This window comes from Homo sapiens, chromosome 19 (genome assembly GCF_000001405.40).
Source record: "Homo sapiens chromosome 19, GRCh38.p14 Primary Assembly".
Lineage (NCBI taxonomy): Eukaryota > Metazoa > Chordata > Mammalia > Primates > Hominidae > Homo > Homo sapiens.
In genome coordinates, this window is record NC_000019.10 from 55,070,929 (window position 1) to 55,572,591 (window position 501,663).

General features: G+C 55.0%; 28 protein-coding genes, 3 long non-coding RNA genes and 7 other non-coding genes across 156 annotated transcripts, besides 120 other annotated features; 13 read left to right on the forward strand and 25 right to left on the reverse strand.

Moving 5' to 3' along the window:
• Positions 4,941 to 16,995, forward strand: EPS8L1 (EPS8 signaling adaptor L1). 8 transcript variants are annotated; one of them, NM_133180.3, is made up of 20 exons: positions 4,941 to 4,991; positions 5,480 to 5,533; positions 7,160 to 7,200; positions 8,071 to 8,129; positions 8,762 to 8,923; positions 9,201 to 9,350; positions 9,844 to 9,926; positions 10,303 to 10,564; positions 10,845 to 10,971; positions 11,164 to 11,252; positions 11,347 to 11,421; positions 11,526 to 11,674; positions 12,450 to 12,591; positions 12,688 to 12,716; positions 14,913 to 15,045; positions 15,133 to 15,264; positions 15,464 to 15,590; positions 15,786 to 15,960; positions 16,375 to 16,507; positions 16,600 to 16,995. In NM_133180.3, exons 2-20 carry the CDS (start codon positions 5,517 to 5,519, stop codon positions 16,684 to 16,686), a joined length of 2,172 nt encoding a protein of 723 aa, NP_573441.2. In that variant the 5' UTR covers positions 4,941 to 4,991; positions 5,480 to 5,516; the 3' UTR covers positions 16,687 to 16,995. The 8 variants fall into 8 exon arrangements, with proteins under 8 accessions (NP_573441.2, XP_047294978.1, XP_005259077.1 ...); XM_047439022.1 differs by having other exon boundaries at positions 4,941 to 5,533; XM_005259020.3 differs by having other exon boundaries at positions 12,450 to 12,716.
• Positions 5,395 to 6,120: an enhancer, noted in NCBI's record as "H3K4me1 hESC enhancer chr19:55587691-55588416 (GRCh37/hg19 assembly coordinates)". NCBI's record gives its function as "activates a minimal SCP1, AML or CMV promoter by ChIP-STARR-seq in primed H9 embryonic stem cells {active_cell/tissue: H9 hESC(primed)}" and the evidence as "EXISTENCE:reporter gene assay evidence [ECO:0000049][PMID:30033119]".
• Positions 9,369 to 10,326: an enhancer, noted in NCBI's record as "H3K27ac-H3K4me1 hESC enhancer chr19:55591665-55592622 (GRCh37/hg19 assembly coordinates)". NCBI's record gives its function as "activates a minimal SCP1, AML or CMV promoter by ChIP-STARR-seq in naive H9 embryonic stem cells {active_cell/tissue: H9 hESC(naive)}" and the evidence as "EXISTENCE:reporter gene assay evidence [ECO:0000049][PMID:30033119]".
• Positions 17,673 to 17,967: an enhancer, noted in NCBI's record as "tiled region #11471; K562 Activating DNase unmatched - State 8:EnhW". NCBI's record gives its function as "activates a minimal TATA promoter and a strong SV40 promoter by Sharpr-MPRA in K562 cells {active_cell/tissue: K562}" and the evidence as "EXISTENCE:reporter gene assay evidence [ECO:0000049][PMID:27701403]".
• PPP1R12C (protein phosphatase 1 regulatory subunit 12C) lies at positions 19,990 to 46,709 on the reverse strand. Of its 5 annotated transcripts, none has more exons than NM_001271618.2 (22): positions 46,295 to 46,709; positions 41,737 to 41,867; positions 41,539 to 41,657; positions 32,481 to 32,640; positions 28,023 to 28,167; positions 27,856 to 27,930; positions 25,334 to 25,407; positions 25,123 to 25,250; positions 24,939 to 25,012; positions 24,517 to 24,672; positions 24,363 to 24,430; positions 23,733 to 23,870; positions 23,417 to 23,507; positions 22,225 to 22,305; positions 22,088 to 22,148; positions 21,855 to 21,937; positions 21,694 to 21,734; positions 21,514 to 21,616; positions 21,294 to 21,398; positions 20,931 to 20,981; positions 20,722 to 20,772; positions 19,990 to 20,630 (listed from the first exon to the last, which is right to left on the reverse strand). In NM_001271618.2, exons 1-22 carry the CDS (start codon positions 46,613 to 46,615, stop codon positions 20,544 to 20,546), a joined length of 2,343 nt encoding a protein of 780 aa, NP_001258547.1. In that variant the 5' UTR covers positions 46,616 to 46,709; the 3' UTR covers positions 19,990 to 20,543. The 5 variants fall into 5 exon arrangements, 4 of the variants coding, with proteins under 4 accessions (NP_001258547.1, XP_011525347.1, XP_005259070.1 ...); XM_011527045.3 differs by having other exon boundaries at positions 21,855 to 21,940; XM_005259013.5 differs by having other exon boundaries at positions 24,517 to 24,675.
• Positions 42,259 to 42,388: an enhancer, noted in NCBI's record as "active region_15072". NCBI's record gives its function as "activates an Ori minimal core promoter by ATAC-STARR-seq in GM12878 lymphoblastoid cells {active_cell/tissue: GM12878}" and the evidence as "EXISTENCE:reporter gene assay evidence [ECO:0000049][PMID:35858748]".
• Positions 42,259 to 42,926: a biological region, named in NCBI's record as "H3K27ac-H3K4me1 hESC enhancer GRCh37_chr19:55624596-55625222".
• Positions 42,300 to 42,926: an enhancer, noted in NCBI's record as "H3K27ac-H3K4me1 hESC enhancer chr19:55624596-55625222 (GRCh37/hg19 assembly coordinates)". NCBI's record gives its function as "activates a minimal SCP1, AML or CMV promoter by ChIP-STARR-seq in naive H9 embryonic stem cells {active_cell/tissue: H9 hESC(naive)}" and the evidence as "EXISTENCE:reporter gene assay evidence [ECO:0000049][PMID:30033119]".
• Positions 42,927 to 43,553: an enhancer, noted in NCBI's record as "H3K27ac-H3K4me1 hESC enhancer chr19:55625223-55625849 (GRCh37/hg19 assembly coordinates)". NCBI's record gives its function as "activates a minimal SCP1, AML or CMV promoter by ChIP-STARR-seq in naive H9 embryonic stem cells {active_cell/tissue: H9 hESC(naive)}" and the evidence as "EXISTENCE:reporter gene assay evidence [ECO:0000049][PMID:30033119]".
• Positions 45,105 to 45,940: an enhancer, noted in NCBI's record as "H3K4me1 hESC enhancer chr19:55627401-55628236 (GRCh37/hg19 assembly coordinates)". NCBI's record gives its function as "activates a minimal SCP1, AML or CMV promoter by ChIP-STARR-seq in naive H9 embryonic stem cells {active_cell/tissue: H9 hESC(naive)}" and the evidence as "EXISTENCE:reporter gene assay evidence [ECO:0000049][PMID:30033119]".
• Positions 45,295 to 45,344: an enhancer, noted in NCBI's record as "active region_15073". NCBI's record gives its function as "activates an Ori minimal core promoter by ATAC-STARR-seq in GM12878 lymphoblastoid cells {active_cell/tissue: GM12878}" and the evidence as "EXISTENCE:reporter gene assay evidence [ECO:0000049][PMID:35858748]".
• Positions 45,745 to 45,824: an enhancer, noted in NCBI's record as "active region_15074". NCBI's record gives its function as "activates an Ori minimal core promoter by ATAC-STARR-seq in GM12878 lymphoblastoid cells {active_cell/tissue: GM12878}" and the evidence as "EXISTENCE:reporter gene assay evidence [ECO:0000049][PMID:35858748]".
• Positions 46,255 to 46,354: a silencer, noted in NCBI's record as "silent region_11013". NCBI's record gives its function as "represses an Ori minimal core promoter by ATAC-STARR-seq in GM12878 lymphoblastoid cells {active_cell/tissue: GM12878}" and the evidence as "EXISTENCE:reporter gene assay evidence [ECO:0000049][PMID:35858748]".
• Positions 46,375 to 46,454: a silencer, noted in NCBI's record as "silent region_11014". NCBI's record gives its function as "represses an Ori minimal core promoter by ATAC-STARR-seq in GM12878 lymphoblastoid cells {active_cell/tissue: GM12878}" and the evidence as "EXISTENCE:reporter gene assay evidence [ECO:0000049][PMID:35858748]".
• Positions 46,645 to 46,724: a silencer, noted in NCBI's record as "silent region_11015". NCBI's record gives its function as "represses an Ori minimal core promoter by ATAC-STARR-seq in GM12878 lymphoblastoid cells {active_cell/tissue: GM12878}" and the evidence as "EXISTENCE:reporter gene assay evidence [ECO:0000049][PMID:35858748]".
• Positions 46,785 to 47,064: an enhancer, noted in NCBI's record as "active region_15075". NCBI's record gives its function as "activates an Ori minimal core promoter by ATAC-STARR-seq in GM12878 lymphoblastoid cells {active_cell/tissue: GM12878}" and the evidence as "EXISTENCE:reporter gene assay evidence [ECO:0000049][PMID:35858748]".
• Positions 50,003 to 50,092: an enhancer, noted in NCBI's record as "active region_15076". NCBI's record gives its function as "activates an Ori minimal core promoter by ATAC-STARR-seq in GM12878 lymphoblastoid cells {active_cell/tissue: GM12878}" and the evidence as "EXISTENCE:reporter gene assay evidence [ECO:0000049][PMID:35858748]".
• MIR7975 (microRNA 7975) lies at positions 52,297 to 52,364 on the reverse strand. The gene has a single exon (NR_107015.1). It is a non-coding gene; the product is annotated as a microRNA 7975 (primary transcript).
• TNNT1 (troponin T1, slow skeletal type) lies at positions 61,770 to 78,278 on the reverse strand. Of its 7 annotated transcripts, XM_017027186.2 has the most exons (15): positions 78,233 to 78,278; positions 77,071 to 77,165; positions 76,198 to 76,240; positions 76,080 to 76,093; positions 75,753 to 75,779; positions 75,506 to 75,538; positions 74,616 to 74,637; positions 70,929 to 70,992; positions 70,258 to 70,374; positions 69,955 to 70,032; positions 67,033 to 67,146; positions 66,175 to 66,284; positions 63,138 to 63,228; positions 62,959 to 62,999; positions 61,770 to 62,032 (listed from the first exon to the last, which is right to left on the reverse strand). In XM_017027186.2, the coding sequence occupies exons 3-15, from the start codon at positions 76,227 to 76,229 to the stop codon at positions 61,987 to 61,989; spliced, it is 789 nt and encodes a 262-aa protein (XP_016882675.1). In that variant the 5' UTR covers positions 76,230 to 76,240; positions 77,071 to 77,165; positions 78,233 to 78,278; the 3' UTR covers positions 61,770 to 61,986. The 7 variants fall into 7 exon arrangements, with proteins under 7 accessions (XP_016882675.1, NP_001119604.1, NP_003274.3 ...); NM_001126132.3 differs by lacking the exon at positions 77,071 to 77,165; NM_003283.6 differs by lacking the exon at positions 77,071 to 77,165 and having other exon boundaries at positions 63,138 to 63,276.
• Positions 70,344 to 70,403: an enhancer, noted in NCBI's record as "active region_15077". NCBI's record gives its function as "activates an Ori minimal core promoter by ATAC-STARR-seq in GM12878 lymphoblastoid cells {active_cell/tissue: GM12878}" and the evidence as "EXISTENCE:reporter gene assay evidence [ECO:0000049][PMID:35858748]".
• Positions 70,533 to 71,037: an enhancer, noted in NCBI's record as "NANOG-H3K4me1 hESC enhancer chr19:55652829-55653333 (GRCh37/hg19 assembly coordinates)". NCBI's record gives its function as "activates a minimal SCP1, AML or CMV promoter by ChIP-STARR-seq in naive H9 embryonic stem cells {active_cell/tissue: H9 hESC(naive)}" and the evidence as "EXISTENCE:reporter gene assay evidence [ECO:0000049][PMID:30033119]".
• Positions 70,621 to 70,846: a silencer, noted in NCBI's record as "fragment chr19:55652917-55653142 (GRCh37/hg19 assembly coordinates)". NCBI's record gives its function as "represses an EF-1alpha promoter that drives an FKBP-Casp9 reporter gene in an ReSE screen in K562 erythroleukemia cells {active_cell/tissue: K562}" and the evidence as "EXISTENCE:reporter gene assay evidence [ECO:0000049][PMID:32094911]".
• On the reverse strand, positions 80,839 to 86,804 carry TNNI3 (troponin I3, cardiac type). Its single transcript, NM_000363.5, has 8 exons — positions 86,651 to 86,804; positions 86,368 to 86,380; positions 86,122 to 86,205; positions 85,675 to 85,716; positions 85,273 to 85,404; positions 83,813 to 83,902; positions 83,102 to 83,278; positions 80,839 to 80,989 (listed from the first exon to the last, which is right to left on the reverse strand). Exons 1-8 carry the CDS (start codon positions 86,659 to 86,661, stop codon positions 80,906 to 80,908), a joined length of 633 nt encoding a protein of 210 aa, NP_000354.4. The 5' UTR covers positions 86,662 to 86,804; the 3' UTR covers positions 80,839 to 80,905.
• Positions 85,995 to 86,582: an enhancer, noted in NCBI's record as "H3K4me1 hESC enhancer chr19:55668291-55668878 (GRCh37/hg19 assembly coordinates)". NCBI's record gives its function as "activates a minimal SCP1, AML or CMV promoter by ChIP-STARR-seq in naive H9 embryonic stem cells {active_cell/tissue: H9 hESC(naive)}" and the evidence as "EXISTENCE:reporter gene assay evidence [ECO:0000049][PMID:30033119]".
• DNAAF3 (dynein axonemal assembly factor 3) lies at positions 87,733 to 95,794 on the reverse strand. Of its 4 annotated transcripts, none has more exons than NM_178837.4 (12): positions 95,584 to 95,794; positions 95,401 to 95,489; positions 94,930 to 95,072; positions 94,442 to 94,535; positions 91,205 to 91,362; positions 90,715 to 90,897; positions 90,365 to 90,490; positions 90,137 to 90,259; positions 89,712 to 89,847; positions 88,971 to 89,085; positions 88,605 to 88,679; positions 87,733 to 88,521 (listed from the first exon to the last, which is right to left on the reverse strand). In NM_178837.4, the coding sequence occupies exons 1-12, from the start codon at positions 95,718 to 95,720 to the stop codon at positions 88,134 to 88,136; spliced, it is 1,767 nt and encodes a 588-aa protein (NP_849159.2). In that variant the 5' UTR covers positions 95,721 to 95,794; the 3' UTR covers positions 87,733 to 88,133. The 4 variants fall into 4 exon arrangements, with proteins under 4 accessions (NP_849159.2, NP_001243643.1, NP_001243644.1 ...); NM_001256714.1 differs by having other exon boundaries at positions 88,971 to 89,082; positions 94,930 to 95,135; NM_001256715.2 differs by having other exon boundaries at positions 87,737 to 88,521; positions 95,595 to 95,685.
• DNAAF3-AS1 (DNAAF3 antisense RNA 1) lies at positions 88,381 to 95,976 on the forward strand. Of its 6 annotated transcripts, XR_007067343.1 has the most exons (5): positions 88,381 to 88,517; positions 90,118 to 90,286; positions 91,824 to 91,873; positions 93,159 to 93,243; positions 93,316 to 93,580. It is a non-coding gene; the product is annotated as a DNAAF3 antisense RNA 1 (long non-coding RNA). The 6 variants fall into 6 exon arrangements; XR_007067344.1 differs by lacking the exons at positions 93,159 to 93,243; positions 93,316 to 93,580 and adding an exon at positions 94,891 to 95,976; XR_007067345.1 differs by lacking the exons at positions 91,824 to 91,873; positions 93,159 to 93,243; positions 93,316 to 93,580 and adding exons at positions 93,616 to 93,872; positions 94,891 to 95,976.
• Positions 89,699 to 89,808: a silencer, noted in NCBI's record as "silent region_11016". NCBI's record gives its function as "represses an Ori minimal core promoter by ATAC-STARR-seq in GM12878 lymphoblastoid cells {active_cell/tissue: GM12878}" and the evidence as "EXISTENCE:reporter gene assay evidence [ECO:0000049][PMID:35858748]".
• Positions 89,824 to 90,750: an enhancer, noted in NCBI's record as "H3K27ac-H3K4me1 hESC enhancer chr19:55672120-55673046 (GRCh37/hg19 assembly coordinates)". NCBI's record gives its function as "activates a minimal SCP1, AML or CMV promoter by ChIP-STARR-seq in naive H9 embryonic stem cells {active_cell/tissue: H9 hESC(naive)}" and the evidence as "EXISTENCE:reporter gene assay evidence [ECO:0000049][PMID:30033119]".
• Positions 95,065 to 95,296: a silencer, noted in NCBI's record as "fragment chr19:55677361-55677592 (GRCh37/hg19 assembly coordinates)". NCBI's record gives its function as "represses an EF-1alpha promoter that drives an FKBP-Casp9 reporter gene in an ReSE screen in K562 erythroleukemia cells {active_cell/tissue: K562}" and the evidence as "EXISTENCE:reporter gene assay evidence [ECO:0000049][PMID:32094911]".
• On the forward strand, positions 96,243 to 96,346 carry LOC124904795 (small nucleolar RNA U13). Its single transcript, XR_007067378.1, has one exon. It is a non-coding gene; the product is annotated as a small nucleolar RNA U13 (small nucleolar RNA).
• SYT5 (synaptotagmin 5) lies at positions 100,268 to 109,361 on the reverse strand. Of its 7 annotated transcripts, none has more exons than XM_047439257.1 (9): positions 109,189 to 109,361; positions 108,035 to 108,137; positions 107,268 to 107,440; positions 105,077 to 105,196; positions 104,781 to 104,948; positions 104,244 to 104,411; positions 103,954 to 104,068; positions 103,589 to 103,722; positions 100,268 to 102,756 (listed from the first exon to the last, which is right to left on the reverse strand). In XM_047439257.1, exons 2-9 carry the CDS (start codon positions 108,111 to 108,113, stop codon positions 102,556 to 102,558), a joined length of 1,158 nt encoding a protein of 385 aa, XP_047295213.1. In that variant the 5' UTR covers positions 108,114 to 108,137; positions 109,189 to 109,361; the 3' UTR covers positions 100,268 to 102,555. The 7 variants fall into 7 exon arrangements, with proteins under 7 accessions (XP_047295213.1, XP_016882664.1, NP_003171.2 ...); XM_017027175.2 differs by having other exon boundaries at positions 103,954 to 104,071; NM_003180.3 differs by having other exon boundaries at positions 103,954 to 104,071; positions 108,035 to 108,158.
• Positions 108,827 to 108,906: an enhancer, noted in NCBI's record as "active region_15078". NCBI's record gives its function as "activates an Ori minimal core promoter by ATAC-STARR-seq in GM12878 lymphoblastoid cells {active_cell/tissue: GM12878}" and the evidence as "EXISTENCE:reporter gene assay evidence [ECO:0000049][PMID:35858748]".
• Positions 108,894 to 109,306: a silencer, noted in NCBI's record as "fragment chr19:55691190-55691602 (GRCh37/hg19 assembly coordinates)". NCBI's record gives its function as "represses an EF-1alpha promoter that drives an FKBP-Casp9 reporter gene in an ReSE screen in HepG2 liver carcinoma cells and K562 erythroleukemia cells {active_cell/tissue: HepG2 | K562}" and the evidence as "EXISTENCE:reporter gene assay evidence [ECO:0000049][PMID:32094911]".
• Positions 108,894 to 109,376: a biological region, named in NCBI's record as "ReSE screen-validated silencer GRCh37_chr19:55691190-55691602".
• Positions 109,187 to 109,376: a silencer, noted in NCBI's record as "silent region_11017". NCBI's record gives its function as "represses an Ori minimal core promoter by ATAC-STARR-seq in GM12878 lymphoblastoid cells {active_cell/tissue: GM12878}" and the evidence as "EXISTENCE:reporter gene assay evidence [ECO:0000049][PMID:35858748]".
• PTPRH (protein tyrosine phosphatase receptor type H) lies at positions 110,319 to 138,573 on the reverse strand. Of its 26 annotated transcripts, none has more exons than XM_047439150.1 (20): positions 138,455 to 138,573; positions 136,238 to 136,271; positions 135,761 to 136,027; positions 134,398 to 134,664; positions 132,854 to 133,120; positions 131,128 to 131,394; positions 129,308 to 129,574; positions 127,715 to 127,984; positions 126,201 to 126,488; positions 125,594 to 125,860; positions 120,735 to 120,813; positions 120,573 to 120,620; positions 117,150 to 117,240; positions 116,585 to 116,675; positions 115,536 to 115,612; positions 115,297 to 115,431; positions 114,934 to 115,056; positions 114,574 to 114,734; positions 111,088 to 111,223; positions 110,319 to 110,927 (listed from the first exon to the last, which is right to left on the reverse strand). In XM_047439150.1, exons 1-20 carry the CDS (start codon positions 138,503 to 138,505, stop codon positions 110,826 to 110,828), a joined length of 3,288 nt encoding a protein of 1,095 aa, XP_047295106.1. In that variant the 5' UTR covers positions 138,506 to 138,573; the 3' UTR covers positions 110,319 to 110,825. The 26 variants fall into 26 exon arrangements, 25 of the variants coding, with proteins under 25 accessions (XP_047295106.1, XP_047295104.1, XP_047295105.1 ...); XM_047439148.1 differs by having other exon boundaries at positions 110,319 to 110,975; XM_047439149.1 differs by having other exon boundaries at positions 126,189 to 126,488.
• Positions 118,741 to 119,240: an enhancer, noted in NCBI's record as "H3K4me1 hESC enhancer chr19:55701037-55701536 (GRCh37/hg19 assembly coordinates)". NCBI's record gives its function as "activates a minimal SCP1, AML or CMV promoter by ChIP-STARR-seq in naive H9 embryonic stem cells {active_cell/tissue: H9 hESC(naive)}" and the evidence as "EXISTENCE:reporter gene assay evidence [ECO:0000049][PMID:30033119]".
• Positions 138,574 to 144,660: 6,087 nt separating the features above from the next.
• Positions 144,661 to 146,497, forward strand: LOC124904771 (uncharacterized). Its single transcript, XR_007067346.1, has 2 exons — positions 144,661 to 145,781; positions 146,168 to 146,497. It is a non-coding gene; the product is annotated as an uncharacterized LOC124904771 (long non-coding RNA).
• Positions 147,021 to 147,207: a silencer, noted in NCBI's record as "fragment chr19:55729317-55729503 (GRCh37/hg19 assembly coordinates)". NCBI's record gives its function as "represses an EF-1alpha promoter that drives an FKBP-Casp9 reporter gene in an ReSE screen in K562 erythroleukemia cells {active_cell/tissue: K562}" and the evidence as "EXISTENCE:reporter gene assay evidence [ECO:0000049][PMID:32094911]".
• On the reverse strand, positions 155,710 to 157,835 carry TMEM86B (transmembrane protein 86B). Of its 2 annotated transcripts, NM_173804.5 has the most exons (3): positions 157,763 to 157,835; positions 157,263 to 157,509; positions 155,710 to 156,635 (listed from the first exon to the last, which is right to left on the reverse strand). In NM_173804.5, exons 1-3 carry the CDS (start codon positions 157,811 to 157,813, stop codon positions 156,253 to 156,255), a joined length of 681 nt encoding a protein of 226 aa, NP_776165.3. In that variant the 5' UTR covers positions 157,814 to 157,835; the 3' UTR covers positions 155,710 to 156,252. The 2 variants fall into 2 exon arrangements, with proteins under 2 accessions (NP_776165.3, NP_001358942.1); NM_001372013.1 differs by having other exon boundaries at positions 157,263 to 157,835.
• On the reverse strand, positions 157,290 to 188,089 carry PPP6R1 (protein phosphatase 6 regulatory subunit 1). Of its 14 annotated transcripts, none has more exons than XM_047438425.1 (26): positions 187,507 to 188,089; positions 186,023 to 186,142; positions 181,166 to 181,201; positions 175,949 to 176,181; positions 174,564 to 174,750; positions 174,337 to 174,474; positions 174,192 to 174,257; positions 171,448 to 171,560; positions 171,238 to 171,351; positions 170,549 to 170,711; positions 170,311 to 170,463; positions 170,017 to 170,151; positions 169,308 to 169,372; positions 169,071 to 169,186; positions 168,898 to 168,983; positions 168,666 to 168,755; positions 168,477 to 168,574; positions 165,985 to 166,042; positions 165,715 to 165,893; positions 161,147 to 161,283; positions 160,874 to 161,054; positions 160,670 to 160,740; positions 160,482 to 160,563; positions 159,846 to 159,956; positions 159,685 to 159,756; positions 157,290 to 157,857 (listed from the first exon to the last, which is right to left on the reverse strand). In XM_047438425.1, the coding sequence occupies exons 4-26, from the start codon at positions 176,173 to 176,175 to the stop codon at positions 157,839 to 157,841; spliced, it is 2,661 nt and encodes an 886-aa protein (XP_047294381.1). In that variant the 5' UTR covers positions 176,176 to 176,181; positions 181,166 to 181,201; positions 186,023 to 186,142; positions 187,507 to 188,089; the 3' UTR covers positions 157,290 to 157,838. The 14 variants fall into 14 exon arrangements, with proteins under 14 accessions (XP_047294381.1, XP_047294383.1, XP_047294384.1 ...); XM_047438427.1 differs by lacking the exon at positions 187,507 to 188,089 and adding an exon at positions 186,737 to 186,797; XM_047438428.1 differs by lacking the exon at positions 187,507 to 188,089 and adding an exon at positions 186,685 to 186,797.
• On the reverse strand, positions 159,957 to 160,024 carry MIR6804 (microRNA 6804). The gene has a single exon (NR_106862.1). It is a non-coding gene; the product is annotated as a microRNA 6804 (primary transcript).
• MIR6802 (microRNA 6802) lies at positions 168,984 to 169,048 on the reverse strand. Its single transcript, NR_106860.1, has one exon. It is a non-coding gene; the product is annotated as a microRNA 6802 (primary transcript).
• On the reverse strand, positions 174,258 to 174,322 carry MIR6803 (microRNA 6803). Its single transcript, NR_106861.1, has one exon. It is a non-coding gene; the product is annotated as a microRNA 6803 (primary transcript).
• Positions 180,648 to 180,797: an enhancer, noted in NCBI's record as "active region_15079". NCBI's record gives its function as "activates an Ori minimal core promoter by ATAC-STARR-seq in GM12878 lymphoblastoid cells {active_cell/tissue: GM12878}" and the evidence as "EXISTENCE:reporter gene assay evidence [ECO:0000049][PMID:35858748]".
• Positions 182,690 to 182,769: an enhancer, noted in NCBI's record as "active region_15080". NCBI's record gives its function as "activates an Ori minimal core promoter by ATAC-STARR-seq in GM12878 lymphoblastoid cells {active_cell/tissue: GM12878}" and the evidence as "EXISTENCE:reporter gene assay evidence [ECO:0000049][PMID:35858748]".
• Positions 183,000 to 183,219: an enhancer, noted in NCBI's record as "active region_15081". NCBI's record gives its function as "activates an Ori minimal core promoter by ATAC-STARR-seq in GM12878 lymphoblastoid cells {active_cell/tissue: GM12878}" and the evidence as "EXISTENCE:reporter gene assay evidence [ECO:0000049][PMID:35858748]".
• Positions 183,230 to 183,339: an enhancer, noted in NCBI's record as "active region_15082". NCBI's record gives its function as "activates an Ori minimal core promoter by ATAC-STARR-seq in GM12878 lymphoblastoid cells {active_cell/tissue: GM12878}" and the evidence as "EXISTENCE:reporter gene assay evidence [ECO:0000049][PMID:35858748]".
• Positions 183,740 to 183,879: an enhancer, noted in NCBI's record as "active region_15083". NCBI's record gives its function as "activates an Ori minimal core promoter by ATAC-STARR-seq in GM12878 lymphoblastoid cells {active_cell/tissue: GM12878}" and the evidence as "EXISTENCE:reporter gene assay evidence [ECO:0000049][PMID:35858748]".
• Positions 184,180 to 184,229: an enhancer, noted in NCBI's record as "active region_15084". NCBI's record gives its function as "activates an Ori minimal core promoter by ATAC-STARR-seq in GM12878 lymphoblastoid cells {active_cell/tissue: GM12878}" and the evidence as "EXISTENCE:reporter gene assay evidence [ECO:0000049][PMID:35858748]".
• Positions 186,169 to 186,362: a silencer, noted in NCBI's record as "fragment chr19:55768465-55768658 (GRCh37/hg19 assembly coordinates)". NCBI's record gives its function as "represses an EF-1alpha promoter that drives an FKBP-Casp9 reporter gene in an ReSE screen in phorbol 12-myristate 13-acetate-treated (for megakaryocytic differentiation) K562 erythroleukemia cells {active_cell/tissue: K562(+PMA)}" and the evidence as "EXISTENCE:reporter gene assay evidence [ECO:0000049][PMID:32094911]".
• Positions 187,337 to 188,311: an enhancer, noted in NCBI's record as "H3K27ac-H3K4me1 hESC enhancer chr19:55769633-55770607 (GRCh37/hg19 assembly coordinates)". NCBI's record gives its function as "activates a minimal SCP1, AML or CMV promoter by ChIP-STARR-seq in primed H9 embryonic stem cells {active_cell/tissue: H9 hESC(primed)}" and the evidence as "EXISTENCE:reporter gene assay evidence [ECO:0000049][PMID:30033119]".
• Positions 187,337 to 188,516: a biological region, named in NCBI's record as "Sharpr-MPRA regulatory region 13763".
• Positions 187,547 to 187,606: a silencer, noted in NCBI's record as "silent region_11018". NCBI's record gives its function as "represses an Ori minimal core promoter by ATAC-STARR-seq in GM12878 lymphoblastoid cells {active_cell/tissue: GM12878}" and the evidence as "EXISTENCE:reporter gene assay evidence [ECO:0000049][PMID:35858748]".
• Positions 187,777 to 187,876: a silencer, noted in NCBI's record as "silent region_11019". NCBI's record gives its function as "represses an Ori minimal core promoter by ATAC-STARR-seq in GM12878 lymphoblastoid cells {active_cell/tissue: GM12878}" and the evidence as "EXISTENCE:reporter gene assay evidence [ECO:0000049][PMID:35858748]".
• Positions 188,007 to 188,286: a silencer, noted in NCBI's record as "silent region_11020". NCBI's record gives its function as "represses an Ori minimal core promoter by ATAC-STARR-seq in GM12878 lymphoblastoid cells {active_cell/tissue: GM12878}" and the evidence as "EXISTENCE:reporter gene assay evidence [ECO:0000049][PMID:35858748]".
• Positions 188,193 to 188,487: a silencer, noted in NCBI's record as "tiled region #13763; HepG2 Repressive non-DNase unmatched - State 1:Tss, and K562 Repressive DNase unmatched - State 1:Tss". NCBI's record gives its function as "represses a minimal TATA promoter and a strong SV40 promoter by Sharpr-MPRA in HepG2 and K562 cells {active_cell/tissue: HepG2 | K562}" and the evidence as "EXISTENCE:reporter gene assay evidence [ECO:0000049][PMID:27701403]".
• Positions 188,317 to 188,516: an enhancer, noted in NCBI's record as "active region_15085". NCBI's record gives its function as "activates an Ori minimal core promoter by ATAC-STARR-seq in GM12878 lymphoblastoid cells {active_cell/tissue: GM12878}" and the evidence as "EXISTENCE:reporter gene assay evidence [ECO:0000049][PMID:35858748]".
• Positions 188,547 to 188,596: an enhancer, noted in NCBI's record as "active region_15086". NCBI's record gives its function as "activates an Ori minimal core promoter by ATAC-STARR-seq in GM12878 lymphoblastoid cells {active_cell/tissue: GM12878}" and the evidence as "EXISTENCE:reporter gene assay evidence [ECO:0000049][PMID:35858748]".
• Positions 188,677 to 188,726: an enhancer, noted in NCBI's record as "active region_15087". NCBI's record gives its function as "activates an Ori minimal core promoter by ATAC-STARR-seq in GM12878 lymphoblastoid cells {active_cell/tissue: GM12878}" and the evidence as "EXISTENCE:reporter gene assay evidence [ECO:0000049][PMID:35858748]".
• On the reverse strand, positions 191,295 to 209,455 carry HSPBP1 (HSPA (Hsp70) binding protein 1). 9 transcript variants are annotated; one of them, XM_011526691.2, is made up of 9 exons: positions 209,290 to 209,455; positions 209,107 to 209,180; positions 208,471 to 208,774; positions 206,714 to 206,918; positions 203,470 to 203,694; positions 195,203 to 195,358; positions 194,958 to 195,054; positions 194,350 to 194,439; positions 191,295 to 191,754 (listed from the first exon to the last, which is right to left on the reverse strand). In XM_011526691.2, the coding sequence occupies exons 3-9, from the start codon at positions 208,678 to 208,680 to the stop codon at positions 191,442 to 191,444; spliced, it is 1,296 nt and encodes a 431-aa protein (XP_011524993.1). In that variant the 5' UTR covers positions 208,681 to 208,774; positions 209,107 to 209,180; positions 209,290 to 209,455; the 3' UTR covers positions 191,295 to 191,441. The 9 variants fall into 9 exon arrangements, with proteins under 9 accessions (XP_011524993.1, NP_001123578.1, XP_024307204.1 ...); NM_001130106.2 differs by having other exon boundaries at positions 194,350 to 194,461; XM_024451436.2 differs by having other exon boundaries at positions 208,471 to 208,777.
• Positions 199,485 to 199,984: an enhancer, noted in NCBI's record as "H3K4me1 hESC enhancer chr19:55781781-55782280 (GRCh37/hg19 assembly coordinates)". NCBI's record gives its function as "activates a minimal SCP1, AML or CMV promoter by ChIP-STARR-seq in primed H9 embryonic stem cells {active_cell/tissue: H9 hESC(primed)}" and the evidence as "EXISTENCE:reporter gene assay evidence [ECO:0000049][PMID:30033119]".
• Positions 205,312 to 205,421: an enhancer, noted in NCBI's record as "active region_15088". NCBI's record gives its function as "activates an Ori minimal core promoter by ATAC-STARR-seq in GM12878 lymphoblastoid cells {active_cell/tissue: GM12878}" and the evidence as "EXISTENCE:reporter gene assay evidence [ECO:0000049][PMID:35858748]".
• Positions 206,773 to 207,273: an enhancer, noted in NCBI's record as "H3K4me1 hESC enhancer chr19:55789069-55789569 (GRCh37/hg19 assembly coordinates)". NCBI's record gives its function as "activates a minimal SCP1, AML or CMV promoter by ChIP-STARR-seq in naive H9 embryonic stem cells {active_cell/tissue: H9 hESC(naive)}" and the evidence as "EXISTENCE:reporter gene assay evidence [ECO:0000049][PMID:30033119]".
• Positions 209,055 to 209,194: an enhancer, noted in NCBI's record as "active region_15089". NCBI's record gives its function as "activates an Ori minimal core promoter by ATAC-STARR-seq in GM12878 lymphoblastoid cells {active_cell/tissue: GM12878}" and the evidence as "EXISTENCE:reporter gene assay evidence [ECO:0000049][PMID:35858748]".
• Positions 209,315 to 209,544: a silencer, noted in NCBI's record as "silent region_11021". NCBI's record gives its function as "represses an Ori minimal core promoter by ATAC-STARR-seq in GM12878 lymphoblastoid cells {active_cell/tissue: GM12878}" and the evidence as "EXISTENCE:reporter gene assay evidence [ECO:0000049][PMID:35858748]".
• Positions 213,069 to 241,634, forward strand: BRSK1 (BR serine/threonine kinase 1). The gene is made up of 19 exons (NM_032430.2): positions 213,069 to 213,650; positions 216,079 to 216,173; positions 216,286 to 216,371; positions 218,552 to 218,692; positions 223,089 to 223,205; positions 223,286 to 223,319; positions 223,401 to 223,469; positions 230,584 to 230,730; positions 231,209 to 231,240; positions 231,769 to 231,939; positions 232,383 to 232,480; positions 232,739 to 232,898; positions 233,122 to 233,182; positions 233,623 to 233,992; positions 234,393 to 234,441; positions 234,535 to 234,658; positions 235,324 to 235,522; positions 237,711 to 237,800; positions 240,983 to 241,634. The coding sequence occupies exons 1-19, from the start codon at positions 213,515 to 213,517 to the stop codon at positions 241,138 to 241,140; spliced, it is 2,337 nt and encodes a 778-aa protein (NP_115806.1). The 5' UTR covers positions 213,069 to 213,514; the 3' UTR covers positions 241,141 to 241,634.
• Positions 232,313 to 232,607: a silencer, noted in NCBI's record as "tiled region #11129; HepG2 Repressive DNase matched - State 9:DNaseU, and K562 Repressive non-DNase unmatched - State 14:Gen5'". NCBI's record gives its function as "represses a minimal TATA promoter and a strong SV40 promoter by Sharpr-MPRA in HepG2 and K562 cells {active_cell/tissue: HepG2 | K562}" and the evidence as "EXISTENCE:reporter gene assay evidence [ECO:0000049][PMID:27701403]".
• On the reverse strand, positions 238,516 to 254,413 carry TMEM150B (transmembrane protein 150B). Of its 18 annotated transcripts, none has more exons than XM_047438673.1 (9): positions 254,344 to 254,413; positions 251,720 to 251,815; positions 251,325 to 251,606; positions 250,041 to 250,116; positions 249,630 to 249,689; positions 249,463 to 249,530; positions 249,111 to 249,238; positions 245,858 to 246,038; positions 241,873 to 242,127 (listed from the first exon to the last, which is right to left on the reverse strand). In XM_047438673.1, the coding sequence occupies exons 4-9, from the start codon at positions 250,106 to 250,108 to the stop codon at positions 241,931 to 241,933; spliced, it is 702 nt and encodes a 233-aa protein (XP_047294629.1). In that variant the 5' UTR covers positions 250,109 to 250,116; positions 251,325 to 251,606; positions 251,720 to 251,815; positions 254,344 to 254,413; the 3' UTR covers positions 241,873 to 241,930. The 18 variants fall into 18 exon arrangements, 16 of the variants coding, with proteins under 16 accessions (XP_011525152.1, XP_047294629.1, XP_005258869.1 ...); XM_005258812.5 differs by lacking the exon at positions 251,325 to 251,606 and adding an exon at positions 253,815 to 253,937 and having other exon boundaries at positions 250,041 to 250,165; XM_011526850.4 differs by lacking the exons at positions 241,873 to 242,127; positions 251,325 to 251,606 and adding an exon at positions 238,516 to 239,367 and having other exon boundaries at positions 250,041 to 250,165.
• Positions 242,091 to 242,616: an enhancer, noted in NCBI's record as "H3K27ac-H3K4me1 hESC enhancer chr19:55824387-55824912 (GRCh37/hg19 assembly coordinates)". NCBI's record gives its function as "activates a minimal SCP1, AML or CMV promoter by ChIP-STARR-seq in naive H9 embryonic stem cells {active_cell/tissue: H9 hESC(naive)}" and the evidence as "EXISTENCE:reporter gene assay evidence [ECO:0000049][PMID:30033119]".
• Positions 267,092 to 267,866: an enhancer, noted in NCBI's record as "H3K27ac-H3K4me1 hESC enhancer chr19:55849388-55850162 (GRCh37/hg19 assembly coordinates)". NCBI's record gives its function as "activates a minimal SCP1, AML or CMV promoter by ChIP-STARR-seq in primed H9 embryonic stem cells {active_cell/tissue: H9 hESC(primed)}" and the evidence as "EXISTENCE:reporter gene assay evidence [ECO:0000049][PMID:30033119]".
• Positions 267,867 to 268,640: an enhancer, noted in NCBI's record as "H3K27ac-H3K4me1 hESC enhancer chr19:55850163-55850936 (GRCh37/hg19 assembly coordinates)". NCBI's record gives its function as "activates a minimal SCP1, AML or CMV promoter by ChIP-STARR-seq in primed H9 embryonic stem cells {active_cell/tissue: H9 hESC(primed)}" and the evidence as "EXISTENCE:reporter gene assay evidence [ECO:0000049][PMID:30033119]".
• KMT5C (lysine methyltransferase 5C) lies at positions 268,948 to 277,193 on the forward strand. Of its 5 annotated transcripts, none has more exons than NM_001438948.1 (9): positions 268,948 to 269,786; positions 270,866 to 271,118; positions 271,287 to 271,452; positions 271,814 to 271,923; positions 272,752 to 272,915; positions 273,050 to 273,069; positions 275,285 to 275,421; positions 275,572 to 275,759; positions 276,028 to 277,193. In NM_001438948.1, the coding sequence occupies exons 2-9, from the start codon at positions 271,009 to 271,011 to the stop codon at positions 276,519 to 276,521; spliced, it is 1,389 nt and encodes a 462-aa protein (NP_001425877.1). In that variant the 5' UTR covers positions 268,948 to 269,786; positions 270,866 to 271,008; the 3' UTR covers positions 276,522 to 277,193. The 5 variants fall into 5 exon arrangements, with proteins under 5 accessions (NP_001425877.1, NP_116090.2, NP_001425878.1 ...); NM_032701.4 differs by having other exon boundaries at positions 268,948 to 269,029; NM_001438949.1 differs by lacking the exon at positions 271,287 to 271,452 and having other exon boundaries at positions 268,948 to 269,029.
• Positions 268,950 to 269,019: an enhancer, noted in NCBI's record as "active region_15090". NCBI's record gives its function as "activates an Ori minimal core promoter by ATAC-STARR-seq in GM12878 lymphoblastoid cells {active_cell/tissue: GM12878}" and the evidence as "EXISTENCE:reporter gene assay evidence [ECO:0000049][PMID:35858748]".
• Positions 269,040 to 269,099: a silencer, noted in NCBI's record as "silent region_11022". NCBI's record gives its function as "represses an Ori minimal core promoter by ATAC-STARR-seq in GM12878 lymphoblastoid cells {active_cell/tissue: GM12878}" and the evidence as "EXISTENCE:reporter gene assay evidence [ECO:0000049][PMID:35858748]".
• Positions 270,345 to 270,524: a silencer, noted in NCBI's record as "silent region_11023". NCBI's record gives its function as "represses an Ori minimal core promoter by ATAC-STARR-seq in GM12878 lymphoblastoid cells {active_cell/tissue: GM12878}" and the evidence as "EXISTENCE:reporter gene assay evidence [ECO:0000049][PMID:35858748]".
• Positions 272,908 to 273,712: an enhancer, noted in NCBI's record as "H3K4me1 hESC enhancer chr19:55855204-55856008 (GRCh37/hg19 assembly coordinates)". NCBI's record gives its function as "activates a minimal SCP1, AML or CMV promoter by ChIP-STARR-seq in primed H9 embryonic stem cells {active_cell/tissue: H9 hESC(primed)}" and the evidence as "EXISTENCE:reporter gene assay evidence [ECO:0000049][PMID:30033119]".
• Positions 273,713 to 274,518: an enhancer, noted in NCBI's record as "H3K4me1 hESC enhancer chr19:55856009-55856814 (GRCh37/hg19 assembly coordinates)". NCBI's record gives its function as "activates a minimal SCP1, AML or CMV promoter by ChIP-STARR-seq in naive and primed H9 embryonic stem cells {active_cell/tissue: H9 hESC(naive and primed)}" and the evidence as "EXISTENCE:reporter gene assay evidence [ECO:0000049][PMID:30033119]".
• Positions 275,709 to 276,403: an enhancer, noted in NCBI's record as "H3K27ac-H3K4me1 hESC enhancer chr19:55858005-55858699 (GRCh37/hg19 assembly coordinates)". NCBI's record gives its function as "activates a minimal SCP1, AML or CMV promoter by ChIP-STARR-seq in naive H9 embryonic stem cells {active_cell/tissue: H9 hESC(naive)}" and the evidence as "EXISTENCE:reporter gene assay evidence [ECO:0000049][PMID:30033119]".
• A 1,582-nt stretch (positions 277,194 to 278,775) lies between the features above and the next one.
• Positions 278,776 to 283,791, reverse strand: COX6B2 (cytochrome c oxidase subunit 6B2). Of its 5 annotated transcripts, NM_001369798.1 has the most exons (8): positions 283,722 to 283,791; positions 283,482 to 283,611; positions 282,938 to 283,038; positions 282,679 to 282,846; positions 282,384 to 282,462; positions 281,605 to 281,808; positions 281,153 to 281,398; positions 278,776 to 279,872 (listed from the first exon to the last, which is right to left on the reverse strand). In NM_001369798.1, the coding sequence occupies exons 2-4, from the start codon at positions 283,591 to 283,593 to the stop codon at positions 282,793 to 282,795; spliced, it is 267 nt and encodes an 88-aa protein (NP_001356727.1). In that variant the 5' UTR covers positions 283,594 to 283,611; positions 283,722 to 283,791; the 3' UTR covers positions 278,776 to 279,872; positions 281,153 to 281,398; positions 281,605 to 281,808; positions 282,384 to 282,462; positions 282,679 to 282,792. The 5 variants fall into 5 exon arrangements, with proteins under 5 accessions (NP_001356727.1, NP_001356728.1, NP_001356729.1 ...); NM_001369799.1 differs by lacking the exons at positions 281,605 to 281,808; positions 282,384 to 282,462 and having other exon boundaries at positions 281,308 to 281,398; NM_001369800.1 differs by lacking the exons at positions 281,153 to 281,398; positions 281,605 to 281,808 and having other exon boundaries at positions 282,384 to 282,465.
• Positions 283,106 to 283,215: a silencer, noted in NCBI's record as "silent region_11024". NCBI's record gives its function as "represses an Ori minimal core promoter by ATAC-STARR-seq in GM12878 lymphoblastoid cells {active_cell/tissue: GM12878}" and the evidence as "EXISTENCE:reporter gene assay evidence [ECO:0000049][PMID:35858748]".
• Positions 283,326 to 283,375: a silencer, noted in NCBI's record as "silent region_11025". NCBI's record gives its function as "represses an Ori minimal core promoter by ATAC-STARR-seq in GM12878 lymphoblastoid cells {active_cell/tissue: GM12878}" and the evidence as "EXISTENCE:reporter gene assay evidence [ECO:0000049][PMID:35858748]".
• Positions 283,792 to 283,979: 188 nt separating the features above from the next.
• Positions 283,980 to 292,332, reverse strand: GARIN5B (golgi associated RAB2 interactor family member 5B). The gene is made up of 11 exons (NM_001145402.2): positions 291,989 to 292,332; positions 291,650 to 291,804; positions 291,317 to 291,575; positions 290,482 to 290,506; positions 290,246 to 290,310; positions 290,072 to 290,175; positions 289,925 to 289,977; positions 289,765 to 289,841; positions 287,217 to 289,051; positions 284,332 to 284,417; positions 283,980 to 284,167 (listed from the first exon to the last, which is right to left on the reverse strand). Exons 1-10 carry the CDS (start codon positions 292,136 to 292,138, stop codon positions 284,372 to 284,374), a joined length of 2,769 nt encoding a protein of 922 aa, NP_001138874.1. The 5' UTR covers positions 292,139 to 292,332; the 3' UTR covers positions 283,980 to 284,167; positions 284,332 to 284,371.
• Positions 288,568 to 288,697: an enhancer, noted in NCBI's record as "active region_15091". NCBI's record gives its function as "activates an Ori minimal core promoter by ATAC-STARR-seq in GM12878 lymphoblastoid cells {active_cell/tissue: GM12878}" and the evidence as "EXISTENCE:reporter gene assay evidence [ECO:0000049][PMID:35858748]".
• Positions 288,817 to 289,317: an enhancer, noted in NCBI's record as "H3K4me1 hESC enhancer chr19:55871113-55871613 (GRCh37/hg19 assembly coordinates)". NCBI's record gives its function as "activates a minimal SCP1, AML or CMV promoter by ChIP-STARR-seq in naive H9 embryonic stem cells {active_cell/tissue: H9 hESC(naive)}" and the evidence as "EXISTENCE:reporter gene assay evidence [ECO:0000049][PMID:30033119]".
• Positions 292,139 to 292,743: an enhancer, noted in NCBI's record as "H3K4me1 hESC enhancer chr19:55874435-55875039 (GRCh37/hg19 assembly coordinates)". NCBI's record gives its function as "activates a minimal SCP1, AML or CMV promoter by ChIP-STARR-seq in primed H9 embryonic stem cells {active_cell/tissue: H9 hESC(primed)}" and the evidence as "EXISTENCE:reporter gene assay evidence [ECO:0000049][PMID:30033119]".
• Positions 293,454 to 299,535, reverse strand: IL11 (interleukin 11). Of its 2 annotated transcripts, NM_000641.4 has the most exons (5): positions 299,376 to 299,535; positions 297,841 to 298,013; positions 297,555 to 297,641; positions 297,282 to 297,443; positions 293,454 to 295,249 (listed from the first exon to the last, which is right to left on the reverse strand). In NM_000641.4, the coding sequence occupies exons 1-5, from the start codon at positions 299,380 to 299,382 to the stop codon at positions 295,079 to 295,081; spliced, it is 600 nt and encodes a 199-aa protein (NP_000632.1). In that variant the 5' UTR covers positions 299,383 to 299,535; the 3' UTR covers positions 293,454 to 295,078. The 2 variants fall into 2 exon arrangements, with proteins under 2 accessions (NP_000632.1, NP_001254647.1); NM_001267718.2 differs by lacking the exon at positions 297,841 to 298,013.
• Positions 297,790 to 298,631: an enhancer, noted in NCBI's record as "H3K27ac-H3K4me1 hESC enhancer chr19:55880086-55880927 (GRCh37/hg19 assembly coordinates)". NCBI's record gives its function as "activates a minimal SCP1, AML or CMV promoter by ChIP-STARR-seq in naive H9 embryonic stem cells {active_cell/tissue: H9 hESC(naive)}" and the evidence as "EXISTENCE:reporter gene assay evidence [ECO:0000049][PMID:30033119]".
• Positions 298,298 to 298,477: a silencer, noted in NCBI's record as "silent region_11026". NCBI's record gives its function as "represses an Ori minimal core promoter by ATAC-STARR-seq in GM12878 lymphoblastoid cells {active_cell/tissue: GM12878}" and the evidence as "EXISTENCE:reporter gene assay evidence [ECO:0000049][PMID:35858748]".
• Positions 299,475 to 300,315: an enhancer, noted in NCBI's record as "H3K4me1 hESC enhancer chr19:55881771-55882611 (GRCh37/hg19 assembly coordinates)". NCBI's record gives its function as "activates a minimal SCP1, AML or CMV promoter by ChIP-STARR-seq in primed H9 embryonic stem cells {active_cell/tissue: H9 hESC(primed)}" and the evidence as "EXISTENCE:reporter gene assay evidence [ECO:0000049][PMID:30033119]".
• Positions 301,051 to 301,954: an enhancer, noted in NCBI's record as "H3K4me1 hESC enhancer chr19:55883347-55884250 (GRCh37/hg19 assembly coordinates)". NCBI's record gives its function as "activates a minimal SCP1, AML or CMV promoter by ChIP-STARR-seq in naive H9 embryonic stem cells {active_cell/tissue: H9 hESC(naive)}" and the evidence as "EXISTENCE:reporter gene assay evidence [ECO:0000049][PMID:30033119]".
• Positions 301,051 to 302,228: a biological region, named in NCBI's record as "CRISPRi-validated cis-regulatory element chr19.6204". NCBI's record gives its function as "regulatory_interactions: UBE2S".
• Positions 301,231 to 302,228: a transcriptional cis regulatory region, noted in NCBI's record as "candidate enhancer chr19.6204 targeted for multiplex CRISPR interference". NCBI's record gives its function as "positively regulates UBE2S gene expression in K562 cells {active_cell/tissue: K562}" and the evidence as "EXISTENCE:mutant phenotype evidence [ECO:0000015][PMID:30612741]".
• Positions 303,623 to 303,844: a silencer, noted in NCBI's record as "fragment chr19:55885919-55886140 (GRCh37/hg19 assembly coordinates)". NCBI's record gives its function as "represses an EF-1alpha promoter that drives an FKBP-Casp9 reporter gene in an ReSE screen in K562 erythroleukemia cells {active_cell/tissue: K562}" and the evidence as "EXISTENCE:reporter gene assay evidence [ECO:0000049][PMID:32094911]".
• TMEM190 (transmembrane protein 190) lies at positions 305,898 to 307,318 on the forward strand. Of its 2 annotated transcripts, NM_139172.3 has the most exons (5): positions 305,898 to 305,983; positions 306,063 to 306,098; positions 306,665 to 306,790; positions 306,874 to 306,958; positions 307,047 to 307,318. In NM_139172.3, exons 1-5 carry the CDS (start codon positions 305,926 to 305,928, stop codon positions 307,273 to 307,275), a joined length of 534 nt encoding a protein of 177 aa, NP_631911.1. In that variant the 5' UTR covers positions 305,898 to 305,925; the 3' UTR covers positions 307,276 to 307,318. The 2 variants fall into 2 exon arrangements, with proteins under 2 accessions (NP_631911.1, XP_016881820.1); XM_017026331.2 differs by lacking the exon at positions 306,665 to 306,790.
• Positions 308,316 to 313,364, reverse strand: TMEM238 (transmembrane protein 238). The gene is made up of 2 exons (NM_001190764.2): positions 312,794 to 313,364; positions 308,316 to 308,439 (listed from the first exon to the last, which is right to left on the reverse strand). The coding sequence occupies exon 1, from the start codon at positions 313,329 to 313,331 to the stop codon at positions 312,801 to 312,803; it is 531 nt and encodes a 176-aa protein (NP_001177693.1). The 5' UTR covers positions 313,332 to 313,364; the 3' UTR covers positions 308,316 to 308,439; positions 312,794 to 312,800.
• Positions 308,367 to 308,867: an enhancer, noted in NCBI's record as "H3K4me1 hESC enhancer chr19:55890663-55891163 (GRCh37/hg19 assembly coordinates)". NCBI's record gives its function as "activates a minimal SCP1, AML or CMV promoter by ChIP-STARR-seq in primed H9 embryonic stem cells {active_cell/tissue: H9 hESC(primed)}" and the evidence as "EXISTENCE:reporter gene assay evidence [ECO:0000049][PMID:30033119]".
• Positions 312,870 to 312,959: a silencer, noted in NCBI's record as "silent region_11027". NCBI's record gives its function as "represses an Ori minimal core promoter by ATAC-STARR-seq in GM12878 lymphoblastoid cells {active_cell/tissue: GM12878}" and the evidence as "EXISTENCE:reporter gene assay evidence [ECO:0000049][PMID:35858748]".
• Positions 312,964 to 313,926: an enhancer, noted in NCBI's record as "H3K27ac-H3K4me1 hESC enhancer chr19:55895260-55896222 (GRCh37/hg19 assembly coordinates)". NCBI's record gives its function as "activates a minimal SCP1, AML or CMV promoter by ChIP-STARR-seq in primed H9 embryonic stem cells {active_cell/tissue: H9 hESC(primed)}" and the evidence as "EXISTENCE:reporter gene assay evidence [ECO:0000049][PMID:30033119]".
• Positions 312,964 to 313,949: a biological region, named in NCBI's record as "H3K27ac-H3K4me1 hESC enhancer GRCh37_chr19:55895260-55896222".
• Positions 313,250 to 313,589: a silencer, noted in NCBI's record as "silent region_11028". NCBI's record gives its function as "represses an Ori minimal core promoter by ATAC-STARR-seq in GM12878 lymphoblastoid cells {active_cell/tissue: GM12878}" and the evidence as "EXISTENCE:reporter gene assay evidence [ECO:0000049][PMID:35858748]".
• Positions 313,880 to 313,949: an enhancer, noted in NCBI's record as "active region_15092". NCBI's record gives its function as "activates an Ori minimal core promoter by ATAC-STARR-seq in GM12878 lymphoblastoid cells {active_cell/tissue: GM12878}" and the evidence as "EXISTENCE:reporter gene assay evidence [ECO:0000049][PMID:35858748]".
• Positions 313,980 to 314,049: an enhancer, noted in NCBI's record as "active region_15093". NCBI's record gives its function as "activates an Ori minimal core promoter by ATAC-STARR-seq in GM12878 lymphoblastoid cells {active_cell/tissue: GM12878}" and the evidence as "EXISTENCE:reporter gene assay evidence [ECO:0000049][PMID:35858748]".
• On the forward strand, positions 315,004 to 332,414 carry RPL28 (ribosomal protein L28). Of its 6 annotated transcripts, none has more exons than NM_001363697.1 (5): positions 315,004 to 315,037; positions 315,422 to 315,510; positions 315,642 to 315,765; positions 317,002 to 317,120; positions 332,015 to 332,414. In NM_001363697.1, the coding sequence occupies exons 2-5, from the start codon at positions 315,430 to 315,432 to the stop codon at positions 332,201 to 332,203; spliced, it is 513 nt and encodes a 170-aa protein (NP_001350626.1). In that variant the 5' UTR covers positions 315,004 to 315,037; positions 315,422 to 315,429; the 3' UTR covers positions 332,204 to 332,414. The 6 variants fall into 6 exon arrangements, with proteins under 6 accessions (NP_001350626.1, NP_000982.2, NP_001129607.1 ...); NM_000991.5 differs by lacking the exon at positions 332,015 to 332,414 and adding an exon at positions 317,315 to 321,157; NM_001136135.2 differs by lacking the exon at positions 332,015 to 332,414 and adding an exon at positions 320,626 to 321,157.
• Positions 317,253 to 317,314, forward strand: MIR6805 (microRNA 6805). Its single transcript, NR_106863.1, has one exon. It is a non-coding gene; the product is annotated as a microRNA 6805 (primary transcript).
• Positions 327,445 to 327,544: an enhancer, noted in NCBI's record as "active region_15094". NCBI's record gives its function as "activates an Ori minimal core promoter by ATAC-STARR-seq in GM12878 lymphoblastoid cells {active_cell/tissue: GM12878}" and the evidence as "EXISTENCE:reporter gene assay evidence [ECO:0000049][PMID:35858748]".
• UBE2S (ubiquitin conjugating enzyme E2 S) lies at positions 328,817 to 336,860 on the reverse strand. Of its 2 annotated transcripts, none has more exons than NM_014501.3 (4): positions 336,659 to 336,860; positions 335,887 to 336,034; positions 333,360 to 333,550; positions 328,817 to 330,834 (listed from the first exon to the last, which is right to left on the reverse strand). In NM_014501.3, exons 1-4 carry the CDS (start codon positions 336,659 to 336,661, stop codon positions 330,508 to 330,510), a joined length of 669 nt encoding a protein of 222 aa, NP_055316.2. In that variant the 5' UTR covers positions 336,662 to 336,860; the 3' UTR covers positions 328,817 to 330,507. The 2 variants fall into 2 exon arrangements, with proteins under 2 accessions (NP_055316.2, XP_011525054.1); XM_011526752.3 differs by lacking the exon at positions 328,817 to 330,834 and adding an exon at positions 333,035 to 333,219.
• Positions 331,662 to 331,729, reverse strand: SNORD157 (small nucleolar RNA, C/D box 157). Its single transcript, NR_145781.1, has one exon. It is a non-coding gene; the product is annotated as a small nucleolar RNA, C/D box 157 (small nucleolar RNA).
• Positions 332,894 to 333,394: an enhancer, noted in NCBI's record as "H3K4me1 hESC enhancer chr19:55915190-55915690 (GRCh37/hg19 assembly coordinates)". NCBI's record gives its function as "activates a minimal SCP1, AML or CMV promoter by ChIP-STARR-seq in primed H9 embryonic stem cells {active_cell/tissue: H9 hESC(primed)}" and the evidence as "EXISTENCE:reporter gene assay evidence [ECO:0000049][PMID:30033119]".
• Positions 333,395 to 333,895: an enhancer, noted in NCBI's record as "H3K4me1 hESC enhancer chr19:55915691-55916191 (GRCh37/hg19 assembly coordinates)". NCBI's record gives its function as "activates a minimal SCP1, AML or CMV promoter by ChIP-STARR-seq in primed H9 embryonic stem cells {active_cell/tissue: H9 hESC(primed)}" and the evidence as "EXISTENCE:reporter gene assay evidence [ECO:0000049][PMID:30033119]".
• Positions 336,323 to 336,836: an enhancer, noted in NCBI's record as "H3K27ac hESC enhancer chr19:55918619-55919132 (GRCh37/hg19 assembly coordinates)". NCBI's record gives its function as "activates a minimal SCP1, AML or CMV promoter by ChIP-STARR-seq in primed H9 embryonic stem cells {active_cell/tissue: H9 hESC(primed)}" and the evidence as "EXISTENCE:reporter gene assay evidence [ECO:0000049][PMID:30033119]".
• Positions 336,323 to 336,958: a biological region, named in NCBI's record as "H3K27ac hESC enhancer GRCh37_chr19:55918619-55919132".
• Positions 336,489 to 336,958: a silencer, noted in NCBI's record as "silent region_11029". NCBI's record gives its function as "represses an Ori minimal core promoter by ATAC-STARR-seq in GM12878 lymphoblastoid cells {active_cell/tissue: GM12878}" and the evidence as "EXISTENCE:reporter gene assay evidence [ECO:0000049][PMID:35858748]".
• Positions 336,969 to 337,028: a silencer, noted in NCBI's record as "silent region_11030". NCBI's record gives its function as "represses an Ori minimal core promoter by ATAC-STARR-seq in GM12878 lymphoblastoid cells {active_cell/tissue: GM12878}" and the evidence as "EXISTENCE:reporter gene assay evidence [ECO:0000049][PMID:35858748]".
• Positions 337,039 to 337,088: a silencer, noted in NCBI's record as "silent region_11031". NCBI's record gives its function as "represses an Ori minimal core promoter by ATAC-STARR-seq in GM12878 lymphoblastoid cells {active_cell/tissue: GM12878}" and the evidence as "EXISTENCE:reporter gene assay evidence [ECO:0000049][PMID:35858748]".
• Positions 337,193 to 337,487: an enhancer, noted in NCBI's record as "tiled region #8373; HepG2 Activating non-DNase unmatched - State 1:Tss, and K562 Activating DNase unmatched - State 1:Tss". NCBI's record gives its function as "activates a minimal TATA promoter and a strong SV40 promoter by Sharpr-MPRA in HepG2 and K562 cells {active_cell/tissue: HepG2 | K562}" and the evidence as "EXISTENCE:reporter gene assay evidence [ECO:0000049][PMID:27701403]".
• LOC105372462 (uncharacterized) lies at positions 337,217 to 355,800 on the forward strand. Its single transcript, XR_936075.3, has 3 exons — positions 337,217 to 339,004; positions 339,283 to 339,389; positions 355,524 to 355,800. It is a non-coding gene; the product is annotated as an uncharacterized LOC105372462 (long non-coding RNA).
• Positions 337,509 to 337,618: an enhancer, noted in NCBI's record as "active region_15095". NCBI's record gives its function as "activates an Ori minimal core promoter by ATAC-STARR-seq in GM12878 lymphoblastoid cells {active_cell/tissue: GM12878}" and the evidence as "EXISTENCE:reporter gene assay evidence [ECO:0000049][PMID:35858748]".
• Positions 347,499 to 347,628: an enhancer, noted in NCBI's record as "active region_15096". NCBI's record gives its function as "activates an Ori minimal core promoter by ATAC-STARR-seq in GM12878 lymphoblastoid cells {active_cell/tissue: GM12878}" and the evidence as "EXISTENCE:reporter gene assay evidence [ECO:0000049][PMID:35858748]".
• Positions 348,184 to 348,753: an enhancer, noted in NCBI's record as "H3K4me1 hESC enhancer chr19:55930479-55931048 (GRCh37/hg19 assembly coordinates)". NCBI's record gives its function as "activates a minimal SCP1, AML or CMV promoter by ChIP-STARR-seq in primed H9 embryonic stem cells {active_cell/tissue: H9 hESC(primed)}" and the evidence as "EXISTENCE:reporter gene assay evidence [ECO:0000049][PMID:30033119]".
• Positions 349,090 to 349,290: a silencer, noted in NCBI's record as "peak3567 fragment used in MPRA reporter construct". NCBI's record gives its function as "represses an SCP1 promoter by STARR-seq MPRAs in K562 erythroleukemia cells {active_cell/tissue: K562}" and the evidence as "EXISTENCE:reporter gene assay evidence [ECO:0000049][PMID:32103011]".
• A 2,011-nt stretch (positions 355,801 to 357,811) lies between the features above and the next one.
• Positions 357,812 to 372,372, reverse strand: SHISA7 (shisa family member 7). The gene is made up of 4 exons (NM_001145176.2): positions 371,265 to 372,372; positions 369,683 to 369,837; positions 366,677 to 366,826; positions 357,812 to 362,868 (listed from the first exon to the last, which is right to left on the reverse strand). The coding sequence occupies exons 1-4, from the start codon at positions 371,933 to 371,935 to the stop codon at positions 362,228 to 362,230; spliced, it is 1,617 nt and encodes a 538-aa protein (NP_001138648.1). The 5' UTR covers positions 371,936 to 372,372; the 3' UTR covers positions 357,812 to 362,227.
• Positions 369,552 to 369,621: a silencer, noted in NCBI's record as "silent region_11032". NCBI's record gives its function as "represses an Ori minimal core promoter by ATAC-STARR-seq in GM12878 lymphoblastoid cells {active_cell/tissue: GM12878}" and the evidence as "EXISTENCE:reporter gene assay evidence [ECO:0000049][PMID:35858748]".
• Positions 371,064 to 371,692: an enhancer, noted in NCBI's record as "H3K4me1 hESC enhancer chr19:55953359-55953987 (GRCh37/hg19 assembly coordinates)". NCBI's record gives its function as "activates a minimal SCP1, AML or CMV promoter by ChIP-STARR-seq in primed H9 embryonic stem cells {active_cell/tissue: H9 hESC(primed)}" and the evidence as "EXISTENCE:reporter gene assay evidence [ECO:0000049][PMID:30033119]".
• Positions 371,186 to 371,275: a silencer, noted in NCBI's record as "silent region_11033". NCBI's record gives its function as "represses an Ori minimal core promoter by ATAC-STARR-seq in GM12878 lymphoblastoid cells {active_cell/tissue: GM12878}" and the evidence as "EXISTENCE:reporter gene assay evidence [ECO:0000049][PMID:35858748]".
• Positions 376,114 to 376,408: a silencer, noted in NCBI's record as "tiled region #4976; HepG2 Repressive non-DNase unmatched - State 20:ReprD, and K562 Repressive DNase matched - State 8:EnhW". NCBI's record gives its function as "represses a minimal TATA promoter and a strong SV40 promoter by Sharpr-MPRA in HepG2 and K562 cells {active_cell/tissue: HepG2 | K562}" and the evidence as "EXISTENCE:reporter gene assay evidence [ECO:0000049][PMID:27701403]".
• Positions 382,057 to 390,714, reverse strand: ISOC2 (isochorismatase domain containing 2). Of its 4 annotated transcripts, none has more exons than NM_001136201.2 (6): positions 390,584 to 390,714; positions 385,421 to 385,561; positions 384,708 to 384,917; positions 384,332 to 384,402; positions 384,061 to 384,178; positions 382,057 to 382,460 (listed from the first exon to the last, which is right to left on the reverse strand). In NM_001136201.2, exons 2-6 carry the CDS (start codon positions 385,556 to 385,558, stop codon positions 382,380 to 382,382), a joined length of 618 nt encoding a protein of 205 aa, NP_001129673.1. In that variant the 5' UTR covers positions 385,559 to 385,561; positions 390,584 to 390,714; the 3' UTR covers positions 382,057 to 382,379. The 4 variants fall into 4 exon arrangements, with proteins under 4 accessions (NP_001129673.1, NP_078986.1, NP_001129674.1 ...); NM_024710.3 differs by having other exon boundaries at positions 384,332 to 384,450; NM_001136202.2 differs by lacking the exon at positions 384,708 to 384,917.
• Positions 383,970 to 384,049: a silencer, noted in NCBI's record as "silent region_11034". NCBI's record gives its function as "represses an Ori minimal core promoter by ATAC-STARR-seq in GM12878 lymphoblastoid cells {active_cell/tissue: GM12878}" and the evidence as "EXISTENCE:reporter gene assay evidence [ECO:0000049][PMID:35858748]".
• C19orf85 (chromosome 19 open reading frame 85) lies at positions 392,073 to 393,823 on the reverse strand. The gene is made up of 2 exons (NM_001386794.1): positions 393,454 to 393,823; positions 392,073 to 393,039 (listed from the first exon to the last, which is right to left on the reverse strand). The coding sequence occupies exons 1-2, from the start codon at positions 393,624 to 393,626 to the stop codon at positions 392,544 to 392,546; spliced, it is 669 nt and encodes a 222-aa protein (NP_001373723.1). The 5' UTR covers positions 393,627 to 393,823; the 3' UTR covers positions 392,073 to 392,543.
• Positions 392,099 to 392,821: an enhancer, noted in NCBI's record as "H3K4me1 hESC enhancer chr19:55974394-55975116 (GRCh37/hg19 assembly coordinates)". NCBI's record gives its function as "activates a minimal SCP1, AML or CMV promoter by ChIP-STARR-seq in naive and primed H9 embryonic stem cells {active_cell/tissue: H9 hESC(naive and primed)}" and the evidence as "EXISTENCE:reporter gene assay evidence [ECO:0000049][PMID:30033119]".
• Positions 393,544 to 394,266: an enhancer, noted in NCBI's record as "OCT4-NANOG-H3K27ac-H3K4me1 hESC enhancer chr19:55975839-55976561 (GRCh37/hg19 assembly coordinates)". NCBI's record gives its function as "activates a minimal SCP1, AML or CMV promoter by ChIP-STARR-seq in naive H9 embryonic stem cells {active_cell/tissue: H9 hESC(naive)}" and the evidence as "EXISTENCE:reporter gene assay evidence [ECO:0000049][PMID:30033119]".
• Positions 396,925 to 397,154: a silencer, noted in NCBI's record as "silent region_11035". NCBI's record gives its function as "represses an Ori minimal core promoter by ATAC-STARR-seq in GM12878 lymphoblastoid cells {active_cell/tissue: GM12878}" and the evidence as "EXISTENCE:reporter gene assay evidence [ECO:0000049][PMID:35858748]".
• Positions 397,165 to 397,294: a silencer, noted in NCBI's record as "silent region_11036". NCBI's record gives its function as "represses an Ori minimal core promoter by ATAC-STARR-seq in GM12878 lymphoblastoid cells {active_cell/tissue: GM12878}" and the evidence as "EXISTENCE:reporter gene assay evidence [ECO:0000049][PMID:35858748]".
• ZNF628 (zinc finger protein 628) lies at positions 405,689 to 413,559 on the forward strand. Its single transcript, NM_033113.3, has 3 exons — positions 405,689 to 405,879; positions 408,906 to 408,989; positions 410,273 to 413,559. Exons 2-3 carry the CDS (start codon positions 408,983 to 408,985, stop codon positions 413,443 to 413,445), a joined length of 3,180 nt encoding a protein of 1,059 aa, NP_149104.3. The 5' UTR covers positions 405,689 to 405,879; positions 408,906 to 408,982; the 3' UTR covers positions 413,446 to 413,559.
• Positions 405,755 to 405,954: a silencer, noted in NCBI's record as "silent region_11037". NCBI's record gives its function as "represses an Ori minimal core promoter by ATAC-STARR-seq in GM12878 lymphoblastoid cells {active_cell/tissue: GM12878}" and the evidence as "EXISTENCE:reporter gene assay evidence [ECO:0000049][PMID:35858748]".
• Positions 406,087 to 406,410: a silencer, noted in NCBI's record as "fragment chr19:55988382-55988705 (GRCh37/hg19 assembly coordinates)". NCBI's record gives its function as "represses an EF-1alpha promoter that drives an FKBP-Casp9 reporter gene in an ReSE screen in K562 erythroleukemia cells {active_cell/tissue: K562}" and the evidence as "EXISTENCE:reporter gene assay evidence [ECO:0000049][PMID:32094911]".
• Positions 411,194 to 411,488: a silencer, noted in NCBI's record as "tiled region #3758; K562 Repressive non-DNase unmatched - State 18:Pol2". NCBI's record gives its function as "represses a minimal TATA promoter and a strong SV40 promoter by Sharpr-MPRA in K562 cells {active_cell/tissue: K562}" and the evidence as "EXISTENCE:reporter gene assay evidence [ECO:0000049][PMID:27701403]".
• Positions 411,194 to 412,039: a biological region, named in NCBI's record as "Sharpr-MPRA regulatory region 3758".
• Positions 411,326 to 412,039: an enhancer, noted in NCBI's record as "H3K27ac-H3K4me1 hESC enhancer chr19:55993621-55994334 (GRCh37/hg19 assembly coordinates)". NCBI's record gives its function as "activates a minimal SCP1, AML or CMV promoter by ChIP-STARR-seq in naive H9 embryonic stem cells {active_cell/tissue: H9 hESC(naive)}" and the evidence as "EXISTENCE:reporter gene assay evidence [ECO:0000049][PMID:30033119]".
• Positions 414,050 to 414,469: a silencer, noted in NCBI's record as "silent region_11038". NCBI's record gives its function as "represses an Ori minimal core promoter by ATAC-STARR-seq in GM12878 lymphoblastoid cells {active_cell/tissue: GM12878}" and the evidence as "EXISTENCE:reporter gene assay evidence [ECO:0000049][PMID:35858748]".
• NAT14 (N-acetyltransferase 14 (putative)) lies at positions 414,260 to 416,638 on the forward strand. Its single transcript, NM_020378.4, has 3 exons — positions 414,260 to 414,330; positions 414,733 to 414,852; positions 415,480 to 416,638. The coding sequence occupies exons 2-3, from the start codon at positions 414,781 to 414,783 to the stop codon at positions 416,026 to 416,028; spliced, it is 621 nt and encodes a 206-aa protein (NP_065111.1). The 5' UTR covers positions 414,260 to 414,330; positions 414,733 to 414,780; the 3' UTR covers positions 416,029 to 416,638.
• Positions 414,570 to 414,899: an enhancer, noted in NCBI's record as "active region_15097". NCBI's record gives its function as "activates an Ori minimal core promoter by ATAC-STARR-seq in GM12878 lymphoblastoid cells {active_cell/tissue: GM12878}" and the evidence as "EXISTENCE:reporter gene assay evidence [ECO:0000049][PMID:35858748]".
• SSC5D (scavenger receptor cysteine rich family member with 5 domains) lies at positions 417,508 to 448,171 on the forward strand. Of its 2 annotated transcripts, NM_001144950.2 has the most exons (14): positions 417,508 to 417,686; positions 418,078 to 418,104; positions 418,426 to 418,734; positions 418,954 to 419,067; positions 419,370 to 419,480; positions 419,844 to 420,152; positions 422,667 to 422,984; positions 423,682 to 423,855; positions 426,952 to 427,269; positions 428,888 to 429,484; positions 429,562 to 429,876; positions 430,106 to 430,273; positions 442,083 to 442,244; positions 446,296 to 448,171. In NM_001144950.2, the coding sequence occupies exons 1-14, from the start codon at positions 417,662 to 417,664 to the stop codon at positions 448,068 to 448,070; spliced, it is 4,722 nt and encodes a 1,573-aa protein (NP_001138422.1). In that variant the 5' UTR covers positions 417,508 to 417,661; the 3' UTR covers positions 448,071 to 448,171. The 2 variants fall into 2 exon arrangements, with proteins under 2 accessions (NP_001138422.1, NP_001182196.1); NM_001195267.2 differs by lacking the exons at positions 442,083 to 442,244; positions 446,296 to 448,171 and adding an exon at positions 433,188 to 433,413.
• Positions 432,768 to 432,857: a silencer, noted in NCBI's record as "silent region_11039". NCBI's record gives its function as "represses an Ori minimal core promoter by ATAC-STARR-seq in GM12878 lymphoblastoid cells {active_cell/tissue: GM12878}" and the evidence as "EXISTENCE:reporter gene assay evidence [ECO:0000049][PMID:35858748]".
• Positions 432,908 to 432,957: a silencer, noted in NCBI's record as "silent region_11040". NCBI's record gives its function as "represses an Ori minimal core promoter by ATAC-STARR-seq in GM12878 lymphoblastoid cells {active_cell/tissue: GM12878}" and the evidence as "EXISTENCE:reporter gene assay evidence [ECO:0000049][PMID:35858748]".
• Positions 437,194 to 437,488: a silencer, noted in NCBI's record as "tiled region #5021; HepG2 Repressive non-DNase unmatched - State 22:ReprW, and K562 Repressive DNase matched - State 8:EnhW". NCBI's record gives its function as "represses a minimal TATA promoter and a strong SV40 promoter by Sharpr-MPRA in HepG2 and K562 cells {active_cell/tissue: HepG2 | K562}" and the evidence as "EXISTENCE:reporter gene assay evidence [ECO:0000049][PMID:27701403]".
• Positions 445,978 to 446,479: an enhancer, noted in NCBI's record as "H3K4me1 hESC enhancer chr19:56028273-56028774 (GRCh37/hg19 assembly coordinates)". NCBI's record gives its function as "activates a minimal SCP1, AML or CMV promoter by ChIP-STARR-seq in primed H9 embryonic stem cells {active_cell/tissue: H9 hESC(primed)}" and the evidence as "EXISTENCE:reporter gene assay evidence [ECO:0000049][PMID:30033119]".
• Positions 445,999 to 446,158: a silencer, noted in NCBI's record as "silent region_11041". NCBI's record gives its function as "represses an Ori minimal core promoter by ATAC-STARR-seq in GM12878 lymphoblastoid cells {active_cell/tissue: GM12878}" and the evidence as "EXISTENCE:reporter gene assay evidence [ECO:0000049][PMID:35858748]".
• Positions 446,289 to 446,468: a silencer, noted in NCBI's record as "silent region_11042". NCBI's record gives its function as "represses an Ori minimal core promoter by ATAC-STARR-seq in GM12878 lymphoblastoid cells {active_cell/tissue: GM12878}" and the evidence as "EXISTENCE:reporter gene assay evidence [ECO:0000049][PMID:35858748]".
• Positions 450,538 to 450,688: a silencer, noted in NCBI's record as "fragment chr19:56032833-56032983 (GRCh37/hg19 assembly coordinates)". NCBI's record gives its function as "represses an EF-1alpha promoter that drives an FKBP-Casp9 reporter gene in an ReSE screen in phorbol 12-myristate 13-acetate-treated (for megakaryocytic differentiation) K562 erythroleukemia cells {active_cell/tissue: K562(+PMA)}" and the evidence as "EXISTENCE:reporter gene assay evidence [ECO:0000049][PMID:32094911]".
• Positions 455,229 to 456,103: an enhancer, noted in NCBI's record as "H3K4me1 hESC enhancer chr19:56037524-56038398 (GRCh37/hg19 assembly coordinates)". NCBI's record gives its function as "activates a minimal SCP1, AML or CMV promoter by ChIP-STARR-seq in naive H9 embryonic stem cells {active_cell/tissue: H9 hESC(naive)}" and the evidence as "EXISTENCE:reporter gene assay evidence [ECO:0000049][PMID:30033119]".
• SBK2 (SH3 domain binding kinase family member 2) lies at positions 457,683 to 466,205 on the reverse strand. Of its 2 annotated transcripts, none has more exons than NM_001370096.2 (4): positions 466,126 to 466,205; positions 465,114 to 465,368; positions 460,215 to 460,417; positions 457,683 to 459,395 (listed from the first exon to the last, which is right to left on the reverse strand). In NM_001370096.2, the coding sequence occupies exons 2-4, from the start codon at positions 465,364 to 465,366 to the stop codon at positions 458,805 to 458,807; spliced, it is 1,047 nt and encodes a 348-aa protein (NP_001357025.1). In that variant the 5' UTR covers positions 465,367 to 465,368; positions 466,126 to 466,205; the 3' UTR covers positions 457,683 to 458,804. The 2 variants fall into 2 exon arrangements, with proteins under 2 accessions (NP_001357025.1, XP_011525529.1); XM_011527227.3 differs by having other exon boundaries at positions 457,683 to 459,529; positions 459,866 to 460,417.
• Positions 460,278 to 460,778: an enhancer, noted in NCBI's record as "H3K4me1 hESC enhancer chr19:56042573-56043073 (GRCh37/hg19 assembly coordinates)". NCBI's record gives its function as "activates a minimal SCP1, AML or CMV promoter by ChIP-STARR-seq in naive H9 embryonic stem cells {active_cell/tissue: H9 hESC(naive)}" and the evidence as "EXISTENCE:reporter gene assay evidence [ECO:0000049][PMID:30033119]".
• Positions 466,814 to 467,108: a silencer, noted in NCBI's record as "tiled region #3421; HepG2 Repressive DNase matched - State 10:DNaseD". NCBI's record gives its function as "represses a minimal TATA promoter and a strong SV40 promoter by Sharpr-MPRA in HepG2 cells {active_cell/tissue: HepG2}" and the evidence as "EXISTENCE:reporter gene assay evidence [ECO:0000049][PMID:27701403]".
• Positions 469,728 to 474,615, reverse strand: SBK3 (SH3 domain binding kinase family member 3). 3 transcript variants are annotated; one of them, NM_001199824.2, is made up of 4 exons: positions 474,571 to 474,615; positions 473,871 to 474,021; positions 473,172 to 473,374; positions 469,728 to 470,598 (listed from the first exon to the last, which is right to left on the reverse strand). In NM_001199824.2, the coding sequence occupies exons 1-4, from the start codon at positions 474,613 to 474,615 to the stop codon at positions 469,918 to 469,920; spliced, it is 1,080 nt and encodes a 359-aa protein (NP_001186753.1). In that variant the 3' UTR covers positions 469,728 to 469,917. The 3 variants fall into 3 exon arrangements, with proteins under 3 accessions (NP_001186753.1, XP_011524600.1, XP_047293965.1); XM_011526298.3 differs by lacking the exon at positions 474,571 to 474,615 and adding an exon at positions 474,173 to 474,308; XM_047438009.1 differs by lacking the exon at positions 474,571 to 474,615 and having other exon boundaries at positions 473,172 to 473,430; positions 473,871 to 473,929.
• Positions 474,017 to 474,853: an enhancer, noted in NCBI's record as "H3K4me1 hESC enhancer chr19:56056311-56057147 (GRCh37/hg19 assembly coordinates)". NCBI's record gives its function as "activates a minimal SCP1, AML or CMV promoter by ChIP-STARR-seq in primed H9 embryonic stem cells {active_cell/tissue: H9 hESC(primed)}" and the evidence as "EXISTENCE:reporter gene assay evidence [ECO:0000049][PMID:30033119]".
• Positions 476,375 to 476,669: a silencer, noted in NCBI's record as "tiled region #14522; K562 Repressive DNase unmatched - State 5:Enh". NCBI's record gives its function as "represses a minimal TATA promoter and a strong SV40 promoter by Sharpr-MPRA in K562 cells {active_cell/tissue: K562}" and the evidence as "EXISTENCE:reporter gene assay evidence [ECO:0000049][PMID:27701403]".
• Positions 481,989 to 482,489: an enhancer, noted in NCBI's record as "H3K4me1 hESC enhancer chr19:56064283-56064783 (GRCh37/hg19 assembly coordinates)". NCBI's record gives its function as "activates a minimal SCP1, AML or CMV promoter by ChIP-STARR-seq in primed H9 embryonic stem cells {active_cell/tissue: H9 hESC(primed)}" and the evidence as "EXISTENCE:reporter gene assay evidence [ECO:0000049][PMID:30033119]".

Sequence of the window (501,663 nt, forward strand, 5' to 3'; positions counted from 1 at the left end):
ATCCGGCTGTCATAGGAATTTGTCAGCAAATCCTACAGACTAGAGGATGTGTGTTGGGTGGTGTGGGGGTGGGGATAACGGAGGAGATGGGGGGTGAGCTCTTCAAGCCCCAGGGGAGAATTCTGTTCCGTTCCTGGGACATCCCAGGTGAGAGGGAAGAAAGGCCAGCCCCCCAAGACAGCTATCCCAGACTGGGACAGAGGCAAACCCTGACCACAGAGCCCTGTCACTCACCCAAGAACAGGTGCCAATGACAGAATAGCCAGGCCGAGGGGGGAGAGAGGTGCTTCGGTGATGGATTTCCCTGGTGACTTGCCAAGACAGGGCTTTACTGCCTCCGCCCTGGACTGGCTGAGTCAGACTGTGCAGGGGTGGACACTTTGACTGGTATTTGGGAGGCATTTGCTGTGGGTTACAGAGAGGGAGGGGCCTCCTTTGCGGCCAGAGAAGGAGGAAAGAGGCCCTGGGCCCTGGGACTTGGGACTTGGGTGGAGGCTCGGGTTTCGGTCTCACCTGCTGCTCCAGACCATGGCCTGGAGGGCCGCCTGCGCCACCCCCAAAGCAATGAGATAGCCCCTCCTCCCTCAGACCCAGGAGTCCAGGCCCCCAGCCCCTCCTCCCTCAGACCCAAGAGTCCAGACCCCAGCCCCTCCTCCCTCAGACCCAAAGGCCTCGGACCCATACCAAATGCTTCTATGAGATAGTTTTCTCCCCTTGTTCATGAAGAAATGAGCCCAGGCCCAGTCAGATCTGCATCTGTGTCACAGCCCAGGGCCACTGTAACCTTAGGCTACTGACTTCCCTCTCTGAGCCTCTGTTTTCTCCTGTCAATGGGGCAAGGGGTCTGCTCCTTCCCTCAAACCCCAACTCAGGTACAGTCAAGCACAGAAAATACTTGTGGCATGAATGTGATGAGAACACAGAATTGCAGAAGCCAAAGAAAGAGAAGCGTAAGGGCCCTCCTTCCACCCCTACCTCCCCCACCCGCTGCTACACGCACCAGGACCACCTGCTGGGTAGCCAGGAGCTCACAGTCTAGCCCCGCTGGCCACCCCTGCAGCCCCCATCCTTCACTCAGGCAGTTGCAGGGCCCAGAACACCCCTATCTTCTAGGATTGACACTGGCTGTCAAACTCATCCTTCAAGGTGATTCCTGGCCTGCCCTCCTCCTCCAGGCAGCCTGTCCTCCTCCTCCAGGCAGCCTGTCCTGACCCTCAGCAGCCTCTCCTGGCCTTGGCAGAGCCCCTCGTGTCCTCCCTTGCAGCACGCATGGGAAGAAAGGCCATCGTCCTCGCCATTGCTAACACCAGCCTTGCGTTTCCTCTTTGCCAGGTACTGTATTGACAACTCTCTATAACCTGACTTTATCCTCCCAATAAGCTGGGTGTGGTGGGTGGCTCATGCCTGTCATCCCAGCACTTCGGGAGGATAAGGCAGGAGTATCACATGAGCCCAGGAGTTGGAGACCAGCCTGGGCAACATAAGGAGACTCTACTATATATATGTGTATATATATTTATATATAGTCTGAGATGGGAGGATCACCCCAGTAGGTCGAGACTGCAGTGAGCTGTGATTATGACACTGCATTCTAGCCTGGGCCACAGAACTAGACCTTGTCTCAATTAAGAAAAAAAATGGGGATAATAGGACCCATTCCATAGGATGTGGTGAGGATTATGCATACACACACACACACACACACACACACATTTATGATGTACTGAGAAGATATAAGCACACAATAAGTATCTCCAAAATTATCAAGTGGCAAAGCCAGGATTCAGACCCACACCTGCCCGAGGCTCTCTGCCATCAGACCACACTATATCTCTTTCTCTCTGTTCCTTCATCCCCATCAATCGAAGGCAAAAATGTGCCTTCTCTGATTTCCAGGCTCACTCAGCATAGACCGTGGAGGCAACATATCTTGAATGAAGCAACAAAGCAGTAATGCACATGAATGCACCAAATGCCAAAAGCTCGTTTACTCAACAAGTATCTCTCCAACACTTTCTATGTGCTAGACCCAATTCTGTGTGCTGCAGATTAAGTGGAGGACTGATCACACAAAAATCTTTGCCCTTGTGAAGCTTGCATTTTTTTTTTTTTTTTTTTGAGATGGAGTCTTGCTCTGTCACCCAGGCTGGAGTGCAGTGGAGCAATCTTGGCTCACTGCAATCTCCACCTCCCGGGTTCACGCCATTCTCCTGCCTCAGCCTCCGGAGTAGGTGGGACTACAGGCACCCACCACCAAGCCTGGTTAATTGTTTTGTATTTTTAGTAGAGACGGGGTTTCACCATGTTAGCCAGGATGGTCTCAATCTCCTGACCTCGTGATCCACACGCCTCGGCCTCCCAAAGTGCTGGGATTACAGGCGTGAGCCACCACACCCGGCCGCTTTTTTTTTTTTTAAGATGGAGTCTCGCTCTGTCACCCAGGCTGGAGTGCAGTGGCACGATCATCTCGGTTCACTGCAACCTCCACCTCCCAGGTTCAAGTGACTCTCTTGCCTTGGTCTCCCAAGAAGCTGGGATTACAGGTGTGCACCACCAACTCTGGCTAATTTTTTTTTTTTTAGTAGAAATGGGGTTTTATCATGTTGGTGACATGGTGTGATCTCGGCTGACTGCAACCTCCACCTCCGGGGTTCAAGCAATTTTCTTGTCTCAGCCTCCCAAGAAGCTGGGATTACAGGTGTACACCACCACCCCCGGCTAATTTTCATATTTTCAGTAGAGACGTGCTTTCACCATGTTGGCCAGGTTGGTCTCGAACTCCCAACCTCAAGTGATCAATCCGCCTCAGCCTCCCAAAGTGCTGGGATTACAGGCATGTGCCACCGTGCCCAGCCTGTGAAGCTTGCATTCTAACGGAGGAGACACAGACAAAATGAACCAGGAACACAGTGGGTAAGAAGGTGAAAAGTTCTCCACACAAAAATGAAGTAGGGAGAGAGGAAAGAGACTACAAAGAAGTTGGGTTGCCGGGGGCGGTGGCTCACACCCATAATCCCAGCACTTTGGGAGGCCGAGGCGGGCAGATCACGAGGTCAAGAGATCGAGACCATCCTGGCCAACATGGTGAAATGCTGTCTCTACTAAAAGTACAAAATTAGCCGGGCGTGGTGGCGCGCGCCTGTAGTCCCAGCTACTCAGGAGGCTGAGGCAGGAGAATCACTTGAACCTGGGGGGGCGGAGGTTGCGGTGAGCCAAGATTGCGCCACTGCACTCCAGCCTGGGCAACAAGAGTGAAACTCTGTCTCAAAAAAAACAAAAGAAGTCGAGTAAGGGATGCCGCCATTTGAAACAGGGTGGTCAGCCAGTCCTCTGAGAAGGTGACATTCAGGCAAAGATCAAAGGAGGCAAGAAAGTGAGGCATGAGGGTATCTGGTAGAAGAGCATTCCAGGCAGAGGAAACAGCAAGTGCAAAGGCCCTGAGGCAGGACCGGGTCTGGATGTTCCAAGAGCAGCAAGGAGGCCAGTGTGCTGACACACAGAAGGAAGAGATGAGATCAGAATCACGTCCCTTAAGGCCTTGCAAGATGTCAGCTTTTTTTTTTTCTTCTTTTTTGAGACAGAGTCTCGCTCTGTCGCCCAGGCTGGAGTGCAATGGCGCAATCTCGGCTCACTGCAAGCTCCGCCTTCCAGGTTCACGCCATTCTCCTGCCTCAGCCTCCCGAGTAGCTGGGACTACAGGTGCCCACCACCACGCCCGGCTAATTGTTTGTATTTTTAGTAGAGACGGGGTTTCACCGTGTTAGCCAGGATGGTCTCGATCTCCTGACCTCGTGTTCCACCCGCCTCGGCCTCCCAAAGTGCTGGGATTACAGGTGTGAGCCACTGCGCCCGGCCTGTTTTCTGTTTTTTGAGATGGAGCCTCGCTCTCTTGCCTAGGCTGGAGTGCAGTGGTGCAATTATCGGCTCGCCGCAACCTCTGCCTCCCGGGTTCAAGTGATTTTCCTGCCTCAGCCTCCTGAGTAGCTGGGATTACAGGCACCCGCCACCACACCTGGATAATTTTTGTGTTTTTAGTACAGATGGGGTTTCACCATGTTGGCTGGGCTGGTCTCGAACTCCTGTCCTCAGGTGATCTGCCTGCCTCGGCCTCCCAAAGTGCTGGGATTAGAGATGTGAGCCACTGTACCCATGCAAGTTTCTTAACCCTTCTCTTCCTCATTTTCTCATCTGTGAGACGAAGACAGCCTCCCACCCAGACACACTCCCCTCACGGGGCTCTGGGGAGAAATGATGTGGAAAGCTTTGCTAGTAACCTCTACAGCATGGAGGGAGTTCTGGAAAAGTGATTTCAGAAAGGTGTTTATGCCTGGAAAGCCTGTTCATTTTTGTGATGTCCTTGGAGCTGGGCCAGGCATTATCGAGCTAAATCTTAGCTTTTGTCAGAATAGGGGGGTCATTGAGGGAAATTTCCAAAGGAAGGTGGAACGGGATGGGTGGGGAGGTAAGGGCATGAGCAGAGGCAGTGATCGTGGGCAGGAGGTGTCCATAGAAGACGGGCTGCCACTGGCCCTGGAGACAGAAGGTCAGCCCCGGGTTCAAATCCCTCCTTAACCAAGTGCTGAAATGGACAAGTTGCTCAACCTCTCTGGCCTTCAGCTTCCTCATCTGTCAAGCAGGAATCAAACCTCGAACTTCCTCCCGCTGTTAGAATTTCAAGGGAGTTTTAAAGACAGAGCTTTCAACTCTGACCTGTGAACAAGTGTGACATCAAATGTACTGTTCGTTGCTATTATTCTGTTGCTACAAGGCAGACAGTTAGTTTCCCAGCTCCCCTGCAGTCCCCCCAGCCCCTCCTAGATCTGTCTGCCAGCCCCGCCCCGGGGTCACTCCAGCCAGGCTGTGCCAGGTGAATGCTCAGGTATGCGGAGGCGGAGGCGGAGGCAGGACGGCCCTGGGAGGGAGCAGGAGGAGGGGCCGGCAGCCTGGAAGGGAAAGGACAGCGGAGAGCAGGGCAGAGCCTGAGCAGGCAGGTAAGGAGATCCGGGTCAGGAGAGAAGGGGGCCGGGGCTTGACCAATGGGTCTGAGGGACGGGGGGACTGGGGTCTGGACTCCAGGGTCTCAGGGAGGACGGGCTGGGGGTCTGAACTCCCGGGTCTGAGGGAGGAGGGCCTGGGGTCCTGGACTCCTAGGTCTGAGGGAGGAGGGGCTGAGGGCCTGGACTCCTGGGTCTGAGGGAGGAGGAGATGGGGCCTGGACTCCTGGGTCTGAGGGAGGAGTGGACTGGGGTCTGGACTCCTGGGTCTGAGGGAGGAGGGGACTGGGGTCTGGACTCCTGGGTCTAGGGAAGAGGGACTGGGGCCTGGACTTCTGGGTCTGAGGGAGGAGGGGCTGGGGGCCTGGACTCCTGGGCCTGAGGGAGGAGGGGCTGGGGCCTGGATGCCTGCATTGAGGGAGGAGGCTGGGGTAGGAATTAGAGGCTCCTACTGGCCAGGCCTTCACATGTTTGCTGGCTCCCAGGGCACCTCCAGGTGGGCAGGAGCTACCACTCAGCACCATGAGCACCGCCACAGGGTAAGCGCCCCCGGACCCCAGGTCCCAGCCCCAGCACGCCTCCCGCCTCCCCTCGCCTCCTCACCCACACCCGCTTGCGGCAGCCCAGACTGTTTGCGGCGGCCCAGACTCTGGCCCAAGCCCCGACACTCAGGAGGAAGCCAGAGCCTCTCTCCTCCCTGCCCAGCCTGGGGTTAGGGGCCCCCACTGCAGAGCAGACAGGCCTGAGCTCCAGTTCGGCCCTCACACTCAGTGCTGATGTAACCCTGGTCAGAGGACATCACCTCCTGGAGCCTCAGCCCCTCCTCTGTGACACAGGGACAATGTTGAAAAATTGGAGGGATAGTGCATTACAGGACTTAGCTGACCACCTCACTGACAGCAGGTGCTCAACTCATAGGAGTCGCTATTGCGATTGTTATGTTGTTAGTAAATATTAACCCTTTGCTAGAAAATCAGGGCTGTTTATAATGAAGACTCAAGTCCCCCAGAGTAAGCAGGGAGAAAAACAATGAGAGATGAGTCAAAATACCTGCATGGTAGGTAGTGAGCTCTCTGGCCCAGAGGTAATCAAATTGTGGTGACATCAGACTGGCAGGAGCAGGATGAGGAACAGGAGTTTGGGAAAAAGGGTTTTTCAGTTCCCCTGACGCCACCTGATCGCTGAGCTTCTGTTATGTGCATGCAAGTGGGGATTCAAGAATTCTTAGGAAAGGTAATCTTAGGAAGAAATTGAGGACGGGAGGAGACAGAGAAGGATGTGGTTGGGAAGCACCTGGCCCATGGGAGTGGGAGGGGAAGCAGATAATTCCCTGTCTACTTCAGATACCACTAATGCTATTATAACCATTCCCATTTATTGAGCAACTTCTGTGTGCTAAGCCCTGGCAGCATCTTAAGAATGATAATAACAGTTATTGAGGCTTCAAAATACTTCACCTGCATCATCTGACTGAATTTGCCCAACAGCCCTACCAGATGGTTACTACGTTACAGAAAGAAAAACTGAGGCAGGAGAGATTAAATCCTCTTCTGAAGGTCTTATGGCAAGGAGGCAGTAGACAGAGGGTTTGAATCCCGGACTATGCCATGGTAGAGATCACACTCCCCTACCACCCAGCACCACCGCCTGACCTGACCTGTCTTTTTTTTTTTTTTTTTTTTTTTGAGATGGAGTCTCACTCTGCTGCCAGGCTGGAGTGCAGTGGCACGATCTGGACTCACTGCAACCTCCGCCTCCCAGGTTCAAGTGATTCTCCTGCCTCAGCCTCCCACGTAGCTGGCACTACAGGCGCCCACCACCACACCCAGCTAATTTTTGTATTTTTAGTAGAGACAGGGTTTCACCATGTTGGCCAAGATGGTCTCAATCTCTTGACTTTGTGATCCGCCCACCTCTGCCTCCCAAAGTGCTGGGATTACAGGCGTGAGCCACCGCGCCCAGCCTACCTGTCTTCTTAAAGTCCAGCTCTGGCTCTGAGCTCTCCTGCTCAATAATAATAATAATAATAATAATAATAATAATAATAATAACCCTTCCATCGCTCCCCATTACCTTCGTCATGAAGCCCTTGCTGCCCTGCTTGGCATTTCCACAGGATCTGCCCCCAGTCCCACAGTCTCTCTCATTCCTCTTTTCTTCACCAGCCCAGAAGCTGCCCCAAAGCCAAGCGCCAAGTCTATCTATGGTGAGCGGGGGGCAAGGGAGCCCCAGGCCCATAGAACTGGGTCTAAAGAAACAGGACCTGGCATCCAGGGTCTTGGAGGAGGAGGGGCTGGGGGTCTGGACTCCTGAGTCAGAGGGAAGAGGTGCTGGGGGTCTGGACTCCTGGGTCAGAGGGAAGAGGGGCTGGGGGGCTGGACTCCTAGGTTTGAGGGAGGAGGGGCTGGGGGCCTGGACTCCTGAGTCAGAGGGAAGAGGTGCTGGGGGCCTGGACTCCTGGGTCAGAGGGAAGAGGGGCTGGGGGGCTGGACTCCTGGGTCAGAGGGAAGAGGGGCTGGGGGGCTGGACTCCTGGGTCAGAGGGAAGAGGGGCTGGGGGGCTGGACTCCTGGGTCAGAGGGAAGAGGGGCTGGGGGGCTGGACTCCTGGGTCAGAGGGAAGAGGGGCTGGGGGGCTGGACTCCTGGGTCAGAGGGAAGAGGGGCTGGGGGTCTGGACTCCTGAGTCAGAGGGAAGAGGGGCTGGGGGGCTGGACTCCTGGGTCAGAGGGAAGAGGGGCTGGGGGCCTGGACTCCTGGGTCAGAGGGAAGAGGGGCTGGGGGCCTGGACTCCTGGGTCAGAGGGAAGAGGGGCTGGGGGTCTGGACTCCTGGGTCAGAGGGAGGAGGGGCTGGGGGGCTGGACTCCTGGGTCAGAGGGAAGAGGGGCTGGGGGCCTGGACTCCTGGGTTTGAGGGAGGAGGGGCTGGGGGCCTGGACTCCTGGGTCAGAGGGAAGAGGGGCTGGGGGGCTGGACTCCTAGGTTTGAGGGAGGAGGGGCTGGGGGCCTGGACTCCTGGGTCTGATGGAGGAGGGGCTGGGCCTGGACTCCCAGGCTCATTCTCTTTCTCCCCTGGCAGAGCAGAGGAAGCGTTACTCCACAGTTGTTATGGCTGATGTATCCCAGTACCCAGTCAATGTGAGTCTGGGGTCTGTGTTCCCCCAGGACATCTTCTGGGGCAAAGGTGGCCTCAGGAGATAGGGCTTTTGAAAGCAGCTAGGCCCCCAAGCAGGAAGCATGTGGAAAGTCAGTTTGCCCATCCATAAAATGGACCTCCGTTGCCTCACCTCAGTCATGGATATGAAGCCAGGGGCCTCGGGTCCACTTAATCTGCCAGCCTTTCCTCCAGGCCAGCTGTTGTGCTGGACAGTGGGACCACGGAGGCAAATCAAGACACAGCCCTGCATGAGGAAGGGGTAGACAAGGTCCAGAGGAATCCACAGAGGCGCCTGGTGCTCTAATGGAGGTGGCAGGGGGCATGGCAGGAGACCCGAGGAGGCATTTAGAAGGAGAGAGCTATAATCCAGACTCCTTCCCTGCCCGCAAGGAGCCTCCAGTCTGTGAGAAGCCAGACTCAGGTGCTAGTCACTCTGATGAAAGGGAAACAAAGGGCACTGGGAGGAGGAGCTGATTTGTGGAACAGGTGATCAAGGAAGGCTTCCTGGAGGAGGTGTGGTTAGTCTCAGGCTGAAAGTCTGATTATTCTGGGGGATTCTGAGCCCACCTGGCATCATCTTGGGCCTCACTGCTTTCTCCATGGTCCGTACCAGCACCTGGTGACGTTCTGCCTGGGTGAGGACGATGGCGTGCATACCGTGGAGGATGCCTCCAGGAAGTTGGCCGTCATGGATAGCCAGGGCCGAGTCTGGGCACAGGAGATGCTGCTGCGAGTGTCTCCCGACCATGTCACGCTGCTCGACCCGGCCTCCAAGGTGCCGGGGGGCACGTGGGTGGGAGGAGTGTCTGGGGCAGGGACTTCAGGGGGTCTGGGTGTGAATCTTGGCTCCTGCACGTCCTTCCTCTGGGAACTCTGGCGAGGGACCCCAGCCCCCTTCTTGAGCCTTAATAGCCTCATCTATTAAACAGGGCTGTTATCCCTAACCCCCTAACCGCCTGAGGTTGCCCTGACCTGCTGGCCCACACTCCCGTCGCCATTTAGTAGTACCATCATTTCGGGGCCTCAGTTTACCCCGCCATCCCACCCGGCAGGAGGAGCTGGAGTCGTACCCACTGGGCGCCATCGTGCGCTGTGACGCGGTGATGCCACCCGGCAGGAGCCGCTCGTTGCTGCTGCTCGTGTGCCAGGAACCCGAGCGCGCGCAGCCCGACGTGCACTTCTTCCAGGGCCTGCGCCTCGGGGTGAGCAGATGGGCTGGCTCTGGGGGTGGAGCTGGAACTGGGCGGAGCCTGGAGCCGGGGCGGAAATGGGTGGGGCCTCTAGGTGGGGCGGGGCCTGGGGCTAAGGCGGGATCAGAGCAAGGAAGGGCAGGGGACCTGGGAAGGAAGTTCTGGAAGGCAGTGGGGTTTGAGATTGGACCCAGGGTCAAGATAGAACATGAAGGTGGGATGAGGACATGAACAGAACATGGCCAAGAAGGATCTGGGGGAGCAGCCAGGACGAGGTGGGGGCGAGGAACCACCCGGACTGGGTCTCCATGGGCGGGGTCGTGGCTTAGGGCAGGGACAGGTGTAGGGCGAGGGGTGAGTTCGGGGCGTGGACGTGCGTGGGTTCACAGGTGTGAACGGTAGCCGCACGTGGGCTGGGACTGAGCTGAAAAATCGGCCAGGGGCGAGGCCCGGGTAGGAAGTGGGTGCGGCGTGGGGAGGCGTGGCCTGACGGTGTGATTGGCAGGCGGAGCTGATCCGAGAGGACATCCAGGGGGCTCTGCACAATTACCGCTCGGGCCGCGGGGAGCGCAGGGCGGCGGCGCTCAGGTGAGAGGGAAGAAGTTGGCAGGGTCTCTGGGAAGCCGGTTTCCCCTCCTTGTGCCTCAGTCTACAACACCAGCCTGGAACAGAACAAGAGTTTTGCATGGAGTCAAGCACACCCTAGTCGAGTCTTGTCTGTACCTCCCAGACGAGCTGACCCCTTCTCCAGAACTCTGCTTCTTTTCTCTGTTCCCTGTCCAGGCCCTCAGTTTCACTCTAGAGAGGTGCTATCCCTCCGTATATCGGATTTCTCCCTACCTCGTTGAACTTGTTCACTCCCTTTGAGCCTTTTGAGCCTGTGTGTCTCGTTCTGCGCCCTGGATTTCCCCCTCCCTGGACCCCTCAGTGGACCCAGTCTTGGTGTCCCCGTCGCCCTCCGCAGGGCCACGCAGGAGGAGTTGCAGCGCGACCGCTCGCCCGCCGCTGAGACCCCGCCCCTGCAGCGCCGCCCGTCAGTCCGCGCAGTGATCAGCACCGTAGAGCGGGGCGCGGGCCGCGGACGACCCCAGGCGAAGCCCATTCCCGAGGCAGAGGAGGCGCAGAGGCCTGAGCCGGTGGGGACCTCGAGCAACGCTGACTCGGCCTCCCCGGACCTGGGTCCCCGGGGTCCTGACCTGGCGGTTCTGCAGGCGGAGCGGGAAGTGGTGAGCCGCTAAGGAAGGGGTCTGGGGGCAGGGCCAGGCGACTGGAGGCGGGGCTAGGGCGTGGAAGGGCGGGGCCGGCTGCGGGACGGGCGTTCTCTGGTCAGACTTCTGCGTTATGGAAGAGGGGCTGGGTCGGGGGCGGGGCTTGGTTGTGGGGCGTGGCCAGGTGTTTGGGGCGTGGCCTGATCTGGGGAAGTGTATAGGTGCTCAGGTTCAGGGCTTCGACGGGGATGGTTTTGGAACTCGGGAGCCCTGAGCGTCCCCCTCCTCTGTCCCCTAGGACATCCTGAACCACGTGTTCGACGACGTAGAGAGCTTTGTATCGAGGCTGCAGAAGTCGGCGGAGGCGGCCAGGGTGCTGGAGCACCGGGAACGCGGCCGCAGGAGCCGGCGCCGGGCGGCTGGGGGTAAGGGGCACCCTGGCGTGGGATCTGAACCCCCTCCCGATCTCTTCCAAATGTCCCCGCTCTCCCCAGGCTCTCCCCTCCCGCCACTTGCCAGGGCTGACCTCACCGCCATCTTAACCGGGTGTCCACCTCTCTCTGCCTGCCTGGTGCTGGCCCCGCGTCCCCATCGCCGCGCCCGTCTGCTCCCCTCAGAGGGCTTGCTGACGCTGCGGGCCAAGCCGCCCTCGGAGGCCGAGTACACCGACGTGCTGCAGAAGATCAAGTACGCCTTCAGCCTGCTGGTGAGGACGCGCCCGCCCCTGGGCCGGGGCGCGGGCACGACGAACCTGTCCCGTCCCCGCACCCACGCCAACCACCTCCCTCCCCACGCCCCAGGCCCGGCTGCGCGGCAACATCGCCGACCCCTCCTCTCCGGAGCTGTTGCACTTCCTTTTCGGGCCTCTGCAGATGGTGAGACCCGCCCCAGGCCCTCGGGCCCCCCTGCAGCGGGAGGAATCGGGTTCGACTTGTAGAAGGTGTGGCGGCACAGCCTGCCCCTCCTGCTCCCCTGACAGATTGTGAACACGTCGGGGGGGCCGGAGTTCGCGAGCAGTGTGCGGCGGCCGCATCTGACATCGGATGCCGTGGCGCTGCTGCGGGACAACGTCACTCCACGTGAAAACGAGCTCTGGACCTCGCTGGGGGACTCGTGGACCCGCCCCGGGTGAGGGGCGGGGCTGGGAGGCAGGGGGCATGGTGATTGGAGGAGCATAAGGCGCTGGGAGGTGGGTGGCATGATGATTGGAAAATAGGACTAGGAGAGTAGGGAGGGGTTAGAGGCGTGGCTTAGTTGTGTTGGGGCGGGGCTTAGGACAGATGCCAAGATTCAATTGGAGGAAAGGCCAGGAATTAACGTGAAGGAAAGATTTAAGACCACCAGACCAATCGGATTGAAAGAAAAGGGGGGCTTAAAGGAATAGAGGGGCTAGGGGCTACGGGGCAGGGGCGGGGCTACGCGAAGGGGCGGGGCTTCTGGAAGGTTTGGTCTATAACTTTGGTGATGGGACAGAGTCTGTGCACTGCGGGCTGGCAGTTCCGCAGGGAAAGGGTCAGAACCTGAAACCGACCTTACGGAAAACCTGATTTGGAATCAGGTGAGATTTAGAGGCTGGATAAGGCAATTTTTTTCCAGAGAGAGAGATGGATGGGGTCTCAATATTTTGCCCAGGCTGGTCTGGAACTCCTGGCCTCAAGCGATCCTCCCATCTTGGCCTCCCAAAATGCTGGGATTACAGGCGTGAGCCACCGTGCCCGGTCTAGAAATATAAATTGCTGTTGAGTTGGGCTTAGAGCTACCGGCAGGACTTGGTGAAAAGTGGCGGGGCTAGAATCGTTGGAATACAGCGAGCTTTAGGGGAAAACTTAGTGAAGTTAATGCAGGAACGAAGTTGGGGGCTGTATCAGGATCCCTGAGCTCTTGGCCCTGTCCCTGGCCGCAGGCTGGAGCTGTCCCCGGAGGAGGGACCCCCATACAGACCCGAGTTCTTCAGCGGCTGGGAGCCGCCGGTCACTGACCCGCAGAGCCGCGCCTGGGAGGACCCAGTTGAGAAACAGCTACAGCACGAGCGGAGGCGCCGGCAGGTGACCCAAGCGACACAGCAGGGCCGAGGCTGGGAAGTCCGGGGGCGCGGCCGGTCCGCCTGGCCCCGCCTGACCCGACTGTCTTACTTCCTACAGCAAAGCGCCCCCCAGGTCGCTGTCAATGGGTGAGTGTCCGCCCCAGGGCAGGGCAAGGGGGTCAAGGAGGGGTGCGTCCCGGGGGCTCCCGATGCTGACTCCGCCCCCTTTTTTTCTGTGTTTTTCCTTCTGTCTTCCTGGCTCTTCTCAGGTGGGTGAGATGGTGATGGGGCGGGCCGGGGCTGGGAGAGAGGGAGGAGCAGGGTGGGAGGGGGCGGGACCCAGACTTCTGGGGCTAAGGGAGTTGGGAATGGAGACCCGGATTCCTGGGCCTAAGGGAGGAAGGGGGCTGGGAGTGGGTAAAGTCTGAGAGGTTGGATCCCTGGATCCCCAAAAGGCTGGAAGAAGCCAGTTTGTTTTCCCAGGGCCTGGGAAGCACCATGCCTGGGCTCCCTAGGAGGACAGAGCCCTGGATATTGGAGGGGAGAGGCTGGGGAATTGGACCTTTGGGTTTTGAAGAAGAGCCCAAGTCTGGTGCTTGGGATCCTGGAGACCCAGAGGAGCAGGCTTGGGACTTCAAGGGCTTGGGGGCAAGTTTCTGGGAAAGTTAGGAAGTGGTAGTATCTCTGGGCCCCCGAGAGGGGTAAAGGCTGGACGATTAAACTCTTGGTTTTCCAGAGGCTCTAATGCAATTGTCTAAGTCGCTGCTGGGTGTCGGACTGGGTTAAAAGGTTTGAGGGTTAAAAGGATAAGATTGAAGCTTGAGACCTGGACTCCTAGGTCCCTGGGGGAGGAAAGAACATTCCAAGTCATGGTTCTACCAAGCAGTGGGGGCTCAGACTCTGGGTCCTGGGGGAGGGAAGGAGGTAGATGGACTAGAACTCTAGGGTCCTTGAGCAAATAGAGGGCAGACTGGAGGGAAGCAACGTGGGAGGAGACGAAAACAAAGCAGTGAGGCTGGAGGAGACAAAGGGGGGTCTGGGTGAGGGCCCGAGCAGAGGGTCTCAGCAGGGACAGCGTGCTGGGAGCTGCCGGCCCCACACAGGGGGTGCCGCGGCCCTGAAGACCCCCCCTCTCCCCTGCACAGGTAGGCCTGATCCAGGCTGAGGTCCCTCTTATTGGGGGTCAGAGCTGAAATCCCACCCCTGCCCCCAGCTGCCTGATATCGCAACCCTGGTCCCTGTTCACAGCTTCAAGTCACTTTCTCCGAGCCTCAAGTTCTTTTTTGCAGGGAAACTGGGAATAATGATTATCCGTTCCCGGAACAGTGAGAAGTCTGTGGTGTTGTAGGAACTAGCAGTTAAGGGCTTAAGGCTGTGACCAGGTTCAAGTTCAAGTCCAGCTGCCTGCAAACTAAGGCAGCATTATTCAGACCTGGGCTACCCTGGTCCCGGGCTGGCGATGCCACTCTCTTACTCTGTGACCTTTACATCCCTGTGCCTCAGCTTCCTCCTCTGTGAAAATGGAGGAGATCATAGGGTCTCTGGGGGAGGAAGAAACTGGGGGAGAGAGGGGAGTCCAAATTCATGGTTCTACCAACCGTTGTCATAAAGATCAAATTAACTAATATACGTAACAGAACAGTGCCCAGCACACAGTAAGTGGTACAGAAGTGGTAGCTATTGTTTTTTGAGACAGTCTCACTCTGTCATCAGGCTGGAGTGCAGTGGTGAGATCTCAGCTCACTGCAACTTCTGCCTGCCAGGTTCAAGCAATTCTCCTGCCTCAGCCTCCAGAATAGCTGGGACTACAGGCGCGTGCCACCACGCCCAGCTAATTTGGGTATTTTTTAGTAGAGACAGGGTTTCACCATGTTGGCCAGGATGGTCTTGATCTCTTGACCTCATGATCTGCCCGCCTCAGCCTCCCAAAGCGCTGGGATTACAGGCGTGAGCCACCGCGCCCGGCCTAGCTAGTGTTTTTATTATGCTTATGAGTTATGATATATAAAGCCCAGTGCCTATTAGATGCTCAATAAATGACAGCTGTTTCTAGCTGTGTGATGTGGGCAAGTCATTTTCTCGCTCTGAGCCTCATTCTCCTCTGTAAAATGGAATCGATGGTGGGATAGTACCCACTACATATGCCTACAGCACAATGCCAAGCAACGGAGGGAGCAAATATATTCAGTCTGTTATTCTTGTTTCAAATTTCTATTAACAGTATTAACCCGGCCCCTGCTGTGCCCCCAGCTTGGCTCTAACCCCAGCTCACACCAGCACCCTGCAGCCCAGAGCAATGGGGCTGGCTGCCTCCTTATCTCCAACCCTCCCGCTTCTCCTCAGTCACCGAGACTTGGAGCCAGAATCTGAGCCTCAGCTGGAGTCAGAGACAGCAGGAAAATGGGTCCTGTGTAATTATGACTTCCAGGCCCGCAACAGCAGTGAGCTGTCGGTCAAGCAGCGGGACGTACTGGAGGTTAGAGGAGCGGGAGGCTGAGGGGCAGGAATTAGCCAGCCCTAGCTGCAGACAGGCTCTGAACCCTCTGTTCTTTACCACACCCAGGTCCTGGATGACAGTCGTAAGTGGTGGAAGGTTCGGGACCCAGCGGGGCAGGAGGGATATGTGCCCTACAACATCCTGACACCCTACCCCGGACCCCGGCTGCACCACAGCCAAAGCCCTGCCCGCAGCCTGGTGAGCCAGCGCAGACGCTGGGATCTTGAGGGTGGAGAGGCTGGGACCAGATCCTGGGAACAAGGGGCGTGGGGATCAGCTGTCAAGAGTGCTGGAGCAGGTGGTGACTGGGGGTTCAGAAATGCATCTCCAGAAAGGGGAGAGGCTGGGACTCTGAGTCCTCTCCCTAACCCAGGTACTCTCCTCTCCTTCCTTTCAGAACAGCACTCCTCCTCCACCACCAGCCCCAGCCCCGGCCCCACCTCCAGCTCTGGCTCGGCCCCGCTGGGACAGGCCCCGCTGGGACAGCTGCGATAGCCTCAACGGCTTGGACCCCAGCGAGAAGGGTGAGTGGTGGGGACGCCGGCTGCGGGGAGCGGTCCTTATCCTTGCTTTCCAGGCAGAGAAACGGGGGCTCAGAAAGAGCAAAGGGACTCCCGTCCCATTCTGGGGACGCTGGAGCGCCCCCCCGCCCCGCCCTCTGGCCCCAGGACCCCTCGCCCTGAGCCCGCACTCCCTACCTCCCGGTTTCCCGCCTGCAGAGAAATTCTCCCAGATGCTCATCGTCAACGAGGAACTGCAGGCGCGCCTGGCCCAGGGCCGCTCGGGACCGAGCCGCGCAGTCCCAGGGCCCCGCGCCCCGGAACCGCAGCTCAGCCCGGGCTCGGACGCCTCCGAGGTCCGCGCCTGGCTGCAGGCCAAGGGCTTTAGCTCCGGGTGAGTGGGGCCGGGGCCCTCTCGGCGCGGGTTGATACGGACGCTGGGAGCGGAGCGTTCCGATCGGCCGGGAGTCGGGGGGCGGCAGTCGTGGAGACCACAGGGAGCCGGGATTAGCCCGAAGTGAGGGTCTGTCTGGTAGCAACACCCAATGGCAGGCTGTGATTGCCATGTTTTTTCAGACTCCGACTGGATTCCTTAGGGAAATCCCGTACCCTTTGAAAGCAGGATGCGGCCACGCCCCCCGGGTGGCAACATTGTGATTGGTGGGTGGGGTTCAGGAGGTGTCGGGCCTGCCCCCGCTAGAGCTAGAATGCTGTTCTGATTGGACCATCGCCGGGTGGGCGTGACATGATTGTCCGGGCTGGGGCATCCGCCGACCGGCCTGACCGCGCCCGGGCTGCCCTCGCTCAGGACCGTGGACGCGCTGGGTGTGCTGACCGGGGCGCAGCTTTTCTCGCTGCAGAAGGAGGAGCTGCGGGCGGTGAGCCCCGAGGAGGGGGCACGTGTGTACAGCCAGGTCACCGTGCAGCGCTCGCTGCTGGAGGTGAGCCGGACCGCTGGTCCCTGGGTCTGGGTAGGGTTGGGATGACGAGGGCTCGGACGCCAGGACAAAGCGATTTCCACCCCGCCCTCCAGGACAAAGAGAAAGTGTCAGAGCTGGAGGCAGTGATGGAGAAGCAAAAGAAGAAGGTGGAAGGCGAGGTGGAAATGGAGGTCATTTGACCTGCCAGGCGCCCTTCGCAAAGAGTGACGAGGCCCCGTGGGAGAACGGACTCCTCAGACTCTCCCCAATAGCGGAAGTCGATCTTCTGAAGGATGGCCAATCTGCTCCGGCCCTGGTCTTCCCCCATCCCGGTGGACAGACTTAACGATCCTTGCTGCAGTCCCTCCGGAGAGGATCTGGACTGGCTGGGAGTGGGGAGGGCGTGGAGACAGTCTACGGAAAGCGCTAGCAGACCCCCGAGAGGGTGCAGTGGAGCCCTGAGCATTGTAATATGCGGCCCAGCCTATAAACAGCCTCCGTGCTTAGCAGATGGTGTGCCAACTGCTGTCCTCTACCCGGCTACCAGGGGGCTCAGAAACCTGCCCCTCGACCCAGTCACAGCCTCATGGAACCTGGAAAATGTTCCACCCTCTTTGGTTTCTCTCTGAACCCTCCTTTCCATCCCCAGGGTCCCAAACCAGGCTCCCTCCTGACCTCCTAGCCAGCCTAGTCCAGCTTGCCCCACCTTCACGTTTCCCTGGCTCGCGGCTGCTGGGCATGAGGCTTTGTGTCTCCCTTCCCGCCTCACCAACGTTCTCACTTCATTCCTTCCTGCGTCCTGGCCCTGCCCTTCTCCAAACGCTCCCAAGCGTTCAACCTCTGAGGTTTGCACCTGCTGTCTCTGCTGGCTGAAACGGCCATTCCCTGCCTGGCGAACTCCTGTTCAGCCTCCCTGGCCCAGCTCAAACACTCACTGTGGGGAAGCCTGCCCTCATCCCCGAAGCTAGTTTCCCAGCATCCACTTCTCCATTTTGTCCCCCACCTCCTGCCACGGCCCTACCAGGTAGAACTGGCTGCCTCCCAAGCATGCCACAGCTTTCTGGCCACTCTTTGTTCTGGGAGATGGCAGCCAACTGAAAACTTCCTAATCCCTCAAGAACTAGCTCCTTCTCCCTCTGGCAAGCCCTGTAACTTTCTTTTCCCCATTATCCAGGTGGCTGGTAAGGTCTGCTTTTCTCTGGATCCCACTGTTTTCCAGACTGGATATTCTCTGCCTTTGGGAAGAATGGCCCTTTCTCTTTCTCCCCTGGCTCTGCCTTCCCCAGATTACTGAGGGCCTCTGGGCCTCTGGGCCTCAAGCCTCTCCCGGAGTTGTTCCAACCTGGGCCACCAGATGGCGCCCTCCAAGATGGGAAAGGATCAGAGAGACGCCCCCCCACCCCCACCCCGCCCCCCGCCCTTGGGGCAGGCAGGAGTTCTCAGTCCCCACTTTGCCACCTCCTGCCTGGTTCCTTCTGGTTCCTTCCTTCCTCTTTGGATCTCCAAGAGTCCTTCTCCTATCTGCCCCGTCCCTAGATCCTATTCACATACTTCCCTTGGCTCCCTATGGCTCACCGGATAAAACCAGGCCCCAGCTTGGCAGTCACAGGTTGCCCACTCGGCTCACCAGCTTCTCCGACCACGGGGCTCAGCTTCCCTCCTCCTGCTGCCAAGCTTGGTTCATGTGGTTGCTTCTGCCCAGAATACTCTCAGCCCCTCTACCACTTGCCCGGGGCCCCACCCCTCATTCTTAGTAGGGGAATAGGAAAGGTAGGCAATTCCCCCAAACCTCTTTGCTCCATTCCCGCACCCGCCCCCCGCCCCCCAATAAGCCCCCGTGGCTCTCGCCACCTAGGCTGCAAACTGAAATGCCTGCAGGAACCCGACAAGAGACCCAAGTGAGCCAGCCGGGCCTCAGCCCTACCCCCGTCACAGGCCAGCTTGTTTGAACATCCTGGCAGCTGTATCTTCCAATATTCTCAGAACCTGACCATCTCTCACCATCTTCACTCCCATCACCCCAGCCAGAGCCACCCTCTCTCTTGCTTGGATTTCACCAGTAGACCCTTAGCTGGTCCCCCCAATCCTCACCACCAACCCCCAGCCTGTTCTCCATGCCAGAGGGACCTGTTAAAACCTAAGTCAGGCCATGGCCATGCTCCAAAAGACACCCAGAGCTCCAATCTCACAGCTCAAGCCCTTCCCAGGGCCAAGTCTCCACACAGCCACCGTGACCTCTCTAGCTTCATTCCCTGCTTTCTCCAGCTCCTCAGCTTCCTGCAGCACACCAGGTGCCCTACCCCAGGGCCTCCACACACACAGCTCCCATCATCCCTCAAATACCTACACAGCTCCCTCCCCAGGGTCTCCACACACAGAGCTCCCATCATCCAGAGCACCCTTCCCTCAAATACCTACACAGCTCCCTCTCCACCACCTTCAACCATCTGCCTGCACCAGCTTTTCCCTGAGGCCTGCCTAGACCACTCTATTCAAAACACATGTGCACACACGTGCACCCACCTTCCCAACCCCTTTCTTTTCTCCAGAGCGCCGCCACCTTGAAATACATTTATTTTAACATCGGATGCCCCCCTCCTAAAAGTATTGGATCTTTGTTTTGTTCAGTAATGATCAGTCACACTGTACTCACTCAGTCCTGTTCTTCCTGTTGGTGTTATACTAATTGTTGAATGAATGCCTCATCTCAGAAGATGGCTCCTACTCAGCTCTAGTCAACGGTGGCTATGCAGGACTGAAAAGTTCATATTGTCACAGATTCCTGTTCTTTCAAAAGAAGGCAAAATTCTTTTTGTTTTTTGTTTGTTTGTTTGTTTTTGAGATGGAGTCTCGCTCTGCTGCCCAGGCTGGAGTGCAGTGACTCGATCTTGGCTCACTGCAACCTCTGCCTCCCAGGTTCAAGCGATTCTCCTGCCTCAGCCTCCCAAGTAGAGTAGATGCGATTACAGGCACCTACCACCACGCCTGCTAATTTTTGCATTTTTAGTAAAGAAGGGGTTTCACCATGTTGGCCAGGCTGGTCTCGAACTCCTGACCTCAAATGATCTGCCCGCCTCGGCCTCCCAAAGTGCTGGGATTACAGGCGTGAGCCACCACACCCGGCCAAAATTCCAGATTTTTACACACAAATTTCTCCAAATGTTAAATGTTGGCAATTGACTAAATTTGTTTCAAAGACACTGATGGCAAAACCCAAACTCCCCAGCTCCACATCCTTGGCCCCAGAGGTCTTGCCCGCTGATCCCTCCTGCCCCATCAGCTTCCCCTCAGCCCCCCGCCTGCGATCACGCGGGCTCCGTCTTGGAGCCTTCGCTCCCGCTGGGGGCTCATCCTGAAGCTCCTTCACCACACAGGTGAGTAAGCACCAGCCCATCCCCCGGCACCCACCCAAGTGGCCCAGTGGTTTGGTCATGGACACGCACGGCCCCCCAGCAGGAGCAGGAAACAGTGCCCTCCCTCTGGCTGGGAACACAGAGCTTGAGTGGCAACTTCACGACTTTTATTTGTGGTGCCTGTGCTTTATCTCGAAAATACCTTCTCCCCCTGCCCCAGACAGTGGGCGGGGAGGGGGCAGCAAAAAATAGAAGACGTCCCTCCCTATTGCACATGGACCCTATATACAGGCCCACCTGGCTGAGGCTGGCGGGACTCTTGGCACATTCTTGGATCCCTGCTCAGGAGGGGAGGGGTGACGGGGTGGCATCACACGTGAGATGGGGACCTCCAGGCGGCCACTCTGGTCCTGGCTACTGATCCTTGCACTTCTTGGTCCTCAGTTCCTTCCTGGTCCCGTCTCTGGCCCTGGTCCCCTCTGGCAACGTCCCCCTGCTTGGCTCGGCCTCCCACCTCCATCCTGGCCTCGGGTGGCCCCCTCGGCTCCTGGGGACTCTGCTCCCCTCCCAGTCCGGAGGTCCCAGGGGGGCTATGGCTTCTCTGAGACTTCCCCCGGAGCCCTGTCACTCGTGTTCACACGGGGGAAGGGGTGCGTGTGGCAGAAGCAGCTGTATAAATACGGGTGCGGGAAAGTCCCTCCGGGTCACTTGGAGAGTTTGCTGATGACGCGGATCAACGCTGCATTCTCATCCTTGAGGCGCTGGTTGTCAGCGCGGAGGTCAGACAGGGCCTGGGGGACGGCAAGGGTCAGCTGGGCAGCCCTGGCGGGTTGCACCCCCACCCACCCTCGGCCCTCTGCCCACAGCCCCCACAGCCCCCACCTTCAGCTCCTCCTCCAGCTCTGCGGCCTTGCGTTCCAGGGCCCTGCGCTCCTGGAATGAACAGGGAAAGTGCAGAAACTGAGTGAGGCTGAGGAGGGCAGGGGAAGGCCAGGGGCCAGCTGGGAAGGGCAATGTGGCTCCCTTGGTCCAAACTTAGGGATGTGAGGCTGGGGACGCCTCTGGCCCCCATCCCCACTGCCCCTACTCACGAATCTCTCCAGTTCCAGGAGGGCTGGCCTCTCAGCGAAGCGTTCTTGCCTCTGGTGAGGACACAGAAAGCACAGGGGTCAGCAGAAGAAGCCAGCACTGCTCTGAAGGGTCCTAGGCTCCTGCTGGGCACCCGCCCGCCCACTAGGCAGCCCACAAGCCCTTCCCCCACGGGCCAGGCCCCGCCACCGGCAGGCCCACAGCCCCATCCCCTCGCTCAGACTCCGCCTCCGAGATCTCGGCCCCGCCCCTCAAGTGAAGCCCAGCCCCGCCGGCACCCCCAGGCCAGGCTCTACCTCCCAGCAGTCTAAGCCCCACCCAGGCGGCCCTGCCAGTTCCCGTGACCCTGGCCTCGGCGCCCTTACCTGCGTGGCCCGCTCCAGCTCCACCTTGAGCTGCGCCAGCCGCAGCGTGGTCTCGGTCAGGGCCTCGCGAAGCCGCTCGTTCTCCCTGCGCAGCTCTGCATACAGCTGGGGGTCAGGTAGAGGAGGGTCAGGTGGAGGATGGGGCGATGCTGGGGGGGCGGGGAAGCCAGGAAGCTGGGCACCCAGCAGGCAAAGCCCCGACGGAGGGGTGGGATCGCACCGTCCTAAAGCCTCCGTCTGGCTCTTCCGATTCTGGCTCAGGTTCTGGGTTGAGGTCCCGCTGCCACCGCTGCCTGCGGGCCGAGGGGCCGCCCTCCAGGGTGCTGGGGCAGGGGAGGAGCGCGCGTCAGGGGCCGGCCCGGCCCGCACGCAGACCCCACCTCTCCCACCCCGCCCCTACCTGGACTCCTGGCTGCGGTCAGCCGGCTCCGCCTCCTCCCCCTGTGGGCAGGTAGACGGGGGTTCAATGGGTATGGGAGGGACTTTAGCGGGTATGGGAAGGGCTTTGCCCGCCCCCCGGCCCACCCTCTGCACCAGCTCGGCCCCACCTGAGCCCCTCACCTCCGCAGGCCCCCTCCACTCCTTTCCGACCTTGCGGTGCTCCCTGGCCGCCTGCGGTCCCGGACCCTGCCCGTCGGGCGCCTCTGCTGGGGGAGGGGCAGGAATCAGCCCAGGCACCTCCAGAGCCCCCTCTCGGTGCCTGGGTCCCCGGGTCAAGCCCCCAGGAAAGCAAGAAGACTATGGGAGAAACTGGATGATTCCCTGGGAATGACCTCCCCGAGAGCAGACCTCACCTCTCTGGGCAGGGCTGTCAGAGTTCTCCACTCCAGGGACGCGGGGCCTTCGGGAAGGGTCCTGTCGGGAGGGGGAGGCGAGTCAGGGAAGCAGGACATCCCGCACCACCCCACTCGCCCTCGCTGACCCCTCTCACCAGGCTCTGCGCCGGCTTCTCTGACTCTGGGGCCTTCCCTGCAGCCTTCTCTGCCTCCTTCAGGTCTGTAAGAGTCACACCCTGGCAGGGAAAGGGGACAGTCAGGGGACGCTGGGGTCAGGGCCCAGCCCCTCCTCCCTCAGACCCAGGAGCCCAGGCCCCAGCCCCTCCTCCCTCAGACCCAGGAGCCCAGACCCCAGCCCCTCCTCCCTCAGACCCAGGAGTCCAGACCTCCAGCCCCTCCTCCCTCAGACCCAGGAGTCCAGGCCCCAGCCCCTCCTCCCTCAGACCCAGGAGTCCAGACCTCCAGCCCCTCCTCCCTCAGACCCAGGAGTCCAGGCCCCAGCCCCTCCTCCCTCAGACCCAGGAGTCCAGACCTCCAGCCCCTCCTCCCTCAGACCCAGGAGCCCAGGCCCCAGCCCCTCCTCCCTCAGACCCAGGAGTCCAGACCTCCAGCCCCTCCTCCCTCAGACCCAGGAGCCCAGACCCCAGCCCCTCCTCCCTCAGACCCAGGAGCCCAGGCCCCAGCCCCTCCTCCCTCAGACCCAGGAGCCCAGACCCCAGCCCCTCCTCCCTCAGACCCAGGAGCCCAGGCCCCAGCCCCTCCTCCCTCAGACCCAGGAGCCCAGACCCCAGCCCCTCCTCCCTCAGACCCAGGAGTCCAGGCCCCAGCCCCTCCTCCCTCAGACCCAGGAGTCCAGACCTCCAGCCCCTCCTCCCTCAGACCCAGGAGCCCAGACCCCAGCCCCTCCTCCCTCAGACCCAGGAGTCCAGGCCCCAGCCCCTCCTCCCTCAGACCCAGGAGCCCAGGCCCCAGCCCCTCCTCCCTCAGACCCAGGAGTCCAGGCCCCAGCCCCTCCTCCCTCAGACCCAGGAGTCCAGACCTCCAGCCCCTCCTCCCTCAGACCCAGGAGTCCAGGCCCCAGCCCCTCCTCCCTCAGACCCAGGAGCCCAGGCCCCAGCCCCTCCTCCCTCAGACCCAGGAGTCCAGGCCCCAGCCCCTCCTCCCTCAGACCCAGGAGTCCAGACCTCCAGCCCCTCCTCCCTCAGACCCAGGAGTCCAGGCCCCAGCCCCTCCTCCCTCAGACCCAGGAATCCAGGCCCCCAGCCCCTCCTCCCTCAGACCCAGGAGTCCAGGCCCCAGCCCCTCCTCCCTCAGACCCAGGAGTCCAGACCCCAGCCCACCCCACACCTGTGTGGACCTCCGAGACTGGCGCATGAGACGGGAGCGAGCTTTTCTCTGGGATTCCGACTCCTCATCCCGCACAGGCATCTGGTAGGACCTGAGGGAAGGGTCCCAACCTCAGACAGGGAACCTGGGGACCCTGTCCCATTCCGTGGCTGACACCCTCCGCGGGAAGCAAGTTCTGTGGGAGGGGACTCCAACTCCCAGCAGACCTGAGGCCAGCTCTCCCTCAGGAGCCCACCCAAAGCCCCGGGACTCCTGCTTCACATCGTCTCTCCCTGCTGGGGGCGGGGGCGGCAGCTTCCTGCCCTGGCCTCTTCACCTCCGTCGGTCCCGGGAGTCCGCTGGGGGCGCCGTGGAGGCTGTGGGGACGTTTGGCTTCGCTGGGGATTCAGGCTCCGGAATCCTGGAGGGAGGCGAGGAGTTCTCCAAGCAAGGAGGAGGCTTGGTGACCTCAGACCTGCATCAATTCATTCATTCCACAAACATTACCCAGGTGCATTGTGTGCCGGCACTGGAGATGCAGCCGTGAGTGAAAGAAACAAATTATCTGGGCCACAACAGAGTCAGAGCTGAGCAGAAATACACAAAACCCACAAAAGCCATGAAAAGACCAGCACACTACGCAACCGGTCAGAAGGATAAAGGACTCTGGACAGAAGCAGCAGTGCGAGAACTGAGAGCGGGAGGGTGTGCGTGTGCGGACGGCGCCGTGGTGGCAGCAGGGTGGTCAGTGTGCACCTCGGGGTGGGGGGAAGATAGGGGAGAAGGTGACGTTTCAACACAGACCTGAGGGAGGGAGAGAGCCCCCAAGAGGAACACAGCACAGGCTCTGGAGTGGCGGCAGGAACCAGACCCCAGGGGGTACATGGTCTCACTCAGGATCACACGGACAGGCTTGGAACCCACATCTGCCACCCACCCCTGAGGGGCCCAGGCCCTGGGGACTCACAGGACAGAGGGCTCCGGCAGCTTCGGGGAGGGGGTCGGGGTAATTCTGGCAAGACGGAGCTCCTTGGCCTGTGTGGAGAGGAGAAGGGGAGGAAGGGGCAGTTCCCTCGACTGGGCAGGGGCCTGGGCCTGGACCCGGCCCAACCCTCACTCACCTGAGTGGAGGTCCCTTCCAGCCAGGAGGAGGAAGCCGAGCGCTGCAGCCCAGCCCCAGGGGCTCCCTCCGCTGTCCGCCTTTCAGGGGGACCCAGGGCACCAGAACTCCCTGTCTTCAGGAGGCCAAAGCGCCTGGAGAAGGGGGCCTCTTCAAGCTGCTGGGAGAAGGAGGAGGTCTCAGTTAGAGAGAAAGGATCCCTCTTCTCAGACCTCAAGGGTTAGCCCCCAAAGGACTGCAACAAACTACAATTCCCATCAGCCCCCGGGGCAGGCACAGCCTAAAAAGGAAGCCGGTTGTCCAGGACGACTCTGGGAACTATAGTCTTCCCCCTATCTGCCCCTGCCAGAGGTTCACAGGCTGTATGGAATCCCACCTCCGGGCCCTCCCAGCCTCACAGGACCTCTCAGGGCATCCACTCACCACGGGACTCTTAGGGCTGGGGTGCGGCGGGGAGGAGACGCCATTGAGGGTTCTGGGTTCTGCAGGGGGTGGTTCTGTGATGTGGGAACACCGGGCAGGTCACAGAAGATGCCAGTTGCCTCTAGATTCAGAGAACCCGACCCCTCCTCCCTCGGACCCAGGAGTCCAGATTCAGGCCCCTCACCGGTGGGACCTTCTTCCCCCTCATCCTCGTCCTGGATGGGGGGCCCCCCAGCCCCACCAGGCCGGCGCTCCTTGGACAAGTCCTGGAGGGAAATCTTCTCGCGACTGCTCAGACGACACACAGAGCTCCTGTTGGGGAAGGAGAGGGTGCTGGGGTACAAGCCCGGGGCCTCCAGCCACCCCGCCAGCCCTGGACTCCTCCCTCCCTATACCTTCTGTGTTTGCTGCTAGAGGGCGCTTGGGGCTCCTGGCCCCGGCTCTGGGAAGCTTCTTTTTGGTTCCGAAGCTGCAAGGAGGGAAGGGGGCTGCAGGGGAGGGGTGGAGCACACGTGCCCCACAGCAACACCACCACAAACAGCTGTGCAGGAGCTCACTGCCCAGGCGGGCACCGAGGGCTCGTGGGCTTACTGGTTTTCCTACAGATGGCCACACACCTCAGGGGCAGGAGGTGCCCTGCGTCCAGCAGGCGCCCGCAGCTGCCACGTGCAGGCACTGCCGTCTTGTCCTCACGGCCCCCACCCATGAGAAGCCTCCAGTCTCATCCCCAGAGGGGTCCTTCTAGCTCCCAGGGGAGACCTGCTTAGACCTCACCCCGACCCCTCAGCATACCCAGGGCACTGGTGGGCCCTCAGCTGCCCCGGCTCCTGCAGCCGGCACTCGCCTCCTCCTTCCCCGCGCAGTTCACCACCGTCTTCACACCTTCCCCGCAGTTCACCACCGTCTTCGCCCCTTCCCCGCGCAGTTCACCACCGTCTTCACCCCTTCCCCGCGCAGTTCACCACCGTCTTCGCCCCTTCCCCGCGCAGTTCACCACCGTCTTCGCCCCTTCCCCGCAGTTCACCACCGTCTTCGCCCCTTCCCCGCAGTTCACCACCGTCTTCGCCCCTTCCCTGCAGTTCACCACTGTCTTCGCCCCTTCCCCGCGCAGTTCACCACCGTCTTCGCCCCTTCCCCGCGCAGTTCACCACCGTCTTCGCCCCTTCTCCGCGCAGTTCACCACCGTCTTCACCCCTTCCCCGCAGTTCACCACCGTCTTCACCCCTACCCCGCGCAGTTCGCAGTTCACCACCGTCTTCACCCCTTCCCCACGCAGTTCACCACCGTCTTCACCCCTTCCCTGCAGTTCACCACCGTCTTCACCCCTTCTCCGCGCAGTTCACCACCGTCTTCACACCTTCCCCGCGCAGTTCACCACCGTCTTCACCCCTACCCCGCGCAGTTCGCAGTTCACCACCGTCTTCACCCCTTCCCCACGCAGTTCACCACCGTCTTCACCCCTTCCCTGCAGTTCACCACCGTCTTCGCCCCTTCCCCGCAGTTCACCGTCTTCACCCCTTCCCTGCAGTTCACCACCGTCTTCACCCCTTCCCCGCAGTTCACCACCGTCTTCGCCCCTTCTCCGCGCAGTTCACCACCGTCTTCACACCTTCCCCGCGCAGTTCACCACCGTCTTCACCCCTACCCCGCACAGTTCGCAGTTCACCACCGTCTTCGCCCCTTCCCCACGCAGTTCACCACCGTCTTCACCCCTTCCCCGCGCAGTTCACCACCGTCTTCGCCCCTTCCCCGCGCAGTTCACCACCGTCTTCACCCCTTCCCCGCAGTTCACCACCGTCTTCGCCCCTTCCCCGCGCAGTTCACCACCGTCTTCACACCTTTGTACTGGGAGGGCCCTTCATTCCTGCCCTTCTAGCAAACTCTTAGTGCTGTAGTACTCACGTCTTCCAGAAAGTGTCCCCAGATGCTCCCAGGCTGGTCTCCCCCCATATCTGGGCCCCCTGAGCTGACCCTGCCCCACCTATTAAACCCCTCATGGCCGTATCACCCTCAGGATGGAAGCCACCATGCTCCTCGCCTGGCACTCGTGGCCCTCCCGGGTCTGCCCTGCCTTACGCTCCCCTCCCTGGGCACCTCAGGGCACCCACACTTGCCCCCCAGCCTGTGTGAGATCTTCTCCTACATCCATCAGCCTCCACTTCGCTCCTGCCAACCTTTCAAAAGAGGAAGCTGTCTCCGCTCCCCTGCCCACGCACCAGAAGCCCTAGGCCTGGCCTTGGGAGCTTCCTGTCACCTCACAGAGCTCACTGAACGCTGGCATGGCTCTAGTGCTTTCCAGGGGCACGTACTCCCCCGAGCTCCTGACAGCACAATCCACGTGTCACGCATGACCCCTCATACAGTTGCGCACCATACCATTCCCATTTGACAGATAAGGAAACTGAGGCCCGGAAAGGAAAGTGGCTGGCTGAGACTCACGGCAGATCCATGGCAGAGCCGGGATTCCAACCCAGGCAGTCTGGCCAAGGCTCACGCCCTTCACTCCTTCACTCTAAGTTTTCCCAGCAAGGCTGCCCCGGGGATGGCTGGGGGACACCTTGTGGGTGACCAGCCCAGCCTGAGTCTAGGACAATCCTGCACATGGCTGCTGCCAAGGGCCACCCTGAGGTGATGAGGTGTGCTAAGCAACCTCATCAGGGTGTCAGACAACCCTGTCCAAATCCTTCTGCCGCCCCCACCACCAGGCAGGCAGGAAGCTCTGCAGCCCCATCTCTGTCCTGCCCCGGCTGGGGGTCTCTCCTGAGGCTGGGGCTGGGGCTGGGTCACCAAGAGGGAAATAGCAGGTCGCTGGGGTGGTGGGTGTCAGAAGTCGGGGGGGTTCCCCCTCTGCACCCTCCTCTGAGGAGCTGAGGGGACATGGGGAGTCTGGGGTAAGCCCCTCAGCCCTGACACTCACGTCCTCCTGTTTCCGGGCCAGTTCCTCCAACAGGCTCAGTACTTCCTCATCGGCCAGGTCACAGGGACGCTGCCCCTGGGTCAGGGGAGGAGCAGGATCAGACAATGAAGGAGGTGCTGGGCCCTCCCCACGCCCTGCCCCTCACCAGCCTGGGCACTGGCCCTCACCGCATGGGTCAGTGAGTCCATGCCCCCGCCATGCTCGGCCAGCAGGCGGCAGGCATCCTCCACGCCCCAGTGTGCCGCTGCGTGCAGGGGAGTCCAGCCGTCCCCGTCCCGGAGCTCTGGGTCGTAGCCAGCCTGAAGGAGCAACCTGGGGGCCAGGGAGGCTCAGGGTCAGAGGCCAAGGCGGGGCCCTTGGCCGAGGGCTGATTTCGGCCAGCGGTTTGGTAACGAGGTCCCAGGCCACGAGACTGAAACGTCCCTGGACAGGCTGGTAAAGAGCCACTGCCCAGCATCCGCTGCCACAAGAGGCCCCTCTGCACCAGGCCTTGTCCCTCCCCTTGGACCAGCAGTTACATGTTAAACCCTGACCCTGCAGGTGGCCTCTGGAACCTGCTCCTGGTGCTGGCAGGGGGTCACCCTGGCTGTGGGATTCCAAGGTGGCAGCAGCGGGGTGTAAGGAGGCAGCTCCGGAGGATGCAAGTGCAGGACCCTTGCCAGCCCCCATGCCTGTCAGAAGGATGGGACCCCCAAAGGGCTGTCTCAGGGCAGTAGTGCTCTAGGACCCGGGCTGGCTTAAAGCAGTGACTCCCAACCAGGGCAATGCTGTCCCCCAGGGGAGACCCGGCAGGTCTGCAGACATCTTTGTTGTCATAACTTAGGGCAAGGGTTAGCGGCATCGGCTGGGTGGAGGCCAGGGAGGCTGCTCCACACCCGGCTGCGCTCAGAGCGCTCAGCAGCAGCCCCACAAGGAGAGGGACCTGACCCAACATGCTGCCAGCGCCCAGGCTGAGAAACCCTCACCCGAGACAGTGTTCTGCGAGAAAACAATAACCACCTTAAACCATTCAATCTGAGGGCAAAGGCAGGGTTACAAGTCCAAGGCCACTCTCCAAGCTCAGCTTAACGGTAGGACGTGTCTATTTTTGGAGAACTGGAATGAGTTTCTGTGTCAATGAGAAAGAGCTTCACAAAGTGGGAACAGATGGACAGCCTGGGATATTCTACAAAGAGGCCTTATAAGCACAAGTCCCTCTCTCTGGTCCCGCCCACCTTGCCCTTCACCTTTCCCACGCTTTGCCCGGAGCTCACCCTGCCCCAGCTGTGCTGGGCCCTCGCTATTTCCCCAAGCGTCCGCTCGCCGCTGGCCTCTGCACTTGCTGCTCTCAGCCGGGCAGTGTTCTGTGCCCTGCAGCATCTCACGCTGAGCCCCTTTTTGGCAGTCACCACCCCCTCATCCCCCTGTCTCCTGACCCCAAAGCCCCTCCTCATCACACTTGTCTTCTCCCATAACCCTATTTATATCTTAAGCCAGCAGTTCTCAACTGGGGCAATGCTGCCCCCCAGGGGACATTTGGCCACGTCCAGAGACATTTTTGGTTCTCACAACCAGGGATGCTCCCAACATCCCATAGGTGGAGGCCAGGGAGGCTGCCCCACATCCTGTGATGCATGGGACGGCCCCGCAGCAAGAGCGATCAGCCCAAAATGTCTGTCTCCCCACGAGGCTATGAGCCGCACACAGGCCCAGATCTGTCTTGTTTACCCATTTCCCTGGCACCTAACAGACTGCCTGGCACACAGCAGGGGCTCAAAAATAAGCATCGAATGAGTATCATCAAATAAACATATACCTCTACTCTGCAACAAATGTTTTTTTGTTTTGTTTTGGTTTGGTTTTGTTTTGAGACGGAGTCTCACACTGTCACCCAGGCTGGAGTGCAGTGGCACGATCTCCACTGACTGCAACCTCTGCCTCCTGGATTCAAGCAATTCTCCTGCCTCAGCCTTCCAGGTAGCTGGGATTACAGGCGCCTGCCACCATGCCCAGCTAATTTTTTGTATTTTTAATAGCGACGGGGTTTCACTGTGTTAGCCAGGCTGGTCTTGAACTCCTGACCTCATGATCCGCCTGCCTCGACCTCCCAAAGTGCTGGGATTACAGGCGTGATCCACCACGCCCAGCCTGCAACAGATCTTTGATGAGGAGAATGCTGGTTACATTATTTTAAAAATGCAGTCAGGCTAGGCACAGTGGCTCATGCCTATAATCCAGCACTCTGGGAGGCTGAGGCGGGCAGATCACTTGAGGTCAAGAGTTCGAGACCAGCCTGGCCAACGTGGCAAAACCTGTCTCTACTACAAACACAAAAATTAGCCGGGCATGGTGGAGCACACCTGTAATCACAGCTACTCAGGAGGTTGAGGCAGGAGAATTGCTTGAACCCAGGGGACAGAGGTTGCAGTGAGCTGAGACCGCGCCACTGCACTCCAGCCTGGCAACAGAGCGAGACTCCATCTCAAAAGTAAAAATAAAATAAAAAATGCAGTCAGTAGGTCTGAGTGTAAACATGTCCCCTTACAAAGGAGCAGCAATGACACTATAGTCATGAATATTTCTAAGTCCAAAGTGCTTCACTTCCACGAATATGGATTCCATTTCTCCCTCTACTAACAGTACCCACACAGGCCCCCTGGCCGGACACAGGCCACCCAGCTGAAGACAAATCTCCAACTGTTCCTTGCAGCGAGGAGCGGTCATGTGACTAGCGTCTGGCAAATGGGATGCTGGCGTTAAGTGGTGCCGCTTGCGGACTGCTCTTTTGAAAGGAATGGATGTTTGCTCCTTTGCCCCCTCTCTCTTCCTGCTGGCTGGTATGCAGGTGCAGTGGCAGGAGATGAAGCCGCCCCCAGGACTCAGGGGTGGAAGCCGTGGGAGGAAAAGGACACGGCCTCCAGGCCTGGGCACATCACTAGGCCCAACCATTTAGAGTTTCCAGTCCCCCTTGTCGTAAGGATCAGCTCAGGGATGGGCCCAGTCAGCAACAGAGCTGGGACTTGGCCAGACACTGAGGTCCAGGGGCTCTGCTTCAGCAGGTGCTAAGCAGAAGGGACAGCGGTCTGGAGCTGTTACGGGTGCTAGGCCGAAGGGACAGCGGCCTGGAGCTGTTACAGGTGCTAAGCCGAAGGGACAGCGGCCTGGAGCGGTTAGAGGCATCTTATGTACCTCACCGAGAAAACCTGACTAAAAACTGTCAACATAGAGATGAGCAGAGACAGGGAGGAATTCATGTTAACTTCATTTTTATACTAAATAATAAAGTATATGATCACAAAAGAGAGAAGAGGGAACTGAAAAAAGAATGAGGAGCCTGAGGATGAGAACTGGAACCAACAACTTTAATAGAAAGGGGAAAGGCAGCCAAATAGGAACAAAATCTAAGACTGAGGTGAGGATGACAGAAAGGGAATGTGTACTAGAACAATTTAAACTATATATGCACCTTGGTTGGGTGCAGTGGCTCACGCCTGTAACCCCAGCATTTTGGAAGACTGAGGCAGGGAGATTACCTGAGGTCAGGAGTTCAAGAGCAACCTGGCCAACATGGAGAAACCCCATCTCTGCTAGAAATACGAGTTAGCCAAGTGTGGTGGCACACTCTCATAGTCACAGCTCCTGGGGAGGCTGAGGCAGGAGAATTCCTTGAACCCAGGAGGTGGAGGTTGCAGTGAGCTATGATCACACCACTGCACTCCAGCCTAGGTGACAGAGCGAGACTCCGTCTCAAAAACAAACAAAAATAAACTATATATGCACCAAATAATCTAGTCTTAAAATATATACAAATTGTAACTGACAGAACTATAAGAAGAAACAAAGTCCATAATCACAGCAAGAATTTAAATGCACCTCTCATAGTAACTGACAGAATAAGCAGTGGGTGAAATATCACTAAAGATAAAGAAGCACTACAAATAAAACAGCATGATTACAAGGTTGACCTAATAACCTACAGAGAACACTGTACCTGATGACACCATTCTTTTCCGACTTACATGTACTGGGGTATATAAGGTAAAACGATACATTTCAAAAGCTAGAATCATATGGAACCCATTCTCTGACCACAATGCAATTAAGCCAGGAAAATAGTAACAAAATGATGACTAGAAGTCCTATATATTTTGAAATTAGGCCAAGCACAGTGGCTTACACCTGTAATCCCAGCACTTTGGGAGGCTGAGGTAGGAGGATCACTTGAGCCCAGGAGTTCGAGACAAGCCTGGGCCACATGGTGAAACCCCATCTCTACAAAAATTAGCGGGGCATGGTGGTGTGCGCCTGTAGTCCCCACTATTCAGGAGGCTGAGGTAGGAGGATCACCTGAGCCTGGGGAGTTTGAGGCTGCAGTGAGCCACGACTGTGCCACTGCACTCCAGCCTGGGTGACATAGCAAGACCCTGTCTCAAAATAAATAAATAATAAAAGATTACAAATTGGGAAATATTTTACACTGAATGACAATAAAAAAAAGACTGCACATCAAAACTTGTGGGTACAGCTAAGGCTGTATTTAGAGGGAAATACATAGCCTTCGGTACATACATTTAAAAAGAAAGGGAAAGGACAAGATCCACAGGAAGGTATAAGACAGCAAGATGGAACAGACTGGCCCAACTCACCTCATCACCTCAATGTAGCCCTTGGCAGCAGCCACGTGCAGGGCAGAGGCGCCTGTGCGGGGGTGCCGGGCCTCTGGCATGGCGCCCCCATTCAGCCAGCACCTCGTGTCATGAAGGAGCAATTCCTCTTCTGCCCGCTTGGCTGCTTCCACATCCACACCTAGGAGGATAAGAGGCACGAGGTAGGACTCACACCCCATGACCTGAAATACCCAGGGTCATACACTGGGCTGGCCAGGGTTCAGCCCAGTGACTTGCCCAGAGCTCTTCCCCCTGCTCCCCTCTGAGACTCAGGAGGCCCAGACTAGCCCAGTTGTTTCCCAACTGTACTCCATGCAGTCGTGTGTCCCACTCAGGGTCTCTGAGTCAGCGCTAAGCACTGGGAAAACGGAGATCACAGGCCTTTCCCCATTTCAACCAGAAATTCACCGTATTTTTATTATTTTTAATATAAAACCATGGCCGGGTGCAGTGGCTCATGCCTGCAATCCCAGCAACTTTGAGAGGCCAAGGCAGGTGGATCACGAGCTCAGGACTTCAAGACCAGCCTGGCCAACACAGTGAAACCCCATCTCTACTAAAACTACAAAAAAAAAAAAAAAAATTTAGCCAGGTGTGGTGGCAGGTGGCTGTAGTCCCAGCTACTTGGGAGGCTGAGGCAGGAGAATCGCTTGAACCCGGGAGTTGGAGGTTGCAGTGAGCTGAGATCACGCCACTGCACTCCAGCCTGGGCAACACAGTGAGACTCTGTCTAAAAAAAAAAAAAAAAAAGTATATATATATATATATATACACACACACACACATACAAAAATATAAATATAAAAAATATTTATATATATAATATATATATAACATATATATGCATCTCCTATATATATAACACCTATATATACACATTTCCTATATATATAAAACCTATATATATATCTCTCCTATATATGTAACATATATAGACAGAAGTGGTAATGGTGATAAAATGTATGAAGATGCTGGATTAAGATTATATTGGGGGGTGGCACAACGGCTCATGCCTGTAATCCCAACACTTTGGGAGACCAAGGTGGGCAGATCACCTGAGGTCAAGAGTTCGAGACCAGCCTGCCCAACGTGTTGAAACCGTGTCTCTCCTAAAAATACCAAAATTAGCTCAGCATGGTGACTTATGCCTGTAATCCCAGTTACTTGGGAGGCTGAGGCGGAAGGATCTCTTGAATCTTGGAGGCGGAAGTTGCAGTGAGATTGCACCACTGCACTCCAGCCTGGGTGATAGAGTGAGACTCCGTCTCCAAAAAAAAAAAAAATTATATTGGTAGTGACAGGAAAAGTTAGATGTAATTGAGCACTGGATTTGCTCAGTAAACTTTAGGCCATATATATATATATATGGTCTCGCTCTGTCACCCAGGCTGGAGTGCAGTGGCATGATCTTGGCTCACTGCAACTTCTGCCTCCCAGGTTCAAGCGGTTCTCCTGCCTCAGCTTCTTGAGTAGCTGGGATTACAGGCACACGCCACCACACCCAGCTAACTTTTGTATTTTTAATAGAGATGGGGTTTCATCATGTTGGCCAGGCTGGTCTTGAACTCCTGACCTCATGATCCACCCGCCTCGGCCTCCCAAAGTGCTGAAATTACAGGCAGGAGCCACCGCATCTGACCCTTTTTTTTTTTTTGAGACAGGACCTCACACTGTCACCCAGGCTGGAGTACAGTGGTGCAATTATGGCTCACTGAAGCCTCAAATTCCCAGGCTCAAGGGATCCTCCTGCCTTGGCCTCCCAAAGCCGGCATGAGCCACCACACCTGGCTGTGTCATTTCTTTAAAGGAGTCACCAACTGTTCAATCCTATTATAGCCGAATGGGTCTCAATTCAGGGAGGGGAAGGGAGGGTGACTGGCTTTTTATTCAACCACAGTCAGCGCCCTCTGCATGTCTGCTGCACATCCTTCTGCAATTTGCTTCTTGTGTTCAACATGTTGCTGAGATCTGTCTGTATCTGTAGACAGAGCCCTTGCCCAGGGGTCAGAAAGCTATAGCTTGTGGGTGTTGACCACCTGTTGTGTTTTCTTTATCTTTTGTTGTGGTGGTGGTGGTAAAATAAACAACATAAAATTTACCAACTTCCCTGTTTTAAAGTGCACAATTCAGTGGCATTTAGGATACCTCCAATATTATGCAACCATCACCACTATCTACTTCCTGAGCTTTTTCATGATCCCAAATGGATACTGTATCCAAGAAGAAGTCACTCCCAGCCAGGCACCATGGCTCATGCCTGTAATCCCAGTACTTTGGGAGGCCAAGATGGGAGATCACTTGAGCCCACTAGTTTGAGAACAGCCTGAGCAACATAGGGAGACCTTGTCTCTAGAAAAATAAAATTAGCTGGGCATGGTGGTGCACACCTATGGTCTCAGCTACTTGGGAGGCTGAGATGGAAGGATCACTTGGGCCCACGAGGTCAAGGCTGCAGTGAGCCATTATCACTCCACCGCACTCCAGCCTGGGAGGCAGCGTGAGATCCTGTCTTAAAAAAAAAAAAAAAGTCACTTCTCAGACCTCCCTCTCCGCCAGCCCCTTGCACCCAGCAATCTTTCTGTCCCTGTGGATTTGCCTATTCTGAAAGGCGATTTTTGTCAATAAACGTGGGATGGAACAGTCATTCCCATTCATTCACACACCATCCCTAGCAGTCTCCCGCTCCACAGCACTAGTGGAATAGTGGTGCCAGGCATGGTGTGTCCCGCAACACCTGAAACATTCATTGTCTAGCCCTTTACAGAGAAAGTTTGCTGACCCCTGCTTAGATCACTCATTTAGAGTTTAGTGATTGATCCATCCTCTTTGGTGTGGGCTCCGACCTCTTACTACTGCAAACAATACTATGATGAACATCTGCCCATGGTTGGGAAGGCCTCTCTCGGGCTGCCCAGGAGTGGAACTGCTAGAACAAGGCAAAGCTGGGGCCTTCGGCTATAATCCATGCTGACCAACCACTTCCCAAAGTAGCTGGAATCATCACCTTTCCCACCAGGCAGAAATCAGCTCCCGTGTCCGCCCTTGTCAGCACTTGGAGCTATCCAATGGTCGATTCCGCCTGCCTCCAAGGGTAACTCCCCCTCTTCCAGCTGACTTGGATGCTGGAATTCCAAGTGAGCTGGCTTCAAATGTTTCAAAAACACATCATGTCTTCTTCCTGCCAGTTCCATGCCCCTGTGCAAAGTGGCCAGGGAGGGTCCCTTCTGCACAGGACATGGTGCTGCTGCGTGTCCCTGCAGCACAGCTGCTGCTTGGGCCTACGAAAATCCATTCTCCCTTCCCCTGTGACCTCATCTTGACTTTCCTCACCCACACTTTGCCCCATATGGTTTCAATGTGACCGGGCCCATAGCCTGGCTCCAGGGTGCGCACATCACCAGGCCTTCCTGTCACCTTTGCAACAGTGATGGGCTCAGGAGCTGCCATCTGACCAAGGTGGCCCAGTGAGCATCACGCACAGGGCAAGAGGTGCTGTGTTTTGGCTGTGATATGGGCCTGCAGTAGGACCCATGCTGAGTGCCTCACGGAGAGAACCTGTCTAAGAGTGAAGCCAACAGAGTTCAGCAGAGTGATAGAGAGATGCTCTGGACTTCACTTGTGCCCCTGGATCAAGCTATGCCTAGAGCCCATATGGACTTCAGCTACATAAGGCCATAGACTGCCTTTAAAAAAAAAAAATGTGACCAGGCACGGTGACTCACGCCTGTAATCCCAGCACTTTGGGGGGCCGAGACGGGTGGATCAGCTGAGGTCAGGAGTTCAAAACCAACCTGGCCAACATGGTGAAACCCCATCTCTACTAAAAATACAAAAATTAGCTGGGCATGGTGGCGGGTGCTTGTAATCCCACTTACTTGGAAGGCTGAGGCAGGAGACTTGCTTGAACCCGGGAGGCAGAGGTTGCAGTGAGTCAAGACCATGCCACTGCACTCCAGCCTGGGCAACAAGAGTGAAACTCCATTGCTGCTGTTTTTCACAATAGCAAAGACTTGGAACCAACCCAAATGTCCATCAATGATAGACTGGATTAAGAAAGTGTGGCACATATACACCATGGAATACTATGCAGCCATAAAAAAGGATGAATTCATGTCCTTTGTAGGGACATGGATGAAGCTGGAAACCATCACTCAGCAAACTATCGCAAGGACAGAAAACCAAACACTGCATGTTGTCACTCATAGGTGGGAAATGAACAATGAGAACACTTGGACACAGGAAGGGGAACATCACACACTGGGGCCTGTCGTGGGGTGGGGGGAGGGACAGCATTAGGAGATATACCTAATGTAAATGACGAGTTAATGGGTGCAGCACACCAACATGGCACATGTATACATATGTAACAAACCTGCATGTTGTACACATGTACCATAGAACTTAAAGTATAAATTAAAAAAATAAAAAATAAAAATAAAAATAAAGAAACTCCATCTCAGAGTGAAAAAAATGTGGTAAAATACACACAGTATAAAATTTACCATCTTTTTTTTTTTTTTTTGAGATGCTGAGTCTTGCTCTGTTGCCCAGGCTGGAGTGCAGTGGTGAGATCTCGGCTCACTGCAACCTCCATCTCCTGGGTTCAAGCAATTCTCCTGCCTCAGCCTCCCGAGTAGCTGGGACTATAGGTGTACATCGCTATGCCCGGCTAACTTTTATATTTTCAGCAGAGACGGGGTTTCACCATGTTGGCCAGGCTGGTCTCAAACTCCTGACCTCAGGTGATCTGCCCACCTCGGCCTCCCAAAGTGCTGGATTACAGGCCTGAGCCACCGCGCCCAGCCTAAAATTTACCATTTTAACCCCAATTCAGTGGCATTAAGTAGTCACAATTGGTTGTTGTGCAACCAATCTCCAGAATTTTTTCATCTTGCAAAATTAAAATCGTGTACCCTAGGTCAGGGACAATGGCTCACACCTGCAATCCCAGCACTTTAGGAGGCCAAGGTGGGTGGATCACTTGAGCTCAAGAGTTCCAGACTAGCTTGGGCAACGTGGTGAAACCCCGTCTCCACAAAAAATATAAAAATCATTTTAAAAAATGTGTACCCACTAAACTACTTCCTATTCTCCCCACTCCTCCCAGTCCCTGACTACAGCCATTCTACTGTCTGTCTCCATTATTTTGACTATTCTGGGTACCTCACAGACGTGGAATCAGACAGTAATTGTCCTTCTGTGACTGGCTTATTTTCACTTTTCACTTAGCATAATGTCCTCAAGATACATCTACATTGTGTGTTTTTTGTTTTGTCTTGTTTTGTTTTTTGTTTTGAGACACAGTTTCCTCTTGTTGCTCAGGCTAGAGTGCAGTGGCACGATCTTGGCTCACCACAACCTCCACCTCCCAGGTTCGAGTGATTCTCCCGCCTCAGCCTCCTGAGCAGCTGAGGTTACAGGGATGTGCCACCACCCCTGGCTAATTTTGTATTTTTAGTAGAGACAGAGTTTCTCCATGTTGGTCAGGTTGGCCTCAAACTCCCGACCTCAGGTGATCCGCCCGCCTCGGCCTCCCTAAGTGCTGGGATGAAGACTGAATCATGTCCCACCGCATGGATGGGCCACATGTTGATTTTCCATTCATTCGATGATGGGCACTAGGTTGCTCCTACCTCTGGGCTATTGTGAACGATGCTATGAACACGGGTATATAAATTGCCTTTTTTGTTTTGGTTTATTTGGTTGAGACAGGGTCTTGCCCCCAGGCTGGAGTGACCGTGGTTCACTGCATCTTCCACCTCCCAGGCTCAAGCAATCTTCTCACCTCAGCCTACTGAGTAGCTGGGAGCGTACGTGCATTCCCACGCCTGGCTAATGTGTTTTGTTTTATAGAGATGGGTTCTCACTAGGTTTCCCAGGCTGGTCTCAAACTCCTGGGCTCAAGAGATCCTCCCATCTTGGCCTCCCAAAGTGCTGGGCTTACAGGTCTGAGCCACTGTGCCAGGCCTCAAATGGCCTTTTCCGGCCTGAGCCAGGAGGAACGGGTTTTGGTTCTTGCAAAGAGTCATGCCCGATTCAGCCCCTGAGTCGACTGGGCCAGAGGACTTTGCGGTGTTGGAGGGAGCGGTGGCTCCAGGCCACGAGGTGACTGGCTGAGCAGATCACGTGCTCTCACTGAACCCCAGACCCAGAGAGAGGAAAACAGCAAGTAAGCCAGGGAAAGCGAAGGGGATGGTCGTGCCTGAGGCCGGTCTGTCTTCTCTCCCAGCCCTGCCTGTGAGTGGCTGCCAGGGCCACACTATGGCCAGAGCCAGTCTGGATGCCAGCACCTCGGGGAATTCTGCATCATGTGGGCGTGTCCTGCAGGGGGTGCAAAAGACCCGCCCTCCTTAGAGCTGGGGTGCAGCCTGTGATCCAGGTCCTGCGCACTGCAGCCCCTCTGAGGCTCCTGTGTGGAGCCGGGTGTCACAGGGTGTCACAGGCAGTCGCCTTGTGATTTGGGGCCGCAGAGTCCCACCCCGAGCAGCACGGCTGAGGGTCTTTCCAGTGGCCCCAGTGGTCTTCGTTCCTGGCTGATCCTACAAGCCAATATCCCCCACCAATGTATCCCTCCCAGCCTTCTCCTCACCCCACGGGAGGGAAGAAGCATGGCCCCCTCTGAGAAGCTGATGCAAGTTATGAGCAATTTCTGCAGGAAAATACAACGTCAGAAAGTTCACAGACCCCCTGGAGGCCATTCCCGGCCTCCCTGGGGTCCAAGGGAAAAGGAGGACTGATCCAGACAGAGGGAGCCTAAATCACCCAGATCTGGATCCCTAGCTGGGCCCTGAACCAGAGCGGGAGAGGCTACAAAGAATGTCAAGGAGAAACGCAGGCAACAGTGTAGCATCAAGGTTGGTGCAGTGGGTGAGAGTGTAGCATCAAGGTTGGTGCGGTGGGTGAGAGTGTAGCATCAAGGTTGGTGCGGTGGGTGAGAGTGTAGCATCAAGGTTGGTGCGGTGGGTGAGAGTGTAGCATCAAGGTTGGTGCGGTGGGTGAGAGTGTAGCATCAAGGTTGGTGCGGTGGGTGAGAGTGTAGCATCAAGGTCAACACAGGGGGTAGCGTGTTGCATCCCTACTGTGGTTCTGCAGGAGGTTTTCCTTGTGGCAGGAGATACCTGCTGTGCATCAGGCGAAGATGTACAATGCCTGCAACACAGTCTCAGAATGGCCGGGCTCACGCCTGTAATCCCAACACTTTGCGAGGCCGAGGCCAGCAGATCGCCTGAGGTCAGGAGTTGGAGACCAGCCTGGTCAACATGGTGAAACCCCATCTCTATTAAAAATGCAAAATTAGCTGGGCATGCTGGCTCACGCCTGTAATCTCAGCTACCCAGAAGCTGAGGCAGGAGAATCGCTTGAACCCAGGAGGTGGAGGTTGCAGTGAGCCGAAATCATGCCATTGCACTCCAGCCTGGGCAAAAAGTGAAACTCTGTTTCAAAAAAAAAAAAAAGGCTCAGGAATGGAAAGGCAGGGGTGGGGTGGTAAGAAAGGAAGGGAGAGATGGAGGGAAAAAAACAGGAGGAGAAAGGATAGGAAAAAATGTGTTTATGTCTATACCTGGGAAGAGATCGCAAGGGAGGGACAGAGAGAAGGAACACAAATCTATCAAAAAGTTAAAAGCTGATGATTCTATACTGTATGATTCCCTTTATGTGAAGTGTACAAAACAGCAAATCCACAGACAGAAGGCAGAGAGGGCTTCGTGGGGTGGGGGGGAGGGGGGGGTGCATGGTTGGGGGTGATGGCTAAGCGGTTGCAGGGTTTCGTTGGGGGATGATGAAAATGTTCTACAACCAATGTGGTCATAAATGCCCGACCCCGTGAATAGACTAAAAAGCACTGAAGTGTGCACTTTGGGTGAATTGTAGGGTAGGTGAATTACATCTCAAAAAGCTGTCTAAAAAACAAAAACAAAAAAGAAAAAGCACTGGCGAATCTTAGTGAAAGTCATATGGGTAGTCACATGCTATTGCTTCAACTTTTCTGTAAATCTGAAGCTTTCCCAAAATAAAAAGTTGGAGGAGGAAGGAGACAGAATCCAGGTCCAGGGCTGATTTGACCCACTCCCCATTTCAACCAAAGAGGGGCTCCCGAACCTCAGATCTCCGCCGTCACGTGTCCCACTAGCTAGTCCTCCCGCATGGCTCTCGTGGACCCCTGAACCCACGCGGAATCCTATCCTTTCAGCCTGGCCAGCGGCCCCGTCAGGACAGCCGCGTCAGAAGTCTCGGAGGCTGCCGGTATCTCATTTCCTCGTCAGTCTCCCTTTCCTTCCACACGGTCCCCTGGAGTCTGCCGGGAACCATGCTCACACCCTTCCACTCCAACCCAGCCAGACCCTGACAACCACCCCATGAAGCGGCACCAGTGGTCCTGTTTTAGGAAATCAGGGAAGCAAGCTTCAGGGACGTGCCTGGAGTCACCAGTCACAGGCAGAGCTGGGAGGCAAGCCCAGGACTTTAGAAGACATGCTGGGGACCCAGGGATCCTGTGTGGCCATCACACACCTGCTAGAAGCAACACCCCTTCCCTAGAAAAATGAACCTGGCCAGACACAGTTTCAGGGGCTCCTGGACCCCATATGAAGGCTCCTGGGGTACGATGAGTCTCAGAGGACAGGGAGACCAGTCCCTGGCAACCCCTGCATGCCCCTACTCCCCCCCAAGTAAACGCATCCCCTCCCAGAAAGACCTGCGGCAGGGTTCCAGCAATCCTACCTAACGCACTCCTGGGTGAGTCCCTCCACCCACCCACCCCGCCCCGGCATTCCAATCCCCTCAGTTACTCAGGGGGATTGACAGTCCCAGTTGGTAGGGGTTTGAGTTCTCATCCTGTGCGTGTGCTGGGCTCCAAGCAATCCTGGAGGCAGGCCCCTACACCCCCATTTCACAGGTGAGGAAACTGAGGCACAAAGAAAGACAATCCTAGGAAGCAGGGTCAGCCTCGGTGCCCAGGCCGCCTCTAAAGCTCTCAGCCTGGAGACCACGGGTGAGGAGGTGTCCCCCACCCCACACACAGCACACCAGAGCCCACCTCGGCGGGCGATCTCCGCCTTCAGCAGCCCCTCCATGGCGTCCGACTCGGCCAGGTCCAGGGGCAGGTCCCCGTCACTGTTGACGGCGGCGATGTTGGCCCCGTGGCTCAGGAGGTACCTGGGGGTGGGGGCTGGTCAGGGCTGAGGGTCCAGGCCCCCACCCCGACCAGGTCCTGCCCGGCCCTCCCTTGCCTCACCTGGCGATATCTAGGTAGCCACAGGAGGCGGCCACGTGCAGTGGCGTCCAGCCCTCGTTGTCTGCCTGGTTCACAGTGGCGCCCTGCTCCACCAAGAAGCGCACCACCTCCAGGTTCTCATCAATGCAGGCCTGGGGGTGGGAAACAGCCGTCAGCCGCACCTACCCCAGCCACGGTGTCCCAGCAAGTCGGGACTCCAGAGGGAGCCACGAAAACAGATCCAGGGACACGGTGCTAGGACAGTGGGGAAAATGACCCAACAGCCTCTGGCCACTGGCTGTTTAAGATACGCCTGGTTGCCCAGTGGTCAGGCCGGCCAGGCCTTCAGTGCTCAGTGGAAACCACGAAAGGACTCCTGGCTATCTGCAAACAGGAAGTGAACGGGGAAGGGAGGGGGCTTCTCATCTGGGTGCGGGAACCCCACATGGTACCTGTTAGACACGGCAAAACCCCCGTCACCACCCACAGGTGGCGCTTCCAGTGCTCAGACTAGGGAAGAGGTTCCAGCCCCTCCTCCTTCAGAGCCAGGAGTCCTGGCCCCCAGCCCCTCCTGCCTTAAACCCAGCCAGGTCCTTCCAAGGGTCAAGCTCGGAAACCACCCCAGCAGATACTCTGCAGGAACGAAGCCGTGGGCCCAGGGCTATGCAGGGTGGAGGAAGGCCACCCTGTGCTGGGACAGACTCAGGGGCCTGGGCGGGACTCCCAGAGGGGTGAGACAGCTGCACACCTGTGTGCCTGGGCCCCAGGCTGTCACACTCCAGTTCACTGAGGCCCCCTCTGCACGGGGCCCTGCAGCCAGGGGCTGACACGGGCCACCGTTTCTCATTCTTCCCTTAGGGGTCCAAAACTTGGGGGGACAAAAGCCGAAGTCCAGGGGGTCGGAGGAGGGACTTGCCCCAGGCCTTGTGGACACTGGGTGGGCTCCGGGACCTGAACTGGAGCTGAGGAAGGAGTGAAGCTAAACTCCTAGATCCACGGGATAAATTACCCCCCAAGTCCCTCACCTCTCCAAAGCTGCCCATCTGGAGGAGGCGGGAGGGAGCTACGAGGGCCAAGAGCATGAGGTCATGGAAACTCGGGCTGTGAAGGGGCCGCACGTGCCCTGGGAACGGGATGAACTCGGCTCGTTTATTTCCACCCAGTTGTCATGGCGATAGGGGAGGGGGGCAAGGAGAGCAATGGGCCTTTCCCTTTCAAGGACCTGCCCAGTACAGGCATCCCTGTGAAAGATGCCTGAGGCCTGGGCACCAGGGACTCCAGAGTCCAGGCCCAACCCCTCCCCATTCAACCCAGGAGGCCAGGCCCCAGCCCTTCCGCCCTCAGATGAAGGAGTCCAGGCCCCCAGCCTCTCCCCATTCAGACCCAGGGGTCCAGGCCCAGCCCCGCCTCCCTAAGACCCAGAAGTCCAGGCCCCCAGCCCCTCCTCCCTCAGACCCACGAGTCCAGGCCCCAGCCCCTCCTCCCTCGGACCCAGGAGTCCAGGCCCCCAGTCCCTCCACCCTCAGACCCAGGAGTCCAGGCCCCAGCCCCTCCTCCCTCGGACCCAGGAGTCCAGGCCCCAGCCCCTCCTCTCTCAAACCCAGGAGCCCAGGCCCCCAGCTCTTCTCTGTTCAGCCCTAAGAATCCTGGCTCCAGCCCCTCCTACTCTAGCCCCCAACCCCCTAGCCACTAAGGCAATTGGGGTGCAGGAATGGGGGCAGGGTACCAGCCTCACCAAGTGGTTGATAAACCCACGTGGGGTACCCTAAGAACTTGGGAACAGCCACAGCAGGGGGGCGATGCTTGGGGACCTGCCTGGAGAAGGATGCAGGACGAGAAACACAGCCCCAGGTGGAGAAACTGGCCGGGAATCAAGAGTCACCCAGAGACAGTGACCAACCATCCCTGTTTTCCTAGGACTGAGGGTTTCAGTGCTAAAACTAGGCTGTCCTGGGCAAACAGCATAAGCTGGTCACCCCACACCCAGACCTGACCCAAACCCAGCTCCCCTGCTTCTTGGCCACGTAACCTGAGAAGGGAATCCCTCCTCTCTGAACCCCAGCCCACCCCAATGCTCCAGGCCTCCTGGGATACCCCGAAGAGTGAGTTTGCCAAGCAGTCACCCCACAGTTGGAGGAGAATCCACCCAAAAGGCAGCCTGGTAGACAGGGCTGGGGTGGCCTCTCGTGGGGTCCAGGCCAAGTAGGTGGCCTGGGGCCTCTGGGGGATGCAGGGGAAGGGGGATGCAGGGGAACGGGGATGCAGGGGAACGGGGCTCAGTCTGAAGAGCAGAGCCAGGAACCCCTGTAGGGAAGGGGCAGGAGAGCCAGGGGCATGAGATGGTGGACGAGGAAGGGGGACAGGGAAGCCTGAGCGCCTCTCCTGGGCTTGCCAAGGACTCAAACCCAGAAGCCCAGAGCAGGGCCTTAGGGAAGCGGGACCCTGCTCTGGGCGGAGGAATATGTCCCAGATAGCACTGGGGACTCTTTAAGGAAAGAAGGATGGAGAAAGAGAAAGGGAGTAGAGGCGGCCACGACCTGGTGAACACCTAGGACGCACCATTCTCACAAAGGGAGTTTTCCACACGGACACCCCCCTCCTCACCACAGCCCTGCCAGGACGGGGCTGGCTACTGGCCTTATCTCACAGGTAAAACTGACGCACGGAGGAACAATATAAATTGGGGACTAGAAAGGTGAAGAGCCAAAGTTAGAACTCAGGACCAACTTATTCTGATTTTGTTTTTCCAAACTGCTTCTCCTCTTGGGAAGTGTAAGGAAGCTGCAGCACCAGGATCAGTGAAACGCACCAGACGGCCGCGTCAGAGCAGCTCAGGTTCTGGGAGAGGGTAGCGCAGGGTGGCCACTGAGAACCGGGCAGGTCACGCATCCCCCCCTTCCCTCCCACCCCCTGCCAAGCTCTCCCTCCCAGGATCCTCTCTGGCTCCATCGTAAGCAAACCTTAGAGGTTCTGGCAAGGAGAGAGATGGCTCCAGGAAATGGGGGTGTGTCACCAGATAAGGAATCTGCCTAACAGGAGGTGGGGGTTAGACCCAATATCAGGAGACTAGGAAGGAGGAGGCCTAAGGATGGGGCTTTTCTGTCACCAATCCTGTCCCTAGTGGCCCCACTGTGGGGTGGAGGGGACAGATAAAAGTACCCAGAACCAGAGCCACATTAACCGGCCCTGGGAATATAAGGTGGTCCCAGCTCGGGGACACAGGATCCCTGGAGGCAGCAAACATGCTGTCCTGAAGTGGACATAGGGGCCCGGGTTGGAGGAAGAAGACTAGCTGAGCTCTCGGACCCCTGGAAGATGCCATGACAGGGGGCTGGAAGAGCTAGCACAGACTAGAGAGGTAAGGGGGGTAGGGGAGCTGCCCAAATGAAAGGAGTGAGAGGTGACCCGAATCCACAGGAGAACGGGGTGTCCAGGCAAAGAAAGCAAGAGGATGGAGAGGTGGCTAAAGCCAGGGAGACGGGGTACTTTGGGGTTGTCCAGAAAAACGGTGATGATGCAGGCCTACAAGAAGGGGAGGCGGGACGCAAGGGAGACATCCGTCGGAGAAGGCCATCCTAAGAAACGAGAGATGGCACAGGCCCCAGAAGGAGAAGGAAAAGGGAACCCAGCGAGTGAAGACGGCATGGGGTTGGGTGAGGGAGGAGAGATGCCCGGAGAGGACCCAGACACGGGGAGGATCCGCTCAGAGGACATCACGTGGTGCAGCGCCGAGAAGGAAGTGCTCCGGAAAGAGCATCCTTGGGCAGCAACACAGCAGAGAGCAAGGGGAAGAGGGAGTGGAGGAAGACGGAACCTGAAGGAGGCGGCAGGGAAGGATCTGGGCCAGCCGTAGAGGTGACCCAGGCCACAAGCTGCAGACAGAAAGCGGCACAGGCCCAGGGGAGAGAATGCAGGTCAGAGAAAGCAGGACCTGCCTGGGAAGGGGAAACAGTGGGCCAGAGGCGGCGCAGAAGCCAGTAGAGCTCAAAGTGGTCCGGACTCAGGAGAGAGACGGCAGCGTTAGAGGGCAGAGTTCCGGCGGCACAGCAAGGGCACTCGGGGGCGAGAGGAGGGCAGCGCAAAGTGACAATGGCCAGGGCCAGGCAGATAGACCAGACTGAGCTATGGGAGCTGGCTCAGGTTCAGGAGAGGGCAGGGCAGGGAAGGAGACAAAGTCCAGGACCGGCTGGAGGGGCTCAACATCGGAAGAGGGGAAGTCGAGGGAGGGATGGTAAGGAGGACTGCATGGGTCAGCACAGGCTGCCAAAGCCAGGGCCAGTTAAAGCGACTCCAATGCGGAAGAGAGTAGGTCGAAGGGGAATGGTAAGGAGGCCTGGGGCAGAGTGGTCAGCACAGAGTGGCTAAGCCCAGGGCCAGTTGAAGCGGCTCCAATTCGGAAGTGGGGTGGTCGAAGGGGAATGGTAAGGGGGACTGGGACGGGGTGTCAGCATAGGGTGGCAAAGCCCAGGGCCAGGAACGACGGGGCGGATCGAGACTGGCAACGGGGAAGGAGGATGCCCCAGGTGGCGCAGCAGAGGGTGGACCTGGCCCCGGGAGACGCCGGGCGGGGGGCGCTGACCTGGTGCAGGGCGCTGATACCGTCGGCGTTGGTGGAGTCCAGCACGGCGCGGGCGGGCGGCGGCGCGGCGGGGTCGAGCTCGGCGCCGGGGCCAGGGTCGGCGGCGCGCAGCATCAGACGCGCCTCGTCCAGGTCGCCGCCCGCACAGGCCGCCAGGAACTCGGCGGCGCGCTCGAAGCGGACGGTGCGGGCGCGGCGCTCTCCGGGGCCAGGCTCGGCGCCCGCCCGCGCCCCCCACTGCCGCAGCTGCTCCCGTCGCCGCTCCCGGGCAGCCGCCGCCGCCGCCCCCGGGCCAGCCGCCGGGCCATCCTCTCCGGACATCGCACCGCCCGCCCGCCCAGCGAGCGAGCGAGCGCCGAGCCCCAACCGCCGCCACCACCCGCCCGCCCGCCCGCCCCGGGGGCCGCCGGGAACTGCCGCTGGCCCCCCACCGCCCCAAGGATCTCCCGGTCCCCGCCCGGCGTGCTGACGTCACGGCGCTGCCCCAGGGTGTGCTGGGCAGGTCGCGGGGAGCGCTGGGAAATGGAGTCCATTAGCAGAAGTGGCCCTTGGCCACTTCCAGGAGTCGCTGTGCCCCGATGCACACTGGGAAGTCCGCAGCTCCGAGGCGCCCAGTGGAAATCGCCAGATGAGGGCCTCCTCCGGGGAATGCTGGGAAATGGAGTCTACAGGCCGGAGGGGTGCCCCACGGCATACTAGGAAGTGTGTAGCACCGGGTAAAGGGGATGAATAGCAGACTGCCCCGGGGCAGTTAGGAATTCGACTGGACAGCCGCGTGGGAGGGAGTGCGGGGAGAGGCAGAGTTGTTTTGTTATTGTTGTTTTATTTTGTTTTCTTTGTTTTGAGACGGAGTCTCGCTCTGTCGCCACGCTGGAGTTCAGTGGCGCGATATCGGCTCGCTGCAACCTCCGCTTCCCAGGTTCAAGCAATTCTGGCTCAGTCCCCAGAGTAGCTGGGATAACAGGCGCGCGCCACCCCGCCCTGCTAATTTTTATATTTTTAGTAGAGACGGGATTTCACCATGTTGGCCATGATGGTCTTGATCTCTTGACCTCATGATCCGCCCGCCTCGGCCTGTAATCCTGCTGGGATGACGAGCGTAAGCCACCATGCCCAGCTGGGTTTTATTTATTTTGGTTTTTTTCCTGACCCCTTAACTAGAAATAAGCTCCACGAGAGCGGGATCTTTTGTCTTCTGTGCACTACTTGTCCTCGGTTCTTAGAACAGAACCTGAGAGAACCTGATCGCAAATATTTTTGGAATGAATGAATGAATGGGTTCACCAGGGCACCATGGGAAACTGAGTCCGCAACCTAGAAGCCATGAAAGACAGTCCACTTCCAAGCTTCCCTGGGTGACCTCGCAGGGCATGCTGGGAAATGAAATTTGCGGTGAAAAGGTCAGGACCACGATCCTAGGGCACGCTGGGAAATGTAGCCCACAGGGCCACACCCCTAAAAGCACAGTGGGGTGCAAGGCAGGGCCCCAAGGCATTTAGGGCTCGGGGCAAGAGAAATCCACACTCCACTCCCTAATGGTAATCCCTGAGCCACACCGAGTAAAGGAACCCAAGACACAGTGTCCACAGGGACAGGGCTCTCAGAGCTTTCACTGGCCCGCGCTTCTCCTGCGCCCACCCGGACCTCCTGGGAACCGCCCAGGCCCTCGCGCGCTCTCAAGGCATGCTGGGATTGGTGGTCCCGGGCAAGGAGTTCCAGCAGGTGGGGGGCGAATCACCTTTCAGCGGGCCCAAGCGATGAGCACACCTTGATCTTCACCTTACGGATCCCGCGCCCAACTCAAGATTGGGAAGGTGGCTGGCACTTTGTGACAGGAAGAGTCCCATAAAAATCATACAGAAAAGGGCCAAAATCGGGACAGAGACTACAGACTGTTTCCCAAGCGCTGTGGGAGTTTCCCACCCACTCTGAAGTCCTTGGGTTTGCGCGGAGACGTAAACTGCGCATCCCACGAGGCCTGTTTCTTTCCCTCTCTCTTTCTCTTTTGTTGTTGTTGTTGCTGCTGCTGTTACGAAAATTTTTGTGGTTTTATTGTATCATGAGGCATTGAAACATCCGGCGACTCAATGTCTAGGCGGTGAGGCAGCCGCTTTCTCCTTCACTTTCTTTGGGTTAAGTAGAGCAACTTGTCAGTAGTTTTGTTTTTTTTTGTTGTTGTTGTTGTTTTTGAGACGGAGGCTTGCTCTGTCGCCCAGGCTGGAGTGCAGTGGCGCGATGTCGGCTCACTGCAAGCTCTGCCTCCCGGGTTCAAGCGATTCTCCTGCCTCAGCCTCCTGAGTAGCTGGGACTACAGGCGTGCTCCACCACGCCCGGCTAATTTTTGTTTTTTAGTAGAGACGGGGTTTCACCATGTTGGCCAGGCTGGTCTCGAATTCCTGACCTCGTGATCCGACTGCCTCGGCCTCCCAAAATGCTGGGATTACAGGCGTGAGCCGCCGCGACCGGCCAGATTTTTTTTTTTTTTAAAGGACAACCTTTTGCATTACTTAAGTCTTTCCAAGGCATGCGCTGGTACAACACAAACTTTTCCCATTACATGCAGCTAGTCTAGTGTCCAGACGTCATGCACAACACCTCCGTGGCATCAGCGCACTGCGCCCACTCCCACTGCGACCCTGCTCATTTGTGCATCATATCTGGAGGAGTGGCAATAGTTCTGGAAAGAGGAGGGAAGAGGAGGCAGCGTGAGGGCCCGGTGGAGAGGAGGTCAGCTGAAGTTGTGCAGAGCAAGCCTGCATATCATTGGTGCAAACCCAAGCATCATTGCATCGCTGATGTTTTGTTTTGTTTGGTTTTGTTTTGTTTTTGAGACGGAGTCTCACTGTGTCGCCCAGGCTGGAGTGCAGTGATGTGATCTCGGCTCACTGCAACCTCCGCCTCCCAGGTTCAAGTGATTCTCCTACCTCAGCCTCCCAAGTAGCTGGGATTACAGGCGTGCTCCACGCCTGGCTAATTTTTGTATTTTTAGTAGAGACAAGGTTTCACCATGTTGGCCAGGCTGGTCTCGATCTCCTGACCTCAAGTGATCCACCCGCCTCAGCTTCCCAAAGTGCTGGGATTACAGGCATGAGCCACCACACCCAGCTGATGTTCTTTAGTAGGAATATCTGGTGGAACCCCAAGATGGGGTCTTCATCCGCCACGAAGCCTGTTTCTATAGAAAGGGATAGTTCTGGTGGCTCTTAGGTGTGGTCCCTGAACCCCACACTTTCCACATACTTACACACCAACCTCCTTCCCCCAGGAAAACAAGAAGTCGGTCTTCAGGGTGTTACCGTGTAGCTCTGGTTCTGTATGTATTCTGTGCCTTTATGTATAATTGTGTGTATTTGCAATCATGTCTGTGGCTGGATGTATGTTGTTTATGAGTTTGTGTTTATGGTTTGTTTTTGTTTGTTTGTTTGTTTGTTTTGAGATGGAGTTTCACTCTTGTCATCGCCCAGGCTGGATTGCACTGGCGCAATCAAAAAAGAGTAAAATAACAGAAATCAGAATGGGCTTATAATACTCTTACCCCTCTCCACACAGGACAGAAGAGTCAATTTTATACTTTTGTGGATGTTCTAACTTCACCTGCTTATCTGAACCATCTTTATGGTGCAGACTAATATCTATTTTTCTGCTGTTACAGAAGAAGTGGGAACATTTTCTTCTTATCTTTCTGAGGTTATTTACACCAGTGAGGAGGGCCTGCAGTTCCAAGGTTAAGCACCAACATTCCACTGTTACCATTGAGAGCAAAGAGCAGACCCTAGAAGTGAAAACAAAACCTTTACCACAGGAAGACAAGAGCAAAAGATGATGTTCTTGAGTGGCATATGAAGATGCTCACAGCCAACATCACATGCCTATCAGATATTTTATGTACATCATCTCATCAACTCCAGGAGGCAGAGACTAAGAGACTAGCCCCAGTCACAGAGCTAGAAATTGGCCAAGACAAGGTTCAATCTGAGGACTGTCAAATCCAGAACTGGAATTTCTTTTTTTTTTTTTTTTTTTTGAGATGGAGTCTCGCTCTGTCACCCAGGCTGGAGTGCAGCGGCATGATCTCAGCTCACTGCAACCTCCACCTCTTGGGTTCAAGCGATTCTCTTGGGACTACAGGTGCACGCCACCACGCCTGGCTAATTCTTGTATTTTTAGTAGAGACGGGGTTTCACCATGTTGGCCAGGATAGTCTCAAACTCCTGACCTCATGATCTGCCCGCCTTGGCCTCCCAAAGTGCTGGGATTACAGGCATGAGCCACTGCACCTGGCCTTAGAAGCCTCAGTTCCTGATGGCAGTTGGGATCTGCCTTTCCTTCCCTGGACTGCCTACCTCTTGTCTTTTAGGTTACATATGAGAAAACAAACCTCCAATTCACCAAAACTATTGTTATTTGGGGAGCTGTCTCTTACTATCAGCCAAACATAACTCCTCAATGACACTGTTAGTTTAGCACTGCCATTATAATCAGGAGGGATCTGGGTCCAGCTGCGGGAACATGAAGAGGCACTAGTGGGATGACCACAGCCAGCCCCTGTTGATTCACCAGGAGACTGCAGATGCATGAGCAAGTCCAGCCAAGATCAGCCAGACAAGAACTCCCAGCGGAGCCCAGCCCAATTTGCCAACTCTCAAACTATAATTTTTTTTTTTTTTTTTGAGACGGAGTCTCGCTCTGTCTCCCAGGCTGGAGTGCAGTGGCGCGATCTCCCCTCACTGCAAGTTCCACCTCCTGGGTTCACGCCATTCTCCTGCCTCAGCCTCCCGAGTAGCTGGGACTACAGACGCCTGCCACCACACCTGGCTAATTTTTTTGTATTTTTAGTAGAGATGGGGTTTCACTGTGTTAGCCAGGATGGTCTCAATCTCCTGACCTCATGATCCGCCCGCCTTGGCCTCCCAAAGTGCTGGGATTACAGGCATGAGCCACCGCGCCCAGCCCTCAAACCATAAGTTAAATAGATGACTGTTGACTCAAGCCACTAATATTTGGGGTAACTTTTTTCTTTTTTCTTTGCTTTTTTTTTTTGAGACCAAGTCCCACTCTGTCATCCAGGCTGGAATGCAGTGGCATGACCTCGGCTCACTGCAACCTCCACCTCTGAGGGTCAAGTGATTCTCCTGCCTCAGCCTCCTAAGTAACTGGAATTACAGGCACCAGCCACCATGCCTGGCTACTTTTTGTGTGTTTTCAGTAGAGATGGGGTTTCACTATGCTGACCAGGCTGGTCTTGAACTCCTGGCCTCAAGTGATCCACCCGCCTCAGCCTCCCAAAGTGCTGGGATTACAGGCAGGGGTGAGCCACTGCGCCCACCTGGGGTAACTTTTTATGCCACAAAAGCAAACTGATGCAAGGCATTCCAAGAGGCCTTTGAGCCTCTTGCAAGTCAAGCTGATTGCAAGACACTCTGCCTTTGATAAAATGTAGTGGACAGAGAAGCAGTGGTTTCAGTGGCAGAGATGACAAATTGTTGCCCAATATTCGTTGTCCCCTTCTTTCTCAACAAAATGGAACCTCTGATTATGCTGGGTTTAGCATAGCCATCTAGAATAATGGTTACATATCCCAGTGTCGGGCCTCCGAGCCCAAGCTAAGCCATCATATCCCCTGTGGGCCTGCACATATACATGAAGATGGCCTGAAGCAACTGAAGATCCAAAAAAGAAGCGAAAATAGTCTTACCTGATGACATTCTACCATTGTGATTTGTTCCCGCCCCACCCTAACTGATACGATATATTCTGCCTGGTCCTTAAGAAGGTACTTTGTAATATTCTCCCCCGCCTTTAAGAAGGTACTTTGTAATATTCTCCCTGCCCTTGAGAATGTACTTTGTACGCCCATCCCAAACCTATAAGAACTAATGATAATCCCACCTTTGCTGACTCTGTTTTCGGACTCAGCCCACCTGCACCCAGGTGAAATAAATAGCCTTTTTGCTCACACAAAGCCTGTTTGGTGGTCTCTTCACACGGACGTGCGTGACATTTGGTGCCGTGACTAGGATCAGGGGACCTCCCTTGGGAGATAAATCCCCTGTCCTCCTGCTCTTTGCACCGTGAGAAGGATCCACCTATGACCTCGGGTCCTCAGACCAACCAGTCCAAGGAATATTTCACCAATTTTAAATTGGGTAAGCAGTCTCTTTTTACTCTCTTCTACAACCTCTCTCACTATCCCTCAACCTCTTTCTCCTTTGAATCTTGGCGCCACCCTTCAGTCTCTCCCTTCTCTTAATTTCAGTTCCTTTCCTTTTCTGGTAGAGACAGAGGAGACGTGTTTTATACGTGAACCCAAAACCCCAGCGCTGGTCACGGACTCGGGAAGACAGTCTTCCCTTGGTGTTTAATCACTGCGGGGACGCCTGCTTGATTATTCACCCACGTTTCAGAGGTGTCTGATCACCACGGGGACGCTTGCCTTGATCCTTCACCCTTAGTGGCAAGCACCACTTTCCTGGGGGGCAAGCACCCCCCACCCCTTCTCTCCATGTCTCTACTCTCTCTTTTCTCTGGGCTTGCCTCCTTCACTATAGGCAACCTTCCACCGTCCGACCCTCCTTCTCCCTTAGCCTGTGTTCTCAAGAACTTAAAACCTCTTCAACTCACACCTGACCTAAAACCTAAACACCTTATTTTCTTCTGCAATGCTGCTTAACCCCAATACAAACTCGACAATGGTTCTAAATAGCCAGAAAACGGCAATTTTGATTTTTCCATCCTACAAGATCTAGATAATTCTTGTCGTAAAATGGGCCAAAGGTCTGAGGTACCTGATATCCAGGCATTCTTTTACACATTGGTCCCTCCCTAGTCTCTGTTCCTAATGCGACTTGTCCCAAATCCTCCTTCTTTCCCTCCTGCCTGTCCCCTCAGTCTCAACCCCAAGCGTCACTGAGTCTTTTCAATCTTCCTTTTCTACCGACCCATCTGACCTCTCCCCTCTTCCCCAGGCTGCTCCTCCTCAGGTCGCTCCCCACCAGGCTGAATCAGGCTCCAATTCTTCCTCAGCCTCCTCTCCCCCGCCCTATAATCCTTCCATCACCTCCTCTCCCCACACCCGATCCAGCTTACAGTTTTCTTCTGCAGCTAGCCCTCCCCCACCTGCCCAGCAATTTCCTCTGAAAGAGGTGGCTGGAGCCAAAGGCATAGTCAAGGTTAATGCTCCTTTTCCTTTATCCGACCTCTCCCAGATCAGTTAGTGTTTAGGCTCTTTTTCATCAAATATAAAAACCCCGCCCAGTTCATGGCTCGTTTGGCAGCACCCCTGAGGCCCTTTACAGCCCTAGACCCTGAAGGGTCAGAAGGCCTCTTATTCTCAATATGCATTTTATTACCCAATCTGCTCCTGACATTAAATAAAGCTCCAAAACCCCCACAACAGGACTTAATTAACCTCGCCTTCAAGGTGTACATTAATAGAGTAGAGGCAGCTGCATAGCAACATATTTCTGAGTTGCAATTCCTTGCCTCCATTGTGAGAGAAACCCCAGCCACATCTCCAGCACACAAGAACTTCAAAATGCCTACGCCGCAGTGGTCTAGCATTCCTACAGGACCTCCTCCATCAGGATCTTGCTTCAAGTGCCAGAAATCTGGCCACTGGGCCAAGGAATGCCTGCAGCCCGGGATTCCTCCTAAGCTGTGTCCCATCTGTGCAGGACCCCACTGGAAATTGGACTGTCCAACTTGTCCGGCAGCCACTCCCAAAGCCCCTGGAACTCCGGCCCAAGGCCCTCTGACTGACTCCTTCCCAGATCTTCTTGGCTTAGCGGCTGAAGACTGACACTGCCCCATCACCTCGGAAGCCTCCTGGACCATCACAGATGCTCTGGGCAACTCTTACAGTGGAGGGCAAGTCTGTCCCCTTCTTAATCAATACGGAGGCTACCCACTCCACATTACCTTCTTTTCAAGGGCCTGTTTCCCTTGCCTCCATAACTGTTGTGGGTATTGACGGCCAGGCTTCTAAACCTCTTAAAACCCCCCAACTCTGGTGCCAACTTGGACAACACTCTTTTATGCACTTCTTTTTAGTTATCCCCACCTGCCCAGTTCCCTTATTAGGTCAAGACATTATAACCAAATTATCTGCTTCCCTGATCATTCCTGGGCTACAGCCACACCTCATTGCCACCCTTTTCCCCAGTTCAAAGCCTCCTTCACATCCTCCCCTTGTATCTCCCCACCTTAATCCGCAAGTATGGGATACCTCTACTCCCTCCTTGGTGACCGATCATGCACCCCTTACCATCCCATTAAAACCTAATCACCCTTACCCCACTCAACACCAATATCCCATCCCACAGCACGCTTTAAAAAGGTTAGGCCGGGCGAGGTGGCTCACGCCTGTAATCCCAGCACTTTGGGAGGCCGAGGCGGGCAGATCACGAGGTCAGGAGATCGAGACCATCCTGGCTAACATGGTGAAACCCCGTCTCTACTGAAAATACAAAAAATCAACCGGGTTTGGTGGCGGGCGCCTGTAGCCCCAGCTACTCGGGAGGCTGAGGCAGGAGAATGGCGTGAACCTGGGAGGCAGAGCTTGCAGTGAGCCAAGATCGTGCCACTGCACTCCAGCCTGGGCGACAGAGCAAGACTCCATCTCAAAAAAAAAAAAAAAAAAAAAAGGTTAAAGCCTGTTATCACCCACCTGTTACAACATGGTCTCTTGAAGCCTACAAATTCTCCTTACAACTCCCCTATCCTACCCATCCAAAACCAGACAAGTCTTACAGGTTAGTTCAGGATCTGTGCCTTATCAACCACATTGTCTTGCCTATCCACCCCATGGTGCCAAACCCGTATACTCTCCTATCCTCAATACCTCCCTCCACAACCCATTATTCTGTTCTAGATAAACCTAGCTGACCCCATAAATCCTAAATCCTTTCCCCACTCCCCTTTCCATTCCTTAAAAAACAGCCCTGGCCGGGCACAGTGGTTCACACCTGTAATCCCAGCACTTTGGGAGGCCGAGGCAGGTGGATCACAAGGTCAGGAGATCGAGACCATCCTGGCTAACATGGTGAAACCCCATCTCTACTAAAAATACAAAAAATTAGCCGGGGGTGGTGGCGGGTGCCTGTAGTCCCAGCTACTCAGGAGGCTAAGGCAGGAGAATGACATGAACCTGGGAAGCGGAGCTTGCAGTGAGCCGAGATCGCGCCACTGCACTCCAGCCTGGGCAACAGAGTGAGAGACTCTGTCTCAAAAAAAAACAAAACGAAACAAAAAAACAAAAAAAAACAGCCCTAAAAGCTGCTCCCACACTAGCTGTCCCTAACTCATCCCAACCCTTTTCATCACACGCAGCTGAAGTACAGGGCTGTGCTCTCAGAATTCTTACACAAGAGCCAGGACCGCGCCCTATAGCCTTTCTGTCCAAACAACTTGACCTTACTGTTTTAGCCTAGCCCTCATGCCTGTGTGTGGTGGCTGCCGCTGCTTTAATACTTTTAGAGGCCCTCAAAATCACAAACTATGCTCAACTCACTCTCTACAGTTCTCATAACTTTCAAAATCTATTTTCTTCCTCATACCTGATGCATATACTTTCTGCTCCCCGGCTCCTTCAGCTGTACTCACTCTTTGTTGAGTCTCCCACAATCACCATTGTTCCTGGCCCGGACTTCAATCCGGCCTCCCACATTATTCTGGATACCACACCTGACCCTCATGACTATCTCTCTGATCCACCTGACATTCACCCCATTTCCCCATATTTCCTTCTTTCCTGTTCCTCAGCCTGATCACACTTGGTTTATTGATGGCAGTTCCACCAGGCCTAATCGCCACACACCAGCAAAGGCAGGCTATGCTATAGTATCTTCCACATCTATCATTGAGGATACTGCTTTGCCTCCCTCCACTACCTCTCAGCAAGCTGAACTCATTGCCTTAACTCAGGCCCTCACTCTTGCAAAAGGACTACGCGTCAATATTTATACTGACTCTAAATATGCCTTTCATATTCTGCCCCACCATGCAGTTATATAGGCTGAAGGAGGTTTCCTCACTACGCAGGTGTCCTCCATCTTTAATGCCTCCTTAATAAAAACTCTTCTCAAGGCCACTTCTCTTCCAAAGGAAGCTGGAGTCATTCACTGCAAGGGCCATCAAAAGGCATCAGATCCCATTGCTCAGGACAACGCTTATGCTGATAAGGTAGCTAAAGAAGCAGCTAGCTTTCCAACTTCTGCCCCTCACGGCCAGTTTTTCTCCTTCACATCGGTCACTCCCACCTACTCCCCCACTGAAACTGCCACCTATCAATCTCTTCCCACACAAGGCAAATAGTTTTTAGACCAAGGAAAATATCTCCTTCCAGCCTCACAGGCCCATTCTATTCTGTCGTCACTTCATAGCCTCTTCCATGTAGGTTACAAGCCGCTAGCCCATCTCTTAGAACCTCTCATTTCCTTTCCTTCGTGGACATCTATCCTCAAGGAAACCACTTCTCAGTGTTCCATCTGCTATTCTACTACCCCTCAGGGATTGCTCAGGTCCCCTCCCTTCCCTACACATCAGGCTCGGGGATTTGCCCCCGCCCAGGACTGGCAAATTGACTTCACTCACATGCCCTGAGTCAGGAAACTAAAATACCTCTTGGTCTGGGTAGACACTTTCACTGGATGGGTAGAGGCCTTTCCCACAGGGTCTGAGAAGGTCACCACAGTCATTTCTTCCCTTCTGTCAGACATAATTCCACGGTTTGGCCTTCCCACCTCTATACAGTCTGATAACGGACCAGCCTTTATTAGTCAAATCACCCAAGCAGTCTCTCAGGCTCTCGGTATTTAGTGGCTCCTGGTTTTACCTCAAATCGCCTTAAGTCTCTCTTGAAGTGGATAGATCTTCAGTGGCAAGGTACCCTCCAATACTTTCACCCTGATGAAGTCCTATTCTTTACTTCTATGCTCACTGTTATTCTGGTTCCCATTCTTTTTTTTTTTTTGAGACAGAGTCTTGCTCTGTTGCCCAGGCTGGAGTGCAGTGGCGCGATCTCGGCTCACTGCAAGCTCCGACTCCTGGGTTCACACCATTCTCCTGCCTCAGCCTCCGGAGCAGCTGGGACCACAGGCGCCCGCCACCACACCCAGCTAATTTTTTGTATTTTTAGTAGAGATGGGGTTTCACTGTGTTAGCCAGGATGGTCTCAATCTCCTGACCTCGTGATCCGCCCGCCTCAGCCTCCCAAAGTGCTGGGATTACAGGGGTGAGCCACCACGCCCGGCCTTGGTTCCCATTCTTATGCCATCCTCTACCTCTCCCCAGCTATCTCCACCACACTATCAATCTCACTCTCTCCCAGCCATTTCTAATCCTCCTTTAACAAACAATTACTGGCTTTGCATTTCTCTTTCCTCCAAAATTGCCAAGGCCTCGACTTACTCACTGCTAAAAAAAAAAAGGACTCTGTATATTTTTAAATGAAGAGTGTTGTTTTTACCTAAATCAATCTGGCCTGGTATATGACAACACAAAAAAACTCAAAGATAGAGCCCCAAAACTCACCAGCCAAGCAAGTAATTATGCTGAACCCCCTTGGACACTCTCTAATTGGATGTCCTGGGTCCTCCGAATTCTTAGTCCTTTAATACCTGCTTTTCTCCTTCTCTTATTTGGACCTTGTGTCTTCTGTTTAGTTTCTCAATTTATACAAAACCGCATCCAGGCCATCACCAGTAATTCTAGAAGGACAAATGCTCCTTCTAACAACCCCCAGTATCACCCCTTACCCCAAAATCTTTCTTCAGTTTAATCTCTCCCACTCTAGGTTCCCACGCTGCCCCAATCCCACTCGAAGCAGCCCTGAGAAACATCGTCCGTTATCTCTCCATACCACCCCCAAAAATTTTCACCGCCCGAACACTTCACCACTATTTTGTTTTGTTTTTCTTATTAATATAAGACAGGAATATCAGGCCTCTGAGCCTAAGCTAAGCCATCATATCCCCTGTGACCTGCACGTACACATCCAGATGGCCTGAAGCAACCGAAGATCCACAAAAGAAGTGAAAATAGCCTTAACTGATGACATTCCACCACTGTGATTTGTTCCTGCCCCACTAACTGATACCATATATTCTGCCCCACCCTTAAGAAGGTACTTTGTAATATTCTCCCCGCCCTTGAATGTACTTTGTACGCCCATCTCAAACCTGTAAGAACTAATGATAATCCCACCATCCTTTGCTGACTCCCTTTTCAGACTCAGCCCACCTGCACCCAGGTGAAATAAACAGCCTTGTTGCTCACACAAAGCCTGTTTGGTGGTCTCTTCCCACAGACGCACGGGACACCAGCATCCCTACCAACTGGGTATGATAATGTAATTAACTTCTGTCAATGAGACTGAGTAGGAGTAAACATGTCTCCTTCCATTTTACCCCAGTCTGCGGTCTGAAACAGAGTGGGAACTATCTTACCCTATGGGCAAAGGCAACCCCCTGGGGAAAGGAGCTACACAGTAGGATGAGCTTGGACCCAGGCAATGTTACAAAACAGAGCCATCATCCCAACTCAGACTTTTACATGTGAAAGAAATCAACTATTGTCAGCCAGGCAAAGTGGCTCACACCTGCAATCCCAGCATTTTGAAAGGCTGAAGCGGGAAGACTGCTTGAGCCCAGGAGGTTGAGGCCGCAGTGAGCTGTGATTGCACCACTGCACTCTAGCCTGGGTGACAGAGGGAGACCCTGTCTCAAAAAAAGAAGAAGGCCGGGCACGGTGGCTCACGCCTGTAATCCCAGCACTTTGGGAGGATGAGGTGGGAGGATCACGATATCAGGAGATCAAGACCATCCTGGCCAACATGGTGAAACCCCGTCTCTACTAAAAATACAAAAAAAAAAAAAAATTAGCTGGGTGTGTTGGCACGGGCCTGTAATCCCAGGTACTTGGGAGGCTGAGGCAGGAGAATCGCTTGAACCAGGGAGTGGGAGCTTGCAGTGAGCTGAGATTGCGCCACTGCACTCCAACCTGGTGACAGAGCGAGACTCCATCTCAAAAAAAAAAAAAAAGAAAAAGAAAAAGAAATTAAAACAAAAAAAGAAAGAAAGAAAAAGAAAATCAACTGTTGTGTTGGTCCATTTGGGCTGCTGTAACAGAACACCGTAGACCTGGTCATTTACAAACAATACAAATGTATTGCTCACAGGTCTGTAGGCTGGAAAGACCAGGATCAGGGCGCCAGAAGACTCAGTGTGGAGGGAGGGCCTGCTCTCTGCTTCACAGATGGTGCCTTCTTGCTGTGTCCTCACACAGCCAAAGGGGCAAGGGGCTCTCCCTCAAGCCTCTTTTATAAGGACATTAACCCCATTTGTGAGGGCTCTGCCTTCATGACCTAGTCACCTCCTAAAGTCCCGTGGAATACTATTGCATTCATGATCAGGTTTCAACATGTAAATTTTGAGGGGATACATACATTCAAAGCATAGCAACTGTCTGGTTATTTGGGATTTAGGGCCCAGTGGCCAGACCCACATGGTCACTAATAAGACATCCCAAATGGAAAGTCGGAAAGGCAGAACAGCAAACAATACTTATTGTCACTGAACTGACTCTCCCATACGAAACTTTACGTGTCACTTTTTAAATTTACTTTTGCATTGTGTGTGTGTGTGCGTGTGTGTGTGTGCGTGTGTGTGTGTGTGTGTGTGTGTGTGTGATGGAGTCTCGCTCTGTCGCCCAGGCTGGAGTGCAGTGGTGTGATCTTGGCTCACTGCAACCTCCCCAGTTCAAGGCGATTCTCCTGCCTCAGCCTCCTGAGTAGCTGGGATTACAGCCACCACTATGCCCAGCTAATCTTTTTTTCTTTTTTTTTGTAATTTAGTAGAGATAGGGTTTCCTCGAGTTGGCCAGGCTGGTCACAAACTCCTGACCTCAAGAGATCCTCCTGCCTCCAGCTTGCAGTGAGCCGAGATCACGCCACTGCACTCCAGCCTGGGTGACAGAACGAAACTCTGTCTAAAAGAAAAAAAAAAGAGATCCTCCCGCCTCTGCCTCCCAAAGTTCTGGGATTACAAGCAGGAGTCACCTCGCTTGGCCTGCTTTTGAATTTCTTAATTTGGATATGCTTAACATATCATAAGATGTACCAACTAAAGTACAATTCAGAGTTTTTCAGTATATTCACGTTGTGCAACCATCACCACTATCTAATTCCAGAACATGTTCATCATCGAAAAAGAAACGCCATTCTCTTAGCCGTCATCTCTACCCACCGTCCCCTAGCCCCTCAAAAACACGAACCTCCTTCCTACTTCTGTGGATTTGCCTATTCTAGAAAATTCATATAAGTGGAATCATATGTGACCTTTGATGTCTGGTTCCTTTCGCTTAGTATGTTTTCAAGGTTCGTGCGTGTCACACCACATGTCAGCACTTCATTCCTTTCCGTGGCTAGACAACATTCCACTGTGTGGATGAACCAACGTATGTTTATCCGTTCATCAGTTAATGAGCATTTGAGTTGCTTCTGCCTTTTGGCTATTATGAAAAACTAGCGGTGGGCCAGGCGCGGTGGCTCACGGCTGTAATCCCAGCACTTTGGGAGGCTGAGGCAGGCGGATCACCTGAGGTCAGGAGTTCGAGACCAGCCTGGCCAACATGGTAAAATCCCGTCTCTACTAAAAACACGAAAATTAGCTGGCGTGGTGGCAGGCGCCTGTAGTCCCAGCTACTCGGGAGGCTGAGGCAGAATTGCTTGAACCCGGGAGGTGGAGGTTGCGGTGAGCCGAGATCTTGCCATTGCACTCCAGCCTGGGTGACAGAGTGAGACTCTGTCTCAAAAAAAAAAAAAAAAAAAAAAAAAAGCTGGGCATGGTGGCTCACACCTGTAATCCCACCACTTTGGGAGGCTGAGGCGGGAGGATCAGCTGAGGTCAGGAGTCTGAGACCAGCCTGACCAATATGGTGAAACCCTGTCTCTACTAAAAATACAAAAATTAGCCAGGCATGTTGGTGGGCACCTGTAGTCCCAGCTGCTTGGGAGGCTGAGACAGGAAAATTGCTTGAACCCGGGAGGTGGAGGTTGCGGTGAGCCGAGATCATGCCACTGCACTCCAGGCTGGGTGACAGAGCAAGACTCCATCTCAAAAAAAAAAAAAAAAAAAGATGCTGCGGCCGGTGCAGTGATTCACACCTAAAATCCCAACACTTTCAGAGGCTGTTGTGGGAGGATCACTTGAGCCCAGGAATTCAAGGCTGCAGTGAGCCGTGATCACGCCACTGCACTGCAGCCTGGGCGACAGAGCAAGACCCTGTCTCTAAAAATTAAAAATAAAAATGCTACTATGAACATTCATGTACAAGCTTTTGTGTGGACAAAGGTTCTTGGTTCTCTTGGATATACATCCAGGAGGGGAACTGCTGGGTCCTGCAGAAATGCTTTCACTTGTTGAGGAACCGCCAGGCTGCTTGCAAAGCTGTTGCATTTTCCATTCCCACCAGCAGTGTGTGAAGGTTCAGCCTGCCGTACTTTAATGATTATTGGTGACACTCTTTCAAGTAACTTGTTGGTAATAAGAAGTCAATTAACCAGGAGAGACCAGCTGCATCTCAACCATAATAACATCAGAGAACCCAGCGGGTGTCTGAGGGGAGCGTTTATTTCAAGCTACCGATGGGACAAACACTCCCAGGCTTCCCAGGTGCCACTGTCCGGGGCGGCATCCTCACTTCCAGCGGCCTCCAACGCGGCCCTTCCCTGCCCCCTTCCGGCTGTAGAAGAATGAGGTGGTATCAGGAAAAAGGGGCCCCTCCAGTCTCTGAAATGGGCCCCAGGCCCTCAATTCAGGAAGCCCATTCCCCAAAATATTAGCCCTCCCTGCCCAGAGGAAGCAGTGAGCAAAACAACTGTCACCTCTTTTGGGTTCTATGACTGGGGGGCAGCGGCTGGTGGTCAAAGCCTCGCTGACATGTGGGAGCTGATATTTGGGGGCGAGTGCAGGGTGTTCATGGGGGAGCTGATGAATGTTTATGAGTCAGGGGCCAGGGTGGGGGGAGGAAGGGTTGGATGATCTGGGCATGGGTGGGTAACACGCAGGAAGGGCTGGGGTGAAAGAGACAGGAAATGGGAGAAGAGGAGAAGGGAGAGGGAGAGGAGGGAGGAAGGAAGAGGGAGTGGAGAAACAGAGAGATTCAGGGAAGACCCTCTCGGCTGGGCGCGGTGGCTCACGCCTGTAATCCCAGCACTTTAGGAGGCCAAGGCGGGTGGATCACGAGGTCAGGAGTTCGAGACCAGCCTGACCAACATGGTGAAACCCCGTCTCTACTAAAAATACAAAAATTAGCCACGCTTGGTGGCGCGCACCTGTAATCCCAGCTACTCAGGGGGCTGAGGCAGGAGAATCGCTTGAACCCGGGAGATGGAAGTTGCAGTGAGCTGAGATCACTCCACTGCACTCCAGCCTGGGTGACAGAGCGAGACGCAGTCTCAATAAAAAAAAAAAAAAAGAAAGAAAAAGAAAAAGGAACTGAGACCCAGGATTCCGAGAGCAGAGAGAGGAGGACAGAGAAGGAAGGACAAAGAGAAAGGGGCAGAAACTCAGGCAGTGGGGGATGGAGCCCACAGAGGGAGGGAAAGAGGCCTGAGAGTCAGCGGGAGGGTAGGGACAAGAGCAAGGGCTTGAGACGGTCACACTCACAACTTCTGGGCGTGGCTGATGCGGTTGTACAGCACGTTGATCTGCGGAGGCAGAAGACAGATGCTGGGACAGCCGGTGGGGACGTGGGGACGGGCCACCCACCCCTGCCTGGAGTTTGCTGGTCCCTCCCAGCCCAGCCCTGCCCTCTCTCCCTCCCTCCCTGCGGAGCTGGGTCTCACCTCATATTTCTGCTGTTTCAGCTTCGCCATCAGGTCGAACTTCTCAGACTCCAGCTGGTGGATCCAGTCCGACAGCTCCTGGGCTTTCTCCCTGGCAGGGCAGGAGGGCTGTGATGGAGGCAGCCAGGCAGACCGGGCCCTAGGCCCAGGGACGGAGAGGAACTTGGGCCCAGAGAGGTTGTGGGAACCACCCAAAGCCACACAGCGAGACTGTGAGTTCAGCGTTGTCGGCACCATTTTGTTCATATTTGAGGCCGAGAGTTTTAAAATCTGTGCCCACTTTCTCCACATCCGAGCTGGAGCTCTCGCATTTCCCAAGGGGAGAGAAGGGTGTCATGATTAAGAGACCAGGCTCGGCACCTGTAATCCCAGCACTTTGGGAGGCAGAGGCCAGCAGAACACTTGAGCCCAGGAGTTCAAGACCAGCCTGGGCAACAAAGAGAGACCCCGTCTCTGCTAAAAATAATTAAAAAAATTAGCCAGGCAGGGTGTTTCCGGCTACTTGGGAGGCTGAGGCAGAAGGAACCTGGGAGGTCAAAGCTGCAGTGAGCTGTGATTGCACCACTGTATTCCTGCCTGGCAACAGAGCAAGACAAAAGAAAGGAAAGAAAAGGAGAAAGGAAAGTGGGGAGGGGAGGGGAGAGGAGAAGAGGGGAGGGGAGAGGAGAAGAGGGGAGGGGAGAGGAGAAGAGGGGAGGGGAGAGGAGGGAAGAAGAAGGGGAGGGAGGGAGGGGAGGGGAGACGAGGGGAGGGGAGGGGAGGGGAGACGAGGGGAAGGGAGGGGAGGGGAGAGGGGAAAGAAAAGGAAGAAAGAAAAGACCGAGCCCAGGCTCTGCAGTTAGAAGCCCCTGGTTCAATTCCCAGCCATGCCATTCTCTGGTTTATGAATATGTCACATGACTTCCTTTAGAATCCTGTTTCCTTCTCTAGAAAATATGGAAATAAAACTGTGGAAGAGATGGCTGCTTGCCTACCTGTTAGCCCTTCTCCCTTTCTTCTAGAAATAGCCTCTTGTGCATTAGGCTGAGTTGAAAAACTACTTTGCCCAATCTCCCTTGCAGGTAGGGGTGGCTACTCAGACGAAAGCAGGTCACTGGGTGCGGCTTCCAAAAGAGACTGTGTGGCTCTTCTCTTGCGTCTTCTTTCTGCTGCTTGGATCATCCATGTGAGGCTGGAGCTAGCAGCTATATTGGACTAAGTGATTTTGAGGATGGAAATATTGGGCTAAAAGTAGTGAGTGAAGCAGAAAACATAGGAGTCTGGTCTCTGATTTTGTAGAATTGCCATACCAGCCCTGGACTAAAACCTACCTTTCCTTCCTTCCTTCCTTCCTTCTTTTCTTTCTTTTCTTTTTTTTTTGATAGGGTCTCACTTTGTCACCCAGGCTGGAGTGCAGTGACACCATCACAGCTCACCGCAGTCTCAACCTCTCAGGCTCTAGTGATCCTCTCACCTCAGCCTTTTTTTTTTTTTTTTTTTAAGACAGAGTTTCGCTCATGTCGCCCAGGCTGGAGTGCAGTGGTGCCATCTCGGCTCACCGCAACCTCCGCCTCCTGGGTTCAGTGATTCTCCTGCCTCAGCCTCCAGAGTAGCTGGGATTACAGGCGCCTGCCACCACGCCCGGCTAATTTTTGTATTTTTAGTAGAGATGGGATTTCATCATATTGGTCAGGCTGGTCTCCTGACCTCAGGTGATCTGCCCGCCTCAGCCTCCCAAAGTGCTGGGATTACAGGTGTGAGCCGCCGCGCCCGCCCGGCCAACAATACTTTACATGAACCATGTGCACAGGAAGGAGGGCCCACAGCGCCCCCCAGAGGGCTTCCAGGAGCCTGCTGTGCACATCCTTTCCCGTCTCCACACTCAGTGTCCCCACACGGGTAGTTTGAAAGGAGCAAGGTGGAAGTATTTACGCCCTGGGAATGGGCATGTGCTAAATCTAGACATTTTGCCCCCTGGAGAGCAGCTGTTAAACATTTACCATGAAGCCACTTTACAGCACACTAGCAAAGAGTACGGACTATTGCACCAGACTGCCGGGTTCAAATCCCAGCTCTTCCACTTGCTAGCTGTGCAACCCTGGAAGGGTTACTTAACCTCTCTGTGCCTCAGGTTCCTCACTATTAACACAAGGATAATAATAGTATCTACCTCACAGGGTTGTAAACCCTCCACAGGAAGCTGCTGCTGTAATTATTATTTTTTTAAGGATGGGGTCTCACTACATTGCCCAGGCTGGTCTCCAACTCCTGGCCTCAAGCAATCCTCCCATCTTAGCCTCCCAAAGTGCTGGAATTACAGGCATGAGCCACCGGGCCCAGCCTGTAATTATTATTACTATCTCACTGCCCTTTCACAGCTCTGTGAGGTCAATTTTGTGATTATATCCTTGTTCTGCCAATGAGGAATGGGAGCCCCAGAGAAGTCAGATAACGTGCGCAAGATCACAAAGTAGCCGGCAAAGCTGGCACTGAGCCCTGGGCAGGGGCTTTCGGTGCAAGCGGCAAACCCGATCACGGCGCCACTCTGGGGTGGTTGAAGTTTCTGAGCCACAGCCCAGGCCAGAGAACATGGAGAAACAGGCGGGCTCCTGAAGGCAAGCCCCCACCAGCCTGCCGTCCTGTAGCTTATCATGAGAGGCAGGCTGTCTTGGCTATAGATGCGAGGGACTCAGCTGGAAAATTCTCACCCGCATTCCTGGCTTGAATTTAGGTAAAAGGCACAGCCCATCCTGAGCTCCAAGGCACATCACGGAGTTAACAAAATCTCCTAAACTTGGGGGAGGGAAGTCATCTTGTCTGGCTTCCTTGGTAACACCTGTCAGATGCTACAGGCCACGGCAGCCACGAAAAGTGGGTTCAGTGACATGTTTCACAAAGAAGGCAGCAGAGGCCCAGAGAGGGGAAGCCACTTGCCCAAAGTCACATAGCACTGGAGCTGAGACCCGGAGTATCTGCCCACCCAGATCTGGGTGTGAGCTCCTTTATCCCCCTGTCTCACACCCAGGCCCCTACACCCCGAGCCCCCCACAGCACCTACCGGAGCTGTTCCTCCCCCATGTAGTCAATGTCCAGAGGCTTCTTACGCTCGGAGAGGATGCGCACCTTCATCTCCCGCCCCGTCTGCCGCTTACCACGCTTCTGTTCTGCCTGAGGGTGGGGGAGGCGGAACAGTAAACTGGGGGCCACATCCCACAGAGCACTGCCGTGTCGGGACCCACACGTCGGATCCCACAGACCATTTCCATGTTGGGACCACAGGTCTGCACCCCAGGCCCATCTCCTTCAGACCTAGGAGTCCAGCCCCACTCCCTCCTCCCTCAGATTCAGGAGGAGTCCAGACCCCCAGTCCCTTCTCTTAGACTGAGTCCAAGCCCCAGACCCTCTCGCATTAGGAACCAGAAGTCTGGCCCCCAGCCCCTCCTCCCTCAGCCCAGGAGTCCAGACCCCAGCCCCTCCTCCCTCAGACCCAGGATTGCAGGCCCCGAGCCCCTCCTCCCTCAGACCCAGGAGTGCAGGCCCCCAGCCCCTCCTCCCTCAGACCCAGGAGTCCAGGCCCCCAGCCCCTCCTCTCAGACTGAGTCCAAGCCCCAGACCCTCTCGCATTAGGAACCAGAAGTCTGGCCCCCAGCCCCTCCTCCCTCAGACCCAGGCGTCCAGGCCCTCAGCCCCTCCTCCCTCAGCCCAGGAGTCCAGGACCCCAGCCCCTCCTCCCTCAGACCCAGGCGTCCAGACCCCAGCTCCTCCTCCCTCAGACCCAGGAGTTCAGGGCCCAGCCCCTCCTCCCTCAGACCCAGGAATCCAGGCCTCAGCCCCTCCTCCGTTAGGAACCAGAGGTCTGGCCCCCAGCCCCTGCCCCCTCAGAACTCAGACCTCAGGCTCCTGCAGGCTGACTCACCTTGACCAGGTAGCCGCCAAAATGGGCCCCCATGTTGGACAGCACCTTCTTTTTCTTGGCATCATCCTCTGCCCGCTTCTTGGCCTCTTCCTCTTCCTTCCTCATCTTCTCCTCCTGTGGGAAGTAAGGGGTTAACCTCATGGACTCCCCTGTAGGACTGAGGGAGGAGGGCCCTGGGATGTGGAACTGGGGCACAGGGATCAGCAGACCCAGTGCCGCAGAGGCTGCTGGGACATCAGAACCAGCAGAAACGCAGGGGTACCCACTCCCGGCCCTGCCACGTCTCCCCGTGTGACCACCTACAAGTCCCTTCCCCTCTGTTTTTTTTTTTTTTTGAGACGGACTCTCGCTCTGTTGCTCAGGCTGGAGTGCAGTGGTGCGATCTTGGCTCACTGCAACCTCCGCCTCCCGGGTTTAAGCAATTCTCCAGCCTCAGCCTCCTGAGTAGCTGGGATTACAGGCACCCGCCACCGCGCCCAACTAATTTTTGTATTTTTAGTGGAGACGCGGTTTCACCATGTTGGCCAGGCTGGTCTCAAACTACTGACCTCAAGTGATCCGCCTGCCTCGGCCTCCCGGAGTGCTGGGATTACAGGCGTGAGCCACCGCACCTGGCCCCCTTCTCTGGGTCTTAATATCCTCCCAGAAAAAATCGAAATGAAGGAGAAGAAGAAATGCCTGCTTTTTCTGCATGTCTCCACCCTGAAATAGCCGATAGTGAACTCTGCTGTACGACCTCACTCCAGATGCTCAGCCTGTCTGGGCCACAGTCGCCCTTAGTCTCAGGATATGAGAATGTCTGTTTTGAGGGGGTCAAGGGAAGTAACTGGTGATAAGACCAGGGACTGGGGAGATTAAAGAGGCTGATGGCCTTGAGCCTGAGGAAGGGGTTCTGGAATATTGAGCGAAGGCATTACGACATTCGAGAAACTCTTCATTGAATGTTCCAGAAACAGTGGTTTGTCCAGGCTGAGCCCCGTCTCCTTATGGTGGACATGAGGCTTTTTGTACACCCAGCACTCCGTACCTGAATTAGTTTCCTTTCTGTTTTTGAGATGGAGTCTCGCTCTGTCACTCAGGCTGGAGTGCAGTGGTGCAATCTCTGCTCTGTTCACTGCAACCCCCACCTCCTGGGTTCAAGTGATTCTCCTGCCTCGGCCTCCCAAGTAACTGGGATTACAGACATGTGCCACCATTACCAGCTAATTTTTGTATTTTTAGTACAAACAGGGTTTCACCATGTTGGCCAGGCTGGTCTCAAACTCCTGGCCTCAGGTGATCCACTTGTCTCGGTCTCCCAAAGTGCTGGGATTACAGGCGTCAGCCATCGCGCCTAAACTTAGTTTCCTATCACTGCTGTAATTTGCAAATTTAGTGGCAGAAAAACAATGCAGATTTGTTATCTTACAGCTCTGCAGATCAGACATCTGAAATTGGTCCCCCTGGGCTGGAATCAAGTTGTGAACAGAACCAATTTATTCTGGAGGTTCTAGGGGAGAATTCATTCCCTTCCCTTTTCCAGCTGCTGCCTGCATGTCTGGGCCCATGGACCTTCTTTCATCTTCAGAGGCAGCCATGCAGCATCTTCAAATCTCTCAGTCTGACCCTCTGGCCTTCCTCTTATAAGGACCCTTGTGATGATCTTGCCCTTCCCCACAGGTAATCCAGGACAACCTTCCCATCTCAAGATCTTTAATTTAATCACATCTGCAAAATCCCCTTCACAGCTGGGTGACGGGCAGGTGGCTGTAATCCCAGCTACTCGGGAGGCTGAGGCAGGAGGATCACTTGAGCCCAGGAGTTTGGGAACAACGTGGGCAACATAGAAAGACCCTATCTCAAATAAAAAAAAATAATAATAATAGTAATAATGATGACAATGGCCAGGCATGGTGGCTCATGCCTGTAATCCTAGCACTTTGGGAGGCCAAGGGGGTGAATCACCTGAGGTCAGGAGTTCAAGACCAGCCTGAACCAACATGGAGAAACCCCATTTCTACTAAAAATACAAAAATTAGCCGAGCCTGGTGGCAGGTGCCTGTAATCCCAGCTACTCAGGAGGCTGAGGCAGGGGAATTGCTTGAACCAGGAGGCGGAGGTTGCAGTGAGCTGAGATCGCGTCACTGCACTCCAGCCTGGGTGACAGAGCGAGACTGTCTCAGAAAAAAAAAAAATTAAAATTAAAAAAAAAGGGAAAAGAAGAAAATGGAGAATCCAGGCCGGGCACGATGGCTCATGCCTGTCATCCCAGCACTTTGGGAGGTGAAAGCAGGTGGATTGCTTGAGCTTAGGAGTTGAAGACCAGCCTGGACAACATGGCAAAATGCTGTCTCTACAAAAAATAAAAAAATAAAAAAAACTAGTGGGGCAGAGTGGCGCAGCCTATATAGTTCCAGCGACTCTGGAGGCTGAGGTGGGAAAATCATTTGAGCCCAGGAGGTCCTAGTTATAGTGAGCTAGGATCACACCACTGCACTTCAGCCTGGGTGACAGAGCAAGACCCTATTTCCAAATAAACGAATAAAAAATAATAATAGGCCGGATGCGGTGGCTCACACCTGTAATCCCAGCACTTTGGAAGGCTGAGGTGGGCGGATCATGTGGTCAGAAGATCAAGACCATCCTGGCCAACATGGTGACACCCCATCTCTACTAAAAATACAAAATTTAGCCGGGCGTGGTGGTGCGCACCTGTAGTCCCAGCTACTGGGGAGGCTGAGGCAGAAGATTCGCTTGAACCTGGAAGGCAGAGGTTACAGTGAGCTGAGATCGTGCCACTGCACTCCAGCCTGGGCGACAGAGCTAGACTCCGTTTCAAAGAATAATAATAATAGTAATAATAATAATAATAATAATAATAACAAAATGGGCATCCGGCTGAAGAAGTAACATTTGGGCTCTCAGGGCAGGGGAGGCACCCACCGCCAGCTTAGCCTGACGTTCGCGTTCCTTCTCAGTTCTGAAGCGCTGTTGCTCGGCTCTCTCTGACCGGCGCCGCTCCTGGGAAACGGAGAAGCATAAGGGGGTGCAGGGACGTACCCCCAGTCTTCCTTCCCCAGAGTAGGCTAATAAACAGATTGGAGTGTGGCCACCGACTTGGGTGAATTCGCGAAAGCCTAAGGCTCAGCTCTGTACTAGGAGGAAAACTATTATCTGCATCTCCCAAGATGCAAGGGATCCACATGGAGGGAGGAAGACCGGGGGGAACCCGGACTCTCGGCTCACAATGCGCTCCTTCAAGGCAACCAGCTCCTCTTCCTCCTTCTTCCGCTGCTCGAAATGTACATCGATGAGTGTCTGCAGCTCCAGCAGGTCTTTCTCCATGCGCTTGCGGTGGATGTCCTGCAGGACACACGGGCAGCCCGTCCTAGGAGACCCTGGAGGGGGCAGCAGCCTCCCAGCACCTCCCCCATGCAGGATGGTGAACTGAACCGTTTCCCAGGACGGTATCCAGCAGGTGGCAGCAATGCCTCGTGTTTGACACTAATCAGCTCTTCCAAGGACAGGCTTCCCAAAGACGGGAGTGGGGAGTGGGGACCGGCGCCTTTTTTTTTTTTTTTCCTCCCAGGCTGGAGTGAAATGGCGCGATCTCGGCTCACCGCCACCTCCGCCTCCCAGGTTCAAGCGATTTTCCTGCCTCAGCCTCCCGAGTAGCTGGGATTACAGACACCTGCCACCACGCCCGGCTAATTTTTGTATTTTTAGTAGAGACGGGGTTTCACCATATTAACCAGGCTGGTCTCGAACTCCTGACCTCAGGTGGGTCACCTCAGCCTCCCAAAGTGCTGGGATTACAGGCATGAGGCCCCGCGCCCGGCCGGCGCCTTTTCATGATTGACACAAAGGCCCCTTAAAGACTAGCAACTGCGCCTGCGGAGGGGTCTCTTGTCACTTACATCGAAGTCAACGCGCTCCCCTTCTGGGATCTTTGGCGGGATCAAAGGAGGCACCACGGGGCGGCTGAGTGGACAGAAACACAGAGACCATGAGTGGCCCGACCTCCCTGAGCCACCTCCCACCTCCGGGATGTGCCGTCCAGTGAGGTAGCCGCCAGCCCCGGGAGGCTCCTGAACGTGGAGGGTCCCAGCTGAGGCGGGCTGTCAGTGAAACACACAAAAGAAGGTAAAATACCTCACTACTCATGTTTTTTTGGTTGTTGTTGGTTTTGTTTTGTTTTTTTGACGGAGTCTTGCTCTGTCACCCAGGCTGGAGTGCGGTGGCGCCACCTCGGCTCACTGCAAGCTCCGCCTCCTGGGTTCACGCCATTCTCCTGCCTCAGCCTCCCGAGTAGCTGGGACTACAGGCGCCCACCACCAAGCCTGGCTAATTTTTCTGTATTTTTAGTAGAGACGGGGCTTCACTGTGTTAGCCAGGATGGTCTCGATCTCCTGACCTCGTGATCCGCCCGCCTCGGCCTCCCAAAGTGCTGGGATCACAGGTGTGAGCCACCGCGCCCGGCACTAATCATGTTTTATACTGATTACATGTTGAAATGATAAAACATTATATAACAGATTAAAAAAACTGTGCTATGAAAATTAATTTTTCCTATATTGTTGTACTTTAAAAAATATGCCTAGTAAGAATTTTTTTTTTTTTTTTGAGACAGAGCCTCACTCTGTCACCCAGGCTGGAATGCAGTGGCGCCATCTCTGCTCACCACAACAACCTCCACCTCCCAGATTCAAGCGATTCTCCTGCCTCAGCTTCCCGAGTAGTTGGGATTACAGGCGCCTGCCACCACGCCTGGGTAATTTTTGTATTTTTAGTAGAGACGGGGTTTCACCATGCCGGCCAAGCTGGTCTTGAACTCCCGACCTCAGGCGATCTGCCTGCCTCAGCCTCCCAAAGTGCTGGGATTACAGGCAGGAGCCCCTGCGCCCAGCCATTTTTAAATTTTTTGTAGAGATGGCGTTTCACAGCCTGGGCGCGGTGGCTCACGCCTGTAATCCTAGCACTTTGGGAGGCCAAGGTGGGCGAATCACTTGAGGTCAGGAGTTCAAAACCAGCTTGGGCATCATGGTGAAACCCCATCTCTACTAGAAATTAAAAAAAAAAATTAGCTGGGCATGGTGGTACGTGCCTGTAATCCCTGCTACTCAGGAGGCTGAGGCAGGAGAATCGCTTGAACCCCGGAGGCAGAGATTGCAGTGAGCCGAGATCGTGCCATCGCACTCCAGCCTGGGTGACAGAGGGAGACTCTATCTCAAAAAAAAAAAAAAAGAGATGGCGTTTCACTATGTTGTCCAGGGTGGTCTTGAACTTCTGAGCTCAAGTGATCCTCCCGCCTCAGCCTCCCAGAGTGCTGGGACTATAGGCGTGAGCCACTGCGCCCAGCCTTTAGTAAGAAATTGTAAGTGACGTGTGTGGCTTGCCATCTATTTCTATTGGGTGGTGCCGCTCTGAGGCTCAGCCCTCAGCCTGCTCTGATTTCCTGCCACTTCCTTGGAATTCTCTTTTCTGGGTTTCTGAGACAGTGAAGAGCGATTCCAAGATGAAGCAGACAGGACTTAGGGGATGCTGGGCAAGGGGAGGGAAGAGGTGAGGACAATCCCCAAGGGTCTCTGGGCCAGGGGGCCAAGTGTACAGCAGGGCCGTCATCTCCATCTTGGAAAAGTCGATAAGCTCCATCAGGGCGTCATGTGTGGGAATAAAATATGGCTTACCATATTGTACAGGAATGAATACCGGCTTGCCTCCCACCCCTCTGGCTGTTCCATCCCTATCTCCTGCCCCGACAGCCCCGTGAGCTGCCAGTGAGCTTTCCTTTTCCCTTTTCTCATCATCAATGCCATTCACTCCAATGACTTCAGGTATCATCAACTGCTGAGGACTCGCCAACTGTCTCTGGTCCAGACTCTCTCCTAAGCCCCAGACTCAAGCTAACAGGTATCTCCTGAACTTTTCCCACCTTCCCACACATGACGTCCTGATGGAGCTCACCAACTTCTCTGAGAAGGAGATGGCAGCCCCACTGTCCACTTTGTTCCCCAGCCCAGAGACCCTTCGGGGTTGTCCCCATTGCTTCCCTCCCCTTGCCCAACAATCCCCAAGTCCTGTCCCTTTGCCTTGGAATCCCTCTCAGTCCATTCCCCCACCCCACCCCACCCCCTTTTTTTTTTTTTGAGATGGAGTTTCACTCTTGTTGCCCAGGCTGCCGTGCAATGACACGATCTTGACTCACTGCAACCTCTGCCTCCCGGTTCAAGCGATTCTCCTGCCTCAGCCTCCCAAATAGCTAGGATTACAGGTGCCCACCACAATACCTGGCTAATTCTTTTGTATTTTTAGTAGAGACAGAGTTTCACCATGTTGACCGGGCTGGTCTCAAACTCCTGACCTTAGGTAATCCGCCCCCCTCAGCCTCCCAAAGTGCTGGAATTACAGGCATGAACCACTGCGCCCGGCCCCATTCCCTTATTTTTATTTATGTTTTAGAGACAGGGTCTTGCTCTGTTGCCCAGGCTGGAGTACAGTGGTGTAATCATAGCTCACTGCAGCCTCCAAATCCTGGGTTCGAACAATCCTCCTTCCTCAGCCTCCTGAGTAGCTGGAATCACAGGTGTGTGCCACTGTGCCCGGCTAATTTTTTAAAATTTTTTGTAGAGATGTGGGGGATCTCATTTTGTTACTTAGGCTGATCTTGAACTCCTATCCTCAAGTGATCCTCCCACCTGCCGCTGCGCAGGCAGAGGGCACAGTGTGTGCAAAGGCTCAGGGGTATGAAAGCACAGGCATGGCTAGAGAACCATGAAACGCTGTGTGTCTGTCAGTGGGGAAGGCAGATGCCGGAAAGGTCCGCTGGAGCCAGATGGGGAAGGCTTTGAATGCAGGCTAGTTGCTTTGACTGCGTCTTAAGAGTAGTGGGGAGTTGAGGAAAGATTCTGAGCAGAGGAGGGGCAGGGTTAGCTCTGGTGTTAGAAAAGTCTCTCTCGAGTCATGGAGGAGGATGAGCCACAAGTTGTAGGCAGGGAGGCCAGAGAGGAGGCTGGGGTGATGGTAAAGGCGCGAGGGGAAGAGGGACCACTGGGTGGAAAGAAGGAAACAGACTGGCTGGGCATGGTGGCTTGCGCCTGTAATCCCAGCACTTTGGGAGGCCAAGGTGGGAGAACTGCTTGAGGATAGGAGTTCAAGACCAGCCTAAGCAACATAGCAAGACCTCATCTCTACAAAAAGAAAAAAAAAAAAAAAAACCAGGTGTGGTGGCACATGCCTGTGGTCCCAGCTACTCAGGAGGCTGAGATGGGAGGATTGCTTGAGCCCAAGATGTTGAGGCAGTGGGCCAGGATTGGGTCACTGCACTCTAGCCTGGGTAACAGGGTGGAGACTATGACCACGATGAAGAAGAAGGGGAAGGAGAAGGAGAAGGGGAAGGGGAAGAAGAGGAAGTGGAGGAGGAGGAGGGAGGAGGAGGGAGAGGAGGGAGGAGGGAAAGGGGGAGGGAGGAGGAGGAGGAGGAGAAATGTCGACTGCTGTTTCAATTTCCTCCCTCCATCTCTGCCTTTCTCACACCTTGTCTCTGGGGGTAGAGGGAATATTTAGGAAGATGTATGACTGGGGCCCCCCACCCTGTAGGATCTCACCTTGGTTTGGGGCGTTCCTCTTCTGTTGGTGGTGGGGGATAAAAAGAGATAATTAGCAAGAGTTTAGAGGAGAGGGGCTAGGCCTGACACACCCTGGGGAGGGACCCCCCAAGCCTCGGCCCCCAGGACCCCAGGGAAGGACTCTGGAGTCCAGTTCTGGAGGAGGGGGGATGGGGAGAAGAAAAGAGGGAAGGAAAGTCAGGGTGGCTGTAAAGGAGGAAGAGGGTCACACGCATCAGATATACATTCAGAACTGGTGTGGGGACCCCCCACCCCCACTGTCTGCACACCCAGGAGTGCAAACCCCCAGACCTTTCTCTATTTATATGCCCAGAGCTCCTGCTCTCCTCCATTAGGACCCAGCAGTGCAGGGGGTCCCAACCTCTGTCTTCATTCAGTGACCCCAGCGCTCTCTCCCCAGCTCGCCCCCTGCCCACCGCCCCACCGCCCCCCCGCCCCCGGCCCGACCTTGGAGACCCTGACTCCCAGCGCTCGCCTCCTCTGCAATCCTAAATTCCAAGCCCCAACCTTTGAATGTATATGGGGGAGAAAATAACAGACAAGGTTGGAGGCGAAGATAAGGGGGGATGGGGTGGTGCTTCTCCGCAAACATCCAACCCTTCTGTAAAGATTCCTCCAGACTGGGGAAGAAGGCTTGGGTGTCGGTCCCTTTAAGAAGGAAGGGAAAGGGTTAAAGCCACTGCGGGGCCATTTCCCTTCCCGGCCCCGAGAGGGCGCAGGAGCTCTCAGGGGCTTAAAGGACCGGGCCTGGGGGCGGGTTATGGGGGCGGAGGGAGGGAAGGGTGGTCTTGGAGGTTGGGGCCCGAGGATATCGGGGGTCCCCCCGGGCCCCCGACATCGGTCTCGGGAAGCGAAGCAGCCGCGGTTACCTGGCTCTGCCACCGGCTCCGGCTCTTCGGGGGCTGGGGAGGGGAGGGAGGAGCAGCGAGGGTTTGGGGAGCGAGGGGGGAGCGGCCACGCCCGGGCGCGGGAGGGGAGAGAGGGAAGAGACGTGAGAGGCTGTTAGAGGACCGGGAGCCGAGGCCGTCGGGAGCCCCATCCCGCCCCCTCCTCCCGGGCCCAGCGTCCCCGCCCCCCCACCCCCCAGCTCCAGACCTGCGGAGTCCGGGACCTCACCTTCCTCCTCCTCCTCCGCAGCCTCCTCTGGAGATGGGGGCACAGAAGAGAAGGCGTTAGGAGCTGGGGGAGGGATGGGGGCGGTGGCCAGAGACCAGGGTTCCAGTCTCTGCTGGACGGGGGTCCCTCTGGCCTCGGCTGCGATGGGCACGTTCCCCCTGGCGGTGCAGGGATGGCGCGAGGAGACGCTCCAGACCCGGAGAGGGCGGGCGAGGGCCCGAGGGCTGAGCCGCCCCTTCCCCGCCAAAGTGCCACACTCCTCGCCTCCCCTCCCAAGAGCTCCTGGGCGTGTCCCCATCCCATAGGGCCGGCCCACTCCCTACTCACCTTCCGGCTGCTCCCTGCGGACGGGTGTGGGGAGAGAGGAGGGAGGGGAGAGTTAGACCTGGGGTGGGAGAGCCTCTCCACCACTGCACGCCCCAACCCCTCCCAGTGCAGCACTCACTCCTCATATTCCTGCTCCTCGGTGTCCGACATCCTGGTGCGGCCTAAGGACCAGAGAGAAGAGGCCCAGTGGGGTGGGGCCCCAAGGAGGGGGCGACCTAGACTCCTGGGTGTGAGGGAGGAGGGGCTGGGGGCCTGGACTCCTGGGTCTGGACTCCTGGGTGTGAGAGAGGAGGAGCTGGGGTCTGGACTCCTGGGTGTGAGAGAGGAGGAGCTGGGGCCTGGACTCCTGGGTCTGAGGAAGGAGGGGCTGGGGGCCTGGACTCCTGGGTCTGAGGGAGGAGGGGCTGGGGTCTGGACTCCTGGGTCTGAGGGAGGAGGAGCTGGGGCCTGGACTCCTGGGTCTGAGGAAGGAGGGGCTGGGGCCTGGACTTCTGGGTCTGAGGGAGGAGGGACTGGGGTCCTGAACTCCTGGATCTGAGGGAGGAGGGGCTGGGGGCCGGATTCCTGGGTCTGAGGGAGGAGGGGCTGGGGGGTGTGTGGGAGGGTGGGTGTGGACTCCTGAGACTGAGATGGGTTGTCCTGGACACCTGGGTCTGAGGGAGGAGGGGCTGGGGTCTGGACTCCTGGATCTGAGGGAGGAGGGGCCAGGGGCCTGGACGCCTGGGTCTGAGGGAGGAGGGGCCGCGGGCCTGGACGCCTGGGTCTGAGGGAGGAGGGTCTGGGGGCCTGGCCTCCTGGGTCTGAGGGAGGAGGAGCTGGGGCCTGGACTCCTGGATCTAAGGGAGGAGAGGCTGGGAGTCTAGACTCCTGAGTCTGAGGGAGGAGCGGGCTGGGGGCCTGTACTCCTGCGTCTGAGGGAGGAGGGCTCAGGTCTGGACTCTTGGGTCTGAGGGAGGGGGCCGGCTGTCCTAAAGCATGCATGAGGACAGACCTTGGTAGGTGTGGTCCTGGCACAGCCAGGAGGCTGCAGACCCTGCCCCCTCAGCACAGCTGTCCTCTTTTGTCTTATGACAAGTCCATGGGAACCTGATCCAGTTGGGATTAGGAAGAGGCATTTGAGAAGGGACAGTGGCCTGAAGACAATAGCTGCCCCACCCCCAGGAGCTATTTTGGGGGGATGTCATAGATGGTGAAACCGAGGACATTTCCTAAGAAGGGATTTGAGGAAGGGGGGCTTCTGGGAGAATTAGTCACCCGCATCCCCTCTCCCACTCGCCCCACCCCACTGGCTGGTTTCCTCCCCACCTGTCTCCCCTTTCACCTTCCCATACATCACGTAGGGGGCAGGGGCATAAAGGGCACCTTCTGTCCGTAGACCTCACCCTGACCCCTACATTCTTAGACCTCAAAGTCTTTGAGACACCCTAGGCCACAGGGTGCCTAGCCCCAAATCCCAATACCCACAGATTCTGAGACCCCGATTTATGATGCCCGTGTTTCTGAGGCCAGCAAGTCCTCACAGCTCTGGATTCTGAAATCCCAGTTCTTGATAGTCCAGATATGGGCCGGGACATCCTAAGACCACCCCCAGGTCTTGAGACCTCCTAAAATCTGAAACCTCAAGAATATGAGACCCCCAAAATCTTGATACCCAAACTCGGAGGCCCAGTTCATGATACCCCAGATAATGGCACTCTAAGTTTTCATGCTTTCTATCATAATGTCTCAGATTCCGAGCCCTCCACTACCAAAACCCCAATTTCTTCTGAGACCCCCCCAATTCCTGATACCCTCAGAGTCTGAGGCCCCAAATCCTGACACCCAGATTGTTTGACCTCCAAGTCCAGATATCCCTGACTGCTGAGATTTCCCCCAGATTCCCAGAACCCCAAGATCCTAGGAGGTTTTATTCTGGGACATCCAAGTCCTGGCAGCCCCGGGTTAGGATTTGTGTAACCCACAAATCCTAGTATTTTCCCCTCTATCCTGAGTCCCCCTAAAGTCTGAGCCTCTCAAGTTCCCAGACCTCCAGTTGTATGCCCCACCTACCTCTGCACCATTTCTCCACACCCGACATCTTCCCCACCTGCCTCCTGCCCCCTCCCCCAAGGACATGGTTTTTGAAGACCACAGGGCTCCGCAGAGCCCCTTACCTAGGCTGTGTCTGAGATGCTGTGAATCTTGAGGCTGAGCCTTGCTGAGGGCACTGAAGCTCCGGGGAGTTTATAGCTGGAGGCTCGGGCCCGCCCCGAGGGGAGAGGGAGGGGGAGAGAATTCCTTTGCTCAAACACAAGCCTGGGAGTTCAGAGACAGCCCTGCTGCCCCTGGCTCCACACTCAGAGTCCAGAAGCCTCCGTGGGCCCCTCCCCAACCCCATGCCAACCCCATCTGCATGGCCCAGGAGCCCCGCCCCTGCTCCCACCCCACACCCCAGGCTCCCGTGGTGCTCCAACTACCTCCCTTATAGCTCCCTGTGCTTTGACGTCCCCATGCCCGGCACACAGTAGGTCCTTGGAGGACCTACTAATGACACATGGGCTATAAGGAATGTTTCCTGTTTTCTTCTCTCTGTTCCCTCTTTCTATCTAGGTCTCTTTCTGGACCCCCATTTCTGTTGTCTCTGTGGCTCTCCATCTGTGTGTCTCTGTGTGTCTGTCTCTACTTCTTAGTCTCCTCCTCTGTCTCTGTCCATCTTTTTGTCTCCTCCTCCCACCCCCACCCCTTTGTCTGCCGCCAGGATTCCATCCTGGTGACAACAGGCACTAAAGCCGGGAAGCAGGTGTGGGGAGGGGGAGGGGGAGGGTGGGGTGTCAATTAGGGTGAAACCTACCCTCCCTCCCCACCTCCATCTAACGCTGATCTTTTTTGGTATCCCCCTCCCGCTTCCCAGCCAAGCCATGACCTTGAGTTCTAGGTTCAAGCCAGCCCTGGAGAGCAGGCTTCCTCACCCTCCCCGCCTCTCCGTACCTCTGTCTCTGGTGGTCTCGGTCTTTGTGTTTCTGTGCATTTCTCGGGGCCCCTTGCTGGGTCTGTCTTGGGCTCTCTCTGCATCTGTCGCTTTCTGAGCCCCTCAGTGTGTTTCTCGGCATGTGTCTCCGGGTGGTTTTGTCTCTGCATTTCTGTGGGTGTCTCTGCATGTCTGCCCCTCTCAGCGTTTGTGTCTGTGGGGGCTCACAGTCTCTCTGTGCATTTCTGTCCACCTATGACCCCATTTCTGTCTCTTTTTGGCTCTGGGTCTCTGTGTCTGTGTTCACGTCTCTATCTTTCTAGTTCTCTCCATGTCTCTCTTAGTGCCCGCAGTTCCCCCTCTGTGGCTCTCCATTTCCATCTCTTATAGGGTCTCCATGTCTCTGCACCTTGCTGTGAGTATATCTCTGTCTCTCTTTTCTCCTTTCTTTGCACTTCCTTCTATGCATCTTGTGGTATTTTCTCCCTCTCTCTTTGGGTCTTTGCCTGGCTCCTACTCTCTCTACTCCCAACTCAGTCTCTCTGTTGTCGGTCATGTCTCTCTGCCTGTCTGTTTCTCTGTGTCTCTCTCTCTTTGACCTTTAGTCTTGGCATCTCTGTGCACTCCACATGGGCCAGAGGAGCTGTGACAATAGAGATCAGAAGACTGATGGAATGAACTGTTTGTGGCAATAAGATACCAAATTATAAACAAGACCTAAGGCCATGCCAGGCAAGGGTTAAGCCACGCATCCCTACACTTATATAATCGACTATGTTCCAACTGCCACAAGGCTTTTCCTTTTTCTAGCAGCTAAACAAGCACCGGCCTCAAGATAAGCAATATTACAACCATTGCAGCCATCCATTGCCAGATGCTGACTAGCTGAACCCCCTGTTCCACAAGGCATAACTACAGCATTAGTTGAACAAGAGACTGATTTCAGTAACTTTCTCCTGATAAGATGCCGCAGACCACGGACTGGTTCTGGCTGTTGACAGAGGCTGTGCACTGAGTGTCTTCATATCCCTGCTTCGTGTTTCGATACGAATGCATTCAATGGAATGCACTTAAATGTTAAGCCTCCACCACCAAGTGAAGGTGGGATGCATGTAAAATGTGTTTGCGGCCAGTCGCGGTGGCTCACGCCTGTAATCCCAGCACTTTGGGAGGCCAAGGAGGGCGGATCACGAGGTCAGGAAATCGAGACCAGCCTGGCCAACATGGTGAAACCCCGTCTCTACGAAAAACACAAAAATTAGCTGGGCGTGGTGGTGCATGCCTGTAATCCCAGCTACTGGAGAGGCTGAGGCAGGAGAATGGCTTGAACCCAGGACGCAGAGGTTGCAGTGAGCTGAGATCGTGCCACTGCACTCCAGCCTGGGTGACAGAGCAAGACTCCGTCTCAAAAAAAAAAAAAAATGAGTGTTTGCTTGTCACACATGCGTGTGTCCATGTGTCCACCTGTCCATGAATATTCATAGCTCCTTCTATAACCAGTTGAATACGTGCACTTAGCTAACCCACTCAGCATAAATTCCTGCCTTGCCCTTCCCTCCCTTAAAGTGCCTGCTTTTGTTTTTTGGCAAGAAGCCATGCTTCTGGTCTTCAGGTTGTGATCCGCTTCTTAAGAAACAAAGCTCCGCTCTCCAAATTCATGAACCCCGGGATTCTTTTCAATAACACAGCCAAGAGTGCTTCACATGGGAGACCCATCTGGTCCCCAACCTGCTGTGTGGCTTTGGGGGAGCCCCACCTGCAGTCTTCCCATCTGTCTCCTGCCTAAGCCCTGGGTAATAGACATGGAGTCACTTTCAGCTCAGAGAGAAGCTTTATTCCTCAGGGCCCTCCTCAGGGCAGGGGCAGTAGGCAGGAAGGCTCAGCTCTCAAACTTTTTCTTGCGGCCCTCCATTCCACTCAGTGCATCGATGTTCTTGCGCCAGTCTCCCACCTCCCGGTTTTCCTGGAGGATGGCGATGAGTCAGAGGTTAGGGTCTCTTCTTGGTCTCCAGTCTCTCAAGAATCCCTGTCTTCCCTCCAGCCTGTGGGGCCACTCTACCCTGGATGCCTAAGTATCTAGTTCTGGAGCACTTCCTGTCTTTTCAAGATAATCCCTGCCAATTTTCCCCATGCACTTCCTGTCTCCCTCATGCACTTCCTGTCCCCCTCATGCACTTCCTGTCTTTCCCCAGCACTTCCTGTCTCCCTCATGTACTTTCTGTCTTTCCCCATCCACTTCCTGTCTCCCTCATGCACTTCCTGTCTTTCCCCTCCACTTCCTGTCTCCTTCCTGCACTTCCTATCTTTCCCCTCCACTTCCTGTCTGCCTTATGCCCTTCCTGTCTCCTTCCTTCTCTTCTTATTATAGTAGTCCCTCCTTTTCTGCAATTTTACTTTGTGTGGTTTCAGTTACCTGAGGTAAACCATGGCCCAAAAATATTAAATGGAAAATTCCAGAAATAAACAATTCATAAGTTTGATGGATTCTCAGGTCAATAGTAGCCTAACGCCAGGTCATAATGCCTATGTCATCCACCTCACCTCATCTCAGCACATAGGCACTGTCATTTTACATCACAAGGAAAAGAAGGGTGATTACAGTGCTATAAGATATTTTGAGAAAGAGACCACATTCATGAGTTTTATTACAATCTGTTATAATTGTTCTATTTTATTATTATTATTATTTGAGACAGGGTCTGGCTGCCTCATCCAAGCTGGAGTGCAGTCGTGCAATCTCGGCTCACTGCAGCCTCAACTTCCTGGGCTCAAGCCATCCTCTCACCTCAGACTCCTGAGGAGCTGGGACCACAGGTGTGTGCCACCATGCCCAGCTAACTTTTGTTCTGTTTTGTTTTGTTTTGAGATGGAGTCTCCCAGTGTTGCCTGGGCTGGAGTGCAGTGGTGAGATCTCGGCTCACTGCAACCTCTGCCTCCCGGGTTCAAGCAATTCTCCTGCCTCAGCTTCACAAGTAGCTGGGATTACAGGCACCCACGACCACGCCCAGCAAATGTTTGTATTTTTACTACAGGTGGGGTTTCACTGTGTTGGCCAGGCTGGTCTCAAACTCCTGACCTCATGATCCGCCCGCCTTGGCCTCCCAAAGCGCTGGGATTACAGGCACGAGCCACCACACCCGGTAACTTTGGTATTTTTTATAGAGACATGGTCTCGCCATGTTGCCCAGGCTGGTCTCGAACTCCAGAGCTCAAGCAATCTGCCTGCCTTAGCATCCCAAAGTGTTGAGATTACAGGCATGAGCCACCACGCCCAACCTTCTTTTGTTGTTATTTATTGTTAATCTCTTACTGTGTCTAATTTAGAAATGAAACTTTATCATAGGTATGTATGTGTGTATAGGAAAAAAAATTACATATAGGGTTCAGTACAATCCATGGTTTCAGGCATCCACTCCTATCTTTCCTGTCTTCTTCTTTAAGATAGGGTCTCACTGTATTGCCCAGGCTGGAGTGCAGTGGTGCAGTCATAGCTCACTGCACCCTCGATCTCATGGGCTCAAGCGATTTTCCTGCCTCAGCCTCCTGAGAAGCTGCATGCCACCACCGTGACTGGCTAATTTAAAAAAGAAATTTGTAGAAATTAAAACAACAACATGGTGGTGTGCACCTGTAGTCCCAGCTACTCGGGAGGCTGAGGCATGAGAATCACTTGATCCTGGGAGGCAGAGGTTGCAGTGAGCCGAGATGGTGTCACTGCACTCCAGCAACCGAGATGGTGTCATTGCACTCCAGCCTGGGCAGCAGAGACTCCATCGCAAAAAAAAAAAAAAAAGGAAATTAAAAAAAAATTTTTTTTAAACCTCAAAGATTACAGGCATAAGCCACTGCACCTGGACCTTCATGTACCTCTTTGCTCTTACATGGACTTCCTGTAGCCCTAATGCACTTCCTGTCTTCCCCTTCTACTTCCTGTCTTCCTCTTGCATTTCTGAGGACCCCTTACTAGCTGCTTCTACCTCCAACTCCAAGCACCATCTGCCCTCAGGCCTAGGGTTGTTGGCACCCACAGCCCTTCCCCTCAGCATCCTCTTTCCTGGCCTTAGCCCACACTCACCTTCTCGGTGTCCTCCTTCTTCACCTGCTTGAGGTGGGCCCGCAGGTCCAGGGACTCCTTAGCCCGGGCCCCCAGCAGCGCCTGCATCATGGCATCTGCAGAGATCCTCACTCTCCGCAGGGTGGGCCGCTTAAACTTGCCTCGAAGGTCAAAGATCTTCTGAGTCAGATCTGCAATCTGGGGGCACACGAGGGGGTGGGTACTTCTCCTTCCATTTCCCGCACACCCAACTCCTCCATCCTACACTCCTTTTTTATTCTCCTTATCTCGTCTTCCAGTACCGAGGCCTTACCAGTCTCTTCCCGGCTTAGGCTCCCAGTCTAGGCTTCTAATCCTGGAACTGAATCCCCCTCCTCATATGCTCCAGCCTCACCTCTCAAAACCACTGGCATAACCTGGTCCAGCTACATGCAAATCACAATTCCCTGGCCAGTGCCTGAGCTAATTTACCAACATGTGATGCCCTGAGCATGTTCACTAACTTATTTTCTGTTTCCCAACCCATGGCCTTGCATGTGCTGTTCCCTCTGCCTAGAACAGCTTTCCTTGACTATATTGTACTCATCCTTCTGCCCCAGCCCTGCCAGGCTCACAGTTGTCCTGGGTCTCCTGGGATGTGCAGCCAAAAGCAGCTGCAAGGGGTCAGGCAGAGACCAAGTCCCAGCCATCTCACCCTACCCCGAAGGTACCCGAGCTGCCCATGCGTCCCACCTCCGTGATGTTCTTGGTGACTTTTGCCTCTATGTCGTATCTCTCTTCATCCACCTTGTCCACACGGGCGTGGAGCTGTCGGCACAAGTCCTGGAGGAGGAACGTGGTGTGTGTTGTTGGGGGAACCAAAAACAGGGAGACCTGGACTCCTGGGTCTGAGGGAGAAGGGGCTCGGGGCCTGGACTCCTGGGTCTGAGGGAGGAGAAGGGGCTGGGGGCCTGGACTCCTGGGTCTGAGGGAGGAGTTGGGGGCCTGGACTCCTGGGTTTGAGGGAGGAGAAGGGGCTGGGGGCCTGGACTCCTGGGTCTGAGGGAGGAGGGGCTGAGGGCCTCGATTCCAGGGTCTGAGGGAGGAGGGGCTGGGGACTGGACTCCTGGGTCTGAGGGAGGAGGGGCTGGGGACTGGACTCCTGGGTCTGAGGGAGGAGGGGCTGGGGCCTGGACTTCAGGGTCTGAGGGAGGAGGGGCTGGGGACTGGACTCCTGGGTCTGAGGGAGGAGGGGCTGGGGCCTGGACTCCAGGGTCTGAGGGAGGAGGGGCTGGGGCCTGGACTCCAGGGTCTGAGGGAGGAGGAGCTGGGGCCTGGACTCCAGGGTCTGAGGGAGGAGGGGCTGGGGCCTGGACTCCAGGGTCTGAGGGAGGAGAGGCTGGGGCCTGGACTCCAGGGTCTCAGGGAGGAGAGGCTGGGGCCTGGACTCCAGGGTCTGAGGGAGGAGGGGCTGGGGCCTGGACTCCAGGGTCTGAGGGAGGAGGGGCTGGGGACTGGACTCCTGGGTCTGAGGGAGGAGGGGCTGGGGCCTGGACTTCAGGGTCTGAGGGAGGAGGGGCTGGGGCCTGGACTTCAGGGTCTGAGGGAGGAGGGGCTGGGGCCTGGACTTCAGGGTCTGAGGGAGGAGGGGCTGAGGGCCTCGATTCCAGGGTCTGAGGGAGGAGGGGCTGGGGACTGGACTCCTGGGTCTGAGGGAGGAGGGGCTGGGGCCTGGACTCCAGGGTCTGAGGGAGGAGGGGCTGGGGGCCTGGACTCCAGGGTCTGAGGGAGGAGGGGCTGGGGCCTGGACTCCAGGGTCTGAGGGAGGAGGGGCTGGGGCCTGGACTCCAGGGTCTGAGGGAGGAGGGGCTGGGGCCTGGACTTCAGGGTCTCAGGGAGGAGGGGCTGGGGACTGGACTCCTGGGTCTGAGGGAGGAGGGGCTGGGGCCTGGACTCCAGGGTCTGAGGGAGGAGGGGCTGGGGCTTGGGCTTCTGTCTGGGATAGGAGGGCCACATGGTCCTGAAGGAGTAGGTTGGAGCCAAGACTCCACAGACCTGCACACAAAGGGTGTTAGGGGCCAGGAGTCCCACGAACCATATATAATTGGGTAAGGACAGCCATATTGGACGCCTGGGTCCCGAGCAGAAGAGGGGATAGAGGCTGTACTGCTGAATTCCGGGACTAGAAACCTCGCATCCTTGGGAGCCGGTACCTGCAGCTCCGCGAAGCCCAGCCCGGCCAACTCCAGCGGCTGGCAGCGGGTGCTCAGAGCGCGCCCCTTCTCTCCGCGCCGCTCCTCCGCCTCTCGCTCCAGCTCTTGCTTTGCAATCTGCAGCAGCAGAGTCTGCAGAGGGGTGGGAGGGAAGCGCAGCCCACCCGGGGCTTCAGGATAAAGACCAGGCGTGGGGAACCGCCTCTGCCCTTCTAAACCCTCCAGTTTGGTCTCCACTGTTCCAAGGCCCCGTCCCACCCCGAGCAGTACTCCCCGCTAAAGCCACGCCCCGAGCGGCCAAACCCCGCCCACTTCCGCCCACCTACCCCGAAAGCCCCACCCATTCTCAAGCTCCGCCCCCTGAGCACCTGCCTGCTCTTTCCCAGTCCCGCCCGTCCTCACCTTCAGCTGCAATTTTCTCGAGGCGGAGATCTTAGATTTTTTCTGCCAGGGTGAGATGGAGCAAGGAAGGATCATGGAGGGGGATTCGGAGACGACGGTGGAGGGGACCTCAAGACACCCCCAGCAAACCCAGCCGGTCCAGATTTGGGCCCACGTCCAACTTGAGCCCTGAGTCTACGGGAGGCCACGCCCCTCATTCCCATCCACCAATCTGGGTCTCTTCCTTTGGATAGGCACTTCCCATCTATCCCTAAGCAAGTCCGAGGGCAACGGAGTTCCGCCCGCAGGCTGCTGTCACCAATCCGAGCATGACCCTCTGCAAAACTCCGCCCCTGAAGCCCCTCCGCGTAGTCCCCGCCCCCTTCGCAGCCCTGGCTCCTCCCCCCACTCCCAGGGTCTTGGATCCCTCCGGCGCCTGTACTCTGCCCCCAGGAAGCCCCGTCCCACCTTGGCGTGCGGCTCCGTGGCATAAGCGCGGTAGTTGGAGGAGCGGCGTCTGATTGGGGCTGGTGCAGGGCGAGGTTCCCTAGCCTGGGTTAGGAGGAGTGGGGACCCCATCACCACCAAGACCCCACCCAGCCCTTACCGTACCGCACCCTCTGCTAGGGCTGCAGCCTCCCGCCCCAGACCCCTCACTGCAGCGCCCACCCTGGCCCTGGGGGTCCCAGCCACGCCTTAGCCCGCTGCTCTCACCGCATCGCTGCTCCTGGAAGGAGAGAAACCAAGGAGGGGGGTTAGTGGTGGGCTGTGTCCTGTCTCCTAAGGGACCCCTGGAGTCCCCTCTGAACAAGAGGTCGGGGGACCGCGCTTCCCCTTCCTTGGGTTCCAGGAGTCTGACTCGCAAACCCACTTCCTCTCTTCACCCAAGAGTCCCTACGCCTACCTCGCAGGCCAAGGGTCCAGCCTCTCAGCTGCGACCCCTCTTGGGAACCCGGGAGGTCGCCCCCAACTCCCACTGCCTTGGGGCATCACTCACCCATCCGCCATGCTGAGACTCAGGCCGGGAATGGCAGGAGGCAGGGCGAGGACAGGGGCGTTTGGAGGGTCAGTGAGGGGGCCGCCCGGGTGACCTTCAGGGTCCCAGGGACCGTCAGTCTCCTCCGGGCTGCTTGAGACTCCCCGAGGACACTGAGATAAAGGGCGAGGACACAGACTAAATATACTGTCACCTCCTCCTCCCCCTGCCCACTATGCCAGATAACGGGGGCGCGTGAGGGGCGGGGTGGGCCCTGCTCCAGCTGGATCACCAGCCACCTCCGGGCACAGGAATCCGGACCCTCCTCCCTCTGATCCTGGAGTCCTAGACCCCTCCTCCCTCAGACCCAGAGAATGCCCGACCTCCCAACCTCCTCCTCCCTCAGTCCCAGGACCCTGGGAGACCCTGGCCACTCCCTCACACAAGGAGTCCAGGCCCCCAGCCCCCTTTTCCCTCAGACTCAAGTGTCTGGGCCCCCAGCTCCTCTTCCCTCAGACCCAAGAGTCCAGGCCCCCAGCCCCTCCTCCCTCAGACCCAAGAGTCCAGGCCCCCAGCTCCTCTTCCCTCAGACCCAAGAGTCCAGGCCCCAGCCCCTCCTCCCTCAGACCCAAGAGTCCAGGCCCCAGCCCCTCCTCCCTCAGACCCAGGAGTCCAGGCCCCCAGCCCCTCCTCCCTCAGACCCAGGGGTCCAGGCCCCCAGCCCCTCCCTCAGACAAGGGAGTCCAGGCAGGCCCCCAGCACACTTCCTCTCTCAGACTCAAGAGTCTGCACCCTCAGCTCCTCCTCCCTCAGACCAGGAGTCCAGGACCCCAATCCCTCTCCCCTCAGACCGAGGAGTCCAGGACCCCAATCCCTCTCCCCTCAGACCCAGGAGTCCAGGCCACTCAATAAATGTTGTTGATTAATTTGAGGATGCAGCTGTGCTCGGGGCTAGCTCTCAGTCAATAGCACTGGGAAATCCATCCCTCGTCCACTTGGAAACCCAGGAATCTGGTTTCTGGCTTCCTCTGTCCAGCACTCCTGGGCCTTTCTCTCCCAGCCCTGGAGACGGACATAGGACAGGAAAGACGCTTGGACACACAGAAGGGTGGACACAACTTGCTTTACTTGAACCATCTGGGTGCTGACCAGGCCCTGGTGAGGAGACACCCCAGCCCCTAGTCAGCCACAGGGTGCCTGGGAACAAGGGGGCCAAAGTCAAGGGCCTGAGACTCAGTGTCAGATCCTAGGCTGGGCTTAGAGCCTCAGAAGTGGAATTTGGAATTCTGAGAGAACAATCTAGAATTCTAGGAATAGACCATAGAATCTCAGAAATGGAATTTGAAAGTCTACCAACACTCCCGGGGTGGGGGTGGCGGGTACTGAGTGGGAATGATTAGAATAAAATTGAGGACTCTAGCAGCGGACTTAGAATGGTATCAGCGGGTTCTCATCCTACAACCTGACTTTGGAAGTTGGAGATAAGGGGTGTCTAGGGGTTGGGTCAGACTCCAGTTTTGGAGTCTGACTCACAGTTGGGCGGAGCCAAGGCCCCCTGAGGCTGAGCCAGAACCTCTGAGAGTGAACCTGGAGACTCAGAGGGCAGCTGGCAGGGCTCACAGTGTGGGGTCCCACCCTGCAGAGGCTGGGTCAGGCCCTCAAGGGCTGGGTTGCTGGCTTCAAGAGGCTGGGCCAGGATGTCAAGGGGCGGAGTTCCGGGTTCCACAGCTGGGACAGTGTTGCCCAGAGCTGATTCCTGGGACTTGCAGAAACGTGCGAAGGTCTCTGAAGGCCTGGCCCCGGTCTGTGGAGCAAATCCAGCTGCCTGAGCTAGCTCCCTGACCCGGGTGTTGAATCCCTGCAGCTGCTCCTGCCGCACGTCCACCAGGTACCTGCAGATGGGAAGCGCCCTGTCAGGGACCCAGATTTTGATCCCCAGCCAGGATGTTCCCCACCCTCCACCCCACTGACTCACCGGGCTAATTCCACAATCAAGTTCCCTCCGGGTGCCACACAGGCCCCAAGCTCAGGGATGAGAAGATGGACCATACTGCAGAGAGGACGGAGGACAGGCTGAGATTCAGCTCCAAATCCGGAGGGAGGATGGGGCTCTGGGATCCCAGACAATGAGGGAGGAGGGGTGGCAAAACTGGAGTCTGGGTCCTGGGGAAAGAAGGGAGCAGGAGGTCTGGACTCCTGGGTCTGAGGGAGGAGGGGCTGGGGGCCTGGACCCCTGGGTCTAAGCAAGGAGGGGCTGGGGGCCTGGACTCCTGGGTCTGAGGGAGGAGGGGCTGGGGGCCTGATCCTGGGTCTTTGTGAGCACAGCTGCCTCCCCGCTTACCCACAGGCCACATAGAGGAGCTGGAATCGGCCGTTGTAGCAGCTCTTGTGGTGGAGAGTCTGAGCAGAATTGAGCGGCAGGAAGTGGACGGTGAAAGATTCCGGGGTCGGGGCTGCTGGGGGAAGGGGATAGAGGGGTCACCTCTGACAGGCGGAGCCATAAGGGCGGAAAACCAGAGAGATACACAGAGCTGGGCAGAGCTGGGCAGGCACACAGGACTTGGAGATAACACTTTTTGTCCTCTTGCAGCTTTTTAAAAAATCCTCTAAGGTAGGCTCCTGGAAAGTTCTGGGAAGGTCAGCCTGGCAGGCAGAGACTCACTGTACAGATCAGGCAACTGAGACTCTAGAGAGGGAAAGAGGGTGGGTGGCCAGGGCCACATGTGACATGCCCTGTCAGACAGACACGCAGGGAGGGCCAGGTTGGAGGATGGCTGGAAGGAGGCCCAGCCAGGATCCAGGGTGTGGGAGGCTGTCCAAGGGGGAGCTGGGACCCAGCACCCTGTGAGAATATTCTTGGATAGCTTAGCCCTCTGCAGATAAGATTAGAATTCTGCTAGTGGAATTCAGAATTCTAAGCATGCTCTCAGAATTTAGGAAAGGGAGAGAAAGAGAGAAAAAGAGACAGAATATCAAGAAGCCGTCACTTGCCCAGGCATTCCAAATCATGTCAGTCCACACTCCAGTGTGAAACACCTGGAGGCTGGAGTCCCTGGCTTACCTGTTGTTGTCCCTGGCTTACCTGGAGTCCCTGGCTCCGGGCTTCCCTCCGCGTGCTGCTGCTCCTCCAGGTCCCCCCCGGTGGCTCTCGCGCGCCCCCAGGCGGCCACGTCGCGGAGCAGCTCCGTCACGTTGTGTTGAGTGATCTCCCCGGCCGTCTAACAGTAGAAGGGGCGTGGCCAGACGTCGGGGCCAGGATGGCGGGGCGGGGCTTAGAACGCTGGGAGTCCTCGGTCCAGGACTAGAACTCCCGCAGCTGCTTGGAGGATGTGAAGTGGGGCGGGACCTATCCCGCGGGGATGGGGCCTGTTCTCTGAATGGAGTCGTTCCCACCAAGCGACGGGCGGGGTCTGGAGCTGGGGGCGGGGCCTGCTGTGGGGGCGGGGCCTTGCGCACCCACCGACCCCCAGCCCCACCTCTACCCCCAGTCCCAGCCTCGCCGCGCACCTTGACTGGCTGGCCGTTGCTCGTCCGCAGGAGGCTCTCGTCGTCCGCTTCGATGCCGAAGGCCACGAAGGGCCCCGTGGCGATGTCCCCCCAGTACCCGCGCGCTGCCACGCGCTCCCCACGCTGGAAAAGGAGGGAGAGAGGAGGCAGGTGAGGTCGATGTTGGGGCCCCTGACTCCTAGGACTCCGAGCAGCAGCAGTGGGCCAGGACAGGCAGTGGACACGCACGTAGCTCAGGAGGCGACCGGACGCCAGGGTCCGGTTGGGCACATGATAGGCGCTGGAGTCCCTGAGTTCAAAGGCGACGCCTGTGTCCCGCCAGCGTCGGAACTCCTGGGGGTGAATGACTTGAGCCTGGGGTGGGGGGCGGGAAGAAGGGAGCCCTCAGTGAACCGAGCGTGGAGAGACCCCTACACCAGCCTCCCTCAGACCCAGGAGTCCAGGTCCCCAGGCCCTCCTCCCTCAGACCCAGGAGTTCAGGCCCCCAAACCCTCCTCCCTCAGACTCAGGAGGCCCCCAGCCCCTCCTCCCTCAGACCCAGGGGTCCAGGCCCCCAGCCCCTCTCCTGGGCCCCTCACCCCGCGGTCATGCAGCTTCATGCGCAGGTCCCAGTCGCTGACACCGCGCCGGGCGTCGTAGCGGGAGCCCAGGTAGTGGCGCAGGCGCGAGTCCCAGAGGCGGCTCATGGGGAACGCCTGGGGCCCTTTCTCGCCGCCAGCCCAGAAGCGGAATACGGCCTCCAGGGCATCCCGCTCGCGGAACTGCGGGGCCAGGCACGCGGTGGGACAGAGGAAGGCAGAGAGGGATGCAGGGAGAGCGGATTCTAATTGACCCTCTCTTCCATCCCAGAACAGGGGAACGATTCCCCCGTTTCTCGGATGGAAAAACTGAGGCTCCGAAAGCAGAAGCCACCTCCTGCCCCCAGGCCAAATCCCACAGTGGGAGTCGGGGAACTGGGATTCGAACCCCCTAGCCCGCCGCCTGCTCCATCAACGCACGTCCTTTGGACTGTGCGCTTCCATTATTCCCGCGGCCACCCGATCCCAGATGGAGGCCGGGCGGCGGCACCTTGAGGGCGCGGAGGCTGAGCCAGGGCAGCTGTTCCTCCAGGCGGTCGGGCTCGGGGACCAGGTGCGCCAGCAGGTCGGCCTGGGCACGCACGAAGGCGGCCACTGGCGGGCGCAGCAGCGCGTTCCCCCACACTTCCAGGAAGGTCTCGCTTCGCTCTACGGAGAGAGGGAGATAATTGCGGGAATGTGTGGAGGAGGGAGCCCAGAAATTACACCCTTAATATGTTATTATGTCATAGTCATCTAATGAAAACAATGAACCCCCGCAAACTCCCCACGCATCCCAAAAACTACATGAAGAACAGGGCCGGACATGGTGGCGGGCGCCTGTAATCCCAGTTACTCGGGAGGCTGAGGCAGGAGAATCGCTTGAACCCGGAGGCGGAGGTTGCAATGGGCCGAGATCATGCCATTGCACTCCAGCCTGGGCAACAGAGTGAGACTCCGCCTCTAAAATAAATAAATAAATAACCACCTAGAAGAGGGAATTAGAGTTGCAGATTCCACACTCACCGCAGACAGAGAATATTTGGGGGAAAAGATAACAACACAACAGTAAAAAATAATACAAATTGTAAAATATGGTGTAAGCATTTACATTGTATTACATATTATAGGTAATCTAGAGATGATTTGCGGTGTATGGGACCATGTGTACAGGCTATTTGTAAGTACATCTTTTTTGTTTTGAGACAGTGTCTCACTCTGTTGCCCAGGCTGAATGCAGTTGTGCCATCATAGTTCACTGTTACCTCGACCACCTGAGCTTAAGGGACCCTCCTCCTCCAGCTTCCCAGCTAGCTGGGGCTAGGCATTAGCTACCACACCCAGCTAATGTTTTATTTCTTTTTCTTTTCTTTTTCTTTTTTTTTTTTTTTTTTTTTTTTTTTTTTGAGACGGAGTCTCGCTCTGTCGCCTAGACTGTAGTGCAGTGGCGCGATCCCGGCTCACTGCAAGCTCCGCCTCCCGGGTTCACGCCATTCTTCTGCCTCAGCCTCCGGAGTAGCTGGGACTACAAGCGCCCGCCACCACACCCGGCTAATTTTTTGTATTTTTAGTAGAGACGGGGTTTCACGTGTTAGCCAGGATGGTCTCGATCTCCTGACCTCGTGATCCACCCGCCTCAGCCTCCCAAAGTGCTGGGATTACAGGCGTGAGCCATCGCGCCCGGCGGCTAATTTTTTTTTTTTTTTTTTTGTATTTTTAGTAGAGACGGGGTTTCACCGTGTTAGCCAGGATGGTCTCGATCTCCTGACCTCGTGATCTGCCTGCCTCGGTCTCCCAAAGTGCTGGGATTACAGGCGTGAGCCACCGCGCCCGGCCAATATTTTATTTCTTGTAGAGACGGGGTCTCACTATGTTGACCAGGCCAGTCTCAAACTCGTGGTCTCAAGCAGTCCTCCCACCTCAGGCTCCCAAAGTGTTAGGATTACAGGCGTGAGCCACCGCCCCTGGCAATACTATACAATTTTATAAGGGACTTGAGCATCCTTGGATCTTGGTATCTGCAGGGGTCCTGGAACCAGTCCCCAGTGTTACTGAGGGATGACTGTATATACCTTTGCATATAATATATATACACATAGACATACAAATAGTTTCATGTTAGTTGTTTAAGAACTTAATAGAAGAGAACTATGTGCCTTTAGTAAAATAGATCAGTTTAGTTCTAACTGTTTAAGAACTTTGAACAATCTGTACTGTGCAATGTACTCTGAATTCCCTGGGTCATTAATGACTGATATGGTTTGGATCTGTGTCCCTGCTTAAATCTCATGTTGAATTGTAATCCCCAATATTGGAGGCGGGGCCTGGTGGGAGGTGATTGGGTCACAGGGGCAGATTTCTCCCTTGCTGTTCTCGTGATAGTGAGTTCCCACAAAATCTGGTTATTTGCAAGTGTGCGCCTCTTCCCCACTGCCTCTCTTGCCCCTTTTCCTGCCGTGGAACAGATGCCTGCATCCCCTTCGCCTCCTGTCATGATTGTAAGTTTCCTGAGGCCTTCCCAGCCATACTCCCTGTACAGCCTGTGGAACTGTGAGTCAATTAAACCTCTTTTCTTGGGGCCGGGTGTGATCGCACCCGCCTGTAAACCTAGCACTTTGGCAGGCCAAGGCGGGCGGATCACCTGAGGTCAGCATCTCGAGACCATCCTGGCCAACATGGTGAAACCCCGGCTCTACTAAAAATACAAAACCTTAGCCGGGCATGGTGGTGCATGCCTGTAATCCCAGCTACTTGGGAGACTGAGGCAGGAGAATTGCTTGAATCCAGGAGGCAGAGGTTATGGAGAGCCAAGATCGTGCCATTGCACTCCAATCTGGGCAACGGGACAAGACTCTGCCTCAAATAAATAAATAAATAAACAAACAAACCTGTTTTCTTTTTCTTTCTTTCTTTTTTTTTTAGATGGAGGTTTTGCTTTTGTCGCCCAGGCTGGAGTGCAGTGGTGTGATCTCGGCTCACTGCAACCTCTGCCTCCCGGGTTCAAGTGATTCTCCTGCTTCAGCCTCCCGAGTAGCTGGGACTACAGGCGCCTGCCACCACACCCGGCTAATTGTTGTATGTTTAGTAGAGACGGGGTTTCACCATGTTGAGCAGGATGGTCTCGATCTCCTGACCTCGTGATCTGCCCACCTCAGCCTCCCAAAGTGCTGGGATTACAGGTGTGAACCACTGCACCCAGCCTCTCCTGGAATTTTCTAAGTGGCTCTAAGATGTATTATATTTAGCCCCATTTTACAGGTAGGAGGAGCTGAGGCTCTAAGATGGCAAATTACATCAGAGGGGACCATCATCAATAAATATATTGGATTTTTTTTTTCATCAGAGGTACCACACTGGAAAATACCAAACATTTTTGGTTTTTAGATGGAGTTTCGCTCTCTTTTTTTTTTTTTTTTTTTTTTTTTTGAGACGGAGTCTCGCTCTGTCACCCTGGCTGGAGTGCAGTGGCGCGATCTCAGCTCACTGCAAGCTCCGCCTGCCGGGTTCACGCCATTCTCCTGCCTCGGCCTCCCAAAGTGCTGGGATTAACAGGCGTGAGCCACCGCGCCCGGCCGGAGTTTCGCTCTTGTTGCCTAGGCTGGAGTGCAATGGCGCGATCTCGGCTCACTGTAACCTCCGCCTCCCAGGAAAATAACCAAACTTTTTAATTGTACCATTGAAATGCCAGAATCCCTCTAGGGAGGGGGAGGAGACCAGCGGTCAGAATGCCTGGGTCCTAGCAACAGACCTTGCAGCCCCATCTTCTCCGGTTCCTCCAGGGCTAGGCTGAAGATCAGCATGTGTCGGGCCACAGCTTCCAGATTATTCTCCAGCACAAAGAACTAGAAGGATGGACAGGGCAGAATAATTCTGAGACCTGTTTGCCTGGGTCCTAGGAGACCCAGGAGAGCAGGCCCTCAGCTCTCTCCTTCCACACACCCGAGTTCTGTACACCAGCCTCTTCCTTCAAACACAGAAGTCTGTGTCCCCAGAGCTCTCTTCCCTTCCATTACTCAGAAGACCTCATCCTCGAGCTCTTCCCCACTATAGAACCCAGGAGTTCCAAACCCCAGCCCCTTCCTTCCCCCAAGACGCATCGGTTCGCTCCCAGCTTCTGCCTCCCTCAGATCTAGGAGTCTCCAGCCCCTTCATTCCTGGACCTGAGGTTTTAGAATTTCAATCCCTTCCTCCCTCAAGGACTCGGGAATCTGGGCTCTCATCTTCATCCCAGCTCACGTTGAACCTCCTGCGAGGCCAGAACTTCGCTCGGGACAGGGTCCGCAGCAGGTGCCGTCCATCCACAGAGCCCAGAAGCAGCACATCTAGCTCGGGGTTGCTGTGCACTGTATCGGCCTGGGAGTCTGGGTCCACAGGAGGACCTGGCAAGATGACAGCTGGCTGGGGCACCATGGTGGTTGGCAGAGCGTCCACCGTAGCATCCCCTATAAAAAATGGACTACAAATCCCAGTAGGCGTTCCGCCCGTGGCCTAGGTTCTAAGGGGAGGTGTTTCCTCTGAGTATTCTGGGATTCGCAGTCCGCAGACAGGACCTCGGGGCTGCCCCTGGGAGCGCGCCCTCTGCCGCTGGAGCGTTGGAGAACGTTAGCGCCCCCCTTGCCACCGACGCTGGGACTACGAGCTCTAAAAGGCCGTCTGCTCAGGCTGGGAAGGCAGACGGTGTATCAGACCTTGCGTGCTGGGACTCACTTTCAGCCTGCAGGTCCAGCGCCGGGGACAGGCCCCACCAGGACACGGAGCCGAAGCCGCTGCCGGAGCCGGCAGGTGTGGTCATCACCCTGCGGAAAAGACATTCTGGGAATCGCACACATTGCCCGCCCCGCTCCCCTCTCACCGCCCCTCACTTCTCGCCCCTTTGCCTCCACATGATACCTTGCCCACACCTTTATCCTCCAAATATCCCGGGACGCCCCTTCCTCTCTGCTCAGTGCAGCACTGTGGACCCGCGGCACTCCACAACCGCTGCCCAGAGTCCCCGCCCTTTTCGAGGAATCAAGCAATGGAAGCATGTGGGATGGGACCACAGCGAGCAACTGACCAATGAGAGTGAGCGAGGCCCGCCCTCTACAAACTTTTGGCCAATGGGAGCACTGAGGGCCAGCCTTCCCCCACACCTAGGAGAAGAGGGCGTGTGGACGCGGTTGTCATGACGACGGCGCCGGCGGGGGAAGGGGCGGTGCTAGAACAGGTTGGGGCGGAGTCAGGGTCGGTCCAAATTTCTGGAATGGGGGAGGCCTGGGCTGATTAAAATTGAGAGTGAAGGGAGCTTAATCTTATTTCTTGTTTTTTGTTTTTTTGTTTTCTTCATATGCCTTTGCTCATACGTAACGGAATTTTCATCAATTCAAATAAAGTGAAGTGTCTAGACTTTAGATGGCAGGCTTCTGAGCCCGCTCCCCGCCCCAGCACAACGTGGGCTCTACCACACAGAACAGCCCACAGGTGGGACACTGATGTGCAGGTCATTAAAAATTCAGGGATTTGTGAGCTGGTTATTGTTACACGAAGCCATAATTTAAACTTACAGCTAGATCCTTTTGTAGTTTCTAAGCGGGATGATTGGGTGTTCACGCGCATGCGTGAGATGTGCCTCCCTCAAACCTTGTTACGACATCGGCACATTACTCTTCTGACATGAACAAAAAAATTACAGGTAAATTCTGTAATCGTACAGTTAAATCAACTGCATTAAAATAAGGGTAAGTCGGCCGGGCGCTGTGGCCACGCCTGTGATCCCAACACTTTGGGAGGTCAAGGTGGGCAGATAACTTGAGGTCAGAAGTTGGAGACCAGTCTGGCCAACATGGTGAAACCGCGCCTCGACCTTAAAAAATACAAAAATTAACCGGGCGTGGTGGCACGCACCTGTAATCCCAGCTACTCCGGAGGCTGAGGCAGGAGAGTCTGTTGAACCTGGGAGGCAGAGGTTGCAGTGAACTGAGATCGCGCCTCTGAACTCCAGCCTGGGCGACAGAGCAAGACTCTGTCTCAAAAAAAAAAAAAAGAAAAACCAAAGTCTGAATGAGGCACATCTCTAGATCACCCCAGCACCCAGCACTGGGCTCAGCGCCCAAGGGGACTTGGCTCTCTGCCTCCTCTCCTTGCCCAGACACATGAGCTTAGACCAGTCACCCTTTCTGAGCCTCAGTCTGCTGCTCTGTGAAATGGGAATGTAGCGTGCAGCGGGCAGAGGTGCAGCGGATCTGCCTCCTGAGGGCAGATCTGGGCACTGGGAAGACAATACCTACTGGGGAAACGAAGGTTGAGACCTCAGACATTCCTGCAGAATCAGGCTGGCTAACCAGCCCCTTCCAGGCCAGCTCTAAGCCTGCAAGAGCCCCAGATCCTGGGTTTCTCTCTGGAGAATTAATGCCTTTCCTCCCTATTTCTCCCACTCTCCCAACAAATTCTCAGCAAAGGAACCAGAGTGACATTTTTTTTTTTTGAGATGGAGTCTTGCTGTGACACCCAGGCTGGAGTGCAGTGGCGCGATCTCGGCTCACTGAAACCTCCGCCTCCCGGGTTCAAGCGATTCTCCTGTCCCAGCCTCCCAGGTAGCTGGGACTACAGGCATTTGCCACCACACCAGCTAATTTTTGTATTTGTATTTTATTTTGTGTATATATATATATATACACACACAAAATAAAATACAAATATATGTATATATATTTATATATACACAAAATAAAATACAAATATTTTGTATATATATACAAAATAAAATACAAATATACATATATATACATATATATATATATATATATAGAGAGAGAGAGAGAGAGAGAGAGAGAGAGAGAGTTTCACTCTTGTTGCCCAGGCTGGAGTGCAATGGCGCGATCTCGGCTCACCGCAACCTCCGCCTCCCGGGTTCAAGCCATTCTTCTGCCTCAGCCTCCCGAGTAGCTGGGATTACAGGCAGGCGCCAGGACGCCCGGCTAATTTTGTATTTTTTGTAGAGACAGGGTTTCTCCGTGTTGGTCAGGCTGGTCTCCAACTCACGACCTCAGGTGATCTGCCCGCCTTGGTCTCTCAAAGTGTTGGGATTACAGGTGTGAACCACCGAGCCAGGCGATTTATTTATTTATTATTTTTTTTTTAGAGACGGAGTCTTGCTCTGTCGCCCAGGCTGGAGTGCAGTGGCACGATCTTGGCTCACTGCAACCTCCGCTTCCCGGGTTCTAGCAATTCTCCTGCCTCAGCCTCCCAAGTAGCTGGGATTACAGGCGCACGCTGCCACGCCCAGCTAATTTTTTGTATTTTAGTAGAGACGAGGTTTCACCGTGTTGCCCAGGCTGGTCTCGAATTCCTGAGCTCAGGCAATCCACCTGCCTTGGCCTCCCAAAGCGCTAGGATTACAGGCGTGAGCCACCGTGCCCAGCTCCAGCGATTCTTTTTTATTTTTAGTAGAGACGGGGTTTCACCATGTTAGCCAGGCTGGTCTCGAACTCCTGACTTCAAGAGTTCCGCCGGCCTCAGCCTCCCAAAGTGCTGGAATTACCGGTGTGAGCCACTGCACCTGGCCCAGAGTGATCTTAAACATAAATCAAATAATGTCTCCCACCTCTTCAAATCCTCCAAAGTCTTCCCGCTGCACCTGGACACATTCCCCGCTCCTTAGCTTGGCTCCCTATGCCCTATGCAATCTGCAGTCATCCACCCCTGAAGCCACATCAGCCTCCTGGCTCCTTGGAGAACACACCAAGCCGTTTGAACCCCAGGGCCTTTGCAACTTGGGATTCTTTTGCCTTAAATTATCTTCCCCCTCATCTTTGTTTTCTATATATTTATTTTTGAGACAAAGTCTTGCTCTGTTATCCAGACTTGAGTTCAGTGGTGTGATCATAGCTCACTGCAGCCTCAACCTCTCAGGCTCAAGCAGTCCTCCCACCTCAGTCCCCTGAGTAGCTGGGACCACAGGCAAGTGCCGCCATGCCCGGATATTTATTTATTTATTTATGTAGAGAAAGGGTCTCACTAGTTGCCCAGGCTGTTATTTATTTACTTATTTGAGATGGAGTTTCACTCTTGTTGCCCAGGTTGGAGTGCAATGGCGCTATCTCGGCTCACTGCAACGTCCACCTGCCGGGTTCAAGCCATTCTCCTGCCTCAGCCTCCTGAGTAGCTGGGACTACAGGCATGTGCCATCACGCCCAGCTAATTTTGTATTTTTAGTAGAGACAGGGTTTCTCCGTGTTGGTCAGGCTGGTCTCAAACTCCCGACCTCAAGTGATCCGCCGGCCTTGGCCTCCCAAAATTCTGAGATTACAGGCGTGAGCCACTGCGCCCGGCTGTATTTATTTATTTATTTATTTAAGGCAGGGACTTGCTCTGTTGCCTAGGCTGGAGTACTCCAGCCTGAAACTCCTGGGCTCAATCGATCCTCCCACCTCTGCTCCCCAAGTAGCTAGAACTATAGCCACGTGCCAGCATACCTAGCTAACTTTACAAATTTTAAAAATAGAGAGGTTATCCAGGCTGGTGTCTAACCCTGGGCCCCAAGCAATCCTCCTGCCTCCCAAAGTGCTAGGATTAAGGCATGAGCCATCGTGCTTGGCCTTGTTTTCTTTTTAAATTGGTGTAAAACACACACACTATTAAGTTGATTGGGAATGACATTTAGTACACTTGCAATGCTGTGCAACCATCACCACTGTCTAATTCCAGAACTTTCTCATCACTCCAAAAGAAAACACGTACCCCATTTATCTCCCCATTTCTCTCTCCTCTGTCCCTGGCAACCACGAATCTACTTTCTGTCTCTATGTATTTGTCAGTGCAGGAGATTTCTTTTGGATGGAATACTGCACTATGCAGCCTTCTGTATCCGGCTTCCTTCACTTGGCATAATATTTTCAGGACTCATCTATGCTGAAGCATGAATCAATGCTTTCTTCTGTTTTTATGACCAAATAATATTCCACTGTTGTTCTCCCTAACCTTTGCAAGCTTCGTTCCTTCTTGTCATTCAAGTCATGGCCCAGACCGCACCTCCTCAGCAAGGCTGCCCCTGACCACCCTCCCTAAGTTATGTCAGCCTTTTTACGTTTTGGTCCCAGTGTGGACGGCCATTTGTAATGGTTTTATTCTTCTATCGCTCTGCTTTCTTGTTGAGACAGAGACCCAAGGACCCCATTGCCATCATCTAAATCAATCCCAGGATTTAGAGACAGGCTCTCTGGCTGTGTGATTCTGAGCATTTCACAGGAATTCTCTCTCTCTCTCTCTCTCTCTTTTTTTAGATGGAGTTTTGCTCTTGTTGTCCAGGCTGGAGTGCAATGGCGCGATCTCGACTCACTGCAACCTCCACCTCCTGGGTTCAAGCGAGTCTCCTGCCTCAGCCTCCCTAGTAGCTGGGATTACAGGTGCTTGCCACGACACCCAGTTAATTTTTGTATTTTTAGTAGAGACAGGGTTTCAGCATGTTGGCCCAGCTGGTCTTGAATTCCTGACCATAGGTGATCCGCCCACCTCAGCCTCCCAAAGTGCTGGGATTACAGGCGTGAGCCACTACGCCCAGCCCCAAATTTTCTAAAGCACAGTTTGGACTCATTTGTCAACTGGGAATAATGATCATGTTTATTTCATGAGTTTGCTGTGAGGATTATTATTGGCAGTAATAGTAGTAACATAAAGGGCTGTCTTCATAAAGACATGCTCTACAGCCACACACACACACACACACACACACACACACACACACACACTCACACACATGAAAAGTTACTGAATTCCTTTGGAGAAAAATTAAAAATCTCATGGATATTATAATCTGTGTAGCTGTTCTATTTTCACTTTCCCGATTGGCTACCAGGAAGCTTAGGAGCAAGTAAGTTTGTTTGCTGCCTCCTTTTTTGGTACGTGGGGGTAATTTTTGCCTCATTCTCCACTTAATCTGCTGCTCAGAGAGTTCTCTGGCCAAATCTTATAGGTCTTTGTTCACCACCCAAAATTCTGTATGGGATGAGATAAGGTAGAAGCCAATGGAACTATCATCTTTGCTAGAAACAGAGTAGGAGGCAGCATTCGTTGAAAGAACAATGAGGTCAGATGCGGCGGCTCATGTCTACAGTCCCAGCTACTCACACAGGAGGATTGCAGGAGTTTGAAACCAGCCTGTGCAACATAGCAAGACCCCATCTCTAAAAAAGAAAAGAAAAGAAAAGAAAAAATTAGCTAGGCATGGTTGCATGTGCCTGTGGTCCCAGCTACTCAGGAGTCTGAGGCAGGAGGATCCCCTGAGCCCAGGAGGTTGAGGCTGCAGTGAGCTATGATTGCCCCACCGCACTCCAGCCAGGGTACACAGAGAAACCCTGTCAAAAAAAGAAGAAAGAAGAGGCTGAGGCAGAAGAATCGCTTGAACCCGGGAGGCAGGGGTTGCGGTGAGCCGAGATTGCACCATTGCCCTCCATTCTGGGCAACAACAGCGAAACTCCGTCTCAAAATTAAAAAAAAGAAGAAGAGAAGAAAAGAAATAGAAAAGAAAAGAAAAGAAGAAGGGCCGGGCGCGGTGGCTCACGCCTGTAATCCTAGCACATTGGGAGGCCGAGGCGGGCGGATCACGAGGTCAGGAGATCGAGATCATCCTGGCTAACACGGTGAAATGCCGTCTCTACTAAAAATACAAAAAAATTAGCCGGGTGTGGTGGCGGGCGCCTGTAGTCCCAGCTGCTCGGGAGGCTGAGGCAGGAGAATGGCGTGAACCCGGGAGGAGGAGCTTGCAGTGAGCCGAAATCGTGCCACTGCACTCCAGCCTGGGCGACAAAGTGAGACTTCATCTCAAAAAAACAAAAACAAAAACAAAAAAACAAACAAACAAAAAAAAAACAAGAGAAAAAGAAAGAAAAGGAAAGACAGAAAGAAAACAAAAAGGAAAAAAGAAAAGAAAAAAGAAAGAGGTGAAGTTGAAATCATTGGCTTTCCTTGCTGAACTCCAACCTCTCTCGCAGGCTCTGGAGATTGTATTCCCTGGCTCCGCGCCTCTCCTTTGTTTTGATGGCAGTAAGTCGCTTGGGGGGTCAGGTCTGTGTTTGGATATTCTGGGGCCCCAGCACTCAACAGAAGACCTCAGGGAATATGGAATGGAAGGAAGAAAAAAAAGAGAGGGAGGGAGGGATGCAGAAATGGGTATGAAAATCGATGTGAGTCATGGGTGAGCAAGCGAGTGGATAAATTCATGGACAAGCAAGGGAGTTCTCGCGGACTCCTCACAGCCAGCGTGTGGCAGGAATTATTATTATCCCAACATTCTCCAGAGGAGGAAACCCAGGCTCAGAGTGGTGAGTGAGGAATGAACGGGTGAGAGTGTGAGGGAGTCCATGGGGTCAGGCCAGTCTCTCAGAGGCTTTCAGGACGAACAGCACTCACACCGCCCTGCGAGCGCCCATTCCTGGAAACGAGGTTTCCTCTTGGGTCCCAGCCCTTGCCCACCCCCATCAAGGAGCATGGGCCCAGGCCACCGGAGCTGCTGAATATTTATTTGGCCCCAGGAGCAGTGCAGGGATGGGCTGTGTTGGAAGAGAGAGGAGAGCAGACGAGGATGGCTGATTGTCAAAGCAGGGGGCAGGACCCGGGGGCAGGAGAAACCAGGCTGCCTTCCCTTCCCGGGGTCCCTGGGGCATCTGGGTGTGTCCGCGAGGGTCGGGGGAGTGTGCTGGAAAGTTGTCGTGATTGGCATCGTTGGGGGTGAGAAGACAGGAATGGTTCAGATGGTTGGGGTGGAAGGTGGGGGGAGGGTAACCGTCAGAGGAAGCTTAAGGGTGGGGCTGGCTTGGCTTTGGCCGGTCTCGGGAGTCTGGGGTCAGGGGCTAGAGTCCAGGCTTGGCCGGGGGCTTGGGGTGGGAGTCAGGGCGCAGGCAGCAGCCTCACTCGGTCCGGGGGCCGCAGCGAGTGCCACTGGGCAATGGGCCGCCGCGGGTTGGCCAGCATGTCCGCCCAGTGCCGCAGGCCAGCCCCGCCGGCGGCCGCCCCCACGGCCACCCTCCCGATGGCCTCGTTCTTGCCCAGCTTGTCGTAGTCCAGCACGGTCAGCTCCACCTGCACCTTCTGGGGTGGGCGCGGGAGGAAGAGGAGAGAGGAGCGTGAGGGGAGGAGGCCCCGGAAGGGGCGGTGTCCGTTTTCACGGCTGAGGGTACCTCTCGCTGCCACCCGAGGGCTCGGGGCCCCGGAGCTCGGGACGGGGGAGGGGGTGGGAGACGAGAGGGACGGAGCCTGCGGCGAGGAGGAGGCTCTGGCGCCTTTCTTCCTGCGCAGCCAGGTTTCTAAGGAAATGAACCCTCAGGACTCGGTTGCGGAGCGGGTGTGTTCGGCGCCTCCTGGGGGAGCAGCCTCCTAAGAGCCGCAAAGCTGCAGAACTTTAACAGGGGCCGGGCTAGGGTAGGCGCCGTCCCTAAAGAAGTGAGGGGAGGTCTCTTTTTCTTAGAACCACGTTCCTGAGGAGGGCGGGGCATCCTGGTCCTGCTTAGGGTGGGGAATCTGGTCCCGCTTAGGAGTGGGGCATCCTGGTCCCGCTTGGGGGCGGGGCATCCTGGTCCTGCTTGGGGGCGGGGCATCCTGGTCCTGCTTGGGGGCGGAGCATCCTGGTTCCGCTTGGTGGGGCGGGGCATACTGATCCTGCTTAGGGTGGAGCATCTGGTACTGCTTAGGGGTGGGACATCCCGGTCCCGCTTAGAGCAGATAGGACACCCACACCCAATTTTAAGGAGTCTCTTCCTGGAGTGGAAGAGGCTTCCTGGTCCTCATAGGAGGAAACAGACTGAGAGCATAACCTCAGACCCCCTCACCTGGTTTCTAGGGAGATGCTAAAAAGTCTCCCTCCGCCTAGCAATGGCGATTACTAAAGGTCTGGGCTCTTGGAGAAGGGCAGGTTTGAGCTCACCTGGACTTGGTCACAGGGCACCTCGAAGCTGAAAGCTTCGTTGTAATAGGGGTTCAGAGTGTTCTTCTTGATGGTGGTTTTCTTCTTCCGCACCTTTTTGCCGCCCTGCAGCAGGTGGACCTTGACGTATGGATCTGGGGAGAGGAAGGAGGAGTCTTATAGCTCCCCACTGCTGGGTTGTTGGACCAACATAGAAACACTGCCTACACCCTTCGGGTCTCCCTAGCTCTATGCCAAAATCCATGCCTTCCACAGCAGCCAGGTCCTCCCTGTCCCCGAAGAAACCCTCGAGGCTCAGAAACTGTCAGAACGAGAACCCACCCCACGCCATCCCCACACACCCCACTCCCTTGCTTCCCACACACCTGACAGTCCTCCTACGTCCATCTTCTTCAGGTTTTTAGCCTCCAGGACGATGACGGTGAGCTTCCCGGCCGTGGGGACATAGCGGAGGGAGAAGCAGATGTCCCCAAGCTTCTCCTGCTGAAAGGAGAGGGGCCCATCACCAGAGCCCCGGCTCCACATCCATGCCTCCTCAGGGGTACAATCCACGCCGCCCTGAGGGTCTGGAAAGCCTATGATCTGATTGGCTCAGGATGTTGTGGGCGGGACTGGGCCTGGGGGCGTGGCTCGGGGCGCGACCGCGCATGCTCACCTCCTCCCGCGGAGCCGCCTGCAGCTCCCGCCAGGCCTGCACTGGCCGCCCCAGGTCCACGGAGCTCATAGGGACCCGCACCTCCCCGATGGCGTCATTGCGAGAGAAGCGGTCGAAGTCGTACACCGCCATGACCAGCACCCTGCCCCCCAGCTCCACGTAGGGGACCTGGAGTGCACAGAGAATCCGCAGTAGAGAGCAGGAAGTCAGAGATAGGGTGAGGCACAGCACAACCAGAAGGAAGGCATGGAGTGAGGCAGCGAGGGTCGAAGCGAACAGTTGGGGGAACTCAAATGGGAAAGTCCAGGGATCCATGCGGAAAAAAATCACGGGTCAGTGGAACCCAAATCGTACCGCCCAAGGACCAGGCTACAGCCCAGGAGTCAGTAGTGCCCAGGGTCCAGTGGAATAGCCCCAGAGCTGGTAGCTGCCACCTGAGCTGTGGCCGCCTCCAGGAAAAGCGGAAGGGGTCGGTCCCTAGTGTTCCAGGGACTGGGCACAGGCTATGGAACACGGGGCCTGAAGGCAGGAGCTCACCTTGAAGGCGAAGGTCTCCCCAAAGTGAGGGTTCAGCGTCTGCCGATGCACCTTGGTCTCGTACCGCCTCCGTTTGTCCGGCAGCAGGTAGACCCGCACATAGGGGTCCGAGGAGCCACCAAGATCCAAGGCTGCCAATCCCATTGCTTGCAGAATGCCCACCAGCAGCTGCAGGGCCCAGGCACAGTGGGGGAGGTGGGGAACACTAGTCTTAGCCTCCCTTCCATGGCTCCTTTCAGAAGGGGTTGGAACCCCCGGGATCCTCCCTCCAAAGCTTCCCCTTCCTCCACACCCACCTGGCCACTCTGGAAGTCATAATCCAGGGAGTACTGCAGTCGTCCTAGCTCATGCTTGTCTGCCACCTGCTGCCCTGGCCCGGATGGTGCTGGCTCCAGCTCCTCTACTTCTGGCTGCACCTTAAGGAGCCAGGGGTAAGGGTGGGTGAAGTCTTCCCCTGATAGCAGTATCCATCAGGCTCAGAAGCCAAGGGAGGCTCACAGGTCCCTTGGGCTATACCTGAGCTCTCACAGGCTAAGCAGATTCAGTATTTGACTAGTGCTGTCTGCCACAGGCAGGAAATAGACGTGGTAACACAGATGCAGTATGTTTGTGAAGGTTTGATTAGTGGTGTCTGCTATGGGCAGGAACTAGACATGTGCTTGTCATGCTTAGATTAAAACAAGTGCTGATAGTGTCCCATTGCCCACAGGAATAATGCAGGTTTTATTTCACATGCTAATGGATGTACTGGGGTGCTAGTCCAAACTGCCATGTTTACTTGTGATCTTAGCACAGCAAAACATGGAGGAGAAATGGCATATTTACTGTGTACTTGCCATTCTAAAGTTGAATGAAAAAGCAGAAGGTGTCTCCTTAACCTAGGCCAGCAATTCTTAAAATTCAATGTGAACCTGAATTCCCCTGAATCCTGTGGCAAAATGTCTGAGGTCACCTCTTCAGGGATTCTGACTTGATAGGTCAGGTGCTAGTGCCAGAATTTGCATTTCAACAAGTACCCAGTGTGATTCTGCTGCAGACGGTCTTTGAACATCACTGGTTTAAGGGACAGGGATGGGGCTGGACACCAGGACCCTAAATAGCATCCTTTACGGATGCTAATTGAACAGCTCCTTATTGAGAAGGAAGGAGGGGAAATACCAAGTTAGTGACCACAGACTTGAGGCTCAGAGAGGGACAGTGAGTTCTCCAAGGTCACACAACCAGGAAATGGTCCTTCTTGGTTGGAAACCTAGGGCTGTCTGGCTCCCAGGCAACCACTGCACTCTGCACTGAGAGACTTAATTTTCAGACCCTGCAGTGACCACTTTCCATTCCAACGGCCTCATCCAATGCAAATGTCTTTTATCCTCTCCAGGCTGCTGCTGCACTGGCCTCGTCCCTGGATCCCTCGCCGCAGATCTGTCCTACACAGGGTTCCAGAGGAGTCATCCTAACACCATCTGACCCTGTCCCTCTCATGCTCAAAACATATTTGTAGCCTTCATCACCTTCATGACATGGATACTGCTGAGTTCTCCAGACACTTCACTCCAGAGTGCAGCTATTGTGAGAAATGACTCTTTGTTCCCCAAATAAGCCTCAGAATCTGGATATGGGGCCTGAATCTGGATATGGGGCCTCAACACATGCTCCAACTTGGACTAGAATGTCCTTCTCTCTGGTCTCAGTTAACTCTGTCCCTCAGGTCTCAGTGCAGAAGTCACCTCCACCACGAAGCCTCCTCTGTCTGACCCTCTGTTTTAAACTTTTTCCTACTGTAAATATGTCCCATTTTCTGAAAAAAATCAGCATATTTTAAAGTATTCTGGCACAAAGCTGGTTTTCAGCTTTCAGAGCCATTTATTTATTTATCTATTTATTGGAGACAGAGTCTCGCTCTGTCACCCAGGCTGGAGTGCAGTGGCGCGATCACAGCTCACTGCAGCCTCCACCTCCCGGTTTCAGTGCCTCAGCCTCTCGAGTAGCTGGGATTATACCACACCACCATGGCTGGCTTTTGTATTTTTAGTAGAGACAGGGTTTCATCATGTTGCCCAGGCTAGTCTTGAATTCATGACCTCAGGCAATCTGTCCACCTCAGCCTCCCAAGTGCTAGGATTACAGGCGTGAGCCACCGCACCCGGCCCAGAGCCAAATATTTATATGTTTCTGTAGGTTTCTATACAGTGGGATGCCTTTTCTGTGCTCCTATGAGACCCTGTAGTATGGCACATATTACCCTGTGTGGTGAGTGTCTGTGTCAGTGCCTGACTCTCCCACCAGACTGGGAAGTTCTTGGGAATAGCAACTAGTTCTGTTCCATCTCTGGGTCCCCAGAGTCCAGTTGAGGGCTAGACACACAGGGAGGATGAGCCAGTAAGGTGGGTTCCTATAGGACAGAAGGGAGCAGGGACTGGGACCAGCTGGGCCATTGAGAGGAGCAGGGTGCGGGAAGGGGCCAGGTGGAGGGGCTGGGCTGGGCCACACCTTGTCTATGTAACTCTGGCCCAGCCCCTTCACTTCCTGAAGGTGGACCTGGGCTTGGGCCTGGCTCTTCTTGCCTGTCCGCCTCCGACAGCTCTTCCGGTAGAGACAGAAACAGCAGCTGAAGATGAGGAGGCCTGAGACCAGCACGATGGTGGCCAGGGCCCAGGGGGGCACTGCAGAGGGGTGGAGACAACACACATTGAGGCCTGGGCAGCACGCAGGCTGATTCAGTCCTGATTACACGTGGAAGCTGGAATGCTGGCCTCCTTTTCCCTCCAGCCATTTTCATTGCATTTCTTCCTGTGTTTTTCTTCCACCTAATGTGGCCTATAGAGAGATTCGATGCCCCAACCCAGGCTGACACCATCTGGATTTGCTTGCTTGTTAGTTCTGCCTTTCCTTACCCGACCCCGCCCCCCATTTCTGCTCAACTCCTGATGCTTTTACAAGAAGCCCTGCTCCTCATCGGGCCTGTTTCCTTATCTGTAAAAGAAGAGCTAGGTGGACCTTCCAATTCTAAGATCCCATTCCATGCAACACCCCTTGATCCGGTTTCGATTTTTTTTTTTTTTTTTTTTTTTTTTTTTTTGCAAATCTGTTCCTTCCTTTTACCCCATTTCGTTCGCATTCCAGTCCAGGATGACGACCCGGGATCCCAGCCGGATTTTCCAGCCCGCCTGCCCGAGTACACCCGTCCGAATCCCGCCCCTCGGAATCCTGGCCAGGCTTTCTCTCTGCTCGGCCCCCCACCCCCGGGTCTTGCTCACCTGGGCCGTGGCTGATGCGACTGGAGTCGGGAGGCGTGTCGGGCGATGGAGGCCCCGGGGTTGGGGGCTCCGGGAACATGGTGGCGGGGTCCTGGAGTCTTTTCTGCAGAGACACTCAAGCACCCTAGTCCCCCATTCCCACCCCAGACGTCCTTTGAGCCCCACGCACAACAAAGAACTCCAACTCCCATGAGGCCTTTGCGCGAACAGCCGCGCAGAAACCGGACAGCCACCGCGAGTCATGCTGGGAGTTGTAGTATCAGCCTCCCCGCACTTGAGAGGGGGTGTCCAGGACCTAGTTCCATCCTAAAGGGATACCCTCTTCCTCCACGGCCCCACAGGCATCCCGCTGACTTCTGCCTCGTCCTCGCCCCTCCGCAGGGTCTGAACCGGAAGCGGGCGAAGGCAGACGTGGGAACCAGCAGACCGCGTTGCCCAGAGCAACAGCCGGGCTCCTCTCAAGCGGGGTGAGAGCAAAGCTGGTTGCCCGGGCAACGGGTTGTTGCCAGGACAACGGGCGGGGCTGACGCACAGACGCGGAGTCCCGGCGGGGCAGGCTCGCTCCGGGGCCCACCGGTGCCTGGGAACCCCCCAATAGCCCGACTGGGATCCTGAGGTCCCGCGAGGTGGGGAGCGGGCAGCCTGTGGTCCGAGCGCCCACAGCCGACTGCTCCCTCCGCACCTGGTCCTGGGAGCTGAGACGCAGGTTCCCTCTTCCCTCTCCCCAATTTTGCTGGAGGGCGGGTCGGGGGCTGCCCGGTGCCTGTGCTGAGCCCCCTCATCCTTCTTGGCCTGTTGGTCTCTCCACGCATCCGTGCTGCTCTCGTGACCGCCTCGGTCTCCACGCTGCCTCTTGACCCCACATAGGCGTCTTCCCTGTGTCTGCCTCCCCAACCCGCCTGTCTCTCTTCCCTATCGCCTGGCCTCTGTCTCCAGGGTCTCTCCCTCTCCCCTCCGCCTGCGCCCCACTCCCCGCCCTCGGCTCTTTGTCTTCTCCATACCTGTCTCGCGTCCCCAGATCCCTGTCTCTCCGCTTCAGGCTGCTGCCCTCCCTCTGGTTGTCTCCCCAGTGCCCCAGCCCCCACTCGCACACCCCTTTCCTCTAGGGATGCGGATGCGGATGGGCTGAGGGCGGGGGTCCCAGCAGCTCCTACCTGCTCGGCGGCTGGACGGGACACTCCCGGGAGACGCCGAGGCGCCAGCCCCGCCCGGACCCCACCCCCTGCACGTGGGCGGTGGCGCTGTCCCGGGTGCTGATCGCGGAGCTCTCCGGGGCGGGGGAGCCGCGGAGCGGAGCAGGATCCCGTGCGCGCGTGTGTGCCCGTGTGCGTGTGCGCGCGTGTGTGGTGTGTATTGTGTGTGCCCGTATTTGGTCTCGGGTAGGCGGAAAGCCCTGCCCCGCCCCTCCTCCCGCCTCCACCCGGGAACCTCGATGACGCCCACAGATGTTTATCCTGGTGCTTTAGCATTTTCTGCCTTCTGGTCCAGTCGTTGGCCGTCCAGACCACTCCACTCCTCCCGCCCCAACACACACGACACACACCCTGTATAGCCCAAAGAACGGCATGCCAGGATACTCAGTCCTAGGACCTAGGAGACCCCAGACCCCCATTGGAGACCCAGACTCTGCAGGGTTCAGCATCAAAGTCCCCAGCTATCAGCCCCCAGACATCGCCCTCTAAGTTCCCCTAACACCAGTCCCAGGAGGCGGCCAGTGCGGTGGCTCATACCTGTAACCTCAGCACTTTGGGAGGCCGAAGCAGGAGGAATGCTTGAGCCCAGGAGCTGGAGACCAGCCTGGGCAACATAGCAAAATCCCGTCTCTACAAAAATGAGCCAGCGTGGTGGTGCGCACTTGTGATGGCAGCTACTCTAGAGGCTGAGGTGGGAAGATCACCTGGGCCCAGGAGGTCAAGGCTGCAGTGAGCCACTGCACTCCAGTCTGGGCAACAGAGCAAGACCATGTCTCAAAAACAAAAACAAAAACAGAACAAAACAACAACAACAACAACAGAGAAGAGTAAAAGAAAAGCTCAGAAGGCAAGTCCCCAAGCACCTAGCTCCAGCGAGCCCTGTCCATACTGCCCAGACCCTGGACACAGACGTCTGGACACTGCCTTCTCTGAGAGACTCAACCACCCAAACCTACATTTTTTCATGTGCAAATGTGTGGGTCCCTCTAGTCCCCTCCTGGACGTTCGCCTCGATCCCTAGATACCAGGAACCCATCCCTACTCCCAATCCAATATTATTTCCAGACCCAGAAATCCATGGGACAACTGTCTCTGGGGAGAACAGTGATTTAATAAATTATGGGATAGAAGGAAAAATACATGTGGATGGTGGGGTGCAGAGAGACCTTGGGCACAGGGACTCCCTCCGACCCCAGATTATAGAAGACTGATTTGGTTTCTGAAGTAAAATCAAGGCAGGATCCTTCCTGCCTTTGGTCCTCAAGTAGCCAGAACTCCAGACCCAAATTCCTTCCTGCCTCAGAATCCAGGCCCCAGCCTGTTTCTTTCTGCATCCTGGAAAGACCTAGGGAATCCAAGCTATCATCCCTCTCCTCCTTCAGGGAACCAGGAATCCAGATCCCCAGCTCCCATAGGACTCATCTGAAGCCCACCAGACCACTCTCTCCTGGGGAAACCAGAGTTTGGGATACCAGCCCCCTCCTCCCACAGCACCCAGGAGTCTGGGAGCCCAGCCCTCTGCTCTTCCAGGAATCTGGGCTCAAGTGGGTGTCCAGAGCTTGAGGATGCCTGGGCTGCCGACCCAGCCCCCTCGTCACTTAGACCTCCAACTTGTGGGCCTGGATGGCGGCCACGTTCTCGTAGATGAGGTTTTCGACATCCTCATACGGGACTTCCTTCTCGGCTGGGGCCTGGGCTGACTGTTGGAGGAACCGCAGGATGCACTGATGCAGGAATACGTACTGAGCCTGGGAAGCAGGCACGGGAGTGAGAGGCGTCCCCCCAGGTCTGAGCTGCGTGGAGCCCCAGGGTCCCTCGTCCCACTGCCTCCCGTCCTGTGTTGCTGAGGGACTGCCTCACCTCAGTCTGCACCATCAACGGCCGACTCTCTCTCATCTTCCTTACAAAGCTGAAGGGCCCAAGGAGACCCTCGGACTGCAGCTGCCGGAGCAGGACGTCCAGGGCAATGAGGGTTCCTGTGCGACCCACGCCAGCACTAGGCAGAACAAGGGAAGGGTCAGACCAAGGGGCAGGAGTGTGAGGGTCCGGGGTCATGGCTGATTGGAGGGATCTGTGTTTGAATGATGACAATAACTATGCCTGCTCACACCTGTAATCCCAGCACTTTGGGAGGCTGAGGCCGGTGGATCACCCAAGGTCAGGAGTTCCAGACCAGCCTGGCCAACCTGGCAAAACCGTCTCTTCTAAAAATGCAAAAATTAGCCGGGTATGGTGGCGCATGCCTGTAATCCCAGCTACTTGGGAGGCTGAGGCGAAGAATCGCTTGAACCCAGGAGGTGGAGGTTGCAGTGAGCCAAGATCACACCACTGCACTCCAGCCTGGGCGACAAGAGCAAAACTCCCATCTCAAAAACAACAACAACAACAACAACAAAACTGCCTGGAGTTCCTTCCATCTGTTAGGCTCTGTTCTAAGTGCCTGATGGGCCTTCTTCACTCCTCCCAAACCTAAGAAGTCGGATGTACTAGCTCCATTGTACAAATGGGGAAATGGAGGCTGAGTGAGGTGAAGTCCCATTCCCCAGGCCACTCAGCTAATAAGTGGCAGAGCCGGGGTTCAAATACAGGAAGAGGAACTCTCCAGCCAATCATTTAGTAATTCCTTTAAACACAAAAATTAGTCTTTTGTTTTGTTTGAGACAGGATCTCTCTCTGTCACGAAGGCTGAAGTGCAGTGGCATGATCTCGGCTCACTGCACCCTTGACCTCCTGGGCTCAAGTGATCCTCCTGTCTCAGCCTCCTGAGTAGCTTGGATCACAGGCATGCACCACTGCATCTGACTAACTTATTAACTTTTTAATAGAGACGGGGTCTTGCCATGTTGCCCAGGCTGGTCTCAAACTCCTGGACTCAAGTGATCCTCCCACCTCAGCCCCCCAAAGTGCTGGGATTACAGGCATGAGCTACTGTGCCCAGTGAAAAAATTAGCTATTTTAGGCTGGGCACAGTGGCTCACGCCTGTAATCCCAGCACTTTGGGAGGCTGAGGTGGGTGGATCACGAGGTCAGGAGATTGAGACCATCCTGGCCAATATGGTGAAACCCCGTCTCTACTAAAGTACCAAAAAAAAAAAAAAATTACCCGGGTGTGGTGGCGGGCGCCTGTAGTCCCAGCTACTCGAGAGGCTGAGGCAAGGGAATCACTTGAACCCGGGAGGCGGAGATTGCAGTGAGCCGAGATCACATCACTGCACTCCCAGCCTGGGCGACAGAGCAAGATTCCGTCCCCCACAAAAATAAATAAATAAATAAATTAGCTATTTTAAGCTGGGCGCACTGGCTCACGCCTGTAATCCCAGCACTTTGGGAGGCTGAAGCAGGCGGATCACCGGAGGTCAGGCGTTGGAGACCAGCCTGGCCAACATGAAGAAACCTCATCTCCACTAAAAATACCAAAATTAGCCAGGCGGGGTGGCAGGCACCTGTATTCCCAGCTACTCAAGAGGCTGAGGCAGGAGAATTGCTTGAACTTGGGAGGTGGAGGTTGCAGTGAGCGGAGATCGCACCGTTGCACTCCAGCCTGGGTGACATAGCGAGACTCTGTCTCCACAAAAAAAAATAGCTATTTGAACGTGAGCAATTTGTCACACTCACAACGCTGTGCAGCCCCCACCTCTATCTACTTGCAAAACACTTTCATCACCCCTAAAGCAGACACCACGCCCATTAGGCCGTCTCTCCCTATTGCCTGTCACCCTCCAGGGCCTGGAAGCTACTAATCTCTTCAGTGTCTCTGTTGCTTTGGCTGATCTAGATATGCTTCTGGATATGCACACTAATGGAATGATGTGATGACATCCACTCAGCTCTAAAATGGGGAGGACATTGCCGGGCACAGTGGTTCACGCCTGTAATCCCAGCACTTTGGGAGGCCGAGGTGGTCGGATCACTTGAGGTTGGGAGTTTGAGACCAGCCTGACCAACATGGAGAAACCCCGTGTCTACTAAAAATACAAAATTAGCCGGGCGTGGTGGCACATGCCTGTAATCCCAGCTACTCAGGAGGCTGAGGCAGGAGAATTGCTTGAACCCAGGAGGCAGAGGTTGCAGTGAGCCGAGATCATGCCACTGCACTCCAGCCTGGGCAACAAGAGCGAAACTCTGCCTCCAAAATAAACAAACAAATAAATAAATAAAATAAAATAAAATAAAATGGGGAGGACACCCTTTTGCCATGAGACTGTCATGAGGAGCAGTAGAACTGTGTAAATGTTCACTGTGACTGAAACCAGAGCCCCAGTCTCAGGGGCTGTTACTCTTCCTCATCTCCCTAATAGTTACCGTTAGGTGAAATCTGACCTACGGGACTTCAGCATAAATATCAGGAAAGGGTCAGGTGCGGTGGCTCACGCCTGTCATCTCAGCACTTTGGGAGGCAGAGGCAGACGGATCACGAGGTCAGGAGTTCGAGACCAGCCTGGCCAACATGGTGAAACCCCATCTCTACTAAAAATACAAAAATTAGCTGGGTGTGGTGGTGAGCAGCTGTAATCCCAGCTACTCGGGAGGCTGAGACAGGAGAATTGCTTGAACTCGGGAGGCAGAGGTTGCAGTGAGCTGAGATTGCGCCATTGCACTCCACCCTGGGCGACAGGGAGAGACTCCATCTCAAATAAAATAAAATAAAATAATAAAATAAAATAAAATAAATAAAATAAAATAAATATCAGGGAAGCAGTTGATGGGGGAGGCCCTGCACTCCAGCACAGGGAAGTGTCTCCAGTGTTTCTCAGAATCTGTGGCCACATCCCCATCCTGTGGCTTCATCCTTTCTCCCTTCTCTTCTGCATTCAACCTTCTCTGCCTTTACCTTTTCATCTTTCTTTTTTTCCTTTTTTTTTTAATCGAGACAGAGTCACCCAGGCTGGAGTGCAGTGGTGCGACCTCAGCTCACTGCAACCTCTGCCTCCCGGGTTCAAGTGATTCTCCTGCCTCAGCCTCCTGAGTAGCTGGGATTACAGGTGCCCGCCACGACACCCGGCTAATTTTTGTATGTTTAGTAGAGACAAGGTTTGTATGTTGGCCAAGCTGTTCTCAGACTCCTGAACTCAAGTGATCCACCCGCCTTGGCCTCCCAAAGTGCTAGGATTTACAGGCATGAGCCACCGCTCCTGGCCTGCCTTTTCATCTTTCGTTCCCATCTTTTCATCCTTATCCCCTTTCTTTTCTTAATCTGCTTCACGCCCCCCTTTATCTTCCACATCCACCTCCTCCTTCTCTCCCTCTTCACCTCCCCTGTACGTTCCCAGGGTCCCGTCTAACACAACTGTCTGAGCCCCAAGGGAGCGGTTCTCTCAAGGGAGAGGGTCCTGGGCTGGTCCCCACCTGCAGTGCACAATGGGTGGGCCTCCCTCCATGGTCTGATCCAGCCACTGCCGAAGCATCCTCCAGAAAGCCAGCAAGGTGTCTGGGGAGGAGGGAACGCCGTGATCCGGCCAGGCCTGGTAGTGGAATTGGCGCACAGACAGTGTCTTCTGCTCCTCCACCTGGAAGGAGGGAGCACTCACAGGCTCTGGAGATGAATGTAGGGAGGACCTGGCTTCTAGCACCAGGAGCGGGTTCCCTGGGGCACACTGCAGCTCCTCAGAGGAGTGGGTGGAAGGTTGGAGTTGGTGGAGGGTCCTGGATGCATGGCATATGTCACAGGGGAAGGCTGAGGGCCAGGACGGGGCTGGACACACGCACCTGGAGGAGCAGCAGTTCCCGCACCGTCCAGTTCTCCATCACTTCCTCACCTACCAGGGTTACCCGCAGGTGCCCATGGGTGCAGGGCTGCGAGTCCAGAGGCCAGTAATGCTCACACTTCACCTGGGGGAGGAGGAGGGGTCAGAGAACACAACTCCTCTTACCCAGGTCTGTGGGGTCTGCTTTAGGCCCCAAATGTGAACCAGCAGATGGGCTGGGGGGAGAGTGGGGAACAGGTCTACACTGAAGACGCCTGGGGTTACCCTGGAGGAATCCGTAAGGTCTGGGTGTGGGGTCTACATTGGATGAGTGTTCGGGGCGGGGTCCTGCACCCAGTCAGCACCCAGGACTCAGATCTCTCACCCGGCCGGCCTCCATGCAGTTGGTCAGCATGACCAGGGTGTGGCTCTGCTGTTCCCACACCAGGCGCCAGAAGTCACCCACTGTCTGTGGCAGGGGACCCTGGGTTGCAATGAACTCCTGGGGGCTCCAGAGACCCTGGTTGAGGAAGGCAGGCGGGTCAGGGGGGCCTTTAGTTGATCCCCGAGCTCTTATCTCTCCAGGCGTGCTGGGCACCCTTTCAATCCCAACCACGACCTTACGGGCATGAAGCTGGCATTGATGTAGTCAGAGCCTGGCTCCTCATGGATGGGCTTCAGGGGCACCCGGGACCAGTCATCTAGGAGAAGAGGCCAGCATTAGCCAGGCAGAGAGACCCAGAGAGGCACAGAGACAAGACCACAGGCAGAGAGACCCAGAGAGGCACAGAGACAAGACCAAGACCCATGGACAAAAGTCATGCCGAGACGCAGGCAGACCTTGGGAGCTACACAGGGACTGAGAGGGGCGGAGGGACCTCAGCTGCAGGGAGCAGGCCAGGAGGACTCTCAAAGGGACCCACAGCCGGGTGCAGTGACTCACACCTGTAATCCCAGAACTTTGGGAGGCTGAGGTGGGTGGATCACCTGAGGTCAGGAATTTAAGACCAGCCTGGCCAACATGGTGAAACCCGGTCGCCATTAAAAATACAAAAATTAGCCAGGCATGGTGGCGGGCGCCTGTAGTCCCAGCTACTAGGGAGGCTGAGGCGGGAGGATTGCTTGAACCCGAGAGGTGGAGGTTGCAGTGAGCGGAGGTGGTGCCACTTCACTCCAGCCTGGGTGACAGCAAGACTCTGTCTCAAAGAAAAAAAAAAGGTGGGGGGCCGGGCGCAGTGGCTCACGCCCGTAATCCCAGCACTTTGGGAGGCCGAGGCGGGCAGATCACAAGGTCAGGAGATCGAGACCATCCTGGCTAACACGGTGAAACCCTGTCTCTACCAAAAATACAAAAAATTAGCCGGGCGAGGTGGCGGGCACCTGTAGTCCCAGCTACTCGGGAGGCTGAGGCAGGAGAATGGCGTGAACCCGGGAGGCGGAGCTTGCAGTGAGCCGAGATCGCGCCACTGCACTCCAGCCTGGGTGACAGAGCGAGACTCCGTCTCAAAAAAAAAAAAAAAAGAAAAAAAGAAAAAAAAAAAAGGAAGAAAAAAAAAAGGAGACCCACGGTAGGGGGCAGGACTTGTTTCTCAAAGCGGGTAGGAGAAGGGGACTGGGGTGGGGTGCCGACTAGATCAGGGCTGGGACAAAAGCAGCAGGAACCCGAGACTCACAGGGCAGCACATTTCTGTAGCGGTTCTTGGCGTTGTTCTCTGAAGCCGAAGCCACCATCTGAGACTGGCTGTGGCCCACCAGGGAGAGTTGCTGGGGATGCAGGGAGAGGGGGTACCTGGTGTTGGATTTTCTCTACTTTCCCTCGGGGGTACCCCCGAGCTCCCCTTGCCTTCTTCGGCATCACCCCTTGTTTATTCGTTGCACCCTGAGATTATATGGCACCCACAAAAACAGAATAGATGTGTGTGCCACCTGCCCTGTGGGGCACTGGGGAGGATTTAGGGAACCATGGGACTTCTTCAGGCAGGCAAGAAAGCAGGTGTCAGGGGAGAAAGGACTCACTGGGTGGGGGCAGAGAGAGTTACTTTAGGACTGACCCACCATTATTTTAAGATTTCAGTGAGTGGAAAGATAACATGGCTGGGAATCTCTGCACAATCCAATGACATATGTGATGCTACTTTTGCTTAATCCCGAAAGCCGTGAGGTCTGGCCAGGGGGTGGGGGGTGGGGGTCTGGGCCACCGGAGGGAGACTGAGCTCAGCCCCTCTGTCCTCTCCCCACCTGGTACTCGTCTGCAAAACCACAGTTGCTGTCCCTCTCATTCTTCCTGACGTGGTCAGCGAAGTCTTCAGCTGGGATGTCCCCTGGGGAGCTACGGGTTTTGGGGGAGCAGGGAGAAAAGACCGTAACTTCTTTTAATCTTGCACTTTTGAGGGCTGGGCATGGTGGCTCACGCCTGTAATCCCAGCACTTTGGGAGGCCGAGGCGGGTGGATCACCTGAGGTCAGGAGTTCGAGACCAGCCTGGCCAACATGGTGAAACCCCATCTCTACTAGAACTACAAAAATTAGCCGGGCGTGGTGTTGCACGCCTGTAGTCCCAACTACTCGGGAGGCTGAGGCAGAAGAATCTCTTGAACCCGTGAGGCAGAGGTTGTGGTGAACCGAGATCGCACCACTGCACTCCAGCCTGGGTGAAAGGGCGAGACTCCGTCTCAAAAAATAAGAAATAAAATAAAATAAAATAAAAAATAATAAACATACTCAGACAGCCCTACACTTACACTTCTCATGCAGACCAGTTTTTTTCTCCTTCCTGTCATCCTATCACCATGGCTTGGAGTCTATATCCACTACTCCAGGGAACACCTTTCTCCAAAATCGTCGTGGCCTCCCTGTCTGTAATTGCAAAGGCCACGTTTCAGCCCCCACCGGCCTGACTGCTCAGCAGCATTTAGCACCACTGCCTGTGCCTGCCTTTTCTCCTGGATCTGCACTGTTCCGGAACACCCAGCCCTGGCTTGGCCCCCACCTACCCAGCTGCTGCTTGTTCATTTCCTGGGCAGGCCCCTCCTCCTCTGTCCGTCTTAAAAGGTAACTGTTCCCCAGTGTCCAACCCCAAGCCACTTTTCTTGCTGGACGCACACTTCTTACAGGGTTTGGCCCATTCCTGTAGTTTCACTTTCTTTCTTTTTCTTTTCCTTTTCCGAGAAAGAGTCTCATCCTGTCGCCCAGGTTGGAGTGCAGTGGTGTGATCTCAGCTCACTGCAACCTCAGCCTCTGGAGCTCAAGTGATTCTCCTGCCTCTGCCTCCTGCGTAGCTGGGATTACAGGTGCCAGCCACCATGCCCGGCTAATTTTTGTATTTTTAGTAGAAACGGGGTTTTGCCATGTTGATCAGGCTGGTCTCGAACTCCTGACCTCAAGTGATCCTCCCGCCTCGGCCTCCCAAAGTGCTGGGATTACAGGCGTGAGCCACCACGCCTGGCCTCTTGTCTGGATTATTACAAATCTCTTCCACATGTTAGACTTCTTCCTAAACATGTTAGACTGTGTCACTAGCCTATTCAAAATCTCCCAAGAACTCTCAGCTCACAATAAATCCAAAGTCCTAACTTTCAACTACAGGCCTGTGCCTGCTGTGGCCCCACTGACGTCTCTCTGACCTCACTTCCCACTGCCCTCCCCTTCCTCACTCTGCTCAGTCGGAGACGCACGATGTTCTCTGAACCTCACGTGTGCTGTTGCCTCAGGCCCTCCACGCGCCCATCCCTGTCCTGGGAGCGCCTTTCCCAGATGCATGCTCGGCTCCTCTCCCACTTGCGTAGGCCTGTACTCAGATGACTTCCTCTTAGTCATCTTGTTAGCAAAGCTTTCCTTGAATATCCTGCCGAAAATATTCCTGCTGGGTGCAGCGGCTCACGCCTGTGATGCAAACACTTTGGGAGGCCGAGGTGGAAGGGCTGCTTGGGGCCAGAAGTTCAAGACCAGCCTGGGCAACCTGGTAAGACCACCCCCCCGACCTCCATCTCTACAAAAAATTAAAAAATTAGCCAGGCATTGTGGTGCGTGCCTGTGGTCCCAGCTACTGGGGAGGCTGAGATGGGAGGGTCACTTGAGCCCAGGAGGTCGAGGCTGCAGTGAGCTATGATTGCGCCACTGCACTCCAGCCTGGGCCACAGAGTGAGACCCTGTCTTGACAAATTAATAAATAAAATAAAATAAAATAAAATAATTCATCTGATTTTCTCTCTAATTTATTCTAATTTTCACATTAGAAGAATATCAAAATAGGCCAGGGGCTGTGGCTCACGCCGGTAATCCCAGCACTCTGGGAGGCCGAGGCAGGTGGATCACAAGGTCAGGAGTTCAAGACCAGCCTGGCCAACATAGTGAAACACTGTCTCTACTAAAAAATACAAAAATTAGCTGGGCGTGGTGGTGCATGCCTGTATTCCCAGCTACTCGGGAGGCTGAGGCAGTAGAATTGCTTGAACCCGGGAGGCGGAGGTTGCGGTGAGCCGAGATCATGCCACTGCACTTCAGCCTGGGTGACAGAGCAAGACTCCACCTCAAAAAAAAAAAAAAAGAATATCACAATATTCCTCTACCCTTCCTATCCCCTCCTTTTGCCTTGTCTCCAAGTTTATTTATATATTTTATATATTATAAATTTATATATTATATATTATATAATTTATATATTATATTATATATAATGTATATTTTATATTGTATAATATATATAATATATAATATATTATATATATAACATATAATATATTATATATTATAAATTTATATATTATATATTATATATATTATAAATTATATATATATATAATTTTTTTTTGAGACAGAGTCTCACTCTGTTGCCCAGGCTGGAGTGCAATGGTGCAATCTCAGCTCACTGCAACCTCTGCTCCCGGGTTCAAGTGATTCTCCTGCCCCAGCCACCTGCGTAGCTGGGATTACAGGCGTGAGCCACCATGCCTGGCCCTGTCTGAAAGTTTATATCATATTTTTTATGATCTTTTTTAATTTTTTATTACTATTATTTTTTTGAGACGGAGTCTCGATCTGTCACCCAGGCTGCAGTGCAGTGGCGTGATCTCAACTCACTGCAAGCTCTACCTCCCAGGTTCACGCCATTCTCCTGCCTCAGCCTCCCAAGTAGCTGGGACTATAGGTGCCCGCCACCAAGCCTGGCTAATTTTTTGTATTTTTTAGTGGAGACAGGGTTTCACCACGTTAGCCAGGATGGTCTTGATCTCCTGACCTTGTGGTCTGCCTGCCTCAGCTTCCCAAAGTGCTGGGATTACAGGCATGAGCCACCGCACCCAGCAATCTTGTTTATTGATATCTCCTGTACTAGAATATAAGCCCCTGGCGGGCAAGAATCTTGGTTTCATTTGCTGTTTGTTTGGCACCTGGAACAGTGCCTGATACATGCTGGTGCTCAGCTGATATCTGCTGAATGAATGAATGTCCGGGAGTTGAGACCAGAACTGAATTCGCTGGCCCAGGCTGCTTGGGGAGTGAGTCACGATGGAAGGGCCGTGGTCCCTGTCGCAGAGGCATGGGCCCCTTCTGAGACCTTTGTGGGTAAATGCATTGATCCACCCTCTGACCTAGCTGGCAGCCAGCAAACACCCCTTGATTTGACCAGATTCTTTCCAATGCACCCCCCAGACCTTCTGCTCACCTAAAGACCAGATCCCTGAGTTCTGGTTTCTGCTGCTTCTTCTTATTCCTGGGAAAAGGACGTTAGGATGAGAGGCTCAGGGGGTGAGGCTGCAACCAGCGGTCCTCCTCCTTCTTCTCCAGCCCCCACCCTCCAGGCGGTCAGCCCTGTGCTGAGTCTCACCTCCTCTTCAGGAAGAAAATCAGCAGGCCCACGAGGATGAGAAACAGGAGGATGCCCACAAAGGCTCCGGCAATGACCCCTGTGGGGAGGAGGCATCGGGAACCCTCAGAGCGCAGGTCTGAGCTGCTCATCTGTCTCCAACCCTGCCCAGCCTTTCCTCTTCCCCAGGAGCCTGGTCCAAAGACAGCTGACCCCCGAACATCACACGGTGTGAATTGCGTCGGTCCAGTTATACTTACGCGCTTACCCATGGATTTTCCTCCACCCCTGAGACAGCAAGACCAGCCCCTCTCCTACCTCCTCCTCCTCCTCCGCCTACTCAACGCGAAGACTACAAGGAGGAAGACCTTTATGATGATCTACTTAATAAATAGCGAGTACATTTTCTCTTCCTTAGGATATTCTTAGTAACATTTTTTTCTTTAGCTACTTGATTATAAGAATACAGCATATAGTACGGCCGGGCGCGGTGGCTTACGCCTGTAATCCCAGCACTTTGGGAGGCGGAGATGGGCACATCACGAGGTCAGGAGATCGAGACCATCCTGGTTAACACGGTGAAACCCCATCTCCACTAAAAATACAAAAAATTAGCAGGGCGTGGTGGTGGGCGCCTGTAGTCCCAGCTACTCGGGAGGCTGAGGCAGGAGAATGGCGTGAACCCGGGAGGTGGAGCTTGCAGTGAGCCCAGATCACACTACTGCACTCCAGCCTGGGTAACAGAGCAAGACTCTGTCTCAAAAACAAACAAACAAACAAAAAGAATACAGTATGTAGTACATATTACAGATGAAATGTATGTTGTTTATGTTATTGGTAAGGCTTCCAATCAAGAGTAGGCTATTAGTAGTTAAGTTTTGGGGGAGTCAAAAGTTATGTGCAGATTTTTTTTTCTTTTTCTTTTTCTGAGACAGAGTCTTGCTCTGTCACCCAGGCTGCAGTGCAGTGGTGCGACCTCGGCTCACTGCAACCTCTGCCTCCCGGGTTCACGCCATTCTCCTGCCTCAGCCTCCTGAGTAGCTGGGACTACCGGTGCCCGCCACCACTCCTGGCTAATTTTTTGTATTTTTAGTAGAGTTGGGGTTTCACCGTGTTAGCCAGGGTGGTCCTGATCTCCTGACCTCGTGATCCACCTGCCTCAGCCTCCCAAAGTGCTGGGATTATAGGCATGAGCCACCATGCCCGGCTGTTATATGCAGATTTTCTACTGTGTAGGGGACAATTGTTCAAGGGTCAACTATCCATCATTTTCACAGGTGACCTGGTTGCTGAAGAGTGACTCCTGGCCAGGCATGGTGGCTCACCCCTGTAATCCCAACACTTTGGGAGGCTGAGGTGGGTGGATCACTTGAGCCCAGGAGTTTGAGACCAGCCTGGGCAACATAACAAAACCCAGTCTCTACTAAAAAAACAAAAGTTAGCTGGGTATGGTGGTGCACACCTGTCATCCCAACTACTCAGGAGGCTGAGCATAAGAGTCACTTGAACCCGGGAGGTGGAGGCTGCAGTGAGCTGAGATTGCACGACTGCACTCCAGACTGGGTGATAGAGTGAGACTCTGTCTCAAAAAAAAAAAAAAGAAAAAGAAAGCAAAACAAAACAAAAAGAACCCCAACAAAATAGCTGGGCATGGTAGTACATGCCTGTAGTCCCAGCTACTCAGGGGACTGAGGCAGGAGGATCACTTGAGCCTGGGAGGTGGAGGCTGTGGTGGGCATGATCGTATCACTGCACTCCAGCCTGGGCAACAGAGTGAGACCCTGTCTCAAAAAAGAACAAAACGAAACAAAACAAAAAAGTGATTCTTGCCTTCCTTAGCTTAGACTAGTGGTTCTCAACAAGGGTGATTTTGCTCCCAAAGAGACACCGGGCAATGTCTGGAGACGCTTTTGGTTGTCACAGCTTGGAAGTGGGAGTGCTGCTGGCACATAGTGGGTGGGAAGCAGAGGTGCAGCTCAATATCCTACAATGCGCAGGACGGCCCCCCCACAACAAAGAAGGATCTAGCCGGAAACGTCTGTAGTGCCGAGGCGGGGGAAACACTTTGCTGGTTGTGAAATCATCCCTGGCATGGACGGCTTCTGTTCTCCCCAGATTGAGGCTTCATCTTCTCAGAGGTCCTGCTGGCTGGGGAAGGACTCCCCGGCAGCGGAGCCTACCCAGATCTGGTGGTGTCTTTTTTTTTTTTCTTGGTTTGTTTTTTGAGACGGAGTTTTGCTCTTCTTGCCCAGGCCGGAGTGCAATGGTGCAATCCCGGCTCACCGCAACCTCCGCCTCCTGGGTTCTAGTGATTCTCTTGCCTCAGCCTCCTGAGTAGTTGGGATGACAGACACGCGCCACCACGCCCAGCTAATTTTTTGTATTTTTAGTAGAGACAGGGTTTCTCCATGTTCGTCAGGCTGGTCTCGAACTCCCAACCACAGGTGATCCTCCCGCCTCGGCCTCCCAAAGTGCTGGGATTACAGGCGTGAGCCACCGCGCCTGGCTGATCTGGTGGTGTCTATGGGTGCTCTCAGGCTCTGATGGCACAGTTCTCCCAAGATCTGTCATTAGATGTCTCGTCTTAGGGTAGGCTCAAGCCTATGGCCCATCTTCATCAGCCTTGAAGGCCCCCAAGCTGCAGCTTCTCAGCAATCCTGGGAAGAGTGTGTTTGTTGACAGGGAACTGAAGGGTCTTACAACCTGTACGGGAGACTTGGCCTCACAGAATGGACTTGGCCTCACAGAATTGGACTAGAGGACCTGTTCTCTCAGGGATCCTTGTTACTAAGGGAGAGAACTTTCTAAGCAATGGGGTCTGGCAAAGCCCAGTTCAAACAGCATCCACTGGTCACCACATCAACCCTCAGTCTCTCTCCAGATTGGAGACCCAATCTCATAAGAAACCCTATTCCTAGGAAGTGATTGATGGGGCAAAGTGAAGCTTATGGCCATGGTCTTGGTACATGGCCAGGTCTTTCCAAAGCTTAAGCTCCAAAGTTTTTCAGGTACCCCATTGATTACTGCAAGATGATACAACCACATTAGGAAAAATAAAACCCGGGGTGGGGGGTAGTTAAATGTATAGTTCCCATGTGATCCCTCAGTTCCACTACTGGGTATAGACCCAAGAGAAATAAAAACATACGTCCACACAAAACCTATCCACAAACGTTCCTAGCGGCATTACCCATAATGGTCAAAAGTGGAACTACTCAACTGACCCATCAACTGGATCAATGAATGGATAAAAATGAATGGGTAGGCCAGGTGCGGTGGCTCACACCTGTAATCCCAACACTTTGGGAGGAGGAGCCAGGAGGATTACTTCAGGTCAGGAGTTCGAGACCAGTCTGTCCAACATGGCAAAACCCCATCTCTACTAAAAAAATTTAAAAATTAGCTGGGCATGGTGGCTCATGCCTGTAATCCCTGCACTTCAGGAGGCCGAGGCGGGTGGATCACCGGAGGTCAGGAGTTTGAGACCAGCCTGGCCAACATAGCAAAACCCCATCTCTATTAAAAGTATAAAAGTTAGCTGGGCGTGGTAGGAGGCGCCTATAATCCCAGCTACTCAGGAGGCTGAGGCAGGAGAATCGCTTGAACCCGGGAGGTGGAGGTTGCAGTGAGCCGAGATTGCACCACTGCACTCCAGCCTGGGCGACAAGAGTGAAACTCCGCCTCAAAAAATAAAAAATAAAAAATAAAAAGTTAGCCAAGCATGGTGGCACATGCCTGTGATCCCAGATACTTGGGTGGCTGAGGCACAAGAATTGCTTGAACCCTGGTAGCAGAGGTTGCAGTGAGCAGAGATCATGCCACTGCACTCCAGCCTGGGTGACAGAGTGAGTCTCAAAACAAAAACAAAAACAAAAAAACAAATTATGCTCAGTGAAAGTGGCCAGTCACAAAGAAACACATAATGTATGATTGCATTTTTTTTGTTTTTGAAACAGGGTCTCGTTCCTTCACCCAGGCTGGAGTGCAGTGGCCCCGATCATAGTTCACTGCAGTCTCAACCTCCTGGGCTCAAGTGATCCTTCTGACTCAGCCTCCTGAGTAGCTAGGACTACAGACACACACCACCACAGCTGGCTAATTTTTTAAAATGTAGAGATGGGGTCTCACTCTGTTGCCCAGACTGGTCTCGAACTCCTGAGCTCAAGTGATCCTTCCACCTCAGCCTCCCAAAGTGCTGGGATTCCAGGCATGAGCCACTGTGCCCACTCTATGATTGCATTTTAATGAAACGTCCCAGAGAGGCAAATCTATAGAGATTGAAAGTGGATGAGAGATTTCCGAGGGCTGGGGGCTGGGGAATGGGAGAACTAGGGGGTGGTGGCTCAGCGGGGTGAGCTTTCTGTTGGGGGTAATGAAAATGTTCTAAAATTGATAGTGATGATGGTTGCACAATGTTGTGAATATAAGAAGAGTCACTGAATTGTAACTTTAAGTGGTGAGTTGTGGATGGCGCGGTGGCCCACACCTGTAATCCCAGCACTTTGGGAGCCTGAGGCAGGCAGATCACCTGAGGTCAGGAGTTCGAGACCAGCCTGGCCGACATGGTGAAACTCCATCTCTACTAAAAATCCAAAAATTAGCCGGGCGTGGTGGCACGTGCCTGTAGTCCCAGCTACTCAGGAGGCTGAGGCAGGAGAATCACTTGAACCCGGGAGGCAGAGGTTGCAATGAGCCAAGATCGTGCCACTGCACTCCAGCCTGGACAAGAAGAGCAAAACTCCATCTCAAAATACAAAATAAAAAAGATGTTTCAAAGGAAATGAGAAACAAAAGAGTCCCACTGATTTCCTCACAATGGGGCCTGATGGGGTCTACCGAGAATTTCATCATAGCTGGCTGGCCCGCGCGGCTCCGCTCACCTGCACTCTCGGTGTGGCAGACCACAGAGTGAGACACGACCTTCATTCCGTCCCAGATGGTCGTGATGGTGGCTGGGTAGGACCGAGCCGGCCCGAGACCCAACACAGACACAGCCTCCCCACATGAAGATCTGTCCTGGGAGCCCCGCTGTCCTCCCACCTCCAACTCAAAGGCCTCGTAGCCTCCCTGGGGGCAGGACCAGATCAAGTTGACTCCATAGCCCGCTGAGGTGCTGACACAGGAAGTGATGGTGACTGTGTCTGGGTCTGGGTGAAGGAAGCAAGAGGTCAGCAGTGCCATCCAAGGTGGCTTTCCACCCCCTCCACCCCTACCCCCAGTTTTCTGAGACGAGCCCATCCCTTCCTCGCCAAATCCAAACTACCTCATCTTCCCTCCTTTTCTGTCCTCCCCGAATGGACACAAATAAGTCCTTTTAAACTACAACTCCCATGAGGCCTTGGGCTCCTCCATCACTGCAGCTCATGAAGTCATGGCCTGTGGCCTGATGGAATTTGTATTCCATTCATCTCTCAGCTCGCAAGGACTGTGAGCTAAGCCCAGTTCACCACTTGAAGGCAGGAAGGGGATTCTCACATGTGGACGCACAGAGGCTCTGCGTGGAACTGGCTACGTCATTCCTCTCTGCCCACACGGTGAAATTGTACAACGTCCCGGGTTCCAGGGCCTCCACTTTGTACCACGTCTCATTGGTCCTGCTGGTCTGGTTGACCCAATTCGCTTGGGGATCTTGCCCCCTCCGGGGATGTCCCTTGCTGGCCCACTGGACCCAGTATACGTACAACTGAGAGTGGGGGTCTCCAGGGGCCTTCCACCACAGCATGACTGAGTTCTTAGTCTGAGTTTCATTCTGGAGATCTGTGACCTCATTGGGAGCTGAGAAGTGAGAACAGAGGCCTAAGGGGGTATCCTCGAAGACCCTCCTACCCCAGCCTGTCTGCCTCTCCCCCACAGCAAAGCTGAGATATCCATTATTGATGGCTCCAGTGGCTAAGGAGGCTGAACCACAGGAAAGAGTCTAGATACCCAAAGACCATGGGGACCAGAATCTCCTAGCCCTCTCCGTCCCCTGGCTACAGCCCTGGGTCCCACCCTGTCATCTTTCTGTTCTTCCCAAATGCACACCAATTCCACCTACTGAAACTACAGTTCCCATGAGGCTATGGATTCTCTGTATCGCTTCAGCTTATGAAGTCATGGCCCCATGGTGTGATGGGATTTGTAGTCCTCCACCTCTCATGGCCCTCGAGATCTGATCTCTGTATTTTCTTTCCCACAGGAACCCCAGGTAGGGTGTCTTCTCACTCTAGACACACCACGTTTGTAGAGGGAGCTGATAAATTTCATCTTTTTAGCCCAAATGACCAAGGATTAAAGAGTTCCAGGTTCAGGCCAGGCATAGTGGCTCACTCCTGTAATCTCAGTGCTTTGGGAGGCCGAGGCGGGAGGATCACTTGAGCCCAAGAATTCGACACCAGCTTGGGCAACATAAGGAGACCCTCTCTCTACAAAAAATATTTTTTTAAATGAGCTGGGCATGGTGGCGCATGTTTGTGGTCCCAGCTACTCAGGAGGCTGAGGTGGGAGAATCAGTTGAGCCCAGGAGGTCGAGGCTGCAGTAACCATGATCACACTACTGCACTCCAGCCTGGGCAACAGAGCAAGACCCTGTCACACACACAAAAAAGAATGAACCTAGTCTCCAGAGTGATTTTGATTTTTCTCATGAGTGGGACCCACCGTGCCTAGGCTGAGAGGTGGGGCCCTCTCGCTTCATCTAATTCCCTGGGACCAGCTGTTGGCTATTGTCCAGCTGGTGACTTTGTCAGCTCCTGAGAGGTGGTGCTGGACAATTGAGGGCTCCCCCTGACCCCAAAGAGTCCATTTCCCAAAGGGAGAAAAAACAGGTCCCACAGCTTGGAAAGCCCTGTCTGCTAAGAAACGACACCCACTAGGAACGGGACCTACAGGTTTAAGCTCCGGCCGGTGAGGCTGGAGAGGCCCATGGGTACTCTTCATCTCCCAAGGAGCTCCCAAAGTCCTTTCATCTTTTTCCTTCCCCCATCCTAATAGGGCTGGGTTCAGAACCGACTGTGTCTCACCAGTGGCTGCAGTGAGGGTGCTGTTATAGCCTCTGACCTCATTCCTCTCGGCCCAGACGGTGAGGTGGTACAGGCTGCCAGCTTCCAGTTCCTTTAGGGTGATGTCAGTACCTGAGGTGCTTTGGGTCCTGGGGTCAGTCATGCCTTCCCTGACCCATGAGACCCAGTAGCTGTAGGAAGACTGGCCTGGGCCCTGGGGAGCTGTCCAGCGCAAAGCAATGGTGCTGTTGGTCCAGTCCTGCTTGCTGAGGCTTGTCACTGCGTTGGGGACTGGGAGAGGGAGCAGAGTCAGGATTTCCACATCCCCTAGTCCTCAAGAGTCCAGAACACAGTGATACGCCCTGTCCTTGTGCAGCCCAGCTCATCCAGAAACACTTCCTGGCAGGGCACAGTGGCTCAGGCCTGTAATCCCAGCATTTTGGGAAGCTAAACCGGGAGGGTTGCCTGAGCCTGGGAATTTGATACCAGCCTGAGCAAAATAGTGAGACCCTATCGCTACTAAAAATTAAAACAAATTAGCTGGGCATAGTAGCACATGCCTGTAGTCCCAGCTACTAGGGAGGCTGAGGTGGGAGGATCGCTTGAGCTTGGGAGGTTCAGTCTGCAGTGAGCTATGATTGTGCCTCTGCACTCCAGCCTGGGAGACAGAGCAGGACCGTCTCAAAAGAAAGAAAGAGAGAGAGAGGCCGGGCGCAGTGGCTCACGCCTGTAATCCCAACACTTCGGGAGGCCAAGGTGGGTGACTTGAGGCCAGGAGTTCAAGGCAAGCTTGGGCAACATGGCAAAACCCTGTCTCTACTAAAAATACACAGATTAGCTGGGTGTGGTGGTGCGTGCCTGTTGTCACAGCTACTTGGAAGGCAGAGGCAGGAGAATTGCTTGAGCCCAGGAGGCAGAGGCTGCAGTGAGCTGAGATTGTGCTATTGCACTCCAGCCTGAGTGACAAAGGAAAACTCTGTCTCAAGAAAGAAGAAAGAAAAGAAGGAAAGAAAGAAAAGAAAGAAGGAAGGAAGGAAAAGAAAGAAAGAGAAAAGAGAAAGAAAGAGAGAAAGGAAGGGAGGGAGGAGGGGAGGGAGAAAGGAAGGAAGGAGGGAAGGAAAGAGAAGGAAAGAAAGAGAAAGAGAAAGAAAGAAAGAGAGAGAGACAGAAAAAAAGAAAGAAAGAAGGAAAGAAAGAGAAAGAGAGAAAGGAAGGAACAAGGAGGGAAGGGAGGAAGGAAGGCTTTAAAGGAAGGAAAGAGAAGGAAAGAAAGAGAGAAAGGAAGGAAAGAAAGAAAGGAAAGAGAGAAAGCGAGAAAGGAAGGAAGAAAGGAAGGAAAGGGAAGGAAGGAAGGGGAAGGGAAGGAGAAAGAAAGAAAGAAAAGGCCTGTGTCCCCACAGCCCCACACTCAGCGGGAGAAGTCTGGATGGGCTCTCTTCTTCCTCAGGGCAGAGCCAGCCCCCAGCTGTGATTACATCTGTCCTGTGGACTTGGAGAGGCAGATGTCTGCAGAGCCTACGGACTACAGAGCCAGAGCCCAGAAGAGGTGCCACGCCGCTCCTGCTGGTTCTTAACCTCTCACCAAAACAGGGAGTGGCCGTTGAGGGTTCCTACCTGTGGAGATGCTGACATTCTGCCTGGAGCCACGTGCTCCATTTTTTTCTGCCCATACAGAGAATGTGTACAAGGTTCCGGGCTCAAGTCTCTCAGCTGTCACACTGGTATTTGTTGTGTTTCGGGTCTCTGTGCCACCACCGTCTCCAGTGTACTCTACCCAGTAGGTGTAGTCCTGAGGGTATGGGCCATCGGGGACTTCCCAGCATAGGGCGATGGAGCTGTTGGTCTGAGTCTCCATATGGAGGTTTCTCACTGGGTTGGGGGCTGAGAAAGTAGGAAGAAGATCCTATGTTGTCGGAGATACAGAACAGAACGGGGCAGGAGTGGGCCCCTCACTGCCCTCAACCATCTTAGCTCTTGTTCAACTGCTGGTGCCAGCAGATGCAGGGTGTATGTTCTAGACCGTGTTTCTCAGACTAATGTGCCGGGCGTGGTGGCTCACGCCTGTAATCCCAGCACTTCGGGAGGCTGAGGCAAGGGGATCACCTGAGGTCAGGAGATTGAGACCATCCTGGCTAACACGGTGAAACCTGTCTCTACTAAAAATACAAAAAATTAGCCGGGCGTGGTGGCTGGTGCCTGTAGTCCCAGCTACTCGGGAGGCTGAGGCAGGAGAATGGCGTGAACCCGGGAGGCGGAGCTTGCAGTGAGCCGAGATCGCGCCACTGCACTCCAGCCTGGGCGACACAGCGAGACTCCGTCTCAAAACAAACAAAAAAAACAAACAAAAAAAACAAAATAAAAATCTCCAATGGAATAGCATTAAGAGGTAGGGCCCTTGCAAGATTAGGTCATAAAGGTGAAGCCTTTATGCCTGGGGTTACTGCCTAAGAGAGGCCCAATGGCCCAGCACAGTTTCACATTTCATGTGAGATTACATGCCTGTAATCTCAGCAATTTGTGGGGCTGAGGTAGGGAGATTGCTTGAGGCCAGGAGTTAGAGACCAGCCTGGACCACACAGCAAGACCTCATCTCTAAAAAAAATAAATTAGTCAGGCATGGTGGCCCACGCCTGTAGTCCCTGCTACTTGGGAGGCTGAGGTCGGCGGATTGCTTCAGCCCAGGAATTTGAGGCTGCAGCGAGCTACGATCCTGCCACTGCACTCCAGCCTGGATGACAAAGCGAGACTCCAGCTCTAAAAAAAAGAAAAAAATAAGAGAGACTCAAGGGAGCTTTGTGTGGTGATGAAGACAGTCTCTCACTTTCCAATATGGTAGGCATTAGCACCGTGGAGGATGAAGGGGGGACTGGGAGCCCCTCAACAGGCCTTTTGAGCACATGAAATGTGAAACTGAATTTGCAGTTTCATGCAACTTTAATGAGTTTAAATTTAATAGCCACGTGTGGCTAGTGGCTACCATATTGGACAATGGAGGTGTAGACACAGGGAGCTGTCCACATCAGGGTCATGGAGCTGATGATCTGAGTTTCCATCCTCAATATGTGACACAGTTGGGAACTAGAAGAAGAGTCAGAGGGTCAGAGTGTCCCCACTCACAGTATCTAATTCCTTGAAAGCTCAGGTAACATGCCTTGGCCCCTACACATTCCTCTTGGTGCAGGAAGGTGCCCCTTGGCATTATGGTCCACATTCTAGAGAGTCCTAGACACAGACTGGCCCCAACTTAGCAGCTGGAGGTACCATGGACATTCATTCCTTCTTCATCTCCTGAGCTGAGACTGCCCCAGGATGTGGACATGAGTACCTGGCTCAATATGGCCCAGAGGGACTATGGAATAGACAATCGTCTACATTCTACTGCTTACTGTCCCTTAAACAAATAAGAGATCAAACAAATGGCGACTGCCTCTCACCTGTGGTGGCATTTCGAGTCTCCCGGGAGCTGTTGATTCCATTCTTCCCCACCCACACGGAAAACACATACAAACACCCGGGTTCAAGTCTATCCACGGTGATGTTGGTGTGTGCTGTGCTTCGAGTCCCTGCTCTGCCACCATCTCCAGTGTACTCAACCCCGTAGGTGGAGTTCTGTGGGTCTGGGCCATCGGGGACCTCCCAGGTCAGGGCGATGGAGCTGTTGGTCTGAGCCTCCACTGTCAGGTTTCTCACTGGGTTGGGAGCTGAAAACCAGCACAGGAGGGAAAATCAGTTGTAGTTTCTGGCCCTCAAACTTTCCAGCCCTTCCTTAACCATTGCATCCAGCAGGTGGAGGCAGGGAGGCCCAGTTCTGCACTGTCCAGTGTGGCAGCCACGAGTTCCACGTGAGTGTTGAGCACCGTGAGGTGGCTTTTGTGAAATGAGATGAGCCGTTAGTGTAAGATCCACACCGGCTTTCGAAGAGTTCGTATGAAATTAAGAATTAAGAATGTCAACTATCTGATTGATCCTATACACACACACACACACACATATATATACACATACACATATATATACACACACATATATATACATACACATATATATATATATTTTGTGGGTATATACTCAGTGTGTATATTTAATGATCCTTTCCTTATATTGATTACATGTCAAAATGATAATATTTTGTATCTGCCAGGCGCAGTGGCTCACACCTGTAATCCCAGCACTTTGGGAGGCTGAGGTAGGCGGATCACCTGAGGTCAGGAGCTCAAGACCAGCCTGGCCAACATGGCGAAACCCCGTCTCTACTAAAAATACAAAAGTTAGCCAGGTATGGTGGCATATGCCTGTAGTCCCAGCTACTCAGGAGGCTGAGGCAGGAGAATACTTGAACCCAGGAGGTGGAGGTTGCAGTGAGTCAAGATCATGCCACTACATTTCAGCCTGGGAGACAGAGACTCTGTCCCAAAAAAAAAAAAGGGCTGGGCACGGTGGCTCACGCCTGTAATCCCAGCACTTTGGGAGGCCAAGGCGGGTGGATCACAAGGTCAGGAGATCGAGACCATCCTGGCTAACACGGTGAAACCCGTCTCTACTAAAAATACAAAAAATTAGCCAGGTGTGGCGGTGTGCGCCTGTAGTCCCAGCTACTCGGGAGGCTGAGGCAGGAGGATGGCCTGAACCCGGGAGGCAGAGCTTGCAGTGAGCCAAGATTGCGCCACTGCACTCCAGCCTGGGCGACAGAGGGAGACTCTGTCTCAAAAAAAAAAAAAAAAAAATTGTATCTGATGGGCTACATAAAATATCTCATAGTAATTTAGTTTCTTTCTTTCCTTCCTTCCTTCCTTCCTTCCTTCTTTCTTTTTTGAGACAGGGTTTCTCTCTGTTGCCCAGGCTGGAGTGCAGCAGTCCAATCAGAGCTCACTGCAACCTCTGCCTCCCGGGCTCAAGCGATCCTCTCACCTCAGCCTCCCGAGTAGGTGGGACCACGGGAACACGCCACCACAGCTACTTTTTTATTTTTTTTGTAGAGACAGGCTGACCAGTTTCTTTGTACTTATTTTTATGTGGCTGATAGAAAATTGAAATTCTCACCTGTGGCTTCCACTGTGTTTCTATTGGACTAAAGAACCTGTCACATTTTGTCAGCTCCCAACCACCCCCTACCACTGTCCTTATAAAAGAAATAAAAATAAAACAGCGGCTGCCTCTTACCTGTGGCACTAGTGACAATCTCCACAGAGCTATTTACTCCGTCTTTCTCCACCCACACAGAACACGTATACAATGACCCGGGTCCAAGGCCATCCACGGTGACTCTGGTGTCTGTTGTGTTTCGAGTCTCTGTTCTGCCACCATCTCCAGTGCACTGAACGCAGTAGGTCGAGTTCTGTGGGTCTGTGCCATCGGGGACCTCCCAGCTCAGGGAGATGGAGCTGGTGGTCTGAGCCTCCACTCTCAGGTTCCTCACTGGGTTGTGAGCTGAGAAATTAGGAAGAAAGATCTAATATGAGCAGGACTACAGAACATAACGGGGGCAGCCAGTGAGCTTTTTGTTTGTTTGTTTTTTCGAGACAGAGTCTCTGTCTGTCATCCAGGCTGGAGTGCAGTGGCACGATCTCGGCTCACCACAGCCTCCGCCGTCCGGGTTCAAGCGATTCTCCTGCCTCAGCCTCCCGAGTAGGTGGGACTACAGGTCTGCACCACCACACCCGGCTTATTTTTATATTTTTTCACCATGCTGGCCAGGCTGGTCTCGAACTCCTGACCTCAGGTGATCCTCCCACCTCGGCCTCCCAAAGTGCTGGGACTACAGGCGTGAGGCAACATGCCTGGCCAAGTGGGCATTTTTGATCATCAGAGTTCCTAGTTGTCCCTCAACAGCTGGTGCCAGTAGATGCAGAGTTTATGGTCTAGACCAGGGCTTCTCATTCTTTGCTGTGTGCACATCTCACAGGGGACCTTGTGAAATGCAGGTTCTCACTCAGCAGGGCTAGGATGGAGCTGAGAGACTGCACTCCCCCCCACCCTTTTTCTCCCCCACCAGTGTCACTTGCCAATGTATTTCCATCAGCTCTCAGAGACCCGGATGCTGCCCACACATGGACCACACTTTGAGTAACAAAGACCTGAGCCAGCGCTTTCCAACTGAGCTTCTGCAACGATGGAAATGCTCTCCCACCTTCCAGTATGGTAGGAGAACAGAGAAGGAAATGGAAGCCCTTCAACAGGGCTTTCAAACATATGAAATGTGAAACTGAATTTGCAGTTTCATGCAACTTTAACGAGCTTAAATTTAATAGCCATGTGTGGCTGGTGGCTACCATATCGGACAATGGAGATCTAGCCAGAGGGAGCTCTCCACATCAGGATCATGGAGCTGATGATCTGAGTTTCCATCCTCAATATGTGACGCAGCTGGGGACTAGAAGAAGAGTCAGAGGGTCAGAGTGTCCCCACTCACAGTATCTAATTCCTTGAAAGCTCAGGTAACATGCCTTGGCCCCTACACATTCCTCTTGGTGCAGGAAGGTACATTCTAGAGAGTCCTAGACACAGACCGGCCCCAGCTTAGCAGCTGGAGGTACCATGGACATTCATTCCTTCTTCATCTCCTGAGCTGAGACTGCCCCAGGATGTGGACATGAGTACCTGGCTCAATGTGGCCCAGAGGGACTATGGAATAGAAATCCGCTACGTTCTCCTGCCTACTGCCCCTTAAACAAGTAAGAGCAAAACAAATGGCGACTGCCTCTCACCTGTGGTGGCATTTCGAGTCTCCCGGGAGCTGTTGATTCCATTCTTTCCCACCCACATGGAAAACGCATACAAACACCCGGGTTCAAGTCCATCCACGGTGATGTTAGTGTGTGCTGTGCTTCGAGTCCCTGCTCTGCCACCATCTCCAGTGTACTCAACCCCGTAGGTGGAGTTCTGTGGGTCTGGGCCGTCGGGGACCTCCCAGGTCAGGGCGATGGAGCTGTTGGTCTGAGCCTCCACTCTCAGGTTCCTCACTGGGTTGGGAGCTGAAAACCAGCACAGGAGGGAAAATCAGTTGTAGTTTCTGGCCCTCAAACTTTCCAGCCCTTCCTTAACCGTTGCATCCAGCAGGTAGAGGCAGGGAGGCCCAGCTCTGCACTGTCCAGTGTGGCAGCCACGAGTTCCACGTGAGTGTTGAGCACCGTGAGGTGGCTTTTGTGAAATGAGATGAGCCGTTAGTGGAAGATCCACACCGGCTTTCGAAGAGTTCGTATGAAATTAAGAATGTCAACTGTCTCATTGATCCTTTATATATATTTGTGTGTGTGTGAGTATATACTTGGTGTATATATTGAATGATCGTTTTTATATTGATTACAAGTCAAAATGAAAATACCTTGTATCTGCCAGGTGCAGTGGCTCACACCTGTAATCCCCGCACTTTGGGAGGCCGAGGCAGGCGGATCACCTGAGGTCAGGAGTTCGAGACCAGCCTGGCCAACATGGCGAAACCCAGTCTCTACTAAAAATACAAAAGTTAGTTGGGCATGGTGGCACATGCCTGTAGTCTCTGCTACTCGGGAGGCTGAGGCAGGAGAATCACTTGAACCCAGGAGGCAAAGGTTGCAGTGAACCAAGATCATGCCACTGCACTCCAACCTGGGCGACAGAGCAAGACTCTGCCTCAAAAAAAAAAAAAATTGTATCTGATGGACTACATAAAATCTCTCATAGTAATTTAGTTTGTTTTTCTTTTCTTTTGTTTTCTTTTGTTTTCTTTTCTTTTTTTTTTTTTGAGACAGGGTTTCTCTCTGTTGCCCAGGCTGGAGTGCAGCGGTCCAATCAGAGCTCACTGCAACCTCTGCCTCCCGGGCTCAAGCGATCCTCTCACCTCAGCCTCCCGAGTAGATGGGACCACGGGAACACGCCACCACAGCTACTTTTTAATTTTTTTGTAGAGACAGGCTGACCAGTTTCTTTTTACTTATTTTTATGTGGCTGATAGAAAATTGAAATTCTCACGTGTGGCTTCCACTGTGTTTCTATCCAACTAAAGAACCTGTCGCATTTTGTCAGCTCTCAACCACCCCCTACCACTGTCCTTATAAAAGAAATAAAAATAAAGCAGTGGCTGCCTCTTACCTGTGGCAGTAGTGACAGTCCCCACAGAGCTATTTACTCCGTCTTTCTCCACCCACACAGAACACGTATACAATGACCCGGGTCCAAGGCCATCCACGGTGACGTTGGTGGCTGTTGTGTTTCGAGTCTCTGTTGTGCCGCCGTCTCCAGTACACTGAACCCAGTAGTTGGAGTTCTGTGAGTCTAGGCCATCGGGGACCTCCCAGCTCAGGGAGATGGAGCTGGTGGTCTGAGTCTCCACTGTCAGGTTCCTCCCTGGGTTGGGGGCTGAGAATTGGGAAGGAAGGTCTGACAAAAAGGGAACCAGGTCAGTACAATCCCTCCCAACCCCTGAGCTCACGCCCCAAGTCCAGAAACAACGGCGCTCATAAACCCCTACCATGGACCACTGGACCCCACGGGGACCCCCCAGAGGCTCACGGCAGTTGCGGTCCCACCTCTTCGAGTGGGCAGTGAGTTCAGGCAGGGGTCACTCACCAGGCGCCCTGGCCCCTGTCCAGCTGCACAGGCCCTGGAGGGAACCCAGAGAAAACGGAGTCAGCCTCTCAACCACTCCTCCGCCCAGTGAGGCCGAGGGGCTGGGAGGAGCGGCTGGTCCCCGCCCCATGAGTCACCCTTGCATGGGAAGGAGGGGCCGGTGTTAGGCTGGGCTGTCACGACCTCGACCGTCTTTCCTGGGTCGAGGAGAGAAGGGGGAGCATGGCAGGAGCAGAGCTTAGGGAGCTGGGGTTGGCTCCACCCGATAAGGCTGAGAGATAAAATTAATGATTTCATTTCCTGAAATATATGTCCTTGGAAAACCGAGGGCAGAGAGCAATGAACAGACTGGGAAGGGAGAAAAAAACCAAGGTTGGGGATCAGGAACCTTGGCCTGAGGGTGGAGGGCCTGGGGGCCTGGGGGCCTGGGTCTGAGGGAGGAGGGGCTGGGGGTCTCGACCTCTGGTTTGAGGGAGGAGAGGTTGGGGGCCTGGACTCCTGAGTCTGAGGGAGGAGGGGCTGGGGTCTGGACTCCTGGGTCTGAGGGAGGAGGGGCTGGGGGTCTCGACCTCTGGTTTGAGGGAGGAGAGGTTGGGGGCCTGGACTCCTGAGTCTGAGGGAGGAGGGGCTGGGGGTCTGGATTCCTGGGTCTGAGGGAGGAGGGGCTGGGGGTCTCGACCTCTGGTTTGAGGGAGGAGAGGTTGGGGGCCTGGACTCCTGAGTCTGAGGGAGGAGGGGCTGGGGTCTGGACTCCTGGGTCTGAGGGAGTAGGGGCTGGGGGTCTGGATTCCTGGGTCTGAGGGAGGAGGGGCTGGGGGTCTGGACTCCTGGGTCTGAGGGAGGAGGGGCTGGGGGTCTCGACCTCTGGTTTGAGGGAGGAGAGGTTGGGGGCCTGGACTCCTGAGTCTGAGGGAGGAGGGGCTGGGGTCTGGACTCCTGGGTCTGAGGGAGGAGGGCCTGGGGGCCTGGGGGCCTGGGTCTGAGGGAGGAGGGGCTGGGGGTCTCGACCTCTGGTTTGAGGGAGGAGAGGTTGGGGGCCTGGACTCCTGAGTCTGAGGGAGGAGGGGCTGGGGTCTGGACTCCTGGGTCTGAGGGAGGAGGGGCTGGGGGTCTGGATTCCTGGGTCTGAGGGAGGAGGGGCTGGGGGTCTGGACTCCTGGGTCTGAGGGAGGAGGGGCTGGGGGTCTCGACCTCTGGTTTGAGGGAGGAGAGGTTGGGGGCCTGGACTCCTGAGTCTGAGGGAGGAGGGGCTGGGGTCTGGACTCCTGGGTCTGAGGGAGGAGGGGCTGGGGGTCTGGACTCCTGGGCCTGAAGGAGGAGGGACTGGGGGTCTGGACCCCTGAGTCTGAGGGAAGAGGGGCTGGGGGTCTGGACTCCTGAGTCTGAGGGAGGAGGGGTTGGGGGCCTGGACTCTTGGTTTGAGGGAGGAAGGGCTGGGGGCCTGGACTCCCGGGTCTGAGGGAGGAGGGGCTGGGGTCTGGACTCCTGGGTCTGAGGGAGGAGGGGCTGGGGGCCTGGACTCCTGAGTCTGAGGGAGGAGGGGCTGGGGTCTGGACTCCTGGGTCTGAGGGAGGAGGGGCTGGGGGTCTGGACTCCTGGGCCTGAAGGAGGAGGGACTGGGGGTCTGGACCCCTGAGTCTGAGGGAAGAGGGGCTGGGGGTCTGGACTCCTGAGTCTGAGGGAGGAGGGGTTGGGGGCCTGGACTCTTGGTTTGAGGGAGGAAGGGCTGGGGGCCTGGACTCCCGGGTCTGAGGGAGGAGGGGCTGGGGTCTGGACTCCTGGGTCTGAGGGAGGAGGGGCTGGGGGCCTGGACTCCTGGGTCTGAGGGAGGAGGGGCTGGGGTCTGGACTCTTGGTTTGAGGGAGGAGGGGCTGCTTCCTGTCCGTGAGCACAGCTGTGTGTTGCCTGAAGCCAGTGTCCCCCGCAGCAGACACGACAGTGTCTAAGGGCCCGGGTGAAGCTGGTGTCCCCCACAACAGACACGACAATGTCTAAGGGCCCGGGTGAAGCTGGTGTCCCCCGCAGCAGACACGACAGTATCTAAGAGCCCAGGTGTAAGACTCTCCTACAGTCTCTGCCAAGCCTGAAGCCCTCTTCCTTCTCCAGGGGATCTTCAGCACCTACTTCCTCAAGATCGAGGTGCAGGCACCCAGCTCCTTCTCCCTCAGACCTGGGAGTCCCTGCCTTGGGAGCCCGCTCTGGGCGGGGAGCACTTACCAGCAGCACCAGGTTCCCCCAGACCCCGAGGCCCCCGCCAGCCCCAGCCATGCCTCCAGACACTGCCGGGGACCCAGGAGTCCCAGGCCTAGTCCTTCCACCTGCTGGACTTTACACTCAAGAATTTCCCCTTTACCAGATCATTGGTGAAGCCAGAGGCCAGGGCGGGAAGGGGAGGAGGAGGAAGTGGAACCCAGCTCCCAACCCTGCCCCGCTGGCCCTCACCTTCCTCCCTCACCGCTGCCTCTAGCTCTGACACTGGAGATGCCTCCCATCCTTTCTCCAGCCCCCAGCCCACTCCACTTTGTCCCCCGAAATCTCCCTCTGCACCCCAGGTACCGGGTGCCGCGCCCCACTGCTGCACGGATGCGGGACGTGGGGCAGAGGATGAGAGCAGGGGGTGCTGAGAGAAAGGCCAGCTGACTCCCTCGCCTCCCTGGTGGGTGATCACACATCAAGAGCAGCCTGGGGCTTAGACCTCATGCCCCTCGTCCCTGGAGCACGCTCTTCCATTCAGCCTCTGACGCCTTTCCCCTCTCCGTCTCCCACAAGCCCCTGCAGCTCTCACAAAATGAGCCCAGCGGGCTCCTGCCTCTTGGCCTTTGCCTAGACTGTCTCCCCCACCAGATGCACCTGCCTACTTTCCCCCTAACAGTCTCCTACCCACTGCTCCATTAGGATTCAGCTTGGAAATGACCCATGCCGGGCCTGGGGCCTTTCTAGCCTGGTCAGGACCCTGTGCACTGTCTTCCACACCCCAGACTCTCTAATTTGCATATCCATCTGTGACCCTGAGCAAATGACTTAAATCCACAGTGACTCAGATTCCTCATCTCTAAAGAATGGGCACCCTTGTAAATATGCTAAGAGAAATAGATGAGTTACTACGTGGAAAGTCTTGGAACAATGCCTGGCCCATTTTAAACAGTTGATAAATATTAGTCATGTTTATTTTTAGTTCATCCCTAGGCCACCTGTGCTCAGAAGGGGCCTGACACCCAGGGCTTTTCAAGGTGTTTTTGTTGACTTACTATGTGCACACGTGGACTGCCTTCATCTCACATATAGTGCGGAAATGAAGAATAGAAACCCCAGCCGGGCATATTGGTGTGTGCCCAGCTACTCAGGAGGCTGAAGTGGGAGGATCACTTGAGCCCAGGAGTTTGAGACCAGCCCGGGCAATATACAAAACCCCATCTTTACAAAGAAAAACAAAAAGAGAGAAAAAATTACCCAGGCATGGTAGTGCACGCCTGTAGTCCCAGCTACCGGGAGGCTGAGGTGGGAGGATCACCTGAGACTGGGAAGTCAAGGCTGCAGTAAGCTGCGATTGTGCCACTGCACTCCAGCCTGGGTGACAGAGTGAGCCCCTGTCTCAGAAAGCAAAACAATGGCCAGGCGCGGTGGCTCACACCTGTAATCCCAGCAATTTGGGAGGCCGAGGTGGGCAGATCACCTGAGATCAGGAGTTCGAGACCAGCCTGGCTAAGATGGTGAAACCCCATCTCTACTAAAATGCAAAAATTAGCTGGCTGTGGTGGCAGGCACCTGTACTCCCAGCTACTCAGGAGGCTGAGGCAGGAGAATGGTGTGAACCTGGGAGGCGGAGCTTGCAGTGAGTCAAGATAGCGCCACTGCACTCCAGCCTGGGTGACAGAGCAAGACTCTTTCTCAAAGAAAAAAAAAAAAAAAAAAAAAGCAAACAAAACAGCTGAGCATGGTTACTCACGCCTATAATCCCAGCACTTTGGGAGGCTGAGACGAGAGGATTCCTTGAGCCCAGGAGTTCAAGACCAGCCTGGGCAACATAGGGAGATCCCGTCTCTATAAAAAGTAGAAGTAAATTAGCCAGGCATGGTGGTGCACACCTGTGGTCCCAGCTACTCAGGAGGCTGAAGAGGGAAGATCAGTTGAGCCCAAGAGGTGGAGGCTGCAGTGAGCTGTGATTGCACCACTGCACTCCAGCTGGGGTGACAGAGGGAGACTCTGTCTCAAAATTAACAAATAAATAAATAAGTTCTCACACCACCACTTTGAGAAGTCAGTTTCTCTGTCTCTGAGAGCCTCAGTTTCCCCATCTGTATACACAAAGGTTTGGTTGCGAGAAGTTTCCTTTCAGTGGGCACCGGATGTAATTCATGCCAATCACTTGCTTGGGTTTCTGTTTTAACCTTTCTCTGTTTCTCGTCTATATCTTAAAAAAAATTTTTTTTTTATTGAGACAGGGTCTTGCTTTGTTGCCCAGGCTGGTCTCGAACTCCTAGACTCAAGTGATCCTCCTACCTTGGCCTCCCAAAGTTCTAGGATTATAGGCATGAGCCACCACACCCAGCTGTCTCCCCTATACTTTTTGATGTCTCTCTCTCTCTCCTGGTCCTCCTCCTCCTCCTCACTGTCTCTTCCCTCTATCTCTCTTCCCTCCCATCTAGATCCCCAACTTATAAACATGCTCACCCTCCCTGTCTATAAAAAAATGCATCACTTACATTGACTCCACACCCACCGTCCTACCACACCCTACTTGCTTTCTCTTCAAAACCCAACTCCTCGGCCGGGCATGGTGGCTCACGCCTGTAATCCCAGCACTATGGGAGCCCGAGGCAGGTGGATGACCTCAGGCAGGAGGTCAGGAGTTCAAGACCAGCCTGGCCAACATGGTGGCCATCTGTACTAAAAATACAAAAATTAGCCGGGCATGGTGGTGCATGCCTGTAATCACAGCTACTCAGGAGGCTGAGGCAGGAGAATCGCTTGAACCCAGGAGGGGACACTGCAGTGAGCCGAGATCGCACCACTGCACTCTAGCCTGGGTGACAGAGGGATACTCCATCTCAAAAAACAAAAAGAAACAATAAAAAAATCAACCACTCCACAAAATGACCCACATTCCCCAGCTTCCAAAGTCCTCCTGGAGCAGCTGCCTGTGTATGGGGAAGGCAAACCAAAAACAAAACCTGTAGGACCTCGGACTCGGGCCCTCCAACTCCAGTCCCTCCTTCAGATGAATGCAGCCCCAGCCAACATCTTAGCAGCAACCTCAGGAGAGACTCGGCCGTGCTCCTCTTTTCCCCTTAAGAACAGAAATTTCCACGGAGCCACTAATGAGAGTCCCATTAGCACGACCCTCATCACCTGAGTTCTTTTCAATTCCTCTTACCTGTGTGATGAGAAGCACCAAGAGAGCGTTGCTTGGTGTATGTAATGATACCATCTCTAGGTCTGGTGAGCAGGAACCAGAGTCACCACAGTGGGGCAGCAGAGGGCCTGGGCTCAGGTTTCCCAGAAGCAGAGCCTGAGGCAGGGATTCAGATGCTCATGAACTGTTTGAGGGTTTGCTTTCAGAAGACAGAGAGTGATGAAAGCAGTATGGGGCAGAGGAAGGAGCCAAGTGAGGCTATCACTTCAGAGGGATCCCATCACAGAGACAGGATCTGAACTTTTAACCTCTAATCTTTGTCTATGGGCTTCTCCAGGGGTGAGAGTTTCATGACTTTCCTAGTAAAACACGTTCCTCTCAGGTCAAGAGCAAGTTTTTTGTTTTTTTTGTTTTGTTTTGTTTTCAGATGAAATCTCGCTCTCACTCTGTCACCCAGGCTGAAGTGCAGTGGCACCATCTTGCCTCACTGCAACCTCCACCTCCCGGGTTAAAGGATTCTCCTGCCTCAGCCTCCCGAGTAGCTGGGATTACAGGCGCCTGCCATCACACCCAGCTACTTTTTGTTGTTGTTGTTGTTGTTTGTTTGTTTGTTTGAGACAGAGTCTGGCTCTGTTGCCCAGGCTGGAGTGCAGTGGCTCGATCTCAGCTCACTGTAAGCTCTGCCTCCCGGGTTCACGCCATTCTCCCGCCTCAGCCTCCGAAGTAGCTGGGACTACAGGTGCCCGCCAACATGCCCAGCTAATTTTTTATATTTTTTGGTAGAGATGGTGTTTCACCATGTTAGCCAGGATGGTCTCGATCTCGTGACGTCGTGATCCGCCTGCCTTGGCCTCCCAAAGTGCTGGGATTACAGGCGTGAGCCACTGTGCCTGGTCAATTTTTGTACTTTTAGTAGAGACGGGGTTTCACCATGTTGGCCAGGCTGGTCTCGAACTCCTGACCTCGTGTGATCCGCCTGCCTTGGCATCCCAAAGTACTGGGATTACAGGTGTGAGCCACTGCGCCCAGCCAAGACCAAGTCTCTTGAGAATGTGGCATCTGCAAGCAGCCAACACTGCTTAAGAATGAGTGCTCAGTGCCTGCAAAGGAGATCTGGGTGAAGCACCAGCGACGTCCACCCCTAAAGCCTCACACCTGTTACCAGTCCTGAGCCAGTTCTCAGTCTTGGAACCCCTTCCATGTAGCGGATGCTTTTCCCTCAGGGAGGACTCACCGATACTAGTCAAAGTACATACTGTAAACCTTCCTCCCAGTTTCTCCTAAAGGCCAATATCCATGGTCGCTGGGGATTAGAGAAAGAGAAAAGGCTACTGGACTCTGACTCTGAATCAATCCTAATTTGGAGGCACACACAGGTCACCGTGAATCATGGTCTGACTGGTGTGCTTGGGGCTGTCAGGTAACGAACGGAGGGTTCACCTAAAGACCATCACACAGTGGGTCAACGGGACTCTAAAGACCCTGTGTGGCTCCTTCCTCAGGCCTTGAGAGTGAAGTTGAAATCGACATTCTCATAAAATGGCAGACACAATGCTTTGGCTTCCCTGATCTGTAGTGTGAAAGCTTTGATGGTGGGAAGAAGAAATGGAAGCCCCTAGAAATTCCCCCATCTATATTGGGCCAGTCTTTCATTGCTATAAAGAAATACCTGAGACTGGGTAATTTATAAAGAAAAGAGTTTTAATTGGCTCGCGGCTCTGCAGGTTGTACAGGAAGCGTGGTGCTGGCATCTGCTCAGCTTCTGGGAAGGCCTCAGGGAGCTTTTCCACTCATGGCGGAAGGTGAAGAGGGAGCAGGCACATAACATGTCGAAAGCAGGAGCAAGAGAGAGAGGACGGGAGGTGCCACACACTTCTATTTTTTTATTTTATTATTATTAAATTTTTGAGATGGAGTTTCCCTCTGTCACCCAGGCTGGAGTGCAGTGACACCATTTTGGCTCACTGCAACCTTCACCTCCTGGGTTCAACTCCCAGCTAGTTTTTGTATTTTTAGTAGAGATAGGGTTTTGCCATGTTGTCCGGGCTGGTCTCAAACTCCTGACCTCAGGCGATCCAATGCACCTCGGCCTCCCAAAGTGCTGAGATTACAGGTGTGAGCCACCGCGCCCGGCCTTGCCACGTACTGTAAAATACCCAGATCTCTTGTGAGCTCACTCATCACCATGGGGATGGTACTAAACCATTCATGAGGGGTCCATCCCCAAGATCCTAACACCTCCCACCAAGTCCGGCCTCCAACACTGGGGATTCCATTTCAACATGAGATTTGGTGGGGACACAGATCCAAACCATAGTATCATCCTTCCCAAACAGTCAACCCAGGGAATCACAGAGATCAGCGCCAGCATCAAGCCTTGGAAAACACAGGGGTGGGATATGGGAGGGTGATTCCTAAACATTATCCTTTGATTCACATGATTAATCTATGCAGGAGCTTATGGATCTTGGAAGACAGAAGTAAGAAATGGTGATACTGGCCGGGCTCAGTGGCTCACGGCTGTGATCCCAGCACTTTGGGAGGCCAAGGAGGGCGGATCACGAGGTCAGGAGATCAAGACCACGGTGAAACCCCGTCTCTACTAAAAATACAAAAAATTAGCCGGGCGTGGTGGTGGGCACCTGTAGTCCCAGGTACTTGGGAGGCTGAGGCAGGAGAATGGCGTGAACCCGGGAGGCAGAGCTTGCAGTGAGCAGAGATGGCGCCATTGCACTCCAGCCTCGGAGACAGAGCGAGACTCCGTCTCAAAAAAAAAAAAAAAAAAATGGTGATACCCTCGGAAGTGGCTGGTCTTCTCAGGGTAAGGTCTCCTTCAGCAAATCAGCACAGCCCCTGGCACCTGATATTCAGCTAATGAACTGGAAAAGGCGTTTTGCCTATAGAAGTTAGCCTGAATGAAGAGTGTTCTTTACTCCAACAGTGACAGAAGGTCAGTGTGATTCCCTTTAGACTGTCTGGGACCTCGGTCATCTTATCAACCCATAAGACATCACGCTGTTCCCCCTCACTCCTGGATAGCAATTTATCCTCACTGGAATGGACACTTACAGGTGTTTATTAATTTCTCAGTGATTTGTTGAATGAATGAAGGAATGAATGAATGAATGATGTCTTTACCTTGAGATTGGAGTTCTTTCAGATTTGCTCTCTGCCCACCTCACCAGCCTCTTCTCCTATCTTTACTCCAGCTACACAGATGTCCGTGCATGTTTTTCTTAGCACTCCAGGTGGATTCAAACCTCAGGGCCTTTGCACACACTGTTCCCTCTGCCTGGTAAAATATTTCTCCACCAGCCAGGGCCTACTTCTCTTTCTACTTCTGGTTGACCCCAGATACAGTTGGCCACTCCCTCCTATGTTTGGAGCCAAACTAAACAAATCTCTTATTATAATACTCATCACATTGTCTGTGGCTTTGCCTATTTTTCCTTTCTTTTATCAGAGTGGAAGAAGCTTCTTTGGGTAGAGACAAGTCTATTCATCTTGGGGGACATCAGGCCAACTCCACACCGAAGGCTGATGAAACTTCAGGCAATATCCCTTCATCTGAATCTGATGACGTGTGTCACGTTTTCCAGGTCCACACTCAGGGATCTGGTCTGCGTTTTCATGTAAGCTTTCTCCACTCTCACTTTCCCTGGACTCTCATCCAGGATTAGATTTTTTTTTTTCTTTTAAATGGAATCTCATTCTGTCACCCAGGCTGGAGTGCAGTGGCACCGTCTCGGCTCACTGCAACCTCTGCCTCCTGGGTTCAAGCGATTCTCCTGCCTTGGCCACCACGCCTGGCTAATTTTTGTATTTTTAGTAGAGACGAGGTTTTGCCATGTTGACTACGCTGTTCTCGAACTCCTGACTTCATGTGATCCACCCGCGTCAGCCTCCCAAACTGCTGGGATTACAAGCATGAGCCACCACGCCTGCCGCGATTAGATCATTGATCTCATTGCAGGTGAACCAGTCCAGACCCCCATCCAGGTTTTCCAGCTTGCTCGCTCCTCACGCTGTGGCTGTGTCCTGTGTTGCCGTGTTTCCGCTGAATCCAGCCCTTGTTTTCGCTCTTCCTGGCCTTGCGGGCAGCCAGGATTGAAAGATCCAGGAAGTGACAGGGGCCTGACTCATCAACTTGTAAGAGAGCTGGGGTTCTCCTAGATCCATGCTCGCACTGAGGTGAGAAATGAGAAGCCAGGGCCGGGAGCCTCCTGGGGGTTGGCTGCCAACGCCAGGCAGGCGGGGAATGGTGATTTTCGCTTGTATCGTGGAGGATGCCACGCACAGACGTGAATAGAAAGAGCCTGGACCGTGTCCTGAGGTCAGCGACTGAGGTCCTGGGTGGGGCCAGCCAGGACCTGCCCGGGGGCTACTGCCCTCTGAATCAATACCTCCAGGGACCCTACGTTGACACCCATGGCCTCCCACTCTCCACCCCTCAGTCCTGCGTGCGGCACGTAGTGCTCACTGGGCGTCTGTGTAGGGGGTTGAAGGCTGAGGCTGGAACAAGGGCGTGGCGGTCGCAGGCTCCAGGGCACGACGGTCCTTCCTCTTCCCCTTCTCAGCCACATCTGGGGCTCCGTCCCTGCAGCCAAGGCTCCCTGGCGCTGTCCTTGGTGCTGACGCGGTTCTGGAAGTGCGGTGCCAGGGTGGCTGGTGCGGCTCCCGATGGAAAAGCCCCACCAACCCCACAAAGCAGACTCGGGAGAGAACACGCCACCGTCTTTAGCGAATCTTACCAACCCAGGGCCAAAGCGCCCTGCACCCCAGAGCAGCACTCGTGGTGGGAACACAGGCTGATGTAATAAACAGAAAAGTGACTGCGGGGGATGGGGAAGGCGGGATGTCCTTAGCGTCCCATGGAAAAAACATATTTCCTCCAGATGGGATCATCGATAACTTTTTTGAGTCTTGAGTAAATAACTTCGGGCGGGGCGCGGTGGCTCACGCCTGTAATCCCAGCACTTTGGGAGGCCGAGGCGGGTGGATCACTTTAGGTCAGGAATTCGAGACCAGTGCGGCCAATATGGTTCTGAAAATCCCGTCTCTACTAAAAAGACAAAAATTAGCCAGGCGTGGTGGCAGGCTCCTGTAATCCCAGCTACTCGGGAGGCTGAGGCAGGAGAATAGCTTGAACCCGGAGGTGGAGGCTGCGGTGAGTCAAGATCGTGCCACTGCACTCCAGCCTGGGCGACAGAGCGAGACTCCGTCTCAAAAAAAGAAAAAACAAAAACAAAACAAAACAAAACAAAAACTATGAGAAAATTCCATCCCCCATTGTTCGGAACCCAGGAATCTGGGCGCTGTGTGGTTTTCCATAAAAACTGGTATATTCGTTTGCTAGGGCTACTACAACAAAGAGCATAGACTAGGTGACCCAAACAGCAGAGATTTGTTTTCCCACCGTTCTGGAGGCTGGAGGTCCAAGATGAAAATGTGGGCAGGGTTGGTTCCTCCTGAGGCCTCTTTCTCCTTGGCTTGCAAATGGCCGTGTTCTCCCTTGTCCTCCATGTGTCTGTGTCCTAACCTCCTCTTCTGATAAGGACACCAGTCAGGTTGGATTATGGCCCACCTTAGTGTGACTTTTTTTTTTTTTTTTTTGAGACAGCATCTCACTCTGTCTCCCAGGCTGGAGTGCAGTGGTACGAACACAGCTCACTGCAGCCTCTACATCCTGGGCTCAAGTGATCCTCCCACCTCAGCCTCCTGAGTAGCTGGGACTACAGTGGCACATCACCATGCCTGGCTTACATATATATATATATATATATATATATATATATATATATATATATATATATATAATGTATATATATATAAAATGTATATATATGTGTATATATATATAATGTATATATATGTGTGTATATATAATGTATATATATATAATGTGTATATATATAATGTATATATATATAATGTGTATATATATAATGTATATATATATAATGTGTATATATATAATGTATATATATATAATGTGTATATATATATAATGTATATATATATAATGTGTATATATATATAATGTATATATATATTTATTTATTTATTTTAGACCGAGTCTTGCTCTGTTGCCAAGGCTGGAGTGCAGTCCCGCGATCTCGGCTCACTGCAACCTCTGCCTACCAGGTTCAAGCGATTCTCCTGCCTCAGCCTCCTGAGTAGGTGGGATTACAGGTGCCCACCACCATACCCGGCTATTTTTTTTTTTTTTTTGAGACAGAGTTTTGCTCGTCGCCCAGGCTGGAGTGCAATGGCATGATCTCAGCTCACTGCAACCTCTGCCTCCCGTATTCAAGAGATTCTCCTGCCTCAGCCTCCTGAGTAGCTGGGATTACAGGTGCCTGCCACCACACCCACCTAATTTTTTTGTATTTTTAGTTGAGATGGGGTTTCACCATGTTGGCCAGGCTGGTCTTGAACTCCTGACCTCAGGTGATCCACCCGCCTCGGCCTCTCAAAGTGCTGGGATTACAGGCGTGAGCCACCATGCCTGGCCTAATTTTTTTATTTTTAAGTAGAGACAGGGTTTCACCATGTTGGCCAGGCTGGTCTTGAACTCCTGACCTCAAGTGATCCACCTGCCTCTGCGTCTCAAAGTGCTGGGATTACAGCCGTGAGCCACCATGCCCAGCTTGGCTAATTAAAAAAAAATCTGGGGAGATGGGGTTCTCACCGTGCTGCCCAGGAAGATTTCAAACTCCTGGGCTCAAGCAATCCATCTGCCTCAGCATCTCAAAGTGACCTCATTTTATCTTAATCACCTCTTCAAAGACCCTGTCTCCAAATACAATCACATTCTGAGGTACTGGAGGTTGGGACGCCAACTTACAAATTTTTGAAGGAGGATGAAATTCAGTTCATAATAGCAGGGATGAGCTTTATGCCCCCTGAAAAAGACATACTTCCCCAGGTAGATTCATCTGTTAGTGTTTTTTGTTTTGTTTTAGACAAAGTCCCACTCTGTCACCCAGGCTGCAGTGCAATGGCACGATCTTGGCTCACTGCAACCTCCACCTCCCGGATTCAAGCGATTATCCTGCCTCACCCTCCTGAGTAGCTGGGATTACTGGCGCCCACCACCATGCCCAGCTAATTTTTGTATTTTCAGTAGAGATGGGGTTTCGCCATATGGGCCAGGCTGGTCTGGAACTCCTGACCTCAAGTGATCCACCTGTCTTGGCCTCCCAAAGTGCTTTCTTTTTTCTTTTTTCTCTTTTTTTTTTTTTTTGAGACAGAGTCTCACTCTGTCGCCCAGGCTGGAGTGCAGTGGCGTGATCTCGGCTCACTGCAAGCTCTGCCTCCCGGGTTCACACCATTCTCCTGTCTCAGCCTCCCGAGTAGCCGCCACCATGCCTGGCTAATTTTTTGTATTTTTAGTAGAGACGGGGTTTCACCGTGTTAGCCAGGATGGTCTCGATCTCCTGACCTTGTTATCTGCCCACCTCAGCCTCCTGAAGTGCTGGGATTACAGGCATGAGCCACCGCACCCGGCCCCAAAGTGCTTTCAAAGTATTGATTCAAAACTATGGCACAATCCCAACCCCACCCCCACTGCTCAGAACCCAGGGAGCATTGGGTTTGGTAGATTCCTTCTTCCACACCCAGAATAAATTTTCTCAGCTCCATTCCCCAAATGATGCTGACTTGAGGCAGGGGAAGAATGCTTTGGTAGCTCAGGGGAAAGGACTGTGGAGTTCCTGTCTTTCCCTCTTCCAAGATCCAAGGGTGCTAGCGACCTTTCTGTGTTCATGGTCAGAAGCAAGGAGGGAGAAAGACCAGGAACCACACAGCTCTTTGTCATCTCACAGGCAGGAAGCATCCAACAGAGGCCAGCTCTGGGGGGCATGCTGGGCCACATCATTTTTGCCAGTGTCCTGGAATAAGGAAGTGTAGGATAGTGAGGAAGGCAGACCGTGGGGCTCCTCCCTACCATGCTCATCAGGGCATCCAGGTGAGGGATGAAGCTGTCCTAAAGTCTTTCCAGAACTCACACACACGTGTCCCCACCTCTCCCCTCCTTGATCATGTCTCCATTTTACGTATTTACTGATCATCTTCTGCTATTGTTAAAGTCTAAGCTGAGGGGTGAAACCACAGCAGAAAGCAAGGAAGGCTCGACCCCAGATCACACAGGGAGAGGTGGACAGACAGCATGGCTCCGCCCATTTGCAGCCATTTCTGGGCCTGTAGGCTCTGGCAGCTCCTGGGATTGCTGTCCTCGGTGCTGAATACGCGTTTGTTGGGGGCACACCTGACAAGTTTGTCATTTTCAGGGAAAACCCAGTCTCTCTCGGCGCTGAGGAGAAAACATGGCACAGCCCTTCTCAGTCCTCTAGCAACCCTGGACTCTGCAGGAGAAAAGAGAGATTCCCTACATTTGTTTCTATGAGAGAAGGGAAGGCTGGAGCAGGGGAGTGGGGGAAATCTCTGCAGTCCTCTCGGAAAGCAAACCCTTCTACACCTGTGATCCCATGTGATTTAGCAGAGCCCTGAGTTAAAACTAGGCCATGATGACACTTGGTGACACAAACATCTGACAAAAGAGCTGTACCCTTTATATTTTCAAAGACTTTCTACAAATTAAGGAAGGCAGAAGACCCATTTAATGGGCAATGGACTTGAAGAGACACTTTACCAAGAATATCCAAATGGCCACAAACACACACACATACACACAAATGGGAATGTGTTCAACTTCATTAGTCATTATGGAAATTAAACCACAAGGAAGCACCAGAACACTGCAGCAGAAGAACTAAAATGGAAAAGACGAACAACCAACTATCTGCAAGAATATGGGGCAAATGAAGCTTCCTCACATTGCTGGCAGGATGGTAAACTGGTAAGCTGCTTTGAGAAATGGTTTGTCAGTAACTACGAAAGCCTAAGGTACGTATACCATCACTCAGCGATTCCACTGCTAGGCAGACATCTGAGGGAAAAAACTTCCTGTGTGCTCCAAAAGACATGGACAGAAATGTTCATGGTAGCTTCATTCATAGTATCCCAAAACTAGAAACATAAAATGTTCATGAAGGGAGGGATGAAACAATAAGTTGTAATACATTCATGCGATAAATAGTACACAGCAATAAAAATAAAAACACCCAGCATGGATCCACATTTCATCCACAATGTTGAGTGAAGAAAGCCAGAATCAAATAACTACATACTGTATAATTCCACTTAGAGAAGTTTCAAGGACAGACTACACTAATTTACGATGATAAAGATCAGGAGACTGGTCACTCTTGGGGAAGGGAGGTACAAACTGGAGGGGAGACAGGAGAACCTGCTAAGATGCAGAAAATTTATTTTTTTTTAATTTTATTTTTGAGATGGAGTTTCGCTCTTGTTGCCCAGGCTGGAGTGCAATGGTGCGATCTCAGCTCACCACAACCTCCGGCTCCTGGGTTCAAGCAATTCTACAGGCATGCACCACCACACCCGGCTAGTTTTGTATTTTTAGTAGAGACGGGGTTTCTCCATGTTGTTGGTCAGGCTGGTCTCGAACTCCCAACCTCAGGTGATCTGCTTGCCTCGGCCTCCCAAAGTGCTGGGATTACAGGCGTGAGCCACCACACCAGGCTATTTATTTTGAGACAGAGTCTCACTCTGTCACCCAGGCTAGAGTGCAATGGCACGATCTAGGCTCACTGCAACCTCCACTTCCCGAATTCAAGCGATTCTCCTGCCTCAGGCTCCCGAGTAGCTGGGATTACAGTCATGTGCCACCATGCCTGATTTTTGTATTTTTAGTAGAGACAGGGTTTCACCATGTTGTCCAGGCTGGTTTTGAACTCCTGACCTCATGATCTGCCTGCCTTGGCCTCCCAAAGTGCTGGGATTACAGGCGTGAGCCACCGTGACCGACTATTTATTTTTTGAGATGGAATTTTGCTCGTCGCCCAGGCTGGAGCACAGTGGTGCGATCCTGACTCACTGCAACCTCCACCTCCCGGGTTCAAGTGATTCTCCTGCCTCAGCCTCCTGAGTAGCTAGGATTACAGGCATGCACCACCACGCCCAGGTAATTTTCTTGTATTTTTGGTAGAGACAGGGTTTCATCGTATTGGCCAGGCTGGTCTCGAGCTCCTGACCTCAGGTGATCCACCCGCCTCAGCCTCCCAAAGTGCAGGGATTTCAGGCATGAGCCACCTCGCCTTTCAGCCCACACAATGAAGGTTTATGAAGCCCCAGATTCCAGGGCCTCCACCACAACCCCATCTCTGCCACACTTCTGGTCCCACTGGGGGCCGTGGTCCCTGCCCACTGGACCCAGTAGGTGTAGGTGTGGGGGTCTGGGCCCCGGGGGGATATACACCTTAGTGTAACAGAACTCAGGGTCTGAGCCTGTATCCTCAGATCCATGACCTGGCCGGGTAAGGAAAGGAAGGGAAGGGGGTCAGGGTTCCTGCAGGAAGGTTATCTGAGTGGCCTTAAACAGACCCAGTTGTCTCTTACTTGTAGTTCTCAAGAGTAACAGTAGAATGTGCTGGGAATGCAACATCCGGAGATATGGAGGGACTGGCCAGGCGGCCTGGGCTCCATTCCTGCCTGCCCTAGAAACAGGATGCCCTTCAATGCTTGAGCCCGGTGACTCAGGTTTCCCCCAGAGTAGAAAACCCAGGGCTGGGTACTTTTTGGGGTCCCTCAGCTGCCATACAAGTGAGGCACACACAGTTGTGACCCTATCCTCCCTAGGCCACTTTCCTAAGCCTTGGGGGACCAGCTTACAACGGACCCTGGGATTCTGCTGTCCCTTGCTGCCCATCTGTGAGAAACAAGCCCACTTCATGTAACTTTTTGCGTGTGGCGTTCTGTCTCATCACTCTGGCAAGTTGGTAACCAGTGCACAGTGAACCTGCTTCACAGACCACACCCCATAGTCCCTGGGCCTCCAGAGCAAAGGGAAGCATCCCCTCCTTCCCACAGCCCTGCTTGCTCTGGAAGGATGCACCCTATCAGTGGGGCCGATGCCAGAGGCCTCCTGAGGCCTCCTACTCCCCAAGCCCAGAGTGCTCTCACCCCTCGCCCGTGGCCTCTGTGAGCGTCTGGCTGGGGCTGTTGACCTCATGCTTCTGGGCCCACATGCTGGGGTACTGCGTCCCTGCAGCCAGGCCCTCCACAGGCACCCTGATGTCTGAGGAGTCACTGGCCCAGCAGAGCCAGTAGGGGCAGGTCTTGGAGTCTGGGCCTGCGGGGCCCTCAGGGTGAGGGAGCTGGTGGTCTGAGCCGGTGTGACCAGGCCAGGGACTAGTTTGGGAATGTGGAAAGGAGAGAGTCATTTGATAAAGTTTGTTTGTGGCTCTAATGAGAATAAAGTGCACAGCCTGGCACTTTTTACAAATGTGCACACGCACGCACGCGCACACACACGCAAACACACATGCACACACAAGTGCACGTGCACACACACGCACATGTTGCTGGGCAGTGGAAAGGTGGCCCCTCTTACCTGTAGACATGCTCAGGACGTCCCTGGGGCCACCTACTCCTTTCTTCTTGGCCCACACAGAGGTGGTGTAGAGGGTCCCAGGCTGAAGCCCTCCACCACGAGCCAGCAGTGTGACGTGCTTGTGTTCCCGCTGGCCATGCCCCTGGACCCAGTAGATGGAAGTCTGCCGGTCTGGGCCCTTGGGGCTGCCCAGCTCAGGGTGATGGAGCTGGAGGTCCGAGCCTCCACACTCACGATTCTGTCTGCTTTGGCGGCTGACATGGGTAGAAGCCTCTGCGGCAAACAGAAGACGGAATCCCACGGCCCTTCCTAGACGTGCAGGATGGAGGCTGATGGGGTCACTAACCTGCTGCTGTGGCCTCTGTCGTGGTCCCGAGGGCCTGGGGAGGGCCCAGATGGGGAATCAGACCCACGGTGGTCTGACCTGCAGGATCGGGATGAAGGCTGCTGAGTCCCACCCCGCCTCATCCCCACCAGCCACCCCGGCTTGGGAGGGAAGATGGAGCCGGCGTTTTGCCCCTTGCCCCAGGTCTGGGTCCCGGCAGGGCTGGAAGGAGCCTGAGAGGGATGTGCGCAGCACCTCCGAGAGTCCCGCTTTAGAGAAACACGAATCAGATCATGAGAAAGCAGACCTCTGAGAAGTCAGATGAAAGGTCGTCGGGGGACCAGAATCAGGGAGGAGGGACACGACGCTGGGGCTGCTGGATGCCGACAGGAGAGCAGCGTCCCGTCGCTCTGGACTGCCGACCCCACAGAGCCCAGGGACCAAAAGCCAGAATGTTCCCCAAACACCAGGGATTATGGGCCCAGCCCCTCCTCCCTCAGACTCAAGAGTCCAGGCCCCCAGCCCCTCCTCCCACAGACTCAGGAGTCCAGCCCCTCCTCTCCCAGACCCAGGAGTTCGGGCCCCCAGGCCCTCCTCCCTCAGACTCAGGAGTCCAGACCCCAGCCCCTCCTCCCTCAGACGCAGGAGTCCAGGCCCCCAGCCCCTCCTCCCTCAGACCCAGGCCCCCAGCCCCTCCTCCCCCAGACCCAGAAGTCCAGGTCCCCAGCCCCTCCTCCCTCAGACTCAGGAGTCCAGACCCCCAGCCCCTCCTCCCTCAGACCCAGGAGTCCAGACCCCCAGCCCCTCCTCCCTCAGACTCAGGAGTCCAGGCCCAGCCCCTCCTCCCTCAGACTCAGGAGTCCAGGCCCAGCCCCTCCTCCCTCAGACTCAGGAGTCCAGGCCCCCAGCTCCTCCCTCAGACTCAGGGGTCCAGGCCCCAGTCCCTCCTCCCTCAGACTCAGAAGTCCAGGGCCCCAGCCCCTCCTCCCTCAGACCCAGGAGTCCAGGTTCCAGCCCCTCCTCCCTCACCTCCAGGAACCCCTCATGTCTGCAGGCCCCACGTGCCCCTGGAATCTGCACACCCAGACCCCCGTCCCTCCTGCTACACTTCACTGCGCAATTTCCTCTTTCCCCACCTTTCGCCAGGTCTGAGTGGAGAGGGTAGGAGATGAGGAGGAAGTGGAGGTTTCGAACCTGAGTCCAATCCTTCAGATCCTCCTCATGCCTGACCCTTCCTCAAGGAAATCCCTCAGCTTCCACTTCTCCTCACTCCAACTGTGGATTCCTGTCCTCACTTTCCTTCCTGGTCCCCGTCCTCCAGGCTCCCCACCTTCCCTTCCCACCTCTGTACTCTCACATCTGAGTCCCTAAATGCAGGTCATGGATGGAGAAGTCACCTCTCTGCTGTAAGAGTCCCTAAATGCTGGCCATGGATGGAGAAGTCCCCTCTCTGTCGTAAGAGTCCCTAAATGCAGGTCATGGATGGAGAAGTCACCTCTGCTCTAAGAGTCCCTAAATGCAGGTCATGGATAGAGAGGTCGCCTCTCTGCTGTAAGAGTCTCTAAATGCTAACCATGGATGGAGAAGTCGCCCCTCTGCTATGAGTCACTGAAAGCACATCATGGATGCAGAAGTCAAATAGGGTCTTGGAGAGCAGCTTGGACCCTGTCAAGTCTTCAGATGCAGAATCTGAGGACCTGAGGGATAGCAGCTTGCCGAGGTCACACAGCCTTGACAAGGAGCACAGCTGGGTTCCTCCTTCCCATTTGATTCCTACCCCCTTGCCGCCCTCCCTCCTCCAAGACCCCTCATCCTCAAGCCTCCCACCCTTCTCCCGATACTGCATGTGACTGCAGCGGGTTGTATCCCCTAGAAAGATATGTCCAAGTCCTAACCCCAGATACCTCTGCAGGTGACACTACTTGGAAATAGGGGCTTTGCAGACATACTTAAGGATCTTGAGATAGAATCACCCTGGGTTTAGGGTGGGCCCTAAATCCAATGACCTGTGTCCCTAGAAGGATGCGGACACAGAGGGAGGCTGCCAGTTGAAGACAGTCACATGAAGACGGAGAGACACAGCCACAGGCCGATGGAAGCCAGGGATTCCCGGGAGCCTCCAGAAGCCGAGAGGGCAAGGACGGATTCTTCCCTGGAGCCTCAAGAGGGACCATGGGCCGGAAAACACCCGGATTTTGGACTTTGGGTCTCCAGAACTGCAGGAGAGTCCATTCATCTTGTTTCAAAGCATCTGGCTTGGGGTAATTTGTGACAGCAGCCTCAGGAAACTAACACAAAGACCAAACAGTCCTCTTGGCTCAGTTCTGCACAATCCTCACTTTATCCCCCCGAATCCCCCCACCAGAGGGCCATGGAGGGTCCCACTGGGCACCAGGCCTGGTCCATGGGGAGCGACAAAGAACCTTCTGCTGTCATTAACCGCGATGGTTTATCACAATCATGACCCTCCCCGAGGCCTCTCCTACGGTAACAGCAACATCTACGGTTCCACACCCACAGGGAAAACGGATTCAGAGCAGCAGCAGGGGGCGGGCAGGCTGTGGGGCCGACAGTGAACATGGAGGCAGGCTGGTGGCTGGGAGGGCTCCATGTGGGCCTGGCTGAGGAGCCAGGGATCTGGAGTCAGAACCGGGGGAAGGCAGCTGGAACCCAGTAGTGGACTTGGAATTCCGCAAATCGTCCTCAAACGTCTTCAGCCAGAAGCGACGGCGGCAGCGGCGCCTGCAGACAGGCGTCAGGAAGCTTCGCTGCTGAGGGTATTTCTCAGGCTGGGCTGGGCTGGGAGGCCCAGGTCCTTGCAGGAGGAGAGGGCCTGAACACCGGCCCTTCAAGCTCCCTAGTCAGTCAGTCTTGGGCACCGGGCTCCTGAGGGCTGACAGTGTGATGAGGAGCTGGGCAGCATAGTAGGTGGTCATGATCACCAGGTGGGCATGGGGCAGGGGCTGGGCGAAGGTGTCCCAGGCCAGCACGCCATCAGAGAGCGTGAAGAGCAGCGCGCCCCAGCCGGCACTCCCGCCCTGGGCCAGGCCGCGCCACAGCATGGCCATCAGGATCAGCCCATAGGCTGCCACCGGCAGGACCATATCCGGCTCGAGGTGCTGGAGCACAAGGCTGAGGTAGGGGCCAGGGGCCAGGATGATGAGCAGCAGCAGGCCGGGCTGCAGGGGAGAGAAGCCGAAGGCCCAGACGTAGAGGAGGTGGGCGGTGGCAAAGGCGGCCATGCCTGGCGGGAGAGGGGTGGGGTACCAGTGAGGAAGGCCCATCCTGGGAATGGCCCCGAGGTCACCCCTCAGGGCCTAAGAGAAGGACCATCCCAGAGCACCAGGCCCCACCCTGGCCGAGCCTCCTTGCAGGTCTCCCCACATGCAGTGTCCATCCTTGCTCTGCTCAGAACTGCCAGGAGGCCCCACCTTCCCTTGGCCTCCAAAGCCCCATGGCCTCCAGCTCTCCAGCCACTCTGCGCCAGCCACCCTGGCCTGCTGGGCTACAAGCACCTGACACGTCCCTGCCCCGGAGCCTTTACACTCGCCCTTCCTCCACACAGGCATACAGCCCTTCAGCTCTGCCCAAATGTGACTTCCTCAGTGAGGCCTTCCTCAGCAACCCTGCTTCAAACTGCAGTACCTCCAGCAGGTCCTCACTGCCCTCTGCGCCACCTCAGCTACTGCCCTAACACCGCCTGCCCCCACCCCTCGCTGGAGCGTGAGCTGCCTCGGTCACGGCTGCGCCCCCCACTGTGCCTTTGACCACTGGAGCTCTCACAGGAGCCCTCTGCACCCAGGCTCCCATCCAAGTGCTGGGGCCTCTCTCACACGGGCATCTGGAAAGCGTCACAGCACCTTCCACTCACCAGGGACGAAGGCTGCCGGCCAGATGAGGCAAGCGTCCCCCACAGCCGAGCACACAAGGGCTCCCTGGAGGAGCTGGGTGTAGCCCCCGCTTGGGGACATGACCCACAGGAACCCAGCCAGGCAGAGGACGGGCAGGCACTTGACCAGGGCAGCGAACCAGGACAGCTGGTCCTCGGGAATCCAGAGGCAGAAGTACACGCAGCAGGAGAGGATGAAGGGGCTCAGCCACCTGCAGACATCTGGGCGCTTTGGGGAGTGGGGAGCTACTGAGCCGAAACCCAGCCCAGCCCCCATTCTTGGGACTCAGATCTCATGGCTCCTGTCCCACCCCCACCTGGGACCCCAGCTGTACAGGCTGGACCCATTCAGGGACCAGGCTGCCAGAACCCAGCTTCCCAGGGCCCAACCAACTCAAGGACAGCAGCTCCCAGACCCGCCGGCTGCTGGGGTTCCAGGGCCCTGTCCCCCCAGCCCCAGGCACAGCTCAGAAGGCTCTCACCTGGGCTGAGCAGTGAGTCTTCAGGGTCTGCCCCGCTTTGCCAGCGTCCATGCTGGCCTGATAGCCCCAGAGCGACCTAATCTGGGAGCGAGTGGCTTCAGGGGGTGGAGGGGAGGGCTCATGGTTACACGTTAACCCAAGGAGCGTCCTGTGGACTCTGTGACTGATAACAGGGCCCAGGGAGATGTTGTCCTCACCCTGGGGATGGCCCTGCCTGGCGCCCGCTGATAAAGCACTGTTGGCACTGGGGGTCCCTCTGCCCTAGCCTGCTGGGACATGGCTTCCTCCTCCTATCTGCCTGGGGAGGTTAGGCCCACAAATGCCTGTCCCCTTGTCCTGGGCCCCAACAATCAGAAGAGATGGGGTGCAGAATTCCAACAGCCACCCCATCATGGGAAGCGGGAGAGGGGCTGGCTGGCAGGAGTGCCCCTGGAGGGATGGGAAGGCGAGTCTGTCCTTCACTTGCTGCCCTAGCCGTCTCCCTCCCTGCTCCATGAAACCTTTCCTCATTCTGCTCAACCCCACCAAGCCCTCAGGGGCTCCACCACAAACACTGCTTCAATGGGTGACCAGGAGGGACCACCACGAATGCGGGGAACAAGCACCCTCTCCTGTTAGCTGAGCGAGCCCCCAGGTGACCTCCAAGCCAACTGCCACCCCAGTGAGGACGCTGTCCTCATGGCCCGGTCCACACGCTCCGGTTTCCCAGCGCCGCTCACCGGTGCCACTCGCTGCACACGCAGCCTACACTTCTACCTTCTACCTGAAAGACTCAGACCTACTGGGCGCCAGTACCCAGCCTCAATGCTGGGCTTGGTTACTGGGGGTAAGCAGGGGCAGGAGCAGGGATTTGAGCCTGTCGGTGGCTTCTATCCTCTGCCCAAGGCCCTGCCCACAGGTGGGGTAGACCTGGCAGGAGCCCTCACAGCCAGTGCCTGGCCCAGCCTGGGGCCTCTGCAGCCACAGGGCTCCCTCTGGCAGGACAGTGTGGGGGCAGACTGGGTCAGGAGCACCCCCAGCCTCTGGGGTGCAGGGATAATACAGGCTCCCCACCCCGCATCCCAGAACGTAAGGTCTGACCAGCAGAATCGTAAACTGCCTTCCTTTATTTATATTTGCAATATGAAATAGAAGCTCGGCACAAACGCACGCACACTCACACCAGCCTGGGAGGAGGGAGCTGGGGACAAGGTCACTTGGCAACAGGGCTGGGACCTCAGACCCTCAAGGCCCCTGGGGCTGTTGCCGGGGAGGCCCCTGCTCCCCAGAGCCGGACTGGCCTGGTTGAAAGTGCAGGGTCTGGGCAAAGGCACGGCCCCCACTCGGGACCCTCTGGCACCCCCACCCACGCTGGGCCGTCCCCCATGGTGGACCTGAGCTAAAAGGCCGGGTGTGGGCGTGGCCGTCTGCGCTGCAGCGTGGGACAGCTGGGCACGTGGGTGGCAACCTTGGGACCCCTAACACCAGCTCCCGCTGGGACGGAACAGGGAAGGCTGTGCTTTGGAGCCGCCAGCCCAGTTCGGTGTCCTCACTCTCTCTCGCTCTCCTCCCTCTCTCTATATAATATATAATATATGTTTCTCTCTCTCCATTCTCTCTATTTGACTCTCTGTATCTTTATTCTAGGAGGCAACGCTCCAAAACTTCTCTTCTCAGTGCAAATGGGGGTGGGTTGGGCCTGTCTCCCTGGCACCAGCCTCCTGGGGGTCCAGAGGAGAGAATGTGGGGGTGTCAGGGTGATGAGGGCAATGGGGGCCATCGTGGGACCCGCCCTGCCCCCACCCCGGGAGATCCACGGGAGGACGGAAGATTTGGCCGCCGCTGCCGCACCAGGCAGCTATCTGGAAACAGAGGGAGATGTCGTGTGAGGGTCTAGCAGGCCCAGCCCCACCTACCCAGCCCGAGGCTGCAGCCACACTCACTGGGAGCCTGGGGATGCAGGCCCTTCCGGGGCAGAGCCATTGGGTATCGGAGGAGGCGTGAGGGCCTGGGCACTGTCAGGGGAGAGAGGGGATGTGCAGAGGTCACTTCCTGCCCCACCAGCCCCACCCCCACCCCCCCGCCCTGCTGCCCTGGTGCTCACCTCTGGCTTTGGGGAAGCCCCAAGGGCTCTGGGCTCTTCTCCCCTTCTGTGGTCTGGGGGGGCTGGTGGGCCCCGGAGGCTGGGACAGAGGTAGAGGGGTCTCTGGTTGCACTGTGGGTGAGAGGCAGGTGCGGCTGTCAGCGTGGCCCCCACCGTCACCTGCTGACACCCTCACATCCCACCCGACTGAAGTCGGCTCACTGGGTGTGTGTCTGCCACCTGCCCCACGGGGAGGGGCCTCCCGAGGACGCAGCTGGCTCAGCGTGGAGGGACAGCACAGCCCTGGACAGGAAGACAAGCACCCCTCTTCCCGCCTCCTGTCCCTGTGGAGGAGGTACTCGAGGCCGGCTGAGACAGCCCCAAAGGGTCTTCTGCATGCTCTCACCCTCCCAATCCTTCACACCCTCCAACGAGCCCTTCCCAACCCTGGGGCTCAAGGGCCCCAAGCATCCCAGGCTACTAAGAGAAGAACCAGCCTACAGAGTGCAAGGGGCTGGGGCACAACATGAGGCTGCGCCTGGGGGTCCTGCAAAGGAGGCCTGGAGCAGCTCAGGGACAAGATGAACCCAGAGCCCACCTCAGCGAAGAGGAGAAAAGACTTCTCCCGATACTAGGCAGCCCCACCTCGCTGCTCACCTGTCCGAGGAGCTGGGGGCAGAACGGATCCCGTGGAAGGTGGCCTGAAGGTCCCCGATGCTAACCAAGGCCTGGCAAGGGGCTGTGGGGGATAAGAGATCTCAGCTGCAGCTCCCAGCAAGCTCGGAGCTGGCCAGGCTGCTCTCTCTGCCCAGGGCCGCGGGTGGGCAGGGCAAAGCGGGGCTCACCTGAGGGCTCCGTGACTTTGCTGCCTTCTGTGGCTTCCTGAGGTGCTGAGGGGGGTGTGGGGTCCTGAGACCTGGTAGGCGAGAGAGGCAGCCCAAGGGGGCAGCTAGGGTTAGCACTCGAGCCTATGAGAGGACGGGGACCCCATGGCCACCTCCTGGCCTCGGGATACCAGCACCATTTAGCCCGTTCCATCCGGTTCTCACCTGAGCTGCAGGGCGTCACGGGCAGGAGGGCTGGCCAGGCTCTGAGTGGGGAGGCCCTGGGGCACACTGAGGGGCCCCTGTGGGGCTGGAGGCCCAGTGTGCAGCTCTTCCTCCCCGGAGACTCGGGGGCTGGTCGGGGCATCTGTAGGCACTGGGTCAAAGGTGGCTGTCCAGCTGGGGCCTGGGATAGAGGTGGGGGAGCGGGATGGAGGGTGAACTCAGTAGCAGGCAGACAGCCCTGTGTACACCTGACCACACCGCCCATTCATTCACCTGGAGGCTGAGGGCCAGGGCTGGGGTAGGACAGAGGGGTGGCCCCTCCACGGGCTGCACAGCCAATGCCCTCCTCGTCTTCCTCCTCCTCCTCGTCCTCCTCTTCTTCGTCCTCACTGTCTGTGCTGCCTCCACTCCTGCCCCAGAAACCACCTCGTCAGCTAGCTGTGTGGGACAGACCGGCCGACACCCATCCTGTTCCCTGCAGCCCAGGGTCAGCCCAAGGAGAGCGGGCTGGGATGACAGGCAGGTCACAGAAGGGTCCAGGGAGCCTGGGGTGTGACGACACCAGGAGAGGCTGGGAGAGGGAGTTCTGAGCCAACGGCAAGAACACAGGCGGGCAGGGACAGAATGCGGCCGTAAGGAGACCGTCCGTCGCCAGTCATCCGTGGAGGGCAGGCCCTGGGGAAGTGGGCTGAGCCTCAGCCATGGCAACCAGAGCAGACAGACCCACTCACCAGCTCTCAAGCCACCTCCCAGCCGTCACCTCACACGGTCACCACAGTGACAGGCCTTCCCACCAGCAGGCCCACCCTCTGGACAGAGGCTTCACACTACTCTCTCCCTCCAACTAGAAACTCCAAGAAGGCAGAGATGGCTGAGTTTTGCCACTGCTGTATCCTCAGCCCTGAGAAACCACCAGGCACCCATAGCTGCTCCAAAAACACTGGCTGAATGTTGACTAACACACACCTGTGAGCATGAAGAAAATCCAAGCAACCTACGTGCTGATCAACCGGGGAAGGGGTAAGCAAAGTAACACTAAAACTAAGCTTTAACAACGAGGGTGCACTCTGAAAAACGCCATCATTAGGCGATTTTGCTATTGTGTGAACATTCTAGAGTGCACTTACACACACCTGGATGGTGGCGCCTCCTGTACACCTAGGCTCTGTGGTATAGCCTATTGTTCCTAGACTACCGACCTATACAGCATGTTACAGTACTGAATACTACAGGCAATTCTAACAATGGTAAATGTTTGTGTATCTAAACATAGGAAAAATACAGCAAAAATAGAGGATTATAATCTCACGGGACCACTGTCATATGTGGTCCATCGCTGACCCAAAGATGCAGTATGGGACTATATACTATGTCTAAAATGCTGACCCAATATTTTTGTCTTAACAGAGTAACTGACTACTTTAACTGGAAAGTAATATATCTGTATATAGTTAAAAGTAAACTAAAATACTCAACGACTAAGGAGTATAAAGGAAGCCCCTCAACCTAACATAAGGCATCTACAAAACCCCACAACTAACAGCATGCTTACATGGCAAAACGCTGAATGCTTCCCCCTAAGATCAGGAACAAAACAAGGATGCCTGTTCTTGCCACTTCTGTTCAACATTGTCCCGGAGGCTAGCCAGGGCAACCAGGCAAGAAAAGGAAATTAAAATCATCCAGATTTGAAAGGAAGGAAAATGAACTCTATTCACATGACATGATTCTGTACATAGAAAATCCTAAGGAGTCCACTAAAACTATCAGAACTCATACATTAGTTCAGCAAGGTTGCAGGATGAAAGATCAACATACAAAAACCTATTGTATTTTCATATACTTGTAACAATCTGAAAACAATTTCAAGAAAATTCCATTTACAATAGTAACAGAAAGAAGAAAACAGGAATAAACTTAAAAGAAATACAAAGCCTCATACTCTAAAACCTACGAAACATTGTTGAAAGAAATTTTAAGACCTATATAAAAAGACATCCATGTTCACGTATTAGAAGACGCAAGGTGGCTTCTTGGTTGAAATTGACAAGCTGATCCTAAAATTCATATGGAATCTCAAGAAATCCCAAATAGGGCAAAACAATCTTTAAAAAGAAGAACAAGGTTGGAAAACTAAAACCTCCCATTTTCTTTTTTCTGTGAGATGGAGTTTCGTTCTTGTCACCCAGACTGGAGTGCAATGAATGGTGCGATCTCAGCTCACTGCAACCTCTGCCTGCCAGGTTCAAGCGATATTCCTGCCTCAGCCTCCTGAGTAGCTGGGATTACAGGCACCCACCACAGCCGGCTAATTTTTGTATTTTTAGTAGAGATGGGGTTTCACCATGTTGGCCAGGCTGGTCTCAAACTCCTGACCTCAGGTGATCCATCCACCTTGGCCTCCCAAAGTGCTGGGATTACAGGTGTGAGCCACCGTGCCCAACAAACCTCCCATTTTCAAAACTTACTATAAAGCAACAGCAACCAGGCCAGTGTGGTACTGGATAAAAACAACACACAGACTGATAGAACAGAACAGAGAGGGAAGAAACAAACTCATACATATGGTCAAATATTTCCTTTTTACACAGGTGCCAAGATGATTCAGTGGAGAAAGGACAGTGTCTTCAACAACTGGTGCAGGGAAAACTGGTTATCTATATGTAAAGGGATGAAGGTGGACCACCTCACATCATATACAAAATTTAGCTCAAAATGAATGGAAAACCATAGAAATAATGCTATAAAACTCTTAGAAGAAAAGAGAGGGCTAAGTCAAGATGCTGGATTTGGCAGTGACACACTTGTGCACCAACAACACGTGCAAGGGTATTCACAGCGGCCGCACTCACAGCGGCTGCACTCACAGCAGCGAGCAACAGGAACCTGCCCAAAGGCCTGTCAACTGCAGAACAAGCAATTCAGCTGCAGCTCATCATGCATGGCACTGCCCCACTGCACGAGAGCCAGGGGCACCCAAACACACAACAGGGAAGGAGCTCACAAGCAGAGTGTTGAGCAACAGAGGTCAGACATAAAAGGAGATGCTGTATGCTATATCAAGTGAAAACAGAGACAAAACTCATCTACAGGGTTAGAAGCCAGGACAACTTTACCCTCAGAAGGGAGGATACTGGCTAACAGAGGGGATGTGGGTACTGGGAAGGTCCTGCTCCTGGGTCTGGGCACTGAGGAAGGATATCCATTGGCCACACACTCAGGATCTGTATGTACACTTGTCTATACGCATGTTACATGTCAATAAAAAGTGAAAACAGCCTAATTCCGAAATCAAAAGTCATGAGTCAAAAACTCAGTTGCAGATGATGACTTAGTGTTCAGGCTGTCAAATCTACATGGCATGAACCCATTTCATCACAGCGACTCTGGGGCCGGCCAGTATTAAGAGAAAAAAAAAAAACAATGTAACATTTGCACTAAAATGTCATCACAGCCTGATTGGAGAGGGACGTCATCATCTCTCATTTTACTGGAATTAGAGAAGAGAGAAGCTGCCTGGGACCATCTTACCCCCCTTTCTAGGAAAACGTGTGAGAGCTAACACGAGGAAGTGAAGTGAAGGGATGAAGGAAGGAGACAGGGAGGCGGGAAGAGAGAGACACACACAGACCAAGCCATACCTCAGGACCTGCCTATTTTTTCAGCCACAGAGATTATCCCTTTCTTTTCATAACTTAACTCATTTGAATTAGATTCCTTTTTTTTTTTTTTTCTGAGACAGAGTCTCGCTCTGTCGCCCAGGCTGGAGTACAGTGGCGCAATCTTGGCTCACTGCAAGCTCCGCCTTCCGGGTTCACGCCATTCTCCTGCCTCAGCCTCCCAAGTCGCTGGGACCACAGGTGCCCGCCACCACGCCCGGCAAATTTTTTGTATTTTTAGTAGAGACGGGGTTTCACCATGTTAGCCAGGATGGTCTTGATCTCCTGACCTCGTGATCCGCCCGCCTCAGCCTCCCAAAGTGCTGGGATTACAGGCGTGAGCCACCGTGCCCGGCTGATTTTTTTTAATTTGTTGATTCTTTTTTTTTTTTTTTTTTTTGAGACCAGGTCTCTGTCACCCAGACTGGAGTGCAGTGGTGCGATCTCAACTCACTGCAACCTCCGCCCCCCAGGGTAAAGCGATCCTTCCACCTCAGCCTCTCAAGTAGCTGGGACTACAGGCACACGTCACCACATCCAGGTAATTTTTGTAGAGACAGGGTTTCGCTATGTTGCCCAGGCTAGGTCTCAAACTCCTGAGCTCAAGCGATCCATCCACCTTGGCCTCCTCCCGAAGTACTGGGATTACAGGCTTGAGCCACTGTGCCCGGCTAATTTGTTGATTTCTTAATGCATCATCTACCTTTTTTTTTGAGACAAGTCTGGCTCTGTTGCCCAGACTGGAGTGCAGTGGTATGATCTCGGCTCACTGCAACCTCTGCCTCCCTGGCTCAAGCCATCCTCCCACCTCAACCTCCCGAGTAGCCAGGACTACAGGTGCACACCACCATGCCCATCTAACTTTTGTATTTTTTGTAGAGACAGGATCTCCCTATGTTGCCCAGGGCTGGTCTCAAACTCCTGAGCTCAAGCAATCCATCTGCCCTGGCCTCCCAAAGTACTGGGATTACAGGCACTCAGGGATTACATGAGCCCACCATGCTTGGCCTTGAATTAGATTTCTATCACTCAAAAGTGAAAGTGCCCCCAACTAATACACACACCAATGCAGGTTCCTTATTTTCTTCATTCACTTCAGCCTCAGTCCAAATGTGTTGGGGGGACCCCTTGGCCCTGCCGTGTGGTGGAAGCTTGGAGAAGGGAAACTGGAGGGGGACTCACCGGACACCAGGTGGCTGGCCCAGACGGGCCCCCCTGGCCAGCTGGCTGCCCTGCCAGGCGCCATCTTCTCCATCAGACTCCCCTGAGCCCTGGGCCTCTTCCTCGTCCTCCTCTTCCTCATCATCATCAAACTGCTGGATGCGGTCCTTGTAGCATATCTCAAGTAGGTTGGCGTTGGGCTGCAGGGCACAGGGGTGGGAGGATGGGCCACACTGCCCACAGCCCCACACCCCTCCACCCGCCACAACCAGGGGACAGGGCAGTACTCACGTTCTCATCGTCAGCATTGAGGGAGAAGGTGATGTTGGCTGTCTTGTCAAAAGGTGCGCTAGGAGAGAAGGCAAGGCATGGTGAGAAGGTCCACCTGGGGGTGGGGGCAGCACAGGACAGGCCACATTTCTTTCTTCACTCAACACAGAGCTGACCCTCATTACTTGCAGATTTGGTATCTGCAAATTCACACACAACCCGAACCACTGGTCCTAAGGGGCAACGCATACATGAATATCAACATCTCACATATGATCACTTTAAATCCTTAAAACCACTCATTGAGGTAGGCTGTTTCCCTTGGCTCTAGAAGTGAGAAAATGGGGCTCGGAAATGTTAAGCGACTCTCCTCAGGCTCTTCCAAGGACAGGTGCCAGAGAGGGATTCAGATCCATGCCCTTGTCCCCATCCTTGGGGCATCTGTAGGAGGCTGACACTCACACCAGCCAGGCACAAGCAGAATGTGAGACTACAGCCCAATAAAGCACATCCCCTAACCTCAAGATGTCTACGGTCCGCGGCTGAAATTCTAAATTATGGGAAAAAGAATCACGTCAAAACTTAAACTGTGCCTGCCAGGGCCCCACCTCCCTCACCACGAGGGTCTAATGATCAGGGTCCACATTCTGTCCCACGTGTTACGGACAGTTCAAGGGATCATTTGTCTCAAATTCATGAAAAATTCTGCCACAAAGATCAATGGATAAAGGACAGTTAATTCTTAAAGGACACTAAGTATGTGACAGACATTACTCACGCACTTCATTCTCACAACCACCTTCCAAGGCAAGTGTCCTTAGTCCCTCCTAGACACTGAGAAGCAGCGGAGCAGAGACCACGCTGGGCACACAGTGGGTCTAGGGCAGGGCAGCCCATGTCCCCGTGGCACTGGCAGCCTCAGCTGACCTGGCTTCTGCTACAGGAGCTATGCGGGGCAGCATCTTCAGCCTTGAGATGATCAAACCAGTCATCCACTTTCCATTCCGGAAATCTTTCTGGGTTTAGTTTTGTTCACTTAACTTCTTAACCCCTCTGGAATTTTCTTGGTAGAGGAAAAGCTAACAGTTTCATCCCGAAAGGGGCAGCTGGTGACCCCAATGCCATCTACCAGTCAGTCCCTTCATTCTCCTGCCAGGGTGGGGTTTTCTTCTTTTTTTTTTTAATTAAAAAAGCAGAGATGGTCTCACAATGTTGCCCAGGCTGGGCTGAAATTCCTGAACTCAAGCGATCCTCCTGCCTCGGCCTCCCTAAGTGCTGGGATTAAGATGTGAGCCACTGTGTCCAGCCCAGTTTTCACTTGAGCATCTTCTCCAGGGGTCTCGGCACAGGCCACTGACCCACAAAGACCAACGCTCTGCAAGTCTCCATGCTGGGCACAGAAGCAGCCAACACAGGATATCACGTCTGCATCTGAGAGGACCTCTGTCCAGCTGTGGACTAAGCCAGGAACAGCTGACTATCCCTCATCGTGGTGTCCCTTACGCTGTGCTGTACAGGGACCCCGGGGCAGCCATGGGCAGCCATCCAGCTCCCACACACTAACCAGCTATGTCCTGGGGCCTCAGTCTCCCTGGCCGTAAATGAGCTCATCGTGGGGAGCAAGACAGAGTCTCGCTCTGTTGCCCAGGCTGGAGTGCAGTGGGACAATCTCGGCTCACTGCAACCTCCGCCTCCCAGGTTCAAGCGATTGTCCTAACTCAGCCTCCCAAGTAGCTGGGACTACACGCACCTGCCACCACGCCTGGCTAATTTTTGTATTTTTTAGTAGAGATGGGGTTTCGCCATGTTGGCCAGGCTAGTCTCGAACTCCTGACCTCAGGTGATCTGCCTGCCTCGGCCTCCCAAAGTACTGGGATCACAGGTGTGATCCACTCCGCCCAGCCACTTTTTTCTGACTCCAGAAGCAACAGATGCTTGTGGCAAGAAACTCAGAAAAGTTCATGATCATAACACCCAGAGGTGACTGATATTAAGATGTGGTTGACCCACAAATCAAAACAAGCAGAATTGGTAATTGGAAAAAAAAAGTTTTGTTACCCCGAGGCCTGTGGAGGGGAAAACTGGACCCCCATGTCTGGCAGACTCCTGAGCCAGAGGGCATCCATGGAGGTGCAGCTCTGCCCCACAGTCCCTGCGCCAGGACTGCTGGTCCCCACTACCCTGAGCCCCTCCCGCCTGGAACCCCTAAGGCTAGCTCCAGGAGTGGGAGGGACCCGCTCTGTGTCCCCAGCACAGAAGATGTTTGTGCCCCACCCTCATGGCCTGCCTCTCGGAGAGAAGAGACTGCAGAGCTGGAACTCATGTAACAGGAGGCAGACACACGAGGCTGCAGACACACACACAAGGCCACGGCCAACGCGTGCCCAGGAGGGGCCACAGCTGCAGGCTGAGCCCACAGGGCATGTAGGTGCGTGCAGGGGACAGATACAAGTAGGCGCGCCTGCTGCTGCAGAGGCAGGACAGGGCTGTGACCCTGCGCAGGAGACACTCACTTCACACTCTCCTCCTGCTCCCCAAACTCCTCATCATTGAAGCCGAAGTGGTCAATGAAGGCAGAGGTCATGCGCTGCATCTGGAAGTCCATGAAGGCCTGTGGGGGTGCGGAGGTTAGGGCTGGAGGGAGTTGGGCAGGACCCCACTCCAGCATAGCCCAGCACAGCCCCACATAGCCCCACGCCCACCTGCTGCAGCACAGCCTCCTCAGGGAAGTTGAACTCCTTGAGCCGGTCGTCCTCATCGTCACTGGAGGAGTGTAGGTGGTGGGTGTTCACCTGGGGAGAGGAGGGGGCGTCAGGGCCTGCTGGAGCCCCCAGACCAGGGTGGGCAGGCAGCTATCGGTGGCGGTGGGAGGCTAAGACTGGCCCAAGAGAGAGAAGCAGCAGGAGGAGTGCAGGAAGAGAAGCTGGGCCTCACCAGGTCCACCATGTTCTTCTTGTTGGTCTCCGCCAGGGGCCCCGATACGAAGGCTTCCCACTGCTCCTGCTGCTCGCTGGGCAGCTCTGCTTAGGTGAGAGGGGTGAAGACGTGAGGCATCTCGGGGCTTCAAGCCCCCCACCTAGCCCTCAGGCCGGCCTGGGGACCCTCACCCTTCAGCAGCTGCCGCAGCTGCTCTGCATTGGGCCCCTTCTCCGTGTTCTGCACCAGGGCACCGGCCACTCTTGTCAGGTGACCCATGTAGCCTTTCCGAGGGCCTCCCGCACACCTGGCAAGAGTGAAGGCCGCGGCTGCAAGCCAGGACTGGACCCAGGGATGCCCAGCCCCAGCCCGGCCCCCCATCCAGGCAGCCCCAGCCCCTGGAGACATGAAGGGCAGCAGGTGCTCACTGTACACGGTCGTTCTCCTCCCAGGACGTCAGGATCCGCTCCACCAGGCGGCACTGCTGCAGCAGCTGCGGGAGAGCGGGACAGGATGGCCTGGAGGGGTGGTCTGCACACATGTGGGGAGCTCTGCACTGCAGCAGGGGTCCCTTCCTCAGCAGATGCTTCACCAGGCCCCCGCTCATCCAGAGACGGGGATGGGAAGGAGGGATGCAAGCTGGGGCTTGGGACCCTGGCATCCACCCAAGTCTCTCTGGTCTTTCTACAAAAGAATATGTGGTGCATACACACACACACACACACACACACACACACACACACACACACATGCATGCACTAACGGACACACACATGCTCACACATACATGTTCACATACTCGTGTGCACTCACACACATACATGCTCTCACACACGCTTGCACTGACACATGCTCACACACGCACGTGTGCGCACTCATGCACACTCAGCTGCTCGCAGGTCTGCTCCCGCCCACCCCTAGCTCTTCAGCTCAAGTCAGGAGCCCACTGCTCCCTGCACCTGCATGTTTCATCCGCGTTTCTCCCTGGCCATGCCTCCCACACCCCATCTGGGCGCTGGCACCTAACACTACCCAACAAACACTTGTGGGAGGAAGGAGTGAGGGGTAGGCCTCTGGAGAGGGTGCGCCCACAGGGGATGGGCCCAGAAGGAGGGGGACCAGGGAGTCCCAGCTCACATGTTTCACAACAGGGTTTTGGATGGGCGTCTCAGGGCTGCTGTCAGGAGGTGGCCCCAAGCTCAGCATGGTGCTCACGCATCCCTCTACTTGGGCATGCAAGAAGTTGTTGAAGACATAATGGAAGAAGAGGTCCTATGGGAGGACACAGGATTGGTACCAGAGAGGCCCCGCCCCAGCCGAGCCCCCAACCCCTGAGCCCCCAGCCGAGCCCCCACCCCAGCCCCCGAACCCTCAGCCCAGTCCAGTCCCCGCCCCAGCCCCTGAACCCCCAGCCCGGTCCAGTCCCCGCACCAGCATGGTGTTGGGCACGTCCAGTGCCAGGAGCTCGTGCGTCAGGGCTGCATCATTGGCGCTCAGGGCACTGGCCAGGAGCTTGACCACGTGCAGCCGCGTGTTGCCCAGAGGCGGAGCCAGCATGCCCCATGTCATCTGTAGCGGCTCCAGCTGCAGACACAGGGAGGCCTGATTCCCAAGGGCTGCCCTTCCTGCTTCCCCCGCCTCCCCGAGGACCAGAACCCACACCCCTGACCTTGGGAGGCTCCAGCAGGAGCTGGTGGAAGCAGCTGAGCCGCGGGCGTAGGGCGTGCAAGGCGCCCACACTGGACACAGTGCTTTCCAGGGCCCCCTGGGCCAGGAGCTCCAGCTGCCCATCCACACTGCTGAAGAAGCTGTTCACGGTCACGGACTCGGACCTGCAGCAGGGCAGGGTCGAAGGCGGAGTGAGCCTAGATGGCCTGTGCGCCCACACAGGAGTAGGCACAAGGACCACGTCTGCAGGGTCTGGAGGAAAACGAGGAGCCACATGCCCCCAGCGCCGCTCTCTTCTGAGGCCCTTCAGACAACACCTGGCTGGGGTGGGGAGCCCGCCAGGCGGCAGCATTGGCAGTCCACTGTGAGAGCACGGGTGAGGGGTGGAGGCGGGAAGGCAAACCCAACAGGCTAGCGGCCTGTGTGGTAAGGCAGGGGCACGGGGGCCTGGGGTCCCTCCCAACACAAGCTGCAGCAGTGGCCTCAGCCTCAGTGCCCTCACTTGTCAAAGCAGACAAGAAGATTCCTCCCTCGGCCCCGTACTGTCCACTGTGCAGGGAGCACAGGCAGCCACAGAGCAAGGTGCCACGGGCGGGGATTTCTCTTGGTGGACACCGAGACCCGCCTCTGAGGGGCCGGAGAGCCCCTGGGGATGGGCAGCATGCATGGTCTGTGGCCCGTATCCCTCACCTCGGCCTCCTGGGCTCCAGCAGGGTCAGCAGCACCTGGATCCCACTGACGATGACAGACTGGCTCTGCTCCCCCTCGAACATGTTGCTTAAGAGCTGCTCAATCGTCTCCTGCCTGCGGGGGCAGGGGCAGGGGTCAGGGTGAGGGGCCAGGGGCCCAGGGCTTCCCCAAGTCAGCTCCCCCCAGCCTTAGCCTTGCCCGCACACCCACTTCTCCAGGGTGGCCAGCAGTTGGTCAGGCTCTGGGCTGTCCTGGACTTGGATCATCTGCTCCCGGCTCAGGCGGATGATGTCACACAGGGACTGGGATGCGTTGGAATGTTGCTGGAACGGGGAGAGACAGGTGAGGATCCTGGTCGGGCCACCGGGCCCTCTGCAGCCTGGTGCTGGGAGCCCCTCCCATGAGCTGACCATCCAGGGAAAAATGGTCACCCAGACACAGGGACACGTGTTACGAAGGAGGAGGGCACAGAGGCACCAACTGCTGGAGGGAAGATGGTGGAGAGAACAGGAAGCCCGGAAGGCTCCCCAGGACAGGAGGCATCCACACAAGGCCCTCATGACCGCATACAGGGCTGGCAGCACCGCCCACAATGACCCAGAAGGCTCTGACTGATGAGTGAATATGCCCAAGCTGGTCTATCCACACAGGAGAGTGCTAATCAGCCAGGAAAAGGAGTGAAACTGATACATGCAACCACATGAATGAGCCACAAAAACATCATGCTAGAGAAAGAAACCACACACAGATCACGTAGTACATGATTCCAATTATATGAAATGTCCAAAGACAAATCCACAGAGACAGAATAGTCTGGTGGTTGCCGGGGGCTAAGAAGAGAAAGGGGAAGATCAGGAGGAGCTGCTAATGAACACAGGGCATCTTTTTTATTTTTTCTGGAGAAAGGGTCTCGGCTGGGTGTGATGGCACATGCCTATAATCCCAGCAGTCTGAAAGGCCGAGGTGGGGCCGGGCGCGGTGGCTCACGCCTGTAATCCCAGCACTTTGGGAGGCCGAGGCAGGTGGATCACGAGGTCAGGAGTTTGAGACCAGCCTGGCCAACATGGTGAAACCCCATCTCTACTAAAAATAAAAAAATTAGCCAGGCGCAGTGGTAGGCGCCTGTAGTCCCAGCTACTCGGGAGGCTGAGGCAGGAGAATCGCTTGAACCTGGGAGGTGGAGGCTGCAGTGAGCCGAGATCGTGCCACTGCACTCTAGACAGAGCGAGACTCCATCTCAAAAAAAAAAAAAAAAAAAGAAAGGCCAAGGTGGCAGGATCACTTGAGCCCAGGAGTTTGAGACCAGTCGGGGCAACATAGCAAAACTCTATCTCTACAAATACAAAAAAATTAGCCAAGAATGGTGGTGTGCATCTCTAGTTCCAGCTGTTCATGAGGCAGAGGCAGGAGGATTGCTTGAGCCCAGGGGGGTCAAGGCTACAGTGAGGCAAGATCACGCCACTGCACTCCAGCCTGGGCAACAGAGCAAGACACTGTCTCAAAAAAAAGACACGGCCTCTACATCACCCCAGGCTTGAGCGCAGTGGTGCCATCACAGCTCACTGCAGCCCTGAACTCCTGGGCCCAAGAGATCCTCCCGTCTCAGACTCTTGAGTAGCTAGGATTACAGGTGTGCACCACCAATGCCAGCTAATTTTTCAATTTTTTGTAGCGACAACGTCTTGCTATGTTGCCCAGGCTAGTCTCAAACTCCTGGGCTCAAGCAATCCTCCAGCCTCACCTGCCAAAGCGCTGGGATTACAGGCAGGACTTGTTTTTTGGAGTGATAAAAAATAATCTAAATTCAACAAGATGATAAACGCTTTGAATACCCTAAAAGCGCTGAATCGTAAGCTTCGGTGGGTGAGTGGTATGCTGTGCAATTTACATCTCAGTAAAGCTGCTACAAAAGAGAGAAAAGAGAGAAGCATAAGCAGAGCTGAGTCTACCCAACGGGCAGCTGCCAGGGCTTGGCAGTGTGGCCCTGGGCCATGCCTCAGGGTCCTCACAGGGACAGGCCCCAGCCTGGGTGAGCCCAGAGCCATCTCTGCTCTGTAAGCCTGTGCGCCTCTGAGGCAGAAGTTGGCATTGGGAAGGACATGTTGCTCCCAGTGGCCTCGGATATCTGAGGCTCTTGACAAACACCCACTCTACACTAGGCCCTGTGCTGGGCACCAGGACAGAGATGGAGACCCAAGCTGGAGAAACACATGGACATGGGGTCCCCCAGAGCTAAAGGGGAGGATGTGAGGGCGCTTGAAAGCAAGGCTGCTGGACGGACACTTAGAAGGACAGCAAGGGGTTCAATCAGGCAGGAGACAGGGAAAAAGCTGCCAGGCCCAGCAATAGCACAGGCCAGGGTGGGCAGGGACGGATGTGGGGCCAGCGCTTGGACAGGCGATGAGGAGGGCCCCTCCCTGCAAGGCATTATGTGCCAAGTTCCTGGGTCATGAAAAAAACCTTTCCAGCACTTTCGGAGGCCACAGTGGGAGAATCACTTGAGTCAAGTTTCTTTCCTTTTCTCAAAGGGCATGGATACACCTGGTTCTCAATGCTCTCTTTTCTCACCAATTTCTTTTCTTTCTTTTTTTTTTTTTGAGACAGGGTCTCACTGTGTCACCCAGGCTGGAGTGCAGTGGTGTGATCATGACTCACTATAGCCTTGACCTCCCGGCTCAAGCAATCCTCCTACCTGAGCTTCCCAAGTAGCTGGGACTACAGGTGTGCAACACCACACTCAGCTAAGTTTTTACGTAGAGACGGGGTGTTACTATGTTGCCCAAGCTGGTCTCAAACTCATGGGCTCAAGTAATCCTCCCACCTCGCCCTCCCAAAGTGCTGGAATTACAGGCGTGAGCCACTGCGTCCAGCCCCAATTCCTCTTTTAAAAGTGGGGAAGTGGGCATGGGGAAGGAACTCTAAGGGGAATCCGCAGGGGCATCGGCAGCACTCACATTCTCATCCTTCGACGGGTGGATCTGCTCAATCAGCCGCTGGACGATCTTCTCCTCGTTGAGCCACTGAGGGTGAGAAGGCGAGGGATGCATCGCTGTCCACCACGCCCAGCCCCCCACCCCCAGAGGAGCCGGCCCTGCTCACATTGACAACATCCTGCCTCAGCTGAGGCCGCTCCACACAGGTGAGCAGGCGCAGCAGGAGGTCCATGATGGCCGAGGTGCCAATGTGCTGCAGCAGCAGGTCCACGAAGTCATCCTTCTTCCGAAGAAAGGACACGAGCTGGGGGCACACGGGCTGCGTCATGCACAGGGCCTGGCCCAGCCACCACCCCTCAACCCACGGTGGCGCCAGGGTGGGGGCCAGGGCACCTGGTCTGTCTTGCGGTTGATGAGGATGCCCATGACCTTGCTGAAGAAGCTGGCCAGCAGTGGGTTGAGGCTGCCGGTGCTCTGCAGGAAGCCGTAGAGCCGGTTCAGAAGGGACTCATCAGCACCCAGGGCATCATTGATCTGGGGCACATCTGAGGTCAGAATCTCGCAGGCCACACTGGGGTACCTGGGAGGCAAGCACAGGCGGGTGGGGGCTCGGGTCGGAGGCCGGGGGCAGGGGGCGGCAAGGCTCCACCCTCTTCTCTGCACCGGGCACTGGGTTTCTGGGAACTGCAGAGACCCCTGTCCAGGAAGGGGAAAGGGCAGAGGACAGGGTGACGCAGAAACAAGGGCCCACACCAGGCCTCCTCCACCCTGCTAACACCCAACCATCCCATCCTAGGCTCCTTACCACCCCCAAGACAAGCTGGTCCTGAAGCTCCTGCGCTTCCCAATCCCCCAGCAGCTAACACTCATCCCTTTTGCCTCTCAGCGGCTTCACTTGCAACCCCGTATGCTGCCCCAGCTCCGGCTGACTCCTGGAACCTTGCTCAACTTCCAACCTCACCTCCTGCCTCCCTCCTCCAAACTTTCACACGGTGCCTGACGGCTCCAAGACAAGAGCTGCCCCACCAGCGTGCCACTCAAGGCCCTGAGGGGCCACAGTCTGCTCCAGGACTGTGGGGAGGTACCCCTTGGGAGGCTGAGGCAGGCATATCACTTGAGGTCAGAAGTTCAAGACCAGCCTGGGCAACATGGCGAAACCCTGTCTCTACCAAAAATACAAAAATTAGCTGGGCGTGCTGGCTTATAGTCCCAGCTACTTAGGAGGGTGAGGCAGGAGAATCACTTGAACTTGGGAGGAGGAGGTTGCAGTGAGCCGATCATGCCTCTGCACTCCAACCTGGTGATAAAGTGAGTCTCAAAAAAAAAAAAAAAAGTGTCTTTTCAGCATCGCTTGGATTAAAAAATAAGTAAAGTGTCTTCAATAGCAGACAAGTGTTTCACAAACATACAAAAAAAGTTTAATAAAAAGTAAATAAAATAAAAGGCGGCGAATAAAGAGAAAAACCAGCCGGGCATGTCGTCACATGCCTGTGGTCCCAGCTACTCGGGCAACTGAGGCGGGAGGATCACCTGGGCCCGTGAATTTGTGGCTGCCGTGACCCGTGACTGTGCCACTGCCCTCCAGAGCACAGGCTTGGTCTGCACCCGGTGAGCTGTGAGGCCTTGTGCAGGAGCCTGGCTGCTCCCAGCCTCGTCTTCCTCATCCCCAAACTGGAGTTTACTGACACTGACGCATTTCAGGGTAGCTGTGAGGCTTGCGTAGTGAAGGTATGTGTGATGCTGATAGGGACGGGCTGGCCAGGAGCTGGGGAACTCACTTGTAGCGCAGCCGCTCCTCACCGCTATCTGGCGGCTCCTGGGTGACCCAGGCCACCATTGCTTGCAGGTGGGGTGGCTGCAGCAGGAAGTCCAGCAGCTTGCGGTTGACGACCTTGCACTCCTGCAGCACGTCTTCCTCGTCCAGCAGCTCGGGCAGGCTCAGGTCCTCCCGCTCCAGCAGCGTGTCCAGGTGCGAGCTTGTGTGCAGGTCAAACTTCCAAAACATGGCGCCCTGCAGGCATAGACACAACCAGCGCCGCGTCAGACGCCCCAGGGAGTCCCCACTGGACGAGGCACTGACCACAGGGGCTGAGTGCCCACCTTGGGCACAGCCTCTCCCCAAGTCCCAGCCCTCTGCCTCATGCTGAGCCCGGCCCCGCCCCGGGACTGCCCGCAGGCTCACTGCCTCCATCACTCAGGCTTAAGGCTCCCAGTGAGCACCAGGCTCCTGCAGTTGCCCTCGAGCCTGCCCCTCTTCCCCCATCTCCAGCCTCCCGGCCGCCTCGCCTGAGGTCCAGGGGGTCATTTCACACCTGAGGCCTCAGGCCTGGTGAAGTCCCCAGGTGTGGACCATGTGCAGGGCCTGCGAGAAGAGGCTGGACCCTGTGCACTGAGGGGCCTCGGGCCCTGTCTCCCCATGAGGGTCTGGGTCCACTATCCCTACTTTTGGGAGAGACACTGCAGAGGCAGGGCCTTAACCTCTGGCTTCAAATTTGCTTCAACCTGTATTTGCTCAACAAACTCAGATGCCCGATGACTTCCAGCACACGGCTGCTGCTTGGCCCAGCAAATCCCCCAAGGCTACGTGGGAGGCATGGGGCGGCGGCAGGGGGAAGAGAGGAAGTCTGTGCATCTCCAGGCTGTGGCCGTTGCCTGGACACCACTCACACACAAACACACCCCAACCATCCTCTCACCCAGCACCTGGGCTGGAACAAGGAAGAGGAAAAGTTGGAAGGGAGGGGCTCCCAGAATAGTCACTGACCAGGACCTGAAGGAACCCAGGGTGGGATAGACAGATTCTGTGGGGGAAGAACAAAGCTGGCAACACCCGGCCCTGACCCTGTCCCCATCTGGAGCTGGCTCCCGCCCTCTGGAGGACAGTGCCTGGTTCCTCAGCCTGGTTCCAGCCCCTAAACGCTCGTGCATGGGAACTCACTGGCAATAAGGAAACACACACAGAGTATTAACAAGATGCCAGGCAACTCCATTCTGAGCCCCTGCCCTGTACTACATCACTGCTCCGCAGAGCCCTAGAAAGCCTCCACACAGACCTTCCACTACAGACCTGACCTGTGACCTGTGCTCTGGGCACTTGATGACAATGGTCCTGGCTCTGCATGTGTGCTGTGCACATGATGTCCAAGCTCACCAGCAGCCCCCAAGAAAGCTGTCATCACTCCGCCACACAGGACAAGGGGCAACCAAAGCCCGGTAAGTCAGGCGGCATCCTGGAATCTCGAAGGCCATCTGGTCCCAGCAGACAGCCTTCACGGAGCTCTCACCAGTTAAGACACTGACCAGAGCTCACGCTCATTACCTGCCTCCTGACAACCGCATCACCAGCTAAGGCAGAGGCCACTGCTACCCCCAAGTCACTACAGAGGATGCTGAGAACAGAGCAGAGCCGGCACAAGAGGCCAAGGGTGCCTCTCCCGCAGGCCCTCACCACCATCACTCCCAGGCACAGATGCTAGTCCCTCTCCTCCAATGCCCTTCTGCAGCTTCTTCCAGTTCAGTCATTCCCTCTGCACAGGCCTCCACCATCTCCTCGAGCCCTGCTGACCTGTCACCTCAGTGCCCACCAGCCCCCAGGCCTGACTCAGCCCCAGGCCCCAGGGAAGAGACAGGGAGACGTGGAGCACCAGGCCCAGGGAAGAGACTTCATCGGAGCTTAGGAGAGCAGCCTGGGCTGACAAAACGCAGGACAGAGTCCCACACATGGCCTCAGGCAGGTCGAACGCCTCTTGGGCCTCCTTTCCTCTCCTTCCTGGCTAGCTTGAAGCCAGGCCAGCCTGGGGCCAGGATCTCCTTGCTCATCCACCCTGACCACCCTAAGGCTGGGCTCAGCACAGAAGGTTGCAGTCCAGACCTTGCTCCCAGTCTGCCCGTCTGCCTCGGTAACTCTAGATTGGCAACAATCTTGATATAACACTATATGGGTCCCTACACCTGGCCAATGACAGTTGAGGGTGGAGCAGAGGGAAGAGTTCCGTGACCAACGACAGTCATGGCGGCAGCAGGAGGACTAGGGGAGATAGCAGCAGCCTCCAGGCATTTGAACCCCTGCTCCTCTGGGGGGCCTGCCAGGTCCCAGTCCACAGCACCCAGTGACTCACCACTTACCCCTCACCAGTCCACTTTTCCCAATAATCCTTTGTTTTTGAGGAGTCTCACTCTGTTGCCCAGGCTGGAATGCAGTGGCACAATCTAGGTTCACCTCAACCTTCACCTCCCGGGTTCAGGCGATTCTTCCGCCTCAACCTCCCTAGTAGCTGGTACTACAAGCATCTGCCACCACACCCGGCTAATTTTTCTATTTTGGTAGAGATGGGATTTCACCACGTTAGCCAGGCTGGCCTTGAACTCCTAACCTCAGGTGATCCGCCCACCTGGGCCTCTCAAAGTGTTGGGATTACAGGCATGAGCCACCATGCCCAGACTCCCAATATTCCTTCTAAGGTTGGGTGTGGTGGCTCACGCCTATAATCCCAGCACTTTGGGAGGCCCAGGCAGGCAGATCACCCGGGGTCAGGAGTTTGACACCAGTCTGGCCAACATGATGAAACCCCGTGTCTACTAAAAATACAAAAATTAGCCGGGCATGGTGGTGTGTGCCTATAGTCCCAGCTACTCGGGAGGCTGAGGCAGGAGAACTGCCTGAACCCGGGAGCGGAGGTTGCAGTGAGTCGAGATTGCGCCACTGCACTCCAGCCTGGGTGGCAGAGCAACACTCTGTCTCGGAAAAAAAAAAAAATCCTTTTAAAGCACAAACATGAGTACCCGCACCTGCTCGGTGATGTGCACTCCACCAAGCCTGCATCCAGGCTCTCGTGCCCCTGCCCAGCCAGCTCACTGACTGACCTCCATGCCCACGGTGACCCCAGTGCCCTGGGGAGGCCGTGCCCCATGCCACCTCGCCAGTGCTCCTGGGGCTGCCACTTCAGGTGTCTCCTGCACAGCCCGTGGCTGCCTGAGGCACAGTGCTGGATGGATATCCAGGAGGCCCTGCGGGTCTGGGTGGATGGGGGCATTCCAGGCAATGATGTCGATGGTATCAGCCACTGCGCTCCAGCACCTGCACTGCGCTGACTACTCTGAAAAGGACTTCACAGCCATCACCTCCACCAACTCTCACAACCACCCTCCAGGGAATGGCCTTATTTTACAGGAGAGGAAACTGAGGCACACCAAAGTAAATGCCTATGCCCCGATCCAGGGGTTGGCGGGCAGTGAAGCTGGCACTCTCAGCTTTCAGAAGTTGTATTTTCAGGGTGCAGAGCCCTTGTCCCAGCACAGGGCCTGTGTAGTGGACACTTAAGGGATGAATGAGCGAGTTCCCGCTGAGCCGGCTCCAGCACTTGCTCTGCCTGAGGGACTAGCCCTGGCCACAGTGACCCCGACTCTCACCTCAGGGAGGAGCCTGCCATTTCCAGGCCCACCCTGAAGGGACCTGTCTGGATGGTAAACTCCCTGTCCACCTTGTCCCCAGCTGCTAGTGCTTACTCAACAGACATCCCTGGATTCAGGATGGAGGGCTGTGGTCCTCAGGACCCTCCCAGCCCAGCTGTGACAGCACAGTTCGGCCAGAGGCCTGAGTTCTCCTCCAACCCAGCACCACCAGAAATCTAGGGACTTATCAGGCCTCCCACCCCGACCCAGGCACCGCTGACCTCCCCAAACATAACCATCCCACCCCTTCTGCCTGCATGACCACCACTTGACGGCAGGCCCCCCACACTCGACCGCAGGCGACCCCTGCTCGTTCCCTCTCCCCACAGCCATGCAGAGCTTGCTGAAGGGAAAATCAGAACCGCCCTCTCATCGGGTCAGCGCCTGGGACCCTCAATGACCTCCCACTCCCTACTTGCCCTGGCCAAGCTGGCCTTCTGTTTTCAGAACACACTAAGCTTGGGTCTACCCCAGCGACTTTGTCCTAATAACTCACTTTCTCATCCTCAGATCTCTTACTAAGCATTCACCTCACAGAAGGGCCTTCCCTGGCCTGCCTGGCTCAAGCAGCCCCCAGCCCCGCCTTTGTCCACCACTGTCTCCCTGTCTCCCTGAGCTGTGCGTTCTGACCTGCCGCCTGGAAGCATCTCTGTGACACAGCAATGAAGCACTGGAGGTACACACTCGTGGCCCTACAATGCTTCCTCTAGAACCTTCCCCCTAGGTTACCATGGGCACCTGAGGGCAGCACCTAGCATGGAACCTGGCCCTGGCAATAAACGCTCACAAGTATTAGCTGAAAAGCAAACCTCATTTTCACAAGGCCCCAGCTCCTCCCAGGCAGGAGGCTGCCGTACCTGTCAGGGCGTTAGACGAAGTGAAATCACTCCCACTCCGGCCCCTCCCAGCCACTCCTACGGGGTCCCTAAATCAGGAGGTGGGGGAAAGTGCAAGATCGCCCTGGGCAGGCAATGGGTGTGTATTTTCCCCTGTGTCAAGAGTGACGAAGGCACCACCACCTCACAAGGAAATACAACTGTTTCCCTTCCTTGCTCCGGGAACCTCTGTGTGCACAGTGGTAACTCCCCACCTCCCCACTTCTGCCCAGATGCTAGACCTCCTCAAGGGACCATCCCCTACTTCCCAGCCCGCTTGACAAGGAATGCGACAGGCCGACCACCAAGTGTCCATGTCACAGATGAGAAAACTCAGGCTCAGCAAAGGTGACTCACCAGCGTGCTGAGGGAAGCGGGAGGGGGAATGGATTTCCTGATCTGGGTGTACCTGGGACCAGAATAATCTCAAGGGGCAACCGCCAAATTTATCATGACTCTGCCAATTTCCGGCCTAAGGCTGTGGCGAGCAAAGCACCGAGACGTGGCAAGCACACACACACAGCCTCTTTCTCCGTGGGAGACCAAGCAGGCTGATAGGCTGCCCATGCCATGCCAGCAAAGCCAGTCCCAAGGAACCACACACTGCAGGCCTCCAACTATGTGAAGCATCCAGAACAGGCAAATCCATAGAGACAGAAAAGAGCTTACAGGCTTCCAGGAGCTGGCGGGGATTGGGCGAAGTTCCTGAAAGGAAAGGGTGATTAAAAAAAAGTTCCAAAATCAATTGTGGTGATGTTTCCACAACGTTGTGAATACACTAAGAACCACTGAATTGTACCCTTTATTTATTATTTTTTTTCTTGAGACAGAGTCTCTCTCTGTCACCCAGCCTGGAGTGCAGTGGCGCGATCTCGGCTCACCGCAACCTCCAGCTCCTGGGTTCAAGCATATCTCCTGCCTCAGCCTCCCGAGTAGTGGGGACTACAGGTGCGCACCACCATTCTTGGCTGATTTTTTTTTTTTTTTTTTTTGAGACAGAGTTTCGCTCTGTCACCCAGGCTGGAGTGCAGCGGCGCGATCTCGGCTCACTGCAATCTCCGCCTCCCGGTTTTAAGCAATTCTCCCACCTCAGCCTGAGTACCTGGGATTACAGGAGTGCGCCACCACACCCAGCTAATTTTTGTGTGTGTTTTTTTAGTAAAGACGGGGTTTCACCATATTGGCCAGGCTGGTCTCGAACTACTGACCTTGTGATCCGCCTGCCTGGGCCTCCCAAAGCACTGGGATTACAGGCATGAATCACCACGCCCGGCCTAATTTTTGCATTTTTTTAGTACAGACGGGGTTTCACCACGTTGGCCAGGCTGGTCTTGAATGCCTGACCTCAAGTGATCTGCCTGCCTCGGCCTCCCAAAGTGCTGGGCTTACAGGCGTGAGCCACTGCGCCTGGCTGTACACTCTAAATGGATGAACTGTACAGAATATCTCAATAAAAACTGTTGGGGGAAAAAAAAAAACCTGCCTCAGGCCATCGGCCATGGCAGGGACAGAGCCAGGGCCAGGCTCAGGCCTTGCACTATGTCCCAGCGTCCGCAGAGCTGATGAGATGCCGGCCAGCCTGGCAGAGCTGAAGCTGCCAAGGCTCAGCCCTGGGGCACTCACCCAGGTTACCCCTTCCCCATCCCTCACCACCAACAGCTCTAAGCTAAGTGAGCCCCTCCACAGTGGGGACGGGATAGGAGCAGCACCAAGCCAGCATCTGTAGAAAATCCATGGACCCGCACTTGCAGAGACACTTGTCTCGGCTCCACATCAAGACCAAGTAAAGAATTCTTATTATTCCGACAGAGTCTCATGTGGAAGAGGGGCCCAGAGGGGTGGAGCCACATGGCTAGCAAGAGGCTTCCAGTGTGCCCTGGTCTCTAAACAACAGGCAGAAATTCTCACACTGAGGCCCACCGTTCACTTCTAAGATACCTGATTAAAGGGCACAGGCATGGCCCTCGGCCCCCAAACCCCCTACCCCTGGTACAGACTAACCATCTGCTTCGGGGAAAAGGTCAGGCTTCCCCTCCAAACCGAGCTCCCCAGACAACTGGGGCAGGGGCAGCCAGAATGAGACGGGAGGGTGCTCGCTGGTGCACGGCATCCAAGAACTTCGGCCCTGAGAACCCAGGCAGCGCCCTGAACTCTCCATCTCAAGTGGCTCCTCTGAAAATCAGAATAGACTGAAAGGCTCAAATGCAATTGAGTGGTCGACACTCTACAGACCTCAATTATCAGGCTCTAAACAGAATGAAGATGCAAATATGGAAGAACAGAAAAAAAGAGAAAAAAACTTTCCCCCACCACAACCTCTGAATGCACTATGGCCTGAAGCCCTCTCAGTCCCCTCTCCCAACCTAATGAAGCCTGCTAGAATCCCTGCGAATGGAGCAGGAGAGTGGGTTTCACTCGCACTCTCCTGGTGAACCTGGGCAGGCGCTTGATTTCTCTGAGTCTCATTTCCTCATCCGTGAAAAGGAGACACAGCCCACCAGGGCGGGCTGCTGTGAAAAGGCATTGAGCTAAAGCAGGTGGCCGTGACACAGCAGGAGCTCAGCAGGTGCAAGTCTCTTCCGGTCCAACCCTGAGGCCACGTCCAGATGCTTTCTGGCAGGACAGGTAGGGGACCGGTCACTACCCCAAAGGTGATGGTGCTAAACACAGAGGAGCAGGAGAAAGACTCTACCCATTTGCCTAAGTGACTCAAGTACTTTTCCTCAGACCATTCGGATACTACGGCAGGCGCCATGCACCCCGCCACCCCCATTCTTTGCAACTTTTAGCAACTTCAAGAAAGCGGAAGTGACTACCACTAGTTTTTAGCTACCGTTTGAAAACCATGAGTCTGGCTGCAAACGGAAGAAGGGGAAATTGTAAATGAGAAAGGAAGCCATTAAAAACGAAAACTACCTCTGCCGCTCTCCCTCCACCAGCTCTGCACTATTGCCTCTGGTTTCTGACTTAGCTGTGGTGTTTTAGGGCCTTCAACACCAGCCACCCCTCAAGGGCCTGCCAGCCCCTTCCTTCCCCTGCTTGGACAGGCACTAACTGCGGCTCCCACAGAGCCATCCCCACTGCTGCACGTATCCGCCCAAGCACAGCTCTGCCGCCAGGGAACCGGTGGGCCCATGCTTCATCTGTCACCCCTTCCCAACCTGCGCTGACCCACGAGCACCCAGAAATGGAGGTCATGGGCACAGATGCCTCAGGGGGCCTCCAGAAACAGCTGCCTGAGCTGTCCCAATGCTCAGCAGAAGCTCCAACGCCTGGCCCCCTGGCCGGTACCCTAGGAAGGGAAAGAGCCTGCTACCAGCAGCAGGCTGGCCAGCACCCAGCTCCTTAAAGGGCCCAGAGTCCGGAGGACAGCAAGACCATCTCCCTCTAATGTCCCCCAAGCCTCTGTCAGCTCTCAGCCAAATCTGAAAGGGGGCTGGGAACACCCAATTCCAGGGATGCAGTGACAGTAATGGCAACCCCACCACCTCTGGGCAGGACCTACGGTGTGTGCCGGCTGCAGAATCCGGCATCACCCACCCAGCAAGGAGGAACCAGGGACACCAATTTGATAGAAAGGGCCACTGGGGCCAGAGGAGAAGGGGGAGCGGCCCAAGGCCCAACAAGATGATGAGCTAGGGCTTTCCTGTGGCTTGGGAAAGCCTTGGGGAGGGTCCCCACTTAAAGAGAACCCTCAGTGCCTCCCCCTCTGGCCCCAGAAGCACACCCTCCCAAGGGAGCTAGCAGCCCTGGTCCAACCCCAGAGGATGGAATAACTAGGAAACAGAAGAGTCTAGAAACACTGGCCAAGGACTGGGACGGGGACTTGAACATCCACATTCAAATCGTCTCCTGAACTGGCCACAGGTTTAAAGGAAAGAAAGGAAAAGACCAATGAACGGATTTGAAATAGCTCTTTGGAAAAACAGAAAGGGGCAGAGTTAGGGTTACAGTGTGATCCAAAGTCAGAAAAGCTTGCATTCCCATTTGACCTCCCCAAACTGAAATCTCTGTGGCCTAGACCAAGGATCTCACCCCACCGAGCCCCAGTTTCCTTATCCGGGAAATACCTCACAGATGGGGTTACTATAAGGCAGCACTCTCTGGAGAAGGACCCACAAAACTGGTGTGCAAAGGGAAAACCACGGTTTGGCATGGAAAGGCAGGTGAGCCCCATCAAGCCGGGTGCCGAGTGATTCCCACTCTGGCAAGGCCCCTCACTCTCACCAAAGCTCTCAGGCCTCTCTCACCTCATCTCTTGCTACCTCCCGCGTGGGCGTCACACCTGACTGCCCTCAGCCGGGGCTGGGCTGCTCCCTCCTCCTTCCCGGAGCTCTTCGAGTCTGACTAGCTCCTCCTGGGTCCTTCAGGCCCCCACACAGACACCACTTCCTCCAGGGAGCCTCCCCCCCGCATCTGTGTTAGAGGCCTGCTCCACGCCGCTTCCACAGCATCCCGCAGTCACCCTGGAACAGCATGTGAGCCTCGGCTCTGTGACAGGATGTACCTGTTCAGTCATCTGCCTCCCCCTGAAACATGCCGACTTCCCAGGATCTAGCATAAGGCCAGGCCCAACTAAAGCTACTTGTTGAATTAATGAAAACTGAAGCCAGAGAAAGGTGTTCTGTTAAGAGCACTGGGCCACACATCCCACAAAAGAAAAAAAATGGGCAGGGGGACCAGACAAGCAGGTTCTCCTCTAATGGAAAGAAACAGTAGATGAACCAACAAAAGCTAATGGCCACAAAGATGGTGGTGACTCGCAATACACAACTCACCAACTCACAGCTCATGAGTCACAACAGAGCAAATAAGCCACAACGACACACCATACCCCAGCAGTGGAGCAAAGTTCTCCTCCTCTGCGCTGCTAACATTTGGGCTGGACGGTTCTTTTCGGTGTTGGGGCTGCCCATGCACTGGAGGACACTTAGCAACATCCCTAGCCTCCACCTCCACTCACCAGATACTGGCAGCATTCCCCCCAGTTGTAACAACCAAAAACATCTCCAGATATCGCCAATCGTCCCCCAGGGGACACAATCGCCCCCAGTTGAGAGCCACTGCAATGGACATTCCCAAATCAAATAATAATCGAAAGAACGGCCAGGTGTGGTGGTCCATGCCTATAATCCCAGCTCTCTGGGAGGCTAGGTAGGAGGACTGCTTGAACCCACGAGTTTGAAATCAGCCTGGGCACCACAGCAGGGCACCAGAGCAAGACCCAGTCTTTACAAAAAATACAAACATTAGCCAAGCGTGGTACAAAAACACAAAAATTGAGCAAGCATTGCAGGACGTGCCTGTAGTCCTAGCTACTTAGGAGGCTAAGGTGGGAAAATCACTTGAGTCCAGGAGTTCAAGGCTGGGCAAACGAGCAAAACCCAGTCTCAAAATCATCAACATCAAAACAGCTACTGATTGCAGAGTGTCATGTGCCTTGCATTCTGCCACAGGCTTCTACAAACCCTGCACTTAATCCCTAGATCCACCCTCTGAGGAGAGCAGTCTGCTATCCCCACTTACAGACGAGGAACAACTTGTCCAAGGTCTCGCTTGGCAGAAGCCGGACTCGGCCTAGGTCTGTCTGGCAAAAGATCCTCTAACAATTAGCTGGACTGCCTTCTCATGATCCCAATCCCAGAACTAGAGTTAAAAAAAAAAAAAAAAAAAAAGCATAACATTTTCAACAGCACAAGCAGCTCCAACAGCCATCCCACCACTAGTAAGCACACGTGGCCGGGCGCCGTGTCTCCATGTGTGTTGTGCATGTATGTAAACCAAGTCCTCATCCTGTGTTATCCAGGCAATCTCGAGTCCTTGCTGCATTTGCAGCGCACGCTAACAGTTAGACCCTCGCCCTTGGGCTGGATGAAATCCCACTGCAGTTTCTCTACAACTGTGAACCCAGTACCGCACCTGACAGTCTACGCAGCTTCCTTTCCTGAAACATCTTGCCTTTCAGGCGGGTGTCTATGGTCATGTCTGTGTGTACTACGAGCGAGCAAGAAAGACCCCAACCAGAGGTCCCATTCGAGGCCTGGATAAGCACGCCGGGCGGAACTACTCTGCCCCTCACCCTCCCAATACATCTGCACTCAGGACTCCGACCTTCCTTCCTTGACATATCTGCACGTGCTGCTCCTTCCCCCCCCGGAAGGCCCTTCTTCCCACTCTCCATCTGTCACCTCCTACTCATCCTTCCTAGACAGAAAAAGCCGTCCGTCCAGTCAGTCTCACCAGTGCCTCCCGCTCTGTGGCCCCCTGCAGCTCCCTAAGTCACCTCGATCACGACACGCAGGAATTGTGACTGTCCGGCTCTGCCTTTGTACCCCCTCCAGGGACCGGCCCCACCTCCAGGGCAGGGCCTAGGGCTGATGCCCCCTCCTCGGTGCCCAGCGCCAGGCTCCCTGCCTGCCCTCAGCAGGCTTCATCTCACTGAAGCAGGCCCGAGTGGTGGCTGCTCCAGAGAAGCCCCGCTCCCAGGTCCCTCGCACAAGAAGCCGGAGGCGGGAGAGGGTCGGTCAAGGTGAAAACAAGCCCCGCTCCTCCAGTCCTGAGCTCCGGGGATCTAAGGAGGCTGCGCCACGGAAGAGGTGGCGGGGCAGAGATCGGGGCGAGAGGGAAGGGTGTAAGCAGGCAAAGTCCAGGGTAACCAGGGAGAAAGACTCCTGGGGGGCCGGGGAACCGGCCAGAGAGGCAAGAGAGCGGAGCTGAGGCTCAGGGACTGGGGAGCGCAGCTGCAGAGAGCGAGTGGGAAAAGGCCGAGAGCAAGAGACTGAGACTAGGGTGGCGGCGGAGCTGAGGTGAAGAGATTAAGAGACTGGGGAGGGTCGAGGGGGAAGAAACGGGGTGCCGTGGAGAGGAAACCCGAAGGAAGGAGGGAAAGGATCCGAAGCAGAAAAGACCCGCGGGGGTCCCGAGAGGGAAAAGCCTGAGGGGACGCGGAGAGGGGAAGACGTGGGCGCCTGGCCCTGGAGAGAGAGGGTCGGGCGACGCGGGCCGCTCACCTGCGAGGGGGGGCGGCGGCTCCTCGCACTCGGGGCTCATCGGGGCGCCCCCCCCCGCCCCGCCGCCGGCGGCTCCGGCCCCTGCTGCGGGGCCCGGTGAGTGGGGGCGGGGGCGGCGTCGGGGACTCGCGCAGGCGCCGGGGCTCGCGGGGTCCGCGCAGGCGCCCGCGGGTCGTGGGGTCCTCGCGCGCCGGGTCCTGCAGAGTTGAGGGGGTCAGCGCCGGGTGGAGTTGCCGACGGGCGGGGGGCGTCACTAGTCCGCGTAGGCACCTCCGGGGTCCGCAGGCGAGGTGGGCGTGCGGGCCGAGGCGGGTTGGCGAGCCGGGTCGCGAGGCCCACGCAGGCGCCTCAGCCGGGAAGACGGGGGAAGTTGCCCCGGTTTCCACAGTCCAACCGAGCGCCCCACGGGAGGGGAAGGCGACCTCCTCCGCGGTCCAAACGGGCCGCAGAGCCGAGCAGCGACCGACGGAAGCCGAGGCCTACTTCCTTAACCACCCCTTCCCCAAAGCCGCTCAATCTCCGGGCTCTGCGGCCGGCCTCAGGGCCTCCGACGCCCGGCTCCCTCCGCCACTATCCCACAATCCCCCTAGCGCAGGACGACGCAGGAGGCCCCGCCCTCCCGCGGCTGTGTTGGTGCGCAGGTGCGGGGGGCGGGGTGCACGCCTGGGCGGTGCAGTGCGCGTGCGCCCGGGCGCTCCCGACACCGCCCACTCTTGAACCCCGCCGCCGCAGACGCGCTTGCGCCCGTTGGTGCCAACGGTCTGCCCCGGAATAAACCCAGACAGCTCAGTGAGCCGCAGCTGCGCACCGGCTCCGTTCCAAGGCCCCGTGAATATTCCGCTCCAGGATTTCCCTTCCCACTCGCTCCGTTTGGAAATCCGTTCGCTGTTCTGTCTCCTCTAATCATAGTGGAGCTTTGGCTCCAGGGTCGGGCTCTTGCGAAATCCAGACCTGGTTTTCGCTCCAGCCAAAGCCAGGCGCCTTCGTTCCGTCCGGCTCTCGCGCTTAGCCGCCTCCGAGCCTCAGAGGCCCTCAGTCGTTTCCGTCTGCTGGCGATAGTCCCGGCCGGGTCGCTGGTGTTGCCAGTTCCGCCCAAAGCAGCTTCTAATAGCATCAACTGAAAGAGACCTCCTAGACCTTGTGTCTAGATTGATGAAGGTCCCTCTGGCTTTGAGCCTCGGTTTCCCCAACTTTAATAGCTCCCCTCTCTACCCATGTTAGAGGCCTACTGTAAAAATCGTGTGGGCGCGAGGAACTTTTTTGTTTTTGTTTTTGTTTTAAGACTCCGAATTGGCCGGGCGCGGTGGCTTACGCTTGTAATCACAACACTTTAGGAGGCCCGAGGCCGGAGGATGGCATGAGACCAGGAGTTGGAGACCAGCCTGGGCAACCTAGGGAGACCCCCGTCTCTACAAAAGAAAATTTAAAAAATTAGTTGGGCCTGGTGGCCCGCGCCTGTGGTCTCAGCTATTCGGGAGGCTAAGGCAGGAGAATCGCTTGAGCCGAGGCTGCAGTGAGCCGGATTGCACCACTGCACTCCATCCTAGGAGACAGAGCGAGAACCTGTCTCAAAAACAAAGGGCCCAGCGTGGTGGCTCACGCCTGCCTGTACTTGAGCTCAGGAGTTCAAGACCCCACGCCTATAATCCCAGCACTTTGGGAGGCCGAGGTGGGCGGATTGCCTGAGCTCAGGAGTTTGAGACCAGCCTGGGCAACACAGTGAAACCACGTGTCTACTAAAATACAAAAAATAGCCGGACGTGGCGGTGTGCGCCTGTAATCCCAGCTACTCAGGAGGCTGAGGCAGGAGAATTACTTGAACCCGGGAGGTGGATGTTGCAGTGAGCCCAGATCAGGCCACTGCACTCCAGCCTGGGTGACAGAGCGAGACTCCGTCTCGAGAAAAAAAAAAAAAAAAAAAAAGAGCAAATTCACCCCTCCTTTGCCCTCTTTGTTCTATTGAGACCCTCAATGGATTGGATAATGCCAGCTCACACTGGGGAGGGAAGATCTTTATTCAGTCTACCGATTCAAATGCTAGTCTCTTCCAGAAATACCCTCATAGACACACCCATAATGTTTTACCAGCTATCTGGACATCCCTTAGCCCAGTCAACACCTGAAATGAACCATCACAGAGAGGCATTTCCTTTTCTCTTTTTTCTATAGAGATGTTTTGTCTTTTACCCAGCATTTGGCTTCCTTGTTTTCTCCACAATATGATGGCATCATTGCCACACTGTTTTAACACAGAGGTCAGGAACTGAGGGATAAGGATGTGGCTATAGTCCCTACCCTTCAAATGGAAGCTGGGAAGCTGTGGGGGCTTTAATGACTGAAGTCTGGATTTCCACCCAGCAGAACTCACAGATATACATTGTGTTTGCATTAGAATTGAAACTTTTTTTTAAGAGACAGGGTCTGGCTCTGTCGACCAGGCTGGAGTGCATGGCACGATCACAGATCACTGCAGCCTCGAACTCCTGGGCTCAAGCAATCCTCTCGCCTCAGCCTCCCGAGTAGCTGGGACTACAACTGGAACTTTTTTCTTGAGACAGGATCTCAGATCCTGCAGCTACCTCTCAATTTATCCTGGATTTAGGAAGAGGAGTGATAAAAACCAATCCAAATAGACTCAAAAATCCCAGATCCACCAGAACAATCCACACAAAAGGAATGAGTCTGACATCAAATTGTCCTAGGAAACCAGGATACAAGAAAGAGGAGGATTGGCCGGGCATAGTGGCTCACACCTGTAATCCCAGCACTTTGGGAGGCCGAGGAGGGTGGATCACCCTGTCAAGAGTTCAAGACCAGCCTGGCCAAGATGGTGAAACCTGGTCTCTACTACAAATACAAAAATTAGCCGGGCGCGGTGGCAGGCGCCTGTAATCCCAGCTACTTGGGAGGCTGAGGCAGGAGAATCTCTTGAACTCGGAGGGTGGAGGCTGCAGTGAGCCAAGATCGGGCCACTGCACTCCAGCCTGGGCAACAGAGTGAGACTCCCGTCTCAAAAGAAAAAAAAAAGAAAGAAAAAGAAAAAGAAAGAGGAGGATCGCTCTGGAATTAGTCCAGCTGTGAATCCTGGCTGTGAACTTGGTCAGGGGTCAGCCTCCTCTGAGCTCAGCCTCCTCTCTGGAAAAACAACAGCTTTCAAAGCTCTTGTCTACAAATGACAAAATTTCTTGTAGCTAAACAGAAAAGGAATTTATTAAAGGAATTGAGGCAGCCTCCGACACCCCCACCTCCCGCCCCAATCCCACGTCTCTGAGAAAGCTACAGAATCCGCTTGGCGCTTTGCAGTCAGGAATGAAGCCCACACCCAGCCACAGGCCTGCTCCTGAGACACAGTGCAGCCTCCATCAACGGCACCTGGCTCAGACACTCCCGCCAGAATCTCTGCCAGCCCTGTCCAGAAGCCAGGTGTGGCTGCTCCTGCACTAGCCAGAAGGGAACCTGGGCAGGGGCCCCTCCACCGCCAACTCTTGGCCCGACGACCGGCGGGCTCTGATTGGTAGAGGAGCTAGACCACCAGCGGGTTCTGATTGGTGTACAAAACAGATTCCCAGAGAGAGTTCTGATTTGTGGAGCTAATGTCACATGATTACCCTACAGCAAAGGATGCTGGGAAGGGAAATGGCGGCTACCCTAGGGAAAATTTAGATGTCTAACCTGGGAAATTCCTCAAACCTAGAATTCAGGTTTGCCAGGTGGCCGAAAAAAGGACAGATGTCCCACACACTGTTGCTCAGGAAAGACAGGGAAGAGTAAATGACACAATGGCTCTATAGATGATAAAGAGCAACACTTTTATTATTCTTCCAGTGGCTCCCCAAGTCCCTTAAACCCGTGCCCCTCCTCCCGTCCCCCATGCACCCTCCAAAGGAGATGACAAAGGCGGCAGTGAAGGAGGAGAAGGAGGAAGAGAAACACCTTTATTGGAAGAGCTGTGTGGACAAGAGAACGGGGATGAGAGTGAGAGCATGGGAGGTGGGGTCCAAGGAGCTGGTGCCTTTCTCAGCGCCCCTTCCAGGGACTGCACAGAGACGGGCTGGCACACCCTGGGTCCAGGCACCTAGGCCCTGCGATCCCTTGGGAGAGGGCCTTGTAGGTGGGGAGGGAGGCAAGAGGCCTGGGGTTCCCACGGAGAAGGGGGCAAGAAGCCACCTGGTTTCACCGATCCATGCTGTCGTCCGCTGGGCTGGAGAAACAGGTCTGTAGCAGCTTTTCACAGAACTCCAGCTCCTCCTGGATTGGGCAGGGGCAGGGAGCAAGGGGCCTGAGTGCAGAGGCCGGACCCTGCCTCCAGCATTCTTGGCACCCAGAGGTGACTCCTCTTCTCTCCTGGCCACCACCCACTCCCCCCCACCAGAGGTTAGGCTTTTTTAATCACTGCTCAGATCCATGATTCACTGTCTTCACACTGGTGTCTGAACTACTTGAACTAGAACCCGGGGTCCCCCAGACTCGTCTCACTCCATTGGTCTGCCTCATATCAGCACTCTTGGGCTCTTTCTAACTCCCAGATATGGACCACTGCTCAAAACTTTCTGCGGATACAAACCCCAGAAACCATGAAAGAAAGCACTGAGAGGTTAAACTACGTAATATAAAAAATACTCCCATGGCAAAAAAAGAAAAAGAAAACGAGGTTGGAGAAAAATATTTGTGATTCATAGCACAAATGGCTAATATACTTAACTCTTAAAGAGCTTAAAAAAGTCATTCGCAAAAACCATCACCCAATAAATAGATAAGTGGGCAAAGGATGAGAACGAACAGTTCACAAGAAAGAGAAAAGATGCCAAATTTCACTCATGGGAGAAATGTAAACTGGACTGGAGTACTACTTTTCAACAATCAGTTTGAAAAAAGGTCAAATGGTTCATCGAGGCCACTTTGTCCTGACCAAGATTTGGGGAGTTGGGCACCCTCATGACTGGAGTGTCAATGGTTGAACTTCTATGGAGAGCAGCTTGGTGATAGCTAATGAAACGGCCCTTAACCCTTTAACCTTCACCTTTAACATACCTGACCCCAGCCATTTCCCTTCTAGAAATTGTTCTACAGACATATGTAATAACATATACAAAAGGTTATTCTTTCAGCAGTGTTTGTCATAGCGAGAGTGTAGAAACAACCTGCATATCCATGCTACAAAAAAGAGCCCATCCGCACTGTACAGCTGCAAAATGAAAGAGCCACAGGCGAGACATGCAATGCCCACAAAGCAAGGGGCAGAACAGCCATCACAGCACGGCAGGCTTATTTTGCATAACATAGAGAAAAAGGAGAATTCACATGCACCTTTGCTCGTGTGTACCTAATATTTTAAGAAGGACACCTGAGCAACTGGGTAGCCAGAAGGAGGGGCAGGAGAGAGACTTTTCACTGTTTACCCTCCTGCGGGTCTTGTATTTTCAACCATGTGACTACGGAACCTATTCACAAAGCATTAGTAAAATCTGTTACAAATCTAATTTGAATGTTTCCACGGGTGTATACATAAGTCAAAACTTCTCATGTAGTACACTTTTTTTTTTTTTTTTTTTGAGATGGAGTCTCACTCTGTCGCCCAGGCTGGAGTGCAGTGGCGCATCTTGGCTCACTGCAACCTCCGCCTCCCCGGTTCAAGCGATTCTCCTGCCTCAGCCTCCTGGGTAGCTGGGATTACAAGCACCTGCCACTATGCCCAGCTAATTTTTTGTATTTTTAGTAGAGATGGGGTTTTACCATGTTGGCCAGGCTGGTCTCGAACTCCTGACCTCATGATTTGCCTGCCTCGGCCTCCCAAAGTGCTGGGATTACAGGCGTGAGCCACCATGCCTGGCCATGTAGTACACTTTCAATACATACAGACACTTGACAGTGTCTACACAGGAATGAATCTAATAGAATATAACGTCCCAAGGAGGTGGGTGCGTTTGCTAAGCTCGGCTTTGCTGAAGCACCAGCATTGATTCATTCACTTCAACAAATTAATGCATTACTTAATCAGTTAACTATTTGAATTTTAATTAGTTGTGATTTAGCATTTGTTACTTATCTAGTTATCTAATGAGTTATTTATTTGCCCCTTATCTAATTAAATATCTGATGACTTGTTATTTATCACTTGTTATTTACCCAAAATAATTGGTTATTTTTTGCCATTTGTTATTTCTTGTCAATTTAATGAAATAGTTAAATCATTAAGACATTTGAGTGATATTATATTCAATTTACATTTACTTAATGTAAAACAACTGTATTGGGTAATTTAGATAATAATTCAATGATTGGGCAACACTTTAAGAATCTCCAAGCTCCTGTCTCCTTGCTGTCTCTCCTACTCTGACACAGCACGGGACGAATGCTAGGCATGAAATAAACATCTGCTGAATGGAAGATAAGTGAAATGCACGAGAACACGAATGAAAGCCTGAACCAGCGGACCCAGGAGCCCCCAAGGGCAAGGACTGGCTGGCTCTGCCCCTACTAGGGTCCCCACTACCACACTTGGTCTAACCTGGGGAATTCCTCACCCCCCAGGCCCCTCCCCCTCACACCTGGTCCTCCTCACACCCTGTCCCTTCCCCAACTCACCTGGTCCTTCTGGAGCCGCTGTCCCCTCCCCCGGCACACGATCCTCCTCGAACCCCATCCCCTGCCCCTCACACCTAGTCCTCCTTGCACCCCGTCACCTCCCCGTGTACCTGGTCCTCCTGGAGCCCCTGTCCCCTCCCCCTGGCACCTGATCCTCCTCGAACCCCATCCCCTCCCCACACACCTAGTCCTCCTGGAGCCCTTGTCCCCTCCCCCTTGCACCTGGTCCTCCTTGCACCCCGTCCCCTCCCCATGTACCTGGTACTCCTCATGCTGCTGCAGCAGCTGACAGCGGTGGCGGAGGAGCTCCTCCAGGCCCAGTTCCGGCTCCCGACACTCGCGCACACCCTGCGGAAAGTCTGTCACCAGGCTGTGAGGGACATGACAGCGGCCCTTAGGACCTCCCTCTAGAGGCCTCACTGACCCAACCCTATCGCCCGCCCCGTCCCCTGGCTCACTCAGGAGCCTGGCAAGTCGCTGCCCCACAATGGGCCTCCATTTCCCCATCTGCGGAATGGACCTCACGCTGCCCCTGGCCCAGGGTGGGTGCTGAGGGGCTCAGCACAGGGCCTGGTGCGTGTCAACTCTGGTGTGCTGTTGAGAGCTCCAGCATCATCTGATTAGACACTAATCCACTGGTGGGGGCGTGTACAGAAGCCTCTCTCCCTCCTGCAAGGCCTCTGTGCCAGCCCTACTGGTGAGGAAACTGAGGCTCCCTGACTCCTGCTCCTTTCTGGCCCCACACCCTTCCTCTCTACGGGAAGGTCCCAACTCCTGAGTCCCTACGGGCTGATTCCTGAGCCACCCCCACCTTGAGAGGACGGGGCCCCCACCCCAGGCCCCGTCCTCTCAAGGAGCCAAAGTACCTGCACAGGGCTCCAAGCACGTGCTCGTGGAAGGGGCTGTGCTCTGTCCGCACCAGGGCCACCAGCTGCTGGACCATCCCCATGGAGCACAGGGTCCCTGGGGGGAGGGCTGCAGGGGTCAGAGGGGCAGCCCCACCCATCTCCTATGCCCTCCCCGGGATGCCTGTTCCTCCCCTTCTCCCACACCTGCACCCACCCCAGGGCGTCTGCTCCCCACTCCTGCCCTCACTCAAGGGCTGCCACACCTTTGTGTTCAGGGTGGCCCACCAGCAGGTTCTGCAGCAGGAATGCTGATTTGACCTTGAGCTTCTGCACCTGCTGCTGCATGGCCCTCATCAACACAGAGAAGCCGTCCAGGCGGAGGAACTGCAGCAGCCCAGCCTCCTGCTCTCGGACCAGACCTGGGAGAGGGGGAAAGGTCCTGAGCTTGCAGTCACCACCACCACCACTGTCATCACAAGCACCATCACCAACATCATCACAACCACCATCACCAACATCATCATCACCACCATCACCACTATCTTCACCACCATCACAATCATCATCATCACCATTCTCATCCTCACCACCATCACCATCACCACCATCCTCACCACCACCACCATCACTATCACCATCACCACCACCACCATCACCACCACCATCATCACCATGACATCACCAACATCACCATCACTATCACCATCACTATCACCATCACCACCACATCACCATCACCGCCATCATCATCACTACCATTAACAATATAATTATCGTCAATCATCGTCACCATCATCACCACCAACCACTATCATCCCTTGCCATGGGCCTGCATATGCAAGCATTATCTTTTTTTGAAGTATGCTTTTGAGATATAATTCACAATCCACACAGTTCAGCCTTTTAAAGATATTCACAGGGTTGTATAACCATCACCACTAACTCTAGGAAATTTTCATCACCCCCCAAAGGAAACCTATGAGCAGTCATTCCCAATTTCCCTTCCCTCTGGCCCCTGCAACCACAGATATACTTTCTTCCTTTATGGATTTACCTGTCCCAGACATTTAATATAAATGTGTCCATAAAATACGTGACCTTTTGTGTCTGACTGCTTTCACTCAGCATGATGTTTTCCAGGTTCATTCATGTCGTAAGTGGTATCAGCACTTCATTCTTTTTCATGGCTGAATAACATTCCATTGTATGGATATACCATATTTTATCCATTCCTCCATTGATGGAAGCATCATCTTTTTTAATTTTTTTATTTTATTTATTTACTTATTTATTTCATTTTGAGATGGACTCTCGTTCTGTTGCCCAGGCTGGAGTGTGCAGTGGAGCAATCTTGGCTCACTGTAACCTCCGCTCGCAGGTTCAAACTATTCTTCAGCCTCAGCCCCCCAAGTAGCTGGGATTATAGTAACCTGCCACCACACCCGGCTAATTTTTGTATATATAGTAGAGACAGGGTTTCACCATGTTGGCCAGGTTGGTCTCAAGCTCCTGACCTAAAGTGATCCACCTGCCTGGGCCTCCCAAAGTGCTGGGATTACAGGCATGAGCCATTGCGCCCGGCTGTGTCATCTCTCTCTTTTTTTTTTTTTTGAGACAGAGTCTTGCTCTATCATCCAGGCTAGAGTGCAGTGGCACCATTTTGGCTCACTGCAACCTCTGCTTCCCAGGCTCAAGCTATTCTCCTGCCTCAGACTCCCGAGTAGCTGGGATTACAGGTATGCACCACTACACCCAGCTAATTTTTGTATTTTGAGTAGAGACAGGGTTTTGCCATGTTGGCCAGGCTGGTATTGAACTCCAGACCTCATAATCCACCTGCCTCAGCCTCCCAAGGTGCTGGGATTACAGGCGTGAGCCACCGTCCCCAGTCCGCAACATCTTTTAATCCTCACAATTATCCTGGAAGTGTGTGCTTTCAGAATTCTATTTTACAGATGAGGAAACTGAGGCCTAAAGAGCCAGGCTACACAGCATGCATGACCTTTATCCAGAGGGCAATGAGAACTCTGGAAGGACTCCCAGCAGGATGAGAACTGACCTTTGGAGTGCACCTCCAGTAAGGTGCCCCCTCCTGGGTAGGCTCTAGGCCTGTGCTGGCCAAGAAGGACAGAAGCTGCTAGTAGCTTGTGGCCACTAAACACCTGATATGTGGCCAGTGCAACTAAGGAAAAGAGTTGTTCATTTCATTTAAGTTCCATTCATTTAAACTTAAGGTGAAAAACTGAAGCAGTGTAAAATATTTTCCATTAAACACAACGTTGGCTGGGCGCGGTGGCTCATGCCTGTAATCCCAGCACTTTGGGAGGCCGAGGTGGGCAGATCACTTGAGGTCAGGAGTTCGAGACCAGCCTGACCAACATGGTGAAACCCCGTCTCTACTAAAAATACAAAATTAGCTGGGCGTGGTGGCGTGCGTCTGTAATCCCAGCTACTAGGGAGGCTGAGGCAGGAGAATCATTTGAACCCGGGAGGTGGAGGTTGCAGTGAGCCGAGATTGCGCCATTACACTCCAGCCTGAGCAAAAAGAGCGAAACTCCATCTCACACACACACAAAAAGAAAACCAAAAAAAGAAAAACACACACAACGTTGTTGCTCTGGCGCACTCCACACTACCCCTGAAAACTCAGCATGTTGCGATGTGCTTCATTTGTAAAATGCACACACTAGGTTTTGAAGACTTAGCATGACAAAAAATACAGTGTCTCATTAATAGTCCATATTAATTACACATTGAAATTATAATAGTTTGGACATATTGGGTTACATATTTATTTATTTTAGTTTATTTTATTTCATTTTTGAGACAGAGTCTCGCTCTGTCGCCCAGGCTGGAGTGCAGTGGCAGTTGGCTCACTGCGACATACGTCTCTCGGGTTCAAGCAATTTTTATGCCTCAACCTACCGAGTAGCCGAGATTACAGGCATGCCCCACCATGCCTGGCTAATTTTTTGGTATTTTTAGTAGAGACAGGGTGTCACCATGTTGGCCAGGCTGGTCTTGAGCTCCTGGCTTCAAGTGATCCACCTGTCTCGGCCTCCCAAAATGTTGAGATTATAGGCATGAGTCACCACGCCCAGCCAGATGTTATTTAATTAAAGAAAGAAAAAAGAACAGGCATGCATGGACTGGAAAACACAAAGACTCCTCTCATTCAATCTGTAAGCAAGGCCTGTCAGCTCTACCTTCAAAATGTACCCAGGAGAGACCTGTCCCCTTTACGCCAGGGTTTCTCCACCTGGGCACGGTTGGTATCTGGGGCCAGATCATTCTGGGTTGGGAGGCCCGTCCTGTGCATTGCAGGATGTTGAGCAGCATCCCTGGCCTCTACCCAGTAGATGCCAATAGTCCCTCTCTCCCAGCTGCGACAACTAAAAATGTCTCCAGACATTTGTCTAAATGTCCTGTGGAGGACACGATTGTCCCTGTTTGAGAACCACTGCTCCCTACCACAACCTTGATCTCTTGCCTAGGTTATCACCATAACCCCCCAGCTCACCGCCCACCTTCCACCCACCCTCGCCGCATTCACCCTCTTCTCTGTGCAGCAGTTGGGGGCAGGGATCACAGTATGGCTGCCGTCATTTTTGGAAAGAAAGCCAAAGTCATCACTGCAGCCCACACATCTCCCTTAAAAAAGTTACGCTTATTCAGCGCTAAAAAGAAATGAGCTATCAAGCCAAGAAAAGACATGGAAGAACCTTAAAAGCAGATTACTAAGCCAAAGAAGCCAGTCGGAAAAGGCTGCAGATTGCATGGTTCCAAGCATATGACATTCTGGAAAAGGCAAAACTATGGAGACAGTAAAAAGCTCAGGGGTGGGATGACTAGCGGGAGCACAGAGGATTTGTAGGGCAGCGAGATTCCTCTGTAGAATACTACAGTATGGATCCATGTCATGATACAGTTGTCCAAACCCATAGTACATACAGCATCAAGAGTGCGCCCCAGTGTCAACTATGGACTCTGGGTGACAATGAGGTGTCCATGTAGGTTCATCGATTGTAATAAATGTGCCACTCTGGTAGACTGTAACAAGGAACCACTTTGGAGTGGCTCCACAGAGGGCGAGCGAGTCCATCCCCTCCTGTCCTGGGAAGGGCAGTGGCACCACCGCCTCGGGCAGCAGGAGCTGAGGGGACGTACCCTGCAAATGGCTCCCAGCACGGAACTCCAGTAATGGTACTGGACAGCCACACAATGGCATACCCTGCAGCCACCAAAAAAAAGGACAGATGCCACTGAATGGTATACTTTAACATTTTCATGTGAATTTTACCCCCGAGCAAAAAAAAGAATGGCATCCAAGCTCCCAGAGCTCTTGCCCTGCATCGTGCACAACTTTCGCTGGGGAAGCCGACCACCACGTGGTGAGGCCGCTCACGCAGCCCGAGCTTCCTGCCAACTGCCAGCAAAACTCTGCTAGCCCCGGGGCGAGCCATGGTGGAAGCCCATCTCTAGCACCCCTTCCTCAGAGGGGGATTGTGAGGGATCAATGAGGTGCAGCGCACAGGGCTTAGTGCAATGAGACCTTCAGGGAACGAGGCCCGGCTGACGGCTGACCACAACCTCATGCAACCTCATGCAACCTCATGAAGACGCAAAGCCAGAAGCCGCCCTCCTCAGCAGGGGCCACTGCTGCATTCCTCACCCGCAGGAAGGGGAAAGATAAGCTACTGTTGCTTAAGAAAAAAGGACAGAGGCAGGTCAAGGTGCGCCACAGTCAGGATGGCCTGTGCCAGCCGTGCACATCTGAGGAAACGAGATTAATCCGTGTGTCTGTGTGCACACATACCACACACGACACACTCCACATAAGCACACACCACACACCCCGTATACACACACCACATCCACACATCCCACACACGCCATGCACATCCACACACCACACATACGCACCACACATACACACCTCATATGCACCCCACATACCCCACACATATACATACATCCCCCCAGCACACACATCCCACACACATACACATGCAACACACACACCACACACACCTCCACATATATACCACACACCACACAACCCATGTACACGCTACACTAACACACGACACGCCAAACACCCCACATACACACCATACACACCCTACACACGCGCCACACACCCACTACACACACACATCACACACACACCACACACACCCACATTTGTTCTTACAGATTTATTAAAATCTCTGGAAGCAGAAACAGGTATAACAGTGGTTTTCTCTGGAATGGGGACCAGGTTTGGGGACAGGGACCATTTGCTATGTACTCTTTTGTACCTGGTGAACGATGTGACTGTCTCACAGATTTTTAAAAATATGTAATGACTTTTTTTTTTTTTAGACAGGGTCTCACTCTGTCACCCAGGCTGGAGTGCAGTGGCACGATCTCAGCTGACTGCAGCCTCTGCCTCCCAGGCTCAGATGATCCTCCCTCCTCAGCCTCCCAGGTAGGTGGGACCAGGTGTGAACCACCAAGATGACCTAAAGACTTCTTTTTTAATGCAAGCTATTAGAAGAAAACTCTGCCAGCCCCTCTCTACCCTGCTCTGGCCCTCGGGACACCATGTCCTTCTCTCTGCCCTTTGTGGCCGAGCTGCCCCATGTCTGTCTGTCCCTGTCACCCTAGTTTTGGCTGTGACTTTCCAAGTGCCCCTTTCCTTGCCTCATCAGAATGCTTCCTTCTTCCGGAATCTCCTCCTACCCAAACCCTCCCTGTTCTCCTCCCAGCCTCTGCATGGCTGGGGCCACCATCTGCCAGGAACACAACACTGATTCCAGGACTCAGGATACATGGGGGTGAGGGAGAGAAAGAGGGTGTTGGACCCCCCTCACAGCCCCCATTTCAATGACCAGATAGGCTGCTGGAATTAAAAAATAGCCAACCTCAGGCCAGGCACAGTGGCTCATGCCTATAATCCCAGCACTTAGGGAGGCTGAGGTGCTCACCTGAGGTCGGGGGTTTGAGACCAGACTGGCCAACAGGGTGAAACCCCGTCTCTCTGTACTAAAAGTACAAAAAAAATTAGCTGGGCATGGTGGCATGTGCCTGTAAACCCAGGTACTTGGGAGGCTGAGGCAGGGGAATCCCTTGAACCTGGGAGGTGGAGGTTGCAGTGAGCCGAGATTGCGCCACTGCACTCCAGCCTGGGCCACAGAGCGAGACTCCGTCTCAAGAAACAAAAAAAGAAAAAAAAAAAAGCCAACCTCGAACAGATTAAATGTAGAGTTACGATATGACCCAGCAACTCCACTGCTAGGTATACACCCAAGAGAACGGAAAACAAATGTCCATAAAAACACCTGCGCAGCTATGTCCACAGGAGCACGAGAGCCCAGAGATACAAGGAAACCAGGGACTGTCAGCAGACAGGCGGAGGAAGAGGCAGGGCACGGTGGACCCACGCAACAGGACACATTCAGCCGCGGGAAGGAACACAGCACTGCCACCCGCCACCACTCGGGGACCTTGCAGCATATGAAAGGAGCCAGGCAGAAAAGGCCTCACGGTGTGGGATTCCGTTTGTACAAATGTCCCGGAGAGGGAAATCCTTAGAGGCAGTAAGTAGATTCATGTTGCAGGGGCTGCGGGAGAGGACGGACGCCGAGTGATTGCTTAACGGGTACAGAATTTCTGCTTGGGGGAGAGGATGAAGATGTTCTGAAATTTTGGCCGGGCGCAGTGGCTCACGCCTGTAATCCCAACACTTTGGGAGGCTGAGGCGGGTGGATCACCTGAGGTCAGGAGGTTGAGACCAGCCTGGCCAACAGGGTGAAACCCCGTCTCTACTAAAAATACAAAAATTAGCCGGGCGCGGTGGCGGGCGCCTGTAATCCCAGCTACTTGAGAGGCTGAGGCAGAACTGCTTGAACCTGGGAGGAGGAGGTTGTAGTGAGCCGAGATCGCGCCATTGCGCTCCAGCCTGGGTGACAAGAGCGAGACTCTGTCTCAAAAAAAAAAAAAAGAAAGAAAAGAAGAAAATGTTCCAAAATTAGATAGTGACTGCCGATAGCCATACCACCCCGAACGCGTCTGATCACATCTAAAATTAGAGAGTGATGATGGCTGCACAGCACTGAATACACTAAGAAGTACTACGTTGTTTTTCTGGTTTTTGTGTTTGTTTTCAGACAGGTCTTGCTCTGTCACGCAGGCTGGAGATGCAATCATGGCTCACTGCAGCCTCAACTTCCCAGGCTCAGGCAATCCCACCACTTCAGTCTCCTGAGTAGATGGAGGTACAGTCACGCACCACCACGTCCAGCTAATTTTTTAATTTTTGTAGAGACAGGGGTTTCCCTATGTTGCCCAGGCTGGTCTCAAACTCCTGGGCTCGAGCAATTCTCCCGCCTCGGCCTCCCAAAGTGTTAGGATTCCAGATGTGAGCCACCACGCCTGGCCAAGAGTACTAAGTTATACACTTTAAAAGGATGAATTGTATGGCCTATGAATTACATCTCAATAAAGCTGTTAGAGAAAATAAAAGGAAAGAGTCCAGTTGGGGCGCTAGTATAGCACATGCAGGCAGGCATCCAGCACATACGAAGAGCTCCACCAGGCTGGGATCCTGGCTCTGTGTGTCCTCTCCAGACCCCCTGGCCCGATCCCTCCCGTGTGGAGGAGACACAGTGGGCCCAACTTCAGCAGGTGTGCATAAGGATTCAGCGAGTCAACACCTGGCATGGAGAAACTGCCCCACAGATGTTGGTTTTTGTCCCGTCCCTGTGCCCGACCTGGTGCCTGTGTCCCAGGCGGCAGTATTTGGGGGAGTCCTGGCCAGCTCTGCCCTATGGAGCTGCAGAAACCTGGCCGTGTCCCTCTGCCCACACCTCAGTTTCTTCCCCTGTCAAATGAGGATGCAAACGGTCCCTACTTCACAGGCCATTAGGATAAAAAGAATTTGTGGCTGGACATGGTGGATCACACCTGTAACCTCAACACTTTCAGAGGCCAAGGCGGGAGGATCCCTTGAGGCTAGGAGTTCAAGACTAGCCTGGGTAGCAAAGCAAGTCTTGTCTCTATATAGGTTAAATGAAAAAAAAAAGAAGAAGAAGAATTCATGTACAGCAGGGGTTCTGACCAAGGGGCTTTCTACATCTAGGGGCATTTGTGCGCTGGCAGGTGGGGTGATAGTGTCTCTCCATGGCCTGGAGGCCACCCACCAGATGCTGCTCAATGTCCTGTAGTGCACAGGACGGCCCCCGAGAGAGTGAACCAGCGCCAGTGTGAACAGTGCCCAGCTGAAAAACTGCTGTGTGCAAAGCGCTCACGCTGAGGGCCAGGTGGTCTCCCCGGGAAGTGGTCACATCTGCTGCCTGGCTAGCAGGGGGTTTGGCCGAGTGCGCCACTCACTCTGCCCGCAGCACTCAGCCGTGCAGGGGTCCAACAAGCATGGGAACAAACGAGGGAAGGAGATGCCTCTCCCTCTGCCCCAGCAGATCCCGGGGGCCCACCCGGCACCCCCCCCCACCGCCAGCACCCCTGTCCCCAGCCCCACCCGGACACTCACAGGAGATGGCGAAGAGGGCCTTGACGCGCACCGTGTCGCAGGCGTCGCGGTCCAGCAGCCGCAGCAGCTTACGCAGGGCACCCAGGCCCAGCACCTGCTCCTGGATGGCTGCCACGTTCTGACTGCACGTGCCGATGAGCTGTGCCGCCCGCCACCGCAGTCCCGCAGCCCCCGCCTCCAGGTACCGGCCCACCAGCAGGTGCATGCCAGACAGCTGGCAGAAGTCTGTGCCACAGAGGGGAGCAGAGAGAGGCCAGATGTTAGGGACTGAACCGTGCCCCCCAAAATGCATGGGTTGATGTTCTGACCCCCAGTACCTTGGAATGTGACTGTTTTTGGAGATGGGATCTTTAAAGAGATCATTAAGGTAAAATGAGGTCCTTAGGGTGGGCCCTAATGCAATCTGACTGGCGTCCTGATAAGAAGAAGAGATGAGGACACAGACACCCACAGAGGGACAACATGGAGGGAGGACACAAAAAATGCCTTCTGCAAGCCAAGGAGAGGGGGGCTCAGGAGAAACCAGCCCTGCCCACACCCTGATCTCAAACTTCTAGCCTCCAGAGCCGTGAGAAAATACATTTCTGTTTTTAAAGCCAGTAGTCTGTGGTGCTTGGCTAAGGTGGCCCTAAGCTGACCACTACAGCTGCTGAGGCCGGGAGAGCCAGGCCGGCTCCCACAGGGACGCAGCTCTCTCCAAACACCCAACCAGAGGTCCCCCCAAGGCTAGTACAACTCGATTCCATCAGCATTTGGGGCATTAGGGCCCCAGGCTCCAGACTACTAAATGCCAGGACTGATCCTGGTCTTTGTGACAATCTGAATGTCCCCAGGGTCAGCAAACCACAGCCCACCTCCTGTTTTTGTAAATAAAGTGGTATTGGAGAGCGTGGCAGTTCCTAAAAAAATGAAATACAGATTCCCCGTGACCCAGCAATTCCGCACCAAGGCACAGACCCAAAAGAACCAGAAGTAGGGACTCAGATACTTATATACTCAAGTTCATGGCAGCATCATTCATAAATGACCCAAATGTCCTTAAAGGATAAAGGGATAAATATAAACTGCTCTAGCCATACAACGGAGTATTACTCAGCCATAAAAAGGAATGAAGCAGCTGGGCGTGGTGGCTCAAGCCTATAATCCCAGCACTTTGGGAGGCCAGGGTGGGCAGATCACTTGAGGCCAGGAGTTCGAGACCAGCCCAGGTAACATAGCAAAACAGGGTTTTTGCTATGTTATATACTAAAAATACAAAAATGCCAGGCCTGGCCAGGTGCGGTGGCTCATGACTGTAATCCCAACACTTTGGGAGGCCAAGGTGGGTGGATCACGAGGTCAGGAATTCAAGACCAGCCTGGCCAACATGGTGAAACCTCATCTCTACTAAAAATACAAAAATTAGCTGGGCATGGTGGTGGGCGCCTATAAGCCCAGCTACTCAGAAGGGCAAGGCAGGAGAATCGTTTGAACCCGGGAGGCACAGGTTGCAGTGAGCTGAGATCGCGCCATTGCACTCTAGCCTGGGCAACAGGGTGAGACTCTGTCTCAGAAAAAAAAAAAAAAAAAATTTGCCAGGCCTGATGACATGCACCTGTAATCCCAGCTGTTTGGGAGGCTAAGGTATGAGAATCACTGAAACCCAGCAGGTGGAAGTTGCAGTGAGCTGAGATTGCACCACTGCACTCCAGCCTGGGAGACTGACTCAAAAAAAAAAAAAAAAAAAAAAGGAATAAAGCTCTGACACACGCCACAACATGGGCACGCCGCCTTTAGCACAATCAGCCAGACACAAAAGGTCACGTTATAATCATCTATATGAAATGTCCAGAACAGGCAAATTCATACAGCCAAAACGCTGATTAGTGGTTGCCAGGGGACCGGGGGAGGGCCGGCCTAATGGGTGCTGGGTCTCCTTTGCAGGCAATGGAAAAGTTCTGGAAATAGAGGTGGTGTTGCACAACATTCTGAATTGACTGTAAGTGGTATAAACAGTCATATGGGAGGATGTTCCCCTCAGCCCACCTTCATCAGCACTGTGCATCTTCATTAAGACAGAGAAGATACACATATATATTTATATTTATATACACAGAGAGCGCACGAGGCCAGGGAGGAAGTGGTATCTTTGGCTTTCGTTCTCATTTGATTACTAATAAGGTGTAAAATTGCTGCTGCTGTGATGATTGGACACTCAGCACAGTGCTTAGCACACAGCAGCTGCTCAACAGATATTTCCTGAACAAGCAAAAAATGAATGAAAGAGCAAAGTCGTTAAAAGCCATCCTGCGGATTGGAGCAGGAGTTCTCTGCCCGGATAAGACGGGGAGACACTGGGGAAAGGTAAGCTAGAGGGTGGCGGCTGCACTGCAGGTCTTCTCGGGGTGCTGCATGCGCTCACAGAGGAGGGCTTCCCAAACTCCGTCCAGCCCCTGTCCAAAATGAAGACACCTGACTCCCAGGCCTGACACGTTACGTTTACTCTGTGCCTGGTGTTGTGCGGGCCTGGGGGTTTCTCTCGGCCCAGCCTGCGTACAAGAGGAAGTAATCAGGACCTGCCCAAACCAGACTGCCATGTAGCAGCACAGCCTGAACTATGAACCAAGGAAGTGACACCCCAAATCCACACCCTCAATTGCTACACCACCCAACCCCTCCAAATGGAAGTGAGCTCTCCTCAAACCTTCTGTGAGCTCTGCTGCTTGGAGTAAAACAGCATTTACCTCCCCATCTGCGAGGCCCACCCCAGCGCTGTTTCCTGCGCCTGGCCCCTCACTCACTCTACTCTGCCTCAAGGGCCTGGCTGCTGTTCCTGAACACACCAGGCACACTCTGGCCTCAGGGCCTTTGCACTGGCTGTTCCTACTGTCTGGAATGCTTTTCCCAGAGATCATCCCACAACTCTCACCTCACTTCAGGTCTCTGATCAAACGTCACCCCGGGGAGGCCTTCTCTGCCACCCCACCCATGCCACTTTCCCTCTTGTACTCTGGGGAGTGGCAGTGGACACCCAGAGGACTAGGAGAGAAACAGCCATCTCAGAGCTGATCAGGGAAGTGGGGGACTCCACCTGCCATGAGGGTGAGGCAGAGCCTTGCTCCTTATGGCAATGGAGGCGAACAGGCTGATGGTGAGAAGGCAGCAGGGAGGCTGACGGTGTGAGCCCCAAGAGTAGGGGCAAGAGCTGAGAGGCAGCAGGACATGTACAGAGGGGCAGAACGTCCTGGCGGGGGAAGCGGGGTACCTGCGGCATTGTCCATGTTCTCACACAGGTCGGCCAGCAGCTCCAGGGCCCCCTCTCGCTCTTGCTGGTCGGCCGCCTGCTCGGCCTCCCCAGCAGTGGGGGGCATGGGCTGTGACAGCACTCGGAGGCAGCTCTTCATCTGCTCCACCTCCTCCCGCTGGCCTCGGAAGGCAGCCGACATGGCCTCCTGCAGCCACTGACGCCTCTGGAGACCAAGGCGAGGAGGAAAGAAGGAGATCCATCAGTCATTCATTACAAAGGAACAGCCATTAATAAAGACAGCCAACAACTGAGGGCTGATGTTCCTTCAGTCAACAAATATCGGCTGGGAGCTGTGGCTCATCCCTGTAATCCCAGCACTTTGGGAGGCCGAGGTGGGTAGACTGCCTGAGCTCAGGAGTTTGAGACCAGCCTGGGCAACATGGTGAAACCCCGTCTCTACTAAAAATACAAAAATTAGCCAGGCCTGGTGGCGTGAGCCTGTAATCCCAGCTACTCGGGAGGCTGCAGCAAAGGGAATCGCTTGAACCTGAGAGACAGAGGTTGCAGTGAGCCAAGATCAGGCCACTGCACTCCAGCCTGGGCAACACAGTGAGACTATCTCAAAGAAAAAGGAGATGAGAGCTAATACGTGACTGCTGGAATTTTTGGGGGTGAGGGAGGGGAGCAGAGGTCTCCTTAGTCACAGTTCTAAGTAAATTTGAGTGAGCTATTTAATGTTTCTGTGCCTGTTTCATGCCTCACTGTTGTAAAGGTTCAATGATATCATATATGTAAGTGGGTTAGCATAATGCTCTGTATACAGTAATTGTCGATTAAACATTATATATAATAGCTATCGCTATGAATCTGCAAAACAACTCTATGAGGTATATATCATTGTTATCCCCACTTCGCAGATGAGAAAGTTGAGTCACAGAAAGGTTGAGACTTACCCAAGGTCACACAGTCAGCAATTGGCAAAGCCTGAAATCAAACCCAAGCAGTCTAGGCTGGGCGTGCTGGCTCACATCTGTAATCTCAGCACTTTGGGAGGCCGAGGCAGGTGGATCACTTGACGCCAGGAGTTCGAGACCAGCCTGGCCAATGTAGTGAAACCCCTTCTCTACTAAAAATACGAAAATTAGCCAGGCATGGTGGCCCATGCCTCTAATCCCAGCTACTGGGGACGCTGAGGCATGAGAATTGCTTGAACCGGGAAGTCAGAGGTTGCAGTGAGCCAAGACTGCGCCTCTGCACTCCAGCCGAGACTGTGTCCTCCACCCCCAACCCTGCCCCCACCAAAAAAAAAAAAAAAAAACAGCAGTCTGACTACAGAGCCTGTGCTCTTCATGAAAACACACTGCTGCCTTCAGAAGCACTGTCTGTATGCTGGGCACTGTGTGCAGCCCTACTTAAAGTAGAACCTCAGAACTACCCTATACGGTAGTTATTATTATTATCAATTTGTAAATGAAGAACTTGAGATTCAGAAAGATGAAGTAATATACCCAAGGTCACACAGCTGGAAATGCTGAATCCAGGTTAGTCTGGCTCTGGAGAGGATATGTCCCCTCAGACTCTCTTGAGATCTGACCTTCAGTCAACGATAACCCCATCTAGCACAATTTATAGCCCACAATGCCTCCACACCTGGTTTTCTGCCTCCCACCCAAGAAGACCCTAGTCTTCTTGTGGCTCCCCAAGTCACACTTCCCAAGGCAACTCTATCTGTCCCCAGGCCCCTCACCCCAGCTTCTTGGGTCCCCATCCTTTACCTCCTCACTCATCGGTTCTGGAGGAGGGTCTGGCTCTTCAGAGCCCGCGGTGATGGCCATCTGCAGCAAGCCTTGGAGGTTGCGTGGGGGCCGGGAATTGCCCGAGCCCCCAGCCGAGGAGCCGCCGCCGCCGCCCCCTGAAGAGCAACCCTGGGAGGCCGGGGGCAGCGCCAGGGGCAGGCGGCTCCCCCTTGAGCCTTCGTCTGACATGGGCCGTTTGTGAAGAAGGGAAGAATGTGTTAGAGGGAGAAGGTGGTCACCGCTGAAGCAGCTCTGGCGTCCTGATGGGTCGATTCTTGAGGGTCTGCTGAGAAGGCGGCGTTTCAGGGGAGCTCGGCGACCCCCCATGACCCCAAACCACTCTGCCCCCAGCCCACTTAACCACAGCCCCTTTTCCTTCCTTCATACCCACAGGACCCTTCCCCAAAGTCATAAGCCTCTCCTTTCTCCCTAGCAACAGGCCCCACCCACTCTCCCTGGCAACAACCCCCCTTCCCCATCTCCACTGCGTGCGTCCCGTCTCTTAGCAACCTCACTGCTCCGCCTCCGTAGCAACAAGCCCGCCCTTTGGTCTCCTTAGCAACAAGTCTTCTCCCTCCTCTCCGAAGAGGGGCGCCGGAATAAGGCGGATCTCACCTCCCCGGGTCCTCAAGCCGCCGCTGCTCCTACAGACAAAGTCGTCCGCACCTGACTCTGCTGGGCGCCGCCATCTTAACCGGAAATACGCACGGTTTCACCCGGAAGTGCCAGGCGTACCCACCCAACTTCGTGCCGTGGTTGCGGCTGAAGCTGCTTGCCCGACTCTTATCCCCTTCTCACCTGGCGGGATACTGCACTCGGCCCCGCCCCTCCCATCCGGGCCCCGCCTCCAAGCTGGGACGCCCCTTCGTGCGGGCGCCGCCCCTTCACGCTCAAGTAGCTGGTCAAAGCCCTGCCCCTGGCCCAGTTTTCGCACCTCAGCGAGTCCCGCCCCCGATACTTTTGCAAGCTCCACCCCTCTTCTAACGTGTGCCCCGCCCCCAGGTCTGACCCCGCCCACCCTACGATTCCCGCCCCTGCTCTAGGCCTTTCAGACTCTCCCAGTTGGGCCCCGGCCCCTTTACAGGCCCCTCCCACTCATTGCTGTCAGTCATCCTTAGAAGGTTTGGGACCTCGCCCCAACTAATCTGACTTTCGCCTCCACCGGGGCCACCAACCCCATCTACAGGAGCCCTGGGGTCGCAACCGTAATGGCTGGCCTGTGAGCCTTATGCCCCCCGCAACCCCTCTCTCGGCCTCAGTTTCTCCATCTGTCAAGTGGAGCTGCGGCGTGGATCCCTCTCATCACCCAGCCTCTCCCTCATGGACTCTTCCCCATGTCCTGCCAGGTGGAGAGGAGAGGATTCTTGAGGCCTAGAGCCGGAAAGCAAAGTGCCCCAGAGCCCAGCAAGATTCAGAGCGCCAGAGGAGCCAGCTTGGTGGGGAGGCCCGAGGCCTCTGTGCTCCAGAAGTGGGGTTTAGGCCTGGGCACGTGCTGGTGCGGGCCGATCTGCAGAGGTGTTGGCCCTGGGCTGGGCTTAAAGAAACTCCCGTGTTGATCCTGGATAGGAGGCGTTTTCCTCCAGGAAAAGGTTGTGCTCAACGCAAAACGGGCACACAGTCACAAACGTATCAATCACCTGCTGGGCGTGGTTGTGCAGGGGGATATTTTGGGCAGAAACAGGAAGACCAAACAGATAGGTTGTGTGTGTATGTGTGTGTGTGTGTGTGTGTGTGTGTGTGTGTGGTGTTTCTAGCACTGTGCTGTGAGATGCATCTGGGCCTGTGGATGTGCTATTATATTAGTTTCCTATTGCTGCTGTTAACAAATTACTAAGAATGTGGTGGCTTAAAACAGCACACATTTATTATCTTGCAGTTATGGAGGGCAGAAATCCAAAATGGGTTTCACGGGGCTGAAATCAAACTGTCAGCAGGATTGCATCACTTCTGGAGGCTCTCGGGGAGAATGTTTTTCTTGCCTTTTCCAGCTTCTAGAGGCCACACTCTTTCTTTGACAGGTGGCCCCATCACCCCAAGTTCTGCTTCCACCTTCCCATCTCCATCACTGACTGCTCCTCCTGCCTCCTTCTCACAAATACTCTTGTGATTCCATCGAGCTCACCCAAATAACTGGGATAATCTCCCTATCTCAGTCACATGGGCAAAGTCCCTTCAGCCATGCAAGGTAACTTATGCACAGATCCTGGGAATTAGGACACGGACATCTATGTACAAGTCTATCAGTTTATAATACATGGCCGGGGGCAGTGGCTCAGGTCTATAATCTCAGTACTTTGGGAGGCCAAGGTGGGAGGATCACTTGAACCCAAGAGCTCGAGACCAGCCTGGGCAACATAGTGTGTCCCCAGCCCTACAAAAAAATACAAGAATTAGCCATGTGTGATGGCATCTGCTTATATCACAGCTAGGCAGGAGGCTGAGGCAGGAGGATCACTTGAGCCCAGGAGGTCGAGGCTGCAGGGAACTATGACTGCCCTACTGCACCCCAGCCTAGGCAACAGGGGGAAGACCCTGTCTCAAAAAACAAAACAAAACAAAAAAAAGAGGGTGATCATATAATTTTTCATCTATAGCAAGACATTTGAGAGCAAAAAGGGACTCAATAGTTACAGAACCAGGCCAGGTGTGGTAGCTCACGCCTGTAATCCCAGCACTTTGGGAAGCTGAGGTGGGCAAATCACAAGGTCAGGAGTTTGAGACCAGCCTGACCAACATGGTGAAACCCCATCTCTACTAAAAATACAAAAATTAGCCAGGCATGGTGGCGGGTGCCTATAATCCCAGCTACTCGGGAGGCTGAGGCAGGAGAATCGCTTGAACCCAGGATGTGGAGGTTGTAGTGAGCTGAGATTGTGCCACTGCACTCCAGCCTGGGAGACAGAGCAAGATTCCGTCTCAAAAAAAAAAAAAAAAAAAAAAAAAAAAAAAAAAAAAGGCTACAGAACCAGCCTGGCTAACAGGGTGAAACTCCATCTCTACTAAAAATACAAAAAAAGCCGGACGCCTAAAATTGTACCCTGCTCAACAGGCCCCTCTTAACCCCCTTCCCTGCTGTAGTCACCTCCTCAGCACGGACATGATTATCTAACACACCATACATTTTGCCTATTGACCTTGCTGATCATCTGTTTCATCCACCAGCATGGAAGCTCCACAGGACAGGCCTTTTTGCTGATTTAGGTCACTGCCACGTTCTTACCAACAGGAACAGTGCCTGGCTGAGATTTGGCACTCATTAAAGATGTGTGGACTCAAGGTGTTGAATGGGGGACTGGGAAATCTCACAGGAGCCAATAGGCTCCTGTGTGCACTTTATTTTATTTTATTTTTGTTAGAGACAGGGCCTCACTCTGTTGCTCAGGCTGGAGTGCAGTGGTGCAAACGTAGCTCACTGCAGCCTAGAACTCACTGACTCAAGCCTCAGCCTCCCAAGTAGCTGGGACTACAGGCACATGCCACCATGCCCGGCTAATTTTTAAAAAAATTTTTGTAGGGATGGGGTCTCACTGTGTTGCCCAGGCTGATCTTCCCACCTCTGTCTCCCAAAGTATTGGGATTACAGGCATGAGCCACCTTGCCCAGCCCTGGGTGTGCTTTACAGGGGACTTGAGAATTAAATGGGTGTCTAACACTTGCGGGTACATGACATAGAGGGATCTATGGTTTATGCGGAAAGCTAATGGGGGCAGGCGGGTTACTCACAGGCAGAGCACATGCTTGTGGACCTGCTACAGTGGGGATGTATGGGCTGTACTGGGGTCCACATGAAGATATAAAGGACCCTATGACGAGCACAGAGAATATATGGGGGTCTAAAAACATAACACAGGGAAACTGAGGGGGTTCTGGAAGCTTCTCTGTAAAGAGAATCCAAAATCACTCTGGGCTGTGGGTAGATATGGGGCCTTGACATTGGTGGGGACACAGACTTACCCTTACCCTGAATGGGTGGCCTTAGGGGGCTGGGGAAACAGACATGAATTTTGGGTCAGCAACTCCAAGAATTCTTTCCCCTCTCTGTCTCTGTCTCCCTCCATATGTCCCCACCTCTCCCCAGCACGTGTCCCTCCACCTGTGTGTACCCCCGGCCCTCTCTACAGCTCCATCTGCGCCCCCTCTCCCCCACCTCTCTGGTTGGTCTTCCTCTCTCTGTCTCTCTGAATCTCTGACTCTCTCCATCCCTCTGTCGGCTTCCAGCAGCTTTCTCTCCCTCTCCCTGTCTGTTTTCCCGGCTTGCCATTCCTTCCTTCTCTTCTGTCCCTGTCCATCTCTGCCCTTCCTCCCTCTCTGCCTCAGCCTGTCTCTGGTGGTCTCCATCCCTCTGGCGTCTCTGCCTGTCTCCCGTCTCTGTGTCAGCCAGCATCTCTCTTTGTGTATCTCCATCTCTGCCCCATCTGTTGGGTCCTCTCTCTCTCTCTCCATCCTTCCCTCCATCCTCTCTCCTGCATCCTCCCACCTCCTCTCCATCCCTCCAGCTGGAGGCCCGCCCCCTGCCCCCCCTCGCTCCCCCTCCCCCCTCCGAAAGGGTTAACTTTGGGGAAGGGCCCGGAGTCCCCGGATGGTGATGTCAGCGTGCCGGAGAGAAAGGACGAGGTGGCGGGGGGAGGCGGAGAGGAGGAGGAGGCGGAGGAGAGAGGGCGCGTGGGGGGGCGGGGGGGACCTCGGCCTGCAGCATCCGCCGGCCCGCACCTCAGACCCCCCCGGCGGGGGGAGGCGCAGGAAGCGGGGGGCCGGCCAGAAACGGGCTGGGGAGGGGGGGCCCCGCAGCCCCCCTGGGCCATGCTGACTCCCGGGGCCTGACCCCCCCGGGCCAGCCCCCCCTCCCCCAGCTCCGCGGCCCGCCGACTGGGGGGGGCCAGCCCAGCCCCCTGGGGACCCCCGGAGAGGTGGGGGGCAGCCGGGGGGGCCGGGACGGAGCGGTCGCCGGCCCCCACCGGAGAGACGGGGCGACGGCCGCAGGGGGGGCGGCCGGGGGACCGGTCGGGCCGGGACCAAGGGCACCATGTCGTCCGGGGCCAAGGAGGGAGGTGGGGGCTCTCCCGCCTACCACCTCCCCCACCCCCACCCCCACCCACCCCAGCACGCCCAATATGTGGGCCCCTATCGGCTGGAGAAGACGCTGGGCAAAGGACAGACAGGTGAGCCTAGCAGAAGGGGACACCTGGGGCGGGGGGCAGGGTGGAGGTGGCGGCAGAGGCGGGACTCAGGGTATTCAAATGGCAGGGGCTGGCTGCCCAGACCCCTGGGCCCCTCATAGAGAAGGGACTTGGGATTCAGACTCCTGGGTCCCTGGATGGAGGGGGTGGGGGGCGCAGACTCAGGTCCTGGAGGAGAGGGGCTGGGGGCCTGGACTCCTGGGTCTGAGGGAGGAGGGGCTGGGCACTGGACTCCTAGGTCTGAGGGAGGAGGGCCTGGGGGCCTGGACTCCTGGGTTTCAGGGAGGAGGGCCTGGGGGTCTGGACTCCTGGGTTTCAGGGAGGAGGGGCTGTGCTTGGACTCCGGAGTCTGAGGGAGGAGAGGCTGGTGGCCTGCACTCCTGGGTCTGAAGGAGAAGGGCTTGGGGGCCTGGACTCCAGGGTCTGAGGGAGGAGGGGCTGGGGGTCTGGACTTCTGGGTCTGAGGGAGGAGGGGACTGGGGTCCTGGACTTTTGGGTTTGAGGGAGGAGGGACTGCGGTCCTGGACTTTCAGGTCTGAGGGAGGAGGGCCTGGGGGCCTGGACTCCTGAGTATGAAGGAAGAGGGTCTGGGGTCTGGACTCCTGGGTCTGAGGGAGGAGGGGCAGGGGTGCTGAACTCCTGGGTCTGAAGGAGGAGGGGCTGGGGGCCTGGACTCCTGAGTCTGAGGGAGGAGGGCGGTCGGAACCTTGAGTGTTGGGACAGGGAGTTTGGGGCCCCAGTGCTCCAGTCCCCATAGGGGCAGAGGCTGGAGGGGCTCCAGGGCCAGGGAGGGGATGGAGGCGGCCTGCAGAGTGGGGCCGGGCTGGGACCTGAGGTTCTTGCTGCAGTACAGCTGCAGACCGGGGTGCAGTGCATCCATCCTGGGAAACCTCTTCCCTCCCCACTGTCCTCTGGCCTCCAGTTCTCCAGGCAGCAGGTTGGGGTGACAGGGGCCGTGGGGCCTAAGACATTCTCCCCTTCTCTGGCATGCTGGCTCAGAGTGGGAAACAGGATGGAGGGTGGGAAGGTGGGCTGCAGCAGGCGCGTCTCCTGGAGCGGCTGTGGAAAGGGCGTTCATCCTCTGCTGTTGCTGAACGCTGGCCACCGGCCGCGGCCTCCTTCCTGCCGGATGGATGGTGGGTGGAGGTGACATGGGAGCTGAACGCCCAGAGTCTCTATGAAGCTCAGGGCCAGAGCTGGCAGGAGTGGGGACCGACTGGGCCGTAACTGGGAGCTGAGACCCTAGGGAAAAGGAGAGGGTCAAAGTCCCAGATCCTGAGTGGTAAGAGTGTGAAGGTGTTGCTGACCTGAATTCCTGAGTTACAGGAGAAGAAGGGGTCAGACCTGGACTGGGTCTGAGGGAGGAGGGGCTGGGCCTGGAGTGCTGGGTCTGAGGGAGGAGGAACTGGGGGTCTGGAGTGCTGAGTCTAAGGGAGGAGGGGCTGGGGGTCTGGAGTGCTGGGTCTGAGGGAGGAGGGGCTGGGGGCCTGGAGTGCTGGGTCTGAGGGAGGAGGGGCTGGGGGCCTGGAGTGCTGGGTCTGAGGGAGGAAGGGGCTGGGGGGGCTGGATTCCTGGGTCTGAGGGAGGAGGGGCTGGGGTCTGGACTCCTGGGTCTGAGGGAGGATGGAATGGGGGCCTGGACTCCTGGGTCTGAGGGAGGAGGGGCTGGGGGTCTGGACGCCTGGGCCTGCAGCTTTAGGGGCTAGTCAGGGCTAGGTCTGTGGCTTTGGGGGCTCAGGTCCTGGAGTCGAGGGTCCTGAGGAGAGGTGTGGGCTAGGAGACCGGACATACCCTTGGTGTCTGTGTGCTGTCTGTTAGGGCTGCCATGAAGAGAAGACCCAGGAAGGCAGTTGAGGCTGGGGGTTCAGGAGAAGGTGGAGGGTGATCTGGGGAGGGGCAAATGTGAGATTATATTCACTGGGAGGGGATTCAGGAGGAGGTGGAGGGTGGTCTGGGGAGGGGGCAAATGTGAGACTATATTCGTTGGGAGTCATAGGGTCTCCAAAAGATTGAAAAGCAGAGAATACAAGGAATTGATGGAGAGAGACAGAGAAAGTGGGGGGGCGGGGGCTTGGAGGAGACAGACTCGGGGAGACACGGTGAGGAAAGAATGCGTGGCAGGCGGGCTCCCCAGGACGGAGAGGGTGAGGGCCAGGGGGTGGCTGGCAGAGGAGAGGGGCACCTGGCTGGATGGACAGTCAGGAGGAACGGACTGGCAGGAGGGAGGGGAAGGGTGGTTTTGTGGGAGTGTGGGCTCTCAGCCCCAGGAGTTCAGGTCTGATGTGTTCAGGCCATTGTTAAACAGCCAGCCCAGGAGGAAGGAGCAAACAGGGTGGCCAAGGGGGGACATAGGCGCTGGGGACGAAGGGGACCCGGCGGAACACCCCACATTTTCACCCTGCTCCTGCAGGGCTGGTTAAACTCGGGGTCCACTGCATCACGGGTCAGAAGGTCGCCATCAAGATCGTGAACCGGGAGAAGCTGTCGGAGTCGGTGCTGATGAAGGTGTGTGCGCCTGCTGCAGTGTGCCTGCGGGTGGGGGGGCCTCCGGGGCTGAGGGCAGGGGCGGGGCCGTGCTGACCTCTTTTCCCGTGTCCCCACCCCTCTTGACCCTCAGGTGGAGCGGGAGATCGCCATCCTGAAGCTCATCGAACACCCACATGTCCTCAAGCTCCACGACGTCTACGAGAACAAGAAATATTTGTAGGTATTTATAGACACCCAGCCCTACCCCATCCTCCCTCTCCAGGTTACCAGGGTGGGACTTCTCCAGAAACAGGGCCTAGGGGGACCTGGGGGACCTGCAGCTCTCCAGGCTGGACCGCTGAAGGCCCAGTTCCTTGCCTGTTGCACAGGGAAGCCCCTGACACACAGGGAACCCCACTGTTGTCACGCTGTGTTGGGCCTGAGGCCAAGGGCAACCATCCTCCTACCGTGTCCCCAGCTCCAGCTCCTCGCCCTGTGGCACTGCATGGAATGCGCTCTGCTAGACAAGCAGGGTGCCCTCGACCAGACCCAATCTGCTATGGGCAGATGCCTCCTGTTTGTAAGGCAAGGGGCCTAGCAAAGCCCAAAGGATCTTCCCAAACCCCAACTCTGGAGCACTGGAGAGCCCCCCTCCTCCCCCGGCATAACTTCGGGTGCCGTGGCTGGACACCCCAACAATGGGCCGCCTTAGGAGGTCTGAGTCACTATCTCAAAGTCAATCACCCGCCAGGAAGGATGGGGGTGGGGGTCCAGCTGTCCAGACTCCAGAGAATGGGCCTCTTTGTCCAAACTCTGGTGACCCAAAGGACAGCTGGGCTGGGAAGCCGGAGAGGGGACAGCCCTCGTGTTCCCCCCCGGCACCCAGTCCCCCGGATGAACTGACATCAGGTCCGTCGATGCTGGCGCAGGTTTCACCACACGGGAAGCTGTCTGCCCGGCGCTCATGGGACCTGCTCTCAGGCTTTCCCAGGTGTGGTGGTAGGGAGGGGCTATTGTCCGGACCGGTGCATGGTCGCTCCCACTCCACTCTTGGCGTAGGGAGGCAGGGCCATGGGAGTTTATGCTTCGGGCAGGAATCCCAGCCATCTAAGAGCTCATAGAAATTGAGCTTTTGGGGCCAGGCGCGGTGGCTCATGCCTGTAATCTCAACACTTTGGGAGGCCAAGATGGGCGGATTTCTTGAAGAGCTCGAGACCAGCCTGAGCAACATGGCAAAACCCCGTCTCTACAAAAAATACAAAAATTAGCTGAGTGTGGTGGTACACCTGTAGTCCTACCTACTTGGGAGGCTGAGGTGGGAGAATTGCTTGAACCTGGGAGGCAGAGGCTGCAGTGAGCCAAGATCGTGCCACTGCATTCCAGCGTGGGCGACAGAGCAAGACTCTGTCTCAAAAAAAAAAAAAAAAAAACTCCAAACAACAACAACAACAAAAAAAAATGGTTGATGGAAACTGGAACCCCGTGTCCCAGAGGCTTATGGGAAGGGAGTTTGGGGGTTTTTTTGTTGTTTTGTTTTTTTGAGACAGAGTTTTGCTCTTGTTGCCCAGGCTGGAGTGCAATGGCTCGATCTCGGCTCACCACAACCTCCACCTCCTGGGTTCAAGTGATTCTCCTGCGTCAGCCTCCCGAGTGGCTGGGATTACAGGCACGCACCACCACGCCCAGCTAATTTTGTATTTTTAGTAGAGACGGGGTTTCACCATGTTGGTCAGGCTGGTCTTGAACTCCTGATCTCAAGTGATCCACCCACTTCGGCCTCCCAAAGTGCTGGGATTACAGGCATAAGCCACCGTGTCTGGCCAGAAGTGGGGGTTTTTAACTTCTAGGCGCTGATGGGAGTTGTCGTCTATTGCCTCACAGAAGCTGGCTTGGACTGGTGCAACCTTGCAATCGTTAATACTCGAAAATGAATTCAAATTTGAGTTTCCTCACTCCAGAGGGAATTAGAGGCTTGGCTTTCTAGGGGCTAATAGGAGTAGGGGTATCTTCACTTCCCAGGGTCCTATAAGAATTGGGGTCTTTGACCTTCAGGTGCTAATAGAGTCGCCTTATCTCCTGAAACCATTATGAGTCAAAGTGTTGGTTCCCCTCTGAAGCTGACATGGGAGGCTCTACTGCCCAGGGCTAATGGGACTTGAGTTTGGTTTCCTAGAGGCTGGTGGAAACTGGAGTCACTTCCTCCCAGGGAGTGATGGGAACTGGAATCTCTTCCTCCCAGGAATTAATGGAAACTGGAGTCTCTTCCTCCCAGGGACCCATGGGAATTGGAGTCTCTTTCTCCCAAGGATCATGGGAATTGGAGTTCTCTGCCACCAGGAGCCAGTGGAAGTGGGAGACCAGGCCCTTTGGTCCTCCACATGCCCCTTCCAGCCCTCTGCCCCCTCTATATCCTTTAGGTACCTGGTTCTGGAGCACGTCTCGGGGGGTGAGCTATTCGACTACCTGGTAAAGAAGGGGAGACTGACGCCCAAGGAGGCCCGAAAGTTCTTCCGCCAGATTGTGTCTGCGCTGGACTTCTGCCACAGCTACTCCATCTGGTGAGTGGGCAGCTTGAGGGGGAGGAGGGGCTGAGGGCTGCCCAGCAGACAGGCCCTTGGGGGCATGTGGAGGGCTGAGCAAAAGCCATGTGGTCGGCCCCCAAACCTTTATCCCATTGAGACATAACTCATACACCAGAAAATTCCTCCTTTTAGAGTGTGTAATTCAGTGGTTTTTGATATATTTGCAGTGGTATACATCTGCCACTGTGGAATTTTAGAACATTTTCTCACCCTGTACCCATTAAGTAAGCAGTCACTCCCCATTCCCCTCCTGCCCCCAGCCCCCGGCAACCTATGTTCTGTCTGTATGGATTTACCTATTCTAGACGTTTTATATAAATGGAATCATACGATACATGGCCCTTTTTGTATTGTTTTGTTTTGTTTTTGAGATGGAGTTTTGCTCTTGTTGCCCAGCAGGAGTGCAATGGTGTGATCTTGGCTCACTACAACCTCTGCCTCCCAGGTTCAATTGATTCTCCTGCCTCAGCCTCCGGAGTAGCTGGGATTACAGGTGCACACCACTACACCTGGCTAATTTTGTATTTTTTTAGTAAAGTCGGGGTTTCACCATGTTGGCCAGGCTGGTCTCGAACTCTTGACCTCAGGTGATCTGCCCGCCTAGGCCTCCTAAAGTGCTAGGATTACAGGCGTGAGCCACCACTCCCGGCCTCTTTGCCCATCTTTAATTCAGTTATTTTTTAAAATTTGATTTAGTCTTTTTATTATTGATTTGTAACAATTTTTTATTCTAGGAACAAGAGATTACTCTAGGAACAAAATTATTCCTAAAAATTATTCTGTATGATGACAGCAAGAACAAGGGGGAAAATTTAACAAAGAAAAAAAGAATTGTTTATTCTAGATGCAAGTCTTTCATCAGTATACATTTTTAAATTATTTTCTCCAAGTCTGTGCCATGTTTTTACATTTTTATAAGTCTTGTGAAAAGCAAAAGATTTTTCATTTTGATAAATTCCAGTTTGTTGATTTTTTTATTTTACACCTCATGCTTTTTCTTTTTCTTTTTTTTTTTGAGACGGAGTCTTGCTCTGTCACCCAGGCTGGAGTGCAGTGGCGCGATCTCGGCTCACTGCAAGCTCCGCCTCCCGGGTTCACGCCATTCTCCTGCCTCAGCCTCCCAAGTAGCTGGGACTACAGGCGCCCGCCACCACGCCCGGCTAATTTTTTGTATTTTTAGTAGACACGGGGTTTCACCATGTTAGCCAGGATGGTCTCAATCTCCTGACCTCGTAATCCGTCCGCCTCGGCCTCCCAAAGTGCTGGGATTACAGGCATGAGCCACCGCGCCCGGCCTACACCTCATGCTTTTTCTGTCCTATTTAAGAAACTTTTGCCCAACTCAAGGTCACTAAGGTCTTCTGTATATTTTCTAGAAGTTGTATAGTTATAGCTCTTGCATTTAGGTCTGGCATCCATTTCAAGTTAATTTTTGTATATGGTGTGAAGTAAGGGTTGAGTAAGGGTTATTTATTTATTCATTTATTTTTAGTTTAGTTTAGTTATTGAGACAGGGTCTTGCTATGTTGCCCAGGCTTGTCTCAAACTCCTGGGCTCAAGGCATGAGCCACTGCGCCTGGCCTATGTGTCCACTTTTAAAGATTTTTTTTTTGGCTGGGCATGGTAGCACATGCCTGTAATCCCAGCACTTTGGGAGGCCAAGGCGGGCAGATCACCTGAGCTCAGGAGTTCGAGACCAGCCTGGGCAACAAAGTGAGATTCCCCCCATCTCTCCAAAAAATAAAAATAATTAGCTGGATGTGGTGGCGTGTGCCCGTGGTCCCAGCTACTTGGGAAGCTGTGGTAGGAGGATTGCTTGAGCCCAGGAGGTTGAGGCTGCAGTGAGGCAACAGAGTGAGACCCTGTCTCAAAAAAAAGAAAAGTTATTATTTTTTTCATTGAATTGACTTTAGCCTCCAAATCAGATATTAAATGTGCAACGTTTTTCTAACTGTTCAGGTACAAAATGAATGCCTTCATCTTTTAGCCTCCTTCATTTGCGCATCTCTCTCACTAAGATGTGTTTTTGGAGATGGGGTGGGGATCACGGTAGAGGGACTCAGACTTTGGGTAAAGCTTGATGATAAAAAGGCCACCTACTTAAATTTTCGGTTTTTGTCTTTTTTTATTTTTTGAGACGGAGTCTCGCTGTCACCCATCCTGGAGTGCAATGGCACGATCTCAGCTCACTGCAACCTCCACCTCCCAGGTTCGAGCGATTCTCCTGTCTCAACCTTCCGAGTACCTGGGACTACAGGCACCCGCCACCATGCCCGGCTAATTTTTTGTATTTTTAGTAGAGATGGGGTTTCACCATGTTGGCCAGGCTGGTCTCGAACTCCTGACCTCAGGTGATCCACCCACCTCGGCCTCCTGAAGTACTGGGATGACAGGCTTGAGCCACCGCACCCGGCCCTGTTTAAATTTTCCACACCTTCCTGTTGACAAGATTGTCAAAACCCTGATATTGAAACCCTGGCCTCTAGGGGGAGATATTCAACGTATTTAACAAGTTTGACCCAGTTAATGACCAGGCCAAATGAAAACTGCAGAATCCTACACTCCCTCTCTCCCCAGACACCAACCCTTAAACCTTGAGGAGTTTGGTTCAAGGGTGGGAAGGTCCCAAGACAGGAACCAAGGATTTTAAGAACCAGCTGCATATCAGCTTTACCTCAAAATAGCTCACTTTGTACATATTCAAATACTTACAGATAAACTAATATGACATCTGGGATGTCCTACAAACTAATTTGGGTTGGGGAGGAGTATGTAAGGGACAGAGATGAGATCAGATTGGCCCTAAGATGATCATGGATGAAGCTGGGCGATGGGTAAGTGAGGCTTCCTCTTACTTTCTCTCCAGTTTTGGGCACGTTTGTGATTGTCTATTATAAAAAGTTTCCAGGCCGGGCGCGGTGGCTCACGCCTGTAATCCCAGCATTTTGGGAGGCCGAGGCAGGTGGATTACCTGACGTGAAGAGTTCGAGACCAGCCTGGCCAACATGGTGAAACCCTGTCTCTACTGAAAATACAAAAATTAGCTGGGCGTGGTGGCACATGCCTATAATCCCAGCTACTCGGGAGGCTGAGGCAGGAGAATTGCTTGAGCCCAGGAGACGGAGGTTGCAGTGAGCCGTAATCGTGCCACTGCACTGCAGCCTGGTCGACAGAGTGAGACTCTGTCTCAAAAAAAAAAAAAAGGAAAGTTTCCAAAGCCAGACATGGTGATGCACGCCTGTGGCTCCAGCTACTCAAGAGGCTAAGGCCAGAGGATCACTTGAGCTGGGGAGGTCAAGGCTGCAGTGAGCTATGACTGTGGTACTGCACTCCAGGCCGGGCAACAGAAAGGGACCCCATCTCTAAGCATACACTTGATCTTAGCCAAAAGGCCGAGAAGCAATGCCCATCTCTAAAAATAAAAAACAAAATAGGCCGGGCGCGGTGGCTCACCCCTGTAATTCCAGCACTTTGGGAGGCCAAGGCAGGCGGATCACCTGAGGTCAGGAGTTCAAGACCAGCCTGGCCAACATGGTGAAACTCTGTCTCTACTAAAAATACAAAAATTAGGCCTGGCGCGGTGGCTCATGCCTGTAATCCCAGGACTTCTTGAACCCGGGAGGTTGTGGTGAGCCGAGATCACGCCATTGCACTCCAGCCTAGGCAACAGAGCGAGACTTCGTCTCAAAAAAAATAAAAATACAAAAATTAGCTGGGTGTGGTGGCACATGCCTGCAATCCCAGCTACTCAGGAGGCTGAAACAGGAGAATCACTTGAACTCAGGATGCGGAGGTTGCAGTGAGCCGAGATCATGCCACTGCACTCCAGCCTGGGTGATAGAATGAGACTCCATCTCAATAAATAAATAAATAAATAAATAAATAAGGCTGGGTGCTGTGGTTCACACCTGTAATCCCAGCACTTTGAGAGGCCAAGGCGGGCGGATCATGAGGTCAGGAGCTCAAGACCAGCCTGGCCAGCATAATGAAACCCCGTCTCTACTAAAAATACAAAAATTAGCTGGGCATGGTGGTGCGGCCTGTAGTCCCAGCTACTCAGGAGGCTGAGGCAGGAGAATCACTTGGACCCAGGAGACAGAGGTTGCAGTGAGCCGAGATCATGCCACTGCACTCCAGCCTGGGAGACAGAGCGAGATTCCATCTCAAAAATAATAATAATAAATACATACATACATATGATAAAAAATTAAAAATTTTTAAAAAGACCAAAATTAATGAATGATAATAAATGGTCTCTCATCCCCTAAAAATCCAAAAAGTATGCAGAAGTGTTCCACTGTGAGAGCCAGTCAGTGGGGCCTGGGCCTCCTGGGAGGAAGGAAGAGGCCTGAGTCCCACCTGGCTGTCTCAGCCACAGAGACCTAAAGCCCGAGAACCTGCTTTTGGATGAGAAAAACAACATCCGCATTGCAGACTTCGGCATGGCGTCCCTGCAGGTGGGGGACAGCCTCCTGGAGACCAGCTGCGGGTGAGTGGGGACTGGGCTCCCGAGACCCTGGGCAGGGGTTTAGAAGCTGGCTGGAGGCTCACATCAGCTCTCTCCCTCAGGTCCCCCCATTATGCGTGTCCAGAGGTGATTAAGGTGAGTGAGGGGCGGATAGAGGGGAGAGGGGTGGAGGCAGCAGTGAGGAGCGATGAAGTCACAACTGGCCTTCCCTTCCAGGGGGAAAAATATGATGGCCGCCGGGCAGACATGTGGAGCTGTGGAGTCATCCTCTTCGCCCTGCTCGTGGTAAGGCGCCCTCACCTCTCCTGTCATTTCTAGATCAATCCCACCTGGTGGGAGCATAGGACAGTACCTTCCATCCTCAGGTCATCTCCTGAATTTATTTATGAATTTTATTTATTTATTTTGAGACAGAGTCTTGCCCCGTCGCCTAGGCTGGAGTGCAGTGGTGTGATCTCAGCTCACTGCAACCTCTGCCTCCCAGCTTCAAGCAATTCTCCTGCCTCAGCCTCCCAAGTAGCTGGGATTGCAGGCGCCCACCACCACTTCCAGATAATTTTTGAATTTTTAGTAGAGACAGGGTTTCGCCATATTGGCCAGGCTGGTCTCCAACTCCTGACCTCAGGTGATCCACCTGCCTCTGCCTCCCAAAGTGCTGGGATTCCAGGTGTGAGCCACTGAACCCGGCCTATTTATTTATGTATTTTGAGACAGAGTCTTGCTCTGTTGCCCAGGCTGGAGTGCAGTGGTGCAGTCTTGGCTCACTGCAACCTACGCCGCCCGGGTTCAAGCTATTCTCCTGCCTCAGCTTCCCGATTAGCTGGGACTACAGGTACCTGCCACCATGCTTGGCTAATTTTTGTATCTTTAGTAGAGACGGGGTTTCACCATGTTGGCCAGGTTGGTTTCGAACTCCTGGCCTCAAGTGATCCACCCTCCTCGGCCTCCCAGAATGCTGGGATTACAAGTATGAGCCATCGTGCCCGGCAGCTGAATTTATTTTATTTTTATTTTTATTTTTATTTTTTGAGAGAGGATCTCTCTCTGTCGCCCAGGCTGGAGTGCAGTGGCGCCATCACGGCTCACTGCAGTCTCAATCTCCCAGGCTCAAGCAGTCCTCCCGCCTCAGCCTCCCGAGCAGCTGGGATTATAGGCTCTTGCCAACACGCCCAGCTAATTTTTGTATTTTTCACAGAGACAGGGTTTCGCCTTGTTTCCCTGGTCGGTCTCAAACTCCTGGGCTCAAGTGATCTGCCCACCTCAGTCTCCCAAAGTGTTGGGATTACATGCGTGAGGCCACCGAACCCAGCCCATCTCTCGAATATTTCACTGGTAATGGGAAAGATACTACATTAACCAACAGACCAAGATCCTGGAGTTCCCCCACTCTGTGGGGAGCTAACCTTTTCATTCACAGAACTGTGGGTTAAAAAGATAAAAGAACTATGGGATAGTCTCCAGGAAGAACCCCAGAAAGGAACAAGTCATCCAGGAGCACCTGGAGGGCTTGATACAATGACTGTTTACCAGCTGATTCTAGGGCATTGTGATACTGTAATAACAAGTATAACCAGGCCGGGCACGGAGGCTCACACCTGTAATCCCAGCACTTCAGGAGGCCGAGCGGAGGCAGATCACCTGGGGCCAGAAGTTTGAGACCAGCCTGGCCAACATGGTGAAACCCCATCTCTACTAGAAATACAAAAACTAGCCGGGCTTGGTGGCGCATGCCTGTAGTCCCAGCTACTCAGGAGGCTGAGGCAGGAGAATCGCTTGAACCCAGGAGGTTGAGTTTGCAATGAGTTGAGATCGCGTCACTGCACTCCAGCCTGGGCGACAGAGTGAGACCCTATCTAAAAATATATATATATAGCCAGATCGTAGGCTATCAGCCCTGCTCCTACCACAGGGCCTTTCTGCCTGGGACACTCTGCTACCTATTAGCCTTGTTGCTCACCTAGTTCATATCTAGACTTCTTCAAGCTCTCTGCTCAGTTGTCACATTTCCAGGAAGCTTCCCCTGCCCCCACTCCTCCTCCCCACTCCTGTAAGGTCAGACCCCCCTGTGGTAGGCTCCCTTCTTCCTGGCAACGATCAGAGTTGTCGCTGTGCATTTTGTTGCCTAATTCGTTGAGTGGCATCTCCCTTCCCTTCTGTATCATCAACTCCCTGAGGTCAGGGCCGATGTCTGGGGCATCTGTCTTTGTGTGTTTTATTTCATTTTGCTGGCTTGCCTTTGCAAACCTAAAGTTGACACATGTAAGTCCCCAGTGAACACCTGTAGTGAGAATAAATCAGCAGTTGTCCGGGCGCAATGACTCACGCCAGTAATCCCAGCACTTTGGGAGGCCAAGGTGGGAGGATTGCTTGAGCCCAGGAGTTCAAGACCAGCCTGGGCAACATAGCAAGCAAGACCCCATCTCAAAAGAAAGTTAAGAAAGTAGCCAGGCATTGCCGGGCGCGGTGGCTCACGCCTGTAATCACAGCACTTTGGGAGGCCGAGGTGGGCGGATCACGAGGTCAGGAAATCGAGACCGTCCTGGCTAACGTGGTGAAACCCCGTCTCTACTAAAAATACAAAAAAAATTAGCCGGGAGTGGTGGCGGGCGCCTGTAGTCCCAGCTACTCGGGAGGCTGAGGCAGGAGAATGGTGTGAACCCGGGAGGCGGAGCTTGCAGTGAGCCGAGATCATGCCACTGCACTCCAGCCTGGGCGACAGAGCGAGACTCCGTCTCAAAAAAAATGAAAAAAAAATTAGCCAGGCATGGTGGCACCTGCCTGTAGTCCCAGTTACTCAGGAGGCTGAGGTGGGAAGATTGCTTGAGCCCTGGAGGTCAAGGCTGTAGTGAGCCATGATCATGCCACCGAACTCCAGCCTGGATGACAGAGTGACACCTCGTCTCAAAAATAAATAAATAAATAAGTAATAAGTAGAAAAGAAAAAGAATACATAAGTTTTTTTGTTTGTGTGTGTTTGTTTTTGAGACGGATTCTTGCTCTGTCACACATGATGGAGTGTAGTGGCGCCATCTCGGCTCACTGCAACCTCCACCTCCTGGATTCAAGCGATTCTCCTGCCTCAGCCTCCCAAGTAGCAGGGACTACAGGCATGTGCCACCACGCCTGGCTAATTTTTGTATTTTTAGTAGACATGGGGTTTCACCATTTTGTCCAGGCTGGTCTCGAACTTGACCTCCGCCCGCCTCTTCCTCCTGGAGTGCTGGGATTACAGGTGTGAGCCACCACGCCCAGCCATAAGCAGTTTTTTTAATGTCAGGCACTGTTCTGATCATGTTATTTCACACAATTCCCTCAGCAGTCCCAGGGAGGGGAAGTGACTGGCCCACGGGCACGCAGCTGATAAGCCGCAGGCCTGGGGTCAGTCCTTGGTCTCTTAACCACCAGGCTACATAACGGATACTAAGGGCAATGAGGCCAGCTCCAAGCTGGCTTCCTGGGGCTCACCACTCCATGGGGAGAGCAGCCGAGGTGCTCTGGAGACGAGCTAAGAATGTTCAGAACTCAGCCCTTCTTCACTTGGTGGCTAAAAGCCTGGTTCTGGAGCCCATCCAGCCGAGTTCCAATCCCTGCTCCCTCTCCCTGAGCGAGCCAGTCACCCTACCTCAGTGTCCTCATCTGCACCGTGGAAATACACATCATACCTATCATTGTAAGGGTTTTGTTTTCATTTTTATTTTATCTATTTATTTTTTCATTTTGAGACGGAGTTTCGCTCTTGTCGCCCAGGCTGGAGTGCAATGGTGCGATCTTGGCTCACTGAAACCTCCACCTCCCAGGTTCAAGATTCTCCTGCCTCAGCCTCCCAAGTAGCTGGGACTACAGGCACCTGCTACCATGCCTGGCTAATTTTTTTGTATTTTTAGTAGAGATGGGGTTTCTCCATGTTGGCCAGGCTGGTCTCGAACTCCTGACCTCAGGTGATCCACCCGCCTCAGCTTCCCAGAGTGCTGGGATTACAGGCGTGAGCCACTTCCCCCAGCCCACTGTGAGGGTTTAAATAAATGCTGCACGTGAAGCCCCTGGCACAATGCTTGATGATTATTATTAGTAGTTTATTCTTTTTTTTTTGTTTCTTCTTTTTTTTTTTTTTTTTTTTTTTTTTGAGATGAAGTCTTAGTCTTGCTCTGTAGCCCAGGCTGGAGTGCAATGGCTTGATCTTCTTCGCGGCAACCTCCACCTCCTGGGTTCAAGTTATTTCTGGCTAATTTTTGTATTTTTAGTAGAGATGGGGTTTCACCATGTTGGCCAGGCTGGTCTTGAACTCCTGACCTCAAGTGATCTGCCCACCTCAGCCTTCCAAAGTGCTGGGATTACAGGCATGAGCCACCGCACCTGGCCTAGTAGTTTATTCTTGTTCCAATAGTTCCTCATCATTTGCAGATTCCATATTTGCAAATTTGCCTACCTGTCAAAATGTATCTGTAACCCAAAATAGTCCTGGAGGTGCTTTCACAGTCATTGGCAGACATGCCCAGAGCAGGGGAAACCTGAGCCGCCCACCCAAGGTGCAGGTTTCCGGCTGAGGTCAAACAAAGTGACCCTGTTTCAGCTCTCATCCTGTAAACAATCCCCCTTTCACCACCTATTTCGTGTCACGTTTTTCACATTTTTGTGTTGTTGGTGGCAATTTCGTTGTTTAAAATGGCCATGAAGCCAAGTGCTTCTGAAGTGCCGTCTGGTGTTCCTAAGCGCGGGAGGCTGTGATGTCCCTTCTGGAGAAAGCCCCTCTGATGGGCATGCTTTGTTCAGGAATGACTTGTAGTGCTGCTGGCCATGAGTTCCGCGTCAATGACACAGTACATATGAAAGGTGTCTTTAAGCTGGGTGCGGTGGCTCACGCCTGTAATCCCAGCACTTTAGGAGGCTGAGGCGGGCAGATCACGAAGTCAGGAGTTCGAGACCAGCCTGGCCAATCAGGAGGCTGAGGCAGGAGAATCGCTTGAACCCGGGAGGCGGAGGCTGCAGTGAGCCGAGGTCATGCCACTGCACTCCGGGCTACAGTGCTAGACTCCGTCTCAATAAAAAAAGAAAAGTGTCTTTAAACAGAAACACATACAAACAAGGTCATGTAATGACTGGTTGACAAAAATGTGACGAGAGGGTCAAAGGAAGCTTACTAACTATAGTTCCTCCAGTAGCCGTGACTCGTTCACTAGTTGAGAGTTTGCAGTGACTTTATAGAACAGAACTCTCAAGAATAACAAGAATCAACTGTATTGTTGTTATAATTTGTTTTGGTTTTTTTTTTTGTTTTGTTTTTTGTTTTTTTTGAGATGGAGACTTTCTCTGTCACCTAGGATGGAGTGCAGTGGTGTGATCTCGGCTCACTGCAGCCTCCGCCTCCTGGGTTCAAGTAATTCTCCTGCCTCAGCCACCCGAGTAGCTGGGATTACAGGCGCCCGCCACTTTGCCCGGCTAAATTTTGTATTTTTAGTAGAGATGGGGTTTCACCACGTTGGCCAGGCTGGTGTCAAACTACTGAACTCAAGTGATCCTCGCCCCTTGGCCTCCCAAAGTGCTAGGATTACAGGTGTCAGCCACCATGCCCAGCCTGTTGTTATAATATTTAATCCAGACCGTACCCTTCCTGGCAGGATCATTATGTCCGTTTCACAGAGGAGAGGAAACTGAGGCTCTGTGCTTGAGCATCAGGCAACCAGAAGTCAAACCCAGGCTTCCGCACCCTAAGATCGGCATTCAGAGGTGCCTTCTCTGTATCTCCCCATTCTCCGTCCACAGGCCTCAGATACCAGGGGCAACTGGGAGCTTGCAACACCCGGAAAAGCCCTCAAAGGCTCACACCATCACCTCCCATGAGTCTTTGTCCATGGGGGGTCACCTTGGCTCCCCTCCAACCCTTGCCCTGGTGATTGGAAGCATTCCCTCCCGTCCCGTATGATACGTTCGCTTGTTTGTTTCCTGTCCCCTCTGGAATGCAACTTCTCTGCTCATTCCACCACCTTTGCTGATGACTTGAGTGTCGAGTGTGTGTCAGGCAGCGTCCCAGGCCAACTCCAGGAGGGCAGGGATGTGATTTTGTCCCCTGCTTCATGGCTGGTGGCTACGTCAGAATGCAGGATGTGGTGGGGTCTATGGTCAGTGCGTCACAGCAGCCAGCCTGTAACAGTCCTGACTGTGGGCCCAGCACTGTCATGTACTAGGTCAGTTCATTCTGATGCAGTCCGTGAGGTGGGTGCTGTGACGACCCATTGCCATTTTCAGAGCAGTGACTTGCCTGAGGTCATGCAGGTATAAGCCCCAGAGCAAGGATTCAAAGCAAGGCAGGGGACCAGGTGCGGTGGCTCACACCTGTAATCCCAGCACTTTGGGAGGCTGAGGCGGGCAGATCACCTGAGGTCAGGACTTCAAGACCAGCCTGGCCAACGTGGTGAAACCCCATCTCTGCTAAAAATACAAAAATTAGGCTGGGTGTGGTGGCTCACGCCTGTAATCCCAGCACTTTGGGAGGCTGAGGCAGGTGGATCACTTGAGGTTGGGCATTTGAGACCAGCCTGGCCAACATGGTGAAACCCCGTCTCTATTAAAAATAAAAAAATTAGCCGGGCATAGTGGCATATGCCTGTAATCCCAGCTACTCGGGAGGTTGAGGCAGGAGGATCGCTTGAACCTGGGAGAGGCAGAGGTTGCAGTCAGCCAAGAACACCTCATTGCACATCAGCCTGGGCGACAAGAGCGAAACTCCATCTCAAAAAAGAAAGAAAGAAAGAAAAGAAAAGGTGTCAGCAGGGCCCTGCTTCCTCTGGAGGCTCTAGGGAAGGATCCTTCCTTGCCTCTCCTAGCTTCTGGTGTCCTTGGCGTTCCTTCAGTTGCAGCTGTATCACTCCCATCTCTGCCTCCGTCATCACATGACTGTTCTCTGTGCCTGCGTCCTCGTCTCCTCTTATAAGGACACCAGTCATTGATTTAGGGCTCAGCCTCATTCAGGTCTCTGCTCCCATTGCACCTCCTGGGAGAAGCCTCACTCAGTCGCTCGTCATTGTATAGCTATTTGTTTGGAGCTGTGCAAGGGCAGAGGCCTGTTTTGTTCACTGCTGGATCCCTGACCTGTAACGGATGCTCACCTTTTGTTGAATGAGTGAATGAGAGACAACCGTTTCGAAACTGCTGTGGGGGGAAAGCTGTCTAAAAGGAACAGCCTCCACGCTGCAATTCTAGCTTCGTAAGCGGGGCTCCAAGCTGCTCCTTGCCAAGTGCCTGCTGTGCCACGGACGAGCTAGGGGCCTTTGGCAAATTGCTGAGCCTCTCTGTGCCTCAGTTTCCAACCCCTTAAGGTGGAGATCACCGTAGTTCCCCACCTCCAGTGCTTGTGGTGAGGGTGAAATGTGCTAATGAGGGGTCCTGGTTATCTCTTGCCCAGGGGGCTCTGCCCTTTGATGACGACAACCTCCGCCAGCTGCTGGAGAAGGTGAAACGGGGCGTCTTCCACATGCCCCACTTCATTCCTCCAGATTGCCAGAGCCTCCTGAGGGGAATGATCGAAGTGGAGCCCGAAAAAAGGCTCAGTGTGAGTTGAGGGGGGGACCGGCGGAGGGGGGAACAGTGGCCGATGAAGACAGAACCCCCTAGAAAAGTCATGGGGATGGGTTTCCAGAACCTGCTCGTCAGTCCCCAGGGTGACTGGGATCGCCAGCTGAGCCGCAGCCCAAGGTCCAGCACAGCTGCCGCTCCAAACTGGGGAGGGGGCTACGCAAGATTGGGGCGGGGAGCTCCAGGCAGCGGGAGGGCGCAGGAGTAAGGAGGCGAACAGGATGCCACTGCGCATGCGGCAAAGTAATGCGGCCGGTCCGGGGTACACGGAGACCGCGCGTGCGCGGGGCGATGCACTCAGTCGCCACTAGAGGGCGATGTAATATGTCATCCTGCCCCCGGTGGGGTGGGCGGGGAGATGATCAGGGACCCCAAAACCACCCCAGTCTTTCATTGCGCGCCTACATGTGCCTACGACCTCACTTCTGCTTCTCTACGACTCACCACCCTCACAGCTGGAGCAAATTCAGAAACATCCTTGGTACCTGTGAGTATGGGGTAACTGGACTCTTGGGTCCCTGGCGGAAATAGGGGAGGGGCCAAAGCAGTAGAAGCGGCTGGGAGGGGTGGGATGCCAGGGTTCCTGAGAGGCAACGGGCTAGGGACTCGGACTTATGGGTCCTGGGGGAAGAGGACACAGCTAGAGAAGGAGTCTAGGGGTCAGAGGCAGGAGGGGCTAAGCTAGGAGTCCAGGACTCCCAGGTTTGAGGGAAAAAGGGACTGGGGGCCTGGACTCCTGGATCCGAGGGAGGAGGGGCTGGGGGCCTGGACTTCTGGGTCTGAAGAAGGAGGGGCCGGGGGCCTGGACCCCTCGGTCGGAGGGAAAAGGGGCTGGAGGTCTGGACTCCTGGGTCTGAGATGGGGGGCGAGGTCTGGGGCGTCTGGATTCCTGGGTATGAGAGAGAAGGGGCCGGGGCCTAGACTCGGATTTCGGGGTCCGGGATCATTGAGTCTAGAATGAAGAATGCTGAATCTCAGAAGCCCGGTTCCCAATAATGTTTCTCCACTTCCCCAGAGGCGGGAAACACGAGCCAGACCCGTGCCTGGAGCCAGCCCCTGGCCGCCGGGTAGCCATGCGGAGCCTGCCATCCAACGGAGAGCTGGACCCCGACGTCCTAGAGAGCATGGCATCACTGGGCTGCTTCAGGGACCGCGAGAGGCTGCATCGCGAGCTGCGCAGTGAGGAGTAAGACCCCAAGACCCCTGCACCCGTGTACCCACGTGGGGCGAGCTGCAGCAGCTCCCTGCGCACATGCAGAGTGCTGGGCGAGGAACCCTGGCCTCTCATGGGGCATGGTTTGAAGCTCCCGCCTGGGAGTGATGGAACCAGCGGAGAAAACGGCCCAGAAACACGCTGAGAAAGTATTAATAGATGCTGCGACATAGTACTTACATATACATAGTACTTACAAATAGTTCTTGCCTGGATGTTAGGTGTTACAGTGTTATTATAATTGAGTGAAACACAGCTGAGATGTACCCTAAACCAGAGAAACTGACCATACTGATACCTAGAAAAAATGGAACCATGGGCAGAAATACAGGGAGCGGAGGAGACCTCCTCTGAGCATTGATGTTGGACCTCAGCCCTCTGCTACCTCTTTCCACCTTTCCCACCCCCTGCCTTAGGGAGAACCAAGAAAAGATGATATATTATCTGCTTTTGGATCGGAAGGAGCGGTATCCCAGCTGTGAGGACCAGGACCTGCCTCCCCGGAATGATGTTGGTGAGAAGGCAGGGCTAGGGGACCAGACACCTGGGTCTCGAGATTGGAAGAGGCTGGCCACGGGGACCCCAGATTCCCAAGGAAAGAAGGGGCTGCAGGCTCTGAGCTTCCAGCTTTAGACTGCTTGACTTGCTCTTTGACATTTATCAAATCCCCTCTCCACTCTAGGCCTGTTTCCCCATGTGTGCAGTTTCTGAGGCAGTTGTACACAGCTGGGTGAAACCATCTCTTGATTGGGTTGAAACTGTTGTCCCTCAGACCCCCCCCGGAAGCGTGTGGATTCTCCCATGCTGAGCCGTCACGGGAAGCGGCGACCAGAGCGGAAGTCCATGGAAGTCCTGAGCATCACCGATGCCGGGGGTGGTGGCTCCCCTGTACCCACCCGACGGGCCTTGGAGATGGCCCAGCACAGCCAGAGGTGGGAGCCCCTGTCCCTCCAGGAGGATCCACAATCCCTGGGTCTAGGAGTTCAAGATTCTAACCCCAGCTCTACCTCAAATGTGCTGTGTCCTTGGGACAATTCACCTCCCCTCTCTGGGCCTCATTTCCTCACCTGGAAGGACTGTAGAAGTGAGGGAACATCTGTGGTTTTTGAAACCCTCCCATCTGATTTTTTTTTTTTAAATCTATCCTGGAAACAGATCCCGTAGCGTCAGTGGAGCCTCCACGGGTCTGTCCTCCAGCCCTCTAAGCAGCCCAAGGGTAAGGCCAGGTCCCCAGTGGGATTTAAGAAGGAGAAAGGGGTGGAGACATGGAGCAAAGATTGAGTAGCAGAAACTACAATTCCTGTGCAGTCTTGAGACTTGCTTCTTTGTCCCTGGAGGGCCAAAGACCCAAGGCCTCCAAAGTATTTTGGTCCATTGGCCATTTCTACCTCCTTAGGATTGCATGCCTGAAGAGATTTTACAAAAGTTAGTTGAGTGCCTGCTGTGTACTAGTATCTGCACCGGCTGGGTTTTCAGCCCACAGCATGATAGAAAGTCTTTGCTATCCTTGCTCTGGGGCCTGGGAAGGAGGATACTTGGACTACAAGTTGCAGCATGCACCGGGCCAGCGTCCGTGAGTGTGCGTGTGAGTGGGGCTCCTAGAGCCTCCTGGGAGTTGTAGTCCACTCGCTTATCTCAGTCTCCTGTCCTCTGCAGAGTCCGGTCTTTTCCTTTTCACCGGAGCCGGGGGCTGGAGATGAGGCTCGAGGCGGGGGCTCCCCGACTTCCAAAACGCAGACGCTGCCTTCTCGGGGCCCCAGGGGTGGGGGCGCCGGGGAGCAGCCCCCGCCCCCCAGTGCCCGCTCCACACCCCTGCCCGGCCCCCCAGGCTCCCCGCGCTCCTCTGGCGGGACCCCCTTGCACTCGCCTCTGCACACGCCCCGGGCCAGTCCCACCGGGACCCCGGGGACAACACCACCCCCCAGCCCCGGCGGTGGCGTCGGGGGAGCCGCCTGGAGGAGTCGTCTCAACTCCATCCGCAACAGCTTCCTGGGCTCCCCTCGCTTTCACCGGCGCAAGATGCAGGGTATGGGGGCATGAACTGCCGAGTCCTAATGTGGGGAGAGGTTGGGGCTAAAAATCTGGTTCCAGGGATGTCCGTCTGGCGTGTCTAGAGAGGAAGGGACTGGGGGCCTGGATTCCCACGTTCTAGAGAAGAGGGGGTTTGAAGCAGAGGTGCACCTGTTGGGGAGAGAGGTGGGGCCTCTAGCTCTGGAGGAGGACCCCGATTGAAGGGCACGCGCCTTTGGGGCTCTGGATTACCTCCCATTGGCCCGTGGTTTGTGAGCCCCGCCCAGGAGGGATGGCTTGGCCGAGGCTGCAACCCAAGGCTCTGGAACCCTGGGAGGGGGCGAGTGCAGGCCTGTGTGCTGGCAACTGGGATGATGCACAGGTGTTGACCACGTTCTCTGCCTTCCCCCTACCAGTCCCTACCGCTGAGGAGATGTCCAGCTTGACGCCAGAGTCCTCCCCGGAGTGAGTCTCACAGGGAAGGAAAGAGTGGGGATGCAGGGGATTCATGCCCTCGGCGCCTTCCTAACCCTCCTCCAACCACCCCCTCCCACTCAGGCTGGCAAAACGCTCCTGGTTCGGGAACTTCATCTCCTTGGACAAAGAAGAACAAATATTCCTCGTGCTAAAGGACAAACCTCTCAGCAGCATCAAAGCAGACATCGTCCATGCCTTTCTGTCGGTGAGGGGCCTGGGTCCCCATCGAGCCTGGCCCCCGCAGAACTACAAGTCCCAGCAGCCCCTGGGGCTAACCACCTTAGCATAGGCCTGGCTTCCTCCTGGGGCTCATGGGATTTGTAGTTTTATGGCCAGAGTTGGTTAGAAGTCGGTAGGCAGGAAAGATTTATCGTGGCCAGAGGCCTGGAATTGGGGAAATAGGATCCTGAATTGCAATGTCCTCAAGGATTGGTGAGTTCCCATTCCCCTACTGCGAGGTTTGAAACTAGCCGAAGAAACTTCCCAGGCAATGTTAAGGCTGCCCCATTGCTGGTCTGTGGTTTTATGCCTACGGGTGGATGGGACTTAGAGTTTCTGTGACAGATATGGCTATGGGAAGCATTTGTAAAGGGAGCAAGCAGTGTTTCATGTGGTCTTGGAGTCTGAGGCTGTCACCTAGCTATCAGAGTCCTCATGATGTTAGGGGGATGTCCAACCATTCCTCCCTTACTCGCTGATAGGATAGAGAAAGCTACAAGTCCTTGCAGGCAGTGGGGCCTCCCAATGCATTTCCTGTCCTTCTTTCCCTCCAGTGGCTCATGGGACTCGTAGTTCCTTGGCCAGAGCTGGTCGTGGGGCTGGGTATCCATTTCCTGGGCTCACCCCTTCCTGTGTTCCTACCTCGCTCAGATCCCCAGCCTGAGTCACAGTGTGCTGTCACAGACCAGCTTCAGGGCCGAGTACAAGGCCAGTGGCGGCCCCTCCGTCTTCCAAAAGCCCGTCCGCTTCCAGGTGGACATCAGCTCCTCTGAGGGTCCAGAGCCCTCCCCGCGACGGGACGGCAGCGGAGGTGGTGGCATCTACTCCGTCACCTTCACTCTCATCTCGGGTGAGTCTCTTGGCTAGGCTGCCTGCAGCCCAGTGCTGGGACTGTTCACGACAGCTGAGACAGTGTAGGGGCCCAGGAGTGCAGCAGCAGGAGGAGGAAATGGTGTTCAGCTGGTGCCGACTCTCTGTGCTCCTCCTGCCCACACAGACCGCCCCACAAGCCCATCCTCTATTTCCCCACTCTCATCAGCATTTCCCTGGCATTTACAGTGTAAATAATGAATGCATTATCTCCTTGAAGCTTCCAAGCAGCCTACTGAGGTGTTAGTAATCACCCATTTTACGGAGGAGAAAACTGAGTCATAGGGAGGTCAATGGACTTGGCCAGAGTCACACAATACACTGTCGCAGAGCTGCAGCCCAACCCAGGCCTCCCAACTTCAGAGGAGAGAGCCCAGCTCTTCCTATTACTTTAAGATGGTAGAGCCAAAGGGTGAAGACACAGCACACTGCTGTCTAATATCAGTCTGCCCAGAGCAGACATTACCAATTGATGGCAGTGCTTATTCCTGCTAAGCTCAGTGGCAGCCTCAGGAACTTGAACTCCAGGCAGCCATGACCAGTCGAGGCTTGGCACAAGAAAGGAAAACCACTAAAATACCTTGCTTCCAGTTCTGCTTTCTGTTTGGTCCCTCCATCCTGATAGTGAGCATTTGGATAGGGAGGGATATCGCCGATCTCTTTGTCACCAATATTAATATGTCACAGGTGGGAGAGGGGCTTGCCCCAAAGATTTCTAAACCAAACGGCTGTGGAACTGTGGGTGTTCCGTCACCAAAACCAATTATGACTCTTTATTTTTCTGTCCCCCTTAAAGACTAACATGCAGGCTGGGCGCGGTGGCTCACGCCTGTAATCCCAGCACTTTGGGAGGCTGAGACGAGCAGGTCAGAAGTTCAAGACCAGCCTGGCCAACATGGTGAAACCTGTCTCTACTAAAAATACCAAAATAAGCCTCGCGTGGTGGTGGGCTCCTGTAATCCCAGCTACTCAGGAGGCTGAGGCAGGAGAATCGCTTGAACTCAGGAGGCAGAGGTTGCAGTGAGCCAAGATTGTGCCACTGCACTCCAGCCTGAGCGACAGAGCGAGACTCTGTCTCAAAAAAAAAAAAAAAAAAGGCTAATATGCAGACCTTTCTCAATTTTAAGACTTTTTCTGAGGCCAGGCATGATGGCTGACTCCTGTAATCCCAGCACTTTGGGAAGCCGAGGTGGGAGGATTGCTTGAGCCCAGGAGTTTGAGACCAGCCTGAGCAACATAATGGACCTCATCTCTACAAAACAAACAAAAAAATTTATACACACACACACACACACACACACACACACACACACACACAATTTAAAAAAAAAAAAAAAGCCCAGCACGGTGGCATGCACCTGTAGTCCCAGCTACTCCAGAGTCTGACGTGGGAGGATCACCTGATTCCAGGAGGTTGAGGCTGCAGTGAGCCGTGATCGCGCCACTGCACTCCAGCCTGAGTGACAGAATGAGACCTTGTCTCAAAAGAAAAAAGAAAAAGAAAAGACTTTCTCCGATTTCTTTTTCTTTTTTTTTGTTGTTGTTGTTGTTTGGTTTTTTTTTTTTTTGAGACAGAGTCTTGCTCTGTCGTCCAGGCTGGAGTGCAATGGCGTGATCTGGGCTCACTGCAACCTCTGCCTCCTGGGTTCGAGAGATTCTCTTGTCTTAGCCTCCCGAGTAGCTGGGATTACAGGCATGCGTCACCATGCCCAGCTAATTTTTGTATTTTTAGTAAAGACAGGGTTTCGCCATGTTGGCCAGGCTGGTCTCGAACTCCTGAGCAACCTCAAGTGATCTGCCCACATCGGCATTCCAGAGTGTTGGGATTACAGGCATGAGCCCCTGTACCTGGCTCCAACTTATTTTTCTTACATTTCTGGTCCTTCATGGCCTCCGCTAGAAACTAACAGCAAGCAATAGTATCTATTTGAATAGAAACCAACACCTGTTATTTGAAGTTGAAGGTATGTGAGTTTGACCGTGATCCTTAAATAGCAGCACAGACCCATTTGCAAACCGTGGATTGATGTGGCCCCAGCGGAGCAGGGGAGACGGAGATGCAGGGGGGGTGTTGTGTGCTTGGTGGAGGGACTGGGTTCTGCAGGCTGGGACGGCCTTCCCGGTCCTGGACCCCCAGTCAGTGTTTTTCTGCCCGCCTGTGCCTCTAGGTCCCAGCCGTCGGTTCAAGCGAGTGGTGGAGACCATCCAGGCACAGCTCCTGAGCACTCATGACCAGCCCTCCGTGCAGGCCCTGGCAGGTGGGTGGTGGGGCCGTGGGTGGTGGGGGGCGTGGGTGGCGGGGGCCGTGGGTGGCGGGGGGCGTGGGTGGCGGGGGGCGTGGGTGGCGGGGGGCGTGGGTGGCGGGGGCGGTGGGTGGCGGGCAGAGGTCCAGCATGAGCAGGTGCTCTGGGGTTTGGTTTGCAGAGGACGCCCAGCTGGTGGGCTCCTTCACCATTGTCGTAGCTGAGGTCTTATCTGCAGAGTTGTGAGCAGGTTCCCCGAGAGGCTGGGGCCTGAGGAGGGTCTCCTTAGCAACCTGAGGACTGGCTCCCAGGAGTCCCTAAGAAGATGACAGGCTCTGTGTTGGGGGTCAGGGAACATCCTGCCAACAGAGGTTCTGGACCTCTGTCCAGGAGGACGGTGACCCACCGTCCTGGTTTGCTTGGGACTGAAGGGTGTTTCTGGGATGCAGGGCTTTGAGTCTAAACCCAGGACAAATTGGTCACCATCTTTGCAGGTCTCACAAGTCACCTCACCCTGGGGCTAGGGCCTAATGGTCCCTAGCAACCAGAATTCTAAGCTGAGTTCATGGGAATGTGCAAGATCTTGCTCTGGGGAATCCGGCCTTCCCGGGCTCCCAGTCCTGGTCATCAAAGACTCAAATTCTCTAGCAATCAGGAGAGCAGAGGGTTTGTTGCAAAGGTGTCTTAGTTCGTTCAGGCTACTATAAGAAAATACCATACACTGGGCAACTTACAAATAACAGAAATTTATTGCTGACAATTCTGGAGGCTGGGAAGTCCAAGATCAAGCTGCCAGCAGCGTTGGTGCCTGGTGAGAGCTGCTTCCTGGGTCACAGACAGCACGTTGGTGCTGTGTCTTCACATGGCAGAAGGGGCAAGGGAACTCTCTGGGGCCTCTTTCCTAAGGACACTAATCCCATTCATGAAGGCCCCACCCTCATGACCTCATCACCTCCTAACATAACCTCCTAATACCATCACCTTGGGATTGGGTTTCAGCACATGAATTTGGGAGGATGCAGTGTTCAGTAGAGAGCATAAGGGGCACTCGCCCAAGCAACCAGAGGTAGCCAGAATTCTCAAGGGAAGAGAGCGCCTGCCCTGGAAATCAGCCCTCATTCCTGAGACACGGGGTCACAGGGGACACAGTGAAACAGGGTACTGGGCCCCATTGCAGGGCACGTGGACAGCCGTCTGCTCTGAGGGGAGTCAGGCAGCATCAGCCTCACAGGACCCATGCCCCTTCCTGGACCCCTGGACCCCGTTGAAAGGAAACGGCCCAGCGTTGAGGCCAGGAGCCAGGGCAGCTTTGGCCTTGTCACCAGAAACTCTGAGTCCCAGGGTCAGGTCTTTTGCTCTGGAGCCGTGGTTCTCAACTAGGGGAGCTGGTTTCACCCCGTGTTTGTTTTCTATGGCCGCCGTCAACAAATGACACAGCCTTGGTGGCTGAAACAACACAAGTGATTTTCGTACAGTCCTGGAGGTCAGAAGTCCCACATGGTCTCTGCAGGCTAACAGGGTGCCTGGAGGGCTGCACCTGGAGGCTCTCTGGCAGAGACTGTTTCCTTGTGTGTTCCAGTTCCTAGGCGCTCTGGTTAAGGCCCGTTCCTCCATCTTCAAAGCCAGTGACGCCATATATCCCTCTGACTGACCTTAGCTGGGAAAAGGTGACTCAGTGGGACCTGCACAGATACTCCAAGATAATCCCCCAACTCGTGGTCCCTCACCTTCCCCACAGCACAGGATCTCTTCTGCTGCATCAAGAAACATAGTCACAAGTTCTCGGTATTTGCATGTGGACATCTTTGGAGGGGGCCGTTATTCAGCCTAGCCCAACCCCCTAGGGACATTTAGTAATGTCTGGAGACATTTTTCCTCCCCTCAACTGGGGAAAACAGGGGGATGCCAATGGCCTCTTGTAGGTGGAGGCCAGGGATGCTGTAAAACACCCTACAATTCACAGAACAGCCCCCCACGACAGCTGGGTCCCAAATGGCAGTCGTGCTGAGGTGCAGAAACCCTCTTTTCTCATGGTTGCTAGGGGCAACCGGAAAGCAAATTAGGTCCACTGGACCCCGTTGCCGAGGAAAGCTGGCCTCAGCAACCAGGGGTCTCAAAACGGGCACACCCTGGAAGATGTAGGACTAACAGGCACCCTGGGGGGCTCAGCCACCATCTCATAAAGGAGAATGGGGTGGGGGGTGCAGGCCTCCGAGTCACCGTGGTTGCTATGACAAGCCCCCCAGTTTTTGTTTTTGTTTTTTTGAGACAGAATCTCCCTCTGTCGCTCAGGCTGGAGTGCAGTGGCGCGATCTCAGCTCACTGCAACTTCCACCTCCCGGGTTTCAAATGATTCTCCCGCCTCAGCCTGTCGAGTAGCTGGGATTACAGGTGCGTGCCACCACACCCGGCTAATTTTTGTATTTTTAGTAGAGACGGGGTTTCACCATGTTGGCCAGGCTGGTCTCAAACTCCTGACCTCAAGTGATCTGCCTGCCTCAGCCTCCCAAAATGCTGGGATTACAGGCATGAGCCACTGCGCCCGGCCCACTCAGTTTCTCTTAAAAGAAAAACGAGGTCTCCGCCACGGGACCTCAGGTAACATCCTAGGCCCCATGGAAATTGCTGGAGACCACCCAGCAACCAGTGTTTCCACCTCAGTCCCCAAGAGGAGGTGGCCTCAGGACCCAGGAGACAGTGACCTGAGTCAGGCTGGCCCAGCATGAGGGGCCTGAGACCCCCCCGACTCCACCAGTAGGCTCCCTTGAGCCCAGTTCCATGGAACATTTCTCCCTAACAACCAGGGTAGGAGAGAGTCGGGGGGCCCCTCTTGCTGTGAACGTTGAGCACCGTCCTGGCAGGCTGTTTCCTAGCGAACAGTATCATAACCAGAATCTGAGAGTCTCCTAAAGTCAGGCCCGGCCCAGGCCCCCTTGGACTAACCTGGCCCCAGGGTTGCAGGGGGCATAGGGTGCAGCCCCCGTCCTAGGGGAGTCAGGCCTTGCCACTTGGGGTGTGTCCTCCGAGTAACCAATTCAAGGCCAGGTGCTGGACGGACTGGGCCTTATCAGGGATTGGAGCTAGAGCCTCGGGGTTACTGAGACCGACTGATGAGGAGACTCTGCCCCCATCCCCTGGTAATGGGAACCCCAACCCTGGGCTGCGGAACCCACGAAAAACCTCTTCCTCCCTTGCAGACGAGAAGAACGGGGCCCAGACCCGGCCTGCTGGTGCCCCACCCCGAAGCCTGCAGCCCCCACCCGGCCGCCCAGACCCAGAGCTGAGCAGCTCTCCCCGCCGAGGCCCCCCCAAGGACAAGAAGCTCCTGGCCACCAACGGGACCCCTCTGCCCTGACCCCACGGGGCCGGGGAGGGAGGGGACCCCCCTCCACCCCCCTTCCGTGCCCCCCAACTGTGAATCTGTAAATAAGGCCCAAGGAACATGTCGGGAGGGGGGTGGACACAAAAACCGGCCTTGCCCTGCAGGGATGGGGCTCCACAGGCCGTGCCCAACTGGGGGTGGTTCTAGGGGAACAGGGGGCGGGGGAGCTGTTTCTATTTTATTTATTGATTAATTTATTATTTTATTTATTGATCAATCTCTCTGCGGGGTGGGGTGGGGGAGGGACGGGAGCTGGTTGGGGTGGCTTAGCAGATCCGGACAGGGCCCTCTGTCCCTGTGTCGTCCCCAACCCCCTCTTCCCGGGCCCCTCCTCCCCTGGTCCTCCCCCCACGACCTTCTGTACGGATTTGCTCTCCGGAAGGAATTCTGGTTTCGCGTGATCCTGCCTGCGTCCGTGTCTCTGATTCCGCCGGCGGCAAAAAAAAAAAAAAAAAAAAAAAAAAAAAGATAATAATAATAAATAGCCTTGATCAGGGACAGCTGGCTGGCCTTGGCCTCTCGATTCCTGGGTGCCCAGTTGCAGGGGCAGGGCCCGAAGGCGGGGACGGGGATGCTGGCTGCCACCAGCTGTTCAGAGGCCCTCCGCGCCGGCACACAGGTCCTCCGGCTCCAGGTCAGTCAGCGGCAGCCCCAGCTGGTTGGAGAGATCTCCAGTGGCTCATCTTGCTGGGTGCGGGGCACTGGGATTGGCCCCATCTTTCCTGCTTCACTGGTGAGGGCAAGGCCCGGGTCAGGGTGCCTGCTACAGCTGGACCGGCAGGGAGATGGGGGAGGCCGGCGGGGGGCTGAGGCTGGGCCACGGCTGAACACACAGGGTGCAGCTCTCCAGGGCGGAGAAGTCAACGGCTAAGAGACCGAAGAGCGCGAACAGCAGCATGGCCACGACCCACTCGCAGGCCGCAGAGACGCTACGCAGCGAGCAGGCGTGGAGGACGATCACTGCCCCAGGGTCAAGGGCCACACTGCTACCGTGACAGACGCGGAGCCCGGCCTGGTCTCTGTGCCGCCTCGCGCTGGGCGGAGGCCGTCTCTGGGTGTCCCCATCCTCAGCTCTCCCCTTCCCCCGTAGCTCCTCACAGACGGGGCCTCGCCTTGGTCTCCGATGCTCTCCAGCCGGTCTCCATCTCAAGCTGCTTGCACATGCTTTCCTTTGCGTGCACCCCCGTTACTATTGCAATCCTAATATCCTGAAATGTTTCTGTCTCCCTTCCCTGACCCAGGGAAGGGCCTGGTTGCCTCCCTACTTGTCCAGGACATCCAGCTGCCATTGCTCCTGCCTGTAAACATGCATGGTTTCCTAAATACGCCTCCCTCCCTGCCGCCAGCCTCGGACTGTGTTTTGCAACTTTCTCCTGAACATCCACCCCGCTACCCATGGCCTACAGGCCCTTCCTGCTCACTCCCAGAGCCTAATCTCTTCCCTGTAAAATCTGTTTCTCTGAGTGTCCCCTCCTCCACGACAACTCCACCATCCACTCATGTGCCCCAGCAGACACTCCCCCGGCCCTCTCTTCATCCTTCTTGGCCAGCTGGTCACCCCAAGTCTTGTCCTATCTGCCTTACCCATCTCTCTCCAGCCCTCTCCTCATGTCTTGTGCCTTTCTCTCCTGGTCTGTCCCGTCCCTCCTCTGGTTCTCGCACCCTGCTAGCTCCTTAAGACCTTTTTCTGCTCTGCCAGCCCCTGCAGACTCCAGGCCTAGTAGAGACAGCATTTGTTTTCTGGAACTTCTCTCACTGGAGCTGCTCACCACTTCACCCCTCCCAGACAGCTTATTCCATTCATTCAGGGATTTCTAAGGGGGCTGAGAAGTGGTGGCTCACGCCTACAATCCCAGCACTTTGGGAGGCCAAGGTGGGAGGATTGCCTGAGGCTAGGAGTTCGAGACCAGTCTGGGCAACAGAGCGAGACCTGGTCTTTTTTTTGAAACAGAGTCTCACTCTGTGTCCCAGGCTGGAATGCAGTGGCGTGATCTCGGCTCACTGCAACCTCTGCCTCCCAGGTTCAAGCGATTCTTGTGCCTCAGCCTCCTGAGCAGCTGGGACTACAGGCGTGTGCCACCACACCTGGCTAATTTTTGTATTTTTAGTAGAGATAGAGTTTCACCGTGTTGGCCAGACAGGTCTTGAACTCCTGATCTCATGTCATCCGCCCGCCTTAGTCTCCCAAAGCGCTGGGATTATGGGCATGAGCCACAATGCCTGACCGTAAACTTCCTATGGCTCTCTATCACCCCCAGGCAGAAACCCAAGCCTCTGATCCCTAATTTTAGAGAATCCTCAGCCCTGGCCCTGCCAGCAGCCTCACTCCTCCCTGGGCTGGTCTTTCTGCTCGGTGCGTGTACCTGCAGTGTGCCCTCAACCTCCCAGCCCACGAGCAGCTCCTTCTGCAAGGCCAGGCTCAGAATCCGGCCAGGCTCAGGCCCGTCTTTACAGACGTCCATCCCTTACGACACTCAGCTAGCTGTCTTTATGGTTCCCTCCCCCACCTACCCCACCCAAGAGACTACTGAGTCCCACAGAATGAAGGCCCCTGTGGCTAAACTGATCATCAGGGCTAGTTTAGAAGATCTGGGCTGGATCTTATCACCATCAGGGCCCCTGCAAAGGAGACCTAATGGTCTCATACCCCAAGTCACTATAGGCCGGGCTGAGGGGCCAGCCCTCTCAACTATTTTGTGAAGATACACTTTGTCACTCCAGGAAATACGATCACCATTTCCATTTTGCTGAGAAAATTTCCAAGAAACGGATGCACTTAATACAACCAACACAGGGCCTTAGCTGGTTTCTCTGTACTCTCTTCTGAATGCCTGCACACTCTGGGCCTCCCCACAAATGAGAAAGACCCCCCAAGGCTGGGTTTTCAGCCCCTCCTTTCTCTCACTCTACACTCTACCTATCAGAATTAATCACTGTAGGCTGGGCACAGTGGCCCACACCTGTAATCCCAGCACTTTGGGAGGCCGAGGCGGGCAGATCACCTGAGGTCAGGAGTTCGAGACCAGCCTGCCCAGCATGGTGAAACCCCATCTCTACTAAAAACACAAAAATTAGCCAGGTGTGGTGGTGCATGCCTGTAGTCCCAGCTACTTGGGAGGCTGAGGCACAAGAATTGCTTGAAACTGGGAGGTGGGGGTTGCAGTGAGCCAAGATCATGCCACTGCACTCCACCCTGGGTGACAGAGTGAGACTCCATCTCAAAAAATAATAATAACAAGATAATAATAATAATAGGCCGGGCATGGTGGCTCATGCCTGCAATCCCAGAACTTTGGGAGGCCAAGGCAGGTGGATCATGAGGTCAGGAGTTCGAGACCAGCCTGGCCAATATGATGAAACCCCGTCTCTACTAAAAATACAAAAGGCCAGGCACGGTGGCTCACACCTGTAATCCCAGCACTTTGGGAGGCCAAAGTGGGCGCATCACAAGGTCAAGAGATCAAGACCATCCTGGCTAACATGGTGAAACCCTGTCCCTACTAAAAATACAAAAAATTAGTTGGGCATGGTGGCTGGCGCCTGTAGTCCCAGCTACTCAGGAGGCTGAGGCAGGAGAATGGCATGAACCTGGGAGGCGGAGCTTACAGTGAGCCAAGATCACGCCACTTCACTCCAGCCTAGGTGACAGAGCGAGACTCCGTCTCAAAAAAAAAAAAAAAAAAATTAGCCAGGTGTGGTTGGCAGGTGCCTGTAGTCCCAGCTACGTGGAAGGCTGAGGCAGGAGAATCGCTTGAACCCGGGAGGCGGAGGTTGCAGTGAGCTGAGATCACGCCACTGCACTCCAGCCTGGGCGACAGAGCAAGACTCTGTCTCAAAAATAAATAAATAAAAATAATCATGATGATAAAAGCAAATCCATTTTATGGATATGGAAACTGAGGCCTCAGAGAGTGACCTGACCCATCTAGAAGTACACTGTGCTGGTGGAAAGTGCCTCGGTTCTGGGGATGGCTCAGAAATGAGTTGGAATTGAGTCAAGCCTCATGTGGTGTGCTAGTAAATGTTTAACAACTGGCTCTGGTTGGTGGCATCTGCCAATTACAGTGGTATAAATACTCCCATGATGGCTATTTCAAGCTACTCACATGATATCACAGGACATGGAGTTCGGACGAGCAGTTCACAGAATGCCTCTCAGAGCCTGCGCAAGCCACCTGCAGCCTATCACCAGCTCCATTGCAGAACCTCACGCGCATCCTGGCCGAAAGACTTTTCCTGTCTGAACCCGTCTTCACTCGTAACCACATGATTCCTGGCACAGAGCAGGTGCCCTCAAGGGACTGTTCTTAGTATATCATTCTTCCAGCGTCTATTGGTCACTCGCTATGTGCCAGGCACAGATCTAAGCACCGTATGCCTATTATCCTATCCACTCCACAACCCTGAGGTCAGCCCTGTCGTTATCCACATTTGAGGGATGACGAAACCATTGACACCGAGAAGTAACAGCCCGCGGAAGTTTCCCCCAGCTGCTGTGTGGAGGACAGGGGCTTCCAACCTGGGCAACCTGACCCCGAAGTCGGCATTCTCGATGACAAAGCCATAATCCTGTGCAAAGAGTGAGGCCCAGAGAAAGGAAGAGACATCCCCAGTGACAGACAGCCAGGCAGGAAGACCAACTCCAGTGAAGAGCCACCTCCAAGCCCTACCCCGGATACAAGAAGGATACTGGCCACAATGAGGATGGTGCAGACGCTGCAGAGGCCCAGGCGGAGGGGCCCAATCCAGGCAGCCCCGGGCTGGGGCAGCCTCTTCAGCCTCCACAGGAGGAGCTGCAGCCAGAAGTAGACGTTACCCAAGATGAAGGCAAGGAAGGCCCCTGCCAAGTGCGTAGGCCGCTGGTTCTTTTCCTGGGAGGAGAAGGGAGAAGTTGGGAGGGAGACTCTGGGAAGGAGGGTAAGGGGCACCAGAGGGGCCAGGGCCCTTCACCAATGCAGTAGACAGTGGTCACCAACTTTCCATACCCAGTGATGGGCTTATTAAGCACATCAGCTATTGTCAGCTCCACGAGAGCAGGCATTGAAATCTGTTGTTCACTGCTGTGGCCTCAATTCCTAGAACAGTGATGGGCACATAGTAGATGCTCAGTAAATATGAGTGGGATAAATCTTGCATTCTCAAGGCGGGGGACAGACATTTCCCCAAAAATTGGTCTTGCAGGTGAAAAATTCTTAAATATTACAATTGTATGTGACTCACGGATACATAGCACATATTCCATTAAAATTTTAAAATACTTAAAATTTTGGCCTGGTGCGGTGGCTCACATCTGTAATCCCAGCTCTTTGGAAGGTGAAGCAGGCAGATCACTTTGAGCTCAGGAGTTCAAGACCCACCTGAGCAACATGGCAAAACCTCGTCTCTACAAAAAATACAAATATTGCCAGGCATAGTGGCTCACACCTGTAATCTCAGCACTTTGGGAGGCCAAGGCGGGTAGATCACTTGAGGTCAGGAGTTCGAGACCAGCCTGGCCAACATGGTGAAACCCTGTCTCTACTAAAAATACAAAAAATTAGCTAGGCGTGGTGGCGGGCACCTGTAATCCCAGCTACTTGGGAGGCTGAGGCAGGAGAATCACTTGAACCCAGGAGGCAGAGGTTGCAGTGAGCCAAGATCGCACCATTGCACTCCAGCCTGGGCAACAAGAGTGAGACTCCATCTCAAGAAAAAAAAAAATACAAATATTAGCCGGTCATGGTGGCTCAGGCCTGTAATCCCAGCTACTCAGGAGGCTGAGGCTGGAGGATTACTTAAGCCCAGGAAGCAGAGGTTGTAGTGAGCTGAGATGGCACCATCGCACACCAGCCTGGGCAACGGAGCAAGATCCCATCTCAAAAATAAATAAACAAATAATAAATAAATAAAATAAATACTTAAAATTTCATGGGAAGAGGGGAGAACCAGGGGGAAATGTCTAAAAATACTCCTTAGAGGAGCAAGATAATAATAATAGGTTGAGGGCTGGGCACAGTGGCTCATGCCTGTAATCCCAACACTTAGGGAGGCCAAGGTAGGCAGATCACTTGAGGTCAGGAGTTTGAGACCAGCGTGGCCAACATGGTGAAACCTTATCTCTACTAAAAATGCAAAAAGTAGCCGGGCGTGGTGGTGAGCGCCTGTAATCCCAGCTACTCTGGAAGCTGAAGTTAGGAGAATCACTTGAGCCCGGGAGATGGAGGTTGCAGTAAGCCAAGATCTCACCACTGCACTCCAGCCTGGGCCACAGAGCAAGACTCTGTCTCAAATAAATAAATAGTTGTGGAGCACTTTGGGAGGCTGAGGTGGGTGGCTCATTTGAGGTCAGGAGTTCAAGACCAGCCTGGCCAATATGGTGAAATCCCATCTCTACTAAAAATACAAAAAAAATTTAGCCAGGCCTGGTGGCAGGTGCCTGTAGTCTCAGCTATTTGGTAGGTTGAGGCAGGAGAATCGCTTGAACCCAGCAGGCGGAGGTTGCGGTGAGCCAAGATCGCACTACTGCACTCCAGCCTGGGTGACAGAGCAAGACTCCATCTCCAATATATGTATATATATAAATATATTCTCTGTGGTCCATGGGCAATGAGTGACCTAGCTAGAGTCTTCATGGAGATGGAATGAAGTCATGTACAAAATGGAAAGCCTGCTGCCAATGGCTGCCAAATGCTCAATCAATGTGCCTAACATGAAGAATGAGTAAATCTCAGTCATTTCTTTTTGGAGACAAGGTCTCACTCTGTTCACCAGGCTGGAGTGCAGTGGCACAATCACAGCTCACTGCAGCCTCGACCTCCTGGGCTCAAGCAATCCTCCATCTTCCCACCTCAGCCTCCTGCATAGCTGGGACTACAGGTTCACGCCACCATGCCTGGCTAATTCTTTATTTTTTGTAGAGACAGAGTCTTGCTATGTTGTCCAGGCTGGTCTTGAACTCCTGGGCTCAAGCCTCAGCCTCCAAAGTCCTGGGATTACAGGCATGAACCACTGTGCCCAGCCTCACTAATTTCTTTTTTCTTTTCTTTTCTTTTTTGAGACTGAGTCTCACTCTTGCAGCCCAGGCTGGAGTGCAATGGCATGGTCTCGGCTCAATGCAACCTCTGCCTCCCGGGTTCAAGCAATTCTCCTGCCTCAGTCTCCTGAGTAGCTGGGCTTACAGGCACCTGCCACCACCCCTAGCTAATTTTTTGTATTTTTAGTAGAGATGGGGTTTTACCGTGTTGGCCAGGCTGGTCTCCAACTCCTGACCTCAGGTGATCCACCTACCTTGGCTTCCCAAAGTGCTGGGATTACAGCCGTGAGCCACAGAGCCCGGCCAGTAATTTCATCTTCTTCTTCTTTTTTTTTTTTTTTTTTTTTTTTTTTTTTGAGAGAAGTCTCACTCTTATCCCCCAGGTTTGAGTGCAATGGCTCGATCTCGGCTCACTGCAACCTCCACCTCCCAGGTTCAAATGATTCTCCTGCCTCTGCCTCCCACGTAGCTGGGATTAAGTCGCCTGCCACCATGCCCGGCTAATTTTTGTATATTTTAGGAGAGACGGGGTTTCACCATGTTGGTTGGCCAGGCTGGTCTCAAACTCCTCACCTCAGGCGATCCGCCTGCCTCCGCCTCCCAAAGTGCTGGAATTACAGGCATGAGCCACTGCGCCTGGACCAGTAATTTCATCATTAAATAAGCTGGGGAGAGGGGCTGGCAGAAAATTATCCCAACGTCCTGGAAGTCAACGAAGTCCTACATACAAACAGCCTCGCTCGTAGTGCCCCACTCAGAGAGCAAAGGAATCCAGCCGGTCCAAGGCCACTGGCCAGAGAAAAATACAAGTCCCAGGAGGGCCGGGCGGGAACCAGCCCCCGAGACAATAAGCCTATGGCCACGGGGCATGCTGGGAGTTGTAGTTCCAGACGCCGGCCGGGACAGACCCTGGGCGCCGACTGGGTCTCACCTGGAAATTGCCTACCACGGAGGTGCCCAGGGCACACAGAAGACCCGTCCATAGGATCAGCTGGTTAGGCCACCTTCTGACGCCCCAGTCCCGGAGCTGGTGGTAACGGACAATGCAGATCCACGCGGCTGGGAGTAGAGGGGAGAAGGAAGTGGGAGGGAGACCCACCAAGAACTCCTGGGACCCAGGGAGGGAAGTGAGGGGAGCAAGGTGAGGGAGAAAGTGGCAAACTCCCGGATTTTGGGGAAAGAGGGGCCTGGGGCATGGACTCCTGGGTTTGAGAAAGGAGCGGTTTCGGAACTCGCTTGGCTGGGCTTGGGAGCACTGAACCAAAGGGCTGGGCAATATTTACCCAGAGCAGCTCCCATATTGAGCACCTGGCTGAAGATGCAGCTCTGAGGGGGGAAGGATCCGCAGATGCTGGGGAAGACAAAGGGGTCATCCTGGGCAATCCAAGCTAGGGCCTCCACTTTCCTGCAGCGGCGATCCCCCCAAATCCCTACCCTCGGGCAGAATTACCTGATGTAGGGAAAGCCTTTACTGAGGTCCACAGTCCTGTTGGTCACTGCAATGGCAAAACTACGGAGGAAATCAGAGTGAGTGGGCGACTCTCACCAACAACTTTTCCTTCTGTTAACCAAACAAACAAGGACTTCTAGCCCCCTCCACCCTCAGACCAGGAGTCCAGGCCCCCAGCCCCTCCTCCCTCAGACCCAGGAGTCCAGATCCCCCAGCCCCTCCTCCCTCAGACCCAGGAGTCCAGACCCCCAGCCCCTCCTCCCTCAGACCCAGGAGTCCAGGCCTCCAGCTCCTCCTCCCTCAGATCCAGGGATCCAGGCCCCCAACCCCTTCCTCCCTCAGACCCAGAAATCCAGGCCCCAGCCCCCTCCACCCTCAGACCCAGGAGTCCATCATGCCTCTGACACTCACACGATCCAGACGCCAGAGATAGCCCAGACAGCTAGGAAGACAGGCATCAGCGACAGGTAGCCCCACATGCCGGGCTCTGCAGGTGAAGGATCGGGGCTGAGGCTGGACACCTGTCTCTCTCACACCTGAAGAACCAGCCCTCAAGGAGGGCCCAGGTGCATGAGATTGTGGCCCCAACCACTAGGCCCCGCTTGGCTCTCAGGCAGAAGTCACCTGTAGGGGTCTGATCTGATTGGCCAGCTCTCCATTTCCAGGCAATTTCCCCACCTATCCCGCAGTGTTCAACCCTATCTCACGCATTCTCCTGCTTGAGGAATTTCTCCCTGTCCTCCCAGCCCCTCCTTGCACCTCCCAGCCTCTCCTTGCACCTCCCAGCCTCCAGGACCTCCTGGAGATGCTCACCTCTCCAAGATCCCTGGGGCTCTCAGTCCTGGGACTGGGGCTGGGTGAGCTTAGGGAAGAAGGGCTGGCATTCGGGATGGGGCTCAGACAGGCCAAGGCAGAGGCAAAGTCCCAGCTGGAGCGCTGGAGGGCTGCCTGGGGTCTTGGGTCTGACCAACACTTCCTGAGGGGCTCTCTACCTCCAAACCGCCATGTCCTCCCTCCTCAGAACCTAGCAGGCAGCACCTTAGCTTCAGGGGCCCCTAACTTCCTTCCTCCAGCTTTGTGGGTTCAACGTCCAAAGTCTCAGCCCTTCCCTCCCCAGGAACCAGGAATCTGAGCCTCCAGCTCTCTCCAGCCTGGAAGACCCAGAATTCCGGGGCCCCAGTTCCTCCTAGAATACAGATATTCTTCTCCAGCTCCTGATGTCCAACCTCCCAGCTCTTACCTACTCGGGTACCCAAGAGTGAGGGCCTCAGGTCGGCCTGCTCTCTGGGTGAAGCTTCTGTTTTGGGGCTGGGAGATATGGAGCACTGACAACCCTGCCTCCTCCCCTCCACTCTCCTTCCTCTCACCCTTCTCCTTTTGCCTGCTGGAGTTCCCCAGGCAGGCTGAGCATGGGTGGGAAGGGAGCTTTCAGCGATGACATCTCCATCCGAAAATTCCCCCAGCCAGACAAAGACTGCTCCTGCCGCCTGACCCTTTTCCTTCTCTCTCCCAACAGCCATCTTCAGCTTCTGACCTCCTCCTGGCTTGGTATTTAGGGATTTGGAGTCATGGCCTCTTCCTTCTTCCCAGGACCCAGGAGTCCAGTCCCTCAGCCCCTCCTCCCTCAGACCCAGGGTCAGACCTCTAGGCCCTCCTTCCTTAGACTCCGGAGTCCCTCCTGCCTCTGACACTCACGAGGTCCAGACCCCAAGATAGCCCAGCCAGCAGGGACAGGGACAGGTAAGCCTCACATGCTGGGCTCTGCAGGAGAATGAGAGGGGCTGAAGCTGGGCCCCTCTCGCTTTCCTCTTTCTCTCTCCTCCCCTTCACACCTGAAGAACCAGCCCCTTGGGGAGGGCCCAGGTGCATGAGATTGTGGCCACGGCCTCTGGGCCCCCATTGGCTCTCAGGCAGACGTCACGGGTGGGGGTCTGATCTAATCGGCCAGCTGTCCTCCACTCCAAGCAATCTCTTCACCTGTTTCAGTGTTCAGTCCTAGCTCACACATTCTCCTGCTTGGGGAGTTTCTCCCTGCCCTCCCAGCCCCTCCGTGCACCTCCCAGCCTCCAGGGCCTCCCCAGGATGCTCACCTCTCCAAGCTTCCTGGGGCTCTCAGTCCTGGAGCTGGGGCTGGGTGAGCTCAGGGAAGAAGGGCTGGCATTCGGGGTGGGGCTCAGGCAGACATCCTGCAGAGGCAAAGTCCAGGCTGCAGGACTGCCTGGGTCCTTTGGTCTGACTGCCACTTCCTAACGGCTCTCTGTCCCCAAACCACCGTGTCCTGTCTCCTTAGAACCTCACAGGCAGCACCGTAGCTTTGGGGGACCCTAATTTCCTTCCTCCAGCTTTGTGTATTCAACATCCAAACTCTCAGCCCTATCCTCCCCTGGACTCAGATCGGAGCCTCCACCCTTGGGGACCCAGGAGTCCAAGCTCCAACTCCTTCCTCCTTCCCCAAAATGCAGGAGTCCAGGCCCCCAGAACTCTTCCCTTAGACACAGAAGTCCCAGCCACCTCCTCTCTCACTATGCCACCTCGTGTCTTTTAATGGACATAAAATCCACATAACATTAGCCATTTTAAAGTGTACGACTCGGCCAGGCACGGCGGCTCACGCCTGTAATCCCAGCAGTTTGGGAGACCAAGGTGGGCAGATCATCTGGAGTCAGGTGTTTGAGACTAGCCTGGCCAACATGGTGAAACCCCATCTCTACTAAAAATGCAAAAATTAGCTGGGTGTGGTGGCGGGAGCCTGTAATCCCAGCTACTCCGGAGGCTGAGGCAGGAGAATCCCTTGAACCTGGGAAGCAGAAGTTGCAGTCAGTCCAGATCATGCCATTGGACTCCAGCCTGGGTGACAAGAGCAAAACTCTGTCTCAGAAAAAAGAAAAAAAAAATGTGCGACTCAGCGACATTAGTGCACTCCCAATGTTATGCAACCATCGCCTCTTTCTTTTTTTTTTTTTGAGACAGAGTCTCCCTCTGTCACCCAGATTGGAGTGCAGTGGCGCAATTTCGGCTCACTGCAACCTCTGCTTCCCGGGTTCAAGTGATTCTCCTGCCTCAGCCTCCTGAGGAGCTGGGATTACAGGCCGGTGCCACCATGCCTGGCTAATTTTTGTATTTTTAGTAGAGATGGGGTTTCACCATGTTGGCCAGGCTGGTCTCGAACTCCCAACCTCAGGTGATCCACCCGCCTCAGGCTCCCAAAGTGCTGGGATTACAGGCGTGAGACACTGCGCCCAACCTTTTTTTTTTTTTTTTTTTTCTGAAACAGAGTCTCCCTCTGTTGCCCAGGCTGGAGTGCAGTGGCACAATCTTGGCTCACTGGGACCTCCACCTCCTGGGTTCAAGTGATTCTCATGCCTCAGCCTCCCAAGTAGCTGGGATTACAGGTGCCCGCCACTATGCCTGGCTAATTTTTGCATTTTTTGATAAAGACAGAGTTTCACCATGTTGGCCAGGCTGGCCTCAAAATGCTGACCTCAAGTGATCCCCCTGCCTCAGCCTCCCAAAGTGCTGGGATTACAGGCGGAAGCCATCGCGCCCAACCCGTCTGGTGTATTTTATGCTCAGTGTAATGTTTTTGAGATTCATCCATGTTGTGGCATGTATTAGTGTTTCATTCCTTTATTTTTTATTTTTATTTTTTAAACAGCCAGGGTCGGCTGGGCAAGGTGGCTGACGCCTGTAGTCCCAGCACTTTGGGAGGCTGAGGCAGGTGGATCACCTGAGGTCAGGAGATCGAGACCAGCCTGGCCAACATGGTGAAAACCTGTCTCTACTAAAAATACAAAAAAAAATTAGCTGGGTGGCCGGGCATGGTGGCTCACGCCTGCAATCCCAGCACTTTGGGAGGCCGAGGTGGGCAGATCATGAGATCAGGAGTTTGAGACCAGCCTGGCCAACATAGTGAAACCCCGTCTCTACTAAAAATACAAAAATTAGCCGGGTGTGGTGGCAGGCACCTGTAATCCCAGCTACTCGGGAGGCTGAGGCAGGAGAATCGCTTGAACCCAGGAGGCGGAGGTTGCAGTGAGCCGAGATCGCACCACTGCATTCCAGCCTGGGCGACAGAGTGAGACTCCGTCTCCAAAAATAAATAAAATAAAATAAATAAATAAAATAAAAAATAAATCCTGTCCCAGTGGGGCTGATAGAGGGCAAAGCTCTCCAAGTCCTCCTCACCCCTTCTGCTGCCAAATGCCTCTCCTCTGGGTCTCGTCTTCCTCCTTTCGCTTCTTTTTCCGGAGGTCTCCGTTTGCCCAGACATGAATCTGAGCCACCCCCTGCCCTCAGGGGAATCCCTGTCTGTGGGCAACACAGATGATCAGCAGGTGACAGCTCCTCTAAAGGAAGTCACACAAAGCTATGAGGGAGCCCAGGGGAGGGAGGGGTCCATGCTACCTGCTCCTCCGTCGGCCCTCAACACTGATCTCCTGCCCTGCCCTGTCCTGTGTTTGCCACCTGGCTGATTCCCACTTCTCTTCCAAAAACATAATAATAATAAAGACGAGAAAGCCCAGGTGATCCTAAGGAAGACTTGTCCCCGCTCTGAGCCTCCATACCCAACTCGGTGTCCTGGCACAAAGATGAGTTTGGCTCACTGGTGTCCCCACGGTGCTTATGTGACCTGCTTGGACCCTCCCTGGGAGGACAGGGGACAGGGCTCCAGCCTGCCGAGCTACTTTCAAGTTGGGAATTAGGCCCCACTCACCGGCCACGGGTAGGTTGGGTGTCTGGAGCCTGAAGGATCCTTCCAGAAGCTAGGGCTGCTGGCCTGGCTCAGCCGAGGGGAAGAGGCTGTGCTTTTCCTCTGAGAAAGATGACGTTGCACTTTCATATTGAGGAAACCGCTTGTGGTTGGTGGTGGGGACTGGTTTTTATTTTTATTTTTATTTTTTTATTTTATTTTTTATTTTTGAGACGGAGTTTCGCTCTTGTTGCCCAGGCTGGAGTGCAATGGCGCGATCTCAGCTGACCGCAACCTCTGCCCCCGGGTTCAAGCGATTCTCCTGCTCAGCCTCCCAAGTAGCTGGAATTACAGTCATGCACCACCACACCCGGCTAATTTTGTATTTTTTTAGTAGAAACAGGGTTTCTCCATGTCGGTCAGGCTAGTCCCAAACTCCTGACATCCGGTGTTCCACCCGCCTCGGCCTCCCAAGTGCTAGGATTACAGGCGTGAGCCACCGCGGCCGGCCTATTTTTATTTTTATATCCCTAGATGTCTATGTCCCCTGCCTGGAAGTTTCCCCAGAGAGGGGATGTAGACGTCTAGGAACACAGAGGTCTCAGAACCTTCCCCAGGGAGGGGATGTACACCTCTAGAGATAGATGGGTCTCGGACCTCTGTTTTCTTGTCTGCAAAACAGGGATCATGATGGTCTGCCCTCGTGCAATTGTGAGGGTTTATTGGGGTTATCCACATAAGACCCTAAAAGAATGCCTGTCTGACCGGGCCCGGTGGCTCACGCCTGTAATCCCAGCATTTTGGGAGGCTGAGGCGGGTGGATCACCTGAGGTCATGAGTTCGAGACCAGCCTGGCCAATATGGCGAAACCCCGTTTCTACTAAAAATACAAAAATTAGCTGGGCATGGTGGCGGGCGCCTGTAATCCCAGCTACTCAAGAGGCTGAGGCCGGAGAATCGCTTGAATCCAGGAAGTGGAGGTTGCAGTGAGTCGAGATTGTGCCACTACACTCCAGCCCGGACGACAAGAGCGAAACTCCCTCTCAAAAAAACAAAAAAGAAAGAAAGAAAAGAAAAGCAAGAGATTGACTGGGGATGAGGTTGCTGAAGGATAAAGGAGGAGAAAGGCCAGGCGCGGTGGCTTAAGCCTGTAATCCCAGCACTTTGGGAGGCCAAGGCAGGCGGATCACGAGGTCAGGAGTTCAAGACCAGCCTGGCCAATATGGTGAAACCCCGTCTCTACTAAAAATACAAAAAAAAAAAGAAAAAAAGAAAAAGGAGGAGAAAGACCAGGAGTGGCTGGGAGAGACTTCAGACTGCAACGTGAGTGGGTCTGGGTCTGACACTGGAGAAAGGAGATGGGGAGAGTGGAAGAATCACAGACCATGTGCAGTTCTGAGAACCCCGGTCAGGTCAGCTGGGAAATGTGGTGCAAAGATCACCCATACGCAAGTCCATGGAGACCGAAAGCAAGTCAGTGGTTGCAAGGGGTGGGAAGAGGGGAGGATGGGAAATGATTGCTTATTTGGAGTTTCCTTATGGGGGTTATGAAACTGTTTTGGAACTAGATAGAGACGAAGGTTGCACAACATTGGGACTGTGCTAGACGACACCGAATTATACTTTAAAATGCTTAGAGTGGGCCGGGCGCCGTGGCTCACGCCTGTCATCCCAGCACTTTGGGAGGCCGAGGCGGGCGGATCACGAGGTCAGGAGATCAACACCATCCTGGCTAACATGGTGAAACCCCATCTCTACTAAAAATACAAAAAAATTAGCCGGGCGTGGTGGCGGGCGCCTGTGGTCCCAGCTACCCGGGAGGTTGAGGCAGGAGAACGGCGGGAACCCGGGAGGCGGCAGTTGCAGTGAGCCGAGATCGCGTCGCCGCACTCCAGCCTGGGCGACAGAGCGAGACTCCGTCCCAAAAAATAAATAAATAAATACATAAATAAATAAATAAATAAATAATTTAAAAATTAAATTTAACTTTTTTTTTTTTTTTTTGAGACGGAGTCTCGCTCTTTGGCCCAGGCTGGAGTGCAGTGACGCGATCTCGGCTCACTGCAAGCTCCGCCTCCCGGGTTCAAAGGATTCTCCTGCCTCAGCCTCCCGAGTAGCTGGGACTAAAGGCGCCCGCCACCACGCCCGGCTAATTTTTTTTTTTTTTTTTTTGTATGTTTAGTAGAGATGAGGTTCCACTGTGTTATTCAGGATGGTCTTGATCTCCTGACCTCGTGATCCGCCCGCCTCGGCCTCCCAAAGTGTTGGGATTACAGGTGAGAGCCACCGCGCCTGGCCAAAAAGTTAAATTTAATAAATAAATAAATAAACACTTTAGCACATTGACTTTAGAGGTGTCCACATTGGGCAGAAACGGCCAGGCTCTGCTCCCCACCCCATGCTTAGTCATCGGTCAAGGCTGCATAAAAAGAATGTAATAGCAATCCAAATCAAACACTGCTGAAGGTGCTACTGCTGGAGGCTGGAGACCAGCTGAAGTCCTCCCTGCTAATCAAGTTCTTTCAGGAAGGGTGAGCCACCTGGCTACCGTACTTGCCCAATGTCACTCAGCTACCGAGTGGAGCAGCTTGGGTCTGTCTGGCTGTAAAGTTTGGTTCCTTCCTATGTGCCATGCAATGCCCTTGAATATCCCTCCTTATCTTCACCCATCCAACCTTCTCCTGAAACATCCATTTATCTGTGCATATGTTCATGCCTTTGTGCATTCCTCCAGCTAGTTATTTCTCCACTCATCCACCCACCTGCCTATCCGGCCAGCCATTTGCTCATATGTTCTTTTTTTTTTTTTTTTTTGAGATGGACTTTTGCTCTTGTTGCCCAGGCTGGAGTGCAGTGGCGCGATCTCGGCTCACTACAACCTCTGCCTCCCGGGTTCTAGCAATTCTCCTGCCTCAGCCTCCCGAGTAGCTGGGGTTACAGGCACCTGCCACCATTCTACCTAGAAGTAGAATTACTGGGTTGTATAGTAACATTTTTAGGAACTGCTAAACTACTTTCCGCCATGTGTACACGATTTACACCATTTTACATTCCTGACAGCAGTGCATGAGGGTTTCAATCTCTCCACACCGGCAACAGTGCCTGCTATTATCGGTCTTTTTAAAATTACATTACAATCTTTTTTAGGGATGAGATCTGGCTTTGTTGCTGAGGCCAGAGTTCAGTGGCTATTCACAGGTAGTGTCATAGCACACTACAGCCTCGAACTCCCGGCCTCAAGAGATCCCTTTGCCTGGCCAGGAGTCATGCCTGTAATCCCAGCACTTTGGGAGGCTGAGGCAGGCGGATCACTTGAGGTCAGGAGTTGGAGACTAGCCTGACCAACATGGCGAAACCCCGTCTATACTAAAAAAAAAGAAAAATTAGCTGGGCATGGTGGCACACGCCTGTAATCCGAGCTACTCGGGAGGCTGAGGCAGGAGAATGGCTTGAACCTGTGAGGCGGAAGTTGCAGTGAGCCGAGACTGCGCCATTGCACTCCAGCCTGGGTGACAGAGCAACACTTCATCTCAAAAAAAAAAAAAAAGAGAGAGAGATCCTCATGCCTCAGCCTCCTGGCCTCAAGAGATCCTCCTGCCTCAGCCTCCTGGCCTCAAGAGATCCTCCTGCCTCAGCCTCCTGGCCTCAAGAGATCCTCCTGCCTCAGCCTCCTGGCCTCAAGAGATCCTCCTGCCTCAGCCTCCTGGCCTCAAGAGATCCTCCTGCCTCAGCCTCCCAGGTAGCTGGAATTACAGGCCTGTGCCACCGTCCCCCATTTGATGTGTCTTTCTGATGGTAATCATTCTGGAGGGTGTGAAGTGGTGTCTCCTTGTGGGTTGAATTTGTATTGCCCTAGTGACTAATGACGTTGGACATTTTTCCATGCATTCATTGGCTATTTGCATATTTCTTTGGAGAAATGTCAGATCTTTGTTCATTTTTGAAATTCGGTTGTCTGTCTTTTTATTATTGAGTCATAAGAATTTTTTTTTTTTGAGGTGGAGTCTCACTGTGTCACACAGGCTGGAGTGCAGTGGCATGATCTCGGTTCACTGCCATCTCCACCTACCAGGTTCAAGTGATTCTCCTGCCTCAGCCTCCGGAGTAGCTGGGATTACAGGTGCCTGCCACCATACCAGGCTAATTTTTTTTTTTTTTTTTGTATTTTTAGTAGAGACAGGGTTTCACCATGTTGGCCAGGCTGATCTCGAACTCCTAACCCCAGGTGATCCACCCGCCTCAGCCTCCCAAAGTGCTGGGATTACAGGTGTGAGCCACCGTGCCCGGCTTAGGGATTCTTTGTGTTTTTTTTAGATGGAGTCTTGCTCTGTCGCCCAGGCTGGGGTGCAGTGGCGCGATCTCGGCTCACTGCAAGCTCCGCCTCCTGGGTTCATGCCATTGTCCTGCCTCAGCCTCCCGAGTAGCTGGGACTACAGGCGCCTGCCACCATGCCCGGCTAATTTTTTGTTGTTGTTGTTTAGTAGAGACAGGGTTTCACCATGTTAGCCAGGATGGTTTCGATCTCCTGACCGCGTGATCCGCCTGCCTTGGCCTCCCAAAGTGCTGGGATTGCAGACGTGAGCCACCATGCCTGGCCAAGGATTCTTTATATATTCTGGATTATAAGGCGATCATTATCAGATATAATGATTTCCAAATATTTTCTCCCATTCAATGGATAACAATCCTCTTTTGACCTAATATTCCCTCTTTTCTTCAGGATCTGACTTCTTGCATTGTTGTGGTTAGTCATTGACTCATTCAGCAATTTTTTTTTTTTTTTTTTTGAGGCTGAGTCTTGCTCTGTCACCCAGGCTAGAATGCAGTGGCTCAATCTTGGCTCACTGCAACATCTGCCTCCTGGGTTCAAGCGATTCTCCTGCCTCAGCCTCCCTAGTAGCTGGGATTACAGGCGTCGCCATCACACCCGGCTAATTTTTGTATTTTCAGTAGAGACAGGGTTTCACCATCTTGGCCAGGCTGGTCTCGAACTCCTGACCTCGTAATCCACCCGCCTCAGCCTCCCAAAGTGCTGGGATTACAGGCGTGAGCCACCGCGCCCAGCCTCATTCAGCAAATCTTTATCTCATGCCAGTGATATGCCAGGCACTGCTTTTTGATATTGAGACTCAACTCTGAACAGGACAAGGGTCCTGCCCTCCTGGCACTTATGTTCTAGCAATAAACGAATAAATAAAGAGATATGTAGTGGTAGCCAGGGGGAGGTAACCTGTGTAGCCACCAGGGGCCCCATTCTCAGAAGCGACTTGCGCTGACTTAAAGCTCTGCTACTGGCTGGGTGCAGTGGATCACACCTGTAATCCCAGCACTTTGGGAGGCCGAGGCGAGTGGATCACAAGGTCAGAAGATTGAGACCATCCTGGCCAACATGGTGAAACTCCATCTCTACTAAAATACAAAAAATTAGCTAGGCATGGTGGGACCTTACCAGGGTGAGTGGTGGGAAGAATAGTTCCAATAAGGTGAGAGAGGTAATGAGGGGACAAACTGGGCGGGGCCCGGGGGCCATTGTAAGAAAGTTAGATTTTTTTTTTTGAGACGGAGTCTGGCTCTGTCATCCAGGCTGGAGCACAGTGGTGCGTTCTCCGCTTACTGCAACCTCTGCCTCCCGGGTTCAAGTGATTCTCCTGCCTTAGCCTCCCAACTAGCTGGGATTACAGGCGCCCGCCACCACACCCGGCTAATTTTTGTATTTTTAGTAGAGACGGGGTTTCACCATGTTGGCCAGGCTGGTTTCGAACTCCTGACCTTGTGATCCGCCTGCCTTGGCCTCCCAGAGTGCTGGGATTACAGGCGTGAGCCACCACGCCCGGCCTAGAAAGTTAGATTTTAATCTAGGCGTGTGCTAATTCAGCACAGCAACTCCAGAAAACGATAAACATTTACTTCACCTGGTTTTTATGGGTCATACATTTCGGAACGGCTTAGCTGAGCGATTCTGGTTTTGGGGTGCTTGGAAGGTTGCAGTAAGACATGGACCAGGGCTGCACAGCCACCTGAAGACTTGATGGACACCGGAGGATTATTGCCGGGGTGGCCCAAGCACGTGGCTGACGAGCTATCGGGAGGCCTCAGCTCCTCTCCGGCTGCTGGCTTGAGGCTTCAGTTCCTCGAAACATGGACCTCTCCGCAGGGCAGCTCCAATGTCCTCTCTCTCTCTCTCTCTCTCTCTCTCTCTCTCTCTCTCTCTCTCTCTCTCTCTCTCTCTCTATATATATATATATATATATATATATATTTTTTTTTTTTTTTAAAGACAGGGTTTCGCTCTTTGGCCCAGGCTGGAGTGCAGTGGCGCAATCTTGGCTCACTGCAACCTCCGCCCACCGGGTTCAATGATTCTCCTGGCTCATCCTCCCAAGTAGCTGGGATTACAGGCACCCGCCACCATGCCCGGCAATTTTTTTTTTTTTTTTGTACTTTTAGTAGAGACAGGGTTTTGCCATGTTGGCCAGGCTGGTCTTGAACTCCTGACCTCAGGTGATCCACCCACCTCAGCCTCCCAAAGTGTTAGGATTACAGGTGTGAGCCACCGTGCCCGGCCTGCAACGTCCTCTTGACATGGGCATCCCAGAGAGAGCAAAGTGAAAGCCACAGAGTTTTTTTAGGATCTAACTTTTGACACACCATCATTTTTGCAATATCCTGTTGGTTACACAGCTCAGCACTGTTCGAGGTGGAAAGAGCCACACAAGGATATGAATCCCAGAAGTGGAGGATGGGGGGCCGGGCGTGGTGGCTCATGCCTGTAATCCTAGCACTTTGGGAGGCTGAGGTGGGCGGATCACAAGGTCAGGAGTTCGAGACCAGCCTGACCAACATGGTGAAACCCTGTCTTTACCAAAAATTCAAGAATTAGCCGGGCTTGGTGGCGCGTGCCTGTAATCCCAGCTACTCAGGAGGCTGAAAGAGAGGAGAATCCTTTCAACCCAGGAGGCAGAGGTGGCAGTGAGCTGAGATCGCACCATTGCACTCCAGCCTGGGCAACAGAGCGAGACTGTCTCAAGAAAAAAAAAAAAAAGAAGTGGAGAATGGGGGGTCATTGAGGGCCGTTTTGGGAGCTGGCTACCACAAAATATCAATTCATTGCAAAATTTGAGTAGGAGAATGATGAGGTGTGTGTGTGTGTATGCAATCATATATGTATATAGATATAGCTATATAGGTCCGTGTGTGTATATAAATTAATATATAGTATACAATAAGTATACTTATAGGGCCAGATACAGTAGCTCATGCCTGTAATCCCAGCACTTTGGGAGCCTGAGGCAGTAGGATTGCTTGAGCCCAGGAGTTCAAGACCAGCCTGGGCAACATGGCAAGACCTAATCTCTACAAAAAATAAGAAAGCCAAATGTGGTGGTGCATGTCTGTGGTCCCAGCCACTCAGAAGGCTGAGGCAGGAGGATGGCTTGAGCTCAGGAGGTCAAGGCTGCAGTGAGCTAGGATCACACCACTGTACTCGAGCCTGGGCGACAGCGTGAGACCCTATTTAAAACAAACAAACAAAAATTATTGAATATTTGACCAGGTTCCCGCTGAGGCTGAGCCTTGGAATCTGTATTTTAATCACATTCCCAAGGTGACTTTGACTCCCCACACCCCACCTTTTTTTCTTTCTGTGTGTATAGTTCAACACAAAAAACATCAAATTCACCATTTTACAGCCAGATGCCGTGGCTCACATCTGTAATCCCAGTGTGTGGGAGGCTGAAACTGGAGGATTGCTTGAAGCCAGGAGTTCTGGACCAGCCTGGGCAGAATAGGGAAATCCCATCTCCACAAAAAATTTAAAAATTAGCCGGGTGTGGTGGCATGTGCCGGCAATCCCAGCTACTTGGGAGGCTGAGGTGGGAGAATTGCTTGAGCCCAGGAGAGCAAGGCTGCAGTGAGCTATGATTGTGTCACTCCAGCCCGGGTGACAGAGTGAAACGCTGTCTCAAAAATTAATGAATTGGTTAAAATTTTCATTTTAATTAAAGTGCAAAACTCGGTGGTAGGTGTGTGAGCAATGTCGTGAGGCCATGCCGTGAGTTATGATCACACCACTGCACTTCCACCTAGGTGACAGAGAGACACTTATATGTGTCTCTAAATATATATATACCATTTTAACTATTTTATTTTATTTACCATTTTATTATTTTTTGAGGCGGAGTCTCTTTCTGTCACCCAGGCTGGAGTGCAATGGTGCGATCTCGGCTCACTGCAACCTCCGCCTCTTGGGTTCAAGTGATTCTCTTGCCTCAGCCTCCCGAGTAGCTGAGATTACAGGTGCCTGCCACCGTGCCTGCCTAATTTTTTGTATTTTTAGTAGAGACAGGGTTTTGTCACGTTGGCCAGGCTGGTCTCAAACTCTTGACCCCAGGTGATCCAATCACCTCAGCCTCCCAAAGTGCTGGGATTACCGGCATGAGCCACCATGCCCGGCCCCATTTTAACTGTTTTAAAGTGTACAGTTCAGTGGTATTAGGTACAACCATCACCACTATCTACTTCCAGAACTTCTTCATCATCCCAAAAGGAAAGCCCATACCTGTTAGCAGTCACTTGCCCCAGCCTCTGCAACCGCGAATTTGCTTTGTGTCTCTATGGATTTACCTACTCTGGATATTTCATAGAAATGGCGTCGTACCGAATGTGGCCTTTCATCTCCGGCTCCCTTCACCTAGCATGATGTTTTCACGGGCCATCGGTGTCCCAGCATGAGTCATTCCTTCTTATTTTATTATGCCACCTGAAGTCTGAGACCCACCCCGCCAGCTTTCAGCAGCTGGTTTCTTTCTGGGCAGTGCGGCCGGGAGCTTGAGAGTGCAAAGTGCACTAGACTCTGGAGTCCCATGACTTGGATGTTAACTCTGGGCCGGTTACATCATCTCTGTAAGCCTCACTTTGCTTATCCGTAAAATGAGCATTATAACAGCCCCTCCCTCACAGGGCTATTTGCAAAGTGGCTGCTGTGTGGTAAGAGTTCAGTAACAGCTTTCATGTTATTCCATGTTGTGAGAGATTGAGAGATGCTAGAATTCGTCCAACTATGTCCTATTGTTGGACATTCTTTTCTGTTTTTTGTTTTTTTTTCCGACATTTTGCTCTGTCGCCCAGGCTGGAGTGCAATGGTGTGATCTCGCCTCACTGCAAACTCCGCCTCCTGGGTTCAAATGATTCTCCTGCCTCAGCCTCCTGAGTAGGTGGGATTACAGGCGCCCACGACCACGCCCGGCTAATTTTTGTATTTTTAGTAGAGACAGCATTTCGTCATGTTGGCCAGGCTGGTCTTGAACTCCTGACCTCAGGTGATCTGCCCGCCTCGGCCTCCCAAAGCGTTGGGATTACAGGCGTGAGCCACCGCGCCCGACCTACTTTTCTGTTTTTTCAACAATGCTGAGTGATATGATTTGGCTCTGTGTCCCTACCCAAATCTCACCTTGAATTTTAATCCCCATAACCCCCACTTGTCAAAGGGGGGACCAGGTGGAGGAAATTGAATCATGGTGAACCCCCATGCTGTTCTCATGATAATGAGTGAGTTCTCAGGAGGTCTGAAGGTTTTATTTTATTTATTTATTTATTTATTTAAAGATGGAGTCTTGCTTGTTGTCGCCCAGGCTGGAGTGCAATGGCGCCATCTTGGCTCACCAGGACAACAGAATGAGACTCTGTCTCAAGAAAAAAAAAAAGAATAAAACCCTGGAAGTGGAATTGGTGGGTCAAAATTTTATTTGTATTATGAAATATTTCTGACTTACAGAAAAGAACAGACAGTAGCCAGGCGCGGTGGCTCATGCCTGTAATCCCAGCACTTTGGGAGGCCGAGGCGGGTAGATCATGAGGTCAGGAGTTCAAGACCAGCCTGGCCAAGATGGTGAAACCCCATCTCTACTAAAAATACAAAAAAATGAGCCAGGCATGGTGGTGGGCACCTATAATCCCTGCTACTTGGGAGGCTGAGGCAGAGAATTGGTTGAACCCGGGAGGCGGAGGTTGCAGTGAGCCGAGATCACGCCACTGCACTCTAGTCTGGGCGACAGAGTGAGACTCCGTCTCTAAGAAAACAAAAACAAACAAACAAACAAACAAAAACAGAAAAGAACAGACAGTAGGCTGGTTGCAGTGGCTCACACCTGTAATCCCAGCACTTTGGGAGGCCGAGGCAGGCGGATCACCACGTCAGGAGATCGAGACCATCCTGGCCAACGTGGTAAAACCCCGTCTCTACTGAAAAAAAAAAAAATACAAAAAAATTAGCCGGGCGTGGTGGCAGGAGCCTGTAATCCCAGCTACTCGGGAGGGTGAGGCAGGAGAATGGCGTGAACCCGGGAGACAGAGCTTGCAGTGAGCGGAGATTGTGCCACTGCACTCCAGCCCGGGCGACAGAGCGAGGCTCCATCTCAAAAAGAAAAAAAAAAGAAAAAAAAGGAACAGACAGTAAATATAATGAACTGATGAACTCATGTCAGTGGGATTGAAAATCAAATAACTAAAAAAGAAAGAAAAGAGGCCGGGCACGATGGCTCACGCCTGTAATCCCAGCACTTTGGGAGGCCAAGGTGGGTGGATCACAAGGTCAGGAGATCGAGACCATCCTGGCTAACAGAGTGAAACCCCATTTCTACTAAAAATACAAAAAATTAGCTGGGCGTGGTGGTGGGCACCTGTAGTCCCAGCTACTCGGGAGGCTGAGGCAGGAGAATGCCGTGAACCCGGGAGGCAGAGCTTGCAGTGAGCTGAGATCGCACCACTGCACTCCAGCCTGGGCAACAGAGCGAGATTTTGTCTCAAGATAAAAAAAAGAAAGAAAAGAAAAAGAAAGAAGGAAGGAAGGAAAGAAAGGGAAAGAAAGAAAGAAAAGAAAGAAAGAAATGCAGTTTTGTTACAGGTGTAGTTAAAAAAAATAGAGATAAAAAGAAAAATATAATGAACTCATGGATTCCACCACAGGGCTTAAACAAAATTTCCAAATACCAATGTCCCGTGTAGCTTTCCCGATTGCATTCTTCCCTCCCCACCCTCAGGGGCGGCCGCTTCCCTCCCCATGCTGTGTTAGTCATGCCCTTCACGTGTGTATCCTTTTGCCACATGTATCCACATGCAACCATTGTTTTGTTTTGCTTTGTTTTTTGAGATGGAATTTCGCTCTTGTCATCCAGGCTGGAGTGTAGTGGTGCAATCTCGGCTCACTGCAACCTCTGCCTCCTGGGTTCAAGCAATTCTCCTGCCTCAGCCTCCTAAGTAGCTGGGATTACAGGTGCCTGCCACCATGTGCGGGTAAATTTTTGTATTTTTAGTAGAGACGGGGTTTCATCATGTTGGCCAGGCTGGTCTCGAACTTCCGACCTCAGGTGATCCACCGGCCTCGGCCTCCCAAAGTGCTGGGATTACAGGCGTGAGCGGCTGTGCCCAGCCATTGTATGTGTTTCAAAACTTCGTGTCAATGGCATTGTAGACTTCTGCAACTACGGGTTGTCCCGGGTGATATATGGGACACTGGTGCATCTACTTTCACTGACATATGGTGTTCCCCTGTATCAATATACCAGGATCCATGTTTCCATTCTTCTGGTGATGGAAACCGTTTCCAGTTCCTCACCGTTACAAACACGATAGCGAGCATTCTTGCATTTATCTCTTTATTCCAAGTCGGAGAGTTTCTCTAGAGTGTACACCCACCCACTAGTAGAAGGACTGTACTTCATACAGACTGATACAACTTTTCCAGTTAGCTGAGTTTCCATGAAGTCCTTTATGCTTGCCATTTCCCCCTCCCTGGGTAAGGCTGCTTTTCTCTTCTGGAGCTGGTCACCTGTCCCTCCCCACTGATGACCAGGAGTTACAGTTGGCATCACCTTGCTCTGGTATGGCCACCTCTGTCCACCTCTGTCTCCTCTAGCTGCTCCATGGCAAGTCCCCAGCCCCAGTTCCCTTCTGCCGGCATGGTCCTGGTCAAAGTGATGGTCCCGAGAAAGGTTTGGTCGACTTTAGCTGTAGTGGTGCCTGCCTGAGTTAGGGGGTATTTCAGAGCTCATGAGAGATTAGGGAGGTAAAGCATGGGGCTAGGGGATAGTCCCTGTTGGAGAAGAAATAGCATGAACAAAGGGTGGAAAGCTGGAAGCCAAACAAGTGTATGGTCTATGTTTTATAGATGGGAACCCAAAGCCCAGAGATGGCAAGTCACTTCCTCAAAGTCACAGAGCAATGCAGAGACTGTCAGCTTCATCCTTATTGGTTGGTCATTCACACATTCATTCAGTACATATTAACAAAGTGCCTAGGCCAGCCATGGTGGCTCACACCTGTAATCCCAGCACTTTGGGAGGCTGAGGTGGGTGGATCACCTGAGGTCAGGAGTTCAAGACCAGCTTGGCCAGCATGGCGAAACCCCACCTCTACTAAAAATACAGAAACTAGCTGGGCATGGTGGTGGGCACCTGTAATCCCAGCTACTCAGGAGGCTGAGGCAGGAGAATCACTTGAATTCGGGAGGCAGAGAGCCGAGATCGCACCACTGTACTCCAGCCTGGGCGACAGAGCAAGACCCTCTCTCAAAAAAAAAAAAAAAGAAGGGAGCATCACTTGAATGAGCCCCTAGAGAGACCCTGTCTCTACAAAAATTAAAGGATTAGCCGAGCATGGTGGCATGCGTCTGTGGTCCCAGCTACTCAGGAGGCTGAGGCTGTAGGATCGCTTGAACCCAGGAGGTCGAGGCTGCAGTGAGCCATCCTTGCACCACTGCACTCCAGCCTGGGCAACAGAGGAAGACCCTGTCTCAAAACACAATACAGGCCAGGCATGGTGGCTCATGCCTGTAATCCCAGCACTTTGGGAGGCTGAGGTGGGTGGATCACCTGAGGTCAGGAGTTCGAGACCAGCCTGACCAACATGGTGAAACCCCGTATCTACTAAAAAAAAAAAAAAAAAAAAAAATTAGCCGGGCATGGTAGTGCATGCCTGTAATCCCAACTATTTGGGAGGCTGAAGCAGGAAAATCGCTTGAACCTGGGCGGCGGAGGTTGCAGTGAGCCGACATCGCACCATTCCACTCCAGCCTGGGCAACAAGAGGGAACTCTGTCTAAAAAAAAATTAGCCAGGGGTGGTAGTGCATGCCTGTAATCCCAGCTACTTGGGAGGCTGAGGCAGGAGAATCGTTTGAACCTGGGAAGCAGAGGCTGCAGTGAGCCGAGATCACTCCACTGCACTCTAGCCTGGGCGAGAGAGCGATACTCTGTCTCTGTCTCTCTCTCTCTCTCTCTCTCTCTCTCTCTCTCTCTCTCTCTCTCTCTCTCACACACACACACACACACACACACACACACACCAAAACACCAAAAACAGCACACCAAAACAGCACCTACTCTGTGGCATGCATTGTTTTAAGTGCCCACGATCTATAGCTGTACAGTGGAGCGCATGTCTGACAGTGATCCTATATGTGTAGACACACAAGCGCCTACATTGTGTTACCGGACAGTAACATGCTGCACAGCTGTGTGGCCCAGGAGCCGCCGGCCACCTTACAGCCCAGGTGCCAGCAGCCCTGCCACGTAGGTGTGAGTGATGTTGCTCTAGGATGCTGGCAGGATGACGACATCGCCTGAGCACGCACTGCCCAGATGGTATCAGTGTCGTTAAGGGAAGAATGGCTGTGGCGAAACAAACAAACAAGCAAACAAAGACCGCCTGTTCTGAGTGTGGAGCTTATTATTCTCGGCGTAATTATGATGAATTGTTAGTTACGTTTGCCTCTAGGATTGAGGTAGGGGGGGTGATCCCAATTAGGGGGTGCCCCAGGGGAGCGCCCCAGGAGTCAGGGCTTGTCTCAAAAGTCCCCACTCCTCCCTCAGCCTCCCCTCCCTCCATCCGACCCCGTTCATATCGCGGGAAGGTCCCACAGAGTGCGTGTGGATACTCCCAAAACGCAACGGTGTAAACGGGGAGGGAGGGAGAGAGACTGAGGAGCCCTTTGTAGCCAGGCAGAGCTGTCAATAAAGTTTCGTCGCCTTGGTAACCGCAGGCCTCGCGGGGCGGGAGGGGAGAGGGATGGCGGTGCGCGCGCATTCACCGCCTCCCTCCCGCCGGGTCTGGCTTTCTCCCTCCTGTGGCCGAAGCTTTCCTCGGAGAAATAGAAGAGGGAGGCCGCGACTCTATGGTGATGGACGGAGGCCTTACCCAATGGAAAGAGGAGCTGTCCCAAGGCCAGGCAATCATATACGACTACTGGAGCTGGCAGAGCCCGCCCTCTTTCCACTTGGACCTGAATAACCCGACCCAAACCGAGTTTCGCCCGGAGAGACTGCGCTTTCGGCCAATGAGTGCGTCGATTTCGAGCCCCAGTGTGAGCGAAGGCGGGACAAGTCTCCATGGCAGCGACTAAAGGACAGCGATGTGAACCACTGACAACAGTTCGCGGCGTTTGACGGCGGCGGGGGCGTGGCGGGGTTTTATCTGTGTATTGACGAGAGCCGGGCGCGGAGGGAAAGAGTGGGGCTTGGCCAATGGGAGCGCCGTGAGCTTCGTAGCAACGGAGGAGTGGCGGTGGCTGTGGCCAATAGAAAGCCTCAGTGGCCTTGGCGGGGCTGGCCCGGAGAGCAGATGGGAGGTGCGGCGACAGTGTTTGACGAGAGCCGAAGGAGGCTGTGGGAGGTGTTGGCGGCGGCGGCGCGGGCGCCTGAGGAGGAGGAGGAGAAGCGGGTGAGGGGCGGCGCGGGGCCCGATCTCTGAGCCCCTTCACGGCCCCAGCCCCGCGCCGCCTTGGCTCCCCAGTCGCCCCCTGCCCCGACTGCCCCCCACCCCGCCCGGCCCCTCCTCGTGTCCAGGCGCCCACGTCTCCCGGCCCCTCGCCGGGCCTCGGGCTCCGCGGCACTGCAGCCTCCTTCCTGTGCTTCCTCACCCGGGCCCTGACCCCCTTCTTACGTCCACGGCCCTCCCTGCATCCTCAGGGCCTCTCCCTGACCTCTTGTCACTCTCCAGGCCTCTCCCTGCACCCCCCAGGGCCTTTCCCTGACCTCACCCTCCAGGCCTCTCCCTGCACCCCCAGGTCTCTCCCTGCACCCTCAGGGCCTCTCCCTGACCCTTCTCTCACCCCCGGGACCTCCCTGCACTCCCAGGGCCAATCCCCGACCTCCTCTCACCCTCCAGGCCTCCTTCTGGACCCTCTAGGTCTTTCTGTGCCCTAGAACCTCTCCCTGACCCCTCTGTCCCTCTCCTGGCACTCCCTGGACCCTGAGGTCGGCCTCTGACCCTCCAGGTCCCTTGCCCTGGGCTCTCACCGCCTACCCAGGCGCCTCCCTGGGTCCCCAGGCCCTTCCCTAGGGTCTCCCTTTCCTGGATCCCCCAGGACCCCACCAAGCCCGTTTGGATCCCTGGGCCCCTGTCCGCCCTCTCAGGCCCTTCACTCACTGGACACCCAGGATCTTCTCCGCCATCCCTGGACCGCCCCCCGACCCAGGTCTCCCGTCTGGCTCCTCCCTGAGTCCCTAGGCCATTCCCCGCTCTCTGTCCTCCCTGGCACCCCCATCCCTTCCTCACACCCCTCTGAGCGCCCCCAGGCCCGGCTGCAGCCTTCTCCCTCCCACAGCCCCCTGCCGTGCCCACCGCTGTGCGTTTCTCTCCTTGCCCCCAGCCCCCTCTCCAGCTTCCCCGCTGTCCCTGGCGTCCTCCTGCAGCGCCCCCTCTTTCTCTCCCGCAGCCTCGCAGTCTGTCCCCGACCCCTCCACAGCCGTCTCTGCAGCTCCCGCTCCTTGCCCTGCCCCATCTCCTCCTCTCCTGGGCGCGGATGAGCCTCGAGCGCCGTGGTGCGGGGACGAGGCTGGCCCTCCGTCCGGGTTAGGGGTTTGGGTGGTTTTCTTCATCTCTCCGTTCTCTCCTGGCTCCGCTTTAAAAAAATGTTTTTGTAAATATTGACCTGTGCTGCCTCCCCATAGTCTTCCTTTGCTCCCCTCCCCACCCCCGCTTTTGTCCTCTGAGCCCCCCTCCCCTGGAATCCTTGGAGAGGGAGCAGGTGCTGGGATCCCTCCCCTGCCCTCCCTCCCGTCACCCGCCTCCAGGCTGCCTGGGGCTTCACCCGGAGCCTCCTGACCACTCCCGAAGGCTGCCGGGGAGGCAGGGGGCGGAGACCGAGGCTGGGTCGAGGTGGGGGTGGAGGGCGGGACCTCGGGCTGGCGGGAAGCTTTGACTTTTCCTCCTTGAGGGCTAGAGGTGAAGCGGCTCCCCACGGTGCTAAGCCTTTAGGGTGATCCCGGCTGCCAATCAGTCAGCCTTCTCTGGGCCCAAAGAGATGTGTGTGTGTAGGGGGTCTCTGTACATATGGGCAGGGGCATCTGCGTGTGTCAGTCTGAGTGTGCATGGGTGTGCATGTGGGGGTTGTGTGTTTAGGGGGGATCTGTGTCTGCGCTGCGGAGCAAGAGCAAGAGCTAAGGCGATGGCTGACATGGCTCTGGGCTTTCCCTACTCTCAGAAGTACTTGTTGCATTCCATCTTCGCCAGCGGCCTGGTGAAGTCAGCACTGCTTTTCTCCCCATTTTGCAGATGAGATCGTGGGGCTCACCAGCGTCCCCCATGGCTTCTGAGTAGCGTGGGAGTGGAGTCAGCACCAAGCCAGGCTCCCCGCGCCTGCCTTGCCCTCACCTGCTCCTGCTCTCTGCCAGAGGCAGCATGGTCCGCAGGGCACCATGGGGCCCGACAGAGTGACAGCACGAGAACTGTGCGAGAACGACGACCTGGCCACCAGCCTCGTCCTGGACCCCTACCTCGGTTTCCGCACCCATAAGATGAACGTCAGGTGAGGTGGCCTGGGGGCGAGGGTGGGCCCGAGGGGTCAGGACCCCTCCCCTTGCACCGCTGCCGCCCCTCGGCCCTCTCCTTAGCCTGGTCCTCCCCTCAGCTCCAAGTGGGGGTTGGGGCCGGGGCCCGGGAAGGCCCTGGGACCCAGGCATGCCCTCTCCCCCAGCCCTGTGCCCCCCCTGCGGCGACAGCAGCACCTGCGCTCAGCGCTGGAAACTTTCCTGAGGCAGCGGGACCTGGAGGCTGCGTACCGGGCCCTGACGCTGGGAGGCTGGACGGCCCGCTACTTCCAGAGCCGGGGCCCGCGGCAGGAGGCTGCCCTCAAGACCCACGTGAGGGCGCCCTCCCCTCCCCCGCCCTCACCGCGTGTCCTCCCCGCTCACCGGGCCTGGTCCCGCCTGGCAGACGCTCTAGAGTCCCTCAGCGCAGCCCCTGGGGCCCCCTGACTTCCTAGCCCTTGGGACCATCTGAGGCAAGGCTCAGAGAATCCTAGGAGAGGAGAGTTGGGGGGGCCCTCTGAGATGTAGTCCAACCTCTTCATTTGACGGATGAGGAAACTGAGGCCCCGAGAGGGAACATGAGGCCCCCAAGACCACACAGTGAGTCAGTGGCATGGCAGGCCTAGAGTCCTGGAGAGAGAGGGCCAAAGATGCCCCTGCCCCGCCTCCTCACCCCCACCCTCACCCTCACCAGGTCTATCGCTACCTCCGTGCCTTCCTGCCGGAAAGTGGCTTTACCATCCTGCCCTGCACGCGCTACTCCATGGAGACCAACGGGGCCAAGATCGTGTCCACTCGTGCTTGGTAAGAGGGCAGGACTCCCTGCAGGTATCCTTGGAGGAGACAGAGCTCAGAGGGGACAAGAGAGACCCTCTGTTCATGGACTGGCCAACCGGGGAAAAGCGAGGGGCCTGGTCCTCCGGGCATCCTAGGAAGGTGGTGGGGCTAATCCCGGAAGACCTTTGTGGCTACCGTGGTGCCGCTGGAGCAGGAGACCCCGGATGTGACCCCAGGGTTCCTGGGGCTTCCAGGAAAGAACTAGGCTTCTGGTCAGGGCCGTGCTGTCCTTACCTCCTTGTGACCTGAGCCCCCACCACATGTTAAACACCCCTGAGTGCAATGAGGAGCCCCTGCCCCTGCCCCTGCGGGGTTCACAGTCTGGTGAGGAGGTGGGGGGCAGACAAGTCAACATGCAGTCACTGGTCCCAGCTGGTACATGCTGCAGGGGAGCTGTGAGGAATGAGCAAGTGCTCCCAGGGCGAGGCTCACACTGACAGGGGAAGCACCCGCCTGAGGGTCTGGTGGGGCGAGTAGGGGGTAGTCCAGGCAGGAGGGATTTGGGGGCAGGAGGTGCTATGAGAGCGAGGGGAGAGAATGGGGGCTGTATCTGCTGTGTGCGTGCTGCCCTGAAGGCTTTCAGTAGAAGGGTCCTGTGGGGCTGTGGGCTGGAGCAGGGAAGCCCACCCAGGCAGGAGGGGAAGAGGGAGATCTGGAAGATGGATCGCCAATAGCCAGCACCAGCGCCCAGGAGTCCCTCCTTCCTGGGTGCCTCTGTGCCGGAGGCCCGAGTCCCCTGAACACCTGCAGGAGGCCAGGCATCGCCCACAGCCCTGCCCCCTGGCCTCTTGGCAGGAAAAAGAATGAGAAGCTGGAGCTGCTGGTGGGCTGCATTGCAGAGCTGCGGGAGGCAGATGAGGGGCTGCTGAGGGCCGGTGAGAATGACTTCAGCATCATGTACTCAACCCGCAAGCGGAGTGCTCAGCTGTGGCTGGGCCCAGCCGCCTTCATCAACCATGGTGAGGGTCAGGCAGGTGGATGGGCAGGACGGGATAGAGCCAGGCAGGGCTGGAGGGGTGTAGTGGGAGGGTTCTGCGACTGAGCTGCCGAGCTCATCTACCTCTCTTCTCTCTCCTGCCCCAACTGGCTCCAGACTGCAAACCCAACTGCAAGGTAAGGCCTTGGGACTCGGGAGGAGAGGGCACGCAGGAAGAAAGGGTGCCTGTGGCCTGGGGAAAGGGTTTTTGGTCAGTAAAGAGCCAAACACCGGCCGGGCGCGGTGGCTCATGCCTGTAATCCCAGCACTTTGGGAGGCCGAGGTGGGCAGATCACGAGGTCAGGAGATGGAGACCACGGTGAAACCCCATCTCTACTAAAAACACAAAAAATTAGTCGGGCGTGGTGGCGGGCGCCTGTAGTCTCAGCTACTTGGGAGGCTGAGGCAGGAGAATGGTGTGAACCCGGGAGGCGGAGCTTGCGGTGAGCCGAGATCGCGCCACTGCACTCCAGCCTGGGCCACAGAGCGAGACTCTGTCTCAAAAAAAAAAAAAAAAAAGAGCCAAATGCTGCCCCATGTCTCCATGGCTTCCCACGGGTCCTGGAAGGGGCAGAGTGGGTATTTGCTCACAAGGCTACCAGAAAGGAGGAAGGGGTTCCAGTTTGGCCAGCGTTGCCCGGCTGTTTGTGCAGTTGCACTGGAACCCTGGTTGCCAGCTGCTGGCCATCTTTCTTCTCTGAAAACCGAGCTGGGAGCTGTGCCAATTTGGGCAGGGAGTGTGGCAGGGAGGCAGGGCCCTGTGGTGGGAGCCCCCGGCCTTGCAGGGAACAACGCAGGCAGCTGTGGTGGCAGGAGCAGGGAGGCCAGAGAGCCCCAGGGGCCAGGACTCAGGATGCTGTCCAGACATGCCCAGGAGAGGCCGCTGGTTGTCCTGTAGCCCGGAAGCAGAAGGAATCAGGAGGGTTGGCTCCAGGGCGGCATTGAGGGTGCACCCTCTGGAGCACAGACCTCGATGGGGCACCCCGGGAGGCATGACAAAGGGATCCAGATTTTTGGCTCCAGAGTCAGAACTGAGTTGGGGTCCTGGCGATGCCACCCCTGGCCTTTGGTTTTTCATCTCAGATGGGGTTGGTGAGGATCTCTGGAACTCTGCGGGCTGGTCAAGTGTGCCGGAGGGTTTTGGACAGCGAATGCGTGGCCCTGGTCTGACACCACACACAGACGCTGGGGGGGATGGAAACAAAAGGCGGCATTCGGAGAGGCTCTGCAGGGCCAGTGTGCTCCAGCCACCTTGAGCACACGAGAGGGCGGCCAGCTCTCCAGCGATCTAGAACCATCTGGCTTCACAGAAGCCATGCTGGGCATCGACGGAGGAGTAGAATTTCCCTAGGTGTTAAAGGAAATCAGGGGCAAAGGGGGGCGTCTAGCAGGACACGGCACACCAGAGGGCTGGGGGTGCCCAGCGACGGCTTTGATCCGGCAGCAAGGCCTTGGGGTCCGGGCCAGGGAGCCATGGAAGCTCCCCCCAGGGTGTATAATGGGAAGCTTGGTTTTTAGGTCACCCTGGAGGCCCATGTGCAGGAGGCTTGGCAGGAAGGGGAGAGGCTGTAGGCAGGGTGGCCACAAAGAGGTGATGAGGGGCTGACTCCAGTAGGGGTCTCGGGGAGGCGAGGAGGATGAGGATGCGGGAGGTGGCACACTCAGAAGGCAGTGGCCGGTTGGTCTGGGGGCCGTCAGGCAGGCAGGTGGCGAGGGCTACTCCCAGGCAAATGTCAGGCTTGAGTGGATGGGTAGATGGACAGTTGGGTGGACAGTGGTCATGCCCCCTCCTAGACGGGGAACAGGGAGGAAGGCGCAGCTGTGTGGGGCTTAGGAGGAGCCTGTGGGGCAGCTCCTGGGTGAATGATCCCAAAGGCAGGGCCAGAGCACACACAGATTGGGCTGTGGAGTGAGGCAGGCCTCAGAGAAGCGGGGGCGGCCCGCAGCAGGCAGAGCTCGGACCTCAGCTGCCAAGGCACAGTCTGGCGGGGGGCAGGCAGCTCAGGAGGGGATGGGCTTGGGTGTGGCAGAGGAGGTGGGGCTTGGCACGGGGCCACAGAGGCTGGAGGGAGTGGTCACCACTGCTGGCACTGCACGCTGCCAGAAGGTCAGGTTAGATCATCGTCCTGCAGGGAGGGGTGGAAACCAGCCAGTGGGTGGATTGTCCAGGGGCTACAGGCAAAGGACAGGCCCTCGGCAAGGCAGCCGCCTCGGAATGCCACTTTTAGGGGCTCAGCTGTTGCCCCATTCCAGGAGAGGACGCTCCGGGCCAGGGTGCCCGGCCAGGTGTGGGGAGTGGGTGAGCCCTCCCCTGTGCCCTGGGCCAGGGCGCTGAGTGGGCTTGGCCCTCAGTTTGTGCCTGCAGATGGGAACGCAGCCTGCGTGAAGGTGCTCCGGGACATTGAGCCTGGGGACGAGGTGACATGCTTCTACGGCGAGGGCTTCTTCGGCGAGAAGAATGAGCACTGTGAATGCCACACCTGTGAGAGGTGGGACCGGGCGAGAGGCGGCTGGGTTCGGGTCGTCTGGGCTTCTTGAGCCCAGAAACGCACCCTCGGGACCCATCCCTGAGTGTGTCCAACCCCAGCCTCTCATCTCCCTTCCACCCGGCCTCATCTCCCCTTCACCCGGTCTCCCAGGAAAGGTGAAGGAGCTTTCCGAACCAGGCCTAGGGAGCCCGCGTTGCCACCACGGCCCCTGGACAAGTACCAGCTGCGTGAGACCAAGCGGCGGCTGCAGCAAGGCCTGGACAGTGGCAGCCGACAGGGCCTGCTGGGCCCTCGGGCCTGCGTGCACCCATCCCCGCTGCGCCGGGACCCATTCTGCGGTGAGCACCCCTCCCTGCCATCCCAGCAGCCCCTCCCCTGTCTGCTCCTGGTCATCTGTCTCCTTTCTTCTGAGCTCTCTGCCTAGCCTGGAACCCTCCCTCCCACCCTCAGTCGCTGGCAGGCCTCGCTGTTGAGCAGTTCGGCCGCATCATTCCTCTGGGGAGCGCAGGGCAGGGCTGCCTCCTTGTCCAGAGGAGGACCGGCCCAGCTTGCACTGACTTCACCTCTCCTTTGTTCCTCCTCTCCCTGCCACCTGGGCCTTCACAGCCGCCTGCCAGCCCCTGCGCCTGCCAGCCTGCAGCGCCCGCCCAGACACCTCACCCCTCTGGCTCCAGTGGCTGCCTCAGCCCCAGCCCCGAGTGCGGCCCCGGAAGCGCCGACGCCCCCGGCCCCGGAGGGCCCCAGTGCTCTCCACCCACCACGCTGCCCGCGTCTCCCTGCACCGATGGGGAGGCTGTGGCCCCCACTGCCGCCTGCGAGGAGAGGCCCTGGTGGCCCTGGGCCAGCCCCCCCACGCCCGCTGGGCCCCTCAGCAGGACTGGCACTGGGCCCGGCGCTATGGGCTGCCTTACGTGGTGCGTGTGGACCTTCGTCGCCTGGCCCCAGCCCCACCAGCTACCCCAGCCCCTGCTGGGACCCCAGGCCCCATCCTGATCCCGAAGCAGGCCCTCGCCTTCGCCCCCTTCTCCCCACCCAAGCGCCTACGGCTGGTGGTCAGCCACGGCTCCATCGACCTGGATGTCGGCGGTGAAGAGCTGTGACAGGCCGGACGGGGAGGCCCAGCAGGGAGAGAGGGTCTCTCTCCTAGCTGCTACCCAGGACCTCCAGAAGGAGCCCTTGGACCTCTGGGAGGGAGCTGACCCTTGACTCCAGCATAGCTCTGACCCTGGAATGGGGTTGGTTTGGACACCCCCAGGGATCTGAGCCCTGACCCTTTGTGACTGCTGACCCCTGAGCCACCCCCACTCCCACAGGGAGCCCCGGCCATTTGCTGCCCTCCCCACCCCTGCCCCAGCCTCAGGACTGCAGGAGCCATCCGCCCCCCTCAGCCCCTTCCTCCCCAGGGAGCAAAGCCATAAGGGGCAGGGGCCACCCCACGGCATCTCCCCAGAAGTACAGGCCTCAGGAGGAGGTGGAACTGATGTAGGGGGTGGCACTCCCCAGAGACTGCCCTCACGAGGGGACTGGGTTCGCTCTCAGCTCTGCAGCTGTCTGCGGTGGGGGGAAGGTTGGGGGGTGTCTGGAGGCATGTTCCCCTCACCACCCCCCGTGGGTCTCAGGGAGGCCGGGTGTGACCTCATCTTTCTCATGGTGCTATCCTGGTGCTATTGGGGTGGGGAGCTCCCTCCCCTCCCCCACACCAGAAAGGGGTATGTTGGGGGCTTGGAAGCACTTGAACTTTTTATTTTATTAAAACCTTGTTATAAGCAGCACCCTTGGCGGTTTTTTGTTTTGGCTTATGTTTTGAAGGGATGTGAGGAGGGTGAGACCCTCAGCTGTGCTGATGAGAGGGGGAGGAGGCAACACAGGCCTTCAGCCCTGAGAGCTGTCGGGAGAGGGATTTGGGAGCGTGATGGACTAGGGGACTGAGGCTGGAGCCCCATCCCCACTCAGGCTGTGCTTGTAAAAATGCCTTGAGACCCATACTCTCCTAGGAGTGGGTCCTCCCATTTTCCAGGCGAGGTCAACATCGTTTAGCAAGCAGAGTGACTTGCCAAGGCCACGTGGGGACTTGAGGGCCCTTCTCCCTTCTCGCGCTTCTCAATGAGATGCCCCTCCCACATCTCACTCCAAACGGAGAGAGACTGCTGGGGGCCTGGCTGAGTGAGGGTGTGGGGGCTGCCCAGGACACCAGAGCCGAGCCTGGGGGAGGCGGCGCTGACAGGACCTTCCTCAGCTGTGGCATCTTGGGCTTTGCCGTGTGTGAGACCAGGAAGATGAATCTTGTTTCTTCAGGTCCGCTCCAGGATCTGGATTTTGCCAGGGCGTCTTAGCTCTGCCTGCTGTCTCGTTTTGCAAAAGGAAATAACAGCGGCTGACTGTGAGCAATCCCTGATCCCAGGTACCTCCAGCTTCTCCCAGATACTTTTCTCACTGGGCCACCGAGCCCGTCTCACTTGGGCAGCTACAGGTCACCTGCTGGCTCCAGGCCCCCCATGTGCGCCTCCGCATCTGCCAGCCTTGAACAAGCTTACTGTGGAGGTGGACGAGGCCAGGCTGCAGGTATCAGGAAGCTCTCCTTGGCCCTGGTGGAGAGGGAGCAACAGGGGAGCAGTGGCCACAGCGAGACCCATATGAGCACCTCAGCGGTGGCCCTGGGAGGCGGGGACAAGGGGGCAGTTGAGAACGGGTCAAACCTTGTTTACTTTAAAACTCATTAGATACGTTGGATAATATGGCCTGTTCTATTTCTTTTGCAGGGAGAAAATTCCTCTTATAATGCAAATCCTGCTAAGCCCTGTTTGTTTTCTTTCTCATGTTAAAAATAAGGACGGAGAGAGCTCCAGGCCATCAAACAGCAGAGAGATGGCTCCACTGCTAGTCCCCAAGGATTTGTCTCTGAGTGAACTGAAGCCATGCTGTTCGTTTCTTTCCTTTTTTTTTTTTTTTTTTTTTTGAGACAGGGTCTGTGGCCCAGGCTGGAGTGCAGTGGCGCCATCTCGGCTCACTGCAACCTCCACCTCCTGGATTGAAGCAATTCTCCTGCCTCAGCCTCCTGAGTAGCTGGGACCATAGGCACACGCCACCCCGTCAAACTAATTTTAAAATCTTTTTGTAGCAATTGTGTCTCACTGTGTTGCTAAGGCTAGTCTCGAACTCCTGAGCTCAAGCGATCCTCCTGCCTCTGCCTCCCAAAGTGCTAGGATGACAGGTGTGAGCCACCGCGCCCGGCCTTTTGTTTCTGAAATTCAGGTGCTGTTGCCACAGCTCTTAGACAAAGAGGGCAGCGGAGCAGGGAGTCTCAGCTGAGGACTCATGGGTGGACATTGGAATTTCCAGGAACCTTCTGAAATCTTTTAAATGTTGAGAGTATATATTTACATGCACATTTTTTATAGGGGGTTCAGAGCGTTCATCACATTCTCACAAGTTTCTGTATCCGCCTCTCCTCTGCCCCCACCCCACCCCCAACAAAAAGGGCTAAAAACTAGTGGTGAGCCGGGTGCAGTGGCTCACGCCTGTAATCCCAGCACTTTGGGAGGCTGAGGTGGGCAGATTGCCTGAGGTCAGGAGTTTGAGACCAGCCTGACCAACACGGAGAAACCCCGTCTCTACTAAAAATACAAAATAAGCTGGGCGTGGTGGTGCATGCCTGTAATCCCAGCTACTCGGGAGGCTGAGGCAGGAGAATCACTTGAACCCGGGAGGCAGAGGTTGCAGTGAGCTGAGATCGCATCATTGTACTCCAGCCTGGGTGACAGGAGCGAAACTCTGTCTCAAAAAAAATAAAAATAAAAATAAAAATGGTGAGGGCGTTAGAAACTGGCGATCAGGGTTTCCTGGCCTCCGCACTGCTGCCATGCTGAGCTGGTGTTTCTAGGCAGGGCCTGTCCCATGCATTGCAGGATGTTGAGCGGCTTCTCTGGTCTCCACCCACTCGATGCCAGGAGCATGCCTCTGCCCCAACCAAAAATGTCTCCAGACCTTGCCTGATGTCCCCATGGCGGCCAAAGTCAGCTTCTGGCTTGAGCTGGGCAGCACCGGGTGGTGGGGGAGGGGAGACACCAGGCCCATAGTGACCGACCATTCCCTGTCCTTGTCGCAGCATGGAGGGTCAGGACAGCCTTAGGGACGTGGGCGCTCTCAGTCATCTCGCCCATACAGACAGGAGCTGGCTGGGGAGGGCAGGTGTGTCTGCTTGGCGTCCCTCAGCTGCAGGGGACCCTGGCTTCCACGAAGTTGGAGGCGTTCATGCTGGCACTTCCCAGCTGGCAGGACCTGGGGGACATCCTGGTGGAGCAGGGGCCTGGGGTCATGAGTTCACCAAGGTAGCTCAAGGACAGGAAGAAACGGTGGTGGCAGAGGGTCCTCTGGTCGAAGCCTGGGCCTGAGAACCCCATCATACACGTGGAGACCAGAGCAAGGGAAACAAGGAACTCGAAGGCTGGTGGCTGTAGGTGAAGGTGGAAAGAAGTTTAGTGAAACAGGAAATACAACCAGCACTGACCTGGGTGTGTGGCACTAGAACTGCTCTCAGCCTTTGGCAGGCAGGCAGGGCCCTGGCCAAGGACTCCCCACCCTGACCCCGTGTCTCCCTGTGGGGGCACTCTGGCCCTTTATGCTGCAAGCTAGTAACCAGATGCCTCCAAGAGCTCCAGGACTGGTTTATGGGGTCATCCCTGGGCTGTCTGTCCGGTCAATCAGTCTCACTGTCCAGCACAATATGGGGCACCAGAACTGGGCCGACATGCTGATTCGAGTGACTCAGATTGTCTCTATGGCTAGAGACCCCACACACTGTGAAGAGGGGGGCCAGACACTGTTCTAACTGCTTTATATGTTTTCACATCGCCGTCCTCCCCACAACCCTAGGAAGTGAGGTGTCATTATTATGTCATTGTTACCATATTTCAGATGAAAAGGCCACAGCGCAGAGGGGCTAGGGAACTTGTCCCAGGCCACATGGTTAGTAGCTTCAGGGCCTAGATTGAACTCATTCTCAGAACCATTCGGGCTCTGCCACCTTCAGGATGGGAAAGGGGGAAACCCAGAGAGAGGAGGCGAAGCTGCGGCCCCTAGGAGCCAGGGGACAGTGAGCAGGGGAGGCAGCGCAGGTGGCCTTCAGGATCCGTGGTCTGGAGGCCGGGAGGACGGAGCAGGTTCTGAGGGAAGAACCGCAGAGGGAGGGGAAAGTGGATGATGGAAGGATTGAAGAGATGGGGCTGGAGGAGGAGAAAGAAGAGGAAAAGGAGTAGAGAAAGAAGGCGGGAGGAGGATGTTGAGCGAACAAGGATGCAGGTGTTCTGGGTGGGGGCAGGAATAAGTAGAGTGGCCTTGGTTTTCTCTGACCTGGGAGGTTGCTGAGACTGTGAGGCTGGCATTAGGGGTCTCAGGAGGCGGCTACTGGACACCAGGGAAAGCCAGCCAGAGCACCTGGAGGAGGTGTTCGGAGTTTGCACAGGTGATGGTCCACCAGGCTGGAGGCCAGGCCGGGCAGGTCTGCCCCTGCCCCTGGCTCAGGCATCAGTGGGGCAGTGGCGGCTGCAGAGGGGGTCGGGAGTGTGAGAATGTGCTGAGATGAGGTCTGGAGGCAGTGAAGATAGGATGATGGGAGGAGGAGGAAGGAGGAAGGCTGGCCAACAGGGCAAAAATGGGTTCTAGACACGGCTCTGGGGAGGTCAGGAGGCTGCTGTGGCTGCACAGGTGTGGCACCCTGTGCTTGGGATGTTACCTGGGTGACCTCACCAACTTAGCTCCATTCTGTGACTCAGAGAGGGGTCCTGCCCCCGTGGTTCTGCCAGCGCCTCTGTGCATTCGTCAAGGCTCTGGGGACGTTGCATGAACAGGAAGCCCTCCTGTAGTTGAGTCCACACCCTGTGCCCTCACCCCATTCTTGGGTTGTGGTCAGAGACGGAGCCAGGAGACCAAGATCTCAGAGGTGGCGTCATCCTGGGGGATGGCTCATCTAGGGTGTGTCCTGGGCAGCATGGAGGGCAGGTGATGGACAGGTCATCATGGGGCAGGGAGCAGGATGGAGTCAGCCCCCTGAGCTCACCCAGCCCTACCTCCTCTGATAATGGGGCCCTGAGCCATCTTGGTTTGCCTTGGGGAACCTCGGGCTCACACAGGTCAAGAAGCTTGTCTAGGGTCACCCTGCAAGTTGTCATGATTAGTTGTAGTCACCTTTGAACCCTGGGGTTGAACAGGGCCTCATAGGACCGCTTCAGTCAGAGGATGGGGCTTCCCCCTCCTAGGAGCCCCTCTGGAAGGCTGATAGCTCAGGGAGTACCCGTTGGGAAAACCAGCACCCCAGGCTGACTGGTCTCACGGCTCCCTCAGCAGGACCAGGCTGGAACCCTAGGGCTTTGTCAAGCGGCACTCCTTGGCCTGGGGAGAGGCAAGACTTCAAAGGGCGTCTGGAACCGGAATGCGGTTCCGTGTTACTGCCGGGATGGGGAAGGAGTAAAGAATGATTCCGAGGGAGCTCTGAGCGTCCTCTGGGTGCTGGCAGTCTGGCGGGGGTCACAGGAGAAATTGCGGCGATGTGTGCGGTGGGAGAGACTGACAGCGGCCTCTGCGGGGTGGGGGTGCGGGGTGAGCCTGATGCATTGGAGAACTGAGCAGGCTGCTACGCCTGGCTGTGGGTGCGGGTGCCGAAAGCGTGGACACCAGGGGATTCTGTTGGAAATAAGCTGGCTCACATGATGGGGATCTCGATGTTCTGGGAGGGGAAATGAGCCAGGTGGGAGCGGGGTCGTGATGGAGAGTGGTGGAGAGCCCAGAGAGTGGGGGAGGAAGGGATGGAGTCAGCGCTGGGTGGTACAAAGAAGACCCCTCAGGACCCGAGATGGGATGGATCAGGGGTGGGATGGGGAAGGAGCCTGGGGAGATGGTCCAGGCAGGAGGGGAGTAGGGAAAGGACTGAGGTGAGAGGTAGGTGTGGTGATTGGAGGCAGGAGCACCTTGGAGCCATCTGGGTGGGACAGTGTTGAGAACTGGGGACCCTGGGCTGGCTCGTAGCTGTCAACGCGAGGCATCTACCTGCTGGAATGGAGAGGGAGAAGGGGGACGGGAGGCATTCGGCTTCCTGTCTTAGGGCCTTGACTGCCTGCTGCTACCTGATGGAGCAGCAGTCCCCCACCTGCCCCTTATCGGAAAAAGCAGCGTTAGCCCGGACACAGGCACACGGAGGATCCCCACCACCACCACGACGCATCGCTGGCTGGGCATTAAGAAGAAACATCAGCAACAGCATACCATTATTCGTGGCTTAGACACTGGGAGGTAGGGGTGGATAACCGAGACCCGGGGCTCCGCGAGACAAAAAGATGCAGGATCACTGCATCTTCAGAGGAAGCCGCGCTGGGGCAGTCAGATTTTGCCGGCGAAAATCCCGTTCTTGATCTGCTCGTTCCAGCTCTCCACCTGGGAAGCAGAAAGGCAGGGAGCGGGACGCCGGCTCAGCCTCGGCCGAGCCCTGCACACGCCTGGCCCGGCGCCCCCTCTGCCGACTCACCCAGCTGATGGGGCACAGCGAGTGGTACACGCGGAAATAGTACTCGCAGGGCTGCGTGCTCTTCCCGCGGCGGGTCCTGGTCTTGAGGCAGCGGTGGTAGTCTGTGGCGGGCGGGGGTCACGCGGCAAGCCACGCCCATTCCAGGACAGGACCCGCCCCTCCACTGCTCGGGCCCTCCCAGTTCTTCGCTGCTTCGTCCCGCCTCCCTCTCCCCTGGAGGCCTCCGTCCCGCCCCTCCCAGCCAGGCCCCGACCCCTACCTCCCTCACACTGCTCCTCCTACCCAGACCCTGCCCCTACCTACCTCGCCCCGCACCTTCACGACTCGGCCCCGCACCTTCCAGATCAGGCCTCGCCCCTACCAACCTCGCCCCGCCCCTCCAGGCTCAGCCCCGCCTTTTCTCGACCAGGCCCCGCCCCCACCAACCCGGCCCCGCCCGGCCTCCCACCCTAACGGTCTCCGCGGGACTTAGGGTGGGAGTGCCCCTCCCTGCCGTCCCTTGTCACACCCTGCTCCTCCCATAACCTGGCTGAGCAGGTCTCACCCAGGAAGTTCTGGTAGCAGTTACGGATCTGGTTCTGGCTGGGGAAGCGCGGGTCGAAGGGCGGCGTCGACCATTTCCCCTTGGGGGGCTCCTGGGCTTCCACATCCAACATCCACGAAGGAGGCAACTCCTGCGAGACGGGACGGGACGGGGACTCCGTGGGGCCGAGGGGGCGCCCTCGCTCCGACCCGTCTCCCCATCCTGACCCCCGCCCCTGAACCCCACCCGTCGTGCCCTCACCAGCCTGACGTTGGCGGCCACTGGATCTGCTGTGGGATGGTCCCGGGGTGCCGCTCGCTTCTGAGTCCGCGGGGTGCGGTCCCACCCGGGTCAGGAGAAACGCACCCCGCGGCCGGATTGGCTAGGACGCCCGAGCCCCAGCCAATGGGAGCCGTCGTGCACCGCGGGGCTGGTAGGGGCGCCCCCACCCCACCCCTTGCTCCCCCGACGCCCCCTCGGGGGCCTGCGCGTGCACACAGGCACCGAGGTGCGACTCGCTGAGTCTCAGGCTCAAGCTTTAATCTCTGCGAAGTTGGGCGGCTCCACGGGCTCGCCCCCGCCCCCCCCCGCCCCCCAATATATAAAGGCATATCCATAGTTCTGGTATCTACCAGAGGGGGCAAATCCCCCCAAGCGGCTTTCAACATTCCGCTTCCTACAGTCGGTGCGCACAGAACCCTCGGGGCCTGTGGGGTTAAGAGGAAAGAGCAGCGGTGGGGTCCGGGCTCCTGGGAACCCCCCCGCCCCCCTCGTCCTCCCCCCTCCGTTACCCGCCCCCCCCACCCTCCTCCCTCGCCCCCCTCCCCCCGCCCCCAGGTCTAAGGCAGATCTCCAGGGTCTTAAAGGGTACCTGGCAGCGCTGGGCTCCTCTGGACAGTTTCCAACTGAGGTTAAGCCCCCGCATCCGGCCACTCGGAGTGCTGGGAGTGCTGCAGGCTGCAGGGAGAAAGCAAGCCAGAGAGAGCTTTGGGGGACAGGGTAGGGAGAGAGGGGTACCCAGGGCTTTAAGAGCTGCAGATGCCTGGCTTAGGAGAGCGTCCCCCAGGGCGGGTCTTGCTGTGTGTTTGGCTCACTGTTGTATCTGCCTGGGGCAGAGTCTGGCAGTAGTAAATGCACAATAAATCCGAGGCGGAATCAATGAGTCTTGGCTCTAGGGGCAGACAAGTAACTGGAATCTGGGCAGGTGGTTTCACCTCTAGATCCCTGCTAAGCTTCTCTCCCTCCTGCCTGGTTAATATCAGGCCTGACTCAGGATTGTTTACACTGACAGCCAAATGTACGAATTAAGAATCCCGGCCAGGTGCGGTGGCTCATGCCTGTAATCCTAGCATTTTGTGGGGCAGAGGCGGGAGGATTGCTTGAGTCCAGGAGTCTGAGACTAGCCTGGACAACATGGTGAAACCCCATCTCTACAAAAAATACCAAAATTAGCCAGGCGTGTTGGTGCGTGCCTGTGGTTCCAGCTACTGAGGAGGCTGAGGCAGGAGAATCACCTGAGCCTGGGTAGCTTGAGGCTGCAGTGAGCTGTGATGGCATCACTGCACTTCAGTCTGGGCAACATGTGAGACCTCTTTTCTACAAAAAAATCAAAAACTTGGCTGGGCTTTTGGAGGCTGAGGCAGGAGGATCACTTGAGCCCAGGAAGATAAAGGCTGCCATGAGCCACGATCACACCGCTGCACTCTAGCCTGGCAATAGAGCTCACCCCTGTAATCCCAGCACTTTGGGAAGCCGGATGGATCACCTGAGGTCAGGAGTTTGAGACTAGCCTGGCCAACATGGCGAAACCCCATCTCTAAAAAAAAAAAAGAAAAGAAAAGAAACAGGGTGTCACTCTATTGCCCAGGCTGCAGTGCAGTGGCACGATGGTGGGTCACTGCAGCCTCGACTTCCCAGTTCAACCAGTCCTCACATCTCAGCCTCCAGAGTAGCTGGGACCACAGGCACATGGCACCATGCCTAGTTAACTTTTTTTTTTTTTGAGACGGAGTCTCGCTCTGTTGCCCAGGCTGGAGTGCAGTGGCACGATCTCAGCTCACTGCAACCCGTCGCCATGCCCGGCTAATTTTTGTATATTTAGTAGAGATGGGGTTTCACCATCTTGGCCAGGCTGGTCTTGAAATCCTGACCTCGTGATCCACCCTCCTCGGCCTCCCAAAGTGCTGGGATTACAGGTGTGAACCACCAACTTTTTTTGTTTTCACATTTTGTAGAGATGAGGTCTCACTCTTTTGCCCAAACTTGTCACCATTTTTTAATGTACCCCTTAAAGTGGCATTCGGCACATTCACAATGTCATGCAACCACCTCTACCTAGTTCCAGGGCATTTGTATCACCCACAAAGAAACCTCCAACCTGGCTGGGCACGGTGGCTCACGTCTGTAATCCCAACACTTTTGGGAGGCCGAGGTGGGCAGATCACCTGAGGTCAGGAGTTCGAGACCAGCCTGGCCAACATGGTGAAACTCCGTCTCCACTAAAAATACAAAAATCAGCCGGGCGTGGTGGTGAGCACCTATAATCCCAGCTACTCGGCTCCTCAAGAGGCTGACAGGAGAATTGCTTGAACCCAGGAGGCAGAGGTTGCAGTGAGCTGAGATCGCGCCACTGCACTCTAGCCTGGGCGACAGAGCAAGACTCCGTCAGAAAAGAGAAGAGGAAGGGAGGGGAGAGGACCTCCAACCCATGAGTAGTCACTCCCGCTTCCTCCACACTAGACCCCTGGCCTCCAACGATTCACTTTCTGTCTCTACGGGTCAGCCTGTTATGGACATTTCATGGAAATGGGGTCTTTGTGGCCTTTTCTGTCCTCCAGGTGCCCACTCTTGCCCCCCTACATCCTCCATGCCCCAGCCAGAGGCAGCCTCTTCACACATAAATCCGTCTCCATCATTCTTCTGCTCCAAACCCTCCAGCTCGCTCAGAGTCAGAGCCAAAGTCCCTAAAATTGTCTGCAAAGTCCTCCATGATGGGCGCCCCCCTGCTGCACCTCTGACCGCATTTCCCACCCCGGGATCCCCGTGGTCCAGCACATTACAAACACTCCTGCCTCAGGGACTGCAGTGGCTGTTCCTTCCGCTGGGATGCTTTCCCCCCAGATGTCCTCATGGCTTCCTCCGTCCTCTCCTCCAGGTCTTGACACAAACAACCCCAGCTCCGTGAGGGCTCCCTAGAGCACCTGGGCTGTGGTGGGGGCTGTCCTGTGCACTGTAGGTTGCTCAGCAGCATCCCTGGTCTCTACCTGCTAGAAGCCAGGAGCACATCCCACCACCACCAGCCCCATGGTCGGACACTGTATCCCCACTGCCTAGAACAATGCCTGGCACAGAGTCGGCACTCACTATATATCAGAGTGAAAGGGGGCCAGGCGTGGTGGCTCACGCCTGTAATCCCAGCACTTTGGGAGGCCGAGGCGGGTGGATCACTTGAGGTCAGGAGTTCAAGACCAGCCTGGCCAACATGGTGAAACCCCATCTCTACTAAAAATACAAAAATTAGCTGGGCGTGGTGGCACACGCCTGTAATCCCAGCTACTCAGGATGCTGAGGCAGGAGAATTGCTTGAACCCAGGAGGCGGAGGTTGCAGTGAGCCAAGATCATACCACCGCACTCCAGCCTGGGTGACAGAGTGAGACCCTGTCAAAAAAAAAAAAAAAAGTGAAAGGAAAGAGTGATCATCTCTGTCTCATAAACAGCAGAGCTCACAGTAAATAATAGCTGCTAACCCCCGCTACCTGGGCAGAAGGTTCAAGACGCCCGATTCCTCCTGTATCTCCTCTGCCTTGGTGGCCGTGTTCCTCACAGTTTCAAGTTCTAAGAGCATGGGCAAAAGAATTTCTGAAGACGACCCCACAGTGGCCAGGGGGTGCTGGGCTGGCATCCTCATGGGCTCCTGCGACACCCTCTTGGGCTGCTGGGACGCCCTGGCTGTGGCCTCCATCTTTGAGATGAGGGTCTCCGAGAGGGGCGATGGCCGTAAGTCCTCCCACGGTGAGGCGGTCAGGGGGATAGGCGCCTGGGAGATTCCTTCCCTCTTCAGACTGGCAGAGGTGGGCTTGGAGCGAAAGGGCACCTTGGGTGGCCCCTTGGGGTCCCAGGGTGGCTCCTTCATCTCGCCCCATGGCTGCTCCTTCATCTCGCCCCATGGCCGCTTGCCCTCCTTCACCCAGGTGTGCGACTCTGGCTGCTCTCTGACCACCACTGGCTTCCCCTCCAGTAAGGACAGCTGGCCGGGGCGGGAGGGCACTGAAGCCATCATTGACGTGGCCGACGCCTGCGGAGTCGCCAAGAGCCAGGAGGGAAGTGAGACCAAAGCGGATTTCGAGGGCTGCTCTTTGGAGTTGGCCGTGATCATGAGCTTGGTGAGGGTGAGCGCTTCCACAGAGAAGGGCCTGCTGTGCTCCTGGGAGGGGCCCTCGACGGCCAGTTCCTTGGCCTTGACCCATCTCTTCCGCTGCTCCAACTCCTTGGATCTCACGCCAGGCAGGTCCGGGGACCTCTCTTCAAGCTTCGCCCAGTGGGCCCAGTCCTCCAACTTCCCCTGGCCCCTGAAGGCCTCCAGGGTCACCTCCTTGGTTTGGCTAATCAGGATGTCCTTGGACTCCTTCTTGGTCACGGTGAAGGGCGACTCCGGGGACTTGGCCTGAGTCGTCATCTCCACCACGTCTGTCTCCTGGGTGCGCACCGTCACCACCGGCTCCGGTTTCCCTCCAGACTGGCTTCTCTCCAGCACGGCTCTTCCAGGAATTCCTGTTGGCAACACGTCAAAATCGCCAGGGAGCTTCCCCCGTGAGGCAGGCGGGCTCAGCGCCATCTGGTATTCGGTAGGTGAGGTTGGCAGAGCCTTCTGGGATGGGGCAGGGAGGAGTAGAGATTTCTTCTTTGGAGCAGTGGGGGACACAGCCTTCTGGGGAATGGTAGGTACAGATGGGGCCTTCTGAGATGGGGGTGGGGTCTTCTGGGGTGGGGCAGGTACGGCTGAGGCCTTTCGGGGAGAAGCTGACGCAGCTGAGGCCTTCCGGGATGGAGCAGGTATGGCTGGGGCCTTCTGGGATGGAGCAGGTACGGCTGGGGCCTTCTGGGATGGAGCAGGTACAGCTGGGGCCTTCCGGGGAGGAGCTGACGCAGCTGGGGCCTTCTGGGGAGGAGCCAATCCAGGTGGGGGTTTCCACGATGAAGCAGGTACAGCTGGGAGCTTCTGGGACTGGTCAACAAGGAACGGTGCCTTACAAGATGTGACAAGGCCAGATGGGGCCTTCTGGCAGGGTGGTGGCCCCGGCCCCTGGTGGGAGCCCATAGGCCCGGCCTTTTCCCTGCCCCTGGGGATGGAAGAGTAGGGTGTGGAGAGGCAGGCAGCCGGGGGATAGGGAGCCAGACCGGAGGCAGCAGACGACAAAGTGCTGCCCCCAGAGTCCATGAGGTCTTCCGTGTCCTGATGCCACAGGCACGGGTCCAGGGAGCTGCAGGAGCCCAGAAAGAAGCCATCAGGGCTGTCAGCTGAGACACAGTGTGAAGGGCTCTCAACCACATGTCCCTGGCCTGTGGCTTCATCAGATGCAGATGTGCAGGCCTGTAGGTGGACAGAGGGGAGAGGATACATGGTCAGGATGCATGGAGACCCCAGACCCGGGAGGGCAGACCCCTGCTCCCTCCTCCCTCAGACTCAGGAGTCCAGGCCCCAGCCCCTCCTCCCTCAGACTCAGGAGTCCAGGCCCCCAGCCCCTCCTCCCTCAGACCCAGGAGTCCAGGCCCCCAGCCCCTCCTCCCTCAGACTCAGGAGTCCAGGCCCCAGCTCCTCCTCCCTCAGACTCAGGAGTCCAGGCCCCCAGCCCCTCCTCCCTCAGACTCAGGAGTCCAGGCCCCAGCTCCTCCTCCCTCAGACTCAGGAGTCCAGGCCCCAGCTCCTCCTCCCTCAGACCCAGGAGTCCAGACCCCCAGCCCCTCCTCCCTCAGACTGAGGAGTCCAGGCCCCAGTCTCTCCTCCCTCAGACTCAGGAGTCCAGGCCCCAGCTCCTCCTCCCTCAGACTCAGGAGTCCAGGCCCCCAGCCCCTCCTCCCTCAGATCTAGGAGTCCAGGCCCCCCACCCCTCCTCCCTCAGACACAGAAGTCCAGGCCGCAGTTCCTCCTCCCTCAGACCCAGGAGTCCAGGCCCCCCACCCCTCCTCCCTCAGACCCAGGAGTCCAGGTCCCAGCCTCTCCTCCCTCAGACCCAGGAGTCCAGGCCTCCAGCCCCTCCTCCCTCAGCTCTGGGGCCTGGGCCCTGCCCCGGGTATAAGGCTGGCCTTTGGAGAGGACTGTGTCTGGTTGGCGGTGCTGGAAATGATGCTGAAGATGGTCCAGGTGGTGATGCTGGTCTTCTCTGGATGGGGGAGCCGTCTGAGCCCTTTGGGGCAGGAACCAGAGCCACACACTGTGGCAAGGGGTGGGGTGGGTTGATCTTACCAGGCAAGCGGATTTGGGTGTGAGTTCTGTCGGGGCGGGGGTCTGAGTGGGACCTGCAGGAGCAATACCGTGGGACTTTGGTGGCATCTGGGCTGGGGTCTCCCACCTTCTCCCACCCACCCACCGGCAACAAGACCCCACGCCCACTTCTTTTCTGCAGGTTTCTTCCTGACGTCAGCATGCTCCAGCTGCGACCAGATGAGGGGCACAGAGTCGCCCACGGCCTGAGACTTGAAACTGCGCTTGAGCGCCTGGAGTGGGTGAGGAAGGGACGGTTAGACAGGGGCAGCCCCTTGGGCCCACACCACCCCGCCGGCTCACCTTGGCCTTCCTCTGTCTCTGAGCAGCCACCGTCTTATGCGGAAAGTTGCGCTCAGCAACCCTGACTGGGAAGAGAGGAGACATCCTGGGTCAGGGACCCCAGGGGAGGGCACGAGGACCTACCCCAGGAGCTTGTGGAGGGCCCCACCAAGGAAGGGGGAAGAGCCAAAGGGTGCAGCTCTGTCCCTGCGACGGGGAGAACCCAGAGGTCCTGACAAACAGCAGGGCCTGCTCACCTGCATGTCTGCTGATGGGCTGGTCCTGCAGAGATAGAGGGAGGCAGGAGGGGCCCGGGCTTCCACATCTCCATAACCTACCCAGCGAGAGGCCTAGGCCCCCTCCTGCTCCCAGGACCTGACGATCCAGCTCCTCCTGCCTCAGACCCAGGAGTCCAGGCCCCCAGCCGCTCCTCCGTCAGACCCAGGAGTCCAGGCCCCCAGTCCCTCCTCCCTCAGACCCAGGAGTCCAGGGCCCCAGCCTCTCCTCCCTTGACTCAGGGGTCCAGGCCTCAGTTCCTCCTCCCTCAGACCCAGGAGTCCCCAGCCCCTCCTCCCTCAGACCCAGGAGTTCAGACTGCCAGCCCTCCACCCTCAGACCCAGGAGTCCAGACCCCACAGCCCCTCCTCCCTCAGACCCAGGAGTCCCCCAGCCCCTCCTCCCTCAGACCCAGGAGAGTTCAGACTGCCAGCCCTTCACCCTCAGACCCAGGAGTCCAGGGCCCTTAGCTCCTCCGTCAGACCCAGGAGTCCAGGCCCCCAGTCCCTCCTCCCTCAGACCCAGGAGTCCAGGGCCCTTAGCTCCTCCCTAGACCCAGGAGTCCAGGACCCCAGGCCCTTCTTCCCTCGACTCAGGGGTCCAGGCCCCCAGCTCCTCCTCCCTCAGACCCAGGAGTCCAGGCCCCCAGCATCTCCTCCCTCGACTCAGGGGTCCAGGCCCCCAGCCCCTCCTCCCTCTACTCAGGGGTCCAGGCCCCCGGCCTAGACTTTGGGCTCTTGGTCGCAGTCCCCTCTGGATCTGGCCGGAGGGTTCCTGGGGCCTGCCATGCCCTGGTCTGTGGAGCTGGGATCCCACCTGCAGGTGCCAGGTGGAGGCAGGCGCTTCGGCCAGCGGCATATCCAGGGGGGCCGTGCGCGTGGTCCTGGGGGTCCAGGTGGGAGCCGGCTCCTGAAGCAGGTTGATGAGGCGGACCCAGCAGTGGAACAGGAAGCCCACCTCGTTGTCAGGGGCGTCCAGGGCCAGGTAGTACTGGCGGCCCGAGACCAGGCGCAGCTTCAGGCGCCAGGCAGAGAGGTCATGGACGCAGAGGTGGACGAGGTCCAGGGGGATCATCCTGGGAGAGGGAGAGGGGAGCGTCTAGAGCAGGAGGGGTGGAGGGGGCGGCCGAGGGGTTGGGGGATGCGGCACCTGGTCAGCACGAGGCCGGAGCAGTCCCTGTCCTCGGCGGGCTGGCCGATCAGCAAGATGTCAGGCAACACCAGGCCTGGCAGGGAGGCGGCCACGCCCATGGCCAGCCGGTTGGTTCTGTGATTCACGAACACTGGGCCCCCTTGATGGGTCACCTGGGGCAGCCAGGGAGAGGGGGCTGGGACCACTCCTTCCTCCAGCAGCCACAGCCTGAGCCTCCCTCCTGATCGTCCCCCACACAGTGACTGCTAAATCCCGTTCCCTCTCAAGATCCCCCAGCACGGGGGGCCTTGCTTCCCCTCTGTCCCTCTCAGCCCCGGGGCACTGGGAACTGGAGACCTGAACAAAGTTACTCTCGAACATGGGCAGCGGACGGAGGGGCAGGTACTCGCCCTTCTGGAGGGTCTTTTGCAGCTCCCCCAGAACAGGGACCCACTTCGGGGTGCCCTGGAGCGGCTCAAGGCACCTCCTGTTTCGAAGCCAGATCATGGTGGCTGTGGTGGATGGGTACTGGTTTAGGGACCCAGAACCCAGGCGTGCAGGCCTCCCAGCCCCGGCCCACCAGCCTTGACCCGTGGGGCTTCACGGGTGCCTGGAGCTCAGCGTTACAGAGCGTGGAGATGCCCCAGGCTGGGAGACTCGGGCCTCCGCCATGGCCCTGCCAGGGTGGACAGCAGGGGTCTGGGGGAGGAGCCTCTGGTGGAGGGGCTTTGTGACCTCATCGGACACACAGGGGCCTCTTCCAGGAACTCTCCGGGGACTGTGGGCTCCCTTCTCCTCCAGGGATACAGCCTGGAGTTTTTTGTTTGTTTGTTTGTTTTTTGTTTTTTGAGATGGAATTTCACTCTTGTTGCCCAGGCAGTGAGCTTAGATTGCCACACTGCACTCCAGCCTAGGCAACAGAGCGAGACTCCATCGCAAAAACAAACAGCCCTATGCAGTGCGGGGCCCCAGGCGAGGCTCAGACCCTGCCTCCACGGAGGAGGCACGATCACCCAGACAGCTCTGTGGAGGCAGGGTCTGAGCCTCGCCTGGGGCCCCGCACTGCCTAGGGCTGTTTGTGATGTGATCTCGGCTCACCGCAACCCCCGTCTCCTGGGTTCGAGCGATTCTCCTGCCTCAGCCTTCCGAGTAGCTGGATTGTATTTTTAGTAGAGACAGGGTTTCTCCATGTTGGTCAGGCTGGCCTTGAACTCCTGACCTCAAGTGATCCACCCGCCTCAGCCTCCCAAAGTGCTGGGATTACAGGCGTGAGCCACCGCGCCCAGCCAGCCTGGAGTCTTGAGGGCTATGATGGGTGAATCAAAACTCCGGGCCCAGGATGGGCACCTCCAACCCCAGACTCAAACTAGTGACGACACGGGGCCCCTGGAAGTCTGTCTGGGTTATTGTAAAGGGAAAAGTAACTAAAGCATTTGAATTATCATCCCTACTCTGCCATTGACCCTTCTCTAGGCCCTGGGTAAGACCCAAATCCTTACTGAACCTGTTTCTCCATATCTCATGTGTGTGCATGTGGCGAGGATTCCTCAACACCGACTTGCAAAGAGAGCTTTGGGAAAGAGCCAGACACGGCGCAGAATCCCACTTCCACCTCTCCCTAGCTGTGTGACTTTGTGCAACAGAGTCCCCACTCCTTGTCTGAGACTCAGTTTCCCTCGCCTGTAAAACAGGGCGTATTCAAGAGTCCAGGAGGATTGTGTAAGTAAAAAGCCCACACTTAGTGCACAGCCCTGACAGGCTCAATCAGCGGTCAACTTTGTCCCCTCCTGAGGGCTTATTTTTGGAGAGGAGGAGGCTGATATTCTGTTATTCTAAAAATAGTGTTTATTATTTTTAAAATGTGTCATGCAAAATACACAGTCATGGCAGAAATTCTGTAAAATACAGACAATCATACACATTAAAAGTCACCCACAATCCCACCTCTCTCCTTTGACCTGGAGACAGTCATTGTCAACATTTTGGCGTATTTCCCTTTAGGATTTTTGTTTTAATCCATATATAGAAAGAAAAACACAAAATTGGGATCACAGCATGCAGTGGTTTTGTAGCCTGCTGTTTCATGTCAGGACATCATTCTTTCTTTTTTGAGACAGGGTTTTGCCATGTCTCGCAGGCCGGTCTCGAACTCTTGGACTTCAGTGATCCACTCGCTTCGTCCTCCCAAAGTGCCAGGATTACAGGCGTGAGCCACCATGCCTGGCCAATGTCAGGATATCTTTCTATATCCCAAGCAAGCCTCTCTCCTTAGCCTCCCTGAATGACAGTCCCTGCTCCGGGCGGCTGGGTGGCGTTCTATCCACAGATGCACCATGTTGCTTAACCCTCACTGTTGGATATCTAGATTGTTTCCAGTTTGCTATGGTGAACACAGCCATAATGAACCATCTTGACCTTGCAGCTTTGTCCCATACGGGTACTGTTGATCACAGGGTGACTTGTGGAACCTTCCATTAAATATTTATTGAAGACCTATGGGTCAGGTGTGGTGGCTCACACCTGTAATCCCAGCACTTTGGGAGGCCGAGGCAGGAGGATCACCTGAGGTCAGGAGTTCGAAACCAGCCTGGCCAACATGGTGAAACCCTGTCTCTACTAAAAATACAAAAGAAATAAATAATTAGCTGGGCATGGTGGTGCACACCTGTGATCCCAGCTAATCGGGAGGCTGAGGCAGGAGAATTGCTTGAACCCGGGAGGTGGAGGTTGCAGTGACCTCAGATTGCCTCACTGCACTCCAGCCTAGGCAACAGAGCGAGACTCCATCTCAAAAAACAAACAAAAGGCCCTATGCAGTGCGGGGCCCCAGGCAAGGCTCAGACCCTGCCTCCACAGAGCTGTCTGGGTGACCGACCCATCTCCCAGTCGCTGCCCCGCCCACTCGGGACCTCCACCTGAATGGAGGTCTCCCCTCCACCTGCCCTGCCCCAGTTACCCAAGCATCCAGCCCCAGCTCTCAGACAAATCGCCCTCAAGTGGATATGTATGACACATTTAATTCCCTGTTCTCTGTCTCACAAAGGTTTCTCACATTTTTGTACAAAAACCCAGGCTTCCCTTTCCCCTCCGTCCCCACCCCAACATGAAAAGTAATTGCTTAAATAAATAATATATGTTCCTGCCCAGGCCTAGATGGGGAAGAGCCAGGGCAGAAGTCTGTGGACAGACTTCTTGGAGACCCAAGAATCCGGGACCCCAGTCCCCTCCTCCTCGGGGACCCAGGAGTCCACCTGCCTCCCACCCCTGCTCCTGAAATAAATAAGTATAAATAAGGCACAGATGCCCCCCAGGCCTCACGGAAGGACTGTCTCTAACTAGGGGGAGATAATGGCGGGGGGATCACCTGGCTGTTTCGCCCCCAGTACTGAAATAAATAAATAAATAAGATCTGGCTTTGGAAGGACGGTGGTGGCTTTGGGCCCCGGGTCACAGCCGAGTCTTCAGCAGCAGCAGTCCCCTCACGGCCCAGTCAAGTGTCAGGTGCAGCCCCCCCAGGATGGCGTGGGCGGCCCTGATGCCCCCCCAGGCTGAGGAGGGGGGCGCCAGCGGGGGCGCCGGCGGGTCCGGGGGTGGCTGGGGCAGGGCCAGGCGGGACATCTGTGGGGAGAGGAGAGAGGTGAGTCACAGGTAGGGGGTGCAGCGGGGGTGCAGGGCAGGGGTGCTGTGGAGCTGCAGCTGAATCGGGGCTGCATATTCACAGGGGGACTGTGGCGCGTGGGGTGAAGTGTTTAGGCCGGGAGCTCTTCAGGCTGTGGGGTTCCGAAAATGGAGGCTGGAGTCAGGACGGGCTTCCAGAGCTGAGTGTGGGGGTTGGGGGTGAAGTCTGTGGAGTCAGGGCTGGCATCTCGGTTCTAGGTGAGGGATCGGGCCTGGGACTGTTAGAGTCGCCGGGGCTGGAATCTCAGAGCTGGGTTTTTGTTGTTGTGGCTGCTGTTAGAACAATTAAGAAGCCAGGCGCGGGGGCTCACGCCTGTTATCCCAGCGCTTTGGGAGGCCGAGGCGGGCGGATGGCCTGAGCTCAGGAGTTTGTGACCAGCCTGGGCAACACGGTGAAACCCTGTGTCTACTAAAATACAAAAAAATTATCCGGGTGTGGCAGTGTGCACCTGAAGTCCCAGCTACTCAGGAGGCTGAGGCAGGAGAATCGCTTGAGCCCAGGAGGCGGAGGTTCCAGCGAGCCGAAATGGCACCATTGCACTCTAGCCTGGGCAACAGAGCGCGAGACTCTGTCTCCAAAAAATAATAATAATAATAATAATTAAGAAACAGAGTCTTGCTATGCTGCCCAGGCTGTCTCAAACTCATGGCCTCAAGAGGTCCTTCTGCCTTGGCCTCCCCTGCCTTGGGATTACAGGAGTGAGCCACTGCTCCCCACCAGAGCTGGGGTTTTACAGACAGTATCTGAGGTCTGTGGGCTCGAGTCTAGGGTCAGGCCCTGGATCTCAAGGCTGAAGTCTTAGAGATGGGGTCTCTGGGTTCAAGTTCAGGAACTCATGGGTGAGGGCTGGAGTCTCAGAGCTAGAAGTTGGAATTTGAGATCCAGGGTCTTTGGAGTTAGGCCCAAGAACCAGGGTTTGAAGTCTTCTGGTCTCAGGGCTTTGGGCCTGGCTTTGGAAGTGAGGGTCTTGGAGTCGTACAGGCGCAGGCTCAGGATCTGAGGTGTCAGGGTTTTCGATGTTGGGAGTGAGACATAGGGCCTCAGGGCTCGGGGTCTAGGTCCTGGAGGTCTTGGGTTTGTACAGCCAGGGTCCCAAGGCTGGCTTTGGGTCAAGGTCTTGTATCTTAGGGCCTGGGATCTTTAAGATGTCAGGATCTCAGGGCTGGGGCCTGGGGTCTCAGGGTCTGGAGGTCCATGGTTTTCTTTTCCTTCTTTTTTTTTTTTTTTTTTTTTTTGAGAGAGAGGGAGTTTTGCTCTTGTTGCCCAGGCTGGAGTGTAATGGTGCGATCTCGGCTCACTGCAACCTCCGCCTCCCAGGTTCAAGCGATTCTCCTGCCTCAGCCTCCCAAGTAGCTGGGATTACAGGCATGCACCACCACGCCTGGCTAATTTTGTATTTTTAGTAGAGACAGGGTTTCACCATGTTGGTCTGGCTGGTCTTGAACTCCCGACCTCAGGTGATCCACTTGCCTCGGCCTCCCAAAGTGCTGGGATTACAGGCGTGAGCCACCACGCCTGGCCAGGTCCATGGTTTTCAATGTCATGGGGCCAGGGTCTCCAAGTCTTGAGGTGAGGATTTGAATTCTCAAGGCTTTGGGCTTCAGGATGGGGTCTTGGGTCTTAGGGGCTGGGATCTGGGGACTTTGAGGTCATGGATGATGGAGTCTCAGGGTCTTGGGTGAGAATTTGAAGTTTCTGGGCAGGATTTGGGGGTCTAGGGCCTCAGGGTCTCAGGGCCACAGGATCTTGGGACTGCAGGGTCAGGGTCTCAGAGCAGGACTGTTAGGGTCAGGGTCTCAGAGCGGGGCTGTTACGGTGTCAGGGTCTCAGAGCGGGCTGTTAGGGTGTCAGGGTCTCAGAGCGGGGCTGTTGCACTCGGGTCTGGGGTCTCAGGCTTCAAGGACTCAGGCCACAGGATTTTGGGGCCAGGGGTGGGGGTCTGGGGTGTCAGGTCTTGGGGCCAGGACATACCAGGAGCTGCAGCCGGCGCAGCAGCCGGTCCAGTCGGGCCTGCAGGGTGCCCAGCTCGGGCTCCAGGGTCTTCAGGGAAGAGCCACCTGCCCGGCGCAGCCACTGCACGTGCCGCAGGTAGGACAGTAGGTCCGCTCGCAGCCTTGTCAGCACACCTGGGAGCTGGGGATAGAGCCGGGACATCAGAGAACACCCGACCAGTGCCCCTCATCCTCCCCGCCCCCTTCACTGCCTGCCTCCCACCTTGTCCCCAGCCCACTCCCTTGCCCTTACCTGTAGAGCTCCCAGTGCCCCCGCACTCATGGCCAGGGTGGGCAGGGAATCCAGGTTGTGGTCCCCGTCAGCTGGGAATTTGTCCCTCTGGCAGGGAAAAAAGCTGTGAGGTGGCCCCTGCCCAGCCTCGGGGCTCCCTCCATCCCCCACGCCAGGCCCCCAACTCTTCCCCTCCCTCACTCTGCCACCTGAGAGCCCAGAACCCCTCCAAGTGGCTGCCCGCAGACTCCTCTCCGTTCCTCTCTGCCTCTCACTCCTGTGCTGGCCCCAGCCCAGTCTCTCCTACCAGCTGTGCAGCCAGCTGCCGCGTGTCCGCCAGGAGAGAGCGGGTCAGGAGCACGGTGCTGTCCAGCTCGGCCCGAGGGTCTGGGGAAACTCGAGGGGGGCCAGGTGGTGGCCCAGGGGCGACAGCTGTATCTGGCCACAGGCTCAGCACGACCAGGACCAGGCGGCAAACACCTGGGGGCAGGATAAGGCAGAGAGCTCAGGCTGGACTCCGGGTCTGAGAGAGGAGGGCCTGGGCCTGGACTCCCGGGTCTGAGGGAGGAGGAACTGGGGTCTGGACTCCTCCTGGGTCTGAGGGAGGAGAGGCTGGGGGCCTGGACTCCTAGGTCTGAGGGAGGAAGGCCTGGGGTCTGGACTCCTGGGTCTCGGGGAGGAGGGTCTGGGGCCTGGACTCCCGGCCTTAGGGAGGATGGAGCTGGAGGTCTTAAGTCCCAGGGTGGAACGCCCGCGGGCAGGTCGCAGGGCCAGGCGGGCTTCCCTCTCCCTCCCTGGCTCTGGCTGCCCCGCCCGTCGGAGCAGACGCGGCCCGGGGCGGGTAGACGGGCCGGGCGTCTCCCGTCCGCCCCCGGACGCCGGAATCTGGGCCCCGGGGCGGGGCATGGTGGGGGAGGCACAGGCCAGAACCTGCCCCCTCCCCGGGCCGCGGGAGCCCGAGCTGGCTGGGAGCAGGGGAAGGAGCCAGAAGCCAGGACGGAGCCCGGGAGACACGGACCTCTCCCACGGGAGACCCCTTAGACGCCCTCCCAGGAGCCCCGCCGGGTGGGCGGCAGAAGCCCGGGCCGCAGCGCACCTGGGCGGAGAGGGGCAGAGCCATGGGCCCGGCCGGGCCGCGGGAGCGGGAGAGCTGGCGGCGGGGGGCGCGGGGGGCGCGGGGGGCGCGGGGGTCCGGAGCTCGCTCCCCGCAGCCCACCCCGGCCGCCCCGCCCACCCGGCCACCCGCCAGCCAATCAGCGCTCCCCGGCCGCCCGCGCCTCGCACACCCCCAGCCCGCCCCCCGGGCCCGCCAGCCGTCGGTCTGTCCGCGCCTCCGTCGGCCGCATCTGCCCGGCTCTCCCCGCTTTCCCCCCGCGCCCAGTCTCTCTCCTCCCCCCGGCTGGGGTCGCTACTCCCTGGCTTGCTCCGCTCTCCGCGGACCCTGCCTCAGTTTCCCTCCGGAGCCTCTCTGCCGGAATCCCAGGGAGTCTCCCGGTCCCCGCGGGCTCCCTGGGGCCTGGGTCGATGGGGGTCACCTCCCTCCCGGCACCAGTCCCTGCGTCCCTGCCCCTGCTCGGTCTCCGCGTCTCGCTCCCTCTCGGGGCCCTGTCTGGCCCGTCCCTCCTGCGGCGCCTCTGATTGGCTGCCTCCATCCGCTCCTGTCTGTGTCTCTCTCTGCCCATCTCCTCCGCCGCCTCCTGTCTCCGAAGCTGCTCTCCTCCCCGGCTGCCTGTCTCCGGGTCCCTCTCTGTGCGACTCAGCGGGGTCTGCTCCCACCCCCGCCGTGGGTCCCTCTCCTCCCTGCCTCCCTGTCCCCTCCACCCTCCCCATGAACCAACTTACAGTTCATGTCCCCACAGGGCCAGGGGTTCCCCAGGGCAGGGGGCAGGGAGCCGGGGGCCTTTAACCCTTCCCTGTCCGCTGCCGGGGGAGCCCCGAGGGTCAGCTGGGCCGCGGCCTGGGGAGGGGAGGCATGTGCCCTGAGCAGCAGGGCCGCGGCAGTGAGGGAGTGTGGACGCCTGGGGGGTTATATAGGGGGCTGGGGCGGGCGGGCGGGGGGCAGGCGGCAGGGGAGGGCGGCCTGACACATCCTGACTCACCCTCCCTGCCTGCCTTTTCCATTCAGACGGAGCGGCTGCCTTGCAGGGCTCACGCCGCCGCGCTCGGAGGAGGGCACGGAAGGAAAAGTTGGAAAAGTTGAAAAGGGAAAGGGGGGGGTGGTCGGAGAGGGGCTGGTGAGGTCATTGGCGTCCCCTCCCTCCACCTCCACGGGCCGGAGCAGACACTCAGGCTCAAGCGCTGGGGCCCGACTGTGGGTGGGGGTCCGGCTGGACCAGGACTAGCAGAGAGAGATGGGGAGGCAGGAGGACGGAAAGGCAGAGAAAGGCCGGACGGAGGGACAAGACAGGGGCCTGGAGAGGTGGAGGCAGGAGGAAGAGGGAGTGGAAGGGAAGGAGAGAGAGAGAGACACACACACACACAGAGTGAAGGACAGACTGAGACAGAGACAGGGAGATGGAGATCCACAGAGATGGAGGCAGCCAGAGAGACACACCAGAGAAGCAAAGAGGATCAGAGGGGCAGCCCTGGAGACAGAGGGAGAGGTTCTGGGAGTCAGAGATCAGAGAGCGGGAGGAAGACAGCAGGAGGGACTTGGGGAGACCCAGGGAGACCCCGAGGGGAAAGGAACAGAGACACCAAGACTCTGAGACAGAGGATGCCGCAGCTGAAGAAAGGCACCAGGCAAACAGAGACACGGGGCAGAGTGACAGGGACGGAGAGGCCCCAGGGACAGAAAAGGGGAGACAGAGATATTAGAAAGACAGAGACGCTGAGATGTTGGGGACTCAGCAATGGGGGCAGAGAGTAAAAGCCTTTCTCATTTTTTGTTTGTTTTTTGTTTGTTTGTTTTTTGGTACTGAGTCTCACTCTGTCACCCAGGCTGGAGTGCAATGGCGCGATCAATGGCACAATCTCAGCTCACTGCAACCTCCACCTCCCGGGTTCAAGCGATTCTCCTGCCTCAGCCTCCCAAGTAGCTGGGATTACAGGTGTGCGCCACCACACCCGGCTAATTTTGTATTTTTAGTAGAGACGGGGTCTTACCATGTTGGCCAGGCTGGTCTCGAACTCCTGACTTCGTGATCCGCCTGCCTCGGCCTCCCAAAGTGCTGGGATGACAGGTGTGAGCTACCGTGCCTGGCCTCGTTTTTGGTTTTTTTGAGACAGAGTCTCGCTGTGTCACCCAGGCTGGGGTGCAGTGGTGTGATCTCAGCTCACTGTAACCTCCGCCTCCCAGGTTCAAGTGATTCTCATGCCTCAGCCTCCTGAGTAGCTGGGATTACAGGCACCCGCCACCATGCCTGGCTATTTTTTGTATTTTTAGTAGAGATAGGGTTTTGCCATGTTGCCCAGGCTGGTCTCAAACTCCTGAGCTCAGGTCATCCTCCCGCCTCAGCCTCCCAAAGTGGTGGGAATACAGGTGTGAACCACCACGCCTGGCCTTTTGAAAAGCCTTTCTCAAAGAGGCAGGTGGAGACAGGAAGGAGGAGGAGAGACGGAGACTGAGGACCAAGAGGCGCTGAGACACTCCATAGAGGCAAGACCTCCATGTGCGACTCTCCCCCTCTGTGCCTCAGTTTCCTCATCTGTGAAGGGGGGTTAATGATGCACCCTCATCCGCCTAAATGCCACGATGAGGATAAAGCGAGCTCATTCACGTGAAGCACAAAGTCAGTGCTGACCATCCTTATTCCCCTCGTTAACTTTTCTGAACACATCAGGGACACAGAGAAAAAGATGTCGCCTTCGAGAGAGATGGGGCAGGAGCAAGATGGGGTGAAGACGGGACAGTGGGGACACGGAGACAGTGGCCAGAACCACCGGGGCCAGAGCCCTGGACGTCACCGCACAGAGGTGGAGGCAGGAGAGGAGTGCAGGGGGGAGGGGACCCACAGGCCAGGGGGGAGGCAGCGACGCCTACCCAGGCTCACAGTGGGCCAGCCCCAGGCATGGGGGCAGAGGAGACCCGGGATTCACCACAGAGCAAGCGAGGGGCAGAGGTACCAAGCCATGTCCCCGAGAGCCCCCAGACCTAGATGGCAGGGAAGGACAGGATGGGACTGAGAGCGCGGAGGTGGTGGGGGCTCTGAGGCTCTGTGCAGACCCCCTCGTGTCAGCCTCCGAGACTGCCGGGCTGGTTGGAGGCTTCCCCTTCCCAATCCAGCACCACTGGAAGGGCAACTGCTCAGGTCCCCAAGGAGGTGAGGTCACAGCCCCCCCACGGTGGGACATGACCTCATCGCCTCAGGTAAGAGCTCTCTCTCCCTCTCTCTGGTCTGTCACAGCCACCCCTTTCAGGGCCCCCCAGGGGCCTTCCCCAGCACCAGCTCCTGCTGGGACCCAGGCCTCTGACCACCGGGTCTCCGCCCCTCAGGGGGCCTGCTTCCGGCTGAGTCAGTGTGGGGGGCCCAAGGCTGCGTCAGTGAGGGGAGAGCTGACGTAGCCCCCCCCAGACCGGCGGGACCAGCCAAGGTGACTCAGGCCACCAGCTTGGGGGATGGACTAGCCCGAGGGTATGGGGGACTGGCCTGGGGCCAGCTGGGGAGCAAGAAAAGGGTTCTGGTAATGCCAGCCCCGTCCACCTACAGGGACCAGAGCCCAATCCCCCAGCCCCTCCTCCCTCAGACCCGGGAGTCCAGGCCCCCAACCCCTTCCCCTTCAGACCCAGGAGTCCAGGTCTCCAGCTCCTCCTCCCTCAGACCCAGGAGTCCAGGCCCCAGCCATTCCTCCCTCAGATCCAGGAGTCCAGGCCCCCAGGCCCTCCTCCCTCAGACCCAGGAGTCTAGACCCCCAGCTCCTCCTCCCTCAGACCCAAGAGTCTAGGCCCAGCCCCTCCTCCCTCAGACCCAGGAGTCCAGGCCCCCAACCCCTCCTCCTGCAGACCCGGGAGTCCAGGCCCCCAGCCCCTCCTCCCTCAGACCCGGGAGTCCAGGTCCCCAACCCCTCCTCCCTCACACCTGGGAGTCCAGGCCCAGCCCCTCCTCCCTCAGACCCGGGAGTCCAGGCCCAGCCCCTCCTCCTTCAGACACAGGAGTTCAGGCCCAGCCCCTCCTCCCTCACACCCAGGAGTCCAGGCCCCCAACCCCTCCTCCCTCAGACCCAGGAGTCCAGGCTCCCAGGCCTTCCTCCCTCAGACCCAGGAGTCCAGGCCCTAAATTCTAGTTCAAGAAAGGTAGAGGAGGATCTTGGGGCCCTTCTGCACTTTGGGGAGCATGTGTGGGGAAGGTAATGGGTCTGGGACAAATCTGGGGTCCCAGCCGCTGCCAGTTTCCTGTCTCGTCTGGGTCCCCAGCCCTGGGTTGTGGGCTCAGACTCCGTCCCCGCAGTGTGGCTGCAGGAGGTACAGGTAGATGGGGCGGGTGCAGAGTGACGGGGCTGGGAGTGACTGGCAACTCCTGGGTCTGCCCAGGCCAGGGTGGGACACATTGGGCTACTTCTGTGCAAACAAGAGAAAGAGAGAGAGAGAGAGACAGAGCAAGAGATGAAGATCGGAAAAGAAACCCAGAGGCAGGACTGGGGAGTCCCAAGAAAATGACAGATGACAGAGACAAACAGAGCTGGAGAGACAGGGGCAGCAAAGGCCCCAGGAGGCAGCCAGCGCCACGGAACCCAGTGGAAGCTAGAGACCAGCTTGGAGGCTCGGAAACAGACTGGGCAGCCAGGGCCCAGGCCCTGGGGTGGTCACAGACACTGAGGAGAAGCCTCGGGGACATGGGGGATGGCCAGGGAGTCCTGGCTCCCGCGCGGCCCCGGGGGGAAGCCGAGCCGGCAGGGTGTGAGGTCAGCAGGTCCCAGGCTGTGTGTGTGTCCGTCTGTCAGTCCCTGGGGGGTCCCGTCTGGCCTCTGGGGGGTGACGGGGCAGGCCGGCCACAGAGGCAGCCCAAACCTGTCATTAGCGGTGAGGGCCGTGACGGCGGGGCCCCCCCAGTCCCAAGCCGCGGTCCAAGGCCAGGCGGCCCCGCCCCCCACCCCCTCCTTGATCCCTGAGGAATCCCGGGAATTGGGAAGTGGGTCCAGATGATGTTGACACAGGAAACGGTCAGCAGCTGCCCGGCCTCAGCCCCACAACCCCTCTGACCCTCACCCCCGGCCCCCTGCAGAGCCCCCTCTAACCTGTGTCATCTCTGACGAAGGCAGCCCGGGGCCCACTCAGTACCCACCAGGATGTTTACAGGAGAGATGGGTAACACGGGGAGTCACCCCACGGGGCTTCCTGAGAAATGGGGTCTGGCTCCTAGACCATCCTCCCAGACTCACAAGTTCAGGCCCCCAGCCCCTCCTCCCTCAGACCCAGGAGTCCAGGTCCCCAGGCATTCCTCCCTCAGACCCAATTCTGGCTCCCAGCCCCATCCTTCAGACCTGGGAGTCCAGCCCTCAGACCTAGGAGTCTGGGACCCCCCAGCCCCTCCTCCCTCAGACCCAGGAGTCCAGGCCCCCAGCCCCTCCTCCCTCAGACCCAGGAGTCCGGGACCCCCCAGCTCCTCCTCCCTCAGACCCAGGAGTCCAGGCCCCCAGCCCCTCCTCCCTCAGACCCAGGAGTCCCGGACCCGGACCCCCCAGCTCCTCCTCCCTCAGACCCAGGAGTCCAGGCCCCCAGCCCCTCCTCCCTCAGACCCAGGAGTCCGGGACCCCCCAGCCCCTCCTCCCTCAGACCCAGGAGTCCAGGGCCCCAGCCCCTCCTCCCTCAGACCCAGGAGTCCAGGCTCCCGCCCCTTCTCCCTCAGACCCAGGAGTCTGGGAACCCCCAGCCCCTCCTCCCTCAGACCCAGGAGTCCAGGCCCCCAGCCCCTCCTCCCTCAGACCCAGGAGTCCAGGCTCTAGCCCCTCCTCCCTCAGACCCGGGAGTCCAGGCCCCCAGCCCCTCCTCCCTCAGACCCAGGAGTCCAGGCTCCAGCCCCTTCTCCCTCTAATGCAGGTGTCTGAGTTTACAACCCCCTTTTCCTTCAGATGCAGGACTTCTAGCCCAGAGACTGTCCCAGGGAGCTAAGACTCCCTCCTCACTGTGCTGCAAAGCTGAATGGATGAGTTGGGGTGCACTAGGGATTATGGTTCCAACCCAGCCCCCCATTCCGGTTTCCTCTTCTTGGAAGCCAAGTTTTCTCTCAGTCACTGGGGAGTGGTGGGGGGAATCAATGTGGAAGCTTCAGGATCTCCGTTTAGCCGACTCCCTCCCACCACTCCCTAACCTCTGTTCACAGATGGGGAAACAAATCCAGGAGGGAAATGTGGGCTCCCTGTCCAGGAGCCACCATTACAGTCTCCGAGCAGCTCTGGCCCACCAGGCCCTCAAACTCAGCAGGGGCCCACATGGCCTGTCCCCTTCCCTGTTTGTTTTTTTTTTCTTTTTTCTTTTTTTTTTTTGACACAGAGTCTCACTCCTTCACCCAGGCTAGAGTGCAGTGGCACGATCTCGACTCACTGTAACCTCCACTTTCTGGGTTCAAGCAACCTCCACCTCCTGGGTTCAAGCAATCCTCCTGCCTCAGCCTCCCGAGTAGCTGGGATTACAGGCAAGTAATCACCACGCCCAGCTGATTTTTGTATTTTTAGTAGGGACGGGGCTTCCCCATGTTGGCCAGTCTGGTCTCGAACTCCTGACCTCAGGTGACCCGCCTGCCTTGGCTTCCCAAAGTGCTGGGGTTATAGGCGTGAGCCACCGCGCCCAGCCCTATCACCTTCCCTGCTAAACATTCCCTAGACAGCAGGCCTGGCAGGGCTGAGATGAAAAGCCTTTCTCAAGACCCCTGGACCAGGAGACCCCCGGACTTAGGCTCCGGCCCCTTGTCTCATCCCCCTCCCAGGTCTTCTCATTGCGGGGGGGACTTTCCCTAACAATGGGGCTCAGTGAGGCCTCTGTGTCTCACAGCTCCCCTTCCCCTGGTTGTTAAGGCGAAAAACTCCCTAGCAACGGGGTTTCCTGAACCTTCGGGCCACCCGAATCCACCTTCTCAGGTATCAGTTTCCTTAGGAAAGAAACTCCCTAGCAAAGCCTCCCAGTTCCCCACCCCTCAGGGCGCCCCGGGTGATATGGAGACACGCCCCAGACTCCCACGCCCTTCCAGACTTCTCTTTCCCACCATAAGTGGCCAAAGAGGCTCTTCTAAACCTGAGACGCCCCCACTCTTCCACCAGGTCCCTAAAGAATCAACACCCTAGACCAGGCATGGCCAGGCTGGTGTGAAGCCCTTCCACGTCCGTAGCACACCCCTGACTCCCTAGCAACAGAACTCACAATCCTGGGGCCTGGCGGGCAGGCGGGCGGGGCCGGTTGCTGGGGTGATGTCCTGTAAGGCCTCTTCCCACAGTGGCCCCAGGGGTCTGGGGAGGTGACATGTTGGGCTGTGGGATCCCAGCGCTGGGCCTGCTCCTGCTGCTGCAGGGCTCGGCAGGTGAGGGGCTGGTGAGGCGGGGGAGCTGAGGAGGGACGCCCGGCTCCACACAGCCCTAACACTGCCCTTTCTCTCGCAGACGGAAATGGAATCCAGGGATTCTTCTACCCATGGAGTGAGCAGCCGCTGAAATACTGGGTCACCCAGGGAGGGGAGCCCAGATCAGACCCCTGAATCTGAGGGAGGAGGAGCTGGGGCCTGGACTCCTGGATCTGAGGGAGGACGGGGGGGTCTGGACTCCTGGGTCTGAGGGAGGAGGGGCTGGGGGCCTGGATCCCTGGATCTGAGGGAGGAGGGGCTGGGGTCCTGGATTCCTTGGTCTGAGGGAGGAGGGCTGGACCTGGACTCCTGGGTGTGAGGGAGGAGGGGCTGGGGCCTGGACTCCTGGGTCTGAGGGAGGAGGGGCTGGGCCTGGACTCCTGGGTCTGAAGGAGGGGGCTGGGGCCTGGACTCCTGGGTCTGAGGGAGGAGGGGCTGGGCCTGGACTCCTGGGTCTGAAGGAGGGGGCTGGGGCCTGGACTCCTGGGTCTGAGGGAGGAGGGGGTGGAGTCTGGACCCCTGGGGCCCTGCACAGAGTAAGCACCAGGAAGGCAGCCTGGGAGCATGGCCTTGGAATCTCGTGTATGAGGCCTTCGGAGCGGAGCGCTGTGATGAAGCAAGCCACTGGTGGTTGGTCCCCAGGCTGTGAGGGTGACATATGGGACCGGGAGAGCTGTGGGGGCCAGGCGGCCATCGATAGCCCCAACCTCTGCCTGCGTCTCCGGTGCTGCTACCGCAATGGGGTCTGCTACCACCAGCGTCCAGACGGTGAGGGCTCCTGGCCCCAGGTCCCTGGGGCGTGGGTCTGGCGGTCGGGAGCCCCGGGTCTTAACCCTGCCTCCCTTGTCCAGAAAACGTGCGGAGGAAGCACATGTGGGCGCTGGTCTGGACGTGCAGCGGCCTCCTCCTCCTGAGCTGCAGCATCTGCTTGTTCTGGCGAGTGGGCCTGGGATAGGGCGGGCGCCTGCACCCCCAGGGGGAGGGTCCGGCGGAGGGCGGGGGCTGAGCCGTCCGCTCCCTGCAGGTGGGCCAAGCGCCGGGACGTGCTGCATATGCCCGGTTTCCTGGCGGGTCCGTGTGACATGTCCAAGTCCGTCTCGCTGCTCTCCAAGCACCGAGGGACCAAGAAGACGCCGTCCACGGGCAGCGTGCCAGTCGCCCTGTCCAAAGAGTCCAGGGATGTGGAGGGAGGCACCGAGGGGGAAGGGACGGAGGAGGGTGAGGAGACAGAGGGCGAGGAAGAGGAGGATTAGGGGAGTCCCCGGGGGACTGCTCAATACAGATACGGTGGACGGACGTGTGTTCTCTTCTCTGAAAGCCGTGGGGAGCAGGGGGCATGGTGCACACAGAGGCTGGGGTAACAGGTGGGGGCTGGAGGGGGCTTGGGGATGGAGGCTTAGGGGGCGCCAGGCTGTGGTCGTGGGGGTGTGAGCTGAGGGGGAGCCTGGAATGAGAGAGATCTGGGAGGTAAGTGGGGAGGATCCGAGCTGAGGGGGATCTGCGCTCATGGGGGTGTCCTGGGCTGTGATCATGGGGACCCTGGACTGAGGGGATAGAGGTGTACGAGTGCTGGAGTGCGGGTCTGAAATGAGGGAGTTGGGGGTATGTGGGGGTGGTGGGGTCTGAGGGGTGCCTGGACTGGGTGGGGAGAGGGGCACGCCACAGCTGTGGAAACGTGCCCCTCAGTCTCCTACATGGAGTGCCAGTGACTGACAGTGCCCCCCGCCCCCACCCCAGATGCACCTAGATTACCATGGGTTGCTCTCCACCAATAACTGAGCATGGCGAGGCAAGGGGTGGGGGTTCCGGGTACAGGTGCCTTCTCGAAGGGCAGGGGCCTCCCTCATGGACGATGACTTCAGCTCCCAGCTCCCCAGGGGCCAGTGGCAATTTTCTTGGAGGTGCGGTACAGTCTAAGACTAGTCCTACCCATCCCTCCCTCCCTCTCCCTGCACCAAGCTACCCTACAAAAGTGTTTCCCCAAGACATATCTTGCAAGTCCAGTTTGTCTCTGTGTCTGCTTCTCAGTGAACCCAAACTCACACAGGGATGTTGGGGCTTAGAGTGGAGGGTCTGGGCTAAGATCCTTATCCCCCGCCCCCTCTCTGGCCCCCTCTGAGAAGGGGCCAGCATAAGGCTAGGCTCCTATATCCCCAGGGCTCCTGGTCTCCCCAGGGCAGGGGCAGCCTCACCTCAGGTGTGGCCAGGCCCACCTGGGTGCTAGAAGGAAGCAAGCCACCTCGTCTCCATTCCCACCCCAGCAGGGTCCCTCTCCCAGACAGACATGCAGCACTAAGGCAAATCTGCTTTTTATCCAAGTGAGGAGGGAGGGGGTACAGGGAGCGTCCGTCTGGCCACGGATGTAGGGGCAGCTGCACATCTCAGTCTGGTCCTGACAGCTGGAGCCAAGGGGTTGTCTGCAGGAGGGAGGGTGGAGTGAGCGACTGCTCAGGAACCCCTCCCATCCCTGTTCCGGGCTCTCTGCCTGCGGGGGCAGAGGCAGGGAGCCCCATCCGCCTGCCCTTGCCGCTCACATGGACTCACACACTTGCTCCTTCATCCCTGCATGCCCCCATTTGCTGAGTGTGTGCATGCGTGTGTACCTTTAACGCCCTGAAATCCAAGGGTAGAGGCCAGGGAATGCGAGCCAGGGAGAGGCAGAAAGGGGGAGACGAAGACATGCAGAAGGGGAAAGGCAGAAGCACAGGGACAAAGAAAGAGACCTGGGAGACAGAGACACAGAGACAAAGAGTGAGAGAGAGGGAGACAGGCAGACACAGTGAAGACAGAAGGAGGCCGGGCATCGTGGTCCTCATCTCAGACCCTCACCCCAGCATTTTGGCTGCAGGCAGGAGGATCACTTGAGCCCAGGAGTTTGACACCAGCCTGGGTAACATAGGAAGACCCCGTCTCTGGTACCTGTAGTCCCAGTTCCTTGGGAGGCTGAGGTGGGAGGATTGCTTGAGCCCAGGAGGTGGAGGCTGCAGTGAGCTGTGATTGCACCACTGCTCTCCAGCCTGAACAACAGAGTGATGGGGGTGGCTCTGCCCGGCTACTCATGGTGGTCTCGGAGGTTGTGGGGGTACCAGAGCCAGAACCTGTGGGTCCCTCTGCTAAAATTCAGGTTCTCTGTCTTTCATGCGCTGGAAGCTGCTCACTCTCCCCAGTAAACAAGAGTCCTGGGTTTGAACAGGCCCATTTTCCTCTAAGTGGGGCCTACGTTCGAGTCAGTGTGGTCTGAGTCTTTGGTGGAGGCTCCAAGAGTGGAGGCCTGTGCAGCTGTGTTAGACGTTTAAGCTACGTAAAGGATTCTCCTCTCCTCCCCTCCCCTCCCCTCCCCCCTTCCCCCCTCCCCTCCCCCCTTGCCCGTCCCCTCCCCCTTCCCCCTTCCCCCTCCCCTCCCTTCCCCCCTTCCCTCCCTGCTTCCCCCTCCCCTCCCCCTTCCCCCCTCCTCCCCTCCCCTCCCCTCCTCTCCTCTCCTTTTCTTTTTTTGAGATGGAGTCTTGCTCTGTTGCCCAAGCTGGAGTGCAGTGGCACGATCTTGGTTCACTGCAACCTCCGCCTCCCAGATTCAAGTGATTCTCCTGCCTCAGCCTCCCTAGTAGCTGGGATTACAGGCGTCCGCCACCATGCCTGGCTAATTTTTGTATTTTTAGTAGAGACAGGGTTTCACCATGGTTGCCAGGTTGGTCTCGAACTCCTGACCTCAGGTGATCCACCCGCCTCGGCCTCCCAAAGTGCTGGGATTACAGGCATGAGCCACCATGCCCAACCTCATAAAGGATGTTCTTTTCTTTCTTTTTTTGAGACGGGTTCTCACTCTGTCACTCAGGCTGGAGTGCAGTGGCGTGATCTTGGCTCACTGCAGCCTTTGCCTCCCAGGTTCAAGCAAGCAATTCTCCCACCTCGGCCTCCCAAAGTGCTGGGATTACAGGCATGAGCCACTGTGCTCAGCCAGGATTTCCAAAGGTAACAGTAACTACAGGTGCTTATGTTTGCATTCTATGCCAAGCTTCATGTTAGCTTACGCTTCACCCGTGCAAGCAGATGTTCATGCTTTCTTACCCCAGTTCCTTCACTGAATCACGGCACGTAGCATATGATTGGGGTGACTATTTCCCCAAATCTCACAAAGAATAATATATAACTGGTAGCATTCTGGATGCATAGGAGAAAAGTTAATTCCAGCCGGGCACGGTGGTTCACGCCTGTAATCCCAGCACTTTGGGTGGCCGAGGTGGGCGGATCACCCGAGATCGGGAGTTTGAGACCAGCCTGACCAACATGGAGAAACCCCGTCTCTACTAAAAATACAAAATTAGCCAGGTGTGGGGGTGCATGCCTGTAATCCCAGCTACTCGGGAAGCTGAGGCAAGAGAATTGCTTGAACGCGGGAGGCAGAGGTTGCAGTGAGCCGAGATTGCGCCACTGCACTCCAGCCTGGACAACAAGAGTGTAACTCCATCTCAAAAAAAAAAAAAAAAAAAAAAAAAGTTAATTATTTACCTACATAGAACGTCCTAGGATAATAGGGTTTAATTCTTTTACCAAAACCCTATTTGAGAGATGAATTCAGTCACCCAACCATCCATGTGCCATTAAATGCATTCATCCACTCATCTGTGTACTTATCATTCAGCCCCAACCATCTATTCAACTACCCATTCACCCATCTACCTATCTATCCAGAGAGCGCACAGAGGCTGGGCAAACTCTGACTGTCCTATGGATAGTCCTATGGACCAGCCGAGGCCCCTGCCCCAAGGAGTTCCCAGGTGTAACCGCAAGTTAAGGTGCCCTGGGGAGGTGACACAGGCACCCTCATTTCTTTTGTTCAGTAGGAGTCTCTGAGGCCTCCCCAGTACCATGCTGCATGGGTGAGGCCGAGGACACAGAGAAGTATCAGGAAAAGCTCTTGCCCCTTTATCAGGCAGGGCTCCCTCTCCAACCATATCCATTCATGGTTCATTGCCCAATTCACCACCTACCCATATCTACCCATTAAACAACCCATCCATCCGTCAATCCAACCACATCCCTGCATCAACCAACCCATGTATTCACCCATCCACCCACCCACCCATCTGTCCATTCACCCGTCCATCCACCCATCCATCTACCCATCCACCTATCCAACCACCCACCCATCTATGCATTCACCCATCCATCCATCAAACAACTCATCCATCCACGCACCCATCGATCTACCCATCCACCCACCCACCCATCTATCAATCTATCATCCATTCACCCATGCATCCATCAACCAACTCATCCATCCATCCACCCATCCATCTACCCATCCACCCATCCAGCCATCCGTTCTTCCATCCATCCTTCCACTTCCCTACCCAACCATCAACCTTTCCTGATTTCACACTTTTTGCTGGGCAATGCTAGGAACAAGGACGCTAGGGACCTAGGTCTTACCCTCAAGGCACTCCCTGTCAGGTGGGAGAGACAGTAACAACATAGACACAGCACATGGCCATATAAGCAGCAAGAGGGGTCGCTCAGACAATATGAAGACCCAGAGAAGACCCAGAGAAATTAAGTTAAATCTTAAACATGTGAGAAGTTTTCTGGGTGGAGTGGAGACAGCCAAGGGCACTCCTGGTGTAGAGAAGAGCAGGAACAGGGACCAACTGGCTATCTGTGGACTAAGAGACACCATTAGTGCAGAGAGGCAGGAGAAATGGGGCCAAAATATGGGGGGTCCACAGGCCAGTGAGTGCTTCAGTTTAACCAAAGGTGAAGAGGGAGCCACAGCAGGTCTTTGAGCAGAGGCAGGCTAGCTGGAAAGGTGTGTTTAGGAAAGAGATAGAAGGTAGAGGGGAAAGGGGAGTGAATGTGTGGTGGCTTCATTTCTCCTGCTGTTGGTCCTTCTTACTCCTCCTTTTCTAGGCCTACAGGTCAGGAAAATCCCAGCTCCTCCTTTCCTAGGCCTACAGGTCAGGAGAATCCCAGCTCCTCTTTTCCTAGGCCTACAGGTCAGGAGAATCCCAGCTCCTCCACCTACGTGTTGTGTGGCCTTGGGCAAATGTGGCGCCTTTCTGCGCTTCAGTTTCCTCCACTGCAGAATGGGGATGGTAATAGTAGTGACCTTGGAGACCAGTTACATGGAGAGGATTAAATGGGGCCTGGTCTGGGCTCAGTGGCTCACGCCTGTAATCCCAGCACTTTGGGAGGCTGAGGAGAGCAAATCGCATGAGCTCAGGAGGTGGGGACCAACCTGGCCCACATGGCAAAACCCCGTCTCTACTAAATATACAAAAATTAGCCCGGCAAGGTGGGGCGCACATGTATTCTCAGCTACTTGGGAGGCTCAGGTGGGAGGACTGCTTGAGCCTAGGAGGTCGAGGCTGCTGTGAGCTGAGATCACGCCACTGCACTCCAGCCTGGGTGACAGTGAGAGATCCTGTCTCAAAACAACCCCAAACGACAACAAAACAAAACAAAACAAAAAATGGGGCCTGGTGTACCTGGAAGCTGGGGCTCTCCCCGTGCGGGGGGCCTAACTGTGTGACTCGACCCCCACACTTCCCATCTCCAGGGGCAGGGTCTCACAGCCTCCCCCACGTATGCACCTGTGCTTGCTGTGTCTGCGGTTCTCCGCCAGAGCCTTCCCGTCCCTGTCTCCACCCCGCCCTGGGACTCTACCTCCCCATGGCCGCTCTCTGTCTCCATCTGTCCATCGCTCCCCCGTCTGTCTCCATTCCCGTCCCTCCCTCGGTCCCTCCGTCTCCCCGCCCTGCCCCGCCCGCCCCTCACCTGGGCCTCACTCGCTGCCCGCGCCCGCCGCCCCGGGCCCGGCCTCGAGCGTGGCGAGCTGCAGGCGCACGCGGCGGGAGCCGGCGGCGGGCGGCGGGGGCGCGCGGGCGGCTCGGCGCGCTCTCCGGGAGCCGGGCGCGGGGCGCTGGCCCGCGGCGGCGGGCGCCGACCAGCGGCGGGAGAGCTTGCGCGCCAGGCGGGCGAGCGCCGAGGGCCGCAGGCCGTAGTCGCGCTCCAGCTCCTGGCGCGAGATCTCGATGTTGCCGGTGTACCAGAGGATCCAGCCCAGCAGGCTCAGGAACACCAGCAGCGCGCCCGAGTAGATGAGCAGGTCCCCGAAGTCGCGGCCGCGCACCTGCAGCTGCGCGAACACGCCGGTCAGCAGCGCCGCCATGCCCGCCACATCCAGCGCCACGGCCAGCAGCAGCGCCATCCGGCAGCGGCCCAGGCCGGCCGCGGGTGCTGGCGCGGCCGCCGGCGCGGACGGTGCACCCGGCGGGCTCCCCTGCGAGGCGCACACCGCTGGCGCCGCCGCCATGGCCCTGCACCGCCGCCGCTGGCGCCCAGAGAGAGCGTTCCGGGGTGCGGCCCGGTCCGGGGCGGGGTCAGGGGACGGCGCCAGGTGTGCCAAGCTCCCGCCTGGTCACCTGAACCGGGCTGGGCGCGAACCGGCGCGGCCGGGGTTACCCTGGTCGTGGTTTCCGTGCAGGGGCTATTGCTCAGAGGCCTGAGCTGGTGGTAGCCAGGCGCACAGCCACGGGTGCCTAGGGCCCGTGCCACCCAGGGAGGTCACATATGGCCAAAAATCAGGGCATTTTAGTGGTGGCAGCATGGGACACTCGGAGCCGGGCGTGGCGTTGTTTCTGCTCAGTGTCCGCCTCCCGAAGCCTGTGCAGATCAGACAGTGCAGATCAGACAAGGCCTTTAGACACCAAGGAGCTCTGGGACGCGAGAACCAGTAGTCGGGGTGATCTAAGAGGGGAAGCTCCGGGTTCCGCGGAAGCTGAGTTTCCTTCACTCAGCGCGTGTCTTCTGGGGTCTCCTGTGTTCAGCGAATGAAGCCACGGGCACAAGGACGGACGAGACCCATCAGGTCCAGAGCGCACCCGTGGAGGAAGCTGGGCGAACCCCGACTGTCCTATGGAGGATAGTCCTATGGACCAGACGAAGCCCCTGCCCCAAGGAGTGCCCGGGTGTAACCGCAAGTTAAGGAGCCCTGGGGAGGTGACACAGGCACCCTCATTCCTTTTGTTCAGTAGGAGTCTCTGAGGCCTCCCCAGCACCATGCCGCGTGGGTGAGGCCGAGGACACAGAGAAATATCAGGCAAGGCTCCTGCCCCCTTAGGGTGGCCCTGACAACGGATCATAACCTCCCAGGGAGCTGATGGGGTGTGACAGGCACACCATAGGCTGGAGGCACAGGTGGAGGGCAGGGAAGAGGACCGGCAAATCTATAGAATCCTAAAGGGAGCCAAGAGAAGCCACATGCAAATCTCCCTCCCTCCAAACAATTCTCCCTTAGAGGGCATCCGCGCTCCCCTGGGGTGGCAGTCAGCGAGAAGTTTCCGTGTAGGTTCTCCCCAGGCTTAAACAGTTTAAGAGTTTTATTTCAAGAAAACCCTGGGGAGGGCGAACTGCAAGAGGGCTGCCAGGATTAGCCGAGGGATTCCGAATGAAGACGGAGTATTTCCGAACATACACACCTCTCCCAAGAGCGTTTCCGGAGGGTTCCGAAAATACCCGAGCGGGCCTCGGCGCCCTCATTGGCCATCACCGCGAGGGCTTACGAAGACCGGAAATATCCAAAGGTGCCGGGGCTAGGCTTATATAGTTCACGCATTCACCAGTTCATTCATAAAACAAATGTTTGTTGAGCGCCCATCATATGCCAATCACAGTGACAAGTGCTGGGTGAGCAATACTGGAGAGATAACGCTGAGGTATGGGTCCCAGGACCTCTCGAATTGGAGCCACTCGGAAATCCAGCGGTAGAGTTTCGAAAACTTCCGAACGGTTCCCGGAATACGCTCTCGGCCCTCTAACCGAAGAGTTCCGAATATTCCCGAGCGTTGAGCGAATTTTCGGCGGAAGCAGCCGAACATCATCGAGCCGCCTCGGAGGTGGGGACCGACAACTCCTGTCGTGCCCGCCCGGAGAGGAAGCGGAAATGCGTGTACGGTATTAAAGGCGTCGCCTCGCCCCTCGCCTTCCTCTTTCCGTCTCAGGTCGCCGCTGCGAAGGGAGGTGAGCGTTCGTCTTCCTCGCGTGGTCGCCATCTCCGGCCCGCCGCGCACTCCCTCTCAGTCCTCTGCCTGCCTTCTCCCCTTGCGCCTCAAGGGTCATTGGCGGACCCCAACCCCTCCCCGTGAAGTCGTTGTGAATTTTCAAGTTATTTTCCCCTCACTCTCATTCGCCGCAGCTAGTCTCGGCTGCCTGAATTCGGTCCCGCCGCCTTAGGTCACTCAGTCCCGCCTGACAAGAGTTCTAGGTCGCTGTCTGCCCTCAGGGGTCTCCCATTCACCCAAGTTCCCAGTCGCTCTCTTCCTCTGCTGTCCGAGCGTGGCCCGTGGCCTAACGCTGCTTTAGTTCTCTGTGTCTGACGCTTTCCCTGTGCCCGTTTCCCCGCAGCCGCCGCCATGTCTGCGCATCTGCAATGGATGGTCGTGCGGAACTGCTCCAGTTTCCTGATCAAGAGGAATAAGCAGACCTACAGCACTGTAAGTGGGGCCCGGATGCGTGGCTCCTGCGGGAGGAGGGTCCTGAGTCTCTTGACTCTGGGTCAGAGGGCGGGACCTTCGCATGTCTCCGGGTCCCTTATTCACGATGCCTTGTGCCGCCTCCTTCCCAGGAGCCCAATAACTTGAAGGCCCGCAATTCCTTCCGCTACAACGGACTGATTCACCGCAAGACTGTGGGCGTGGAGCCGGCAGCCGACGGCAAAGGTGTCGTGGTGGTCATTAAGCGGAGATCCGGTGAGTTTTGTCTGGTTTGGGCCAGAGAGCGGCCCCTTTCCCGGGTCTGGGAGCTGTGATTTTTTACTGTCAGGCAGGAAGAGCGGTAACTGCCATCGCGGCGGGCATCCCTGGCGCCAGGGTGTTGGTCTGGGTACCGGCTTCCCTCTCGGCCGACTTGTCAGCTCTGTGAGCCGCGCGCGTCTGAGCCCGTGTCCTCACCTGTAAAGTGGAGAAATGAAAAAGGACCTGAACTTCCTCGGTGGTTGTTGAGAGTTAAGGCACGGGGTTGATGTTTTCAGATGAAATTCTCAAAGCAAGTCAGGGTGGGGATGGATGGTTTCATCCCACAGGTGGGAAGATTGAGGCACAACAGGGGAGGGGCCCTCGCTACCACACTTAGGAGGGGACAGGCTGGGTTGGTTGCAGCCATTTGATTCCCATTTTGCCTGTGTAGGTTAGAGAAGAGGTCTTGGGGACCCCACTCCATACATTGTGCTGTCAGGTGCAGGCCTTTTTGGGGATTCCCTGAATGTTCGTGTGAGTCGGGGGTCTCTAATGGAGGAGTCCAGCTTCACATGTGTTCTTGACAGGGCTGTATTTTCTTTTTAGAGTGAGTTTTTCTCAGGTCCTTGATTGGAACTGCCTCAGAGCCAAGGGTCCTTTTACTCAGTGGCAGCAACAAACGCAGTCTGTTGGCTAGTGATCCTCCTGTCTCAGGGACACGTAGTCCAGGGAGCAGCCAATTGCTTGGCACTTGGGGACCCCGTTCTGGGGAGTCCTGAAAGCTTTCACCTCTTGGATTGCCGAATACATGGGTGGCCCTTCCTAGACTAAGGGACTGGCCTGAGTGAGGCTGGGCCTCTCAGCCAAGCTGATGTTGAACCACTGCTGTGGGGATGGGCCTGGGGTTCCTGGGAAGCTGTTCATACCCATTGCCAGGAGCGTGGGCTCTGGCTGGACCTGGATCAGATCCTAACTGAAGCGGCAGCTTTCTGGCATGAGAAAGGAGTGTTTTCATGGTGGACAGAATTGGGCTATGAGTGTGGCAGAAGCTGTGTCCTCAGTACTCCGTGATGACGAGTGAGCCTCTGTGAAATGGACAGGTGGGAAAACAGCTACCTGCTGGCCTGCCCAGGCACCCGCCACGGGCCCACGCTGCTCAGCTTCTCAATGTGAGACTGTCCACACCTGCGAGGTGTGCTAAAGGTGCAGGTTAGGTGGACTGACCCCAGGACCTCCCTGACCCCCAACCAGGCCAGCGGAAGCCTGCCACCTCCTATGTGCGGACCACCATCAACAAGAATGCTCGCGCCACGCTCAGCAGCATCAGACACATGATCCGCAAGAACAAGTACCGCCCCGACCTGCGCATGGTGAGCTGGGGTTTGGGGATCAGGCTTGGGGAGACTGGCCAGTGCTGTGGGGAAGGGCCTCCCACTACTGGTTGCAATATGGGCTGGAGAGGGATGGATTCTTGCTTTCAGCCTACTCCCCACACCCAGCATTGGCCTAGGGGGCGGCTTGTGGAGTGTATGGGCTGAGCCTTGCTCTGCTCCCCCGCCCCCAGGCAGCCATCCGCAGGGCCAGCGCCATCCTGCGCAGCCAGAAGCCTGTGATGGTGAAGAGGAAGCGGACCCGCCCCACCAAGAGCTCCTGAGCCCCCTGCCCCCAGAGCAATAAAGTCAGCTGGCTTTCTCACCTGCCTCGACTGGGCCTCCCTTTTTGAAACGCTCTGGGGAGCTCTGGCCCTGTGTGTTGTCATTCAGGCCATGTCATCAAAACTCTGCATGTCACCTTGTCCATCTGGAGGTGATGTCAATGGCTGGCCATGCAGGAGGGGTGGGGTAGCTGCCTTGTCCCTGGTGAGGGCAAGGGTCACTGTCTTCACAGAAAAAGTTTGCTGACTTGTGATTGAGACCTACTGTCCCATTGTGAGGTGGCCTGAAGAATCCCAGCTGGGGCAGTGGCTTCCATTCAGAAGAAGAAAGGCCTTTTCTAGCCCAGAAGGGTGCAGGCTGAGGGCTGGGCCCTGGGCCCTGGTGCTGTAGCACGGTTTGGGGACTTGGGGTGTTCCCAAGACCTGGGGGACGACAGACATCACGGGAGGAAGATGAGATGACTTTTGCATCCAGGGAGTGGGTGCAGCCACATTTGGAGGGGATGGGCTTTACTTGATGCAACCTCATCTCTGAGATGGGCAACTTGGTGGGTGGTGGCTTATAACTGTAAGGGAGATGGCAGCCCCAGGGTACAGCCAGCAGGCATTGAGCAGCCTTAGCATTGTCCCCCTACTCCCGTCCTCCAGGTGTCCCCATCCCTCCCCTGTCTCTTTGAGCTGGCTCTTGTCACTTAGGTCTCATCTCAGTGGCCGCTCCTGGGCCACCCTGTCACCCAAGCTTTCCTGATTGCCCAGCCCTCTTGTTTCCTTTGGCCTGTTTGCTCCCTAGTGTTTATTACAGCTTGTGAGGCCAGGAGTTTGAGACCATCCTAGGCAACATAATGAGACACCGTCTCTAAAATAAAATTAGCTGGGTGTGGTGGTGCACCGCCTGTGGTCCCAGCTCCTCAGAGGTTGAGTAGAGGCTGAGGTGAGCGGAGCACTTGAGCCAAGAGTATGAGGCTGCAGTGAGCCCATGAGCCCCACCACTACACTCCAGCCTGGAAGACACCATGACACACAGTGAGGCCTGGATGGGGAAAGAGTCCTGCTGTTGATCCTCACATGTTTCCTGGGCACCTAACTCTGTCAGCCACTGCCAGGGACCAAGGATCCAGCATCCATGGCACCCCTGGTTCCTGCCATCCTGGGGTACCCGATTCAAAGAAGGACTCTGCTCCCTGTCTGAGACCACCCCCGGCTCTGACTGAGAGTAAGGGGACTGTCAGGGCCTCGACTTGCCATTGGTTGGGGTCGTACGGGGCTGGGAGCCCTGCGTTTTGAGGCAGACCACTGCCCTTCCGACCTCAGTCCTGTCTGCTCCAGTCTTGCCCAGCTCGAAGGAGAGCAGATCTGACCACTTGCCAGCCCCTGTCTGCTGTGAATTACCATTTCCTTTGTCCTTCCCTTAGTTGGGTCTATTAGCTCAGATTGAGAGGTGTTGCCTTAAAACTGAGTTGGGTGACTTGGTACCTGCTCAGGACCCCCCGCACTGTCCCAATCCCACTCAGGCCCACCTCCAGCTGGCCTCACTCCGCTGGTGACTTCGTACCTGCTCAGGAGCCCCCACTGTCCCAGTCCCACTCAGGCCCATCTCTGGCTGGCCTCACTGCGCTGGGACTCCGCCTTCATAAGGAGAGCTCACTGCTCACGTTAGTAGATGGCCCCTTCTCGTGAGGCCTCTCCCCTGGCACCTGCTTCAGTTGTCCTCCACAGCACTGATTTGCAGCCCACAAGCTGGCAGGTTTATCTGTCTCATGTTTGTCTTGTGCTGGTGGGCAAGGGGTTTGTCTAGCACACCAGCATATAATGAGATGCTTGATGAATGGTGCATATTGAATGTATAAAGCCCACCGGTCCTGAGAGTTTGCTCACTGGAGACTTTCTGGAGATGGAGTCTCGCTCTGTTGCCCAGGCTGGCGAGTGCAATGGCGCGATCTTGGCTCACTGCAGCCTCCACCTCCTGGGTTCAAGCGATTCTCCTGCCTCAGCCTCCCGAGTAGCTGGGATTACAGGTGGGTGTCACCACACCCAGCTCAGTATTGTATTTTTAGCAGAGATGGGGTTTCACCATTTTGCCCAGGCTGGTTTGGAACTCCTGACTTCAAATTACCCACCTGCCTCAGCCTCCCAAAGTGCTGGCATTACAGGCGCTCGAGGCTTTCTGATGTGGCTGCTGCTGCTCAGAAGGCCTTGTCCTTAACCACCTCCTTGCCTGCCCTGGAGGCTTGTGCCTCTAGGCCCCACCCCCTGTGGAGTCCTGCTGGCTTTCTCCATCCCTATCTGAATCCTCCCTGCTGTGTGGCCTCCCCTGGTCTCATCCGTAACACAGCCCAGCTTAGTGGGCCTCTGTTCCTGCGGGTGGCCAGCCTGTCTGTGTGGCTGGGCTGGGGAGGCCACGTCTGGTATCTGAATGCTATCGGTGGGTTGGGGTGGAGGAACCAGGAGAGGGCTGGAGGGAGGGAGATGGTCTCAGCCCCACAGAGTTTGGAGTCCTCAGTGTGCTGAGCAAACGTGGAGACACCATTTCCCTCCTCTAGACCTCATCTTGGAGAGAGAGATGTTGGATGGGGCCATCTATTCCAGCTTTATTCACACAAATCATGTCTGTTGGCCTGGAAATTGGAAAACCAGTTAAACCAAAAACATGATATTAAGAAAACAGGCAGGCTCACCATAGTAAAAATGCTGAAAGCCAAAGACAAAATTGGGAGAACAAAAGAAAAGCGTCTTGTCACATACAGAAGGTCCCTGATAAAGTTAGTAGCTGCCCTCATCAGAAACCAGGCCCAGGCAGTGGGGACACATCCAGAGTGCTGAAAGAACCTCCCCCAGGTCATCCTATCCCCAAGAGTGATGCCCGGCAGCATTCCCAGCTCAGGGCTAATGGTTCACGGAAGCCAGGAATCAAACTGCCTGGGTTCCAGTCCCAGCTCTGCCAGTTATGCCCAGCTGTGGGGACTTGGGCAGCTCGTTTAGTAGCACCGTGCCTCAGTTTCCCATATGTAAAAGGCCATTTTGAGTGCCTTTCACAGCCCTGCATAAGGCAGGTGTCTCAGTGTTCACTGCTGTCTCTCCAGCTCTTAGTCCAGTAGCTGCATGGTGAGTGAGCGTAGGGCGCACCCTGGAAGGCTGCCAAGCCCAAAGTTGTGCAGAGCGCTGGGGACTCCAGACTCCCCACAGCAGCAGAGACTCGGGACTGAGGCATCCTCTGTTCACAGGACATGCTGGCATCTACTGGGTCAGGGCTCTGCTGCTCGGTGGCTGTGCAACCTTGGGCAAGTTCCTCAACCTCTCTGTGTCTTCGTACCCTCATCTGTAACATGCGTGTCGATAGACCCTACTACTCAGGGTTGATGAGAAGATTAAATGTGCAAAACCTGCTTGACTGTGCCCACAAATCCTGATTGTAGGAATAAATTAATGACTTTTTATAAATATTTTGATCAGATGGACTCATGATCACAGATGTCTTCACATGCCTATGACTAATTTGTACACAAACTAATGCTCGTGTTTCCCAAGCACCTGGAAGACATGCCAGATCCATGTGCAGTAATGCCTGGTGGCTCCAGGTCTGCCCCGCCGTCCTGTGGGGCTGTGAGCTTTCCCAGCCTCCTGCCCGTGTTTGTGAATATCATTCTGTCCTCAGCTGCATTTCCAGCCCAGGCTGTTTGGCGCTGCCCAGGAATGGTATCAATTCCCCTGTTTCTCTTGTAGCCAGTTACTAGAATAAAATCATCTACTTTAAAATCTTTCATTATGAAATATGCATGTGGTCTTGAAAAACTGCAAATGAAAGAAGAGTATGCAGGGGAAGAAAATCTCAGAATCCCAGCCCCTAAGTTAGCCACCTGTGCTTCTCCTTTTTGGAAACTTCACACATATGCATGCAGATCTCCTCTTTTTGTTTGTCTAAGAGACGGGGTCTCACTGTTGCCTGGGTTGGAGTGCAGTGGCGCAATCACGGCTCACTGCAGCCTCTAACTCCTGGGCACTCTCAATTGTCCCGCCTTAGCCCCTTGTGTAGCTGGGACTAAGGTGTGCAGCACCACGCCTGGCTAATTTAAAAAGATATTTTGTAGAGACAGGGTCTCACTGTGTTGCCCAGGCTGGTCCTGAAGTCCTGGGCACAAGCAATCCTCCTGACTTCGTCCCCCAAAGTGTTGGGATTACAAGCGTGAGCCACTGCACCCAGCCTCATCTTTTTTTTTTTTTGAGGCGGAGTCACGCTTTGTTACCCAGGCTGGAGTGCAGTGGCGCGACCTCGGGTGAGCTACGCCTCCCAGGTTCACGCCATTCTCCTGCCCCAGCCTCCCCAGGAGCTGGGACTACAGGCGCCCGCCACCACGCCCGGCTAAATGTTTTTTGTATTTTTAGTAGAGACGGGGTTTCACCGTGTTAGCCAGGATGGTCTCGATCTCCTGACCTCGTGATCCGTCCGCCTCGGTCCCCCAAAGTGCTGGGATTACAGGCGTGAGCCACCGCGTCCGGCCCCAGCCTCATCTTTTAATGTCTTACACAGATTGGATCATGGCAACAGGAACCTCCCCCTTGCTCCTTTTCCCTAATGCACTGGGCTGTCTCTCCATCAGCACACACAGGCTGCGGGCCCCTTTCGATGGCCATCAGCGCTGCATTGATGAAGCCACTCATTTAAACACACCCCTCAATGGCTAATCCCCCAGAGGCTCCCCAGCACCCCTCTCCTCTGTTCCTCTTGAACACCTGGCCCTCCCCCAGGCCCAGCCATCCCTAGCATGTCTGAATCACACCTCCAGCGGCCCCAGCTCCCACCGGCCTCCCACACCCGCCCGCTCCCCTGCTGTCCCTCCAGGCTGTTCTCTACACAGTAGCAAATTGATCTTTACAAATGATAAATGAGACCTGTCATCCTCCCTTGGCCGACGCACCCCCCCCCCCCCCCGACCCCCATGAGGAATAAAAGCCCAAACCTTTCTCTAGGGCCAGCAAGGCCCGGGATCTGGCCCTGTCCAGTCTCCCCAGCCTCCTTAGGCTGTAATCTCTGAGGCCTCTCTCCTCCCTGAAGCTCCTAGCTGGTCCCTAGGCTCAGATGAAGACTGTCTCCAAAAAAAGAAAAAGGTATAATTCACGTAACATAAAGTCCACGCTTTTAGAGTGCACAATTCAGTGATTTTTAGTCTTCACAAAGCTTTGCAACCACAACCCCTATCTTATTCCAGAACATTTCATCATCCTGAATGGACACCCAGTATCCATGAAGCAGCCACTCCCACTCATGTCCCCTCTAGCCCCTGCCCTGCCAATCACCAATTTGTTTTTTTTTTTTTTTTTTTGAGATGGAGTCTTGCTCTGTCGCCCTGGCTGGAGTGCAATGGCATGACCTTGGCTCACTGCGACCTCAGCTCACTGCAACCTCCACCTCCTGGGTTCAAGCGATTCTCCTGCCTCAGCCCCTCAAGTAGCTGGGATTACAGGGGCCCGCCACCACGCCTGGCTAATTTTTGTATTTTTAGTAGAGACGGGGGTGTCACCATGTTGGCCAGGCTGGTCTCGAACTCCTGACCTCAGGTGATCTGCCTGTGTTGGCCTCCCAAAGTGCTGGGATTACAGGTGTGAGCCACTGCACCCAGCTACAAGTCTTTTTTTTAAAGGGACAGGGTCTCAGCTGGGTACGGTGGCTCACTCCTGTAATCCCAGCACTTTGGGAGGCCCAGGCAGGCGGATCACAAGGTCAGGAGATCAAGACCATCCAGGCTAACACAGTGAAACCCTATCTATACTAAAAATACTAAAAACTGGCCAGATGTGGTGGTGTGCGCCTGTAGTCCCAGCTACTTGGCAGGCTGAGGCAGGAGAATCGCTTGAATCCAGGAGGCGGAGGTAGCAGTGAGCCAAGATCACGCCACTGCACTCCAGCCTGTGTGACAGAGCGAGACTCCGTCTCAAAAACAAACAAACAAACAAAAAGATAAAGGTCTGTTGCTCAGGCTGGAGTGCTGTGGCACAATCTCGGCTCACTGCAGCCTTGAACTCCTGGGCTCAAACAATCCTCCCACCTCAGTCTCCGAAGTAGCTGGCACCACCGGTGTGCTCCACCACACCCAGCTAAGTTTTAAATATTTTTGTAGAGACAAGGTCTCACTGTGTTACCCAGGTTGGGCTTGAATTCCTGACCTCAAGTGATCCTCCTGCCTTGGCCTCTAAAAGTGCTGGGATTACAGGTGTGAGCCACTGCACCTAGCCCAGAATTTCTATTTATTTATATATATTTTTAAAAAGAATCTCACTCTGTTTTCCAGGCTGGAGTGCTGTGGCAAGATCAAGGCTCTCTGTAGCCTTGAACTCCTGGGCTGAAACAGTCCTCCCACCTCAGTCTCCAGAGAGGCTGGGACCACAGGTGTGTGCTGCCACACCCAGCTAATTTTTAAAATTGTTTTGTAGAGACACGATCTCACTATGTTGTCCAGGCTGGTCTTGAACTCCTGGGCTCAATCCTCCCAAAGTGCTGGGATTATAGGCGTGAGCCACTGTGCCTGGCCCCACCCAGAATTTTTAAAACATGAAAAAGCTTATGTTTTGGGCCAATCTCTAAAATATATTAAGTGAAAAAAAGCAACCTGCAAATAGTGTAAATGATATGCCAACATTCCTGTTAAATATTTTTAAATATTTAAACAATAAGATGCATGTGTATTTGCTTGTATATGCATCGAATGCCTCTGGATAGTCACAATATGCAAACATTTGTCTCAAGGAAGGAGAGTTGGAATACCATGTGATGAATATTAGCCTTTCTTTTTTTTCCTTTTCTTATTTATTTATTTATTTATTTTTTTGAGACAGAGTTTCACTCTTGTCGCCCAGGCTGGAGTACAGTGGTGCGATCTCGGCTCACTACAACCTCTACCACCTGGGTTCAAGCGATTCTTCTGCCTCAGCCTCCCAAGTAGCTGGGATTACAGGCATGCGCCACCATGCCCAGCTAATTTTGTATTTTAAGTAGAAACAGGGTTTCACCATGTTGGCCAGGCTGGTCTTGAACTGACCTCAAGAGATCCACCCATCTTGGCCTCCCAAAGTGCTGGAATTACAGGCGTGAGCCACTGTGCCTGGCCTTCTTTTTCTCTTTTTTTTTTTTTTTTGAGACAGAGTCTCTTGCACTCTCCCCCAGTCTGGAGTGCAGTGGCGCCATCTCGGCTCACTGCAAGCTCCGCCTCCCGGGTTCACGCCATTCTCCTGCCTCAGCCTCCCTAGTAGCTGGGACTACAGGCGCCCACCACCACACCCGGCTAATTTTTTGTATTTTTAGTAGACATGGGGTTTCACTGTGTTAGCCAGGATGGTCTCAATCTCCTGACCTTGTGATCTGCCCACCTTGGCCTCCCAAAGTGCTGGGATTACAGGCATGAGCCACCGCGCCCAGCCTCTTTTTCTCATTTTAAAGATAAAAATTTCTATAATGAAATGGCTCCCTTTCATTCTTGTATCTGGGACAACCAGTTCCCTTGATCAGGGACAACCAATGTTACCAGGTTCTCGTGTATTTTTCTGGAGAAATTCTATGCAAATGCAAGGAAATTTATATATGTATTCTTTTGCCCCCGGCTTCCTTACATGACTGGTAGTGTCCCATACAAGGCATATTGCACCTTGCTTTTTTGACTTAACAGTAACCTTTGTCTGAGCGCGGTGGCACATGCCTGTTATCCTTGCACTTTGGGAGGCTGAGATGCGAGGATCCCTTGAGCCCAGGAGTTTGAGACCGGCCTGGGCAACACAGTGAAATTCCATCTGTACAAAAAAATTAGCTGGGCGTGGTAGTGTGCACCCGTAGTTCCAGTTCCTTGGGAGGCTGAGATTGGAGGATCACTTGAGCCCAGGAGTTTGAAGTTGCAGTGAGCTATGTTGGCACCACTGCACTCCAGCCTGAACAACAAGAATGTAAACTTGTAAAAAAAAAAAAACTTTAAAATTAAAAATTCTGAAATACAGCATACACACAGAAAAGTGCATAAAATGTATTTATACACTTAAAAAATCATAAAACACCTATGTAACCAATACCCAGGTCAGGAAATGGAAGACTACCAGACCCTCAAACCACCCAAGTATTCAACCCTGGCTGGAGGTAAACAGTATTCTCACTTTTAGGAAAGTTCTCCCCCCTCCCCTCCCCACCCCTCCCCTCCCCTCCCCTCCCCACCCCTCCCCTCCCCTCCCCTCCCCTCCCCTCCCCTCCCCTCCCCTCCCCTCCCCATCCCTCCCCTCCCCTCCACTCCCCTTGTTTTTTTTTGAGACGAGTCTCACTCTGTCACCCAGGCTGGAGTGCAGTGGCTCACTGCAAGTTCCACCTCCCGGGTTCACGCCATTCTCCTGCCTCAGCCTCCCGAGTAACTGGGACTACAGGTGCCCACCACCACGCCCGGCTAATTTTTTTGATTTTTAGTAGAGACAGGGTTTCACCGTGTTAGCCAGGATGTTCTCGATCTCCTGACCTTGTGATCCGCCCGCCTTGGCCTCCCAAAGTGCTGGGATTACAGGTGTGAGCCACGGTGCCTGGCCTCCCTTCCCTTTCTTTCTGAGGCAAGGTCTGGCTCTATCGTCCAGGCTAGAGTGCAGTGGCACAATCTTGGCTCACTGCAACCTCTGCCTGCCAGGCTCAAGCCATCCTCCCACCTCAGCCTCCTGAGTAGCTGGGACTACAGGTGCACACCACAGCGTCCAGAAAATTTTTGTGTTTTTTGTACAGACAGGGTTTCGCCATGTTGCCCAGGCTGGTCTCGAACTTGTGAGCTCAAGCCATCTGCCTGCCTCAGCCTCCCAAAGTGTTAGGATTACAGGCGTGAGCCACTACACCCGGCCTCCTTGTTTTCTTTTATAGTTTACCACCACCATATGTATGTTTAGCAGGAGAATTTATTTTTGCCTATTTTTGAATTGTGTATGAAGGCATTCAAGCTGTAGTATCTTTTGTGACTTGCTTAGTTTTGATTATGTTTGTGCTGTATGGTATTGTTTCTTAAATATACAAGCATGTTTCTGCTGTTTGTAATCGGGACAAATGTTTTTGTTTTTGTTTTGAGACGGAGTCTCGCTCTGTCTCCCAGGCTGGAGTGCAGTGGCGCGATCTCGGCTCACTGCAAGCTCCGCCTTCCGGGTTCACGCCATTCTCCTGCCTCAGCCTCCTGAGTAGCTGGGACTACAGGCGCCCGCCACCACGCCCGGCTAATTTTTTTGTATTTTTAGTAGAGACAGGGTTTCACCGTGTTAGCCAGGATAGTCTCGATCTCCTGATCTTGTGATCCACCCGCCTCGACCTCCCAAAGTGCTGGGATTATAGGTGAGCCACCGCGCCCGGCCAGGACAAATGTTTTAAACCTGTTGTGTATGTCCAAGTACATGAGAGCTGGGCATGGTGGTGCGTGCTTATAGTCCCAGCTACTAGGGAGGCTGAGGTGGGAGGTGGGAGGTGGGAGGTGGGAGGTGGGAGGATCAGTTGAGCCCGGGAGTTTGAGTCCATCTTGGACAACATAGTGATACCGCATCTTCTTAAAGAAAACAACCTGTGTCCTATAGAGTCAGAAATGGGAATGTGAGGTTGGGCGTGGTGGCTCATGCCTGTAATCCCAGCACTTTGGGAGGCCGAGGCAGGCGGATCACTTGAGACCAGGAGTTCAAGACCAGCCTGGCCAACATGGTGAAACCCTGTCTCTACTAAAAATACAAAAATTAGCCCAGCTTGGTGGCACACGCCTGTAATCCCAGCTACTCGGGAGTCTGAGGCATGAAATCGCTTGAAACCTGTGAGGCAGAGGTTGCAATGAGCTGAGATTGTGCCATTGCACCCCAGGCTGGGTGACACAGCGAAACTCTGTCTCAAAAAAACAAAAAGAAAGAAATGGGAATGTGAATTTCTAGAGTGGGATTTGGGCTTGAGACGCAGGAAGGAGTTACCCCGGCATGGATGGTTGTGAAGAAATAGAAACAAAGGGAACCTCGATGTAAATGAAAACCAAACCGAAACCAAAAAGGTTGTTGAGTAATAAGTTGAGTTCTTTTGACTTGACTACAAAGTTTCAAAATGGGCTTTACCATCTCACTGTTCCAACTGGAGTCTATAGGAGTTCCTAGTGCTCCGCCACCTTGCCAACACTTGGTATTCTCAGATTTAATTGTTGTTTTTCTAGGAGTATAATGGCATCAATCTTGGTTTACATTTGCATTTTTCCAGTTACTAATGATGTTGAGTACCTTTACATGTGTTGAGTAACCATTTGGATTTCCTGTGTTGTGAAGTGCTTGTTCAAGTGTTTTTGCCAATTTTTCATGTTTTTTTCTTATTCGTTTGTAGGAACTCTTTATACATTTTGTTGCGTGTGTTGAGGGGAGTGGCGGGGGTGTTGAGACAGAGTCTCACTCTGTTGCCCAGACTGGAGTGCGGTGGTGCAATCTCGGCTCACTGCAGTCTCTGCCTCCTGGGTTGAAGCAATTCTCCTGCCTCAGCCTCCTGAATAGCTGAGGCTATGGGCATGCACCACAATGCCTGGCTGATTTTTATATTTTTAGTTGAGATGAGGTTTCGCCACGTTGGGCAGGCTGCTCTTGAACTCCCAACGTGAAGTGGTCCACCAGCCTTGGCCTCCCAAAATGCTGGGATTACAGGTGAACCACCGTGCCCGGTTTGTTTTGAGGAAGGGTCTCCCTCTCTCACCCAGGCTGGAGTGCAGTGGTACGATCATAGCTCACTGCAGCGTCAACCTGCCCATCTCAAGTGACCCTCACACTTCCGCCTCCGAAGAGCTGAGATTACAGGCGCACACTACCATGCCTGGCTAATTTTTTTCTTTTCTTTTCTTTTCTTTTCTTTGAGACAGAGTCTCGCTCTGTCACCCAGGCTGGAGTGCAGTGGCAGGATCTCAGCTCACTGAAACCTCTGTGTCCCAGGTTCAAGAGATTCTCCTGCCTCAGCCTTCCAAGTAGCTGGGATTACAGACATGCACCACCACGTCCAGCTAATTTTTGTATTTTTAGTAGAGACAGGGTTTCACCATGTTGGCCAGGCTGGTCTTGAACTCCTGACCTCAGGTGACCTGCCCGCCTTGGCCTCCCAAAGTGCTAGGATTACAGGCGTGAGCCACCCCACCCAACCTTGTTTAGTGTTTTAACGGAGGTTTCATTACATGGGCATATTAGACAAATCATTGACCATTGGTCATTGACCTCAACCTTCAGCCCCTCTCTTCCCAGAGGTTGGTAGGTATGGGTGGGGCTGAAATTCCCAACTGTCTAATTCGGTCTTGGTATTTCTAGTGACCAACCCCCTTCCTGAAGCTACGCAGGGGCCCATCACAGATGGCTTCATTAGGACAAAGACTGCTCCTATTAATACCCAGGAGATTCCAAGGGATTGAGGAACTCTGTCAGGGCTAAGGGCAAATATTATTTTTATTATGCACTTCGCTAAATTATTTCAGTGGGTTCCGAGGCCCAGGATGCAGGCACCTTCCTTCAGCAAGGACTGTTTGCTTCCCTCATGCAGAAATGGTTGACGATAAACGCAGAGCTTAAGATTTCTTGGATGGCCAGTGATGTGAATTTGATCTGAAAATCTGAAGGGTTTCTTCCCTTGTCTTTCCTTCGCTCCCTGCACTGCTAGAGGTAGAGAGGAGTGCAGACTTTTGGTTCCTTTTCTCCCTTAGCTTGGGAGATTGTCACTGGAGGCAAGGGCTCAAGGAAGGGTCAGACCCCTTTCAGAGGCTGAGCCGTTTCAACCTCAGCTGTTTTATTAGAATAGGCAAATTCTTTCAGGACAAAAGCAGCCTTTGAGTTTTCCACTCTCCTATGGGTCAGAACTTGTAGATTTTTATTGTAAATGTATTTTACTTTTTGTAGAGATGGGATCTCACTGTGTTGCCCACGTTCGTCTTTAACTCCTGGCCTCAAGTGATCCTTTCACCTCCTAAAGTTGGGATTACAGGCGTGAGCCATTGCGCCTGGCCTATTTTTAATTTTTTTAAAATTAATGAGACATTGGTCTAAATAACCTAAACGCATTAATAGAATGGGAAGTTTCCCCACCCCCTGGTGTGCACACCCAGGTTAATCCCTTCCCCTTGAGGGCAGAAACTAAGACTAAGCTGGGATCTTACCCCTGTGATTTAGTCATTATCACTTAAGTATCTGGATGGGCCTGACCTAATCCGGTGAGCACCTCAAAGGGAATGGGCCCTTAAATCAGACCTGCCAGGGCCCAAGGAGGGGCAGCTTCTTGGAGCTAAGACCCTAGTTCTACGAGGACTGAAATCAGCCAACAACCATGAGCATGGAAGAGGACCCAGACTAAGGAACACCAACAACCAATACCTCAATTTTAGCCTGCAAAGCACTGAGCAGAGACTAGCTCAGCCGTGTCCAGACTTCCAACACAAAGTCTGAAGTGGGTGTTGTTTTAAGCCGCTGGCTTTGTGATCTGTTGTGCAGAAATACATGTGGGAACAGGCTTTGCTGCCCACAAGGGAAAAACCAATCTTTAGCACAAAGCAGGATCAGATGATTCAAGGGGACCGAACCTTGGCCCAGTCCAGAACCAGACAGACGAGGCGAGCCTCATGCCAGACTGCTGGCACCTGGCCGTCCTGAGCAGGAACACCACTGCCACACCAACGTGGCCATTATTCTAGAGGGAGAAGTATAGGGCAGTGCCGCTCAGGCCACCAGGAGCAGCTCCAGGTCCTCGCCCCATTTTAGATTGGAAATCTGACTCCAAAGAGGGGTTGTGACCGCTCTACCTCCACAGAACAAAGAGGTGGACCCAAACCTCAAACAGCAAGGCTGGTGAGCTAGATGGACCCACTGCTGCAGTCCATGAGGCTTTACAAGGACCCAGGGCCTGTGCAGGGGAGCCAAACTCCCAGAGCCACATGGCACCATGCAGCGGTCCTGGGGCATCTGTGAGACACAGAAGCTGCTTTTCCAACTTTATTTAGAAAAACAAATCCAGGTCCCAGTGCCCCCTGTACCCTCCCCGACCCCAGCCATAATTTAAATAACTTAGAGACAGAGTTGGAGGGAGGGGACAGGAGAGGTTGGGGTCACGGTGGAAGGAGGAAGAGAGCCCACTACAGCCGCCGCAGCGCCCGCTTCTTGTCCGTCTTTTTCTTGGCCGCCAGCTTCTTATCGCGCTCGCCAGCATGCTTCTTGGCCATGGGACCCTCAGCCCCTCCCGGGCCCCCTGGGGCCCCAGGGTCGGTGGAGGAAGCTTCAGTGCCACTGGCCAGGGCCCGACCGGCTTCGGCCCTGCCGCTGGGCCCGCCGGCGCCCCCGTGGATCTCTGTGAGCAGACGGGCCCGAGCCGCATACTCCTCGTAGTTCTCCAAGAGCAGGCGGCCCGCCTCCTCGTTGAGTGCAGACTCGGGGTTAGGGTGGATCAGCAGGCACTTGATGGTCTGTGGGAAGAGGCTCAGGGTCACAGTGGGTCGGGCAACCTACAGGGACCCCCAGGCCTCCACAAGAGGGTGGCCTCCGCACTGGCTGTTCCTTCTGCTCCCAACTCAGCTGCAGATCCAGGCCCCACCTATGCTGCATCCTCCCTCATCTTTGCTCCTGTCTCCCTCAGAGGCCACCTTCATGTGACCTGCCTCACAGCAGATGTTCCCAAAAGGACACGATGCCATAGGCCCAATGGTTTAAAATGTCCCTGGTCCTCCGTGGAACTTGCTGGGTAACGGGGGAAACGCCAAGGCCCCCTCTCAGGAGTCCATTACTTGCCTGAGCCCCAGACTTGAGTCCTATTATGGTTTTGAATTTGCCTCCATGCAGTTCAGCATGACCTTAGAGGCCCTCTGGTTCAACGAGTGAGGCCTGCAGCCTGGACAGAGAGAAGAGACTTCCCCAGGGCCTCAGGATTTGAGGAAATCACACCTGCGTGTTGGACTCTAAAGCTCCCCATCTTTCCAGATACAGCATAAATCCTGACCTCTGTCTTTTATCAGACATCCGAAGTTCACAGCCTAAGACTCTAGCTGGGTTGGACCACACACAAGAGGGCAAGACACCAGGACTGCTGGCTGAGGTGCACTTCGAGGGTGGTCCAGAGATTCCTCTCAACCCCCTTCACAGCCCGTCCTGAGGGGTAAATTGGAGTGCAGAGGTGTGACCTGCAGCCAGGCCTCCAGCAGCCCCAGCTGGATCCTCTGAAGTGGGTCTGGGCAAACTGGCCACAGCAGTTTGCTCCCTGGGGCCACTATGACACATACACAGTACCTGGCTCAGCAGATGCTCAGCAGATATCACTGATGGTGACCAGGACACAGGTTCCCACCCTAATTCTCATCACTGCACCCAAACTGCAGGTCTGGCTGCTCTTCTTGCTGGCTGAGCCCCTGACAGGCCCAGATGCTGACCTAGCAGCAAGTAGGCCTGGAGCTCGGTGCCAATGTCCCCAGCAGCCTCCAATGACACCCCAGGGGAAGGGAGGCGGTACATGTGGGAGGGAAGGGTTTGGGGTCTGTTTACCTTGGAGCTCAATCCTCTCCCTCCCCATGGCAGGAAACCCCAATTCCCCACCCTCTCTGCCATGTGCCCCAGGGACTCATTAGAAATTTGGTTAACTTTTTTTTTTTTCAGCTTGCGGGAAGGGTTGGGAGGCAGCAGGCTGTAAGCAGCCTGGAGCACCAGCCTAGACCAGGACGCCTCCACCTCAGCAACACCGCAGCCAGGTCATTCTGTGTCATGGAGCCATCTCGTACGCTGCAGGATTTGGGCAGCACCCTTGGCCTCCACCCACTAGATGCTAGTGGCACCCCCGAGTTGTGACAACCCTTTCTGGTCTCCTGACAATGCATAATACCCCTTGGGGGGCAAAATCACCTCTGGCTGAGAAACACTGGTTTATGAACCCTATCGCTATTAAAAAACCACTGAACTGTATACTTTGGAACTGAGTTTTACGGCATGTAAGCTCAGCTTTAGCAAAAAAGCCTCTAATGAGACCCCATCTCTGCAAACCATAAAAATATAAAAACTAGCTGGGTATGGTGGTGCATGCGTGTAATACCAGCCATTCAGGAAGCTGAGGCAGGAAGATCACCTGAGCCCAGGAGTTCAAGGCTACAGTGAGCTATGACTGCGCCACTGCACTCCAGCCTGGGCAACAAAGAGCCAGTATCTTTAAAACAAAAAGAAAGAAAGGAAAGAAAGGGAAGAAAGAAAAAGGAAAGAAAGAAGAAAGAAAAGAAAGAAAGAGCTTCTAACTAGACCCTTGACCTCCACCTGTCAGAAAACTGTCCTACAGGGTAGGCGCAGTGGCTGGCTCCTATAAGCCCAGCACTTTGGGAGGCCGAGGTGGGAGGATCACTTGAGTTCAGGAGTTTGACACCAGCCTGGGCAACAAATGAGACCCCATTCCTGTTTTATTTTTTATCTTATTTTTTTTTTTTTTTTGAGATAGAGTCTCACTCTGTCACCCAGGCTGGAGTGCAGTGGCGCGATCTCGGCTCACTGCAACCTCTGCCTCCCAGGCTCAAGCGATTCTCCTGCCTCAGCCTCCCAAGTAGCTGGGATTACAGGCATGTGCCACCATGCCCGGCTAATTTTTGCATTTTTAGTAGAGACAGGGTTTCACCATGTTGGCCAGGCTGGTCTCGAACTCCTGAGCTCAAGTGATCCACCACACCTGGCCTACCCTATCCTTGTTTTTTAAAAAAAAGGGAGAAGAGAAAAACCATCCTACAATACAAACTCACCACTCGTTGCATAGTAAGGTGCTCCTGGGCACTTCTCAACAGTACTTGGGTGTCCTGGGTCTGGCACTGTTTGTCTTTCCAGGAAAGCTAGCAACATGGATTTTTATGTGGAAACCTTCAACCACTTCAGAGTTGATTCAGAAAAACTAAACAAAGCGCTATGGCTCAGACACCAGCAGACCTCCAGAGGCAGGAGGCAGGAGGCCCAGCCCCAGCCCAGAACTCACCAGCAGTACGTGTCGGATGCCCAGCTCAGCCGTCCAGTCCCTCTTGAGCACGTTGACGCAGATCTCGCCATTGGCGCCCACGTTCGGGTGGAAGATCTTGGTCAGGAAGTAGCCCTTGGGTGGGGAGGCAGGGAAGTCCTTCCCCAGCAGGAGTTTCATGCGGAACAGACCTCCAGCATATGGGGTCCCCTCTGGAGTGGAGGGAGGGGTACAGGGTCAGGGCACTCAGGAGTCCCAAGGCACCTCAACACCCCAAAGTCCAGTCTCCACGGTCTGATTGTGATGCAGGTGGGTGCCCCGCCAACTCTGCCAACAGACTGGAGGATTCTTTTTTTCTTTTTTTGAAATAAGGTCTCTTGTGTCACCCAGGCTGGAGTGCAGTGGCACAATCTCAGTTCACTGCCGCCTGCAATTCCTGGGCTCAGGTGATCCCATCTCAGCCTGCCAAGTAGCTGGGATTACGGGCATGCCACCAGGTCTGGCTACTTTTTTATTTTAAGAGATAGGGTCTCACTATGTTGCCCAAGCTGGTCTTGCACTCCTAGGCTCAAGCAATTTGTTCACCTCAGCCTCCCAAAGTGCTGGGATTACAGGCGTGAACCACCATGCCCAGTCAGGCTGTAGAATTCTTAAGAGCAAGAGGCCAGGTGTGGTGGCTCACGCCTGTAATCCCAGCACTTTGGGAGGCTAAGGCGGGTGGATCACCTGAGGTCAGGAGTTCAAGACCAGCCAGACCAACATGGAGAAACCCCGTCTCTACTAAAAATACAATATTAGCCAGGCGTGGTGGTGCATGCCTGTAATCCCAGCTACTCGGAAGGCTGAGGCAGAAGAATCCCTTGAACCCGGGATGGGGAGGTTGCAGTGTGCGGAGATCGCGCCACTGCACTCCAGCCTGGGCAACAAGAGCGAAACTCTGTTTCCAAAAAAAAAAAAAAAAAGCCAAGCGCGGTGCCTCACACCTGTAATCCCAGCACTTTGGGAGGCTGAGGCGGGCGGATCACAAGGTCAGGAGTTCGAGACCAGCCTGGCCAACATGGTGAAACCCCATCTCTACTAAAAATACAAAAAATTAGCTGGGCATGGTGGTGCACGTCTGTAATCCCAGCTACTTGGGAGGCTGAGGCAGGAGAACTGCTTGAACCCAGGAGGCAGAGGTTGCAGTGAGCAGAGATTGTGCTATTGCACTCCAGCCTAGGCGACAGAGCAAGACTCCGTTTAGAGAGAGAAAAAAAAAAGAGCAAGAATGGCTGGGTTCCTAGGGGGCCACAGGACCTCCCCCAAAACCTCAGAGATGATGCCCATCTTGCAGCCCCCACCTGTGTCACTATCAAGCTCGTCTGCACCCTCCTGGATCCCCCGTCTCAGCCCAACTGACCACTCCAGTCACAGGCCCTTCCCAGGTGGCAGGGACCCAAGTACGCACTTTCCTATAAGATGCCCATTTATATGCCTTTCAGATCAAGGATCCAACTGTCTGTTAATTCCACAGCCTCCCAACCCAGTGAACGCCTCTCCCACTCACCCACTTGCTTGGGTCAAAATACTGTCCCTCCCCTAGCCCATCAGCAGCCTGAGCACCGGCCTGCTAGGTCCTCCCCTGAATCTCATCCCATCTCCAAGGCTAGCTTCCTGGCTGGCCTCTGGGTTCTTCCCCCTGCCAGGCCGGCTCTCCTCACTACAGTCAATAGGAACTTTGGAGGGATTTGTCACACCCCTGCTTTAAACCTTCCACCAGCTTCCTCTACAAACTCCTTGAAGAGGCCTAGAAGCCCTAAAAGAGCTTGGCAGCTTCATCATCAACTTTCTTCATGTGTTTTTACCAAGCGCCCAGCTCCACCTGCCCAAGGGCCTTTCTGGAGCCTTCCTATTGTCATGATCCCGCGCCCTCTGCAGCAAGGCATGAAGGACCTCAACTGTCACCGCTGCCAGGTCTTTCCTGACCACCTACCACCATCACCACCGTGGACTAGACCATTCCTTCACAGGCTCTGCTCAAATCCTGACTTTGTAGGAATTCTGGTGATAACAGAAATGTAGCCTGCATGAAACAGTATTCTAAATCACTCCGCAAATCATGTGACCCGCAAATCATTCATGACCCGTCTCCCCACGATCTGCATCTGGCTTGTTTCCTCATCCCTGACACTCACAGCAGGATGGAGTTTGAGATCACCTGGCCCACCCTCCCAGGCCCTTGCTGACACCATTCCCACCACCTGGAGCTCTCTTCCCATTCCTACTTAATTCCTACCCACCCTCAGGTCCAGGGAAGCCATGTCTGAAAGCCTTGCTTCAAATCTAGAGTACCGTCCCATGATATACTAACTCAATGACCAGATATTTCTCAACCCTTGTGGGAAAAGAGTACATAATTGTCATTTGTGGCGTCCTGCCCTGTCCACCAATGCATCCCAACACCTGACACGAGGCCAGCCTGTAATGGGTACTTCCCGCTAGGGTGATCTAGAGCAGGGTGATGGAGGATCTAAGCAGCAGCCCCTTCTCTTTTTCCTTCCAAACTCACCAGGGCCCTCGATGGTGACCTGGAGGTCGGTGAGGTCCTCCTCGTTGGGAAAGACCTTGATGCCATCGGGTGGGTCTGCGGTCAGTGTCGTCACCTCCTTGTACACCAGGCGGATGATGTGCGGGGGTAGGTTCTCCACGTTGGAGTTCTGGGCACGGATGGGAGAGCAGGGTGAGCGAGTGTTAAGAGCTGGGCTTCCCGCAGGGCCTAAAGATGCTGAGACTGCCCAAGTCTTGACTCAGTGGCCCCAGGCTGTCAATCACCCTTGAACTCCCAGACCCTCACCCAGGATGCTTCAGGCCATCAGCCCAGGCAGAGTTTCCAACAGAAATGGGGGCGGGTTCACGGGGGGGCTTGCAGATAACTCCACCCACCCCAGAACCCCCCCCCCAAAGCCCGCTCCTAACCCTGCTTGGTCCCCAGTGGTTCCACGTAGGCCAGAGATCTACTCTCTCCCCCTTCTCCACTAATTTTTGGTTAGAGCATCCTTGAAACCCCGGCTCAGGTCTGGAGATGGCGGCGGGGCGTCCTTGCTCCTGGTAACACCCATGGGCGGGCCGCAAAGCGCCCGGAGCCCTCGCCGCCAGGGAGACTGCGGGCCGCCCGAGCTCCTGCTCCGCCTGCGGGAAGGCCCTCGGGCCCATCCCGGGTCAGGGACCCCCAGGCTGGCCCTCAAACCCCTCAAGGCCGCCCGTCGGAGGCCCCTGAGACTCCACCTCCTCCCTCAGGGACACCCCCGACCACCTTCATGGGCCTCATCGCCCGTGCTCACCATGGCTGCGGCCGGCCGGGGGCGGGTCCCCCCGGCCCCCTTCCTGCGTTCTTCGGTCCGCCGGCCGGGGCGGGGGGCCCAACTGCTGCCGCTGCGGCCCTGGAGAGGCCCCGGCGGCCCCGCTCCGCTCCCCGCTGCCTCCGACGTCCGCCGCGCACAGCGTAGACCAACCCGCCGCCCCGGTGCCCGGCAGCACTGAGCCGGCCGCGCGCGCACCACTGCCTCTTTATAACCGCCCGCAGGCCACGCCCTCCGCGGCCCCTCAGCTCCGAGCCTCAACCGTGACGTCAGCGCGCACGTTCCTTGGTTTTCGACGCGCTCGCTCCCTTCCCCGCAAACTATGGTCAGAAGCGAGGGAAGTGGCGGAGAGGGCTGGGTAGCGGGCCGGCCAATGGGGGCCCGCGGGGGTCGGGAGGGTTCTCAAAGAACGGAGGGGCTGAAAAGGGGAAGAAGAGAGGAAGGGGGACGGGGAAGGCGACGCGGCCGCTGATTGGACCGTTTGAATGAGACGCCGCCACGGCCCGGCATACGCGCGGGCGCGCCCTGACGCTGAGGAAGTCGCGCACGCGACTAACGGTCTTCCTGGGGGCCGGAGCGTGGCGAGGGGAGGCGGGACTCGGGGTTTTAAACGCGTGATGGAAGGCGCTCGGGCCAATAGGGATGCGCTTTAGTGACTGGTGGGTCACGAGACTCGCATGGGCCAATGACTGATAGAGACCGGTCAGAGGGCGACCCAGTTTCGTGCAGATCAAACCGCTGCCAGCCAACGAAATCCGTTGATTTTTGTATATGCAAATGAAGTGTGCGCTGCCGCCCGCGCCCCCTCCTTTGAGCCGTGGTGGAGGTGGGCGCTGGAACTCCGACTACATTTTTCTATGAGGCGCCATTTTGTGCTGGAAATGCTCTTGGACCCACGTCCTGTATTGCTAAGGCTCAAAGATCAGTCAGAATGACCTTGAAGGCTTGGACAGCCTTGCACTCCGTGTGTGACCCCCACTCCTGCCAGGCTTCATCGAAGACGCCAGCCTCAGTTTCCTTATGTGACAAATGGGCACTGGGATCCGTTGTATTGCCAGGGAAAGAAGTCAGAGAGTGCCAAGACGGTTATTCACGGCATGGTTATGCCTATGACTGACCCATGGCCTCCAGCCACACCCGCCTTCTCTGGGACTCAGTTTCCCTCTCTAGGAAATGGACACATAGCTGCCTGGAAAAGGGACCATCTCCAGCCCTCAGTGTCAGTAAAAACGTCAGGCAATTGCTTGAGAACGGTGGCCAGAGCTCCCTGAGCAGGCCTTTTGGAGGGGCTTAGAGAGGAGGAGGGAATGCTGAAGTTGGCCTTCCTTTGCTCATCTGTGCAGTGCGGTCGCAGTGCCCTCTCGGTGTCTCTGCCAGTCTGTGCGTCCACAGCTCTTCTTAGTTTCTTGGCCTTTTTCAGCCATGGATGAGAGCATTAACATCTGGGCCTAATTTGGCCACAGGTACCTGAAAAGACCCCTGGCTACCAGCTTCCCCTCATGGGGCCTCAGCTTCTGAAGAAGGAATAAGGAAGGTGTGAAAGAAATCTACATGGCCAAGGCCAGGCGTGGTAGCTCACGCCTGTAATCCCAGCACTTTGGGAGGCTGAAGCTGGCAGATCACCTGAGGTCAGGAGTTTGAGACCAGCCTGGCCAACATGGTGAAACCCCATCTGTACTAAAAATACAAAAATTAGCCAGGTGTGTTGATGCAGCCCTGTAATCCCAGCTACTCGTGAGGCTGAGATGGGAGAATCGGTTAAAGCCGGGATGTGGAGGTTGCAGTGAACTGAGATCTCGCCACTGCACCCCAGCCTGGGCAACAGAGCAAGACCCTGTCTCAAAAAACAAAAAAGCAAAAAAAAAAAAAAAACCAAAAAACAAAACCTACATGGTCGGGTACAGTGACTACGCCCATAATCCCAGCACTTTGGGAGGCCAAGGTAGGTCGATCACTTGAGCCCAGGAGTTCAAGACCAGCCTGGGCAACATAGTGAGAGACCCCCACCAATATGTACAAAACAAACAAACCCAAAACAACTGAAGAAACAGCTACAGCATAAAAAGTCATCATCATAACTAGTTTGTGGAGAAATGGCTTCAGGTGATCCCTTCCTGCTCCCTCACCCCAGGTCCAATCTATACCAGTTCCTGTTGACGTCATCTACTGAATCTCATCACGTCCCCCCATCCGCTATGCCACCAGTCCTGCTTAGAGTCAACGTCATCCCATTTTGCCGATAAGCATTTTGCTGATCTTCAATTTTAGCCTGCTGGGTGTGGAGGATTCCAACCCAATTAACAGACAAGGAAGCTGAAGGAGCAGGAGGTAAAGTGACTTGCTCGGGGTTCCCCAGCTGGGACAAGGCAAAGCTAGTGGCTAAATTCGTCTTGATCTTAAAAATCCACCCAAAAGACATAACAATAATGATGATAATACTAATGGTTATTATGTATTATTTGCTGTGTGCCAGACCCTGTTCTAGTTTCTTTACATGCTTGATGTCATTTAATCCTTGTAACAACCATAATGGGTGGATATTATTAATTATTATGATCCCCTCTGGATACCTGCATTTATTCAATACATTTGTTCTTCTTTATTAGTGTCTACACTCTAGCTGTCAGGATGCTATGGGATACAGCAGAGAATAAAAGGGACAAAGCCTCGACTTTCATGGATCTTACATCCTGGTGCGGGAGCCAGATAGCAAGTAAGTCTATACCATCATGTCAGCAAGTGATAAAGACTGAAGAACAATCAGCAAGTGATAAAGACAGGAACAATTAGTGGGAGGGGGAGGTTTGAGAGGGAGGGATGGGGCTGCCATTTTACCTTGGCTGGGCAGGGAGAATCTGTCTGAGGAAAGGTCATTTGGGCTGTTGGAAGGTCTATGGGAAAAGCATTTTGAGCAAAGGGAACAGCAGGTGTCAAGAAGATTGTGCTTGGTGCTTTTAGGGAACATTAGGAGGCCAGCGAGGCTGGATTGGAGTGAGGCAGAGCAAGTAGAGGGCTCTGAGGTGGGAGAGGTGAGGGGCTGCTGGTGGGCCTCCTAGGCCATGGTGAAAAGTATGTCTGTTTTTTGAGCAATGGGGAGCCATTGGTGGCTTTGAGCAGAGAATGACTCCTTCAGACTTATGAACAGAAACAGGGAGGCCAATGAGGAGGTGATTACCTTTGTTCAGGTGGGATGATGGTGGCTCCAAGCAGGATTGGTGGCATTAGGAATGGGGGAAGTGATGAGATGATGTCAACAGCAACTGGTATAGATTGGACTTGGGGTGAGGGAGCGGGAGGGATCACCTGTACCCTAAATAATCACCTGAAAACCGGGAAGGCAGACCTTTTCCAAAAAGGTTTTCCAATGCTGTGGTCCATTGGTCTCTGGTCCAACTCACTAAACTCTGCCCTTGTAGCTCCTAAGAAAACTAATGGGTGTGTTTCCAAAAACAGGCAGTGGCCAAAGTAGGCCCCTGAGCTATAGTTTGCTCCCTGCTTTACACATATCCCACGTGCCCCACCCCAGCTGAAAACTCAAGAGTCCTCCTCCCCACTACATTTTGCATAAGCCCCAGACTCCCCAAAAACCCATAAGCCCTTGCACCATCTCCTGAGGCTTCCTTGCCTTTTTCTGTTTGTTCCTGGAATACGCCAAGCTTTTTACCCTGAGGACAGTTGGACAGGCAGTTCTCTGTGCCGGTCGTGCTTTTCCCCTTTCCTTCTTCTCATCTCCTAGGTTTACCCTAACTCGTCACCCCTTCACGGCAGCTTCTCTCCTCTTTCCTCCCCTCCCATGCTCTCTTTGCTTCATCCTCTTTGAACTTCATGATCTATCAGGATTTGCAATTATTTGCCTGATTGTGTGTTTGACTCTTCCCAACTAGAAGATTAGCCCCAGCAGAGCAGGGATCTTGTCCTCAGTCCCTAGCAGGGCGCCAGACAGACTGAAGATGTTATACATTCAACCAATATTTATTGAGCACCTACTATGTGCCAGGCACCAATCTGGGTGCTTGGGATTTATCAGAGATCAGATAGACAAAGATCTTTGTCCTTGGGATGCATCAGATAACAGATAGACAAAGGGCTTACTGTAGTTGAGGAAGACAGAACCAAAAATGAAACATAATAAATAAGGAAAACATGGTATTTTAGAAGGAACTACATGTTGTGGTAGGTAGGGAATACTCTCTGTTAACCATGTTTTTCCTCTGCTCTCATGCCACAATAATCAACTGATCTTCAACAAAGCATACAAAAACATAAAATGGGGAAAGGACACCCTACCCGATAAATGGTGCTGGGGAAACTGGCAAGCCACATGTAGAAAAATGAAACTGGATCCTCATCGCTCACCTTATATTAAGGTTGGTGCAAAATAAATCGAGGTTTTTGCCATTATTTTAATATTTGCAAGCTATACATCTGACAAAGGACTAATATCCAGAATTTACAAGGAGCTCTAACAAATCAGCAAGAAAAAAAATGATCCAATGAAAAAGTAGGCAAAGGACATGAATGGACAATTCTTTCAAAAGAAGATATTGCAAACAGCCAACAAACATATGAAAACTGCTCAGCATCACTCATTATCAGGGAAATGCAAATTAAAACCACAATGAGATAATACCTTACTCCTGCAAGAATGGCCATAATTAAAAAAAAAAAAAAATAGATGTTGGCATGGATGTGGTAAAAAGGGAACACTTTTACACTGTTGGTGGGAATGTAAACTAGTACAACCACTATGGAAACCAGTGTGGAGATTCCTTAAAGAACTGAAAGTAGATCTACCATTCGATCCAGCAATCCCACTACTGGGTATCTACCCAGAGGAAAAGAAATCATATGCAAAAGACACATACACATGCATGTTTATAGAAGCACAATTTGCAATTGCAAAAATACGGAACCAACCTAAATGCCCATCATCACCCAATGAGTGGATACAGAAAATATGGTATATATACACCATGGAATACTACTCAGCCATAAAACAGAAAACAGAATGAAATAATGGCATTCTCAGCAACTTGGATGGCCATTATTCTTTTTTTTTTTTTTAGACTGAATCTCGCACTGTCACCTGGGCTGGAGTGCAGTGGTGTGATCTCAGCTTACTGCAACCTCCGCCTCCTGGCTTCAAGCGATTCTCCTGCCTCAGCCTCCCGAGTAGCTGGGATTACAGGCGCCCAACACCAAGCCCAGCTAATTTTTTGCATTTTTAGTAGAGACGGGGTTTCACCATGTTCGCCAGGCTGGTCTCGAACTCCTGACCTCGTGATTCGCCCGCCTCGGCCTCCCAAAGTGCTGGGATTACAGGCGTGAGCCACTGCGCCCAGTCCTGAAGGCCATTATTTTAAGTGAATTAACTCAGGAATGGAAAATCAAATACCCTATGTTCTCACTTATAAGTGGGAGCTAAGCTATGAGGATGGAAAGACATAAGAATGGTACAATGGGGCCAGCCATTGTGGCTCACGCCTGTAGTAATCCCAACACTTTGGGAGGCCAAGGCAGGCAGATCACTTGTGGTCAAGAGTTTGAGACTGGCCTGGCCAACATGGTGAAACCCCATCTCTACTAAAAATACAAAAATTAGCCATACATGTTGGTGGGCACCTGTAATCCCAGCTACTCAGGAGGCTGAGGCAGGAGAATCACCTTAACTCGAGAGATGGAGGTTGCAGTGAGCCGAGATTGTGCCACTGCACTCCAGCCTGGGCCACAGAGCAAGATTCCATCTCAAAAAAAAAAAAAAAAAAAAAGATACAATGGACTTCGGGGACTGGAGGGTAAGATTGGGAGGGGGTGAGGGATAAAAGGCTACATACTGGATACAGTGTACACTGCTCAGGTGATGGAAGCACCAGAATGTCAAAAATCACCACCAAAGAACTTATCCATGTAACCAAACACCACCTGTACCCCCAAAACTATTGAAATATAAACAATTAAAATTGTGATGATGGTCGCAAAACTTTGTGGATATATACTAAAAACCATTGATTTATGTAGTTTATATGGGTGAATTCTATGATACATGAATTACATCTCAATTAAGCTTTTTATCTTTTTTTTTTTTTTTTTTTTTTGGAGACAGGGTCTTACTCTGTCACCCAGGCTGTAGTGCAGTGGCATGATCTCATCTCACTGCAGCCTCCACCTCCCAGGCTCAAGCAATCCTCACACCTCAGCCTCCCGAGTAGCTGGGACTACAAGGGTGCACCAACACACCAGGCTAATTTTTGTGCTTTTTATAGAGATTGGTTTTCTCCCTGCTGCCCACTCTGGTCTCAAACTCCTGGCCTCAAGCAATCCATCTGCCTCAGCCTCCCAAAGTGCTGGGATTACAGGTATGAGCCACTGCACCTGGCCTAAGCCTTTTTTTTTTTTTTTTTTGGTAAGAATTTAAAAAGTTACTGTGATGGGGGAAACTCAAAGAAAGTCATAGGGATGGGAGAAAGAGAGAGAGAGAGATCTGAGGGACAGTGTTCCAAGTTGGGAGAGGTGGCCGGGAAGGGCTAGGCTCTGCAGACTCCAGAAGGCCACCGTGAAGAGTGTGCGTGAGCTCTAGGGAGCTATTGAAGAGGTTTTTTTTTTTTTCTTTTTTTTTCTTTTTTTTTTTTGAGATGGAGTCTCGCTCTGTCGCCCAGGCTAGAGTGCAGTGGCGTGATCTCGGCTCACTGCCAGCTCTGCCTCCCGGGTTCACGCCATTCTCCTGCCTCAGCCTCCTGAGTAGTTGGAACTACAGGCGCCCACCACCACGCCCGGCTAATTTTTTGTATTTTTAGTAGAGACGCGGTTTCACCATGTTAGCCAGGATGGTCTCGATCTCCTGACCTCGTGATCCGCCTGCCTCAGTCTCCCACAGTGCTGGGATTACAGGCATGAGCCACCGCGCCTGGCCTATTGAAGAGTTTTGGGCAGAGGGGTGACTGGATTTGGTGCTCATATTGGGACTGTAGCTCAGGGCTGCTGGTAGAGACTGGACTGGAGGGTCCAGATTGGAAGCAGAAAATCCAGCAGCAAGTGGACTGTGGCTTGGCGAGGGTGGCGACCGTCTGGGAAAGGGGTGGAGGGAAGGGAGCAGATGTGAGAACTAATCAGAAGGTGGTCTAGTGATAGGCAGCCTTCCAAATCCTTTGGGAGACAGGAATTGTCAGAGGATGGGATTGGGAAGGGGCACCCTTTCTTTGCTAAGTACTAGTAACCCATGAACTCGCTTTTGTTCAGGGCCGGGCGTGGTGGCTCATGCCTGTAATCCCAGCACTTTGGGAGGCCTAGGCGGGTGGATCACCTGAGGTCAGGAGTTCAAGACCAGCCTGGCCAACAAGGTGAAACCGCATTTCTACCAAAAATACAAAAATTAGCCGGGCACGGTGGTGCATGCCTGTGATCCCAGCTATTCAGGAGGCTGAGGCAGGAGACTTGCTTTAATCTGGGAGGCGGAGGTTGCAGTGAGCCGAGATCACGCCACTGCACTCCAGCCTGGGCAGCAGAGTGAGACTCTATCTCAAAAGAATTTACTTTTGTTCAGTGAAACCTAAATTGTCCCTTTGGCTTGAATTCTGGTTTCAGAAATTAATCTTCATTTCTGTCCATCTGTATTAAATTACAAAAGAAATAGGTGTTTGGAGGGAAATCCACAGTTACTGAGGCATGGGAAATGAAGGCTGGAGGTGCTGCTCTAGCCCTCCTTCCCCTCCTACCCTCCACATCCACACTTCTCTCCGCAGCCCTTCCCGTCCACATCGATCAGTAGCCTTCAATTAAACTGCTGCACAGCAAGTGTCACTCAATACAATCACAGTATAGAGCAGGTGCAGTGGCTCATGCTTGTAATCCTAGTACTTTGGGAGGCCTCAGAGAGAAGATCATTTGAACCCAAGAGTTCAAGACCAGCCTGGGCAACATAGGGCAACCCTGTCTCTATAAAAAAATAAGAAATTAATTTTTTTTGAGAGAGAGAGTCTCACCCTGTTGCCCAGGCTGGAGGGCAATGGCGTGATCTCGGTTCACTGCAACCTCCACCTCCCAGGTTCAAGCACTTCTCCTGCCTCAGCCTCCCAAGTAACAGGGATTATAGGCACGCGCCACCACGCCCAGCTAATTTTTGTATTTTTAGTAGAGACAGTGTTTCACCATGTTGGCCAGGCTGGTCTCAAACTCCTGACCTCAGATGGTCCGCCTGCCTCGGCCTCCCAAAGTGCTGGGATTATAAGCGTGAGCCACCGCACCCAGCCAAAATAAAAATAATAAAAAAAAAAGTTAGCCAGGCTTGGTGGTGTATACCTGTAGTCCCAGCTCCTCGGGAGGCTGACGTGGGAGAAACACTTGAGCTGAGGAGGTTGAGGCTGCGGTGAGCTGTGTTCACACCACTGCACTCCAACCTGGGTGACACAGGAAGACCCTGTCGCAAAACAAAAACAAAAACTCTCAAAAAACAACAGAAAAGGTCAAAGATCCCACTGTAGTTTCATCGTACTCTCTGACTGATGGGCATCAAGGCTGAGCCCAGCGCATGGCTAGACACTGCTGTGAGCATCCTCCTTCATCTGTTCATCTTTGGGTACAGCCGTGAACATTTCCGAAGGACAAAGTCTTAGGGGAACTTTCAAGATCAAAGAGAATGCGTGCTTGCCATTCTGCCCAGTGGCCCTTGGCAGGGTTCTCCTTATTTGGATTCCCAAGATGTGACTTACTCGTTTAACCCGTATTTCTTTAGCACCAGATATACACCGGGCACTGTTCTGGGTGCTTGGGACACATCCGAGAACAAGATAGGAAACAAAATCCCTGCCCTCCTGGGGCTTCCATTCCAGCGGGGAGACTAAAAGTCTTCCTGGGACTGAGTGGCAGCCCAGGATGCAGGCCTTTGCATGCTCACACTGGGGAAGTCCTGGGCTAATAGGTAAGTCAAGTTGGTAGTATTAAAAGATATTGGCAATGCACAGTGGCTCATGCCTGCAGTCCTAGCACTTTGGGAGGCTAAGGCAGGAGGATCACTTGAGCTCAAGAGTTTGAGATCAGCCTGGGCAACATAGTGGGACCCTGTCTCTACAAAAAAATTAAAAATTAGCCAGGAGTGGTGGCACATGCCTATAGTCCTAGCTACTTAGGAGGGTTGAGGCAGAAGGATTGCTTGAGCCCAGGAGGTTGAGGCTGCAGTGAGCCATGATCACGCCATGGCACTCCAGCCTGGGTAGCATAGTGAGACCCTGTCTGAAAAATAGAATAAAGATATTAATTGCTGTAAATATTAGTGTAGGCTAAGGAGGTTCAGGAATGTTGTGAGGGGGACAGTTTTTTTTTTTTTTTTTTTTGACGGAGTCTTGCTCTGTTGCCCAGGCTGGAGTGCAGTGGCGCCATCTCGGCTCACTGCAACCTCTGCTTCCCAGGCAGAGATTCTCCCAGGAGAATCAAGCAGTTCTCCTGTCTCAGCCTCCCAAGTAGCTGGGACTACAGGTGCGCACCACCATGCCCAGCTAATTTCTGTATTTTTAGTAGAGATGGGGTTTTACTATGTTGGCCAGGCTGGTCTTGACCTCCTGACCTCGAGATCCTCCCACCTCGGCCTCCCAAAGTGCTGGGATTACAGGCGTGAGCCACCATACCTGGTGTGGGGGTAGAGTTTTCTTTTTTTGAGACAGAGTCTCACCCTGTTGCCCAGGCTGGGGTGCAATGGCGTGATCTCGGCTCACTGCAACCTCTGCCTCCCAGGTTCAAGCAGTTCTCCTGCCTCAGCCTCCCAAGTAGCTGGGATTACAGGTGTACGCCACCACACCTGGCTAATTTTTTGTGTGGTTAGTAGAGACGGGCTTTCACCATCTTGTCCAGGCTGGTCTCGAACTCCTGACCTCGTGATCCGCCTGCCTTGGCCTCCCAAAGTACTGGGATTACAGGTGTGAGCCACTGCGCCTGGCCAAGGGGGACAGTTTTAAATATGGTAGAACTAATTGAGAAGGTAACATCTGAATAAAGATTCAAATGAAGCGGCCGGGCACAGTGGCTCATGCCTGTAAACCCAGATCCCAGCACTTTGGGGAGCTGAAGTGGGTGGATCACTTGAAGTCAGGAGTTTGAGACCAGCCTGGCCAACATGGTGAAACCTCGTCTTTAATAAAAATACAAAAATCAGTAGGGTGTGGTGATTCGTGCCTGTAGTCCCAGCTACTTGGGAGGCTGAGGCAGGAGAATCACTTGAACCCAGGAAGCGGAGGTGGAGGTGGTGGTGAGCCGAGATCATGACACTGCACTTTAGCCTGGGTGACAGAGCGAGACTTTGTTTAAAAAAAAAAAAAAATTAAAGGAAGTAAGAGAGCAAGTTTTGTGGGAATCCAGAGAAAAGCCATTCCAGGCAGAGGAAACTGCCAGTGTCAAAGTCCCCTCACAGGAGTGAGCCTGACGATGAGCAGTCTTCAAAAGATTCCACATCATGGGCAAGTCAAGGTGTCCCATCTTTTATTTGCATCTCCTTTCTTCCCAGTGAGGTTGAGCATCCTTTCCTGAGTTTCTGTGTCTGCTAGTCTGTGGTTGGTAGCAGGTTCTCTGCTCCTTAGTTCCTGAGTACTTCTGAGCAGACACTTGTGACCTTCCCAGCTTGAGGGGTCTGCACACGCTGGGGTAGGTAATTGACAAAAACTACTTTCCTCTGTGCCTCTGGAGCTGAACTTGGAACTCTCCTGGGTGGGAGAGGCCCTGATCAATGCAAAAATAGGCCCTTAAGTGGATCGGGTGCTCCCTCTAGTGACAGACACAGCAGTAATTAAATGCATTACCCGGGGCCAATCCTGCTTCGCAAATCCCTGAGCACAAGGCAGAGACTTCTTGAGTGCACTAGGAATTTCTTGTAATGACTGTACAACCAACACTGGTGACGCACACCAAGCTTAAACAGAAAAATGCCCAGTGCTGGGGAGGGTGGGAGCACACGGACATTTTCACATACATGGACTTGGCACAGGCCCTCTGAGTCGTAGTTGGCATTGTCTAGCAAAAGTCTTCAAAATACACCTGCCACTCATCTCCTGAGAGCTCATCCTAAAGAAAATGGAGGGAGTGGCCGGGCGCGGTGGCTCACACCTGTAATCCCAGCACTGTGGGAGGCCAAGGCGGGTTGAGGGAGTGGCCAGGCGCGGTGGCTCACACCTGTAATCTCAGCACTTCGGGAGGCCAAGGTGGATTGAGGGAGTGGCCAGGCGCGGTGGCTCACACCTGTAATCCCAGCACTTCGGGAGGCCAAGGCGGGCAGATCACAAGGTCAGGGGATTGAGAGCAGCCTGGCCAACATGGCGAAACCCTGTCTCTACCAAAAGTACAAAAATTAGCTGGATGTGGTGGCAGTGCCTGTAGTCCCAGCTACTTGGGAGGCTGAGGCAGGAGAATCGCTTGAACCAGGGAGTCGGAGGTTGCAGTGAGCCAAGATTGCACCACTGCACTCCAGCCTGGGCGACAGAGCAAGACTCCATCTCAAAAAAAAAAAAAAAAAGAAAAAAGAAAAAAGAAAAAATTAAAGGAATGCACCAAGTGTTGTGCAAAAAGATGTTCCTCAAGTATTGTTTAGAGTAGTAAAAACTAGGGAAAACCCAAACATCTATTGGTAGTGATGGCAGGGGCTGCTGCTATCATGCTGGCTGCAGCAGGGAGGTGCAGCTGGGGCTGCACGTTTCATGGAGCCGGGGGAGCCCCGCCCCTTCTGAGTTGGGGCAGAGCTCCCCAGGTGTCACTGCAGTCACCCAAACTGTGGCTGTGGATCTGAGCCTCCCTGTGCTCTTGGGGGTGAGGGGGGTGGTGCCAGGAACGGGCAGGATCTGTCCTCCTGGGTGCAGCTGCAGCCACCAGACCCGGTACTGCAAATCTGGGCCTCCAGCTCCACAGAGCAGGCAGGAGCTGGGACAAGTGGGAGCCCTGCCCCTTCTGAATTGGTGGGGTGGGAGCTTCTGGGTGCAGTGGCAACTGCCCTCCCAGGCATGGGACTCAAGAGTCTCTGCAGCCTGCACCCTTGGGGGCCCCAGGAAGGGCCCCCCATCCCTTCAGTCTCAGGGGTGCCTGTTCCCACTGCCTGGCTTCTCACCGCTCCTGGCTCCTGCTCCCATCTCAGATCAGTGGTTAGGGCAGAGCCCCGGGGCTGTGAATGGCAGTAGGAGGCCTGGGCAGAAGGGGGCAGTCCTAAGGAGGGCCTGAAGGCTGGGGGCTGGGCTATCAGTCCTGAGGACCAGAGTGGGGACACGCGGTGCCTCTTCTGGGCTGCCCATGGCTACCCATGGACCAATCAGCATGGACTTCCTTCCCTCTGAGGCCCATAAAAGCTCTGGGCTCAGCCAGAGCAGGGCAGGGGACAGCCAGAGAAGGAAGAGGGAGGAGAGAGGATTGGACTACCAGTGGCAGAGAAGAGCTACCTGCAGACTACCTGCTGGCAGAGAGGAGCCACCCCCACCAGGGCCTCCTCTCTGCTAAGAATTGCAGACATTAGGATGACCAGTTGTAGGGAGGAGCTACCCTCTCCAGAACCTCCTGTCTGCTGATAACTGAACACTCAACAGATGACCTGCCTACAGAGAGGAGCTACCCACTGTGGGTCCTCTGAGCGGTTGTAACACTAAATCAAGCTCATCCTTGTCTTCTTCACCCTTCACTTGTCTGCGTACCTCATTCTTCCTGGACTCAGGACAAGAACTCAGGCAAAGGCATCATTGGCAACAGAGGTTTCCAGCGGGGAAGAAAATCTACACCCCAAAGATCCTGTAGCAGTAGGAACTGGGAAAAAATTATGCTGCATCCATACAACAGAATATGCTATAGCCACTGAAAATGAGGGAGGTTTTGTTGTTTTTTGAATCACTGGTGTCTCGAAGAATCTGATGAAAGTACTGGATCCATTTCCCTGAAAAAAGCAAGTACAAATGCTAACGAATACATGTGAGAAGAATAATGAGTTTGGAAAATTATCATCTGAAGATTGCTGTTCAACTTTTGGAGAGTGATATTCAGATGCTTTGAAGACTTCCAATATTCAAACATCGTTGTAATGCCTGATTCAGCCAAGGCCGGGCATGGTGGCTCACACCTGTAATCCTAGCACTTTGGGAGGCTGAAGTGGGCAGATCATGAGGCCAGGAGTTTGAGAGCAGCCTGACTAACATGGTGAAACCCCGTCTCTACTAAAAATACAAAAATTAGCTGGGCATGGTGGCACATAATCCCAGCTACTCGGGAGGCTGAGGCAGGAGAATCGCTTGACTCCGCAAGGTAGAGGTTGCAGTGAGCCGAGATCACACTGCTGTACTCCAGGCTGAATGACAGAGCAAGGCTCCATCTCGAAAAAAAAATAAAAAAAAATTGATTCAGCCAAGAGAATCATCAGTGGAGGCCAAAGCAGCATGTGAAAGTTTGAGGAGAAAAAAGATAACTACATAGCATCAGGCTAAGTGTGGTGGCTCATGCCTGTAATCCAAGCACTTTGGGTAGTTGATACCTTGATCTTGGACTTCCAGCCTCCAGAACTGTGAAGAAATAGACTTCTGTTGTTGGCCAGGTGCAGTGGCTCCCACCTGTAATCCCAGCACTTTGGGAGGCTGAGGCAGGAGGATGGCTTGAGCCCAGGAGTTTAAGACCAGCCTGGGCAACACAATGAGACCCCCATCTCTATTAAAAAAAAAGCTTAAAAATTAGCCAGGCATGTTGGTGTGCACCTGTAATCCCAGCTATTCAGGAGGCTGAGGTGAGAGGATCCCTTGTGCTCAGAAGGCCAAGGCTGCAGTGAGTCTCGTTGGTGCCACTGCACTCCAGCCTTGGTGGAGTGCACTCAGAGCATATGAGCTCTGAGCACATGAACTTCAGGAAGCATGAGAGCATGGGCTTCCTTCAGCCAAAGCGCTGAGACTCTGGCATCCCTTCTGTGGTTTTCCTGTCTCACACATGTAACCCAGATCTAATCATGAGGAAACATCAGATGCGCCTAAATGCAAGGCATATTCTATAAAATGGCCTACCTGGATTCTTTAAAAAATCAGCATTAAAAAAGGCAAAGACTGGGCTGGGCGTGGTGGCTGCCACCTGTAATCCCAGCACTTTGGGAGGCTGAGGCAGGAGGATCACTTGAGCCCAGGAGTTCTAGCCTGGGCAACATAGTGAGACCCCTTCTCTTAAAAAAAACATCTCCTTAATCTCTGCGTGAATTGTGTGCAATAATAAAAAATAAAAATAGAAAAGAAAGACAAAGACTGAGTAACTGTTTCAGAGTGAAGCCACCTCAGCCGGGCGCAGTGGCTCATGCCTGTAATCCCAGCACTTTGGGAGGCCGAGGCGGGCGGATCACAAGGTCAGGAGATCGAGACCATCCTGGCTAACATGGGGAAACCCCGTCTCTACTGAAAATAGAAAAAAATCAGCCAGGCTTGGTGGCGGGCACGTGTAGTCCCAGCTACTTGGAAGGCTGAGGCAGGAGAATGGCGTGAACCCAGGAGGCGGAGCTTGCAGTGAGCTGAGATCGCACCACTGCACTCCAGCCTGGGCAACAGAGCGAGACTCTGTCTCAAAAAAAAAAAAAAAAAAAAGAAGCCACCTCAAGAAGCACAATAGCTGCATGCAACACCCAATCCTGGAGTGTCACAAACTGAAAGCTGCTCTGAAAGACAGTAGCAGGACGCTTGATGCAATTCAAACATGGACTTGGTCAATGCTAAATTCTTGAGTGTGATAATTATGCTGTGGATGTGTAAGAGAGTGGCCTTGTTCTTCAGAATGGCCTCTAGGGGTAAAGGGATGTGATAGGTGCAACTTACTCCCAAATATCTCCAAAAAAAAAAAACACGATTTTTTTCTTTTTTTTAGAAGGTGTCTCGCTCTGTAACCCAGGCTGGAGTGCAATGGCACGATCTCGGCTCACTGCAACTTCCGCCTCCCAGGTTCAAGCGATTCTCCCGCCTCAGCCTCCTGAGTAGCTGGGATTACAGGCACCCACCACCACGCCTGGCTAATTTTTGTATTTTTAGTAGAGACGGGGTTTCACCATGTTAACCGGGATGGTCTTGATCTCCTGACCTCGTGATCTGCCCGCCTCGGCCTCCCAAAATGCTGGGATTACAGGGGTGAGCCACTGCACCTGGCTTTTTTTTTTCTTTCTTTTTTTTGATGGAGTTTTGCTCTTGTTGCCCAGGCTGTGGTGCAATGGCACGATCTTGGCTCACTGCAACCTCTGCCTCCTGGGTTCAAGCAAGTCTCCTGCCTCAGCCTACCGAGTAGCTGGGATTACAGGCGCCTGCCACCACGCCCAGCTAATTTTTTGTATTTTTAGTGGAGACGGGGTTTCATTATGTTGGCCAGGCTGGTCTCAAACTCCTGACCTTAGGTGATCCACCTGCCTCAGCCTCCCAAAGTGCTGGGATTACAGACATGAGCCACCATGTCCGGCATTTTTTTTTTTTTTTTTTTTATGAGACAGGTTCTGGCTTTGTGGCCCAGGCTGGAGTGCAGTGGTGTGATCTTGGCTGACTGCAACCTCTACCTCCTGGGCTCAAGCGATCCTCCCGCCTCAGCCTCCTGAGTAGCTGGAACTACAGGTGCATGCCAGCATGCCCAGCTAATTTTTTGTGTGCATATATATATATATATATTTTGTTGTTGTTGTTGTTGTTTTGTTGTTGTTGTTGTTGTTTTGGTAGAGATGAGGTTTCACCATGTTGCCCAGGCTGATGTCAAACTCCTGAGCTTAAGCAATCCACCCATCTCGGCCTCTCAAAGTGTTGGGATTACAGGTATGAGCCACCGTGCCCAGCCGAGATGAATATTTATATGGAAAGAAAACCATACAATGATGTCATATAATGGTAACAAATGGTGAGTTGGTGAAAATGACACAGAAGTTCTTTGACTTATTCTTGTAACTGTTCTGTACATTTGAAATTATTTCAAAATATAAAGTCAAGAAAAGTGAAATGAAAAAGCATGCACACAACATCTGGCATAGATTTGAGACATTCACAAGCCCACCCTTCAAATGCGGGTTAAGAATAGCTGCTGAGAGGCTGCATTTATTGGCACAGTCGGGTTGCCAGTTGAGCGAGTGTTAGGTGACAAAGGCGAACACTGAAGGCAGAATGCTCATGTCAGATCTTATCCTTGACTTGCCCGCCCTGCACACAGTGGGTGTGGAGCAGATTGCTCTTCTCTTGTTGAACACAAATGAATCCGTTGGCTGGCATGTGGCATCCATGAGGAATGAAAATACATACACTGAAGCACTGGAGTTCCGATTCAGAGTGGGAAGCTAATCACCCTCTGAGGGAGAGGAATGAGACTCCAGTCGCCCATCTCTCTCACGTGTCTTGGCATATGCTTAGTGAGGGGAATGGCAGGCAAAGTCTGCACCATTTGCATTTAAATCTACGCTGTGGGAGGCTGAGGTGGGAGGATCGCTCGAGGTCAGGAGTTCAAGACTAGCCTGGTCAGCATAGCCAGATTCCCATCTCTACATTTATATTTTTTTAAATTCTTTTTTCTTTCTTTTCTGTTAATTAATTAATTAATTAATTTATTTATTTATTAGGCAGAGTCTCACTCTGCCAGCCAGGCTGGAGTGCAGTGGCACGATCTTGGCGATCTCAGCGATCTTGGCTCACTGCAACCTCCTCCTCCTGAGTTCAAGCGATTCTCCTGCTGCAGAATTTAAAAATTCTATTAAAAAAAAAAAGTAGGGCCAGGCATGGTGGCTCATGCCTGTAATCCCAGCACTTTGGGAGGCCGAGGTGGGCAGATTATCTGAGGTCAGGAGTTCGAGACCAGCCTGGCCAATGTGGCGAAACCCCGTCTCTAGTAAAAATACAAAAATTAGCTGGGGGCCTGGTGGTGGGCACCTGTAATCCCAGCTAGTCAGGAGGCTGAGGATCACTTGGGGAATCAAGGCTGCAGTGAGCTGAGATTGCACCACTGCACTCCAGCCTCTGCAATAGAGCAACACCCTGTCTAAAAAACAAAACAAAACAGTAGAGAGTACACTTGCCGATACAAAAATCCAGAAGTGCAAAAGGGCATTTAGAAGTAAAAAGCCCCAGCCATCCAGTTCCCCTCTCCATAAGCAACCCTGTCAGCCAGAATGGGCTATGCTAGGCTGCAGTAACAAGTAGCCCCAAAGCCCTGGTTGTTAAAGCAACAAGAGTTTATTTCTCATTCGTGCTACATGTGCATCTGCGGCTGGTGGAGCCCCTATTTGGCATCATCCTTACTCTGGGGCCCTGGCTGATCTGCCTGGGACTCAGGCCAGCAGAGCAGCTATGACCTGAAATATGCCAGTGCCCATGGAGGAGGGAAAAGACAGAGCATGGGAGAACCACACCCTGTCTCTCACAAGCTTCTGCCTGGAAAGATACTTCTGCCCGCACTTCATAGGCCAAGGCAAGTCGCACGGGCACAGCTAACTTCGGGGGCAGGGAAATAGAATCCTACCATGTGCCCAGGAGGAGAATTGGAAATATTTGGTGCAGCAAATTTATATACAGATTCTGTTCCCCGCTCCTTTTACACAAATGGTAGCATTCATGCACACTATTCTATATCTTGCTTTCTTACTTAACAATAAACCTTGGAGACTATTTCACACTGGGTGATGTGGGCAACATCCAAGGCATCCTCATTCTCTTTTATACAGCTTACTTGCACTATTAAATTTCTGTTTCTCTTTCTATATATACAGTTGGGTGCAGATAAGTTAACTATACTTATGGCATAATGTCCTTCTATTATTAGATGAAAAAAGCAGGGGCCAGGTGCGCTGGCTGATGCCTATAATCCCAGTACTTCGGGAGGCCAAGGCAGGAGAATTACCTGAAGTCAGGAGTTCGAGACCAGCCTGGTGAACGTGATGAAACCTGGTCTCTACTAAAAATTCAAAAATTAGCTGGGCGTGGTGGCGCATGCCTGTAGTTCCAGCTACTCAGGAGGCTGAGGCACGAGAATTGCTTGAACCTGAGAGGCAGAGGTGGCAGTGAGCAGAGATCGCGCCATTGCATTCCAGCCTGGGAGACAGGGTGAGACTTTGTCTCAAAAAAAAAAAAAAAAAAAAAAAAAAAATGGGCCAGGCACGGTGGCTCACGCCTGTAATCCCAGCACTTTGGGAGGCTGAGGCGGGTGGATCACAAGGTCAGGAGTTCGAGACCAGCCTGATCAGTATGGTGAAACCCCATCTCTACTAAAAATACAAAAATTAGCAAGGCATGGTGGTGCGCACCTGTAGTACCAGCTACTAGGGAGGCTGAGGCAGGAGAATTGCTTGAACCTGGGAGGCGGGGGTTGCAGTGAGCCGAGATTGTGCCACTGCACTCCCGCCTGGGTGACAGAGCAAGACTCCATCTCAAAAAACAAAACAAAATAAAAAAAGAAGTAAAAGAAAAAAGAAGTTACAGAGCAGTCTATATATAGGAAGGCTGATTTGTAAAAAAAAAAAAATTGTTTTCATGTGGAAATTTCTAGAAGAAAACATAGCTAATGTAAACAGCATTTGACTCTAAGCAGTGAGAAATCAGGAGATCTCCATTTTGTTATCTCCTTCTCTGGATTTTCTAATTTTTTTTTCCCCTATAACAATCACTGTCATTGTGACAGTGCACTTGGTTGCCAGGAACAGAAGCCAAGAGAGGTTTGTGGGAGAACTGAGGGACTTCCATGGGTTCACTTGTTCCTCAAGAACAAGGACCTTGTTTGTGCCGTTCACTGTATTTTGTTGACTGAATTAGTGAACTGGCATAGCAGAAAATAAAATTCAACCGTGCCCCTTGGAGTCTCAAACTGGGGATGGGTAGTTGCTGCCTCATGGTATTTTTCTACCTCTCTTTTATCTGTGTCTCTCCAGTTCTCTTTCCAGAGTGATGCGCAAACAAACCCTCAGATGCAAGGTGAAAGCCTGAAGCTTAGAGACAAATATTTAGTTGCATCTAGGGAGAATTTTCCTAAAGTTCGTAAAATTGGTACATAGAGGAACCTCCCCTCCTGGCCAGAGTCTGCATCTGAGCACTAAGGTAAGGAGGCAACTCTCGTCAGCACTGTGCAAATGTTTTAATGCACTGGGTGGGAAAGGGAAGCAGGCAGGGAGAATGCTTCCTTTTTGTATTTTTTATTTTTGAGACAAAGTCTTGCTCTGTTGCCCAGGCTGGAATGCAGTGGTGCGATCTCAGCTCACTGCAACCTCTGCCTCCCGGGTTCAAGTGATTCTCCTGCCTCAGCCTCCCGAGTAGCTGGGACTACAGGTGCGCACCACCACATCCAGCTGATTTTTGTGTTTTTAGTAGAGACATGGTTTCACCACATTGGCCAGGCTCGTCTCAAACTCCTGACCTCAAGTAATCCTCCCACCTCAGCCTCCCACAGTGCTGGGATTACAGGCGTGAGCCACCACACCTGGCTATTTTTTACTTTTGAGACAGGGTCTCACTCTGCCCAGGCTGGAGTGTAGTGATGCAGTGATAGCTCACTGTAGCCTTGAACTCCTGACCTCAGGCGATCCACCTGCCTCGGCCTCCCAAAGTGCTGGAATTACAGGCATGAGCCACCACACCTGGCCTATTTTTAAATTTTTAGTAGAGATGAGGCCTTGCTATGTTGCCCAGGCTGGTCTTGAACTCCTGGCCTCAAGCAATCCTCATACCTCAGCCTCCCAAAGTGCTAGGATTATGGTTGTGGGCCACCATGTCCAGTTGGAAAATGCTTCCTAATTGTCATAAAAATGGACACTTCAGTGGACATCACCATGCCATGCCTCCTCTTATGGGTCGAATTATGTCTCTCAAAAAAGACGTTTGAGTCCTAACTACCCAGTCCCTGTGACTGTGACCTTATTTGGAGAGAGGGTCTTTGCAGACGAGCAAGTTAAAATGACGTTATCTGGGAGGCTCCTAATCTAACGTCATCAGTGTCATCATAAAAGGGGGGAGTTTGGGCTGGGTGTGGTGGCTCATGCCTGTAATCCCAGCACTTTGGGAGGCCGCTGAGGGCGGATCACGAGGTCAGGAGTTCAAGACCAGCCTGACCAATATGGTGAATCCCTGTCTCTACTAAAAATACAAAAATTAGCTGGGCGTGGTGGTGCACGCCTGTAGTCCCAGCTACTTGGGAGGCTGAGGCAGGAGACTCGCTTGAACCCGGGAGGCGGAGGTTGCAGTGAGCTGAGATCGTGCCACTGCACTCCAGCCTGAGTGACAGAGAGAGACTCTGTCTCAAAAAAATAAAAAAAAAGTGTGGGGCGGCATTTGGATACAGAGACAGACAGACACAGAGGGAAGACTATGTGAAGACAGGGAGAACCGCAGCTACAAACCAAGGAATGCCTAAGATACCAACCAAGCACCAGGCCTGAGAGAGGCCTGAGCAGATCCCCTCTTGAGAAAGAATAAACCAGCCCTGCCACCTCCTTTTTACCTTTTTTGTTTTTTGAGGCAGAGTCTCACTCTGTTGCCCAGGCTGGAGTGCAGTGGTAGGATTTCGGCTCACTGCAACCTCCGCTTCCCAAGCTCAAGCAATTCTCCTGCTTCAGCCTCCTGGTTAGCTGGAATTACAGGTGCCTGCCACCACATCCGGCTAATTTTTTTTTTTTGTATTTTTAGTCGAGACAGCGTTTCAACATGTTGGCCAGGCTGATCTCAAACTCTTGACCTCAGGTGATCCTCCTGCCTTGGCCTCCCAAAGTGCTGGGATTATAGGCATGAGCCCCTGCACCTGGCCGGCCTGCCACCTCCTTGATCTTGGACTTCCAGCCTCCGGAACTGTGAGCCATGAAGTTTTGCAAAACTAGTACACCCCACCCACACCCCTACGCTTTAATGCTATTCGGCCAAATAATTTGAATATAAGGAGGTGACCTCTAGAATCTACAAACAAATGCTCACATGCTCAGAGGACAGAGGGCTTTGTTAGGACAAAACCCAGAACTTAGAAGCACCTTACAGTGCACCCCCACATCCATCCCCTGACCCCTCAGCTAGGTGGTGGGCCCTGGCCTGGGAACAAATGCTTCAAGCCCAACCTTTGGCAAATTGCCCACCTACTACACCCAGCTACACGTTTGAGGCCAGGGGGCCTCCCCTGTGACCCATAAACGTGGGTGGAAATCCATCCTTTCTCCACAGTAAGCCTTGAGACCTTCGATCAGGAAAATGTCTATTTATTCCAAAAAATACCAAGTCGCAGCTCCTCTGGCTGTCCTCACCAGGGAATTAATTAGGGGAAGGGGCCAGTGTTGGAGAGGGGGTGGAGAGAGGAAGTGATGAGGAGGGAGGCAGAAGCTGTTGGAGGGTCTTCAGGTGTGGAACTATTTATCTTCTCCCTGTGAAGTGCCCCCTCCCATGCTCCCCCAACCAGACGGGGAGATGCCTGTGTGTGTGTGCTTGTGTATGCATGGGTTTGTGTGCATTTGCATTTGTTGGGGCATGGGGAAGTCTCAGATGACGAGGTCCCAGCTCAAGACATGTGGAGGGGAATTGTCAGTACACACCTGCTCCCACCCCTCAAGACCTCTCTCCTCTATGGCTTATTTGAGATCAAATCAAGGCCCCAGGGTCAGGCAGCCTGTGCCAACTGAATAGGGACAGGGCTAGGGGTGGGATCCCTGGAATCCAGGCTGGGCTAGAGCTAGTGGAGGGGGGATAAAAAAGCTGAAAGGCCCAGACCCCCAAATCCCGGCAGCTGGAGAAAGCTGAGTGTTCCGCGGAGGTGTTGAGCAGAGGGGAGGGGGCTGGGAGGGGGTGGGTGCTCAAGCTGGCTCCTTTCTGGGGAAGTCACAGTTGGCCTGAGCAGTGCGGGGCTGGGGAGGCCCTGGAAGGGATGGGAGGAGCCCCTCAGAGCAGCTAGAAGCCGTGGGGTTGAAAAACTGGCACCAGGGCCCAGGTGGATTTGGGTAACCCCCATTTCCTCAGTGTGGTGGGAACCAAGGGCCAGTTGTCTGCCCCAAGCTCCTGACAAGAAGGAGTGTGAGGTGCCAGTGTTTGCGGGGAGACATAAGAGGGAGGGGGACGGCCCAGGGGAGGAAGAAGAGGCCCCCCCCACCTCGCCCTAGGGGCTGGGGGAGGGGCGTGTAGCCCTTTAAGAGTGGGGGAATGGCCGCCCCCGCAACATGGCTATGTACAAAGAGAATTGAGGGAAGATTGTGCATTGGGTGCTGGGGACTTCCTGCCACCCCCGGAGGCTCCCCGGGTGTTAAGGTGTTAGGGAGGGAGGTGAAGGAGCACCCCTGGTCCCGCAGATGTGCTGGCAGGGACCATTGCTCTCCAGTGTCCCTGCTGCAGGATGAGGCCAGCAGAAGACAGCACTGAAGGCCCCAGTCGGTCACCAGCTTTGACCTATCCCGCGGGGGTCAGGGATCTCTGAGGAGAATTTGGCCGGGGCCAGTGGAGTGCTGATCCTGGTAGGGGCCCAAGTGACAGGGATTGGGCAGGGGGCAGTGGCGTCACCTGAGGGTTGAAATGCTTCCTCTCTGGTGATAATGAGAGGTTGCTGGGTTGACCCTGTCACCAATCAGATGGCTGGGTGAGGGACAGCGCTGCTGTCAGGAGGGGCCTGGGTGCCTCACCGGGGGGTAAGGTGAGGTTGGCTGAGGCCACATCTGTGGTGGGATTGATGCAGGCATCATCCTCGGTCAGGAGTGAGGCAGTGACATAAGGAGGGCCAGAGTAGGGGTGAAGTCTTCAGAGGGGGACAGCTGGCCCCACCCCTGTCCTTTTAGTGGAAACGGGAATATGGCCTGTTGTGCTGGTTCCCCTTAAGTGAACAACTGTAAGTACCATGCGGCCCCAGAGGACAACTGAAATACAGCCCGTCACGGTACTTGGCTCCTAAGATGATGGCTCTTGGGGGATGATGGCACATGGTTGCAGTGGACTCTGGGATGACACCAGGGTTATGGTGGATCCTAGTGGGTGGTGACAGCACTGGACCTCATGGATCCTGGGAGATGATAACACCAGGGTCATGGTGGATCCTAATAGATGGTGACAACACTGGACCTCATGGATCCTGGGAGATGATAACACCAGGGTCATGGTGGATCCTAGTAGATGGTGACAACACTGGACCTCATGGATCCTGGGAGATGATGACACCAGGGTTATGGTGGATCCTAGTGGATGGTGACAGCACTGGACCTCATGGATCACGGATGATGACACCAGGGTTATGGCGGATCCTAGTGGATGGTGACAGCACTGGACCTCATGGATCCTGGGAGAAGATGACACCAGGGTTATGGTGGATACTAGTGGATGGTGACAGACAGCACTGGACCTCATGGATCCTGGGAGATGATGACACCAGGGTTATGGTGGATCCTAGTGGATGGTGACAGCACTGGACCTCATGGATCACAGGAGATGATGACACCAGGGTCATGGTGGATCCTAGTGGATGGTGACAGCACTGGACCTCATGGATCACAGGAGATGATGACACCAGGGTTATGGTGGATCCTAGTGGATGGTGACAGCATTGGCTCTCGTGGATCCTGGCAGGTGATAACACCATAGTTGAAGTGGATACTGGGAGGTAGTGGCACATGTTTGAATGAAATCCTGGGAGGTGGTGGCACATGGTTGAAGTGGATCCCTGGAGATGATGACACCATGCATCCCTGCAAATGATGATGACACTATTGGGCATCATGGGTCTTGGGAGGTGATGACACCAAAATCATGAGGGATTATGGGAAATGGTGGAATCATCAGTCCTAGTGGATTTCAGTAGAGGATGTCTCTGTCAGGTGTAGTGGATTCTGGAAGGTAATGTCATCACTGGTCATGGTGGAATCTAGGAGATGATGACACCGTCAGCTGTGGTGGCTCCTGAAAGATGATGACACCATGGTTGTGAGGAATCATGGAGGATGGTGACACCATTGGCTATGGGGAGTCTTGGCAGATGGTGACACCATTAGTCATGGTAAATCCTGGAAGAAGATGATACCATAGTTGTGGGTCATAGGTAATCCTGGGGAAGGATTCCATCCTCAGACATGGGTAACACTTGACCCCGGGTGTGGTGCCATCATGAGTGGCGGGTGTTGTGTGATGCTGACAGTGTCAGTGAGGGCAAGAGTAGGTGTACCCCAAGCACCTCCCCCCAGTAGAAGGCTAGGACTTTGTTGACAGAGGTGATTGTCTCTAGATATGGCAGAAAGAAAAGTGAGGCCAGGCTATGGGACACCTATGAGTGCCAGAACTCCAGGATCCTGGTGATCCAGAGTGGCCTCCTGGGAGCAGAAGGCCATCTGGAGGTCCTGTCTCCCAGGAGTCATGGCACAGATGTGGGATCCAAGGCCCCATTTCCCCTCAGAGGGTCTGGCAGAGATCCTGCTGGACATGTCCCTGGAGTCTGGGGAGGGAGCAACCAAGCTAAGTCATGGTGGGACAAGGCAGTAACTCTGGTGACACCACCAATACCGATGGCCTTCCAGAGTGGGCAGTGCCTCTGAGGAGGAAGCTCTGGTGATGCCATCACAGCATTGGGGGTAGGGGTGTCACTGCCAACAGCCTACACAGACCATCATCTCTGGAGGAGGCCCTCCACATGGGCGGCTCCCCAGCGATGCTTCCTTCAGACAACATCTCAGGACAGGGCCCCTCTCTGCTCTCTGGCATCTTCCCTGGGGTGGTCCTGGACTCTGGGCCTGCCCTGCCTTCTACAACATGGTGGCAGCAGTGGAGGCATCTCTTTGTGCCATCTCAGAGCACATAGCATCTGGGCGACATCACAGAAGGGACCTCCTCCTGGAGAGGTCCCAGAGTGGGTGGTCATCTCTGGTGATGACATCACAGGAAGAGGCACGGTCCCTCTGATGACGTCATAGGGCAAGGCACCTTCTCTGGTGATGGCATCACAGGAAGGAGGCAGGGTCCCTGTGATGATGTTGTGAAAAGGGGACCTTATGTCTAGTGAGGACACAATCGGTGAGGCATTTTCCCCTGCGACGTGTCCCAGGAAGATGGCTTTGTCTGTAATGATGACATCATAGGACAGAGGCATCTTCTCTGCTGCAAAGACACAGGGAGAAAATATCTTCCCCATGGCGATGATGCCAAAAGAGGCCTTGGAGTTAGAGATGACATCATCCAGGTGAGATTGTCTCTGCAGTGACACCACAGGAAGGAATGTCATGGAACAAGGCGTCGTCTCTGTTATTATACCACAAGAAGGAAGCCTCTGAGGACACCATAGAACATGGACATGGCCTCCAGCGCTGACCTCACGGGCCGGCCTCTTCCTCTGTGATGACCTCATGGGAACGAGGCTTTGTCCCTGTGATGACATCACAGAACACAGACATTTTTGCTAGTGATGACCTCATGAGCCGGCCTCTTCCTCTGGGATGACATCATGGGAAGGAGGCCTTGGCTCAAGCAGTGAAGTAATAGGAGGAGGAATCTTGTCTGCCAGGACATCCCAGAAGGAGGCTTTCACTCCTGTCCAAGGGCCGATCTGGGCCCCAGGCCCCTGGCATGTGTGCGCCTGTGTCGGGGGATCCAGGCTGGGACGGGGGGCCCGGGAGGCCGCAGCCCCCCAGACCCGGCCCTGGCCTCAGACAGTCACCTCGTTCTTGCTGGCCGTGCGCAGGTGCTGGGGCAGGTGGTGGCCCGGGATGAACTGCAGCTGCTCCAGCGTGCCCTGGCGCTGGAAGGGCGGCCTGCGGGCCAGTGTGCCCCCGCCCCCGCCGGCGTCGGACATCCAGGCCGGCTGCGGCGAGCCGTGCAGGGCGTGGTGGTGGTGGGCGTGCAGGCTGGACGGTGGCGGCAGCCCGCGCAGCGGTGTTGGGGGCCCCCCGGGCCCCAGCAGCAGGTTGGAGTGCGAGGCGGCCAGGCTGGCCCGGGCGGTGGGGTCGGGGGGCAGCGCGGGGCTGCGCGGGGGCGACAGCAGGTGCTCGCGACTCTGGCGCAGGGCCTCGGGCGAGGACAGCAGCAGGTGCTCCTGCGACACCAGGCGCGCGCGCGGCAGCGTGAACTCGTAGCGCGAACGGCCACCATCGCCCAGCAGGTGCTCCTGGGACATGACCCGCCGGGGGTTGGGCGCGGGCGCCAGGCCCAGCTCCTCTGGGCCGCCCCAGGCCTCCATGCGATAGCCGCCCCCCGTGCCCGGCCGCCGCAGCGCGTGCAGGGGCAGCGTGCCGCGGGGCAATTCCAGGGGCCGGCGCTTCAGGTAGGCCTCGTCCAGATCCTTCTCGGCTGCGGGGAGAGGGGGAAAAGCCACAGCCGTGGGTCCCCTGCGCATCTAGAGCCCTCCCCCTCCCACCTCGTCACATCCCGCTCCTATGCTCCTTGTGCCCCCACAAGGATCCTGGGCATCAGGCTAGCTGTGAGGCCAAAATGCAGATTCCCAGGCCCAGCCCACAATGCTGGGTCAGTAGATGTGGAGGACTTCCTCTTCTTCCCCCCCGCGCCGCCTATCCCTTCTTTTGGGAGTAGAACCCAACTCTTGCTTTTGGGGAACCACTGACCCCCTCTCATCCTGTAGCAATGTGATTCACACTTGGAGTTGTGACCTGTTAGGTTGTGAAGTTGATTTTGCGGGTAGTGAGCAGCATTTTGAAAAATGAAATCAAATAGAACAGAAGAGAAAACTATCAGAAAGTGTTTATGTAATAAGGGAATCAGGGGTAAGTGTTGGTTCATAAAATTCTTACTGCAGACGCGTGTGTGTGTGTGTGGTGGGTGTGTGGTGTATATGTGGTGTGTGTGTGGTGTGTGTGTGTGGTGTGTGGTGTGTGTGCGTGTGTGGTGTATATGTGGTGTGTGTGTGTGGTGTGTATGTGGGTGTGTGGTTTGTGTGTGGTGTGTGTGGTGTGTGTGTATGGTGTGTGTGTGGTGTGTGTGTGTGGGTGTGTGGTTGTGTGGTGTGTGTGTATGGTGTGTGTGTGGTGTATATGTGGTGTGTATGTGGTGTGTGTGTGGTTGTGTGGTGTGTGTGTGGTTGTGTGTGTATGGTGTGTGTGGTGTGTGTGTATGGTGTGTGTGTGGTGTGTGTGTGGTGTGGGTGTGTGGTATGGCGTGTGTGTGTGGTGTGTGTGGTTGTGTGTATGGTGTGTGTGGTGTGTGTGTATGGTGTGTGGTGTGTGTGTATGGTGCGTGTGTGTGGTGTGGGTGTGTGGTTGTGTGGTGTGTGTGGTGTATATGTGGTGTGTGTGGTGTGTGTGGTGTGTGGTGTGTGTATGGTGTGTGTGGTGTGTGTGTGCGTGTGTGCATGGTGTGTATGTGTGTGTGGTGTGTGGTGTGTGTGTGCGTGTGTGTATATGTGGTGTGTGTGGTGTGTGTGTATATGTGGTGTGTGTGGTGTGTGTGTATATGTGGTGTGTGTGTATATGTGGTGTGTGTATGGTGTGTGGTGTGTGGGTGTGTGTGGTGTGTGTGGATGGTGTGTATGGTGTGTGTGTGGTGTATATGTGGTGTGTGTGTGGGTGTGTGGCTGTGTGGTGTGTGTGTGGTGTGTGTGTAGTGTGTATGGTGTGTGTGGTGTGTGTGGTGTGTGTGTATGGTGTGTGTGTGGTGTGTGTGGTGTGTGTGGTGTATGTGTATGGTGTGTGTGTGTGGTGTGTGTGTATGGTGTGTGTGGTTGTGTGGTGTGTATGTGTGTGTGGTGTGTGTATGGTGTGTGTGTATGTGTGTGTGCGTGTGTGCGTGTGTGTGGTGTGTATGTGTGTGCGTGTGTGCGTGTGTGTATATGTGGTGTGTGTGTATATGTGGTGTGTGTGTGGGTGTGTGTGGTGTGTGTGTATGGTGTGTATGGTGTGTGTGTGGTGTGTGTGTGGTGTATATGTGGTGTGTGTGTGTGGGTGTGTGTTGTGTGTGTGTGTGTGTGATTGAAATATTAAAGGATGAGATTTAGTTTAAAAGAATCCATCAAGGTCAGATGAGGTGGCTCACTCCTGTAATCCCAGCACTTTGGGTGATTGAACAGGAGGGTCCCTTGAGCCCAGGAGTTCAAGACCGACCTGGGCAATATAGTGAGACTCCATCTCTACAAAAAAAAAAAAAAAAAAAAAAAAATTAGCTAAGCATGGTGGCTCATGCTTATAGTCCCAGTTACTCGGGAGGCTGACGTCGGAGGATTGCTTGAGTCCAGAAAGTTGAGCCTGCAGTGAGCCATGATTACACCACTGCACTCCAGCCTGGGCAAAAGAGTGAGACCTTGTCTCGTTAAAAAAAAAAAAAAGGATCCACCAAAAAGTGGGGTGGAGGGAGGATAGATTAACAAAATGTGGCTAATTATTAAGGCTGAGTGATGGGAACATGGGACTCATTTTATAATTTTCTCTACTCGCATGTATGTTTGCAAATGTCCGTAATAAAAAGTTTCAAAGATTTCCTGTAATTAAAAATATACACATGTGTGTGTGTGTGTGTGTCTCACGGGTCACAATATGAAAATCGTTTCTGGGCCGAGCACGGTGGCTCACACCTGTAATCCCAGCACTTTGGGAGGCCGAGGCAGGTGAGTCATCTGAGGTCAGGAGTTCGAGACCAGCCTGACCAACATGGTGAAACCCCGTCTCTATTAAAAATACAAAAATTAGCCAGGAGTGGTGGCATGTGCCTGTAATCCCAGCTACTCTGGAGACTGAGGCAGGAGAATCGCTTGAGCCCAGGAGGCAGAGGTTGCAGTGAGCCGAGATGGTGCCATTGCACTCCAGCCTGGGCAACAACAGTGAAACTCTGTCTCAAAAAAACAAAAAACAAAATGAAACAAAACAAAAAACGCCGGGCATAGTGGCTCACGCCTTAATCCCAGCACTTTGGGAGGCCGATGTGGGTGGATCACAAGGTCAGGAGTTTGAGACCAGCCTCACCAACATGGTGAAACCCCGTCTCTACTAAAAATACAAAAATTAGCCAGGTGTGGTGGCATGCGCCTGTAATCCCAGCTACTCAGGGGGCTAAGGCAGGAGAATCACTTGAACTCGGCAGGCGGAGATTGCAGTGAGCCAAGATCATGCCACTGCTCTCCAGCCTGAGCGACAAGAGTGAGACTCTGTCTCAAAAAAAAAAAAAAAAAGTTTCTGGCTGGGTATGGTGGGTCACTCCTGTAATCTCAGCACTTTGAGAGGACGAGGTGGGTGGCTTTCTTGAGCCCAGGAGTTTGAGGCCAGCCTGGGCAACACAGTGAAACCCCGTCTCTACAAAAAATACAAAAATTAGCCAGGCATGGCAGCACGAGCTCTTAGTTCCAGCTAGCCAGGAGGCTGACGTGGGAGGATCATGCTTGAGCCTGGGGAGGTAGAGGCTGCAGTGAATGATGATCATGCCACTACATCCCAGCCTGGGTGACAGAGTGAGACCCTGTCTTGAAAACATAGTGGTAATAAAGAAGAAAAAGTGTTTCCTAGTGAAGCTCTCAGTTTAAGATGTTTGAAGGCTGCTCCACTGTCAGCAATGGGCCACGGACTGCAGAATGTCCAATGAGAGTCACAGGAATGGGTTCAGGGATGGGCATGTGACCCAGCTTGCACCAATGGCATCCAGGCCTGGGATTTTTTGCCGGAATTGTTGGGAGAGACTCTTTTCTGCCAGGGTCCCTGAGCTGGTAGAACGGCAGCCTGAACATCTGCAGGGTGGTCGTTGCCACCACGAGGGGAGACTCTCTGAAAATGAGGCCCGCCGGTGGCGTAGAGAGCTAAGAGACAGCTCTTGAGCCCCCAAAACAGCCACATCGCAATCTGGTGACCTGTAGATTTTCCATGATCAAGTCAACATGTTTTTTTCCTTTAGCTGAAGTAGTATTTCTATTAATTGCAAGTCCAAGTCCTGATGAACACCATAATATGTCCTGGGAGGGGAGACCAGAAGGTTGCATTAAAAAAAAATCAGAAGTGATTCTGATACAAAAGTACCACAGGTAATTCCAGAACGAACTTGGAGTAAAACCTGGGAGAGAAGCTAAACCATTGGAAGGCTCTTGGGCCACTGTCCACGGTCCTGAACCCAGGCTCTGGCCCCGCCCCCTCCCCTTCACCGCCGCGCTGCCCTTGCCAGGACTCACCCAGCCTCTTGAGGGAAGAGTAGCGGTTCAGCTCGGATTTCACGGCAGCCTCGTAGGACGGGGGCAGATGCGAGAGGTTGTGGAAGGACCGAGAGCAGGACAGCGTGGAGTAGTGCAAGGAGGGGCTGGGCGGCGGCAAGGCTCGCCAGTCTGGGTTAGAGGGGGCAGGGCCAGGGTCAGTCAGCTTCCTCCCTCAGACCCAGGAGTCCAGGCCCCCAGCCCCTGCTCCATCAGACCCAGGAGTCCAGAAACCCAGCCCCTCTTCCTTCAGACCCAGGAGTGCAGGCCCCCAGCCCCTCCACCTCAGACCCAGGAATTCAGGCCTCAGCCCCGCCTCCCTCAGACCCAGGAGTCCAGGCCCCCAGCCCCTCCTCCCTCAGACCCAGGCGTCCAGGCCTGCAGCCCCTCCTCCCTCAGACCCAGGCGTCCAGGCCCCCAGCCCCTCCTCCCTCAGACCCAGGCGTCCAGGCCCCCAGCCCCTCCTCCCTCAGACCCAGGATCCAGGCTCAGCCCTCCTCCCTCAGACCCAGGCGTCCAGGCCCCCAGCCCCTCCTCCCTCAGACCCAGCAGTTCTTTGGGGAGTTAGAAATCTGAGATTGTAGCCCATCAGTTCCAGCAGTTCAGGCTCCCTCTTCTCACCCCAGCCCCTCTGCTCAGGAGACGGGCTTGATGCTGGGGAAGAGGGCCCCAAGAGGGGGGTACTGGGCATTTGTCAGCACCCACTGAGTGCCTGGCCCCAGGCTCCATCAACAATGTGGGAGAGAGATGACCACTTTTGGCATCCACACGAGGAAACAGGCTCACTTGGTGACCTGGCCAGACCATGAGCGCCATGAGGACTGGGCTCACAGGGGTCTCACTCCTGCTCTATACTGGGCACCTGGCATGGCTGGCCCAACACAAAGGGGGAAGGGAAGGAGGCCTGCTCTTTTCCGCAGCCGGGCCCTCTTCCGCACCCAGTGTGGCGGCGTGGTGCTTGGGGCTGTTGACGTTGAGGTGCAGGTAGCTGTGGTGCAGATTATCTGGGGGGACCGAGAAGGGAGATGATGTCACTGCCATCACTGACTCCCAGCTGGCACCGTGGCCCTGATCTCTGGGAAGGACTCTGGCCCCAAGGTCGGCCCCACATGCAGGACCTCGTTAGAGCTCCACAGATCAACCCATGCCATTGGCCACATGGGGGAAACTGAGGCTGGGGGTCTTGAAGGTGGAAAGTGTGGGCACAGGCTCAGGGCTGGGTAAGTGGTCTGTCCCAAGTTCTTAGCACCCCCCCCCCTGGTGCCCAGGCTAGAGATCTGAGGGGGTCGCCTTGCTACCTCCCTCCACCTCCCACTCATGTCCACTTGGTTCCTTCTGACATCTGAATCTCTGCCCTGATGTGTCCTCTCCCTCCTGGATCACCAAAGCAGCCTCTGGCCATCCAGCCCATCCATCTCCATGATCAGCCTCACCGAGGTAACTGCCCTTCCACTGCTCAACAGCCTTCCCATTGGCTCACCATCACCCACGGGACAAAGTTGAACCCAGGAATGGTGTTTGAGGCTTCAAAACCTGGACCCACTGGATGTCTGCAGCCCCATCTCCCATCCCTTCCCTCAAGCCGCACTGCTCTCTCCAGTGAGCCCAGCGTGGTCCTGCCACAGGGCCTTTGCACATGCCACCATGCTGTTCTCACTGCCTTGAAGCCCTTCTTCCCATCTGCCTCAAGATCCAGCTCAGATGTCTCTTCTCCTCTCCACCCCTGATCCCAGCTCCGTCCTTGTCCTCTTGCTGCCTGGACCATCATCCCAGCCTCCTCCTGGGCCTCTTTCCTCTCATCTCTGCCCTTTGCATGGGTTCCAGAGGACCGGTTCTACCACCCACTGCTGGCTGTGTTGCTCCTCTGCTGGAACTCCTCCGCAGCTCTCCATCACCCTCAGGACGGAGGCGGAGTTCCTCAGCCCAGCCTGGCGCTCAAGGCCCTCTCTGAGGTCACCAACCACCCTCTCCCTGGCCTCAAGTCTGGTCACCTCACAAGCTCTGCCACCTGGAGCTTCCCAGCCCCAGTAACTCCTCTCCTCCTCCAGGCCTTTGCTCAAATACCTCTCCCTCGGAGAAGCCCTTCTGACGCCTCTCCTCCTCCAGGCCTTTGCTCAAATACCTCTCCCTCGGAGAAGCCCTTCTAATGCCTCTCCTCCTCCAGGCCTTTGCTCAAATACCTCTCCCTTGGAGAAGCCCTTCTAACGCCTCTCCTCCTCCAGGCCTTTGCTCAAATACCTCCCCCTCGGAGAAGCCCTTCTGCCCCCAAACCAGACCACATCTTCTCAGTTCCCCTGACAGCTCCTTGGACCTCTCCACTGATGCATTCATCATAAATTATAATAATATAGATCATATTTAAATGATATACAATATTAAATATGATATATCATATTTTAAATATATAATTATATATATTTAACAATAGCAACAGCCCACACTTACATAGTATTTTTTTCTGTGTTACACATTATTCTAATCACCTGCCTCACCAATTCATTTGCTCTTCACCATAACCCCATGAAGTGAGTATTGTTATGTTTCTTATTTTATGGATGGAGAAACTGAGGCCCACAGAGGTGAGGTCACTTGCCCCAGGTCACACAATGGCAGAGTCAGGATTCAAACCCAGTCGGTCTGGCTCCTGACAAATTCGAATTTGGTAGTTGTGCCCTTGTGTGTAGTTGGCTGTTAGGTGGTCTGACACCGAGCGCAGGGGCTTGAGAATGTCTAAACCTACATCACCAAGGTGCCCATGGAGCCCCACCCAGGGGGGTCCACAGGAGGGCAAGGAGAGGGTCTGGCTCTCTACGGAGTTCCTAGCCCCCGTCCGCCTTTCGCAGGGCAGGACCCGGCAGTGCAAGGCGGGCGTAGGGGGTGAGGGCGGGTCCTGGGCGATGGGGGTGGAGCCGCCATGGAGGGCGGGGCTACATGATGAAGGGGCGTGGCCAGAGACGGAGGCTGCGCCGGATCCCACGTTCCACTCACCGAGGTTGGGGGTCTTCACGGTGTTGTAGAGGTTCTTGGGCGTCCTGGGGGGCATGCTGTCGGGACCGCCGATCCCCGGGGTCAGGGAGCTGCTTCGGGCCCGGTCCGGGCGGGTCCCAGGCCCCGCCTGATGTCTCAGAATGTCCACCAGAGCTCTAAAGGTGGCAGAGAGGTGGTCAAAGGCCTGGGGGCTGAGGGTGGCAGGGGTACCAGGAAGGCTTCTTTCCGCTCCCTGCTCTCGCCCTTGGGTAATCTGTCACTCAGCCTGCCTTTTTCGCCATTGGCCACGCCCCTTTCTCGTTGGCCACGCCCCCTAGAATGACCCCCTTTCTCAGGCCACACTTCCTGCTTGAAGCGCTGCTGCCTTAACTCGTGTGGAAGCCATCGCTTCTGTGGTCCCTCTCACTTCCCTGTGGGCTCGCCCCACCCTGAATCTGGGACCCCATTCCCGTTCCTTTTGCAGCCTTCCCCATGGCAACAAAGGGTGCTCCATTTACCCAGTGATGCGGACCTCAAACATTAAATCACCTTGACTCTTCTTTCCCCCACCTTCATACCTTTCAGCAATCCTACGGATCGAACCTCCAAAACATATCCCAAATCAGACCACTACTCACCACCTCTGCAATCTCTCACCTGGATCATTGCAACAGCCCCCTCACGGGTCTCCCCACTCCCACCCTAGCCCCGTACACTCCAGTCTCACGCGCAGCCCGCATAATTTAAAAAATGGACAGATGGCATCACGCCCGAGCTCAGGACCCTGCAGTGGCCCCATCACACTTAGGATAAACCCGGGCCCGCCTACTTCTCCTCACCTCCTGCTGCCCACCGCCGCCAGCTGCACGGGCGCTTCCCTGCCCTGCAGGCCACCGAGGGCCTTTGCACGCGGTTCCCCTGCCCAAAACCTCTCGCCCACAGATCTCTGCGTGGTTCGCTCCCTCCCTTCGGGTCTCCGTTCAGAGGCCTTTTCGGATCACTTCCTCTAATCCAGCGCCCTCTCTCTCAACACTTTCCGCTGATTTTCTTCACAGCAGTCATCTAAAATTACACTGCACATGCTTACGGACTGGGCCACTGATAGTTAATGAGCCCTTACCGTGTGCCAGGACCCTGCACGAATCAACTCAGTTAATTACAATCCGAATAGGTGGGGACGATGATTAGTCTCATTGTGCGGACAGGAAACTGAGGAACAGAGACGTTAAGCAACTCATCCACTGTCACATAGCCTGTAGGCTGTGAACTTGGATTTGGAAGTCAGGCTTTTCCACCAGGGCAGAGACCTTGTTTTGTTCACTGGTGTATCCCCAGCTCCTGGCCCACAGAAGGTGCTCAAGAAATATGTGTCGAATGAATGAGAGTCTGGGCTTCTCCCTCTCCCTGCATCACTCCGCAACAGCCGGGCCGGCTCTGGCGCGACTTTCTCAGCCCCTGCCCACCTTCAGCTACGCCGGCGGCCGCCACCTGGGTCTCTGACCACCACGCCCTATCCCTGCAGCCCCTCCTCCTCGGATGGCTCCACCTCCCTTGCTGGGCCCCGCCCCAGGCTCGCAGTCCTCCCGCCCGAGAGCACACGCACCTGGGCACGTTGATATCCCGGTGCGCCCGGGGCGCACGGGACGCCTTGCTGAAGGCCACTTTGGCGCCGACGCCCACGGCCAGGGCGAAGCTGATGACCCCGCACACGACGTAGGCTGTGCTGCCCCCGGGGCCCTCGCCCCCGCGGCCCCCGGCACCCCCAGTCCGGCCCCCTTCCAACCACCCGGCCTGGCCGGGCCCTGGCCCCCCGCCCGCACCCCCAGCGCCCCCGGCGCCCCCAGCTAGCGGCGGCGGCGTGGTGGCCCAGCGCGGCGTGTCGTAGTTGGAGCAGGAGGCCTGCGCCAGGCGCATGTGACGGTGCTCACAGCAGAAGCGGTAGTGGCAGGTGCCACAGCAGAAGCGGTAGGAGCCGGTGCTGCAGTTGAAGGTGGCGTCGTACTGGCCCATGACATCGTAGTAGCCGTGGCAGAGCTCGGCGGGAGGGGGCGCCCGGGCCGCCGCGCCCGCCCCGCCCGCGGGGCCGGTCCTGGTGCCGTTGGCGCCTGGGCTCGCCGCGCCCCCGCCGCCCGTCAGCGCCCCGGTCAGGCGCCGCAGGTGCGCCAGCAGGGCGGGCAGCGGGCCCGCGGGCTCGGCGCTCGTGGCGTTGGACGGGCGCGCCCTGGCCTGGCCGGCGCTAGAGGCCAGGAGTACGAGGAGCAGGAGGGCCGGCATGGGGCTTGCAGGGGGTCGCACTGGGCCGCCAGGCTGCGGGGAGAACGAGAGCAGAGGTTGGAGCGCTGGGCGGGAGAGAAACGGTCAGAGGGTGAGAAACGTAGAGATGGGTGGGCAGAGAGGCTGGGGAGGGCGGGCGGGGGGCGGCAGAGTGTGGGGAGCAACAGGCGCCAGGAGGCAGGAAGGGCGGAGGGAGCTGAGCTGCGTGGGCCCAAGTTGGCCGCCCCACGCGCGGTGGGCGACGATGGGAGAGTAATGGAAACGCGCCCGGGCACGGCTGGGGGAGAGAAATGAGCATGGGCGGACAGAACCGGGATCAGGCGAGAGATGAATGCGGGAGAAGCGATTGGGAGGGTCGACAGACACCAGAGGGGTGTGCAGACATTAGGACGAGGAGCGAGGCGAGGCGCGATGTAAGGAGAAGAAACGGGGGCGGCGAAGAGGAGAGGGCAGGGGAGGCAGCTGGAGGGAGGCGCGCGAAGGGGAGGGGAGGGTGGCGAGGGGAGTGGGGACCGCGGAGGGAGGGAAGGAAGCGAGACAGATGAGGGGTGGGTGGGAAAGGAGGAGTCAGGGAGACGGGGAAGGAGGGAGAAAAGAAGGGGAGGAGGAGGAGGGGGAGGAGAGGGAGGGAGGAGGAGAGAGAGAAGTTGAGAATTTGAGTTTATAGACCAGGCAAGTGGGAAGAGGCAGTGCACGGTTTTTCAACACTGACATTCGGGGACCGATGCTGCTTTGTGGTGAGCGCCTGTCCTGAGCGCTGTAGGATGTTTAGCAGCGCCCTCTCCATGCCAGCAGCACCACATTCCCCCGAGTTGTGACAATGTAAGATGTTTCCAGGCATTGCCAAATGTTCCCCTGGTGGGAGGAGGCCACAGCTGCCCCCGTGGAGAACCACTGACTTACACCCCTATGGTCCTCAGTGCCCCGAAATGCCAATTTCTCTCCCTTAGTTAGATCTGATAATCAAGGGATCTTAGGTGCCCTCCCTCCCTCCCTCTCTCTCCCTCTCTCTCTCTCTCTCCCTGGCATGCACACGCACACACACACCACTGTTACGGCGTCGGGTTTGAAGGGTCTCTGTCCACAGCTGAACCACAACCACAGCAGGGTGGTTCCCCTGCCGACTGGACCTCCTGCCAGCTGCCTGACACTGACAGGCTCTTATCTAAGCTCCCTGTGCCCCAAGTCCCCCATCTGTAAAATGGGGATAAGGATGGTTATCTCTGAGTGGTCAGGAGGATGAACTGAGGGAATATGTGTAAAGAGCTTAGAACAGTGCCTGGCATATTGCAGGTGAAATATGAAAGTGTTTGCTGCTGCTGCTATTTCAGAAGGGAGATACAGGCTGAGAAAGGGTCGTCCGGGTGCGGCGGCTCACGCCTGTAAATCCCAGCACTCTGGGAGGCCAAGGTGGGCAAATTGCTCAAGCAGGAGACCAGCCAGCCTCGCCAACACAGCAAAACCGTGTCTTTACAAAAAAAAAAAAAAAAAAAATTAGCCCGGCGTGGTCGTGCGCACCTATAGTCCCAGGTACTCAGGACGCTGAGGTGGGAGGATAACTTGAGTCCCAGAGATCAAGGCTGCTGGGAGCTGTGATTTCACCACCGCACTCCAGCCTGAGTTGACAGAGTGAGACCCTGTCTCAAAAGAGAGAGAAAAGGTGATGCAGAAGAGAGGTGGGAGTTGGTGGTGGTGGTGGTGGGCACGTCTTCCAGCTGTTTCTATGGCAACAGTCCAGCCAAGTCCCAGACACGCCCACCCCCGTGGACCTAGAGGGATGATAGAGGTGGGAAGGATGCCTGGCCTCGGGTTCCGGGAGAAGGAAACGTCTGAGCTCTACCTGCAGGAGGAACCCCCCAGGGGTCTGGGGTGACTGCCCACGGAGTCTTACATTTCCTCTCTGCAAGAACCTGATCTGAACAGCCCCTGCCCTGAGCTAGCTGCCGAGAGGCTGCCATAGAGCTTCCCAGGAGCAGGCATGATGCGCGGGGTGTGCATTCGTTCTGCAAATCTTCATTCAATAAATGTCTCCTGAGCAGCCTCCCTGGGCTGAGGATGCAGCAGTGAGTAAGCCCACAGGGTTCCTGCCTTTACGGGGGTTTACGTGCTAGTGAGGGGGGACAGTCAGCAGATGGACACAAATGAATGGGACACATGTTGACGCCAATTGTGAAGAAATAAAAAGGAATGATGAAGGAAGCCGTGAAGAAATGAAAGCAGCATAAAGGGATGGAGGGGGTGGATGGGATTGAGTCAATAAATATCACTCGGTGTTATTTTCTATTATATGCCACCATCCATCGTGTGTGTGTCTAGGGACCACACCACTGTCAACAACATTGCTGCTGGTGGGGATGGGCAGAGGGTTGGAAGGTGAACCTTCCAGAGCCTCAGTGAGCTCCATCGCCCTCCTGCTTGGGGCCTCACCTTTCCTTTTCAGCTCCAGCTTGGACCCCTCCCCTGACTCGGTGCTAGAATACCCCACTGCCCACTGGACACTTCCTCCTGGGTGTTTAATGGGAGTCTTAGAAGTGGCTTGACCCCACACTGTGGAAGAGAGTTTGGCGGTTCCTTAAAAAGTTAACTAGAATTGGTCCAGGCGCGGTGGCTCACGCCTGTAATCCCAGCACTTTCGGAGGCCAAGGTGGGCGGATCACTTGCGGTCAGCCTGGCCAATATGATCACTTGCAAGACCAGCTTGGCCAATATGACGAAACCCCGTCTCTACTAAAAATACAAAAATAACTAGCCGGGCATGGTGGCGTGCGCCTGTAGTCCCAGCTACTCAGGAGGCTGAAGCAGGAGAATCGCTTGAACTCCGGAAGTGGAGGTTGCAGTGAGCCGAGATTATGTCATTGCACTCACTGTACTCCAGCCTGGGCAACAGAGTGAGACTCCGTCTCAAAAAAAAAAAAAAAAGTTGGCCGGGTGCGGTGGCTCATGCCTGTAATCCCAGCACTTTGGGAAGCTGAGGCGGGTGGATCACGAGGTCAGGAGATCGAGACCATCCTGGCTAACACGGTGAAACCCCGTCTCTACTAAAATTACAAAAAATTAGCCGGGCGTGGTGGCGGGCGCCTGTAGTCCCAGCTACTCGGGAGGCTGAGGCAGAAGAATGGCGTGAACCCCGGAGGTGGAGCTTGCAGTGAGCAGAGATCGTGCCACTGCACTCCAGCCTGGGCTGACAGAGTGAGACGTCGTCTCAAAAAAAAAAAAAAAAAAAAGAAGTTAACTAGGATTACCATGCACTTCCACTCTGCAGTGTCTACCCCAAAGAATTCAAAACATGTGTCCACACAAAACCTTATCCTTGAATGTTCATAACAGCACCTTGCACAACAGCCAAATACTGCAAACAATGCAATCACCCATTATGGAGGAACGGACAAACCAACGACGGCCTACCCATGCCACAGAATATTACTCAACCGTGACAGGTACCAAGGGCTGAGATACAAGCCACAGCATGCACGAACCTTGAAGACATGACGTTCAGTGGAAAAGTCCAGCCATAAATCTCATGTAGTGTATGATTTCATTAATATGAAATATCACAATAGTCAAATCCACAGAGACTGAAAGCCGATTAATAATTGCCCGGAGCTGGGGACAGGAGGATGGGGGGTGACCGCTAAAGGGTGGCCAGGCTTCCTTGTGTGGTGAGGAAAATACCCTGGAACTAAATAGTGGTGATGGCTCCACAACCTGATGGATACGCTAATGCCACCGAATCAAACACTTTGAGAATGGTTAAATGGTGTATTTCCCCACAATTAAAAAGGTAACAGGGACTGGCATGGTTGCTCACGCCTGTAATCCCAGCACTTTGGGAGGCCGAGGCAGGCGGATCACTTGAGGTCAGGAGTTTGAGACCAGCCTGGCAAACATGGTGAAACACTGTCACTACTAAAAGTACAAAAATGAGCCCGGCGCAGTGGCGGGCGCCTTTAATTCCAGCTACTCGGGAAGCTGAGGAAGGAGAATCGCTTGAACCCCGGAGGCTCAGGTTGCAGTGAGCTGAGATCACACCACTGCACTCCAGCCAGGGTGACAGCGTGAGACTCCATCTCAAAAAAAAAAAAAAAAAAAAAAAAAAGGAAACACGTCAAATGGCATCAACCACTCCCCTGTCCGCATTCTGGTTCCCTGTCACACCTGGAATAAAACCCCAACTCTGCCAGTAGCTCCTCTTCTCATCCTTTCCTTTTCCCTTCATACCTTCCAAGTTCATGCTCAAGACGCTCCACCTTCCTGCCTGTGCACGTGCTGTTTCCTTCGTCTGGGAGCCCCTTCCTTTCCACAGATCCTGCTCTGACCTGCCTCCTTTCTCCCTTCCTTCAGGGTGTCCCTAGCATGTCATTTCAGCCAGCCTTCCTGTCCTAGCGGTAACAGCAGCCCCAGACATGCTCCCAATTCCTCACTTGCTTTGCAACTTTCATAGCTGTCATCTCTGCTGGCCACATGTGTGTGTACTGACACACTCATTTCAGATGAGGACGCTGAGGTTCCGAGAGGTCACATCATTTGCCTGAGACCCAAGGTGCCCAAAGAGTGGGGCTGGGCTTTGAACTCAGGTCTCTGAGCACTGTGACCTGTACAGCATGGATGCCTTTTTCCCCCACACAGAGACACATCCCTTCCAGAAGTGGCACATGCATGCAGCACTGCAGATTCCTTCATTCATTGAGGGCTACCATGTAGGGTTGGGCAGGTCGTGCACTGCACAAGGGGGTCTGGCTGAGAGGCTGAAATCCTGCTGGGCTCTGCTTCCCAGGGCGTGTGCCAGTGGGGCTGCATCCATTTGGGGTAAGGAGTGCCCCTTCCAAGCTCACACAAGGGTGCCATCTGCGTGCCAAACCACAGACCTGGGAGAGCGGATTGGGCAAGGTGGGGGGTGCCTTTGTCTCATCTGCACAGAGGCTGCTGTATGGGCTGGCAGTTCTGCTCACTCCGCATTCCGTGCCAAGCCTCCGCCAGGCTCCATGGACACGATTTCTCCCTCTGCTGACAGAGTCCCACTGGCTGCTCCAACTGCACGCACGTGGTGCACACACCCAAGGAGACACAGCTCTAGGCCATTGACAACTCCAGCAGGGGGACAGGGAGGGAGAGCAGGAGCAGTGGCGCACCTCCCCTCAAACTCAGCGATACACGCAGACGCACCACACACAGACCACACATACACACACACACACACCACACACACCACACATACACATACACCACACACTGACCCTCCACACCACACACGCCGCACAGACCACACATACACACACACACCACACACACACCACACACACCACACATACACACACACACCACACACTGACCCTCCACACCACACACACGCCACACAGACCACACATTACACACACACGCCACACACACACACCACACACTGACCCCCCCACACCACACACACGCCACACAGGCCACACATACACACACACACCACCCACAGACCACACAAACACACACACCACACATACACACACCACACACACACACACCACACACACCACACATACACATACACCACACACTGACCCTCCACACCACACACGCCGCAGAGACCACACATACACACACACACCACACACACACACCACACACTGACCCTCCACACCACACACACGCCACACAGACCACACATACACACACACGCCACACACACACACCACACACTGACCCCCCCACAACACACACACGCCACACAGACCACACATACACACACACACCACACACACACACCACACACACCACACATACACATACACCACACACTGACCCTCCACACCACACACGCCGCACAGACAACACATACACACACACCACACACACACACCACACACACACCACACATACACACACACCACACACTGACCCTCCACACCACACACACGCCACACAGACCACACATACACACACACACCACACACACACCACACATACACACACACACCACACACACACACCACACACTGACACACGCACACAGGCCACACATACACACACCACACACACACACACACCACACACCACACACACACACCACACACTGACCCTCCACACCACACACACGCCACACAGACCACACACACACACACACACACCACACACTGACCCCCCCACACCACACACATGCCACACAGGCCACACATACACACACACACACCACACACAGGCCACACAAACACACACCACACACACACACACACACACCACACTGACCCCCCACACCACACACACGCCACACAGACCACACACACACACCACACGCACACACACCACACACAGCTTCTCTACCCCTCCTGGTCAGGGCAGCACCTATAGGTGGGTGGAGAGAGGACGTGCACCTGCAGACACAGCGGCCCCATCCAGACACTGGATGAATTCTTCCCTGACCTCACACAAAGCTGCGCAGAGACACTGCCGAACACGCTGACACAGAGCACAGGGCACCCAGATAGTCCCAGACACAACACGAAAGGACCTGGTGGCACTCCTGTGGCCTCCTCCCGGCACACGGACGCACATACACACCACTCCACGTGGACACACAACACAAACATGGGCTTCTGCACATTTCAACCCCTACACACTGGGACCACTTACAGCTCTGGGACAGGACCAGGGACCTGCCCCACCTGGCTCCACGTGGGCCCGCGACCACACACATCACAGCTCACAGCCACGCAACCTCAGGGGCGCACACACGTGTGCAAATACACCCTCACCAGCAATGGAGAGTGTGGAAGGCGCCATGTGACACCTCCGCCCCACACCCGCCCCCACCTCGGCTCTCACGCACACAACGGCGCTCTCCTCCTCCACAGCTGAGGGGGAAGGGGCCCGGGACCCCAGGCTTCACGTCTGCATCTTGCATGCCCCGCTGAACCCCAGCTCAGGACCTGACAGACACAGATGTGGGGACACAGGTCAGAGAGCCAGCCTGGGCAGGGTCCCTGGGCTTCTGGGAGCTCCTCCCCCACCCCCCACCAGCCCCCTGCCCAGCTCTGTGCTGCACACTCCACCTGCTGCGTCCCCTCCCAACCCTCTTGGCTGGGGGCTGGGGGCCAGGATCCCAGAAGCTCAGAGAAAGGGACAGGGATACTGAAGGGGAAACAGAGGTCCTGGGAGAGGGGACAGAGAGCCAAAGGCAGGGCAGATTGTGTGTGTTTGAGAGAGAAGGGGGTACAGAGACCCAGAGAGAGGGGGACAGAGACCCAGATAGAGGGACAGGGACCCAGAGAGATGGGGGACAGAGACCCAGAGAGAGGGGGACAGAGACCCAGAGACGGGGACAGAGACCCAGAGAGAGGGGACAGAGACTCAGAGAGACAGGGGGACAGGGACCCAGAGAGATGGGGGACAGAGACCCAGAGAGAGGGGGACAGAGACCCAGAGACGGGGACAGAGACCCAGAGAGAGGGGACAGAGACTCAGAGAGACAGGGGGACAGGGACCCAGAGAGATGGGGGACAGAGACCCAGAGAGAGGGGGACAGAGACCCAGAGACGGGGACAGAGACCCAGAGAGAGGGGACAGAGACTCAGAGAGACAGGGGGACAGGGACCCAGAGAGATGGGGGACAGAGACCCAGAGAGAGGGGGACAGAGACCCAGAGACGGGGACAGAGACCCAGAAAGACAGGGGACAGAGACCCAGAGAGAGAGGGGACAGAGACCCAGAGAGAGAGGGGGACAGAGACCCAGAGAGAGAGGGGGACAGAGACCCAGAGAGAGAAGGGGACAGAGACCCAGAGACAGGGGGACAGAGACCCAGAAAGACAGGGGGACAGAGACTCAGAGAGAGAGGGAACAGAGACCCAGAGAGAGAGGGTACAGAGACCCAGAGAGAGAGGGGGACAGAGACCCAGAGAGAGAGGGGGACAGAGACCCAGAGACAGGGGGACAAAGACCCAGAGAGAGAGAGGGACACAGACCCAGAGACAGGGGGACACAGACCCAGAGACAGGGGGACAGAGACCCAGAGAGAGAGGGGGGACAGAGACCCAGAGAGGGGACAGAGACCCAGAGACAAGGGGACAGAGACCCAGAGACAGGGGGACAGAGACCCAGAGAGAGAGGGGGGACAGAGACCCAGAGAGGGGACAGAGACCCAGAGAGAGACGCAAAAGAGACGGGCGGGGGGCGGGAGACAAATGCTCAGAGGGGACGCAGCGTCCTAGAGAAGTGGGGTTCAGAGACCCTGAGAGGAGAGAGAGCCAGAGAGGGGAGGACCTGACCTACCGAGGGGACAGACGCCCGAGAGAGTCGGCGCCTCTGGGGTCTCGGGAGCTGGGCTGGAGTGGGGTCCGCAGGGGGTGGGTGGGGGGCTGAGGGGCGCAGTGGGTATGGAGAGAGAGGCCAGGGCTGGGCCGGGCGGGCGCCGGTCCGAGTGCGAACGGTGGAGCTCCTCTGGGGTTGACGGGTCGGTTTGGGGTAGGGGTGTGCGTTCAAGAGGAGGCGGGCCCGGGCGGGTGGGGAAAGCCCAGAGGGAAGGGGCGGGCTCTTGCTGGAGGGCGCGGGGACCCCAGTTCCGGGCGCCAGGGGCGGCGGGGCGGGGAGACCCTGGGGGCTGCACGGGGGCGCCGTGCCTCGCGGGCCGCGGGGAAGGCAGGGACCGAGCGAGGGAGGAGGACCCTCCCCCGACCCGCAGCCCAGGCGGCGGCCGGTCCCGGCGCCCCCGCCCAGATCCCTGCGCCGCCCGGCCCGCGTGCTTGTCTCTGGGTCTCTGCATCTTCGCGTCCCGGGGCGCCCCGTCCACGCCTCCTCCCGGACCCCCGCCTCCCCCGCCCGTCTCTGTCTCTAGCGGGGGTCTCAGCCCTCGTCTGTCGCTGCGGGTCTCCTCGCATCTCGGCGTCTCTCTCCGCGTCTCTCTCCGTCCCGGCGCCTGTGTCCCGGGCTGTCCCCAGCTCCGAGCCTCAGTTCCCTGCGCGCCTCCATTTCCCTCCTTCCCCCGCCCGGTCTCCGTCACCCCTCTGTCTCCACATCCCGCTTGTCTCTCCTTCCTGGCTCCACGTCTCTTTCTCTGTCCCAGGTTTGCTGTCGTCTGATCTCTGTCTGAGTGTCTGTGTCTCCACTCGCCCCCGACCCGGCCCCCCGAGCCCCCTCCCGGGTCCCCCACTCCCATTCAGGCCCGGGTTGGTGGGGTGGGGGGGCGCTGCGGCGGGAGCTGTGTGTTCCCAGCGCAAAATAGACTCTCGTTGCCATGGCGACGCGCGCGGGGCCTCGGAGACGCGAGGCTTCGGGCTTGGGGGGTGAGGAGGGGGGACACCTGGATCCGGAAGGCGGGGGCCGGGGGCGCCGCCGCCCGGTCCCAGGGGCTCCTCCTAGATCCCTGGGGAGAGGGATGCTGGGCGCTCCGACGCTGGGGGCCAGGGGACCGGACCTTCTGGGAGGGGTCTGGGCTCCCAGGGTCGGCGGTGGGGGCTCCGATTGCCCAACGCGGGGCGGGCTGACTGACAGCTCTGACGCCGGTGTCTCTGAGGACTCAGGGGTGGCCTCTCAGGTCTCCAAGGTTGGGGAAGAGGCAAGGGCTGCAAATCTGGAACGGAGGAGCTCTCCCTGGGGGTCTGCAGATTCCAACTCCTAGATCTGCAGAATTCTGGGAGCCCCCATGTGGGTCCCGGAACTCCTGCGTCTGGGGGAGCCGGGACTACAATGCTTTCAGCCCTTCCTTCCATCCGTCCATCCATCCTTCCATCCATCCATCCACCCATCCACATGGCTGTGTCTTCCTTCCTCCCGTCTCCATGTCCCCTTGCCTCAGTTTCCCTTCCGCACCTGGGTGCGGTCTCGCTCACCTCGCTTTCCGGATGCGGGACCCTTGGGGAGCCGGGGGTGGCGGCGTGGGGGGCGGCCGGAGGCGGCGGCGGAGCGCGTGTCTGCCGGCAGCTGGGCTGGGCGTGCGCGCGCCGGCTGGGGGCGACCCCGGCCGCAGTTCTCCTCCGAGCAGATGCGCCGCGTCCGTGCAGATGTGTCAGCCGCCAGCCCTCGCCTTTGCCTCGCGCCGAGAAGAGGCACCTCCCCCCCCCCACCTGCTGGGGACCCCGCTTTCTCCCTCCTGCAGCCCCCAGTCGCCCCCGGGATCCCCCCCAACCCAAGAATGGTTTGGTCCACAGCCACATATATGTTTATTCTGCGAGTCCGTGTCCCACAGTCTGAGACTCTTCTTCCCCTCCCCTTCCCGCCCCGTGAAGTGGCCCGGGGCCGAGCCCCGCCTCCATCTTGGCTCAGCCAATTCCCACCCAGTTTCCAGGAGTCTCATTTGCATTTCCGGGAGCAGCTGTCCAATGGGAAGGCAGCACCCTGCCCCCCCCACAAGGGGGCGGCACTCCTGGTGGATCGCACCACTCTTGGGATCCAGGGATGGGGGGAACGGGCTTCCACTGAGGTCCGGGTGACAGGAGGGTGGTCTTCCCTCAAGGCAGGGTTGGAGTTCAGTGGAGGAGGGAGTTCTGGCCTTGGAAGAGGCCCAGCAGTCCGCTGTCTGGGGCGGGCTCCTTGATGAGTTTCTGGATCTGTAAGGGCAGGGGGCGATGGGTCAGGAAGCGTCTAGGGTCCCGATCTCCATGGATGACAAATCTGAGGGACACCTCTCCGTCTTCATCTCTCGGACCTTCTGGCTAGCAGCTGCCCAAGACAACACTCCCTCTTCTCAAGACTTTTCCTGGGGCCTCCCTTTCATTACACGTGACTGGTTGAGCTCCTCACTGCCTGCCATCTTGGTGTGCTTTGCGGGCTTGGACCACTAAGGGTGGACAGCTCTGTGCTGGGGCTTCCTGTCTACACCTTCCTCTTCTTAAGTAACCTCATTTCTCCCATCCCTCTTCTGGGCCCTCAGCTCACAAATCCAGCCTGGACTTTGCCCCTGAACTCGACTCATCTATCTAACTGCCTCTTAGATAGACATGAGCAACCAACCGCATTTCATCCATCAGCAAGTCCCAGCAAGTTTATCTCCAGAAAATAAAATAAATAAATAAATAAATAAACAACAACAACAACAAAAAAGCCTGCATCCCCCCTGCCTCATCACCGCTTGCCTGGGCGCCCAAATTAACCTCCTTACTGACAGGTCTCCCTCCTCCCCTCTATGCCACACTCCCTAATCCACTGGTCACACAGGGCCAGAAAGAACTTTGTAAACTGCCGATCTGATATGGCCAGCTCCCCTGCATCAAACCCTGATGGCTGCCCGTGGCTGAAATCTCAAACCTCTGGGCTCTGACTCCTGCGTGAAGACAGGCTGCTGGCTCCTCCCGCGTGGTGCTCACCCTGGCCTGCTACAGCTCCTCAAAGAAAGCTCAGTCCCCCTCCCCTGGGAACACTGTGAGTGCCTGATGCCCCCTTCCCCGGCAGCTCAGAATTCAGGGCCACCTCTGCCACTCTTGCTCATCCCTCTGCAACTCCTGCCCCAGCTGGGGGTCACAATGTGTCACTGAACATGGATTGCTGCAGACTCCAGGGCTCACCACAGTGGCTGGCACAGAGTGGGTGCTCGGTGAATGTCCCACAGAGCTGAACTAGAAGGAAGGTAAGGAGCAGACCTGGGAGGGCCTGGGAATGTCAAGGTCTGGGGCCTCTCCAGCATCCTGAGGGCCAATGGCTTGAAGCAGGGGGGCCCAGTACCTGGCTGACCCCGGTAGCAGGGTGGCCAGTGGAGTCTGAGAAACTGGAGGAGGGGCACCCGGGCCGGAAGGGGCAGAGGCGGAGGAGATGGAGAGTTGGAGATGGGTGTGGACGGGTCAAGGGGCTTCTATCTAGAGGGTCTCTGCTGACCTGTTCTTCCCCAGTGTCCGCCTGGTCACTCCCTCCTTCAGTTCATTCTAAAGTCACCTGCTCCAGGATGCCCCCCAGACCCTCCAATACAAACCCCCTCCTCTGTGCCCTGACCCTCTGGATTGCCTCCCCCATTTTATTGTTCTCTGTGGCCCTTATGGTCCATCTGTGGGCTCCTTTCATGGATTTATGGCAGTGACAGTGACCAGCAGCCTCCCCTCCAAGAACCTGGCTCCCCCTGGAGGCGGCAGCCTGCTGGTGCCGAGATGTATTCTCAGAGCCCAAAGACAAGACCTTTGACAGATGCAGGGGAGGTGGGGGCGGCCAGGCGGGCATTACCTCCTTGAACTGGGGGTGGACGGCATCGCCCACAAGCTGCAGAATGAGCCCTTCGCTGGTGGAGAGGAAGGCACCACTCTGTCTCATGCGGGCCAGAGCCACCAGCCGGTCCACCTGGCTGTGAGTGGGAGGGAGGGAGGGAAGGTTGGTGTGGACGCCGCAGTCTGGACACCCAGACACGCAGGCACCCTGGTGGGAATGCCGCCTGTGGCCCTTCCTGGGAGCCCCTGATGGCCCCCACGTGCACCCACCCAGGCAGGGGCCCTCTCACCTGCGTGAGGAGCAGGCGTCCACCACCACATGGACCTGCAGCCCCCGGTCTAGGAGGTCCAGGGTCGTGTTCTGTGGGTAGAGAGAGGTCAGGGCCAACCCCGGATAAGAACGGGGGTCCTGGGTAAGGAATTGGGGATGGTGAGTCAGAATTAGGGGCCCAGAATGGGGAGGAGGGAGGCTCGGATCAGAGGAAGGGGCCCCCAGGTCAGGAGGGGATCCAAGATAGGATGGGGCCCACAGGTGAGGAGAGAGGGCCCAGGTCAGGATGGGGGTCCTGCAGGGAAGTGGAGGTTTCTGGTCAGGGAAGGAGGTTCTATTTAGGATGGGGGTCCCAGGTTAGAACGAGGGACCCCTGGGGTCAGTCAGCATCTCACCAAGATGCAGGCCTGTGCCTCAATGCCACAGAGCAGCACAGAGCGCAGCTGGGGCCGACTGTCCAGCTCCTGCTGCAGGGCAGGCACCATGCTGAAGCAGGTCTTGGCCAGCGGCCGAAGGCCCTCAGTCCCCAGCTCGGGCACCGTGGGGCCCAGGCCTTGTGGGTACTGCTCCGTCAGCATGACTGGCACCTCAAGCAGCCGGGCCACCTGTGCCAGTGATGGGGAAGAAAGGTCAGGGTCTGAGGGAGGAGGGGCTGGGCCTGGACTCCTGGGTCTGAGGGAGGAGGGGCTGGGCCTGGACTCCTGGGTCTGAGGGAGGAGGGGCTGGGGGTCTGGACTCCTGGGTGTGAGGGAGGAGGGGCTATGCCTGGACTCCTGAGTCTGAGGGAGGAGGAGCTGGGCCTGGACTCCTGCGTCTGAGGGAAGAGGAAGTGGGCCTGGATCCCTGGGTCTGAAGGAAGAGGAGTTGGGCCTGGACGCCTGGGTCTGAGGGTGGAGGGCTGAGCCTGGATCCTGGGTCTGAGGGTGGAGGGCTGAGCCTGGATCCTGGATCTGAGGGTGGAGGGCTGAGCCTGGATCCTGGGTCTGAGGGTGGAGGGCTGAGCCTGGATCCTGGGTCTGAGGGTGGAGGGCTGAGCCTGGATCCTGGGTCTGAGGGTGGAGGGCTGAGCCTGGATCCTGGGTCTGAGGGTGGGGGGCTGAGGTCATACCTTGAGCATGCGGGCAGCCACTGAGACGATCTGTGGGAAGTAGGCGATGTTGTGGCGGAACTTCTCCTGCATGTCACACAGGAACAGGACAGAGGATCCTGGGAGGACTCGGCCCAGGCTGGGCCTGGCAGCCGCCATTTTCTGGGGGTGGGCAGAGGGACGGTGGGTCAGGCCCGAGGGCTCCTCTCAGTGTCTCCAGCTGGCGTCCAGGTCCTCACACTCAGAGCCTGGCAGGGCCCGGGGCACCTTGCCAACCTTCTTCCCACCTCAAGGTCTCTGTGTCTGCTGTTCCCCGGGCCTAGAATGGGCTTCTTTCTTATTTCTGTCCTATTCGGCAGGGAGGTGACTTCCTTGGGAAGCCTTCTGGGCCACATCCACACGTGGCTCCGGGTGTCCCTCTCCTGGTCCCTGTGTTCTCCTTGCTGAGGACTGTGCACAACGTCAAGGAGTGCTTCATGATCCCGGTTACCATCCGCCCCGGTTACCATCCACCCCAGTTACTATCAGTCCCGGTTACCATCAGCCTCAGTTACCATCTGCCCTGGTTACCATCCACCCCAGTCACCATCCGCCCTGGTCACCATCAGCCCCGGTTACTATCAGATCCCGGTTACATCAGCCCCGGTTACTGTCAGCCCTGGTTACCATCAGCCCCAAAACGGAGGCTCTGCTGGGCGTCCTCCTGTGTTGGGCCAGCCCACTCCCCAGGGCCTCCTGAATGAAGGGTCCACCCTGATCCTCACCCTGCTCCAAGAGGAAACTGAGGCCATATTCTTCAGCCATAGGAAAGAAGGGGGACCCTGCACAGGCCACAACCTGGATAGATCTCAACACAAAGACCACGGAGCGTGCGATCCCGTTTTCCTGAAATGCCCAGAACAGGCAAATCCACAGACAGAAAGCAGATGGGGCCGGGCGCAGTGGCTCACGCCTATAATCCCAGCACTTTGGGAGGCTGAGGTGGGCGGATCAGCTGAGGTCAGTTCAAGACCAGCCTGGCTAACATGGCGAAACCCTGTCTCTACTAAAAATACAAAAATTAGCCAGGCAGTGGCGGGTGCCTGTAACCCAGCTGCTCGGGAGGCTGAGGCAGGAGAATCGCTTGAAGCCCAGGAGGCAGAGGTTGTAGTGAGCCGAGATCACACCACTGCACTCCAGCCTGGGTGACTGAGCAAGACTCTGTCTCAAAAAAAAAAGAGACTGGGCTTGGTGGCACACGCCTGTAATCCCAGGACTTTGGGAGGCCGAGGCGGGCGGATCATCTGAGGCCAGGGGTTTGAGACCAGCCTGGCCAACATGGTGAAACCCCATATCTACTAAAAATACCAAAAATCAGCCAGGCACGGTGGCACGCACCTGTTGTCCCAGCTACTTGGGAGGCTGAGGCAGGAGAATCACTTGAACCTGGGAGGCGGAGGTTGCAGTGAGCAGAGATAGCACCACTGCCAGTCCAGCCTGGACAATAAGAGCAAAACTCCATCTCAAAAAAAAAAAAAAAAGAGAAAGAAAGCAGATGATTGGCTGCCAGGGGCTGTGGCCGGGAGGAATTCAGGTTGACTGCTGGGGGGTGTAGTTTTCAGTTTGGGATGGTGAAAATGCTCTGGGACTTGGTGGTGGCGGCTGCAGAACAGCATGACTATGAATGCCACTCCACTGCATTTTCAAATGGCTGAAAGGGTAAGTTTTATGTTAAGTGCATTTTACCACAATTAAAAAAAAAAAAGAAAAGAAAGAAAAGAAGAGAAAGAAAAAAAGGACAGGCTGGTGAAGCCACCTGGCCAGCAATTCTTTTGCAGGGGAGGAAACCTCGACCCAGAGGGCCCGTTAACCTGCCCTAAGTCCTGCAGCCATACAGGGCACACCTGACTTCCACTCGGTCAGAGCGTCTACGCTGTCAGAGCGTCTACACCGCAGGGGCCCTGAATCAGCACGTCTTGGCCTACGTCCCTGGGAGGCTTGTGCTTTTGGGTCTCCGAGTTTGCTGCACAAGTGAGGGTTTGGGCTGGGCTTTTGTCTGCAGCTCTCTCCCCGTCTGTGTGTACAATTTGTTTGTACTTAACTCATTTATTCATTAATTCACCAGGGAAATGGGAGACCCTGGAGGCTCATTGGAGGCAAGACAGAAGGTGTTCTGGGAAGCTGAGGGAGGCAGGGCACTCAACAAGAAGCTGCTATTTTCTTTTCTTTTTTTTTTTTTTGAGATGGAGTCTTGCTCTGTCACCCAGGCTGGAGTGTAGTGGCGCGATCTTGGCTCACTGCAAGCTCTGCCTCCCAGGTTCAAGGATTCTCCTGCCTCAGTCTCCCAAGTAGCTGGGATTACAGGCTTGTGCCACCATGCCTGGCTAATTTTTGTATTTTTAGTAGAGATGGGGTTTCACCATGTTGGCCAGGCTGGTCTTGAACTCCTGACCTCGTGATCCACCCGCCTCAGTCTCCCAAAGTGCTGGTGATTACAGGTGTGAGCCACCGCACCTGGCCTTGAGCTGCTATTTTCAAAGCTGGGTAGTTAGGACACTGTTGTTCCTTGTCTTTCTTTCTCTCTCTCGTCCTGGCCTCAAGCAACCCTCCTGCCTTGGCCTCCCTGTACTATTTTTTCTTTTTGAGACAGGGTCTCATAGTGTCACCCAGGTTGGAGTACAGTGGCGCAATCATAGCTCACTGCATCCTTAACCTCCTGGGCTCAAGTGATCATCCCACCTCAGCCTCCCAAGTAGCTAGAGCTACAGGTGTATGCCACCACACCTGGCTAATTTTTGTATTTTTATATTTTTAGAGACAGGGTCTTCCTATGTTGCCCAGGCTGGTCTCGAACTCCTGGGTTCAAGCGAACCTCCCGCCTCAGCCTTGCAACATGCTGGGATTACAAGCGTGAGCCACCGCGCCTGGCCTATTATTCTTTGAACATAATCCATCTACCATAGCAAATGTTTTCTATGTGCACCATATCTCAAGTTTAAAAACGAATAAATGGTTAAAATGGTCAATTTTATGTTGTGCAAATTTTATCTCATTAAATAAAATTGAATGGAAACTCCCTCTGAAACAAAACCACAGTGAATTAATCCCATAATTACAACTGTGATAAGTGGGATTTGGAGGGAGTCAGATACAGCTTGGCAGGGGCTGCAGTGTTCTCCTAGAGAAACTGACGACAGAAAAATGATCTTTTCACAAAACACAAAGCTATTACTCCCCTGTCTCAAACTGTCCCCTGACCCCCGTGGATTCTCTCTGTCCTCAGGACTAAGATGCAGGCGCCCCTTTCCCCCCCGCCCCGCACTGCTCTGAAGACCCTCCAGCCTCAGCCCAGCCACTCCCTCCTCTCAAACAGCCCTTGCGGTTTCCTCCCCATGGAGTGACCCTCTCACGGCCACTCATGTGCTAACTCTTCCTCCCCTGTGCAGGAGGCGGGACCTGGACACCCGGGCCCCAAGGGATGGTTCTGAGGGAACCAGGAGCTGGAGAGCTGACAGGTGGGTCACAAGGGCCCTGGAGTCTCTCTGCTGAGGGCAGTGAGGAGCCATGGAGGGGCAGATCTGGGGGCCAGCATGTCCAAAAGCCTAGGACAGGCATGTGGAGCACCCAGGAACTCCCCTCTGGCCTGGTAGGAGTGTGGGTCACAACAACTCCTAGGGACAGCCGAGCAGCTGCATTTCTCAAAATGATGGATACACAAACCCTCTGACCTCAAAAGCTGCTCCTAAGCATTTATCCTACAGACATTCATGTGAAACGACACAGGATTATTCATTACAGGACTCTTCCCCAGAGCAAAGGAGCAGAAGTTAAGTATCAATGTCCACAATGAGGGTACTGGTTACGTAAGTCATGCCATAACTATACTCTGTTATTCCTCGCAGCCAGAAAAAATTACGAGGAAGCTCTTTAAGTAACAATACGAAAACATGTTTGAGAGAAGTGAAAAAGAAGCAGAACAGTGTGTATGGAATGCTCCTTTTTGTGCCAAAGAAAAAAGGGAGAGGAAAATGTGTCTGTGTTGCCTATATCTATATCTGCTATCTCTGGCAAACAAGCAAGAAACGGGAGACTCAGGCGGGTGAACCAGGCACCGGGGAAGTCTGTAGGAGCCTTTTCACTGGGTCCTATTCTGTTTCTTCTGAATTCTGGACAATGTGCAACAAGTTGTCTAGTCAATACTATATACAATAAAGGGTTGGCATAAAGCCAAAACCCGGCAAAACTGATCTATGGCGTCAGAAGCCAGGACAGTGACTGCCCTTGGACCACAGTGATGGAAACGACGACGGCGGGAGATCCTGGGATGTGGCGCATGTTTGACTTTTTTCTTTGGATACTTGTTTACACCAGGGTGCTCCCTTTATAAATATTTATTTAAGCTGTGTATTTGCAAACCGTTCGATTTTCTGCGTTTGTGGTATTATTCCAGAAAAAGTGTTCAAAATGCAAAATACAAAGATGGCTTCAGGCCCCCGCCGTGCGGTTGAACTGGAGGCAAAAGGCCAGAGAGCAGGAGGTCGGCGCTGGGGCCCAGTGGGACAGGGGAGAGTCAGGAAGGGGCAGCTGGGACGGTGGGGAAAGTCGGGGAGAAAGGCCCCCAGTTTCTGGTCGAGCGAGGGGCATGATCTGAAGATTCATAGGGGATCCCGGGGAGGGGAACTGGTTTTTGGGAGATGAAAAATTGGGGTGAGGGTGGGTGTGTGAGAGAGAGAGATGTGAAGGGGAGGTCTGGGCTGGAGAGGGTTGGGCGTGTCCTGCGGAACGAGGAGAGATTCAGCCTGGGTGGAGGGTACCCAAGGCCAAAGGGGGCGTGGCTGGAGGTGGGCGGCAACAGGGGGCGGGGTAGGGCCGTTGATTTCCCCACCCGGTCTCGGAAACCCGGCCTTGGAGCCCGGACTTCCTGGCTGTGTGACCTTGGGCAAGTTTCTCTTTGTCTTAGCCTCAGTTTTCTCGTCGGAGAAATGGGGATTAAACCTGCCCACCCCCCAGCGCTGTTACAGAGGCGGCAGGCGCGACCCGGGGACGCTTCCAATCTCTGGCCAGCCAATTCTGGCGGGGCCAGGTGGAGTCCTCCTTCTGGTCCTGTGACCTTGGCCCGGGACGCCCAGGCAGAGCCTCAGTTTCCCCATCTGCTAGGCGGTAAGGTCGGTCTCCAAATAGCGCCAGCAGCGAGAGAGGACTTACCCGGAAGGTGCCGGGTTCGAGCCCGGAACGGCCCCTCTGCAGGTGAGGCGGGGGCACCCTCACCTCTCGGCTCTCGGACGGCCACCGCTGAGGCCTCTTGCGGGCTTCCCAGGGCTGGTTACCGTTTCGTTAGGGCTGGACACGTGGCCCACCCCCTGCACCGTCCGTTTTCCGCCCACTTGGGCCCAGCCGTCCAATCGACACTCATCATGCTCTGCCTCGCCGCTCTCTCCGGCCAATCCGCATGTGCCACTGCCTCTGCCCGCAATCGGCGCTCACCAACTCACCCCGCCCCCTGCCTCTCAACCAATCCGCATATGCAGCTGCTTTGCTCCCGCCCCAGGGGGGGCGGTGCCGGCAAGGCTGTCAGTCTCAAGAAAATGATTAGCTCGCAAAGGCGCCGTGGGGGCGGGGCAGCAGGTCGTTCTGCCAATGGAGAGCCGTAGAGGGCGTGAGTGGCGGCCGACGGGGCGGAGTCGCGCGGTGGTCTCCGAAGGCTCAGACTCTGGCTGGAGAGAGGGCGTCTCGGCCGGCCCCATTGCACAGAGCAGACCGCCGAGGCCGGGAGAGAGAGAGAGGGGTCTTACCTAGAGTAGAGGCATGTCTGCGGTTCGAAACCTGGCCCTCTCTCAAGAAACGGAGGCTTACAAAGATACCCAAGCACTTTCCAGGAAGGGGCTGGCTGAGGGAGCGATCAAGTGAGGAATTTGACGCCCCCCTGTCCTTTGCGCTCTGTGCTGCCTCAGTTTCCCCATCTGTACAGCACCTGCCTCCTCGGGTGGTGTTTAGAATAATTTAGACTCTGTGCTTGGAAATGGAGGTTGAGAGAAAGAGAGAATTTCCTATCTGTCTTGGAATAAATCCAAACTCCTCCCAATTCATGGTCGGCCTTCCTGGTCCGTGCAGACCTCGCCTCTCACCACTCCCCCTGCTCACTCCGCTCCAGCCACAGGGGTCTCCTCTTGCTCTTCCCTCAATGTCCCACCGCAGGGCCTTTGCACGTGTGCTGCCTCAGCCTGGAATCCTAGGACTCCCCATGGCCCAACCTTCCAGGCTTTCAAAGCCTTTCCTGACCACCTGGTGTCAGGTAGCCCTTCCATCAGGTCGCTGTTTTTAATTTTTTTGAAACATCAAAAAAAAGAAAAAAATTGCTCTATCACCCAGGCTGGAGTACCATGGTACGATCACAGCTTGCTGCAGCCTCAACCTCCCGGGCTCAAGCGATCCTCCCACCTCAGCCTCCTGAGTAGCTGGGACCACAGGTATGCGCCACCACACCTGACTAATTTTTTAATTTTTTTGTAAAGATGGAGGTCTCACTCTGTTGCCCAGGCTGGTTTTGAACTCCTGGGCTCAAGTGATCCGCCTGCCTTGGCCTCCCAGAGTGCTGCGATTACAGGTGTGAGCCGCCGCACCCGGCCTTGTGTTTTATTTTCTTTTCAGCACTAACTCCAATCTGAATTGGAAATGAATCTTGCTTTTTGAAAAATGCATGGATATACTCTTTTATTGTCTGTTCCCCGCCAAAACACACACATGCACACAGAACAGGGAGCTCCCTGAGGCAGGGGTCCCGTCTGCCTCGTTCACAGCTGAATCCTCAAGTCCTAGACCTGGGCCTGGCCCATAGTAGGCGCTCGATACATCTTTGGGAATAAATGACAGGAGAGCAGACATTAGGCAGAGGTGAGCCTGGGTGAGAGTGAGGGGTGGATGCCCAGATGGGGCTAGGCAGAAGGAAGGGGGAAGGCAGGAAAGCAAGAAGAGGTGGAGGTGGGGCCCCTGGGCCCAGGAGGAGACCCCTGAGGCAGTGGTCTGAAGTGGGGGTCTGGGTTGGTTTATTTTCCCAGGGGCTGCCAGGAAGGGAGTGGACAGGTTGGGGGCTCCTGGAGAGGGCTGTAGAGCCGTCGTGGAGGGGCCTCTGGCTTGTCCTGGGTTCTGGGCTGGGTTGTGATTGGCCTCATGGGGAGCTGGTCCCCCAACCCTCGGGGATCCCCTGAGAATCCCAGGCACGAGGCACCTCCCAGCAGTCCACCCAACCCCAGTCGGGAGCCACGAGATCAGCCTCTTCCCCCAGGGCATGCTGGGGAAGGGGCAGGGGGCCGCAGAAATGTGGGACCTGCCTCAGGTCCAGCTGGCCCAGGTCGCGATGGGACAGACCCGGCGCTGGCAGGGGAGCATCAGAACCAGAGGAGGGGTCCCATGGCATTGAGGCACACTCTGGGGTGAGCGCAATGTTGTCAAAGAGGTCGAGGGTAGAGGTGTCCAGGGCAGCGAGACTCAGGCTGGCGCTGGCATGGGGAGCCTCAGTGGGGGCCACAGCACAGGCCACTCCCAGGAAGGGGGATGGAGGCGGTGGGGGTGGCTTTTGGAGCGAGGGTCTCTGGGGAGGTGCCTCCTGGGACAGGATGGAGAGGGCCAGGCGCTGGGTGGCAGCCTCAATCTTGGTGAACTGCCTGTAAAGACAGATGTGAGCAGGCTGGTCTCTAACGCCTGAACTCAAGCGATCCTCCTGCCTCGGCCTTTCAAGGTGCTGGGATTGCAGGCTTGAGCCACCACCCCCGGCCAGCATATTTGCAAGGGTCACCTATGTGGTCGCATCACACCGTGCTAGTTATTTATTTTGGTGATTCCTGACCGTCCGCCACCCCCATGAAAACACAACCTCCACGACAGCAAGGAACTTTATCTGCTTTGCTAACTGGCCTGGCACACAGTAGGCACTCAATAAATGCACGTTGACTGTTGCTGGCATCCAGCCCTGGGGGCTGCTCCTCTCTGTCTGTACCTGGTCTCCCCCAGCCAAGGGTGCTGGTTGCTCCTTCCCCTCTTCCCCGTCCCGTGCCCACCTTCCCCACCAGCCCCCTCACCTGCAGATCTGGTTGTGCAGAAACCTTCTGTGGTTGGGCCGCCTCTTGGGGGGCCGGGTGCGCCGGGGCTGCAGGGCCCGCAGCATGTGGGCGGCCGCCCCGCTCACAAAGGCACACAGCTCCCGGGGGCCGGGCTCGGAGACCCCAGGGCCTTCGGGGACCCCGGGGTGCATGGCCAGGGTGGTCTGGAGTAACTCCCCACAATATTGCTGACCAAAGCACCCCCCAAATCTGTGAGCAGGGAGGGGCAGGGGACTCTGGAGGCCCAGGCACCCCGGGCTGGGGAGGAGGCAGGGCTGGGAATTGGGCCAAGGCCTCCCCACTGTGCCCTAACCCTGTCCCCACCTCCCAGGAGCCCGACCTGAAGTCTGAGGGAGCGGCAGGTGGGGGCTAATATAGGAAGGCAGGGAACAGGGAGGGGAGGGGGCTTTCTGGGGCCCTCTAAGTGCCCAATTAGCGCATAGTTGGACCTGGGATATGGACCTGGCGTGCGTCGGCGGGGGGCAGAGAATGGTGCCTGGAGATGGCCAATTAAGGGAACAAAGGCCTCGTTCGGGAGGCGAGGCCGCCAGTAAGTCAAATGCAGCGATTGAGCGTGGAGGACCCTTAATTGGAGCCGTGGGGAGGGGGCTGGGAGGGAGGGGAGCTGGGCTGCATCTGCCCACCCACCCTCAGACACACCTGTGCCTCCCTCCCTCTGCTCAGCCCAGCACCTTAGGAGGGGAAACCGAGGCTCCCAAAGGGGCTGGTGCGGGCCGAGGTCTCCAGCCAGCAGGAGGGGTTGGCTCCTGGAGGGTCACCCCCGAAATCCTGGGGCTCATAGAATCCTGAGCAGCAGAGTGAGGGAGGAGAGGGGGAAGGGTGTGGCAGGACGGGAGGGGACGGGAGAACAGGGCGCAGTCTCCCCCAGGGTGTTTTATTGAGGCACTGGGACCCCTGGTGTCTGTGGGAGGCAGAGGTTGGGCCGGGTCCCCTTGTTTCTGGAAGGGTGTTGGCCGGAGCGGGGACCCTGGGTCTCAGGTTGGGTAGGGGAGCACCGGGTGTGACAGCCTCAGTCTCTGCTTGGACCCCCACCCTCGGGGGTCTGCTCTGGGAAGCCAGGATGTTTCCCGAAATTGATGTAACAAATGACCACGGCTCAGTACCTAGAACCGCACGCGCTGATTCTCCTGCCTGAAGCAGGGATTTAAACCTGACATCATGAGTTTGCTTCCCAGGCCCGCTCACTGGCCAGCAGCACTATGGGCAAGGTCAGCAGTTGAGGTCCTACCAGGCCTAGGGTGGGGGCCAGCAGGCAGGTGGGGGCATATTGGGAGCTGGGGCTGAGTGCAGCCAGTGATGTTGCCAGAGGTCCAGTTTCCTGTCAGCAGGACATGGTGAGACCAGCTGCAGTAGGACAGACAGACACCCAGTGCCCTCACCAGCCATGGCACGTACACGTTGACTGCTACCCCTGCCATGCTCAACACTACCACTGTGCTGAACCACTGCACAGGTGGGGCTGCTGGGCCTGGTGTGGCTGGTGTCTGTGTTGGGGACACCATTGGCCTCCCATGTTTCTCTCGGGTGTCTCCAAGGGTCTCCAGCCTCCTAGACAGCCTCTTGTACTCTGCCCCTTGGTCCCTCTGCCTGCCAGCTGTCTGTGACTCACACTAGCCCCATTGCTATCTCTCCATCTCGCCCACCCTTGCTCGTTCCTCTTCTGCTCCTCCTGGCTTTCTGTCCATCCCTGGGTTATCCACAATTCTCTCAACTATCATCTATCTATCACCTGCCTATCTATGGATCTATCATCTATGTATGTGTGTATGTATGTATATATCTATTTTTAGAGACAGAGTCTGGCTCTGCCACCCAGGATGCACTGCAGTGGTGTGATCCTGGCTCACTGCAGCCTTGACCTCTTGGGCTCAAGGGGTCTTTCCACCTCAGCCTCCTGAGAAGCTAGGATTACAGGCACCTGCCACCATGCTTGGCTAATTTTTTTCTTTTGTAGAGATGGGGTCTCACTATGTTGCCCAGGCTGGTCTCAAACTTCTGGGTTCAAGTGATTCTCCTGCCTTGACCTCCCAAAGTGCTGCGGTCACAGGCGAGAGCCACCGTGCCCAGCCTCTCTCCTCTGTATTGTCTCTCTGACTTCATCTCTCCCATTTGTGTTCCGGTTCCTCTCCCTGTCTCTGTCTCTTTCACTGTCTCTGGAGTTTCTCTCAGTGTTTATGTTTTAGACTCTGAATGCTCTTCACTGCCTGTCTCTCAGCTTTTCTGTTTCTGTCTCTCTGTCTTCCCCAGGGCATGGTGTGTGTGTGTGTGTGTGTGTGTGTTTGTGCACGTGTGTGATTGTTACTGGATGGTACTGTGCAGTTCCAGTCTCCTGGTGTCCAAAACAAAGAATTGGATGAGACGCGCACAGACAGCAAAGGAAAGGAGCAAACGTTTATGAAGCACAGTATTCCACTCTCAGAGGGGAGAGCGGACTGAGCTCTCCGAGATGAGATCAGCCCCAGTTTGTTACATTTCATGGCCTTTTTTTTTTAAAGGACTCTTTTTAAATTTTTTTTTTATTTTTTATTTTTGAGATGGAGTCTTGCTCTGTCGCCCAGGCTGGAGTGCAGTGGTGCGATCTCAGCTCACTGCAACCTCCGCCTCCCGGGTTCAAGTGATTCTCCTGCTTCTACCTCTAGAGTAGCTGGGATCACAGGCGTGTACCACCATGCCCGGCGAACTTTTGTGTGTTTTTAGTAGAGGTGGGGTTTCACCATGTTGGCCAGGCTGGTCTCGAACTCCTGACCTCAAATGATCCGCCCGCCTCGGCCTCCCAAAGTGCCGGGATTACAGGCGTGAGCCACCGCGCCCGGCCGTACATTTCATGGCCTTTTATATGTTTTTCATCACTTCCTTAACCTCACTTTATCTCTTGTAAGTTAGTTGCTCATCCTTGCCTAATCTTTCTTTATCTCTTTTGACCAAATTGCTCATCTTTAGCTTTATTTTTCGTGGCCAAACTGCTACTGCAAGTCCTTCTGGCTTATTTTCCTTATCCTGCATGTTCCAACTCACTGCTTCCTCCCTTATTTCGCATGTCCTGCTTCTGCCATTTGACACGTTTTGCTTCTGCTTAAGCTAACCTATGTCCAACGGTCCCCTTCGCCCCCCGAATTTCTCTGCTATTCTCCTGCCTCAAGATGTCCGTGAGTCTGGTTCACGCCTGTGGTATTGGGGGTGGCCTGAAGGTGAAGGTTTCCTGTCCTGTTCTGCTCCAGGTCTCAGGTACAGAGGGAAGGGTCCAGGGTCCCTTGGCAAGAGGCCGAAGGGAGAAGACCCCTGGGTCTCTGGAGGATGGGAAGGGAAGGATTGGCTCTGAGGGCCGGGAAGGGGCCCGCCGCCACGTGGCTGGGGTATGACCTTTGCTACCTTGATACACACTTTATCGTGTGTATTCACATCTGGTAGCTCTTATTTCAAAATTTGCATTCCACAGTCCAGGGGCCAAGAGCAACATCCGCCGGCCAGCTCTGTCCCACTCAGGCCGGCCAGCAATGCACAGGGCGGCCGCCTGCAGGCTGCGGCCTCGGGACTGTCCACCAGGGGGCGCCCACCCGGCCGGTGCTGGGCGGCCCGGCTCAAGGGGTGCGGCCCGAGAACTTGGGGCCCTCTCCTGTCTCCTGTCATTGAGAACAATCAACCACAGCAGGGAGCTGGCTTCATGGGGTCTTTGTTGAGGACCTGCACTTCCAGGTGCTGGAAGGTCTTCCCCAGCCTCCTCTCCCCTATCCCAGCCCTTGAAATTCTGTGTGTGTTGGGGGTGGATTTAGTCATTCAACAAACATTTATTGAGCACCTTGCTTTACTGAGCAGTGGAGGAGGTGAAGTCAGAGAAGCCGAGGGGGCGCGGGGAGCAGACCTGCCGGGCTTTGTGAGCCAGGCAAGGGTTGGGCTATGAGGGTAAGCATGATGGAGAACCATAGAGGGTTTGGGGCAGGGTCTAACCCAACCTTCTTTGCAGGCCTTGCTACAGCTGGAATGTGGAGACCCCACCCTCCAATCCCCCTACAATCTGGATGGGGGTGTCAGGGCCAGGCCAGGAAGCCAGGGACAACCCAGGGTGTGTCCTTCCCTGTCCCCACCTGCTCATCTGCTATCTGCTCCCTCTCATCCAGTCATTGTGGGACCTTGTTTCCCTTAATTTTTTTTTTTTTTTCTGAGATGGAGTCTCGCTCTGTCGCCCAGGCTGGAGTGCAGTGGCGCGATCTCGGCTCACTGCAAGCTCCGCCTCCCAGGTTCACGCCATTCTCCTGCCTCAGCCTCCCAAGTAGCTGGGACTACAGGTGCCCGCCACCACGCCCGGCTAATTTTTTGTATTTTTAGTAGAGATGGGGTTTCACCGTGTTAGCCAGGATGGTCTCAATCTCCTGACCTCTTGATCCACCCGCCTCGGCCTCTCAATGTGCTGGGATTACAGGTATGAGCCACTGCATGCCTAGTCTTTTTTTTTTTTTTTTTGAGACAGAATCTCTCTCTGTCACCCAGGCTGGAGTGCAGTGGTGCAATCCTGGCTCACTGCAACTTCTGCCTCCTGGGTTCAAGAGAGTCTCCTGCCTCAGCCTCCCAAGTAGCTGGAATTACGGGCGTGCACCACCACGCCCAGCTAACTTTTGAATTTTTAGTAGAGACAGGGTTTCACCATGTTGGCCAGGCTGGTCTCGAACTCCTGACCTCAGGTGATCCGCCTGCCTTGGCCTCCCAAAGTGCTGGGATTATAGGCGTGAGCCGCCGCCCCTGGACCCCTTAAAATTTATTATAAAAATGTACAGATGGCAGAGTCACAATGCATCACCCTGGTGTTCCCAACCCAGACGCAGAGGGGCCAACCCTGTCGTATTTGGTTCACAACTCTTCTTCTGAGAGAAGGCAGGCCTTGGCTGCCTGTGTCCCCCCAGATTCAGATGTTGAAGTTGTAACCCCCATGCTCCAGAGTGAGACAGTATTAGGAGAAAGTCTTTAAAGAGGCAATTAATCTGAGTCTCTGTGGCTCACACCTGTAATCCCAGCACTTTGGGAGGCCGAGGCAGGTGGATCACCTGAGGTCGGGAGTTCGAGACCAGCCTGACCAACATGGAGAAACCCCGTCTCTACTAAAAATACAAAATTAGCCGGATGTGGTGGTTCATGCCTGTAATCCCAGCTTCTCCGGAAGCTGAGGCAGGAGAATCACTTGAACCTGGGAGATGGAGGTTTCAGTGAGCCGAGAGCACACCATTGCACTCCAGCCTGAGCAACAAAAGTGAAACTCCGTCTCGATGAAAGAAAAGAAAAGGGGCCGGACGCGGTGGCTCAGCCTGTAATCCCAGCACTTTGGGAGGCTGAGGCGGGCGGATCACAAGGTCAGGAGATCGAGACCATCCTGGCTAACACAGTGAAACCCCATCTCTACTAAAAATACAAAAAATTAGCCGGGCTTGGTGGCGGGCGCCTGTAGTCCCAGCTACTTGGGAGGCTGAGGCAGGAGAATGGCGTGAACCCAGGAGGCGGAGCTTGCAGTGAGCCGAGATCGGGCCACTGCACTCCAGCCTGGGCGACAGAGCGAGACTCCGTCTCAAAAAAAAAAAGAAAGAAAAGAAAAGAAAAGAGAGGAGAGGAAAGGAGAAGGGAGGGGAGGGGAGGCAATTAAGTTAAACAAGGCCATTAGGGTGGGCCCTAATGCAATCTGACTGGTGTCCTTACAGAAGAGATTAGGACACAGACACACACAGAGGGGCCACCATGGAGGCTCCACAAGGAAGACAAGCGTCTGCAAGCCAAGGGGAGAGGCCTCGGGGGAAAGCAACCCTCCCGACACCTTGACCGCGGACTTCTGTATCCAGAACCGGGAGAAAATAAGTTTCTGTTGTTGGGGCCACTCAGTGTGGGACTTTGCTATGGGGGTCCCAGCAGACTCATATATATAATGAGTGTATTCGCTCTCTACGCTGTGTAAGAAATAGCCACTGATGCAATGGCTTTAAACAACGTACATTCATTATCTCACAGTTCCGTGGCCAGGAGTCCAGCACCGTGGTTTATCTTGGTCCTCTGGTCAGGATCGCTGCAATCCTCGAGTGACCCAGGGCTGTGGTCTCATCTGAGGTTGGGGTCCGCTCCCAGGTTTACATAGCAGCATCCATTTCCGTGCTTCTTTTTTTTTTTTTGAGACGGAGTCTCACTCTGTCGCCCAGGCTGGAGTGCAGTGGCGCGATCTCGGCTCACTGCAAGCTCCGCCTTCTGGGTTCATGCCATTCTCCTGCCTCAGACCCCCGAGTAGCTGGGACTACAGGCGCCCGCCACCACGCCCGGCTAATTTTTTGTATTTTTAGTAGAGACGGGGCTTCACCGTGTTAGCCAGGATGGTCTCGATCTCCTGACCTCGTGATCCGCCCGCCTCGGCCTCCCAAAGTGCTAGGACTACAGGCGTGAGCCACCGCGCCCGGCCTCATTTCCGTGCTTCTGAGGAAGGCATGGAGCCCTGGGTTCACGGCCAGCAGGAGAACCTCAGTGCTTCCCATCTTTGATCTCTAGGTCCAGCTTTAAAGAGCTCCACTGACTAGGTCAGATCCACCCAGGGTAATCTTCCTGTATTAGTCAGGGTTCTCCAGAGAAACAGAATCAATAGGCTATGTCTGTCTATCCACCCATCAATCAACCTATACATCCATCTATTTATCCATAGATTGATCTATGAGGATAGCGATAGATATGAATAGCTACAACAATATAGATACATCTCTCCAGAAAGAGAGTGATTAGAAGGTATTGGTTCATGTGATTATGGAGGCCAAGAAGCCCCATGTTTGCTGTCTGCAAACTGGAGAACCAGAAAAGCCAGTGGTGTAGTTGGAGGGCCTGAGAACCAGGAGCTGATGGAGTAGATTCCAGTGTGAGTCTGAAGGCTGGAGGACCAGGAGGCCCGAGGGCAGGAGAAGATTGATGCTACAGCTCAAGCCTGAGGGCAGGGATGGAGTTCCACCTTCCCCTGAGGCTGAGGCCCACCCACCCTGCGGGAGGCTGCCTGCTTGGCTCACGCTACCAATTAATCTCTTCCGGAAACACTGTCACGGACACACCCAGAATCACGTTTAACCAGGTACCCGCGCATCCCGCGGCCCAGTTCAGTACATGCATAAAATTTAACCGTCACTTTTCCCCTTGATGAACTCAAAGTCCACTAATCAGGATCCTATTTTTTTTTTTTTTAATGAGACAGAGTTTCGCTCTTGTTGCCCAGCCTGGAGTGCAGTGGTGCGATCTCAGCTCATTGCAACCTCCGCCTCCCGGGTTCAAGCGATTCTCTTGCCTCAGCCTCCCAAGTAGCTGGGATTACAGGTGCCCTGCCACCATGCCCTGCTGATTTTTTGTATTTTTAGTAGAAATGGGGTTTCACCATGTTGGCCAGGCTGGTCTCAAACTCCTGACCTCAGGTCATCCACCCGCCTTGGCCTCCCAAAGTGCTGGGATTACAGATGTAAGCCACCGCGCCTGGCCTCAGGATCCTTGATTGCATCTGCCAAGACCCCCCTTGCCTTCACCATATCACATAACCATCACATCCACATGATGCAAAGGCACTCACACAAGGGCACGGGTCCCTGGGGGTCATCGTAGAAGGTAGCAGCCACTCTTAGGGAGGAAATTTAGCATGCATCTGTCCCTGTCCGTTTTTGCACTTAAAATGGAGGAAGGTTTTACCTGTACAGATGGAACCCTGTATATTGTTGCTTCCTCCAGGGAGTCTGCCCTGGTTTCCCCCAGGCTGCGTGAGGAAGGTTTTACCTGTACAGATGGAACCCTGTATATTGTTGCTTCCTCCAGGGAGTCTGCCCTGGTTTCCCCCAGGCTGCGTCAGGAAGGTTTTACCTGTACAGATGGAACCCTGTATATTGTTGCTTCCTCCAGGGAGTCTGCCCTGGTTTCCCCCAGGCTGCGTCAGGAAGGTTTTACCTGTACAGATGGAACCCTGTATATTGTTGCTTCCTCCAGGGAGTCTGCCCTGGTTTCCCCCAGGCTGCGTGAGGAAGGTTTTACCTGTACAGATGGAACCCTGTATATTGTTGCTTCCTCCAGGGAGTCTGCCCTGGTTTCCCCCAGGCTGCACGAGGAGTCTCCCCTGGCTCCCATGTCCTGGGCAGCCTCCATGAGTGCCTGACCGTGCATGTGAGACCTGCTCGATAGGCCTTGGAAGTGGGTGGACTCTGGGGTTGGGCACATTCCTGGTCCAACCACTTCTGGGCTGTAGGAATTCCTTCCTGGTTACAGGACACTACATCACTTCCTGGTTCTGTGGCTTGGCCATGAGACTTCAGAGGGCCTTGCCTTACCCCACTGTGAAATGGGGATCACACCCCTTCTGAGTGGAGAGGCCCGTTAGCTTGGGGCCGGCTGGGGCTGCCACGGGGGCCTTAAGAGATGTCAGAAGGGAGCATCCTGGCCAGGTGCGGTGGATCCCGCCTGTAATCTGAACACTTTGGGAGACCGAGGCGGGTGGATCATCTGAGGTCAGGAGTTCAAGACCAGCCAAATTAGCTGGGCATAGTGGCAAATGCCTGTAATCTCAGCTACTCAGGAGGCTGAGGCAGGAGAATCATTTGAACCCGGGAGGCCGAGGTTGCAGTGAGCCAAGATTGTGCCATTGTACTCCAGCCTGGGCAATAGAATGGGACTCTGTTTCCAAAAAAAAGAAGGAAGCATCCTGAGTCTGTGGGAGGCAAGGGCCTGCCCCCTGGGTCCCCTGTTCCGGGGGATGGCCGGCAACCGGTGACTCCCTTTGCCCGTCCCCTCCGCCTTCAACCTAAAATGCATCTCTGGTTCCTTACCCGACTTGTTTGGAAAAGGACGTTTTATTTTTCATCGCTGGCCCTGGGAATCCAGTCATTACTCCAGATCCCTCCTTCACTCCCTGACCCCACTTTCTGGAGAGGGAGGGAAAGGGAGTGGCAGGTCCCTTCTAAAGCCTTCGGCTGATCCTCCTGGGATGGGGGTGGATGGAGAAGAATCTCCCAAGTGCGTGCAGGGCCTCTGGGCGGAAGTGACAGCACAGTCCCCAGGAAAGGGTGGGTACCTAGAGGGGCTGAATGGTTTACCTGGCTGGCAGGGGGCAGGGCTCAGAGTCTGAGGCTGGGCAAGGAGGCTGATCTAGTTGGGGTGGGGGGAACCGTGCCCCCAAAACACCTGGTGCGGGGTGTTGTTGGCCAGAAACAGAAACGTCTGGGGCCTGCAGGGGTGCAGGGGTGTGCATCCGCGCGTCTGCTTGGTCCTGCGTTTGAGGCTCTGGAGGTCCCCTTGCTGCCCTGGAGCTTTATCCCCCGCTGGGCTTTTCCCTGCAGCACTGAGCAGCGGGTAGTCTGTCTTCTTTGTTACCACTGCATGCCCTGGGAGGTTTTGTGAGCTCACTGGGATGGTGAGTTTTTTATTGGTTTTCCCCCTCCACATTGCTATGACCCAGCTCCCAGGGCAGGACCTGGGGTGGAGCCCTGGTCTGGACTGTGGGTGGGAGCGCTGCTGGGCCTGGAACAGCTGCAGCTGAGGATTCTGTGTGATCTTATCCATGTTTTTGGCTATTTGATTCTGTTTTTGTCTGTTTGTTTGTTTGAGATGGAGTCTTGCTCTGTCGCCCAGGCTGGAGTGCTGTGGCACGATCTCGGCTCACTGCAAACCTCTGCCTCCTGGGTTCAAGCAATTCTCCTGCCTCAGCCTCCTGAGTAGCTGGGACTACAGGCACGCGCCACCATGCCTGGCTGATTTTTGTATTTTTAGTAGAGTTGGGGGGGGGTTTCACCACGCTGGCCAAGCTGGTCTCGAACTCCTGACCTTGTGATCCGCCTGCTTCAGCCTCCCAAAGGCCTGGGATTACAGGCATGAGCCACTGCACCCAGCTGATTCTGTTTACTTGTCAGCATGAGGGACCTGACAACATCCCTTGAAGGGCTACACAGATGTTCCGGGGGGTTAGGAGACAACCCCACCTCCCCATCTGGGTCCCTGAGACTCCTCCTTGGCCTGGAAAGTGCTGGACACAAGGCTGGCCTGAGTTTCCTCCGGTCACTGTCTCCAAGGGGCTGCGAGGCTGTTCTGAAAACAAACCTGTTGAATCCACACCACCTTTTCAGAGACAGCAGGTTGCCCAAGGCCATTGACTTCAAAACCTTTGTTCACCTTCTGGCTGCAAAGTGGGGAATGTTAAGGAGAGTAAGAGCCAGTCTTAGCCATGCCAATCTCTCTTTCTTTTTTTTTGAGAGGGTCTCGCTCTCTTGTCCAGGCTGGAGTGCAGTGGTACAATCTCGGTTCACTGCAGACTTAACCTCCCAGGCTCAAGCGATCCCCTCACCTCAGCTTCCTGAGTAGCTGGGACTACAGGTATGTACACCACAGGAAGCTTATTTTTTGTAGAAATGAGGTCTTGCTGTACTGCCCAGGCTGGGTGTCCCATCCCTTTTGTAATGCCTCTGCGTGGGCAGGTAAATGAGGGGGGCTGAGCTGAGGGCCCCTTTCACTACTGCAGAGACCAAAATGGCCCGAGGCAAGGGGGACGGAAGTGGGATCCGCACCTCTGGGCTTTCCTAGCCTGGCAGCCAGCTGGGCAGTGCATTCCCATCCACGTCTCCACCCTGCATGGCAGCCGCTTTGTGTGGTTAATGCTGACGTGAAAGGAATGTTGGGCTGAGCTGGATGCCAAGGGTTTTTACACGCACGAATGCACGGAGACATCAGCACCAAGACCCTGTAAGGTAGGGGTGGGTCCACACCACCGCAGATCAGCCCTGAGTTCCAGCCTGCTTGTGGACTTGGGAAACGGTGTGGGAGGCTGGAAAAATCCACTCATTCAACAAACAAGTACCGTCTGCTTCTCCATCAGGGCCCATGCTGGTTGTTTGGAATACCTGGGCAGCAAAGACACGAAAGGTCCTCGCTGTCATGGGACATAGATAAATGTCGCTGAGCATGTAAGAGGGACACCACCTAGCACAGGAGGCTTTCCAGTGGGATCTTGCTGGGCAGGGATGGGTTAAGGGTAGAAGGGCCTTCTGGCCTGAGAAACAGCATGCAGAATGGTCTTCAAGCTGAGGGTACTGCCTTTGAGCAGTGGCTCTCAACTAGTGAACATGTGGCAATGTCTGGAGATATTCTTTTTGTTGTTGTTGTTTTTTTTTTTTAACACAGAGTCTCACTCTGTCACCCTGGCTGGAGTGCAGTGGCACGATCTTGGCTCACTGCAACCTCCGACTCCTGGGCTCAAGCGATCCTCTTGCCTCAGCCTCCTGAGTAGCTGGGGTTACAGGTGCCTGCCACCATGCCCGGCTAATTTTTGTATTTTTAGTAGAGACGGGGTTTCACCATGTTGGCCAGGCTGGTCTTGAACTCTTGACCTCAAGTGATCTGCCTGCCTCAGCCTCCCAAAGTGCTGGGATTACAGGTGTGAGCCACCGCGAAAATCTCTATCTGGAGATATTCTGAGCTCTCCTACGGGGTGTGTGGAGCGGGGCTGGGGATGCTACCTGCATCTAGTGAGTGGGGGCCCTAGAGTGTGTAGGACAGTCCCCGCTGCAATGAATCCATCCCAAATGGCACTAGTGCTCTGGTTGAGAAACTGCGTTTAATGACCCTCAGAAAAGCCAGTGTGGCTGGAACGCTGGGTTGGGCGGGGGTTGAGCGTGGAGAGGGGCTTTGGAGCAGCTCGGTCTCCCACTAAAACCCTAGGCCCCACAAGGAGTCTGTGGATTCCAGCCTCCCAGAACAGACCTTTGCCCAGCAGGAACCAGGTTTCTGCAGCGTCTGGATGAGCGTGCACGAAGCACACGCCCGAAAATCCTGAGCACGTGGCTCTACCGAGGGACTGGAAGCGCTCCAGGCCTCGTTTTCCCGCTGGAGCGATTACACCCTGGGGGCGGGGCCCGCTTCACGGGAGGGATTTTTGTACAACCGTGGTGCATGGAAGGATTTTTTTGCAGATGAGAGGGAATCGGGATTAATAAGGGGAACTTGCGACCCCGCGTCTCGAGCTGGCCGTCCCTGGCCTTGGGCTCACCGGGGCCTCGGCCCCCAAGACCTGACAACTGGAGTCCGCGACCACAACTGGGAGAACTACAACTCCCAGGATGCCGCGCACCGCCTGCGCCCGAGCTCGACGAGGCCTCGCACAGCCAATGGGAGGGTCCGGGGGCGGGAACTCGGAGTACGTGCGTTGTGACGCACCGACGGCGACGTCGGGGTTTGTGTGCGCGAGAGGCCGCCGATAAAGGTTGGGTGCCTCGCGCCGGGGGCCGTTGGGAGGGAGTGCGCCCCTGCCCCCCCTCCCCGGTCCCCACAGCTGCACCGCCGCTGCCGGGGCCCCACCTTCCCGTCGACCCCCGCGGGAAGGTCCTGGGGCTGCCACCCTCGTTCCCCCGATTGGGGCCGCAGGTGAGAGACCGGAGGGGGTGGGGGTGGGGGGAGGGACCGGAGGGCGGAGAAGTTGCAGGGGGTGGGGCGGGGGGGGGGGCGTGAAACCGGAAGGGGTACCTTAAAGGGGAGTCACTATTTCACCTCCGACATTTGCCAGCTAGGCCGGGTCCGCCCTCTTAAAGGGCAAGGGGCCACATTGAGAGGGCGGGTCAGGCTTTGCATTTTTACAGAAGCTTTCTGACTTAAAACAATGTTTTTCCCCTAAAAGGCGGTTATCTCATTAAAGGCCAGTGACCGTTTCCCAGACATTGAAGCAAAAACTCCTGAGTCCTGGTTGCTTCAAAGCGATCCCTGGTTTAGCTCAACAAAAGTGGAGATGGGGCTCCAGTGGCAGCATCCCCTTAAAGGGGAGGTCCAGCCTGCTGAACGGGTGTGGCGCGGCCTTTTAAAGGGGATGTCTTCTTGTTAAATGGGACCCCGCTCTTTCAGGGCACGGATATCTCTTTTAAGGAGATGCTGGGGCTTCTCAAAGGCACGTGCAGCTTCTTAGCATCAGTAGGTTTGTTTTTTTTTTTTTTTTTTTTTTCTGGAGACGGAGTCTTGCTCCGTTGCCCAGGCTGGAGTGCAGTGGCGCGATCTAACCTGCTTACATATTAAAGGGTACACTTATCTTTTAAAAAGGAAGTTCTTGGCTAGGCGCGGTGGCTCACGCCTGTAATCCCAGCACTTTGGGAGGCCGAGGCGGGCGGATCACTTGAGGCCAGGAGTTCAAGACCAGCCCAGGCAATATGGTGAAACCCCGTCTCTACTAAAAATACAAAAATTAGCCGGGCGCGGTGGCGTGCACCTGTAATCCCAGCTACTCGGGAGGCTGAGGCAGGAGAATCGCTTGAAGCCGGGAGGCGAAGGTTGCAGTGAGCCGAGATCGCGCCACTGCACTCCAGCCTCGGTGACAGAGTGAGACCCTGTCTCCAAAAAAAAACAAAAAAAACACACAAGTTCTTGTAGCTTGTCCGACGGGGATGCCTAGCCTTCATTCATTTAAAATTTGTTTACTGCGCACACACTCTGCCAGACATTATTGTAGGCACTGGGATGGCATACAACAGTGAACCAGACAGAAGCCCCTATTTTCCCGGCGTTGACATTCTAGCATGGGGAGGCAGAATAAAACAGAAAGCACACTGGTTATATAGTAGCGGTTCTCATCTGGGGGCAACGGTGCTCCCCAGGGGCGACACTGCGGCTAAGACTCGGAGGTGCAGGAGTGAGCTTTGTGGACAGCGTAGAGGAGGGCTTCATAGGCCAATGTCAGGCGTCCAGTGGGTCGAGGCCGGGGGCCAGGGCTGCTGCTCGACACCCTGCAGTGCACAGGACAGCCCTCAACAGAGAATGGTCTGGCCCCACATCTCAGCACTGCTGAGGCTGAGAATCCTGGTACATTAGAAGGTGATAATTGCTGCGGGGGAAAAATAAGGCAGGAAAAGGGAATGGGGAGTTGGAAGGGATTGTAGATTTAAATAGGGCTGTCAGGGAAGCTCTTGCAGAGGGGATTTCAGCGAAGACTCGGAGGTGAAAGAGCGAGTGGCGGGCACAGGTGGAAAGGAAGGGGGTGGTTCTAGGCAGGTGCCCTGAGGTGGGAGCAGGCGTGCCTGGCCATCCTGGGTGACCAGAGTGACCAGGGGCAGGTGGCCAGTGAGGATAGCAGTAGGACAAGTCAGGGAGGGGACAGGCTGCAGGAAGTCGGCAGGCTCGAAGACCAGAACTGTGGCAGATTTCTGAGTACAGGAATGCAATGCCCAGCCCTCCCTGTTGACGGGTTCGCTTCAGTTGCTGTATTGGGAACAGACGGGTGGGCAGGGCACGGGTGGAAACACGGCGATCCGTGGGGAGGCTGTTGCAGCTGCCTGGGAGAGAGACAGTGGTGCCTCAGATCAAGGTGGAGGCCTGTGAGAAGTGGCCAGATCTTGGATATGTTCCGCCTGGAAGGGGAATCTGCGGACAGGGGCAATCGAGAGAGAGGAGGCGAGGAGCCTTTGGCCTGAGGAAGAAGACGGCTGCCATTTTCAGAGATGGAGAAGCTATGGGTGGAGTAGAAGTTGGGGGCGAGGAGCAGAAGACCATAGTTAGATTTTGGGCATGTTAAGTTGGAGGTGTCTAATGAGGCATCCAGGTGGAACAGTCTAGCAGGTGGTGTGGCATTCAGAGGGTAGGTCTTATAGAGCTGGAGGCCTGGAGTCATTGTTCATAGACAGTGGAGTCCTGAGAGTGGGTGGGGGCTCCCAGGGAGAGAGGACAGACAGAGGACAAAGTGGTGCCGGAGCCCCGGGCGCTCCCACATCTAGAGGTCAGGGAGGTGAGAAGGAACCAAGCTGGGGACTGAGATGGGGTGACAGGTGACGGAGGGCAGTGAGGGAGCGAGGTATCCCGGAGGCCAGGGGGAGGCGGGCCACGGACCCAGTGACAAGTGGGCCATTGCGGGCCACGCGCCGCCCAGGCCATGGAGTGGGGGCACCCGCGTGGGACTGAAGGGGTTTGCGCTGGGAAAGAGCGGGCTGACACTTGAGCTGCTCTGCTGTGAAGGAATGGAGAAACGAGTCTGCAGCTGGACAGGGAAGTGGAGTGAAGAGCTTTTTGGTTTTTAAAGATGGGAGACATAGATTGTTGGTTCTGCAGATGGGAACGTCCAGGAGAGGAGGAAAAGTGGAGGATGTGGGTGGGAAGGCACAGTCCACGGGCACTGGGTCAGGCCTGTGGGGAAGGATTGCGCAGGGTTTCTGGACCTCGCACTGCTGACATTGTGGATGGGATTGTTCTCCGCTGTGGGGCCGTCCTGTGAATTGTAGGATGTTGGGCAGCATCCCTGGCCTCCACCCACTAGATGCCAGGAGCACTTGCCTCTCTAGTTAACAGATAACCCCAAATGCCTCCAGGCATTGCGGGATGTCCCCTGGGTTGAAGGCACAGTTTGTCCCAGTTGAGAACCACTAGTATCGTGGTCAGAATGTGAGAAACTTCGCGTCTGATTGCTTTTATTTTCACAGAGGCATGATCAAGGACAGGGTTGCCTGCCAAGAACAGGAGGGGAGAGGAGGGGCTGGAGGTTTCAGGAGAAAGAAGCATGTCAGGTAGTCACCTGGGGAGTGCATGGGCCAGAGACATGTAGTGTGAGCCAGGGAGGGTGATGGTGAGGGGGCCGCAGATTTTGTGGGCTTGAAGGGAAAGTGAGACTGAGGCCAGGCAAGGGGGTGCCTGTCATGGCCACCTGCAGCGTTTGTGCAGGGTCGGGCAGGAGTGAGGATGTGGGTTGGCTGGAGGTGAAAGGGCGCGCTGGATGGTAGATGGGCTGGAGTCTAAGGATTTGGGGAGTTGGAGCACCAAGCTAGAGTGACCTAGAAGGCTTTGTGGTGTTGGGAAGTAGGTTGTTCCAGGCTCAACCATGAGGACACTTTTTTTTTCCTTTTTTTTTTTTTTGAGATGGAGTCTCTCTCTATGGCCCAGGCTGGAGTACAGTGGTGTGATCTCGGCTTACTGCAACCTCCACCTCCCAGGCTCAAGTGATTCTCCTGCCTCAGCCTCCCAAGTAGCTGGGATTACAGGTGCCTGCCACCACGTCCAGCTAATTATTTATTTATTTAATTATTTTTTGAGATGGAGTTTCACTCTTGTCACCCAGGCTGGAGTGCAGTGGCACGATCTTGGCTCACTGAAACCTCCACCTCCTGTGTTCAAGCAATTCTCCCGCCTCAGCCTCCTGAGTAGCTGGGATTACAGGCGCCCACCACCATGCCGGGCTAATTTTTGTATTTTTAATAGAGACAGGGTTTGACCATGTTGGCCAGGCTGGTTTCAAATTCCTGATCGCAGGTGATCTGCCTGCCTCAGCCTCTCAAAGTGCTGGGATTACAGGCGTGAGCCACAGTGCCTGGCCCCATGAGGAGGCTTTAGTTAAAATGAAAAGGCTTAGGGTATGGCAGTGGGAGGAGTGTTGAGGCCGAGATGGAGGATAAGGTCTTAGAGGGAGAGCAGCAAGGAGGAGCCAGGAGAGCCTCTCTGCGTGTGGTCTTCAGGGACCCTGCCTGTCTGGAGAGGGAGGGAGCAGACTCCTACAGGCAGTGCTTGCTCTCTTGAAGGCGGGCCCCAGCCTTCTCAGACCTGGCTAGCCTCCTAAGGAGGGTGGCCACAGTTTGCTGGGGAGTTTCCATTTCAGCACTGAAAGTGCAGCATCGCTGGCACCTGCTCAAGTCCCAAGCAAACTGGGACCATTGGAGACCCTCATCCTAAGGAAGGTCCCCTGCAAAGTGGGTGACCTGGGGAGGTAGTCCCTGTCCCTTAAAGAGCCCGTGTGTGGGTTTGGGGTTGAGATGATCCAGTGCGGGGGTGAGCCGCTGACCCAGAATCCCTCCCCCAGGTGTGATGGTCGGCTCCCACGCGGACATGGCGCCGGCCTCTACTGCGGAGGGGGCCGGGGAGAAGCCAGGCCCTGCGGCCCCTGCCCCGGCGGCCCAGTACGAATGTGGGGAGTGTGGCAAGTCATTCCGGTGGTCGTCCCGGCTCCTGCACCACCAGCGCACGCACACAGGCGAGCGGCCCTACAAGTGCCCAGACTGCCCCAAGGCTTTCAAAGGCTCCTCGGCCCTGCTCTACCACCAGCGAGGCCACACGGGCGAGCGGCCCTACCAGTGCCCCGACTGTCCCAAGGCCTTCAAGCGCTCCTCTCTGCTGCAGATCCACCGTAGCGTGCACACCGGCCTGCGGGCCTTCATCTGCGGCCAGTGCGGCCTGGCCTTCAAGTGGTCGTCCCACTACCAGTACCACTTAAGGCAGCACACAGGCGAGCGCCCCTACCCGTGCCCGGACTGCCCCAAGGCCTTCAAGAACTCGTCCAGCCTGCGGCGCCACCGCCACGTGCACACCGGCGAGCGGCCCTACACCTGTGGAGTCTGCGGGAAGAGCTTCACGCAGAGCACCAACCTGCGGCAGCACCAGCGCGTGCACACGGGCGAGCGGCCCTTCCGCTGCCCGCTCTGCCCCAAGACCTTCACCCACTCCTCCAACCTGCTGCTGCACCAGCGCACGCACGGCGCCGCCCCCGCCCCGGGTACCGCCTCCGCGGCCCCGCCCCCCCAGTCCCGGGAGCCCGGCAAGGTCTTCGTGTGCGACGCCTACCTGCAGCGGCACCTCCAGCCCCACAGCCCGCCCGCGCCTCCCGCCCCGCCGCCCCCGCCCCCGCCCGTGGTGCCTGAGCTCTTTTTGGCGGCGGCGGAGACCACGGTGGAGCTGGTGTACCGCTGCGATGGCTGCGAGCAGGGATTCAGCAGCGAGGAGCTGCTCCTGGAGCACCAGCCGTGCCCCGGGCCCGATGCGGCGCCCCAGCCCCAGGAGGCACCCGCCGAGGCGCCCAAGGCCGACCAGCCACCGTCCCCTCTGCCGCAGCCCCCTCCTCCCGCCGCCGCCCCCGCGCCTGGCTTTGCCTGTCTGCCCTGCGGCAAGTCCTTCCGGACGGTGGCTGGGCTCTCCCGCCACCAGCACAGCCACGGGGCTGCCGGCGGGCAAGCGTTCCGCTGCGGCAGCTGCGACGGCTCCTTCCCGCAGCTGGCCAGCCTCCTGGCGCATCAGCAGTGCCACGTGGAAGAGGCCGCGGCCGGGCGCCCGCCCCCGCAGGCTGAGGCTGCGGAGGTGACCTGCCCCCAGGAACCGCTGGCGCCTGCCGCCCCCGTCCCGCCGCCACCCCCGTCCGCCCCCGCTTCTGCGGAGCGGCCCTACAAATGTGCCGAGTGCGGCAAGTCCTTCAAGGGCTCCTCCGGGCTGCGCTACCACCTGCGGGACCACACGGGCGAGCGGCCCTACCAGTGTGGCGAGTGCGGCAAGGCCTTCAAGCGCTCCTCCCTGCTGGCCATCCACCAGCGGGTGCACACGGGCCTGCGGGCCTTCACCTGTGGCCAGTGCGGCCTCACCTTCAAGTGGTCGTCCCACTACCAGTACCACCTGCGGCTGCACTCTGGCGAGCGGCCCTACGCCTGCGGGGAGTGTGGCAAGGCCTTCCGCAACACGTCGTGCCTGCGTCGCCACCGCCACGTGCACACTGGCGAGAGGCCCCACGCCTGCGGTGTCTGCGGCAAGAGCTTCGCGCAGACCTCCAACCTGCGGCAGCACCAGCGCGTGCACACGGGCGAGCGGCCCTTCCGCTGCCCGCTCTGCCCCAAGACCTTCACCCACTCCTCCAACCTGCTGCTGCACCAGCGCACGCACTCGGCGGAGCGCCCCTTCACCTGCCCCATCTGCGGTCGCGGCTTCGTTATGGCCGCCTATCTGCAGCGGCACCTGAGGACGCACGCCCCGGCCAACACGCCTCCCAGCACCACAGCCCCTGCCGCCGGCCCCCAGCCCCCTGCTCCACTGGCTGCTGCGCGGGCCCCGCCAGCCACCCAAGATGTCCACGTCCTGCCCCACCTCCAGGCCACGCTCTCCCTCGAGGTGGCGGGGGGCACGGCCCAGGCCCCGAGCTTGGGGCCAGCAGCGCCCAACTCTCAGACGTTCCTCCTGGTGCAAACTGCCCAGGGCCTCCAGCTGATCCCCAGCAGCGTGCAGCCCCCTACACCTCCGCCCCCTCCCGCACCTCCCAAGCTCATCCTGCTGCCCTCCTCCAGTGCTGGGGCTGGGGGCGGCCGTGCAAGGCAGGGCCCGCGGGCAGTGGGGAAAGCGGGCCAGGGGGCGGGAGTGGTCTGGCTGCCAGGCCCTGGGGGTCTAGGGGTGCAGGGAGCGGCCAGCGCTGGGGCCAGCGGGACAGGGCAGAGCCTCATCGTTCTGCAGAATGTGGGGGGTGGGGAGGCAGGGCCACAGGAAATGAGTGGGGTGCAGCTCCAGCCCCTCCGACCAGCCCCAGAAGTAACCACGGTCCAGCTCCAGCCAGCGCAGGAGGTGACCACAGTCCAGCTCCAGCCAGCACAGGAAGTAACCACGGTCCAGCTCCAGCCAGCACAGGAGGTGACCACGGTCCAGCTCCAGCCCGTGGCCGGCCAGCTCTCCAATTCCAGTGGGGGAGCTGTGGCTACTGAGGCACCCAACCTGCTGGTTGTTCAGAGCGGGGCAGCTGAGGAGTTGCTCACTGGCCCGGGCCCCGGGGAGGCGGGGGATGGCGAGGCCAGCACTGGTGTGGTCCAGGATGTCCTCTTTGAGACACTCCAGACGGACGAGGGCTTGCAGAGCGTGCTGGTGCTGAGCGGGGCCGATGGCGAACAGACTCGACTCTGCGTACAGGAGGTAGAAACACTTCCTCCTGGGCTGACGGAGCCGCCTGCCACCGGCCCACCCGGACAGAAACTCCTCATCATCCGCAGCGCCCCAGCCACTGAGCTGCTGGACAGCAGCAACACTGGAGGAGGCACCGCCACGCTGCAGCTCCTGGCCCCACCGCCGTCAGGCCCAGCCTCGGGCCCCGCGGGGCTCCCCGGGGCTCCAGCCTCCCAGATGGTGCAAGTGGTCCCCGCAGGAGCTGGGCCTGGTGTTATGACCCCTCAGGGCCTGCCCTCCATCCAGATTGTCCAGACTCTACCCGCAGTCCAGCTGGTGCACACGTTTTGAGGAGAGGCAGTGATTCCCCTCCCGCCCCGCACAGAGACCCCGACTCACTGCCAGCCGGGGCGGGGCAGGGTGCCGCAGGCTGGGCTTGCTAATAAAGACCCGAGTCTCCCCGCCTGTGTTTTGTTTTCCTGGGGGGAGGGAAGGGGGCAAAGTCATGGTCCTAGCCCCCGCCTGGGAGCGTGGAGTCTTAAGTCTTGCGTCCTGGGTCGCAGATGGCTTGTTCTGCATCCTGGGGCCAGCCACTACGTAGGGCTCAGTTCCCCTGTCCTGAAACCAAAAAAGGCCGCAGGGGTCATTATAGTGGGGAGGTGGTGACATCAGACTCCAGGGAGTGCTACTTGTTCACTGTAGGTCGCCCCGCTGCCCCCCTCGTGTGAGAAGTAGGGGGATCCTTATGCGGAAGGGTTCTGCGACCCCGGGCGCCCCGTGGGTGGAGTGGGGTCCCTGGGGATGGGGGAGTCGGGCGCCAGGATGCTGAGCGTGGCCGGCTCCTCCCGCGAAGGCCCCGGCACGGATGAGAATCCACGCGCTGGCGTCGCCGCCCGGCGCTCAGGTTGCTCAGCAACGAGGGAACGTGGGGCGGGAGCTCGCGCTGGTCCCCAGCCCGCCGCCCGTCTCCTGCCGGCTTCCGCTCCCGTTCTTCCCCAGGTCCCCTTTCCCCGTTGCTCCTTCTCTAGGGATAGGAGAGGTCGCTTCCCGGCCCTCCGCAGGGTCACAGCTCGGTTCCTCCCAGCCCGCCCTCCGGGGAGCTTAGCAACGGTTGCTACGGCCCGGAGCGGGCGCCGCCCCGCCCCACCGCGCGCGGTCTGACGTCACTTCCGCCCGCGACCCCCTTCCAGACCCGCTCCCGAAACCTTGTCGAAGGACCAAAGGCGACCGGTGCAGGTGCTTGCTGGTCCTTGTTCTTGTGGCGCGGGACGGGGACGACTGTGGGGGAGGGGGCGCTGGGGACCGGGGTGGAGCGAGCGTGGTCCGTTCTCTGGCATGTGGGGAGGGTGTTCGTGGACCCCAGTGCCTGGGAGGGAGCCCCGTGCTGCAGTGTTGGCGTCCGCAGCGCGTTTGGGAGTGTAGATCGCTGAATAATACGGGGGAGGGGGGATCCCGGGAGACTTTAGCAAGGTCGCTGAGTATTGTGGGGGGCGCCTGTCCTGCCGAGATCCTCGCTTGGGGGCCCCGAGGGTTCTCAGTGTCCTGATCTGGGAAGTGCCGTTGCTGCTCCCTACCCCTCGGGGGAGCTTTGGGGACAGAGGTGCCCCCCTGACGCTGACCTACTTATGTTCTCACCAGGTGCACGACGCCAGCTCCCTTCTGGGGGGCCGGGGCCTGGGGGTTGCCATGGCCCCCAGCCACCTGTCAGTGCGGGAGATGAGGGAAGATGAGAAGCCCCTGGTGCTGGAGATGCTGAAGGTGAGAGGCAGGGGCCCCAGGGGGCCTGGGAGTGGCTGCAGTGGGGGAATTGCAAGTGGATTCAGCCACCCCCTCCCACCCACCTGAGCCAGCCTGGACCCCTGGAGCGGGATCTTTTCCTCCTGAGCCTCAGCCGCCCTGCTGCTGAAAACCACAGCAGGTGTGGCAGGTGGGGGCTCACCCCCCCAGCCCTACTGGGACCCCAGCACCAACGCCCTCCCTGGTCTCCCATCTCCAGTCGGCTGTGCACGCCAGCACAACAGCCAGCTCTGTGCCTCGGACCCCAACTCTTCAAAGCACAGCCCAGCACCCCAACCTAGCCCAGCAGCCTCCCTCCAGCCTCCACTCCAGCCTGAGGCAACCTCCCTGTCCTTACTTCCCTGGGGCCTCACTGCGGCATTGCTACTGAATTGAGTGCCCCCACAGCTCCTAATTCACTCATCCATCCATCATTCGCTCTCGTTCATTCATTCACTCCATACCCAGTGTGCCACACTGAACATCGGACTGTGCTGCCTTCCCTTCCCATTTGGGAGCTCTCACCCCGCCCCGGGCAGGGTCTACCTCCTCTCTTTGTCCAGGAGGCCCTAGCGTTTCGGATGGCTGAGCCACCCCTCCTGCCCACAGGCCGGCGTGAAGGACACGGAAAACCGCGTGGCCCTCCATGCCTTGACACGGCCGCCGGCCCTGCTCCTCCTGGCGGCGGCCAGCAGCGGCCTGCGCTTTGTCCTGGCTTCCTTCGCCCTGGCCCTCCTCCTGCCGGTGTTCCTGGCTGTGGCCGCCGTGAAGCTGGGCCTGCGGGCCCGATGGGGCTCGCTGCCTCCGCCGGGTGGCCTGGGGGGCCCCTGGGTGGCCGTGCGGGGCTCCGGTGACGTGTGTGGGGTCCTGGCTCTGGCCCCTGGCACAAATGCAGGGGACGGGGCCCGGGTCACCCGCCTGTCTGTCTCTCGCTGGCACCGCCGCCGGGGCGTGGGCAGGAGGCTGCTGGCCTTCGCGGAGGCCCGGGCTCGGGCCTGGGCTGGGGGCATGGGGGAGCCCCGGGCCCGGCTCGTGGTCCCCGTGGCTGTGGCCGCCTGGGGGGTGGGAGGGATGCTGGAGGGCTGTGGCTACCAGGCCGAGGGGGGCTGGGGCTGCCTGGGCTACACGCTGGTGAGGGAATTCAGCAAAGACCTGTGAAGCTACAGACTGACAGCCAGGGCAGGGGAGGAGGGAGGGGCGCCAGCACCTGATGATCGCCTACTGTCTGCGGGTTCTTTTACCTGCTCTCCCTCAGTGAGTCCTCAACCACCCTGGGCCCAGAAACAGAGGCCTGCCGAGGGGAGGAGCCTGGCCTCTGTCCACCCGTCAGCAGTGTGAAGTCTGTTGTGTTTGAGCTTCTCAGAGTGGAATGACTCCTTTTCCTTCCTGGCCCTCGGGGGCCTCTCGAGGTCAGCCTCTCCAACCCCTACCTCAGCTCCTGTCTGCACTGAGAAACCTCCCCGGGTGATGTCTGCAAAGTCTGTGCTGTCCGTGCCCCAGGCTGGGAGAGCTATCTGGGGAGGGGGAGAGGAGGCCGAGCAGAATACACCCCAGAGTTAGGGTTTGCGACTCCGCCTCCCTGGGACCTGGATTGGGTCAGATGCCTGTCCTTGGAGGGGACAAGGTTGACTGCTTAGGAGGCGCGACGCACAGGGCTGCCAGGCCTGGCCCCTCTCTGGGAAGGTTGAGAGCTGAGACGGGCAGCCCTGTCCCTTCCTCCAGATCCGTCTGGTTTTTTACACCGTTTGTTAATAAAGCCTGAAACCGCTGTGTGCCTGTCTCTTCTCTGATGGCTTTCCCAGTCTGTCTCCGGACACCCCCGCCCATTTCTGTCTGGCTTCTCCTTTCCCCAGTTAACATTAATTGTTGGGGGACGGTGCTGGACTGGGAGAAGGGGAGGCTGTGAGCTCAGGGGCAGCCCGAGGCCCTGCCAGCCCTTCTGAGTCACGCTCCCCATTACCGAATTTTTTCCGCCTCACAGCTGCCTGGTGTGCAGGCAGTGGGGTGTGTGTGTGTGTGTGTGAGTGTGTGGAAGAGTGTGTGGAGCCCCTCCCCTTCCCAAGCCTTGACCCTTGTGCTGCTTATCCCCCGACCCCAGCTCCCTCTGGGACAGTGAAGTTCAACCTCTCCTCTCTCAGCTGGGGACTGGGGGCTTCACACTCAGATCCACCAGTGAGTGGGAGGACTGGAGGGCCGGGTCTTTCAGTCTCTTTTCCTAACCCAGGAAGTCCCTCCTGGTGTCTGGCTGCAAATCTTCTTGCTGCTGCACCAAGAACCCCAGGTCTGCCCAGCCCCCAACCCTAGCAGTGGTCTCACTGGATTTCCCTGACCAGACAAGAGGGGAGACAGCAGGTGGGCGCCCCTCCCGCTCATGCTGCGCCCCCCCCGCACACGTCCCCCAACCCCTGTCCTGTGCCTTCCTGCAGCCGGCCACCCCCTAAGCATCTCTGGGCACAGCACTTTGCTGGCTGGAGCCTGCCTGGCCGTCGTCTCCATCTCCCGTGTGGGTGTCTGCAGTTGGACACCCTCCCTCCCGCCCGCCACCCCCCTCCCCCCCATGCCTCAGCAGACGGCCAGCCCCCTCCCGCCCCCCCTCCCCCCCACCGTCCCCTGCCGCCTCCCTGCAGCCTCTTTCTTCCTCCTGGCAAAGCGTCCAGCCCTGCCTGCTCCTCCTCGGGCCTGGGCGCCTCCAGCAGGCACTTCCCTCCCTCCCTCTCTCCCCAGCTGCCTCCTCCTCTTCTCTCCCCGCTCTCCTTCCCCTTTCACCCCATCCCCTGCCCTGGCTGCAACCATGAGGGTCTTGGCCTGCCTCCTTGGTGAGTGATCCATTCTCCTTGGGGACTCGGGGGGCCTAGGCCCCCACCTCTGACCCCTTAGCTTGTCCAGTTTAGGGACTCAAACTTCCGGGACTGGTCGCTGGTGCTCCTGCATACCCTGACATCCCTTCTGAGGATCCCTGCTCAATCTGCCCAGCCTTCTGCCAGCCCAGAAGCCCAAGGGACCTGCCCCCTGCCCGCCCCCCAGCCCTGACCCTGCGGGGGATCTCCCAGACATCTGACCTTTAGCCAAGCCCATGTGTGTGTGTGTGTGTGTGTGTGTGTGTGTGTGTGTGTGTGTTGGGGTATTCAAGATGAGGGGCCTGCGCTGGAGAAAGGGCCACCCCCGGCCTGCCCCTCACACTGCCCCACCCTCCGCCCTCCCTTCCAGCGGCCCTGGTGGGGATCCAGGCTGTTGGTAAGTGCCCAGACTCCTCCCATCTGCCCGCCCCCCCCCCCAGGCCTCCCCCTTCTGCCCATCCAGGCCTGGCCTCACCCCCACTGGGTCCCCGGCCCATCCGAATTCCACTGTGACCTTGGCCCCAGCTCCGCAAGGGAATCCCCCAGGTGTCTGGCCGCATCTCTCTGAGCACCCAGGAGTCTGGGCCCAGGGGCCAGTGAGCAGGGCCACTGGCCTACAGACAGTACCTGCAGGACAGCCACCTGCCCCTACAGTTGCCCTGGCCTTGGGGCCCCCAGGATGCCCCTCCCCAGTCACAGCCATTCCTCCAACCCTCAGAGCGCCTGCGCCTGGCCGATGGCCCCCATGGGTGCGCTGGCCGCCTGGAGGTCTGGCATGGCGGGCGCTGGGGCACCGTGTGTGATGACGGCTGGGACCTGCGCGATGCCGCCGTGGCCTGCCGGCAGCTGGGCTGCGGAGGGGCACTGGCCGCCCCGGGAGGCGCCTTCTTCGGGGAGGGGGCAGGGCCTGTGTGGCTCAGCGAGCTGGCTTGCCGGGGCAACGAGGGGCAGCTGGGCCTCTGCCACCACCGGGGCTGGAAGGCCCACATCTGCTCCCACGAGGAGGACGCGGGCGTCGTCTGCGCAGGTGAGGACACCCTGGCTGCTCCTTCAGGGGGAGCTCCTTTGGAGATGACCCAGGAACCCCAAGTCCTTAGCCCCAGCAAGTCTGAGTGTTCAGCAGTTCAGAGACACCCAACCTCCCATCCCCTCCAAAGCCAGGTGGCTAACTCCCTCTTCCAGGGACCCAAATGGCCTGGATTCCCCTCCTCTCCTCATAGCTTCTGTCCCTGCCCCCCCGCCGCAGGTCAGCGTGTGGCTAACTCCAGGGACGACTCAACATCTCCCCTGGATGGGGCTCCCTGGCCAGGGCTGTTGCTGGAGCTGAGCCCCAGCACGGAGGAGCCCCTGGTGACACATGGTGAGCCCAGGGGACTGCCCTGCCAACCCCCACCCAGCGTGCCCTCCTGCCCCCCCCGAGGGGAGAGGGACTGCCCTGCCAACCCCCACCCAGCGTGCCCTCCTGCCCCCACCGAGGGGAGAGGGACCTCTGCAGTATGAACTCCCAGGGGACACACAGCCCGCCCCCTGCCCCGCCCCGTCTCCTTCATAGCCTAGGGAGTCCTCCATCACTTCAGACCCTCAGAGACGGAGGCCTGGGCCCCCAGGTGGGAGGAAGGATGAGGGGCTCAGCTCCTGACCCCTGGCTGTCTCCACTCCCAGCCCCCCGCCCAGCTGGGAACCCCCAGAACGCCTCCCGGAAGAAGAGCCCCCGGCCCAAGCAGGCCAAGTCCACCCGGGCCCCTCTGCTGACGACAGGAGCCCCCCGCCAAGGTAAGCTCCCTGCAGGCTCCCCCGACCCCAAGGCTGGTTGCTGTGAGGCCCAGGGCCCAGAAAAACTGAGGACCTGCGGGCGCCCTCTCCTTAGCCGGGGCCCTGGAGGGATCCCAGTGTTCCCCGCGTCCCTCCCCCGGGGATTTAGACGGCCAGGCCTGGTCTCCCCTCTTCTTCCTGCCCTGTCAGGAGGCCCAGGTGTCCTGGCCCGCTCAGGTCGTGGACTCACCTCTTCACGGGCTGCCGGCGGACAGATCTCAGGCCACCGCTCCCTCAGGCCTGTTTCCCCAGGTGGAAATCGAGGAAGGGGTGTTTGAATCATTTCTCACTGGCCACACCGTCCCCTCCCTGCTCACCCCACAGAGCGGCTGCGCCTGGTCTCTGGCCCCCACAGGTGCGCCGGACGCCTGGAGGTCTGGCACGGCGGGCGCTGGGGCACCGTATGTGACGATGGCTGGGACCTGCGCGACGCTGCTGTAGCCTGCCGGGAACTGGGCTGTGGGGGGGCGCTGGCTGCCCCCGGCGGTGCCAGATTCGGGCCTGGTGCAGGGCCCGTGTGGATGGACGATGTGGGGTGTGGAGGAGGAGAACAGGCCCTCCGAGACTGCCCCCGAAGCCCCTGGGGCCGGAGCAACTGTGACCACAGCGAGGATGCGGGGCTGGTCTGCACCGGTACGTCGGGCTGGGGCCTGGCCCCCTCCTGTCTTCCTCAGACCCCAGCTCCCTCTTGCCCCTCCAGGAAGCTGCAGCGGGCCTGCTCCCAGCTCTGCCTCCTGCCCGCCTGCTCTCTGCATGCCCAGCGCCCACTCACCACGCTCTCCAGCCCCTCCTTCCACAGCTCCTGCCGTTCTCCTTGCCAGGAATGGGAGGAGCAGGCTTGAGGCTTGGGCTAGTGCTCAGCCCTGTCCCGGGGCCTAGGCCAGTGACCGTTTGTTTAAGCCTCAGTTTTCCTGAAGGAGCGATGGAGCTAAGAATGCCTGCCTCAGGCTTGAGCCAAGTCCTGGAACGCAAGAAGCCCTGCCTGCCCTCTGCCACCGGGCTGGCCATGGCAGGGGACCGTCTCGGAGACCTCTTGTCTCTGTGGCCAACCTCTGCTCCTTCCCCATCCTCAAGGGAGCTGGTGGGAAGGAGGGAGGGAGGGCGGTGACTTGGGGGCATGGAGGGAGACTGAGGCAGGGTGGGGACACCCACGGGTGAGCCTCCATCTCCCCTCATTCACGCCCCCTCAGCGCGGGGTCTCCTCCCCTCATGTCTCCCAGGGGGTCCCTCCCCTCTCCTGTACCCCTTGGACCTGGGATAGAACCCAGCAAACAGCGGTTGGGGGGTGTTAGGTGAGAGCTCAGGGGCTCCCTCCCTCCTTCTCTCCTTCCTTCCTTCCTCCCTCTTTCCCTTTCTCTTTCCTTTCTTTCCTTCCACAAATCTTTACACACCACCACGGCAGGCCCCACCCTGCTGGACTGCCCGATCCATTGACTGTAGGAGGCCGGCAGGCAGAGGGCACCCACCTGGCATTTCATCAGCGTTGGGGTGGGGACAGTACACGGGCTGCAGGCAAAGCTGGGTGCCTGCCCAGGATGGGTAGGAAATGCTGACATCAGTGGGTATCCAGGGGGGAGAGAAGAGAGAAAGAGGCTGACCCTAGTCTCTGCTGTATGCTGGGCCCTGCGCTGTGCACGTTACCTGGGGCCGCTCTGAGCCTCCCGCAGCCCGGACGGGGTGGATCCTCATCCCTCTCTTCACAGATGTGGGGCCGAGGCTCAGAGAGGTGACGTAAATGGCCCAAGACCCAGGTGCCTAGCAAGCTCCAGCCCCAGCCGCTGACCCCTCTGGGTCTGTATAGACCCACGCTCCATGCCTGTCCCACTGCACAGTCGGCCATAGGGACGTGGTGGGGACACGGAGGTCAGAGTGGGAGTGAGCAGCAGAGAAGGCTTGTATGGGGTGGGGGTGGTGCCTTCGTGTGCCTAGTGTACAAGCTGTGGGGGAAGAAGTGGGACCTTCGGAGCAGAGTTCATTGGAGGGAAGTTGAGGCTCTGGAGAGGAGAGGGTGAAGGTGCCAAGAAAGGAAACAAATGAACTAAGGCGCCCGGTGAAGCTGGGAGCTTCGCCAGCATCTGATTTAATTCTCATGGCAACCCCGGGAGGGAGACGCTCCCCTCCCCTGTCTGCAGATGAGGAAAAGCAGACAGGTGTGTTAGACTCCTCCCTAGTTCTGTGCTCTTCTCTAGAACAGTGATTGGGGGCAATTCTGCACCTGCCTCGTTGGGGGACAGAGAGAGGGACTCCAGAGTCCTCCAATGATGAGTCAACTCTTACCCCAACAGAAATGTACCCGAAGAGCCAGGCATGGTTACAGGCTAACACCTGTAGCCCACGTGCTTTGGGAGGATTTCTTGAGGCCAGGAGTTCAAGACCAGTCTGGGCAACATAGTGAGACCCTTTCCCTACAAAATATAAAATAAAAAAAAAATAGCAGGGCATGGTGGCGCATGCCTGTAGTCCCAGCTACTTGGGAGAGGCTGAGGCGGGGAGGATTCCTTGGGTCCAGGAGGTCGAGACTGCAGTGAGCCAAGATTGCACCATTGCACTCCAGCCTGGGTGACATAGTGAGATCCCCTCCCCCCAAAAATAAAAAAATGAAATGTACCCTATGTATCCTAAGGCCAGCGAGAGGTTAATATCTAGACTAGTGGCTCTCAGCTGGCAAGGGAGTGAGGGCTTTCTCATCCCCTTCCTCCCCAAAGGACATCAGGCAATGTCTGGAGACGTTTTTGGTTGTCGCAGCTAGGGGGAGGGGTTGCCACTGGCATGTGGTGGGTAGAGGATGCAGTGCAGGACAGTTGCCACGATAAAGGAGGATGCCCAATGCCAGTGGTGCTGAGACTTGGAAATCCGGCTCTCTAGGATCCGAGGGGCCAGGCATGGGAGGTGGATCCAGGGGACCAGAGCCAGAGCTCCCAGCGTCCCCAGCCCCCACCGCCCCAAGGCAAGGGATATGGGGGATGCGCCAGAGTTGGACTCCGGGCCAGTGACTTCCTGTCTTGGAACCTTTTCCTCATTTGGATAGTGAAGATGGAATATTTGCTTCCCAGAGTCATCTTGGGGTTGCAGCCTGCCTGAGCATAGCTTAGTCCCCGCTCATCCACCCTCGTTTCCTGGCCCTGTGCTCCCTCTCCCACTATCCAGGCCCAGCACCTCGGCTGCGCCTGGCCGATGGCCCCCACGGGTGCGCCGGCCGCCTGGAGGTCTGGCACGGGGGTCGCTGGGGGTCGGTGTGTGACGACGCCTGGGACCTGCGAGACGCCGCTGTGGCCTGCCGAGAGCTGGGCTGCGGAGGGGCGCTGGCCGCCCCCGGGGGCGCCTTCTTTGGGGAGGGGTCTGGACCCATCATCCTGGACGACCTTCGGTGTCGGGGAAACGAGACGGCCTTACGATTCTGCCCAGCTCGGCCCTGGGGCCAGCATGACTGTCACCACCGCGAGGACGCCGGGGCCGTGTGTGACGGTGAGGGGGTTGTGGTGGAGGACCGGGAGGTGGGCGTGGTGGTGCTTGGAGCGGAGGGGCAAGTTCGGCGGGGGCGGGGGGGTCCCTACGCGCCCTTCCTGCCCTCTCTCCGGACTTTCCACTCCCCCATCTTATTCCCCTCTGAATCCTCACCCTGCGTCACTGGTTCTCAGCTGGGGGTGGCTTTGCCCCCAAGGGGACATTGGACAGTGTTTGGAAACATTTTTGATGGTCACAGCTGGGGGTGGGGGTGCTCCTGGCACCCAGGGGTTAGAGGCCAGGGGTGTTGCTTAGGATCCTGCAGTGCACAGGCCGCCTCCACAGCTGAGAACAGTCCAGCCCCAAATGGAAACAGAGGCGAGGATGAGCCTCAGCCCCGTGGCAGCCCTGGCTGGCCCTGCCTCCTGGCCCCCGGCGGAAGCCAGCCTTCTCCTCTGCATAAGGTCACCCCCCGCTTCTCTGCCACCCCTAAGCTACCATGCCCTCTGCTCTCTCTGTTCCCGTGCTCCGCATTCACACCCCTCTCCCCAGGTCAGGGATGTGGAAAGCGTGGGCTGTGTCTAGGGAGGAGGTTCGGCAGGAAGAGATCTCTGCGTGCAGCTGAGAGGACTGAGGAAGGATGACGCAGGAGGTGGGGGTGCCGGCTCCGGGATGGAGGGTGTGTGTGGGTGGCAATCACTTACCCCCTGCTCCACAGGCATGCCCCTGGGCTACGTCCCTCCCACGGCCCCCACGGACAGCAACAACTCCACGCCCAGGGAGGCTGCCTCCAGGCCCCCGTCCACCATGACGAGCCAGGCTCCAGGGACGGCAGGCGTTTCACCTCCTCCAGCCTCCCCTACTGTCCTTTGGGAGCCTGGACCGGAAGCCGGTGAGTCCCTCCATGCTCCCCAAGAAAACAGGGTCCTTCCTTCTGTTTCCTTCCCTCAGCTCTGAGACTGTCTCATGGGGGGCCTCTTGCAAAGAGAAAGGTGGAGAAGAGGAGCACAGGGGCCTCGCCCAGGACACTGAGCTGGGTTCAATGCTCTGCTGTTGCGTCTGGGAGCGTGTGATAATTCTTGAACAAGGGGTCCTAACTTTCGTCATTTACCAAGCCCCCAAAATTCTGTAGCCAGTCCTGGATAAGAGAAAGGATGCTGGGCTGAGAGTCTGCTCTATTCCCAAGCTGCACGGTGTGGCTGTAGGATCCATCATGGGGTACTCAGGCCAGCTTCAAGGAACAGCCCTGCTCAAACATTACCTTTACTTTCCAGAGTCTCTGGTTCTTTAGCAAATGTGATCAATGGTTCTGCCTGCCTCCTTTCATATATATATATATATATTTTTTTTTTTTTTTTTTTTTTTTTTTGAGAGTGGATTTAATTCTGTCACTCAGGCTGGAATGCAGTGGTGTGATCATGGCTCACTGAAGCCTCAACCTCTCAACCTGCAGGCTCAAGTGATCCTCCCACCTCAGCTTCCCAAGTAGCTGGGACTACTAATTTTTTGTATTTTTTTTTTTTGCAGAGATGGGGTTTGCCATGTTGCCTAGGCTGGTCTTGAACTCCTGATCCCAAACCATCTGCCTGCCTCGGCCTCCCAAAGTGCTGGGATTAGAGGCGTGAGCCACCGTGCCTGGTCTCTTTCATGAGTATTGAAAGGACTGTTGTTTTAAAATATAGGTGTTATTATTACTGAGGTATGGTGAGGCCAGGATCTCAGGAGATGACAGCCACTAAAAAGATTGTGACTGACGGTTCTCAAGAGGATGGCGTGCCACACGGGGCCACACAGGGAAGCACCAGGGCCAGGCAGGAGGTAGACGGAGTGAGGGGGAAGCATGGCAGGAATCTTTTATACATTTATTTAGAGACAGGGTCTCACTTGGTTGCCCAGGCTGGAGTGCAGTGGTGTAATCACAGCTCCCTGCAGTCTCAAACTGCTGGGCTCAAGTGATCCTCCCACCTCCGCCTCCTGGGTAACACAGCTGCATGCCACCGAGCCTGGCTATTTTTTTTTTTTTTTTTTTTTTGTAGAGACAGGGCCTCACTATTGTCCAGGTTGGTCTCAAACTCCTGGCCTTAGGTGATCCTCCTGTCTTGGCCTCCCTAAGTGCTGGGATTATAGGCGTGAGCCACCCGGCCAGGTGCAGGGGTCTTTCTTGTGTTTTTTGCAGGAAGGAATAGGTGAGACAGGTTGAGCAGGCTTAGAACTGGCTGGTTTGAAGAATTTCAGTGGGGCCGGTGGGGAGGGTGGCGACTCAGAGGGTTGTCCTTAGTCATCTGGTACTTGGCCCTGGGGCAATGAGGACAGGTGCAGAATGGCCCAGGGTGTGAGAGCCCAGTGGAGAGGGTGGTTTGCACACGAAAGGCATGCTCAAGCCATTTACCATCTCTAGGAATTAGCTAACCCTGGGAGGGGCAGTCCCTCAGGATCAGGAATGCTCCAAGATGTCAAAGCATCAGAAATACAGAAAATAAAAAGGCGTGGTTAACACAGCTGTCTCCTCAAGATGGGAAAAGGCCGAACAAAAGCAGCAACTTATTTTCACCATGATCACCATTCCCAGAGGTCTCGTTCCCCTTTTCCTGAATAATAATATCAGCTAACACTGAACGAGCATGCACTGGCTCCTGGTGACTGATGCTGTTCCCAGTTCTCTCCGTGTCTCAGTCCAGGTGATGCTTACAGCCACTGTGGTGTGGATACTGATAGGTCTCCATGTTACAGATGAGGCAGCACCGCTGAGAAATGGGAGAGCCAGGATTCAAGCAAAAACACTTGTTCCAGGGCGCACGTTCTTTAAAAAACAATTGTGATAAAACATACATGACATAAAGTTTACCATTTTTACCAGTCTTTTTTTTTTTTTTTTTTTAAACAGGGTCTCGCTCTGTCACCCAGGCTGGAGTGCAGTGGCACGATCTTGGCTCACTGCAACCTCCGCCTCCCGGTTCAAGCGATTCTCCTGCCTCAGCCTCCGGAGTAGCTGGGATTACAGGCTGAGCCACTGCACCTGGCCCATGCCTGGCTAATTTTTGTATTTTTAGTAGAGACAGAGTTTCTCCACGTTGGCCAGGCTGGTCTCAAACTCCTGACCTCAGGTGATCTGCCCGCCTGGGCCTCCCACAGTGCTGGAATTAACAGGTGGGAGCCACCGTGCCGGGCCTGCTGCTCCCTGTCTTTTAAAGGACTTCCTCTGAGAAGCCTTCTCCAGCTTCCTCAGGCAGAATTTTTCTCACCTTCTCCTCGTTGTGTGTCTGCCTTGCCCTTTGGGTACTTCCACTACTCCCTTTAGCTCGCTGAGCTGTAATGAAGTGTGTGCATGCTACTTTCCCTGAAGACCGAGAGCTTTTCAAAGCAGAGGCTGTGCCTGACTCATAAACAACAACAAAACACCTTATTATCCCTGGTGGTCTAGTGGTTAGGAAAATAAAATCTAAGAAAGAAGAAAAAAACCCTTATTAAACCAATAATAATGAGAGAAAATTAAGGGTGGTGAACAACTGCATGGAAAAAGACTTATTTTAATTGAGGTGACATTCATGTAACATAAAGTTAACCAGTTTAAGTATACAACTTAAGTGGTATTTATACATTCAAAATGCTGTACAACCACTACTATTTGGCTACTGTGAATGGTGCTGCTATGAACATTCACATACTGGTATCTGTGTGAATACCTGTTTTCAGTTTATTCTGGGTATATCCCTAGTAGCAGACTTTCTAGATTATATGGTAATTTGATGTGTAGCTTTTTGAGGATCCTCCAAACTCTGCCTGACTCATTATCCCTCATGCCTAATGCAGAAAATGGCACAAAAAAGGCCTCATGAAATACTTGCTGCCTGGAGGAAAGGATGGATGAATGGAGGGAAGGCCTAGATGGATGAGTGGAAAGGAAGATGGGGGGAGGGAAAGGTGGATGAAGAGTCAGGAGGCTGGGCGGCTTCCCCGACTCTAATTCTTTGGGTCTCTTCTACCCCAGGGTCCCCCCAGCTGCGCCTGGTGGCTGGGCCCAGCAAGTGCTCAGGTCGACTGGAGGTGTGGCATGACCAGCGCTGGGGGACCGTGTGTGACGATAGCTGGGACATGCGGGATTCAGCTGTGGTCTGCCGGGAGCTGGGCTGTGGTGGACCTCAGCAGCCAGACCCTGCTGCTGGCCGCTTTGGCTGGGGTGCGGGCCCCATCTGGCTAGATGATGTGGGCTGTGTGGGGACCGAGGCTTCACTGTCCGACTGCCCTGCTGCTCCCTGGGGAAAGCACAACTGCGCTCACAATGAGGATGTTGGGGTCACCTGCACTGGTAAGGAGGCCCTAGCTATCTGTTGACTCCAGGAGGGCTTCCTGGAGGGGAACAGTAACTAACATGGGCACTAACATTGATTGAGTGCTTCCTAAGCCCCAGCCCTGTGCTGGGTGTTTTTGCACATATAACCACATTGAAATCACATAATAAGTCTAGGGTGGTGTGTGTTATGCCCATTTTACTGATAAAGAAGCTGAGGCACAGAGAGGTTGGGTAACTTGCTCAAGATCACACAGCAACAACTAACTGGCAGATCTGGGATTCCCACTCAGAGAAGCTTCTGCTTCCTCTTCCTTCCAGGAATCAAGGAAATTTCCCACTAAGAAAGGAGCTTTAGCTTTCCTACGATGAAAGGAAGCAGGCAGGGCACTGGGAGATGGAAAGAAGCCAAAGTGAGAGCCAGTTAACATAAACTCAGGCAATGCCTGTTATTAAATTGCAGAGGCTGAGCCAGGTGCAGGGTCCTCATGCTGGGCTCATGAATGGAATGAACATGGTCTTGGTCTTTGAATAGCTCACAGCTCATGTAGAGAAATACTCTAACAAATCATTGCAAACCTGTGTGACTCGTTATAGTTTGAGGTTACCAAGACCACTGTCAGACTCAATAATTTGCTAGAAGAACTCTTAGAATCAAAGAATCTGTTACACTCAGCGTTATCGTTTATCACAGTGAAAGGATACAGATTAAAATCAGCCAAGGGAAGAGGCGCCTGAGGCAGGGCTCAGGAGACAGTAGGTGTGAGCTTCCAACTGTCCTGTCCCAGTGGAGTTATGCAGACAGCACTTCATTATCCCAGCAACGAAGTGGGACAACACACATGAGGAACTGCCAACTAGGGAAGTTCCCCCAAGCCTTGGCATCCAGAGTGTTCGTGGGGACTTGGCCACGTACATGTGGCTGACCATAAATCACACTGTTAGCATAGGCGATCTGGCATGGCCCAAGTGCCCCAGGGAAAAAAATCTCTTATCAGGCAAGGTGTTCCAAAGGCTTCGAAGTCATCTCCCAGGAGCCGGGGAAAAGGCGAAACCTTTCTTTGGGCAGGGTTAATCCTTTACTGCACACGTGTGCTAATCAGAAAGATGGAAGATGGAGAGTGGTGTCTCAAAGGATGGAGGCATCACCTCTGCTGGAAGCTACGGCTCTTCCCTCTGTCCCCGTCTTCCTGAGGGCCACGGGGGCACCACAGAAGGATTCTGAGTTCGGGAGTGGCCTGTCGGACCTGGGTACCCCACTGGTGGTCAGTAAGAATTGACAGGGAGGTAGGGAGACCTGTCAGAAGGTATAGGAAATGAGGCCCTGACTCAGAGCAGAAGCTGAGGAGATGGAGAGGAGAGGTCAGGTGTGAAAGGGTGAGGGGGTCAGTTATGTCCAGATTGTAAATGCCAAGAAGGCGGGGGCAGTGTCGGGTTTGGCTTGCCATAGGCTACCCGAGGGTCTAATATGGTGTGTGGCTCATAGGAGGTGCTCAATAAATATTTGTGACAATAAATGAATGAATGATGAATGAATGGGAACTGGGTGAGTGACTGGAGAGAAGGAGGGGCCTGGGTAGATGATCTTGTCATCATGGTGTCTCTGTCTTCTCTTCCTGCCCCACTCACCTTCCAGGGCCCCCAGGCCTGGACTCCATCTCAGACCCCTTCAGCTGGAGCTGGATTCCTGGACTGGGGAGAGATCGGGATGCCTGGCTCCCGGGAGAGCTGGCCACCAAGCCCTCTGCAAGTGTGACTGCCAGTGTTCTGGAGAAAACAACCACGAAGGCCCCAGGGAAAATGCCTAAGAGTACTAAGAAGTGGGTGACAAAAAATGCAAAGAGACCAACCACTCAACCCCCAGTGATGCCAACCACGAAACACTCCAGGGCCCAAAGCCCCCCAGACCTAACCTCACAGACCACTGCAGCACTGACCACTGAGGCCTCCCGAAGACCTACCTCTGAGTTTACCAGAAGGCCGACCACGGAGGCCCCCCAGAGATGGACCTCTCACACCACTGCCACGCTGACCCCTCAGGCCCCCCGAGAACGGACCACTAAGACCATGGCAATGCTGACCACTCAAGGCCCCCAAGAAATGACCTCTGAGTCCACTATCAAGAGTATCCCTCAGGCCTCCCTGGAGCCATCTGCTGAGATCCCAGAAGGGTCTCCAGAGTCACCCAAAGACCCGGCCCCCTCTCCCAGTGTTAGCACCACTGGGGAATCAGGTGAGTGGCCGTGAGGGGTGTGGGGAGAGAATGGGAGAGGCTGACCCTCCCTCCTGACCTAAGGGCCTTCCACGCAGGCCTGTTCCGGGTTCGTCTGGCCGATGGGCCCAACCGCTGTGCTGGCCGGCTGGAAGTGTGGCATGCCGGACGCTGGGGAACAGTGTGTGATGACAACTGGGACCTGCGGGACGCCACTGTGGCCTGCTGGGAACTGGGCTGTGGAAAGGTCCGGCCTCGAGTAGGCAAAACCCATTACGGCCCTGGGACTGGGCCCATCTGGCTGGATGACATGGGCTGTAAGGGAAGCGAGGCCTCACTGAGCGACTGCCCCTCGGGGGCTTGGGGGAAGCACAACTGTGACCACGAGGAAGACGTGGGGCTCACCTGCACTGGTACCAGGGCATGGCGGCGGTGGTGGGGTTGTCGGGGGTGGCCAGGAGAATGGAGTCAGGGTGGGGCCAGGTGACGGCACCATGGTCGACTCTAAAGAACTGGGTATGAGGGGTCGGGGTGGGGAGATCCCAGAGTTGCTCCAGAAGATTCCAAAAGGGGAGGGAAGAGCAGCAGCAAGGACCTCTGAGAAAGAGGATGGGGTCAACCATTACCCCAATTTCTCCAAAGGCTACACAGACTATGACGATTATCCCCCCTGGACCTGGGACCCCACCTCAAGAGAGGACCTGGCCAAGGGGACTACCACAGCGGGGGTACCTGGACACACTCTCCCCTGGAGGACCACCCGGCGCCCGGGTAGCTCCTCCCCAGCAATAAGGCGCCTGCCGGACACAGGTGAGAGGCCTGATTGGGGTGGCCATGGAGGGCCTCCATAAACCTCCATTCGCTTCCCTGCAGGGTTTCCAGAAAGACCCTTCTCAATGAGCTGGCTGAGGCCTCGGGGCACCCTGGAAAGGTTTTCCTTGGCTCCTGAGACCCTAAACGCATTACCTCCTTGGGCTCAATGGTGACACTTCTTCAGAGCCAAGGACACCATCTAAGAGATCAGGCTAAGCTCAGCAATCCTGAGCCCATGGCCCTCCTGTAAGCCACACAATATGCAAGCCTGGGGCCCTCAGTCAAACCCACAACCAAGGGCCATTCTGTCATCACATCATCGTCCCCACCCCAGCTCCCCCAGAGCAAGCGAAACCTCACCCATTCTTGAAGCTCACGCTCTGGTCCGGGCCTGGTATGGCTCAGAGGTGGGGACTCCTGGAGTGCAGCTTCTCTCCTTACCCTGGCCATCCCCTCCCTCTGGCCAGCAGAATCAGCCTCCAGGGCCACAGCTCCATCCCCCTCTGCTCTATGGCCTCTGTCTTGCTGCTGCAGCTCCTTCCACACCTGGGACCACGCCCCGCTTTGGCCCCCACATCACTGTCACCACATTCTTCTGCCTTTTTCTTTGCCTGTCTTCCTTGTATCCCCATCTCTCAGGATCCCTGCGAATCCATCTCTGCTCCTGTTTCTCACTTGCTGTTGGTCTCTTTTTTTCATTATCCATTTCTCACCCTCATCATCTCTATCTCTGTATTGCCCAGGATGGAGTGCAGTGGTGTGATCTCAGCTCACTGCAGCCTTGACTGCCCGGGCCCAAGCGATCCTCCTGCCTCAGCTTCCTGAAAAGGTGGGACTACAGATGTGCGCCACCACACCCGGCTCATTTTTAATTTTTGTAGAGACGGGCTCACTATGTTGCCCAGGCTGGTCTCAAACTCCTGAGCTCAGGCGATCCTCCTGTCTCACTCTCTCAAAGTGCTGGGCTTATGTCTGGGTTTATAAGTGTGAGCCACCATGCCTGGCCTCACTTCATTTTCCATGATCAAATTCTCTATCTTTTCTTCTCTGTGCCAATCTCTTTTTGCCTTTCATTTTCAATTTCTCACACTCGTCTTTATGCCGTATTTTTTTCATGGTAATTTCTTTTGCTCTCTCTCACCATCTTTCTCATTTTTTTTCTTTCGTTGTCAGTTTCATATTCCCATCATTTCTTTTTCCCTGTCTTTCTTTTTCAATTTCTCACCCTCATTACATCTATTTCTCACTCCAGTTTTCGTGGTCAGTTTCTCTTTATTTTTTTCTCCCTTGTCCTTCTGTCTTTTTGTTTCATTATCAGTCTCACACTCTCATCTCTGTTTCTCACCTAGTTTTTCCTGGTCAATTTATCTGTCTTTCCCCCTCAGTCTTTCACTTTTCTTTCAGATCTCACCTTCACCACCTCTGTTTCTCACTCCATTTTTCATGGTAAATTTCTCTCTCTCTTTTTTGAGACAGGATCTTGCTCTGTTGCCCAGGCTGAAGTGCAGTGGTGCGATCTCAGTTCACTGCAGCCTTGAACTCCCAGGCTCAGGTGATCCTCCGACCTCAGCCTCCTGAATAGCTGGGATTACAGATGCACACCACCATGCCTGGCTAATTTTTTTTTTTGAGACAGAGTCTTGCTGTGTTGCCCAGGCTGGAGTGCAGTGGCGTGGTCTCGGCTCACTGCAACCTCCACCTCCCGGGTTCAAGTGATTCTCCTGCCTCAGCCTCCTGAATAGCTGGGATTACAGGCGTGTGCCACCACTCCCGGCTAATTTTTGTATTTTTAGTAGAGACGGGTTTCACCATGTTGGCCAGGCTGGTCTCAAATTCCTGACCTCGTGATCCGCCTGCCTCGGCCTCCCAAAGTGCTGGGATTACAGGGGTGAGCCACTGCTCCCGGCCTGATTTTTTGTCGAGATGGGTTCTCACTATGTTGCCCAGGCTGGTCTCAAACTCTTGGGCTCAAGTCATCGGCTTGCTGCGGCCTCCCAAAGTGCTGGAATTGCAGGCGGGAGCCACTGGGCCCAAACTGTTTCTGTATCTTCCGTCCTCTTGTCTTTCACTTTCAGTTCTCAGCTTCGCCACCTGCTTCTCACTCGATTTTTCACGGTCGGTTTTGCTATATCACCTCATACTCTCATCGTCTCCATTTCTCACTGCGTTCTCTCCCCAGGCCCAGCGCTGTGGTATCTTTTCCTTTGTCTCTTACGGTTGTTTTCTGAGTCTCCATCTCCCGCGCCTTCCCTGCAGTCTCCCGCGTGCTCTCTTCTCTCTCCCCCTCGTTTCTCTCATGGTCAGCCCCCTTCCCTCCGTTTCTGTCTCCCGCGGGCTCCTCTGTCCGTTTCTCACCGTCCCCGCCGCCCTCGCCGCTCCCTCACGGGAGGTTTCACTCCCCACCTAAGGGGCAGCGTTTCTGTCCTCCCTCTGTGCCCGTCGCAGTCGCTGTTTCTCCGTCTTCTCCCTCCCTTCCACTCTCCCGCCCTGCTCGCCGTCTGGGGCTGCCTGGGTTTCTGCCTCTGTCGCCCCGCGCCCCGTACCTGTGCCCTCCTGAGAGGCCCAAGCCTCCCGCTCCCGCAGGAGAGTCTCGCCGCAAGCGTCCTTTCCCGCCTTTTTTTTTTCTGGCGCTCAGCACGCATGCGCAGGCGCGGTGGGCCCGGGAATGGAGGGACGGGATGGGGCAGGCGTTCATCTGCCTCGCACCTCGTGACGTCACAGGCGCGCTGCGCCTCCTGATTGGCCAGCCGGCGCATCGCCCGCAGTAATAATAGCTGGGCGAAGGGCAACCAGGCCCCAAGAAGCGGGCCTTGAGGTGGGGAAAGGGAGGGAGGAAGCAGGCCCTAGAGGCGCCGTGACTTGGGGGTGGGTGGGCTCCAGCTGTGAGTTAGAGCTATCATTCCGTTTCCAGAGCCGGAAGCGGGAGCTCCGAGAGGTGATGCTCCTCGTTCAAGGACTGCCAGGGTTGCAGCGCCTCCCTAGCCCATAGCGCCCCCTCGTGGTGGAGGCGGGCACGTGCCGGGCACAGCGGCTGCGGAGACAGCGGGTCCGGCCTCGGGACCCCTCCCGTAGGGTAGGGAGGCAGCCAATGAGCAGAAATAAATGCAGAATCACAAACTGCGCCGGTGAAATGAAAAGACAGCCATGTGTGCCACCTTATCAATAGGAAGACTTGGAGGCGTATGCGGGGTGGAGTGGGAGACGAGGCAGGCATGCATTCTTAGCTTCAGGAGCAATGTAACCTTGAAAAAGTGACTTGGTCTCTTTGAGTCCCCGTTTCTTATTTATATTGTTTTATTTATTTATTATTTATTGAGACGGAGTCTCGCTCTGTCACCCACGCTGGAGTGCAGTGGCGCTATCTCAGCTCACTGCAACCTCTGCCTCCCAGGTTTAAACGATTCTCCTGCTGCAGCCTCCTGTGTAGCTGGGATTACAGGCGCACGCCACCACACCGGGCTAATTTTTGTATTTTTAGTAGAGACGGGGTTTCACCATGTTGGCCAGGCTGGTCTCAAAGCCGACCTCGTGATCCACTCGCCTTGGCCTCCCGAAGTGCTGAGATTACAGGTGTGAGCCACCGCGCCCGGCCACCTGTTTCTTTCTCTGGAAAAAAAATGGGGCGCCAGGGTTGTTGGAAAGGTGGAACGAGAGCTCACCTAGTCTGTGCTGGGCATGCATGACCCCAACTTCAGGCCATAGAAACTGTTGCTACACCTGTGTTTCAGATGGGGTAAAAAGTGAGGCTCAGAGAAGTTTAACTTAGGAGCCACGATTATAACCTGTTTTAAGTGATTTCACACGTTTTGCTCCTTGGATTGGGAACCATATGCTAAAATAGAAGCACGAGTCTGGAGTCCGACTCTCCTACCAGGTTCCAATCGTGGTTCCAACCCGGATTAGAACTAGTTGGGTGACTGCAGGCCCCAATTCAATGAACAAAATGTGTGTGAAATCGTTTAAAACCGCAGAATATTGTTTGTTAGGGTTATTTGCTGAAAACGAACAACAGCTGCAGGATTTCAGGGAACGAGCGATTATTTGTAGTAGAGAAATCAAGGAAACCTCACAGGGGAGATGATATTATTTCATCAGCAGGCCACAAGGAGAAATGAATTCTCAGAGAAGCAAAGGGTGGGAGAAATTTGCATTGCCAGAAATTTTCATCGGTGTTATCCATCTCTGCTAGACTTTAAGCTCTGTGAAAGATCTGTATCTATTTCAATTGCTGCCATAATACATCGCCACAAATTTAGTGGTTTAAAACAACGCAGACTTATTATTTTGCAGTTTTGTAGGTCAGAAGTCAGACTTGCTTAGTGGGCTAAGATCAAGGCGCCAGCAGGGTGGTTCCCTTTGGAAGGCTCTAGGGGAGAATCCATTTCCCTGCCTTTTCCAGCTTCTAGAGGCCACCTACATTCCTTGGCTTGTGGCTCCATCCCCCATCATCAAAGCCAGCAACATTGCATCTCTCTGACCTTTCCTCTGCCTTCGTATTTTTCTCTCTCACTGTGGCTTGAAAGGTTCTCTGATTTTATTTATTTATTTATGAGACAGAGTCTCACTCTGTCGCCCAGGCTGGAGTGCAGTGGTATGATCTCGGCTCACTGCAGCCTCTGCTGCCCAGGTTCAAGCAATTCTTATGCCTCAGCCTCCTGAGTAGCTGGGATTACAGGCGTGTGCCACCACTCCCGGCTAATTTTTGTATTTTTAGTAGAGATGGGGTTTCACCATGTTGGCCAGGCTGGTCTTGAACTCCTGACCTCAGGTGATCCACCCGCCTTGGTCACCCAAAGTGGTGGGATTACAGGCGTGAGCCACGGCACCCAGCCAGTTCTCTGAGTTTAAGGACTTAGATTGGGGCCACTTGGCTAATCAGGATAATTTCTCCATTTCAAGGTCTGGACCCTTAATTACATCCACAAGTCCCCTTTTGCCACGTAAAGTAACATATTCACAGTTTCTGTGGATTGGGGCACACACATCTTTGGGCGAGGGGCATATTATCTTGTCTATCATGGATCTATCTGGAATCCCTAGTGTCTAGGGCAGTGCTTGAAACTCAGTAGTTAATTTTTATGTTATTTGTTAAATGAATGAACAAATGAGAGATGACATTGTAAGTCTAAGAGACACTGGAGATGAGATTGGAGGCCTGTGGAATTTGGATTTTTTTTTTTTTTTTTTTTTTTTTTTTTTTTTTTTTTTGAGACGGAGTCTCGCTCTGTCGCCCAGGCTGGAGTGCAGTGGCGTGATCTTGTCTCACTGCCAGCTCTGCCTCCCGGGTTCACACCATTCTCCTGCCTCAGCTTCCCGAGTAGCTGGGACTACAGGCGCCCACCACTATGCCCGGCTAATTTTTTGTATTTTTAGTAGAGACGGGGTTTCACTGTGTTAGCCAGGATGGTCTCGATCTCCTGACCTCGTGATCTGCCTGCCTCGGCCTCCCAAAGTGCTGGGATTACAGGCGTGAGCCACCGCGCCCGGCCGGAGTTTGGATTTTTATGGAGCAGCATTTCTTCAGGCTTCCTGGATGATGGAGTTTGGAGATACAAACGTCAGTTCATGTGTCAAATGCCTACTGTGTGACAGAGCATGTACTAACTACTGGGAGGTAGTGTTAGGGAGCAAAGCAGGGGAAGGGGCAGGGGAGACTGAGGGTTGCAGTTTAAAATAGGATGGCCAGGTGTGGTGGCTCATGTCTGTAATCCCAGCACTTAGGGAGGCTGAGGCAGAGGGATCGCTTGAACCCAGGAGTTCAAGACCAGCCTGGCCAACATGGCGAAACCCTGTCTCTACTAAAAATACAAAAAAATTAGCCTGGTGTGGCGGTGCATGCCTATAATCCCAGCTCCTCGGGAGGCTGAGGCAGGAGAATCGCTTGAACCTGGGAGGCGGAGGCCACAGCGAGCCAAGATTGTGCCACTGTACTCCAGCCTGGGTGACAGAGACTGTCTCGAAAAAAATAAATAAATAAAAATAAAATAAAAAATTCACCAAGCAGGGGCGTGCTCCTGTAGTTCCAGCTACCCGGGAGGTTGAGGCAGAAGAATCACTTGGGCCCTGGAGGTTGAGGCTGTAGTAAGCCATGGTCAAGCCACTGCACTGCAGCCTGGATGAGTGAGACCCCGTCTCAAAAAAAAAAAAAAAAAAAAAAAGGATGGTTAAGAGACATTTTACGGGCCGGGCGCGGTGCCTCACTCTAGTCCCAGCACTTTGGCAGGCTGAGGCAGGTGGATCACCTGAGGTCAGGAGTTCCAGACCAGCCTGGCCAACATGGTGAAATCCCGTCTCTACTAAAAATGCAAACAATTAGCCGGGTGTGGTGGTGCATGCCTATAATCCCAGCTACTCGGGAGGCTGAGGCAGGAGAATCCTTTAAACCCAGGAGGCGGAGGTTGCAGTGAGCCGAGATCCCGCCACTGCACTCCAGCCTGGGTGACAGAGCGAGACTCCGTCTCAAAAAAAAAAAAAAAAAAAAAAAGAAAAAAAGAGACATCTTACTAAGAAGGTGCCATTTAAGTGAGAAGGCCCTGAGGCCCTGAGGTGGGTGCATGCTCTGCTGGTTCAAGAAATAGCAACAAGGTGGATGGGACTAGAGCGGAGTGTTGGGTGGAAACGGTGGCAGCGGGGGAGATGGGGAATGGACTGTAGGGGCCAGCGTGGATGCAGGGAGCCCGGGAGGTCCAGGGGAGAGTGACAATGGCTCTGATCAGGGTGGCAGTGGAGACCAAGGGAGATGTGGATGTATTCAAGCCATATTCTGGGGTTTGAGCTGATGGAGCTGAGTGATGGGTTGGGGACAGTGAGGAGAGGGAGGCAGGGAACGGGTACCTTTTACCAGGTCGGGGAGCTCTGTGAGGTGGGGGCACAGCAGCCAGAGTGGGGATATCAGGAGATATTAGCTGTGCATCCTGGAGGTCCAGGGAGCGCCTGGGCTGAGGATATAACTTAGCGAGATGGAATTTGAAGCTGTGGGAGTGGATGTGACTGCACAGATAGACAGCTGTGTCTAATGTAGTTCCCGCCACTGCCAGCTGGGAAGCCGGGGAGACCCGTGCTTGGGGTATCGCCGGAGGTTTATCACCCTATGAGGTCATGCAGGGAGAAGAGGATCCAGGACTAAATATGAGATTAACTTTAGAGGTTGGATGATGATGAGGATAATGGTAGCTGCTATTTTATCGCGTGCTCTCCATGGGCCAGGCGCTGTTCAAAGTGCATCCTGTGGTTACACTCCCTTCCTCCCCATGCAGCCTTGTGAGGTGAGTCCTATCCTTAGCTTGATTTTACAGATAAGGAAACTGAGGTAGGGAGAGGTCAGGATTGCAAAAGGCTGAACTTGGATTCAGACTCCAGATTCCACACCCTTGCTGGCTCTAGCCTTGGAGAGTGGGAAGGACAGAATTAGGTCTGTAGAATCCAGGGCGCATGCAGCAGGGATGGCCTCATCCACAGGGGATGGGGGGAGGCCTCCTGAGGGCATGGCCTGTGGACTAACTCCTATACAGCAGGGATGGCCTCATCCACAGGGGATGGGGGGAGGCCTCCTGAGGGCATGGCCTGTGGACTAACTCCTATACAGCAGGGATGGCCTCATCCACAGGGGATGGGGGAGGCCTCCTGAGGGCATGGCCTGTGGACTAACTCCTATACAGCAGGGATGGCCTCATCCACAGGGGATGGGGGGAGGCCTCCTGAGGGCATGGCCTGTGGACTAACTCCTATACAGCAGGGATGGCCTCATCCACAGGGGATGGGGGAGGCCTCCTGAGGGCATGGCCTGTGGACTAACTCCTAAAGGATGAATAAAGGCTTGCCAGGGAAGGAAGGGGTGAGACTTGGGAGATATGTACCCAGAGGGAAAGAGAACCATTTAGAACCAGGTAGATCTGCTGGGGTCTGGAGCTGGATGCTGTCCCTTAGCTGTGTTACCCCAAGAAAGTTTCTTGCCCTCTCTGGGCATCAGTTTGGCCATCTTTGTGAATCAGCAGCCTCCCCAGCCACCCTCTCCCCATAAGACCAGCAAAAATGACACCGTCTGGCAGCATGAAGGCTGTAGGATAAAGGTGTGAGTGAGGATCCCCATGCACTTAGTGGGGCAGGTTCGCAGTATCTAAGGAGATACATCTGCTTCCATACAGCAATTCCACAACGAGGCGTCGAGAAATTCTCGCCCATGAGCCTAAGGACATGGGCACAAAGAGTTCACTGAAGCCATATTTGTGACAGCAAAACACTGGGAGTAACCGAAATGCCCATCAACAGGAGCATAGATTAATACCCAGCTGTATATCCATGCAATCGAGTAGTACGTAGAGGTTCACAGAATGAGCCAGAGTTATGTGTATCTTTTTATTCTTTTTTTTTTTTCCAAGACGGAGTCTCACGCCTGTAATCCCAGCACTTTGAGAGGCTGAGGCAGGCAGATCACCTGAAGCCAGGAGTTCGAGACCAGCCTGGCCAACATGGTTAAACACTGTCTCTACTTAAAATACAAAAAAATTAGCTGGGCATGGTGGCAGGCGCCTGTAATCCCAGCTACTAGGGAGGCCAAGGCAGGAGAATGGCTTGAAACTGGGAGGCGGAGGCTGCAGTGAGCCGAGATCTTGCCATTGCACTGCAACAAGAGCGAAACTCTGTCTCAAAAAAAAAAAAAAAAAAAAAAGAGAAAAAGAAAAAAAAAAGAAAGAAATACGCGTATGAGAATGAGAAACCAGATTTCCGACAGTGCATTCTGAGAGTACACAGGAGGCTGCCATTTTAAAAGGAAGACGGCTTCAATTTGTGTTCTTTTTTTTTTGTTTTTTTGTGACAGGGTCTTGCTCTGTCACCCAGGCTGGGGTGCAGTGGCATGATCACAGCTCACTGCAACCTCCGCCTCCAAGGCTCAAGTGATTCTCATGCCTCAGCCCCCCAGTTAACTGGGACTACTGGTGTGCCCCACCACACCTGGCTAATTTTTGTAATTTTTAGTAGAGACGGGGTTTCAACATGTTGGCCAGGCTGGTTCTGAACTCCTGGGCTCAACTGATCCACCTGCCTTGGCCTCCCAAAGTGCTGGGATTACAGGCGTGAGCCGCCGTGCCCAGCTTGATTTGTGTTCTTCATGGAGTCTTCCTAAAACCCAACATCTTGAAAATACATCTTTTTGGTTTTTTTAGATGGAATTTTGCTCTTGTTGCCCAGGCTTGAGTGCAGTGACATGATCTTGGCTCACTGCAACTTCCGCCTCCCAGGTTCAAGTGATTTTCCTGCCTCAGCTTCCTGAGTAGCTGGGATTACAGGCATGTTCCACCACGCCTGGCTAATTTTTGTATTTTTAGTAGAGATGGGGTTTCACCATGTTGGTCAGGCTAGTCTCAAACTCCTGACCTCGTGATCCGCCCACCTCAGCCTCCTAAAATGCTGGGATTACAGGCGTGAGCCACCATGCCCAGCTGAAAATATATCTTTAGTGATTCACTGCTAATGGGTTTTTTTCCCTGGACTATTTTTTCTTTTTTCTTTTTTAATTAATAGTACCACTAATGGTGGTGTTTTTGTTTTTGTTTCTTGGTTTGCTTTTATGTTTGTTTGCTTGTTTGTTTTTGAGAAGGAGTCTCACTCTATGGTCCAGGCTGGAGTACAGTGGTGTGAGCTCAGCTCACTGCAACCTCTCCTTCATGGGTTCAGGCGATTCTCCCGCCTCAGCCTCCTGAGTAGCTGGGATTACAGGTGCCCGCCACCATGCCCAGCTAATTTTTGTATTTTTCGTAGAGACAGGGTTTCACCATGTTGGCCAGGCTGGTCTTGAACTCCTGACCTCAGGTGATCTGCCTGCCTCGGCCTCTCAAAGTGCTGGGATTACAGGCGTGAGCCACCACACCCGGCCATTACCACTAATGGTTTTTCAGGTTTCCTAATGGGTATGGATATCTGGTAGGATTTTATAGCTACCCTTTTAAGGTGTCTAATAGAAATGGAAAGGTATTTGATTAAGAATGGTTAATAATACGAAGGCATGACGGAGGTGTCTGCTGTGCCTGGCATCAGGGTGAAATTTGACCCTTGTTCTATCAGCGTGCAGTGTCTTAGCAGGTAACGGAGCAAGGGATTTCTGTAATTGGGACCACTAGCCACAGAGCTTAAGGCGACATCGGTCAACTTGCCCAAGGTCTTGGACACTGCCCTTCTGCCTGGTTTTGCGTTTGGAATGAGAAAACATCCTAACGGGCTCAGTTGGGTAGGAAATGAAGAGGAAGGGAATTCGGGGTGGGGGCGGCAGCGTGGGCAGAGGCTGGGAGGTGTGAAAAGCCTGCGCGTTGTGGTTGTTCCCAGTGTTTTGCTGTCACAAATATGGCTGCTATGAACTCCTTGTACCCATGAATCCCTGGGCTCATGGGTAAGGATTTCTCAGCACCTCCTTGTGGAATTGCTTGTGGAAGCAGGCATGTCTCCCTAAACACTGCAAACCTGCCCTCCTAACTCAAGGTCAGGGTCCAGCGTGAGCAGAGCATCGTGTAGGACGAGACGATGCTGGAGAAGCTGGCAGGGGCTGGTTATGAAGGAAGATGGTGTCTGTGGGCCGTGGGGACTCATGGAAGGGTTTAGGGTGGAAAGGGGCAGGTGTCTGCCAGTTTTTAAGAGGCCTCCAGGATCAGTGTGGGGGGCCAGGGTCTCAGGGGAAGTTGGTTTGATGATTCGGATAGGCAATGAGTATGGAGTGTTTTGTTCGGGTGATGAAAGTGTTCTCAATTTTGATTGTGGCGATGGTCACGCAAGCTTGTGAGTGGGTAAACCCCCTCAGTTGCAATTTCAAGCTGATGAATTGCATGATACGTGACCTGTATCTCAAGGAAGCTGTTGTTGAGGCCGGGCACGGTGGCTCACACCTGTAGCTCACTTTGGGAGGCTGAGGCAGGAGAATCACTTGACCCCGGGAGGCAGAGCTTGCAGTGAGCCGATATTGCGCCACTGTACTCCATCCTGGGTGGCAGAGTGAGACTTGGTCTCAAAAAAAAAAAAAAAGAAAAGAAAAGAAAGCTGTTGTTTGTATAAAGCTAGGACTGAATTATCATTCTATTCTCCCTAAATAAAATGGCATACATATATGTATATATATTATACATTTATATGTTATATAAAATTGCTATTATATAGAGATTAAGTGCATTTGGCCAAAAAAAAAAAAAAGGAAAAATAGTATTATAGAGATGTTCCAGGCAGTGAATTAATAAAGATGTTATGGTTTTTCCCCCGCTAGGGCAGGAGCCTTGAGGAATTAAAATAATAAATTCCTTTTTTTTTTTTTTTGAGGCGGTGTCTCGCTCTGTCACCCAGGCAGGAGTGCAGTGGCACAGTCTTGGCTCACTGCAACCTCTGTCTCCCAGGTTCAAGTGATTCTCCTGTCTCAGCCTCCCGAGTAGCTGGGATTATAGGCGTGTGCCACCATACCCAGCTAATTTTTTGTATATTTAGTGCAGATGGGGTTTCTCCATGTTGGCCAGGCTGGTCTTGAGCTCCTGACCTCAAGTGATCTGCCTGCCTCAGCCTCCCAAAGTGCTGGGATTACAAGCTTGAGCCACGGCGCCAGGCCCAAATGCCCTTCATTTTATGTGCTAGTTTAGTGACCGTTTCCGTCGTTGGTAGCCAAAAACATCCCAGCTGAATGGAGAAGGTCTCCACGAGGTCAGGTAGGGCTGCAGTGGCGGTGCAGTTGAGACGGGATGATGCCTGAACTGGGGCTGGCCCAGGAGGAGAGAGACGGGGAGTCAAACTCAAAGGGAAGTTGGAAGACTCAATCCTCTTCCCCATATCTCTCTAGGCAGCAAAGATGGTTACAAGCTTCCCTGGACGTGGGACACACCATCAGGAAGGGGCCTGGCTGAGGGGACCCCTACCGCAGGCAAACTAGGACCAACTCTTGGGGCTGGCACCACCAGGAGCCCAGGCAGTCCTCCAACTCTGAGAGTCCATGGAGACACAGGTGAGACACGTGGCTGGGGTGAGGAGACTGGGACGGTATTTGTCCTGGGGTAAAGAGACAGATTCCAGACTCCCCACTGGAACCCTTACCCCAGAAAGACTCAGCAGAAATATACCCTAAAACAAAGGGTTATCGGCTGAGCATGGTGGCTCATGCCTGTAATCACAGCACTTTGGGAGGCCGAGTTGGGAGGATTGCTTAAGCTCGGGAGTTTGAGAGCAGCCTGGGCAACATGGTGAGCCCCCCAAGATATGAACATTAGCTGGGTGTGGTGGTACGCACGTGTGGTCCCAGCTGCTTGGGAGGCTGAGGCAGGAGGATCCCTTGAGCCTGGGTGCTCGAGGCTGTGGTTGTGCCACTGTATTCCAGCCTGGGTGCCAGAGCGAGACCTTGTCTCAAATAAAGACAAAAACAGAACCAAGAGGTTATTATCTAGACCGCTGGTCATCAACTAGGGTCGATTTTGCCCCCAAGGGGAATTTGGCAATATCTGAAGATATTTTGGATTGTCATGGCAGGAAGTGAGAGGCTACCCATTGGCACCTGATCGGTAGAGGCCGGGGTGGTGATAAACATTCACAATGCACACGACATTCCCCATAACAAAGAACCACCCAGCCCTAAATTACAATAGTACCGAGGTTGAGAAACCCCAGCCTAGATGGCATAAGTCACTGTGACAAATAGGAAAATGATAGGAAACCCTAGATGAGAAAGAGGAAAACAGGTGATTCCCAGAAAAGGAAGCCCAAATGGCTGAGTGTATTTAGAAATGCCCACGCTCATCAGGAACCAGAAAATACAAATTAAAACAATGGCAAGTACAGAGGAGAATGAGAAAGGTGGGTATTATCCAGTGTGAGTGAGGATGTGGGAAGACAGGCAACCCCACTGGACAGAGCTGTTTGATAAAGACAATCCAGCAGTATTTAGTAAAGTTAAGCATGATTAGGCTGGCTGCAATGGCTGACGCCTGTAATCCCAGCACTTTGGGAGGCTGAGGCGGGCAGATCACGAGGTCAGGAGATCGAGACCATCCTGGCTAACACGGTGAAACCCTGTCTTTACTAACAATACAAAAAATTAGCCAGGCGTGGTGGTAGGCACCTATGGTCCCAGCTACTCGGGAGGCTGAGGCAGGAGAATGGCGTGAACCCAGGAGGCAGAGCTTGCAGTGAGCCGAGATTGCGCCACTGCACTCCAGCCTGGGCAACAGAGTGAGACTCTGTCTCAAAATAATAATAATAATAATAATAATAATAATAATAATAATAATAATAATAATAGGTGTGGTGGCAGGCGCCTGTAATCCCAGCTACTCGGGAGGCTGAGGCAGGAGAACTGCTTGAACCTGGGAGGCGGAGGTTGCAGTGAGCTGAGATCGCACCACTGCACTCCAGCCTGGGCAACAGAGAAAGACTCTGTTAAAAAAAAAAAAAAAAGAGAGAGAGAGAAGAAGGGAGGAAGGGAGAAAGGAGGGAAGGAAATCTGCATGAGCTCCATGACGTAGATCTATAATTTTGCCCATTTCTCAGATGAGTGAAATTGAGGCACAGACATCAGTGACTCTGACATCAATAATTATTAGAGTGCTTATTCCATGCTAGACATTACACTAAGTGCTTTGCACAACCATGGTCTCCCTGAGTCCTTTTGACAGCTCTGCAAGGGAGATACGCGGATCATCCACAGTCTATAGCTGAGGAAGAAACTGAGATTCAAGCAGTGAAGTAACTTGGCCGTGGTCACCCCGCTAGGAAGCCATGCAGCTGGGGTTTAAACTCGGACAGCCTGCCTTGAGCACAAGCCCTTTACTTAACCGCTTCTCCAATCCTGCAAACAAAGGACAAGGTGGGGAAGGGATGCGCCTGAAAGACCCTGCCCTGCAGGAACAAGTGGAAATCTGTAGATCTGTGTGGTTCAATACGGTAGCTAAGAGCACCGGGCATGGTGGCTCACGCCTGAAATTCCAGCACTTTGGGAGGCTGAGGCAGGCAGATCACCTGAGGTCGGGGGTTCAAGACTAGCCTGAACAACATAGTGAAACCCCATCTCTACTAAAAATACAAAAAAATTAGCTGGGCATGGTGGCACATGCCTGTCATCCCAGCTACTCAGGAAGTGGACACAGGAGAATCACTTGAACCCAGGAGGCGGAGATTGCAGCGAGCCAAGATCGCGCCACTGCACTCCAGCCTGGGCAACAGGAGTGAAACTCCGTCTCAAAAAAAAAAAAAAAAAAAAAGTTAAATGAATTAACACTTTGAAAATGAAACATTTGCCGGGCGCAGTGGCCACGCCTGTAATCCCAGCACTTTGGGAGGCCGAAGCGGGCGGATCACGAGGTCAGGAGATCGCGACCGTCCTGGCTAACACAGTGAAACCCCATCTCTACTAAAAATACAAAAAATTAGCAGGACATGGTGGCGAGCGCCTGTAGTCCCAGCTTCTCGGGAGGCTGAGGCAGGAGAATGGCATGAACCTGGGAGGCAAAGCTGGCAGTGAGGCGAGATCGTGCCACTGCACTCTAACCTGGGCGACAGAGTGAGACTCCGTCTCAAAAAAAAAAATAAAATAAAATAAAAGAAAATGAAACATTTAGTTTCTCATTCACACTGGCCGCATTTCAAGGGCTTGGTAGCCACATGTGGCCAGTGGCTACTGTATTGGCACGGTAGATCACAGCGCATTCCCATCACTGCAGATGTGAGATTTCATTGCCTAGACTCTATGTGCAAACAACTTGGGTTCAAGTCTTAGCCCTGCAACTTGCAAACTATGTCTGTGTGACCTTGGGCGAGTCACCTGCCCTCTTGCCCTAATTTCCCCCTTCTGTAAAATGGGGATAAAATTGGCACTCACTTGGAAGACAGCCCCAGAAGAGGGTCAGGCTCCTCCTGCTACTCAGGCCCAAAATTTAAGGGGGTGCCCAAAACGCCAAAATCAAGATACATAATATCATAATACAGTATTTTTTAAAATGAAAATTAATGCCAAAAAAAAAAAAACCCATGATGAACTCGGTATCAAAAATGTAACTGAAGGCCGGGCGCGATGGCTCATGCCTGTAATCCCAGCACTTTGGGAGGCCCAGGCGGGCGGATCACGAGGTCAGGAGATCGAGACCATCCTGGCCAACACGGTGAAACCCCGTCTCTACTAAAAATACAAAAAATTAGCCTGGTGTGGTGGCGGGCGCCTGTAGTCCCAGCTACTCGGGAGGCTGAGGCAGGAGAATGGTGTGAACCCGGGAGGCGGAGCTTGCAGTGAGCCGAGATCACGCCACTGCACTCCAGCCTGGGCGACAGAGCGAGACTCCATCTCAAAAAAAAAAAAAAAGTCACTGAAGACAGGATCCTATCCGCCTCGCTGGGCTCCCCCTAATCCTGGCCCTGTTGGATCCCGTCTTTGGTTAAAATGTTAACTTTGGTTAACTGTGGATCTTTTGGATTAATTTTGATTGTTTAAAAATATTGCATAAAAACGCTTGAGCCCAGGAGTTCGAGGTTACAGTGAGCTATGATCTTGCCACCGCACTCCAGCTTGGGCGACACAGCCAGACTTTATCTTAAAAAATAAAAAAATCCATAAAAGTATTTATTTTGATTACTAACATTACCCTTCGGAGCCCTCTTTGGTCTCCCTGCCTCCCCTGGCTCCGCACATCTCCCAGTCCCCCGCTGGCTCAGAATCCTCCCGTATGCTGCACGCTTCTGAGCACTCCCGCCCCCTCCCGCACCCCAGCACCCCACGCATCCCTCCCTCACCTCACCCTCCTGCACCCGCTCCCGCAACCCGCGTGCCCCTCGGCATCCCCGAGTCCGGAGCATCCCCGCATCCTCCCGCAGTGGAGGACGCCAGGTGGCGCCTGGAGCCATCGGAGGACGTAGGGAGGAGGGGCCCTAGGGCCGGGTGAAGTCTGCCGGTGACCCATGACGTCTCGAGGCTCTGTGCCTTTCCATTGGTCGGCTCCTCGAGGGGCGGGGCGGGACGCGTGGTGGGCGGAGCCGGTTGACCTCAGACCGTCCGTCTGTCTTTCCTCCTCCTCCAGGTTCCCCGAGGAAACCGTGGCCCGAGCGCCGGCCACCGCGGCCCGCTGCGACCAGGACAGCGCCCCCAACCCCGTCCCCAGGTCCCTCCGCCTCTCCGGGACCCCCAGGCCCAGCGCTGACCTCTGACTCCAGTCGAGAGCTCACTCCCCACTCAGCCTTGACGTCCGAGGCGACCTCTGACGCTCCGGACACTTCACCACCCACCCCAGACCCGGCCTCCCGGACGAACCCCGACCTCATCTTGACAAGCCCTGACTTTGCTTTGTCCACCCCTGACTCCAGTGTGGTTCCCGCGTTGACCCCGGAGCCCTCACCCACGCCCTTACCCACCTTGCCCAAAGAGCTGACCTCTGACCCTTCTACACCGTCGGAGGTGACCAGCCTTTCCCCTACCTCAGAGCAGGTCCCAGAATCTGACACAACCCCAGATTTGGACACAACTCCATACTCCAGTACAGTCTCAGAATATTCTAGATCCCCAGACCCCTCCCCAAGCCCTCACCCCACTACTACCCCTGATCCCACCATGGCCCCTGACCCCATCACAACCCTTAACCCTACTGTGACCCCTCACTTCCCTACCACCCCTCACCCCACCACGACCCCTCACCCCACCACCATCACTCACTCCACCATGATTCCTGACCCCACCACAACCCCTCAACCCTTCACCACCATCACTCACTCCACCATGATTCCTGACCCCACCACAACCCCTCAACCCTTCACCACCATGCAGCCCACCACAACCCCTCACTCCACAACCCCTCACCCCACCACGACCCCTCATCCCACCACCATCACTCACTCCACCATGATTCCTGACCCCACCACAACCCCTCAACCCTTCACCACCATGCAGCCCACCACGATGCCTCATCCCACCACGACCCCTCACCCCACCACGACTCCTCACCCCACCACAACCCCTCACCCCACCACAACCCCTCACCCCACCATGACTCCTGACCCCACCACGACCCCTTACCCCACCACTACTCCTGATCCCACCACGACCCCTCACCCCACAACTCCTGACCCTTCCTCAACCCCTGTCATCACTACTGTGTCCCTTCCAACCTCCTTGGGGACAGAACTCTCCTCTCCCACTCTAGCACCAACAGTCAAGCCCAGTCTGCACCCCCAGTTGACCTTCACAGCACCTGCCCCTCACACCTCCACATCCCAGATACCCACCTTAGAGCCCTCTCCAGCCTTGGAGTCCAGCCCCTCCAGGTCCTCCACAGCCACAAGCATGGACCCACTGTCCACTGAGGACTTCAAGCCACCCAGAAGCCAGAGCCCCAACCTAACCCCTCCACCCACCCATACCCCACACTCAGCCTCTGACCTTACTGTGTCCCCTGACCCCCTCCTTTCCCCCACAGCCCACCCCTTGGATCATCCTCCCCTTGACCCCCTCACCCTAGGGCCAACTCCTGGTCAGAGCCCAGGCCCCCATGGTCCATGTGTGGCCCCAACACCACCTGTAAGGGTCATGGCTTGTGAGCCACCTGCCCTGGTGGAGCTGGTGGCTGCTGTGAGGGATGTGGGTGGTCAGCTGCAGAGACTGACCCAGGTCGTGGAACAGGAGCGGCAGGAGCGCCAAGCCCTGCTGCTGGGGCTGACGCAGCTGGTAGAAGCTGCCCGGGGTCTGGGGCAGCTGGGTGAGGCTGTGAAGAGACTGGCAGAGATGGCCTGGACCACCAGCATGCCTGCACCAACCACCACTACCCCAGAGGAAGAAGAAAGACCCCTGAGGGGAGACGTGTGACCCTCTCCAGGATTTGAGGGGCTTAAGACACCCCCAACCAAAAAAAACAAAAACAAAAAAAACCCCCAAAGTATCTAATTAAAAACAAGGTGTGAATGGTATTTTTGGGGAATCCTAGAAAGACAGAATCACAAGACTGATTTTGATATGTGAATAGCCCAGGTGCCATGCCAGGCGGTGTTGATGATGGAGATGATTATGAGGGTGGTGATGATGGTGATGATCGTGATGGTGATGGCGACGGAGATCATGATAGGGTGATGATCATTGTGGTGAGGGTCATGGTGATAATGGTAAGATGGTGGTGGTGATGAAGATGGTGAAATAATGCTGATGATCATGAGGGAATGGTCATGGTGATGAGGCGGTGAACATGATGATGATGATTATCATGATGATGATGATGGTCCTGGTCATGAGGGAATGGTCATGGTGATGAGGCGGTGGACATGATGATGATGATGATGGTGGTGGTGATGATGATGATTATCATGATGATGATGATGGTCCTGGTCATGAGGGAATGGTCATGGTGATGAGGCAATGACCATCATGATGATAGTGGTGGTGGTGATGGTGGTAATTATGATGATGATGATGAAGATGGTGAAATGAAGGTGATGGTGATAGTGATGATTGTGAGGGAATGGTCATGGTGATGAGGCAGTGACCATCACGATGATGGTGGTGGTGGTGATGGTGATGATGGTGGTGCTGGTCATGAGGGAGTGGTCATGGTGATGAGGGAATGATGGTAATGATGATGATGATGGTGGTGCCGGTGGTGATCATGGTGATGATGGTCACATTGATGGTGACGGTGATGGTGGTAGTGGAGGTGATAATGATGGTGTGAAAGGTGATCATGGTGGTGATGACTGTGAAGGAACAGTCTTGGTGATGAGGCAATGATGGTAATGATGGTGATGGTGATGATGTTGGTGATTATGGTGGTAAAGATGATCTTGGTGACGATCATAGTGATGGTCGTGACAATGATGAAGCTTCGTGTGAGCAAAAACGGCCTTGTTCATGGATGTAAGCCCAGTTTCTAGGACAGAAGCTGATGCAGAGTACACACTCAGTAATAAATATCTTTTGAATGAAAGAGTGCATCATCATCGTCATCATCATGACTAATATTTGTTGGGCGCTTCCTATGTGTCAGGCTCTGTTTTAAGAGCTTTGCATGGATGATGATGTCATTTTGTCTTAACGAGTGCCTGCTGAGGAAGGTAGTGTTACCACAGCTCAGCAGATGAGGAGGTGAGCTTTGCAGCCTGGATTCCTGAGTTTGAGTCCTTGCTGGGAGTAAACATAAGCCAGTTACTTAACCTCTGGGTCTGAGCTTCTCCAACTATAAAACAGGGATAATAATAGTACACATACCTCATGGGGTTGCTATAATGATTGAATAAGTTAATACCTAGGAGAGTGCTTATGATGGCTCTTGATAAGCGCCCGTCATGTGAGAGCAATTATTGTATTTATCCCCATTCTGCAGATCTGGGCTTCGAGGCACAGAGAGGTTTGGTCGTGCACCCCAGATCACTCAGGGAACACGTGGTGGGCCATGCTTGGCACTCAGGGCCCTTGCTCTTAAAATAATATTTTGGCTGGCCATAGTGGCTCATGTCTGTAATCCCAGCACTTTGGGAGGCCGAGATGGGAGGATGGCTTGAGGCCTGGAGTTCCAGACCAGAAATATAGTGAGACCCCCATCTTTATTAAAAAAGAAAGAAAGAAAATATTCCACGGCTGTGTCAGACTGACCTGGGTTCAAGTCCTGGATTAACCATGTCCCGGCTGTGGAACTCTGGCAGTTTCCCTCCCTTCTCTGAGCCTCAGTTTTTTCACCTGTAAAATGGGTAGAGCAATAGCACCTGCCTCATGGGGTTGTGAGGATTAAATGTGGCAGTGCAGATAAGGACAACGTGGCATGTAGGATGTGCTCAGTTAATGACAGTGCTTGCGACCACGCCTGCCTGTACTTTTCTGTGCTAACGCTGCATGGACTGTTAATCCACGTACATCCAGTCCTCACCACAGCCCTTTGAGGGAGAAACTTTGATCCCCGTTTCAGAAAGGACTCTGAGGCTCAGAGAGGGCAGGCCCGTTGCCAAAGGGCACACGGCAGAGCCAGGGACTCAAACCCTGAATACTGTGATGTGAATTTCCGTGCTTTGACCATGGCCTGCGTTTCCAGATTGGGGCTTCCATGACTGCCCCACTCCAAGCGACCGTGGGTGGGCTCCTTCCCATCTCTGTGCCTCAGCTTGCTGGTTTGTAAATTGGGGGCCGTCTCGGAAGACCCCACTACTCTGATTCTGGGTCCTGCAGCCTCAAGCAGGAAACCATTTCCTCCTCCTCCTCCTCTCTCGGCTTAGAGGTCGTGGAAGGTGATGAAGGCTGGCGCCCCCACAGTCCTGCAAAGGCCAACAGGGTCCAGTTACTTGGGCGGGGGGGTGGCGGGGTGCGGATAACGTCTGGGGGTCCTGATAGATGGACGGTCTGCTCCTGCCAGCGGGCGAAGGAGCATGCTGAGAATTCTGTTCCCCAGATCTCATTAAGCCCTGAGACTTAAATAACTGCTGACTGGTTCCCTGGAGAGGCTGAGGGGAGAGCTTCTGCCCTGGGGAGATGGGGGGTCACAGGGCAGCACCCCAACATGGAAGAAAACGGCTCCTTTTCCAGGTCCAGGTGGGAGCAGATGAACGCTGGCCCTGGGTCACCCCCCACCAAAAGTAACAGAGGGCCCAGCCTGGGGTTCGGGCTCCCAGCCCCTCTCTGCAGGCCAGAGGTGGAGGGGGGGCTGTTGGGCACTCTGGCCTTAGGCCCCTCCGCCCCCTGCCACCTTCTGCCAGCTCTGTAGAAGGGAGTGCTTAATTACCCAGTCACTCTATCCCTGCTTGGCCAGGCACTTAAGCCCAAACATCTGGCCCCAGGGCCCACGGCCAGAATAGGTGGCCAGCCCCCGCCCAGTGCTGGCCCTGGCTCTGGACACCTCCCATGGGACAGCTGAGCTCGATCCTCTGCCTGCCAGCTTGCAACTAGCCCAAAACAGTAGCTGCATAGGCCCAGCAAGCTCAATTGACGCAGAAAAAAACATTTGATGAAATTCAACAGCCATTATGGTACACACACACACACACACACACACACACACACACAGAACAAAGTTGGAGCAGAGAGGACTTCTTCATCAGATAAGGGGTACGAAGGAAGACACGTATCTTTGATTTTCCCTGGGCAATGGATGTGATCTCCTATGAGCGCTGACACAGGAGGCCCCGAAGAACGCAGCAGGTAAGCGGTTTGCGTGAGTGAGAGCTGGGCCCGATGCTGGATCCATACTCTAAAGTCATCTCACATTCCTTGCACCTCAAAATGTGACCCACGGGCCTGCAGCATTGGACTCATGTGGAAGCTGTTTACAAACACGGAATCTCATGCTCTGCCTAGAGCCACCAAAGCAAATTCTGCCTTTTTTTTTTCTTAACTTTTTTTTTTTTTGAGACAAAGTCTGGCTCTGTCGCCCAGGCTGGAGTGCAGTGGTGCGATCTCAGCTCACTACAACCTCCCCCTCCCAGGTTCAAGTGATTCTCCTGCCTCAGCCTCCCAAGTAGCTGGGATTACAGGCGTACGCCACCATGCCCGGCTAATTTTTGTTTTTGTTTTTGTTTTCTTTTTTTTGAGATGGAGTCTCGCTCTGTTGCCCAGGCTGGAGTGCAGTGGCGCGATCTCGGCTCACTGCAAGCTCCGCCTCCCGGGTTCACGCCATTCTTCTGCCTCAGCCTCCGGAGTAGCTGGGATTAACAGGCGCCCGCCACCACGCCCGGCTAATTTTTTGTATTTTTTAGTAGAGACGGGGTTTCACCATGTTGACCAGGCTGATCTTGAACTCCTGACCTCAAATGATCCACCCACCTCCACCTCCCAAAGTGCTGGGATTACAGGTGTGAGCCACCACACCTGGCCTTTTTGTTTTCTTTTCTTTTGTTTTTCTTTTGAGACAGGGTCTCACTATGTTGCCCAGCCTGGAGTGCAGTGGTATAATCACAGCTGACTGCAGCCTTGACCTCCAGGGCTCAAGCGATCCTCCCACCTCAGCCTCCTGAGTAGCTGGGACTACAGATGCACACCACCACACCCGGCTAATTTTTGTAATTTTGTAGAGATGGGGTTTCACCATGTTGGCTAGGCTGGTCTCAAATTCCCCACCTCAGGTGATCTGCCTGCCTCGGCTTCCCAAGGTCCTGGGATTACAGGCATAAGCCACCGCCCCAGCCCATATGGTAGACTATTCAGTGTACAATAGCATCATGTCTAAAAAAAAGTATTTAATCTGGGCATGGTGGCACGTGCCTGTAATCCCAGATACTTGGGAGGCTGAGGCAGGAGAATCGCTTGAACCCAGGAGGCAGAGGTTGCAGTGAGCCGAGCTCATGCCATTGCACTCCAGCCTGTGTGACAGGGCGAGACTCTATCTCGAAAAGAAAAAGGTATTTAATTACATACTTTAATTAAAAATACTTTATTGCTAAACATGCTAATGACCACCGGAGTCTTCAGCAAGTCATAGTCGTTTTGCTGGTGGAGGATCTTGCCTCGACGTTGATGGCTGCTGACTGATCAGGGTGATGGTTACTGAAGCCTGGGGAGGCTGTGGCAATGTCTTAAAATAAGACAGTAATGGAGTTTGCTGCGTCAATTGACTCTTTCTTTCATGAAAGATTTCTCTGTAGCATGCAATGCTATTTGATAGTATTTACTCCACAGTAAAAATTTCTTTCAAAATTGGAGTAAGGTCGGGCATAGTGGCTCACGCCTGTAATCCCAGCACTTTGGGAGGCTGAGGCAGGAGGATTACTTGAGCCCAGGAGTTTGAGACCAGTCTGGGCAACATAGAAAGACCCTGTGTGTACGAAGAAAATAAAAATTAGCCGGCCGGGCGCGGTGGCTCACGCCTGTAATCCCAGCACTTTGGGCGGATCACGAGGTCAGGAGATCGAGACCATCCTGGTTAACGCGGTGAAACCCCGTCTCTACTAAAAATACAACAAAATTAGTCAGGCGTGGTGGCGGGTGTCTGTAGTCCCAGCTACTCGGGAGGCTGAGGCAGGAGAATGGCATGAACCCGGAAGGTGGAGCTCGCAGTGAGCCGACATCACACCATTGCACTCCAGCCTGGGTGACAGAGCGAGACTTCGTCTAAAAAAAAAAAAAAAAATTAACCAGGTGTGGTGGTGTGCACCTGTAGTCCCACCTACTTGGGAAGCTGAGATGGAAGGATCACTTAGCCCAGGAGATGGAGGCAGCAGTGAGCTATGATTGTGCCACTGCACTCCAGCCTGGGTGACAGAGCGAGACCCTGACTCTAAAAAATTTTTAAAAATTGAGTTAATCTTCTCCAACCCGGCTGCTACTTTATTAACTAAGTTTATTAACATTCTAAATCATTTATTGTCGTTTCAACAACATTCACAGTATCTTCACCAGAAGTACTTTCCATCTCAAGAAACCACTTTTTTTGGTGCTCATTCATAAGAAGCAACTCGTCTGTTCAAGTGTTATCATGAGATGGCAGCAATTTAATCACATCTTCAGGCTCCGCTTCTAATTCTAGTTTCATTGCTATTTGTACCACATCCGCGGTGACTCCTCCACTGAAGTCTTGAACCCCTCAAAGTCATCCATAAGGGTTGAAATCAACTTCTTCCTAACTCCTGTTAATGTTGACATTTTGACTTCCTTCTCTGAGTCACGAATGTTCTTAATGACATCTAGAATGGTGAATCCTTTCCAGGAGGTTTTCAATTGACTTTGTCCAGATCCATCAGAGGAATCACTATATATGACAGCTATAGCCTTACAAAATGTATTTCTTAAATAATGATACTTGAAAGCAAAATTACTAAGGCCAGGTACGGTGGCTCACACCTGTAATACCAGCACTTTGGGAGGCCAAGGAAGGAGGATCACTTGACGTCAGGAGTTTGAGACCAGCCTGGCCAACATGGTGAAACCCTGTCTCTACTAAAAATGCAAAAATTAGCCAGGCGTGGTAGCGGGTGCCTGTAGTCCCAGTTACTCTGGAGGCTGAGGCAGGAGAATCACTTGAACCCAGGAGGCGGAGGTTGAAGTGAGCCGAGATCGTGCCACTGCACTCCAGCCGGGGTGACGAAAACAAAACTCTGTCTCAAACAAACAAAAAACAAAAACAAAACAAAACAAGAAAGAAAGAAAGAAGCAAAAAAGATAATACAAACTCTCAATAAACTAGTTGCCCAGGCTAGTCTCAAACTCCTGGCCTCAAGTGATCGTCCCACCTCAGCCTCCCAAAGTGCTGGGATTCAAGGCATGAGCCACCGCGCCCGCCCATGCTTTTATATTCTTTCACACACGTGCATGCTTTCTCATACAGTGTCTTGATCTCTCACACATAGTCTCATAATCTCACACTCATCCTTACACTCACATCTACACCTGTACTCAATCAAACGTTTATGTTCACCCCCACACATACAGCTCGCTCACGCTCACAAGCTTACTCCCTCATGCACACTCACAATCACCCGCACACACACCCTCACCCCCACCCGCCCACTCACCCACACCCCCGTGCCCCCAAGCCCCTCCTCCCGCTGAGCACGGCAGGACATCCCTGCAGGTTAACAGCAGGGACCATGTGCTGGAGCCCAGCTGGGTTCGACTCCAGGCTTTGCCCCCCGGCCCGGTGTGTGGGCACGGCGGGAACCTGGCTGCCCCGTGCGTGAGATGGGCAGAGCCCAGGGACCCCCGCCACCATCTTGGGGACAGGTCGGGGAGCAGACGTGGCCTCTGAGATCCCTGGTTGGGGTTCAGCCTCCGGCCAGCACTAAGCATTACTTAATTAGTGTCGTCCCTGCCTGCCTGCCTGCCGGGGTCAGGCCATTCCTGGGAAGTTTATGTCCTCCCCTGTGCTTCACCCATGACAGGCTGGTCATTATCACCTTTCAGATAATCCTCAGCTGCCGCCAGCAATCAACACCTCGTGCCCCCCTGCCCCCTGCCCAGTCTCCACTCCCACCCAGCATGCCGCATCCCAGCCACCTCCAGCTTTTTGGGACACATTCTTGGCCTAACAGCTCAGGCTATTTCAGATTCACAGATAAAGGGGCAGGAAGTCTTGATATATTCCACCCCCACCCCCCACCCCCCGCGTTGTTGACTCCCCTCTTCTCCCCAATGATCCCTACTCCAGGAAGCTCACCCGGATTGTCCAGGTCAGAGGCCCCAACTCTATGGCTTGAACCTGGATTCGAAGGCTCCTTGGGGTCACTCCACAGGAGCACACCTGCTGTCAGCCCCGCTCCAGGCAACACCTCGGTGGCCACAGCAGGCGCCCTGCGGGGTATGCAGGGGCCAGGGAGTGCGTGACACACGATCCAGCTCCGAGTTGTAGCCTTGCTCTGGGCCTGAGGCCAAGGAGGGCGCGGAGAGGAAGAGACAGTGTTTGCAAACAGGGCAGCTGCCAAGCAGGGGCGGGGGAGAGAGGAGGAAGGTGCGAAGGAGAGAAGGCCCAGGCGGCGCCCGCCCGCGGCGCCTGCGTGACCTTCCCACCCTGGCTACACATTGACAGGCATATGCGCGCACACACACGGATCCGATGTCCACACATAGCAAGTCACATTCACTCCCCATACACACAAGTACGTCAGCACACACAAGCTCAGATGCTCATGCAGACACAGCAGGCACAAAGCTGTATTATCATCCACGTGCAGTGAGACACACAACGCCATCCTCCCTCCTTTCCATGCATATGCATTCACACACGTGCACACACATGCTCACACATGCACACTCACACTGGCGTACACATACTCATGCTCACACATGACATTCACACTTGCACACACGTGCACACACACTTATGCTTACACATGTACACTCACTGGCGTACACACTCATGCTCACCCACGAATTTACATGTGCACACATGTGCACACTCATACATGCACACACATTCACACTTGCACACATGCACACACACATACTCGTGGACACATGAATACTCACTGGCACACATACTCATGCTCACACATGACACACACTTGCACACATGTGCACACTTGTACTCACTTATGCATATGCATACTCAATCGCACACACACGCACACACTCACACACACTCATGCACAGGACAGTCACACTTGCACATATGTGCACACTTGTACTCACACGCACGCACACACATTCATACTTGCACACATGTGCACACACACGCAAGTCATGGACACACACGCACAGTCACTGGCGTACACACTCATGCTCACCCACGAATTTACATGTGCACACATGTGCACACTCGTTCACACTTGCACACACATGCACACACATACTCGTGGACACAGATGAACACTGGCACATGCTCACGTATGACATTCACACTTGCACACATGTGCACACTTGTACTCACATATGCATATGTATACACTCAATCGCACACACACTCATGCACACAGGACATTCACACTTGCACATATGTGCACACTTGCACACACACATTCACACACATTCACACACATGTGCACACTCACGCACACACACATACTCATGGACACACATGCACACTCACACTCATGGACACACATGCACACTGGCACACATACGCATACTCATGGACACATGCACACTCACACTCATGGACACACATGCACACTGGCACACATACGCATACTCATGGACACATGCACACTCACACTCATGGACACACGCACACTGGCACACATACTCATGCTCACACATTACTGACTTGCACACATTTGCACACACATGCACACACTCACAATTGCACACACGCGCACACACTCGCACAATGTGCACACTCGCATGCACGCACACTCACACTCAGACACGTGCACACTCACTGGCACACACTCATGCTCACGACATTCACACTTGCACAGATGTGCACTCTCACACTCATATGCACACGCATACACTCACACACATGCACACTCACACACACTCATGCACACATGCATATAGAGTTCCTTGATGGAAGCTTTGAGAACCATATCTTTCATTCCATTGTTAGCACACAAACTTTGGTTTGGTAAAGGAGAGGGATTCTTAGAAGCAGGTGGCTCACTCCCTCCTGCCCACAGCTCTGCCATCAGGACCCCCTGCAGGACAGCAGGGAGGCTCAGGCAGCACCATGAGCTCAGGCAGCTCATCCTCGCCCCTCCGTCTCTCTCTCTCCCTTCCTCTCTGTCTCTTTTCTGTCTGTGTCTCTCTTCCTGTGTTTGTCTCTCTCCATCTCTGTTTCTCTCTCTGTCTCTGTCTGTTTCTCTTTCTATCTCTGTATGTGTCTGTGTCTGTTTCTCTCTCTCTCTTCCTCCACCTGTTTCTTTTTGTGTGTCTGTTTTTCTATCTGCATCTCTCCTTCTTTTTCTCTCCCCCGTCTCTGTTTCTCTGTGTGTGTGTCTCTGTCTCTCTCCATCTCTCCCTGCTGTTTCTCTGTGTCTCTGTCTCTCTACCTCTGCACCCCCCTCCCTCCTCCACACGTCCTCTGATGCACACTCCCCTTCTCGTTCCCGAGCAGACAGACTCGCAGCAGCACTGGGATCTGAGCGCCAGATGGAGTTTATTTGCAGAGTGGCTGGGGCGAGAGAAGGCAAAACACATCACAGAGAGGGTGGTGCCAGGTGGGAGGGAGACCCGGCCGGAGAGAAGGAGAGAGGACGGCGGGAGGACAGGGACGGAGGGGAGGCTGCGCCACACCAGACAGGCTAATTTATTTAACAGACATTTCCTGATCCCTGCTGCAGGCCATCGCTGAGTACATGGGGTCTGTCAGCAGACGGAAGGCGGCAAAGACCCCCGACTCCAGGAGCTCACAAAATAACCACAAAAAATAAGCCATGCAGTTAGAAGAGGATACACGTCCTAGAGCAACAGCAGAGTGGGGGGATGAGGAGGCAGACAGTAAGCATTTACAACGCGCAGCTGTAATCCCAGCACTGCGGGAGGCCGAGGTGGGAGACTCGCTCCAGGCCAGGAATTTGAGACTAGCCTGAGCAACACAGCAAGACCCGCCCCCAACCATCTTTTTAAAAAGTTAAAAATTAGCCTAGCGTGGTGGCGCATGCCTGTAGTCCCAGCTACTCAGGAGGCTGAGGCAGGAGGATTGTTTGAGGCCAGGAGTTGACACCCACCTGGGCAACATAGCAAGACCCCTCCATCTCTAAAAAAAGTTAAAAATTAGCCTAGCGTGGTGGCGCATGCCTGTAGTCCCAGCTACTCAGGAGGCTGAGGCAGGAAGATTGCTTGAGCTGTGGATTTTGAGACTGCAGTGAGCAGAGATAGCACCACTGCACTCCAGCCTGGGAGACAGAGCGAGACCCTGTCTCAAAAAAAATAAAAATGCGAGGGGTGAGGGGATGAGCCTAAAGTGCCCTGAGCAAACAGCAAGTGCAGAGGCCCTGGGGAAGGTGGCGGCAGGTACCGAGAGCCACGCGGAGGTCTGAGACCCTGGGGAAGGTGGCGGCAGGTATGGAGGGACATGCAGAGGTCTGAGGCCCTCATGGACCAAGGGAGGAATGCAGCCTGCAGAGAGGAGAGAGGAGGAGGACGCCGAGGGGAATCCCAAGCCCCATGGATGAAAACACACCGAGGAGACACCAAAAGCCGTTGGCCTTGGGGGCCTCGGGTGGGGCGGCTTCCCTTTCTGCATCCCCCGGGGCCTCCTCACTGCCCAGCCTCCTCTTCCACCGCTCCCACTGCCTCCGCCTCGCCCTCCCGCTGCCTCCAGGGGCGCCCCAGGTGCTCCCTGATGGCGATCACAGCGCTCCTCCTTCGGGGGTGAGGGTCCAGCAGCCCCCGCAGAAGCGCGTCGGCCGCGGCGGCCAGGCCGAACCAGGGCTGAGGGCGGTCCCGGGGCTGGCCCGACGCCTGCCAGATGAGGAAGTCCTCGTAGAAGGGGTCGGCCTCGGCCAGGGGCCGGTCCCAGGGGAAGTAGCCCGTGAGGAGGCAGAAGAGCAGGACGCCCAGCGCCCAGGCGTCCAGGGCGGGCTGAATGGGCAGGCCCTCGGGGAGCGGCGGGGGCGCGCAGAGCTCGGGGGCCGTGTAGGGGATGGGCGGCCCGGCCAGGCGCAGCAGCGTCCCGCGAGGCCTCGTGTGGCCGAAGTCGGTCAGCTTGAAGCGCCGGCAGGCCGGGTCGCACACCAGGACGTTCTCCGGCTTCAGGTCCCGGTACACCAGGCCGCGGGCGTGGATGTACTCCAGGGCGGAGGCCAGCTGGGCGGCGCAGCGGTGCACCGCGGGCTGCGGGAGGCCCACCTGCGGGGAGAGGGGTCAGGGCCCAGTGCCCCGGGGCCACGGAAGGCAACCGAGACCCAGGAAGCAGGCCCAGGACGCCAAGGAGGCCGGTAAGGAAGACGGTGAATAGTTGGCCCTGTGAGGCCTAGTGTGACCTGTGAGGCCTGCGGGTTTAGTGTGGCCTAGGGTGACCCCGTGAGGCCTAGTGTGACCTGTGAGGCCTGTGGGTTTAGTGGGGCCTAGTGTGACCTGTGAGGCCTGTGGGTTTAGTGTGGCTTAGTGTGACCCGTGAGGCCTGTGGGTTTAGTGTGGCCTAGTGTGACCCGTGAGGCCTGTGGGTTTAGTGTGGCCTAGGGTGACCCCGTGAGGCCTAGTGTGACCTGTGAGGCCTGTGGGTTTAGTGGGGCCTAGTGTGACCTGTGAGGCCTGTGGGTTTAGTGTGGCTTAGTGTGACCCGTGAGGCCTGTGGGTTTAGTGTGGCCTAGTGTGACCTGTGAGGCCTGTGGGTTTAGTGGGGTCTGGGGTGACCCTGTAGGACCTGTAGGTTAAGCGGGGCCTCGGGTGACCCTGTAGGGCCTGTGACTTGATTGGGGTCCAGTGTGACCTGGGGCTGCCTGGTGAGTCTCCATGGTGTATCGTGTGAGTTCTGTGATGTCTATGAACTCCAAAGAGGCCTAACAACTCCACGAGTCCTGTGGGCCCCACGAGGGGCCTCCGGGGGGTAGGGGAGGCCCAGGGAGGCCCAACGCAGTGGCTGTGGCTCCTGCGGCCCAGGCTGCTCAGGACGTTCCTGGGAGGCCGGTGAGGCACTCGGAGGCGGCCTGGGGTCTGCCTACGCACCTTGGGCTGGATGAAGGCCATGAGGTCCCCGTGCAGGACGGGCTCCGTCAGGAAGCTGTAGGAGTGTGCCGACTCGATGCCAATGCCGTAGGCCGTCACGATGGCTGAGTGCGCGCCCAGCGAGAGCCCCACACAGAACTCGTACAGGAAGCCACGGAGGGACGTGCGGGGTTTCGGGAGCTGCTTCAGTGCCAGGGGTGTGCCTGGGGCAGCAGGGACAGGTATGGGAGGCGTGCAGCAGCCAAGGGCCACCTGGGCCAGCTGCTCTGTTCCCCTGTGGTCCCCTCAATGGCCCCTCAGCTTGGACTCTTTCCCATAGACCATCTCCACCTCCTCCAACTCCCACCTCCCTCCTGAGCCCATCCTAACAGCATGGCCACCCAAGCATCACCAGCGGTACCAATAGTTATAGCACGCTGGGGACCAGCTGGGGGCTCAGGCCTGCGATCCCAGCGCTTTCAGAGACCGAGGTGGGAGGATCCGTTGAGGCCAGGAGTTTGAGACCAGCTCGGACAACACAGTGAGACCCTACCTCTAAAAAAAGTTTTAAAAAGGCCGGGCACTGTGGCTCACGCCTGTAATCCCAGTACTTTGGGAGACCGAGGCGGGTGGATTGCTTGATGTCAGGAGTTCAAGACCAGCCTGGTCAATATGGTGAAACCTCTTCTCTACTAAAAACATAAAAATCTAGTTGGGTGTGGTGGCGCATGCGTGTAATCCCAGCTACTTGGCCGGCTGAGGCAGGAGAATTGCTTGAACCCAGGAGGCAGAGGTTGCAGTGAGCCGAGATTGCGCCACTGCACTCCAGCCTGGGGGACAGAGTGAAAAAAAAATTAAAAAAATAATTAGCTGGGCATGGTGGCATCTGTAAAAAATTAAATAAAATAATAACAGTACGTGGTGAATTTCTACCTTGCTTTCTTACAAGTCTATAGCCATGGAGATGGAGGGATACCATGAAATTTCTCCAATGACCTCGTTTGGCTTCTCATGACAGCAAACTCGTGTTTGAGGCAAAAAGGTATTTTTGAGACACCTGGGGAAAAGGTAACCCACACTGGGTAAGAAAGCCAATTAGGAATTGTGGATTTTGTCACGTGTGGAAACGACTTCCTAGAAGCTAAACTCCCCGAAGGAACTTCTGATGTCTTCCTTTTTTTTTTTTTTTTTTTTTTTTGAGATGCAGTTTCACGCTTGTTGTCCAGACTGGAGTGCAGTGGCGTCATCTCGGCTCACTGCAACCTCTGCCTCCTGGGTTCAAGCGATTCTCCTGCCTCAGCCTCCCGAGTAGCTGGGATTACGGGCACCTGCCACCATACCTAGCTAATTTTTGTATTTTTAGTAGAGATGGGGTTTCACCATGTTGGTCAGGCTAGTCTTGAACTCCTGGCCTCAGGTGATGACCCACCTCAGCCTCCTGAAGCATTGGGATTACAGGTGTGAGCCACTACACCCGCCCTTTTTTTTTTTTTTTTTAAGACAGGGTCTTTCTCTGTCGTCCAGGCTGGAGTGCAGCAGCACAATCATGGCTCACTGCAACCTCCGCCTCCCGGGCTCAAGCGATTCTCCTGCCCAAGCTCCCTGAGTAGCTGGGACTACAGTTGTGCACCGCCACTGGGCTAATTGCACACCAAGCTGATTTTTTTCCCTGACACCAGAAATTCCTGCTAACTGGCTAAGTTTTTTAAAAAAAATTTGTAGAGACGGTCTCGCTATGTTGCCCAGGCTGGTCTCAAACTCCTAGGCTCTAAGCAATCCTCCTGCCTTGGCCTCCCAAAGTGCTGGGATTACAGGTGTGAGCCACCATGCCCGGCTTGGTTTCTTTGATTTCTGAGCCATCAGCTGCCAGGGTGCAACCTTCCCCCTCACAAGGCCGTGTGTAACTGGGATAAATTCCCTCCTTATTGGCCCAGCGCAGTGGCTGATGCCTATAATCCCAGCACTTTGGGAAGCCAAGGTGGGCGGATCACTTGAGGTCAGGAGTTCGAGATCAGCCTGGCAAACATGGCGAAACCCCATCTCTACTAAAAAATACAAAAATTAGCCGGTGTGGTTGCACATGCCTGTAATCCCAGCTACTCGGAAGGCTGAGGCAGGAGAATTGCTTGAACCCAGGAGGCGGAGGTTGTAGTGAGCCAAGATTGTACCACTCCACTCACTGCAGCCTGGGTGACAGAGCAAGACTCCATCTTCAAAAAAGAAAAAAAAGGAAAAGAAAAGAAAGGCCGAGTGCAGTGGCTCACACCTGTAATCCCAGCACTTTGGGAGGCCCAGGTGGGTGGATCACTTGAGGTCAGGAGTTCAAGACCAGCGTGGCCAAAATGGTGAAATCCCATCTCTAGTAAAAATACAAAAATCAGCCAGGTGTGGTGGTGCATGCCTTGCCTGTAGTCCCAGCTATTCGGGAGGCTGAGGCAGGAGAATGGCGTGAACCCGGGAGGCGGAGCTTGCAGTGAGCTGAGATTGCGCCACTGCAGTCCACAGTCCGGCCTGGGCGACAGAGCGAGACTCCGTCTCAAAAAAAAAAAAAAAAAAAAAAAAAAAAAAAAAAAAAAAGAAAAAGTTCCTTCCTTATCAAAAACACCAGCCATCCCCGCCCACTCTGCAGCCAGATGCAGTGGGGTCTCTTCTGCGTGTTCACAGCGCTCCTGATCACTGCCGCCACGGCCACGCCACCCGGTGTTGGCGATCCCTGCCCATCTATGCTCCCCACGGTGCCCTGAGCTTCTTAACGACAGTGACATGTTCAGGGCCCCAGCATCATGCAGCCCAGGGGCAGGTGTGCTGGAGGCCTCCAGATACAGGTTCAGTGAAATGGCCATGGAGGGGCCTCATTGGCAATGCCCCCGCCTGTTACTGCTCATGCCTCCGGCTTTGTGAGCACCCAGGGCTGGATCTCTGCATCCGTGGCTCTTCCTGAGGTGTGCTGTTGTGTGGCTGTGTTATTGCCCTCTGTGTTATTACTGAATTGTGTATCCCCAAAACTCGTATGTGGGAGTCCTAACCCCCCCAGTGCTGAATGTGGCTGTATTTGGAGATGGGGTCTTTAAAGAGGTAAAATGAGGTCACTAGAGTGGGCAGGCCCTCATCCAATGTGACTGGTGTCCTTATAAGAAGAGGAGATCAGGACACAGACACACACAGAGGGACGACCATGTGAGGACACAGGGAGAAGACGGCCAAATGCAAGCCAAGGAGAGAGGCCTCAGGAGAACCAACCCTGCTGACATCTTGATCTCGGGCTTCCAGCCTCCAAAGCTGTGAGGAAACAGAGCTCTGTTGTTGGCCAGGCACGGTGGCGCACACCTGTAATCCCAGCACTTTGGGAGGCTGAGGCAGGAGGACCACTTGAGGCCAGTTTGAGACCAGCCTGGGCAACACAGTGAGACCCCATCTTAAAAAAAACATTTAAAAATTAGCCGGGCATGGTGGCATGCGCCTGTAGTCTCAGCTACTTGCAGAGCTGAGGTGGGAGGATCCCTTGAGCCCAGGAGGTCAAAGCTGCAGTGAGCTATGATTGTGCCACTGCACTCCAGCCTGGACAACAGCGAGACCCTGTCTCAAAAAAAAAAAAAAAAGAAAAAAAAAGAAAAGAAAAAAGGCCAGGCACAGTGGCTCACACCTGTAATCCCAGCATTTTGGGAGGCTGAGGCAGGAGGATCACTTGAAATAAGGAGTTCAAGACTAGCCTGGCTAACATGGTGAAACCCCATCTCTACTAAAAATACAAAAATGAGCTGGGCATGGTGGCATGCACCTGTAATCCCAGCTACTCGGGGGGCTGAGGCACAAGAATCACTTGAACTTGGAAAGCGGAGGTTGCAGTGAGCTGAGATTGTGCTACTGCACTCCAGCCTGGGCAACAGAGCGAGACTCCATTTCAAAAAAAAAAAAGAAAGAAAAAAGTCAAAAGTTCTGTTGTGGAAGCGCCTGCCTTTGTTATGGCAGCCCCAGCAGATGAATGCACACTTTTTCTGCATTCATGCTAGGAGATTTTTGAAGGCAGGGACTGGCTCTGGTTCAATTCTGGGTCCACTGCCCGCCCAACCCCCCCAGCACAGGGCTGGCCTCAGAAGGCGTGCCCTGAACTGACTGACCTCAGGTTGCCTCCCTATTTTCCGTTTCATGGAAGGACACGGTGCTTGGCAGAAAGGCCCAGGGTAGTGGGGAGCTGTCCTGCGCACCCACTGTGTGCCGGCCTTGCTAAGTGCTTAGCAGACAGCATCACTCTGCATCATCCCACGGTGACCACTACAGCCGCCACAGGAGGCTCCTGAGCTGGGAGCTCTGTCTTACCCAGCATTATACAACCCCAGCAACTAGAGCAGTCCACATTCACTCAGAGGATCCACCATTCTTCCAAGTAGAAATCATCACCCACATTTTCCAAAGGAGGAAGCTGAGACTCAGAGAGGGCAAGGGAGTTCCTCAAAACACAGTTTTTGGCAGGGCACCGTGGCTCATGCCTGTAATCCCAGCAATTGGGAGGCTGAGGCAGGCGGATCACTGGAGGCCAGGAGTACGAGACCACCCTGGCCAACAGAGTGAAACCTCATCTCTACTAAGAAAGAAAAATACACACACACACAAATGTAGCTGGGTGTGGTAGTGCATGCCTATAGTCCTAGCTACATGGGAGGCTGAGGCAGGAGGAACACTTGAACCTGGGAGGTGGAAGTTGCAGTGAGATTGTGCCACTGCACTCCAGCCTGGGCGGCAGAGCCAGACTGTCTCAAAAACAACCAACCAACCAAAAGAACAAAAAACAAAAAACACACAGCTTTGGAGGGCAGAGGTAAGACTTGATTCAGGCCTGCCAGCCTCCCCAGCCTGGGCTACCCCAGGCCCGTGCCCCGCCCCCAGCTGAACCCTGCCACCTCTGGCCCCACAGCCTCGTACCTTTCTGACGATGGGTGACCAGAAGGACGCGGCCATAGCAACCCTGGCCCAGGGGACGCACTTCCTCGTAGAGCTCGTCCACCTCGGCTCGGACCAGGGTCTGAGCACTCAGCGTCATCATGTCCTCCAGCGCGCGGGCAGCCTCCTGGCCCTGCTGGAGCTCCTCTAATGTCAGGCCGCCCAGACCCTCCTCCTCGCTGTCCTCCGAAGCCCCTGCCTCCGCCGGCCCTTCCTCAGACTGTTTGCCGGGCATCTCTGCGAGAACAGAGAGGGGTGCCCAGGCTCAGGTCCCAGGCCCAAGGGAGGAGGGGACTGGGGGTCTGGACTCCTGGGTCTGAGGGAGGAGGGGCTGGGGGCTCATCGCGCTTCTCATTGTGACTCAGTCTCCCTCTTGGTGAGAGGTGGGGAGACAAGTCTGGTGTGAGTTCAAGCCCCAGGTCACAGATGTCCCTGCCCGCGTGCCGCCGCCGCCACCCGCCCACCCTGAGGTTGAAAGATGAACCAGATAACTGAGACTCCCCCATCTTGTTTCCAAAGCAAACAGACTTGGGCCCTGGGGGTGGATGAGTAGACTCTGTCTCCTGAGAACAAACAGGTGCTCTTGGGCTCAGGGCTGGGAGGGCGGGCTGTGCAGAGGGCCTGGGACGCCTGGGTCCTGCATGGGACCGAGCACTTGGGATCAGTCCCCAAGCTCCTGACAGGCCTGGGGTCCCACTTTCACAGCCCACCCACCTCCCTCCGACCCAGCCCCCCAGCCCCTCCTCCGCCAGGCCCAGGGGTCCAGGCCCCCAGCCCACCTCTCTCCCGGAACCTCATACAATTCACACAACTGGGGACCCCCTGATTCTGTTTCCCTCACCCTCCACCGCTCTACAGCCTCCAGGTGCAGCCCAGGCTCCCCTGAGGGACCGAGGACTCGGGCCACCTGGTACAGTCACCCTCAGGTGCTGCCCACCTCAGGCCAGGGCACCTTGCCCACCTCCCAACCTGGGCTCAGACCTCCAGACCTCACCTCCTCCAAGGCCCTCCTGACCCTCCGGCCGCCGGCTGTGGTCAGTGCCCGGCACTTAGGGCTCATGCCAGCAGAGGCCTGCCTAGGAGCAAGACCCCGCCCCGACTTTGGGGGTCGTAAGGCCCCGCCCCTGGGCCCGCCCCTTCTGCCCCCACTGGGAGCAGAGCGACATCGTGTGATGACTCCTGGAACTGGCTGTGGTCAGGTGAATACCCTGACCCAAGAGTTGAGCCCTCCTCCTTCAGACCCAGGAGTCCAGGCCCCAGCCCCTCCTCCTCCCTCAGACTCAGGAGTCCAGGCCCCCAGCGCCTCCTCCCTCAGACCCAGGAATCCAGTCTCCCAGTGCCTCCTCCCTCAGACCCAGGAGTCCAGGCCCCAGCCCCTCCTCCCTCAGACCCAGGAGTCCAGGCCCCCAGCTCTTCTTCCCTCAGACCCAGGAATCCAGGCCCCCAGCTTTCCCTCCCTCAGACCCAGGAATCCAGTCCCCCAGTGCCTCCTCCCTCAGACCCAGGAGTCTAGACCCCAGCCCCTCCTCCCTCAGACCCAGGAGTCTAGGTCTCCAGCCCCTCCTCCCTCAGACCCAGGAATTCAGGTCTCCAGCCCCTCCTCCCTCAGACCTAGGAGTCCAGACCCCCAGCCCCTCCTCCCTCAGACCCAGGAGTCCAGGCCCCAGCCCCTCCTCCCTCAGACCCAGGAGTCCAGGCCCCAGTCCCTCCTCCCTCAGACCCAGGAGTCCAGGCCTCAGCCTCCCCCACCCATCTGAAGTTTTCCGGCAGAACTGAGGCCTCCCCACCCCCTCAAGGCCTCTCTTCCCAGTTGCTCCAGCACCTGCTTCCCGCCCCTCTGAGTCTGAGGTCATCCCACACTGCATCGTTCTGGAATCTCATTGTCTCATTCTTTCCCCAAACTAGACCCCAGCATCTGATCCCCTGGACACCCCTCTCCAAGCACTTGTGTCTGACCTGTCAATGGGGCATTGATGGGGCAGCTGGGTGGGGTCAAGGCAGGGGTGGGTTCCAGAAATGATTTCATTTTCTACACGGGACCCGGACTCCTGGGCCTGATGGAGGAGGGGGTTGAGGACCTGGACTCCTAGGTCTGAGGGAGGAGGGGGTTGAGGACCCGGACTCCTGGGCCTGAGGGTGGAGGGGGTTGAGGACCTGGACTCCTGGGCCTGAGGGAGGAGGGGGTTGAGGACCTGGACTCCTGGGTCTGAGGGAGGAGGGCCTGAGGGCTCCTGATTCCAAAGAGAGGAATAACAATAAAAATAGTTTGAAAGCGCATAACAGGAATACAGGCCAGTGAGTGCCTCCCTGCTGTAAGCACAGGGAGATTAAGCCCCACTAGGAAGTCCCCAAGCCTTGGGCCACAGTGGGACTTCAGACCCCTGTTTTTTTCTGGGACGGTTGCACCCACCCTTCAGGGTTTTTTATTTCTTTTTTTTTTTTTTTTTTTTGCTTTTTGAGACGGAATCTCGCTCTGTCACCCAGACTGGAGTGCAGTGACGTGATCTCGGCTCACTGCAACCTCCAACTCTCTGGTTCGAGTGATTCTCTTGCCTCAGCCTCCCGAGTAGCTGGAATTACGGGCATTTGCCACCACGCCTGGCTAATTTTTGTATGTTTTAGTAGAGACAGGGTTTCACCATGTTGGCCAGGATGGTCTTGATCTCCTGACCTGGTGATCCACCCGCCTCAGCCTCCCAAAGTGCTGGGATTACAGAGGTGAGCCACTGTGCCTGGGCTATTTTTATTTTTTTGAGACAGGGTCTTGCTCTGTTGCCCAGGCTGAGTGCAGTGGCCCAATCTCAGCTCACTGCAATCTCCACCTCCCAGGTTCAAGCGATTCTCATGCCTTGGCCTCCAGAGTAGCTGGGACTACAGGTGCCTGCCACCACTCCTGGATAATTCTTATATTTTTAGTAGAGACAGGGTTTTACCATGTTGGTCAGGCTGGCCTCGAACTCCTGACCTCAGGTGATCCACCCGCCTCAGCCTCCCAAAGTGCTGGGATTACAGCCATAAGCCACCGTGTCTGGCCCACCCTTCAGGTTTATACTGCCATGACTGATGTGAAGTCACTTCATTTTTTTAAATAAACTTTTTATTTTGGAATCATTTTAGGTTTATAAAATGGTTGCCAAGATCCTGCGGAGAGTTCCCATGCACCCTCCCCCAGCCTCCCCTGGTGTCGGCATCGCGATGCAAACCGTGAGACATTTGTCAAAACTACGAGGCTCACAGTTGGGCCAACACCAGACTGTTATTTCAGCAGCGCTTCCACGATGGATCGAGCCCAGGATGCCGTGTCGTATGTAGTGAGCTCACTTCCCAGCCTGGAAGCATACCTTCCTGCTTAGGAAACACAGTTTCCAGTTCTGGACCCTCCGCTGGGTGCTGGGGTCTTGGATTTGGATCTAGTTCATCCCCGTCCTGCAGGCGTGAACCTCCACAAGCCAGGCTCCGTGTCCTGTCTGGCAGGTGCCATGGGACTGCGGGGCGCGGGCTGGCCTTGGTGAGGAAGGAGACCCATGGGTACCAGGCCTGGCTCTTAGGATTGACGGGTCTGAGAAAGGGGGACGGAGCTGGGACAATCACAATCCGTGGTGCTCTGTGGGAGCAGAACTGGGAAGGATCTAAATATGGAGAAGACCAGGTCCAGCCTGGACAGTCAGAAAGAGACATGGATTGTTCTAATACAAGTTCCCCAGGAGGCCAGAGAGGGCTGGGGGTGGGGGCCACTTTCTGGAGCCATGGGTCAGGGGGAAGATGCTCTCGGTGGAGGCCACACAGTGCGCCAATGTCTGGCAGCAGCTGTGCGTGCATGCGTGTGCATGCGTGTGTGCACACATGTGTGCATGCGTGCGAGTGCGTGTGTGTCCATGTATGCACACATGTGTGTGTGCGCGCGTGTGTGTGCATGCATGTGCGCATATACGCGTGTGTGTATGCGTGAGTGCATGCACATGTATGTGCGTGTGTGTGCACACGTATGCACCCATGTGTGTGTGCGCGTGCGTGTGTGTGTTCTCACATGTGTAGATTTAGGTCCAGAACAGATGAGTGGCGCCCATGACATCACCCACAGCCCAGAGAAATGGGAGAGGTGGAGGGTGAGGTTTATATGGTGTCGGATCCTAAAGTTCAGATCTTGTGACATGGACAGCGGGAGCCACGGAAGGTCTTAGAGGAGAGGAGTGATCCCATCAGAACTCCATGATGGCCAGGCGTGGTGGCTCATGCCTGTCATCCCAGCACTTTGGGAGGCCAAGACGGGTGGATCATTTGAGGTCAGGAGTTCGAGACCAGCCTGGCCAACATGGTGAAACCCCACCTCTACTAAAAATACAAAATTAGCCGGGTGTGGTGGTGCGGGTGTAATCCCAGCTACTTGGGAGGTTGAAGCAGGAGAATCACTTGAACCTGGGAGGGGGAGGTTGCAGTGAGCTGAGATCGCGCCACTGCACTCCAGCCTGGGTCACAGACCGAGATTCTGTCTAAAAAAAATAAAAATAAAAAAGAAGACACTCTGGACGGAGGGAAGAGGAAAGGTCCTTGAGGGAGGAAGGGATGGGAGCCTGGATCCTGCGTCTGAGAGAGGAGGGGCAGGAGCTGGGCTCTTGGGTCCTCAGTTGGAAGAGGAATGCGCGTCCAAGCCCAGCGTTCCGTAGGGAGAGTGCAATGTGTTCCCTCTCTGTCCTCCCGGGTGCAGCTGTCTCTCCATCCAGGTGGCCCTGGGGGCTGGGGGAAGGGCCTCTGGCCCAGGCTCTGGCCACCTGTCTCTGTCACCTGGTCAGGGAGCTCCCCCATCTGTCCCCGTCCTCCCACCACTTTTGCTGTCATCACCCTCATCTGTCCACTCCTCCAGGCTTGAGCCTCCCTCCTCCCTGTCCTCATAGGACACGGCGCTCCCCAAAACCCCAGGTCCCTCTCTGTTCCCTTGCAACCCCCAGTCGTCCCCCAGGAAGTCCAGGACAGCCAGTGGGGGGCTCCTAGTCTCGGGATCCAGGTCCAGAAGCCCCTGGAGCAAGGCCAGGGCTGGGGGCGCAAACTGGTCCCAGGGTGGTGGTGGCTGAGGTGGCTGAGGCTTGGTGGTCACCCAGCCAGCGAAGGCCTCGAACTCAGGGTTGGGGGCCAGTGCCACGTCCCAAGGGAAACAGGCAGTGGCAGCACAGAAGAGAAGCACCCCCAGGCCCCAGGAGTCCACGGCTGGCCGCAGAGGCAGGGTGTCGGGCGGTAGCAGGAGACAGAGCTCAGGCGGTGCCGTGGGCAGAGGCACTGGTGGGGCGGGGGTCGGGCTGCCCTCTGGCCGGGTCAGACCCAGGTCTCCCAGGGCCACACGGCTGCAGACCGGGTCGAAGACCAGCACGTTGTCAGGTTTGACATCTGCGTGGACCAGCCCCCGGCTGTGGAGGAAGTCCAGAGCTCCTGCCAACTGGGCCACCACCCGCTTCACCAGCAGTTCTGGGAGGCCCTGAGGTCAAGAAGACAGGAGGAGGGTCAGAGTGTCTTGGTTTTGTCTTTTTTATGTTGTCCAGGCTGGTCTCAAACTCCTGGCCTCAAGCGATCCTCCTGCCTTGGCCTCCCAAAGTGCTGGGATTATAGGCATGAGGCACTGCACCAGTTGGTTCCTTCTGAATAATTTTTGAAAGAGGCTCTAGATTCCTAAGTCCTAAAAGTTTGACTCTTGGGGTTTGAGAATCTAGAACCCCAGACTAGTGGCTACCTCCAGTGTTCCCACCACATGCTCCCAAAGACTTTCTCTCCATCATCCTCAACCTCAACCTGCAGCCATATCTGCACTCCTGTAGACCAACTCCCAGCTGGTCTCCCAGTTTTCCCCACTGGAACCCCAGTTATAACCAGTAGCTCCTTCTTTTAGCTTCTTTCAAAGATTCTCCTAACTCAAACACTCAGGCCCACTGTGAACATTTCTTATATATCTTTTGTAAACTGACCATCCAGATCTTCTCCAGTGAGAACTCAAATTTCATTCTTAACCCTAATCTTAGTCTTGTATGAGTCTAGACCCCATCTCTAACTCAGAGGCTTTTCTAAAATTCCCCAGTTTATTTCATCAATTGATTATCTATCCGTCTAGCCAGCCAGCTGGCCAGGCAGCAATTCATCCATGAAGCCATCCATCCTTCCAACAGTATTGAACAGTGTGTCCATCCAACATCCATTCCACCAACCAGTCAGCAATCCAATAAGTTATTCTGTTATTTAATATCCAACATCCATATATTCATCCTCCCTTGCTTCCTTTCACCCATCCACTCACCATCCATTAATCATCCATCCACCAATCCTTCCGTCCACCCACCCATCCATCCATCCACTCAACCAATCCTTCCATCCACCCACCCACCCATCCACTCATCCATCCACCACTCACTCACCCACCAAACCTTTCATCCATCCATCCATCCATCCATCCATCCACCCACCAATCCTTCCTTCCATCCATCCACCCATCCGCCCACCAATCCTTTCATCCATCCATCCATCCATCCACCAATCCTTCCTTCCGTCCATCCATCCATCCGCCCACCAATCCTTTCATCCATCCGTCCATGCAGCCATCCACCCACCCATCCATCCACCAATTCTTCCATCCACCCACCCACCTATCCACTCAACCAATCCTTTCATCCACCCACCCACCTACCCATCCACTCATCCATCCATTCACTCACCCACAAAACCTTTCATCCATCCATCCACCCATCCATCCACCCACCAATCCTTCCTTCTATCGATCCATCCATCCATCCATCCATCCGTCCATCCACCCACCAATCCTTCCTTCCATCCATCCATCCACCCACCAATCCTTTCATCCATCCATCCACCCCTCCATCTACCCACCCACCCATCCATCCACCCACCCATCCATCCATCCATCCACCCATCCATCCATCCACCCACGGATCCTTCCATCCACCCACCCACCCGTCCACTCAACCAATCCTTTCATCCACCCACCCACCCACCCATCCACTCATCCATCCATCCACTCACCCACCAAACCTTTCATCCATCCATCCACTCACCTACCAAACCTTTCATCCATCCATCCATCCACCCACCAATCCTTTCATCCACCCATCCACCCACCCATCCATCCACCCACCCACCCATCCATCCATCCACCATCCATCCATCCACCCACCCATCCATCCACCCATGGATCCTTCCATCCACCCACCCACTCATCCATCCATCCATCCACTCACCCACCAATCCTTTCATCCATCCATCCATCCATCCATCCATCCACCCACCCACCCACCCATCCATCCACCCACCCATCCATCTACCAGTCCTTCCTTCCACCCATCTATTCACCCACCCATCTGTCCACTCACCCATCCTTCCATCCTTCTAATTCTCAATGAGACTCATTTCTCCACATGTACCTTCCTCATCCCCTTCCTTCTTTTATTCCTTCCATTTATCCCTAACTTTATCTCAAATCCAAAATCTATTCCTGAAACTATCCCTACCCCTAATCTCCAAACTCGAGAGACCCTAGAATATCATGGGTTCTGTCCTGACCTGGTCTCCTTTCTAGAAGAAACCCCATTATAGCCCATCTCCAACTCAGTCTATATACACATCCTCAACCGTCTCTGCTTCTCTCTGCAGCCCATTCATGCTTTTCTCCATACTCACGATGAATCTATAATCAACTCTAAACTCAACCCACCCAACTCCACCCATGCCCACACCCTAACCTCAGAGTCAACTAAAATCCCAACCCTGTCTCCCTCCCCACCCCCTTCATTGACTCCAGTCCATCCTCAATCCCACCCCCAGCTCCCTGCCTTTCCACGATTGTGTTTGGGTGATTGGATGGATTAGGGTTGAGGTCAGGCATGGAACCTCGTTGAGAATTAGAAAGGGGGAGGTCATGTGGGGGCTCAGGGTGGAGATGGATTGGGCGGGCCCTGATTTGGGGTCAGAGTTGGAGACAGAGACGGGGCTTGGGACAGAGTTGGACCTGGGATAAGCACTCCCAACCTTTGTCCCTCGTGGCCTCACCCTTTCCTGCAGCATCCCGCTGAGGTCCCCACAGGGCGCGTACTCCTGGGCGAAGGCAAAATAGCGGGGGGTCTGTAGGGGTCCTGCCAGGGTCTGCAGCAGGCCTGGGTGTGCAGAGACGCAGCGGCCCACACAGAACTCCCTCAGGAAGGTGCTTCTCAGGACCAAATCCCGACGCAGGAGCTTCAGAGCCACAGCTGGACCTGCCAGGGAGATGGGTCGGAGGGACACTCAGGCGGCTCCAGTCCTGCTGTGGGGCCTGAGGGAAGCCGTGTAAACTCTCTGAGCCTCACACTTCTCATGGGCAGCACGGGCTCCCCTGTCTGTGAAGTGTGGGTGGGAGGAGACCTTCTTTGAAGACCCTCCCTGCTCTGCCTCGGACTGCGGCGTGGGCTTGCACAGCCGCCTCACCCTCTCCGGGCCTCAGTTTCCCCTGGCATCAAGTAAGAGACACGGTGGTGACTTGGGTTCCAACTTGAGTTGCATACCTGTCCTGCTGTGGGACCGTAGGCAGTCCCTCGCCCTCTCTGGGGTGGGGCCTGTGTTTCTCAGAAGATCCCAGAGCTCTTAACTTTCAGAGTACCCCCACTGAGAAGGGTCCCCATCAGCTCCTCCTGGGAATGCCCCCTGTCTGGGTGGCTTCCGAGAATGCTTATTGTGGGGCAGTTGGGGAGGCTGCCCTTGGGTGGCTGAACTCACCCCCCTGGTGAGGCTGGGCAAGGAGCACGCGGCCGTAGGAGCCGGAGCCCAGCTTCCGGATGAGGTGGTACTGGTCCCGAAGGCTCCTCACCGGGGTCACCCTGCTGGTCGTCAGCTCCACCAGCCGTTGGAGGGCTGTGGCTGTGTCCTCCTACGGGAGAGGGGCAGGGTGAGGAGGGGGCGCGTCTGGGGTCCACTGAGAGTGGTGGGGGAGGAGGTCACGGCGCAGCCCCAGGATGGAGGGTGGGGCAGGGGACAGGGGTCACTGTCCCCAGAGAGGAGGATGAGTCACAGTGACTCACCCGGACTCGGGCCACCTGTTTTTGTGTCCTGGAGAGGTTAGGGGTCACTGCCACAGAGGCCCCGCCTGCCCCTGTCTGTGGGAGCAGGCCAGGAGCCCCCAGCCCCGAGTGGGGGTGCATCCTCAGCCCACACAGTCCCCCTGCCCACCCTGGTCTCTCTCTCCACCGTCCTCTTCCCCTGTGCATCCCGCTGTGTGTTTCTGAGTCCAATTCTCTGGGGGCCTTGGTCTCGCTGTGTGTCCTTGGATCTCTGTCATCCTCTCTCCCTGGGTCTGGGTCTCTGAGGTCTTTGCGTTTCCCTGTTTTCTGTTTCTCTTCCTCTCTCTCCCCGTGTTGCCTCCTGCCTCTCTCTCCTTCTTTTCTCTCTCTGTCTTCCTCCCCTGGCTCCCGTCTCTCACCTCTGGGTCCCCATCCTCAGGGGTCTCGGAGGCCCTGCGCTCCATCTCAGGGCTTCCTGATGTGGGGTGGCCCTTGGGCGGGACCCCCCCGTCAGGGCTCCCCAGAAAGCAACCAGCCCCCTGCACCCCACAGGTTCTCGCTGCGCAGAGCCAAGGGATGGAAGCTCGTCTGCAAGGTCAGCCTCAGTCGCCCCTTGTCTGTCCGGCTCTGTCTAGCTGGAGGAGTGTCTCTGCCTCTCTGTGCCCTCCTGCCACCCTCTGGGTGTATTCCCTGCTGTGCTTCCCAGGTGATAGCCCTTACTCCCCACACCCTCTCTTCCCCTCTCTTTAGCCAACCCCAGTCTCTCCTTCCTTCTACAGGAACACCTTTCTGTCAGCCTCTCTCTTGCTCCGTCTATCCTCTCTCTTTGTGCGTCTTTGTCTCCTTCTCTCCCCGTCTCTCTCTCTCCACCCTCCCTGTCTCTGTCTCGCACTTGGGTCTCTGGGGTGGGACTCCCCCTCCCTGTCCCGTCTCTGTGGGTCGCCGGCCCCTCTCCCCTGTCCGCACACTGTCTCCACTCTTTCTCCACCAACTCTGGGGGTGTCTCCACGCTCTGCTCCCTGCCTGCTCCCCTCTCTCTGTCTGTCTGTTTCCCGTCTCTCCCGGCCCCTCTGGGCATCTCCGTCCGCTCTCCCCAGTGTCTCTGCGTCTCTCTCCTCCTCTTTGTTCCTGACTCTCTCTCAAAGCCTTTGTCCCTCCCTTTCTCTGGGCCTGGGACAGGGGTGTGTGTGACAGCTCAGAGACAGAGACATCCTGTCCCCCCACACCCCTCCCTCACCCCCTCTGACCGCTGCCCCCTCCCTCTCCCTTCCAAACTTAGACCAGCTTGGACTCTGGGCTCCAGTCCCAGGACAGACGGGACAAAACATATTGTGAACCCCCAACAAGGCCCAGGCCTGAGGGCAGAGGAAAGGGTGGGACAGACCCCTCCACACACCTGAGCTGGGATGACTGGCCCAGAGCTGAGCACCTCTGTCTTGCCCCAGAGGCCAGGAGCGCTGGTGTCCAGGGACCAGGGAACAGTTCCCAAAGCCCTCCTCCTTCACACCAGGAGTGCTGGCCCCAGCTCCTCCTCCCTCACACCCAGGAGTCCAGGTCCCCAGTTCCTCCATCCTCAGACCCAGGAGTCTAGGCCCCAAGCCCCACCTCCCTCAGACCCAAGAGTCCAGGCCTCCAGCTCCTCCTCCCTCAGATCCAGGAGTCTAGGCCCCCAGCCCCTCCTCCCTCAGACCCAGGAGTCCAGGACCCCAGCCCTTCCTCCCTCAGACCCAGGAGTCCAGGCCTCCAGCCCCTCCTCCCTCACACCCAGGAGTCCAGGTCCCCAGTTCCTCCATCCTCAGACCCAGGAGTCCAGGCCCCAGCCCCTCCTCCCTCAGACCCAGGAGTCCAGGTCTCCAGCACCTCCTCCCTCACACCCAGGAGTCCAGGTCCCCAGTTTCTCCACCCTCAGACCCAGGAGTCCAGACTCCAGCTCCTCCTCCCTCAGACCCAGGAGTCCAGGCCCCAGCCCCTCCTCCCTCAGACCCAGGAGTCCAGGCTCCCAGCCCCTTCTCCCTCAGACCCAGGAGTACAGACTCCCAGCCTCTCCTTCCTCAGACCCAGGTCCCCAGCCCCTCCTCCCTCAGACCCAGGAGTCCAGGCCCAGCCCCTCCTCCTGCAGGACTCAGGAGCTGAAGTAGCTGTGGGAAGCGCCAGGGACAGAGGTGCTCTCATGTTCTCAGCACCTGTTCCGCGCCTAGCCCTGTGCGGGGCTTTACACTGGATCCTCCCAGCTGCCCAAAGGGTCAGTATTTATCCCCAGTTTACGGAGCAGGAAACTGAGGTTCCGAGAAACGATCGTGTTACACAAGGTCAGAAGGGGAGCGGGCCCCGGGCCAGGCCTGTGTGACTCAGAGGCCTGCTGCCTGCCCCACTCGTGTTTCCACTACTACTACAGCCCTGCTATTAATAAAGACACAGCAACGGCAGCGACGCGTAGGCGCTGGAAGGATCTGCAGGAAACAGGCTGTGGCGCTGGCCTCTGGGGAGCTGGAAGGGACCCAAGGAGGGGCAGAGGTAGAACTTCCTTTGCTGTTCGGAGGTTAGATTGGGGAAAGTCGCAAACCTACAGAAAAGTAGAAAAAGTGCTGTCCGTGCCTGTAGTCCCAGCTACTGGGCAGGCTGAGGCAGGAGAATCGCTTGAACCCAGGGAGGCGGAGGTTGTGGTGAGCCGAGATCGCACCACTGCACTCCAGCCTGGGCAACAGAGCGGGACTCCGTCTCAAAAACAAACAACAAACAAACAAACAAATAATAACAACAAAACAAAAACAAACAAACAAAAAAGTGCTGTCATGAACACCCATTGGCTAAACTTCACAGATGTGGCCACTTGGCCATACTTTCTTGATCTTTATTTCTTTGTCGGCGGGGGCATACAAACTAGTTTCAAGTAAATGATAAATATTGAAGTCTTTTGGAAGTGGAAATGCTGAGCTGCCTGGTGTGTTTGCTTTAAAATCATCTGGCCGGCTGGGCGCGGTGACTCACGCCTCTAATCCCAGCACTTTGGGAGGCCGAGGCGGGCGGATCACCTGAGGTCGGGAGTTCGAGACTAGCCTGAACAACATGGAGAAACCCCGTCTCTACTAAAAATACAAAATTAGCTGGGCATGGTGGTGTATGCTTGTAATCCCAGCTACTTGGGAGGTTGAGGCAGGAGAATCACTTGAACCCGGGAGGCGGAGGTTGCGGTGAGCCAAGATGGCACGATTGCACTCCAGCCTGGGTAACAAGAGCAAAACTCTATCTCAAAAACAAACAAACAAAAAAGTCTGGCAAAAGAAAAGAAAATGTGTGTGTGTGTGTGTGTGTGTGTGTGTGTATGGGGGGGTGGTGGGTGGGTGGTGAGACAAGTGAGAGGGAAGGGACTCATTTTATTCCTCTGTTTCTGGTTATGCTGGAAATTTTCCTTCATGAAAAGCTACAAGTTATAAACTAAACTACAGGCATTGTGATGAATTGTGCCCAAACATTTGAGAGTACCTATCTGTAAAAGTAAGGAAAATTTCTAGCTCAGCTACAGTAAAATTGTCATAATGACTTTTTTAACAAAATTGAAGATGAGGCCAGGTGTGATGGCTCACGCTTGTAATCCCAGCACTTTGGGAGGCTGAGGCGGGCAAATTGCCTGAGGTCGGGAGTTCGAGACCAGCCTGGCCAACATGGTGAAACCCCATCTCTACTACAGATACAAAAATTACCCAGTCGTGGTGGCGTGTGTCTGTAATCCCAGCTACTCAAGAGGCTGAGGCAGAAGAATCGCTTGAACCCGGGAGGCAGAGGTTGCAGGGAGCCGAGATGGCGCCACTGCACCCCAGCCTGGGCGACAGAGCGAGAGTCTGTCTCAAAAAAATAAAATTAAATTAAATAAAAAATAAAAAATTTAAGATAGGGTCTTGCTGTGTTGCCCAGGCTGGTCTCAAACTCCTAGGCTCAAGTGATCTTCCTACCTCGGTCTACCAAAGTGCTGAGAATACAGGTGTGAGCCACAGTATCCAGCCCAACAATTTCTCGAAATCAGATAATAACAAGTCTGTCTTCAGTTTCTCACATTTATTTTTTTTTAAATGCCTTGGCTGGGCGCGGTGGCTCATGCCTATAATCCCAGCACTTTGGGAGGCCGAGGCAGGTGGATCACCTGAGGTCAAGAATTCGAGACCGGCCTGACCAACAAGGTGAAACCCCCCTCTCTACTAAAAATACAAAAATTAGCTGGGTATGGTGGCAGGTGCCTGTAATCCCAGCTACTCGGGAGGCTGAGGCAGGAGAATTGCTTGAACCTGGGAGGTAGAGGTTGCAGTGAGCCAAGATGGACCACTGAACTCCAGCCTGGCGGCAGAGTAAGACTCTGTCTCAAAAAAAAAAAAAAAAAAAAAAAAAAAGAAAAAAAAATGCCTTATTTGCTTTATGAGTCAGGAATCAACGTCAACATCCCGTATGACTTTCAGGGAACTTTTTACCACTGTGCCTTTTACATTATTTGAATTTTTCCTGTGAGTATGTGTTATTCAAAAAATTTTAATGAAATAATACAGTGATGATGATACAGTAATATAGTAACACTCGGTGCTTACTTGGTGCCAGGCCCTGGTCACGCTCTCTCGGTCTCTCTCTCTTTTTCACTTAAGACTTTGTGGAGTCCTCCCAACAAGCCCTGGGTCGGTAGAATGATGGTTTCCAATTTCCTGATGGGGACAGTGAGGCATGAAGCAGCAGAGTCATGGGCCACAGAGCCGCAGCCAGGGAGAGGCAGAGCTGGGATGCCTTGAGATCTGGTGACTCCAGGCTCCTCTGTGCCCCCTGCCCACGCAGCTCCCGTGAGGCCGACCTCAGGTGCCCGGCCCGGCTCGAGCTGAGCTCCTCCACTGGAGACCCGGGGCTGGCTGTGCGCCGACAGGCAAGCGCATCTGCTACCCTAGAGCCGGCCACCTGGGTCCCCCGGGAGGAGAGTGAGAGGGGACGCTGCGGGCCTCCAGCCCTCCCCCAGACGCTCGCTGGTGATCCGAAGAGCTTTGCACCTCCCCATTTAGTAACGCCGCTCTGCGGGGTCACCCGGAGTGACCTCGGCACGCAGGTGTGGTGGGGGAGGTTGCAGTCCTGCAGCCCCAGGGTACACACACACCCCTCATTAAAGCTGGGCGGTGTGCCTCTCTCCTCCCCTCCGTCCTGCCCACCAGCCTCCGAGGCCTCCTTTTGTGACCGTTTCCTGGCTTTGTCCCCTCCTGGCCGAACGAGGGCACACAAGTTAAGTGTGTTAACAACAACAGCAATAATAATAGTGTCCAACACTCATACTGTACTCGGTGCTGTGGCTTGTGTTTTCATCTATTATTGTCATTGTTGCGAAGAGTTTTTGCAGGGATGGGGTCTCACTATGCGGCCTCTACCCTCTCACTATGTTGGAATTCGAGGCTGGTCTTGAATTCCCGGGATGCCTCTGCGCTTCAGTTTTCTCCTGTCTGAAATGCAGGTCATCCCCAGCTCCTACCCACAGCGCTGTTGATAAGAAAATTGATATGTATAATGCATATACTAATGTACATTATAATATTATATCTAAGATAATTATTTTAGATATGATATATACTATCCTATATTATATATTAAGTGATATATGTAGTATATATCTTTTGTATAATATATATACTTATATGTTATTTTTAAAGTAAATTCAATTAAGAAAATATATACTGAAAGAACATATAAAAATTAATTTACACTTCAAAGATTGTTCAGTTGACAATGTAACCCACCCACCATCACACTCCATCCTTGGGCCAAAAAAGGTGAAAAGAAAAACAGAAGGAAAAAAGTGTTAACATTAAACTGATTTGCTTTATCTGGAACGAGTTAGATTATAAACTAGTAGACCAAAATCTCAGCCTTTAATAGTCATCCTGATGAGTTAACCAACCTTCGCAGGAAAGGTGGAAATGTTTTCACTCCTGATTTTTATTTTTTTATTGTTGTTTGTTTGTTTGTTTGTTTTAGACGGATTCTCACTTTGTCACCCAGGCTGGAGTGCAGTGGCCCGATCTCGGCTCACTGCAACCTCCACCTCCCGGGTTCAAGTAATTCTCCTGCCTCAGCTTCCTGAGTAAAGTGCTGATTACAGGTGTGAACCACCGCACCCAGCCCACTCCTGTTTTTTTTTTATTTTGTTTTTAAGACAGGGTCTCACTCTGACATGCAGGCTGGAGTGCAATGACACAGTCACGGCTCACTGCAGCCTTGACTTCCTGGGTTCAAGAGATCCTCCCACCTCAGCCTTCCAAGTAGCTGGGATCACAGGTGCATGCCACTGGGCTGACTACCTTTTAAGTTTTTTGTAGAGATGGGATCTCACTATGTTGCCCAGGTTGGTCTCAAACTTCTCGCCTCAAGCTATCCTCTTGGCCTCGGCCTCCCAACGTGCTGGGTGGGATTACAGGTGTGAGCCATCTAGCCCTTTGCTCCTGTTTTAAGACAGTAATGCTATTTTCTTTCTATTGCACCATGTATACGTTGAACAAATATTGTTAAATAAAAGAATGGATGAAAACACAAGCCATACCACCAAGCATAGTGAATGCTTAACAATTATTATTATTGTTGTTGACAAATGCGCTTACAGCAGTTACTATGGGCCAGGTACTGTTCTGGGGCTTTGTATACCCTTGCAGTAATCTCATTAAATCCTTATGTTCTACCTATGACATAGGAACTATTATTTCCCGAGGCACAGACAGGCCACACGTGCTAAGTCTTATCGCCGTCTCTGACCTGCTCACACGCAGCACAAAACCTTGCTGGGATTCTCTGTGACATGAAATATTTCACGCATATCCCCCAAATATAATGAGTATTCATGTCTCCACCATTCTGTTTAAGAAATATAATTCTCAGCCGGGCGCGGTGGCTACGCCTGTAATCCCAGCACTTTGGGAGGCCGAGGCAGGTGGATCACGAGGTCAGGAGATCAAGACCATCCTGGCTAACCCGGTGAAACCCTGTCTCTACTAAAAATACAAAAAATTAGCTGGGTGTGGTGGCGAGCACCTGTGGTCCCAGCTACTCAGGAGGCTGAGGCAGGAGAACCGCTTGAACCTGGGAGGCGGAAGTTGCGGTGAGCCGAGATGGCGCCAGGGCTCTCCAGCCTGGGTGGCAGAGGGAGACTCTGTCTCAAAAAAAAAAAAAGAATTCTCACTGCAAAAAAAAAAAAAGAAAAAAAGCATGTGAGGTAATGCATATGTTAATTATACAGCTTGATGTAGCTATTTTCCAATCTGTGTGTGTATGTGTATATCTATATAAACATCATGTGAGCCAGACATGGTGGGACACGTCTAGTCTAGGAGGCTGTCATGTCATGTCTGTCTAGGAGGCTGAGGCATTTCTCGAGGCCAGGAATTCAAGAGCTGGAGATGCACTGGTGAAAAACACGCATGGCACTCCAGCCTGGGCAACGTGGCGGGACCCTGTCTTTAAAAACAATAGAAAAATCATGTTGTACACAACAATTGTATACATTCTTTATTTGTCAAGGTGGAACAAAAAAAAAATAATAAGAGCGGAAAGAACAACAACAATAACAAAAGAGTGCTTTTGCAGGTGCGCCCAGAGCTGTGAAAAACGTGAGTTGCCAATGCACACATCCCCAGCTGAGGCTGAAGAAAGCGATGCTCCGCCTTTTCGTGTCAGCCGCTCCTACAAACAAGCGTCTCTTTTTTTTATGTTGGTGCTGCGATTTTCACATTTTTGTGGTTTTTGTTGGTGATTCTGCAGGTTTGTGCTTTTTGTTGGTGATTCTACACTTCAGCTCCCACGCACAGCGCTGAACAGGGTCCCCTTCAGTGCTTAGGAATGTTCTGCAGTGCCTCACATAGAAAATCTGGCCTGGCACGGGGGCTCATGCTTGTAATCCCAGCACTTTGGGAGGCCGAGGCAGGCAGAGCACTTGAGGTCAGGCATTTGAGACCAGCCTGGCCAACATGATGAAACCCCATCTCTACTAAAAATACAAAAATTAGCTGGGCATGGTGGTGCACGACTGTAATCCCAGCTACTCGGGAGGCTGAGGCAGGAGAATTGCCGGAACCCAGGAGGCAGAGGTTGCAGTGAGCCAGGATCGTGCTACTGCACTCCAGCCTGGGCGACAGAGCGAGACTCCGTGAGAAAGAAAGAAAAGAAAGAAAGAAGGAAGGAGGGAGGGAGGGAGGGAGAGAGAGAGGGAAAGAAAGAAAAAGAAAGAAAGAAAGAGTCCATGTGTGTCAGATGAACTTCATTCAGGTATGAGCTGTACTCCTGCTGGCGGTGAGTTCAATGACAATGAATCAACAACGTGTCTGTAAAAGATGTCTTTAAACAGAAAGGCAAAGTCAGTGAGGTATTGATTGTTTGATGAAGATGTTGTAACCAGCGGCCTGCAGGAATCTAACCCTGTATTTCCCCCAGTGGCAATGGCTTGGTATTTGCCAGTTTGGTGTTCTCAGCAACTTCAAGGAAGATAGCCACCATGAATAAGGAGAATCGAGTGTGTCGAGTGAAATGAAACATATCATCAGGACTATTTTCACCTTGTTTGCATTTACTTTTGTAAAAATAGAAACACACAGTTTGGCAGACAACATCGGGGATTACAGATGCCACCGAATCAGCTATGGATCTCTCTAGAAGTCTGCAGGTCACAGGATGAGAGTTATTACATTCTCCATCCCCTGAAGCTGTTCCCCAGACCTCACCCTCTCCTGTGTGGATCACCATCCCAGCTTATCAGCTTCTTCCTGGCCTCCCCTCTCGCCTCTGGACTGCCCCGTCTGACACACAAAGGTTCTCCCTCCTTCCCTCCCACCCCTCCCTCCTCCTTCCCTCCTTTCTTTCTCTTTCTCTTTTCTTTTCCTTTTCTTTCTTTTCTTTCTTTCTCTTTCTCTTTCTTTCTTTTCCTTCCTTCTTCCCTTTCTTCCTTTCTGTCTTTCTTCTTTCTTTCTCTCTCTCTTTCTCCTTTCCTGTCCTCCTTCCTTCCCTCCCTCCCTCCCTTCCTTCCGTCTTTCCGTCCCTCCCTTCCCTTTCTTTTTTGAGGCAGGGTCTCACTCCATCACCCAGGTTGGAATGCAGTGGTGCAATCACAGCTCTCTGCAGCCTTGACCTCCCATACTTAAGTGATCCTCTTGCCTCAGCCTCCCAAGTAACTGGGACTACAGGTGTGCACCATCCTCCCCAGCTAATTTTAGAATTTTCTATAGATACAGGCTCTCACTATGTTGCCCAGGCTAGTTTCAAATTCCTGGATTCAAGTGATCCTCCTGCCTCAGCTTCCAAAAATTCTGGTATTACAGGCATGAGCCACCACACCGGCCATCATTCTAACACTCACTTCTGGCCCAGGCCCTCTCTTCCTCAGTAGCCTCCCATGGCTCCCTATTGCTCTTGGGATAGAGTTCACACTCCCCCGCCTGGCCTCCGAGCCCTTCTGGAGCTGCACCTGTTGCAACTTATTTCCACCCGGCTCATCTCACCCAACACCCAGGCAATGGAAGAACTCGGAATGTCCGAGCACACTGGACTCTCTCTCTGTTTCTCAGGAAACGTGTGTGGAATGAGGAGACGGATGGATGGCCGAACATGGCAGGTTTGTAATGGCTTCAGAAACCCCATGTGATTAATAATTATAGCCAGCATTTACTGAACATATTACCAGCCCCAGTGCTAATCCTCCCAGCACCCTGGGGAGGTGGCCCTGTTATTAGCTCGGCTTCATCATTGAGGAAAGTGAGACTCACAAAGACTAAGCCTCCTGCCCGGTGTCTCACTATAGATCAGCAGCAGGAGGGACTCAAACGCCAATCAACCCGGCAGTGCACACCCTCGGCCTCTCTGCTATTCGTAGATGTTTGTGGGCCAGGAGCCAGGGGCAGGTGTAGGCCAAGGTTGCTGACTTCTCTTCTTTCCATTCAAACACAACACACATTTCCTGGGGACTTTGTATGCAGAGCCCTGAGCTGAGGCTGGGTGCTGGGAGACCACAGACAGACTCTGTCCCTGCTCCGGAGGTGCCCAGAAGGTTCTGTGAACCAGGATACAGCCGCCAAGAAGCAAGGTGTGCCTCTTCCAAAGGCGACCAAGAGGGGCCTAGAAGTGGCTCTGAGCCAACCTGACAGGAAAGTTGGCAGGTGAGGAAGGGGTTCAGAGACCTGGCGGATAAGTAAATTAACAGTAGCAAGAGAGGCCAGGCCAGTGGTGACTGGGATTCAAATTAAAACAAGATCGATTAAATAATGATTGAGGGCCAGGTGTGGTGGCTCATGCCTGTCATCCCAGCACTTTGGGAGGCTGAGGCGGGTGGATCACCTGAGGTCAGGAGTTCTAGATCAGTCTGGCCAATATGGCGAAAACCTGTCTCTACTAAAGATACAAAAACTATCCGGGCGTGCTGGTACGCACCTGAAGTCCCAGCTACTCGGGAGGCTGAGGCAGGAGAATCGCTTGAAACCAGGAGGCAGAGGTTGCAGTGAGCCGAGATCGTGCCACTGCACTCCAGCATGGGCAACAGAGCGAGCCGCCGTCTCAAAATAAATAAATTAATTTAATTTAATTAACAATAATAAATAACAATGGATACCTACCTGCTACCACGCCGGACTCAAGCGTTGCTGCAGCATCTGGGACACACCTCAAAGCGAAGCCGACTCCAGCCCTCGGGAGGATCTGCAGAGACAGGAAGCAGATCTGCGCCTGCCTAGGACATGGGGGGCAGGAGGCAAGTACTGGGGGGCTATGGCTAAGGGGTGCAATGTTTCTTTTGGGGGTGATGAAAAACGTTTTAAAATTGTGTTAGGCCGGGCGCAGTGGCTCACGCCTGTAATCCCAGAGCTTTGGCGGGTCGAAGTGGGCGGATCACAAGGTCAGGAGTTCGAGACCAGCCTGTCCAACACGGTAAAACCCCGTCTCTACTAAAACTACATAAAATTAGCTGGGTGTGGTGGTGGGCGCCTGTAATCCCAGCTACTTGGGAAGCTGAGGCAGGAGAATCGCTTGAACCCGGGAGGCGGAGGTTGCAGTGAGCCGAGACTGTGCCACAGCATTCCAGCCTGGGCAACAGAGCGAGACTCCATCTCAAAAAAAAAAAAAAAACAAAAAGAAAACAAAAATTAGCCAGGCGTGGCCGTGCACACCTGTAATCCCAGCTACTCAGGAGGCTGAGGCGGGAAAAACGCTTGAACCTGGGAAGCGGAGGTTGCAGTGTGCCAAGATCACACCAGTGAACTCCAGCCGGGGCAACATAGTAAGACCCTGTCCAAAAAAAAAAGATTGTGTTGATGTTTGCACAAACTCTAGGACTATACCAGAAACCATTGATTTGTCTACTTTACACGGTGAATTTTATGGCATATGAATTACATCTCAATAATGCCAGTAAAAAAAATTTGGCCTATAGCCAGGCATGGTGGCCAGTGCCTGTAATCCCAGATACTCGAGAGACTGAGGCAGGAGAATCACTTGAGACCAGGAGTTGGAGGCTGCAGTGAGCCCAGACTGTGCCACTGCACTCCAGCCTGGGCAACACAGAGAAACTCTGTCTCAAAAAAAAAAAAAAAAAAATTGGAACCTGCATTTTAGTGAGTGAGGGACCAGAGCAAACACAGCCTGTGAGATGCCCAGATCATTTTAAATTTTATTTATCTTTTTGAAGCAGGATCTCACTCTGTCACCCAGGCTGGAGTGCGGTGGCATGATCAGAGCTCACTGCAGCCCTGACCTCCCAGGCTTAAGTGATCTTCCTACCTCAGCCTCCTGAGTAGCTGGGACTACACATACATGCCACCATGCTCGGCTGATTTTTTTTTTGGTAAAGACAGGCGAACTCTCACTGTGTTGCCCAGGCTGGTCTTGACCTCCTGTGCTCAAGCGATCCTCCTGCCTTGGCCTCGCAAAGTGTGCTGGGATTACAGGTGTGAGCTACCACATCAGGCCTATTTTTAACTTTTAACACCCCCTCCTGTATAGAAGAACTATTTTCAATAACCATCATGTAATAATCACCTGCATCTTTTTCTTGACTGCTGGGGGGGTTTCTTCCTTTTTTTTTTTTTAATTAATAGACTTTATTTTTTAGAGCAGTTTTAGGTTCACAGCAATATTGAGCAGAAGGTACAAAGATCTTTTTTTTGAGACAGAGTCTCGCTCTGTCACCCAGTCTGGAGTGCAATGGCGCGATCTCGGCTCACTGCAGCCTCCATCTCCCCGGTTCAAGTGATTCTTGTGCCTCAGCCTCCCGAGTAGCTGGGATTAGAGGCATGTGCCACCATGCCTGGCTAATTTTTGTATTTTTAGTAGAGACGGGGTTTTGTCATGTTGGCCAGGCTAGTCTCGACCTCCTGACCTCAGGTGATCTGCCTACCTCAGCCTCCCAATGTGCTGGAATTACACGCATGAGCCACCGTGCCCGGCCAGAAGGTACAAAGTTCTTCTATACTCCCTGCCCTGCCCCCACTGCCTCCCCCACTATCAACATCCCCACCAGGGTGGTGCATGGGACACACCATCATCACCCACAGTCCACAGTGTACATGAGGGCTCGCTCCCGGTTCATGACGTTGTATGTTCTGTGGCTTTAGACGAATGTATAATGACATGTCCCCACCACTATAGTATCAGACAGAGTATCATAGTTTCACTGCCCTAAATATCCCCTGGGCTGCACCTCCTCACCCCTCTCTCCCTCCTAGCTCCTGGCAACCACCGATCTTTTTCCTGTCTCTGTAGTTTCCTCTTTTCCAGAACCTCGTATTGTTGGAATCAAACAGTAAGCAGCCTTTTCAGATTAGCTTCTTTCACTTAGAAACATGCGTTTAAGTTCTCGCCATGTCTTTTTATGGCTTGGTAGCTCTTTTTTTTTTCTTTCAGTAAAACCTTTCATTGTCATCTCATTTCTTTTTATTGCTTAATAATATTCCATTGTATGGATGGACCACGGCTTATCCATTCACATATTGAAGGACATCTTGGTTGCTTTCTTTCTTTTTTTTTCTTTTTGAGACGGAGTCTCACTCTGTCGCCCAGACTGAAGTGCAGTGGTGCGATCTCAGCTCACTGCAACCTCCACCTCCCAGATTCAAGCGATTCTCCTGCCTCCCGAGTAGCTGGGATTACAGCCATGCACCGCTATGCCCGGCTGATTTTTGTATTTTTAGTAGAGATGGAGTTTCACCAGGTTGGCCAGGCTGGTCTCAAATTCCTGACCTCAGGTGATCTGCCCGCCTTGGCCTCCCAAAGTGCTGGGATTACAGGCGTGAGCCACGGCGCCCAGTCGGTTACTTTCAAGTTTTAGCAATTATGAATAAAGTCGCTGTAGACATTCACATGTGGGTTTTTGTGTGGACATAGGTTTTCAACTCATTTGAGTAAATACCAATAAGAGTGATTGCTGAATTCTGGTTTATTTATTTATGTATTTTTTTTTGACATGGAGTCTTGCTCTGTCACCCAGGCTGGAGTGCAGTGGCGCGGTCTCAGGTCACTGCAGCCTCTGCCTCCTGGATTCAAGCAATTCTCCTGCCTCAGCCTCTAGAGTAGCTGGGATTGCAGCACATGCCACCACACCCGGCTAACTTCTGTATTTTTAGTAGAGGCGGTTTTGCCATGTTGGCCAGGCTGGTCTCCAACTCTCGACCTCAGGTGATCTGCCCACCTTGGCCTCCCAAAGTGCTGGGATTACAGGCGTGAGCCACTGTGCCCAGCCTGCATTGTGTTTTAAGAATATGTTTAGTTTCGGCCGGGTGCAGTGGCTCACGCCTGTAATCCCAGCACTTTGGGAGGCCGAGGCGGGTGGATCACCTGAGGTCAGGAGTTCGAGACCAGCCTGACCAACATGGAGAAACCCCGTCTCTACTAAAAATAGAAAAAATTAGCCAGGCGTGGTGGCGCATGCCTGTAATCCCAGCTACTAGGGAGGCTGAGGCAGGAGAATCGCTTGAGCCCAGGAGGCAGAGGTTGTGGTGAGCTGAGGTCGCACCATTGCACTGCAGCCTGGGCGACAAGAGTAAGACTCCATCTCAAAAATAATAATATATATATATAATTTTTGTATATTATATATAATTTTTGTATATTATATATATGTATAGTGTTTTTGAGGGAGACATATTTAATCATTGACCTTGTTTACAATTGCTGCACTTGGTGACACTGAAAAGCAGACCAAGCTGGGCACAGCGGCTCACACCTGTAATCCCAGCACTTTGGGAGGCTAAGACAAGAGGATCACTTGAGCCCAGGAGTTCGAGACCAGCCTGGGCAATATAGTGAGTACCCATCTCTATGAAAAAAAACATCGTAATAAAATTTAGAAATTAGAAAGAAAAGCAGACCAAACTTTTGGTTGGTCATTTTATTGTTTTCACCTCCTCTATAGCCAAAACCTCCCTTATTGCCTGCGTCTGGAGCAGGCCAGTTCTGCTACCTGTCCACCACCTGGTAAGCCCCTATAGGGAGACCCCATTCACACCCATCAGAGAGGAAGAAATTGGGAAGTGGTTGAGGACATGGGGAAGCAGGGAGCTGGAGGCATTGCTGGTCAAGGGAGGGGGGTAGACTGGTGGGGGAGATGGAGGCTGTAGCGGGGAAATGGGTCTGAGGCGTCCTCTTCTGGGTGTACACCCCTGAGAGATCTTCCCACATGTCCTTTGCCACATCATGTGTGTGATGGGAACGGAAGGCAGTCGGGAAGCGCCAGACAGCTTCTGTTTGTCTATCTAAGTCTCCTCTCTGTTGGGGTGACACCCTCTGCCTGGAAGGCATGCAGCCAACTGGACTCCACCTGGCTTCTCTTTGGGTTCAGTCAACGGGAGACTTCAGCAGATGATGCGAAGGTGTGAGGACAGGTGCTATGCTGTCCAGCTCTCTCTCCACTGGGCTGCAGTGTGGCGGGGCGAGGGCTAATGATGGCCATGCTATGAGTCAGCTGGTGCCATCCACGCCACTCTCTGCAACTGAAATTTGAAAATTATAAGTAATTCTAAGAAAACAAAGATATATCATCACATTGAGTGATGATGGAGACTAGACACGTGGAGAAATTGCAAAGGATATGCCTTTGACAAATGTCAGCCTTTATTTATTTATTTATTTATTTGAGACAGGGTCTTGCTCTGTTGCTCAGGCAGGAGTACAGTGGTGCAATTAGAGCTCACTGCAGCTTCGACCTCGGGTGTTCAAGTAATCCTCCCACCTCAGCCTCCCGTGTAGCTGGGACTACAGGTGCATTCCACCAACAACCACACCTACCTACCTTCCTTCCTTCCTTCCTTCCTTCCTCTCTCTCTCTCTCTCTTTCTTTCTTTCTTTCTTTCTCTTTCTTGTTTTAGAGATGGCGTCTCACTATGTTGCTCAGGCTGGTCTCAAACTTCTGGCCTCAAGCAATCCTCCTGCCTTTTCCTTGCAAAATGCTGGTATTACAGGCATGAGCCACCACACCTGACTGCCAGTTATTATTATTTAACAGTGAAACAACAATAGTGGGGTGGCTAAAAGGATAAACTCTAGAGCCAGGCTATCTGGCTTTACCCCCCATCCCTGCCACTTACTGGCCTTGGGCAAACATCTCTGCCTCTCTGTGCCTCCATTTCCTCATCTGTAAAATGGGGATAATAACAGTATATATCACCTAGGCTTGTTATAGAAATTAAATGGGTTAATACATGTGGATTAGCTTCTACTGCTGAAGTTACCTTCAAAACGTAGCTGCTCAAAACTACACCCATTTCTCATCATTTCTCTGGGTTAGGAGGCTGGACCCAGCTCAGCCAGGTCCTCTGTTTCAGGGACTCTCATAAGCCTGCCATCAAGGCATCAGCTAGGCTGAGGTCTCATCTGAAGGCTCAACTGGAAAGATCTGCTTCCGGACTCACTCCTGTCTTGGCTAGAGTTGGTTTCTCACAGGCTATTGGACTGGGGGTCTCTGTTCCTCACAGGCTGTTGGATAGAGATCACTCTCAGTTCCTTACCCCGTGGGCTGCTCTATAGGGCAATTCCCAGCATGGCAGCTGGCCCCATCAAAGCCAGGAAGCCAAGCCAAAAAGAGAAAGTGGGGGTGATGGTGGGAAGAGAAAGAGAAACAAGACAGGAATCATAGTCTTTTGTAACCTAATCTTGAGAGTGACATCCCATCACTGTTCCCCTATTCTATTAAAAATCACTATGTCCAGCTCAAATTCAGAGGAAGGGGATTACTCAAAAGTGTGAGCACTGGGAGGCAGGGACCACTGGGGGCCTTTTCAGAAGCTGCCCACTGCTACATATAAAAGACTTAGGGCCAGGTATGGTGGCTCATGCCTGCAATCCCAGAACTTTGGGAGGCCAAGGTTGGAGGACTGCTTGAATCCAGGAGTTCAAGACTAGCCTGAGCAACATAGTGAGACATTGTCTCTACTAAAAAAATTTTAAAATTAGCTGGGTATGGTGGTGCATGCCTGTAGTCCCAGTTACTTGGAAGGCTAAGGTGGGAGGATTGCTTGAGCCCAGAAGTTTGAGGCTGTAGTGAGCTGTGATCTGTGATTGCATCACTGCACTCCAGCCTGGACAACAGAGTGAGATTCTGTCTCTGGAAAAAAAAAATTTATATATATATATATATATATATTTCTATATATATTTTTTTATATATTTCTATATATATATTTCTATATATATATATATATATATATATATATATATATATATATGTTGAAGTCCTAACCCTCAGTACCACAGAATGTGGCCTTATTTGGAAATCGGGTCGTTTTGATGAAATTAGTTAAGATGAGGCTGTACTGGAGAGGAGGAGTCCTACTCCAATATGACTGCTATTCATATACACAAGGGAGATTTGGACACAGATTCCCACATAGGGAGGATGCCTGTGCCGATGAAGGCCGAGGCTGAGGTGATGCAGCCACAGGCCAAGGGATGCCAAGGGTGGCTGGTGACACCCTGGGCAACAAAGTGAGACCCCGTCTCTACAAAACATGAAAACATTAGCCGGGCATGGTGGTATCTGCCCGTAGTCTCAGCTACTCAGGAGGCTGAAGTGGGAGGATCACTTGAGCCCAGGAGGTTGAGGTCGCAGTGAGCCAAGATCGCAGTGCTGCACTCCAACCTGGGTGACAGAGCTAGACCCTGTCTCAAACAAACAAACAAACAGATTGCTGGCAACCACTGGAAGCTAGGGAGAGGCAAGGAAGCACTCCCACAGCAAGGCTGTTCAACCTGCAGCCTGCAGGCCACATGTGGCCCAGGACAATTTTGAACGTGGCCCAACACAAATTGGTAAACTTTCTTAAAACATTATGAGATTTTTCTTTTTGCATTTTTGCATTTATTTATTTATTAGTTCATCCATAATTGTTGGTGTTAGTGTATTTCATGTGTGGCCCAAGACAATTCTTCCAATGTGGCCCAAGGAAGCCGCAATCTTGGACACCCCTCCCATACAGGCTTCAGACGGAGTATGGTCTTGCTGACCTCTTGATCTCAGACTTCCAGAGCCCTGGGACAGCACCCTTCTGTGGGTTTTTTTTTGTTGTCGTTGTTGTTGTTTTTGTACAAAGTTTCACTCTTGTTGTCCAGGCTGGAGTACAATGGCACGATCTTGGCTCACTGTAACCTCCGCCTCCTGGGGTCAAGTGATTCTCCTGCCTGAGCCTCCCGAGTAGCTGGGACTACAGGCGCCCGCCACCACGCCCAGCTACTTTTTTGTGTTTTTACTACAGATGGGGTTTCACCATGTTAGTCAGGATGGTCTCGATCTCCTGACCTCGTGATCCGCCCGCCTTGGCCTCCCAAAGTGCTGGGATTACAGGCGTGAGCTGCCACACCTGGCCTGAGCATTTCCCTATTTTCAAGTCAGCTGATTTGGAATCTTATTTATTATTATTATTATTTTAGAGATGGCAGGGTCTCACTTTGTTGCCTAGGCTGGTCTCAAACTCTAGGCTCAAGCGATCCTCTTGTCTCAGCCTCCCAAAGCGCTGGGATTCCAGGCCTGAGCCACCGCTCCCCGCCTGAACTTGGAACATTAATTCTACCTGGGGTAAATCTGCACCTAGAGCAGCGTCTGACTGAAGGGCTGGGAGCGGGGATGTGAGCACCCGGGGAACAGGGGTCTTGAGGACCCTCTTAGAATTGTGCCCACAGCAGGGACTGATAGAGAGAGAGATGGTTGTGGGAGGGGTAGGGAAGGTCGTGGGGGTGTATGTAAAGGGAGGCCTGAAACCAAGGGTGGGAGGTCATTCCAGGCAAAGAGAGTTGTCCGTGAGAGGCCGCAGAGGAGAGCGCGTGGCCTGTGCTAGGAACCGACAGAGTGCTGGAGATTAAAGGAGTGAATGATGTGTGTGGAGTGGCTGGCACTGGTGAGCGGGTGAGGTAATAAATAGCAGCAGGGTTATTATCCCACTGTCAGAAGGCTGGAGGCTGCCCAACCGCTTCACTCCCGCGCTCCGGGTCTGTCTGCCCAGGGCTTTCTCTCCCTCTCTCTCTGTCTCTGTCTCTCCCTCTCTATCTCCTCTGTCTTTCTGTCTCTCTTCCCATCTCTCTGTCTCTCCCTCCCTTTCTCTCCCTCTCTCGCACTGTCTCTCTGTGTGTCTCTTCCTCTCTCTCTCTCCCTCTCTGCCCCCTCTGTCTCCCCCTCTCTGCCCCCTCTCTCCCCCCTTTACTGCCCCCTCTCTCTCTTCCTCTCTGCCCCCTCTGTCTCCCCTTCTCTGCCCCCTCTGCCTCCCCCTCACTGCTCCCTCTGTCTCTCCCTCTCTGCCCCTTCTCTCTCCCCCCTCTACCCCCTCTCTCTCCCCCTCTCTGCCCCCTTTCTCTCTCCGTCTCTGCCCCCTCTCTCTCTCCCTCTCTGCCCCTCTGTCTCTCCCTCTCTGACCCCTCTGTCTCTCTCTCTCTGCCCCTCTGTCTCTCCCTCTCTGTCCCCTCTGTCTCTCGTGATCTGCCCTCTGACCTCACGATCCCCCTGACCTCGGGATCTCTCGTGATCCCCCTCTGACCTCTCTGCCCTTCTGTCTCTCTCTCTCTGCCCCTCTGTCTCTCTCTGTCTGCCCCCTCTGTCTCTCCCTCTCTGCCCCTCTGTCTCTCCCTGTCTGCCCCTCTGTCTCTCTCCCTCCCACTGTGTGTGACTTTGGGTGGGTCCCTCTCCTCTCCCTGGTTCCTCATCTGCTTCCAAGACTGCCCCCTCCCTCCCTGAGCCCAAAGAGCCGATGCCTGGGGAGGGCCCAGCCTGGACTAAGGCCCAGCGGCGGGAGGAGCCTGGGTTGGAGGCCGGGAGCAGTGGGGCGAACGGCAGCAAATATTTATGGAGCCAGGTCTGTGCCAGGCTCAGGGCTGGGTGTGGCGAGATAAGGGGGCCAGGGGAGGCGCCCGGACTTGGCCTCCAACCCGCTTGCCCCAGGGAGGCCGGGAGCCGGGCAGGGGGAGGTGCCCGGGAAGGAGGGCTGGGCGCTGGGGTCGTGCAGGCAGGGGTCCCCGTGGAGCCTCGGGCCCCTCTGGAGAGTGGTTCACACTTCATAGGTCAGCTCCAGCCTGGTTGGTATGAAGCCTTCTCCCACGAAGAAGCCCCGAGCACTCTCGCTGCGGTGGCACCTCCCGGCTGTCCCCGGCTTCCCCTTGGGCACCAGTCTGTGTTTTGTTAATAGCACCTGAGGTGGAAACAGATGGGCTTCAAGGAAGCAAGTCACATGGAATTGGACCCGAATGCAGATTATCAAATAAGTATCTGTGTGTCTACACTGATACAAAGAAATACGAGGATGAGGCCGGGAGTGTTGGCTCACGCCTGTAATCCCAGCACTTTGAGAGGCCGAGGCGGGAGCATCACCTGAGGTCAGGAGTTCCAGACCAGCCTGGCCAACATAGTGAGATCCCTGTCTCTACTAAAAGTACAAAAATTAGCCGGGCGTGGTGTTGCGCGCCTGTAATCCCAGCTACTCGGGAAGCTGAGGCAAGAGAATCACTTGAATCCAGGAGGCGGAGGTTGCAATGAGCCGAGATCGCACCACTGCACTCCAACCTGGGCGACAGAGCGAGACTTGAAAGAACGAAAGAAAGAAGGAAGGGAGGAAAGAAGGAAGGAAGGAAGGGAGGGAGGGGGAAAGGGAAAGAAAGAAAGAGGCAGATGAGCGAGTTAGCAGGAAAAGGTGAAGGAACACATCTCTCTTACAGAATAAAATTTTTTTTTTTGAGACAGAGTCCTGCTCTATCCCCCAGGCTGGAGTGCAGTGGCACGATCACTGCAACCACTGCCTCCTGGGTTCAAGCAATTCTCCTGCCGCAGCCTCCCGAGTAGCTGGGATAACAGGTACGCGCCAATGTGCCCAGCTAATGTTTTTTTTTTTTTTTGACACAGAGTCTCACTCTGTTGCCCAGGCTGGAGTGCGGTGGCGCGATCTCGGCTCACTGCAAGCTCCGCCTCCAGGGTTCAAGTGATTCTCCTGCCTCAGCCTCCCCAGTAGCTGGGACTACAGGTGCCCGCCACCACACCTGGGTAATTGTTTATATTTTTAGTAGAGACAGGATTTCACCGTGTCAGCCAGGATGGTCTCAGTCTCCTGACCTCGTGATCCACCCGCCTTGGCCTCCGACAGTGCTGGGATTACAGGCGTGAGCCACCGCGCCCGGCTGTATTCTTAAGAACTGTCTATCTACTCCCCCATTCTGAAGAAGGGAGCTTAATTCCCCCACAGCCCAAATGCCCCGTGGGCTGCACTCGGCGGCTTGTTTACAAAGACTAGATGAATGGAAAGGAAGGGGGGTCACATACAGTGGGGAGAGCTGGCAAACACCACCCCTGCCAGGTGACCAGGGTGGTCAAGCATGGGTGAGCAGACATGAGAACACGCACCTCCTGATAGGAGGCGAAGAGAAGGGATTTTTTTTTTCATACTAAAAAAATTTTTTTGGCTGGGCGTGGTGGCTCATGCCTGTAATCCCAGCACTTTGGGAGGCCAAGGTGGGTGGATCACCTGAGGTCAAGAGTTCAAGACCAACCTGGTCAACATGGTGAAACCCCATCTCTACTAAAGATTAAAAAATTAGCTGGGCATGGTGGCGCACGCCTGTAATCCCAGCTACTTGGGAGGCTGAGGCAGGGGAATCGCTTGAACCTGGAAGGCGGAGGTCGTAGTGAGCTGAGATCATGCTACTGCACTGCAGCCTGGACAACAAGAGTAAAACTCCATCTCAATTTAAAAAAAATGTTTTTTGAAGAGAAAGGGTCTCACTGGGTTGCCCAGAATGGTTCTCTAACTCCTGGGTTCAAGCGATCCTCCCTCCTCAGCTTACCAGATAGCTGGAACTATAGGTGTATGCCACCAGGCCTGGCTAATTTTTAATTTTTAATTTTTTTTTAGAGGTGGTGTCTTGCTATGTTGCCCAGGCTGGTCTCAAACTCCTGGCCTCAAGCAATCCACCCACCTCAGCCTCCCAAAGTGCTGGGATTACAGGTGTGAGCCACCTTGCTTGGCCCAGAGGGGCATTTTGTGTGTGTAACTGTCGTCCTAGCTACACGGGAGGCTGAGGCAGGAGAACCACTTGAGCCCAGGGGTTGGAGGTTACAGTGAGCCAGGATCACACCACTGCACTCCTGCCTGGGCAACAGAGCGAGACTCCATCTCAAAAAAAAGAGGTTTTTTTTTTTTTGCGTTTTTGTTATTTATTGATTGATTTATGTATTAGTTCATCAGCTGTTAGTGTATTTTATGTGTGACCTGAGATAATTCTTCCAATGTGGGCCAGGGAAGCCACAAGATTGGACACCCCTGCCCTGCAGGCTTCAGAGGCAGTGTGGCCCTGCCGACACCTTGACCCCAGACTTGCAGCCCCAGATCCCTGGGACAGCACACTTCCGTGCTCTGCTTTGCCAGGACTGCTCTAAACTGTCAAAGTCATCAGAACGAGGCAAGTCTGAGAAACAGTGGCAGACAGTAAGAGATTAAGGAGGCATGACGGTGAGACGCCATGTGGTATCCTGGGTGGGATCCTGAATGGAAAAAGGTCGTTCGTGACATCTGAGTAAAGGGCAGAGTTTTGTGCTGTACTAGTGTTTGCTTCTTGGTTTTGACAGACGTGCCATGGTAATGGGAGACGAGAACATTTGGGGAAATTGGGTGAGGGGTCTGTAGCAAGTCTACTATCACTCACTGCAGCTCTACTATCCCGTCTTAAATGTTTCTAAACAAAAAAGTTTATGTAAGAAAGAAAACCAGGTGGGCTTATGGGTACTTTTGCCACACTCCCCACCAGGCTATTCACACAGAAGCCAGGGAGAATCTGTCATACCAGGAGAGGGGAGTTTGTGTTATTCAGGTGTATGTCTTTGTCCAAATGTATCAAATGGTAACTTGGGAAATGTGGCATTTCACTGTATTTTAATTTTACTAATGACAAGAAGCTTAAATATTTGATATCTTGTTATGTTATGCATGCTAATAAAACATCAAACAAAAAAGAAAAAGTTTTTTAAAAACCAAAAAAAAATGTTATGCATGCTGAAGTGTTTAGGAGTGAACTGATATGTTGCTTTGAGAATTGCAAGTTGCATAGAGAAAGATGAATATATGAGAACTCTCTGTGCTTTCTGTTCAATTTTGCTATGAACCTACAACTTCTCTAAAAAATAAAATGTATTAATTTTATAAAGATGGATGATGGATGAATCAATGATGGATAGATGGATGGATGATGCATGAATGGATAGGTGAATGGATGGATGGATGATGGATGGATGAATGGATGGTTGGATGAATGGGTGAATGGATGGATGGATGATGGATGGATGAATGGATGAATGGGTGAATCAATTGATGAATGAATAGATGGATGGATGGGCAGATGGGCAGATGGATAAATGAATGAATGAATGGATGGGTGAATGGATAGATGGATAGGTGAATGGATGATGGATGAATGAATAGATAATGGATGATGGATGAATGGGTGGATGGATGGATGGATGGATGGATGGATGGATGGATGGATGAATGGGTGGCTAAATGGATAGATGCATAGATGGATGGATGATGGATGGATAGGTGAATGGATGGTGGATGAATGGGTGGATGGGTGAATGAATGGATGGATGGTTGGGTAAATGGTTGGATGAGTGAGTAGATAGATGGATGGATGATGGATGAGTGAATGGATAAATAGATGGGTAAATGATGGATGGATGGGTGGATGAATAGATGAATAGATGGATGGATTATGGATGGATGTATAGATGGATGGCTGATGGATAAATGGGTGAATGGATGAATGGATAATGGATGGATGGATGGGTGTATGGAAGGATGGATGGATGTGGGAATGGATGGGTTCATGGATGGATGGATGAATGTAGAGAATGGGTACATAGACATTCGCTGCACAATTATTTTTATTTCCTTATGTTTTTATATTTTTATAATGACACGCTAAAAGGAAAAAGGAACGTCGAATCCTGTCAGCCTCTGCATGAATTCCTCCAAGATTTCCATCTCATTTTGATCAGAAATTGGGTTCTCATGACTCTCTACCCAATCTGGTACCCCATCACCTCCTTGATCTCCTCTCCCATTGCTCCCTCCTTTGCTCACTCCTCTCCAGCCACATTGGCCCCTCTGCTCCTTGAACACTCCAGCTATGTCCCCTCCTCAGAACTTTTGCATCAGATGTGCCCTTCCTCTGGGACACATCCCAGTTATCTGCACTGCTCTCTCGTTCAGCTCTTGGCCTACACAACTGAAGTTCCTACATGCCCTGTCTTGCATTGTCTTTCTCCATAGCATTTCTCTTTCTCTAAGACGTTTTATAATTTACTTTCTTGCTATGTTTTCTTGCCTGACTTCCCTCACTAGAATGGAAGCCCCACCTAAAGAGGGATTCATCTATTTTGTTAACCAATGAATAAGCTGCACCTTGGACAGTGCCTGGCACATAGTAGAGGCTCAGTAATGAGTTTTAGGATGAGTGAATGGAAGACTGAATGAGGCCGGGCGCAGTGGCTCACGCCTTTAATCCCAGCACTTTTGGAGGCTGAGGCGGACAGATCACCTGAGGTCAGGAGTTCGAGAACAGCCTGGCCAACATGGTGAAACCTCATCTCTACTAAAAATAAAAAAATTAGCCGGGAGTGGTGGCACATGCCTGTAATCTTAGCTACTCGGGAAGCTGAGGCATGAGAATCGCTTGAAGCCAGGAGGCAGAGGTTGCAGTGAGCTGAGATCGTGCCACTGTACTCCAGCCTGGGTGACAGAGTGAGACTCCGTCTCCAAAAAAAAAAAAAAAAAAAAAAAACTTAATGAATGAGGTAAGGATGAAGCATTGTGTAAAGTTTAAAAGCCCAGGCTTTGCAGTCACAATGCCTGGGATCAAATCTGGCATGGTACTTACTAGCTGTGTGGCCTTGGCTAATTCATTTCACATTTCTGTACTTGAGTTTTCTCAGGAAAGCAGGGCCTACTGGGAACCTCATAATCGCTAGTGGGCTGTAAATGGTACAGCCACTTTGGGAAACAGTCTGGCACTTTCTTAAAAAGTGAATCACACACTTCCCACACAGCCTAGCAATTCTGCTCCTAGAAATCTGCCCCAAAGAAATGAAAACATATGCCCACACAAAGACCTGTTGCTGGGCGCAGTGGCTCAGGCCTATAATCCCAGCACTTTGGGAGGCTGAGGCAGGTGGATCACCAGAGGTCAGGAGTTTGAGACTAGCGTGGCCAACATGGTGAAACCCCGTCTCCACTAAAAATGCAAAAATTAGCTGGGTGTGGTGGTGTGCCCCTGTAATCCCTGCTACTCGGGAGGCTGAGGTGGGAGAGTTGCTTGAACCTCAGAGGCAGAGGCTGCAGTGAGCCGAGACTGCACACCACTGCACTCCAGCCTGGGCAACAGAGCAAGATCCCGTCAAAAAAAAAAAAAAAGAAAAAAAACAAAGGCCGGGCATGGTGGCTCATGCCTGTAATCCCAGCACTTTTTGGAGGACGAGGCAGGCAGATCATGAGGTCAAGAGATTGAGACCATCCTGGCTGACAGGGTGAAACCCTGTCTCTACTAAAAATACAAAAATTAGCTGGGTGTGGTGGCTGGTGCCTGCAGTCCCAGCTACTCAGGAGGCTGAGGCAGGAGAATGGCATGAACCCGGGAGGCGGAGCTTGCAGTGAGCAGAGATCATGCCACTGCACTCCAGCCTGGGCAACAGAGCGAGACTCCGTCTCTAAACAAAAAAAAAAGACTTGTACATGCATGTTCACAGCAGCATTACTTAAACAGCCAAAGAGTAGAAACAATACAAACACCCATCAACGGATGAGAGGATAAACAATGTGTGGTGTATCCATACAGTGGAATATTATTCAGCTGTAAAAAAGGAATGAAGAGGGTGGGTGCAATGGCTCATGCCTTTGATCCCAGCAGTTTGGGAGATCAAGGTGGGAGGATTGCTTGAGCCTAGGAGTTGAAGATCAGCTCGGGCAACATAGTGAGACCCCCATCTCTACAAGAAATAAAAATATTATCCAGGTGTCATGATGCACCCTGTGGTCCCAGCTGCTCAGGAAACTGGGGAGAGATGGATCACTTGAGGTTGAGGCTGCAGTGAGCCATGATAGCACCACTGGACTCTAGCCTGGGCAACAAAGTGAGGCCTTCTCTCAATAACAGCAACAACAACAACTAAAAAGCAATTAAGTACTGAACTGACACAATTTACAATGTGAATAGACCTTGAAGACATTATGCTAAGAGGAGGAAGGCAGTCACCAAAGCTACATATGGCATATTCCATTTATATGAAATGTCTAGAATAGGTTCATCCATAGAGACAAAATAGATTCGTGGTTGCCCAGAGCTGAGGGTGGGAATGGAAAATGACTATTAACAGGCACAGAATGTCTTTTTGAGGTGATCAAAATATTCTTTTTAAAATTTTTAATTAATTCATCAATTTATTTATTATTATTATTATTTTTTAGAGACAGGATCTTGTTCTGTGGCCTTGGCTGGAGTTCAGTGGTGTGATCATAGCTCACTGCAGCCTTCAACTCATATAGCTCACTGCAGCCTTCAACTCCTGGGCTCAAGACACCCTCCCACCTCCGTCTCCCAAGTAGCTGGGATTACAGGCACTTGCCACCACAGCCAGCTAATTTTTGTTCAATGTTTTGTAGCGACAGGGTCTTGCTTTGTTGTCCAGGCTGGTCTCAAACTCTTGGCTCCAAGTGCTCCTGCCGCCTCAGCTTCCCAAAGTGCTGGGATTACAGACCTGAGCCACCACACCCAGCCTGGAAATATTCTAAAATTGGATTGTGGTGATAGAGGCACAACTCTGTACATTTATTAAAAATTATCAAATTACGCCTGTAATCCCAGCACTTTGGGAGGCCGAGGTGGGTAGATCATGAGGTCAGGTGTTCAAGACCAGCCTGGCCAACATGGTGAAACCCCGTTCATACTAAAAATACAAAAAAAAATTAGTGAGGCGTAGTGGCAGGCACCTGTAATCCCAGCTACTTGGGTGGCTAAGGCAGAGAATTGCTTGAACCCAGGAGGCGGAGGTTGCAGTGAACCGAGATCAAGCCACTGCACTTGAGCCTGGGCAACAGAGTGAGACTCTGTCTAAAAAAAAAAAAAAAATTATCGAATTGTACGACCAAATGGATGAAGTCTATATGTAAATGGTACCTCAGTAAAGCTGTTTATGAAAAGGCAAAACGAAAACAGAGCCAATAATAGTATCTATTTTATGTGGCTGTTGTGAGGATTAAATGGGCTAATCTACGTAGTACCCTTGAAGCAGACATAGGGTGAATACTCAAGAAGTGGGTTCCTATTATTAACAAATGTGGTTGCAGGCTGGGCACGGTGGCTCACGCCTGTAATCCCAGCACTTTGGGAGGCCAAGGCGGGTGGATCACCTGAGGTCGGGAGTTCGAGACCAGCCTGACCAATATGGAGAAACCTTGTCTCTACTAAAAATACAAAATTAGCCGGGCATGGTGGTGCATGCCTGTAACCCCAGCTACTCGGGAGGCTGAGGCTGGAGAAGCACTTGAACCCAGGAGGCGGAGGTTGCGGTGAGCCGAGATCGTGCCATTGCACTCCAGCCTGGGCAACAAGAGTGAACTCCGTCTCAAAAAACAAACAAACAAGCAAAAACAAACAAATGTGGTTGCGATCGTACGTGTAAAGTGTTCAGCAAGTGAAAGACAAATGGCAGGTCGTGTTCCCTACATAACCACAACTCCTTCAATAATCACCGTCATTTGGTGACTTTATCATTCTCTGCATCTGTCCCACGCATCTGGCCTCAGTTTTCCACCTGCGCAATGAAAAAGCTGGGCTCTATCTCCAAGGCCGTCTTCTCTTTGTCAATTCTGTATTTGGTTCTGAAAATGTTTCTCTTCGAGGCGGCAGATCTGCAATGAGAAGGGTGGGCAAACCCATAGAGCCGAGGTGGGGCCCGCGGGTCCTGGAGACCAACATGTGTGTAGGAAGGGGCCTGAAAGTGGGCTGTGTGGTGGGAGCTGACG

Coding starts and splice junctions, on each gene's coding strand:
- COX6B2 (NM_144613.5), bottom strand. CDS start 283,593: ATGTTGGATGTGGAAGCCCAGGAGCCCCCCAAGGGGAAATGGTCGACG. Junction 283,039..283,481: donor CTGCTACCAGAACTTCCTGG/GTGAGACCTGCT, acceptor CGCCCGCCACAG/ACTACCACCGCTGCCTCAAG. Junction 282,847..282,937: donor CGCTGTGCCCCATCAGCTGG/GTGAGTCGGCAG, acceptor TCTGCTTCCCAG/GTGGAGAGCTGGAACGAGCA.
- C19orf85 (NM_001386794.1), bottom strand. CDS start 393,626: ATGCACCCCGGGGTCCCCGAAGGCCCTGGGGTCTCCGAGCCCGGCCCC. Junction 393,040..393,453: donor CTGCACAACCAGATCTGCAG/GTGAGGGGGCTG, acceptor CTGTCTTTACAG/GCAGTTCACCAAGATTGAGG.
- SSC5D (NM_001144950.2), top strand. CDS start 417,662: ATGAGGGTCTTGGCCTGCCTCCTTG. Junction 422,985..423,681: donor CGCCGGGGCCGTGTGTGACG/GTGAGGGGGTTG, acceptor CCTGCTCCACAG/GCATGCCCCTGGGCTACGTC. Junction 427,270..428,887: donor TGTTGGGGTCACCTGCACTG/GTAAGGAGGCCC, acceptor CTCACCTTCCAG/GGCCCCCAGGCCTGGACTCC.
- PPP6R1 (XM_047438420.1), bottom strand. Junction 166,043..168,476: donor GAGCAGGAGGAGAGTGTGAA/GTGAGTGTCTCC, acceptor CTTCTCTCCTAG/CGCACCTTTTGACAAGACAG. Junction 160,564..160,669: donor CAAAGTCACGGAGCCCTCAG/GTGAGCCCCGCT, acceptor TATCCCCCACAG/CCCCTTGCCAGGCCTTGGTT.
- TMEM190 (NM_139172.3), top strand. CDS start 305,926: ATGTTGGGCTGTGGGATCCCAGCGCTGGGCCTGCTCCTGCTGCTGCAG. Junction 305,984..306,062: donor GCTGCTGCAGGGCTCGGCAG/GTGAGGGGCTGG, acceptor TTTCTCTCGCAG/ACGGAAATGGAATCCAGGGA. Junction 306,791..306,873: donor CTACCACCAGCGTCCAGACG/GTGAGGGCTCCT, acceptor TCCCTTGTCCAG/AAAACGTGCGGAGGAAGCAC.
- GARIN5B (NM_001145402.2), bottom strand. CDS start 292,138: ATGATCTGGCTTCGAAACAGGAGGTGCCTTGAGCCGCTCCAGGGCACC. Junction 291,576..291,649: donor TCCGGCCTCGTGCTGACCAG/GTGCCGCATCCC, acceptor TCCCTCTCCCAG/GATGATCCCCCTGGACCTCG. Junction 290,507..291,316: donor CCTCCACCTGGCACCTGCAG/GTGGGATCCCAG, acceptor CTATCTCTGCAG/GACCAGCCCATCAGCAGACA.
- KMT5C (NM_001438948.1), top strand. CDS start 271,009: ATGGGGCCCGACAGAGTGACAGCACGAGAACTGTGCGAGAACGACGAC. Junction 272,916..273,049: donor AGCCGCCTTCATCAACCATG/GTGAGGGTCAGG, acceptor AACTGGCTCCAG/ACTGCAAACCCAACTGCAAG. Junction 275,422..275,571: donor GAATGCCACACCTGTGAGAG/GTGGGACCGGGC, acceptor CCGGTCTCCCAG/GAAAGGTGAAGGAGCTTTCC.
- TNNT1 (NM_003283.6), bottom strand. CDS start 76,229: ATGTCGGACACCGAGGAGCAGGAATATGAGGA. Junction 67,147..69,954: donor AACGTCAGGCTAAGCTGGCG/GTGGGTGCCTCC, acceptor TACTTCCCACAG/GAGGAGAAGATGAGGAAGGA. Junction 62,033..62,958: donor ATCAGCCACGCCCAGAAGTT/GTGAGTGTGACC, acceptor ATTCTTCTACAG/CCGGAAGGGGGCAGGGAAGG.
- NAT14 (NM_020378.4), top strand. CDS start 414,781: ATGGCCCCCAGCCACCTGTCAGTGCGGGAGATGAGGGAAGATGAGAAG. Junction 414,853..415,479: donor TGGTGCTGGAGATGCTGAAG/GTGAGAGGCAGG, acceptor TCCTGCCCACAG/GCCGGCGTGAAGGACACGGA.
- EPS8L1 (XM_005259020.3), top strand. Junction 9,351..9,843: donor TCCAGGGCCTGCGCCTCGGG/GTGAGCAGATGG, acceptor TGTGATTGGCAG/GCGGAGCTGATCCGAGAGGA. Junction 10,972..11,163: donor CCGGCGCCGGGCGGCTGGGG/GTAAGGGGCACC, acceptor TGCTCCCCTCAG/AGGGCTTGCTGACGCTGCGG.
- ISOC2 (NM_024710.3), bottom strand. CDS start 385,558: ATGGCGGCTGCCAGGCCCAGCCTGGGCCGAGTCCTCCCAGGATCCTCT. Junction 384,918..385,420: donor TGGCTGCCCGCATGCTCAAG/GTATGACCTCAG, acceptor TCACTGGCACAG/GTGGCCCGGCTGCTTGAGGT. Junction 384,179..384,331: donor GACGCCTGCTCCTCACGCAG/GTGAGAGGGCCC, acceptor TCCCACTCACAG/CCAGGTGGACCGGCTGGTGG.
- RPL28 (NM_001363697.1), top strand. CDS start 315,430: ATGTCTGCGCATCTGCAATGGATGGTCGTGCGGAACTGCTCCAGTTTC. Junction 315,511..315,641: donor ATAAGCAGACCTACAGCACT/GTAAGTGGGGCC, acceptor CCTCCTTCCCAG/GAGCCCAATAACTTGAAGGC. Junction 315,766..317,001: donor GGTCATTAAGCGGAGATCCG/GTGAGTTTTGTC, acceptor ACCCCCAACCAG/GCCAGCGGAAGCCTGCCACC.
- TMEM150B (XM_047438674.1), bottom strand. CDS start 250,108: ATGTGGGGCTACCTGTCGCTGATGCCTGTCTTCCTAGCTGTCTGGGCT. Junction 249,531..249,629: donor AAAGGCTTTCCCTACATCAG/GTAATTCTGCCC, acceptor TGTCTTCCCCAG/CATCTGCGGATCCTTCCCCC. Junction 246,039..249,110: donor CCGTGGTAGGCAATTTCCAG/GTGAGACCCAGT, acceptor TTCTCCTCCCAG/GAAAAGAACCAGCGGCCTAC.
- TNNI3 (NM_000363.5), bottom strand. Junction 85,405..85,674: donor CGAGAAAATTGCAGCTGAAG/GTGAGGACGGGC, acceptor ACCCCTCTGCAG/ACTCTGCTGCTGCAGATTGC. Junction 80,990..83,101: donor AGAAGGAGGACACCGAGAAG/GTGAGTGTGGGC, acceptor GCCATCCTCCAG/GAAAACCGGGAGGTGGGAGA.
- UBE2S (NM_014501.3), bottom strand. Junction 333,551..335,886: donor GGTCACCATCGAGGGCCCTG/GTGAGTTTGGAA, acceptor CCTCCACTCCAG/AGGGGACCCCATATGCTGGA. Junction 330,835..333,359: donor GCATCCGACACGTACTGCTG/GTGAGTTCTGGG, acceptor CTCTTCCCACAG/ACCATCAAGTGCCTGCTGAT.
- SBK2 (NM_001370096.2), bottom strand. CDS start 465,366: ATGCCCGGCAAACAGTCTGAGGAAGGGCCGGCGGAGGCAGGGGCTTCG. Junction 460,418..465,113: donor GGTCACCCATCGTCAGAAAG/GTACGAGGCTGT, acceptor CTGCTGCCCCAG/GCACACCCCTGGCACTGAAG. Junction 459,396..460,214: donor TGGCCTTCATCCAGCCCAAG/GTGCGTAGGCAG, acceptor CTCTCCCCGCAG/GTGGGCCTCCCGCAGCCCGC.
- DNAAF3 (NM_001256714.1), bottom strand. CDS start 95,720: ATGCTTCCATTGCTTGATTCCTCGAAAAGGGCGGGGACTCTGGGCAGC. Junction 90,898..91,204: donor TCAGCCTCCGCGCCCTCAAG/GTGCCGCCGCCC, acceptor CTGGCCCCGCAG/TTCCGCGAGCGGGATGCCCT. Junction 89,083..89,711: donor CCCGGAGCCAGGGACTCCAG/GTAAGCCAGGGA, acceptor TTCCCCCAGCAG/CCCCGACCCCGGAATCTTTC.
- IL11 (NM_000641.4), bottom strand. Junction 297,444..297,554: donor GGGCACTGGGAGCTCTACAG/GTAAGGGCAAGG, acceptor CTCTATCCCCAG/CTCCCAGGTGTGCTGACAAG. Junction 295,250..297,281: donor TGCGCCGGCTGCAGCTCCTG/GTATGTCCTGGC, acceptor CTCTCCCCACAG/ATGTCCCGCCTGGCCCTGCC.
- PTPRH (XM_017027056.1), bottom strand. CDS start 136,367: ATGGGGCGGGGACCAGCCGCTCCTCCCAGCCCCTCGGCCTCACTGGGC. Junction 133,121..134,397: donor GACTCGAAATGCCACCACAG/GTGAGAGGCAGT, acceptor CTAATTTCTCAG/CTCACAACCCAGTGAGGAAC. Junction 126,489..127,714: donor CACCCTCACTGCAGCCACTG/GTGAGACACAGT, acceptor CTCACTTCTCAG/CTCCCAATGAGGTCACAGAT.
- TMEM238 (NM_001190764.2), bottom strand. CDS start 313,331: ATGGCGGCGGCGCCAGCGGTGTGCGCCTCGCAGGGGAGCCCGCCGGGT.
- SYT5 (XM_017027175.2), bottom strand. CDS start 108,113: ATGTTCCCGGAGCCCCCAACCCCGGGGCCTCCATCGCCCGACACGCCT. Junction 104,949..105,076: donor ATGACTTCCAGAGTGGCCAG/GTGGGTGTGGAG, acceptor TGGGCCCTGCAG/CTGCTGGTGGGCATTCTGCA. Junction 103,723..103,953: donor GGACGTAGGAGGACTGTCAG/GTGTGTGGGAAG, acceptor TCCTCTCCCCAG/ATCCATACGTCAAGGTCCAC.
- PPP1R12C (NM_017607.4), bottom strand. CDS start 46,615: ATGTCCGGAGAGGATGGCCCGGCGGCTGGCCCGGGGGCGGCGGCGGCG. Junction 21,735..21,854: donor AGTGGAGGGGGCCTGCGGAG/GTGAGGGGCTCA, acceptor ACCTGCCCACAG/GGGGAGGAGGCGGAGCCGGC. Junction 21,399..21,513: donor CAGACGGAGGCTTTAGGACG/GTGCGATCCCAC, acceptor CCTGACCCCCAG/CTGTATGCAGAGCTGCGCAG.
- BRSK1 (NM_032430.2), top strand. CDS start 213,515: ATGTCGTCCGGGGCCAAGGAGGGAGGTGGGGGCTCTCCCGCCTACCAC. Junction 231,241..231,768: donor CAGAAACATCCTTGGTACCT/GTGAGTATGGGG, acceptor CCACTTCCCCAG/AGGCGGGAAACACGAGCCAG. Junction 234,442..234,534: donor ACGCCAGAGTCCTCCCCGGA/GTGAGTCTCACA, acceptor CCTCCCACTCAG/GCTGGCAAAACGCTCCTGGT.
- SHISA7 (NM_001145176.2), bottom strand. CDS start 371,935: ATGCCGGCCCTCCTGCTCCTCGTACTCCTGGCCTCTAGCGCCGGCCAG. Junction 369,838..371,264: donor CGGGATATCAACGTGCCCAG/GTGCGTGTGCTC, acceptor TGCCACCTTTAG/AGCTCTGGTGGACATTCTGA. Junction 366,827..369,682: donor CGTGAAGACCCCCAACCTCG/GTGAGTGGAACG, acceptor CCTCTAACCCAG/ACTGGCGAGCCTTGCCGCCG.
- HSPBP1 (XM_011526691.2), bottom strand. CDS start 208,680: ATGTCAGACGAAGGCTCAAGGGGGAGCCGCCTGCCCCTGGCGCTGCCC. Junction 206,919..208,470: donor CAGAACCGATGAGTGAGGAG/GTAAAGGATGGG, acceptor CTTGGTCTCCAG/AGGCGTCAGTGGCTGCAGGA. Junction 191,755..194,349: donor AGCAGCATGAGGAGTACCAG/GTACATGGGGAG, acceptor TGCCCAATCCAG/GAGGAGCTGGAGTTCTGTGA.
- TMEM86B (NM_173804.5), bottom strand. CDS start 157,813: ATGGACGCTGGCAAAGCGGGGCAGACCCTGAAGACTCACTGCTCAGCC. Junction 157,510..157,762: donor AGACTCACTGCTCAGCCCAG/GTGAGAGCCTTC, acceptor CACTCCCCAAAG/CGCCCAGATGTCTGCAGGTG. Junction 156,636..157,262: donor GCCGGCAGCCTTCGTCCCTG/GTGAGTGGAAGG, acceptor CTCTCCCGCCAG/GCATGGCCGCCTTTGCCACC.
- SBK3 (XM_011526298.3), bottom strand. CDS start 474,292: ATGCACCCCCACTCGGGGCTGGGGGCTCCTGGCCTGCTCCCACAGACA. Junction 474,022..474,172: donor AACAGGTGGCCCGAGTCCGG/GTGAGTCACTGT, acceptor CCTCTCCCGTAG/GAGGACACAGCCACAGCCCT. Junction 473,375..473,870: donor TGCCCAGCCTCACCAGGGGG/GTGAGTTCAGCC, acceptor TCTCCCTGGCAG/GTCCAGCTGTGGCTCTGAAG.